This window comes from Odocoileus virginianus, chromosome 4 (assembly GCF_023699985.2).
Source record: "Odocoileus virginianus isolate 20LAN1187 ecotype Illinois chromosome 4, Ovbor_1.2, whole genome shotgun sequence".
Classification (NCBI taxonomy): Eukaryota; Metazoa; Chordata; class Mammalia; order Artiodactyla; family Cervidae; genus Odocoileus; species Odocoileus virginianus.
The window spans coordinates 92,699,973-93,276,688 of NC_069677.1; the positions used below are offsets into that span (position 1 = coordinate 92,699,973).

At 41.8% G+C, this 576,716-nt stretch overlaps 1 protein-coding gene, 1 long non-coding RNA gene and 1 pseudogene across 3 annotated transcripts; 2 read left to right on the plus strand and 1 right to left on the minus strand.

The window, feature by feature from the left end:
- The first annotated feature begins 12,709 nt into the window (after nt 1-12,709).
- KCNH8 (potassium voltage-gated channel subfamily H member 8) lies at nt 12,710-457,557 on the plus strand. 2 transcript variants are annotated; one of them, XM_070467057.1, is made up of 16 exons: nt 12,710-12,986; nt 170,685-170,918; nt 207,403-207,534; nt 257,367-257,494; nt 263,396-263,636; nt 305,928-306,085; nt 314,528-314,735; nt 352,262-352,459; nt 366,589-366,788; nt 368,260-368,509; nt 375,251-375,465; nt 411,774-411,812; nt 416,435-416,787; nt 419,207-419,313; nt 421,544-421,620; nt 455,285-457,557. In XM_070467057.1, the coding sequence occupies exons 1-16, from the start codon at nt 12,911-12,913 to the stop codon at nt 455,981-455,983; spliced, it is 3,315 nt and encodes a 1,104-aa protein (XP_070323158.1). In that variant the 5' UTR covers nt 12,710-12,910; the 3' UTR covers nt 455,984-457,557. The 2 variants fall into 2 exon arrangements, with proteins under 2 accessions (XP_070323158.1, XP_070323160.1); XM_070467059.1 differs by lacking the exon at nt 411,774-411,812.
- Nucleotides 86,953-94,173, plus strand: LOC110127878 (heterogeneous nuclear ribonucleoprotein C-like; annotated as a pseudogene).
- On the minus strand, nt 307,463-310,522 carry LOC139034852 (uncharacterized). The gene is made up of 2 exons (XR_011487449.1): nt 310,204-310,522; nt 307,463-308,662 (listed from the first exon to the last, which is right to left on the minus strand). It is a non-coding gene; the product is annotated as an uncharacterized lncRNA (long non-coding RNA).
- Nucleotides 457,558-576,716: the final 119,159 nt, after the last annotated feature.

Consider the following 576,716-nt stretch of genomic DNA (forward strand, 5'->3'; position numbering starts at 1 on the left):
GGACTGACTGTGGGGGAAACTGGGTCTTGTTCTGAAGGGCAGGGCTGTAAATCTTTAATCCAATTTTTCTCTTGATGAGTGGGGCTCTGTTCCCTCCCTGCTGTTAGACCTGAGACAAACTATGGTGGAGGTGTTGAAGATACGGGGACCTCCTTCAAAAGGAGGAGCACCTCCAACCCTGCAGCAGGCCATGGCTTATTTTATTAAATAAATAGGTTTATCAAATGAATAATCTTATTTTATTAAATAAGAATAACACCACCTTACACTTCATGAATATCCACCCGTGTGTTAATACAGATAATTCCTTTAGTATAATAGGCATCCAACAAGCGGAACCCTCCTTTTTAAAAATCCACATGTCATAGAGAGATGGAGATCCTAATGCAGGACAGCACTATCTTGAATTCCTAGTGAGTGGTTATGGATTTAAGGAATATTCTATAAGTTTAAATTTCTGTGACTTAAGGAATATACATTATTATTAAGTACTTGTTCAATAATTTGAACAGAGAAGTTTGGATCACCTAACAAGCCCTCCCTTCATTTCTTGTATGTAAACGAGCAATCCAAAAAAATTATGGAAAGCGCTCAGAATATTCTTTGAAGTTCAAATTCCTGTGATTTGTAGATCAGTAAATCAAAAGTGAACGCCCACATCCAGATCCTGCTTTCAGGATATCAATCAGCAAGGGAAAGTACGAGAGATATTGTAATGAAAGTCCTGAAGTTAATGTTGATTCTTGCTTCAAGGGAGGGCCTGCTTTAGAAAAACTTCACTCATCCATTCATTTATTCTTCATTCATTAAACATTTAAAAATACATCATCTGCGCCGAATAGCCTTAAATAAAAGATTGTATAAGCTAATCCCCTTAAGATAAACTTTAAAGAGCTTAGTGTCAGGTATAAGAGACAGAGGGATTAAACTGACAGATATCAAACCATGTAATAGTGAAAAGATTAAAATAATAATTAGGATCACTAACTTGTCTGCTTTCAACAGATATTTCTGTGTCTATGATGTGCAGGAGCCCATGTTAGTCACTGGGAATACAGTGGTGAACAGACAGTGAATACTGTCCTAATCACCTTTTTAGGGTGTCTCATTTACCTGTCACAATTGCCCTGTGAAATGTACATTATTATCATTCCCATGATACTCAGAAAAGATAAATAAGTGACCCAGAAATACACAGGTAATACTAGGTCAGGTCGTATTCAACAACTGATGTATAGCTGTTATGACATCTAGCAGCTCCCTTTTAAGTGGCATCCAAATTCAGCTGGAGTAGAAAGGAGGTTTGTATATGGTGGACATGCCCAGGAAGTTTGGGAAGCACCTTCCAGGAAGTGAGGATAATATGATCAAAGTCACAGCTTCTAGAAGGCCACTCTACATTTTGGAAACTTCTAGGAATTTGAGACTCTTTGAACATACGATATGAAGATGATAATAAATGTGTTTTGAGAGCTGAGCCGAGCTCAGAGACCTTTGACTTTATCCCATAGGTAGCAAGAGTAGTAACATGATGACACATTTTGGTCGGTCCTGCCAGCCTGGAGCGCAGAGAAAGGATTCAGGAAGAGAAAACTTCAGGTCAGGACAGCGTTGCAGGGGCTCCCACAACGGGGCCCGTGCTGCGTTCAGCCACTCGGTCGTGTCTGACGCTTGTGACCCCGTGGACTGCGGCCCGCCAGGCTCCTCTGTCCGTGGGAGTCTCCAGGCTAGAATACTGGAGAGGGTTGCCATGCCCTCCTCCAGGGGATCTTCCCGGCCCAGGGATCGAACCCAGTTCTCCAGCATTGCAGCCCCCAGGGAAGAGAATCCACCTGCAAGGGACGGCAGAGCCCTCAAGTAGGGCATTGACTGGATGGAAAAGTCGCAGATTCTTCAGAATATAGCTGGGAGATGAAGTAAGGGGCTAAGGATCTGATGGACATTGGGAATAAGATGTAAGAAGGATGCCTTCCTAGAGGCTTATGTAGATTAGCTGACAGGAGGATAAGAGTTCATGTGAGAGGACTATTCAAGGGGTGAAATGAAGCCCACAGTTTGACACTGTGAGTCAGAAGCTCAGAGGAGAGTCCTGGGCTTCAGATAAAGACATGGGAGGCATTCTCCTGGAACACATGTGTAAAGTATGACAAGAATTGAGATGTAGAAGTTTAGTGGTCCAGTTCATGGAATCGTGACGAACACTACGAATGGGTGAAGGAACAGAGTCTTTTGAAGAATGCTGAACATTTAGCAGGGAAGTGTCTTTTTGTCCAAGAATGCTTGCTGTCTTAGAAACGTATGAAGTAGGGAGTTTTAAGAAGGACTTTGTTAACAGAATCAAATGCATTAAAAAAAAAAAATCAGGGATATAAGGATGGACAATGTGCATTAGTTTAAACAAGCAGGTCATTGATGACTTCAAAAAAGAGCAGAATGGTTGAAGATGAATCCAGATTATAGAGGGTTGATGAGGGAATAAGGAAGTAAGAGAGAAGTCCTGCTGGTTATAGACTAATTTTCAGGAAACCTGCCTAAGCAGGAAATGCAAAGATTGACAAGGTCAAGGAAGGTTATTTCTTAGAATCAGAGAGTGTGGATTAGGTTATCAGAAGGTGCCAGAAGGAAGGGAAAACAAAGATATAAGAAACTCTTTAGAAAGAGCAAGATTCTAGACTACGAAAAAAGTACAGGTGGCCGTATGATGCTACGGACAAGAACACATAACACCCTGGGGGAAGAGCAAAGACGGTAGAATGGATGCAGGTGCAAGCTCACCGGCAGAGGAGAGAGCGGGAAGCGGAGGGTGCTCCCCGCGAAGGTCCGATGAGACTGGGAGGCAGCCAAGCCTTTGCTGGAGGAGGCCTGAGCAGAGTGTTGGAGCGTCGGAACAGACACTCTGGGACGTAGAGTTTCCTGCGACAGAACGCCCTCAAGGCAAGGGAGAGGCGGGGCTGTCTAATGCGTAAATAAAGCCAGCACTAATGCAGGCTCACTTCCTGCCCTCCCACAGAGGCTCCCATTCAGGGAATGGCAAAAAGATACGGGTCGTATTCTTGGCCACGCTACTCCGCAACTGTGAAGATTTGCTCTAGCTGAGGATGCTACTGCTGTGCCAAGTCACTTCAGTCGTGTCCACATCTTTGCGACTCTTTGGGCCGCAGCCCACCAGGCTCCTCTGTCCATGGGAGTCTCCAGGCAAGAATACTGGAGTGGACTGCCATGCCCTCCTCCAGGGGACTGTCCCAACCCAGGGGTCGATCCTGTCTCTTGCATCGCGGGCAGAATGTTTTTACCGTTTGAGCCACTACGGAAGCCTCTACATAAGCCGCACACAGCATTTCCTCAGCCTCGTCTGGCTTCAGCTTTGTTCCGGTTACTCCACGTTTATGGCAGGCTCATGCCTGTACCTACAAGGCACATGTTAGGGTTTCAGTGGAAGTGACATTGAAGGTGACCTTTGGATTGAGTTCAGCTGGTGAGCAGAGTTATAAGGTGGTCATCTGAGATAACATACTGTTAAAAGGGCTGGAAGCTTGAAAGAGAACAGCTCCTTCTGGGAACTGAACACAATTCGGCACGGATCGAGGGCAGGATGATGCAGGCTCTGGACCAGCACGTGTGCTGGCAGTTGAGGCTGCAGGTCGATGCAGAGGTCAGCGGCAGAGAATTGCCCCCCACGGGACAGGGGATGAAATTTTGCTTGTCTTCTAAAATAGAGGGGTTTTAAGGAGGGGACCATGTGATTAATTCGTATCACAGAAAAACATTATGCTAGCTGCAGAACAAAGGATCAAATAAAGAAGAACAGTTTTGACGCAGGATGACCAGCTGGGGAAAGCAAGCTAGTGAGAAACACTGAGTATCAACCAGGAGTGCGACAGGAGAAAATGCGGAAACGATTCCGCAGACGCGATGGAGCCCGAAGGCACGGCAAGTGATAGATTACTGGGGTGTAAGGAGGGGGTGATTTAGACTGGTGTTCAGATCACAGTTGGGCTAATGGTGAATCAGAGCTGAGAAGGGGAGCCAAAGGAGAAGTAGAAGCTGGAGTGAGGCGGGAAATAAATGAAGCTGTTTTCTTCTTCCGTTTAAGACTCACTGTCAGCAGTAGAATCTAGCAAATGCGCTCATGGGTCCCAGGAAACCTCCCTGATGTGTCCAGGTCAGTTCAGATCCTTTGAGAAGCAGACACGAAGACAGGGTTAGATGTGCAAAGAAAAAGCCCGTTGAGGATGAAACAAGGTGGGCTCAGTTGTAGGCAGGGAGTGTCTTCAGACTGTGACGCAAGGTCGATAGCCCTGAAGGAACAGGAAGGCAGGAGGCTGGGAGGACGTAGGATACATGATTGCGTGTCCACCAAGAGAGGAGTGATCCCGCAGCAAAGATCACCTGTTAGGAGAGCCCCACACTGGGCACCTCTGGCCAGGCTGTAATCCCTGCCGAGTGTTGGTCACTGGCAGGCAGCAGCCCCGAGTGAGCCTGGCTCAGCGTGGAGAGAGTGGCAGAGCCTAGCCTGAGCACTGGACGCTGTCACCAATGACGCTCCTCCCAGCACATGCTCTAAAGAGGGCACCCGACTGGCACACTTCCTGGCATCAACTATCCGCCCAGAGCTCCTTTTCTTCCAACACCATGCTTGGATTGCTTTCTGTGTTTTAAAAAATTCTGTGTTTGTCTATTTGGCATCCATTCATCACGGGTCCAGTGATATTAACCATATTTTCTTACTTTCTATACTCTTGATGCTCTGATATTTGGGGACCTTACAAACTCTGGGGGGACTGCCCTTCCCAGGGCTTACTTCAGTTCAGTTCAGTCACTCAGTCGTGTCCAACTCTTTGCGACCTCATGGGCTGCAGCACGCCAGGCCTCCCTGTCCATCATCAACTCACAGGGCTTACTCAAACTCATGTCCATCAAGTCGGTGATGCCATCCAACCATCTCATCCTCTGTCGTCCCCTTCTCCTCCTGCCTCAGTCTTTCCCAGCACCAGGGTCTTTTCCAATGAGTCAGTTCTTCACATCAAATGTCCAAAGTATTGGAGTTTCAGCCTCAGCATCAGTCCTTCCAATGAACACCCAGGACTGATCTCCTTTAGGATGCACTGGTTGGACCTCCTTGCAGTCCAAGGGACTCTCAAGAGTCTTCTCCAACACCACAGTTCAAAAGCATCAATTCTTCGGTGCTTTCTTCACAGTCCAACTCTCACATCCATACATGACCACTGGAAAAACCATAGCCTTGACTAGATGGAGTTTTGTTGGCAAAGTAGTGTCTCTGCTTTTTAGTATGCTGTCTAGGTAGGTCATGACTTTTCTTCCAAGGAATAAGCGTCTTTTAATTTCATGGCTGCAGTCACCATCTGCAGTGATTTTTGGAGCCCCCAAAAAATAAAGTCTCTCACTGTTTCTATTGTTTCCCCATCTATTTGCCACAAGGTGATGGGACCAGATGTCATAATCTTAGTTTTCTGAAGGTTGAGCTTTAAGCCAACTTTTTCACTCTCCTCTTTCACTTTCATCAAGAGGCTCTTTAGTTCTTCTTCACTTTCTGCCATAATGGTGGTGTCATCTGCATATCTGAGGTTATTGATATTTCTCCCGGCAATCTTGATTCCAGCTTGTGCCTCATCCAGCCCAGCGTTTCTCATGATGTACTCTACATTGAAGTTAAATAAGCAGGGTGACAATACACAGCCTTGACATACTCCTTTTCCTAGTTGGAACCAGTCTGTTGTTCCATGTCCAGTTCTAACTGTTGCTTCCTGACCTGCATACAGATTTCTCAGGAGGCAGGTCAGGTGTTCTAGTATTCCCATCTCTTTCAGAATTTTCCAGTTTGTGGTGATGCACACAAAGGCTTTGGCATAGTCAATAAAACAAGTAAATGTTTTTCTGGAACTCTCTTGCTTTTTCTATGGTCCATCGGATGTTGGCAATTTGATCTCTGGTTCCTCTGCCTTTTATAAATCCAGCTTGAACATCTGGAAGTTCTCGGTTCACGTATTGCTGAAGCCTGGCTTGGAGAATTTTGAGCATTACTTTACTAGCATGTGAGATGAGTGCAATTGTGCAGTAGTTTGAACATTCTGTGGCCTTGCCTTTCTTTGAGATTGGAATGAAAACTGACCTTTTCCAGTCCTGTGACCACTGCTGAGTTTTCCAATTTGCTGGCATATTGCGTGCAGCTCTTTCACAGCAGCCTCTTTTAGGATTTGAAGTAGCTCAACTGGAACTCCATCACCTCCACTAGCTTTGTTCGTAGTGATGCTTCCTAAGGCCCACTTGACTTCACATTCCAGGATGTCTGGCTCTAGGTGAGTGATCACACCATAGTGATTATCTGGGTGGTGAAGATCTTTTTTGCATAGTTCTTCTGCATATTTTTGCCACCTCTTAATATCTTCTGTTTCTGCTTCACAGGGCTAGCTAATTCCTAAAGATACTGATAACTTAACTATGAGTGTGCTTTTTATAGGAAAACCAATCAGTCTCAGGTTTATGTCACCAACCTCCTCCTTATCTAAGTCTCACACTCTGAGCTAATGTTTCCCCTGCTCTAAATCATCTGGGGGCCAGGTATCATGTAATTTAAAGGCAAAGCAAAAGCCCCTCAGAATTTTCTAAACTAGCCAGTCCTAAATTGTTCACCCTGTCCTGCCTTGTCCTCCTCAGAGACACTCCAGAAGAGACTGTGCCCTAAGCCCGCTCCCCAGGTCTGACTCTGAGCTGGTGCTTCTGTGAACCGGCAGTCGCCTCACTGGTCCTTAGCAATGGCACTGACCTCTGCCTGCTCTCTGTCTAGGGCACCGTAACTAGAGAGCAGCCTCTGCTCACTGCAGCGAAAGACACCCTGGCAGCAAGGAAGACCCAGCACAGCCAAAAACAAAATAAGTAAAAGTTTTAAAAAAAAAAAAAAACATTGATTTTCCTTCTGAGCTCTAGAACCATTCATATTTAGAAGGAAAAGCTCAGAAGCAGTGGATTGTAACAGGTTACTATACATGAATGTGTTCTTAGTTATTCCTTTCTCCAGGGGATCTTCCCCACCCAGGGACCGAACCCAGGTCTCCCACATTGCAGGCGGATCCTTACCAGCTGAGCCACAAAGGAAGCCCGTCCTTAATTAATAAGACCACACATTACAACAGTCAGTCAACAATATTTATTGTCTATGAAGGATTGAATTAGGTGTGTTAGAATACCAAAAAAGGGGGCTTCACAAGTGGTTCAGTGGTAAAGCATCTGCCTGCAATGCAGGAGGCACAGGAGATTTGGGTTCAGTCCCTGGGTAGGGAAGATCTCCTGTAGGAGGAAATGGCAACCCATTCCAGTATTCTTGCCTGGGAAATCCCATGGACAGCGGAGTCTGGCGGCCTACCGTTCACGGGTCACAAAGAGTCAGACACGCCTGAGCAACAGTACACACACAGACACAGAATGCCAACAGAGGAGAAGTATTTAGAAGATGATAATAACAGTCCTTTATGATATACGCCATTGTTATAGGTTTCAAAGATTTTGCACAGATATTTTCTTCTACCCAGTGAAGGAGGTAGGGGAAGTACTATCCCCACATTACAGGTGAGGACATGGAAACTCATAAAGATTAAATAAGTTGCCCAAGGTCACAACAAAATTACAAACGGGATAGTGGTAGAGTCAAATCTAGAACAGACACTTCTGAGTAGATGCTCTTTTATACCAGTCTCTTAATTAAAATACTTACTTCTCTTGAGGGCTAAAATTCTTGCTGCCAGAAAAGGTTTTAAGAATATTTTCAAAGCCTACAGTCAAGCACATGAACATATAGGAAGCGTTTGTTATCATGGCACTGGATGAGTGCTATAGGCTAGAAAACTGACCTGAAGACCTAAAATCATCAAACAGGTACAATGGTTTGTAAAGTCCCTTGCAGTCTCACCCAGACTGAAAAGACAGCATGAACCACAGCGGAGATGCCGGTTCAAAACCTCAGGAGCTCCCAGAATGAAACCTGAAACTGGGCCCCAAACAGGCATAGGCAGAGACCAAAGAAAGAGGCAGATCCCTCTAGCTGGGCGGATGTAACAAGCAAGAGAACTTACATACAGGGCTCGTTTAGAGTGGCTGCAAGACAGTAGAACCTCACACTCACCCACCAGAACCTTGAGCATTTATACAGAGGCCCTAATGGGGTTCGGACTTCCTAGTGTCTCAGAAGGTAAAGCATCTGCCTACAATGCGGGAGACCCAGGTTCAATCCCTGGGTCGGGAAGATCCCCTGGAGAAGGAAATGGCAACCCACTCCAGTATTCTTGCCTGGAAAATTCCATGGATGGAGGAGCCTGGTAGGCTACAGTCCACGGGGTTGCAAAGAGTCGGACATGACTGAGCAACTTCACTCACTCACTCACACTCAATGGGGTTCAGTCCCAGTGGTTTCAAGGCCAGGTTCCTCTATCAAGCCTCTGTCTTTGAAAACAGCTTCAGCCGTTTGCTGGTGGGGAGGGCGGTCTGCGATTGCCCAGGTCTGGACTGCAGGTGAAGCAGGGTCCAAGCCCTCTCCTTGACTTCTCCCCAACAGGAGAGGATTAAAGGTAAAGGAAACAATGGCACTTACAATTTGGCTTTCCTTCTCAAGTGATTTTTGTGTACGTTTTTCACTTGTGTCTTACATTTTCCCTCCAAAATTTGTCAACTTGAGCCCAGATCTTGCATCCGTAAATCCTAAACTCTTATGAAAACACATAGAATAAGTGAAAACAGATTCTTAAATCAAATTTTGGAATACTACTATAAGCAACCTCCTTTGAAAGTGGAAATATTAATGAGTTGCTGTGGAGATTCTAACACGTAGACCTGTGTTCCCTCCCCCTGAATCTGGGCTCTGGGCCCGCTTTGTTCTCAGTTTCTAGACCAGGCCTTAAGAAACCAGTCGCTCCCAATTCCTGTCTCTTGGGATTATGCACTCCTGAAGTCCAATCACGGTGCTCCAGGTATGCCTGGAGAAATTCATATGAAGGAGAACCCAGGCCCCCAAGCCCCAGCCCAGGTTCAGACCCCAGCTGACAGCCAGCGCCGGACTCCATCCAAGTCAGGGAGCCATATGTGAAGAGACTCGGAAACGGGCTGTCCCAATGAGCCCTGCCCAAATGGCAGATCTAGGAGCAAAACAAAATATTATTATTGTGGGTTTTAGCATGATTTGTTACATGGAAAATCAGTGAAACTTGTCTGGGTTGGTTTGACCTAGAGAGGCCTTGCATAGAACATAACGCAGAGTACCCTGGTCTGAGCTGAGCGATTTTGTGTCTTCTTTTACATTTGAGTCAAAGAAATGATCTCCTCTTCTGCGAACATGAGTCTCTTCAAGAGGGCCTTGGGTTTACTGTGTGGTCAGCCTGTGTTCTCGTGGTGTGGTCTTACTCAGGTCACAGAGAAAGGTCATGGTTTCTACAGGATGGAAAGGTATTCAGTGAGATGAGCTGGGTTCCATTTGGTCAACCAGTCCTGAAGTCCCTGAAGAACCCACTCGAGGATGGCCGCCATCCTCGAGTGGGTTCTTCAGGGACTTCAGGACTGGTTGACCAAACGGAACCCAGCTCATCTCACTGAATACAAGGGTCTGGGATGTCCTGGGATGCTCACGGGATGGTGGGGACATTCCCTTTAAGGAAAGGAGATGAGGTTTGTGACAGAGGATGCTGGAATCCCAAGTTTCCATCATGCCTCCCTGCTTCTTGAGCCTCTTTGATCTCAAGGTGCAAAGGATGTTTGCAGGGACTGGGGTATGCTTCACCTCTCAGCAAGGTCAGGTTTTAATGTCACAGTTGGACTTCATCCCCCTCACAAACACTTAGGATTAGGTCCTCGACTGGGCCAAAGCTCAGAGATGGCCTGGACCCATGACCTGAGTGCTGATGACTTCTTTAAGAAAGATTGCATCTTGATAGGGAAAAACATGGGGTTTTCCAGGTGGCAAAGAACCCACCCGTCAATACAAGTGACATAAGAGACGCAGGTTCCATCCCCGGGTCGGGAAGATCCCCTGGAGGAGGGCATGGCAGCCCACTCCAGTGTCCTGCCTGGAGAATCCATGGACAGAGGAGCCTGGCGGGCTATAGTCCATGGGCTCGCAGAGTCAGACAGGACTGAAGCAACTCAGCAGGCACGCGGGGGAAACATCTAAGAGGTGGTGAGATTCACTTACTACAGGCCCATAGGACCCCGACTTCGCATAAGCGTTTTGGGCGTTTTGGACAGGAGTCTTGCCAGGTCTCAGAGTAGCAGGAAGGAGTAAAGCAGCCAGGGACACGCCGGGTTCGCTCTGCCATAAACACGATGCTTTCCCGGGGGGCGGGGGGGGGTTGCCCTTCTGAAGTCCCTCCTGCCGCTCGCAAGTGACTTCATGCATTCGGCAATACAGATCAAGCCCGCAACACAAGAGCTTTTACATACACACACACACACTACACACACTGACACACACAGAGACACACAGACAGATACACAGACACAGACACACACACACACACATACACAGACACACACACACACAGACAGATGCACACACACAGAGACACACAGACACACAGACACACACACACACACACACACACACACTGACACACACAGAGACACACAGACAGATACACAGACACAGACACACAGACAGATGCACACACACAGAGACACACAGACACACACAGACACACAGACACACACACACACATACACACACACTGACACACATACACACATACACACAGACAGATGCACACACACAGAGACACACATACACACACACATACACACACACACACACTCTGACACACAGACAGATACAGACACAGACACACACACACACACACATACACAGACACACAGACAGATGCACACACACAGAGACACACAGACACACACAGACACACACACAGACATACACACAGACACACACACACAAACACACACAGACACACACACAGACACAGACACACACACAGACACACACAGAGAGACATGGCCCCAAAGTACACATTTTCTGAAGCCGAGTCGTGGTTTACACTTCATGTATTTCACATTTCATTTCAGCCTCAGGCCGCCTCAGAGGAGGAGTTTCTCCGGCTGGCGCCCTGACGGCAGCAGTCTGGCTTTTCTGGAACCCCCTGCACCGCCCAGGCAGCAGGGAGCCCCTCGTCCGTCCGTCTCCCGGCTCTGCCCTAGAGGGGACCCGCGAGCCACTGGCAGGTGGCCGGCGCGCCGCTGGGGACTCCGCCGCGCAGCGGGGTGTCCGCCGAGCTCAGCTGGCTCGGGCCGGGAGGGCCGGCACCGGGGTGCGGACGCTGCGCCCCCCGCCCGCCGCTGTCGCCCTGGCTGCCCACTCACCAATCCCCCCAGCCCACCCCGTGCCGGGCGCGCCGCCGCCCCTCCGGCCGCCCGCGGAGGGAGGCCGGATCTCCTCGAATTTCAACACAAAGGGAATCCTCGGCCGCAGGAAGTGCATCACCAGGAAGGGGGGTCGGGGCGGGGAAAGGGGGTGCCTGCCTCCGCCTCGACAGCCCGCCCCCCCGCGGGCCTGGACGTGCCGTGACGACAGCCTCGGGGTCCCCCCGCCGCCCCCGCAGCCGGAGACCTCGGAGGCCGGGTGCCCGCTCTCGCCCGCGGCGCCCGGCGGCGCGGACCCGCCTCCCCGGGCCGCCCCCGCCTCTGCTCGCGGGCGCCCGCACCTGGGCTGCCCTCGGTGCCCCGGCCCTGGGCCCCCGACTTGCCTCCCGCACCCCTGCCCCTTGCGGAGCTTCCGTGAATGCCCGGCTGCGGGGTCCCGGCGGCGCTGCGCCCCCGAGCGGGGCCAGGCTTCCCGGGCAGGGCTCAGGGCGGGAGGGCGTCGGCAGGGCGGCGGGGCTCGGAGGGCCCGCTTTCGCTTCCCGGACGCAGGCCGGGGGCGCGGCCGGGCTTGCTACCGGGGCCGCGAGCCTGAGACGTGGGGGCGGCGGGCGAGGCCCCTGCGCCGCGGCCCTTGGTGTTCTCACTGGGCAGCCTCACGGGTGTTTACTTACGTGGCGATTTTCAAATCAATAGCAACAGCAAACTTTTCTAGAAAGGTTTTGTTCCCCTTTCCCCGCAGAGTGGGACCCCGTTCACCGTCCACATAAAATCTATTATATCATTTCGTTCCTCTAGCTTAGCAGGGCCTGGGGGGACCGGTGGTCATCCGGGGGCGAGGGCTGAAGGCTCCGTTTCGGGGCCGGGGATGGGAAGGTGCGGAGACCCCGGCGGCGCCTGTGTCCCGGTTGAGAGACCCGCGGGCCTGGGGAGGGGGCCGCGCGACCCCCTCGGGCCGCTCCCGGGGGCGCCGGCGCGGGGCGCGGCGGGGGCGCCGGGAGGGGCCGGCCCCGGGGCGCGGGCGGCCGGGTACCTGCCCGACCTGTCTCCTCCCCTTCGCCGACACCACACCCACGGGACTCCGGGCTCCCCGGGAGAGGGCCGGCGCGGAACAAAGGGGTCTTTGTTCCCCGGCTCCCGGGGCCGGGAGCGGCGCTCGCTCGCGTCTCCCCGCGCCCCGAGCCTCGCGCAGCCCAGAGCGCCGCCCTCGCGACCCCCGCGCCGGCGGTCAGGGCGCGGCGCCCGGCGGGGAGGGGGCGCGCGGCGGGGGTACGGGGGCGCCCGCGGCCGTGGGGGCGGAGGGCGGGCCAGGCGGCCTCGCCGGGCGGGCCGGGCGCTGCGGGCCGGGCCGGGCGGGCGCCCCGGGGCTGCCCCCGCCAGAGCCGCGCCCCCGCCCTCGCGTCCTCCCGCCGCTCCGAGCGGCCCCTCGCCGGCGCCGGCCCCCTCCCGGCCGGCCCTGCGCTCCCCACTCTGCTTCTTGGCACTTTCCTCCCGAGCCATCCTTCTGCACAAACTTTGATGGAGAATTTCACACCGCGCTGGAAAGATGCCGGTTATGAAGGGATTGCTGGCGCCCCAGAACACCTTCCTGGACACCATCGCCACCCGTTTTGACGGAACACGTAAGTCTTGCACTTGGATGAGTTGCATATATATATATATATATTATTTTTAAGCGATCTTTTCTCATATAAATTACTTTCGTTCCCACTGTCCATTTTGCACCAGGGCAGAGTGTTTCCTTCGCTTCCTGCCGAGGTGTCTTTTGTGGGGAGAATTTATTTATTTTTTTTTTCAGTGTAGTGTTAACATTTCGGTGTATTTGGCCCCCTTGATTCTTGGGTTTGTAAAGGCTGGAAAAGAATCTGAAGAAAGACCTACATCTGTGTTCACTGTGGGACCCGTAATGCCTCTTTAAAGAATCGGTTTTTATTAATTTTATGGGGTGAAGATGAAAACTGTCCATATTGGTGAATTGCCAATCTATCTAGAGTTTCAAGGCTCCATAGACCGAAGAGCCTGGCGGGCTACAGCCCATGGGGTCGCAAAGAATCGGACACGGCTGAGCGCGACTAACACAACAAATTATAGGGAGAGTTTGGAGTGTTCTTTCTCCGTGGAGCTTCATTCCGAGAAGTCTTTTGGATAGGCATGATCCCATCTGAGTTTAAGAAATGCAACTAGAATCAAGATCGCCAAGTGTAAGCTTCCTGTAGAATTTTAAGCGTTGTGAATTGGTCAGAATATCGATTCCTGCTTCTCAGGTAGAATAAAATACCTTTCGATCTGAAAGTACCCTAGCACTCCAGGAGAGACTGTTGTGGAAGGAGATGCTGGGCATTCTAAAGGCTGATCTATCATAAGAGAAAGTTTCAACATCTACATATATATTTTGAGGGCGAAAATCACTGGACGTTTAGCTTGTTTAAGCTTCAGTTTAAAAGCAAAGATATGCCATGTGGCTTCTTGGAGACTTGATCACGTCTGCGAATGGTTCTCTTTCAGTACCACGGTCAGGTCCCCGTTACTTCCGGACTTCTCAAGCCCTCCTTCTCCGGGGGCGGTTGGTTTTCCTTGCAGTGAGCAGTCTGTGCTTTCGCTCGCAGCAAAAGCTATCACTATGAATACCCACACCGTCCTCCTAGCTTGTGTTGCTTCTGCGTGTTGTGTTTCCCTTTCTGCCTATACACAAGACTCGTAGAAACTCATTTGTTCCAAGGCTTGTCCCGATTCCGGTATCACTTTTTAGGATGATGGCATATTTCTCAGAGTTGGTGTGGAAGCACATACTATTTTCTCTCCAGTAGTCTGGATACACCGTCTTACGACGGTGGGAAGTAAATCCTGGACTTATGCGCTTCAGGAAGAGTTAGGAAAGTTTATGTGAGGGAGAAATGAAATATTTCCTGGATTTTGTTCAGTTTTTATTTTTGACATCCAGCCTACTCCGGGTGGTTGTTGTGAACATTCTTTCCGGTGGTTTTAATCTTTATCTTTAGCCTTTCCCTCCCGTTATGTTCCAGATGTGTCAGGCGGTCTGAGTGAAGAGCAATGCTATTGTCTTAGTCAGATGATAATAAGAGAAAATACCACCGTTAGGCATTCAAACCCTTGCCAATGCTATCTTACCCACCACCCAACCTCTACACAGCATCACCACTGCTGTCTTCATGCATGATTGCGGTTACTACGATTTATTACATTAGGAACTGATTAGTTTCTAGTGGATGTTATTCTTGAAGTTGAAAATTTAAACCCCTAAGACTTTTGATATTGATTACAGATGCATCTGTTGAAAAATGAACTAATTGGGAAACGGTGGTTGCTTATTTCATTGTCATTAAAGTCGAATGGAATGCAGTGTGTTCCCAGCATAGCCCTGGGAATTTCAGAAGGGCTATATTTAGGTATCAGTGGCTAATGAGAGGAGGCTTTGCATCATCTGTAAGAACACCTCTGCCTCTTTCACTATAACATTTGATAAAACAGAGGACATGTAAGAGAAAGAATGGTGTGCTAGTGAATAGCTCTTTTTCTATTTTGACTATGCATTCATGTGAATAAAATAGAAGGTTAGAAGTTTTAAACCTTGTTGGGGAAGACCATCATCACATAACCAGCATTTAGAATAATAGCAGAACTAAAAGTATAGAGGGAGAGCATGCCTGGTCTGTGCTCCAAGGGTCTGTGGAATTCCTGGAGGGGACCACTTGGTGTGAAATCAATCTGAAAATCAGTGGAGCACAGCCTATAATGATACCCCTCATCCCAACAAACCCCACTCGAGGAATGAGGATTCTGTCTTCTCATTTGCACTTCCTTTGAATTACAAGAAGACCTGAATAATCTGAAACTTAAAAGATTACTTTAAGCAAAATTTAGCCACACATTTTGCTGTATCTAGCATCATGGCAAATCATTTTGCCAGCTAAATATTTAGTCTATCTTTTTCTATTTTTTGATGTATTGACATAATTTTATTAAGTATAATTACTATCCCTGAAACTATTTTCCTATGATCATCCTTCGCTCTCTTGACTTTTTTAGAGCAGTCATTTATTTCCTTGGGAAAGATAAAACTACTTGCAAGTTTTAAATTTGCAAAATTACCACTTGCCCAAATAAAAATTATACTGGAGAAAGAGTAATGCTACTGTACTCAAAATGTAGTGTGTTTACTTGGTACATTTTCTGCCTTATTTGTTAGGTATATTTTATAGTCATGTTAACTTCTTACTCTGTTTTATTTTGGGCAATATCATTGAAAAAATAAAAGACCAAACAATAACCCTAGCAAGCCCCCTTAGTTAACCACCGTGCAGTATTATTATTATCTTTATTGACTTAATACTGTAGTGGAAAATAATAAATCTTGAAACATCTAAAATTTCTCCCAGGAAAAATTAAATATATGACAATAAAAGCCTAAAGCATAATCTATAATTTATCAGTTGATGTATTATCACAGAACAACATAAAAGAAGTTAATAATGCTTTTTATCACCTAGTGATACTTTCCCTGGGTTTCCCTGGTGGCTCAGTCAATAAAGAATCCACCTGTAATACAAGAGACCAACTGCGATGCAGGAGACCTGAGTCTGATCCCTCGATCGGGAAGATCCCCTGGAGATAGAAACGACAACCCACTCCAGTATTCTTGCCTGGAAAATTCCATGGACAGAGGAGCCTGGTGGGCTACAGTCCATGGGGTTGCAAAGAGTCGGACAAGACTGAGCGACTAAACCACCACCAGAGACACTTTATTGTTTGGCATAATAGGCTATTTTCTCTTTTTAATATTTAAGAAGTGACCTCTTTGTCAGGATTGAAAGACAGTAGTGGACTGTTAACTGAAAGTTTTTCCTCATATCCAATGTAATTTTTAACAACTATTGGAAAATATAAATCTTTTCATATAAAACTATCCTAGCATATATTTACTCTTGAAATATGTTCTCCTGGAAAATTAAATGTAAATGAGACTTAAAAAAACTAAGAACTTTGCAAATATTGAATATGTGTACCCCATTTAGGGGGAAAAAGTAACTCCAATGAATTTCTTCAACTCAGCATATAGCCATACTTCTCATTTGAAACAGTTAAACACACACACACACACACACACACACACACACAATCTTAACGTTATGACCTGCATATAGTTTATTTTTATTTTTACACTTTTAATGTACTTAAAAAATTATTTTCAGAGTAGACAATTGCTTTAAGGACATGAATATTACTCTGGACAAAGGGAAGGTATAATAACAGAACACATAAATGCATATGTTAAAACATAGTTTTTCAGTGTGACAAATATTTGCCACAGGGTACCATTTGAGAAAAATACATTTTTTTTTTTTTGAGTATATGAAACTTTCAAAGAAAAGTGTCCATTTTCAAACAAAGTGGTGCATTAGCCTATATTTTCCAGTCACATCAAAATTTGGCCAGAACACTTTTTTCCCCTTTGGGGTTAGTGAAACAAGGTCGAAGCTCTAAAGGAAGTTGGTAGCCCAGTGGACTCTGTCAAGGAGATTCCAGTCAAAGTATTCAGAAATAATGGTGGTTTAGACACTCATTCGTATTTGCATATGTTTTATGTGTTCCTGCTCCAAGTGGTCCAGCGACATTTGTTACATTGGAATGCTTCCTGTACATAAGCGGCTTTTCTTTTCGTCTTTATAGTTTCTTCAGAGTATGTAGACCTCATGATATGAGAAGCACAGAGAGAAGGTGCCCAGTGCTGCGGGAAGGGAGCGAAACACAGTGAGAAAGGGGGCACTGGGGGCTTCCTGAGTCTCTTCTGGGCTGCAGTGTGGAAAATATCGTCAAAGGCATTTAGCCAATAAGAAGAGTGAGCTCCATCGTGTGTGGGTCTGAACGTAAAAGGCCGTTCCATGGAAACCTTGGGATGCACTCCTGGCTGTCTCCCCACAAACGGCAGTTTATAAAGACTCGTCTGTGTTTTTTACATGCCACCGGTAGTCGCTGTTATTCCCACGTTTTATGTTCGGAGTGCTAGTTCCCGTGTTAGTGTTCTGTCTCTGTGCCATGAATCACCACACACTCAGTGACTTACCTGCTCACATTTCCTTCGGGTCAGGCATCCAGGCAGGGGCTAGCTGGGCCCTGTGCTCGGGGTTTCTAAGGACCACAAGGTGGCAACCAAGTCATCAGCTGGGGCTTGAGGGCCTCCTTCAAGCTCACATGGTTGTTGGAGGAATTTAGTTCCTTGGGGTTTTAGGACTAAGGCCTCTGTTTTCCTGCCAGTCTTCAGCTGGGGACTTTTTTCAGCAGCTGGCTTCCTCTGGGCTCCTGGTACAAAATCCCTCCCAGGCCCTCTCACATCAGACTGGCTTACTGCTTCACAATGGAACATAACTCAGCCATAAAAAAGAACTAAATAATGCTGCTAGCAGCAATGTGGGTGGACCTAGAAATCATCATACTGAGTGAAGCAAGTCAGAAAAGGACAACCCTCATATATTTGTCTTATATGCGGGACCTAAAAAAGGATATAAATGAACTTATTTACAAAGCAGAAATAGGCTCACTGATACAGAAAATAAAATTATGATTGCCAAGGGGGAAGGGTGAAGAGTGAAAGTGCCTCAGCCACGTCTGACTCTTTGTGACCCTGTGGTTAGCCCGCCAGGCTCCTCCGTCCATGGAATTCTCCAGGCAGAAGACCCGAGTGGGTTGCCACTTCCTCCTCCAGGGGACAAGGGTCTCCTGCATTGCAGGTGGATTCTTTACCGGCTGAGCTACCAGGGAGGCCCGGCGGGGAAGGGGGAGAGGGATAAATTGGAGATTAGGGACTGACATGTACACACTGCTAAATATAAAATAGATAATGAATTAGGATTTACTCTGCAGCTCAGAGGACTCTGCTCAGTACTCTAATGGCCAATATGGGAGAAGAATCGAAAAAAGAGTAGATATGTGTATCTATGTAACGGAGTCACTTTGCTGCAGAAGCTAACACATTGTAAATCAACTATACTAAAACAAAAATTAAAAAAAAAAAAAAGCAAGGATGCCTTTCTTTTAGGAGCTCACCTCCATCAGATCCACCCAGAATAGTCTCCCTTTTGATGTACTCAAAGTCGACTGATTAGGGATCTTAATTACATCTGTAAAGTCCCTTCTGAAATCACAGGACCTGTCCAAATGCAAGAGAAAGGGTTAGATGAGGTCTTACACAAGGGATTGGAAATCTCATGAGCTGGCTCAGAATTCAGTCTGCTAACAGCGCTGTCCCATTGCTGTACCATCACACAAAGCCTCACATTTTCACATCTGTCTTTCTGCAAAGCAGGTTTACTGAGCATGGTCTCTGTGATTCTGTATGCACATAAACTCTCATCTGAATCCTTGGTGAATGTATGGCCCAACTCTCTGGGTGGAAGGTGTTTCTTTATATTTGGTGATGATGTATGAGTCAGCCCAGCTGAGGATGCGTTTAGTCAGCTGTGTTATCAGATTCTTCATTCTCGGATCTAGGAAAAATGTGGGAGACGTAAGGATATTTTCAGAATGTTAATCCCAGTCTTTTGACAGTGTGCACACTCTTTCCAGATAAGGAAGCTTCCATGGGGTCTGTTGGTCTGGGAACTGGAGGGTGAACCAGTCCACAGATGTGGCATCCATCTAGGAGTCAAGACGAGTCCTTGTACCCTAAGCTGACCGAGCTGTTTCCACGTTATTTACCTTCAGAACCACTTCTGTAACTGGGCTAGCATGTGGACTGTTTTGACAGTATGTTTTCCATCTCTTTCTTATGCCTCTAACCGTGTTTCAAATTTTAAGAAACTCCACATTGTGCACTCTTGTATTGAGGTTGACTGTGTTAAATTAAACAATTTTCTCTACGTAAGCTTTATCCCAAGTTTACTAACAAATAGAAAAGAAGAAAGAAAGAGGGAGAGGGAAGAACAAATTGAGAAGAGGGATGAGGAAGGAGGGAATTATTTCTTTTCACTCTTTTAACTTGAGAGATGAATTCTTTATCCTGCAAAAGACTTATCATGTAGGTTCTCAAAATTTTTCTGCAGTGAACAAAGTGTTTGACTTATAAGAATTTGGATTTACGACTTCCCTGGTGGCTCAGTGGTAAAGAATCAGCCTGCAAATACAGGAGATGTAGGTTTGATCCCTGGCTTAGCAAGATCCCCTAGAAGAGGGCATGGCAACCCATTCTAGAGTTCTTGCTTGGGAAATCCCATGGACAGTGAAGCCTGCTGGGCTACATCCATAGGGTTGCACATGAGTCAGACATGACTTAGCTAACCAGAACTGCATTTCTTTGAATGAGTGAGATATACTAATAGTAAGAAAAATTTTGCTACGTGACCTTTAAAAGTACCAGATAATTTTGTTTTGACATCATCATATAGAAGAACATGGATGGGTAAACATGTTAAGGATGGAAGTTATACCCCCAGTGTATTTTCCCTAGGCTCTGGTATTTGGTGTTGCCTGTAGACCAGACACGATGCTCTTCTGGGAGGGCGCGTTCTCTCTTAGGACGTCTTTACTCAGGATGTTAAGCATTTCTTCAAGGATATTTAATCCATGCTGACTCTATACAGAGCCATTATGCTAGGATCTTTGGGGTAAATCGGGTTTGTCCTTCTCTCAAAGAGGACAATAAACGTATGCACAGATTACCACCATCACGTTGGAAAGGGGTACACATGTCCAGGACGTGTAGGCGAAGGACTGCACATTTGGATGAGGGAGAAATAGCTTCTCCAGGGGCCATCACACAGTAAACGACTTCCGGGTGGGAATGGTTGGCTCCCATATGACAAGGGCAAAAAACAATCTTCCTTTTACTTTGCCAACTTGTGTAGAACTTGTCACTGAGCCTAGGAAACTGAAGATACTCCTTTTGTTTTTCTTTTTTAAATTGAAGTGTAGCTGGTACACAATATTATATGCCTCAGGTGTACAATATAGTGATTCACAAACTGTGAAGGTCATATTCCACTTATAGTTATTATAAAACATCGGCTGTATTTTCCATGTTGTGCAGCGTATCCGTGTAGCTTATTTTCTACCTGAAGATTTGTACCGTCTTAATCCCTACTGCTATACTCTCCTTCCTCGCTTCCCTCCGAAAGTGTTCATTCTTTCCAGCTAGAGATTACTCTCAGCTTCCACGAGAGTTTTGCAGTTTTTTTTCAGCTTCTGCCCATTAAGGTTTACAATACTTAGTGTCTGAATTTTAGCCTGGGCTCTCTGAACAAAGCCGAGAGTCTCAAGCTTGTGGGCTTCAGTGGGGAAGAGCTACATTGGTCTGGTCTTGCCTTTGAAAAAGCAAGATAACTATTTTATTGAGTGTGTGTGTGTCTGTGTGGGTTTATCTGGCTCTTATGTCTCGATGCTTTTAGTTAATTCTTGTAGGCTGTCCAAGTGTGTAAACCAGATCCCTAAGATCCTTCTTCTTACTGTGTCCTAATAAAGTCTTTACACTTGAGCACGGGTCCCCTACTATGCAGTGAAATTGTGCGTTCCTCATTTGTTTATGAATATCTGCTTTGCCCATGAAGCCAGCTTTCCTTGGGAAAGGGAAAGATTGATTTCTGACTACATAGCTGAGCGCCTTTCTCCCCCAGGCCTGCTGACCCCTGGCTTGTACTGTAGGACCACACCCGTGAAGAAGAAAAACAACTGAGGGTGTTCTAGTCCCCGTGAAGCGACTGGAGAAGTGCCAACCCTCAAAGGTACAGAATTGCCACTTCTTCAGAGACAGTAGGTTCACCCAGGCAATGCCTATTTGCTGATCCAGTCTAAACCCTAAGTTTTTAAAATCCATTTTACAAACAAAAATGATGAGGTTTCAACTTCATCTGTGGCATAGTTCATACTTAACCACGGCAGCAACTAAAGAGTTTTCTCAGTCATTTAAACAGTCAAATGTGGTTCTTGGCTTATAAATTCCCTGGAAAATTAATTTTGCTTTCCTTTTTAGCTGATAACACAACTCTCTCTCTTAAGCCCTTCAAAGTCCACATGACCCCCAGTGAACAGATAATCTTTCCTAGCCCACGAGCCCTGTTTGTTCTCTGGCGCCGTAGCTGGCACCCCCACCCACCGCTTTCTTCAGGCTGGGGGTCTGAGCCCGCCTGGGCGGCCGTCCGGCTCAGGGTCGTCTTCGAGGCTTCGCGCGGAAACGCCCTGACGTGGCGCCTCGTCTCCCCGTCGCTGCTTCCGCTTTCCTTTGGATGCGGTTCCTCCTGGGCACGGCGGCAGCCTTGCTCTCTGGACCCTCGGGGGCATGAGCTTCTATCTGACCCCCCTGTTCCCCCTTCAGTCCGCACTGTCCCCAGAGTGGTTTCCGTAAAAGCAGGGGCCTCATTTAAGCCTGTGACCGCCGGTTCCCGGCCACCTCTTGGAGGGGTCCAGAGCCCGCAGGGGCGCCTGACCCCAAGGTCACCCTGCAGGCTCCTGTCCAGCCCGCGCCGCCTCAGGCTGCAGACGCCCTGGCCCGGAACCCTCTGGGCCTCTGCCTGGCTCCCGCCCCGAGGCTGCGGAGAGTCGGGCGGCCTCTGCCCTGGCCGCCGGGGCCTGGCCCGGGCCGTGCCTTGCCCAGCCCCGCTGTGCATCCGGTCTCAGCGCCCAGCCACCAGCTTCTCCCGGCTCTGGCTGGGTCACCGCTCACGTGTCGCTTCCTTGCTGGGGCTTACGCTGGGAAGGAAGTCTGTGCTCAGAAAATGCTTCTTTGGGTAAAAGAAGTCACATTTCTGAAAGACCAGGTGTGTATACTGACTGTCTTGAATTCCTTTCAGTGATAGCTGCTGCTCTATTTGTGAATGTAGTTTTGAAACATAATTCTAGACTGGCTCCTAGCCCTTCATGTTCACATGGGTGAAGGACTGATTTCTCTTATGAAGCTCAGGATAACAGTGACTACCGTTTGGGGCCTGTCTGCATCCATGCTGTGTGTCTTGCTGGTGCTTTATCTGTTCCCACACAGCCCGGCTCAGCCAGGAGGCAGGCACTTCAGCGCGTTTCCGTACCAGATGACAGGCCTCAAGCTCGGGATTTTCCCAACGTTATCACAGTAGCTTGTGATTTTTCTACTATAGCCTGTGCTTTTTCTACTATATCACACTGCCTCTAAAATGTGGTTTTTTAATAGTAAGTATAAACAGGCTGGGACAATCTGTGATAGCATTGCTAGTTTCTGACTCTTGCAAAAAGGGATTTCTGCTTTAAAGATTTTAGCCTTTTCTGGTTCATATACTGTTTTCCCTTTTGATATATTATGGTTTAAGTACTTGTCATTTAAGGAATGTTTTTCGATTGGTACTTAAAGACTCGTCTCTGGAACTACTAAGCGCACTCACTTGCAAAGCAGTTTTGCTCATCAAAGAAAATCTACTGTCCGTTTTTTTAAAAGAAAAAGGAATCCCATCTTCTTTGAGATTTTGGTCCTTAAAATTTACTGACTTTAGAATTTTCTGTGATGTTTTTGTTGTCAGGCTAATCTTTCTATAGAAGATATTCTAATTCTTATGGCTGTTATAGGGACCTTTTTTTTGTATTTTTACACTGTTAATGCCTTACACAGGAAATTCTTCTACTTATTTTGAGTCTACTTTTATTGGGAGAAATATATTCTCAAGTGTTAGGCACTTTTAGCAGCAATCATTTACCCTTTCTTTATAATGAACCTACAGGCAGAGGGCTTCCCTAGTAGCTCAGTTGGTGAAGAATCTGCCTGCAGTGCAGGAGACCCGGCTTTGATCCCTGGGTGGGGAAGAGCCGCTGGAGAGGGGAATGGCAGCCCACTCCAGTCCTCTTGCCTGGAGAATCCCATGGTCGGAGGAGCCTGGAGGGCTGCAGTCCATGGAATCGCAGAGTTGGACACGACTGTGCGACTCACTTTCCTTTACAGGAAGAAGTCAGGGCACCTAGGTTTCTAACTCGCAGATCTCATCTAAAGCACTCTGTTTTTTTGGCTTGTTTTTTGTTCTGATAAGTCTTTGGGACAGATTTCCCTTTTGTACTTCTCAGTCCAACAGAGTTCCTTACTCTTCTTACTTTCTTAGTCATTAAACTAGAGGGAACCAAGACCAGAACACTCATCCAACTTTCAATGTTTTATCTGATTGTCTAGAAGAAATGATCTTTGTAAGAAGTTCAGATGTTATCAAAATGTCAGATACTCACTTTGATAGAAAGGAACTTGTCCTTAAGTGTGGCATTCTGGCCATTGCTTCAGTGGAAAGAATGATGTGGAAGAGTAAATGGAGCCTATTTTAACCTCAGCCCAGAAGGCTGTTTCTACTATGATTCCATGAATTGTGGAGAAGAGTGAATGTCTTGGGACTGCAGCTTTTGTGTTGTATTGTAACTTTTGGTTTGAATAAAAGTTATATGGTTAATAAAGAGATAATAGCTATTTGCCTAGCATTTCAGCATACTCATTCTTTCACTCCATCGCTTGAATTGCTTTTGAACGAATCGATGAAAAGTGGCTTCCTATTGTCATTTTTAATGTACATGTATTTACTGTAAGGGAAGCAGAGCATTATTTAATATATTTGAGTTCTATTTAAATTTCCTTTCCTGATCATATTTGTTTGTTCATATTCATTACCCTTTATTAATTACATGTTTCATTCCCTTTTTGACATTTGTGAGCTCTTTACATAGTCAAACACTGAACACTTTATTAGTGACGTGAATTGTGTATGTTCCCTCCAGTTTTGGTGGATTTTAGCATTTTTATGTAAATGAATCAATTGATTTTCCTTTTAGGATTTCTGTGTTCTGTGCCATACTTAAAGAAATGTTTTCTCTTCTGAAATTATTAAAAAGATATATCCTATATATATGTGTTCTACCATAGTTTCATTTTGTATATTCATTTTTTTCTACTTAATACATTGTATAATTTGATCTATTGAGTACAATGTAGGGATCAGATTCTTCCTTTCTAGATCCGTATCCATTTTTCTAACAATATTCTTCCATAATTCATCTTTTCCATGCTGATTTGAAATGTCTAGATTATCATATTCTACATTTGTCTGTGTAATTCCATTTTTGACTTATTACATTCATCTATCTTCTTCTTAATGTGTAGTTTCACAGTTTTAATTATAGAAGATTTATGATGTGTGTTAAAAGTCTCATTCTATTCTGTTTCCCCTCCAGAATGTTACTTGGTTAATCATACTTATTTGGAAGTCCACAGGAACTTAAGAATCAGATTATCTAGTTGAAAAACCCCTCCTGGTATTTTTAATGGAATCTCCTGTAGGAAAATGGCATTTCTATAATGTTGAAAATTCATATCCAAAAATTTGCTGTGTATTTTTATCTTTCACATCTTTTTTTGGGATTCTCAATAAAGGTCTTGTGTATTTCTAGTTTATTTGATCCCTAGTAATTTTATCTTTGTAACTGCTATATAGAATTGATTCTTCCACTGTTTAGTGTTTCTAATTCAGTCATGTTTATTTATTTGAAGGCTATTGATTCTTATATTTTTTTAATTTTTCTAACCAGTCAGCTTGCTGAGCTTCTATTAATCTTTGTAATAATTTTGCACTTGGGTTTTTGAGGTTTTCAGGTAAGAAATAATATTGCTGTCAAATAATAAAAAGTTTGCTTTCTTATTCCCAGTGTTCAAAGCTCTTACTTTTGTCCCTTTAATTTTTCTGTTGTCTAGTTGCTTTGGCTAGTATTATAAGTACTAAAAAAATGGTGATGATAAACAACATCTTTCTTGTTCTTGACTTTAATGGGAATTATTTTAGTGTTTTTCTAATAAGAATTTTTCTGGTTTTTAGTTTGAGAAATATTTTATTATTAAGAGGTTTCATTATGTGTTCTTATTTTATCAAGCAGTTTAATCAATTCTTTTCATCATCTATTCAAGTAATTCTGTGGTTCTTGTTGAATCAATTAATAGATTCTTTTGACAGGTTTTATAATTTCAACTATCCTGGCATTCTTTCAATAAAAATTTCTTGGATGTGTTGCTAGTTTTTACTTGTTAATGTTTTATTTAGCACTTCACTTAGAATTTTACTTGTTACCGTTTTATTTAGAATTTCAGAATGTGTGTAATATTCATTTTTTGTTTGTGTACGTTATTGGCTTTTTGGTAGGGATCCACACATCCATATTTGTGGCAGTTATGATGTAGTCTCATTGGGTTTAATATTGGTGCCAGATTTTTCTTAATTTAATGTATTATCATTAACTGTCACTTTAAAACAAGTGAAGACGGGCTGGTAGGTCTCTAGTTAGTTCTGCAGTTCTGGCTTAGGTCAGTTTTCTAGTGGCGTCTCAGATGTCTGTGTGCTGAGTGCAGTTCTTACTTTAATGTTTAATGTGCCCTCAAATCTGAAAGATGCCCAGCAACAGATCTTTTATCCCGGCATTTTCCAGATGAAAAACATGCATGCATGTCCTTTCCTAGAACAACACGCACTTTGCACAACCCCCGCCTGTAGCACCGTGTCTTGCAACATGCATGTCACTACAGGGCCACAAGCTCATGCGCTCAGTAGGAGACATGGGTTCAGTGGACGTGAACGTGCTCACATTTGTATCTATCGTGGGTGCCCATACTGGGGCAGTTACTGACCGCATTAACATCAGGAGCCACAAATCTGCTGAATAAGCATCAGCATGTTTTTATTTTTTAAATTAGTATCTGATGTCAGGAAATTATGCCTGCAAATGACAGTTCATCCCACAGAAAGTACCTTGGTCATAGTTGTTGTGTAGCATTGCTGCTGAGTTCAGGTTCATACTGCTTGCTGCAACAGGTCAGTAAGTCGAGAGAGGAGTTGTTGGGCAAGGAGTATTGATTTTATTTGAAAAGCCAGCCGACCAAGAAGATGGTGGACCAGTGTCCCAAAGAACCTCTTAGCAGAGTTAGAATCATTCAGGCTTCTTTTAGCCTTAAAGGGTAGGAGGTTGTTGCAAACTGCTTGGTTCAAAATCCCTTTGATATTGCAGCTGTCCTTGTAAGTCTGTACGATGTTCCTAAAAAACTCCAAGACATTTTTTGTTTTCAGTTCTGCAATTTGTTAATCTCTATGTGGAAAAGTGTTATACCTTTAAATTTCAGAGCCTCAACAATGGGTTATTCTGTGTATTTCAGGCTCTAGGCAATGTTCTTTTCCAAATGCCCAGAGTCAGCTTGACTAAGCTGGGGCAAGAGCACAGAGGTTTAAAGGAAGAGGAACAGACCCAACATGGAGTCTGGTCTGCTCTTCTCTGTTGGAGCCTGATTTCTCATTTAGATCAAAGAATTGATCTTCTAAATGAATTTCATTCATTCATTTTTTTGGGTGAAGTTTGTAACGGTATAATTTATATGCCATATATATGGAATTTAGGAAGATGGTAACAATGACCCTATATGCGAGACAGCAAAAGAGACACAGATGTAAAGAACAGTCTTTTGGACTCTGTGGGAGGTGAGGGTGGGATGATTTGAGAGGGTAGCGCTGAAACGTGTGTATTACCCTATGTGAAGTGGATCGCTGGTCCAGGTTGGATGCATGAGACAGGGCGCTCAGGGCTGGTGCACTGGGATGACCCCGAGGGATGGGATGGGGGGAGGTGGGGGGGGGTTCAGGGTGGGGGACACATGTAGCTGTGTCTGATTCATGCCGATGTTTGGCAAAAACCACCAGAATATTGTAAAGTAGTTAGCCTCCAATTAAAATAAATAAATCAATTAAAAAAATTACGTGCCATAAAATCATCCCTTGTAAATATAATTCAATGAAGTTTACAAAAAACCTGTAGTCATAAAACTACCACCACATTCAAGATTTGCAGCAGTATCTTCCCTTTCCCACCAAGGTTATTACTCTCCTCCCACTTCCAGTCTCTAGGGACAACCAATTTTTTTTTCCCCCTCCTTATGGTTTTACCTTTTCTAGGATATATGGTTAATGTGAAACCATATAGTGTGTAGCATTTTGGTGTGGGCGGGGTGCTGCTGGCTTCTTTCACTTAGCATAATGCTTTTGCAGTTAGATTTTTTGCATGTGTCAGTAGTTCAATTTTGTTGTTGAAAACTTTATTCAGTTTTAAAGTTGAGTTTTCTGGTGCACAGAAAGAAATGAAGCAACAGTGGGTTAATGTATTGATTCAATAGTAGAAGAACTTAGTATTTATACCATCAAAGTTTTCTATGAAAAAATCAGTTAATTTTAATAATACTTGAGTTTTTACATCAAATTCATGGATGTAAGTAAAGCTTTCCCAAGTTTATTTTATAGACGATAAATCATATATCATTTTAAGTGTTACTGTAAATTCAGTTAAATGAATCATTAAAAATAAAATTAATGTAAATTATGATGGAGTGTAGGGTCATAGTGGGAGAAGGCAATGGCATCCCACTCCAGTACTCTTGCCTGGAAAATCCCGTGGACGGAGGAGCCTGGTGGACTGTGGTCCATGGGGTCACACAGAGTCGGACTCGACTGAAGTGACTTAGCAGCAGCAGGGTCATAGTGAAGATAATACATATCAAATTAAAAAACATATGCAGGAGGAAGAAATGTGCTTGAACTTTGTTGTACATTTTTGTGTCCAAAAAGTGGTATATTCTAGCAATTATTATAGAGGCTATAATGCTCAGAATTACCAAATATGTTTATATGTGAAGAATTCGTTACAGCGGTCACACTATGTGACATTTATTAAATACAGGAGAGCATGTGGCGTGGCAGAACCTGGCTTGTCTTTTTACTGCCATCATCAGCCAGGATTTTAAACAGTCTGAGCCTTTGAATGAATGCTTTGTAAACAGCCTAAGTGCCTGACAATTATTATTCTTTTCTGAATGAGCCTTTTATATTTTTCTTTTCATTTTGTTTGAAATCACTTGAAAATATTTAGTCAAAGTATTTAATCAGCAGAGTATAAAACAGCAGAGTATTAAAAAACTTCATTTTAGTGGATAGCAAGTATTGTAAACCAAGCTTAAAGACAGGAATACATTGAAATGTATCACTAGATAAGAAAGAGGGAAAGTGAAGCAGTAAGAGCTCACACTGTGTGCTAGATTTAAGAATTTTCCTTTGGAATATTTGGAATATTTTAGCTTGGAAGACTTGGCTTCTGCCTTTACTTGGGCACAGTGGTCAGTACTGAAAGTGAACACAGTTGAAAACGTCTGTCATTTCGCAGCACCTACGTTTGACAACACATTGAAAAGAATCATGGAGATCCTTTTTATGACAGTTTCTTATACTGTAAAATTTGTATTGTATTGTACCTTTTTTGAAGGTAATTTCTCTGAGTAATGAAAGGACCAATGAGGGATTTGTACTGAAATACTTAGATGCTCAACATAAAAAGTAGAATTGAGATTTTCCTCAATGTAGCAAAATGTTGGGAACAAATAGAATTGAAAATATTCTCTGTGTAGCAGAATTTATCATGTGTCTTTAAGGTAGTTCAGCAAGCACAGAGTATTTTTTCACTTAAAACTTTTCATGGTCTATAGCAAAGAGTTAATTGAAGATGCCCACAATTTCAAATTTATTAAGCATAAAATGCACCGTTGAGGAAAATTACAGGAAATTTTACAAAAAATATTAAAATAATAATATAGATGTAAGAGAGATATTTAGATTAATACCAGCAACTTAGTATAAAAGACAAATACAGCTAAGTATACAATAAATGTGTGAAAACTTAATGAAAAATCATTGTGTTTACGTTATTTTATTTTCTGGTAATATACAGATGACATCTTATAGAAATAATTTTTTGTTTCAAAATAATTTGGGGAAAATGGAAGGCTATAGGTTCACTGATATTGTAAAACCAGTCAATAATAAAAAATAGGTACTTTAATAATTATATAATTTTATTCTTTGATACCTATTTTCACTTTCAAAGGCATCCTTAAGTCATCATATGTTACGCCTACCTCATAACAAGATCTTCAGAGCTCTTTAAAATAGCAACTTTTTGCCCTGCCTTAGGCCTCCAAGTAAAAATTTCTTTACATTGGACTTTTAATTTATCTTTGAGATTATCTTCTGTGATAGATTGATGAAGTTGAGGAAAAATTTATCTCCCAATTTTAATTGTTAATATAAATATTAAAATTAAAATTCAAGGGTTTATATAAGCCTGTTAGCTGTTTCTTTAATTTCGATATACCAGATACCTTGAATGGAAGTGGCTTGGGCTTCTCTTGGCCTGTGATTGTTCCTAAAGATTTTTATTGCCTCAGTTTTAGAGAAAAGGAAGCAGAGGACCCGAGAGCCTCAGGATTTTGTCTCAAGCTCTCACATAGGAGGGTGGGTTCTCCCAGCCTTTACTTGAAAAACCCGTATTCTTGTTTCAGCTTTACTCCAATTTTACATTGGAAGAAGAAAAGGAGGAGAATTGACAGTTAATGAAGCACAAGCTGGAATCAAGATTGCTGGGAGAAATATCAATAACCTCAGATATGCAGATGACACCACCCTTATGGCAGAAAGTGAAGAAGAACTAAAGAGCCTCTCGATGGAAGTGAAAGAGGAGACTGAAAAAGTTGGCTTAAAGCTCAACATTCAGAAAACTAAGATCATGGCATCTGGTCCCATCACTTCATGGCAAATAGATGGGGAAACAGAAGAAACACTGAGAGACTTTATTTTTCTGGGCTCCAAAATCACTGCACATGGTGACTGCAGCCATGAAATTAAAAGATGCTTATTCCTTGGAAGGAAAGTTATGACCAACCTAGACAGCATATTAAAAAGCATAGATATCACTTTGCCAACAAAGGTCCGTCTAGTCAAAGCTATGGTTTATCCAGTAGTCAGGTATGGATGTGAGAGAATATAAAGAAAGCTGAGTGCTGAAGAATAGATGCTTTTGAACTGTGTTGTTGGAGAAGACTCTTGAAAGTCCCTTGAACTGCAAGGAGGTCCAACCAGTCCATCCTAAAGGAAATCAGTCCTGAATATTCATTGGTGTTGTAGTTTAAACTCCAGTACTTTGGCCACCTGATGCGAAGAGCTGACTCATTTGAAAAGACCCTGATGCTGGGAAAGATTGAAGGCGGGAGAAGAAGGGGATGACAGAGGATGAGATGGCTGGATGGCATCACCAACTCAATGGACGTGAGTTTGAGTCATCTCCAGGAGTTGGTGATGGACAGGGAGGCCTGGCATGCTGCAGTCCATGGGGTCGTAATGAGTTGGATACGACTGAGCGACTGAACTGAACTGAACTGAGTAATCATGAATCCAATGCTGTTTTTGACATTTCATTTATATTAGTTTATTTAATCACTGCAATTCTGCAAGGTAGATGTTTTTATTCCTACTTTGTGGATAGGAAATTAAAACCCAGAAAGGCTGAATAAATTGTCAAAATCATACACTTTATAAGTAGTGAAGTTGAAATGGATACATATTGTTTTGACTATAACAGTTTGTGTTTAATAAGACTACAAAAACTTGGAGCTAAATTGTAAGGTGTTCTGTTTATTAGGATTAAGATCTTAGTGGTCATGGTTGACTTCACTTTGAGACATGAACCTTTTTTGTGCTTTTTAAGATTATATCCTTTGGGAAACTCAATTAAGAAAGTTACAAAGTAGCATGTTCTCCAAATGGCATTTAGTGGATTACTTCAAAAATGGTACTTTTTATGTTAGGGGTCATGACCACCGATGTTGGAGATCACTTGGGTGATACACATCCAGAGCTAACTGTAGAACCATGTCACATTTTAAAGATACATCTGGCCAGTCAGTAGTTGCTTAGGGGTGGGAGGAGGGGTGGAGAAGGATGGAATTATAAGGAAGCTTTTGGGGGCTTACCTGGTGGCTCGGAAAGTAAAGAATCTGCCTATAATTAAGAGACATGGGTTTAACTCCTGGGTCAGGAAGATCCCCTGGGGAGGGAAATGGCACCCACTCCAGTATTCTTGCCTGGAGAATCCCAGGGACGGGGGAGCCTGGTGGGCTACAGCCCATGGGGTCGCAGAGGCAGACATGACTGAGCCAGTAACACTTTCACTTCCACGAGGAGCTTTTAAGGATAATGGATATTATCCTTGTCTTGATTGTAGTGATAGTGTTTTGGGACAAACATCTCTGAAACTTACCAGATTGTACGTTCTAAATATGTGCAGTTTATTGTATGTGAATTGTACTCTAATAAAGCTGTTAAAATGCTTTCCTGGGTGGTAGGGGGTAGGGTAGAATTATAGCTACAGTACTAGGAATGACACACACTTATTCAATATTCTGTGTCTCACAACTTCTTGATGAGCACCCTTTCTGGCGTATTATTAGTTGTACTGATCCAAATTATTGAATAGAGGAGACTTGAGAAACAAGTGAAATTGACAGTGAAGCTATTGAAATGAACAGTGCAGAGTAATTGTTTGGCAGTAAAATCGTATCAGTGTTCTTTTCATCAGTGGTACAGACTTGCCTGCTCTATTAGTTGTCTATTGGTTAACATAGCTGACAAGTTATGGGCTGGCTGGGAGGTCAGCTAATCCACGATCCAGCCTGGGCTTAGCTGGGCTGCACGGGGCCCTTGACCGGGCTCTCTGGCATCTGCATCTTCAGGCTCTGCCCCATCTGGTCAGTTCAGGGAAGCTGACCTGGAGGCGTTTCTGCCTGAGTCAGATTCTGTGATCCTGGCAAAGGTACCACAAAGCCAGCCCCATAACAGACTTCTTAAAGACTTTTCTTATCACGTCTGCTAACATCTCAATGGGCTTCCCTCATAGCTCAGCTGGAAGAAAATCCGCCTGCAATGCAGGAGACCCCGGTTCCATCCCTGGGTCAGGAAGATCTGCTGGAGACGGGACAGGCTACCCACTCTAGTATTCTTGGGTTTCCCTGGTGGCTCAGCTGGTAAAGAATCCACCTGCAATACTGGAGACCTGGGTTAGATCCCTGGGTTGGGAAGATTCCCCTGGAGAAGTGAAAAGCAAACTAAATCATTTGGCAAACATAGCTGTGGAATAATGCTCCTTCCACAGTGAGCAGGCACAGAAAACTATATGCCGAAAGAGGACTGGAGGCAGTAATGGTACTTGCTTTGCTAATATTATCTCAGGGGTGGGGAGGTGGTGCGTCTTTCAAAAATGAAAAGTTAGTTCTTAAAAAAAGATTGGCCCTGTTTATTTTCTTTGTAAAATGACAGTCTGGTATCTTTAAATGGCTTTATTTCCTCACACACTGTCAAAATTTAAACAGAATGCCATAGAATAGAAAATGTGTGATGCTACTTGTTCAGTTTATGAAAGCGTTTCAAAAAGAGAGGGTCTAAATACTGGGTTGGGCAAAAAGTTCATTCGGATTTCTCTGCGCGATGGTGCGCATAATTTTTGACCAGCCCAAAATTTCTCTGTGATGAGAACCTACAGGTGCGAAAAACACACTTCTGTGTGATGTTTTGCACAGGTCACCTACTCTGGCCAGAAGGGCAGTCACGGGACGATGCGGTCTTCCCTGTCTTGTTGACACTGTACTTCTTGCTCCTAAGCACAGGTCCTTGGACACAATTAGAACATCACATGCGTGTGGAATGAATGAACCTGCAAAACACAAAGAATTCCCTCCTCATTATTTAAAAGTTTTTTTAAGGTATTAATTTATTGACTTGACTGCTCTGAGTCTTGGTTGCAGCATCCAGGATCTGTATCCCTGACCCAGATTGAACCTGGGCCCCTGCATTGGGAGCTCCGAGTCTCAGCCTCTGGACCACCAGGGAAGCCCCTTGCCCTCTCATTTAAAGGTTTCACGAGTTCAAGGACCTTCCTAGTTACACGGAACCAAATTGGGTTAAATTACCCATGCTGGAATGCTTTCTGGAGAGGGAAATGGCATCCCCCTCCAGTATTCCTGCCTGGAAAGTTCCATGAACAGAGGAATGGCATCCCACTCCAGTATTCCTGCCTGGAAAGTTCCATGAACAGAGGAGCCTGGTGGGCTAATCAAACAGCAGACACAATGGTAGCAGCCTACAAGAGTAGGGTGGGGATAACAAGGAAACCAATAGATTACTTTGGAAGTCAAGTTGAAGGTGGTGGTGGTATATACTTTTAAATTCTACACTGAACTGGACGGCAACAAGAGATACCTAGAATCCTTACGGAAAGTTTAGGCCCTTAACAGTTCTTTGTTACAGAAACAGTATGACTTTCTGTAGCAAAGTCATTGGTGTGTGCTGTGTGACACAGGTGACCAGGCCACTCACGGTTAGTACGACAGGGATGAAACTCCTCTAGCAGTTCAGCTGTGGTGCTGGACGTCAGCTGTAAATGACCAGAAAGATGATGGCCAAATGCTTCAGTTTACTAGGTACCTTGATATATCTGTATAATACTTCCTAATTTTCCTTGTTATAAGTGCCTCTTATTTATTCTTCGCAAACAATGAAGTAGGCATGGCAGAAATTTTATCCCCATGCTACAAATGAAGAAATTGAGTATTAATTATGATATCACTGCAACTCATTTACCTTATTCAGATTTTACCAGTGTTACATGTACTCATTTGCATGTGAGTGTTCAGTTCTATGCAATTTTATTGCATGTGTACATTTGTGGAACAGCCACACAGTCAAGCAGTCAAGATACCGAACCATTTTATCACAAGAATCGCTTGTACAATCTTTTTATCACCACAGCTACCTCCCTCCCTACCCCCAGAAACCTTTAATCTACTCTGTATTTCTATAATTTTGTCATTTCAGGAACATGGTACCAGCATCAGAATTCAATAAATATTTTTTTTGAGATTGACTTTTTTTCGCTTAGCATATTTCCTTGAGAGGAGGGTCCATCCATGCTGATAAAGTTGATACACACATTTATCAGTAGTTGATTACTTTTCATTACTGAGCAGTGTTCCAGCTATTTGTTTTCTAGCTCCAGCTTTTCCATCTGTAACTGGTATGGAATGGGTTCTTGAGTTGCAACTCTAAACATGATTTGTCTGAACATATGCTTTGAAAAAAGGCTGAAACATGCCCAAGGAGTCAACAGACCTGTAAGGTATAAGCCTCAGAAAACTGGTGTGTACTGCCTCGGTGTTTAAGTGCAAACCCAGTCATCTAACAGTTATTTTCAAATATGAAGGATGAAGTGTAACAGCTTTCATTGATGTGTTTAGAGAAGGTGCCTCATTAACAAGTTTCCTCAGGAAAACTTGCGGAGAGGCTGAATTCTCATCTCTCAAATAAAAATAGAAAAGAATTAAAAATGTAATTATGAGATCAAACCCTTATCTGCCTTTGAACCTGACCTTCAGCATCTTCAGGGGCCTGGTACTCACCTGTCCTCCCTGTCCCCCTCCCCACACCTCTCCCAGCTAAAGCAACTCAGTGATCGTCTGTTTTGCACGTTGAGCTTTGCATCAACTTTTGGGGAGTGAGTTTTGTGGCGGAAATTTTGAAGACCTCAGAACTGTTACCTGAACATCCTATAACTGCAATTGTTTCACTGACTTACCTCCCCCAGCCAACTTCACGCCCTGTTCCAACCCACTGTTACGGGGTCAATCCTTTGCTTCTGCTTGGGGAAAATCTAGGTCAAGCTCTGTGACACTTTGGGTCAACGTCAGGTAATGGAAAGACCTTTCCATTACCGTAGCTTAGGTTAACAGAGATGCAGTGCAACGTAATAGCCGCAATTTCCATCTTCTTCTGAAATGACACCTGCTTCCCGCCCACAGCAGTGGTCCAGTTTGGCCTCTGTTGTGGGACAGTCCTTCTCTCCGCCATCCGTTCGACTGTCCCAGGCTCTTCCAGGGCTGAACCTGGAGGAGAGAGGAGCATGTGGGGTGGAGAAGTTCTCGGCTGACAAGTATTATCGTAAGCTGTCGGCATTTGGGAGCAAAGCTGAAGTCACTTTGCTACATACTGCTCCAGCAGAAGCCATTCTGATTGGTCGCTGCCCTTTTCTGATTGGCTGATGGCTGGGCCGGCTGAGCATTAAATCTTCAGAATGTGACATGTGCTTTGGGGTCATGGTGAAGCTTCTTCTCTTTGGGGGCACTTTTTGGGTTCTTAAAGACCTCTTCCTGTATACACACACAGCACATGTCCCAGGAGATTTATCGCCTGTTGCTTTCTTGATCTGGGGGACCGTGTTCATCTTTAGCTTGTGACTCTTCACCCCTGAGACATCCGGTGTACACCTTCCGCTTCTTCTAAGGGGGTCACTTCAGCCTTGCGGGGATCTCCCTTGTACAGGATGTTGGACAGCCCCGCACCGGTTTTCTTGTGGGCCTGGATATTGTGGAATCCACAGGGGACACCCCCAGACTCCTTGCTGGCCGTGGCCAATACAACAGTCTCTTTTAACTGCACCAATAGAGCTCCTGGTCACTCACTGGTGCTCACTGCTTGCACTGGTTTCCCCAGGTTTCCAAAGGACACTCTGTGTTAGTAAAGGCTGGTTTCCTGGGCTGGATGAAAAAGCCAAGCCTTTTTTTTTTCTCATGAAACCACCACCCTTAATCTCCCAACCCCACCGTTTTATAACCTCAGTGTGGATGAAGGGTTCAGGGTGTGCAAAACTAGTTTTGTTGACCTCATTTAGAAGTCTTGTGTATAGCCCTCTCACTTCTTTTGGTAATGTGGGGACACCACCACCTAATATTTTAGGATGTCAACATAAGTGGAAAAGAAAATAGATATATCCGATTATCTCGTTATATAACAAAGATACTGAGCACGTGCTTGTCCTCCAGTAAGTGGGTAGCTGCAGCTAAAATTGATCTTATGGAGCCTAGCAGGGATCAATAGATTTCCTCCTTATGACTGGAAGATTGTATAAACATTATCTTTTGTTCTTTTGTCATAGAACCTCAACATCCATTTTTTGTTTTATATTATGCTGTTGAAAAGCATACAGAAATGCTTTACTACAAAAACATGCACATTATTTCATTTGTCTTTCGCAAGTACCTGGGTAGTTTGGGAAGTAGTTAGCTATCTTTCCATTTAAGATCCATGGAGGAGATTCATATCCATGCGATACAACATCATAGTCGACATCCTTTCCTTACATCACTTTATGTTAATATTTTATTCAGCTTTTTTGTGAGATCCTTAAAATGGCATCACTTCCATCTCACAGATACATCTTTTGAAGGAAAGGCATCCTGGTTCTAGGTAAAGTGCATCTGCTGTGTTCCTAACCTATTTCTTTGTTTTCTTTCTTTAACAGGTTCCCAAACTCTGTCCGAACAATGTACACTCACTCACACACACAACTATTTATAATTTAGTATTGCTTCAGTTAATTGTTAATTGCTGCCAAGATATAATATCTTATACAGTGTAATAGTTTCTCAAAGCTTAAAGAATTTACAACAGCTTTCAATACCAGAGAATTAGATGGGGAAGAGATTTTGGAAATATTGTGAAATGGATTGTGTTTTTTCCATAAACTGGCTTCAGAATTCTCAAAGTTGAATGTCCAGCCTCTTTTGGAGAATATATGAGTCCCTGTGGCATTTATTTTAAGGACAGATACTATTCCTAGCCACAGAGCCTCTTACTTGTTCTAATCTCATTTATTTGTTTTTGTAAATTGTATATATTTTCATGAATCATATGAATAATCTCTTTTTCAGTTCATCTTACAAATAAGCATAAGTTTTAAGAAAACTTGGGTTGTTTTGCTTGCTGAGAGACTTTTTCACTGGCTTAGAGTTTTCTAGGTTAAATTAGGTCCTTTAGGGGATGCATCTCATATATTTTGCTCTTACTCATTCATTTCTGTATGGCTGCTCATGACTAGAAGGGTGAAAACTAAGATTCAGAGAAAAATTAATGATCCCTCCTTGCTATGTATTTTTCAAGTTGTCATTTGTTAAGGGTTGATGCAAATAGTAAAGATACATAGCTTTCCTTCATTTCTGCTTCAGTTTTCATATAGATATTGGGTAACTTGGATCTATAAATAAATAAGCCAACCAGGATTAAGTTGCTGTCAATGACAGATCTCCTCTGATCACTAAATTCACTTGAATGATTGCATGTATATTTTTAAATTAGTGTCTGTGATGCTTTTTGAAGCGAGCAGGGAAGCGTGATGATTGCTTCCATTGCCAAGTTTACAGAGAAAAGTGAGAAATATCTCATTAACCCAGAGTGAGACTTGCTTTGGGTATCCTCTGTAAAGTGAGGAGCTGAGGTGGGTTTTGAAATCCAGAATGGCTCACAGGTAATTTTGCCTGGATGGTGTGTGATTAGCCTTGAAGTTTTCCCTGCTCACTCAGTTGTGAAGGATCGTGGTTTTCAACGCACTCGGGAACTTGACAGCATTTCCCCGGAAGTGTGGCACTGGGGTCATCTCATCTGAGCGGGCGCTCCCCTGTCTCGGTCACGAGGGGCCAGCAGGAGAGGCTTCGGACTTCTGGATAATTGCTGCCTGTCAGTGGGGTCTCTCCCTAAAGCAGTCTTTCCTTTCGTCCTGATGTTTGTCACTTTGCAGTAGCGGGAATACTTTGACTTCCTTCCTGGGTTGGGAAGGAAAAAGCAGTACTACTGTAAATCCTTCCTTCTCTTAGTACCTAGATTATCTTAACAAACATTTTATTTGGAACTATAGCTTAGAGAAAGAGGTAGCCCTTAAGATGGTATTATTTTATTATTATTCCTTTTTACTTATATGTTTATCTCCCATGCAAGAATGCATACTCCTTGGAGATGATCTTGTCTTTTTTGATTTTTTTAACCTTTGCAGAATGCCAAAAACATGATAGACATACAAAAAATATTTACTAAACTTTTAAGCTGATCAGTATGAAATTAGAATTTTAGTGTTTTTCTATTCAACTACCAAAATATATTTTTTTTAAGTGAAAGTGCTAGTCGTTCAGTCGAGTCCAACTCTTTGCAAACCCATGGACTTATCCATGGAATTCACAGGCTCCCCTGTTCATGGATTCTCCAGGCAAGAATACTGGAGTGGGTTGCTATTTCCTTCTCCAGGGGATCTTCCTGACCCAGGGAATGAACCAGAGTTTCATGCATTGCAGCAGATTCTTTACCGTCTGAGTCACTAGGGAAACCCACTTTTTTTTTTTTTAAAGTCCTGATTTTAGTTTATTTATTTATTGATAAAACTTCTTGGCTGCATGGCTTGTGGGATCTTAGTTCCACAACCAGGTATTGAACCTGTGCCCCCCGAGTTGGAAGTGCAGAGTCTTAACCCCTGGACTGCCAGGGAAGTCCCTCCGAGGGTTTTTTTAAAATTCCTGAGTCACTTGTATTCAGGAATCATTACCATCAGCATTGGCATTGTCATCATTACACTTCCCACTTCTTGGTCTATTATTAAGTCCCAGTCAGTCTACTAAGCAAGCTTTATACATAAGCTCATTTATTTCACAGCAACCTGATGTGATGTCAGCCACATTTCCATTTTACAAATGAAGACACCGAAGTTCAGAGGCATCAAGCAATCTGCCCAGTGTCACAGCTCAGAGAGTAGCAGAGTCCAGACTGAAACTCGGGCCTGTCTTATTTTAAGCGCAAGCCGGCAGATGGTGATGGAAGGAAGTATCCCCAGCCCTCCTACACAGATCTTCCTGATTTAAATAAGTATTGATTATCTACTATGTGCCAGACAATGTGTGAAAGCTTGTACTTGCCCAAGTGCAGAAAGCAAGATATCATTCCATCAATCGAACTGCTTTATTTTTTATTAAAACTGTGAGGTAGATCTGTTGTGTGCGTGACACACTTCACTTCTCATTTCTCAGTTCTTTGCTCAATTTGTAAATGTCGCAGGGAGACAGAGGGTTTGGAGAAGAGGGGGCGGGGGAGAAAGGCGCGAACTCGGTGTGGACAGATGCATCACACAGCCGTCGAGGTGAGCTGTTCACTAAGTGTGATTCATGAGAAGATGACCGAACAGAGACCAGTATCTAAGTAAGTTCACCTCCGAACGGGGAGTCACGGTGTGACTGTGCTTCTCTCGATCACGGCGTAGTCCGTACATTGCAGTTCATTCCCAGAGAAGCCGCTCTCCCTGCTCCGCCAGCCTGCCTGGCGCTCCAGTCTTGCTCTGTTGGAGGCTTTGGCGCCCCGGCGTTCCCGCAGGCCCCGCCGCTGCCCTCTGATCTCCGCCGGCTCCCGGCCTCTGTGTGGTCGCATTCCTTTCTTCCCCGTCACCACCCTCACGTCGTCACACTTCCTTCCGTCCCTCTTCTGCGCCCCAGAACAGAGAAAGGGAATGATGGGGCACAGCCAGCCTGAGGCCGGCTCGCCCTCCCCTGTTCCGGGCGCCCCTGCATCCCGCCTCTCCGCGCGGCCTCTTCCTGAGGCTTCGCCTCTGACCTCGGGACGAGGCCTGAGACAGCAACTCTGTTTGAAGGATTCTTTACTGTAGATTTTCAAATATATTTGAATAGAATAGATTTTTACACAATGAATATGATTTCCTCTAAAATTGTATTAAACATGCCTCCAAAATACTTCATAAACATAATTAAGTTTCTATATTTCTCCTGGCAAGTTCATCAATCTCAGTGGCCCCTCCACTTTTAGGGAAATGAAAAAAGTATCTTGGGTGAAGTCAAGCAAGCCAACCAATAGTTAAGGCTTTACTTTAAAGGCTCTAATTTGTAGTTTCTGGTTTGCATTTCTCTAATAATTAGTGTTACTGAGCATCTTTTCATGTGCCTCTTAGCCATCTGTATGTCTTTTTGGAAAAATGCCTATTTAGGTCTTCCATCCATTTTTTTGATTTGGGTTTTTTTTTTTTTTAATATTGAGGTGCGTGAGATGTTTGCATATTTTGAAGGTTAAATCTTGTTTGTTGCTTCGTTTACAAATATCTTCTCCTATTCTGAAGGTTGTCTTCTTGTCTTGTTTACAGATACTTCAATTAAAAAAAACTAATTAGGACCTTCTTTACGTTTTTAAGAAATATTGATTTTTTTTTATGTTCTTAATCTTCAGAACTAAATCAACACTGAATTTTCATAAGTTTATTTTCCCATTGTGTCTTAAAGCATGTTCCTTATTCTGATTGCCTGATATCTGCTTTCATTCTAATTTCATTAGAATGAAATTTATAAAAATATTCACTCTCCTCAAGGAGGTGCTATCCAGCCTGTGCAATGGATATGTGTGTTATTTCCAGTAATAAAGTCTGGAAACTGTTTTAGTGGAGAAATATTTAACATTTGAATCATTTTGACTTCTATCTAGTAAAAAATTTTATGCTTGTTTTCTTTAACAAAAGGAATTTTTGACTGTATCTAGAATTGTTTTTGTTTCTGTTAGTGAAAAGTATTGCAAAAGAAAGAAATATGCCAACTGATCGTGTTGAGTTAGACACCAGTCATTTTCTGTTTTATTTTGTAGAACAGTCTTTGACCAGCCCATGAGAATATGGGCTCCTCTTCTGTTTTGTTATAGTCTTCGTCTTTCTCTTCTTCTCCTCCTTGTCCTCCACCCACCCCCACCTCCTTCTCCTTCTTTTTTTTAAAATGGTGACTCTGGCCTCCTTACCCCAGAGGAAGCACCATGAGTTTTAAAGGACATCATTGTATTGGGATAAGTACTTTGAGTCCACACTCTTGATAATGAATTAGCTTGTTCTGAATATAGTAATTTAGAAATACTCTCTTCACTTTTAGCTAAAAATATAAAAACTCTAGTAATTTCATATTGGAAACACATGCAGAATAACTGGTTTGTTATTTTATCAGTCAAACTTTATTCTGTAATCTTTCTTTACTTTTTATCGGTCCATAAAGTGGTGATAAATATTTCATGTGACTCTAAATAGTTGAGATACCACTTTATGTAGTATTTTCTATAAAATCCATGAGAACATAAGGAACTAATTTTGCTATACTTTCTAGCATGTTTCTTGTGGAAATACTGAATTATCACCTTTAATCACTTCTAATATTAAATTTGGGGCTTCCTTGTTGGCTTGATAAAGAATTCACCTGCAATGCGGGAGACTTGGGTTTGATCCCTGGGTTAGGAAGATCCCCTGAAGAAGGAAATGGAAACTCATTCCAGTATTCTTGCCTGGGGAATCCTATGGACAGAGGAGACTTGTGAGCCATAGTCCATGGGGTCACAAAGAGTCAGACATGACTTAGCGACTAAATCACCAAACTTTGGTTTATTGTCTTGATTTTTCTGTGCATATATATTTATCCAATTAAATGTAAAGGCTGGTTATAAATTGGTCTCCTAATACTCTCTCTGACATTTTATCAGAGGGAGAAAAAAATTCCTGTGAGCTATTTATATTTACATTTGAATTCAAGCACAAGTTCCCATACAGTACAGACTTCACCTTAGACAATTTCCTCACCTAATACATTTTTAGCAGCTGTGTGGGAGTTTAGGATCAATTTAGCTACATTAGCTTGTTTAGAAATAATGCTACCTAAAATGATGGAAATTCAAATCATAATGTCAGTACTTCCTCTGGGCTTGTTTCCTGTTATTAGGATTTTCTCAGAAAATGTGTGCTGCTGAGTTAGAGGTAAAATATTTGTTCACCTCCTGTCCTTTAATATTTCACTCTGATTTTCCTCTCTAATAATTAGATTCAGAGGTCCTCCTCTGGTAAAGCACTGAAAGAAGCCAGAAGAATTGTCTTCTTTCAGCTTCTTACTTGCTGATAAGGAAAATGAGGTTTATAAATGCAACTTGGATGGTCCAGGGTCATATAGCTGATTAGGACCCATGATCTTTATCCAGTGTCATGTTCATCCTAAAGGTGAATGAGTGAGATTGAGAGAATATTTAACTTTGAGACTCTAAAGTTTCTTTTCTACATCGACTTTTGTTCCATGAGAACTCCATGGGAAATATCTTTTCTACATAGACTTTTATTCCATGGAAATTGATGTTTACATTTAAAATAATAAATATCTTAGAAATTATGAGATTTTTCTTGGACAACAGTGATTAAAATGATAAATTTTAGGTATTTTCTTTTTAATGACCTTTTTGTAGACATTGTAAAATTGAGGTTAAGCAAAGGTAGGAAAATGAAAACATAATAAAGACAATAAAAAACAGAATACCTATTAAGTTTTAAAATATGATTCTGAGTCCTTCAGGTTTCTCATAATAGGCAATGTCTACCTTGGTAGAAATTATTCTCTAAGAATATTCTATGAATTCTTTTTCAGTTAGATGCTAGCATCTTTGATTATTGGTTGAGTCTAAACCTTATATTGAATGTTATGCATGTTCCATTGAACACCACTCTTCTCTTGGGTTAGAATCTACTTTTTTGCTCTCTGAAGCAGAAGTGACCTTTAGTAGCCATCCTTGAAGGTGGCCACAAGTCAGGAAAGGAGGAATCCTTTTTAAATTTTCATTTTGGCATGTTAAAAGTACCGAACTGAATTAAGTGTTTTGGGATTAGGGTTAGGGTTCTAATATCCAAAACTAGTGACTAATTGACACTAAGTTAAATACTTGCATTCCATATGGCGTGAATCTGTTGTTGTCTTTGTGGGTAATCGTATCCTGGCCATTGGGTGACTTTTCTTTCTGGACTACAGAACTTCATCCAGCAACATTCCAGTGCCTTCCTCTCGGGGTGGGCATATGAACGTGGACAGAGTACTATTATTGAATGCTACCTTCCCTGACTACTTTATCCTACAGGAATTGCTCCCCTTTTCTCCAGTACAAATAGCACCTCATTCTACATCATTCTGTGTTACTTTAATATGTATAACTTGTCTTTTCATGTTGAGATACTAGTAACTTTTTTTAGAGCAGTGTTTTCATTTTTGTTATGTTCAGGTGTTTATTAACTTGTTGTCAAGTCAGAGCAATGATTCATTCAATAAATACTTACTGAATGCTTATTATATGTCAGGCGCAGTTCTAGGTACTAGGGATGAAAATGTGAATTGTTGAGAAATGCCCGTTCCTTCATGATGCTTCTATTCGGAGAGTGAGTGTGGAAGGAAATTCTAAACACTCAAAATGAGTTCAGAGAGAGATACATGATGTTAAGAAAGTAGAAGAGAAACGGAGGAAGAAGAGTAGATAAGGGGAAAAGAAGTTATTTCTTTAGATGAGATAATCATAAAAAGCCTCTTTAAAAGTGGCCTAATATTTAAATCTTTTTAGTGTTAGTTCTAAAAGGTCTTGTAGGTCTTCATAGAACCGTTCAACTTCAGCTTCTTCAGCATTACTGGTTGGGGCATAGGCCTGGATTACCATGATATTGAATGGTTTGCCTTGGAAATGAACAGAGATCATTCGGTCATTTTTGAGATTGCATCCAAGTACTGCATTTCAGATTCTTTTGTTGACCATAATGGTTACTCCATTTCTTCTAAGGGATTCCTGCCCACAGTAGTAGATATAATGGTCATCTGAGTTAAATTCACCCATTCCAGTCCATCTTAGTTTGCTGATTCCTAGAATGTCAGTGTTCACTCTTGTCATCTCCTCTTTGACCACTTCCAATTTGCCTTGATTCATGGACCTAACATTCCAGGTTCCTATGCAATATTGCTCTTTACAGCATCGGACCTTGCTTCTATCACCAGTCCCATCCACAACTGGGTGTTGTTTTTGCTTTGGCTCCATCCTTCATTCTTTCTAGAGTTATTTCTCCACTGATCTCCAGTAGCATATTGGGAACCTACTGACCTGGGGAATTCATCTTTCAGTGTCCTATGTTTTTGCCTTTTCAAACTGTTCATGGGGTTCTGAAGGCAAGAATACTGAAGTGGTTTGCCATCCCCTTCTCCAGTGGACCACATTCTGTCAGACCTCTCCACCATGACCTGTCCGTCTTGGGTGGCCCCACACGGCGTGGCTTAGTTTCACTGAGTGAGACAAGGCTGTGGTCCAAGCCAGGCTTCAGCAATACGTGAATCGTGAACTTCCAGATGTTCAAGCTGGTTTTAGAAAAGGCAGAGGAACCAGAGATCAAATTGCCAACATCCACTGGATCATCAAAAAATCAAGAGAATTCCAGAAAAACATCTATTTCTGCTTTATTGACTATGCCAAAGCCTTTGACTGTGTGGATCACAATAAACTGTGAAAAATTCTAAAAGAGATGGGAATACCGGACCACCTGACCGGCCTCTTGAGAAACCTGTATGCAGGTCAGGAAGCAACAGTTAAAACTGAACATGGAACAACAGACTGGTTCCAAATAGGAAAAGGAGTACGTCAAGGCTGTATATTGTCACCCTGCTTATTTAACTTACATGCAGAGTACCTCATGAGAAACGCTGGGCTGGAGGAAGCACAAACTGGAATTAAGATTGCCGGGAGAAGTATCAAAAGTCTCAGATATGCAGATGACACTAACCTTATGGCAGAAAGTAAAGAGGAACTAAAAGACTCTTGATGAAAGTGAAGGAGGAGAGTGAAAAAGTTGGCTTGAAGTTCAACATTCAGAAAACTCAGATCATGGCATTTGGTCCCAACACTTCATGGCAAATAGATGGGGAAACAGTGGAAACAGTGTCAGACTTTATTTTCCTGGGCTCCAAAATCACTGCAGATGGTGATTGCAACCATGAAATTAAAAGATACTTGCTCCTTGGAAGGAAAGTTCTGACCAACCTAGACAGCATATTAAAAAGCAGGGACATTACTTTGCCAACAAAGGTCCATCTAGTCAAGGCTATGGTTTTTCCAGTGGTCATGTATGGACGTAAGAGTTGGACAGTAAAGAAAGCTGAGCACCGAAGAATTGATGCTTTTGAACTGTGTTGATGGAGAAGACTCTTGAGAGTCTCTTGGACTGCAAGGAGATCCATCCAGTCAATCCTAAAGGAGATCAGTCCTGGGTGTTCATTGGAAGGACCGATGTTGAAGCAGAAACTCCAATATTTTGGCCACCTGATGCAAAGAGCTGACTCATTGGAAAAGACCCTAATGCTGGGATGTATTGAGGGCAGGAGGAGAAGGGGACAACAGAGGATGAGATGGCTGGATGGCATCACTAACTTTATGGACATGGGTTTGAGTAAACTCCAGGAGTTGGTGATGGACAGGGAGGCCTGGCGTGCTGCGGTTCATGGGATCGCAAAGAGTTGTACATGACTGAGTGACTGAACTGGAACTGGAATATTTAAATAATGAAAACAATGGAATGAAACCAGCAATGGAAACATTAGAGGTAATGAGGGAAAATTCAAGACAGATAATTCCTAGAGGGAAAACTGATATGAAGCAAGTTCTGAGTAATATGGCCTGTAGGGCCATATCAGGGCCATGGTGGAAAGGAGCTGGATTGGGTTCAGGTGCAGCTAGGAAGCCAGTGTAAGGTTTTAGGGAACAGAGTGATGTTATCACTTTGGCTGTATTGGGAGAAGACATTGCAGATAGACATGAACGGAAGCCAGCTCTTCATATGTTGAATTATCCTCTACAGATGGATAGAGAGGAGTCTTCTTGGTGGGGCTTTTTGGAACATGTGGTTTTTGTATACGTGTATGAGTGTGTCTTGGGGCAGAGTAGGATTTGGTTTATTCTTCTAGATGTTAGACAGGTAGTTATATTAGGTGTTAGGTAGTAGTAGATGTTAGGTAATTAGAGATATGGGAGGCACTGATTGCATCACAAAGGATCTTGATGCCTGAGGGAACACTGGGACATGAAGGGAAAGACAGATTGTGTTTGAAAAAGGAAGTCAAACAGTGATGGGGCAGGCAGGAAGTCAGGAAGAGGAAGAGACAGACCTGGACCTGGGCGGGCAGGGGACTCACTACAACATGGATTGGTTGAAGGCCAACTTGAGATACTTTAATAATCACAATGAATTTCCATGTTTTCTTTTATCCTCTTTTTGTTGGATGAAACGCAGTATAGACTAGAGTGATATGATCTGATACGTAGTCATGTGTTCTTAAAGTACACATGTGTACTTCTAATATATTGGCATGTATTCTTCCCAGCAATTTCAAGCTGAGTACTCCTTCTCCACACCCCCTTATCCAAAACACTGGAAGAGAGGTGCATTTTGGAATGAAGACTTTTTCAGATGTTAAGATAATGTGATGCATGAACTAGATGTTGTGTAACATCCTACTGGAGTCTGGGGTGGCAGTCTATAATGAAGTATATTAATATTTTTCTAACCTGAGAAAAAAATTGACAATGTTGTATTAGTTTCAAGTATGCAGCAAAGTGATTCAGTTATATAATTCTTTTCAGATTCTTTTCCATTCTTGATGGTTACAAGAACTGAGTAAAGCTCCCTGTGTTATACACTAGGCCCTTGTTTATTTTATACAGTGTATATATTAGTGTGTATATATACAGTGTGTATATATTAATTCTAATTCCTAATTTGTCTCTACTGAATATATTAATATTTCTGCAATAATAGCAAACATATTGTTATTCTCATAAATGGGAAACATTGGGAAAATAAGTAGCCTCACTTCAGTTTAGATAAAGTCTGTATACAATAGAATTTATGCTGAGCTTTCAAAAAGCTTCCCATTTTCAGAGCTTTTAAAATATTTTGAAATCAAGAGATTTTTACTCAGGAAATAAAAACGTAGAGAATTTAAATGACTTGTTAAATAGTTGGGCTGTAATTTAAACACTGCATTGGCTGACCACAAACTCTGTGATCTTAGCCACATTAGAGCACTTGTACAGAAGTGATAAACATTCCCTATAAATACCTGTCCTGTATGTAAAAGCACCTACATGTATATTGAGAAACAGATAGCTATAAAGGAACTATTTAAAATTTAACCATTTTCTGCAGATCAGTACATGCCTATAAATTGTTTCAAGTATACTGTTTCTAGCATGGTACCAGCCATAATATTAATAATGACAATTATCTTGTAGTACTTTGAAGATTTAATTATGATAAATCTAATTAATGATAATTAAATGACTTTATCTTTGGTAAATTATCTAAATTATCATGAATTTTAAGGGCCACGTTTTTTCCATTATCTGCTGTTTAGCAGAGAAAATTTTGCATAAATTATAGATGAAAACAATCTTGTTTATTTTAACAGAACTTTGGAACATAAATTCAAGGAGTTGTTTATTCTCGAGGCCGTTGTTTTTACTAAGGATCTACTGGAAGTCTCCAACTAAACAGTATGAGGGGATGAAGATATTCTAGATTAAGTAAGAACATTTGTTGTTCAGGAGCTCAGTCATGTTCAGCTCTTTGCAACCTCATGGACAGAAGCATGCCAGGCTTCTCAGTCTTGCCCCATGTCACAGACTGTGCTCAAGCTCATGTCCATTGAATCAGTGATGCCATCCAACCATCTGTCATCCCCTTCTGCCTTCAATCTTTCTCAGCATCAGCATCTTTTCCAATGAGTCAGCTCTTCCCATCAGGTGCCCAAAGTAGTGGAGCTTTAGTTTCAGCATAAGTCCTTTCAATGAATATTCAGGACTGATTTCTTTTAGGATTGACTGGTTTGATCTTTTTGCAGTCCAAGGTACTCTCAAGGGTCTTCTCTAACACCGCAGTTTGAAAGTGGCAGTTCTTCGGCGCTCAGCTTTCTCTACAGTCCAACTCTCCCATCTGAACATGACTACTGGAAAACCCATAGCTTAGACTATAGGGACCTTTGTCAGCAAAGTGATTTCTCTGCTTTTTGATATGCTCTCTAGATTTGTCAGAGCTTTTCTTCCAGGGCAAATGCCTTATTTCATGGCTGCAGTCACTGTCTACAGTGATTTTTGGAGCCCAAGAGTGGAAAAAAAAAAATCTGTCACTGTTTTCTTTTTTCCCCATCTATTTGCCATGAAGTGATGGGACTGGGTGCCATGATGCCATGATCCTAGACATCAATTCTGGAAAGATCTGAAAATGCCAAGATTATGGTTAGTAGAGCATTTAACCTAAATTTAATGTGGCAACCAAGTCAATGTTTTCTTTCCTGAGAGTCTTTTAAGACTGTTCTCTACCTTAGAAGTTACCAGAGAAATTAATAGAAAAATGTTCTTCCTTTTATTGAAATTTAATATATACTTTTTATACTGTTTATGAGATTCTCAAGGCAAGAATACTGAAGTGGTTTGCCATTCCCTTCTCCAGTAGACCACATTTTGTCAGAACTCTCCACCATGATCCGTCATCTTGTGTGGCCCTACATGGCATGGCTCATAGTTTCGTTGAGTTAGACAAGGCTGTTTTAACTTGTTTAACTTATATGCAGAGTACCTCATGTGAGATGTCGGGCTGGATGAAGCACAAGCTGGAATCAAGATTGCCAGAAGAAATATCGATAACCTCAGATATGCAGATGACACTACCCTTTTGGCAGAAAGTGAAGAACTAAAGAGCCTCTTGATGAAAGTGAAAGAGGAGAGTGAAAAAGTTGCCTTAAAACTCAACATTCAAAAAACCAAAATCATGGCATCCAGTCCCATCACTTCATGGCAAATAGGTGGGGAAACAGTGGAAACAGTGAGAGACTTTATTTTGGGGGGCTCCAAAATCACTGCAGACGGTGATTGCAGCCATGAAATTAAAAGACGCTTACTCCTTGGAAGAAAAGCTATGACCAACCTAGACAACATATTAAAAAGCAGAGACTTTACTTTGCTGACAAAGGTCCATCTAGTCAAAGTTCTAGTTTTTCCAGTAGTCATGTATGAATGTGAGAATTAGACTATAAAGAAAGCTGAGTGCTAAAGAACTGATGCTTTTAAACTTTGGTGTTGGAGAAAACTCTTGAGAGTCCCTTGGACTACAAGGAAATCAAACCAGTCCATCCTAAAGAAAATCAGTCCTGATTATTCATTGGAAGGACTGATGCTGAAGCCTAAACTCCAATACTTTGGCCACCTGATGTGAGGAACTGACTCATTGGAAAATACCCTGATGCTGGGAAAGATTGAAGGCAGGAGGAGAAGGGGAGGACAGAGGATGAGATGGTTGGATGGCATCACTGACTTGATGGACATGTGTTTGAGCAAGCTCTAGGTGTTGGTGATGGACAGGGAGGCCTGTCATGCTGCAGTCCATGGGGTCGCAGAGTCAGACGTGACTGAGTGACTGAACTGAATATATACTTAGTTTGACTGAAATATACTGATTTTGAGCAGGCAGAGTTATCAAGCTAAAAAAAGTGATTTAAAAACATTACCTATCTTTTGGCTATTTAATTTCATCACTTTGAGACTGTTCCTTTTCATGGATATATGTGTGAGTCTGTGATTGTTTGCGTGTGCGTGATATATCCTCATTATAAATGCGGTAGTTATGCTCTCTCAAGTTGCCATGAATACTGAATTTGCAGAAGTACTCCTAAGGGAAATTCAGGATTAGGTTTTACTGAGCCTCTGGTCACCACATTTCTGTCAGCTGATCAATACATAATTTTGTTTTTCAAAACCTTATTTAATGTTTATTGCTGATTCATTTGCATTGAACTCAAGACCAACAGCCCTTTAACTCGGAGTTGAACAAATGTGTGTACTGCATGCATTTTCTCCATAAGGCACCTCCCAGCCCTCTTGGGCCTTGGGGCCCTGGGCAGCCTTTCAGCACTGCACTGTGTGTGGGGGGTCACATTGAGCAGCAAAGTCCCAACAGAAAGTGCACACAGGAGAAAAACGCGGCGTTAGACCCTGAGAAGGGCGCTTGTTTCATCAGACATTAAACAAGAAGGCAGAGAGTTGCCCCATTTCCCTTCAAGTGGGAACATGTGCAGGTCTGTGAATGACCGTGAAAGCGCTGGTATTGATTTTGTGGATACAGATGCATTTTGGCGAATAAGAAATTAACAAGTCAGAAATCCACAAGTGGGGCTTTGTTGGTGGGCCAGAGCTTAGGAATCCACCCGCCAATGCGGGGTACACAGGTTCAGTCCTTGCTCTGGGAAGACCCCACATGCCACAGAGCAGTAAGCTCGCACGCCGGAACTGCTGAACCTGCAGCCCGGAGCCTCGGTGAGTTGTGGCGCGCTTCTTGGTGTTGGAATCCTTTCTTCTTGAAGCTGTCCACCCAGGTCAGGCCGTGCTGTTCCTGTAAACCTCTGACCAGGCAAATGTTAATATTCTCTGTTCTGCAACTTTTTGCCTTTCTATGAGTGGACTCTTTAAGGTCAGAGCCTTGAGATTAGGACATCCTATGTATTTCAAGCTATAGGCAGCATTCTTTTACCAAAGGTAAGGAGCCAGCATGACCAAGCACAGAAGAAGGATCAGAGCGAGTGTGGAGTCAGATTTCTCCTTCCTGTCACAACACTTGGCGGGCAGCCGAGCTCGTTCTCTGCCGCCCTTTGTTAACCACAGGCAGATATCTCCGAGGGCGATATTTATCATCTGTAACCTGTGTATTATACACGCGAGTATGTAAGAACACATATATTATTGTATATACATTCAGAGGCAGAGTCAGCGAGAGAGGGGGACTGAAAGATGAGAGCCCTGACAAGTGGATTATGGAAGAAAGCAATTTTTTATAAAGTAATGAATGTCCTAATTATTCATGTGTTAGTGTAGCAGCCTACTTAAAAATTCTTCGAAGTACATAAAATTGACTTACCCTCTCCTGTTTATGGACAATTAAAATGAAAAGCTTTCATAATTAATATAATCTTAACATTATTTTAAAAGGCAGTTAATGGGAAGCCATCCGTCTTCTGACATAGTTAATTCAGTTTTTGCCACACTTGTAGTTACTGAATTTGAACAGGTCATTATACATTAGAAAGTGGTGCTTTGTTTTGCTTTTTTTCCTCCTTCTTAATATGAAAGTCAGTGGAACATTTGCTTAGTATATTGCTAACTCATTCTTTGTTCATTTATCAGAATTACTTTATACCTTCTGTAACACTGAATAACATGGAAAAGTAAACACAGTGATCGGGTGGCCTTTTCCAGGAAATTCTGCTTTCGATTGTTAATAAGACGTAGAATTGAAGCCTCTTGGAAATAAATAAATTTCCTGCTTTGAATTATATTTTGTATTTAGATATTTTTCACTGCCATATTTTGGGGTCACAAAAATACTCATTTCATTTTATTTTTAACTTCTAATTTTTTAAAAATTCTATTTCAGATTCTTTCCCCAATTAGGTCATTACATAATATTGAGCAGAGTTCCCTGTACTATACAGTAGGTCTTCGTCGGTTATCCATTTTCAATGGATAACCATGTCAGTCCCAAACTCCCTAACTGTCCCTTCCCACCTCTCTCCCCCACTGGTGACCATAAGATCATTCTCTAATGTGCTTGTTCATTTTAATGTTTGTGCATTTAAAAAGCTAATTGGGTATAGGGAATAAAAAATGAGTGCTCTGTCCATCCCTTAATCTGTAGGCTCCAACTCAATGCCTCAGACAAGAGTTCAGTAAATAGTGCTGCAGATCACTGTGTTGCATGTGGCTGGGAGAACGGCTGAGTCCAGGGATGACTCTTCTCTGTCTCCAGACACACTGCAGGGAGGGAGGTTAGAGTGGCGAGTCTACCACACAGTTTAGAATGGAAGGTTATCTGAGAACTGGCAACCAGAACTATGAATTGATCAAAGAGGCTGATGCTGAAGAACAGAGAAGGGAGCTTGTAGACTGGGGTTTGTGTCCTGAGTTGCATCTGTTAGGTAGCAAGAGAGAGCGTGGTTCATCAGCAGATTTTGCTGGAGCAGGACATTCTTGAAAGTAAATTGTAGGGTGGCAAATTCTTGCAAGGCTTCAGTGGTGTTTGGGATATAATAGTTCAGGTCTTGGAAGCTAGGTAATACGACTGGGCTTAGATAAATAGACCAAAAAGAGATATTGCAAAATATTGAGCTGGTAAAGTTTGTATGCAGGTTAAGAAGCAACAGTTAGAACTGGACATGGAACAACGGACTGGTTCCAAATTGGGAAAGGAGTCCGTCAAAGCTGTATATTGTCACCCTGCTTATTTAGCTTATATGCAGAGTACATCATGTGAAATGCCAGACTGGATGAAGCATAAGCTGGAATCAAGATTGCAGGGAGAAGTAGCAATAACCTCAGATATGCAGATGACACCCACCTATGGCAGAAAGTGAAGAGAAACTAAAGAGATTCTTGATGAAAGTGAAAGAGGAGAGTGAAAAAGCTGTGTGACTGCAGTGATGAAATTAAAAGATGCTTGCTCCTTGGAAGAAAAGCTGTGACCAACCTAGACAGCGTATTAAAAAGCAGAGCCATTACTTTGCCAACAAAGGTCTGTATAGTCAAAGCTGTGGTTTTTCCAGTAGTCATGTATGGATGTGAGAGTTGGACTATAAAGAAAGCTGAGCACTGAAGAATCAATGCTTTTGAACTGTGGTGTTGGAGAAGAATCTTGAGAGTCCCTTGGACTGCAAGGAGATCCAACCAGTCCATCCTAAAGGAGATCAGTCCTGAATATTCATTGGAAGGACTAATTCTGAAACTGAAACTGCAATACTTGGGCCACCTGATGTGAAGAACTAACTCATTGGAAAATACCCTGATGCTGGGAAAGACTAAAGGCGGGAGGAGAAGGGGACGACAGAGGATGAGTTTGAGTAAACTCCGGGGCTGGTGATGGACAGGGAGGCCTGGCGTGCTGCAGTCCATGGGGTCAAAGACTCAGGCATGGCTGAATGACTGAACTGAACTGAAAGCCACAGACTTACATCTGTCTAGCAATGACATTTAGAAGGATTAGAAAAAATGAGATATGCAGTTCAGTGATTAGATATTAGACACAAAAATGTTAGGATTTGTGTGAGTGGTATCAAGAGATCAGAACCAGAGAAGGAGATTTGAACTAGGAAAATGGAGATGATTGTGAGTGATACTGTTGTGAAAGAATATGATTTTAATGTAATAAGTACTCTTCATTTGGCTGAGGAATTCTTTGCCCCAAACACTGAGCTTCTGTAGAGAATTTACTGCTAGATATGGTTGTTTAGATTTTATATTAGAGTGGGGAAAAAAAGCTATGGAAGAAAAGCTTGAACTGCAGAGAAACAATTTATATTTATATAAGCAATTTATATTTATATTGTTTCTCTGCAGTTTTCCAAGATGTATTTATCCATGATATTAGTCAGATATTGTATATTAATAACCTCTTTTTGAGTAACAGGGACAAAATAAACTTGTGTTTAATATATTTAGTAGAAATAGCCCTGTTAAGGGCTTCCCGGTTAGCTCGAATGGTAAACAATCTGCCTGCAAGGTGGGAGACCTGGGTTCATTCCCTGGGTTGGGAAGATCCCCTGTAGAAAGGAATGGCAACCCACTTCACTATTCTTGCCTAGAAAATTCCATGGCCAGAGGAGCCTGGCTGGCTACAGTCTATGGGGGTCTCGAAGAATTGGACACAACTGAGTGACTAATACTTTCACTTCACAGCCCTGTTAAAATTTGGATCTAGTCAAGAATCTTCTTGTTGCCAGTGTTCCAGCCAATGTAATACAATAATAAAAAGAAAAAAGGAGGTACAGAAATTAGAAGATATTGGAGATGATTGTCTCTGTAGGAAGCCCTGGAGAAAGTAAATACTGTTTGAAAAAAAACCCACCCAATATTAGATTGAGGAATAACAGCAGTTTGGAGATCTGTTCTATCAGCTGGCAAGATTTAAGTTATAAAAAGTAGATAAGGCAGTGTGCAGGCATAGAAAAATGACAAGTGGAACAGAGTACTGGACAAGGAAATGGCAACCCACTTCACTATTCTTGCCTGGACAGTTCCATGGACAGAGGAGCCTGGGGGCTACAGTCCATGGGATTGCAAAGAGTCAGACACAACTGAGCATGCATACATATACATACAGAGTACAGAACCATGAAACAGATCTAGACATGTTTAAACCTAACATAGGGAAATATACTCAATATTTTGCAATAACCTAAAAGGGAAAAGAATCTAAAAAAGAATATATATATATATATATATTCTTTCTGATTATAGGAAGAGAAGCATTTAAGAATGCACAAAAAACAGGAACTATTGTAAAGTTTGACAGATGTAATTAAAGCAAATTTTAAAATTATTTATCAACAACAGTCACACACACACACGTATATACATATATATATATATATTCTGTATGCCTGAAACTAGCATTGTGAATCAACTATACATCAATAAAAATTAACAAATCCTAAAAAAAGAAAGCAAAGAAGAACTAAAGAGCCTCTTGTTGAAAGTGAAAGAGGAGAGTGAAAAAGCTGGCTTAAAACTCAAAATTAAAAAAACTAAGATCTGGTTCCATCACTTCATGGCAAATAGATGGGGAAACAATGGAAACAGTGAGAGACTATGTTCTTGGGCTCCAAAATCATTGTAGATGATGACTGCAGCCATGAAATTAAAAAAAGATGCTTGCTCCTTGGAAGAAAAGCTATGACCAAACTAGACAGCATATTAAAAAGCAGAGACCTCCCTTTGCTGACAATGATCCCTATAGTCAAAACTGTGGTTTTTCCAGCAGTCATATACAGATGTGAGTGTTGGATCATAAAGAAGGCTGAGTGCCAAAGAACTGATGCTTTCCAACTCTGGTGCTGGAGAAGAGTCTTGGGAGTCCGTTGGACAGCAAGGAGATCAAACCAGTTAATCCTAAAGGAAATGAATCCTGAATTATCACTGGAAGGACTAATGCTGAAGCTGAAGCTCCAATACTTTTGCCACCTGATGTGAAGAGTCCATTGGAAAAGACCCTGATTCGGGGAAAGATGAGGACAGAAGGAGAAGGGGGCAATGGAGGATGAAATGGTTGAATGTCATCACTGACTCAATGGACATGAATTTGAGCAAACTTTGGGAGACAGTGAAGGACAGGCAAGCCTGGCGTGCTACAGTCCATGGTGGTAGCAAAGAGTCAGACATGATTTAAGGACCGAACTGTTACAACAAAAAGCAAAGAAAACCTAACATAGGGCAGAGTTAACATTACAAATGGTCTGGCAAAGGGTGAGGTGACTATTAAATTCTCAGTGGACTAAAGACTTAGATAAATCAATGTCACATTCTACTGTTTACAAAATAGATAACTACTAAGAACCTGTTTATAGTAGTCAGAACTCAACTCAGTACTCTGTGATGACTTATATGGGAAAAGAGTCTAAGGAAAAAAGAGTCGATATATGTATATGTATAACTGATTCACTTTATTGTACACCTGAAACTAACACAACGTTGTAAATCAACTATTCTCCAATAAAAATTTAAAAATAAATAAATAAATCGCACAGCATGAAATATAGAACAAGGGTCTCCGACCCCCAGGAAACTGGGTCACACAACAGGAGGTGAGCGGCAGGTGGCCAGCCAAGTTCCATCTGCTTCTACCATCGCTTGCATTACTGCCTGAACTGCCCTCCCCCCTGGCCACCCCAAGTTCCCGTCCCATGGGAAACTTGTCTTCCAAGAGACCAGTCCCTGGTGCCAAAAGGTTGAAGACTTCTGGTATAGAATGTCTTTGTTATTATAGGAAGGGTAACATTTAAAAATACACAAAGAACATGAACTATTATAAAGTTTGACAGATGCAATTAAAGCAAATTTTAAAACTATTTAACAACAGTGATCACAACACTTCCCATAAACATGGGTGAAATGCAGGCTGCAGACTAGAATTAGATATCTGCCAAATATATGACTGACAAAAGATCACATACAGAATTTAGAAGAACTTGTTATATTCATCTGAAAAAGGAATGTGTCAAGGCAAAGTAGAGAGGAGGAAACTCTAATGGTAAGTCAAAAGAAGAAAGAAAAAGGGAAAGATGTCCAACCTCACTAGTAACCAAGAAAATGCAAATTAAGATGCACTTTGCATCTATTTGGTTAGTATAAATTTTGAAAATCTGAGTTTAACATGTATTGGCAAGAATTTGGGAAAATAGGCTTTAAATATGTTTATGTTACTATGACTTGAAATAGCCTGTCTGAAAGAACAATTTGACAAGCTGTAATAAACTTGAACATAAGCATACTTTTTAGCAGAGCTATGCCAATTTTCAAAGTAAATTCTAGAAAATAATCTGCTACCAGTACATAAAGAGGTATGTCTAGAATGCTTGTTGGCATCATTTTCTATAATGGTAAAATGTACTATAAATTTGATAAGGAAATTGTGAATGTAATCATGTAAAGAACTACTAAACACCCGTGAAGATGAACATCTTCATTTTAGGAAACATCTAAAAAACACAGTCTTGAGAGAAAAAAAAACTAGTGTGTCATTGCTCATATAAAGTTTAAACATATGTAAAAATACCTTATATATTAACAGGCATTACTATATCTATATAGTAATAGTATGTAATAGGCATGGGAATGATAAACACCAGCTTAGTGTAGGGACTACAACTGGATAAGGCGAGATGGAATTTGGATACAGAAGTGCTTCAACTGTGTATCTAATATTGGTATTTTTATCCAATATCATCAAAAGCAAAAATGGAAAACTTTGAAATTTAATAAAACTGGTTCAGAGATACAACGACATGTCATTCTGTATAACATTATAGACAATAATGATATTTCATTGAAAATGATGTTAAAATTCACCTGTATTGTTGATAATGCAGAACTTCTCAGAACCTTTATTAAACTGGCTGCGCTAGGACTCTCTAAGGGGCAAATGTAGTGTCCAGTTCTCCTCAGACATATTTGACCAGGGGATGAATAATATTGTGACACTAGATTATTGCAGGAGGAATGGGCAAAATGGAGATCTATAGATGGACAATGCTATGGACTTCTTTTTCAGTGCAAGTCTCTAGGGTCTGGATGAGCATTTGCCTTGTGGTCAGAATAGTTAATCAAAATGGGTGAAGCTTTGTTAAATATGGTTTAGTTTGGGGGGGTTAATAGAAAAGCTATTCCAACTTGTGCCATAAAATATCTGTAGAATTTAAAAGATTTCAATATAGTTTATAGTTTTAGAGTCTCATTTATATTCCATGAATTTTTTTATGAGTGTATGATTACATGATTTTCAATTTAATGTGCCAAGTTGTGCCGCCATAACCATGATCTAGTTTTATATCATTTCTACCACCTGCAAAATTCCCAACATCGTATTCGTAGTTCATCTTGGTTGCCACCTCTAGGCAACAACTGGTTTGCTTTCTGTCTTCCTAAATTTGCCTTTTCTGGATATTTCATACAAATTAAATCATACAGTATAGCCTTTTGAATCTACCTTCTTTAACAGTGTTTTTGAGGTTCATCCATGTTGCAGTATGTGACAATTATTTGTTCCTTTGTAGAGCTGAATGGACTACTGTCAACTGCCTGGATACACTATGTTTGATTTATCTATTCTGTAGTTGATGGTCATTTGAATTGTTTCTAGTTCTTGCCTATGAGTAATTCTATGCTATTCATAATGCTATGAAATTTTTGTACAAGTCTTTCGTAGACATGTGTTTTTATTCCTCTTGTGTAGATTCCTAAAAGTGAAATAGTGTCATTGAACATTTATGTTTAACTTATTAAAATACTGCTAACCTATTTTTAGTGTGTTTGCATCACTGTACGTTTCTACCAGTAATATATGAGCATTCTTACTTCTCCACATCCTTGCCAAAACTTGTTACTGTCTGTGTTTTGATTACAGCCGTTCAGGCAGGTGGCTGTGTTATGCTGCCCCAGTATAGTTCTTAATGTTCATTTTCCCAGTGAAAAATGATACTGAATATCTTATCATGTCCTTATTGGCTGTCTGATGTCTTCTTCGGTGAAATGTCTATTCAAGTTTTTTACTGTATTTTAAATTGGATTATTATTATTATTTATTGAGTTACAAAAGGTTTAGTCTAGGTATAAATCCTTTACAAGATATAAGATCTGCAAACTTTTTTCTGTATGAAAGAATTCAATTTTAAGCAGGGCTTCATTTTCCTGTGTATCATATCTCTCCTATGATCTTAATTTATATAGAAAGTACTGCTTAGGAGACAATTTAAAAGAGGATCATTATCACTGTAGCTAATACTTTAGGTAGTTAGCATTTTTATGCTCCTATGATTTATTTACCCTTTTTCTTTTTAAAGGCAATTTAAATCTAATGAAAAACATCGATTCTAACTTATTAGAACTCATGCGTTCCAATTACCAGTGATTCTGTCAAAGTAATTCTATTTACTCTCCACATGTATCCAAAAATATAACCATTATTCAAAACATTTTTTGAGGTTTGCTCATGGTTTGCATTCCAAGCAAGTGGCAAACACCTGCGCACAGCGTACGAATACAAACTCACACGCACTGGTTTTCTCTGCTTCAGACTCTTAAGTTCACATTTGGCCAACTGCAGGCGGTAGCTGTGTTACAGGACAGGCCTTCCAGGGCCCGAGAGCGGGCTCTCGTCTGAGCTCAGAAATGAATGATCCGAGGAGACACGTGTGCTGACAAAGCAGGAGACGTCATCGGGCGGGGTCCCCGGGCGAGAGCAGCGGGGTGAGGGACCCGGGAGGACGGCTCTGCTCGTGGCTCGCGGTCCCGGGTTTATGGTGAGGGGATTCGTTTCCGGGTCATCTGTGGCCGATCATTCTGACCCAGGGTCCTTCCTGATGGCGCCCTCACCAGTCAGCCAACATGGATTCCAGCGAGGAGGATTCTGGGAGGACATACGGACTGGTGTGCCGTCTCTTTTGACCTTGCCCGAGTCTTCCGGTTGGTAGTGACTTGTGAGTTCTGTGTTCCTGACCAGGACGTCCTGTTGTGAAATGACTCAAGCAAATGGTTACTGTGGTTCCTGGCCAGGGTGGGTGGTTTCAGTCACTGTTTTCTCTAACAGTTGGGCAAACTCCTGTTGGCAAGATGAGTGTTTCATGGAAAATGGGATCTAGCTAGAGGTTAATAAAAAATATTCCTAAATAGGCTTTAAAAAAACAGCAGTAAGTAACAGTTCTAGACTTAACCTGCGTCTAAAGGGTCATCAGCATTAACATTTGCTGGGACAGGTAGCTGTCCTCCTGAGTCACCTTTGCAGGTTGTCTGGGAGACTGCTGCATTGACACAACCCAGTTGGGTGTATTCTCTCATGGTTTTATTTTTTGCAGACTGCTCCTCTTTAAAAAAAAAATGCAATTCACCCTTCCTGGCTTGAAATGAATGTCCTTTACACTTGAATATGCCTTTTGTTTCATTTTCAAAAGTCTTTCTAGAAGAAAACCTTGTATAAACACCTGGCATTTCACAAATTATTGTGTTGCTTAAGGGCACTTTTCCTGAGCCTTGTCTTTTATTCATACATTGAAAGGGCAGAGCATAAACAGATCACTTTTGTGTGCTGCCCCTCACATGATGTAAGAGGTGGGGCAGGGAGAATAATACATATTCTTTGATGTGTTCTTTTTGTTCAGTTGAAGGATCCATTTGAAAAAGGAGAATTCATAACTTTCGTGTAGATATAAAACAAAACATGTTAAAGATTTCATTTAACCTGTTCTCAAAAAGGGCAGTATGCTAATGTTGCAGTGTTCAAAGAAGTCAAAGAATCTCAAATTGATATGGAACAAAGACATGTTGAAATGAATCTACAAGAAGAGGTGAAACTAGCTTTTTGGAGAGGAAGCAGGGACAATGCATGGTATTTCATTGGAGACATCCAATAAATCTTTCATATTCTAATTTTTGTATAGTTTTAAGCAAGGGTTGTCAAATGTTTTCTGTAATGAGCCAGATAGTAAATATCTTAAGTTTATGAATCTATGGTCTCCCTCTCCAATCTGCTATTGTTACGTGAAAGCATCCACAGACAATAGGAGAACAAGTGGATGTGATATTTCAGTGAAACTTCACCTATGATCACTGAAACTTGAATTTCATATTATTTTCATGTCATGGATTCTTTCTTTAGAATTTTTTCCCCAGTCAGAGTAGGATTATGAACTGAGTTTGGCTAACCTCTAATCTACAAGGAGTAACCTGAAAAGCTCATAACATTAGCATAGCTTTTACAAAGTATGTATTTTATGGTAATAAATAGCCATACACAGTAGCATAAATCAGTCTTCCTATCAATCTGTCTTAGCTAGGAAAAAGAGAGCAACAATAAAACTCTATGCTATAACAGTCAGAAAGAAAAAATAGACTGAGTAAAAATTACTAGACTTTGTTGACTCAAGTTTTACCACTCCAGGTTATCATTCACTTTGGTTATGAGACTCAAAATTGCCTGAATTCTGAAATGATTCTCTTCCAGATAATCCATACGAAATTGACTTGGAGTTCCAAACATACAGGGGAACTATTAGTATGAGTATTTTCATTTTATTAAATAATATTTTTTTTTAATTGCACATGTTAAACAATCGAAAATCCTTGCTAATAAACTTTACCAACTCTCATCCACTTGGCTGAATAAACTGATGATTTCATAAATCGGGAAAAGTTATAAAATTATATTTTATGTATTTATGCTTCTGTTATCTATTAGTGTGATTTACAACTACTAGGGCCATCCTATATATTCTTGGGGGTCCATGAGTGCTTGGAGAAGGAAATGGCAACCCACTCCAGTACTCTTGCCTGGAGAATCCCATGGACGGAGGAGCCTGGTAGGCTACAGTCTACGGGGTCGCAAAGAGTCAGACATGACTGAGCGACTTCACTTTCACTTTTCACTTTTCATGCATTAGAGAAGAAAATGGCAACTCACTCCAGTATTCTTGCCTGGAGAATCCCAGGGACGGGGAGCCTGGTGGGCTGCCGTCTATGGGGTCGCACAGAGTCGGACACGACTGACTGAAATTAGCAGCAGCAGCAGCATGAGTGCGTAATAGGTATTTTTATTTTTATGAATGATCTAATAAGATTATAAGCATATTTTCTATTATCTGGATTCCCATTTTATGTCCAAGTACTGCTATCCAGTTTTTATTTCTATACTTGTATTTATTTTTTTAGTGTGCTTTAGTCATTGTTTTAAAATGTAACCTTTACCATAACATTGGTCCAGCTATGAGCTTTGACTCCTTGTAATGGGGTATACAAATATATTCTAGAGCAAGGGTCAACGAAGTTTCTATAAAGGGCTAGAAAGTAAGTAGTTTAGGTTCTAACATCTCCATCACAACTGTGCAACTTGACAATTACAGTGTGAAAGCTGCCAGAGCCAGTATGGAAATTAATGTGTTCCAATAAAACTTTATTTACAAAAATAGGTGAAATTTAGCACAAGGGCCTCAGTTTGCTAACTCCTATCCTAGAACATCTGATGATTCTCAAAAGTCTGAGAAAGATCTATGTATAATTATCTATTAATAGTTTAACAAAATTATTCTATAAATTAGGAATAATAAATTTAGGAAGCTATTATTTGCTTGATAATATGATCCTTCCTTTATAGAAGTACAGTTGAAAATTAGATCATTACTGATGTTTTATGTTAAAGAATTCTAGGTTTTTAAAATTTGTTTTCAATTAAAAGCTCATTCTTGAAGAAAACTGATGTGCATTCTACAAGTTTTTTTTTTTAAATAGATGATGGGTAGCTTTTCTTTTTGACTCAGCCATAAGCTGTGCACATAATTGAGTAACCAAATGAATTGCTAACCATATCCTAGATATAAGACATTCCTTTTCATGCTCATCTTGCGAGTGAAGGATTTTTAGATGTCAGCCAAATCAAAGCTGTTTGTATGAAGAAATTTCAATAGTTAAAGTGCATGAGTGGGTCACACTTTGACAGACCAGATCAGTTCCCCCAAAATCTCTTTGCTGGATGGCTGATTTTTGGTTTATCAAAATTACCATTTCTTTTTGGATATATCCAGTCAATACTCAGTTGCAAGGGTTGTTTTCTATTGAAATGAATTAGATGATTTAGGTTTCCAATCATCTCCTCCACTGTCCACTTCATCGTTGACCCGATCCCTTGGATTATTCCAGAAAATAAAAAGAAATTGCACAAGGGCCCAGTTTGCTACTCATCAGTTGCTGAGTTGATGAATTTTTATGAATGCATTTATAAGTACATTGTTTTATTTACTATTTTTGATGAATCTACTAAATGTTTTATATCTCTTTTAAATTCCTTCTAAAGTCATTTTTGCTTTTATGTATTTTAAGAGATCCTTTAAATTCTCAAGTAACATTAATTTAGCTTATTTAATAATTTATAAATTTATGAATTTTATAACAATTCATACTGTAGGACTGTGTTAATAGTTTTTAAGTATTTCTGTGAATTCTGGCTTATTGGATTTTTGTCTTAATAGTAGTATTTTTAGGAATTATTTGGTTGAAAGATAATTTTTAAAAGGTCATAGAATGACTTAGTTTTCTTTTGATTATACTTAGAATATACTATTTAAAAATATGTAATCCATATTCAGAGGCAACCAAAATTTAGATTATGATTATTTAGATTATGATTTAGATTATTTGGTGGAAAGATAATTTTTAAAAGATCATAGAATGACTTAGTTTTCTTTTGATTATACTTAGAATATACTTATTTAAAAATATGTAACCCATATTCAGAGGCAACCAAAATTTAGATTATAAACTGTGTTAATAGTTTTTAAGTATTTCTGTGAATTCTAGCTCATTGGATTTTTGTCTTAATAGTGGTATTTTTAGGAATTATTTGGTTGAAAGATAATTTTTAAAAGGTCATAGAATGACTTAGTTTTCTTTTGATTATACTTAGAATATACTTATTTAAAAATATGTAATCCATATTCAGAGGCAACCAAAATTTAGATTATGATTTAGATTTAGATTATTATTATGATTTATAAGGGCCATAAACATGACTTTGCCAATAAATGTTCCAAAGCAAATAAATTGATTCAAAATATTAACTACTTTGCTAGTAATTAAAATTGGATCATTATTGATACTTTATGTTAAAATGAAGAATTCTAGGTTTTTGAAATTTATTTCCAATTAAGAGCTTATTCTTGAAGAAAACTGATGTGCCTTCTATGAGTTGTATCAAAACAATCATATCAGAATTATGGTTGATATGGCATTTGATGAAATAATTGTGAAATAAACTTACTTTAAGTCTGAAAGCATAAAAAAATGAATTGCAAATATGGGAAAGAACTAAAAGAATTAAGTTAAAACCAATTTTATACATGTGAAGTGCTGTAGTTTTAAATTTTAGGTAATAGAAATAAAAAATTAAGGTGATATATTTATAACAGCTTCAAAAAAGAATATATAGTCATTGACTATAATTTTTAAATTTATTAATATTCCTTGAAACAGTTGATACATTTGATAAATATTGGTGATAATTAGTTGACTTTTGTCAAAATTGATGTTGAGTCAGCAGAGATGGCAAGTTAAGGGTAAGAAAATATCTTTCCTTGCCTTGAGAGGAAAATTTGATTGAGGACATTGGAATCAATATTTCTGTGAAGTGAAATGAACATTTTAAAGCTGGTGTTCACAGGTTTTCCTCTGATACAAGAAACTAGTAAATGCTTTCTTTTATTTTTCATCTATATAAGTTCTAAGAAAAATTGAGTCACTTTCCTTGTTATTGTGTCGGTAGCTGTTTGGTGTCAGTAGCTTGGTGACAAATACGCTTCCAGTTGTTGGAGGAAACCCTCGGACCCTTGTCCTGTGTGTTCCTGGCAGAAGAGTGGTCTGCAGGTGCTTTTTGTATCACAGAGTCCAAGGTCATTCTGCTCAGTGCACAACAGACTGATAAATCAAGAGACAAGGTGTTTGTGTTTTCCAACTTTATTTGGAAGGTCAGAAGGCCTAGAAGATGGTGAACTAGGGTCCCAAAGGACCATCATGCCCAGATTAGAATTCAGTCTTCCTTTATACCAAAAGAGGAGGGGGTATGGTTGGTTGGTGCAAACTTCTTGGTGTCAGAATTCTTTATTCTTGAATCTATCCATTTAGGTCAGGTAATGATGTTCTTTGACTGTGTGGATCACAATAAACTGTGGAAAATTCTGAAAGAGAGAATACCAGACCACCTGACCTGCCTCCTGAGAAATCTGTATACAGGTCAGGAAGCAACAGTTAGAACTGAACATGGAACAACAGACTGACTCCAAATAGGAAAAGGAGTACATCAAGGCTGTATATTGTCACCCTGCTTATTTAACCTCTATGCAGAGTACATCATGAGAAACGCTGGGCTGAGGAAGCACAAACTGGAATCAAGATTGCCGGGAGAAATATCAATAACCTCAGATATGCAGGTGACACCACACAGAAAGTGAAGAACTAAATAGCCTCTTGATGAAAGTGAAAGAGGAGAGTGAAAAAGCTGGCTTAAAGCTCAACATTGAGAAAACTAAGATCATGGCATCTGGTCCCAGCACTTCATGGCAAATAGATGGGGAAGCAGTGGAAACAGTGGCTGACTTTATTTTTTTGGGCTCCAAAATCACTGCAGATGGTGACTACAGCCATGAAATAAAAAGACACTTACTCCTTGGAAGAAAAGTTTATGACCAACCTAGATAGCATATTAAAAAGCAGAGACATTACTTTGCCAACAAAGGTCTGCCTAGTCAAGGCTATGGTTTTTCCAGTGGTCATGTATGGATGTGAAAGTTGCACTATAAAGAAAGCTGAACTCTGAAGAATTGATGCTTTTGAACTGTGGTGTTGAAGAAGACTCTTGAGAATCCTTGGACTGCAAGGAGATCCAGCCAGTCCATCCTAAAGGGGATCAGTCCTGGGTGTTCATTGGAAGGACTGATGTTGAAGCTGAAACTCCAACACTTCGGCCTCCTGATGTGAAGAACTGACTCATTTGAAAAGACCCTGATGCTGGGAAAGATTGAGGGCAGGAGGAGAAGGGGATGACAGAGGATGAGATGGTTGGATGGCATCACCGACTCGATGGACATGGGTTTGGGTGGACTCCGGGAGTTGGTGATGGACAGGGAGGCCTGGGGTGCTGCAGTCCCTGGGATCGCAGTGTCGGACACGACTGAGCGACTGAACTGACTGACAGAGCCTGTGTATTTCAGGCTATAGGCAACATTGTTCACAAGCAGCAAAAGTAATAGAGTAAAAAGACCAAAGTAAATGAAGCAAATCCAGTATGGAGTCAGATTTGCTCTTCCGTGTTATGATTGTATGTCCTCATCATTGGATTCTAAATTCTTTTAGGTTCTGGCACTCCTGCCTAGTTAGAAGTTCCGTGGTTCCTTCATAGAAGTTGTGAATTGACTCTCGTCCATGTTCATTCTCTGTCTCTGTGACTCTTCCTGTGTCTCTCTCTCTGTCTCCCTCTCTCATCTTACCAAGAGCCAAAGCTGAATGGAAGCTTCATGAAGTCTCCCCTGGCTACTCCTGGCTGTTTGTTTTCAGTAGATCAAAGGTATTTTTTTTTAATCCTAGCATAAGTGTTTTTAAAAGTGTAAACAACCCAGGTGATGTTAATTTGACCTCTGATGAGGTTAAAGGAATAAAGTGTATAAAACTGGCTTCTCTGAAGGCATTCCTTTTTCCCAGAATAACTCTGTGGGGGATAAGATGTGTCCAATTTATTTATAGGCAAAAAAATATTAACAGCATGGACAAGCTGCCGGATGCTGTAGTGGGGAAGGAAATAGGATGCTGTTGGAGATTAACTATTCTCTTAAAGTAACACGTGGAAATAACACTGTGGCCACACTACGGCTCTCCCAATATTAATTGACTGTAGAGTTTAGGACGGGGCACTCAAATGCTACCATACTTTCATGCCCTCCCCCCGTCAAACTCACTTTCATGAAGGTAGAGTGGCTTCTACAAACTTGCATGGCTTTATTTCAAATACGTTCTTTGAGTTTTGTTTTTATGAAAAAATAAAAATATACCATGTATATAAATATATATAATGTTTTTTAATTTAATTAATAAGTGGTTTTCAGTAGTTTGTCCATAATTTTATAGAAATACTTTCATTAACCCTGTGGACTCCTTTGAGGGATTGCTATGATCATATCTTAAAACTTTCAAGGAAACTGTTATCTTTGCAAAATGCATAGTAACAAACTGTCTCATATGTTAAAGTTACAAAATTGAAACATGAATACACAATTCAAACAGCACAAACACAGGATGAGAAATAGAGTCCTCCTTGACTCCTGACTGCTGACGCACACACACGCTTGTTTGGTAAACCTGTTCCCCATATGCAGAGTCTTCAGTGTACAGCCTTACGTGTCTTTGCTTTGCATTTGCATTTATGTATATAATGTAAATGGGTTCGTTTTGTAATACCCTCTACAATTTTCTTGCTCAGCCTACTAAGTTCCCACTGAAATTGTGTGAGCATGTCCATTTTCCCATAAGCTTGCATTTGTATTTTACCACCCTGCTGAATATTATGAACAAAAAGTGATATGTCATTATGATTTTGATGTGTCTGACTAGTAACTGAATTGAAACTCTTTCACATGTATGGTTCAATAGCATAGTATTTTCTTATCATATTATAGCTTTAACTAATGGGCAAATTTAGTCTATTTATTACTCCAGTTCTATTCAGGTATCACTGACATACAGCACTCTATAAGCTTAAGGTGTATAGCATAATTATTTGATTTACATACATCATGAAGTGATGACCACAATAAGTTACGGAGTATTCATCATCTCATACAGATATAGATACAGAACTCCCCTGGTGGCTCAGATGGTAAAGAATCTACTTGCATTGTGGGAGACCCAGGTTTGATCTCTGGGTCAGGAAGATACACCAGAGAAGGGAATGGCAACCTACTTAAGTATTCTTTCCTGGAGAATTCCATGTACTAAAGAGCCTGGCGGGCTACAGTCCACGGGGTCACAAAGAGTCCAACATGACTGAGCAACTAACACATATATACATCAGTTCAGTTTGGTTCAGTTCAGTCGCTCAGTTGTGTCCTACTCTTTGCGACCCCATGGACTGCAGCATGCCAGGCCTCCCTGTCCATCACCAACTCCTGGAGTTTACTCAGACTCATGTCCATTGAGTCAGTGATGCCATCCAACCATCTTATCCTCTGTCGTCCCCTTCTCCTCCCACCTTTAATCTTTCCCAGCATCAGGGTCTTTTCCAATCAGTCAGCTCTTTGCATCAGGTTGCCGAAGTATTGGAGTTTCAGCTTCAGCATCAGTCCTTCCAATGAACATTCAGGACTGATCTCTTCTAGGTTGGACTGGTTGGATCTCCTTGCAGTCCAAGGGACTCTCAAGAGAGTCCAACACCACAGTTCAAAAGCATCAATTTTTCGGCACTCAGCTTTCTTCACAGTCCAACTGTCACATCCATACATGACTACTGGAAAAACCATAGCTTTGACTAGATGGACCTTTGTTGGCAAAGTAATGTCTCTGCTTTTAAATATGCTGTCTAGGTTGGTCATAAATTTTCTTCCAAGCAGCAAGCATCTTTTTAATTTAATGGCTGCAGTCACCATCTGCAGTGATTTTGGAAATATATGTATATATCATACATACATACAGATACAAAATTAAAGAAATAAAAAACATTTTTCTTTTTTGTGAGGAGAACTCAGGATTTTCTAACAATGTTCATATATAGTATACAGCAATGTTAATTATATTTATCATGGAGTCTGGTACATCCCTGGTGCTTCCTGATTTGTAACTTCTTACCACCTTCATCCATTTCCTTCTTCCACCACCCCTGGTCTTTGGTAACCACAAATCTGGTCTCTTTTTTCTATGAGTTTGTTTCTGAAGTATAATTGACCTACAACACTGTGTTAGTTCCTGTTGCTCAACATAGTGATTTGATATTTCTGTTCATGTAAAGATGATCCCCACAATAAGACTAGTTACCATATGGCACCATACAAAGATTTACCTAATTATTTACTGTGTTCCCCACACTGCACATAGCAACCTCTCTCTATATATGTGATTATTATAAGTGACTGATCTCTTAAGTTCAAACAGCTTTTCACAATCTTGCATTTTCATTCCCCATCCCCTCATTTACCATTTTTGACATCATATTTTACATCTTTTTGTTTTGTGTATCCCTTATCTCTTCATTTTGAATTTAGATGATTGTACCACCTTTATCTTTTAACCTTCCTACTAGCTTTATACCTGGTTGATTTACTTATTTAACTGTATATTTGCCTTTACTGATGAGATTTTTCCTTTTATGTTTCTAGTTGTGGCCTTTTCTTTTTCACTTGGAAAAGTCCAAAACATTTCTTTTAAAGCTGGTTGGTGGTTCTGGGCCCCTTCAGGTTTCCTTTTTCTGTAAAATTTTGACCTCCCCATCAAACCTATATGGAAGCTTTGTTGAGTAGAGTGTTCTTGGTTGCAGGTTTCCCCCTTTCATCACTTTAATATATTGTATCACCACCTTCTGGCCTCCAGTTTCTATTGAAAAGCCAGGTGATAGCTTTATGGGAATTTCCTTACCTGATGCTTTTTCCTTTCACCTTTTTTAAAAAAATTTCCCATTTTAATTACAGTCTGTCTTGGTGTAGAGCTATTTGAGTTGATCATGTTTGGGATCTTCTGTATTTCCTCTCTGTTTCCTATCTCTGGTGAAAGAAGTTTTTGACTATTAGGTCTTCAAATATGTTCTCTGCCCCTTTCTCTCTTTCTTTTCTGTCTGGGACACCTTTAATGCGAATGTCTGTGCACTTGATGTTGTTGTAAAGTGACTTAACTGTCCACTTATTTTTATTTCTTTTTCTTTTTTTTTTCAGCTTCAGTGATTTCCACTATTCTGTCTTCAGGTTTGTAAATCTGTTCCTCTGTATCATTTAGTATACTGTTGATTCCTTCTAGTGTATTTTTCACTTTAGTTATTATGTTCTTCTTCTCTGTTTTTTCTTTATATTTTCTCACTGTGTTAAAAATATCTAACTTCTTACTCTGTTCATCTAATCATTTCCTAAATTCTTTGAACATACTTATGATCATTAACTTGAATTCTTTATTGGGTAGATTCCTTATCTCTACTTCACTTAGTTCTTCCTCTGGGAGTTTATCTTATGTTTTCATTTGGAACACATTCCTCTGTCACCTCAGTTTGCCCAATCTGCTGTTTCTATTTCTATGTATCTCAACCCTGGAGAAGTGGCCATGTGCAGGAGACATCCTATATATTCCAGCAGTGCACACTCCTCTGGTCTTCACACTCCTAGAGATCTTCTAGGTTTGCTGTATGTGTGGGCTGCATGGGGCCTTCTGCTGTAGCTGCCTGACAAGTGTCAGTGGTCTGGTGGGCATGACTGGTCCCCAGTCCAGCTGGTTGCCTAGCCCTACTTATGCAGAGGCTGCTGGCCACTGTTTGTGGGACTGGGTCTCAAGGCTGCTGGCTGCATGACCCTGGGGGGCTTGGGGGTAGTGCTGGCCCATTGGGGTGGAGGTGGCTTGTGGAGTGGGTAGTTGTGGGTTAGAGGTCCCAGATGTATTGCTGGCCTACTGGTGGGTGAGGCCAGCTACTGACATGGCTGGAGGCTTGGCCTGGGATTCCTCAGAGTGGTGCTGGCCTGCTGGTGAGTTGGGCTTGATCCCAGGGCAGATCCTTGATCTGGATGAGGAATCCAGAATGTCTTGGAGCTGGTGCTGGATTACCGGTGGGTGGGCATGGCGACCAGGAGTTGGTAGGCACGCTGGATCCTGGAATGAGAGGCTGCAGTTATGTGGTAGTCTTTGGCCTGGTGTCTGCCTACCAGTGAGCAGGGTCAGGGGCCAAAGTCTCAGGCTGCAGGGCTCTGGAGGTCGTAGCGTTGGTGTGCTGGCCTGCAGGGCGAGGTCCTGGGCCCTCTGATAGACAGGACAGACAGGGTCCTGGACAACTGTGGGCACAGGGGCTCTTAAGACTGCTGGCTGACTAGTGGCTCAGGCTGTGTCCACATCCAGATAGCTGCTTGGCCTGAGCTTGCAGTGTTTGTGCCAGATGGCCAGTGGGCTGCTCTGGGTTCAGGTGTCGATAAGCTGAAGGGAGAACTCCAGAATGGCCCTTGTCAGCACCAGGGTCCGTGTGCATTGCAACCCCCTGAAATGACTGCCTCGAGAGTCTCTGTCCTCAGAGTGAGCTCCACTTACCTCCTGCCTCTTCGGGATCGGCAGGTGGCTATGGCCCAGGCTCCTTTCAATTTGCTGCTTCTTCCCTGGATCCCAGAGGGTGTGAGATTTTGTGTGCTTTTAATGAATGGAGTCGCTTTTCCTTAGCCCACTGGGTCTTGTGAGTGTACTGGCCTTCAACACCAAATCCTCTGGGGGCTTATATTCCCAGAGCGAGACCCCCCGGCTCGGAGCCCGCTCAGGGGCTCGGGCCCCTCACCCCTCAGGAAGAGCCTCTGCAGCGGGGACCGCCTTCCCACTTGTGGGTCCCCCACCCGCGGCGGAGCGTGAGTCCGGCTGCACCTCGGGCCTGCCCTCGTCTCTGTCTCATTGTGGTTTCCGCTTCATGTCTTTAGTCACAGAAGAGCTCTTCTGCTAGAATCTGGCTTTTATCATCAGTAGTTGCTCTGTAGATAGTTGCGATTTAGGTGTGCCTGTGGGAGAAGGTGAGCTTCGGGTCTTCCTACTCTGCCATCTTGGACATAATGTAGTATCTTTATTTTTTTATTTAGATACTTGCTTATTTGGCTGCTCTGGGTTTTTGTTATGGCACACGGGATCTTCATTGCCCCATGCAGGGTCTTAGTTTTGGCAGCTGAACTCTTAGTCGCAATATGTGGGATCTAGTTCCCTGACTGGGGGCTGAAGCCAGGCCCCTGTATTGGGAGCATGGACTCTTAGCCACAGGACCACAAGGAGTTCCAAAGTCGTCTCTTTGCTTTTGTTTTTATTCTTTAATCGGAGGGATTGCTTTACGATGTTGTGTTGGTTTCCCCGCACAACAATGCAACTCAGCCTAAGTATACACATGTCACCTCCCTCCGGAGCCTCCCCCCGCTGCCGCCACCTTACCCTTCTAGGTTCATCAGAGATGCCAGGCTGGGATCCCTGTGTTACATAGCAACTGCTCACCAGATATCTGTTTTACACATGGTAGTGTGTATATGTTGATGCTACTTTCTCCATTCATCCCACTTTCTCCTTTCCCCATTGTATCTACAAGTCATTTTCTATATCTGCATCTCCATAGCTTCCCTGCAATAGGTTTGTCAATACCGTTTTTATAGATTCCCTATATATGCGTTAATATACCATATTTATTTTTCTCTTTCTGACTAACTTCACTGTGTATAACAGGTTCTAGAATCATCCACCTCACTAAAACTGGCTCAAATTCATTCTGTTTATGGCTGAATAATGTTTCATTGTATGTAAGTACCACAACTTCTTTATCCATTCATCTGATGATAGACATCTAGATTGCTTCCATGTCCTAGCTATTGTAAATGGAGCTTCAGTGAACATTGGGGTACGTGTGTCTTTTTGAATTGTGGTTTTCTTAGGATATATGTGCAGTAGTGGAATTTCTGGGTCATATGATAGTTTTAATCTTAGTTTTTTAAGGAATCTCCATGCTGTTCCACATAGTGGCTGTATACCACCAGCAGTGCCAGAGGATTCCCTTTTCTCCACATTCTATCATTTATTTTTGGAGATTTTTTGATGATGGCCATTCTGACTGGTGCGAGGTGATACCTCACTGTAGTTTTGATTTGCATTTCTCTAATAATGAGTGATGCTAAGCATCTTTTCATGTGTTTATTGGCTATCTGTATGTCTTCTTTGGAGAAATGTCTGTTCAGGTTGGGCTGTTTGTTTTTCTGATACTGAGCCATATGAGCTGCTTATATATTTTGGAAATTAATTGTTTGTCAGTTGTTCCATTTGAAATTATTTTCTCCCATTTTGAGAGTGGTCTTTTAATCTTGTTTATTGTTTCCTTTGCTGTACAAAAGTGTCTAAGTTTAATTAGGTCCCATTTGTTTATTTTAGTTTTTATTTCCGTTACTGTAGGAGGTGGGTCAAAGAGGATCTTGTCGTAATTTATGTCAGAGAGTGTACTGTCTATGTTTTACTCTATGAGCTTTATAGTTTATGGTCTTACATTAAATCTGTAATTCATTTTGATTTTATTTTTGTGTATGGTGTTAAGAACTGTTCTAGTTTCATTCTTTTACTTCTAGCTGTCCTGTTTTCCCAACACTGCTTACTGAAGAGGCTAGCTTTTCTCCATTTTCTCCTATATTCCTGCCTCCTTTGTCTAAGATAAGGTGCCCATAATTGTATGGGTTTATCTCTGGGCTTTCAATCTTGTTCCATTGGTCTATATTTCTGTTTTTGTGCCAGTACCATACTGTCTTGATGACTGTAGCTTTGTAGCATAGTCTGAAGTCAGGAAGGTTGATTCCTCCAGTTCTGCTTTTCTTTCTCAAGATCGCGTTGGCTTTTCAGAATCTTTTCTGTCTCCTTACAAATTGTGAAATTTTTTTTTTTGTTCTAGTTCTGTGAAAAATACCCCTGGCAGTTTGATAGGGATTGTATTGAATCTGTAGATTGCTTTGGGTAGTAGAGTCACTTTCACAATATTGATTCTTCCAATCCAAGAACATGTTATATCTCTCCATCTGTTTCTATCATTTTTTTATTTCTTTCATCAGTGACTTATAATTTTCTGCGTACAGATCTTTTGTCTCTTTAGGTAGGTTTACTATTACTATTGTATTCTTTTTGTTGCGGTGGTGAATGTGATTGCTTCCTTAATTTCTCATCCTGATTTTCATTGTTAGTGTATAGAATTGCAAGGAATTTCTGTGTTGTTAATTTTATATTCAGCAACTGTACTATATTCATTGCTTATCTCTAATAATTTTCTGGTGGCCTCTTTAAGGTTTTCTATATATAGTATTATGTCATCTGCAAACAGTGAGAGTTTTACTTCTTTTTTTCTACTCTAGATTCCTTTCATTTCTTTTTCTCCTCTGATTGCTGTGGCTATTTGGTTATTCAACAGAATCGAAATTATGCTGAATAACAGTGGTGAGAGTGAGCACCCTTGTCTTGCTCCTGATCCTCGAGGACATGCTTTCAGTTTTCCATCATTGCTAATAATTTTTACTGTGGGTTTGTCATTTATGGCCTTTAGCATGTTGCATATGTGTGGCTCACACCGTAAGGAATCTGCCTCCAATGCAGGAGACCCAGGTTTGATCCCTTGTTTGGGAAGAAGCCCTGGAGAAGGGAGTGGCTACCCACCCCACTCTTCTTGCTGGAGACTTCCATGGACAGAGTAGCCTGGAGGATAACAGTCCATCTGATCATAGAGAGTCAGACACACTGAACAACGCACACATTCTCCTTCTGTGCCTGCTTTCTAGAGAGTGTTTAATCACAAGTCGTGTTGAATTTTGTCAGAAGCTTTCTCTGCATCCACTGAGGTGATCATATTGTTTTTATCTTTCCATTTGTTTATATGGCATATCACATTGATTGATTTGTGTGTGTTGAAGAATTCTTGCATCCCTGGGATAAAGCCTGCTTGATCATTATGTATGATCATTTCAGGTGGTGTTGGATTCTGTTTGCTAGAATTTTGTTGAAGATTTTTGCATCTATGTTCATCAGTGATATTGGCCTGCAGTTCTCATTTTTTTTTTTGGTATCTTTGTCTGGTTTTGGTAGCAGGGTGATGGCATTGTGGAATGAGTTTGGGAGTTTTCCTTTCTCTGCATTTTTCTGGAGGAGTTTGAGCAGGATAGGTGTTAGATTTTTTCTAAATTTTTGGCAGAATTTGCTAGTGAAGCCATCTGGCCCTGGTCTTTGTTTTATGGAAGATTTTTGATTATAGTTTTGATTTCCGATTGATCTGTTCATATTTTCTATTTCTTCCTGGTTCAGTTTTGGACAGTTATACATTTCTAAGAATTTGTCCATTTCTTTCAGGTTGTCCATTTTATTGGCATATAGTTGCTTGGAGTAGTCCCTTATGATCCTATTTCTGTGTTTCTTTATTAATTTTCTATCTGGATGATCTGTTCATTGGTATGAGTGGAGTGTTAAAGTCCCCCACTATTATTGTGTCACTGTCAATTTCCCCTTTAGTAGGTGTTAGCATTTGCCTAATGTATTGAGGTGCTCGTATGTTGGGTGCATATATAACTGTTACGTCTTCTTGGATCGATCCCTTGATCATCACATAGTATCCTTCCTTGTCTCTTGTAATGGCCTTCATTTTAAAACCTATTTTATCTTGAGATGAGTATTGCTACTCCTGCTTTTTCTATTTCAATTTGCTTGGAATTTCTTTTTTCTAACCCCTTACTTTCAATCTGTATATGTCCCTAGGTTCGAAGTGGGACTCTTGTAGACAGCAGTATATAGGGGGTCTTGATTTTGTATCCATTCAACCAATCTATGTCTTTTGATTGGATCATTTATTCTATTTATATTTAAGGTAATTAGTGATATGTATAATCCTATTACCATTTACTTTATTGTTTTGGGTTTTTTTTTTTTTTTTGTAGGCATTTTCTTCCTCTTGTGTTTCCTGTCTAAAAAAATTTCTTTAACATTTGGTGAAGAGCTGGTTTGGTAGTGCTTAATTCTCTTAACTTTTGTTTATCTGTAAAGCTTCTGATTTCTCCTTCAAATATGAATGGGATCCTTGCTGGGAAGAGTAATCTTGGTTGTAGTTTTTTTTTTTTTTTTTCCTCATCACTTTAAATACATCCTGTCACTGCCTTTTGGTCTGCAGCTTTTCTGTTGAAAGATCAGCTGTTCAAAGATCAGCTTGAAAGATCATCCTTATGGGGACCCCCTTGTATGTAGTTACTTTTTTCTTGCTGCTTTTAATATTTCTTCTTTGTGTTTAATTTTTGTTAGTTTGATGTATATGTGTCTTGACATGTTTCTCTTTGGGTTTATCCTGTTTGGGACTCTCTGATCTTCCTGGACTTAGATGGCTATTTCCTTTCCCATGTTAGGGAAGTTTTTGAGTACAATCTCCTCAAATATTTTCTTACACCCTTTCTTTTTCTCTTTTTCTTCTGGGATCCCTATAATTCAGATGTTGGTGTGTTTAATGTTGTCCAAGAAGTCTCTGAGACTGTTCTCATTCTTTTACATTTTTTTCTTTATTTCTTCTCTGCTTCAGTTATTTCCACCATTCTATCTTCCAGCTCATTTATCCATTCTTCTGCCTCAAGTATTCTGCTATTGGTTGCCTATAGTGTATTTTTAATCTCAATTATTATGTTGTGTCATTGTGTATTTTCTATTCTGTATTTTTTCTAAGCCCCTTGTTAGACATTTTTTCATATCTTCTTTATCTGTGCATCTGTTCTATATATCTGTGCCTCCATTTTATTTCCAAGATTTTGGATCATCTTCACTATTGTTACTCTGAATTCTTTTTCAGGTATAGTGCCTATTTCCTCTTCATTTGTTTGGTCTTGTGAGGTTTTACCATGTTCCTTCATCTGCATGTTTCTCTGTCTTTTCATTTTGTTTAATTTACTGTGTTTGAAGTCTCCTTTATGTAGGCTAGAAAGTCATAGTTCCTCTCAATTGTGGAGTCTCTCCCCAGTGGATGGGACTGGACCAGTGCCTTGTGAAGGTTTCTTGGTTTTGGGGGGACTTGTGCCTGTATTCTGGTGGATGGATCTGGGTCTTGTCTCTCTGAAGGGCAGTGTCATGTCCAATAGTGTGTTTTGGGGTACCTATAGGTTTGGTATGGCCTTGGGCAGTTTGTCTATTTTGGGGGCAGTTTTGTGTTCCTATTTTGCTGAATGTTTGGCATGCATCCAGCACTGGAGCTTGCTGGTCTTTGTCTCTGTGTTGAGATGGAAGCATTGGGAGAGGTCTTGTCGATTAATATTTCCTGGGGTCAGAAGTTCTCTGGTGGCCCGAAGTCCTGGACTCGGGTCTCCCACTTTGGAGGTTCAGGCCCTACGTCTTACCATAGCATCAAGTTTTCACAGGCCACACAGCACAGAAGGAAAAACCCGGCAACTAATGGTGAAAGGAACACTGAACAGCCAAGAACACTCAAGTAACTCACACACAAAGAGAAAAGAAGAGGGGGAAAGAAGGATAAAAATATGAGTCAAACAAGAACTATCAAGCCAATAAAATCCATTAGTGAAAATGAATACTAAAAACTAGACTAGCAAAAACACAAAGTAAAAAACATGGAAAAAAATTGCATTATAACTAAAAAGTAAAGTAAAAATAGGGAAAAAATAAAGAAAATGAATTTGTTTAAAAATCAGATGTTTTTAAATGGGGAAAAGTATGGTATAAAAGTAAAAATTAAAGGAATAATAAAGAAAGCATATTAGAATAATATGAAAAGAAAAAAGAAAAGGAAAAAAAAAAAAAAACGTGACAAACCTAGACAGCATATTAAAAAGCAGAGACATTACTTTGCTGACAAAGGTCCATATAGTCAAAACTATGGTTTTTCCAGTAGTCTCCTATGGATGTGAGAGTTGGACCATAAAGATGGCTGAGCACCAAAGAATTGATGCTTTTGAACCGTGGTGTTGGAGAAAACTCTCGAGAGTCCCTTGGACTGCAAGGAGATCCAAACGATCAATCTCTGACACTGCCCTTCAGAGAGACAAGACCCAGATCCATCCAACAGAACATAGGTACTGGTTCTGTGCCTGGAAACCAGGAAACCTTCACAAGGTACTGGTCCAATCCCACCCACTGGGGATAGACCCCACAATTAATCGGAACTATGACCTTCTAGCCTACATAAAGGAGACTTCAATCACAGTCCAACAAAGGATATCAGTCCTGAATATTCATTGGAAGGACTGATGCTGAAGCTGAAACTCCAATACTTTGGCCGCTTGATGTGAAGAACTGACTCATTTGAAAAGACCCCGATGCTGGGAAAGACTGAGGGCAGGAGAAGTGGATGACAGAGGATGAGATGGTTGGATGGCATCACCGACTTGATGGACATGAGTTTGGGTGGACTCTGGGAGTTGGTGATGGACAGGGAGGCCTGGCGTCCATGGGATTGCAGAGAGTCAGACACGACTGAGCGACTGGACTGAACTGGACCTGCTGTGGGTGGTGTGGGGGCAGCTCAGACTTAGATCGGGCCTCCCTCCAGCTTGTGCGCTTGCTCCGAAGTCCACAGCCTCAGGCAGATTGTGAGGGTTTAGTTCAGTGCACCGCACCTGCGGCCGCAGGCGTGCGGTCCCTTGCTCTCTGCGGCTCACGCAGCCGCCGGCGCTCTGAGGACAGCACAGCAGACACAGCTGGGCGGCCTGGGGAGGGCCCGCCGCGGCGCGGGAAGCCGCTCAGTCTGAGGTGCGTCGGGCGCGTCCCCGGGGGTGTTGGCCTCGGGTCGTGGGTCTCTAGGCAGAGCCAGGCTCACAGGCTTGCGGGAAGGGGCGGGCAGCCACCGGGGCCCACTCAGAGCTGGGGGCAGCCGCCGTCGGGACCTCGGCGTCCCCGGTCCTCTGACGCCGGCCCCGCAGAGATCCTGCCCTGACGGTGGTCAAGCGGCCCGCGTTCCCCGCTCTGCCACGGCGCACGACGGTCGGGCTGTGTCGGCCTCTGTGACTCGAGTCAGCTGGGCTCGTCCACCGCCGGAGTGACAGCCCCCGGGGCCCTCGCGAAGGCGGTCCTGTGGTGGGGGCCGCCCGCCCCTCTGGCCGGCCGGGGCTGTTCCCGGGCTCCTTCAGTCGTCCTGCGAGCCCCCTCGGAGTGTCCTCACTGCGGCCAACCCGCGTCTCTCCCCGGGGCCCAACCCCGGAAGCCTGAGCCGCCACGCGAGGCCCCTCACCGCGCGGGTGCGCCGGCCGCCTCTCCGCTGGGAGGCGCCGTTCAGCAGCGTCTCTGTGGTGACTTCGCTCCGTTTCGCTCCCTGAGCTCCTGTCGCTCGCTCTCCCCCGAGGCTCGTGGCCCTTCCGGCCCCCCCCCTGGTCCCCTGCTGTGAGGGGCTTTCAAGTGTGTGGAGACTTCTCCCTCATGAGTCCCTCCCCAGGGGGCGGGTCCCCATCCTAAAATCGTTTGTCCCTCTTTTTAAATCTTTATCTTTTGCCCTACCTCATGCTGAAGACGGAGAAGGAAATGGCAGCCCACTCCAGTCCTCTTGCCTGGAGAACCCCGGGGACGGGGGAGCCTGGTGGGCCTGCCGTCTCTGGGGTCGTAGAGAGTCGGACACGGCTGAAGCGACTCGCAGCAGCAGCAGCATGCTGAAGAAATTGGCTGACCTTTTGGGAAGTCTGGGGTCTTCTGCCAGCGTTCAGGTGTTCCCTAGGAGTCGTCCTGCGTGCAGATGCTGTGTTTTTGATGTATTTGTTGAGAAGAAAGGCTCCTCCACCATGTTGACAGTCCCCCAGTCTCACTAGTTCCATATGTCAATTTTATTTTATGGAGTTGACATAAGTAACTTGTTTTTTCTTGGTTATTTTTCTCCTCTGGTACACCTTTCTGAGTTCTGTTGGCTTAATGTTAAAAGACTATAGCTAATCATTATGTCTTGTAACTTTTTTCTCATGTTATCCAACTCTTGTCCACGGCATTCAGCAGACAGCTCCCCAGGCTTACTCTTCAGTTCACTTCAGTCGCTCAGGCGTGTCCGACTCTTTTCACCCCATGGACTGCAGCAGGCCAGGCCTCCCTGTCCATCACCAACTCCTGGAGTTTACTCAAACTCATGTCCACTGAGTCGGTGATGCCATCCAACCATCTCATCCTCTGTCGTCCCCTTCTCCTCCCACCTTCAATCTTTCCCAACATCAGGGTCACTTCCAATGAGTCACTTCTTCCAATCACGTGGCTGAAGTATTGGAGTTTCAGCTTCAGCATCAGTCCTTCCAATGAATATTCAGGACTGATTTCCTTTAGGACAGACTGATTGGATCACCTTACAGTCCAGGGACTCTCAAGAGTATTCAACACCACAGTTCAAAAGGATCAATTCTTCGGCTCTCAGCTTTCTTTATAGTCCAGCTCTCACATCCGTACATAACTACTGGAAAAACCGTTACCTTGACTAGATGGACCTTTGTTGATAGAGTAATGCCCCTGCTTTTTAATATGCTGTCTCAGTTGGTCATAACTTTTCTTCCAAGGAGTAAACTTCTTTTAATTTCATGGCTGCAGTCACCATCTGCAGTGATTTGGGAGCCCAAGAAAATAAAACCTGTCACTGTTTCTGCTTTTCCCCCATCTATTTGCCATGAAGTGATAGGACCGGATTCCATCATCTTAGTTTTTTGAATGCCGAGTTTTAAGCCAGCTTTTTCATTCTCCTCTTTCACCCTCATTAAGAGGCTCTATAGTTCTTCTTCGCTTTCTGCCATAAGGCTGGTGTCATCTGGATATCTGAGGTTATTGATATTTCTTCCAGCAATCTTGATTCCAGCTTGTGCTTCCTCCAGCCCAGCATTTCTCATCATGTACTCTGCAAATAAGTTAAATAAGCAGGGTGACAATATACAGCCTTGACGTACTCATTTTCCTATTTGGAACCAGTCTGTTGTTCCATGTCCAGTTCTAACTGTTGCTTCCTGACCTGCATACAGATTTCTCAAGAGGCAGGTCAGCTGATCTGGTGTTCCCAACTCTTTAAGAATTTTCCACAGTTTGCAGTGATCCACACAGTCAAAGGCTTTAGTGTAGTCAATAAAGCAGAAGTAGATCTTTTTCTGGAACTCTCTTGCTTTTTTGGTGATCCAGCGGATGTTGGCAATTTGATCTCTGGTTCCTCTGCCTTTTCTAAATCCAGCTTGAACATCTGGAAGTTCATGGTTCATATACTGTTGAAGCTTGGCTTGGAGAATTTTGAGTATTACTTTACTAGCCTGTGAGATGAGTGCAATTGTGTGATAGTTTGAGCATTTTCTTACTCCTTCTTATGGGTCTTCAATTTTTGTCAGGGTCCACTCTGCTATTTGGCCTTCTATTATTTTTTTTTTAATTTTCATCTTAGTATTTACCCTTTTTTAAATAACAAGTTATTTACACACATTTTATAATTTAAATTTCTTGTTCTCACTATCCTCTTGGATATTATTTAATTCTGAGAACATTAAATCTCATTTTTCATCTTTCTCCTGTCTTTTGCTTGAGCAGTTTCTTTACAGATTTGTAATAAGTTTGAAAATGTGAAAATTTTTTCAATTTGAAATTTTTTTTCAAATTTTTTCAGAAAATTCAAAAAAATTTTTATTTTTTTCAACATTTTTTTTTCTTCTTTGGGAGAGTAGGTTATTGCCTCTTTTTCAGGTTACTGGATTTCCTCTACAGATCTCAGATTGTACAGTCTAAGTAGCTTCAGTGTATTTCCACAGACTGAATGAATTTTATTTGTTTGTTTAGCAGTAAATACACACCTTAAAGATGAAAGTTTTCCTCTAGTTATTGTTCAGAGGGGAAAATGGGCAGAATGTTGAACTTCAGCCAGCTTTGTTTTCCCAAGTGTCTCATGATGCGCTTCACTTAGGATTTTGTCTCCTATTTCCAGTACCTGTGCCCACTATTGGAATCGTCCATGTCAGAGTTCCTCCTGTGATAGAATGTGCTCCTGTTCGATTTTAGTTTCATCTAGGCCAAAAAAAAAAAGTTATTCACCTAAATAGTCAGCTACTCTCATTGGTCTTACAGTACACTAATTTTTCTGTTAATTGCCTGTGATCCCATTCTCCAAAGAACACCATTATCCCAGGATTTTTAAAGTTCTTTGCTGGTTAAGATAATCATAATCTGGCTGGATTTTGACATTAGTGTATTTCCATCTGCTCTATATCTTCCAGGAAGTCCATAATTGTCCTGGATTTCAGGTGTTCTTTTACTTTGTCATTTGTCCTTTTTACTTTTTTTCCATTTGTACTTTTCAAAGGAGTTTGAGGTGATGTGTTTATTCCACTCTCTTCCGTCTTGATTTGTGGAAGCCACATTTCCTTTATTATTGACCTAGAATGCCTCTAATCGCATGATGCATTCATTTTGAGTAACTAGTTATGTTTTTCCAAGTTACTATTTTTCAGCTTTCTATGAAGTTGACTTCATAGTGTGTGGTTAGATTTGTTACCATTATATTTATTTTCACTCAGCCTGATTCCCATAAAAGAGAGAACTTCTTATTTTGTTTTCAATTCAAAATACTTATAGTAGGCATATTTAGAAATGGTCTTCAAACTTGCTGGCATTTTCATCCAGTCAAATATTATTACAAAAACCTTATTCCTTGCTTTTTTTTTTTTTTTAAACTGTTTTAAGTAGAAGATTGCCACCAGTTGTCATAAAGGATTTAAGGTTTCCATGTTATCTTTTAGAAAGATGCATTTATAGAGGCACTCAAACTCTGTCATTTTAAAGCATCAGTAACCAACTCAATGGACATGAGTTTGAGCCAGATCCGGGAGATGGTGAAGGACGGGGAAGCCTGGTGTGCTGCAGTCCATGGGGTCGCAAAGAGTCGGACACAACTGAGTGACTGAACAACAACAAATGAGAAAAGGAGTTTTAATCTGAAAGCTGAGGCTGATCCCATGCAAGGATGATTTTCATACCCTATCTGACTGAAAGTTTTAGATTCTCAAACATGTGCCATTTTTAAAAATAGTAAAGAGAATATCTCCTAATTCCAATATTTAATAATTCCCCTCACAAAACCTGTCATTTAGTGCTCAACACAAAGTATACTTGTGAGAATTAAATATTAACATAATTTGTGGAGTTTCTGCAACAGAGAAAAATAAGAACCTATCTTCTGTATTTCCATGGACATTAATGTTCCCTTGTTTTTTGTTTGTTTTTTATTTCAATTGTTTTTTGCTTCTTGATTTTTTTAGTTGAAGGATTCCTTGCTTTTGAGTCGTATCATTCTCTTCCTTTCCTCCTTGTTTTTCTTTATCCCCTGCCTTCATATTTAATCTAATAAATATTTATTCAGTATCTCATAGGGACCAGGTGCTTTGTATCGCAAGTAATACAAAGCTGGATAAATAAGCCATGATTTTGACCTTGTCTTTGTGTCTGTGCAAATTCAAGTGAGATTATAGGTATCAAAAGTGCTATAAACTCTAAAGTGCTATATAAGGCACCATAGAAGTATAGGTAGATACAGAAGTGATTCCATTTAAATCTGCGGTACAGATTTAACGTTTTAAAATTAGCTCTAAAAGCTTTCTGATTGTTGTCTTAAGTACTGAGTGTTAAAGTGGAGATAATTTTGCTATTGCAAAAGAAGTCTCCTCAAAGAAAGAACTGTTTTACTAATGAAATTTTGGTTTAACTTTAAAGCTTCAAACATTTCGAGGAGTTTATTAAGTATTAACACTCTTTTTTTGTAGTTTGTGTGTATGCATATGTGTATGCAAAGATCCAATCAGAAAGTATGTGTGAAAGTGTTTTAAAAACTGTGAAGTGCTATATAAATGTAAGGTGCTGTTACTGTGAAGGGAGACTATGTCAAGAGTGGAATTTGCATAGGGAGGGTGCAGAGCCAGGCTTCTGTGGCCATATTGGGACAGGAAAAGACAGTAGAGTAAGTTTAAGCAAAATTATGACTTCCTATATGGTATATTTGGAAGCACACTAGAATGGACCCCATTTCCAAAAATATCTCTTTGTCTGTAAGCTGCTATGGCATTTGAAATTCAGCTAGGGACATTGTTTTTATTTGTTGCTAATAGTAGTTAATAGCATGCATTCGAAAGTAGTCTTTTTATAATGCAGGAGTTTAATGTTTGAAAGCAGTTTGCTATATTTTTACCAGTTCACGATAACACATTGAGCTAGGTCTTGGTGGTGGTATTTTTATCTTCATCATCTTTGTCCCTTTTTTATTCATGAGGGAGTAAGGATCATCAGTTGAATAAAGTATTTATCCCATAATCAATGTGTGACAGACTTAACCCAGACCAGTTTGTTCCAACCTATCTTGAAGGTTAAACCCCTGTTTGTTGAGCAACTCTTAGATATAGAGAATTTCAAAGTCTGACAGTCCAGTTTCTTTACAGGGCTGCCATGCATTGGTTGAAGAGGCAAATCTTATGGGTTGGAAACAATTAGGGAAGGTCATAGATAGTGTTTGATTTTAAGTATTAAATTGCCTGGTAAGAGCTTTACTAATTTGGATAAGGAAGAAAGCAGTATGGGTTGGTTTAGGTCAGGAAATGCTTTGTTAAGAGGTGGGATTGTCCAGTTACTTTAAAAAGTTAGGTAAAAAAATGTGTAGAAGGCCATTTCAGTGTAGTAAAACATTATGAGGAAAGCCATCATACCTGGAAGTGATGGTAGAATTAATGAGATGATATGTTTTAAGGGAAAATACCAGTAATTTCTATTACCATGTTCTCCCTGAGCCTCACCAGCGGTGGGAACTTGAACCCTCTTTTGCCAGCTGGAGCCTCCCGGGGAGGCTCCCCATGCCTTTTCTCGGCTGGCATCACCTGCCCTGGTGCCCACTTACGAGCTGCTGCCTGGCCTCCTGCAGTTCCCAGGCTGTGTGTTCCATCCTGTGGTTGTGAAGGGAAGCCTCTCCCACCGTACTCTGCCTTTTCAGAAGGAGTCCCGCAGGAGAGCTTGGCCCTGGCCGCGTAGGCTTTACCCGCCTCGATTCCCATAGGGCCCTTCTTCCAGGCACGTGGGAGCTGACAGAGTAGAAGCATCGGAAATGGGCTCACCTCTCATCTGCTCTCCATCCCCAGCAGAGACCCCCTCTGGGCGTTTGCTCTGTTGTCTGACAGTGGACTTCCCTGGGGGCTCAGACTGTAAAGCGTCTGCCTACAACGCGGGAGACCCGAGGTCAATCCCTGGGTCGGGAGGATCTCCTGGAGAAGGAAATGGCAACCCACTCCAGTATTCTTGCCTGGAGAATCCCATGGATGGAGGAGCCTGCAGTCCATGGGGTCGCAGAGTTAGACACGACTGAACGACTTCACGTCACTTCACTTGACAGAGGGGCATCTGTTACCCTCTTTGTATTGGTGCAGTTCATCATATGGGTACGATGCAGTGTTTTGCCTTGCACTACAAAAGTGAAAGGGAGAGATATTCCATCTGCCTGAAAATTCCCCAGGGGCCAAAGCATAGCGTGTAACCCAAGCGCAGCCAATCAGATATCGCAGTCTGAGACCCTGACTCTAGAGCAGGAGATCAGGAGAGAAGAGTGCGTTAGGAACATGATGACTATGAAAGTGTTCATTTCTCAGTTGTGTCCAACCCTCTGTGACCCCATGGACTGTAGCCCATTAGGTGCCTCTGTCCAGGGCATTCTCCAGGCAAGAATACTAGAGTGGATTGTCATTGCCTTCTCCAGGGGATCTTCCCGACCCAGGGATCGAACCCGGGTCTCCTGCATTACAGGCAGATTCTTTGCCACCTGAGCCTCCAGGGAAGCCCATGATGACTATAACGAGGTGCAGAATTTGTGCCAGTGGCTTGTAGCAGTGGTGATACCTTTGCAGAAGCACCGATCTTACAATCGCCTCCTTGGTCCTCCAGCTCTGAGAGTCCCTGAGTCCTGCTCTTTCAGTTTGCATCTTTCTCTTGCCTTCTTGCAGATTCTGCCACACCTGATATCTTTCTAGCAAATGTTGGAAAGATAGAAAGTTAGGGAATGTTCATTTGCTTAAAAAAATATTTAGCTCAAGTTAGTTTATTATTATTATTATTATTATTATTTTTGCAACATTGCACTCTGACTCAAAGCAAAAGACCCCGTTGCAGATTTGGCTTATTGGACCATTGCTGACTTTTCTTTTCTTGTGCCGGATTCTCCCTAGGAGACCCCAAGTCAGCCCTTCGTTTCGCTGTCATCTTCCTCTAACGGCAGAAGTGGTATGCTTGCAGTTACCTAAACCTCGTGAATACCAGCTCTACTTCTTTTATGAATTTCCCAGCTCACATGTATATTGAGAAAATGATTAGGTACTATTTAAGTCGTGAGGAGAGGGAAAGGACTACCTAATTCCATGTGTTAGGAATTTTGGATTCCTGTTCTGGTCCAGTTATCACCAGTATTCTCAGTTAATGCTCATACAAGTGTCATCAAATGGACACAGTGGAAGAGTTTGAAAAAAAAAAAATTACTGAATTTCTTCAGTAGAAAACTAATAAAACTTAAGTAATACATCCCTCCTGGTTATCTGATTATTATCAGATAATGGTCTTTGAGCCATCTTTAATTACAACTAATTACTAATTTAATTATAACTAATTACAACTTTGAGCCATCTTTAATCTACAACTCTGTAAATTGTAGATAACTAATAGCAATGCAAATGATTCTTGTCTATAGATGTACAAATACATTATTCCCTGGTGAGGTAAAATTGGCTTCCTTTGCCCACTATCGAAGAATCCAGGTTTTTGTTCTATTTCTAAGTTTATTTTAGCATTTTTTTGCTGCTTTTGTTTATGGTTCTTTGAGCTAGTTTTAACATTTGACTGTTTGTCTCATCAATTAATAAATTAAATTTGTCTTGGACACCTGCATACTGTAAATTCACATGACAGATTTTATCTTGTAAAATAGTAATCCTTTAACAATCTCAGTTTATAAACTAGGAAATATTACAGTTTTGGCCCCTAGTGGTAATGAATGGCAGGTGTAAAATTTAAGACCAGATTTTCCAACTTCAAATTCAACAGTCTTTTTACAGGAAGGAAGGGAGAAGTAAAACAAGCATCCTATCACTTCTGCCCCTGTAAATTTAGTGCTTTCATGAGCTTCCTGCTTCCAGTGTCTTTATCCTTTGTTTTGCTTTACAAACTACTGACAGTTACTATTCTGAAGCGCTGCTTTATTCCTTTCTCTTTGGCCATTTCTCTCAATGGCTTCGGGGGTCAGTTAGAATATTTTGAACTATGGACTTTGGAATTTAATCCTCCCCATTCTAAGAACTGACCCATTGGAAAAAACCCTGGTAATTGGAAACACTGAAGGCAACAGGAGAAGGGGACCACAGAGGATGATGAGGTGGTTAGATAGTATCACCACCTCAGTGGACTTGAATCTGAGCAAATTCTGGGAGACAGTGAAGCACAGGAGAGCCTGGCCGTGCTGCCGTCCATGGGGTTGCAGAGTCAGACACAGCTTAGCGACTAACAGCATCATCTTGCCAGCGTATCCTCCAATATTATCTTACAGGCAACACGCCTTGTATTTACTCATCTTTGTTTCCTCCGTTGTGAGACCTTCCCTGAAATCCAATAAATTCTAAAAAGTCACTTCCAATCAAAGTTCACATCTCCCGTGAAGTTTTCCTGAATCTGTCTGTCATGGAGTCATGGTCCTCTCCTCTAAATTTTTATTAAAAGCTTGTGTCTGTCCAGCCATTTGACAGTCAGTCTTGCAGTTGTTTGGGGACATGCAGGCATTTATGCATCATGATTTTAGAGGCAATATGGGGCAGTGAGTAAGAATATAGGCTTTAGAGCGAGGCTGCCTGACTCCATATTTCAGCTCTGCCGCTTCCCCCTTCTGCAACCTTAGGAAAGCCATATAACTTCTCAGCGGTTTGGCTTCTTCACTTCTAAGATGATAATGAGTTTTCCTAACTAGATCATTGTGACGATTACCTGCACTAGTATATGTTGAGTACTTAAATGAATACTTCTGGTCCAAAATAAGTGGTGTATAAAACTCTAAGGTTATTATTGACATTATTGCTGTTTTACTCATTCTTGACCTATTTTCCAGGTGGGATTTACAGTTATTTGAGGAAAGAAAAAGTGTTTTTCAGAAACTGTTTTATAGTGCTTGTCACAAATTTGATGCTTGGTGTAGGGGACGCTGTCAGAGGTTTTTGAATGGGGTTTTATGTGTCAAAGGCAGTCTTTAGTCACCATGCAGCAAGGTATTGGAAAAGTTAATCAGCGGTAAATTCAGTAATTCCAAACAGGCGATAGCTCTTTATTCATTTGTAATTAATAAATGTTTTTTCACTATTCACCATGTTCTAGACATAGAGATCAATCATAGAGATTCAGAGCGAACAAGTAACCGTTCCAGTCTGTAAGGCACTTAGCATCCAGTGTAGGAAAATTAGTAAGTACATGAACATGAAGTCTTATTTCCGCACTGTATAAAGTGTTGCTGACCAGGGTTCTTGGCCTCCCCCAATCATCAGAAAGTTGTAAGAGGCCAGACAAGAAATTCAGGCAAGGCTTTCCTGGGGCCCTTGCGGCAGTAAGGGTTCCCTTTCTTGCTTCCCAAGGGGGAGGCGAGCTAGTTCCTCGCAAGGGCTGAGCGCAGGGGTGTTTCCGGGGGTCAGGCTGAGGGGGGCTCAGCCTGAGGGGACCTGCCTACCCCTTAGATGGTGCTGAGTGCGGGAGGCAGGCACAGTGCCCTGCTGTTGCTCTGACGCCCCGTTTTTCCTCCCGCGCCGCAGAAGTGTCCGGTGAGTTCTTCAGCGCTCTTGTACCTTGTCCGTGATGTGTCCCAGCTGCACATGCACGCAGTCACTCTTGGTCCCTTCGGTTTCTTTGTGTTCTGCTGCTCCGGGAGATGTGCGTCCATGTGCAGGCGCCGCAGCAAAGGACCGAGGCCCCAGCCCGCTCAGCAGGGTGTGTGTAAGCGCAGGGGACGGTGGGAAACGAGAGCAGGGGCAGAACTGGTGTCTTCAAGGAGGTGATTCTTGAGTCCACCCGGAATAGAAGGCCTTGGAAGGTAAAGGTGTGGGACTGTTCTAGCAAGTAGGGCACATCTGTAGAGGCCAGAGCAGCGTGGTGGTCTGCAGAACTGCAAGAGGGTAAGTCTTGACTCTGGCACAAATAAAGCCGGAGAAATAGGGCTCCATGCCCGTAGAAATAGCAGAGACCTTTTCCGGCAGCCAACAGAGAACGTGTGGAGAGCCGAATCTCTGTAATAAATGCTCAGGAAGATTTTTAAACCATTGTGATTCTGCATTATGCTTGATTTTAATATCACAGAAGTAAAGAAGCATTGCATGCACACAGTCAGCGTGCTAGTGACCCCACAACACAGAGCACCCGAACAATAATAGCGACTAGTGCTAATCCCCACTCACCAGTGGTGTCTTCATTGTATTCTTAACAGGGAAATACACCATGCTTTTCTAGGGGAGCTCCTAGAATGTAGAATCCCAAGTAGTTTTTAAGATAAATTAGCTGTATCATTAAGAATGAGGGCTCTGCAGAAATGAGACATGTTTCAGAAAATATAGAAGAGAGAGATAGGATGAGAAGGGTCCCCAGCAAGGCCGCTACTTGGAAGAGCCCAAAGTTGTTACCAAGCCTGTAACTGCTCGCCCCCACGACAGGCCGGTAGACCTAGGGATGTGTTGGGGCAAGGAACAGTGACTTTATTTGGAAAGCCAGCAGACCAAGAATGTAGCATTCTGAAGAACCACCTTGCCTGAGTTAGAATTTAGGCTTCCCTTATGCTCAAAGGAAATGGCAACCCACTCCAGTGTTCTTGCCTGGAGAATCCCAGGGATGGGGTCGCACAGAGTCGGACACAACTGAAGTGACTCAGCAGTAGCAGTGTACTCAACGGGCAGGAGTTTTTGCAAATAGAAGTTCTTACAGCTGTCCATGTAGGTCTGTTCATAATGTGCCTGTAAAACTCCAACAAGACAATTGTTATTTTCTGTTATGCAACTTTTTATCTCTGTATGAATGGAAATGTGCTATTTATATCTTTGAGAATAGCCCTTGAGAATAGCCTATTCTGTATATTTCAGGCTTTAGGCAACATTCTTAACTTGCAGCAAATGCAGTACAGGACAGAGGTTAAAGTTAAATAGATAGATCCAATATGGAATCAGATTTGCTCTTCCCTATTGCAGAGTCTCCAGAACCTCAAAGCAATGGCTGATGGCAGATGATCATGTAATGAAGACTCACTGGCTGATCGACAGTTGCCTATTATTGGCCTCATGTTTATGGCAGAAAGTTATAAAATGGGAAGTGCTGTGGGAAGGGAAAGGTTGACATTTTGAAAGCTGTTTTCATTCCTCTCTCAAATATTTAGCTTCTGCCGTGCTGCGTGTTCTTGCATGCATTGTCTTCTGTCGTCCTACTAATGTATCAGACTTAATGTATTAAGTCTGATAGTTGTTCGTCACTAATCAGGTTGAAATAAATCATGTTATGTGTTGAACTGAGCTAAATTCGACCCTCTCTTTATTCATCTGACAGGGTGGTTTTAGAACAATAAGTTCTACAAATGTCAGCGCACAAACAAACCTTCATTATAGAAGCAATTCACTAATATAGCATAAATCATGATGAGAAACAAAGGTTGCCTCATCCTAAGAGGCAAACTTCTCAATCATCTGACAAAAGAATATGCCCTCAAATTTGTAAATATGTATTCGCAGCTTGCAATGTTAAAAGTCCTTGTAGCTGCTGGATAAAAATTGTTATTTGTATGATTCATGCAGAAATGTGCCTAAGTCATTAGTTTCTGGAAACAGTTCACGTGTATATATTGTGTATTTATAAATGTACATAAAATTTAAAAATTATGTTCATAAATACATATATGTATTTGAATCCCTCAATAATGAATGCCGATAGTTTCTAACTCTCAGGAACTGTCTCTTATCCTCATAAAAAAGGCTGTATTCAGCAAAATATGCAAGTCAGTGAGAGTCTTACTGACAAACAGCAGAGGTGGTGATAAGGCAAAGCACTGTTTCTCTTTAGAAAGTGCGTAGTCCGGCTTCCCTGGTGACTGCCAACGCAGGATGCACAGGTTCGAGCCCTGATCCGGGAGGCTCCCACATGCCGCAGAGCAGCTGAGCCCGCCCCCACGAGTACCGGGCCTGTGCTCTAGCGCCCAGGGGCCACTACTGCCGAGTCCACGGGCCACAGCTCGGGAGCCTGCCAGCCACGCTGCACGGAGAGAGGGGTCCCTGGCGAGACGCCGGAGCACAGCTAGAGAGGAGCCGCTGCCCACGGCAACCGGAGAGGAGCCGGCGCAGCAACGAAGGCCAGCACAGCCAAAAGCAACCAATCAGTCAATATGTCAATCAAGTTCTAAAAAATGAGTAGTCCTGTCTATTCCGATGAGCTTGGTTTTATTCAGCTAATTTCAGGAGTGTTGTTGTTCAGATGCCAAGTCACGTCCAGCTCTTTGCGACCTCCTGGACTGCGGCACGCCAGGCCTCCCTGTCCCTCACTGTCTCCCGGAATTTGCCCAACTTAATGGCCATTGAATCCGTGATGCCACCCAACCATCTCATCCTCTGTCACTGTCTTCTTCTGCCTTCAGTCTTTCTCAGCATCAAGGTTTTTTCCAATGAATTGGCCATTTGCATCAGATGGCCACAGTATTGGAGCTTCAGCTTCAATATCAGTCTTTCCAGTGAATATTCAGGGCTGATTTCATGATCTAGTGCCACAGTTAATAATGAAGGAGTTCAAAGTAGGATCTCTTAAAAAAACCATTTTACTATAAACTCTCATGTGATATGAATACTTTATATATATTTTTATTGTGGAACTGAATATAATATCAATGCATTACTAAGACTTCTTATTTTTTTAACAGCTGGTTAATCAAATTATTCCTTACATTTTCCCAAAAATTAATTTGAAACCTCTTTCTGAGATACAAGTAAATGATTAAAAATAAAATCAGTTCCCCAGACTCATTCGTGGTTGCCTGGGGGGGTCGGAGGAGGAGAGGGATGGACTGGGAATTTGGGGTTACTGGACACAGACTCTTACATATAGGGTGGGTAAGTGACAGAGTCATAGCATAGCACAGGGAACTATCTAATCTCCTGTGATAAATGATAATAAAAATAATATATATTAAAAATGTATATGTGTATAAAACTGAGTCACTTTGCTCCTCAGCAGAAATTAGCACATTATAAATCACCTATACTTCAATAAAGTAATATAAAATCAGTTTCCACATTAAAATAAAAACTAAACCAAAAAATGGGTGAAATAAATAAAAGAAAATAACATTAAGCCCCAAGGATCAGCTTGACAGAAAAGACCATCTTGAGAATTTGATAAATGTGGTTCTGAATTATATCCAGATCATATATTAAGCACAAATAACTTGTAGATTTTAATTTTTTTAGATATTTATTTCTAAAGATGATTTATGAATAATTAATAATAACCCTTTTAATGAATAAACTTTACTAAAATCTTGTATTCTGAAAAAAATTGCGTGTCTTAAAATTTACTGAAAATCTAAACAATATGGCACCCAAGGAAAGTTACAAGTTTTTATTACACAGACAGTTGAGTTTCCCACTTCGTTTCCTTTCTGGAAGAATGATTAAATGGGGAGGTATAATCAGTGTTTGAAACTCCAATACTTTGGCCATCTGATGCGGTGAGCTGACTCATTGGAAAAGACCCTGATGCTGGGAAAGATTGAGGGCAGGAGGAGAAAGGGATGACAGAGGATGAGATGGTTGGATGGCATCACCGACACAATGGAAATGGGTTTGTGTGGACTCCAGGAGTTGGTGATGGACAGGGAGGCCTGGTGTGCTGCGGTTCATGGGGTCGCAGAGTTGAACATGACTGAGTGACCGAACTGAACTAAACTGAATCAGTGTTATACTTAGCTAGTGATCCTTTTCAGTTTTACTTACGGTTTTTAGGCTTTTAAAGTAATATCAGTTCAGCTTCATCTTTATCAACTGGTTATTTTTATAGGTTTGATTTAACCCTGCAGTATGTACTAATGTTGGGCTTCCCTGGTGGCTGAGCTGGTACAGAAGCCGCCTGCAATGCAGGAGACCTGGGTTCGATCCCTGGGTTGGGAAGATCCCCTGGAGAAGGGAAGGGCTCCCCACTCCAGTATTGTTGGGCTCCCCTGGTGGCTGAGCTGGTAAAGAATCCGCCTGCAATGCGGGAGACCTGGGTTCAATCCCAGGGCATGCAACCCACTCCAGCATTCTTGCCTGGAGGATCCCATGGACAGAGGCGCCTGGCGGGCTCCGGTTCAGGGGGTTGCAGAGACTCAGACAGGACTGAGCGACTGCGCACAGCACAGCATATACCTGATGCCACTCTCTAGAAACAGTAGTTCGGCGTTTTGTGAAGAGGCGGTGACTGAGCCATTCCGCCTGTGTTGCAGACCTCTAGCAGCCGTCGACTTCTCCACGTAGAACCCGGGAACAGGAGATTCAGAAGGAGTCTCTCCTCCTTCCCCATTCCTGGTTACAAGTCACTTGAAATAGGTAAGTTAGTAGAACTTGGTTGAGGGCAGCGAGGCAAGTCCCATCCCGCCTCACCGGAACTCAGCTTTATTTATCCTCCCTTCCCCACCCTTCCAGAACCCACGCATTCCCATTCCAAAACTGGTTTTAAAGACGTTTTTAACATAATGATGCAACTTGGTGGGCACCGTGGCAGCTTTACAGTGAGATTTGTCTTGGCCTTCAGCTACGTTTTTCAGCTTTGTGAGGCACCTTGTCATCAAAGACAACGGCCAGCAGTGTGACCCACAGGACAGCAGACGCAGTTCCATGAGCTCTGTGTATTCATGGGATTCTCAGTACTCTGTGGTCAAGGAATCTGGTGTGGAGGCAGTCTTCTCAGAATATGGCAGAACCGGGCTTCTCTCTTCTGAGGGCTTTGCCTTCGTTCAGCGTGTTAATGAGAGACGTGTCGGCGCTGCTGAGGCCGGAGAGGATGGCAGGATGACGGCTGATTTTAGATACTAACCTACCACAGAGCCAGAAGCGAACCCAGGAAAAGCCGGTGTGAAATAACATGCAACGGACATGCAGCTCCTCTTCTGCCTTGGACTGGGACTCTCATGGGCTTACAGTGATGGGCGGTACCGTTATCTAGCAGAGTTTCCTTCTCCTCCTGTTCCTCCTGCTGTAGTGCCCTCAGAACGCCAGCGTGCATCAAGAAACACCTCACCAAGGGGCACAAGCCACTTCGATTCTAAGAGCATCCAGTGGGGATCTTCTTCTAAGTCTGGAAAGTGGAAAGGAGATGACTGTCAGACGCTGAAGATGGAGTTGACCCAGAGGAAACAAAAAGTGGATTCTATGCTGGAAAGCCTAGAAAAAACTGGAAAGGAATGGAGCAAACAGGGAGCAGAGATGAAGGATGCAGCGTCAGAAGCGGGGCAGAGCAGCAGAAGAGAGATGAGACTCGTGTGCAGGTGCGGTCTGAAGATGACTCTGCGAAGGCGGGGACCACTGGGTGATGATGGTGATGATGACTGAGTGGTGACCACTGGAGGTGACCACGGAGGATGGGAAGAGGCTGGAAAGTGGAGAATGACCGCGGAGAGAGCGTTAGCGGCAAGAACGACTCTTAGGCACATAGTGGGGTTTGGAAACCTTGTCCCGTTTTTCTTTACTAGGCGTTTGTCTAAGACCAACATTTTCGCCAGATCCTCTCCCATAGCACTTTCAGAACACGCTCACTGTTCGCCCCATCCTAGTCCTCCCATGTCCATCAATTCATACTCCCCTGCGCCTGGCCCCATTTCCATTTCCTTTGGTGCTCCTAGTAGTTACATTGAGTCTTAACTGGTAACTTTTGCTTTGAATTTTGATACCTCTACATGACTTAACAGTAACAAGGATATATGGGTTTTATCAACCATCTCCCAAATAACCTCCTGTTAGCAGGGAGTGCAGTTCTTCCCATTTGTACGGTGGCACAGTACTTGCCTCCCTAACTACAGAGATAATGTCCGTAGCTGATTAGCACCTCAGAGTGGCTTTGAGTTAGAGATGTGTGTGTAAACCCCATGTAAGGTGCTCTGTGGCCTTGCTCAGCACAGATGGAACGGTGTGTTTTTTCAGATGCGCCCTCTAGAAAAGTAAACAGTGTAATGGACTCAAGATTTGTTTTCTAAAGTTGATACTGTGCATTATTTTTGTGAACAGACTCATGTTTGGAACATGTTTTTTTTCCTCTCACAATACGCAAGTCCTTATTAAACCAGGAATGGGAGAAAACAAAACAAAAAACAAACAGTAGTTTGCCCTTTAAATTAAAAACAAAAACAAACAATAAACAAACAACTTTGAGAAGTTACTTTCCCAAACCATTAACTTGCACATTGAAATTTCATTGTTGAAATTCTTTCCCTAAAATTGTGCTGTTTAATCAACTTTTTTACCCTCAGGTTACACTCAGTAGGACTTCCCTGTAGCTCAAACCATAAAGAATCTGCCTGCGATGCAGGAGACCAGGGTTTGATCCCTGCTTCCAGAGGATCCCCTGGAGAAGGGAATGGCAACCCACTCCAGTATTCTTGCCTGGAGAACTCCGTGGACAGAGAAGCCTGGCAGGCTACAGTCCATGGGGTCGCAAACAGTAGGACACAGCTGAATGACTAACACATGCAGACAGTAGGTGTCTAGAATAGCTTCAAGAATGTAAGCAAAAGTATAATATAATTAGCAATTATTCTCTTAAAAATGTATATTACACACTCAGGTGCTGCCTACAGTATTTTTATTACAGTGCATTTAATTCCTCTCCAGTTCTTTGTTTCCATCTAATTAGTTTTCAACATGTAAAATTCCACAAATATTGTTTAAGGGCCAATTACATTCCATTGTGTTATTTAATCTTAAATTCTCTCCTCTGAGGATATTAGCATGTTTGTTTTGCAGATAAGAAAATTAGCAATGTTAAATGATTGTAGTAATAGACAGGGATGTAAAGGTAATTGAATGTAAAGTTTTCAACACTTGTTTTCACCTTTACATCCCTGTAAAGGTAAAGCTTGGTTGGTAAAGAATCTGCCTGCAGTGGTGGAGACTGGGTTCGATCTCTGGATCGGGAAGATCCCCTGGAGAAGGAATGGCAACCCACTCCAGTATCCTTGCCTGGAAAATCTCATGGACAGAGGAGCCTGGTGGGCTGCAGTCCATGGTGGTCGCAAAGAGTTGAGCACGACAGCGTCTAACACTTCACTTCACACTTCAATATAGCATCCCACCAACTGCTACAATTAGCACCATTGCTCATAGTTTGTCCTTAGTGGACATCCTGTTCAAATCTCAATTTTTATGTCAATACTCCTAGGCCACACACCTTAATTTAATCTGCTGGGGCCTTGAAGAGCTGTGCCCCCTAATACTATCTATTTAGTTCTCAGTACAAGATAGAATAAGTCCAGGATATCTGAACTCGCCCACATCAAAACACAAGTTTCTTCTCACTAGGCTCCATTCTATTTTCCCTTTAAATGCTTCACTTAGATTGTTACATGGGATAACAAATTGATTGCTTTTACACAAGGCCATTGGATGTTAATTTATGTTTCTGGGAAAACAATTCATTAAAATTCCTTTCTTTTCTAAAACAAAATGAACTAGGAGGTCAATCCATAGGGTTTGATGGATAGATGCATCAGTAATTTTAAAGATAAAAACTGACAATATCAATTTCATTAACATATCTCCTGTGCCAAATTAGAAAGTTAAGATAATTGGGTAAGAAGAAAAAAATGTCTTTCTTGAGTTAGAGGTGGAAGTGCAGGCAGGCTTCCTGAGAAGGGTGACCGTTTGTCCAGTTTCTGCCCAGGGCAGTCCCAGCTTATGCCTGTTGTCCCGTCACTCATTCTAGTTTAACATCTATCCAGAGTTTTTAAGGACATGATTTTATTGTTTATTTTATGAAGATGAGCTGGGTTGTGTTTGATGGATTTTTGTTTTGCTTGTAGCTTCTGCCTTAATCTGGTCTGTGGTTTGTGAGGCCCAGATGCAATGAAGCACCAGGTGCAATGAAACTTCTGGTTAAAGGTGAAAGACAGTGACCAGCCTCTCTCTCTATTTCTAATACTTTCCAGCTTCAGCTTCTCTTCAAAGCCTGCGTGTATTGTGCTTGCTAAAACAGAAAGCTCTCTGACCTCGACACTAGGTACAGCTAACTCCTTCTCTGACAGATTCACAAAGCTGCCAGGTCACAGGAAATGGGGGAAATTTTGTCTGTGGTTTGGTAAATGTGTACTGAAAACAGAGGGTGAGTAATCAAATTCCTCGAGCGTAGTCTATAGTATTTTTGTCATTTATTGGATGGTTTATGTATGTATGCATACAACTGTTTGCATGGTTCAGAAAAGCTTTTTTATTTTGGAATTAAGCCCCTTTTACCAGCAGTAACAGAAGGAAATATGAAATGATTGTTTAATGAGATGTTAGGTGCCAGATTTGCAGTTCTTTTAAATATGTAACTTGTACAAAGAGTTTGTTGATATTTCCAGTCCATTATGGAGACTGTGTATGTGTCACTAACCACAGGACCACCAGAAGATTCGAATTTGCTAAAGTACTGGAGTCCTCTTCAGATTCTGTTTGCTTCAAAATTAGCTAGAAATTTAGAATCAAAGTAATCAAAAGAATGGAGCGGTGAAAATATTCATGTTTTGAAAAGGTGACAAACTAATTTTTGCAGACAATACTTGCAAACAGGAATATATTGAATTAGATCTTCACAAAAGGAAAGACTAAACAAATGGCAGAGCTCAAGTGGTATAAAAGAATTAATTTTGGAACTTTGTAATTGCATTTTATTTTATTTTTTGGTTTTCACGCATTTATTGGGGCCATTGGGGCGGGGGCCGCTCCCTGTCAACGGAGGCGCTCACAGTCTCTGCATTTTGAAATATCTTTAATTATGGGAAATTATTTCCTTGGCACTCCTCCTTGATTGAATATACTTATGTATTTTGAAGTACTTAAATTTTTCTATACATTCAAAAGAGTTATAATGTATTATATAAAAATGCCTGGCACAGACATATTTTATATAAATGAAGGCATAAACCCTCAATAGCTATAAGAATGTTCACATGTTTCAATTTAAAAATATTAAAATCGGGAATATACTTCATGTAGCATGATTTGCTTTTAGCTTACCAGGTATGTTAGCACTTACAGTGATAATTTTTTCACTTAAAAATTTAGTGGTGTACCTAATTATTAGATGAATGCAGATCAAAACTACACCTGGACATTACCACACACTAGTCAGAATGGCCACCATAGAAAGTCTAAATAACAAATGCTGGAGAGGGTGTGGAGAAAAGGAAAAGCTTCTACACTGTTGGTGGGAATGTAAGTTAGCGCAGCCAGTATGGAAAGCAATATGGATGTTTCTCAGAAAACTGAGACTAGAATTTCCATGTGATCCAGCAGTCCCACTCCTGGGCATATACCTGGACAAAACTATAATTCAAAAAGACATATGCACCTCTAGGCTCATAGCAACCCTATTCATAATGGCCAAAACATGGAATCAACTGAAATGTCCATGAAAGTGAAAGTCGCTCTATTGTGTCTGACTCTTTGCGACCCCATGGACTATACAGTCCACGGAATTCTCCAGACCAGAATACTGGAGTGGATAGCCTTTCCCTTCTCCAGGGGATCTTCCCAACCCAGGGATTGAACCCAGGTCTCCTGCATTGCAGGCAGATTCTTTACCAGCTGAGCCACAAGGGAAGCCCTAGTGTCAGTAGACAGATGAGTGGATAAAAAAGATGTGGTGCATGCATACAATGGAATATTACTCAGCCATAAAAAAGAATGATTTAATGCCATCTGCCGCAGCATGGATAGAGCTAGAGAGTATCATACTGCGTGAAGTAAGTCTGAAAGAGAAAGACAGGTACTACATGACGTCACTTAGATGTGATACCTAAAATACGACACAAGTGAGCCTGTATGCAAAGTGGAAACAGAATCACAGACATACAGATCAGACTTGTAGCTGCTAAGCAGGGACAGGGGAAGGGAGAGGGATGCACTGGGAATTTGGGATTTGTAGATACAAACTATTAACACTACACTTACAGTGGGCAGACAGCAAGGCCCTGCTTCAAAGTGCATGGAGCTACATCCAGTGTCTTGGGATAAACCATAATGGAAAAGAATATTTAAAAAAAGAATGTATATAAATAAATATATATATATATATGTAAAACAGAGTCACTTTGCTATACAGCAGAGATTCCAGCACTATAAATCAAATATACTTCAATAAAAAAAATTACAGTGTAACAAAAAAGAGCCAACTGAAATGTCCATGATTTTTATGTATTATTTATAAACTTCACCTTGGAAGATGTCTGCAGGTAATTTTACAGAAAAAAAATAGGAAAAGTGCATTTTCCAAATAATACTATGGATTAGAATCTGTTTAAAGTTCCTAAATATGTGCATAAATAATTTTCTGCATATGTTGTTTCTAAACATATTTCTCTTGGTAAAATTTTATAGAGCTTTACAAGGCTTAAAAAAAGAATTCCCAACTACTTCAGTGCATATTTTCTAGAATCAAAAATAGTCTCTGATAAAATCAGTACAACCGTCAAAATCTGGAAATGGAGTATTTTGGTATCATGTACTGCACGAGAAATGCGCTGTTTTCATTTTTCAGAAAATTTTATTTTGAAAATAGTTGCTGAATGTCGAATGCTGTTTAGTACTTCACCAGTGTACTGCTTGTCTTTGTAGTGGGTGTGTTTGTTCCTGGCCGCACTGGGTCTTCGTGGCTGTGCGTGGGCCTTCTCTAGGTGCGGTGCGTGGGGGCTGCTCCTTGCTGCGGCGCGCGGACTTCTCACGGCCGTGGCCCCTCCTGCAACGCACAGGCCCTCGGGCTCACGGCTTCAGTCGTTGCGGCTCTTGGGCCCTCAAGTGGGATCGCGGTAGTTGTGGTGCATGGGCTGAGTTGCTCCGCAGCATATGGAAACCCCCTAGACCAAGGCTCGAACCCTGACCCCCTGCACTGGCAGGCAGACTCTTATCCACTGGACCGTCAGGGAAGTCCGCCTCACCAGTATATTAAAACATAGCTGTCCACAGTTAATTAGATATTAAAAAAATTAAATAGTTTAGTTATTGCTATTGCTCCCATTGACTGTTAAATATACTGTGATTCGCGTGATAAGCTATATGGCTTCTTGCTCACGTCTGAAGGGCATATGGACATTGACCAGATAAGAGCAGGGAGGAGAGGGCGTTCCGGGGACTTGATTCCACTTGAGGCTGCTACCCTGTATTTCTGTGTCTCCTCTTTGTCTTTAGCGTTTGCCTTGGAAACGGGGTTCCAGCAGCGACCACAGCCTGTCTCTGAAATGGGACAGTTCGAGAGGTGGCTGCTCAGATGCCGTCAAAGATGTCACGCGCTTGTTGTCTTGAGGGTGTAAACTGGTAGTTTTAAACTATGGCCCCCTATTCCGCAAATAAAGGGTTTTAAAGAGGATTTAAAAAATAACCCCGTATTGTCACACAAGGGATTGTCAGGTTTTCTTTCCTTTTAAAATTCATAATTTGAGTAAAATAAATTTTAAAAATGTTTAATAAAAACATTTTTAACTGCTTGAGAAGACAAATTGGTATTGGGCAGGAGAGTCATACACAACTGTCAATGGGAATTGGAGGAGGTCTTCACTTCAGGCATTATAAGTGAAAGCAAGCTGCTTTAATGACCGTCAAAAATGATGAAATATTCATTGAAATGCTCCAGATTCTTTGCACTTGGTCTTCTTAAGGCTTGTCAAAATGGAGGAAAAATATATAATATGTATACAAGCAAAACAAGTAATGAGGTACTGTGAGTGTTTCCTAGCTCTATTAATAAGTAGATGGCCCAAAGAGATCAAAAGAGAAATCAAGAGAAGATACTATTCAGTCTATCCATCCACTCTTCTATCTGCCCATCCCCCTACCCACCATTCAGTTATTCATATGTTCAACTAATAGTTCATGGGTGCATATTTTTGACATATTTCCTTGTCAAAGAATTACAAAAACCTGACCCTGATCTTAAGGTGCTTTCAGTCTAATGCAGGGATTCAAATTGAGTAGAAATATTTTAGTGTGGCTAGGAAATTTCTGCTTATATGCTAATACTTTGGAGCAAGATGAGTTATTTTCTGAGAACTTAGATATTTAATATTAGTTAAACTTTATGCTAGTAAAATGCTCATCCTTGGATAAATATAATTTGCACTTAACTCTTCTACTTCATTTAAACAAATTTTTAAAGTATCTCACAATTGTTTTATTTATTTATTGGCCATGCATATGAGATCTTAGTTTCCCAGTCAGGGATTGAACCCAAGTCCCTTGTGTTGGAAGCACAGAGTCTTAACCACTGGACCTCCAGGGAAATTCCCACTTAAACAAATTTTTATTGATTACTTATGACGTGGGCACAGGAGTACAGAGAAATCTGGTAAAACAGCATCCTTGAACATGAACAAAGAAGGTGTAATAATAATAATAATAATAGTCATAATTTGAAAATAACCATGCTCATGCTCTGGGAAGACAGAGAAGGGGCATCTAATATGACCTTGGTCTGAGAGCTGGGAAGAGGGTGACAGTGTCAGGAAAGACTTCTGGGGAGAATCTTTAAGAATGCATGAAAATTAGCCATGTAAGAGACGGAATCAAATTGCCAACATCCGTTGGATCATTGAAAAACCAAGGGAGTTCCAGAAAAACATTTACTTTTCCTTTATTGACTATGCCAAAGCCTTTGATTGTGTGGATCACAACAAACTGTGGAACATTCTGAAAGAGATGGGAATATCAGACCACCTTACCTACCTTCTGAGAAATCTGTATGCAGGTCAAGAAGCAACAGTTAGAACTGGACATGGAACAACAGACTGGTTCCAAGTCAGAAAAGGAGTAGATCAAGGCTGCATATTGTCACCCTGCTTATTTAACTTATGTGCAGAGTACATCATGAGAAACGCTGGGCTGGAGGAAGCATTGGATAAAGTTCCCTGTGCTGTATAGTCAGTTCTTATCAGTTATCTGTTTTATGCATAGTAGTGTATATACATCAGTCCCAGTTCATCCACTTCCCCTTTCCTCTTTTGGTGACCATACATTTGTTCTCTATGTCTGTTTCTCTATTTCTGCTTTGCACATAAGTTCATCCAATTTTTTAGATTCCACATATTTGCATTAATATACCTTGTTTGCTTTTCTCTTTCTGACTTACACTTCACTCTGTATGACTCTAGGTCCATTCATGTTGCTGCAAATGGTACAATTTTGTTCCTTTTTGTGGCTGAGTAATATTCCATTGTTATCATACCACATCTTTATCCATTCCTCTGTGGACATTTAGATTGCTTCCATGTCTTGGCTATTGTAAATAGTGATGCTATGAACATTGGGGTGCATATATCTTTGGGAATTTTTTTTTTCTGGATATATGCCCAGGAGGTTGGTTTTTTGAGGTGGGGATTCACGATGCCTGAATTACCTCCAGGCTGATAGGTCTGGCAGACAAATGAATGTACAAACCTGAAGTTCCGTGAAGAAGTTGGTCTTCAAGGGAGCATTTGAGTGCTAACTTAACGTGAGGCTGGAGGTGTATAGACACATAGCAAGGCAGCTGACAGTTGAACCTTTGAGAACATACAGAAATAGAGGAGTCGAAGTCAGGAGAGAAGCAATCAAAGACAAGGAATGGTCAGAGGCGAGAGATGAGCTCGTGAGGTATGATAGTGCATCTGCCAAAGGAACTTTCCAGGAAGGAAGCTGTCTTAGTAACAGTGCTGCACAAAGGCATGCTCAGATACGAAGTGAGAAGTGTGCCTGGACACGGCGGTCAGCGTGAGGGAAAAATGCAGGATGTCAGTGGAGGCAGTGCTATTCTTCTCTGTAAACTTGATGGCTGGCTGCTCAAAACAATGTTTTTGAGATGAGTGAAAGAATAAACAAGTAAATTACACTGCTTTATACTGAATAAAGAACCTTTATTGAGAATATATTAATAGAAGCAGGTCTCTGTGCCTAGACTCTTACAATGATCGTTGGCTGGAGTAGGATATCAAATATCATGTCTAAGGAAATAGAGATTGTTAATGCTTCTCCCTTAATTACCTCATAGTGCTATAAATTAATCTGTTGATGTCTATGAAGTATTTTGAGACTCTCAGAAATAGGCATTGCAGGGATGTATTTTTTGTTCCTTTTCATGCTAATATGCACAAATAGCTGAATTATGCCAGTGGCAAAACAAGTCCAATGTGTAAATCAACTCATTTAATTTATAAATGATCATCTGTATGTTCTGAAATATGCCAAATTGTGCCTACAATGCTATGAATAGCTGTCTCCAAAAATGTAAAAAATAGATATAATACTCATCACCACCTTAATTCATTCTGGATACCAAAGAGGGGGGAGAGTTGTCTTGCATGATATTTAAATGTAATTGATATGGATTCCAAAATTATTTTCTTTTACACGTAGTTCAGGATATTCAACATATTTAATATCACCTGGCAATTCTACCTAAGATTTTTTTAAGATAAGAAAATAGTTACAGATGAATTTAATAAAACTCTAGCATGTATAGCCTTTGCCTGTTTATCTTTTTATTTCACAAGTTGAGAGTTATATGCTAACTGCTACAGAACTTAATTTCTCTAAATTCAATCACAGTTTAAGAAAATTAGTCATTTACTCCTCTTGTTAATGCAGTGAGAAAGGAATAGGGCAAAAGTTGCCCAGCTTGGAAAGCTCTATGTTACATTTTTACTCATAAGGGAATACTTTATTCTTTGTATTTACTCTCAAGAGCATTCACAGTTAGTGATTCACATGTCGTTATTTTTATTCCTATTGTGCATTTGCAGTATAAAGCAAAATATTGTGAATTATTGGGTCAAAAATTGTTGGATGCTCAGTTCAGTTCAGTTCATTTCAGGCACTCAGTCGTGTCTGACTCTTTGTTACCCCATGAATCGCAGCATGCCAGGCCTCCCTGTCCATCACCAACTCCCGAAGTCCACCCAAACTCATGTCCATCGAGTCAGTGATGCCATCCAGCCATCTCACCCTCTATTGTCCCCTTCTCCTCCTGCCCCCAATCCCTCCCAGCATCAGGGTCTGATTTGCCAACAAAGGTCCATCTGGTCAAGGCTATGGTTTTTCCAGTGGTCAAGTATGGATGTGAGAGTTGGACTATAAAGAAAGCTGAGCACCGAAGAATGGATGCTTTTGAACTGTGGTGTTGCAGAAGACTCTTGAGAGTCCCTTGGACTGCAAGGAGATCCAACCAGTCCATCCTAAAGGAGATCAGTCCTGGGTGTTCATTGGAAAGATTGATGCTGAAGCGGAAACTCCAATACTTTGGCCACCTGATGCAAAGAGCTGGCTCATTTGAAAAGACCCTGATGCTGGGAAAGATTGAAGGCAGGAGGAGAAGTGGACAACAGAGGATGAGATGATCGAATGGCATCACCGACTCAATGGACATGGGTTTGGGTAAACTCTAGGAGTTGGTGATGGATAGGGAGGCCTGGTGTGCTGTGGTTCACGGGATCACAAAGAGTTGGACACGACTGAGTGACTGAACTGATACTGATACACGTTTATTTTAAAAGAAAACACATATTCCTTGTATATACATCTATCTTCCTTCCTTTAGTTATCTTGGCAATAGCAAATTTTTCTTTAGTATAATGTTTAAAGGAACATGCCCAAAAAACATGTGGTTTTTTCCATTTAGGAGAATAATTTGTATTTCTTGGGGACAATATCATTGTATTTCCTGAGGTCAGGGAAGTATATTCATTTAGAAATCAATGCTGATATATTCAAGAAAATACATCAACCGTTCGAAAATAGAGCAGGTTCCTGTACGAAAAGCTAGTTTAACCTTTGGGAGTTTGAAAGGTCATTAACGCTTACCCAGAGATTGACTATTCCACTGAAAACATTCAAACCAGTCATGTGGACTGTCTCAAATACCCCAAGACGTTGAAATTCCCTTGTAGAAGTAAGCAAACGATTGTGTCTTCACGTCTGCTCGCAATACAAAGCAGGGATCTGTCTGCTGGATTGCAAGGAAAATGCAGCCTTGCTTCACTTCACTTCAGTTCAGTCGCTCAGTCGTGTCTGACTCTTTGCGACCCCATGAATCACAGCACACCAGGCCTCCCTGTCCATCACAAACTCCCGGAGTTTACTCAAACTCATGTCCATCGAGTCGGTGATGCCATCCAGCCATCTCATCCTCTGTCGTCCCCTTCTCCTCCTGCCCCCAATCCCTCCCAGCATCAGGGCCTTTTCCAGTGAGTCAGCTCTTCGCATGAGGTGGCCAAAGTATTGGAGTTTCAGCTTCAGCATTAGTCCTTCCAATGAATACCCAGGACTGATCTCCTTCAGGATGGACTGGTTGGATCTCCCTGCAGTCCAAGGGACTCTCAAGAGTCTTCTCCAACACCACAGTTCAAAAGCATCAATTCTTTGGCACTCAGCTTTCTTCACAGTCCAACTCTCACATCCGTACCTGACCACTGGAAAAACCATAGCCTTGACCAGATGGACCTTTGTTGGCAAAGTAATGTCTCTGCTTTTTAATATGCTATCTAGGTTGGTTATAACTTTCCTTCCAAGGAGTGTGTGTCTTTTAATTTCATGGCTGCAGTCACCATCTGCAGTGATTTTGGAGCCCAAAAAACTAAAGTCTGACACTGTTTCCACTGTCTCCCCATCTATTTCCCATGAGGTGATGGGACCAGATGACATGATCTGAGTTTTCTGAATGTTAAGCTTTAAGCCAACTTTTTTACTTTCCTCTTTCACTTTCATCAAGAGGCTCTTTAGTTCTTCTTCACTTTCTGCCATAAGGGTGGTGTCATCTGCATATCTGAGGTTATTGATATTTCTCCCGGCAATCTTGATTCCAGCTTGTGCTTCCTCCAGCCCAGTGTTTCTCATGATGTACTCTGCATATAAGTTAAATAAGCAGGGTGACAATATACAGTCTCGACGTACTCCTTTTCCTGTTTGGAACCAGTCTGTTGTTCCATGTCCAGTTCTAACTGTTGCTTCCTGACCTGCAGCATTGCTGAGGGAGATGCATTGTCAACAGTTGCAGGATACATGGGAGAAGTGAAGGCTGCCTGTTCATTCCAGGTGTTAAGGACAGAGGTCACAGACGGCAGCTGCGTGCTTGCTCAGGACCCGTGCAGAGCCATCAGTGGGAGACCTTTCCTGTCACGTGTCTCCACTCCTGTTCCTCACTATCACTGCAGCCTGGGCTGGAAGGGCACCAGAGCCTCGGGCTCTGAGACCCAGGGAGAGAGCCCCGGGTCAGCCCCGGGGAGAGGCAGGCTGAGCGATTTGGCTCGGGAGCTCTGCCTTCTAGGGTCGCGTTGCTCAAAGTAACAGCTCGGAGACACTTTACGTTCCTTTCTGGTCTTCTCTTGTGTGTACAGTACAGTTTGAACTAGGCGGTCTCTGAGATCACTCTCTGTTCTAACAAAAGTCTGTTTTAGAATTTCCCAGTTCTTCTTCAGAAAGCATTCTGTGGGTAAAGAGACGTGCCATCACCTTTTAAAAACACTTAATTGGAGGATAATTGATTTGCAGTATTGTGCTGGTCTCTGCCATCCAGCCGCGTGAATCAGCCGTAAGTATGCATATATCCTCTCCCTCTTAGCCTCCCCTCGCTGCGCCCCCCACCCCGTCCCACCCCCCAGCTCGTCGCAGAGCACAGGCTGAGCTCCCCGTGTTTGTTACACGGCAGCCTCTCACTAGCTGTCTCTTTCACTCACGGTTGTGTATATGCATCAGTGCTACATGCTCAATGCATCTCACCCTCCCCTTCCCCTGGTTGGTCCACAGATCCTTTCTCTACGTCTGCATCCCTCTTGTTGTCCTGCAAACAGGTCCAACAGTACCATTTTCCGGATTCCATCTCTATATGTTTGTATATGACATCTGTTTTTCTTTTTCTGGCCGACTTCACTCTGGATGATGGCTCCAGGTTCATCCACCTCACCACCTTTTAAAATGGAGAGAAGGCAGCAAGGAGTCGCCTGGGCACTGGGCTCTCATTTATGATTCCTTTCTCCTTCTACTTGCTTTCTTTTCCCATGATCTTATTTTCTCTAAAGTGACATTACCCAAATGCACGAAATGAAATTATGTCTTTGCAGACCATACGCCCAGCTCTGTGATGAATCATGTCTTGGTTATTACACAGGCTTCATTGACAGTAACGCAGGAAGCCTACCACTGGCTGAAAAAGCCTTTCTATTTGTCCTTCCAATCTTATGTGAAGTCTGAGAGAGGATTCATTTGAATACTTTACCTTTTGTGTAATCCAGTGCTTTTCACATTGCTTTCTTCAAGCTTGCTTTTCCACTCCTGAAGTTCCACTGGGGTGGGTTCTGATGTGTTGAGAAATAGCTCTTCTAGTGTTGCAGTAGGTTGAGTTTCATGTACCTATTGGTTAAAAAGTGATTAAACACACACACATGCGTGCACACACACACACACACACACACACATATCCAGAGAGGAGTGACTCGGGTTTCCCAGGGAGTCAGACAAGAGATACAAAGGCAAGACTCTGGTGATAGATTCCTTAGACAGCAGTGCCTGGATGGAGCCCCGTTACTTCCCGGACCCTGGAAACACTGAGACTTTACTTTTTAGTACTGACAGCTTCCTCTTTCACAGCTGTATGCAACCAGAATCATCTCAGGAAAGTTTCCCCTGCCACCCAATATTCAAATACTGAATTGGCCAAGAAGTTCATTCATGTTATGGAAAAACTCCAGTGAATGCTTTGGCCAACCCAACATTTTTATTTCAAAAATGCCTAGTTGATGTCAGTATTCTCAGCCTTCATCTGGACTCCCTCCGTCCTGCAATATGGCCAGAGTTAACGTCAGCATTCTCAGACTTCATCTGGGTCCCCTCCGTCCTGCAATATGGCCAGAGTGCTCAATGCTCTCTCTGACCACACTTTTAAATCACGTGTTCTGCATACTTTGCCCCGTGCCTACCAGTCTCAAGGCACACGAGTGAGATTCCATGGGGGGGGGGGGGGGGAGACGCTCACAATGATGTACTGGGGAGGGGCGTGAAAAAGCAAGAGCAGACCTCTGGGACAGCAGTCACAGAACGATGTCATGGGGAAGTACATGATGTATTTCCAAATGGGTTTTCTAAATACCAAGTACTTTGATGCAAAGACCGAGTGCTCATCTCTGCTACTCAGGGGAGACTCTGTAGAGGAGCTGGGGCTCGAGGAGGCATGAAGATCACGAAGGAGTGTGGCAAGCAGAGCGCGCAGGCTGGTGTGAATGAAGGCAGTGTTTCTCAGGGGCTCTGCACCCATGCTGAGAGGCACAATATACAGATGGAACATCGAGTATAGCAAGTTCCACGCACACGAACCTTCAGATTGTGAGCGTTCCAAGATGCAAACGTGTGTTCGCGTGTCCCCTGACGTTGGTTCACACGTCTGGCACGCCTTCCCACGTGCGTGCATCCTTGCCAGATAGCTGTGCTTTTCTGCACTTTACTGTGCAGTACTGTATAGAGTAGCCCACTCCAGTGTTCTTGCCTGGAGAATCCCCATGACCGGAGGAGCCTGGCGGGTCACAGTCCTTGGGGTCGCAAAGAGTCAGATTCGACTGAGCAGCCGAGTGTGCGGCACGCACTGTGTGGAGTTCTACCACAATATCTATTTCAAGCCCAGGATGTCCAGACGCAAGCGTAAAACAGTGGTGATGAAGCTGATACTACTGTACTTTTCATGGTACTGCGCTATAAGATTAAAAATATTTCCCGTAATTTTTGTGTTTGCTTTTTGTGTATTGCTAGTGTGAACAGTATTATAAGCCTAGCAGAGTATAGTACTATAAAGGCAATTGTGTTAGTCTGGTACCTAGGCTAACTCTGTCAGACTTAGGAACAAATTGGACTTATGAATGTGATCTTGGAACAGAGCGTGTTTGTATGTAGGGGGCTTAGTGTAATACTGAACCACACAGTGAGAAAGATTTCAATCATCTTTCAATAGTTTACTTAGGAAACAAAGGCCTGAGTCTGCTGTGAACACATCTTTAACCACTGCCTAAACCTGCTGGTTAGCCAGTCCCCCTTCCCTGCCCCATTCTATAACCTCTACCTAGGAGGGCCCCTCATAGAGGATGCCAGAGAATAGTTAACTGCATTTCAGTTCAGTGGCTTTCAGCTTGCATCTGTTTTTCAGTTCCCTTCTTCTTATGGAAAGTCATGTTGGATTTCCATTTAAAATTGTGGTATAAAATATTTTAATCAAAGAAATGTATCTAAGGGAGAACTTAGGTAAATTAAGAAAAAGTAGAGAAAACATAAGGTAAATAGAGCAGAATTTGTTTGGGCAATATACGAATGAATTTGGGAGAATGTGACTTTCAATAAGTTTTTCTAGTAAGTACTTCCATGTGATTAACAAACACAGTCCTGATGGAAAGTAGCCAGAATAAAGATGAGAAGGGGAGGTTGTGAGCAGGTCAGGATCAGAGGATATGAGATTCATGAACAGTATTCATGCTATGTCTTCCATAGGATTCCAAACCACTTCCTTTATCCAGATTTAATAATTAGGGTTTATTGATTCCTGAAAATGCCAGATATGATATTATCTTCTATATAATTATCAGTTTTCTTATCATAATTACCCCAAGAGGATGATGTTAGTCTTACTAAAGGCACACAGCTAACAGATTTGGAACCCAGATGTACAGACTTCTTTCTTCCCTCATTCCTAGAAACCGTATTCACCTCCTATCCCCAAAGAACACTGACTTTTTCTGTCTAAGTCCACCTTTTGAGCACAGGGTCAGTTTCCTCTTTAGATTTCCTGCATCTATCACTATACATTTCTAGGTAGTGATTTTAAGTGTTTTCCTAGCCATCTATGAATGAGATTGTAAGAGACACGATCTATTCCCATGTCCCAAGGCATCCAGCACTGTACTTTGTTCATGTTCAAGGTTGATCAGTTCAGTTCAGTCGCTCAGTCGTGTCCGACGCTTTATGACCCCATGGACTGCAGCACACCAGGCTTCCCTGTCCATCACCAACTCCGGGAGATTGCTCAAACTCATGCCCATCACGTCCGTGATGCCATCCAACCATCTCATCCTCTGCTGTCCCCTTCTCCTCCTGCCTTCAATGTTGCCCAGCATCAGGGTCTTTTCCAATGAGTCAGTTCTTCCTATCAGGTGGCCAAAGTATTACAGTCTCAGCTTCAACATCAGTCCTTCCAATGAATATTCAGGACCGATTTTCTTTAGGAGTGACTGGTTTGATCTCTTTGCAGTCCAAGGGACTCTCGAGAGTCTTTTCCAACACCACAGTTCAAAAGCATCGATTCTTTGGCGCTCAGCTTTGTTTATGGTCCAATTTTCACATCCACACATGACTACTGGAAAAACCATAGGTTTGACTATATGGACCTTTGTTGGTAAAGTAGCATCTCTACTTTTTAATATGCTTTCTAGGTTGGTTATAGCTTTACTTCTAAGGAGCAAGCATCTTTTAATTTCATGGCTTCACTCACCATTTGCAGTGATTTTGGAGCCCCCCAAAATAAAGTCTGTCACCGTTTCCATTGTTTCCACATCTATTTGCCATGAACTGATGGGAGCAGATGCCATGATCTTACTTTTTTGAATGTTGAGTTTTAAGCCAGCTTTTTCACTCTCCTCTTTCACTTTCCTCAGGAGGCTCTCTAGTTCCTTTTTGCTTTCTGCCATAAGGGTGGTGTCATCTGCATATTTGAGATTATTGATATTTCTCCCGGCAGTCTTGACTGCAGCTTGCGCTTCATCCAGCCCAGCGTTTCTCATGATGTTCTCTGCATATAAGTTAAATAAGCAGGGTGAAAACATACAGCCTTGGTATTCTGCTTTCCCAATTTGGAACCAGTCTGTTGGTCCATGTCTGATTCTAACTGTTGTTTCTTGACCTGCATACAGATTTCTCAGGAGGCAGGTAAGGTGGTCTGGTGTTCCCATCTCTTTAAGAATTTTCAGTTTGTTGTGATCCACAGAGTCAAAGGCTTTAGCATAGTCAATGAAGCAGAAGTAGATGTTTTTCTGGAATTCTCTTGCTTTTTCTATGATCCAGTGAATGTTGGCCATTTGATCTCTGGTTCCTCTGCCTTTTCTAAATTCAGCTTGAGCATCTGGAAGTTTTTGGTTCACGTGCTGTTGAAGCCTTGATTGGAGAATTTTGAGCATTACTTTGCTAGTGTGTGAGATGAGTGCAATTGTGAGGTAGTTTGAACATTCCCTGATTGCTCAGTTGGTAAAGAATCCACCTGCAATGCAGGAGACTCCAGTTCAATCCCTGGTTGGGAAGATGCCCTGGAGAAGGGAATGGCTCCAGTATTCTGGCCTGGAGAATCCCATGGACTGTATGTTGCAGAGTCGGACATGCCTGAGAGACTTTCACTTTCACTTGAACATTCTTTGGCATTGCCTTTCTTTGGGACTGGGATGAAAACTGACCTTTTCCAGTCCTGTGGGCACTGCTGAGCTTTCCAAATTTGCTGGACGTTTTCTTGCTCTCCCGGGGCTTATCACAGAAGTACAGCTGCGTCACCTCCAAGTGGAGGTGTGAACGGGAGCTCTGGCAAAGATAACTCAAGACCTACCTGGAAAGGCTTTGCTTTGTCCGATCCCAAGAATCTAGTTAATTAATTTTCAGCAAATCAGCAACTCTTTTTATTTGTTAAATAATTTTGGAATTTTTTTATAGCTGGATTTTGTAACAAGTGAGTTCAATAGAATAAAAAAGGATACCTGATAATTATAGACATTTAGACCTCAGGAGAGAGTTTTAAAGAGTATCTTATCCAGCTTATTCATTTTGTCAGTGGGGAAGCTCAAGACTAAGGGAGTTTCAGGAGTTGCTTGAGGCCACAGAGAGTGTTAAGGGTAGACCTTTAACTGAAGACCTCTCTCAATTCCTAGTCAATTATCTTCTGTGTTGATGGTTTTGAGCATGAAGGTCATGCACTCCTTCCCATTCAATAGACAAATCTCTACAGTATCTCTCCCTGCTGTCAACTGGGGCTCCTTGTGAGCATGGAACAGGACCTCGTTATCTTTGGAAACAGTCCATTCCGTTTAAAATTAAGGAGCATCTTTTCCTCAGTCACACCCACTAGAACCTTGCAATCCTCCCTGTTGCCTCCCTAGTTTTCTAAGGCTCCCTTTTAAAACAGTCCTCATTGCTATCCAACACACTCCTTCTGTGATCCTATCAGTTTTAGGATTTTAAATCTATAAACTGAGAATTTCACTTTAAATCTAACTGTATCTCTAGACCTGCCCTCTCCTTTGAACTCTAGACTCATGTACAACTACTTACTGAGTGCCTTATTTTAGGTGTATGGTAGGCATCCCAGATTCAATACCCCAAAGCAAAATCTTGATTGTCTCTTCCCACCAAAAACTCTCCACCTCCCCTAATCTTAATGTCATGAAATGATACTTTTTCCAGTTGCCTTGGCCAATAAGTTGAAGTCATCCTTATGTTTCCTATTTTCTTTCATCGTCTGTCTAGACCATCAAGTATCCTATTGGCTGTGTTTTAAAATAACACAACATTGTTATCCACCATGCTCCAGTACAAAATAAAATAAAAAATATAAAAGAACCAGAAAAAGAATATATATAGATATATATGTACAAACACCCACACAGACATATCTCTGAATCACTTTGCTATACACCAGAAACAAACCCAATATTATAAATCAACTATACTTCAATTTTAAAAAATTGTCTTTTGATGAATAGAAGTCTTTTTTTTCCCTTACCATTGTTAAATACATCAAACTTTTCTTGAAAAAAATAAAATTCCTTCCAGAATTCCACAGACGCTGACCAACCCCAGTGCCCGCATCGTAGTTCAGGCTGCATGCTTCTTGCGCAGACAGCTGGCCCTGCCCCTCACGGCTCCTCAGCAGTCTCTGCTCCCAGTGACTGGAGCATAACCCAGATTCCTCCTGCTGGGCGGCAAGCTCCTCACCGGGATCCAAAAGCCCCTGCTCTCCTAGCGACCTTCTCTCCTCCGCGTCTCCCTCCTCCTCAGTCTTTTCTGGGTACCTGCCAGCATGCCCCAGAACCGTCACCCTGGGACTTGCTGTGGTCTCTAATTAAAACAGTCTTCCCTCAAGAACGTTTACCAGTTACTGAAAAGTTTCACCGTCAATATTAAATTGGTTACCTTGTTAGCCTTTGTTCTTGGCTGAGGTAGCATTTAGTTGAGGATCAAGGTTCTGATAATTTAAAAATGGTGGTAATTTTAAGGTGATAATGATGATCTGTGACCTATTTCTGAAGTTTTCTATTTTTAAGACCATATTGGAAGTGTTTCTCCATTCAGAATTATCTACACTTTGTTGTTTTTCAGTTGCTCAGTCATATATGACTCTTTGCAACCCCACAGACCACAGCACACCAGGCTTCCCTGTTCTGCACCATCTCCCAGAGTTTGCTCTAACTCACGTCCACACAGTCAATGATGCCATCCAACCATCCCATCCTCCGTCATCCCCTTCTCCTCCTGCCTTTAATCTTTCCCAGCATCAGGGTCTTTTCTAATGAGTCAGCTCTTTGGATCAGGTGGCCAAAGTATCAAGATGATACTTAATACTTCAGCTTCAGCATCAGTCCTTCCAAAGAATGTTCAGGGTCGATTTCCCTTAGGATGGACTGGTTTGATCTCCTTGCAGTCCCAGGGACTCTTGAGAGTCTTCTCCAAGACCACAGTTCAAAAACATCAATTCTTTGGTACTCAGCTTTCTTTATGGCACAGCTCTCATGTCAATACATGCCTACTGGGAAAACCATAACTTTGACTACATGGACCTTTATCGGCAAAGTGATGTCTCTGCCTTTTAATATGCTGTTTAGGTTTTTCTTCCAAGGAGCAAGTGCCTTTCAATTTCATGGCTACAGTCACCATGTGCAGTGATTTTGGAGCCCAAGAAAATAAAATCTGTCACTGTTTCCACTTTTCCCCCATCTATTTGCCATGAAGTGATGGGACTAGATGCCATGATCTTAGTTTTTTGAATGCTGAGTTTTAAGCCAGCTTTTTCACTCTCCTCCTTCACTTTCATCAGGAGGCTCTTTAGTTCTTCTTCACTTTCTGCCACAAGGGTTGTGTCATCCGCATATCTGAGGTTATTGACATTTCTGCCAGCACTCTTGATTCTAGCTTCTGCTTCATCCAGCCCAGCATTTCTCATGATGTACTCTGCATATAAGTTAAATAAGCAGGGTGACAACATACAGCCTTGATGTACTCTTTTCCCAATTTTGAACCAGTCCCTGCTTCATGTCCGATTCTAACTGTTGCTTCTTGACCTGCATACAGGTTTCTCCGGAGGCAGGTAAGGTGAGCTGGTGTTCCCATCTCTTTAAGAATTTTCCACAGTTGTGATCCACACAATCAAAGGCTTTACTGCAGTCAATGAAGCAGAATAGATGTTTTTTTCTTGAATTCTCTTGCTTTTTCTATGATCCAACGGATGTTGGCAATCTGATCTCTGGTTCCTCTGCCTTTTCTAAATCCAACTTGTACATCTGGAGGTTCTCAGTTCACATACTGTTGAAGCCTAGCTTGAAGAATTTTGATCTTTGCTTATGGGAGTCTAATAATGAATTGATATCTGAATTCCACAGTACATCAGAAAATTACCTCAAGGCAAAAATCATATCTTTACCAATGCTGTGAAAATATAGCATCCAATAACTGTCCTGTCACTTTTTATTCTGGGGATACAAATGAGAATTAAATTAAATTATAAGAAGGTAGATGGCAGTAGGTGTGAGGGATAATTTAGATAAGGAAAAATCAACTCAGTTATTTGAGAAACAAGATAAGCATTTTCTAGATGATTGTATAAACTTTTCTGACTATTCAGTATTAAAATATAATTATTCAATTGATTATAAAATAAGCCAGACTTCTACGCTGGAGAAGAAAGCACTCTTCCAGCTGACATGCCCACGCTCACTCACGTCTCCTCCTCCTTTCGCTGGTCACTCCTCTCACATATATTATCCCAATATTTGATTAATTTCTCTTCATACCATTTACCACTATATGACAAACTATGCCTTCATCTTTTTTTAATTTCATCCTTTGCATATCCCACAAAGATGTGAGCTCAATGAGAGCTGGAATTTTATTTTATTTTTGTAGTTTCCTGCAGTTTCCTCAGCCTCTCTCATGGTATCTGCAAAATGCAGGTGCAATCAATAAATATTTGTTAAATGAGTTTCTTTACTTTGCCATCGAGCCAGGTCTTATACTTGTACCATGCTGTTTCTGGAACCCTTGTGCAAGCATTTGCCTTTATTCCTAGAAATATCATAATTTTAGTTTGGGACCATGAAGTAAAGTTGGCAAAGTCTTTGGGCCGTTTCTGTCCCGTGACCTTCCCCATCCCATAAATGAAGACTGCATAGGGCTGTTATGATGATTAGATGACTCGGGTCCCATGCTTCCTACACTTCTGGCCCAGAGCTAAAATTCAGTAAGAGTTGTCACGATGACAGTATAATAGGACTAAAAAAGATTGATGAATTTTGCTCCTAGTAAGGCAATGCATGTCCTCTTAATGTTCTTTCATCCCACATCTGTCTCTACAGTAAGGATGTATCTATACATGCAAATGAGTTCCATTCCAAGAGCACACTCAGAAGTCTCATTTGTTGGTTAAGTCCAACAAACTTCGCTTCGGTACCCAGCTAACACAATCGACTATCAAGTACTGTACTATAATATGCTTATAGCACTTTTCACACAAATAATATATTAAAAAAATAAAGCATTTTTAATTTTACACTGCAGGACCTTGAAAAGTACAGTGAGAGCAGGTGGCATACAGTGGCGAATTTGCATCTTTGAAAGTTTCACCTTGAAGGTTCATATGTATGGGACTTACTCTGTTACTTCCTGCTTCAGTCTGTGTGTCTACCAAATCTGATAATGTCATCTTACAATAAACCACTGATTAAAAGTGTTGAGGGACGTATAGGTAAGGAGAAAGCTTCAGACAGTCAGAGATGTCCTTTTGAAACTACCTGAGCTCTGTGTAACTGCAAGAGGGTCCTGGTTCATACGCTCCTTCCAGGGACATGGTTTCCTCCCACCAGTCTGCTCTGCCCATCTTCTGAAAGGCCAGCACCACTTTACTTTCTCTCCCAAGGGATCCTACTTGGGCTAAATGACTTGTTAGGAAATCCAAGTAGAAACTCTGACATCTACAGCCTTGGGCAGGCTGGTCTCTAGTCAGCCCTCTTCCGATCAGTGCTGGAGGTAGCCCGGGTGCTCCGCACCTTTAGGAGAAGCGAGCAGCACCAAGCTGGGCTTCCTGTGCTTTATGGCAGCTTCCAGGAGCTGTCGATTTTACACGCCTACTGTATGTTCGGCAATCCTCATCTCCCAATTCGCCCGTCCCTCTCCTTTCCCCTATGTCTGCATGTCCATGCTCTACATCTGCCATGCACTGAAAAAAAAAATCTTTTATCTGCACAATAAATATATACGGGATGCCACTCCTGTTTTCCAGAGGAGAGAATAGTGCGGAATGGGTTTCGGTCGGTACCCTTTCCAGATCCCCTTAGGTCAGCCATCAGTTTGCTGCGACCTCGCAGCTCCCGGGGCAATTTCACGGGTGCTCAGGGATAACGCACTTCCGGTAGAGGGTACCAGGGGCGGGTATGCAGCGGGCGCTGCGGGAGGAAGATGCGCTGCGGCCGCGAAGCGTGTCTAGAGGAGGCACGGCGAGGCTAGGACGGCTGCCCGCCCCGCTCGGGCCCCAGACAGACCCCTGCGCGGCCCGGCAGCCGTGGCCTGGCCGTGACCCACTCCCAGCGGCCCCCAATGTGGCCCCCGCCCGCAGCCCTCAGAGCCGCGGCGCACACACAGCATCAGCTGCAGATCCGAGCCGCTTGCACCTTCATCCGTGAGAGTGGAGGCCGGCTGCTCACAGGGCAGGGCGGAGCCTGTCCCCCGCGGCCGGGTCGGCGTCCGCCTCTGCCTGCCGGGCCCCGAGCCCCGCAGAAGCGATCTTCCTTGGGTCCTCTGTCTCAGCCCCAGGGTGCTCCAGGCGCTCCTTCCTCACGGTTCGTGCTTACTTACGCTGAGCCTTCCTGTGTCATCTGCAGGGTTTCCACAGGCAGGTTGGGTCCCGGCCCATCCCGTGGTTGCTCCAGCGCTGGCCGCTGAACCCCACCCCTCCATGGGAGGTACCTTTCCCAGGAGTTGAGCGCCCTCCCAACCCTCCCCTCCGCCTCTGGGCCGGGATCAGTGATTCACCCACAGAAGCCAGGCCCTGTGACCCCAGACAGGACCCCTCTGGTCAGGCTCAACCCTCCAGAGCCCCCGGAGACGACCCAGGAGAGCCACGGGGCTGAGGCGAAGCTCCGCAGAAACGAAATCCTTCCTGCGCTTTCTCCCTCTCCTCAACCCTCTTCCTCCTCCTATCATTCTTGTATGGGTTTTCCCTGATGATCCGCCCTCAGTAAATCGGGTATGTCCTAATCCTTGTCTCAGGATCTGCATTGAGCAGTGTGTTCAGAAATGTCCCCAGGGCACGGAGCTGGAAGATCGTGAAGCTGGTGATTGTACTGGATCTGGAGTGTGAAAGTGAAGTGAAAGTCACTAGGTGTGTCTGATTCTTTGCGACCCGTGGACTTAGTCCATGGAATTCTCCAGGTCAGAATACTGAAGTGGGTAGCCTTTCCTTTCTCCAGGGGATCTTCTTAATCCAGGGTTCAAACTCAGGTCTCCAGCATTGCAGGCAGATTCTTTACCAGCTGAGCCACCAGGGGAGCCCAGGAATACTGGAGTGAGTAGCCTCTCCCTTCTCCAGGGATCTTCCTGACCCAGGAATCGAACCGGGGTCTCCTGCATTGCAGGCAGATTCTTTACCAGCTGAGCTACCAGGGAATCTGACCCCAAATCCTTTTTTTTTTTCTCTTCTTTTTTATTGAAGCATAGTTGATTTATAATGTTGTGTTAGTTTAAGGTGTACAATAAAAAGATTCAGTTATTTCAGATTCCTTTCCGCTATAGGTTGTTACCCAATATTGAATATAGTCTCCTGTGCTATATAATAGGTCCTTGTTTTTGTCTATTTTGTATGTAGGAGTGTGTGTGTGTTGATCCCAGACTCCTAATTCATCCCTCACCACCTTCCTTCTTGCCCATCTTGTAGCCCTAAGTTTCGTTTCTATGTCTCTGAGTCCTTTTCTGTTTTATAAACACGTTCCTTTGCATCGTTTTAAAGGGTCCCACATATAAGTGATTTCACGTGGTATCTGTCTTTCCCCATCGGGCCTCACTTGGTGTGATCGCCCAGGTCCACGAGTCCTGTCCTCTTCACCACCACTGTCTTCCGGTGGGGGCGAGCTCCCACCTTCCACGCGTTCCTTCTGACGTAGTGTGCCGTCTGTGCTGGGAGTCCTGGTGTTGACGAGGGCCTGGCGTTGGTCCGGGAGGCCTGTGCCCAGTGTTAGCAGAGGCGCACATGCCCCTGGTCTGTCCTGTGGGGGCTCACGCACCCTGTGCTTTACTGCCTGGAGCTGTATCTCTTCCCCCTCGCCTCCCCAAGGAGCATGGACCAGCTCTTCCATCCCAGTGAGTCTGCTGTTTAGCTGAATCACTCTGCTCCTCTCCAGGCGTGTTTATTTAGGGTAGGTTCGTTCTCCACACCCTAGGAAGTGTGCACTGGTGTTCACCGAGATTCAGAAACTAAGCTGACAACTTGACACTTGCATGCCTTTTAGGTAAATCATAGTAATTACTGGGGACCGCAGCAGCAGGTTTATTTGTAACTCTCAGCACTTCCTGCTGGCATGAGATGCGATTCTGTGTGTGGGGGGCGACGGGGGTAATTGGAAGGCTGAGACGACCCAGGAGAGCTAGGAGGACCTGCAGTTACCGGTTGTGTGTGTCAGTCCTGAAAGATAATTGGGCCAACACTGTGTGAAAGCAGCTTGTTTCAGCCCATTCTGTTTTCAGGGGCTCTAACACAGAGTGAGCGATTCGGCAGATGAGTCAACATGTCTTGCAGTTAATTGTCTCTTTTCCGTGATCCCAACATGTCCTTTGGTTTTGTGGTTGGTCCTTTGACCATCACATACCGGTCCTGCTGCGGGCTTTCTCAGCCTAGTCGATGCTCCCCGGTTACTCTGAGTGGCTCCTGTTTTCCCGTTTGATAGCAATTATCTGACAGTTACACAACTTTTCTCTCTGTCCCAAAAAACAAAGGGATTAGTGTTCTAGTTAGTTCCTCTTAGTTCCTTTCTTCAGAGAGGTGGTGTCGGCCCTTCAGAGGTGATTCCATGCCGGTTTTCTCACCTCTCCTTTGTGGCTGGATAGAATACAGCTGTCGCTCATTCGGGCACATTGTTAGCTGCCCCACCGTTAGATGAAATCATGAGCCATCCCTACCGAGTGCTAACTGCAAATAGCAATATGCCTTTGAAGGCAGCAGAACCCAACTGGGAACTGAGAAATTAATAGGAATTTAGAATAATGGGCATGCTTGCAATGAACCATTTATGGGTTTGGAAACCTAGCTCCTCTGGTAATTTGAAAGAGCAGTTTTGCTGATAAAACTTGTCCATGTTGAGTGAACCTGTTGTATCTACCTATCATTCATAGAACAACTTGAGTAATCACTTTCTCACCAGATTCTGCTCTTTCCTTTAGCTTGCTGGCTCTTAGAGCCCATTTTCTCCATTGAAGGCAGGGGATGGGGGAGAAAAACTAAAAAAAAAAAAAATATTATAGCGCCAGCAGAAGCAGGCTGGTCTCTGTCTACGTTGGGGATGAAGCTTGCTTACTTATTACGCAGGTAACTTTGGGTGAACTTCAAGTGGTGCCACCTTGAGTTGAAAGGGCAAATAGTCCTAAAAGAAATTCCCAATGTTGGTCGAAATTTACCAACTGCTCTTGATGAACTTGCCTGAACTGTGATCCCCACGCTTCTGACCAAAGTGGGTTTTAATTTAAGGAAAATGATCAGTTGTCAAAGCCTCCAAATTTTGAATGATCGTCATAATTTCCAAGACAGTAAAGTCTGTTTGATTGCCCGTCACACTCACGGCCGTGCTCTGAGCCCCTTTTGGAGAGCCTCTTTTGCCGCATGGAATAGAAATGCTTGTCCTCGGGAATACAAAGCCTCAGATGCATCAGGAGCCCCTTGTGTGTGCTCCCTGCAGTTTCCGCAGCGGTCAGAGCACTGCTCTCAAGGAAACTGTTATCAGTGGGATTGATTTTTCCCCTCGGCTGGGGCATGGCTGCAGTGAGCGGCAGGTCAGGTGGGGCCCAGGATCCCGGGAGTGAAACAGGAGGCAGAGCCGCAGGGTGGGCTGGCAGAGCTGATGGCAGGGCTCGGGCCAGCGAGGCAGCGTGACGAGGACCTGAGATGCTGCTTCACCCCCACGCACGGTTGTATGAGCGGAGAAGGAAGACCCTCATCCCTGGGGTGGTTTCTTCAGGGTGGTGGTTGCTGTTGCTAAGGCGGGTGGAACTCTTTTGGACCCCGTGGGCTGCAGCCACCAGGCCCCTCGAGTGGCCGTCAGCCACGCCTCCTGAGTTTGCCCTGAGGACTGAGAGGGTCCTGTGGTCCCAGCAGCGTGGCCCAAGAAGCCTAACAGGGCTGCTTGCGTACACTTAACCGCCACTGCCAGTTCCCATTGTGAAGTGAAGTCCAGTCAGTCGTGTCCGACTCCTTGTGACCCCATGCAATATACAGCCCATGGAATTCTCCAGCCAGAATACTGCAGTGGGTAGCCTATCTCTTCTCCAGCGGATCTTCCCGACCCAGGAATCAAACCAGGGTCTCCTGCATGGCAGGCAAATTCTTTACCAACTGAGCTACCAGGGAAGCCCCAGATCCCACTGAGGGGACATCATTTGCTTTTGTTGAGAAGTGTTCTGTTTTAGCTTATTTAGCTATTATGTCTTGAGAAAGTTCACCTTACATTTCTGCAGCCTTTAAAAATCTGTCAAACCCAAACTTTTAAGGTAGGTGAGGATTTTGTGAGCGAGTGAGCTCACAGGAGGAGTCATGACTGGTACACACATTATTTCCTAGAGGCAACTATTTTTAAGAGCCTGAAGAGTTTCTCTTTACTATATGAAGCCTTTTTTAGCCCTTTTTATTTTTAATTTGTTTATCAAAATCTTTTTCCAATAAAGATACATACTTGTGTTTTGTGGATTTAACAAATTCCTATATAACTTTCACTGAGTTCTAGGCACGTGCTAGGTTCTTGACAAAGATTAGCTCAGTTAATCCTTATTACAATGCTCTGAAGTCAGTTCTGCTATCATCCCTGTTGTACAGGTGTGTGCACTGCAGCCCATTTTCCATTTCCTTCTCCATTTTCTGGCAGCCCACTCCAGTACTCTTGCCTGGAAAATCCTAGGGATGGAGGAACTTGGCAGGCTACAGTCTTCAGCATCAGTGCTTGCAGGGGTCGGGCTGGACCGGTCTGGCTGGTCAGTGTTGTGGGGGTCTTTGAATGACAGGAGCTGGGAGTGTTGTTCTGTGTGTCTGTCGGGATGGGATTTCAGGGTTGACAATCAGTCACTTTATTTAATCATTGTAGGACTGTGGCATTAACCTGGAATCTTCCCTTGGCTTGAGGCGGCACAGATGGGGAGTTAGAGAAACAGGGTCCCCTAAAGTGGCATGAAGGACTCCCTCTTCAGAATCTGTGCATGTGTTTCAAGAGCCACTGGCGTTGAGTGAATTAAGCTGTTTTTCTGAGTGAATCTAAACTAGAATCTGAGACTTTTGGCTTTTCAGAATCACCTTTCAGACCCTACTTAGTGATTCAGAATAGTTTTACTCAGTACAAATAGAAGACCTGTACGCTAACGCCAGGATTTTAGCATTATCCTCTTTTTGTTTCTTCTGATAAATAAATGCTGACTTTAAAAGCAAATCAAATTCCAGTAACCATAAGGCAGCCCGTGACGTAGATGATTTTTTTTTGCTTCACCGGCTCGCGTGTGCTTTGGAGGGAGCGAATGGACTCGTTTGTCCGCCCTCTTGAGTGGGTGACCCCAGTACCCCCGCCAGAGCTGCTTGTGCGATGCCACCTGGTTGTGTCTTTAGATGAAAAGACGCTGGGCTTTCCTGCTGCACATCCCCCTGGCGTTCCTTCTGCGTCGCTGGCGGCTCCTCTTTTCTGAGACTTCAGACAGTCGCAGTGCTCCAGAGCCGGGCTCTGGGCAGACTGTTTCACTCCACTGCTCAGAGCGCTGTGGTGCCTTCCCTTCCAAGCCCTCGCATGGAGACCTTTCACATCTGCCCCGTTACTCCTCTCTCTCTCTCTCTGTGACCTAATTGCCTACTGCTTTGCTAGAGCTTCCAGAACCCAGTGCCGCCAGCGGAGTGGCTGGAAGCACAGGCATGTCTTGTCTCGCAGTTTTGCAGCCTGGAAGTCTGAGACCAGGTGTGGGCAGGACTGAGCTGTCTCTGGAGGGTACGGAGGGCTGTCCCAGGCCTGTCTCCTGGTCTCTGGTGAGGCCTTGGCATGTGCCCTGCATCCCGCCAGTCTTCACCTGGCAGTCTCGCTGTGTGTGTGTCCGTCTCTGTCCAGATGTCTCCTTTTTTCTGAGGACTCGGGGTGAGGGCCCCGGCCTATTCCAGTGTGACCTCATCCTAATTAATTACATGTGCAGGGGCGCTATTTCCCACAGTGGCCACACTTGAGAGGCACTGGCGGTTAGGGCTTCCATGTATGGGTTTTGCCGAGACGCAGCTCAAGCCAGAGCCCTGCTGTGCTCTCCTCACGCTCCGGGAGGCATCGCGCCCCCTTGTTGTCGTGAATGCTTGGGGTGCCCCTGCCTTAAGGCCTTTGCCCTGTCTGTTCCCAGTGCCTGGAACGTCCCCGCACCCCAGCTTGTCCACGGGGCTCACGCCTGCCCCCTTCTCAAGTCTGTCTTCAAACATACCTATTTCAGTAATTCCTCCTTCCCCCGATCATCCTAGTTAAAATCATGCCTCCCTTTCCCCGCAGTCTCTCTGGCTCATTGTTTTTCCTTTTTCCATAGTTCTTTCCGTCTTCTAACATATTGGGCAAGTTGCTTATTTACGGGCTTTCCCCTGCGCTGACACTGCACTGTAAGCCCAGTGAAGGACTGTTTCTTTCCTTCTCTGATTTATTCAGCTCGGAAAATGTGTACAGCTGTCTCATTTGCTTTATCAGTTGGTTTCGCGGTGGAGACGTATGCCTCATGCGTTGGTGTAAGGTGTGTGGGAGGATGGCAAAACATATCTTCATCTGTTTTCTTGAGCATGTGACACAGCTCTCCTGCGCTGCCCTACGCCTGGGACCTTTAGGCAAATGTCACGTTCGTGACAGTTGCAGATCCTGGGAGGGCACGAGATGGAACCGGAGCCCTTCTGCTGAAACACCGAGGGGCCTCGTTTGACTTGTTCCCCTGTCATCTAGCTGTTGGAGGAGTGACCACCGAGGCCCCCGGAAGAAACCGACAGCCAGGCTGAGAGCTCAGGCGTCCTGACCTGCTGTGATTTTCACCCTAGCATCGAAAGGCAAGAAGCTCTCAAAGTGACCACAGAGTGCTCTGGGAGACATTTCTCTGGCTTCTCTAGAGTGGATGAGGTTTTAGTGACCCACAGATACCACATCCAGTTTCCTGAATAACCACGTCAAGGCCTTGCTCTCATGGGCCCCTGGTAGCGAATATCAGCAGTAATTCCCAGCGGAACCACTGAACTGGGCAACTCTCCATGCATTTGTTCGTCTTAAAAATCTATCAATTTATATTAAAAAATTTTAATTTGTTGTCATCCTTTGCCTTCATAAATATTGAATATTTTTATGAGCCTCTGTCCTCAGCTCAGCTGGTAAAGAATCTGCCTGTAGTGAGAGAGACCTGGGTTCGATCCCTGGGTTGGGAAGATCCCCTGGAGGAGGGCAAGGCAACCCACTCCAGTGTTCTTACCTGGAGAATCCCATGGACAGAAGGGCCTGACGGGCCACATTCCCCGGGTTCGCTGAGTCGGACGTGAGTGAGCAGCTAACCACAGCACAGCATCGTCATAGGAGGTGGAGACTCGTGAGGGCAAGGGTGTTGCACTTTTCCGGTTCTCTCTGTGGCGCCAGTCTGCTGGCACTTACAGGGTGCCTGGGAGCGTTTCTTAGCTCCCAGCTGATGTCCAGCCTCTGAGCTCTGCTACCCAGCTTCCTGGCTTAGATAGCATGGTCGGCAGGGGCCAGGCCTGGGCCGATTTGCATTTGTTTCCTCCTAGAACGCATGAATGGCTTTCAGAAGTGAAGGCTGAAACCCCACATTAAGAAGTGCTTCAGTGAGGACGAAGACTAGTGGTTTGTAGGAAAACTGTCTCAACATGACACCTGAAATGGATGGGACTTCAAAGAGACGCCATGGCTACAGAGAGGCCATTGGTTTTTTTTTTAGCCACGCTCATTCTGGCTGGCAATGTGTCCATGACCGACCATAAAAGAGCAGGGGTGTCAGGAATTCGATGTTGATTGAGGCCGCACAGCAGACCTCGGTCCACAGCTAATAAAGCGCCCTCCTTCGTGTTTCCGGCACGGCGTCTGCGCTTCCCTCGTCCTGCTGGGCTGCCACCGGGAATCTACCTGAAAGAAAGCACTGGGTGTGTTTGACTCCATCCTTTAGCTGGGATGCGTTCTTTCTGCAGATGAGGGCTTATCAGGAACTGAGCAAGCTGAAGCTTCAGGGCCTTTCACTTGCCTTGGTGGGGGCCCCACCCTGTTCCATTAATCTTTTCTGTTGCCAAATTTTCAAAAGTCATATTCTTTAACCACAATGGGTTCATTGTACTGTCTCTTTCTATTTTAATTTCTCCTCTGCCACACTTTCCTTCTTGTGGCTGCAGGCAGTGTTGGGATCCAGCTGAAATGGGAGTTGAATCGAGAATACATCAATTTGGGTGAATGGGATGTGGTTATGTCCTTTGCAGTAATTTCCAAGTGTGATTATTGCTAGCCAGCCTGGTGCAGGAATGAATAGCTTTCAGGAATATTTGGGCTACCCACTCCGTGACTCACCAGGTGTCCAGACACAGAAGCGCAGGATCTGAGATCCTGACGCGGAATGACCTGCTCCTAGGATGCCCTGGACAGGAATTATGTGAACCCCAGAAGGAAAAAGGAGGATTGCAACAGACAGAGCCAAAAACATTTCTGTGACGAGTATCATAAAGAGGATGTCAGACAGTGGATGAATAATGCCATTGTTATTATTCTGGATTTTATGATATTTGTGTTTGTCAGCCTTTTACAATTTGTCATTTTTGTGATGATTGTCATCCTAAATGAGTCTTCAACTTTGCTTCTAATGTATTTATATTTTCTTCTTACAAAACTCCCTTTATTTTTTAATAAGCTTTAGGACTTCCTAAACCTGAATCATCCTTGCCTCCATCTTCTCGATCCCCTTTGTTACATCTTGACAAGTCTTCTGGGGTCTGATGCATAAAAGTCTTGAAGTTTAATGTCATTTTTCAGTTAATATTGATAATGACTACAGCTTCTAAAAATATGTAGATATTGAATAATTAGCTCTTATCACATCTATAAGAAAAATAAGATTAGCATTCCATTTTTATAGGACAGGTGTACTCAGGCAACTTGAGTAGATTTTCATAGCCTCAATGCTTCTACTAATTCCTCAGAGTTCTTATCTATCAGCCTTCCAAATAAGAATATGTTCATATATGAACATATTTCTATGTTCATTTACATAGAAAATTACATCTCTGCATTACAAAATATTTTTTTCTAATTATTTTCAGATATGAGAGAATTGCTAAATGCCTTTTGCCAAATGCCTTTATTCTATAATAATAGATACTTAAATAAAAATAAATGTTTCATATAGCCAAAGTACCCTTTAGTTTCCTGGGAAAAAAGATAGTGGTGAAATGTTTCATCACTTCCACTTGAACTGGAATTGACTGACCAGAATAAGTGCATGTGCATTTGTGTACAGAGGATAATTTTGTTTGGCATTTCCAATCATCAACATAACTGCAGTAAAGTCTTCGGAGAACATCAGTAATGTCTTGTAAAAGTGCCTTGGTGTGACAAATAACCCCAGATAACACTTTAAATACACTGCATTCCGAGAAAAAAGAAATACATTAAACTTTTTTGTTTGTTTTAGTTTTTATTTTATCCTGGAACATGGTTCATTAACAGTGCTGTCTTAGTTTCAAGGTGTGCGGCAAAGTGATTCAATTACACATACAGGCATTTCTTCTTTTTCAATTTCTTTTCTCAGATTATTACAAAATATTGAGCAGTGTTTCCTATGCTATACAGTAGGTCCTTGTTGGTTACCTGTTTTAAATATAGCACCGTGTACATGTCCATCCCAAACTTTCGATCTATCCCTCACCCATACGCTTCCCCAAAGGTAACTCTAAGTTCTTCTCTAAGTCTGTGCGTCTGTTTCTGTTTTGTAAGTAAGTTCATTTGTAGCATCATTTTTCGATTCCTCATATAAGTGATATCATATGATGTTTGTCTTTCTCTATCTGACTTGCTTCCCTCAGTATGATGCTCTCTAGGTCTATCCACATTGCTGCAATTGGCGTTGTTTTCTTCCTTTTATTTGGCTGGGAGATATTCCAGTGAATATACATACCACGTCTTCTTTATCCATTCATCTGTCGACGGACACTTGGTTTGCTTACACTTCTCGGCTCTTGTTAATAGAGCTGCAGTAAGCTTCAAGGTACACGTATCCTTTTGGACCATGTTTTTCTCCAGACATATGCCCAGGAGTGGAGTTGCTTCATCATACAGTAGCTCTGTTTTTAGCTTCTTGCGTGTGTGTTCAGTTGTGTCTGGCTCTTTGTGATGCCATGAACTGTAGCCTGCCAGCCTCCTCTGTCCAAGGAATTTTCCAGGCAAGAATACTGGAGTGGGTTGCCATTTCCAGGATTCTTCCTGACCCAGGGAGCATACCCACATCTCTTCTACCTCTTGCATCAGCAAGCAGGTTCTTTACGACTGTGCCACTTGGGAAGCCTTTAGTTTCTTAAGTCTTACATTTAGATTTGTAGTCCATTTGAGTTTATTTTTGTGTATGGTACAAAAGAATGCTCTCGTTTCACTTTTCACAAGTAACTAACTGTCTAGTTTCCCAGCCCATTTATTGAAGAGAGTGTCTCTCCTTCATTGTGTAGTTTTCCCGCCTTTGTCACAGATTAACTGAGCATGGGTGCGTGAGTGTTTTCTGGGCTTTCTCTTCCATTCTGCTGATCTGTAGTGCTGTTGTGTGCAGTACCATACTGTTTTGATGACTGTAGCTTTGTAGTATAGTCGGAAGTCAGGGATCCTGATTCCTTTAGCTCTGCTTTTCTTTCTCAAGATGCTTTCACTCTTTGGGGTCTTTTGCATGTCCATACAAATTATAAAGTTTTTAATTCTAGTTCTGTGAAAAATGCCATTGCTAATTTGATATGGATTGCATTGAATCTGTAGATTGCCTTGGGAAGTATAGTCATTTTGGCAGTGTTGATCTTTCCAATCCAAAAACATGGTGTATCTCTCCAACTGTTTGTGTCATCTTTGATTTCTTTCTTTCAAATATATATTAAGCTTTAATAACAGCAAGTGAGTCAGAAGAACTTCCCAACTCAATAATAAGATAGTTGTAGAGACTTTGAAACCTTTAAAACTTCTGCTTTGACCATAGGTAAATCTCAGCAAGGCCACTAGCATCCAGTTTTATTCTAGCTCACTTTTTAGCATGAAGCCCATTTGGAAAATGAAAGGCTCCATCCACATTATGCTTTTCTAATGGAGAAGCACCTGCGTTTTCTGTCCTAAGGTTTCCCAAGTCACTGCTCACATGTGTCACCTGGGACCAATTCCCTGAACTTCTTTGCATCTTAGTTTTCTCATTTTATAATACAGTGGCTTGGAGTCACATCTCCAGCTCTGTTTCTGGCTCTGGCACAAATATCCCATGGTGTTTATGTCTACCCACATCTTAAATGGGTCAGATACTTAGGAAGAGGAAGAGTTACTAGCACTCTGTGCTTCATAGAGGCTGGAGGAGATGAAAGCACCACCAAGCCTTTAAGATTCCACTGAATAATTGCTTGACACTTGGCTCGGAGTTACCGAAGGGGATATTCCAAACATAGGACACTAAGTACAGTCACACATTATTCAGCAGTTCTGTGCTAAGATTAAGTCTGCATGTGGTCAAAATTACCCCCCACTGTCCCCTGTGAAGTAAATCTGCACTGTCTTTTACAAGCACAGATTTTCCCTTGCATTGAACAGGTCGCTGACTCTTAAACTGTGCCTCTGATGAAATAGTTGCCTTATGTTTGAAGCCACAATACTTTTTTAAAAAAGTAACTTATCTTGAAACCATCCCAGTTGAATGGTTAAGTTACCTTTTTCCTCTATTTTAAATTGTTGATTTATTTGTTTACTTTCTCTATGTTCATGCTGACTTTCTTTATTAAGTTTGTATAAGTTAAATGAGCTTCTTTGGGTCTGGATGCCACTGTATTACTTTTCATTTAAAGTCTCAAAGTTGACTGCTAACAGCAGGTGTTTGTGTCACTCATTCAGTACTGACATTGCTCTGCTGAACGACTTTATAGCTGGTCATCTGTGCCTCATACCTTTACTTGACCGTTTAGGACTGTGAAACCTCAAACTTCTTGCCCAGTTTTTTAAGAGTTCACAGTTTACCTGTCATTTTCTTCTATTTGTTTGGGAAATTAAAAAAAAATAATGTCTGCCTTTTTAAAGGTTGTACTGCTATGTCACTTTCTAGTTTCATCTCAAATATTTTAATCTTTAATGTCTTTCTGAGCTAAAAAGGTGTGCAAAGTCAGGATGGAGAAGATTTAAGGGAAGTTCTTTGAAATCATATAAATCATGTTTGATGATGCACAGAGGACTTCATAAAGGCAGATTAAGACCTATAGTGACACATCTTTTATTGATTTGTGCGCCTCTGTTGGAGAATGTGTATATGTCTTAAAAAACAGAGCCAAGCTTTCTGTGAAGACTAACTGGCATGTAGTGGTTATTCTCTTGGTGATTTCAAAGTAAAGACCTTTTTAAAAAATGGGGAATAGAGCAGACTCACTAAATAGGAGACCAGTTTTTCTCGATCATTGAATAAAAGCAAACTCTGACATATTTCAATGGTGCATACATTACATGTTCCATGTAATGTTACATGTTCCTTGGAAACTAATTTTATTCCAGTCATTAGATTTTTAAGTCACTTGACAATGTAACTCATTGAAAGTTGCTGCACAGTCTGTGAATAATTAGTCTGGTAACATTTATTTTATTTACCTGAGCCATGTTGGCTTTGAAAATTATGAATCCTGGCTAGTCTATGTTTAAAGATAAACCATTTATAATGATCTGAAATGTCATTTAATTATCACTCCTTTTCAAAGGCATTCATTTCAACAAGGGTGAGAAGAATTGGGTTTCCCCAGGCTCATTCACATTTTGATTTTTAACAAAATATATCAGTCATTAAAGTTAAACCAGACCTTTTGTTGTTTTACCAAGATTAGGATCACGAGTCATTCTCAAGAATGTATTTTTGGGCAAAGTGTTGGCTGGCTACTGCACAGACCCTGTGTAAGGCCCAGCATCTGACCTCAAGGAGCTTATAGCTTATAATGAGGACAGATATACAGAACGCTAACCCAGAGGTGGCTTTGGAAAACGATAGAATGGAGCAAAACTCAGCTGAAGTCGAGGGAAGAAAAGCAGAAGAGGAAGAGAAAAAGAGGATCTGAAGGGGGTATTGGTGTGATTTCAGGAACAAAGACAGAGTCTGTAGTCAGAATTTGGGGAATTTAATGCTAACCTGAGGTTGAACTTTTTTCTCAGTTCCTGAAATCAAATACGAATATGAAGGAAGACTTGAGGAGAGAGATGAGAATTGTAGAATGTAAGAGCCGAAAGGGTACGTAAAAATCTAATCTCTACAGACAAGGAAACTGAGACGCAGAAGTTTAAGTGACTTACCAGAGGTTGCATAGAGTATCAGTGTTAATAGCATATTGGGGTCAAAACCTTGTCTGCTGACTCCTGGCCTAGAAATCCTTTTATCCCATCACATCAGACTATTCAAGGTCAAAGTCTTCAGTAGGTACTGGTTCTTGAATATGTAGTGAATTGGCCTAGTTGTCATTTTTTTGAAGTCTGTTTTTCTTCTAAGAATGATAGCTTTCCTCCCAATTCCTGAATGTGTTATGTGTATTCACCATACCTAATAACTTACTCCTCATGTGTAAAACTCTTCTCATAGAATCATTAGTTTACTCTGTAGCTTTTGGAAGGGAGTGTGTTTTACTGATGTAGACTTGGAAGCTCCTTGTCATCCTTACCCTCCAGAACAGGCATTGCCATCTATTCCAGACATCTGTTTGTCTCTGTGCTCCCACACGCGTGGGTAATCAGTTTAACAGTATTTATGTCCATGACATGAAACCAAAGTTAGTACAAAATTAGGTGTTTAAGGTACTTATGATATTTTCTCCCATAAAATATCTGTGCTGTTGTGACGGTTTGGGCAGAGGTACACACCAGTGATTTCAAGTGAGGCTTAAGTGAAGTAAAGTCGCTCAGTCGTGTCCGACTCTGCGACCCCATGGACTGTATAGCCTACCAGGTTCCTCCATCCATGGGATTTTCCAGGCAAGAGGACTGGAGTGGGTTGCCATTTCCTTCTCCAGGGGATCTTCCCGACCTAGGGATTGAACATGGGTCTCCCGCATTTTAGGCAGATGCTTTACCCTCTGAGCTGCCAAAGCTTATTTATTCACAGATGTTTATTATGAATCCAGTGCCTATGAAAAGTGATACTTTGAGTAAACCACATTGTCAGGAATGGCATATATGTATACCGTGGAATAATGCTTTGATTTGAAATTCTTCTTGACCACATGACTCCCTCCAGTCTCAGATGTTCCAGTGGTGTAAATATAAAAGACTTACCTTGTAAGGCATAACGTGAAAATGCTCACAGCTTTCACATTGGGGATACAGATTAGCCTGAGCAGTGCGTCAACGTCAGCATGTTGGCTGGGTGACCTGGAGAAAGGCAGTGCCCACTGTGTTAATGTTATCAGATGCCTGTGTGTGTTTGATATAATTGTGCAGCTCTGTGTGTGTAAACGTGAGTGTGTGTTGATCAGCCGCAGCTGTCATACCCAGAGACCTTTCCCCTCGACTGTTAGAATGGCATGCTTGGCATTTTGTGGAGACAGAATGTGGGAAGTATCACCAGCCACCTCCAGAGCCAAGATGACTCTTCGGGTGCTCAGCCTGGTTTTCCCACTCACCTGAAAACCAGACGAAACCCCTCCTTCCCTCCGTGTTTCTGCCTTAGACTCTCTTGTATCTGATTCTTCCTTTACTTCTTTCTTCCCAACCCAGGCAGACCTTCTATTCCCTGCAGTGTCAGTGATCCTACCACACTAATACCATGAGAAGAAGCGGTTCATTGTCTCGATTAGGAATCACACGTCCATGCGAACTCAGGAATTCCCAGCAGTCACCGTGGGTTATGTGTGAACATGACTGCTTCATTCCAAGCACAGAGCTTGGCAGGAGATACACACAGGTTATAAGTGATACAGACATGGAAAGTATATCAACCCCTATACCCGATGGAGATCAGGAAAAAGACTTTAGCCTAAAATAACAACAACCAAAACTTTTTAAACCTCTTGTTTATGTCAGAGACTCAGTGAAACATCCACACCGAGTCTGAGAACCAGCTTCTCGCAACAGTCCTGAAATGCAGGTAACCTGCAGGCCCCCTGTGAGCTGAAGCACAGTTAAAAATTTGCTGTTGAGACCTGGGTGTATCTGATTGGATTCAAGGAGCTTTTGTTTTCACAATACTTGATGCCTATGAAAATAAAAATGCTGACTGGGAGGGGAGCTGCTGTGTGGGGCGGCCTCCACGCCCGACGCTGTCCATCCTCATGTGTTCCACATGCAGACCCCCTGAAAGCCACATGAAGGTGGTAGAGGTTACCCTTCCAAGTCAGACTCCTGAGTGGAGCAGCAGACTCATTTGCTCAGGATAACAAAGGAAAAGCCAGAATTCGAGTTCAAACAGTATGACTCTGGATCAGGGGTCTGGAAACTTGCGCTGCGGGCTCTGTCTGGCTCATCTTCTGTTTTTAAACAGCTGGTGAGCTAAGAATAGTGGTTACACTGTTAGATGGTTCAGAAGAATGAAGAGAATATTTCATGACAATACTTGTTTATATATTTTCTATGACTTCTTTTGTACTGTCTTAGAGTTGAGGGTTAGTGAGACTAGTTGATCCTCAAAGCCTAAAATACTTAAACTCAAGTTTTTACAGATCTCTACTCTGAAAACTGCATTCTAACCTTTAGGCTATACTTTACTTAATCATGTTAGGCTTATATGGACTACGATTAGAATTTCTAGATTATTTTCCACTATGCAAAAGTTGAAAATAACAATGATCATCATCTGGTACACTTTTATGAGAATGGCACAGATGTGAAATTTTTAGAGTGGCTCGATGAAATCACAAAATAGATTCTATATTGTATTGTAAGAAAATAGAACAAATACTTTCCTCAAATCATTGCTAGCTCTGTGACTCATTAGAAAAAACTCATCCCCATTGACAAATAAAACTGAAATTTAACAATGTTCTACAACACCAATATGTTTAGCTAATTTGTATTCATTTATATTCATTACATTATTTTCAAAAATAGATGAAAAGTAGAACATTAGCTGGAAAGTTGTGTATAAAGCCCCACACTTACTGACTTGGCTAATGAGGCCTATGAGAAAGGATAAAAGAATGAGCTTATCAATGAAAAAGACTGATATTCAAAAATACCCACCTGTGTATTATGCACTTTTATGGGCAATGACTGATTTTATTCCTACATCATTTCATGGTTAAAGGCACCAAGGCCTAGAGGTAAAGAAACAGCTCTAAGTCATGCAGTTAGTAAGTGACAAAGCCAAAACAGATCGTTCAACTCCAAACGTGGTCTCTTCTTATAAAACAAATTCCAAGGCATTTATCACTTCAAGTTGTAAACTACTCTAGAATTACCTTATCCAGTAGGACAACGGATTCTCTTTCTGAATGTTGCTCCCCTTGTTTGATGCTAGTTCTTGTGTCTGTTATTAATTATTGAAAAGTAGTTTGAGAAGTAAATAATATTGCCATCAATTTGCCTCTCACACATATAAAAAATAGTTGAAAATATTGATGCAAAAGAATGTGTTTTAATAGTTTGAGAGTTTCAGTGAATTTTATTCCCAGTTTTGTATAGAATTTGGTGAACTTGATTTCTATATATTTGACTAATTTTTTCTTGTGATTGGTGGTTATAGTTGCAAAGGGTAAAAATAGAAGATTAATTAAGTCTTTATAAGCAGTGGACTCGTTCATGTTTCTAGACCAAGTAGCAGAGATACCAGACTTGATGATGAGAGCAAACAGGTCAGCTACATGGTTTTAGATGATGGTGATAAAAGGAGACAGCACAATGCATAAAATGTCGTCGGTTACATGACACCAAAAACTGTACCTCCTTTTGCTTTAAAAAAAAGTTTTAATATTGAAATAGATACAAACAGATAAAACCAATAATCATCTCAGTGTCTTTATGTAATATAAACATCTATTCACTTATGCCCAAGAGTAAGGAAATCATTTGGTGTGAAAAAATTTCAAGCTTTGATGAAATCAAGGTCAGTATGAAAATCTACAAGTGTGTACTTGTGTAGGTATCTTTTAAGAGGCTCACCTCTCTTGGGCATGTAATTAGTCACAATGCTTTTGTTCTTTGGAAAGCAATTTTGCAAAATGTGCCAGGAGTTTTAGAAATGTCCTTAACCTTTGAACCAAAACTTTTGACTTATAGAATTTGCCTTAGGACAAATGTGAAAGATGTCCATTACTATATTAGATATGGAGTAAAAACTTTTAAATAACCTGAACGTACAAGGGTAAGAACATGTTTAGGAAAACTAAAGTATACCCAAACGATTAACTAGTTTGCAATCAGTACATGATGTTTAAAATATATATCTACTGTCATGGCGAAAACTTACATTGGCTAAAAATGAGGGATCCAAATTTTTTAAAACATTGACTGAAGATATGCATATTTACTTTTATGATGATACTGATGAAAATGTATTTTCTTTTCTACTTATACATGTTCCCCATTAGATGATGCATAATTTGAGGACAGGGTTTGTGTTTTATTGAGTATATTTCTGTCATACATAATGCTTGGGATATCGTACATGTGTGCTAAGTCACTTTAATCGTGTCCGACTCTTTGTGACCCTACGGACTGTAGCCCACCAGGCTCCTCTGTCATTGGATTCTCCAGCAAGAATACGGGAGTGGGTTGCCATTTCCTCCTCCAGGGGATCTCCCCAACCCAGGGGTCAAAACTCCCTGCCCTGTGCCTCCAGCATTGGCAGGCAGATGCTTTATCACTGAGCCATCTGGGAATATAACTTCTGTTGAGTGAATAAGTGAAAGATCATCATCTTGTTGTCTTTATGTAAATTATAGTTTTTACATATTACATTTTATTTAGTTACTTTGTTACATGTATGATCAGAACAGACAATTTTTAAAGTAATAGTAAATTCTAAAAAATAAAAGTAATAGTAACTTTATATATTAGAAAAGAGAGATGCCATTTTTTCTCCAGAACTTCTGGAAGCTTAGTATTGTGAAATGGTTCTTTGTAATTTGGCTCTAGTTTAAATAACCCTCTCTTAATGGGCCAGCAGATCTATTGCTTGGCTTCCTTTCTACCCCAGGGTATTCTTTTACAGAATGGAAGTTCCCAACAATACAATGCTGAATCATTATTAGCTCTGATTTGGGAGACTGAGCCTTGAGATAATAGGTGTTTGGGGTCTGAGTCTGTGAATGCCACTTATTCTAGGCTTTTGTTTCACCAGAGAATCTCTTCTTCATTCGTAAACATTCCTTTTCTCCTAGTATCATCTTCTACAGTGCCCTTGCCAAGTAAATACATCTCTGCCCAAGATATTAGCTCAGTACATCAAATTAATTGCAGTGAGTTGAGACTTGACAGCCAAAGTGAATACACAATATCTAGCTCAAGTCAGAGGTCACTATGCTGAACTGCTTTTAAAATCCTGGAATTACACGTTTGAGATATTTGCTGCTATATCTCAGTTGGAATTTGTTTTTCACAAGAGAATCGTTGAGAAGAATTAGCACCATGAAATTTTTTGTTTTTTAAAGAAAAATAAAAGGACAAACAGGAGCCTCTTGCGTGATCAGCAAACAGAACACACCCTGCAGGTTTATTATTCAATCAATCTCGTCAGTCAATAGATTGCAAACGTCCTAATGTAACTGGAGTACGTCATTTCTGTTTGGTTGCCACGAAGATAGTCTGACTCCTGGTTTTCTTTCCTCAACCGTATTCTCTATTTAGACTCTAGAGCTGAAAATCTCTCAACAGTTTCAGCAGAGGGATTTTTGATATAGAAAGGTCTGAGCTACAAGAAAACCAGATGCCCCACCTAACAGAGGAGAGCTGCCGTCTGTTCAGGCTTTGAAGGCCCAGCTCACCATTGACCTCCGGTGAACTTTATGCTTCACTTTGCAGGCTTGCATAGAGTTTAGAGATGATCTAGAGTAGCTTCTATAGAGTACTTTCGTGAACATTTGAAAAAGGCACACCTGTTGGGCGTGTGCAGTCAGTTTGAATAAGGAACTTCCTCAGTTGGACTGCGTAGCATCTGGGGGCCCAAGGTTGGCCACCAGCCCCTTTCACCTCTTGGGTTGGTATCCCTTGTGAAGGATGTGAACTCTGGATGGAGTCTTCATCCATGAGTGTGAGGACTGTATAAAACATTTGAGAGATGCAGTATGATAAAGGAACACATCCAAATCTCAACCCTCATGGGCCACACGTGTTTAAGAATCTGTAGGTCTCGTAAAAATGGTTTTTGGAATATTTCAGAAAACATGTCCTACTCATTTCAAATCCAGAAAGCATGAGGAACAGCCTATTTTGATGCAGTGCCAGTATTTCAACTACAAAATGGCAATTTTCCGTGGTTCAACCTAAATAGTTCATCCTGTCTGTAGCATCTGGCTATTTTCTAATTTCTGATTGCAAATGCTATTTGTCTCTTATCCATACCTTATGCCTTGATCTTCTTTCTCCGTATATAAACCAAGTTGCTGTCTTTAGTGGCTGCCATGTCCATTCTGGCTCTGTCAACTCTTGATAGTACTGAAAAGAGTTTTGATTTAATATTATTACTGTCAGCCTGTGTGGGTGCCAATTTCAGGACACTATAGTAAGTGAACAGTTTTCTGTAAGCAGACAGAAGAGTTGCCAGCTATATTTGCTAATTATACCTAGAAAATAAAAATTATGAAATTAATTACTGGGTAAATATTTTACAAAATACATATACTGTTTTTGTAGGTCCTAATGTCCATTTATAATTTAGCTGTCATATGAAATAAATGAATTCTTGCCTCCTAATAGGAAAAATTTTCCCATGACATATGGATGGCCTACAAACATATGAAAAGATGCTCAATATCGCTAATTATTAGAGAAATGCAAAACAGAACTACAATGAGGTATCATCTCACATCAGTCAGAATGGCCGTCATTAAAAATTCTACAGATAATAAATGCTGGAATCGTGTGTGGAGAAAGGGAACCATTCTCCAGTGTCGGTGGGAATGTAAATTGGTGAAGCCACTATAGAGGACAGCATGATGTTCCTTAAAAAACTAAAAATAGAACTACCATGTAACCCAGAAATCCCACTCCTGGGCATGCATCTGAAGGAAATTCTTTTTTCAAAAGGATATATACACCCCAATGTTCCTTACAGCACTAACAAGCAGGGCATGGAAACAACTCAAATGTCTATCGACAGAGAATGGGTAAAGATGTGTTAAATGTACACAATGGAATAATAGTCATGAAAAGAATAAATAATGCCATCTGCAGCAACATGGATGGGCCTAATGGTGAGCGTATCAATATTAAGTGAAGTCAGACTGAGAAAGACAAAGACCACAGGATACACTTATATAAGGAGTCTAAGAAAAAGAGATATAAATAAACTTTTTTTTGCAAAATAGAAATAGACTTCAGACATAGCAAACAGACTTATGGTTACTGAAGGGGTAGTGGTGGGGCTGTGATAAATTAGGGGTTTGGGATTAATAGATATGCAGTGCTATATATAAAATGGGTAAACAGCAGAACCTGCTGTGTAGCATGGGGAACTAGACTCAATATCTTGTGATAAGCTATAATGGAAAAAAATCCAAAAAAGAATATATATATGTATATATCTGAATCGATTTGTTGTACACCTGAAACTAACACAACATTGTAAACAAGCTATTTTTTTTTATTTTAAAAAGATTTTTTTAAAGGTTATTTGTTATTAAAAATGTAAAATAATGGAGGAAGACTGAAGCCGGCAGCAGAGGAAGATCCTGACACATCTCCTCCCAAGGATAAGACAGATCTATAACCACATAGGGAATAACTCCTTTGATAGGGGACCTGAAACCAGAGCCTCCACAATAAAAGGTAAGAGGACAGCACTGAGGCAGGTAGAAGACGCAGAGAGAAGATCTCACGCCGGGTGGGGGCAGTCACACCCCAGCTGCCAAGATCCACAGTGAGAAGGATCTCAAAGGTATGGACCTTTGCCCTGAAGCATGAGGAATTCAAGTTCCAAACCAGGCACCCCAACTCTTAGATCCTTGCAGAGGAGAAATGTGCCCCCCCAAACAACTGGCCTTGGAAACCAATGAGACTGCATCCAGGAAAAGTGTAAAACTGCAAGGAATGGACGCCGAGTCTTACCAAGCTTGTGCACAGACGTGTCGTTGTTGCTGAATCACCGACTCAATCTTCTTTGTGACCCCAGGGACTGCAGCATGCCAGGTGCCCAGACATGCTCGGTCCAAAAACCAGGGCAAAGACACCAGACTGAAAAGCACACGGATGGAAGTGAAGGGAATCCACTCACTAATTTTGAAGCCTTTGATGGAGAGGCAGGAACCGGGGGGACCTTCTCTGGGAGCTGAGATACTGGCAGAGACCAGTTTTACAATCTTGGCTGCCCTGCTAACACCAGCAGTGGTGGGCATTATTTAGAATTCTCCCTCTAATCTGTTAGCCAATGGGTGTGCCCTGCTAAGAGCCCTGCATAGCCTGGTGCCTTTGCCGGGCCCATGGTAGGTCTGGGGGGCCAATCCTGCCCAGCCTGATGCTGTAGCGCTGGCTCCCCTCTCTGGGAGGACACAGCACACCTCTGGGGACGGCCCTGGAGGGCCTGGTTCTGGCGGTGGGGGGATTGCATACTGAAGCCCTTCTTACCTCCTAAATAGGCCAATCCTTCAAGAATGGGTGATTCTGAGTAGCTGATTTACCTAATAAGTAGAAACAAACACAGAGGATTAGGCAAAATAAGGAGATAGAGGAATATACTTTAATCAAAAGAATAAGACACAACTTCAGAAAAAGGACTAAATGAAACAGAGATAGACCATCAACCTGACACTCAAAATAATGGTAATAAAATGCTTAGTGAACCTGGGAGAAGAGTGTATGAACTCAGTAGAAAGTGGAACAAAGAGAAAATATAAGAAAGTGCCAAGTAGAAGTTATAATTGTCCTGAAAAATACACTCAAGGGGTTCAAAACAGACTGGTGAGGAACACTGGAACTCACCCAGACAGCAGAAAAATGAGACAAGAAATAAAAGTAAAGACACTTTACGGGAACTTGTGGACAACATCAAGCAGAATAACATTCACATTATAGGTGCCCCACTACACGGAGAGAAAGAAAGGACCAGATATAATTTGAATTTAAAAATGGCTGTAAAATTTTCTAGTGTGGGGAAGGAAATAGACAACCAGGTCCAGGAACCCCATATGTTCCAAATAAGCTGAATCCAAAGTCACACACACCAAGACACGTTATAATTAAAACAATAAAAAGAGAATTCTAAAGGCAACAAGAGAAAAATAACTTGTTACATACAAGGAAAACCTTATAAAGGTATCAACAGATGTTTCAACAGAAACTTTACAAGGTAGAAGAGAGTGGCAAGACATATTCAAAGTGCTGAAGCAAAACCTGAGTAGAATCTCTACTCAACAAGGTTATCATTCAGAATTGAAGGGGCGATAAAGGGTTTCCCAGGCAAGCAAAGCTAGAGAAATTTATTACCACTAAAATGACCTTCTGAGAAATGCTAAAGGGACTTCTAGGGGTATAATTAGAAAAAAAAAAAAAAAAGAAAGAAAGGAAAAAAAACCATGAAAGTAAAAATCTCAGTGGTAAAAGTATATGTATAGCAAAGGTAATGATTCATCACTTACAGAGCTGGTGTGTGAAGTTTAAAAGATGAAACTATTAAAAGTAACTACAGCTACAATAGTTAGTTACTTCATTTCAATCTCTAAGTTGTCTCTGACTCTGACCCCATGAACCACAGCATGCCAGGCCTCCCTGTCCATCACCAATTCCCAGAGTTTACTCAAACCCATGTCCATTGAGTCGGTGATGCCATCCATCCATCTCATCCTCTGTCGTCCCCATCTCATCCTCTGTCATCCCCTTCTCCTCCCATCTTCAATCTTTCCCAGCATCAGGGTCTTTTCCAATGAGTCAACTCTTCACATCAGGTGGCCAAAGTAGTGGAGTTTCAGCTTCAGCATCAGTTCTTCCAGTGAACGCGCAGGACTGATCTCCTTTAGGATGGACTGGTTGGATCTTGCAGTCCAAGGGACTCTCAAGAGTCTTCTCCAACACCACAGTTCAAAAGCACCATTCTTCAGTGCTCAGCTTTCTTTATAGTCCAACTCTCACATCCATACATGACTACTGGAAAAACCATACGTTTGACTATATGGACCTTTGTTGGCAAAGAGATGTCTCTGCTTTTAAATTGCTAAGTTGGTCGTAACTTTTCTTCCAAGGAGCCAGCGTCTTTTATTTTTTTTTTTTTTATTTTTTTTCATTTATTTTTATTAGTTCGAGGCTAATTACCCCACAATATTGTAGTGGCTTTTGTCATACATTGACATGAATCAGCCATGGATTTACATGTCTTTTAATTTCATGACTGCAGTCACCATCTGCAGTGATTTTGGAGCCCAGAAAAATAAAGTCAGCCACTGTTTCCACTGTTTCCCCATCTATTTCCCATGAAGTGATGGGACCGGATGCCATGATCTTAGTTTTCTGAATGTTGTGATTTAAGCCAACTTTTTCACTCTCCTCTTTCACTTTCATCAAGAGGCTCTTTAGTTCTTCACTTTCTGCCATAAGGGTGGCATCATCTGCATAGCTGAGGTTATTGACATTTCTCCTTGCAATCTTGATTCATGTATGGATGTGAGAGTTGGACTATAAAGAAAGCTGGGCACTGAAGAATTGATGCTTTTGAACTGTGGTGTTGGAGAAGACCCTTGATAGTCCCCTGGACTGCAAGGAGATCCAACCAGTCCATCCTAAAGGAGATCAGCCCTGGGTGTTCATTGGAAGGTCTGACTCTGAAGCTGAAACTCCACTACTTTGGCCACCTGATGCGAAGAGCTGACTCATTGGAAAAGACCCTGATACCAGGAAAGATTGAAGGCAGGAGGAGAAGGGGATGACAGAGGATGAGATGGTTGGATGGCATCACTGACTCAATGGACATGAGTTTGAGTAAACTCCAGGAATTGGTGATGGACAGGGAAACCTGGCATGCTGCATTCCATGGGGTCACAAAGAGCTAGACACAACTGAGTGACTGAACTGAACTGAACTGAAATCTGCATGTAAGTTAGATAAGCAGGGTAACAATAGACAGCCTTGACATACTGCTTTAAAGATTTGGAACCAGTCTGTTGTTCCTTGTCGAGTTCTAACTGTTATTTCTTGACCTACATACAGATTTCTCAGGAGGAGTCAGGTGGTCTGGTATTCCCATCTCTTGAAGAATGCCACAGTTTGTTGTGATCCACACAGTCAAAGGCTTTGGCATAGTCAGTAAAGCAGAAATAGATGTTTTTCTGGAACTGTCTTATTTTTTTTTATGATCCAGCAGATGTTGGCAATTTGATCTCTGGTTCCTCTGCCTTTTCTAAATCCATTTTGAACATCTGGAAGTTCACGGTTCATGTACTGTTGAAGCCTGGCTTGGAGAATTTTGAGCATTACTTTGCTAATGTGTGAGATGAGTGCAACTGTAATGTGTAGTAGTTTGAGCATTCTTTGGCATTGCCTTTCTTTGATATTGGAATGAAAACAGACCTTTTCCAGTCCTGTGGCCACTGCTGAATTTTCCAAATTTGCTGGGATATTGAGTGCAGCACTTCAACAGCATTATCTTTTAGGATTTGAAATAGGTCAATAATTAGTTAATGGATACTCAAAATACAAAGATGTACAAAGTGACTGTTGTGGGGGGGAGGTAATAAAATTTTTGAGTTTTGAATGCTCTCAACTTGAAATAGACTGTTTGATATGCAGTCTGTTATATATGAAATGATGGTAACCACAAAGCAAAAAAAAAAAAAAAGCCTGCAGTAGAAACACAGAAGATAACATGAACGGCACCTAGCCATGACCCTAAAGGCCACCAACAAAACACAAGGGAGAGAGCAAGAGAAGGAAGGAACAGAGCGGAGCTGTATAAAACGGAACCATATACAACCAGCTAAGAAGCAATTAACATAATGGCATAGAGTGCATACCTATCAATAATCATTCAAAATGTAAGTGGGCTAAATTCACTAATGGAAAGACATAGAGAGGCTGAGTGGATTTTGTTTTGAAAGGCACATAGAGATGGTGTGTAAAAGAGATTTACTTAAAAAAAAGAAAGGCTGAAAGTGAAGGGATGGAAAAACATACTCCATTAAAATAGAAATGAAAAGGAAGATAGAGTAGCTATTCTCATAGCAGACAAAATAGGCTATAAAACACACATGGCCAACATGAAAAAATGTTTATTATCTCAGTAATTATTGTTGTTGTTCAGTCACTAAGTCATGTCTGACTCTTTGCGACCCCATGAACTGCAGCATGTGAGGCCTCCCTGTCCATCACCAACTCCTGGAGTTTGCTAAAATTCATGTCCATTGAGTCGGTGATGCCATCCAACCATCTCATCCTCTGTCGTCCCCTTCTCCTCCTGCCTGCAATCGTTCCCAGCATAAGGATCTTTTCCAATGAGTAAGTTCTTCACATTAGGTGGCCATAGTATTGGAGTTTCAGTTTCAGCATCAATCCTTCCAATGAACACCCAGGACTGATCTCCTTTAGGATGGACTGGTTGGATCTCCTTGCAATCCAAGGAACTCTCAAGAGTCTTCTCCAACACCACAGTTCAAAAGCATCAATTCTTCAGTGCTCAGCTTTCTTTATAGTCCAACTCTCACATCCATACATGACCACTGGAAAAATCATAGCTTTGATGAGATGGAACTTTGTTGGCAAAGAAATGTGTTTGCTCTTTAATATGCTGTCTAGGTTGGTCATAGCTTTTCTTCCAAGGAGCAAGCGTCTTTTAATTTCATGGCTGCAGTCACCATCTGCAGTGATTTTGGAGCCCAAGAAAATAAAGTCATTCACTGTTTCCACTGTTTCCCCATCTATTTCCCATGAAGTGATGGGACCAGATGCCATGATCTTCATTTTCTGTATGTTGAGCTTTAAGCCAACTTTTTCACTCTCCTCTTTTACTTTCATCAAGAGGCTCTTTAGTTCTTCTTCACTTTCTGCCATAAGGGTGGTGTCATCTGCATAACTGAGGTTATTGATATTTCTCCCAGCAATCTTGATTCCAGCTTGTGCTTCCTCCAGCCCAGCATTCTGCATGATGTACTCTGCATGTAAGTTAAATGAGCAGGGTGATAATATACAGCTTTGTCGTTCATGATATTGAAGATAATATGCTATGTAAAATAAATGATGTGCAGAAAGACATATACTATATAGTTTCATTCCTACTTGGACTTCAAAAAATCAAAAGAAATGATCACAAAAATAAAACTAAGTAAGCTACAGATTCAGAGATTAGATTAGTGACTACCAGAAGATAAAGGGATTAAGAAAAATAGGTGAAGGGGGTCAGCTCTATGGTGATGAATTGTAACTAGACTTGTGGTAGTGATCACTTTTTAGAGTGTTTAGATGTTGAATTACAGTGCTGTCTACATGAAACATATGTAAGATAACAACGAACGTGGAGGGACTGGCGCATATACTTATGTGTTTTCCTTCCTTTTTTATGATAAGAAAAGACAGGAAGGAAGGGAAGAAGGAGAGAAGGAAACTAGTTAAATATCCTTCCTTAGAGGAATGGATAAATAAGCTGTGATATATGCTTAAAGTTGTTAAAATGAAGCAATTAGATACACTTTTTTCAATGTGGATCAATCTCAAAAACAAAATTTACTGGGTGTTGTGGAACAGACTTCCGAATAATCCATTAAGAAGGATACAATTTTTTTGTAAATTTTAGAACCATGTGAAATTTTTCTACATGCTATGCTGTTTAAGCCCACACAAAAATATGATGGAAAGCTGACTTGGATACATGTCCACTCCAGAATAAGGTGCGCGTCTGGGGAAGGATGAGAGTGACTAGCATTGAGGAAGACAAGTCAACTGTATCTCTAACATTGTTAAAAGAAAAATTAGTATGGAAAGATTTTAATATTCATCAGTTGTGGAGAATATGTACCTTGGTGTTATTCAGATTACTGTCTTTAATTTTTATGTTTGAATATTTAACAATAAAAGCCGCATTACAAAGACCATCTGTGTAAGTCTGTTTCAACACAGGCTCACACTACGCGGTATAACAAACATGAGAATCTCCTATAGTTTTACCATGGCTCCATAGATTCTTTAGAGAGATTGGACTTCTTCACTCTCCAGTGTGGAACACCAAGACTGCAGCGGCTTCGCAGAAGTTGCTGGTCTCTCTCCGAATCACTGGAGAAGTCTTCCTTTGTGTGAGGTTGGGTCTGTCCAACTCTGTGGCTAGCAGCAACGAGAAAGGCGTGGCTGGACACAGCTTGGTAAACCACGCGCGGTCTGCTCTTCCTCTCGGCCTCTAGTCACTCGCCCTTCAGCACATTACTGTGTGTGATGAGCCGCTCTGATGCCTTTTTTGCCGAGGACTCAGGACAGGGAAGCGGCTGTGTGCTGTGTGTTAGCGTCTGCTGGAGGTGGAGTGGGAGGGAACTGGGTGGAATCTGGTGTGTGGGGACAGAAAGCCTGAAACCGGAGGACGCGGTCTAACTTGCGACCCTCCTAGTGTTCTGGGGAAACAGTCCTGCGGTTTATCCTTTACTCGGACACTTCAGCGTGACACCAGGGGTGTGGGTTTTTCTACACATCAAGCGCTTCTGCCTCACCAGCTGGGCACCCTGAGGTCTAACGTCAGATCCCGGAGTCTGAGGGCACAGTCCCCACGGCTGCGCCTGCTTCCCGGCTTCCGATGCCCACCCCGAGGTTGTCGTCTGTTTTTCTGACTCCCTCGCCTTTCACAGAAGCGCCTGTTTGAACCCTCCTTGGTGGTGGTGGTTTATTCTCTAAGTCGTGGCCGACTCTTCCCACTCCACGGCCTGCAGCCCGCCAGGCCCCCCTGCCCACGGGATGCCCAGACAGGAATGCTGGAGTGGGTCTCCAGTTCCTTCTCCGGGGCCCTCCCGACCCTAGTCTCCTCACTGCAGGCGCACTCTTTACCGCCTGAGGCTCCAGGGAAGTTCAAGGCTTCAGCTAATTCACTAGAGCTAGTGGCAGAGCTCTGGAGAACTTTTGACATCCTCGATCATCCGTCTAGTAGAAAAGGGGCGACTCAGGAGCCGCTGCTGGAGACGCAGAGGGCGCACAGCCTCCATGCCTTCTGGGGAGCTCTCCCAGCTCCTCCAAGGTTCACCAAGCCCAAACTGCCTCCAGTCCAGTCCTTTTGGGGCTTATGGAGGCATCAAAACATAGGCAGGGTTGATCACATCGTTAGCGAGGCGACTGGCTCACCCTGCAGCTCCTCTGCCCTCGCTGGCGGCGGGGGTGAGGCTGAAAGTGCCAGCCTCCCGACAACACAGTTGGCTCTGCCAGCAGCCAGCCCGCATCCTACGGGCTTTCTGAAAGTCACCTCATGAACAAACGCGGCTGCGCTGGCAAGGGGCTTCTTCAGAATAACAAGGGACTCCTCCCACTTTATCACTCCTTTCATCCTCATCACTCTGGAGCTATTTCACTTTGGAGCTATTTAAGACCAAATGGCTTCCCTGGTGGCACTTTTAAAGAACTCACCTGTTAATGCAGCAGACATAAGGGACCTGGGTTCAATCCCTGGGTCAAGAAGATCCCCTGGAGGAGGGCATCGCAACCCACTCCAGTATCTTGCCTAGAGCATCCCATGGACAGAGCCCTTGGCAGGCCACAATTCGCAGGTTTGCAGAGTTGGACACGGCTGAAGCAACTAGCATGCATGCATGGAAGACCAAATAATAGAGCAAAAGATTATCGCATAGCTTTGGAAATTACAAGAATTTTAGGAGCTTTGTTCCAGGAAGACCAAATATGTATTTATTATAAGTCATAATATCACATGTGTAATTAGGTTAAACTATTACACTTTAGCCATTGTATAGGTCATTTCTTAGAATCCACAAATGAAAATTATGGAACAACTTTGAGATGAAACAATTCATAATATTATTCACCAAAACTGCATAGTCTCCATTAACAAATTTTCACATGGAACATGACTAAGTGGAGATATCCAAGACAAGATGAGAAAAAAAGGTAAAGTGTTAAACAGAGAAATTATTCATATTGTTTTATAATGTAAGAAACCTTAATATCCTGTATGCTATACATATATCATGCAAAAAATATTTTAGTATGATTGATTAAAAGAGTCTGTTGGATTTAAAACTCAGTTGAACTTTATTATTCTCCTTGTACTAATTGTAATTCCTTCGGAAGTCACTTATTTATATTTCAGTATTTTTATCTGTATTATAGAATGGTATGAGGCAGTAGAATATAGATGTATCACGGTCAAGTTCAAACAGTACATGTTAATGGAGCAAAGAGCTGTTTAGGCTCTTTTCATTTGTTTTGGTAATTATTATCTGTGAATCTTCTGGAAACCCCGTTTGTTGGGAGGTCATAGGTCCAGTGCACGTGGCCCAGCACCAGGGCCCGCGGCTTGCTGAGCCGAGGCCAAGCTGGACTTTGGTCCCCATGGAGCCCACCGTCAGACAAGCTTATTCAGGACCCGACCTGCTCAGTTGCTATGACAACCTTGGCTCTTCTCCCCAAAAGTCATGATGGCACATAAACCCTGCCCTTGGCATAGCACGGAGCCCACACTTGGACACTGGAGCGCGGCTACAGAAGGCAATGGCACACCACTCCAGTGATCTTGCCTGGAAAATCCCATGGGCAGAGGAGCCTGGTGGGCTGCCGTCCATGGGGTCGCACAGAGTCGGACACGACTGAGCGACTTCCCTTTCTTCCTCTAACAGCAGACGCGTGCATTATATAGCAGCACATTCCTTGATTTCAGTGATTTACATGAATCAAATTTGCAGAAGCAAATATCAGCAAATGATTAGGGTCATATAAATGCAGGCAATGAAGATCCTGGACTTCACAGACCGAGCTTAGTGGAAATGCAAGCAGCAGCCCTGAGAAATCTGCACAGTGAGCACATCGGCTCTGCTAGATGGAAATGCATGGACCAGTGTGGAACCCAGAACAGGAGCAAGATACAGCATACATCCAGGGTGTGTGTGTGTTTCAACATAATTTAAACCCAAGTAATATCTCTATTACTTAGGGAAAATGTGATTAGAGTCTGTTTTGAAATTATCGGTTAAGGGACAATCACATAGATATATTTACAATAATTTATATATATATAATATATATCTGAAAATTTTATGATGAGAAGCTTAGCATATATTTAAATATTTCATTTTCATGTTTTGAAATAAAGATCTCCAGGATTTAGGACTTGGTTGGAGAAAAGCCTTCAACAAAACATGTCAGGATTATTTCTTAGATTTTTGTTAATGGGCCTTATAAGTCATCTGGGCCAAGTTTTTGCTGCTCACTGTGGGCCCCTTTCTACAGCATTTGTGTCCGTCATATCCATCTCAGTGTGAGTATTCTTGGTAATAGGAAACACAGTGTATTTGAGGTAGCTTGTTGTCTTTGAGGCAGCCTTAGCTATTAGATACAATTATATTCATGCTGGGATGAAATCTTTTTTTCTTACAATGTCGATCCATGAACCCTGCTTCTGCTGCTTGGACAGACCTAGAGCAAGACTGCTCTCTCATCTGTGTGCAGTGCTGCACATGTATGAAATGGTATAATTTTCTCATCGTTAGACTGAGAAAGCAATGACTGGAAAATCACAAAGCAAACTGAAAATGGAAAGAAAAAAACAGGAAGCAGAGATTATCCGTCTTTGTTTTTGCAGACACATACACCCCTCTCTGAGAATTTCTTATTTGTAAAGAATAAAACTTTTTGTGATTATATAATCACATGCTGAGCAAATGTCTTTTGTTTTCCAATTGTAAATGAATAACACAGATGAAGAAGAGCTTTACAAGGGCAGAGGAACCAATTACCTGGCCTCCCTGCCTCTAAACTTGTAGTTAATACAAAATCAGCAAAAAATAGTGTTTAGGGTGATGCTGCTTTATAGCATACATTTATATCATGAGATAAACATCTTAGTTTTTTCCTTCAATGGACTTTTGTTGGAGATTATAGAATTTGGTAAAGTATTTTAGGTCATTTGGTATCAATAAATGTCTAAGCAGTTGATGGGAAAATGGTATCATAGTCTTTTTTCATTCCAGTAGATGTATTCCAAAATACTAACTTTAATTTTTACTGATGCCAAAAAGCTGACCTAGAAAGTTTCCCCCAGAACAAATATGATTCTCAGAATGGAGAATTAGCTCAGTAAGTTTTGATGCAATGATTATTGCATCTCCATTAAATTATGGTAATAAAAACAGGAACAAATGGGGAAATATTAATGAAAGTGCATGTTGGGCAAACTCCGGGAGATAATGAAGGACAGGCAAGCCCGGCATGCTGCAGTTTATGGGGTCTAAACTAGTCAGATACCACTTAGCAACTAGACAGCAACATCTCAGTTGGGAATACCTTTAGCTTCAAATACCAGAAAATCCACTTATCAGTGGTTTGAACACACTGGATTTTTCTTCTTTGGTAAAATGTCTTGATTTGTCCCAATCAAAAGATTGAGAGTATTTGAATGAATTTAAGAAAAAGAGAGAGACCTGTCTACAGGCTGCTGACAAGAGACTCCCTTTAGACATAAAGACACACACAGGCTCACAGTGAAGAGGTGGGAAAGATGTTTCACACATAGGGAGTCCAGAAGGAAGCTGCAGTAACTATGTTCATATCACAGAAAATAGACTTTAAAACAAAGACTCTAGTAAAAGACAAAGACAGGCATTGCATAATGATAAAGGGATCCCTCCAACAACAGCATATAACACTGTAAATATTTATGCAGCCAACATAAAGAGCATATTTATTTATACATATAGCAAATACACATATATATGTGCATGTGTGATAAGTTGCTTCAGTTGTGTCCGACTCTTTACGATCCAATGGACTGTAGCCCACCAGAGTCCTCTGTCCATGGGATGCTCTATGCAAGAACACTGGAATGGGCTCCATGCCCTCCTCCAGGGGATCTTCCCGACCTAGTGATCAAACCTGGGTCTCTTAATCTCCTGCCTTGGCAGGTAGGATGTTTACCACTCCCGCCACCTGGGAAACCTATGTGTGTATATGTCTATATTGGTTGTTGTTTAGTTTCTAAGTCCTGTCTGGACTGGACTGCAGCGGGCTTCTCCCTGTCCTTCACTATGTCCCAGAGTTTGCTCAGCTTCACATCCATTGAGTCAGTGATGCCATCCAACCACCTCATCCCCTGCTGCCCTCTCCTCCTTTTGCCTTCAGTCTTTCCCAGCATCGAGGTCTTTGCCAATGAATAGGCTCTTCTCATAAAGTGACCTGAGTATTGGAGATTCAGCTTCAGCATCAGTCCTTCCAATGAATTTTCAGGACTGATTCCCTTTAAGATTGACTGGATTGATCTCCTCACAGGCCAGTGGACTCCCAAGAGTCTTCCCAACACCACAGTTCAAAAGCATCAATTCTTCAATGTGTAGCCTTCTTTATTGTCCAGTTCTCACGGCCACACATGACTACTGGAAAAACCATAGCCTTGACCGTATGGACCTTTGTCAGGAAAATGCTGTCTTTGCTTTAATGCGCTGCCTAGGTTTATCATAGGTTTTCTTCTAAAGAACATGCGTCTTTTAATGTGTGTGTGTGTGTGTGTGTGTGTGTGTATGTATGCTATGCCACTTCAGCTGTGGCTGATTCTTTGCAACCCTATGGATTGTAGCCTGTTTCTGTGCATGAAACTCCCCAGGCAAGAGCACTGGAGCCGGTTGCCATGCTCTCCTCCAGGGGGTCTTCCTGACCCAGGATCGAACCTGCACCTCTTACATCTCCTGCACTGGCAGGAAGGGTCTTTCACCACTACAGCTACCTAAGAAGCCTATATATATATATCTCCAAGTGTTTGTGAATTTTCCAGTTTCCTTCCTGTAGTTAATTACTAGTTTCACACTACTGTGATTAGAAACAGTGCTTGATATGATTTCAATCCTCTTAAGTTTGTTTTAAGGTCTGTTTTGTGGCCTAGCATATAATCTACCATAGAATATGTTCTACATGCACTTAGAAGAATATATATTCTGTTGTTTTTGGATAGACTGTTTTTCTATCTATGTATGTGGATATACGTGTGTATGTGTCTGTGTGTCCGCTTGATCTAACATGCTATTTAAGGCTGTTTCCTTATTGATTTTTTATGCTGGATGATCAATCCATAAAATATAAGAGTGATATTAAAATCCTCTATTGTATTGCTGTCTATTTATCCATTTAGGTCTGTTAATATCATATATATATACACATATACCTGTACATGTGTGTGTGTGTGTGTATGCATATATAGAATATATATAGAATAAATGAATTCTAACAGTAAAGTTGCAGGATACAAATTGAATTCACAAATATTTTGAGTTTCTATACATGAATAATAAACTATTAGAGAGATAAATGAAAAAAATTTTCATTTTCAGTTGCTTAAAAAAGAATAAAATACTTATGCATAAATCCAACCAAAGAGGGAAAATGTAAATTTAATGAGATCCCTATAAAGATTAATTCTAAAATTTGTATGGGACTACATAAGACCCTAAATAACCAAAGAAAACTACCAAAATATCAGTGAAATTTTTCACGTAACTAGAACAAATAATGTTAAAAATTTATATAGAAACACAAAAACCCTGAGTAGCCAAAACCGTCTTTAGAAAAAAAAGTGAAGCTGGAGGAATCACACTGTAACTTCAGAGTATACTGCAAAGCCACAGTCAGCCAAACTGCGATGTACGGGCGTGAAAAAGACGCATGTGTCAGTGGCACAGATCACAGAACCGACAAATAAGCTCATGGACCTGAGGTCAGTTAATTACGCCCAAGGAGGCAAGAATATACGATGCACAGAACACAGCCTTTTCAACAAGTGCTGCTGGGAAAACTGGACAGCCACATGTAAAAGAATGAAATTAGAACATTTTCTAACACCTCCAAATGGATGAAAGGCCTAAATGTAAGATCTTTAGAGGACAACTGGCAGGACACTCTTAGACATAAATTGTAGCAATGTTTTTTTTTTTGACCTGTCTCCTGACCTAAGGGAAATAAAAACAATATTAAATAAATGGGACCTAATTAAACTAAATTTTTTGCACAACGAAGTAAATCAAGGACAAAGCAAAAAGGCAGCCTATTGAATGGAAGAATAAATTTGCAAATGATATGACTGATAAGGAATTAACATCCAGAACACATTAACAACTCATACAATTCAATATCAAAAAACAAACAACCTGATTAAAAAATGGGCAGAATATGAAGTAGACATTTTTTCCAAGGAGGAAAAGTGGATGACCATCGGGCACGTGAAAAGGTGCTCAGCATCGCTCATTCACCAGGAAAATGCAACCCCAAGCCATAGTGAGACATCACGTGACCTAGGAATCCCATTCCTGAGTGTGTGTCCAAAAACCCCTACAACGTTAATTCAAAACATTTGTGCATCTCAATGTCATAGCAGTGTTACTTAAAATTACCACCATATGGAAGCAACTGATGAATGAGTAAAGAAGATTTGGTATATACCTCTATCTGTATCTGTATCTATATCTGTATCTGTATCTGTATGTATATATGTCTACAATGGACTACTACTCAGCCATAAAAAGAAGGAAGTTTTGCCATTTGCAGTAACATGGACATGCTTGAAGGATATCGTGCTGAGTGAAATAAGTCAGACAAAGACAGACAAACACAGAATAGTATCACTTGTGTATGAAATCTGAAAAATACAATAAACTAGTGAATATAATATAAAAGAAGCAGATTCACAGATAGAGACAGCAAAGCAGTGGTTCCCTGTGGGGAGCGGGAAGGGGCAATGCAGGCGTAGTCCTGGCATCATTTCTGTTATTCAAAGATGTCGTTACAATTTTGCAGGCGTTTTTCTTTCTTAGTTCTTCCATAGTCAGGCATGCTGCCTCAAGGGTGGTTGCAGGATGACTGCCGCAGCTCTGGACACCACAATTAAATTCCAAGGCAAGAATGAGTGGGAAGAGTAGCTAAGAGGGCAGAATGACTTGGATGATAAGTGCATTCCTTTTATCTCTCTTTTAATAAAAATTAAAATATCTTACTGAACGCTGAGCTAACTTATCCAGATATCTAACTGAACAGATCTTATTAACCTGGCCATATAATAACAAGTGAGAAAAAAAATCAGTTTCACAATTATATGATTACTTGTGTGTGTGTGCGGAGTTGTGTCTGACTCCCCATGACCCCATGGACTGCAGCCCACTCTGCTCCTCTGTCCATGGGATTCTCCAGACAAGAGGACTGAAGTGGGTTGCCATTTCTATCTTCAATATGATTACTTATAACTGGTTAAGCAGTTTAAGAAACTAGTTTATAATTATGACCAGTAGCTGAGAAGAGTAGCATGTTGGGCACCTACTGACCTGGGAAGTACATCATTCAGTGTCCTATTTTTTGCCTTTTCATACTGGTCATGGGGTTCTCAAGGCAAGAATACTGAAGTGGTTTGCCATTCCCTTCCCTTATATTCTTTGCAGCCAAAGATGGAGAAGCTCTATACAGTCAGCAAAAACAAGACCGGAAGCTGACTCTGGCTCCAGTCATGAGCTCCTTACTGCAAAATTCAGACTTAAATTGAAGAAAGTAGGGAAAACCACTAGACCACTCAGGTATGACCTAAATCAAATCTGTTACAATTATACAGTGGAAGTGACAAATAGATCAAGGGATTAGATCTGATAGACAGAGTGCCTGAAGAACTACGGACAGAGGTTTGTGACAGAGGTTTGTGGAGGAGGCAGCAATCAAGACTCAAGACCATCCCCAAGAAAAAATGCCAGAAGGCAAAATGGTTGTCTGAGGAGGCCTTACAAAGGCTGAGAAAGAAGAGAGGCAAAAGGCAAAGGAAAAAAGGAAAGATAGACCATTTGAATGCAGAGTTCCAAAGAATAGCAAGGAGAGATAAGAGAGCCTTCCTCAGTGATCAGTGCAAAGAAATAGAGGAAAACAATAGAATGGGAAAGACTAGAGATCTCTTCAAGAAAATTAGAGATACCAAGGGAACATTTCATGCAAAAATGAGCTCAATGAAGGACAGAAATGCTATGGACCTAACAGAAGCAGAAGATCTTAAGAAGAGCTTCAAAAATACACAGAAGAACTGTACAAAAAAAGATCTTCATGACCCAGATAATCACATTGGTGTGATCACTCACACTCACCTAGAGCCAGACATCCTAGAATGTGAAGTCAAGCGGACCTTAGGAAGCATCACTACAAACAAAGCTAGTGGAGGTGATGGAATTCCAGCTGAGCTATTTCACATCCTAGAAGATGATGCTGTGAAAGTGCTGCACTCAATATGCCAGCAACTTTGGAAAACTCAGCAGTGGCCACAGGACTGGAGAGGTCAGTTTTCATTCCAATCCCAAAGATGCTCAAACTACTGCACCATAGCACTCATCTCATGCTAGCCCAAGTAATGCTCAAAATTCTCCAAGCCAGGCTTCAACAGTATGTGAACCATGAACTTCCAAATGTTTAAGCTGGATTTACAAAAGGCAGAGGAACCAGAGATCAAATTGCCCACACCCACTGGATCATTTAAAAAGCGAGAGATTCAGAAAAAAGATCTACTTGTGCTTTATTGACTACACCAAAGCCCTGGACTCTGTGAATCACAGCAAACTCTGGAAAATTCTGAAGGAGATGGGAACACCAGACCACCTGAACTACTTCCTGAGAAACCTGTAGGCAGGTCAGGAAGCAACAGTTAGAACTGGACATGGGACAACAGACTGGTTCCAAATAGGAAAAGGAGTACGTCAAGGCTGTATATTGTCACCCTGTTTATTTAACTTATATGCAGAGTACATCATGAGAAACGCTGGGCTGGAGGAAGCACAAGCTGGAATCAAGATTGCTGGGAGAAATATCAATAACCTCAGATATGCAGATGACACCACCCTTATGGCAGAAAGTGAAGAAGAACTGAAGAGCTTCTTGATGAAAATGAAAGAGGAGAATGAAAAAGTTGGCTTAAAGCTTAACATTCAGAAAACTAAGATCATGGAATCTGGCCCCATCACTTCATGGCAAATAGATGGGGAAACAGTGGTGGACTTTATTTTTGGGGGCTCCAAAATCACTGCAGATGGTGACTGCAGTCATAAAATTGAAAGACACTTGCTCCTTGGAAGGAGAGTTATGACCAAGCGAGACAGCATATTAAAAAGCAGAGACATTACTTTGCCAACAAAGGTCCATCTAGTAAAAGCTGTGGTTTTTCCAGTGGTCATATATGGATGTGAGAGTTGGACTATAAAGAAAGCTGAGCGCTGAAGAAGGGATGCTTTTGAACTGTGGTGTTGGAGAAGACTCTTGATCATCACTTGGACTGCAAGGAGATCCAACAAGTCAATCCTAAGGGAAATCAGCCCTGAATATTCATTGGAAGGACTGATGCTGAAGCTGAAACTGCAATACTTTGGCCACCTAATGCGAAGAACTGAGTCATTTGAAAAGACCCTGGTGCTTGGAAAGATTGAAGGCGGGAGGAGAAGAGGACCAGAGGATGAGATGGTTGGATGACATCACCAACTCAGTGGACATGAGTTTGAGTAAACTCCAGGAGTTGGTGATGGACAGGGAGGCCTGGCGTGCTGCAGTCCATGGGGTCTCAAAGAGTCGGACACAACTGAGCAACTGAACTGAATTGAAGCTGAGAAGAGTAGTTTAATGGGGAACATGTTTATTTCTTCTCTGGTTTCCTAATGCTTTGTAAATAATATATCTACATTAGTTTGATAATGAAAGCACAGGCTTGTAACAAAAATTCATTTGAACACAGAGTAATTAGACTTGCCTGAAAGACGCATTGATTTCTCTGTAGTTTCCCAAAGCAGGGGAAAGGGCGGGTAAGCCCTGCTGGGAATTTTATGGTCTTGCCTTTGACTTCAGAGTGTGCAGTGTCACAGCCCACATCTTGTTCAGTGTCTTCTGACTCAGAACATGATTTTATCGATTTATTTAAAAATCCATCCTCCAAATCATATTTAAAACATAAAGCATATTTGTTAGTGACCTGGAAACATTGTGTTTCATGTTGTCTGGTTTCATGATCTCCTTCTCAGGGTCCCTCCTACCTTACTGGTCTGTCCCAATCTCATTTGATGGTTTCTATTGATTTTCCAGCCTCTAAATGTGAAAGTCTCCTGACTCAGAATTCATACTTCATCTTTGCTTTAGTTATACTCATTCCCTACATGATCTAAGTCCTATTAAGTCTGCATTTATATCTTCATCACCAGTGTTGTATTTCAGTTTCAGACTCACTTACCCACCTACCTTCTTGACACCTCTTCTTGAATGCTTAATAGGCTTCCTAAACATTGTGTAAATGCCAAATGCTTGAAATCCCTCGTAAATGCAGGGCTCTTTGCTTTTTCATCTTATAAAATGTCCCTCTACCTGTCTGATTTCTAGCACAAAAGGCGTTGGCATCATTCTCTGATCCCTTTTCCCTCTCTGCTGCAGCTGAGTCCATTGGCAAACCTTTCAGCCTCTCCTTCTAAAGACGCCTCCAATCTGACCATTCCCCATCACCTCCGTTGCTGCTATCAGAGAAGGCAAATGATGTGGACTCAGTCACCCAGCTCTTTACTGAGAGAGTCCAAGCCCAGTTCCAGATGTCTCACATGCCACTGGTGCTCATCAAGTACACACTGTCTACCGGATATGTTTCATTTCATACCGATACCTCTTAATGATTTCAGTCTGAAAGAAAAGCTAAAGTGAAGGTCGCTGTGTCAGGCCTGAAAGATGTTCAACCTGAAATATAATCTTATCATCAAACAGAAATGAGCTTTCTCATGAAAGACAGGTTTTTTTATGTTGCAGATTAGGTGGCCACAATGGTGTCTGGTCAACATAACTCAGACGTACCAAGAGCTTTCACTCTGTGTGTTCGTGTGTGTGAGTGTGTGTGCGAGATACCATTTAATTAGAAAAAAGTGCCCCCATAATGTGCTTGATGGTGGAATATACAGGGACAGACCGTTTCCTTATAGAGTTTAGCATTTATTTATAGTTTTGTGTCTTCATAAAACTATAGGCTTGGGCTTGAGTGGCTAAGCAATAATAAATGAATAAACATGTTGAAATAGCATTAAAAGTTGTAATGCTCATACTTAAGGGAAAAACAGGCTATTATGATAGAATATAACAGGATATGATCTATTTAGAAAACACAGTCAGGAAATGACTCTCTGAAAAGTGGACATTTTGTCTGAGACCTGAAACAGAGGGAGATGATGAAATCCAGGGGCAAAAGCCTTGGGGGTGGAGAGAGCCAGGAAGAGCATTCTTAAATGTCAGATACCAGTCAAGGAGTGAGTGAAATCTTAGACAAGGTTTTATAGGTCATGGCAGAGACAGTTGAGTTTCATTCCAGTTTGCATGGAAAGTCTTTAAAGAATTTAAAACAGGAGAGTGATCTTTTTCTTCGCAAAGATTATTTTAGGTGATAAGGTGGAGGCAGGGGTTAAACCCATACGTGGGGAGTGTTGACACCCTTCACCTTCACAGCACTGGGGTCTCTGTGAAAGAAGGAGGTCCCCCCGACTACATACTTGTGTAACCAAAAGATGAATATTGCAGAGGGGGCCTGTGGGGTTATAGACTGGGCATGAGGTTGTGTATTGACCCTTATTTTCACCCCTAAACTTTGAGCTTCTCTGTACAGTGAGCTCCCTGCATGTGAATGAGTTCTCTTCTTAGAGTGCATTCATTCATTCCAACTTATTCTTAAGCCCAGCAAAGTTACCCTAGGTAACCAGCTAACACAATCGGCTCATAGCACTGTACTGTAATAGGTTTATAATACTTTTCACACACATAATACATTAAAAACAAACACAAAAATAAAGCATTTTTAATCTGACAGTATGGCGCCTTGAAAAACACAGTGGTATGGTCCGGCAGCTGGCACACGGGCTGGCCTCGAGTGGACAGGCAAGGAGAGCTGCTGGCTGGAGGGGGAGGAGGCGGGAGACGGCAGAGCTAAAGGACCCTCAGCAGCAGGAGACGGAGGGCGGGCTGCAGGCTCGCTCACCCCTGACGCTGACGGCGCAGGCTCTGGGTCCTTGCTGGAACAGACGCACGTTTGCATCTTTGAAAATTAGCAACTTGAAGGTGCGATGTAGGGGGCTTACTGTACTATTAACCGAGCTGACTGGTAAAAGTCTCTAGGAATGATAGAAAATCATAAAATAAAGTGGTTACTTTTAGCACAGAATTCTCCCTTCTCCAGGGGATGGCAATCAACTCCAGTATTCTTGCCTGGAGAACTCAATGAACAGAGGGGCCTGGCAAGGTATAGTCCGTAGGGTCACAAAGGGTTGCCCAGTTGTATCTGACTACACTGAATATATACTCGGCTACAAAGTGGGCACCCCCTTCCCAAGCTGGGGCTGAGGTGTATAATCTGAACCTCCTTCCATTAGGCTGGTGGTTTAGTCGCTAAGTCGTGTCCGAATTTTGCAACCCCAAGGACTATAGCCCACCAGGCTCCTGTGTCCATGGGATTCTCCAGGCAAGAACACTGGAGTGGGTTGCCATTTCCTTCTCCAGGGGATCTTTCTGACCCAGGAAACAAACCCGGTCTCCTGCATTGCAGGTAGATTCTTCACCGACTGAGCTATGAGGGAAGCCGTCTATTAGGCTGCTGCTGCTGCTAAGTCACTTCAGTCGTGCCTGACTCCGTGTGACCCCATAGACGGCAGCCCACCAGGCTCCCCCGTCCCTGGGATTCTCCAAGCAAGAACACTGGAGTGGGCTGCCATTTCCTTCCCCAATGCATGAAAGTGAAAAGTGAAAGTGAAGTCGCTCAGTCGTGTCTGACTCTTAGCGACCCCATGGACTGTATAGCTTACCAGGTTCCTCCATCCTTGGGATTTTCCAGGCAAGAGGACGGGAGTGGGGTGCCATTGCCTTCTCCGTCTATTAGTCTGGACGGTCTCAATTGTTTTGGAAATACATATCTAATAATTTTGCTTAAAATGAAGATCCAGGGTTCCCATCCCTTGGAGATTCTAATTTCATAGACTTGAGTTGAGGCCTGAGAAACTGCAACTTTATGAGCAACCCAGGAGATCCCAGTGGGTCCCTCGGGAAACAGTGGAGACGGCGAAGCCCGCGTGCTGACCCTCGCTGTCCTTCACCTTCTGTCATCCACCAAGATCAGGAAACTGTAGCTCTGAGGATATTTGACCTTGCATTGTCGGGTTATTCAGACTTCCTGAGCCAAAGTCTCTTCATCTATAATCACAGCATAAGATGCTATTGTGAGGAGTGAAAGTGAGTGAAGTCGCTCAGCCGTGCCTGACTCTTTGTGACCCCATGAACTGTAGCCCACCCGGCTCCTCTGTCCATGGGATTCTCCAGGCAAGAGTACTGGAGTGGGTTGCCATTGAAGGCAAATGCAAAAGGCTGACCTGAGCCCTGGCATATCATAGCTGCTTAATAAACAGCATCTACCCTTTGCCTTGTTTCTGTCTGATTTATTTGGCTGCCTCCTTGCTAGTCACCTTGGTCTCCTACGGCCGAGTCAGCACTGACCCGTGTTGGTTTGTGTCTCTGTTACAGTCTTCCTCTTGCGTCCACCTCTCCCACAAATTCCCAGAAACCTGCAGATATCACCTTCATTAAAGTTTTGCACTCTCTCTGCATCATTATAAAGACACTAGAATAGAAATGCTAATACTACCTCGTGCAACCGTGGAATACCTATAGCATCCAGTATGTTTGCTCATGTTTCCTGTTCCCTAGCTTACAACTTTCCCTTGTAAAATCCCTCATCTTTCCTGTGTAATCTGAGTACTGTGAAGCAGAGAAGACTGTGTAGTGGATAGGTGAGATTCTGCAAAATGCTATGAAATTATAAGAAACATTTGAATTGCATTAGCTTCCAAAGAACATAAACAATGCTTGAACAGAGAGAGAAAAGTCAGTCCCCTCTAGGGCCCAGAGAGAGAAAAGTCAGTCCCCTCCAGGGCCCCGGGCACACTAATTTATATACATTGTCTTCAGAAATTCAAATCTGAAAGGCTCTTAAGTGTACAGAGAATAATAAGGTGGCTAAAATATGGTTGAATTAATCCCTTTTTGGGATTCCCTGGTGGCTTAGATGGTAAAGAGTCTGCCCTCAATGTGGGAGACCCGGGTTAGATCCCTGGATCAGGAAGATGCCCTGGAGAAGGAAATGGCAACCCACTCCAGTCCTCTTGCCTGGAAAACCCCATGGACAGAGGAGCCTGGCGGGCTACAGTCCATGGGGTCCATGGGGTCCAAAAGAGTCAGACAGGACTGAGCCACTTCACTTTCACCTTCAATCCCTTTTTCTTGACTCTTCATGTTTGAAGTAACGAGTCTGTTTTAGTTAATTTGAAATTAAAAGGAAATATTCTTAAAATTAAATGCAATTGCAAGCAAACTCTAGGTTGCACTGGAGGAAAATCAGGGGGAACCTGAATGATATATTTGGGAAATCTGGAGAGACAAATTTGCTAGGTTACATTTAATCTACCTTTCAATAGGTCCAATAACATGTCAAAGAAATAACTATGTCTTTCAGACCAAAATTACTATCTTGTGGTTTTGTTGTTCAATCACTAATTTGTGTCCAGCTCTTTGCAACTCCATGGACTTCAGCAAGCCAGATTTCTCTGTCCTTCACTGTCTCTGCAAGTTTGCTCAAACTCATGTCCATTGAGTTGGTGATGCTATCTAACCACCTTATCCTTTGTCAGCCTCTTTTCCTTTTGCCTTCAACCTTTCCCAGCATCAGTCTTTTCTAATGAGTCAGCTTTTCACATCAGGTGGCCAAAGTATTGGAGCTTCAGCTTCAGCATCAGTCCTTCCAATGAATATTCAGGATTGATTTCCTTTAGGATTGACTGGTCTGATCTCTTTTCAGTCCAAGGGACTCTCAAGAGTCTTCTGTGGTACCACAGTTCAAAAGCATCAATTCTTGGACATTCAGCCTGCTTTATGGTCCAACTCTCACATCCACAAATGACTATTGGAAAATCCATAGCTTTGACTAGACAGATCTTTGTAGGCAAAGTGATATCTCTGCTTTGTAATATGCAGTCTAGGTTTATTATAGCTTTTCTTCCAAGGAGCAACTGTCTTTTAATTTCATACATGCAGTCACTGCTGGTAGAGATTTTGGAGCCCAAGAAAATAAAACCCGTCACTGCTTCCAGGGTTTCCCCATCATTTGTGATGAAGTGAGGGGGCCAGATGCCAAGATCTGAGTTTTCTGAATGTTGAGTTTGAAGCCAACTTTTTTACTCTCCTCTTTCACCTTCATCAAGAGGCTCTTTAGATCCTCTTAACTTTCTCCCATTAGCTTGGTAATCATCTGCATATCTGAGGTTATTGATATTTCTCTGGGCAATCTTGATTCCAGCTTGTGCTTCATCCAGCCCAGCATTTCACATGATATACTCTGCATATAAGTTAAATAAGCAGGTGACAATATACAGCCTTGATGTACTCCTTTCCCAATTTTGAACCAGTCAGTTGTTCCATGTAAGGTTCTAACTGTGTTGCTTCTTGACCCAAATACTGGTTTCTTAGGAGATAGGTAAGGTGGTCTGATATTCCCATTTCTTAAGCATTTTCCACAGTTTGTTGTGATTTATGCAGTCAAAAGCTTTAACACAGTCAATGAAGCAGAAGTAGATGTTTTTCTGGTATTCTGTTGTCTTCTCCATGATCCAGTGGATGTTCACAATTTGATTTCTGGTTCCTCTGCCTTTTTGAAACCCAGCTTGAATATCTGGAAATTCTCGGTTCATGTACTGCTGAAGCCTAGCTTGAAGGATTTTGAGCATTACTTTTCTAGCATGTGAAATGAACACAGTTGTTCAATAGTTTAAACATTCTTTGGCATTGCCTTTCTTTGGGACTGGAATGAAAACTGACTTTTCCAGTCCCGTGGCCACTGCTGAGTCTTCCAAATTTGCTGACATTGAGTACAGCACTTGAACAGCATCATATTTTAGGATTTGAAAGAGCTCAGCTGGAATTTCATCACCTCCACTAGCTTTGTTGGTAGTAATGTTTCCTAAGACTTACTTCACTTCACACTCCAGGATGTCTGGCTGTAGATGAGTGACCACACCATCATGGTTATCCTGGTCACTAAGACCTTTTCTGCATAGTTGTCGCTGTTATCGTTCAGTCATTCAGTCGTGTCGGGCTCTTTGTGACCACATGGACTGCAGCCTGCCAGGCTTCCCTGTCCTTCACCATCTCCCAGAGCTTGCTCAAACTCATATCTGTCAAGTCGGTGATGCCATCCAACCATCTCGTTCTCTGTCTTCCCCTTCTCCTCCTCTCTCAATCTTTCCCAGCATCAGGATCTTTTCTAATGAATTGGCTCTTCACATCAGGTGGCCAAAGCGTTGGAGCTTCAGCATCAGTCCTTCCAGTGAATATTCAGGGTTGATTTCCTTTAGGATGGATGGGTTGGATCTTCTTGCAGTCCAAGGGACTCTCAAGAGTCTTCTCCAACACCACGGTTCACAGAACTTTTTGCATAGCTCTTCTGTGTGTTACCTCCTCTGCTTAATCCCTTTTGCCTCTGTTAGGTCCTTACTGTTTCTGTCCTTTATCACGCCCTTCTTTGCATGAAATGCCCTTGATGTCACTCATTTTCTTGAAGAGATCTCTAGTCTTTCATATTCTATTGTTTTCCTCTTTTCCTTTCATTGTTCTCTTAAGAACAGATATGCACATACAGATATGCATATACAGATGTGTATACACACACCGTATCTTCTTCTCTCCTTGCTGTTCTGTGTCACTCCACATTCAGCTGGGTGTACCTCTCCCCTTGTCTTTTCCGAACTCTTCTCTTCGTTCTTCAGCTATGTGTAAGGAGTCTTCATACAGCCACTTTGCCTTCTTGCATTTCTTTCTCTTTGGGATGATTTTGGTCCCTGCCTCCTGTATGCTCTTACAAACTTCCTTCCATAGTTCTTCAGGCAGTCTCTACCAGATCTAATCTCTTGAATCTATTCATCACCTCCACTGTATAAGCATAAGGGATTTGATTTAGGTCATACCTGGATGGCCTAGTGGTTTTCCCTACTTTCTGCAATTAAAGCTTGAATTTTGCAATAAGGAGCGGATGATCTGAGTCACAGTCAGCTCCAAGTCTTGTTTTTGTATAGAGTTTCTTCATCTTTGGCTGCAAATAATATAATCAATTTGATTTTGGTATTGACCATCTGGTGATGTCCATGTATAGAGTAATTAATGTGTTCTTACTTTGCCTTTAAGTAAATTAAGTAAAGTTTTACAAAGGTATGAAATTTAAACCACAATTAGCTACCTATTTGTTTATTTAAGAGAATAAAATGACTTCCTCCTCCCCTTTTATTTGCAAAAGCAGGAAAAAAAGCTTCACCTTCCCAAGCAGCTCACCTATAGCTCATACTTGATTGGAAGGAAAATAGGTTGGGTGGGCCAGGAATCATGAATGTGAAAATGTAGGAATAATAGATATGCAAATGCAGGGATATTTGCATCATTCCTACTTTTTTTCTCTAGGCCCTGTTGGGAGCAAGTCAGCCTCTCCTCACTAGGGTGGTGGCTAAACGTCAGCATCCTGGGCTAGAGAATCACAAAGTGGCCAGAGTCCTTACGGGTCACCAAATGCTGGGTTCATGCTCACAGTTTCCTTTACTAGGTGAAGGCGCCTAATACCGCCATCTTATATTTTGGAGAAAGGGCTTTGTTTAATGTTATTTGACGTTCTTTCTCTTTTTTTTGGCTTAATTGGTTTCCTAATGGGAAATAAAACCTTGTGTTTCTGCTTTACTAAACAGACCACATCAGGATGAAAACTATGGGCATGAGATTGATTTTTAGGGCAATTCAGATTTTATTTTTTATTTTTATTTTTCATTTATTTGGCTATGTTGGGTTCACTTGCGGCATGCAGGATCTTCATTCCTGCATGAAGGCTCTTAGTTGTAGCATATGAGGTTTACTTCCCTGACCTCAGGGCCCCCTGCATTGGGAACATGGTATCCTAGCCACTGGATCACCAGGGAAGTCCTTGATCTTAGTTTTAAAGTAAAGGTGCTGGTTGTGATTCCCACCAAGCAGTAGAACAGTAGATTTCACTAAAGCCAGTTACTCTCATTTGGTGTGCTTTAATAAAGACCAGTAGGTATCAAGTTTATTTCACTTATTTAACAAATATTTGTTGAACACCTATTTTGTACCAAGTACTATTCCAGAGGCTGTGGCTACATTAATGAAAAAAATAAACCAATCTCCCTCATATCCCTTGGAGTGTACATTCCAATGTCAGAGCAACATAATAATCCTAATTTTCAAGAAAGTAGGCAGATTATATGAAAGACCATTTTGTCTAAAAGATTACTTCTATACCACAAGAACCACAGAGAACTGGGGAGACTTTTAATGTTGTTTCAAATGTATTTGTAGAGAATCAATTGTAGATGAAATACCACACGCATTTTTTACTATTGCCTTTGAGATTTTCTAGTTTCTCATTCCCTCATTCATTTTACTTTTGATGAGTTCTGTCCTCCTGTCTTGATTAAAAGTCACTCTTTCTCAAAATTGAACTTATTTACTAAATTTTGAGAGACAATACACTTGAAAAGAAACATTACCACTCATCACTGAAGTTCACACAGCTGGAAAATGGAATTTGCACTATTTAACGATAGCTAGGACATGGAGGCAACCTAGATGTCCATTGACAGTTGAATGGATAAAGAAGATGTGGGACATGCACACAGTGGAATATTACTCACCCATAAAAAGGAATACATCTGACTCAGTTCTTATAAGGTGGATGAACCCAGAGCCTATTATGCAGTGATGTAAGTCAGAAAGATCCAGACAGATATAGTATATGAGCTCATATATATGGATTCTGGAAAGGCAACACTGATGAAGTTACCTGCAGGGCCGCAGTGGAGACGCAGATGCAGAGAGCAGACTGTGGACGCAGGACACGGGGGGAGAGTGGGAAGGACTGAGAGAGTCGCAGTGAAACATACGCATCACCATATGCAAAATTAGACAACCGGTGGAAACCCGCTGTATGACGCAGGGAGCTCAGACCGGGGCTCTGTGACAACCTCGAGGGGTGTGATGGGGCGGGAGGCGGGAGGGGGGTCCAGGAGGGGGGACATGTGTATTCCTGCACCTACGGCTGATTCATGTTCGTATATGGCAGAGACCAGCACAGTATTATAAAGCAATTATCTTCCAATTAAAAATAAATAAAATTTTAAAAGAATTATAAAGTGGAATTTGCAAAGCTTACTGAAGATTTTGCTAATACCAGATTATGACAATTTACCACATTTGCTTAGAATTTATTTATCTTTATTAACTTTTATCTTTGCTTATTGGAAAATTTAAAATTTCTTGATCTCGCTTCTGTTACATCATCAGGATAACTGTTTTTTATCAAGTTATTTTTATTTAGCCATTCATATGAATGGGTAAATATATTTTCAGATGTTTTTACATAGGCATTCCTGCACAAAGTACAAAATTCAAACATTAGGAAGGGAATATGGGACTTCTCTGACAGTCCAGCTGTTAAGACTCTGCACACCCAATGCAGGGTTTCTCAAGTTCAGGCCCTGGTTGGGGAATTAACATCCCGCATGTCATGGCCAAAAAGAAAAAGTAAAAGGTGGGGAGAGTATGATGAAAATCACCCTCCTTTCCAATTTTTTGTCCTCAGCCACTTGGCTATCCTCCTGCAGTCATTTATTGTCACTAGGTTCTTCTAGATCATTCCAGTGATATTCTAAAGGAACTTCTCAAACTCTGTAATGTGCATATCAATCTTGTTAAAGCACAGATTCTTATTCAGGGGATTTGGGCTGAGGCGTGAGATTCTCCATTTCTCAGAAGCCCCCATTGGAGGCTGCTATCTATCTCTGTTTATTTGTTTATTGGCCTTAAGAGAGCAAGATGTCCTCACACATACAGAGCTTTCTGCTTCCTACCAGGACTTCAGCCCTAGGGTTCAGGCTTTGAGTTCTGCACTGTTACACAGTTCTTCCCTAATCTTCGTCTGAAGTGATCATTTATACAGTATTTTAAAAATCCAATCGCAAATGAAGGATGGAAGGTAGCAATATAACCATTTGAAGCATGCTGCTAGGTGATGTGTAAATGGTAATAACCATGAGAATCCCTCTTTGCAAATTTTTCATCTGTTTTTTAAAATAAAGTTAGAAAAAGTTCTCAGTTCCAAGCAACCTTCTACATTTTGGCAGAGGACTCACTGAGAACTTTAGCTTGCAACCAGTACCGTTCATCTAATGAGGATGTCATCATACTTGGAAATGATACAATTAAGCTTCCTGAAAGCAATATAAAATGCGAAGATCATTTAAATATTTTAAAGTCATAGACATTCATATTCTCTGTGCCTGGATAGTCTCTAGCGACAATCTTGATCAATATCACAAGGGATAAAGATGTTGTTTTGGTTGGGCCTGTATGTAAATGCAATTCGGAAAGCTTGGGGGGAACTCATAAAAGAAAATTAAAATTTCATGTGTGTTTCTTCCCCTCTGCAAGAAAATGAAGGCTTATAGGATTCAAATTTGCCTGTCTGTGTTGTCTGCAGAGTATGTTCATATGATACTTGCTAACATAACACAAGATCTGGTTTTAAAAGGGAACCGATATCAGAGGTACCTTTCAGAAATAAAGATTTGGACCATCAAAGTCTCAACTTCTGTGTTTTTGGCAGGAGCAGCCACAGGGGACAAATTTCTCTTTGATCAGACGGTATCTGTCAGTTGCCTTTGGTGTGACTGGCTCCAGGGTCTGCATGTGGAGCGTTCCTAGATTTGGTGCTGAGCTGCTTGTCTTGAAGGACCTGAGGCTGTGAGGGGAGACTGATTTGGATTCCCTTGAGCACGAACCATTCTACCTCCAGTTGTGATTCTCAGACCCAGGCCATGTAGAGGTGTACTCAACGGTACACACAGAGTCAGAGAAAAAAAGCAGCATCTCCTTCTGAAGTTGCAATTGAATAAAAGATTTGGCAGGTCAAATTATTAAATGGTTTGTTATGTTAAAACATAAAAACACTCAAATAAGCATACATACACAACACAGTACAATGCAAAATTCTGATGGATTTTAAGTTAAACATGAGAGCCCAAGAGACAAAGATCCATCTAGCCAAGGCTGTGGTTTTTCCAGTAGTCATGTATGGATGTGAGAGTTGGACTATAAAGAAACCTGAGCAACGAAGAATTGATGCTTCTGAACTGTGGTGTTGGAGAAGACTCTTGAGAGTCCCTTGGACTGCAAGGAGATCCAACCAGTCCATCGTAAAAGAGATCAGTCCTGGGTGTTCATTGGAAGGATTGATGCTGAAGCTGAAGCTCCAATACTTTGGCCACCTGATGCCAAGAGCTGACTCATTTGAAAAGACCCTGATGCTGGGAAAGATTGAGGGCAAGAGAAGAAGGGGACGACAGAGGGTGAGATGGTGGATGGCATCAGCGACTCAATGGACATGAGTTTGAGTAAACTCCGGGAGTTGGTGATGGACAGGGAGGCCCAGCGTGCTGTGGTCCATGAGGTTGTAAAGAGTCGGACACGCCTGAGCGACTGAACTGAGCTGAGATTTCAAAACAATATCGAGATTAGATCGGTGACTCCAGGTCCCTGGGAATATATCCTTAGTGGCTTTGGCCAGTAGAAGGCTATTTCAATGGGGAAATTTTAGACGTACTCTGATGTACACGAAGAGATCAGAAACCAGATCATTTGAATAGCAAGTACATTTCTTTGTCTCCTAAAGGGCTCTGGAGTGAGCCTGCGCAGAATACTTTGGAGCCAAGAAAGTTGTTGCCATGTTTTTGAAATGTTGGCTTTCTGAAGGAGACGAGGAAGTGACATAAAGGTTGCTGAGAGATCCAGGCTGGTTTAGGAGATGTCACCAATGAACTTTTAATAAATGATCTCTGTAGAGAAAAATCTGGGACTCTGAGCTCTTTGTAGACTGAAGAGGCAAAAATGTTTTTCCAGAATTAACCCATTTCTGCTGGAAGTAGAGAATATGTCACTTCTTTATAGAAAGTATCCTTGGTAGTGAATATCACAGACACTGGGTTTTAATCCCTCCCTCAAACCTGGAGTGGATGCCAGCGTTATCCAGGGTTCAGTGCTCTCATCTGGAAAATGGGCCAAGTATGAGGATGAAAGGCATTAGTAGTGGATTAGTGTTTGCCTTCTTCTATTTCCTCCTGTATTTTTCCTTCCCAATCCCCATTCCCTGTGGACCTGGGAGTCTACAATGAATAGTCCGTCTCCATTTGAATGGACACTGGTACCCTACACTACGGATTCAGGGAAATGACTTGGGTCTCCACCAGCCCTGAGATTCCCTCTGATGATACATGAAAGCTTTTGGCTAAGGAGGCATTTAGGGAAATAATCAACTACCTAAAATGTAAACACATTTAGATCTTACTGTTTACTGGCACTTTACTGAATTTACACAGAAGATGACCTAGAAGTAAGCAGAGGAAAGCTGTGTGACATTTAGATGCATATGACATATGCATAATTGATTCTTCAAAAGGTTAAATACCCTTGGCATATGTATGGTTAGTGATATACCTGTGATAGGTTGATGATCATTATGGCAGTGGCTTTGTTTTACGTAATTCTAAAGTAAATGTCACACTTCTTTGGAGATTCCAGGACTGGTATTCAGAAGAGCATCTCTTTCGAGGCAGATACCTGGGTATAGGAGCTACTCTTTCCCAAACAGAAGGACCATTCATGTCGCTAGTACACTAGGCTGTATGAGGCACCGACTGCCACTGACTTCTCTTTGGAATTGAAATGCAATTACATATTGAGGACAAGCGCTAAATATAAACAGAAAAGGTCAAATACCTGACTTTTTTTTTTCTTTGTATTTGAGGGGTATTTGCAAGGAGAATTAACTACCCTGAACACACCATAATCCTTAAGTGAAATGCACAGATCAGGCAATTGGTTGAATCCTTTAGTGGCTTTTTTCAGAAGCTTATTGTAGCTCTGAAACGTGGATCTTTTCTTGTGTTCATAAGCAATTGTAAAGATGCTAAGGAGATTAATAAAAGAAGCAAGTCACTAAAATTATATAGAATGAAATACCATAATACATGCCCTAAGAATATAGAATGAAATACCATAATACATGCCATAAGAACTGGAAAAAACAGGCAATATGTTGCATGAGGCAAAAATTATGTAACTGGGAATGATTATTACAAAAGTTTAAGTTGTAGTTTTCTTCTTCCAGAAGGATGGAAATACAGTTTGATTGGTGCTCACAGGGGTTTTCACTAGATGAATGATTCCTGGGTGTTTAGTGTTGTTTTTAAATACTGTTATAAATCTTTTTTTAGATGCGTTATATTTCCTAACTTTTAAAAATGGAAAAGACAAAACAACAAAATGCAGTGAAGGGAAAGCACAAATTAAGTAAAAAAACCACCACCATAATACAGTAATCATAATAAAAGTTGGTGGATCTCAGGTTGGCAGATGTATCTTCTTACTTACTGTACTTTTACAAAATTTAAATACATGCTTTGTGCAAGACACAACTATAAAATACAAGTGCCTACAAGGATCAAAAGTAGAAAGACCAGAAAAGGTATATCTGCTAAATACCAACAAAAGAAAGCTGTTGTGGCTATTTAAATCATGAGAGGGGCTTCCCAGATGGCTCAGAGTAAAGAATCCGCCTGCCACGCCAGAGACGCTGGTTTGATCCGAGGAGCCTGGTGGGTTACAGTCCATGGGGTCGCAAAGAGTTGGACACGGTTTAGTGAGTCAACAGCAACAGAAATCACGGGAGGCCGGTTGTTAGGACAGAACGGAAAGTTGGTTCTCTCCGTCTCCAGTTCCTTCCACCGTTCCTCCTTTGAGCTGCTCATCCAGGCATCCGCTCCAACCTCCCAGGACTTCTGATAAGTATCCCGGCCTACTTTGGTCTTACTCCTAGCTGATTGTTTTTAAAGCCCAGGATGTTCACTTTCTCAGCCCTCTGTGTACCACTGATTTGGTGCTTATCATACTCGGTGTTTTAATGTTATTGATATTCATGCATTTCTTTAGTTAAGTTGTAACATCCTGAAGCTAGAGACTATAACTTATTCACCTTTTAACCTCCTCTGTCCGCTCACCCGAAGACCTGCCGTATGGTGGAGCCTCGGCACCTGGTGTATAGCAGAAGGTCCATGCTTTCTTATAGTAGAAAGTCAGCATGTCACTGGTCCACTGAAAAATGACTTCTGAAAAACACATTAAAAGCTCTTTCAGGACGTGTGAGTACTTTGCCAATGCAATGGATTTACATTTTCTAAGCAAGTTCTCAGCCAGAGTTTTAGAATGCAGGGAGGAAGAGATGCTAATGCCTAGAGTTACCAAGAACTGTGCCGAGTTGGTGAGACCAAGAGCATCGCCTCAGCAGGAGCGTGCCCCCTGGGACCCAGCTGGGAACTCCCGTGGGCTCAGGGCTGATCTTCGAGGGCAGGGACGGCATCTGTCAATAAAATACTTTTTTGCCTGTGCACGTCGAACAAAGTCCAGCACACAGTACGCCATCAACAGATGCTTCTGCAAAGCGTGAGAGAATTAAATAGCAGTCTTGGATAATTTAATTCACTGCTCTGGGCTCAAAGCATGCACAACTGAAGGGTTCCCAGTGCGATGTAAGCTCCGGCTTCTCTGCACAGGGGGAGGCGGCTGGGCAGGTGGAGGGGGCAGCCTGCCCCAGGAAGGATGCGGGTGTTAGCACTTGGATTTGCACTCTGCGCTAAGGGCTGATTGAGCACAGCTGAGGAACCTGGGTTCGGTTCTGCCGGCTATTGGGGGTCTGTGGGAACATGCAACAGTGTTTTAACAAGACGGGAAGGCACATGGGACAGATCTTCAGTGCTTGTCCTGCTGGCCACCTGGAAGTTGCTGGAATTCCTCTTTTCTCATGGCGTACAACATATGATGTCTGCTGCAAACCTCTTTTAAACATCCTAGTTTTTGAATAAGGAATACGTAAAACATATGGTATAAAATTCAAAGGAATGGCAAAAATAAGTACTATCACCTCTGCCCAAGACATCCACAATTACCGTTTATCCCACTTAGTTTTAGATAAACACAAACGCTTCCTATCTGGGGATACAGGTAAATGTTTATGGGCTTCCCAGGTGGCTCAGTGGTAAAGAACCCACCTGCCAGTGCAGGAAACGCTGGAGACATGGGTTTGATCTCTGGGTGGGGAAGATCTGGAGTAGGAAATGGCAACCTACTTCAGTATTCTTGCCTGGGAAAATCCCATGGACAGAGCAGCCTGGTGGGCTAGTCTATGGGATTGCAAAGAGTCAGACACAACTAATCACACAGGCATGATTATATGGGCTTATGTATTTTCTGTCAAATAACATATTATACCAAATCATGATTTTTTCATTTAACAACGTACGCTGTATGTATATATGTATGTATGCTGTAGTTCTTTCCATTTTTCGTTTTCTTATCTTTAAAATCCCAGCCTCTGATATTGTCTGAGACACTGACAATGTTTAACTATATTTTCATGAACCAATGAATGAGTGATTTCATAATGGTCTCTAATTCATTCTGAACCTGAAATTCACCCACCAACACATTTTCTACATGCCTTGTCTTAAACATCATCTCCAATATGCATCTTTTTGTCTGTAAACATCCCTCTGATTTAATCTCAAAAACTTTGAACCTTCCCTGAATATTGCCTTCTGGGCTCTCCTTCAGGAGTTATCTCTAAGTACTTAGCAATCGCGTCCTGTTTGTTTTATTGCTTCACTATTCGTATTTGTTAATATAACAGCTATAAGATGTGAACAATGCGCCTTTTAAATTAATTCTTGTTGGAGTATAATTGTTTTACAGTGTTGTGTTGATTTCTGCTGTTCAGTGAAATCAGTCGGTTCTATGCATCCATCCATCCCCTGTGTTTTGGATTTCCTTCCCACTGAGGTCACCGCAGCGCCCTGAGTAGGGCTCCCTGTACGGGGCAGTAGGCTCTCATTAGCTTCTATTTTATCCACAGTAGTGTATGTATGCAGAGAGTGAATGATCCTCTTAGCAATGGTTTTTATTGAGTACTTATTTCTGCCAGCCATTATACTAGTATTTCTGACGAATCCCTAGGACATACCTGTAAAGTAAGCAACAGTATCACTCTCATAGCCCACCACCAGTCCACGCCCCGATCCACGGATCAGCGGCCCCCACCCACCCAATTCACAGATCAGTGCCCAGTTGCTCATAGCTGTAAATCTCTATCTCACTCTTTATTGCCTCCCTTATTTCTTACTGCCCTGCCCACTTCCTTACTTACTGGAATCAACAACCATGTAAAATACTGGCACTCATCTTTGTCTCATCGTCTGTAAGGAAATCAAACCTAAGGAAACTGAGGTTTAGGATGTGACTAATCAGTATATTAATTGGCAGATTCAAGCTGTCAACCGGAATCCATGCTCAGAAACACCAGCCCTTACTGCTACCTAGATGATGGTAAATGCCATCAAAACAGGCTCATGCTCTCTCCATGGTGGGTTTCAACATGCAAGCCGAAGTTGACCCTTAACACGTACTTCCGCAGGTCAGTGCTGTTTCAGGTTCCGGGGCGTCCCCTTTCTGCCCCAGCTCAGCAGGATGTGCACTCTGGGTAGCGGCAGCTAAACACGCATGCTCAGCGTCTGCCGCTGTGACGTCCTCACGCTCGTTTACCTGCTGACCGTCTCCCCTTGGCTCCGCAGACAGCAACTTCATCCTCGCCAACGCCCAGCTGGCTCAGGGCTTCCCCATCGTCTACTGCTCGGACGGCTTCTGCGAGCTCGCGGGCTTCGCCCGGACGGAGGTCATGCAGAAAAGCTGCAGCTGCAGATTCCTGTTCGGCGTCGAGACCGACGAGCACCTGATGCTGCAGATCGAAGCGTCCCTGGAGGGAAAAACGGAGTTCAAAGGGGAAATCGTGTTCTACAAGAAGGACGGTGAGTGGCTTCCCTTGCTGGGGCTCCTTGGACTGTGGTGACAAGTCACCTTCTTCCCACTGCCGTTGGTGGGATCGCTCCGTAGCTCCCATTAAGGCTTCATGATCTTAGCAGCGTAAACTACTTGGAAATTTAGAATTATACAAAATCAGCATATTACCTGAGTTAATATATGTTAAAATAGAGTGTATTACTATTATGTTGTGGTCACGCTTAAGATATATATCAGAAATGGTGATTGTCAGTCTATTAACAGATGATCTTCTATCCAGAGACAGTTTTGCATCTTAAAGAACACTTAAAGAATACAGTCACTAGGGACGGAGATTCAAATGTCTCCTATCATAAAAATTAGTTTAAAGGACGTGAGTGTAGGTATTTTCTTTTCCAGTTTCCTGACCACAAAGCCTTTCTCACCATTCTTAAACTCTGGAGACAAAGTAAAAAATGCACAGTGTCTCAGGGTGGGAGTAAATTTGCCTGCATTCAAAACTGCCCCTGGGAGATACTAAGTATTTTTTATGGGTGTGGCTTTGTGACTCGCTCTTAAATGAAAAAGTATCTAGGGATGGGTCCGGCTTCTCTTCCCTTCTGCGTGGAACTAGCTATCATTATCCTGCGGTGGGGGGAGTGGGTCCAGGAGCGTTATATTGGAGAAAAGCTGTATCAAAACTGAGAGCAAACCATGTCTTTCCAGTTTCTGGAATTCTCTTTCTTTAATAGTTTTCCTTTGAGTACCATAGCCCCCTGAGTTTTATTTAGCTGGGCACACGACCGTCAAGCTAAAGAACATGTTCCCCAGCCTTCTTTGCAGTTAGCTTGGCATGTGACAGGGTTCTAGCCAGTGACGTGTATGAAGAATGACTTATGCAAATATATCTGAGCAAACTCCCTAAAAAATGAAATTGTTTGCCCTCTAATTTCTCTTCTCCTTTCCTGTGGTGTTGTGGACTGAATTGCATCTCTTTAAATTTCAAATGTCAAAGCCCTAATCCCGTAAAGCAATCATCAATCAATTAAAAAGAAATATACTTTAAAAACAAGCCCTATCCCCTAATGTGGCTGGAGAGATAGGGCCCCACTTAAATTGTACTCTAATTCAAGGTTTCTCAGCCTTGGCACTGTCAACAGTTGGGGCCAGTAATTCTTTGCTGTGGGGTTTGTCCTGGGCATTGTGGACAATTAGCATCATCTCAGGCCTCTTTAATACTTAGCGTTGGGGTCATTTTTGGGAGGAGATGCTGGAACCTGAACGTGGAACGTCATCCCCTTTTCACAGTGATCTTTCCTTGGAGGACGTTCCTCGAGCGTGTGAATTGTGGGCGCACGGTGGGCGTGGGGAACTGGCGAGCGCCTCTAGGAGGAGGAGGACGCCCGATTCTCTGGCACCAGGAAGAAGGTTCAGACCACTGTGTGCTTCTCAGGGTCCGTAGATACGGCCTGCATTGCAGACATGATAAAGCAGAAGCCTTCTAGCTCCCTCCAACTGTACCACCATCCTGGAGAGAGGGCCTGAGATTAAAGAAAGTGGAGGCCGTCCCTGAGAATGCAGACTGTTAGGGAGTGATAAAACCCATCCGGTGAACAAACGGAAAAGGAAAAGCCTCTTCTGAAGTATCTGCTGACTGCAGACTTGTTCCTAAGACAGGTGCCTTGTACTGGTCTCTGCAAATCCGTTTGTGTTTCTTCCTTTTTACACCCTCTCACAATCTCCTAATGGGGCACCTCTGAGAAAGGTTTAGGCTGAGGAGGAGAAGGTGGCAAGGCCAAAAGATGGAGACTTAGAGGCCAGATGGATGGAAACAGGGCGCTCAGTTGGGAGTGAACCCCCAGCAGGGTTTCCAGAACCTGCTCTTTATAAAAACACCCACTGCTCTTGGGCCCCCTTTGGATGCAACACTTTAAAGGACCAATAAAGAATAAAGGTTTTACAAATTAAGGAATAATTAAGAAGGATAGCTAGTTTCACAGATAAACATAATACACAAAATTTTCTTTGGCTAACGTAGAGCTGTATTTTACATGTTTATGTGCAGGAGTTAACATTGCTCGTTACTTATCCTCCCTCTAAATTTCCTAGGCTCTACCTATATATCAGAAATAGTAACACTAAGATGTCTTTTCATAAAGCTGTCCCCTTTGGTTCTGCTGATACACAAAAGGCATCCAGTGTGGCTGATCAAATGTATGGGTGTGCTAATGAAAGGTTGTTGCTGAGCCATGAAAGACTCCGGGATTCTTGGCCTCCAAAGAGGAAGAATTCAGTCTGGGGCCAGAGACAAGACTTGATCACTCAGAGCTTTTGTGCAATAGAGTTTTATTAAAGTATAAAAGAGATAGAGGAAGCTTCTGACACAGACATCAGAAGGGGGATGGAGAGTGCCTACCTTGCTAGTGTTAGCAATGGAGTTATATACTCTCCAATTAGTTATTACAGTGAATCAAAAGAATGTCTGGAGGTTGCAAAGCTCTTCCTAGACCCACTCCCACAGTCCACATTTCAAGATAACCAAGATAGCAGGATTAGGCAGAAGGCGCTGAGGAAGGAGGGACTGCCCTCAAGCAGGATTCAGCACTGCTGTGTAATCCGTAGTGCAGAGTCCAAACCGAGTTGCTCGCTGTGTAATCATCAGTTCCAGGCTTAGAGGCAAAAACGCCTTATGTGACTAAGACTAAGGAATGCAGAGGAAAAGACGTTTGTCCTTTCCTCCTCCTTGAGGATCCCAGACCCCTGTCTCCTCTGAGAGCCCCTCTTTCCTCCTCGGGCACCCTGGACTTCTTACCAACCTGCCTGGGAACTGACTCTCACTAACAGCGAAACCATTTTATCAAGTTGGTACCTATCCTCTCCTTTTTTTTTTTAATATAAGAGACACTTTTTTTTAATATAAGAGATACTTACACCTGTGTGGTTGCCTTCTTTTCTTATGCACAGCATACTTTGTTCCTTGCTCTATAACTTGCAGAACAGTATCCTTTATAGCTGTGTGTACCTTGCAGAACACACATGCTGAATGGCAGTCACGCATTCTTTTCTATGGCATTGCATCCTATGGATCCACCATAAGACTATGTGGTATTACATAGTATGATATCATATGCATCCATCCTAGTCAGTTACAGTATCACATCATATGGATTCATCATAGGATTGTGTAGTATTACATAGTATAACATCATATGGATCTTTCCTAGTCAGTTACAGTATTACATCATTTGGATCCATCATAGGATTATGGAGTATTACATAGTATGACATCATATGGATCCATCATACGATTGTGTAGTATTACATAGTATGACATCATATGAATCTTTCCTAGTCAGTTACAGTATCACATCATATGGATTCATCATACGGTTGTGTGGTATCACATAGTATGACATCATATGGATCCTTCCTAGTCAGTTGCAGTATCACATCATTTGCATCCATCATAGGATTATGGAGTATTACATAGTATGACATCATATGGATCCTTCCTACTCTCTCACTGTTGTCCATCACGTGATGGATCCTGTCCTACTCTCTTATCACGTGGATCCGTTACAGTATCACTTGGTCAGTAAATCCCCTACAGGATATTTGTGTTCACTCTAGATCTTTTTTCTTTGCTCTTTCTATCTCTCTCTTTGAAGTACTGCTCTTGTCATTTGGAAAGTCTTGTGTTTTTTTTGTAAGTTATTTTTATGTGAGATGTTTATATTGTACAGTCCCGCTTTTTAAAGTTTTTTCCTCACTTCCTATCATAAGAACTGTTATATCAGTAGTTAACCAGGAGCCACGTCTCCCTCCTCTTCTCCCCACTCGCTAACTGGAAGGGATGTACCATCAGTACCACTTCACGTTGAATCCGTAGGACACTCAGCACTTACGGTCTGCTTATCTTACTGTCTGCGCGCCGACCCGTCTCATCTCTTCCACAGTTATATTTACATTGTCAGAGCGTTCGGTACAACTGCGTGTACTTTGTCACTCCTATCTTTCTTCATTCAATCTTAATGCTACAGTGAAATATGCTTAATGCTCATCATATATTCTGTCCTAAAGTTTCTCTGATCATGTCTTAGTCCTCAGAAACTTACTCTCTGAGCCATCCCAGGAAGAGCTCGTGGAAACTGTGTCCCTGATCTCTTGCATGTTTTAATAACAGTATGACAATCAGTTTGCTGAAAATTAAACCTTTGGTCTGTGTTTCATTCACTTTACCATCTCAATTGTGTTTATGCTCATGGGCTGGCATAGAGTATTGTTTTACTCTAAGACTGCTGCTAGTTAACTGAGTTGGTATTTTTGTCCTGGATGTTCGATTAATTTATTTCATTAGTTCACTTCATTTCCCGTCACTTCATTTTATTTCTTCATTTTATTTTATTTTAAATCTAATAGTTGTACTGGAATATATCTTGGCATAGGCTAGGGTCAGCGTATTTTTCTGTGAAGAATCACAGAGTATCATGCATATTATGAATTTTACAGTCCACACAGCCTATGTTGCAAGCACCCATCTATGTCGTCATAGTCTGAAAACAACCCTAGAAAATATGTAAATGAGTACATGTTACTGTCTTCCAATAAAGATTTTATTTACAAAAACAGGAAGTGGGCTAGATTTAGCCTACATCCAGTTTACTGATACCTGGGATAGAATTTTGGGGATCAGATTCTTTTCTCTTGATGTGTGATATGCCCTGTCGTGTTTAAGCCCCTTTTACTTGGGAAATTTTTCTGGGATTTTATTTATCACTGATCTGTCTTCTTGCTTTGATTTTCCTCTTTATGATTACTTATTACATGTATGTGGAATCCCAGCCTGTCCTCTGTACCTATTATTTTCTTTTTCTTTTTAATTTATTTTTTCTTTTTCACTGTTTTTACTCGTGCAGTGTATTTTCTTTCCTTTCCTTTTGTGGTATATCTATTCACACTGTATTTCTTCTCTTTACATCTTCAGTTATTTGTCTTTCATTTATAGCCTCTCCTGAGTTCAGTGAGCTCATATTATTTCTATCATTCTTTTGCTGAGTATCTCAGTTAGGGCTTCCTTCACAAACCACAGACTGGGCTTCTTAAACAACAGAAATTTATTTTCTTACAATTCTGGGGGCTAGAAGCTGCAAATCGAGGTGCTGGATGGGCTGGTTTCTTCTGAAGCCTCTTGCCTTGGTGTGGAGATGGCTGTTTCTACCTCTTTTTGGTCTTCCGCCTCTCTCCTGTGGTCTTCCTTTATATGTCTTTGTCCCGACCTCCTCTTCTTATAAGGACACCAGTCAGATTGGCCCCCACCTTATGACTTCAGTTTAAGTTAGTTATGTCTTTACAGACCCCATCTCCAAATACAGTCATGTTTTGAGATAATGGGGATTTGGGCCTCAACATACGGATTTTGAAGGCATAGATTTCATCCTCTAGTAATTTTATTCCTGAGCTTTTCTAAATCAGTGTATGCTATCCATGCTGTTGTTTCATGCATAGCATACACTGATTCAGTTATTTTCCTTAATTATCTTTTACTTTTGAAAGTTGCTTCTTTAAATTCTCTTATACTTTTGAAATAGTTAGCTTTTGTGTGCTTATGTGATATTTTGGGGTGTCTTGACTTTCTGTGACAATGAATAAAACGGCATCCCACCGCAGTCTTCTTGCCTGGAGCATTCCATGGACAGAGGAGTCTGGCGGGCTACGGTCCATGGGGTCACAAAGAGTCGGACACGACTGAGCGACTCTCACTCACTGATTTTCTGTATCTGTATTCAGATAATTTTCCCTGTATCTCTTCTTTCATCCTGTCCTACTGCCCTGTTTGAATAAGATGTGTTCTTCTCAACTTTGAGAATATTGGGAATAGAGGCGTCCTGGGAAGACGCCCCTGAATCCGTGGCTCCTTGACCGTGCCCCCAGCGTTGTTTCGAGGCCTTCCCCATCTGGCTGCATTTTCTGCTCCTTTCTGAGTTAGGTCCGCTTTCCTACTCACTTTCACTATATTATTTGAACTGTTTCCTTTCTTTATCCCGATTTTCCTGCTCTGACCAAGTAAAGCTCAGGTTCCAACGGTTTATCCTCAGTTTATTAATAGTTCTGTACCTTGGTGAATTCTATAGATCCAACAAAAATTTTCTGCTGAGTTTTCTGAAAGCGCTGAATGCTCAGACAATCCCAACAGCATGCTATCTTTCTGTAACCCATTTTTACTCATCCTCAAATTGGGGACTGGGAAGCTAGTTTTAATTGTCTTCTGCTAGTTTTAATTGTCTTCAGAACTGTGTGTGGAACCCTCTACTTCCAGAGGATTTCTTCTCTGGGGAGTAGATACATGCTGACAGATTATGAGGTCCCACGCTCTAGAGCGGTTAAGAGCCTTCTTCTTTACCTTCTTTCTTTCTTTCTCATAAAGCTGCTCTTCCTGCAAGGGTCAAGCTTCTTGGTTGGTATTGCCCATCATCCTGTATTCTCAGGTTTATGGGGACACACTGTTGTGTATGTATTTTGAGGCTTCTGATATTACTATCTTAGTTACTTTAATTTCGTGAAAGGATTGGGGATATTTCAAAACCCGTGTCTCCATTACCACTGCTGTATTTTTAAAAAATCTCTTTAGATAAAGTATAATTGCTTTGGGTATATGTAAGCTCATTTTTTAAAAAATCATTTCCTTCTCCTTTCTTTCTCTCTAAACTTCTGTTTCCATGGTTGGAATGAGGAGCTTATCTGAACTCGAGGCATAGTGTAAAAAGGCTCCCTGTAAGTCCTCGCACGCTCCCTCTTTCACGCCCGGCCCATCTGTCTGATGCTCTCGTTTCAGTCTTTGCAGCTGCATTTTATGCCTGGTGCTGAGCCCTACATGACCGCAGCCTCCCTTTGCTCTTGATACCACGGTAGATCTCTCCATTTTTGCCTCCCCTTTCATCATGCCGTGAATCAGGGCCTTCATTACTGTTCTCTGCCCTCAATATTGCTAGGCTTGGGAGGCGTATGGATACTTCAGGTGAGCCCTCCCATCCTTCACATGTGGAAGCAAATGGAGCCTCCGAGTACACATCCTTGAAACTCTCGTTTCCTCAAAGGTAGGCATCAGCCACTTTCATACTGGCAGAGAGAGAGCCTGGCAATCGGCTTCTCTCAAGAGTCCCAAAGAGAAGGCAAATGGTCTCTCCTCCTTCAGGGTTTTCAAAAAACTATCAAAACACTACTGGACATAAGATTGTCTACAAGGATGTATTGTACAACAAGAGGAATATAGCCAATATTTTGTAATAACTGTAACTGGAAAGTAACCTTCAAAATGTATTAAACAATTTTAATAAAAGAAAAAATAAAATATTAAGAAAACTACACAGACACTACTTCGCCAAGGTTCACACTGTGGAAACTCACAGAGAGGAGATCAACTCTTCCTGTTCTACATTCTCACAATCCCTCAAGCTGAAGATGGACCGGCTGGGATGTTATATTGTCTTCAGCTTCTTCCAGACTTAGCTTCTTGGCTAAATGCTAACGGTGGAAAATTACATCATCTCTGTGTCATGGAGGATCATCATGTTTGAATCTACAAACCCCAACCTTAAGATGTGTATCTTAGCATATCTTCTCTGCAGAAAACTTATCTTTCAGGCCTATTTTTATATTAAGTAGACCCAACAGGAAGAGAAATGCTGCAAGAGAACAAAGATTTGAGAAGAAAATTAAAATGATACAGTTAATTTTGCAAAAACTATTGTCCTGACATATTAGTTTGCCAGGGCTGTCATAACAAAGCGCCGCAAAATGAGTGGCTTAAGCAACAGAAGCTTACCGTGCTTTCTGAAGTCTCGACTTCTGAGATCAAGGGGTCAGTTGGGGTGCTCTCTCCTGACGATGCAGAGGAAGAATCTGCCCCGTGCCTCTCCCGTGGCTCCTAGCGGTTTTCTGGCACGCTTTGGCGTTCATCAGCCTGGAGAAGCGTTGCCCTGCTCTCTGCCCTCATCTCCCCATGCTGTCCTCCCTGCGGGGGTGGCTGTGGCCAGATTTCCCCGTGTCGACATGACATCAGTCTCCCTGGATTAGTGCCCGTCCTAATGACTTCATCTTGTCTACATAATAACTCGGTGTCCAAATAAGGTTACATTTTGAGATATTGTGGGTTAGGATTCTAACCTATTCTTTTGGGAGGGCAAAACTCAGCCTATAGCACGTGGTTGTATTTACATTAAGCAGACTAGAATTTAAGCCACTTGCCTAAGATTGTGAGTAAAGAAACTAGAATGTATAAAAATCCTCTAACTCAACATTGAGAGTACTTTTGACATTTAATGGGCAGGAGTTACGGATGCTAGACATATTGTAATGTGTGGGATGGCCTTGCAATTGAAGAATTGCCCAGGTTTGACTTGTCTTTCACTTTCTTTTCCTTCTTTCTTCCTTCCTGTTTCCTTCCTTCCCTCTCACCTTCTTTTCTTTCCCCCTCATTTCTCCCCTCCCTCCCTCCCTTCATTTTCTCTCCTGTTCTTTCTGAGTTTTATTGAAGTATAACTGGTAGACAAAACATTTCAAATGTTTTGTGTGTATATCTTGGTGAGTTTGGACATTTGCATATACTTATCATCACCACAATCAAGGTACTAAACATATCCATCACCTCTAAAAATTTCCTGTGTTCGTTTCTGTGTCTTTGTTATTTGTTTTCTTTTTTGTGGCAAGAACACTTAACATGAGATCTATCCTCTTAACATTATGCTAAATGAAGTAAGTCTATTATGATCCCCTTATATGATGTATCTCAAGTAGTCAGACTTTAAGAAGCAGAGACTAAAATGGCCATTTGCAGGGGCTGAGAGGAGGGGTAACTGGAGAATTGTTGCTCGATGGACGTAAAGTTTCAGTTATGCAAGAAGAGTAAATCGTAAGGGTCTGTTGTGCAGCATGGTGCCTGCAGTTTATAATACAGTATTGTGCCCTGCGTGACCTTCTAGTGCCCCGCCAGGCTTCCAGGAAGTCAAACCCTGGTTGCTAATGACCTGAACTAGGAACTTCACACACAGTGTGTTTTTGGAAGTCTTTAATTTTCTATTGAATTTCTAAGATTAAAACCGTAGTGTCATGAGAAAAGACTGAGTTTTATCTTGTTCTGAATTCACCATTTCAGAAGACTTTGTCACTGACTCACAATGCTTGGCACAGACGCAGCACATCTGCATGGGTTTTGTACTTGGAGTCGCTGCCTTCACAGTGATTCCACGTATTGGGCCAGCCTCTTGATGGCATCTTCTGCTGTAGTCAGTCATACCTGCCCCTTTTATGTTGAGCTGCCTATTATTTTATCAGAGACAACTTCACTTTTATTTCTGTTAATAATATAGACTTAATAATACAGACTGTCACTTTTCTGAAAATAATGTGTATTGTTGGTAAGCAGGTGTGTTTTTTTTTTAAATTTTAATTTTTCAGTTCTAAATAGAAAAGAGGGGAATATAAGAGTTTGATACAGAAGGGAATCTTGAGCCTGACAGAGTTTGGGAAAACTCTCTTAATTCACAGACTCATGTCATCTTCAAGATTTGTCGTTCATTTCCACACACCCACTGAAATATTGCTTGCTCAACACCTTCCTTTAAGTTGACTCTGTTATTTTTACCCAAATTGCAAGCAAAAGAAAATTAAATCACTACTCTCAATGGAAACTAGGGATCTCTAGCTCACAGAGAAGGTAATCATAAACAAATATACTTTATTGAATATTTAGGTTCAATATACCATTATTAAACATTTAACATTAATAAAAATTGTACACAAAATCTAAGTAATAATTAATTGATTATATTTTGCCACTTAGCACACATGTTATTTTATTTAATTTTTCAAACAACACTTTGAAGTAAACTTGAATTACATCACATTTACAGATGGAGAGACTGAGGCAGAGAGATGATGTGAACACAGAACTGTATGCTCTATACATCTGAGTCTCTTTCTGTTTTGCATATAGGGTTATCATTACCATCTTTCTAAATTCCATATATATGTGTTAGTATACTGTAATGGTCTTTATCTTCCTGGCTTACTTCGCTCTGTATAATGGGCTCCAGTTTCATCCATCTCATTAGAACTGATTCACATGAATTCTTTTTAATGGCTGAGTAATATTCCATGGTGTATATGTACCACAGCTTCCTCATCCATTCGTCTGCTGATGGGCATCTAGGTTGCTTCCATGTCCTGGCTATTATAAACAGTGCTGCGAACAGACTTGTGGACTCTGGGAGAAGGCGAGGGTGGAATGTTTCAAGAGAACAGCATCGAAACATGTATATTATCTAGGGTGAAACAGATCACCAGCCCAGGTTGGGTGCATGAGACAAGTGCTCAGGCCTGGTGCACTGGGAAGACCCAGAGGGATGGGGTGGAGAGGGAGGTGGGAGAGGGACCGGGATGGGGAATACATGTAAATCCATGGCTAGTTCATTTCAATGTATGACAAAAACCACTGCAATGTTGTAAAGTAATTAGCCTCCAACTAATAAAAATAAATGGAAAAAAAAAAGAAAAAAACTGTATGCTCACCTTGCCGCTGCCCCAGCCGTTCTCCATTGTTCAGTCTCTTTACTCATGATGCACTTCACCTTTCTTTAGTTGATTTTCACATGCCATAGTAAAATGTCTGGAAAGATTAATGCTAAGAAGAGGAGAGTCCAGGACAACGGCTCAGGAAGACCCTGCCCTCCCCTTCTTCTCTGGACACACCAGATCGTAGCCACATGTGGATCGTTTCCTTCTGAAAAAGATCTGAAAACCACGTGGAAGGTTAAAAGGGCCACACTGAGCTGAGTAGGAAATCTAGAGCCACGATCTCGGCAAGTCCCTGCCCTGAAACAGTAACTCACAGTAGGGATGGACCTCGGGAATTCAGCGCTTCTCCTGGAGGAATGAAGGGTTAGGGCCCCACATCTGACACCCTGGCCCCTGGGAACGCCACCAGAGAGACGAGCCCCAAAATGCCTGGCTAAGAAAACTGACAGAGGTAATGTCCAAGGGACCCAAAGTACTGTTGGAAACTGAGGTTTCCTTTTTAAAGGGCTCACATACAACCTCACACACCCCAAGACCCAGTGATAAAACAGCAGTTTGCAAAGCATCTAGGCTGTGAAGGGGACTCATCTGCTAACGTAAAAGCCTCTGCTGAAGGGCTGGGGGCAGGTGAGACTCTCCCCGGAGATGGAGGTGCTGACCGATGCCATCGTTACACTCTCCACCTGCCCCAGGAGCACACCTCTTGGCACTTTACGGAGCGCAGTCCTGCAGCCTTGCTAAGGGCAGAGAACTTGGGCTGTTGCAACGCCACACTGCTTCCTGGATGGGGTTAGCGAGCACGAACCATCAGTGCCTTCTCTGCCCCCCATCCTGAGGCCAGCAAGCCATTGTCCTGCCGCGTCGCTAAAACCCACGGGTGTGTGCAGTCCCGACACCCCGACTGCCTTTCTGAGGCTGGCGCGTGCACCCCACCCACGTCCTCTCCAGCTGTCCTGCCAGAGCCACCGTGTCTACACGGGGACTCCCCCTGGCACCCTGGCCCTGGTGGCCGGGGGCGCTGGAGGTACCAACTTCCTCGGGACTGTAACAACCGGGAAGGCTGTTTGCAGCAGGACACCACCCCCAGGGAACTGCACCAACATAGCCCATCTTTCTGTGAAGAAAACACTTATTTCCTTGCCCCGGAGCTTTAGCTTGAGGGACGAGCTCCAGGCTGCCCCACACCCAGGATCTCAGGAAGAGCTCCCAGGGAATTAAGTGGTGAGAGGTCACCGCGTCCCACTCCCGCAGCGTCAGTGAGACGACAGCTCAATGAGACCTCACGGAAAAGAGCTTCCACACTCGTCTGGGGCCCCGTGATGCCTCCAGATGCGCTTTGGAGGCCAGCAGTGATCACAGCTGTGGCCCCACAAGTCCTGTGCACATCATGCACTTTAAAAGCTGCTGCTTCAGGCTTTGTTTTCTCATCAGCCTGAAACTAGGTGCTAACTGAGAGCCCTCCCCTTGGGACACTGACATGTCTTGGCATAATCTCCACAAAGGAGACATATCAAGGCTAAATCAGACAATTTAGACAATCTCAGAAATTTGAGAGACAAAAGAGCTAAGGCAAGTTTAAAGTAATCTTCACAAGTCCACCCCTTTAAGCCTGGGATAGTTAACAGTTTGCCTAATGCATAAAAATAAGAACAGAGGGTCAGGTAGAGTGAAGAAACAGAGAAGGATGTGTCAAACAAAATTATAAGGCAGAATCTCAGGAAAAGGATTTTGATTCTATGAAGATGAGTAATCTACTTGATAAGGAATTCAAGGTGCTGATCATAAAGATGCTCACAAGCTCAGAAGAAGAATGGGCGAAAACAGTGAGAACTTCAACAGAGAGGTAGAAAATAGAATTCACAAACAGAAGTCACAAAGCTGAAGAATACAATAACTGCACTGGAAAATACACTAGAAGGGTTCAACAGCAGACTGTGATGCAGAAGAGAATGGCCCAGCAAGCTAGAAGACTAAATAATGAAACTCACCTGCACAGAGCAGCAAAAAGGAAAAAAGGAGGGGGGTGGGGGATGAAGATAAGAGACTTACAAGACAGCACCAAATAGAGTAATAGTCATATTATGGGAGTCCCAGAGAACAGACAGAAAAAAAATCTGTTTGGAAAAATAATGGCTGAAAATTCCCCAAACCTAGAAAAGGAAACAAACTTCCAGGTCTGGCAAGCCACATACATCCTCAAAAAGATGAACCCAGAGAGATCCACACTAAAACACACTATAATTAAAACGTCAAAAGTTACAGATAAAGAGAAAATCTTACAAGCAGCAAGAAACAGATTAATCATTACATATAATGGAACCCCGTATGACTATAAACAGAGTCCAGCAGAAATTTTTCAGGCCAAGAGGGAGGGTATGACGTACTCAAAGTGTGAAAGGAAAAAACTTCCAACTTAGGATATTGTATCCATCAAGATCATCATTCAGGACTGAAGGAGAGAGAAAGACTCCTCGTCAAGCAAAAGCTAAAGGAGTTCATCACAACTGAGCCAGCCTTGCAAGAAATGTTAAAGAACATTTTTTAAGCTGGAAAGAAATTGGCATTTGTTAATAACAAGAAGACGTGTGAAAGTAAAAATCTCACAGGGAAAGGTAAATACATAGTAAAGGTAGGAAACTAATCCCTTACAAAACTGCTATGAAGGTTACAAGACAAAAGGAGTAAAATTACTTAAAACTATAATAATTTGTTAAGAGGTGAATAAAACAAAACATGTAAAATGTGATAGAGAAAGAATAAATGGGGGATGAGTAAAACTGAAGAATTTTGGAATGTCTTGTAAGTTGCTATCAACTTAAAATAGACTTATCTACATAGGATGTTACATGTAAACCTTGTGGCAATCACAAAGCAAAAACCTGTAGTAAATACACCAAAGGAAATGAGAAAGGAATCTAAATATAGCGCTAAGGAAAGTCACCAAATCACATGGAAAGTGAAAACGGGAAAAAGAAATGAACAGAGAGGAAGTACAAAACTGCCAGAAAGCAACTGACTAAATGGGTTAAGTGCATACCCGATCACTGTAAATGTAAACAAACAGAATTCTCCAGTCAAAATGCATAGAGGGGCTGAATGGGTAAGAGTAAGACCGAGCTACAGGCTGTCCACTGGAGACTCACTTTATTTATTTATCTTTTGGGGGGGGATTTGCAAGCTTATTTATTTATTTATTTATTTTCCATTTATTTTTATTAGTTGGAGGCTAATTACTTTACAATATTGTAGTGGGTTTTGTCATCCATTGACATGAATCAGCCATGGATTTACATGTATTCCCCATCCCAGTCCCCCCTCCCACCTCCCTCTCCACCCCATCCCTCTGGGTCTTCCCAGTGCACCAGGCCCGAGCACTTGTCTCATGCACCCAACCTGGGCTGGTGATCTGTTTCACCTTAGATAATATACATGTTTCGATGCTCTTCTCTTGAAACATCCCACCCTCGCCTTCTCCTAGAGTCCACAAGTCTGTTCTATACATCTGAGTCTCTTTTTCTGTTTTGCATATAGGGTTATCATTACCATCTTTCTAAATTCCATATATATGTGTTAGTATACTGTAATGTCTTTTTAGAAGTAATGAAACTCACACATTGAAAGTGAAGGTATGGGAAAAGATATTCTATAGCTGCTGCTGCTGCTGCTGAGTCACTTCAGTCATGTCCGACTCTGTGCGACCCCATAGACGGCAGCCCATCGGGCTCCCCATCCCTGGGATTCTCCGGGCAAGAACACTGGAGTGGGTTGCCATTTCCTTCTCCAATGTGTGAAAGTGAAAAGTGAAAGTGAAGTCACTCATTCGTGTCCGACTCTTAGCGACCCCATGGACTGCAGCCCACCAGGCTCCTCCATCCATGGGATTCTCCAGGCAAGAGTGCTGGAGTGGGGTGCCAGTGCCTTCTCTGGATACTCCATAGGAATGGAAGCAAAAAGAAAGCTTGCATAGCTCTATTCATAACAGACAAAAAGGTTAAAACAAAGACTGTCATAAAGACAAAGAGGAGCTGTACATAATAATGAAGAGGTAAATCCATCATGAAGATATAACATTTATAGATATAAATACACCCCACATAGGAGCACCAAAATGTATAAAGCAAATACTAACAGACCTAAAGAGAGCGATAGACAGAAATAAAATATTAGCAGGAAACTTTAACACCCTAGTTACATCAATTTATAGATCACTCAGAAGAAAATCAGGAAAGCATGGCCTTAAACAACACATTAGACCAGATGCAGTGAATATATATACACAGAACATTCCATCCAGAAGCAGCAGAACACATATGTTTTCCTTCTCAAGTGCACATAGAACACTCTCAGGATAGATCACATGTCAGTGTCATGAAGTCTCAATAAATTCAAGAAGATTGAAATTATATTAATCATCTCTTTTGACTACAGTGGCATGTAATTAGAAATCAATTACAAGGAAAAAAACTGGAAAAATATAAATATGTGAAGATTGAACATCATGTTACTGAACAGCTACTGAGACATAGAAGAAACTGCAGGAGAAAGCAAAATACCTAGGGAAAATGAAAATTGAAATATGACATACCAAAATCTATGGGATACAGCAAAAGTAGTTCTAAAAAGGAAGTTCATAGTAATACAGGCCTACCTCAGGAAACAAGAAAAATCTCAAATAAGCTAAGTTTACACCTATAGGAACTAGAAAGAGAAGAAGAAGTTAAGCCCCAAATTAGTAGAAGAAAGGAAATAATAGAGTGGAAATAAGTGAAATAGGGACTAAAAAGACAAATGGAAAGATCAATGAAAATAAGTAAGAGCTGATTCCTTGAAAGAATAAACTTAAGTTGACAAAGTTTTAGATAGAATCACCAAAGGGGGGGAAAGGAAGAGAGAGTGGATCCAACCATCTTCTTACCCACAGGCTGGCGGAGTCCTGAAGTTCATGCAGTGTTCCAGTCTGTAGGTATGCAACAGCTGCCTTAGGCCTTAGTGGCTGAACATAGCAGCGACCACATCTTACGGTACTGTAGGTCAGGAATCCAAGCCGGGCTGGCTGAGTGCCCCCTCTCCCGCGTGGGGCTAGCTGAGATTGGCCGGTAGGTGTCCAGACGGGAGGGGCACTGCTCTGCGGGACCTTGGATGGCGTCCCTCGGGTCTGGCATCTTGAACGTGGGGGATCAGCCGGGACAGGGGATGGAAGTGCCTGCCTGTAGCATCCTTAACCCGGCAGCCTCTGGGTAGTCTAGGGTCCCATGAAGCAAGCAGAAGCTGAAGATGCTGAAGACCTTTCATGATCTATTTTAGGAAATCACCTAGCGCAACGGCTTCCTTCCCAAACCAGACTCTGGATGGAGCAGACACAAGGACACCCAGATTCATGAGGGGTCACCTAGACCCCAGCTCTTCATAGGAAGTGTTCCCCAAATATTTTTACTTTTTTATTTTAAAAATTGTATTGGAATATAGTTGATTTCTGATATTATATTAGAACAGTATGGAGGTTTCTTAAAAAAACTAAAATTGCACCTACCATATGATACAGCAATCCCACTCCTGGGCACTTATCCAGGGAAAAACATAATTTGAAGAGATACATGAAGCCCAATCTTCATGGCAGCCACATTTTTAAAACGCCACTTCTAGATTTCTAGAAATGCATTTGGGTGTGTGTGTGTGTGTGTGGCAAGAAGACATTTAATTTCATTTTTATTTATTTTTTATTTTTTTAAATTAATTAATTATTTTAATTGGAGGATAATTACTTTACAATATTGTGGTGGTTTTGGCCAAACATCGACATGAATCAGCCATGGGTATACATGTGCGCCCCCTCCCATCCTGAACCCCCCTCCCAGCTCCCTCCCCACCCCATCCCTCTGGGTTGTCCCAGAGCACCAGCTTTGAGTGTCCTGCTTCATGCATCGAGCTTGCACTGCTCATCTATTTTACATATGGCAATATATATGTTTCAATGCTATTCTCTCAAGTCAGTCTACCCTCCCCTTCTCCCAGAGTCCAAAAGTCTGTTCTTTACATCTCTGTCTCTTTCGCTGTCTTGCATATAGGATCGTTGTTACCATCTTTCTAGAGTCCATATATATGCGTTAATATACTGTATTGGTATTTCTCTTTCTGACTTACTTCACTCTGTATAATAGGCTCCAGGTTCATCCACCTCATTAGAACTGACTCAAATGCGTTCTTTTTTATAGCTGAGTAATATTCCATTGTGTATATGTACCACAACTTCCTTATCCATTTGTCTGCTGATGGACGTCTAGGTTGCTTCCATGTCCTGGCTATTGTAAACAGTGCTGCGATGAATGCTGGGGTACACGTGTCTCTTTCAATTCTGGTTTCCTTGGTGTATGCCCAGCACTGGATTGCTGGGTCATATGGCAGTTCTATTTCCAGTTTTTTAAGGAATCACCACACTGTTCTCCATAGTGGTTTTACCAGTTTGCATTCCCACCAACAGTGTAAGAGGGTTCCCTTTTCTCCACACCCTCTCCAGCATTTATTGCTTGTAGACTTTTTGGTGGTGACCATTCTGACTTGTGTGAGGTGATACCTCATTGCAGTTTTGATTTTCATTTCTCTAATAATGAGTGATGTTGAGCATCTTTTCATGTGTTTATTAGCCATCTGCATATCTTTGGAGAAATGCAAGACATCTAATTTTGATGCTTGGAAAATTTGCAGTTTTCATAATATCTGAAGGGCTGCCAAGTAGGGACTGTGCTCCCTACAACTAAGTTATCAGAGGACCGTGGGCCCAGTTATTTTTGCTACTGGATCAGTCACTTTGTCCAGCTTGATTCGAGACCTCACTTCAGACTTTGCTTGCTCTGAAATAGGAAGCATTTTTATGATGCTTTTATGATGCTCTGATGATTCTCCAATAAGTCCCTTCAGTCTTATAGAAAATTAACATCTTGCATTTTCCTCCCATGTCTTTCACACTCAAGAGGTGATGCTCAGAAATGCAAATGCAGTTACTGACTTCAAAGAGACAGTAGCCTAAGGAAAGGGCCCAGAAAGACCCTGGCTGAGGGCAGCACGCTCCGCCTGATGGAAGGGTCTGCCCTGCAGTTTATCTTTCCATTTCCCTGGGTTCAGGCTTTGTCCTTGTAAATGGAGGCAGCCTTCCTGGTCTGCTATTCATATATCTGAACGAGCTGAGAAAGCCTGTTCTTTTCTACACCCACGGCTAAGCCTGCATTGTTTAATGAACAAGCAGTTTTATGTCAGACGGTTTATTGAGGGGGCCTGTGCTCAGCCCAGCTCTTCAGCAAGGATGATCAGAGCAAAGTGAGGCGGACATGTGGCTCAGGTCTCATTGTGTTCATTAGGAAGCGCTTAGCTGGACCTGTCCTGCCACGACTGAGCTGTCACGATGCTGCCTTTCGAGCTAGATTCCTGGGGACCTTCGCTTTCTGGAGGTCAGCCTTCCCAACTTAACACAGACACCGGCAGGAGATATAACAGCTCCTGCTGACTGCGTGCTCACCGCGGGCCAAGCTCTGCACTCTGCTCTTTGCCTGTGCTGCCTCGCCTGTCTTTCTCTCATCCACTCTTGGAGGCAGATCCTAGTAATACCCCCATCTCACAGTTCAAGAAAGGGACTCACAGAGAAGTCAAGGGGATCGGTCAGAATGTAGGTCGAAGCATGGCCACCCCAGCTGCCCATCCAGGACACCCAGACACTCCATCCCCTGCCCTGGCCTCTGAGCCGGGATGGCTGGCCTTGCCAGCTCTGGGAGGTGCCTCTTGGGGGAGAATGGCAGACAGGGAAGGCAGGGATCCGTTAAGTTGGGATGGGGATAAATAAGGAGTTTGCAATTAAATTATATACACTACTATATATAAATATATGTATAAATTTATATATATATTCATTTACTTCAGTTCAGTTCACTTCAGTTGCTCAGTCATGTCCAACTCTTTGCGACCCCATGGACTGCAGCACACCAGGCCTCCCTGTCCATCACCAACTCCCGGAGTTTACTCAAACTCATGTCCACTGAGTCGGTGATGCCATCCAACCATCTCATCCTCTGTCATCCCCTTCTCCTCCCGCCTTCAATTTTTCCCAGCCTCAGGGTCTTATCCAATAAGTCAGTTCTTTGCATCAGGTGGCCAAAGTATTGGAGTTTCAGCTTCAACATCAGTCCTTCCAATGAACACCCAGGACTGATCTCCTTTAGGATGGACTGGTTGGATCTCCTTGCAGTCCAAGGGACTCTCAAGAGTTTTCTCCAACACCACAGTTCAAAAGCATCAATTCTTCAGTGCTCAGCTTTCTTTATAGTCCAACTCTCACATCCATACATGACCACTGAAAAAACCATAGCCTTGACTAGATGGACCTTTCTTGTCAAAGTAGTGTTTCTGCTTTCTAATATGCTGTCTAGGTTGGTCATAACTTTTCTTCTAAGGAGTAAGCGTCTTTTTATTTCATAGCTGCAGTCACCATCTGCAGTGATTTTGGAGCCCAAAATATAGTTTGTCACTGTTCCCACTGTTTCCCCATCCATTTGCCTTGAAGTGATGGAACCAGATGCCATGATCTTAGTTTTCTGAATGTTGAGTTTTAAGCCAACCTTTTCACTCTCTTCTTTCACTTTCATCAAAAGATTCTTTAGTTCTTCTTTGTTTTCTGCTATAAAGGTGGTGTCATCTGCATATCTGAGGTTATTGATATTTCTCCCAGCAATCTTGATTCCAGCTTGTGCTTCATCCAGCCCAGCATTTCTCATGACGTACTCTGCATAGAAGTTAAATAAGCAGGGTGACAATATACAGCCTTGACGTACTCCTTTTCCTCTTTGGAACCAGTCTGTTGTTCCACGTCCAGTTCTAACTGTTGCTTCCTGACCTGCATACAGATTTCTCAAGAGGCAGGTCAGGTGGTCTGGTATTCACAACTCTTTCAGAATTTTCCACAGTTTATTGTGATCCACACAGTCAAAGGCTTTGGCATAGTCAATAAAGCAGAAGTAGATTTTCTTCTGGAGCTCTCTTGCTTTTTCGGTGATCCAACGGATGTTGGCAATTTGATCTGTGGTTCCTCTGCCTTTTCTAAATCCAGCTTGGACATATGTGTGTATTTATATGTAACACACACTTCATGGCAGATAGATGGGGAAACAACAGAAACAGTGACAGACTATTTTCCTGGGCTCCAAAATCACTGCAGATGGTGACTGCAACCATGAATTAAAAAGTGCTCACTCCTTGGAAGAAAAGCTATGACAAACCTAGATAGCGTATTAAAAAGCAGAGACATTACTTTGCCAAGAAAAGTCCATCTATAAAAGCTGAATCTAAAGCTGTGGTTTTTCCAGTAGTCACGTATGAATGTGAGAGTTGGACTATAAAGAAAGCTGAGCACTGAAGAATTGATTCTTTTGAACTGCGGTGTTGGAGAAGACTCTTGAGAGTCCCTTGGACTGCAAGGAGATCAAGCCAGTCCATCCTTAAGGAAATCAGTCTTGAATATTCACTAGAAGGACTGATGCTGAAGCTGAAACTCCAGTACTTCGGCCACCTGATGTGAAGAACTGACTCATTGGAAAAGACCCTGATGCTGGGAAAGATTGAAGGTGGGAGGAGAAGGGGACGACAGAGGATGAGATGGTTGGATGGCATCACTGACTCAATGGACATGAGTTTGAGCAGACTCTGGGAGTTGGTGATGGACAGGGAGGCCTGGTGTGCTGCAGTCTGTGGGGTCGCAAAGAGTCAGACAGAAATGAGCAACTGAACTGACTGACTCTTTAAACAGGGAGTAAAAACTGACTGACTCTTAAAACAGGGATTCCCCTCTTGGCTCAGAGGAAAGAGTCTGCCTGCAAAGCAGGAGACTCAGGTTTCATCCCTGGGCCAGGAAGACTCTCTGGAGAATGAAATGGCAACCCATGCCATTCTCTTGCCTGGAGAATCCCGTGGAGGGAGGAGCCTGGCAGAATACAGTCCATGGGGTCACAAAAGAGTCAGAGGACTGGGTGCCTAATACTCACTCAGTCATATATAAAGCAGATGAACAATAAGGTCCTACTTTATAGCACAGGAACTACCCTCATATGTTGTTATAACCTAACATGGAGAAGAATCTGAAAAAGTATATATACATATATATGTAAGTATATATATATATATATATATAAGATGTTGTTTTATATATATATATATATATATATATATATATACACACACACATATATATATACACTTTGTTTTATACCTGAAACTAACACAACATTGCAAATCAACTGTAGTTCAATTTTTTTTAGAAAAGAGAAAAATGCTAAAAAAAGAACCCATTTTGTTACTCATTTTTTTACCTGTGGCTCTTCATCATTCCCGTCTTTAGGAGCCAGCAATGAAATATAACTACATGGAATGTTTGAAATTCTTTGGAGGTAAACACGCTGCCTTTGAAAGAAGAGAAGCTCATTGTTTGAAAGGTTCTTTCTCTTTTTGTGGTGGGAAGAAATGATATTGAACTTGCAGGAAGCCATGGTAAAGGTCTTCCCTCTGTCTTTCCACTCACTGTCTATGCGGGTTCAGTGACCCTGCTTGCCTGAGCATCATCTTGGTTTTCTCTGAAATAGATCTAGCAGTGCCAGCCCCAGAGATTACAATAAAGGACCAGATGAGGTAACTATTCTTCAGCAGGCATTGTCAGGACAGCTACATAGAATTTGCTGTTGCAAAGTGAAAATGCAGAGCCCATTTGTTAAAAAAAAAAAAAAAAAAATCTCAAAATGGCAGCAGCAGGTCTTGAAACCGGAGCCCTGGGGCTCTTGTGGGTGTACGGCCTTTGGGCTACACAAGTTGCAGACATGTGAGGCAAGTTTTGAAGATTATGGCCATTCAGCAAATACCCCTTTCTCCTCTGCCATGTTCCCCCAAGAAGAACCCACCTCCCAGAATGCCAGGCCCTCAGAATCTCCCAGTTCGGTGCCTGGATCCAAAACCCTGGCCCTGGGGAAACCCTGAGCCCGCCCTGTGGACTGGTCTCCTGTTCCCCACACCCTCCCAAAAAGCCGTGGGCATCTCCCCACCTGAAATGAGATCCTTGAAGGACTCTATGATGTCTCAGCCGAGAGGCTTCGTCGCTTCCGGGTTGTGTATGAATTACAAATCTAACATCAAAATGTGCAGCATGCTAGACATGATAAAAGTATATTTCCAACATGAATAATTATAAAACGCTGACTGGCTTCAAGTTCATCAGAATAGATCTGTGCTCTGTCGGTGCCACCCATCGAATTTACACGATGATTGTCACCAGAAGCTCAGACGCCCGAGCCCCCACCGAGACCCTTCTGCCCTGCTTAGGAAGCACTTCTCTCGCTGCTGATTCTGTTCAGACGGTCCTGATTCCAAGCCCAGGCTGCAGTAACTCCCCTTCATCAGTACCGATCACCCAGTCTCCAGCGGAGCCCCCTCAAATCCTTTCTTCTCATCACTTCCAAAGATACCTTTCTACGGGCAAACACGATCACGCAGCCTTCTCGTGGCTCTCAGGCAAAGTGCAGATCCTCAGGCTGCAGATGAAGCTCCTGGGGAGCTCTCCCTGGTCTGGTGTCTCTGTCTCCAAACCCAGCCTTCTTCTGTTCCCCCGCCCTCGCCCCCACAAAATCATCATTTCCACCAGGCAGCCCTGACCCCACCTCGGCCTGATTTATTACTTTATGCTTTCCCCCCCCACAACTTCCATACTCTGGCTCGCGTCTGCCTTTGAGCTTATGCTCTTCCTGCCAGGCGTGGTCCTCTGCCACCTCCCCATTCACGGGGTTCAGCTACCCAGTCGTGTCCGGCTCTCCGTGACCCCGCGGACTGCAGGCTGCCCGGCTCCTCTGGCCAGGCTGTTACCCAGGCAAGAATGCAGGAGTGGGCGGCCGTGTCCTCCTCCAGGGGACCTTCCCGACTCGGGGATAGCATCTGCGTCTCTTGCATCTCCTGCCTTGGCAGGCAGACTCTTTTCCACCGTGCCACCTGGGAAGCCCATGCACATGGAGCCAATAAAATGACTGAGACTCAGTTCAAGCCTGTTTCACCAGGAAGGCCTTCACCAGCTTGACCGTCTGATCCTTCTGTTTCACATCACGCTTCCATTCTTTGTGAAAGTGTGAAGTGGAAGTGAAAGTCGCTCAGTTGTGTCCAACTCTTTGCGACCCCAAGGACTATACAGTCCATGGAATTCTCCACACCAGAATACTGGAGCGGGTAGCCTTTCCCTGCTCCAGGGGATCTTCCTGACCCAGGGATCGAACCGGGGTCTCCTGCTTTGCAGGTGGATTCTTTACCAACTGAGCTGCCAGGGAAGCCCATTCTTTGTAGTTGGTACCAACTGAATGAACTGCAGTGAACTTCCTTCATCATGCAATGAACTGCATGTTTTTATTTCCCCTAGAATTCATATAGTGAAGACCTAATTCCCCTTTGGTGGTATTTGGAGAGGTCTCTGTGAGTCACTGGGTCATGAAGGTGGAGCCCTCATGAGGAGGACGAGTGTCCTTGTAAAAGGGGCCAGGAGCTCCCCTGTTATCTTTCAACTGTCTGAGGACACGGTGGGAACTTGGCCATCTACAGCCTGGAGGAGGGTTCTCACCAGAACCCAAAGGCTCTGGTCCTCTGAGCTCGGACCCCAGCCCATCCACCCTCCAGAGCTGTGAGGAAAAAACTGTGTTGTTTATAAACCCACTCTTTGCAACCCTGTGGACTGTAGCCCAGCAGGTTCCTCTGTTCACAGAATTTCCCAGGCAAGAGTACTGCAGTGGGCTGCCCTGCCCTCCTCCAGGAGATCTTCCTGACCCAGGGACTGAACCCACGTCTCTATGTCTCCTGCAGTGGCAGAAGGGTTCTTTACCATCAGCGCCCCCTGAGAAGCCGACTGTGTTACAGCGTCCCTTTATGCTTCTGCCTCCCCCCATGAGACTGGGCACAGCCCTCCTTTCTGGCGCCATGTCAAGCGTGGTATCTATATGTCGAGAACAGTCCTTGATACTTCAGAAATGCTTAATAGACAAACATGGAAGAAAGCAAATTATGGTTACTAAGGGGGCGGGGGGGATAAACTGGGAGATTGGGATTGACACGTTCACATGACTACATATAAAATAAGTAACTAATAAGGACCTACTCTCGAGCATAGAGAACTCTAGTCAATATTCTGTAATAACCTATATGGAAAAGAATCTAAAAGAGAGTGGATATATAGATTCGTAAAACTGGTTCACTTTGCCGTACAGCAGAATTTGGTCATTATAAATTACAGCCACTGTAAACTGACCGTTTACACCACTGTAAATCACGTGTACACCTATATATATATATATATATATTTAATAAAGTAGTGACAAAGGGGTGGCAGGTGGAGAGGAGGTCACTGAGAATGGAGAGGAAGTTGGCAGCCTGCAAACAGCGCCAGCATCCCTGCGTGGTGTGGGAGACGACGGGGCCCCTCTGGATCTGAAAGGAAGAAGTGTTTTTGCTCTCCCCAGAAGCCCTGGCATGGAAATACCTCTCAAAGCTGAAAGCGCTTTCTAAGAAACAATCCAATTGTCAGTCTTTAGCAACTTGGCAGGATGTTCAAATGAATTCACATTTTCAGATGCATATTTGAATCAGAAATGTAGTAAAAATCATCTTATTATAGAGAGCACTTTTTGTCATTTCCATCATGCTTGACTGGAAAAATTATGAGCTTCTTGTGTGAAGACTTGAGTCCTGGTTGAGTCATTGACATTCTGTATATGACCTTGGCCAAGCTGTTTCACCCTTCAACATCTTATCTTCTCTATAAGAGGTGAACCGAGATGATACTTATATCTTAAAACTCTGAAGAGGGTCAGATAAAGGAAATAAGTGGTAGAAAATATAGCAATGATTCTTCAACTTCCCAAGCCTCAGTTTTCTCATCTGGAATATGGCCATAATAGTGAGAGTGTATACTTAGTGGGCTTGAATGAAATATTGCTTGTCAAATGCTGAGGACAGTGCCAGGCACACGGATGCTTACTGAATATTAGTGATCATGCTTGCAACCAGCTTTATTATTGAAAATTGGAATTCATCTTCTAATGAGGAACTCCGTTCTTTTAATACAGAGTTTAGAGTGCCTCCCATGTTTTGGTTGGGTGCTCTGCTTTGCATGTGAGAGAGTGCAAGAGAAAAAAGACGTAGTTTTTGATTTTCTGTACCTTATACCCTTTTGAGAAAGAAAGACACATCAAATAATCACACGACCTGTTAAGTAGAAAAATGACAGGCTGTCGTGGGAGGGAATAACAGGGGGATTGGACCAAATACAGGGTACAAGGAAGATTTCATCAAGGAAGGGGTATTTGAATTGAATTTTGAAGGACGTGGGAATTTACTCCATGGAGGAAAGAATGAAAGCACCGCAGGCAAAGAGAGTTGCGTGTGCAAAGGTCCTGGGAGACAGAGTCTCATGTGAGAAAAGGAGAGAACACCAGAACACCAGTGTCTTTGGAGGTTCACGTCGGGGTGGGGAAGGAAACAGGAGTCAGGTCACTGTCACGCCTAGGCCATGACAGTTAGCTAATGGTCATCAAGGCCCGAGTGTTCTGAGCAGGAGGTCACGGGATGAAGACCGCATTTTTCAGAGATCACTTCTGCTGCCATGTGAGGGGACCCCTCACCCACGAGGGGTGACGACCCCTTGGACCGGCGGGTGCACAGAGTGATGTGAAGTCCAGTAGTACCGGCGTCACTGGGGGCTGTGAGAAATGCAAGTTATCGGGCCTTGCTGGGCCTACCGAGTCAGATCTGGAGGTGTGTCTGAGAGTCTGTGTTTTTAGGAGTCCCCCCAGGGGATTAAAGTTTGAGAAACCCTGAGTGAGTCTAGGATGTGGCCAATTGAGATGGGAGAGTGAATGGATTTAGAACCAATTTCACAAGTTTAGCTCCTGGAAATGAGAGTGTTGAGTGATGCCTTGATTTGGGGGATGAGAGAGAAGTCAGTGTCAGGAATGTCTCTAAAACAGGTATTTGCGGGCAGAAGTCACCTTACTTGTTTTTTGTGCTTTTTTGGGTGCATATTTGAGATGAGACTACATGAATTGGGGTTTTTCTGTCTTTGTTTTTTAATATTTACTAATCTACAGAGTACTGATGAGAGGATCCAAGAAACACCGTATTATAACTGACATCAAGTGGAAAAAAAAAAAGGATCTTATGGCTTGGAACGTCCTGTACTGATAGACAGTAAAACAAGCTATAACTAGAAGGCTGATTTCCTCTGTGATAAGGAGAACTATTTTTCTTGAAGTCTTGACTTCCCCAGAATTCTTCAATTTCAAGTCCACTAAATAATCTTTGAAATGTTATGTTCCACTATTTTTTTTAAAAAAAGCACTCTGTTTTAGAAATATAGTAGATATCAAACAGCAACAGAAATCTTGTTAACAATTCTCCTAAGAAAAGATATTATTGAACAGGAAAATGTTAACCTCAGAATGTGTTCTGAGGTTAAAAAAAAATCCCCTTCTGCCTAAGTTTGTTTTACTGTGTAGAATATATTTTAATGGTTTTAATAAATTTTAATGGTTTGAAAAGCTACCTGTTCTTCGTGAATAAAAGAGATTGCCGGAGTAGAAATTTCTTGTGTATTTTAGCTTCTTTCTCACATGTCTTAGCTTGCTTTGTCCTGATTCTATAGGCTCTTTGACCACAATCTCATTTCACTCCTTCAGCCTTCCGATTTACATGGATTTTGCTCTGTGATGCAGCCTAGAAAGCCCCAAAGTAGCTTCTATTGATGGAACTGAAGAAAAGCCTTGTCAGGGATCCCTCTGGGTTGTTGACAGTTAAGCCTATTTTTCAGGTGAAGTATAATTAAGTTGATTCTCATTATTCAAAGAGAAAGGATATAGTTACCTTCTATTCTGGAGGAGGGTTGTCTGGATAATCTTCTTTTAGCATATACCACTGTGACATTCATGATCTCAGTTCTACCTGAACAAAGACTCTACCTGATTCTTGCACTAACAAATAATGCTTCTTAAATACTGTGGCAGGTGAGACTTCCAAAGATTCAAGAGCTAACCACTGTTGCACGGTAATCTGTAGGCTTCTACGTAGGGAGCTGGCCAAGTAGGGACGGCAGGCCATGTCTGGTGGGATGCTTCTTTTACAAAGGAAAGCAGTCCTGTGCGTTTTTTATGTGCTCTTTATTACTGCTTGAGCACTACAGCTGCGGGCTTGAATAGCTGAGGCAGAGAATGGCAAAGTCAAGTATTTCCCACCTGGCCTGCCAACCTCTGAAGATGAACGTGCCGTATCCGTTAGGTTGCCTACCAAACCGAAGCTCTTATGGTTTAGGAGAATTCCAAATTGTCCTGTTTTAATTACAGCTATAGGCTCAAAATGTACTTTTTAAAAAATTTCATAAGTGCATTTTTTAAGAGATGATACATCTGCATTTATGTGTATATATATATATGCAAAAGCCACAGGTAATACATTAATAGAAACGTATCTTCATTACCCCAACCCTTAATATGTAGCAGCTCTGGGAAAGCGCTGGTACTGCACAATGCGGTCAGCTTGGGTCTGTTTTATTCCTTTGATGTTTGTTTGAGTTGGAGGATAACTGCCTTAGGCGTCGCGTTAGTTTCCGCTGTATAGCAGCGTGAATCAGCCATATACCCGCGGTCCCTTGAGCCTTTCCGCCACCCCTTCCCGCGCCCAGCTGTTCGCAGAGCCCCCGCGTTACGCGGCAGCTTCCCACCAGCCGTCTGTTCCAGCCGGGGTCGTGTGTACACGGCACTGCTACCCCATCAGTCCGTCCCCGCTCCGTCCCCCGCTGGGGCAAGTCCAGTCTCCACATGTGCGTCTCTTCGGGACTTTTCTTGTCGGAGGGAAATGCCCGTGATCGTCTGGAAGCGAGGAGGAAAGTGTTACGCCCAGACTTGTTTTTCTCAAGATGCTGTCTGTCCGGGCGCAGGCCTGCGGCGCCAGCAGCCGCCCCGGGCGCGGTGGGTCCGGCGAGCCTCCCGGGGCACCGGGTTTGGCCTCCAGCCCTGGTGAGACGTCGGCCGCGTTTAGGAGAGAAATGGGGAGCCTGACTGTTCTGCCTCCGTGCCCGCCGGGCCGTGACTCGGGGAAGTCTGGCTCCGTGTTACCGAGTCTTCGCTGGGAGTCGAGTTCACCCGATGCAAGAGATGCCCAGGGTCTGCTGTCGCCATGTTCTCAGAGAGTGTTTAATTGACACCTGAAGCTGCCGTCATGTACTTATGCTCCGAAAATTGTCAAGAGATCCTTACTCGGCTCTTTTCAGCTCCTATTTCCTTGTTTCCAAATTCTCTCAAACTTCTAGCTTTCTCCCGTAGGACATATTTTCCATCCATTTTGCGTTACTTGCCTGGGATTTTAAAAATAGATTCTAATTCTGCACCTAATTGCTTTAAAATGACTTAATTAGTGTGGAATTTGTTATGTGTCCTGGCCTTTTAAAAATCAATAACATACATAAGTGCAATGCTTCCTTTTTTTAAATCATAAAAGCTACATTATTTTCTCATGTGAGAACTATTCCTTTTTCTTTTCTTTTTTTTATGTTTGGAGAAATGCCCTGTGTCTTAGCACAAAGCCCACAAAACAGAGAATCATATGACCTGAGGTCTTATTTCCACCTCTTTCAATGATTAACATTAGCCATTTTGCAGTTTACTCACCCACCCTGAACTCAGGATCTTCATCTTTACAATAAAGAGTTCCTTGTCATCATCTCTAAAGATCTTTTCTAAATCCAGCAATCTGAAAAGATTTTGTTCCAGCTTAATACTAGATTTGATGTTCAAGGAAGTGAGGAATAATTCTCCTGTTTCCTTAATGAAAAAAAAAATCATGAAATGTTTCATATGTACACAAAATACAGAGATTTTTGTAACAAATACCCACCCTGAACCCCCCCTAACAAATATTAACCCTGAACTGTTAATTAACAAACACTATTGGTTTCCTTGGTGGCTCAAACAGTAAAGAATTTGCCTGCAAAGCAAGAGACCCGGGTTCGATCCCTGGGTCGGAAAGATCCCCTGGAGAAGGGAACGATTACCCACTCCAACATTCTTGCCTGAAGAATTTCATGGACGGAGGAGCCTGGCGGGCTACAGTCCATGGGGTCGCGAAGAGTCAGACACAGCTGAGCGACTAACTCACACACAGAGCCATTAGTCGTGCCTGACTTTTTTTTTTAATGAGTAAAGAATTAAAGCATTATATATTCAGGTAAACTCTTTATTTAATAGACAAAAAGCACAAAATACTTTTATATGTATTGACCTCTTCAGAGCTCTTAAGCATGAGAAGCAGATACATATCCGACATGTAAATATAAATTGATTCTGGTTATCTGAGGCAAAAATATTAACTTATTGAAAGCATATGTTGCAACATATGGAACCAAAGAAAGGAATGAGCAACCAACCTTTGGCAAACAACCAGTGTCTGGAAAACACAAGAAGCAGTCGTGTCCCATGAAGTCTCAGAAGCAGGAATAATGGGCAAGAATTTTCTGGTCTTCGCTGTTAAATAAATCTGCTTCCTTCACTTTTGATCTTGGGTCCCACTGTTCACAATTGGAGTTACCAGAGGAGAAGGAGTGACTGGGCCAGTGAAGGCTGCCCCACGCGCCGGGTGGGATAGTTTACCAAGGCGGCCCACAGAGAGGAGTCTTCATCTCCCATGGAAGACGGAGGTGCAGTGACTGGGCAAGGGTGCTATTCTGCTAAACATGTGAGATGTCTACTCTGCTAACAGTAGCACCCACGAGAAGGTGCGTCTCATATCTCTGATTACACGGGAGTGTGGCTGATAACCCCGCTGCTGTCCTCTGAAGCGCATCACTGTGTTGGCACAGACCAGACTCTGCCAAGGCTGCTACCAGTCCGTGACTGAGCGAGGCAGCGCTGCTGAGACAGGCCCGTTCCAAAGAGAGGCGGTGATGCTCTGATGGTTGACTTGGCTAGATGACTCCACGATGGCCTTGGAGAACTTTCCTTGGAACTGCACTGAGGTCTAAGACACTCTCATCCAGTTTTTCTTCCTTCTCTCTCGCTTTGCTTGACCTGAGATCTGCACTGTGGTCTTCCCATCATTTGCTTCAGAGAGGACCAGCAGTAACCCACAGTTTATTTATCAATATTCAGAAGATGCAGTAAGTAGCACTTAAAACCTCACGCCAGAGCCTTACCCACCTTTTCCTACATTCTATATCCCCTTACCCTGCTCTGCTTTTTCTTTTTGTTGTGGCATTTAAAACCTTCTAATAAAACATACGGTTGTTTGTTGTTTTTCTCTCAGAAGTAGAGTGTGAGTCCTCTCAGGACGCAGGACAGGTGTCTGCTCTGTTTGGTTTACTGATGTGTTTCCCAACACTCGAGGTACTTCCTGGCTGTTGCAGACGCTCAGTAAAAATATGTTGAATGAATGAATAACTTTATGTCCAATTGCTTGCGATGCAGTCTCCAAGTATTTTCTTTGGGGTCCTAAACTAAGTAGTTCCAGAGTCCCAGACCCCCTTAACCACGCTGAGTGTAGGTTGGCATTATGCTTATTGGTACCAACAATTATTCCCCTTGCCCTACAAAGACCATAGATTTATCCCTCTTAAGCCTTGTGCAATTAAAGAGGGTTAGTTTGATCCTCCAATTCTCATTTAATCCAAGTTCTTTTATACTGAACCACTGAAACTCTAAAGAAATGTTAAATTGCTTTCCTTAAAGTCAAGTATCAAGGGAGTGAGTTTGTCTGAGCACCTTGTTCTCAGAAAGAAGTGGCTTCTAAGCAGCAATCGTGGGGCCCAGCCTGTCGGATGAGACATTTGTCTGCTTGCTGACAGTGGGCAAGTGTTTGTGGCCTTCTTTCCCCTAGGGCACCCCTGGAGAAAAACCCATGGCTCAGTGGTGATTTGGGATCAGTCCTCTTTGTTGTTTGCAGAGAAGAGAAGAACCGAGGGCGTATTGGTGTGCGTCCTACCAACAATACAGTGGCACAAAATCACCATTTTAGGGAAGAGGCAGAAACACCCTGGGGAGAGGGGTCAAGCAAAGGTTTGTGAATGAGGTCAGGATATGATGCCACATACGTCAACAACTTAGGTAACTACACGTAAAGACTGGAATAACGAAGTTTTTAAAACTGCATCCTCACTGTCTCAATGAGGAGACAAAAAGCAGTACCAGTGGTGGTTTTCCGATCTCATTGTCTATTTAGTTATAGAAATATGTGCCTAAATGAAGGATGTCTTCCAATCTAGAACTGAAGTAGCTGAATTTTATTTCAAATAGAGTTTCTCCTGTTATTTTGGGGTTGAGAGGGAAATTTGTTGATTATCCAAAGATTTTTATTTTCACTTCTATCTTTTCTAATATGACATTTTAAAAAAGAATATGTATCATTATGTTCTAGAGCACAGGTAGAAAGAAAGATTAAGCTCAACTTTTAAAGCATTGTTCAGAGATTGCGATCATTCCCAGGAGACTGGAGTAAGGCCACATTAGAAATCACACTCAGACTTGTGTTTAAAGCCTGCTCTTTGACACTGCGTAGCCGTGGGACCCTGAAGAAAATGCCACACATTGCAGTTTCCACAGTTGTAAAATATGAAAGTGTCGGTCGGGGTGATAGATGAGACGTTTACTCAGATTCATGTAGAGCTTGTCGCTCGGTGTCCGGCACGTGCTGGTTCAGTCACTAAGTCGTGTCCGACTCTTGCAACCCCGTGGACTGTGGTCTGCCAGGCCTCTCTGTCCATGCAGTGCTCCAGGCAAGAATCCTGGAGTGGGTTGCCATTTCCTTTTCCAGGGGATCTTCCCGACCCAGAAATCGAACCCAGGTCTCCTGCCCTGCAGGCAGACTCTTTACCGACTGAGCTATGAGGGACGCCCATAACAGAAGTCAGTGAATGACCGCTGTCCCTAGACAGCGCGTTGTCAGGAACCCATTATCTGCATTTCTCACTGGACTGTAATCAGCTACGATAGCTCCTCCCCTAAACCTCTCCCAGATGCACTTGTGGCTACCTGTATGTGAAAACTTCTTTCACTTGTAGGTAAGAATTACCTCTATCAGAAGCAGTTAGGTTTTCTTAAGGCAATAATAAATAGCTCTGCTGGTCAAAACTCCATTAAATGATTTATTGAGCAAGGCTGTTGGAATTATTGACTAAAGCACATCGTGGAGATATTTTTCGGATCTCAAGTTCCCAGGCTCCTCTTGTGTTTAATTGTTAGAAATTTTTGAGGATGGCAATACATACTCCTGGGAGAGGAAAGAAGTACTTTTATTTAAGGAGAGATGGAACTTGAAACAAAATGGAAAGATAAAGAAAAAAGAAAGAAACACTTGGCACATTCTATGCAGCCAAGCATCAGTTGATTTGTATCTACCCCTCTTTCCTTCTTCTTTTTTTTTAATTTTTATTTCCCTCTTTCTTAAGTTACCCTAACTCCAAACAGAATTTTTTTCAAAGTCTGAAATGGGACATCTGTCAGAACTGAATCATGGATAACATACACGAAGTGATTATTGCTTTACTTACCCAGTCCTGAACTCTTTATTTCTTACTGCACTTCTCTAGAGTTGCCAGAATTCCACTATATATTCCTTTATGCTTATTCTAGCAAAGCTGAAAACAAGGATCTGAGAAGAAAAAAGAAGAAACTCTCCCCCCACAATCCACCGCTGTGCCTCGTCTGTGTGTGTCCACCTAGTTTTTTTTGTTTTTTGTTTTTCTCCAAAGAAACAAGTGCTGTGCTATGCATAGTCGCTCAGTCATGTCCAACTCTTTGCGACCCCGTGGGCTGCAGCCCACCAGGCTCCTCTGTCCATGGGCTTCTCCACGAATACTGAGTGGGTTGCCATGCCCTCGTCCAGAAGATCTTCCCAACCTAGGGATCAAACCCAGGTCTCCCACATTGCAGTTGGATTCTTTACCATCTGAGCCACAAGGAAGCCCAAAGAAACAGGCTTTAAAAATATAAAACACAAATTTAGAAGACATTGTTTTCTGAGATCCTCATTTTTCATTAAATTTTTCACTAAGTGTTGAAATAAAAAGTGTCCTTAGACCCTGCCCAGCTCAGCGAGATTTCCAGCTGCCTCGGTTCTTGTCCCGCCAGCCCCGCTCTGCCTTCTGCTGCTGCACAAGGTATCCTGGCCCAGTGTTCTTAAGTTCAGTGCTTTAGGATCCTGGGGCATTTAGCAGAGAGGTGTCCACTCACGGCACATTCAGTGGGAGCAGAGCACAGATCTGAAACACACATGGGCTGCACTATAGATGGATGGTCCTTGGAAGAGATGTTTCTCGCAGATAAGGTGAAGGACGGCTTCCTGCAGGTAAGGTGGAGGCTTTACCTGCTAACTAACCGAAGAAGCCTTGCTTCTGTCACTTAGAGGGGCACACGCGCCCGGAAGCCCTGGAGGCGCTGCTGTGGGGCTTGTCTTCCTGGGCTTTCTTCCTCCTTTGGAATCTGACCCCTCTCTTAGATCACCTCCTCAGCCCACCATCCCATTCCTGTTTTCCTTTCCTGTTCAATGAAAATAGATCCTCCGTGTTGATAAAGTGTCTGGCATGCTATGCTGATGTTTTTTAAGCAAGCAGTGAAAAGCCATTGGGCGTTTTTAATCATGACTCTGTATTTGCACAGATTCTTTAAGCAGCCTGGAGAGAAACCGAGGGTCGGGAGAAGGCATTTGAAGAGTGGGCGAGAGGTGGTTAGGGCAAGAACAAGGCAGAAACTACCGTGCTAAGAGCAGAGTCACTCACGACACTCACCGCTTGCCCCACTTTCTGCTGCAGATCCTAGGGGCCCGTCACTTAGCCACAGGTAGCAGGCCCTTGTTGATACACCTGCCGCGCTTTGGCAGCACCCTCCCGGTATTATATTCCCTGGATGCCTTTCTAAATATTGTCAACCCTTTATCACACCCCTGAGTATGCAGCACCGAGACCGTGGTGATAGAGAACGAGACCCATCGGGTTTGCTGTGAAACATGAGGAGCGCCTCAAAATGTTGCGTCACCCAATACTGACGCTGTTCACACAAGATGTTATATTATTGTAGCCCTAATGTCAAAGACTAAAGGCCACATGTATCTATCATTAAAAACCCAATCAAAATCCTGCTTGATATAAGGGACATGCAAAAGGGTCCCTGGGCTTCCCAGGTGGCTCAGTGGTGAAGACTTCGTCTGCCAACGCAGGAGACCTGGCTTCGGTCTCTGGGTCGGGAAGATCCTCTGGAGAAGGAAATGGCAACCCACTCCAGTACTCTTGCCTGGAGAATCCCATGGACGGAGGAGCCTGGCGGGCTAGGGTCCATGGGGTTGCGAAAGAGTCAGGTGTGACAGCAACTGAACAACAAAGCGCCCCCGTTCCGCTTTCTGCTGCTCCATCACATTGGAAACGAACGTGTGTTCTGTCGTGGCAACGCAGCTACTAGAGAGAAGGAACAACTCCCAGCTCAACTTTCTTTATACTTCTGCCTCCTTGTATTACTTTATTGAACCATGAACTCATATTAGAAACCTTAGGTCTACACTTATTGCCAAATATAATCTTTTGGGGGGTATGTGGAAAGTATATACCGTCTTTCAATTATAAATGTGACCAAGTCAAATTCTCTCGCACCCTCGTTTCCCAGTGAAGTAAAAGAAAGTACCAAAAATGGAGATGTGGGATCTTCCACCAGGTTTCAGCCCCATGTAACTATTTATGCAATTCCGAAAATACAGTTTACCATGTAGGGTATAAACCCTGTTTTCTCCCCATGAATTGTATGTATCTGCGGAAATTAAAGGTGTTATTAACTTAAATCTTGGCAGAGCCTCGTCTGTTTTAGCGCTCACCAACCCACACGGTAATTACTATTGCTATATACAGAGGAGTTAACACTGACAGGATGTCTGCCCTCTAACCCTGCTTCTAAGAACCCTTCCCATCTTTGGAGTGGAGGCCTAGGGATTTTCTTCCTCACTTCTTAACCCTAAGAGAGATTTATTGTACCAAGTCTGGGTGGCTGATGATGGAAAAACATTACGTGATCATCACTGTACCTGTGGGTAAGAAGGGAAGGAGCAGACCCCGGGGAATCGCTCTGAGTTATTACAGTCAAGCAAGGTTGAAGATTTTGTCAGAGGGTCAGGGTGGAGAGATCGAAGACAGCAGGGAAGGGAAAGATAAGTGAGCAAATTAAGTGAGAAGGGTGTTGCTCTGAACCTGATTGCTAGGTTTTGGCATTGGTTCTCTTTTTCTGGAAGAAGGAGCAAATGACTTATGCTTTGCTTTCTAACATGAAGATACCCAAAGCCATATTTGTAAGGAAGTTGTGTGGTTAAATAGGAGGGACGCTGAAGGCAGAAAGGAGGAAGGAAGCGTGGAGGGAAGGAAGGAAGGAAACAATAGGCGTGTAAGTCATTCACACTGTTCCTGATGCACTGGCCGTGTGCACAGTGGGAGTGTTGGCAGCAGCCTAGTTGATGCCACCTCATTACAAAGCTTGTGTTTAGAGCGACCCATGTTAATGAAGGGGCTTCCCAGGCGGCTCTAGTGCTAAAGAACCCGCCTGTCCATGCAGGAGTTGTTAGGGACTCGGATTTGATCCCTGGGTCTGGAAGGCCCACCTGGAGGAGGCCACGGAAACCCACTCCAGTGTTCTTGCCTGGAGAATCCCAGGGATGGGGAGCCTGGTGGGCTGCCGTCTATGGGGTCGCATGGGGTCGGACGCGACTGAAGCGACTTAGCCGCAGCGGCGTGTACATGTCAGGCCCGGTCTCCCAGTTTATCCCTCCTCCTCCCTACCCTCTGGTAACCATAAATAAGATGTTCATTGGGATCTTTTTTTTTTAGTTCCCACATATAAGCGATATGAAAGATATTTGTCTCTGTCTGGCTTACTTCACTCAGTATGATATGATCAACTCTAGGTTGATCCATGTTGCTGCAGATAGCATTATTTTGTTCTTTATTGGGGTATTAAGTATCACTTTAATTAAGAATATTTTCTTGAAATATACATACTGAAAAATACATGACTGTAGAGTCTGATGAGTTTCAAAACCTGAATACGCCTATGTAATCAGCATGAAGGTCACGAAAGATGGACCAGCATCCCAGAATTTCCTGACCTGTGCTCCCTCCCAGTCTCCCAAAAGTAACCACTAACTTGACCTGTAACATCATAGATTTGTTTTGCTTGTTTTCGTACTTAGTTTAAATGGATTCTACTCCTCCATGTCTGGCTGTTTTTATTCAACAATATGTTAGTCTACTGCCGATTATTATATTATCATTTGTTCACATTGCTGAATAATGTTGTGTTATGAAAATATATCTTGATACTGCCAAACAGTTTTTAAAATATTTGTACTAATTTGCAGCCCATCAGCAATGTAGGAGAGTTCAAGTGACAAAATATCCTCCCCAAAACTTGGGATTTTCCATCGTTTTTTCTTTTAGCTATGCTGGTGCACAAGCATTGATTTTTAAACTGACTAAATAAACCTCTAGGAAGCTCATACCAAACAAAGATCTTTATTTAGGAACCAGTGTGTGCTGGAGGTGGGAAGGGGCAAAGTTTTATCAGTTGGAATGCTTCAACATCAATACATTCAAAGAAGAAATACAGCTTGAGTATCGTAAGCAGAAAGGTCTCAGCACAGAGCAGTGGTTTTCTTAAAATGCCACTTTATTTTCAGAGAAAGCCCTTCATATGGAAATGAAGAGATGTCTATATGGGCTAGACATGTATGGAATCTGAAAACTGACATTTTTAAGATTTGTGGGGAGAATCATGGGCTAGAAGAAAACACGAAGGACTTTATAATCTACACCACGAATGACATGATTTTTATACAAAAGCAGGAGGCAGTGGTTGATGTGTTTTTCTTTTACTGTTGCAGGGTCTCCATTTTGGTGCCTGTTGGATATTGTCCCCATAAAGAATGAGAAAGGGGATGTGGTCCTTTTTCTGGCCTCGTTCAAAGATATAACAGACACGAAAGTGAAGATTACTCCAGAAGATAAAAAAGAAGGTTCGTGTTGTTTTCAGAAAACATTGACAGATGGAATAACATTTTGAAATTGTTTACTCAGAAACTCCAGTAGGAAAAAAGAGTGTTTTTAATAACAGCAACTGATAAATATTCATAACTCTTAGCAGTCGGTATCTGGTGCTTTTCCCAAAATCACAGTCACGTGAATTTGCATTCTCCTGTTTGTAGCTAAGATTCACTTGACAGGAACCAGAAATTTGTATTCTGATTCCAGGAGGATGAGGATGGGAAAATGTGTATCAGAGTACACAGATTCATGCCACCTGGTTCTTTCAGGGGAAAATATAAAATGATAGTGATAAGTGAAGTTAAAATGAGACAATTAAAAATACAGCTCTCAGTTTAATCTAATGTACAGCAGCTCAGAACTTAAAAGTGCAAGATTTCATTTTAGGTACAAAATCCAGAACTCAATTTAATGCTTGTTAGAGTGGAACGTTGCAGATGTGTATCTGTATCTGGCAATAATAATCTGTGTTGACATAGACAAGCTTTTCAATGATCTTTAAAGGATTCTAAGACTTTATATTGCTTACCTTGCAGCTTGTGCTTATAGTTTATGAGAAAATTCCCCGCATTTATGCAAGCAGACAAAAATTAACACTGGAAAAATTGCCCATATTATTTGGTTTACACAGAAGCAGAGTTAGATATGTTGGTGACCAGAGAAAAAGGAATTATCATTGTAGGCATTTCCTACAAAGTTCTTTATAAGAATCAGCTATTTGACATTTTAACAACTATGTCTTTTTAAACATGTATGTGGGTGTTTTATATATATTATGTCCATTGAATGACAACACAGATTGAGAGCTATTTGGTGCCCCCACCTCCCAACATTTATCATTTGGAATGTTTGCAAATGCATGACTGTTTTCCTGTGTATTTGCATAACTAAATATTGTGGGATATTTTACAGATAGGAGAGGCAAGCATTCATATCAGTAAAGTTACTTGAATATCAGAGCAAGTGTAATACCTGTCTAAGGAGGGAAAAGTGTGTAAATAGGGGCACACGACTTTTCTATTTTCACAGTTTTCTTTGCTATTATTGGAAGACAGAAGGTAAGTGTGAAGTGCATTTACTTAGAACACCTCTAATACCAACCATAGGTTTTTTTCCCATGCTGATGTTGAAGCTGAAACTCCAGTACTTTGGCCACCTGATGCGAAGAGCTGACTCATTGGAAAAGACCCTGATGCTGGGAAAGATTGAAGGTGGGAGGAGAAGGGGATGACAGAGGATGAGATGGTTGGATGACATCACCAACTTGATGGACATGGGTTTGGGTGGACTCCGGGAGTTGGTGATGGACAGGGAGGCCTGGCATGCTGCGGTTCATGTGGTGGCAAAGAGTTGGACACGACTGAGCGACTGAGCTGAACTGAAATGAACCACCAGTTCTGCAGCTCTCTGGACTCTGCGGGGTGTCCTAAAATTTAATTCAGTTCTGAAACTATTTTTGCTGTTCACTCACTCAGTAGTATCTGACTCTTTGGGACCCCAAGGACGCACACCAGGCCTTTCTGCCCATCACGAACTCCCGGAGTTTACTCAAACTCATTACCATCGATTCGGTGATGCCATCTATCTCATCCTCTGTCATCCCCTTCTCCTCCTGCCCTCAGTCCCTCCCAGCATCAGGGTCTTCTCCAGTGAGTCAGTTCTTCACATCAGGTGGCAAAAATATTGGAGTTTCACCTTCAGCATCAGTCCTTCCAATGAACATCCAGGACTGACCTCCTTTAGGATGGACTGGTTGGATCTCCTTGCAGTCCAAGGGACTCTCAAGAGTCTTCTCCAACACCACAGTTCAAAAGCACCAATTCTTCAACTCTCAGCTTTCTTTATAGTCCAACTCTCACATCCATACATGACCACTGGAAAAACCATAGCCTTGAGTAGACGGACATTTGTTGACAAAGTAATGTCTCTGCTTTTTAATATGCTGTCTAGGTTGGTCATAGTTTTTCTTCCAAGGAGAAAGTGCCTTTTAATGTCATAACTGCAGTCACCATCTGCAGTGATTTTGGAGCCCCCAAAATAAAGTTTGTCACTGTTTCCATTGTTTCCCATCTGTTTGTCATGAAATGATGGGACTGGATGCCATGATGTTAGTTTTTTGAATGTTGAATTTCAAGCCAGCTTATTCACTCTTCTTTTGCCTTCATCAAGAGGCTCTTTAGTTCTTCTTCACTTTTCTTCACTAAGAAGGTGTCATCTGCATATCTGAGGTTATTGATATTTCTCCCGGCAGTCTTGACTCCAGCTTGTGCTTCCTCCAGCCCAGCGTTTCTCATGATGCACTCTGCATATAAGTTAAATAAGCAGGGTGACAATATACAGCCTTGACGCACTCCTTTCCCACTTTTGATCCAGTCTGCTGTTCCATGTCTGGTTCTAACTGTTGCTTCTTGACCTGCATACCGGTTTCTTAGGAGGCAGGTCAGAGGGGCTGGTACTTAGAAGGAACATCAGCGTCCACAAGTGTAAGGGCCCCCACCCTGACACAGAGGCTGCTCACAGGTACGGTGCCCAGGCCCCACATGTTTCTGTCCAACTTGACTGCAATGTTGGGAATTTCACAGCCCTCCCCTTTCTTGTCGTATTTGATAATTTGCTAAAACTGCTCCTAGAACTCAGAGAAACATGTCTGTTACGGGGAAGGCTATAACTTGGGAACAGCCAAATGAAAGAGATGCTGGGGCAGGTATAGTGAAGAGCCTGGGGCCGCCACGTGCTCCCTGGGGCCACCCTCCCTCCCAGCACCCGGATGTGTCCCCTGGGTCTCCTGCTCTGTTATGTAAGAGTTTTCCTGGAAACGTCATTATGTAAGCAAGGTTGCTTACATCATCGGCCATTGGCTCCTCTCCCCTCAGAAGGTCGGGGGTGGGGGCAAGGCCCAGCTTTCTAATCTCCCTGGTCTTCCTGGTCATGAGCTCCTCTGTGGAACTGAACACCATTAGTATAGAAGAGACTGAGCCCTCCAGGGATTCCTAGGGTTGTAGGGTTGAATGTCTAGAACAGGGATACGACCAAGTGCATTTCTTACTATGCCACCGTAAGGACTGTTTGAATAACATTCAGTATATGTGTATACATTATGTACACTCACATACATCTGTAGACACACAAAACTGTCTTTAGAAATAAATATATGGCTTTTGGGGCTCCCCTGGTGGCTCAGCTGGCGAAGAATCCGCCTGCAATGCGGGAGACCTGGGTTCGATCCCTGGGTTGGGAAGATCCCCTGGAGAAGGGAAAGGCTCCAGTATTCTGGCCTGGAGAACTCCATGGACCATATAGTCCATGGGGTCGCAAAGAGTCAGACACGACTGAGCAGCTTTCACTTTCACTTTCATTTTTTGCTTCAAAGAGGGCAGTTTAATCAACCTGACTTGTTTTGATCATGAAGATCATCACTACTGGTTTTATATGATTTAGGTAATCATCTTTGCCCTGTGTTCCTGGTGTCTGTATGATGGGGGAGAAATCCCCCTTTTGGAAGATGACAATGGATCAACGAGGTAAAATATACTTGTTAATTTGGTGTTTGAAAGAGCTCAGTACAAACATTCCTTTTCCTCAGAGACAGAGAGAGACTTCAATAGAAATCTGGTGACTTTGACCATCTTTTAAAATGCCTTCCATTTTTGACACATACTTCATTTTGATTTTAAAAGTAGTGTGCCAACCAATAACTTCTATATGTGCTCCTAGCATTTCTGAATTGCTTTAATATGAGATCCTATTTACCTCTTACCCTATCAGTAAGAAATATTTTAATGTAATTTAGAAGTGGATTACTAATGAGCTAAGCAATTCCACAGATATTTGTGAGCCCCCATTCTGCCCTCGGTGTTGAATGAGTGAAGATGTCAAGGTGGATATGGTGTGCTCATCCAAACCTCAGCACAAATCCTGCTTCCAGGCGTGTTGGCTGTTAGGCCTTAGTCCCTCTCAGAGACTAAGTTTCTACACCTATAAAAGGGGCAGTCATATAGATGTCTACAGTGACTTTAGGTTTGTAAGAGATAATGTCTGCACCATGTGGCAAATCACAGCAGACATTCAACAGAAAGGGGCTGCAGTCACTGCTGTCTGAAAATCTCGCTGCCGTTGAGCCTCTGCTTCATAATGCCACACCGCCTCCTTTGCTTCTCATTATAACTCTAGGAAATAGGAATTGTTCTTATTTCTATTTACCAGTGACTTAAGTAACCTGACAAGGTATGCATAGTAAAAGGTGGAAGAACTAGGATTTATACTCATGCAAACTCCAGGGTGTACATTTTTCACCTTGGCATGTTTTTGTCTTTTTTTTTCCTCCAAAGAGCACAAGATCTCATGAAGCACACAGATCCAGCATTGCAATATAGTATGTCCAGTGATGATAGAGTGGCAAAAATGGTCAAGTCCTCCAGATGAGGCCAAAAGATGGGGTGGGGCCAGCAGGAAGCAGAGCAGAGACAAGGAGACCCGCATGGGGAAATGAACACGGAAGCACCTCTGAAGGATGAGTAGTGTTTGATAGACTGCAAGGAAGGGATGTTGATTTCAGGAGGTGCAGTTACAGATAGCTGACTGTTGTTCAGAAGTGGATTGTAAAAGTCAGGGGATGGAAGTTCAACTCTAGGCAGGCATGGCTTAAAGCCTAAAGATTTTATTGTGTTTTTCTAAGGAGCTTAGATGGTGTGGAGATAAAGTTCAGAGTTACAATGGTAGACCTTCACAGCTGGAGGTGAGCGAAAAGGAGGGCTTGATGAATTCCAGGATTCTGCTTTGGGGACTGTTATGGACTTAATTACTCATTACTTTGCCAACAAAGGTCCCTCTAGTCAAGGCTATGGTTTTTCCAGTGGTCATGTATGAATGTGAGAGTTGGACTATAAAGAAAGCTGAGTACGGAAGAACTGATGCTTTTGAGCTGTGTTGTTGGAGAAGACTCTTGAGAGTTCCTTGGACTGCAAGGAGATCCAACCAGTCCATCCTAAAGGAGATCAGTCCTGGGTGTTCATTGGAAGGACTGATGCTGAAGCCGAAACTCCAATACTTTGGCCTCCTGATGTGAAGAGCTGACTCATTTGAAAAGACCCTGATGCTGGGAGGGATTGGGGGCAGGAGGAGAAGGGGACGACAGAGGATGAGATGGTTGGATGGCATCACCGACTCGATGGACATGGGTTTGGGTGGACTCCGGGAGTTGGTGATGGACAGGGAGGCCCGGCGTGCTGCGGTTCATGGGGTCGCAGAGAGTCGGACACGACTGAGCGACTGGACTGAACTGAGTGACTGAACTGAGCTGAACTGATGGACTTCATTGTGTCCCCTCCAAATTCTTGAACCCTTAGCTCCCGGGAGCTCCGACGACGGGATCGGATAGCGGGCTGCCGTCCCAGCTGCCGTCCCAGCTGCCGGCGCCTCTGGCGGAGGGACGCCCGCCGCAGCCCGCCTGCGGCTCACGGGCCGTCTGCTCTGGGCCAGCCCGCTTGCCAGGGCCCCGCGGAGCGGAGCAGTGAGCCTCGGCGCGGTGAGCCGCCCAGGCCTCGCTGCCCTGAGGAGCTGGAGACAGGACGGGGCTCTCGGAGCCCTGCTCCGCCTGCCGTGCCCTGGGGGGTCCCGTGAGACAGAAGGGAGACAGTCAGAAACGAGGTGGGCACAGGCTGGGCTTGCTCCTTCCCCCAAACGTACACATGACTGTGATGGAAACCGGGAGCTCCTGCCCCAACTCCACGCTCTTTTTTTTTTTTATTTATTAAAAAACTTTAAAAAATTGAAGTATAGTTGATTTGCAATGTCAGTTTCAGGTGTACGGCAGTGATTCAGTTTTATAAATATATATTCAGTTATATATATATATATTCTTTTTCAGATTCTTTCTCATTTAGGTCACTGCAAGACATTGAGTATAGCTCTCTGTGCTATATAGTAAATAGCTGTGGTTTATCCTGCATTCAGTAGTGTATATGTATTAATTTCAAGCCCAAAGTTATCCCTTTCCTCCTTCCCTTGGTAACCATAGTTTGTTTTCTGTGTCTGTGAGTCTGTTTTGTAAATAAGTTCATTTGTGTCATTTTTTAAGATTCCACATATAAGTGACACCCGTATCTGTCTCTGTCTGACTTCCTTTAGCATGACCGTCTCTAGATCCACCCACGTTGCAGCAAATGGCATTATCTAATTCTTTTTTGTGGCTGAGTAATATTCCACTGTGTATATGCACCGCATGTTCTTCATCTGTTGCTATCGATTCACACTCAGGCTGCTTCCATGCTTTGGACACTGTGAATAGTGCTGCTATGAACATTAGGGTGCATGCGTCTTTTCTAATCAGATCTTTCATCTTTTCTAGATATATGCTCAGGAGTTTTAACATCCTCATTTCTTATTCAAAGTCCTTACTATCCTAAATGTTTTCTGAGGACCTGATGTATTCCTATCACCTTATAGCCCATAAAAATGCAGAGTCTCAGGCCTCTGAATCTGCATCTTCAGACCTCTGAGTCAGAATCTGCATTCTGACAAGTTCCCACACTATTCACAGGCACACGGAGTTTGAGGAGCCGCACGCTGAGCACAGTCCTTAGAAAAGTCCTCCTGCCCGTCCAGGCTGAAGTGTCCGTCTCCAGGCATCCTGTCCCTTCACCTTGTTCACTATCGGCATAGCCTGGACTGTATATGAAACATCTTTTTAAAAGTGAGTTTGCACATACTATTATATATCAGATAAACAGCCAACAAAGACCTACTATTGATACATCACAGAAGGAAGTCTACTCGGTATTCTATCATACTCTGTATGAGAAAAGAATGTATGTGTTTAACTGAATCACTCTGCTGTGCTCCTGGAACTAATATGATATTATAAATAAACTATACTTCAATACAATTAAAGTCTTTTTTAGAAAGTTTCTATTTCAATTGTCCTCCGCTCCATTAAAATGGAAGCCTAATCAGGAAACAGATTTTACTTCTCTTGTTGAAGATAGTATCCCCAACAGAGTGTCTGACACTTAGTAAATACTCAATAAATGATTGATGGGTGGAATGAATAAATGAATGTGTAAGCGATGTTCAACTTAGGAAATGTGACTAGCAATAGAAGACAACATAGAATTCTTCCTTTTATAAAATAATCATATCATAATTATCAAACGTCTCAGGTGAACATCTGATGAATATATTTAGTTTAAGTCAAAGGCAGCGTGATGTGTTTGGGTCAAAGTCAGCTCCAAGACTCTCAAAGTGGGTTCTTACTCCTGGTATGCAGTGGCCTTTTCACTTCAAACAGAATCTCTGCTGCTGTTAATTTTGTGTTCTTGTTAACTCTTCCGTTTGTCCTCCAGTTTCTGAGAATCTCAGTTTGGTCACTTTTTTTTTTTTTAAGATAATGGCAGTTACTTGTTTAAAATACATATAAAATATTCTCCATAAAAGCAGATTTTAAGCCACTGATCAGGTAGTAAGTCAAAGATGATTTTATTTCATTTTTGATTTATTTTGAATATTTTAATTTTAAATGGGGAACATAGTAATAATGTTCCTTTCCCCTGCTGAAATATCCTGCCTGATTTTTTTGTTTGTTTGCACAAGGAAGAAACACAGACCAAAATCCCAATAAAGCACAGTGGTCTGATGAAAGAACTGTTGTAAAAATTGATACTGTTCCTGAGGAGATAGATTTCTGCCTTTAGGAGAGCTACACCAGCTTTTTGCCAAATGTGTGATGAACTTGGGAATGAAGAGCACAGGTGGATTCTCAAAGTGATTGAAGAGTTTCAATCACATCGTAAATTATCATCTTATCTATATTTTTTAAGGCTGTGGATTTTGTTTACATATTCACCAATACCCTTCTCTCCTAGAATCTTCTAAATAGTGTAAGCCAGAGTTCATGGACCAAGTTGCCTTTGGAGATGCAGGATAATGCGGTGAATGCAGTGCTGTGGTCGGTCATGGTGGAAACCAGGCCTAACACAAGAAGTGTGCCTCACCACCTCCTTCTGTCTTAAAGGAAACTTTCAAACATTCTGCAGCCAATCAGAATATGCCTGTGGACTGAATTTGTCCTATTGGTCAATAGTCTATGATCCTTGGGCAAAACTATCAAACTCATTGCTTTTTATAAATGATTTATATATTTCTAGCTTTACAACTTTTGGGAGGGAGACATATTTTTTTCTCTTTTTAGGCAAATGTGACATTTAAAAGTGTTTGACAATTGAAAAATTAATTGAAACACCAGATAAATATGAACCGGATTGGCCAATATGTTTGTTTGATTGTTTCCACTACATTGATGGAAAAACTGAAACAAAATTTTTGGCCAACCCAATATTAAGAGCGTAAGTAACTTCAGGTTGGAAGTTTTAAAAAACTGTATAACTTGACTTCCTGGTTAGATATGCATTTTTAGTGAGGTCTCTGTGTCTGGCAGAATTCGCTAGACCTTGGTTCCCAATTCCAGAATTACAGCTGTCATGCTGCTGCTATGGATGATGATAGCATCACTTGGGAGAGGCTGGAAACCGTGACCTCAGACATATGCAGGTACCTGAGTCTCGGGCTTCAGCATCTTGTAAAGAGACATGCTTCGGATTGGCTGGACACTGAGGGTGTTTTAGTGGACGCTGGTGGGGGAATATTTTCCCTTTTTGCTTTTGTTAATGTGGGTTAGTGTGCCAATGGCTTTGCCAGTGTGAGGAAAACAGACTCTTTGGTTCCAAGAACTTAAGTGTCAGCTACCCAGAGAAGTGCCGAGAAATGCTGGGTGCCCTGAGCGGAGAGACTGGGTCCCGGTTTCAAGGGGTTTCTGCCCCTCATGTTAGTGACAGTGAACTCTCTGTCCCACCCAGCCTGTCTTCATACAGGAAGACTAATCAGGAACCACCATCAAGCAATCCTGCTTATCTTTTAAAAACATTTTTTTAAATTTATTTACTTATTTGGCTATGCCAGGTCTTAGCTGTGGCATGCAAACCCACTTGTGGCATATGGAATCTAGCTCCCTGACCAGGGATGAAACCCAGGCCCCCTATATTGGGGGCACAGCATCTTAGCCACTGGGCCACCAGGAAGTCCCGACGCTGCTTATCTTTATAATGTGCATATGTGGTCACTCACTCAGTCCTGTCCGACTCTGTGTGACCCCATGAACTGTAGCCGCCAGGCTCCTCTGTCCATGGGATTCTCCAGGAAAGAACACTGGAGTGGGTTGCCATTTCCTTCTCCAGGGGATCTTCTTGACCAATGATTAAACCCACATATCCTGCATTGGCAGGTGGATGTTTTGCCACTGTGCCACCTAGGAAACTCATTATCTTTACAATTGTTCGTGCCAAAATTCCATAAGGCTTTTAATGTATTTATATGACACATTATGTGGGGAATGATTTGATTCCTAGACAACACAAAAGTTTCACTGGGTAAATGTCTCCAAAACTGTTAATATAGTTATTTCAATCTCTTAAAATTATGTGTGCTAAGTCACTCAGTCATGTCCGACTCTTTGAGACCCCATGGACTGTAGCCCGCAAGGCTTCTTTGTCCAAGGGATTCTCCAGGCAAGAACACTGGAGTGGGTTGCCATTTCCTTCTCCAGAGGATCTTCTTGACCAATGATTAAACCCACATATCCTGCATTGGCAGGTGGATTTTTTGCCACTGTGCCACCTAGGAAGCTCATTAGGCAAGAACACTGGAATGGGTTGTCATGCCGTCCTCCAGGGGATCTTCCTGACCCAGAAATGGAACCCACGTCTCTCAAGTCTTCTGCATTCACAAGCAGGTTCTTTACCACTAGCGTCACCTGGGAAGACTTAAAAGTGTATGGTAATTCAATTTCATTTGATCTATTTAAAAAATGCACCTTTTCCATTCCTGATAAAAATGTATACACATGTAATTTGGCAACTGCTCCTTGATATGGAGAATGTAATTTCTGCCTCTGTGTATTAGCATTTTTCATAGCAGACATTCATGTTAAGGCTTTCATGCACGATAAGATGAACATATATTAACTAGAAAACTGCTAAAATGACTGATTATACTGATGAGAAACTCTGGAAGTTATAAATGGTGCTTAGGAGCACGTTGGCTTGTGCCTTTTTCCCATGTGTTTCTTTCCCCTTCTCGCCTCTGAACTCTGTGAAGGCAGAGGCCATGACTGGTTCACTTTTGAGCCCTAGAATGTAAGCCAGGGCAGGACACATGAAAGGCTGAGCTGACTCTGGCCAAAGAGACGCAGAGTCTTGTGGCTACTTGGAATCGGTCTAGAATTTATTTTTTGAAAACTTGAAGAAAAGAACACAGAAAGAGAGTTCTTGAACTGAGCAACTCCAGTGATAATCTGAGATCTAGGCGTGCGTGGTAATTGCGAGGGTCTGAGCGATCAGAAGCAACAGGGTGAAATAAAGTGGCAAAAAGAGTGGAGATGGTAAGAGCACTAAGGAGGAAAATAGCAACTGCTACTAACCGCAAACAATCTTGGCGACCCCACGGACTGTGCAGTCCATGGAGTTCTCCAGGCCAGAACACTGGAGTGGGCAGCCTTTCCCTTCTCCAGGGGATCTTCCCAACCCAGGGATCGAACCCAGGTCTCCTGCATTGCAGGCAGGTTCTTTACCAGCTGAGCCACCAGGGACGCCCTTAGGAAAATTAGAAATAGGATATTCCAAGTATATAGATACAGAATATATTCGTTAATACAACCTTAGTGCAATGATGGGTAAATATGCCTATTAGAGGAAATATGAAAGCAAACACATTATAGTAAAGAAGGACATAGACACTGAGTGAGTTGATCTCTCAAGAAAGTGGTTTGGAACATTGTGATCACTGGAATTTCCAGTGGTTAAGACTTCTCCTTCCTATGCTGGGGATGTGGATTCGATCCCTTGTCAGAGAGCTAAGATCTCTCATGCCTCATGGCCAAAATCCAAAACATAAAAAAATAAGTAATAGTGTACCAAATTCAATAAAGACTTTACAAATGGTCTACATTAAAAAAAAAAAAAAAAACCTTAAAAAAAAGCAAAAGAATAATGTGATCATGAGAAATATAGTCAGGTCCATTAAAGAGCAGCTGAGATACCCAGAAAAGAAAGGAAAACAGGGCAGAATTCGAAGTCATATTGCAGCATAGTTTTAAGAAGTTGCCATTAGAATGGCTAAAAGTCACTATTTTGCTTGATTTTTTAAAGGCATAGTCTCTGATCTGTTTAGGGTGCCTTAGGTATGAGCTGAAAGAAATAAGTGATGGACCCAAAATGAAACTCCAGCCATATTTCATCTTTCAATAGAGTTGCATGGCTAATTCATTTCAATGTATGACAAAAACCACTGCAATGTTGTAAAGTAATTAGCCTCCAACTAATAAAAATAAATGGAAAAAAAAAAACAGAGTTGCAGTGAAACCTAAAGGATATATTGATGAGATTGTGAGTGGACAAATGACATATTTATGTACTTTGCAACAGAAGTGCAGAAAATCAAGTCATACCATCAGGTGATGACTTCCTGAGTAGATAGTCTGGCTTTGTGGCAAAAAGTCTAGCTAAATTAAAGTTACAGTGAAAGTTAACCCTCTGGAAAGTTCTGCCATTACCTCCTGTGAAGGGATAGAACTTCAGATTAACGCAAAATCTGGACCTACTGAGAGTAGGTTTCCCTGGAAAGCTGGCTTTTAATTCTCTAGTCTAACTGCAAAGACCTTGGGAATATGGTGGTCACCAGCAAATAGGAAGGGACTACAGGGTATCTAAAAATTTACTCAAAACAGGAAAACAGTGAAGACAGGTTCTCAAAGGTCTGATGATATCCTCTCCTTAGTCAGGTCAGAGGACCTCACTGGCAGCAGTGGGATAGTATGAGAACCTGAAAGCCGAGAGTACTTAGCTAACTGCGTGAGTGCTGCTGGCTGGCCACTGCAGTCTGTGCGGCTATGTCTAGATGTGTAGGTGGGCACTTTATCCTACATGAAGGAATGCACATCTTTTGCTGGTATCTGGTACTCTGTTTCCATGGAGACTATCACCTTTGTGCAATCACACATCATCTTTAGAGTCAAAAGACGTGCTATTAATCTGTAAGGATAATAGATGATGGGAAAAAGTCTAGTGAATCTGATGACCTAGAGGAGGATGGCAAATAAGAGTTACTATGTGGCCTAATGTCATGGGAATGGTAATAGCTAGAATTTTATGCTGAAGAGCTGTTTGAGCAGGCATCTTGTCTCAGAGGGTAAAGACAAAAATCATCAATTATTGAACTTTTCCAAGGTCACAGTGATTTGAATAGAAGGGAACAGTCATAAGCAAGCCACGTATTTGCCATACATGCTGTTGAGGAAGACATTATCATTTTCATAACAAGTAGAAAATTGGAGACCTCAAACCTCTCCTATAGGGTTAAATCATTGATACAAAATGATCTTTCATATATTTTTGAAATGAAATTGATTCATCCATTGTGGTTTGTTGTTGATCTCAAGTATCTATTGTTAGAAATAAATCAATTATATGATTGACAAGTATATAATGAGCTAGCGGTGCAGAGGAGAGATCCTCATATAGAATATCTAAAACTGATGCACAATATAAAAAAAAAACATTTAAAATATGGCTATGCTGTGGCAAACGGAAAGAAATAGGTTTGCAGAACAATAAGAAAGTATGAATAAGAAGAGTATGTTGGAGTTAATGAGGATAGAAAGACAAGGCCTAGGTCCTCAACAGAACAGAGATCAGACTGGAGTCGTAAGCGTGAGTCTGGGACAGCGAAGGGCGTTGACAGTGACCCTTGCAACAGGGGCTGAGAAGTCCCAAAGGAGAAGTTGTTGTTCATTCGCTCAGTCATGTCTGACTCTTTGAGACCGGATGGACGCCAGACTTCCCTGTCCTTAACCATCTCCCAGAGTTTGCTCAAACTCATATCCATTGAGTCAGCGATGCCATCCAAACATCTTGTCCTCTGTCAACCTTCTCCAACTCCCTTCCATCTTTCCCAGCCTCAGGGTCTTTTCCAATGAGTCATAAATGTCTCAATGTCCAGTGAGTCGGCTCTTTGCATCAGGTGGCCAAAGTAGTGGAGCTTCAACTTCAGCATCAGTCCTTCCAATGAATATCCAGGACTGATCTCCTTTAGGATGGACTGGTTTGATCTCCTTGCCGTCCCAGGGACTCTCAAGAGTCTTCTCCAGCACCGCAGTTTGGAAGCGTCAGTAAAGACTTGCTTACCTGACCTGGGCTTCCGTGATGGCTCAGTTGGTAAAGAATCCGCCTGTAATTCAGGAGACCCTGGTTCGATTCCTTGGGTCAGGAGGATCCACTGGAGAAGGGATAGGCTACCCACTCCAGTCTTCTGGCCTGGAGAATTCCATGGACTGTATAGTCCTTGGGGTTGCAAACAGTTGGACACCACTGAGTGACTTTCACTTCACTTTCACTTACTTAATCTTGGTTCCCAGAAGAGCATGACAAAAGGCTGTTTTTCATAAATTCCTAATTAGAAAGTGAAGTGAAAGTCACTCTGTGGTGTCCAACTCAACTCTTTGCAACCCCAAGGACTAAACAGTCCACGGAGTGGGTAGCCTATCCCTTCTCCAGCGGATCTTCCTGACCCAGGAATTGAACCGAGGCCTCCTGCATTACAGGCAGATTCTTTACCAACTGAGCTACCAAGGAAGCCCTCCTAATTGGTACCTTACATTTATTTAGCTTTGGAGTCTGAATTCACACCATCTGTTGAATATCAAGTAATCATAGCTGAAAATTTTATTTAAAGTGATTCTGATCACTGGGGTCCCCAGACACATAAGAAAATTAAAAGTTCTTATTGGGCATTTTTAATTGAAGTTCTAAAAGAATCCTCCAAGATAAAGTTCCAAGAAACACGAGCATATGATAAAAATCATGAATGCTGTGAGATAAACTACCACAAGCAAGAATCATCACACACACACACACAAAAATAACAAATTTGGATCTTTAAGGACTAAAACTATCAGAATTATTAGATAAGAATATGTCTATTTAATTTGCTTAAAGAAAATGTTTGTGATTTTTAAAAGTGGTGGAGGGACAAAGACAATCAAAAGTAACCAGATATGATTGGAAGAAAACAAAAACTGTCTACTGAAGAAAACAACGCAATGTGAGAGTTGTGAGTCAAGTTTTACTTGGGGCAAAGTGGGGACCACAGCCCGGGGAGGGCCTCACCTAGCTCTGAGAAACTGTGCCCGCAGCGGGAGAGGTCAGTGTCCCACGCGATCTTAGCTGGGGGAGGGGTATGTGTCGTCAAGCTCACATTATGTCAGGTTTCCTGCTAGTCCTGAGGGGCAGATGTCACCATGACTGATTTTAGTGCTTTTCTGTATATGAGGCGATACAAGAATTGGGCTCATAAACTTTTCTCCTGAATATACCTGACTGTCTGAAGGCTTAGGATGCCAGCTTTTCCCAGAGCACAGAGTTCCTCATTTTTCATCTCTGCCCTAAACTCCTTTCAGGGTGTATTGACGGTCAGTGGCTGTGGTGGCTTGTGACTTCATCCTTGTAGGGGCAGATGGCAAGGGCCAGTTTTTTTTGTTGGCAGAGCCAAAGAGAACTCCTATATATGAGAAAGAGAGTAATTAAAAATAAAGACTCAATGAGCAAGATAAACAGCAAACTGGTCAAAGAATAAGAAAGATTTAGTGAACTAGAAAATAAAAATTAATCCATGCAACTATTACAGACACATAAGGAAATGAAGTTCGAGAGAAACAGTGGTTAGAGCCAAACAATCCAGAATAACTGGGATTTTAGAAAGAGATAATAGAATGGTAGAGAATAAAGTGTTGATGATTTTTCAGAATTCATATACATCTGAGTATTCTAAATCAATACTCGGAAAGCCCAGCACATGACTCAGAACTGTTAAGTTGTGAAACTAAAGAACAGTGGATGTAAAGAGAATATCTTAAAAGCGGGCTTAGGGAAATGACTATCTGCAAATAAAATCTGGTTTGACTGACAGCTGTGCTGTCAAAGGCAACAATAAAAGCCAGAAGGGAGTTGAATTCTATTTTCAAAATGTTTATGAGTTACTGACAACTAGGATGTTTCATCCGCTTGAACTCTTGAAAAAATAAATAGAGATAAGATACAGAAACTTCATTCTAAACTGTAGATCATTCACTAACCAAAACTTTACTATTAGAAACTTCAGTATTAAAAATGACTGAAATGGGAAAGAAATCTTAAAAAGAGGGGGTGTATGTATATAACTGATTCACTTTACTATACAGAAGAAACGAACACAGGCAACTATACTCCAAAAGAGAGAGAGAGAGAAATGAAAAGGGGGATCTGATAAGGCCTCCCTGTCCATCACCAACTCCCGGAGTCCACCCAAACCCATGTCCATCGATGTGATGCCATCCAACCATCTCATTTTCTGTCGTCCCCTTCTCCTACCCTCAATCTTTCCCAGCATCGGGGTCTTTTCAAATGAGTCAGCTCTTTGCATCAGGGAGCCAAAGTATTGGAGTTTCGGCTTCAGCATCAGCCCTTCCAATGAATATTCAGGACTGATTTCCTTTAATGAGTTCTCCCACATATTTAATAAACCCAATCTTAAACAAATTCTTTCAGAGGGATAGAAAAGTAATACACTCTTGATGTTAAAACCACACAGCTTGAAAAGGGTGGGGGGAAAAGTGACAAACTAGTCATAAATATAGAACAAAAATTCTAAACCAAATATATTAACAAACTGAATCCAGCAATGAAAAAAAACAACAGTGTATCCTGGGCAAACTGAATTTATCACAACAAAGAAAGGTTCAACAGTAGCGAGACTATTAATAGGACTTCTCTATGGTCCAGTGGTTAAGAAGCCCCCTGCTAGTGCAGGGCACACCAGTTCCAATGCAGTTCCTGACTTGGGAAGATTCCACAAGCCCCAGAACTACCAAGTCCAGGAGTCACAATTACTAACTTCAGATGCTGCAAGCCCTGCTGAAGCCCACCCTAACGCCCGCGCTCCGGACAGAGAGAAGCCCCTACATGCGAAGCCCCCGCTCGCTCCAGCAAAGGCCGAGCACCGCGTAAGCAAATAAATATTTTCTTTAAAAAAGAAAGGCTATTAATAAAGTCTACCATATTCACTGATTAAAGGGGAAAATATAACCATCTTAATAGATTTAGGAATTCCATAGTGTTATACAGTAAACATGTTATGATAGCGCTTATGGTAAAAATACAAATAAGGCAATCTTCTACTTTTTGATTAAGGGTATGTTCTATTTTTCCCCCTCCTAAAAAATAAAAAAAAAATCACCAATATAATGGCCAATTGAAACACTTGGAGTATTTCCTCAAAAAATTAAGATCAAGGAAAATAAGCCCATTATTGTTGCCAATTCTGTTTAACACCACAGTAGCAGTCCTGGCTAGTGCCCCAAGAAGATAAGAAGAAGGAAAAATAAAGATTGTACTGAAAGTGACAAAATTACCATTGTTTTCAAATACATAGAGAAATAACTGCTATTTGACTTCAGCAAATTGAGACTTACAAGACAAATATCTAAGCCAACTGCATTTCTATACAAACTATAATGGCAGCGCTTAAAAAAAAAGAAGAGCGCTACAATGGAATAGTACTCAGCCAAAAAAGGGAATACATTTGAGTCAGTTCTAAGGAGGTGGATGAACCTAGAGCCCATTATACAGAGTGAAGTAAGTCAGAAAGAGAAAGATAAATATCATATACTGATGCATATATACGGAATCCAGAAAGATGGTACTGATGAATTTATTTGCAGGGCAGCAGTGGAGAAACAGAAATGGAGAATAGATTTATGGACATGGGGAGAGGGGAGGAGAGGGTGAGATGAATGGAGAGAGTAACATGAAAGCTTACATCACCACATGTAAAATAGATAGCCAATGGGAATTTGCTGTCTGTCTCAGGAAACTCAAACAGGGGTTCTGTATCAACCTAGAACAGTGGGGTAGGGAGGGAGGTGGGAGGGGGATTCAAAAGGAAGGGATATGTGTATACCTGTGGCTGATTCATGTTGAGGTTTGACAGAAAACAACAAAATTCTTTAAAGTAATTAGCCTTCAATTAAGATATAAATTAATTCATTAAAAAATTCTATATATAATAGCAAACAAAAGGCAGCGCCTAACAAAACATTGCATGGACTTTAGAGAGAAAACTGTGTCCTATTGAAAGGCACTAAAGAATATCTAAATAAATGGAGTGTCATAAAATAATCACAGGTTAATGGTAGAAAGTTCTAGTATCACAAGAAACGTGATAAGTGATAATTAATATGTAAATCCAGTGTAATGCCAATGAAAATCCTTAATCTCAACAAGATTTTGGGGGGATTTTCTTCTTTCATTTTGATTTTATTTGTTCTTTTGTGGAATCCACCAGGGAGATTTTTTAATTTGTATGAAATTTTTAAAATTGCAAAAATAGCTGACAGTCCTGACAAAGACAAACCGAACAGGAAAACTTGTGCTACCAAATGTCAGACTTTAAACTAAACTTACAGTAATAAATAAAGTACGTAGACAAATCCGTTTTTAAAAATGTACCTGTGGAACAGAATGGAGAAATCATGCATATATACCTGTGAAAACCTGATATATGACAGAGCTTTAATTGTCCACTAATACAGTAATTGTGGACTACTTAATCAAATGATCCTGGAAATATTGAGCATCTATATTTAAATAAAAGTGTATTTGGGCCCCCACCTCACATCTGCAGTCACAAATCGATTCAAAGAGAATTCAATGCTTAAACAAAAAAAAAAGAAAGAAAGAAATATAAGTAAATATCTTACTGATTTTGGTAAAGGTTTTCTTTAATGTGATACCAAAAATGTGATTTATATTTGACTTCATTAAACTCAGAACTCATTCATTAAAAGACAGTACAAGAAGACCAAAAGAGAATGGCCACAGAGTTGACAGATGTCAATGGAAGCATCACATGACGGGGACTACGGCCACAGAAACCGCCTGGGTGAGCCAGACAAGGGTCATTCGTCTGAAAGATAGAGAGCGGCACTAGATCACTCAGGACACTCAGAAGTCACATTCTTATCCAGTGGCAGAAGGTGATAGATCGAAGCCTCCAGGAATGCTGCCAAAGGGTCTCTACCAGTGGGCACAGTTACAGATTAAAAGACAGAGTCAGCGATCAACAGATCAGATATTCTGGACACTCAACTGTGCTTCTCCAAGCCAGTCCTACCTACGTGAGACAAGGTCGCTTCCACGTGTAACCTGGTCCGGATGCGTGCAGAGGACCGTCTCATCTCAGGAAATACAGGTCTCGTCCTTCATGGAGTCCAGTATGCAGTGTGACTCAGCTGTGGAGTAGGTCACACTCAGGCTGAATACGGTCCTCTGTCCCGACTCTTTGCCGCCCTAGGCTGGCCCAGCACTAGTCAAAGTGTGAGTCCTATCCTGAATTTACAATGGCCAGACAAGACAAGGGCCATCACTCAGACATCTCTGAGAGGCAGACAGAAAACTGGTATACAAGGCAAACTCATCGTCATAGCTTGATTGACCAGCTGTGAGCCTACCCTGCAAATGTCTGGAAAAGATACTGGCAACAAAAAATTGGCCACTAATTAGTGTCAAGAATATATACGGGATTCCTCCAAATAAATGACACAATATAAACAACTCAATATAAAAAAATTGCAGTAGACATAAGTCAAAGGATATGAAACATGAATTGTCCATGAGCATATCAAGAGACTCCACCTAATTAACAATCAGGAAAGTTCAAATTAAAAACAAAGAGGTAGAATTTCATACATGCCATACTGGAAAAAAATGGGCGTAGGACATACCTGGTTGTTGCATTTATTAAGACCCTCAAAAGACATCTATAATTATGCTAAGTAAACAAAATTTTTAAAGTAGGGAGAATTCCTTCAGTTCATTACCTGAGTGAATCTCTGATTCTAGGAAAGATTGAAGGCGGAAGAAGGGGATGACAGAGGACGAGATGGTTGGATGGGATCACCAACTCGATGGACATGAGTTTGAGTAAACTACAGGAGTTGTTGATGGACAGAGAGGCCTGGCGCGCTGCAGTTCATGGGGTTGCAAAGAGTCGGACACAACTGAGTGACTGAACAATAAAAAAGCCTTGATATGTTACCAGTGGCTGAAATTTGTAGGTAGAATTTATCCTAGTAAAACCAGAAAGGCATTTAAACATTCCAGCTGGATGGTCATGTCTTGATTTTAGCTGCTGATACGCTCCTCAAAACTTCCCTTTTTGTTCTTTCATGTTGCAAAGAAGTGTAATTTTCATTTTAAAATCTGAGGTTATTGTTTTTGTTGTTCAGTCGCCCAGTCGTGTCTGACTCTTTGCGAACCCATGAATTGTGGCACACAAGGCCTCCCTGTCCATCACCAACTCCCAGAGCTTACTCAAACTCACATCCATTGAGTCGGTGATGCCATCCAACCATCTCATCCTCTGTCGTCCCCTTCTCCTCCTGCCTTCAGTCTTTCCCAGGATCAGGGTCTTTTCCAATGAGTCAGGTCTTCACATCAGGTAGCCAAAGTTTTGGAGTTTCAGCTTCAACATCAGTCCTTCCAATGAATATTCAGGACTGATCTCCTTTAGGCTGAACTGGTTTGACCTCCTTGGAGTCCAAGGGACTCTCAAGAGTCTTCTCCAACACCACAGTTCAAAAGCATCAATTCTTCAGTGCTCAGCTTTCTTTATAGTCCAACTCTCATATCTATACATGAAAATGTATGGAAAAATCATCTCCTGGAAAAATCAGTTTGACTAGATGGACCTTTGTTAGCCAAGTAACGTCTCTGCTTTTTAATATGGTTTCTAGGTTTGTCATAATTTTTCTTCCAAGGAGCAAGTGTCTTTTAATTTCATGGCTGCAGTCACCATCTGCAGTGTGTTTGGAGCCCAAAAAATAAAATCAGCCACTGTTTCCATTGTTTCCCCATCTATTTGCCATGAAGTGATGGGACCGGATGCCATGATCTTCATTTTCTGAATGTTGAGTTTTAAGCCAACTTTTTCACTCCCCTCTTTCACTTTCATCAAGAGGCTCTTAATTCTTTTTCACTTTCTGCCATAAGGATGGTGTCATCTGCATATCTTCAGTCATTGATATTTCTGCCGGTGTTCTTGATTCCAGCTTGTGCTTCATCCAGCCTGGCATTTTGCATGATGCACCCTGAAAATAAGTTAAATAAGCAGGGTGACAGTATATGGCCTTGATGCACTCCTTTCTCAGTTTGGAACCAGAGATTATTAACTTCACATTTAAAAATAAGCTTTAACATGAATGTGTGTCCAATCATAGTTTTCTAATGTTTCTCCAATAGTAATAAAAAAGTCCTGAATGTTGCAGGAAGTACAGAAAGTGATTTTCGATGATACACAAAAATCTTTTTAAAGAAAACTATTACTATTTAATGTATACAGTAGAAAACATGTAATCAATGAATGGGTATTATAATGATCTGAGTTAAAATAAGTGAGGTCTTTGGAAATATATACATTTATATAAAATACTCAGTCAGGGGAAACATAAGCTCCTGGGTTGGGACATTTTTGTCATGCCACTATGTTTGCTTTTCATAGTTTAGGAAAAACAAACAAACAAGCAAACAAAATGCTTACTTACCATGAGGAAGCCTGGCTCCTTGGTTAGACATTTATATTTTAAGTTTAACAAAATTTGAGTGGAGATTGCATAACTTTTTATGTTTTCTGGTTTTAAAAAGTTATCTATCTTAGTGACTATGAACATCCTGGGGAAACACATTTTTAAGTCAGGATATGAGTTTTGAAAATTTATTTATAGATAACATAGTTTTTACATCCAATCACATTTTCCTTTTTTAAATTGAGCTAGAAATTTGATAATAATATTAAATACTATTGATAAACTATTAAGATTTTAGCTTTTGAGTTTCATTTCATTATCATGAATACATTGCCTAAATTGTTTTTCTTATTTTTAAAAACCTCCCTTACATCTATTTTTGTAAGCACCTTAAATGTTTTTTGGAATAAAAATGATATCTAACTCTTATTGGGTGTTTGTCATAAGTCAGATATTTTTCTAAATGCTTTCCATATTTTCATTAATTTAATCCTTTCAGCAACCTTATGGTAAAAACAATATTATCATCAGTGTTTTCCAAAGTTAAGTAACATGTGCAAGTTCACAAAACTACTTCGTGGCAAGGCCAGGCTCGAAACCCAAGCTTTCTTTCACTTGAGTTTGACTCATAATCTTTACACTTTCTCTACGTCACAGTCAAGGAACATATCCACAATGTCAAGTTTAATTGAAAATGCAAAGAGTGTCAGTTTGTAGCCACTGGAGAAAATATTGCCTGGTCATTGACGAAAAATTATGTAAAAAACTAGGAAAATGGAAAAGAAAACTGGAGAAATAGGGATGTGTATCTTTCCTAGGATCGTTATTGAAGGAAAACTGCCTTCGCACATTTGTTGATCTAGTTCCATCATCTCTTGTTCTATGTAAATATCAGTTTTTAAATAAGCAAATTTGTCCTATAGTAATCCTCACTTTTAGAGAATTCTTATGTTAGTTTAACCCCTTCTTGTTGAAGTGAAAGACCATTTTATTGTGCTTGGATCCTTTAAGATGGAAGGATAGAACTCTGATAGGCCTGCTATGAATAAAGCACTGTACTCACCAATTATCCCATTAAATTTTCTCAGAAAAAGCACTTAAATGTGAAAATGAATTAGTACTGCTTTATGTGCTTTAGGGCCATTAGAAACCATCTAATTCTTCGCTTCTGAATAAACTGTGTGTTCTTCGGCTTCCCACTTAGATTCTCCCTTATGCCCAGCCCTTTAATCATATTTGCCATTTTCCTCTAAGCCCTCTTGAAGTTCATCCTACTCCTTTCCTGTCTAGGACAGTACATACTACTGTGTATTATATCTCATCATACTGAGTTTAATGAAAAGATAGCTTTTAAGTGCCTGCCTTTTATGTATCCTACCCCATCAGTATGGCTGTTAAAAATAATTATGACTGTCATTCAAGTCATAAAACCACCATGATCCTTGATATAATGTCTATGTTTCAATCTATATTCAGTCATTTATATCATCTTGTAATTGCAAAACCTGTAATAACTCCTTCCAGACTGAACCTCCGTCTGATAGCTTCCCATCACTTACTTCCCCAAGAATATATCAAATTTCAAGACACACAATCCCTTTTTTACTCACTCTCCTTTCCTGGCCTAGTGCAACCGGAAAGCTTTAATGATGAGTTTTCCTATTTACTATACAACATGGCTTGCAAATAAAAACGTCAGAAGTTCTAGAAGCAGAGTGACGTCTACATCAAGAAGCCAGCAGATTAAATGCATACATTTCCAAAACTTGACTAAAACAACCGGGAAGAGATTTTTTTTAAAAGACATAAGCCCATAGGTCAAAGATAATAAGAAAGATAACAGCAAGAAAATTGATATGTGAACTGATTTAATGGATCTGAGAAGCCTAAATCCTAACCAGCAGTGGAAAAGCTAAGAAGCAGTGTGAATGCCACTGTAGGACTTTCCAGTGGTCCTTAAGAAAAGAAAAGCTTAAGAACAGATACCTCAGAAAGTGACAATGATGAACACTGAGCTAAACACAGAAAGATCATTAGATAATTTGAAAGTATTTTTAAGAAGCGTCTGGATCCAGATTTCCTCCCTTCTTATGTGCAACCAAGTGACTGCTCTCCTAGAAGCAAGTGTCAGTGGGATCAACATATGTGTGGGAAAGAAAGCAAGCAAGATTGAGCAGAAGACTTTAGGTCCTTGATCGTCACAAAAAGACCTTTCAGCTGGGATGACCTTCCTGAATCGTCCTGAGTTGGGTGAAGGGCATGGATACTCACACTGACCAATCACTGTAGGCAAGCTAATCTCCACAGATAGCGCACGGTCATGTGCAAGGTGACCCTTCTCAACCAAGGGCACTCCCAACCACTGGGGAAATGTATCTTTTTTTGTGAAGGGGAATTTGGAGGGCACAGCACACTCTGCACGCCGACCATGAGCCCCACGCTCTGACCTTGCACACCACTGCTAGAGAGATGTCCATGTGCCCGAAAGAAAGATCCACATGCCACAACCAGGACTCAACACGGCCAAAGAAACAGATAAGATATTTCTAGCAAAGATCTAGTAAAATAGAAAAAAAAATATGATCAGTACATCAAAGGACCACCTAGGACTGAACTGTCCTAGGACCTTCTGTGATGGAGAAAATGTTGTATAGTTTCACTAACTGTAGGTGGCTATTGAATACTTGAAATGTGGCTAGTGGGACTGAGGAATTGAATTTTTTTTAATCTATTTAATTTCAATTAATTTAAATGCAGATATGAAAAATCACATGCATCTAATTGCTGTCTTATTGAACAGCACAGATTCAGGAGGGTAAATATCTAGATTCAAAAGAGTACCCCTGCAGAAAAAAAGAGAAAAAAAAAATGAAACTCATTGGAAGGGGAAGAATCCATCAATCAACTAATGCAAATTCCTAGAACATGAATTTCCAGCCTGTGAAATCTTTTGTTTGTTTGTTTGTTTCCAGAAAGAAAAAAAAAGTAATATACAAGGGATCAGCAATCAGAATGACTTTAGACTTCTCAAGAGGAACACTGGAAGCTAGAAAATAGTAGAGCAGGGCCTTAGAAACTGGAACCCTTGATTACTTTCGGTGGGATGCAAAGTGGTGAAAACCCTATGGAGGCAGTGCAGAGTTTCCTCCAAAACCAATGATAGAACTGCCATGTGATCCAGCATTTCCCACTTCTGGATATATATCCGAAAGAAATAAGCATTCCCAAGAGATATTAGCACAACTATGTTCACTACCATTAATAAAAATGGTCAAGATGTAGAAATAGATTAAATGTCAACTAATGGATGAATGGATTTTAAAAGGCGGTATTTAACTCGGGTCTCCTGCATTGCAGGCAGACCCTTTACCTTCTGAGTCACCGGGGAAGCCCCATGGAATATTATTAAGCTTTAAAAAAGATGGAAATCTTGCAATATGTGACTACATGGTGAAACTTGAATTATTATGCTAAGTGAAGTAAGACAGTCACAGAAGGACAAATACTGCATGATTGCACTGATATGAGGCGTCTAACATAGTCAAGCTCCTGGAAGCAACAGATAGAACTGCGGTCGTCCGGGATAACGGGAGGGGGAAATGAGGAGTTGCTAATCAACATGTATAAAATTTCATTTATGCAAGATGAGTAAGAGATCTGCTATACAACATTGTACCTCTGGGTAACAATACTGAATGGTATATTTTAAATTCTGTGAAGAAAGCAAGCCTCATGTTTAGTGCTCTTACCACAATAAAAATTTTTTTAAAAATCTGGGTGAGTATAACTTCAAACTGCACCCAACCAATTGCCAATAGAGTGAAGGGTAAATATATATACATATACATTTATTTTTTCAGACATGAAAGATCTCTAAAGGTTTGCTTTCCTCCCATGTACCTTTTCTCAAGAATCTACTTGAGTCTGTGGTGTGCAAAATTGAGGCAGGAAGCCAAGAAAAAGGAAGACATGAGTTTGGGGAAATTAAGATGTAATTCAAGAGAGTATATGGTATTTTCAGGGTTACAGTCAAGTTCAGGGAGCCATCCTGCCCAGATGAAAGGAGGCGGAGGGCTCTGGGAAAGGTTCTCAAGATTCCCTGGTATTCCTGTTGAGGCAAGGAAAGCTTTTGAGGAAAAATTTGCATAATTGGTGTGTGAATGTAGGAAAAAACCTCAGGTAATTATTAACTCCAAAAGAAAACAAAAACTTGTGTTATATTTAAAGATATTTGTGGCACACCAAATGGCTCAGCTCTCACCATATTGTGAACACTGATTTAACCAGAGGAACAATGTAACTATGGGATGTGGGTGTTTTGGAGATGTGATATAACAGTGAATGAAATTCTCATCTGTTAACAGTGAGAAAGGCAATGCCAAGGAATGCTCAAACTACTGCACAATTGCACTCATCTCACACACTAGTAAAGTAATGCTCAAAATTGTCCAAGCCAGGCTTCAACAATATGTGAACCATGAACTTCCAGATGTTCAAGCTGGTTTTAGAAAAGGAAGAGGAACCAGAGATCAAATTGCCAACATCCCTTGTATCATCAAAAAAGCAAGAGAGTTCCAGAAAAACATCTATTTCTGCTTTATTGACCATGCCAAAGCCTTTGACTGTGTGGATCATAACAAACTGTGGAAAATTCTTCATGAGGTGGGAATACTAGACCACCTGACCTGCCTCTTGAGAAACCTGTATGCAGGTCCGGAAGCAGCAGTTAGAACTGGACATGGAACAACAGACTGGTGCCGGAGCCTGCCGGCAAACGAACTGGTCGAGAACGCAATTACCAGAGTACCTAAGAAAAATAAGAAAGACTTAGAAAGATGGGGTTGAGAGGGACGGAGTCAGCTTGCGTCTGACTCTGCCAACTTTATTGAAGATTACCACACCTATATATATGCCAACAGGAGTTACTAATAGATCAAAGGTTTGCATATGTGCAGAGCTACAGGCACAGATGTTTTAAATTCCTCCACTTAAGATCAGTAAAGCATCACCCTAGCGCCCAACATGATTAAGATCAATAGAACATTAACTAGATAGAAAACAGGCTTCAAGCACAACGAGTTTATCAGCACCAGGAAAACAGGCGAAAGGTCACCGGGGTGTTTTTTCCCTGAAGGGGATAAATGCCAGTCTATACTTTAACAAGAAGGGGTGGCAGGACAAAGAGAGACCCTTTGTTCTCTCTTAGGGCCGTAAGGGGCCTGTACGTTCAGGCCGGCTCCCTGCAGACTGGTTCCAAATAAGAAAAGGAGTACGTCAAGGCTGTATATTGTCACGGTGCCTAAATAACTTATATGCAGAGTACATCATGAGAAACACTGGGCTGGATGAAGCACAAGCTGGAATCAAGATTTATGGGAGGAATATCAATAACCTCATATATGCAGATGACACCCGCCTTATGGCAGAAACCGAAGAAGAACTAAAGAGCCTCTTGATGAAAGTGAAAGAGGAGAGTGAAAAAGTTGGCTTAAAGCTCAACATTCAGAAAATTAAGTTCATGGCATCTGGTCCCATCACTTCATGGCAAATAGATGGGGAAACAGTGGTGGCTGACTTTATTTTGGGGGGCCCCCAAATCACTGCAGATGGTGACTGCAGCCATGAAATTAAAAGACACTTACTCCTTGGAAGGAAAGTTATGACCAACCTAGACAGCATATTAAAAAGCAGAGACATTACTTTGCCAACAAAGGACCATCTCGTCAAGGCTATGGTTTTTCCAGTGGTCATGTATGGATGTGAGAGTTGGACTATAAAGAAAGCTAAGCACTGAAGAATTGATGCTTTTGAACTGTGGTACTGGAGAAGACCCTTGAGAGTCCCTTGGACTGCAAGGAGATCCAACCAGTCCATCCTATAGGAAATCAGTCCTGAATATTCATTGGAAGCACTGATGCTGAGGCTGAAACCCAATAACTTGGCCACCTGATGAGAAGAGCTGACTCATTTGAAAAGATCCTGATGCTAGGAAAGATTGATGGGGGAGGAGAAGGGGACAACAGAGGATGAGATGGTTGGATGACATCACCGACTCAATGGACATGAGTTTGAGTAAACTCTGGGAGTTGGTGATGGACAGGGAGGCCTGGCGTGCTGCAGTCCATGGGACTGCAGAGTCAGACACGACTGAGCGACTGAACTGAACTGAACTGAACAGTGAGAAACAAGTCAACAGTGCTTAGAACTGATAATGTAGATATATTATCTGTAAGGAAGTGATTACTAAAAACAACAGGCCAGAAGACTTGAAAAGTTTTGTTTCTGGAGCCAAAAAAAATGGGATGAAAGCAGCTGAGAAATTCTACTTTTCCACTGAGTCAGTGTTTCTACCTTCAGTCAGCATTCATCCAAATCTGCCCTAATTTTTTTATGAGTGATGAGAAATTTTCTAAACTCTAAGGAAAAAACATAAAGAAGTCTAAGCACCAAGGGACTGATGCTTTCAAACTGTGGTGCTGAAGACTCTTGAGAGTACCTTGGAGTGCAAGGAGATCAAACCGGTCAATCCAACAGGAAATCAGTCCTGAGAGTTCATTGGAAGGACTGATGCTGAAGCTGAAGCTCCAGTTCTTTGACCACCTGATCCGATGAGCTGACTAGTTGGAAAAGACCCTGATGCTGGGAAAGATTGAGGGCATGAAGAGAAGGGGGCAATAGAGGATAAGATGATTGGATGGCATCACCGCCTCAATGGACATGAGCTTGACCAAGCTCATGGCCAATCAGAGCTGTATACTCCTCTGATGCAGAAATTGGTCCCAAGTTAGACACATGACCCCACCAGAGTTGCGGTAACATCAGGAGATGCAAGCATGCATACTTTCTGGCTAGATTTGAAACTGAGATGATACAAATTCTTAGAATCTTTCTGAGAATTGAGTTAACTCAAAGGCTGGGCCAAAATTCATTTTCTCCTCTCTTTGACCAGTTTGGGTGTGATTTTTCTGTCAACTCCTGCAAACACGTCCTAGTTGTACAGGGTGACATAGTATCCTAAGTTAAATGGTGAGTTTTTAGAACTAAAGACTGTTTTCCAAGCTCTTCTGCAGCGTTTTGCACTTAGATACTCTATAATGTTAATGAACTCAGTTTGGAAATCACCTGAATCTATGCTAAACCAAAATTCATGCTAAGTGTACTGCAAAGTACATGCAGGCTCAGGTTAATTTTACAGTGAATTAAACTTCTTATTTCTTTATTTGAAATCATACTTTCCAAAAATCCAAGTGCCTGTAGGTCAGTCTAGGACATAAAAAGAGAGAAAGTACTTCTTTCTCTATTCCCTGTACTTTTCCTTAATATTTCTCCCCTCTTTTCAGAACATGAGGGTTATGTGACTGCTTTGCTATAGCAGGTTCCATACCACGAAATAACATATTTTAGTGGAAGGAACACTGACTTGAAAATGGAAAACTTGGCAAGTTCCAGAAGCTCAGGTGGAATTTTAATGCTCTCTCAAGCTTGGGCGTGCATTTCCTCACACGTACTCTGAATATAGCAGATTTTATCACCTCAAATTCACCAAAAACAATGGGAACTGTGATGATCAGACATGTTTCTGCCCCATCAGTCACTTGATAGAGATCCTTCTGATTTCATCAACAGCTAATCAGATCTTCTAGTTATGTGAGATTAGTAAATATTATTCTTGGTAAGGTCTAGGTTAGGAGAATATGCTAGAAATGTGGCTTTTGTGAATATTATTAATATGATGGATAACCGTGATTTCTCCTTGGTTTCAGGCACTATTAGAATTAGCCCAGGGGTTTGTTCCTTCACTGTGTATAGATTTGAAACTGTGGAGAAACTGGATCAGATGTTCCACAAGGCCGTTTCCAGCCCTAGCTTCCTGGGAAAAGACACCAGGCCCTCGCCCGGAACAAGTTCTGGGCACTTGGTCAAGATGGGCATCTCCTCTTATCCTAGATGCTTGCCCTTTGGGGACTGGATGGGTTCTTGGCCCCAAATTTTCCTGGAAGACCCTTTTTCTTTAGACCTGCCGTTGGATACTTGGGCCTCCTGAGGACGTGCTGGCCTGTGAGCTGTTCTGAAGCATTTCTGTTCTGGGAATGTGAGTGTCTGCCTTCCGCAGGGAATGCAGAAGTGCTTCACACCTTCGGTTGTAGGTCATGCTGAGGAGTTTGGCTTTTAAGTTTCATTCAGCGGTGGGTGCACCCTCTCAAGGCGTGCAGTCAGAAGGGAGTTTGGGAGTACGTGTGGCTGTGTGAGGCTAGCGTTTCTCTATTTCACACTTTTATCTGTGCCAGGCCAACCTGCTAACTCTGTGAGACAGTCACAAGGTCCCGGGAGTTATAGGTTCGAGTCCCATCTGTGCCTCTAGTTAGCTGTGTCACCATAGGCCAGGCATTTTTCCTCACCTAATTGCTGTTTCTTTAGCTACAGTACAACATAATTAGTCTGGGCAATTCTTTACAGGTTCTTTTACTACAGGGATATGTAATTCCACACTTATACTCCTTGACAGGAAGGCTTGTAGTGTGGGGGATCACAGAGCATCTTTACAGACTTTAACCTGATGATCCTATTTTCTACATCTTCAATCTGAACTCATCAGAGAAGGGAACACTCAGTGTGTTTGCCACCTGCAGTTTCACCAGCAAAGGGGGAAAAAAAGCTAATGTTCTGGGCTAAGTCCTTGAAATTGAACTGTACACTTTCTGATGCTTCCACAGATTCAGTTGGAAAAATCCAGTAAATAGTTCTGCACCTAAGTAGTGAAGCACTTAGTGATGAGTGTCATACATGAGATTGTAGGTGGTCCTCTGAAGCTTGCTAGGGTCCCTGGTTAACTTATGATCCTATTTATGGAGAAGAAAGACAAAAATAGAAAAAAAAAAATATCCACACTGAGTTTAGTGGAATTTGCATTTCAATGCCAATTTTAAAATGGTTGGATTCTCATAAACACTACATGTGTAGAGTGTTTGATATTATGTGATGGTGAAATGAATAGAAATGGGAAATATTTGAACTTTCGTTGTACTTGCTGGTATGCGTTTTTCCCCTTAAAACCCCCTAAACCTAGGATCAATTACGTGAAGTTTAATTTTTAAAAGTTTTGATAAAACTGGGTCATTGCACTTTCTCCTTCTCTACCACGTTAGTTCTCAGATAGGAATATATTTGGGAAAATGTTTTGCTCAGATTTTCATTAGCGTTTATTCATTCTCATTTGATCTAGATTAGGGATCAGCAAACTTTTTCTGTAAAAGTCCGATATTAAAGGCTTTGATTACAGTCATGAAATTAAAAGACGCTTACTCCTCGGAAAGAAAGTTATGGCCAACCTAGACAGCATATTAAAAAGCAGAGACATTACTTTGTCAACAAAGGTCAGTCTAGTCAGGCTATGTATGGTTTTCCCAGTGGTCATGTATGAATGTGAGAGTTGGACTATAAAGAAAGCTGAGTGCCAAAGAATTGATGCTTTTGAAGTGTGGTATTGTAGAAGACTCTTGAGAGTCCCTTGGACTGCAAGGAGATCCAAGCAGTCCAGCCTAAAGGAGATCAGTCCTGGGTGTTCATTGGAAGGACTGATGTTGAAGCTGAAAATCCAATAAGTATTGACTTTGGCCACCTAATGCAAAGAGCTGACACATTTGAAAAGACCCTGATGCCGGGAGGGATTGGGGGCAGGAGGAGAAGGGGACGACAGAGGATGAGATGGCTGGATGGCATCACCGACTCAGTGGACATGAGTTTGAGTAAACTCCGGGAGTTGGTGATGGACAGGGAGGGCTGGCGTGCTGCAGTTCATGGAGTCGCAAAGAGTTGGACACGACTGAGCGACTGAAGTGAGTGGACCATGTAGTCTCTATCAAAACTGCTTTATTCTTTCACTATTAAAAAATAAACAGCTATGGACAATATGTAAATAAATGGGTGTAGCTGTGTCCCAATAAAACTTTATTTGCAAGAACTGATGACTAGTTGGTGGGCCAAAATTTATTCCTGATCTAGATAATAAATGATTCCTCCCTCACTGGCTTCTTTTATACTGAAAATAGCATTGGAATAGAGGATCTCTATACCTGGCTCCCAGTTATAACTCTTCTGATTACTAGATGTGATATTCTGGAAAGTCTTATTGATATGAGTTTATTTCAGTCGATATATTCTGTACTTAATGTGTTAGCCGAGGGAATAAGATGGCTGTTGTTGTGCTGTATATCTTGTGAAATACTTTAACAATCACAGGCACTTTTGTAGAGTACAGATGGTCAAAAGCACATGAAAGGACCCTCATAAGTACTATTAGGGGAGTGCACATTGAAGCTATGGGAGGAGCCACCCCACACCGCTCAGAGTGGCCGTCATCACAAAATCTGTAAGCGATAAATGCGGGAGAGGGTGTGGAGGGAAGGGAGCCCGCCTGCACTGTGGGTGGGATGTGAATTGGGGCAGCTGCTGCGGAGAGGAGCAGGGAGGTTCCTCAAAAACCTGAAGTAGTGATGTGTATGACCTGCAATCCCGTCCCTGGGCATCCAGCCGGAGAAAGTGTGGTTTGGAAAGATACACGCACCCCCCAGTGTTCACAGCTGCACTGTTTATAGTAGCCAAGACATGGACACAACCTAAATGTCCACTGAGAGATGAATGATAAAGAGGGTGTATACATATATACATGTGTGTGTATATATACACACGTAACGGAATACTACTCATCATAAAAGCAGGATGAAATAACGGCATTTTCAGCAACATGGGCTAGAGACTATCATACTTGGTGAAGTAAGTCAGAAAGAGAAAGACAGATTCCATAGGTATCCACTTAGGTGGAATCTAAAATATGACAAATAAGCTGATCAGTGAAACAGACACTGGCTCCCTGTGGTTGCCCAGGGGGATACGGGCAGGGGATGGATGGGTTGGGAGTCTGGGATTAGCAGCTTTGAGAACCCAAACTGTCTCCAGACGTTGTCGAAAACCCCCTCGGTTGCGATGCATTGGTAGACAGCCACCAAATCATCACCCTATAATAGCATTAAGAAATAGTAGAGGGAGAAGGTTAATGATGAAACTGTCTTTTAATAATTGAATTTTGGTGTTGAAGTAAATTATTAGATTTCTGGTTGGAGCATTATTATGCCAGGCTTTCTAAAGAAGCTTGCGTTAAGATATAAAGCAAATTTCCAAGAAGGACTCTTTCTCCGTTTCTCAAGTTCTTAGGCGCCATGCTATGGCTGTAATGAAGGGATTGTATTATTGACTCTGCTCTTCAACCAGAGACTGCGTGCAGGGCAGCAGTGACGGAGTTCCAAGTCAAAACGGAAAGTGAGTTCGTCTTTATCTTGAGACATCCATGAATTAGCCGGATAACCTTCAAATCTCCAGCACAATTTTTGTCTAGATAAGTCAGATTGCTTGCTTCTCCTTAAGGTCAAGAAATCTGAATTACGTATTTTGTCCACCTAACTCAGTAAACAGAGGCTTTAAAATGGGATGAATAGGTTGACTCTACCTGTTGATCTTGTAGACAAGGAGTTGGCACATGTTTCCATTGTCTCCTTGCTTTTTCCACCTCTACCCTGCACTTGGATTCCTGGACATTTCTTGCTGGCTGAATTCCTCACAGGCACCCTATTCTTCTCCTTCACTGATGCAAAGAATGGCCAAGGCTTTGCTACTTTACCTTCTATGAACCTGAGAAGAGCCCCAAACAAAAGGTCCTAAGGAATTTTAATGTAGGACATTGAGGACAGTGAGAAAAATACTGGATTATTTCACCATCCACCATCATTGTGATAAACTTGCTACTGCCACAAATTATTAAAGGCAAACCTTTCAAAATTATTTTTTCACTTTTAATGAATTTCTACATTAGAATTTCTGTAAACTTGTTTCTCATGTGAAGTAATTTTTTATTTAATCTATAACTCTAAAATAGGAACTAACTTCCTATAGAACTTAGTTGTTTTTTTTTTAATCAGTTACCAACTCTTTAAAAAAATTTTTGAGACTGATAGTCCTCAAGAACAAAGTACCCATAAATTATGAGAAACTCAAAGATAAAGGCAAAGTGCAAAGGCTTTGGAATTGGGCAGAAGAAATTGGTACTCACATGGAGAAAGTAACAGCAACCCACTCCAGTATTCTAGCTTGGAGAATCCCATGGAGAGAGGAGCCTGGCATGCTACAGTCCATGGGGTCGCCGGTAGTTGGACGTGACTAAGCGACTGTAAACAGTACTCATTGCATTGCTGCCTCTTGTAAGCTACAAGGAGTTGGATAAGTTGTTTAAACTTACTGAGCTTTAGTTTTATTATCTTTATAAAATGTGCCAATGCCTACCTTAGAATGTCACTAAGAGAACTAGAGAAAAAACAAATTAGATGTTGTCTAGGGTAGTATTTGCCTGAAATAGGTGGTTGTGAATCAGTCTCAATCAGGATAAATGATTGTGCTTGGAGGTGATTGTGGAGGTGATGGTAGTGATATTGACTAGAAGGGGCAGGGCCAAGGCTCTGCAGAACTGAATTCTCTGTCACTTTTCTTACTCCTCCTTCTGTGTCAGGCTGAAATACAACATTTTCCTCCATCGTGGGTCGGATATTGAGCTCTGTCGGTTGTTGTCAACTAATCCTTGCTAAGAAGTCAAGTCAGCCTTTCAGGGAGTATTTGTATCTAAAGAGAGGTATCCTTTAATGTCAGATATGGGAGCAGGAATCTGAATACAGTGAGTCTCCCCCATATGATCCTCCAAATTGAGAGCTTTCTTTTTTTTTTTTTTTTTAATTTCTTATTGCTTTAATAATTTCCCCATCCTGAACCTCCCTCCCACCTCCCTCCCAAAGATGTGAACCTGCTTCCCGTCCGCGTCAGGGGTGGGTGACCCTGCCGCACCTGCAGTCCTTCGCTCTGCCGTCCCCCACCTCCTCACCCTCCGGCGAGTTCCCCTTCCCACCTGTCCACTCGATGCCAGCCCCTCTGTGCCGGCTGTCATCCTGTATCACCGTGCTATTCAAGGCGCTGTTTTTTGCTGTTTAGTCACTAAGTTGGGTCCGCTTCTTCTGCAGCTCCATGGACCAAAGCACGCCAGGCTTCTCTGTCCATGGGATTTCTCAGGCAACAATACCGGAGTGGGTTACCGTTTCCTTTTCTAGGGAAGCCTTCAGGGTACTGCACCGTAAGATTTAAAAGTGCTTTCTTTTTGTGTTTGTTTGTTGTGTATTCTTTGTATGAAAAGCATTATAAATCTATGGTAGTAAAGTACCACACAGTCGACTGTGCAGGATCCCAAATCTAGGTGTATCAGTTAGCCTTTGCTACATAACAAATGTCCCCTAAACTTGAAATCAACAACAGTGTATTACTTCATCTGATTCTTTGAGTAGGGTTACTTCCCTGGTTGCTTAGACGTAAAGCCTCTGCCTACACTGTGGGAGACCTGGGTTTGATCCCTGGGTCAGGAAGATCTCCTGGAAAAGGAAACGGCAACCACTCCAGTACTCTTGCCTGGAAAAACCCATGAATGGAGGAGCCTGGTGGGCTACAGCCCATGGGGTCTCAAGGAGTCAGACACGACTGAGCGAGTTCACTTTCTTTCTTTCTTGTGGTTCTTCTGTTCCAAATCGTATTGGCTGGAGTCACTCATTTAGCTATTAACTTGGACCTCTCATGGGGGCTGGAAAATTCTAAAGGACTTCACAACTTTGGTGCCCTAATGAAGGAGGTTGGAATGCCTGGAAGTTGTCTAGCTTTCCTTTTCTCTCTCTCTCATCTCCCTCTAGCTCCATCTTTATCTATCACTCTCTGTTATTCAGAAGTTGAGCCCTTGCTTATTTGCATAGAGGCTGCATCCAAAGAGGGAAAGTAGAAAAGCTTCATAAGTCACGGGACAAATTAAAAGGAGAGAGAACTGACCTTGTGTCTTGATAGGAAGAGGGGCATGTGTGGGTAAGAAGGCAAGGCCTGTTTGGTGGCCGTTCCGTGTAACCCAGCACTCTCTGGGAAACTGTTCCAGCTCACCCCATCCTCCATCTCTCCTTCTCCTGACTCCCTTGTCATGGTTTCTGTCAGGATCAGTAAGATCAGGGGATTTTCAGTGTATAAACTCTAAGTGGTGGTCATTGTTCTCTTTGACGCCGCGTGTTCAGTGGAAAACACAGGGGGTTTGGAGCCATGCCGACCTGCACGTGATGCTGCCGCAGGCACTCCTGGTCGGTCTCTCAGCCACCCTGCCTCATCCAGGAGTGAAGGGGATAAAGTTCACCCCATCGGGTTAATGCTAGGTTTATACTAATAGAGTTTATTCACAGTGGATAGCTGAAATGCAATAGATGCTAAGTCCTCTGTTTTTCCCCAGTTTATACCACTCTCTCCCAGTTTTTCTATTCATTACCTTTATCTGGAAGAGAAAATTTTTTTGAAACTTTCTAGACACTGCTTATAATAATCTAAGGCATCCGTCCTAAGCCCTCCGACAGTTTCCCCCCAAAATGCTGCAAGCTTTATAGAGCATTTTGAAGATCACTGTTTTCTTATGCTGACTACCTTTTCTTTCCTGAATTTATCACGCTACTGCTGCCTCTAAGCTCCAACTCACGTTTTCCTCTTGCTTTGTAATTCATCTTCATTGCCTGTTTCTGGATCCACATGAAATCCTTTGTCTTCCAAAAGATTGTGTTTCTGGCGCCTAATATATTACAGCCTTGTGTTTTAATGTAGGTTTATCAACTCTTTTCCCATCGATTTTACTCCACATAATGATTTCGGGGGTCTTCTCAGCCACCTTGCTCCCAGCTACTCACTCCAAACTACACGCAGTATAAATACAGCTAAAGCGCTGGCACTTCTCAAAACAAACATGTTGACTTCAGTTCCTCTACAGAACACGCAAAACTTTGAAAACTTGTTTTAAGGGCCACATCATCCGTGAGAGAGTCCAGATATTGCGTTACTCAACGGCTTGATAAATCCTCTGCAGGGCGGTGGGGGTGCAGCGCAGGGCAAGAACAAATAGAAACGAATAGCACTGATTATGGACAATTGATTGCAATTTTTGAGAGGACAGAGTTGAAGACAGCACATTATCTTGCTTGATTCATGCATTATTTTGTACAATTTGAATTTTCAGAAAAGAAAATCCTAACAAATGTGTGACTAAGCATTAAAAATAAATAAAGGTAAATAAGAGAACTCTGTTTCTATCATAATACTTGATATATTTAGAATAGTTAGGGACTTTTTCTTTAGTGTGGTTGCTAGATTTATTTATGTCCTGGATAAATATTATCACAACTATGTCCTAACTATGTCCTAAAAGAGTAAATAATCAGAGATCAATTTTTACCAATCCAAAAACTCTTACCACTAGAGTTTTTAATGGCTAAACACCATTTGTTTGATCTTTTTGCCTTTAAAATCCTCTAACTCCAAAAGCAAAAGTCAGTACATATATTCTGCTTCTAGATCACTCTAATATTTTTTAAGAGTTAAAATTAAGCTTTTTAGCATGATCCCAATAAACTGAGACTGAAGTTTTCTTCCAGTCTGTTTTCTCTTAACTGATAACACTCAGCTTAACTGAAAGAAATGAAGAAATGCATGGTCCTCTGGCAAATTGGTGTGTTATTTCTGATTTGTATACATACAGCTCTGTCATTAAAAGATAATTACCCCAGCCTTGGTCCAGTTATTTGAATTAATTTCTGAAAGACACTTTCATGAATTCAAAGAATTACTCATCAAAGCATTTTGTTTCTATGATATTTTCTGAAAATGTATTTCTACCAGTATTGTTAAGAAACATAGATTTTTTTAAAAAAAACTACAAAGATTTTCTCTTCTTTTTGCCTCTCCTCCTCCTCTATTATCTTCTTGGTGAATATTTTTTCTAATTTTAAAATTTACATATTTTAATTTTCAAATATAGGCAGTGGTCACTTTTTAGATTCAAAATGGCTAGTGGTTTGATACTTACTTAGATTATAACCACAAACTTTGATGTCTTTTTAGTATGCTATAAAAATGTTTTGCTATGAAAAATTTTAATACAGAAAAAAGTAGAAAGCATATTACAATAAAATCCCATGCATTTGTTATCCAGCTGCAACAATTTTCAACATTTAAAAGTAAATAAAGCTAAATTTGCTGTAACAAATGTCAAAGTGAATAACTCGTCACTTTGTAATTTGATTTATTTTTTAAGTTTTGCAAGAAATTTTATTTCTTTTTATGGCAATTTAAGATAAACTTGGTCTTCATACCTAGACTCTATTATAATTATTAATACTTATTAAAAATTCTCAGTGTGAGTTTATCTCAATCTCTTTATTTCCTGCTGTTTTACCACTTGGACTTCAAAGACTTTTATTTTATATATTTCTGCTTCTCAGTCCCAGGAGAAAACTACCTGATCTTGTAATAATCTTCCAGCATTATTCTACCTTCCTCTGACTCAATAAGGAGTCTATTCAAAGAAAATTGAAGTCCTGCCATTGAATTCTGAAACAATTCTCCTTTTGTCTCTTTATCCAATTCTTGGGTAAAGACTCCTCCCAGACGTTCCTCAGTTACTTAAATTCTGTACACAGAATAACTGAAGTGAATATATCAGCTGCATCAATAAAGAAATGCAGCTACAGTTAGAAATTGACCTACCCCTCTCTCTGTACTAAATTTGAGTAACAAGGTATTTAAACACTTAATAGTGTGTCTTCTAGAACAAAAGATTATCCAGTATGCTTCTCTACTAAGTACATTTTTTCCTAGTTTAAAAAAAAGAATTCTACTCTTTAAAAAGTTAACCTTTTCTTTCAAGTTGAAGTATAACTGATTTGCACTGTTGTGTTAGTTTCAGGTATATGGCAAAGTAGCTCAGTTTTCTGTCTGTGTATATATATGTACATATACACATACATATATGTATTCTTTCCCAGATCCTTCTCCACGATAGACTGCTGAAAGATACTGAATGTGGTTCCCCAGGCTATGCAGCAGGCCCTCGCTGTTTATCTCATACACAGCGGTGTGTATTGAATGTGGTTCCCCAGGCTATGCAGCAGGCCCTCGCTGTTTACTGTGTATACAGTGGTGTCTGTGTTGACCCCAAACTCCTAATTTAGCTCTCCGCTTTTGCCCCCTGCTGTCCCCTTTCATATACTGCTTTTTTATTTTGACTCAAGTTTACTCATCTAGCAATTTACATTTTCTTTAAATGGCAGAGTTCTCTCATTCAGTAAAGTATCCTTCAGAAGTCCATTTCATAAAATAGACACGTAGAAATGGGACTTGGCCTTGTATGTTACCTGATGATATTTTTCTGTTCCATACTCAGCGCATCTGCCCCCCTTAAACACCTTCCCTAACCCCTGGGAATCTAAGGATCCCAATTAAAAAGCAGAGGGAACTGTAGGCAATATCTTGTAATAACCTATAATGGAAAATAATCTGAAAACTAATTTATGTGTATGTATAACCCTGAAACATTGTGAGTCAACTATACTTCAATAAAATGTGTTTATTAAAAATCTAAAAAAGTTACTCAATGACTGGATATTTATTAATATTGAAATATTATAGTTATATATTTATATGATAGATATTGTGATTTTGTTTGAACAACTTTTAATCATGTGTATGACTACATGTATGTAGATAGACAGAAAGATATGATGCCTTGAATTTGTCCCCCTAAAATCTGAATGAGTCAAGTGGATGGAACTAAATAAGACGATACATGTATTCATCCTTGAAGCTGGGTGATGGGGGTATGTCAGAGACAGAATTCTACAGAGAAACAGAACCACTGGGGTAATCTTTCTATATATAGATTATCTTTATAAATATATAATCTTTTATATATTTAATCTTTCTGTATATATTTCCATATATATAGTCTTTCTATATATATAAAATATTTTTTCTGATATAGATATTTAAGATCAGTACCAACCAGAAAACAAGCTGCACATGTCTGATTTGTTTTGTTTTTTGGTATGTATGATGCATTAATTAAATGTTAGCTTCATAATATAAATAAAAATAATTACATCACAAGTAGTATAAAATATACATGACTGTAAAATGTAGTCTCTAATCTCTAAAGATTTCTCTGAAAAATAGACTGGAAAAGACAAGAGGTAAAATTGATGATGGTGACAGTGATTGTTTGATAAGAATAGCATCAAGCCAGATTCCCTTTAATCAATAGATATTCAAATAAATAATCCATACAAAACATGTAATAGGGAAGTGTTTTCTCTTGTTCATTAAAAAAATTAAATGCTTAGTATATGCTAAACTCTATTTTAAATATTACCAATATAATAATAAACCATATGTGTCTCATGAAATATATGTGACAGATATAAAAATATACACATTTGCTTTGTAGGTGTGTAAATTTTTATATTTTGTGATAAATTTTCTGAAACATGGTAGTCAAGTGTGTTATTCTGGCAAGATCAGTTCAGTGATAAAAATGTTGCCAGCTGGGGTCCTTGGCCTTCCGAGGAACAGAAACAGATGAAAGCCCCGACAGGTAATCTGGACGAGGCTTCCTTGGGGTCCCTGTGGCAGGATGGGGAGCAGGGTCGGGGGAGCAGGGATGAGCCGGCCCCTGCCTTGCAGGGGAGGGAGGGGTTTGTCCAGGCAGCAGGGCTGGCCTTGGTGGTCTGCCCACCCCGTCGGTGGGGTACAGTGCCTGGCGCACGCGCAGTGGACTCCTTTTGCTCTGGACACCTTGTTTTTCTCCCTGCCCTTCAGAAGTAGCCATCGGGTTTTTTGGTCTTTTTGTATCTTATTGTCTATAGTTCGCCCTAACTGCACAAGCACTCAGTTGTTTTTAGTCCTTTATAGTTTCTTTTTATTTTGTTGCTAGTGGAGGAGTAGAGGTTTGTCTAGGGGCAACTATTGCCAGAAAAGGTCCCAGGTTCCAGCCTTCTCAGGTGCAAGCAATGTGTTTTTGAAGAAGGATTCTTTTCTCAAACTGATACAGACTCTTGGGCCACCATCTAGTCAAGGCTATGGTTTTTCCAGTGGTCATGTATGGATGTGAGAGTGGGACTATAAAGAAAGCTGAGCACCGAAGAATTGATGCTTTTGAACTGTGGTGTTGGAGAAGACTCTTGAGAGTCCCTTGGACTGCAAGGAGATAAACCAGTCCATCTTAAAGGAGATCAGTCCTGGGTGTTTATTGGAAGGACTGATGCTGAAGCTGAAACTCCAATACTTTGGCCATCTGATGTGAAGAACTGACTCATTTGAAAAGATCCTGATGCTGGGAAAGATTGAAAGTGGGAGGAGAAGGGGATGACAGAGGATGAGATGGTTGGATGGCATCAGCGACTCAATGGACGTGAGTTTGAGTAAGCTCCGGGAGTTGGTGATGGACAGGGAGGCCTGGAGTGCTGTGGTTCATGGGGTCGCAAAGAGGCGGACACGACTGAGCGACTGAGCTGAACTGGACGGAACTTGGGCCACCAGTATTGTCGGGCATGAAAAACCAGCCCCAGGTTTCCATGCAGCTTAGATTCTCATATGTTGAAAGCAATTAAAAGATCTTCAGACTTACTAGAAATCAGTAAAATACCTAGATGTAACCTGAAAATCTCTTTTTGACTTCCCATTCTGAAATAGCTGTAGTTGTGGGAATTTTCAGTGATAGCAGAGAGAGAAAAGTCCTAATTGTTTCCAATGGTTACATCTTACAGAATCACAGTATAATACCCAAACTAGGAAATTGGCATTGAGACATTATGAGGGTATAGTACTGTGCCATTTCATCACATAGGTATATTTGTGTGACCGCTGCAATAATCAAGATATGTAACTATTTCATCTCTGCATATGTCTTCCTCTTGCTACCCTTATAGAGTCATGTAAGTCCCTACCCTCTGATTACTGCCAGTCTGTTCCCCAGCATTTAGAAGATGTTATGTAAATGGAATAATGTAGTATGTAATTTTTTGAGATTAACATTTTTTGCTGAATATGGTGTCCTGTAGATCTATCCAAGTTATGCATATAATAAGAGTTGCTCTGTTTTATTCCTGAATAGTATTCCATGGTATGGATGTACCACAATTTATTTAACCATTCACTGATTGAAGGACATTTGTGTTTTTTGCTGTTCTTAGTTATTACAGATAAAGCTGCTGGGAGCAACTGTGCACAGGTTTTTTTGTGTACATAAATTTCATTTCTCTGGGATAATAGCCCAGGAATATAACTGCTGGTTTGTATGGATAAGTATATAGTTAGTTGTCCTTTTTCAAGAAACTGCCAAACTATTTTCCAGGGTGAGTTTATCCCTTTACCTTTCCATCAGCAGCATGTGAAACAGTTTCTCCACCTCTCACCAAAATTTGGTATTGTCACCTTTTCATTTTAGCTCTCCTGACTGGTATGCGATGATATCTAGTTATAGTCACAGTTTACATTTCCTTAATGATTAATGATGATGTGAGTGTTTGCCTTTCTGTATCATCTGAAGTGAAATACCTTTTCATGTGCTTTGTTCATTTGCTAATTGGGTTGTTAAGTTTTCTTATTGTTGAGTTTTGGGAGTTCTTTTTGTATTCTGGAGATGAGTTTCTTGTTAGATAAGTGATTCGGAAATATTTTCTCCCAGCCTGTAATTGTGCTATAAATGTGCTAATTTTGAAACTTACATGTATTATTAAAATTGAGCAATAGCCACAGCAATTGTTTTGAATCAATAGGAGGACTGTTTTGTCAGTGAAATTATTTTAAATTACCAGCACATAGCGGTAATAAAAAGCTGACCAAATGTAGTTGCATTGCATCCTTTTTAAACATTTTCTATAGACAACACTTGCCTGCATCTGGTCTGGATCCTCCCACTGCCCAGCCTTGGCACACCAACCATCTGATAGATCCAGAGATTGGCAGTTTTTGTGACATTCTTAGAGGAGCAAAGTCACAATAGACTATTGCAGAGTTCAGTATATGGAAAGCCATCACATACATACCCCGTAAGTCTCCTAACAAACTACCAAAACATGTATTCCAGCCAATAGACTCAAGATTATAAGTCTAAGAATGTAGAAGTTATAAATGTGTGTCTTTTGGCAGATATTTTGCCCTTTGACCCTCTTCATATCTATAAATTAGTGATTATTCTGTGTTAAGTATATTTAAGATTAGTTACATGAAATGAGGTCAGTGATGTGAAGAAAAAAAAGAAAGCCTAGAACAAAATCAAAAAAATAATTTACCAAAAACGTTAAATTATTGCTGGGAGATGGAAACGAAAGAGACTCATGTCCTGCTTTATATTGTTTACATTTCTAAATTTTGTAAAATATGCATGTATCATTTTTAATACTCAAGGAATAATTGTGTATATGTTATGTGATTACAATTGAGTTAGAAAAAAATGCAGAAAAAATTTGGAAGGAAATGCATGAAATCATTGATATTGAAAACAACCAGGCATCCTTTTTTTTTTTTTTTTAATTTTTCTGTATTTGCAACATTTCCCATAATGGGTTTACATTGACTTCATTTTCCATTTTGGAGGGGAAATTCTGTCTTCCCTCCAAAATAAAAATAAATTGCAAAAACTGTGAAGCTTCTAATGTCATCTCATTAAATGAGTTTTCCCTTGATTAATGATAGATATTTTATATCAAGCCAAAGATTCCTTTCTTCTATTGCTTGCTTACTACAATTTCTTTTAAAAAAGGACGCATATTCACGTCTCTGCAAACCACCCAGCGTGTTCCTTTTGGTGATCTAGTAATGCTCCACTATACATGCGCACCGTATCTTCTTTCCACTCATCTGTCGATGGACAGCTGTGTCGTCCATGTCCTGGCCATTGTCAACAGTGCTGCAGTGAACTCTGGGGTCAATGTATCTTCTTGAATATGGTTTTCTCAGGGTATATGCCCGGGAGCAGGATGGCTGGGCCATTTGGTAGTTCTAGTTTTAATTTTTTCTTTTTTTTTTTTTACATAAATTGAGTTATTTTATTTTTTGATTGGAGGAAAATAACTTTACAGTGTCATGTTGGTTTCTGTTGTGTGTGTGTGTGTGCTAAGTTGCTTCAGTCGTGTCTGACTCTTGGCAGCCCCTTGGAGCCCACCAGGCTCCTCTGTCCATGGGGTTCTCCAGGCGAGAATATTCCAGTAGGTTGCCATGCCCTTCTCCAAGGGATCTTCCCCACCCAGGGATCAAACCCACGTCTCTTAGGTCTCCTTCATTGGCAAGAGGGTTCTTTACCACTAGCACCACCTGGGAAGCCCCATTTCTACTGTATGACAGTGCAAATCAGCCGTAATTACACATATATCACCTCCTAGTTTTAGTTTTTTTAAGGAACCTCTATATTTCTCTCCATAGTAGCTGTATCAATTTACATTCGCACCAACAGGGCAAGAGGGTTCCTTTTCTCCACACCCTCTCCAGCATTTATTGTTTGCAGATTTTTTTTATATATATATATTGAGTTACACTTAAAAAAAATTATCTGAGATATTAACATGGATTTTCTCCTTTATAAATCTACTAAATTATATAATGATTTCCTAAAATGAAACCAACTTTGGCATAAATCCCAAATAAGTGTGGTATGTTTCCTGTTAATACATTTCTATATTCAGTTTACTAATGTGCAGGTTAGGATTTTGCATGTGTATTCAATGTGGTATATGGTTATCTTTTTGTATTATACTCAGCTAGTTTTGGTATCACAGATTTTTGGGCTTGTAGATTGAATTCAGGAATTTTCAGACTTCTTTGGCCTCTGAAGCTTTAAAAGAATTTTTTATCCCTTTTGGTCCTGATGACGTTGACCTTTAGAGCCACCTGGTTAGCAGGGGTGATGAGCAGCGTGGAGGAGAAGGCCACTTTATCTACTTGTTCCACAGTTGTCGGTCTAGTCAGGTTTTTACCACTTTGGGGACATATTTTGATAATTAAATACCCACCCCGAAGTTTTCATTTAATCTAGAAAACTATTTGATGGATTCTTGCACAAAGGAATCTCATCATTTTATTTTATTTTTTGCATTTTATTTTTTATTGTAAACTGTACAGTTCAGTGGCAATAAGTACATTCATGATGTTGTGCAACCATCTCCACCTTCTGGTTCCAGAACATTTTCATCATCCCAAAAGAAACCCCACACCCATCCACGGGCACACCTCATTCTTTCCTCTCCACAGCCTCTGGTAACCGCGAATCCACTTTCCGTTTGCATGGATTCGGCTGTTTTGGAAGTTTCCTGTAAATGGAATCATACAATATTTTCCCTATTGTATCTGGCTTCTTTCACTTAGCATAATGTCTTCACAGTTTGCCATTTACTTCTGCATGTTACATGTCTTTTGTTGGGGTATATACCCAGGAGGAATCTCCCTGAAAGTTCCCTTTGTTACAATTGTGCTCTGTCCATGGAGTCTTCCTGAAATTTTAAATAAGCGAATCTCATCATTTTAAAAGTCTTCTAAATTTATGGTCCTTTTAAAACTCTTAACACTGTTGGTGTTGTCTCTATTTTTCCCTGGAACACAACTGCCAAAAGGGTGTAATCCTTTTATCTTCCTTTGCTTTTATTGATCATACATTTTCTGAACTTGTGTGTGTGTGTGTTATCTTAATTCCCCAACTGGGGATTGAATCTGGGCCCACAGCAGTTCATGCACCAAGTCCTAACCACTGGACTGTCAGGGAAATCCCTACCTTTGCTTTCTGTTTCTGTCATTCTTTCCTTCGTGTATCCTTCTATTTTATCCTTACTTGGTTTTCTCTTGCAGAGTCATAGTTATTGAAGTGACCATACGGGTTCATTTTGTGTCTGAGACACCCTTGCGTGTACAGCCGTGAACCACGGGACACTCGGCTGCCTGACCAGAGATTTATTCCCCAGTTTTGTCTGCAGCCCAGGGTGGCTAACAGGATGTGAGGAAAACCACAGTGTGCGTCTGCCTACCTTCCAGCTTCTTCTGCCTTTTCTCCTTTCTTCCCATTCTCTGTATCTCAACCCTCCAGGACTTCTTTGAGTTTTTCCCAGTCAGTAAACTCTTTTCTGGCCAAGACTCTCATCTGCTTTCCTTGCTCTCAGGGATGTTCTGCCCTTTGCTTCCCCATCTTATTAACATCTTATTAACAACTCTTCCACCTTCAGATTTTAACCCTGAGTCATTCGTCTTCAGCAACTGATGCGTCACCCCCAATCCCACCCCTGATCGAAGAATCTGTTCAGATCTCACTGTTAAAGGGTCCAACACTACTTTAGTCTTTTGTTGTGAGATATTTTTACATTCAAAATATATACATTATATAATTTGAAAGTATTATTTTAAAAACTCCCATACACTCTAAATCCAGTTTACAAAATAGAATTTTACTAATTCCATTTAGTAAGCCACATGGTGACCCAGCTAAAGATTTTGTTTTCCAACCTCTTTGCAGTTTGCTCTTTTCATGTGATTATGGGTAGATTTGTAGTATACATATTTTTTTCCCTAGATGATATGCTACTTACTCTTATATATGTCTGCTCAATCACTCAGTTGTGTTTGGCTTTTGGGGACCCCATGGACTATAGCCCTCCAGGCTCCTCTGCATGTGGAATTTCCCAGGATTTCCAGAATTTTCCAAAGAAAGTTTGACTATTGCAAACCATAAAGTCTAGACACCAAAACTAATATATCAATAAGCCTGACAACATAAAATTGTGAAATTTTCATGCTGCATAAATAAAATCCGAGGTCAAGTAACAAAATGGGAGCAATGTCAGCGGCACATGTGACAAGAAAACGGTGACTAAGATACAAAAGCTTTTAAAAATAGACAGAAAAAGACCAAGTTAATTTCAAAATTGGCACAGATAATGTGAAGAGACTTCATAAAAATAAATGCAAATGGACAATAAATATGTACCTGAAGCTTATTCACGTTCATCATTTTAAAAATGCAGCTCCAAACAACTTTGCACATTTTTTGACTGTTTCCAAGAACACTCCAGTGGTGTGCCATCTCCTACTCCAGGGGATCTTCCCGACCCTGAGATTGAACCTGGATCTCATGTGTCTCCTATACTGGCAGGCAGATTCTTTACCACTAGCTCCACCTGGGAAGAAATTTGGCATGTTTGTAAATATTATAAAAATGTTGCCATAATGTCAGTGCTCATGTGTTTACTGCTTTTGTACCTGACATGATTTTGAGATACTTCTGTACTAACAGGTAGGCACTATTTCCTCCATTTTCTATTTATCCTAAGTCTAGTTTAATGGAATTTTAACATCCTATGTCATGACTGTATCAACATTTATGCATTTTTCTGTTTTGGGTCATTTGGCTTATTTCTAGTTATACACACAAACACATATGCAGATTTTATGTGTTTTTATGTATATGAAATTTACGAACATTGCTGTCATGACTATTTTGTGTGTATGAAGTGAAACTGAAAGTGTTCGTCATTCAGTCATGTCCCACTCTTTGAGATCCTGTGGACTGTAGCCCACCAGGCTCCTCTATCCATGGAATTCTCCAGGTAAGAATACTGGAGTGGGTAGCTATTCCCTTCTCCAGGGGACCTTCCCGACCCAGGGATCAAACCCGTGTCTCCCACATTGCAGGCAGACTCTTTACCCTCTGAGCTTCCCAGATGGTGCTAGTGGTAAAGAACCTGCCTGCCGATGCAGGAGACATAGGAATGCAGTTTCAATCCCTGGGTTGGGAAGATCCCCTGGAGAAGGGCATGGCAGCCCACTCCAGCATTCTTGCCTGGTGAATCCCATGGACAGGCTACAGTCCATAGGGTCGCAAAGAGTTGGACACAACTGAAGCGATTTCTCACACACACACACACACACACACACACACACACACACATATTTTTTATGAGTTATTTCCTACTCTATTTATGATTTTTTTTTTTCATTTAGGAGCTACCAACCTAGAACCATTTTAAGTTCAATCACTTGCTTGGGAGATTTTAGCTCACCTAAGTGGAATGATTTTTCAATCCCAGTCTTGAATGAAACTTAAACTGTGAACAAAATTTTTCAAGGAAACCTTTTTCCTTTCTTCTGCTTAGAGCCAACACCAAGAGATATTTCTTTGACATTTCCCTCCGAGGGGTTCTTTTTTAGGACTATAACATTGCTTTTGTTTGATTTGGGAAATCTCACCAATAATTAAATGTCTCCACGGAGATGGGATTTGGCTTGTTGACCGTCACAGATCTCTAATCTGGTCCACTTTGTAGTTAGCATTGTAACTGCACTGGCATCATGATGCCAACTGGGAGTGCATAAGCAGACCACTGCATTTCCAACTATATTCCTATAGATATTATCTATATCTCGGGCAGGTGTCCAATTTAAGTATATTTAAAGTTACACCCTGATGAATTAATAATACATTTTCAGATGCAACTTATAAGAGTTCTATGTAGATAAAAAAAAAAAAATGAACACACGAAGACGCAATCTTAACTATAGTGCAATGAAATGGGCTTTGTTCATGGGCATTTTGAAAAGAACGGGACCCCTCTTGATCTTCTACATCCTGTTTTGTTAATCTGTTTTTATTGCATCATGTCTATAGTAACACATCATTGCATTTTAATATTCCCTCAAAGTTTGAAGCACAAGATGAGGAATGAAAAGACATGTAACATCAGATTAGACTTTTGCAATGAATAAAACTTCTTATTTTCTGGTCATTGAAAGCATCCCAGTGTGGCCTGAGAATGGGAGGTCATTAAAGGCCATGAAACACCTGGAGATCAGAGTCAGATGGACTGTGACTATGACGCACATTCATCTGTGTGCCTCTTCACACCAGGCAGCATCTGAATATTGATTTCATTCATTGACAGACCTGGGCTGCATGTAGAGGTAGAGAGTTTAGACCAATCTGGCGTCACAGACTGGCTCTTTCCCTGAATAGCCATGTGGTCACTATCAGCCTTTCACTATTCTCCTCTGTGAATGGAGGATAATAATGCTTATCTCGCTGAGTATGAGAATTAATTAAAATTTATTTATACCAAAGATCTAGAACAAGCTCTGGCACACGGGCCATCAATAATAGTTAGATGACTTCCTCAGTGTAGCAATGAAACCAAGTCATTTTTTTCCCAAATAAGTTTTATGAAGAGGAATCAGACAGCCTTCCAAGCACTACAGAGATCTGATGATGAAGCTTAGAAAAACAGGTTTTCGATTTTTGCATTTTGCAAGTATTGTCAGTTCAGTTCAGTCACTCAATCGTGTCTGACTCTTTGCAACCCCATAGAGTACGGCACACCAGGCCTCCCTGTCCGTCTCCAGGCCTCCAACTCCCGGAGCTTACTCAAACTCATGTCCATCGAGTCGGTGATGCCATCCAACCACCTCATCCTCTGTCATCCCCTTCTCCTCCTGCCCTCAATCTTTCCAAGCATCAGGGTCTTCTGCAGTGAGTCAGTTCTTCACATCAGGTGGCCAAAGTGTTGGAGTTTCAGCTTCAAGATCAGTCCTTCCAATGAATATTCAGGACTGATTTCCTTTAGGACAGATTGCTTGGATCTCCTTGAAGTCCAAGGGACTCTCAAGAGTCTTCTCCAACACCACAGTTCAAAAGCATCAATTCTTCAGCATTCAGCTTTCTTTATGGTTCAACTCTCACATCTATACATGACTACTGGAAAAACCATAGTTATGACAATTATTGACATATATATTCAATATATATAGCATGAAATTGAATGTTCACCAACTGACCAAATAAAGACTAAATGTTTCTTAAAGTCATACAATCAACTTTTTATTTCTCTTGAGCAACATACCTTTGGAAAGAAAATAAAGTAGCTGGATACTTACCTAATTTTACTAAAATAGAGTTCAATTGAATTAAAGATTTACATGTTAAAAATTTAGAAAAAGACACAAACATGTTGGAAGAATGCAGGCCATAGATATTTTAAAATAGTTTTTGTTTCCTTTTTTAATTTTTGAGTGAAGACAGTTTGACTATGCAAGACATAAAGCCTAGACACCACAAGTTCATATATTGATAAGCCTGACAACATAAAATTGTGAAATTTTTATACCACATAATTAAAATCCAAGGTCAGGTAACAAAATGGGAGCATTGTCAGCAGCATATGTGACAAGAAAATGGTGACTAAGATACAAAAGCTCTTAAAAATAGACAGAAAAGGACCAAGTTAATTTCAAAATTGGCACAGATAATGTGAAGAGACTTCATAAAAATAAATGCAAATGGACAATAAATATTTACCTGAAACTTATTCACAGTCACCATTTTAAAAATGCAAGTCCAAATAATTTTATGGCATTTTTCAGCTATCAAAATATCAGGCAACACTTATTTTATATAGTTCATAATTTTGATGTGTGTGGTGAAGCAGACACATCCACTCACCACTCCTAGGAATATAAGTTGCTGGAATTAAATTTGGAATATGTATACCAAAATTTAAAATCTGCAGAGTAATTTATTTACTGAATACCTTGACACATCAATGCACAGTGTTATGCATATAAGAATTTTCTTTGCAAGATTGTCTACACAGATTTCTTTTTTAATGCTGGGTAAATGTATATGTTCGTGATAGGGAAATAGTAAAGAAAATAAGACTAATTATATCTTTAGCATGGCACAGTTAGCTCTAGAAAAGAATGACAAAGAACTCTAATGTGCACATTAGAGATGATTTACACTATTTTGACATGGAAAAGTAATATGTAAATAGTTTTATTGTAACTTCCATTTATGCAAAGAAAAAGTATGAATGTGGATATAGCACATGTATTGGATATTTTTCTGGAAAAAAATGAGAAAAAAAGGTTGAAAGTCAAATTAGCGATATCAATGTGAAACAGCAGGAAGGAAGGAGTAAGGCTTTTTATTTAATGCTTTCCTTAACTATTTGAAAGTTTCTCTGTGCTCTTGTATGTTTTACTTTCATTGAAAAGATGATGACATTAGTATGAAGATAAAAATATGTAAATTGTAAAGAACTAAAATTAAATGTCATAAGGAGTCGGCAGATAACTTGGGGTGTTGAAAAGCCTGTACTGTGTGCTCTTGAGAAGGAACTGCCAAAATGACATTCTTGGGGTCAAATGATACATTCATTGGTGCTCAATGAGTTTTATTTCCCCCAGACAAAGCCAAAGGACGATCAAGAGCAGGAACCCACTTTGATTCAGCCCGGAGACGAAGCAGAGCGGTCCTTTATCACATCTCCGGCCACCTGCAAAGAAGAGAAAAGAACAAGTTGAAAATAAACAATGTAGGTAGCATGTGTGTACACTGCGAATGCTAAATTTTCCCTTGGCGGCAATGTTTGATTCGCTAAAGAAAGGCTCCAATTACTCATTTATTGACTCTCCTAGATTTTTTTCCACTTCGACTTGCACTTTCCCATAAAGAACAAACTGGGAAAGGTCAGCAGTCACAAGGCATTTCCATAATAAATGTGATTAATCATAGTGTTATCGAAGCCTAGAATATTATTCCAGTCAGTACAATATGGTACTAGGGAGACTGCAAATGAGACCAGTTACATTTTATGAGCAAGTTATATTACACGTTCATCGTTTGTTGGTTAAAATTTCTCAAATTTAATTTTCATTCCATCTGTTTTGCACTTTATCTAATTTCACTGAATGCTTTCATCCAGGGGAACCATGAACAAATCAGTCATTACTCCATTTAGAAATTTACATTTTATGCAACACAGAATTGGGAATTTCACACCTAAGAACATTGGATTTGAAATGATATGCCATATACCTTATAGTTGGGTTTCCTTTTTTAAGTTACCTTTTAGTAAATCATAGTAGGGCTACTTTTTGAAACCTGGTGGTCACCTGGCCAAAGCCACAGCAGATAACTGTGCTTATAAAAGGTGACTCTGCAGAGTTTTAAGTGGCCAATGTCCCCCAGGATTTGCCAGTTGATTTCATCATAGGTTCCTAGGATGAAGAGACTTCACTAGAAATCCAGAACTATACCTGCTTGATTGCAGATACTCAAAGGTGATTTTTCAAATCTTGGTAATGTCATTAATCTACATGGTGAAATCTCCAGAGCATACAACTTTGGGGATATGTCTGACTATGGGGGTCAGACATCAAGACTCAATGTCTGACTTGCCAGTGACTTTAGAAAAATCATGTGAAACAACCAGAGCTATTTTGGAATTGACCTCAGGTGCTTAGGCTCTGGGAGTTAGGGATACAGGAGCTTCTTTGGCATCTCATTTTACATGGAGAACTCAGATCTATCTAGTCTGGCCTGTAAACAGTTTGCTAAAACATTCTTGCTTGGGACGCACAAAGTATCCTCTTGTCTGAGTTTCGTGAACAGAGCCCGGGGTGGACTGCCATCTCCCATGCAAGGGTACAGAGCCGGCTCTGCCTCAGAGGGATTTCCTCTGGAAGCCGCACTGTTTGCCCCCATCTGTGCTGGTGCTGACCTGTGGGTACCGCTCTCAAGAGTCACATTTGGTTTAGTTTGTCTTGGCTGAATATAAAGGCTCTCCAGGGACACCTGTGTGTCACATTGACTTCCTGAGAATCCAGGGATAGACCTGAAACATGGCTCACCACTGGATCCATGAATCCTTCTGGTTCCTTGTTACACCTGCTTTCCTTTACCAAGTTAGCCTTAGTGACGATATAAGTTCTAGGAAGAAACAAATGTAACCACACCTGGCCTTTATTCTATGCAAACCAGCCAGCAAAGCACCTAAACAAATATTAGCCTGAGATTCTGTAATGCTGAAAGAAGACACTCTTCTAGCCTGTAGTCCAGTCATTTAAATGTACCAAGCTTTAGTGAGCTTAAAATGCATTTACAGAACATGCTGTTTTTCCCCTTCTGATTCAACAAAGTACAGAACAGCACTTAAAAATCTTATTTAAAAAATCATAACTCCCACTACTTGGCTAATTTGCTAAATTGTGTTTATTTAAGAATTACACACATCAGGATGGAACATTAAAGTACTACATGGTAACGAAGGATGTCTAATCAACATGGAGACTCTGACAATACAAGTAGAACAGTATTTCTGAAAAGGAAATGTGGAGTCAGGACGAGCCCTGTTCACCATCTTATTTCAAGGAGAACAGAGCTGAATGCTAAAAGATAGCAGAAAGACTAGAGAAGGGGGAACAACAATCCAGTTTATTGGCTAAACAATCAGGCTTCGGGAAATTCTGAATATATTAACATTCAAGTGACCAAAAAAAAAAAAAAAAAGATTTCTTAATATTCTTGTAGGTCTTTGCTATTTACAAACCCCCTTTGCTGTTATCATATTATCGGATTCTTACAGCAAGCCAGGACTGATATGATTTTTATTCGTTCCATTTTAATGATGGGAAAGAACAATTTATTTGAAATATCAGAAGCAGAACCAGCAGGTGTGGGGCCCAACCGTGAATCCCCTGACTCAGCCACAGTGCTCCTGCCCCTACCCTGCTTCTCCTCTGGTGCCCTTCTGGGCAATAGGAATATGTGATTCAACTTGGAACAGATTAGCTCATCCGGCCCTTAGCAAGCTCTGAGAATCACAATATAACTAATGCCCTTCAGTCCTGGCTCTAACTTTGGAAACAGTTTTTAATTTCTGGTTTCCTTGACTGGTTATTCTATTCAATGACATTGGGGTGATGCAAGTGCCTTCAACTCAAAAGACCCCATGGCAGCGTTGAGAGCTGGAAAGGATGCCCAAATATGACTGACGGGCTCTGGGCTGGTGCTCATGGAAGGCATACGCTACCCTGCAGTCGCTCACCGTGATCACTGTAGGAAAATTTCCCCATCCCTTTGTTCATTCAGAAGTTGATTTCAAAGACATGTTGCAGAAATAGTTTAGGGAATAGTTAGTCTTGATTAGGCTTTGGCCTTAACCACTGAGTTAATAATACATACTCAAACAGTTGGAAATGACTGAGCATGCACGCACTCCTTGTGGCATGTGGGATCTTAGTTCCCAGAGCAGGGATCAAACCCTGGGCCCGCTATGGTGGAAGCTCGGAGTCTTAACCGCTGGATTGGCAGGGAAGTCCTGCTGGCCCAGCTTTTGCCTGTGGGTGGCACAGACAATTGAGACGGACCTGCTCCCATCCTTTCTGCAGCGACCCCGGTTCTGGCGCTGCCACTTTTCGCGGAACACGGCAGCCAGCGTCTTCTCTTAGTCAACGTGTCTTAGTCATAAGAAAGACGGCGGCGCCCTACAACCGGTTTTTATTAGTGGCAGGGAGAGGATCCTGGAAGCTGGTAACGAATCCGCCTGCGATGCGGGAGACCCCGGCCCAATTCCTGGGTCAGGAAGATCCCCTGGAGAAGGGATGGGCTACACACTCCAGGGTTCTTGGGCTTCCCTGCTGTGCCAGCTGGTAAAGAATCCGCCTGCGATGCGGGAGACCCCGGCCCAATTCCTGGGTCAGGAAGATCCCCTGGAGAAGGGATGGGCTATGCACTCGAGGCTTCTTGGGCTTCCCTGGTGTGCCAGCTGGTGAAGAATCCGCCTGCGATGCGGGAGACCCCGGCCCAATTCCTGGGTCAGGAAGATCCCCTGGAGAAGGGATGGGCTACGCACTCCAGGGTTCTTGGGCTTCCCTGCTGTCCCAGCTGGTAGAGAATCCGCCTGCGATGCGGGAGACCCCGGCCCAATTCCTGGGTCAGGAAGATCCCCTGGAGAAGGGATGGGCTACACACTCCAGGGTTCTTGGGCTTCCCTGGTGTGCCAGCTGGTAAAGAATCCGCCTGCAGTGCGGGAGACCCGGGTCGGAAAGATCCCCTGGAGGAGGGCATGGCAACCCACTCCAGAATTCTTGCCTGGAGAACCTCATGGACAGAGGAGACCGGTGGGCTGTAGTCCATGGGGTCGCAGAGAGTCAGACACGACTGAGCGGCTATGCATGGTAGATGTTAAACAACCCAAACACCATTTCTACTAAAGAATATGATTCTAAATTAATACATGATAGATAACTAAAATTGAGAATGGCTGTATTATTCTGTAGGCAAACTTCATATATTTCAGGGTTATAAATATGCCTTTTTCTCCATATTTGCTAAAAGTACACTTTCCAATTGTAAGAAATTTCTTCCATTCAAAAGGTTTTTGATAAAACTTCATAAACAGAGTAGTGGGAGTAGAAAGGTGTCTCTTTTTGCACTCTTTTTTCAATCCTGCTTGTGTCAAGATGAATGTAGAATTTGAATGAGAAACCTTTTAAAGTTTAAGTCTAAGCTGAGATGCATTGGATTCTCAGTATCTTTTAAAATACTTTAATGTATTTTGAGTAGCCTATAAAAATGAAGTGGTATGATTTATTTTCTGATTTTTGAAGATAACCATTACATTGTTGACCTTTGCAACGGCACCACTAATGCTTCATATAATGCAACATACTTCAAATGAAAAAATATTTTGCTTCTTGAGTTTTCACAGCCTTCACTCCTGGAGCTGGCTTCCTTCTGAAACAAAGTCAGAATTTCATTTCTATAACATGATAGAAAAAGACTTATTTGGATAAAAACTGAGATATTCTTCCATGGCTTTTGGTAATATGTTATTATAGTAAATATTTGGGAAAAAATCATATTGGACTCTGTCCCGTTCTATCGTAAATACGAGTGCTTGTCAACCTTGAGACTCTAAGTCTCTTAAGGCCCCTAAATCTCTTTTCTGCACCTGCATCAGCTCTGATGAGAAGCCCGACAGGTGTTACTTCCTTCTTCCTCTCTGAATTTTATGGCATAATCTACCTTTGGAACTTGTTCCAAAAGCAAAAGAATGAAGCGAAGGAGGCAGGTCAAGTCGTGGGGTTGAGTGGAGCATAGACACAGTGGCAGATGGGCAGGAAAGTACAGTCAGGAAGGGGGGCAGCAATCTCCCCTCAGATCCTGGGTTCATGAAGTGCCCGAGTGGGCTGACTGAGAATATTCACCAGAAGTAGAAGCATTTGTTGTAAACGCCTGCCAAGGAGAGACACAAGACAGAAGCAGCGTTCATGCTAAGGGAGCAGAAGTGTTTGGCCTCCAGAGAGTCAACACGAAGAGCTCATGCTCCTGACTGCTCTGAACCTTTCTTGATTCCCCAGGTACTTTAGGGATCCCTGAACATACCATATTAATTTACTCTTCCCTCAATCCCTGAAAGAAAAAAACACACAGCAACCTGCAAGTAACATACACTCCAGAACTTCTAACTGTTCTGTTCATTCAGTGTAACTTTCAATTCTAAGTTTCCATTACCTAGCTTGTGATTCTCATTAATTGAGGTCAAAGCAAGGTGCGCAAGTATCTGGTCATAGGCTGTCAAATTTCCCCACACCCTATTGTTGGGCCTCCCTTTGTCTCATCGCAATAAAGGGAATTGTTCATCAATTTGGACTGCTTTCAAAATGGAGTGCTTTTGCAGTTATAAAAACTCCAGCTATTCTTCTGCATTTAATCAGCTGCACAGTGAACATTGCTTTTCTCCTCCCATGACTTGAATAATAACTGTGAAGTAACTGTTTTTCACTTTGCCATCTTAACAAGGGCAAGCCAGTGTCAGAATAAACCCGTGTCCATCAAGGTTGTGAGGTTTGGGTTCCCAGTTGGAAGCTTCACCAACAACCATAATGCAAGTAGTCAGTACAATCTGGTTGTATTTTGAAAGATGTGTTAACAGCTATTTACAATCAAATTTGATCATATAGCTCTATCCTTGCTAGAAAAAAAAATGGCACCCTTGCTGTTATTAGAATTTCAGGTCCAATATATTCTTTACATAATGACTGTCTTCTCAAAACTATAAGTATATGGAATGTCCCCATGACAGTAGGAGCCTAGCTGTATCTGGTGTTTATGATGTATGTAGGATTATACTTGCAACTTTGGATGTTTCTAGGTGACGTTTTAGATAATGATCTTTTTACTCTTCATGAACAGAAGTCTAGATAACTCACATATTAACATGGGTGACTACACTCTGCATTTTCCTATTACTTATAACAAAGATCCCTGCCCAGTTTTAATTTACACACCTCTATTTTTTTTGCATTACCAGCTTCTAAATGTCTCTTGTAAGATCTAATACCATGATATGTGTTTCTAAATAATTCTCCCTGTTCCTTATTTCTGATGTTGTGTTTCTCTCTTCTCTTCTCTTTGTCTTTATCCACAGAATGTTTTTGTAGACAAACCAGCATTTCCGGAGTATAAAGTTTCTGACGCAAAAAAGTCCAAATTCATACTTTTGCATTTTAGCACTTTCAAAGCCGGCTGGGACTGGCTTATTCTGCTGGCGACGTTTTATGTTGCCGTGACGGTACCTTACAACGTTTGCTTCATTGGCAATGATGACCTGTCGACGACGCGGAGCACAACAGTCAGTGACATTGCAGTGGAGATTCTTTTTATTATAGGTAAGAACCAATGGCTGTTTTTCTAGGAGATTTGCATAGGGGAAGACAGATGTGTTCCAGATTTTTGTAACATGAATTTGAGCTAAGATCCATTTGCATGGGCATAACTCAGCCTCTTGATGCAAATTTTGGAGAAGCACAATTTGGATTTCTGAAAATTACCTCTTCCAGCTTTCTCATGGTTCCTTTGTGCAGACATCTACACTGATGTTCTTTGTTTCTATCCTTATTTCATCAAAAGCAGGCTGAAAAAGACTTAATGGCTGTTCTGTTTTGTCCTCTCAGCCCCTGTGATGGTCTTACCTGCACAGGGTCAGAGATGAGGCTTGGCAAGCACACATCAGTGGCATCCTGGTAATGGTCCATCCTGGGCGTGTTCCTTCAAGCCCATCTGTGCCTTTCGGGAACCTGATGGTGGTTGCCACAGGTGGTCTAGTTGCAGAAACAACAGATTACATAAACTTCCTAGTCAATCATCAGAAGCACTGAGCTCTGACTTTACCTGAAGCAGAGGCTCTGAGGGATGTCTGCTAAGAATATTTATCTCTAAAACATCGGGAATCTCAGTTGAAGCTGCATCTGCTCCACGCTTCTCAGCCTCCTAGCTTTCTGTCCTTCTAAGTTCCATCTTGTGTAGACCACAGCCAAGCTCTTGCTCGATTATTCTAGATCATTCTTATCACAGGCTCAGACTGATCCCCTGTGGAGTTTCTGAGCACCGTTAGCAACCCGACTCCTGCATCTTTACCTGGTCATGGTGATGTATGTAGGGTAACATCCTTTCTGTAAAGATGAGACAACTGAAAATGTTTTCAAGCAGTAGGTGAACAAGGGACTGAAAAAAGTGAATCCTAAAAGTGCAAAGAAAACGAAGTAAACAAGCAAGTCAAAAGCTTGTTTCAATGGATACAGTACATTTTTCTCTGTGGAACTGGTGCAGTTTTGGGTTCTCCAATGGAATGTCAGCACGTGTTTGCTCTGCAAGAGTTTCATGCCCTTGGTGTGATTTTGGCATCACAGTTAGCGTGCATTTCCTAGGCCCCTCAGACCCCAGCGCCCACCCCAAAGGTGAGGGCCGCAGTTTGTTTCGACCACCAGGTGGCAATGTTGTCTAGTTAGGTATCTTGGTGAGGCTAACAACTCAGAGAAATTTATCTTTCTTTAACTTAAACTATTCTTTATTGGAAGAAAAAAACCGCAGAGGAATATTAAATCACTGTTAGATGGCAAATAACATTCTAGTTTGAAGTAGAATTGTGCAAGATGTGTTTCAAGATGACCGTGTAGGAAAAGTCTGAATTCACCTGCTCCCATGGAAACACCAAATCCACAGCTGCATAAGGAACAATTTCCTCGAAAACAGAGCAGAATACTAGCTGAACAGCTCCTTCTTAAAAAAAGGATAAAAGGCCCACATCAAGAAGGTAGATGAGGCAGAGATATGGTCTCTCCAAAACCACACTGCCGGTGTGGAAGCCGGCACCTGGAAGGCCAGCGAGCATAAGGAGCGTCTTCCTGAAGAGTGAAGGGGCTTGTGGTCAGCACCAGGACCCCAGTTCCTGAGACCTCACCTGAGAGACAAGCCCCTCTAACATCTGACTTTGAAAGTCAAAGGGGCTTGCATCCGGAAGACTCAAACGGCTGTAGGGACAGAAATGCCACTCTTAAAAGGCTCAGCTGCAGACCTAGACACCCTGGGACCAACTGTTCAAGCAGTAGTTTGAAAAGTGCCTAGAACATACGTGCAGGAGATTTACTAGCTAATCTTAAAGTATCTGCTGAAGGGACAGAAGCCGGGGAGGGGGGCCTCTCCAGGGGCTGAGTGGCCTGTGGGCACCATTTTTGTGCTCCTGTTAGCTACTGCTGACGGGCACACCCCACTCCTTCAGTTGTCCACTGCCCTAAAAGTCACTCGTGCGTACTCCACGACTGCCTGCTCTGGTGGCCAGGGGAACCGGTGTTTCTGGGCCCCATGGGACTAAAACAATCCGAGAGCCACGGCCCCTAAGGCACGGCACAGCACAGAGTGGAACACACGCCAGATCTTCCTGTGAAAAATATCCACCTACGCGTCGAGAGCTTCAACCTGAAGGGCAGGCTTCAGGGTTGCTGCACATCTATGGACTGAAGAGGGATCCCTTCTCTGTGTCTGTTCTTCCTTGGCTGTGCTAGAGCTCATTAGTACTGCCCAGTGAAGAGCTTGTAGATCATCGGAAGCCCTGGTTTTTGCAACTGTCACCAGAGGGATACCTCCAAATTGACTGGTCTAGAGGTCAGCAGAGTTTACAACTGAAGTCTCAGAGGATGATGTATATTTTCATACTTTTAAAGCTTCTGCCTGAGGATCTAACTTCCAATCAGCCTGAAACTAGGTGCTGAGTTCCTCCCTTGGGAACACAGGCATTCAGCACACTTAACAAATTCAATCTGTCAAGAGAAAATCAAGACTCGGGGCAAGGTTGAGCAAGAAGTTTCATCCCCTGCACCAAGTCTCTCCGTCAGGACTGGAAAAGGTAGCTGTTTTGACTAATGCATAGAAACAAATAGAAACAGGCAGAACTAAGAAACAGAGGAATATGTTTCAAATAAAAGAATAAGAAAAACCCGGGGGGGGGGGGGGGGTCGGGAAACCCTTGATGAAGTAAAAATAATAATTGATTATGTGAAAAGTTCAAAGGAATGTCATAAAGATGCTCACCAAACTCAGAAAAGAATGGATGAACACAGTGAGAATTTCAACAAAGAGATGAAAATATAAGATGTCACATAGCTGAAGAATACAATAACTGAACTGGAAAATACACTAGAGGAATTCAATGGTGGACTAACTGAAGCAGGAGAAAGAATCAGTGATCTGGAGACAGGGCAGTAGAATTCACTCAAAGAGAGCAGGAAAAAGAAAAAAATAATGCCAAAAAGTGAAGATGGCTCCCTATGGGACAACTTCAAGCAAAATAACATTTGCATTAGAGAGTCCAGAAGGAAAAGGAAAAGAGAAAGGGGCAGAAAACTTATTTGAAGAAATAATGGCTAAAAGCTTTATAAAGCTGGAGAAGGAAATAGACATCCAGATTCAGACCCAGAGAATTCCAAAAAGATGAACCCCGAAAGATCCACACCTAGACATGTTTTCATTAAAATGTCATAACTTAAAGAGAGAATCTCAAAAGCAGCAAGCGTAAAACAACTTGTGCACTGGGACAACCCCATAAGACTTTCAGAAGATTTTTCAGTAGAAGCTTTGCAGGTCAGAAGAGAGTGACATGATATATTCAAAGTGCTGAAAGGGAAAAATTTCCAAACGAGAATAATCTACCCAGCAAGAGTGTCATTCAGAATCAAAGGAAAGATGGTTTCCAGACACACAAAAGCTAAAGTTCATACCACTAAAATGGTCTTACAGGAAGTGTAAATGGACTTCTAAGAGTAGTAATTAGTAATACAATTATATGAAAGTAAAAATTCTATCAGTAAAGGTAAATATATAGTAAAGGTATTTCATAGTCATTTTTAAAGCTTATATGGTTAAAAGATAAAGGTAGTTTAAAAAAGCTATAATAATTAAGGGATACACAAAATAAAAAGATATAAACTGTGACATCAAAAAGAGAATACATGGGTGGATAGTAAAAACAGAGTTTTAGAATATGCTCAAACTTGACTTGTTGTCAACTTAAGTAGACCATTCTATGTTTAGGCTGTCATGTGAACCTCATGCTAACCATGAAGCAAAAGCCTATAGTAGATACACAAAAAGGTAATGAATGAGAAAGGAATTTAATCATAAAGAAACCACTAGAACACAAGGAAAGAGAAGAGGAGAAGATGAAAACACAAAGAACTACAAAACAGTCAGAAAGCAATTAACAAAACAGCAATAAGTACATAACCATTGATAATTAGTTTGTACATGGACTAAATCTTCCAATCAAAATACATAGAATGGCTGAATGGATAAATAAATAAGACCTATCTTCATACTACCTACAAGAGAAACTCATGGTAAATGTAATGGCACAGAGACTGAAAGTGATGGAATGGAAATGATGCTTCACACAAATGGAAACAAAAAGAAAGCTGGGGTAACTATGCTTATATCCGACAAAATAGACTTTAAAACAAAGATGATAGTAAGAGACAAAGACAGGCATTACATAAGAGAAAGGGATAAGTCCAGCAAGAGAATACAACATTTGCATTAATAAATATTTATGCACTCAACATCAGTTCAGTTCAGTTAAGTCATTCAGTCGTGTCCAACTCTTTGTGACCCCATGAACCACAGCACGCCAGGCCTCCCTGACCATCACCAACTCCTGGAGTTTACTCAAACCCATGTCCATCGACTCAGTGATGTCATCCAGCCATCTCATCCTCTGTCGTCCCCTTCTCCTCCTGCCCCCAATCCCCCCCCAAGGGTCTTTTCCAGTGAGTAATAGAAGCACCTAAATATATAAAACAAATATTAACAGACCTAAAGGGAGAAGTAGAAAGCAATACAATAATACTAAGGGACGTTATTATTTCACTTACATCAATGGATAGATCATTCACAAAGGAAATCAAGAAGGAAGCATTGGCCTTAGCACATTAGACCAGATGCAATGAATACATATATACAGAGCATTCTATCCAAAAGTAGCAGAATACACATTCTTCTCAAGGATAGATCATATGTTAGGCCACATAGCAAATCTCAATAAGGTAAAGGAGATTGAAGTCAAAGGAAGCATTTTTTTCCTGAACCCATGGTATGAAACTAGAAATCAGATACAATAAGAATAAGAAGAAAATGAAAAATCTTAAATGTGTGGAGATTAAACAACATGCTACTGAACAGTAAATGAATCAATGAAACAATCAAAGGAGAAATAAAAAAATTCCTTGAAACAAATGAAAATACAATGTACCAAAATCTATTGAATGCAACAAAAATAGTTCTAAAAGAGAAGAAATTCATAGTGATATAAGATGACCTCTAGAAACAGAAAAATCTCAAATAAAGAACCTAACTTTTCACCCCCAAAATACTAGAAAAAGAATAAGCAAAACCTTATTTTAGAAAAAGACAGAAAAAAACATTAGAGAAGAAATAAATGAAATAGAGACTAAAAAGAAAATGGAAAAGATCAGTGAAACTAAGAACTGGTTCTTTGAAAAGATAAAATTGACAAACCATTAGCTAGATTCACTAAGGAAATAAAAAAGGAGAAGCTCAAATGGAATTAGAAATGAAACAGGAGAAGACACAACCGATACCAAAGAAATGCAAAGATCAGAAGAGACTGTTGTGAACAGTTATATGCCAACAAACCAGCCAACCTAGGAGAAACGGGTAAATTTCTCGAAACATATAATCTTCCAAGACTGAGTTATGAAGAAAGAGAAAGCCTGAATAGACAAATTAATCGTAAGGAGACTGAATCAGAAATCAAAACCTATCCAACAAACAGAAGTCCAAGACCAAGTGGCTTCATTGGTGAATTCTACCAGGCACGCAAAGAAGATTAAATATGTATTCTTCTCAAACTTCTCAAAAATCAAACTCATTTTATCAAACTCAGAAACATCAAACTCATTACCCTGATACTTAAACACAAAGGGCACCACACACACACACACAAGAAAATTATAGGCTACTATTCCTTATAAACATATATGTAAAAATCCTCAACAAAATATCAGCAAGACAGATTCAACAAAACATTATAAGAATACACATGACCAAGTGGAATTTATTTCAGGGATGTAAGAAGGATTCAACATCTAAACAACAATCACTATGATACACCACATCAACAAAAAGAATATAAATCACATGATCATCATAACAGATGCAGAAAAAGCATTCCAAAATAGCTAACATTCATTATGATAAAGAAATACCTCCTAACAAAGTGGGCATAGAGGAAATGTACCTCAACCTAATAAAGGCCATATATGATAATCCCACAGCTAACATCATAGTATAGTCTCTGAAAGCTTTTCCTCTAAGATCAGGAGCAAGACAAAAAAAACCATTTTAATGACTATTTTTTGACATAATGGTAGAAGTCCTAGCCAGAGCATTTAGGCAAGACATGGTAGTGAAAGCCATCCAAACTGGAAATGAAGAACTAAAGTTATTTGCACATGATATGCTTTTATGTCTAGAAAAATCTTAAAGATCCCACCAAAGAAGTATCAGAACTAGTAGCAAATTTGGGGGATTTGTGGGAGTACAAAATCAATTTACAAAAATCTGTTGTATTTTTATGCACTAACAACGAACTATCAAAAAGAGAAATTAAGAAGACAATTCCCCTTACAATTGCAGAAAAACAGAATAAAGTATCAAGGAATAAACTTAACCAAGAGATAAAAGACCTATAGAATGAAATCTTTGGGACATTGATGAAAGAATTGAAGAAGATACAAATAGATCAAAAGACATTCTACACTCAAGGATCAGAAGATTCAATATTGTTTAAATGTTTATATTATCTATTCAGTCTACAGATTCAGTGCAACCTCTACCAAAATCTTTTTCACAGAAATGGACGTATATTAATCATATGGGCATAAAAACAGACACATAGATTAATGGAACAAAACTGAGAGCCCAGAAATAAACTCACACATATATGATCAATTAATTTTCAATAAAGAGGGCAAGAATATTCAATGGATAAATGACAATATCTTCAATAAGTGGTATTAGGAAGATGGGACAGCTATATGCAAAAGAATAAAAATAGGCTACTATCTTATACCATGCACAAAAATTAACTCAAGTTGATTAAAGACTTGAATGTAAGACCTGAAACCATACAACTCCTAGGAAAAAAACATGGACAATAAACTCCTTGACTTCAGTCTTGGTGAGGATTTTTTGGATCTGGCACCAAAGGCAAGGGCAACAAAATCAAGAGTCGATGAATAGACTACATCAAACCAAAAAACTTCTGCACAGTGAAGGAAACCATTAAAAAAAATAAAAAGGCAATCCAATGAGTGTGAGAAGATATTTGCAAACTGTGTTTTCAATAGGAGGTTAATATTCCAAAATATATAGAGAATCCATTACAACTCAGTAATAGAAAACAATCTAATTAAAAATAGAGTACTGGATATGAACAGACTTTTTTTTCAAAGAGATATAGATGACCAGCATCACTGATCACTGGGGAAATGCAAATCAAAACCACACTTGTTAAAATGGCTATTATCAAAAAGACAAGAATAGCAAGTATTGGTGAGGATGTGGAGAAAAGGTAACCTCATACACTGTTGGTGGGAATGTAAATTAATGCAGCCACTGTGGAAAACGGTATGGAGATGCCTCAAAAAAAAATTAAAATATAACAACTGTAAGATACAGTAATTCCACTTCCTGACACTTGTGTGCATACGTGCTCAAGTCGCTCAGTCTTGTGTAATTCTTTATAACCAATCGACTGTGGCCTGCCAGACTCCTCTGTCCATGGAATTGTCCAGGCAAGACTGCTGGAGTGGGTTGCCATGTCCTCCCCCAGGGGATCTTCCCAAACTGGGGATTGAAACCACATCTCCTGAGTCTCCTATATTGGCAGGCAGTTCTTTACCACTGAGCCACTGAGAAAGCATCCTGTTATGTATCTGAAGGATAGACTATCTGAAGAGACTAATTCAGAAAGCTATATGTGCCTCTGTGTTCATTGCAGCATTATATACAATATCCAAGACACAGAAGTAACCTAAGTTTCCATGGATGGATGGATGGATGTAAAAAGGTGTTGCCTCTGTATCTATGGATTCCACATCTGCAATTTCAACCAACTGTGGATGAAAAACATTCAAGAAAAAAAATTTTTTAGAAATTTCCGTAAAGCAGAATTTGAATTTGTCATATACCAGCAACCATTTACATCACATTTACATTGTATTTACAATGAATAGTCTTTACATGGCATTTACATTGTATTAGCTATAGTAGTTAATCTAGAGATGATTTAAAGTTTATGGGAGTGTATGTGTAGGTTATACACAAATACTATGCCAATTTTTATGAAACATGAGAATCCACAGATTTTAGTATCCTGGAGATCCTGAAACCAATCAATCCCTTATAGATACTGAGTGAAGTGAAGGTTGCTCAGTCGTGTCTGACTCTTTGTGACTTTTTGTGACCCCATGAACTATACAGTCCATGGAATTCTCTAGGCCGGAATATTGGAGTGGGTAGCCTTTCCCTTCTCCAGGGGATCTTCCCAACCCAGGGATGGAACCCAGGTCTCCAGCATTGCAGGTGGATTCTTTACCAGCTGAGCCAAATGGGAAGCCCAAGAATATATGAGTGGGTAGCCTATCCCTTCTCCAGGGATACCAAGGAGAAACCATATATACAATAGAATACTCAGTTCAGTCGCTCAATCATGTCCGACTCTTTGCGACCCAATGAATCTCAGCACGCCAGGCCTCCCTGTCCATCACCAACTCCTGGAGTTTACTCAGACTCATGCCCTTCAAGTCGGTGATGCCATCTAATGGATCTAATGGATGAGATGTCATCCTCTGTCTTCCGCTTCTCCTCCTGCCCCCAGTCCCTCCCAGCATCAGGGTCTTTTCCAGTGAGTCAACTCTTCACATCAGGTGGCCAAAGTACTGGAGTTCCAGCTTCAGCATCAGTCCTTCCAATGAACACCCAGGACTGATCTCCTTTAGGATGGACTTGTTGGATCTCCTTGCAGTCCAAGGGACTCTCAAGAGTCTTCTCCAACACCATAGTTCAAAAGCATCAATTTTTCGGCACTCAGCTTTCTTCACAGTCCAACTCTCACATCCAGACTTGACCACTGGAAAAACCATAACCTTGACCAGACGGGCCTTTGTTGGCAAAGTAATGTCTCTGCTTTTTAATATGCTGTCGAGGTTGGTCATAACTTTCCTTCCAAGGAGTAAGCGTCTTTTAATTTCATGGCTGCAGTCACCATCTGCAGTGATTTTGGAGCCCCAAAAAATAAAGTCTGGCACTGTTTCCACTGTCTCCCCATCTATTCACCCTTTAAAAAGGGATGAAATGTTGCCATTTGCAAAAACACGGATGGGCCTTGAGGGCACGGCACTATGGAAAACCAAACGTTAGGGAGCGGATTGGTGGTTACCATAGACCAGTGGCCCCAAACTTCTTGGTACCTGGTACTAGTCCCATGGAAGAAAGCCTTCTATGGATGGGCAGGGGGATGGTGCGGGTGGTAATGTGAGCAGTGTGGAGCGGCAGGTGGAGCTTGGCCTACTTACCCGGTGCTCACCTCCTGCTGTGAGGTCTGGTTCCTAACACGCTGCAGGCAGGGGACTGTCCACGGGCTTGGGGCTGTGGACCCCTGCTTGAGAACGGGATGTTGGGAGGTGGGCAGAATATGTGAATGGGGCAAAAAGGTGCACACTTTCAGTTATAAAATTAAAAAATCACGGGGATATAACGCATAGCATGGTGACTACAATCAATAATACTATATTGTATATTGAAAGGTACTGGGAGAATAAATGTTAAAATGTCTCATCACAAGGGTGAAGAATTATGGGACTTTGTACCAAAGACTAATGGTAACTAGACCTATTGTGATCATTTCACAGTATATACAAATATCAAATCATTATATTGTAGTCCTGAAACTAATACAATGTTATATGTCAATTTTACCTCAATTGAAAAACAGAAGAAGAAAATGAAAATTGTAGACAAAGGGTGTGTGTCCGTATGCCAGTCCATTAGTTTTATATCCTTTTACTTTGCTAATCTTTGATGCTTACCCACCCAAGAAAAGTGTAAATCAGGACTCTAAAAAGTCTCCTCACGATCACGTCAAAGTGCTCATGAACTTGGGCAATCATTCAACATACCTAAGCCTGAGTATCTGCTTAATGAATATTTATTACAGTTATTTTTCAACTCTGTTATAGAGACAAGGCTGTACCTTGAACTTTATTTCTCTGTCTTCCCGGTTCTTAGATACTGGGCGTCTCTAGGCTTGGAAGCTTTCCTGCTCCTCCACACTCATTGATAGATGGTGTCTTGTTTATGCTCAGGAAAACCAACACTTGTGAGAAAGACATGTTATTTTCTCTCTTTTTGCAAGGCTACTTTCCTCTACTAAACTAGGAGAGTCCGGCTTACCCCTCTGATAGCTGTCCTTAAACCTTCTGCTGTTTTTTCTTACCGCCAATTCTACTGTGTTCCAGACAGCAAGAGTTTTCCCTAGGTAAACAATACCTGTCTCCTACTAGTTGCATGACAGAAGAGTGGAAACCCACTCCTGTTTTTATGCAGGTTAGCTTCCAATGTGTGCTGCTGAAGCAAGCACAGACTTTATAATTTGGGACTTGCCAACAGCTTTAGTGTGACTTCTGCCTGGAATCCCTAGTTGACTGACTTATTTTTATAAGCACTAAAAGCATCTCTGCTCTTTCTCTACAGTTATACCCCTGCTCTTTCTCCTTTCAAAGGATCTTAAACCCATCTATATTTTATAATAAAATATCTGGGAAAATAGTTCAACATTTCTAAAAGTACATTCCCCAGAACCTTTATTCTAAATATTTCACAAAGGCAGCCTAAAAATGATCATTGAGAACTAAGTCAAAATACAAGGAATAAAAAGTGTGTTGCCTCTAATAATATATTTTTATAATATGAAGGCACTGTTTGTATTGCTTAATACTAAATAAAGTGGTATGTGAGCTTCCCCAGTAACTCAGCAGTAAAGAATCTGCCTGCAATGCAGGAGACCTGGATTCCATCCCTGGGTTAGGAAGACCCCCTGCGGGAGGGCCCAGCAACCCACTCCAGTGTTCCGGTCTGGAGAATTCCGTGGACAGAGGAGCCTGGCAGGCTACAGTCCGTGGGTCACAGTCAGACACGACTGAGTGACTGGGCACGCACACACAAAAAGTGGTGTGTGCGATAAATCCCACAGGTTTATTTCACAGGTTGTTTATATTCTCTTTATAGATCACTGTATTGAATTGGCATCTTATTATAACCAATGGATCAGAATTGTTAAAAAGTAGTTCAACAAGATATTTGGGAAGGAAAGATTCTCATACAGCAAAAAAAAATGATGTTTTTCAAAATATTTTGTTATTTGTACCACTATATACACATGAGATTATTTGCTAAATGGCGGAAAATTAAATGTTCCATGAAAAATAAATATCAATGTATAATCAAAATGAAAGTTGGGAGGTAATATATGTCTTTTGGAGATTCATAGTATACTTTAGCATTATAAATTCTCTGAGAAATTCAGTGTAAAGAAATCTGTTTAACTGTGATTAATCCAGCATCTCCTAAAATTATTTTTACCTCTCAGCTAGTTCTTCTCTGACCACTCTGTAACCCTCTTTTGGGAAATCTGACTCAAAAATACTCTTCCCTGATAGAGTCACATAAACAAAGCATCTGAGTGTGATTATGCTTGTCAGAATCTAAATGTGATGATGAACTTGGGTCTCTCCTATCTAGTCTCTTCCTCTGCAAATGCATTGTTTGTCAGCCACCCTCACGGCAGGAAGCGAAGAAGAACTAGAGAGCCTCTGGATGAGAGTGAAAGAGGAGAGGGAAAAAGCTGGCTTAAAGCTCAACATTCAGAAAACTAAGATCACGGCATCCGGTCCCATCACTTCATGGGAAATAGATGGAGAAACAGTGGAAAGAGCAGCTGACTTCATTTTTGTGGGCTCCAAAATCCCTATAGATGGTGATTACAGCCATGAAATTAAGATGCTTACTTCTTGGAAGGAAAGTTATGACCAACCTAGACAGCATATTAAAAAGCAGAGACATTACTTTGCCAACAAAGGTCCATCTAGTCAAGGCTATGATTTTACTGGTGGACATGTATGGATGAGAGAGTTGGACTATAAAGAAAGCTGAGCGCCAAAGAATTGATGCTTTTGAACTGTGATGTTGGAGAAGACTCTTGAGAGTCCCTTGGACTGCAAGGAGATCCAACCAGTCCATCCTAAAGGAGTTTAGTCCTGGGTGTTCATTGGAAGGACTGATGCTGAAGCTGAAACTCCAATACCTTGGCCATCTCATGCGAAGAGTTGACTCATTGGAAAAGACCCTGATGCTGGGAAGGATTGAGGGCAGGAGGAGAAGGGGATGACAGAGGATGACATGGTTGGATGGCATCACTGGCTCCGGTGGACATGAGTTTGGGTGGAGTCCGGGAGTTGGTGATGGACAGGGAGGCCTGGCGTGCTGCAGTCCATGGGGTCGCAAAGAGTTGGACGCGACTGAGCGACTGAACTGAACTGAACTGAAGACACGCTGATTCTTTAGAATCAATAGGGCACAAGGTTTGGGGGTCAGTCACGCTGGTTACAAAATTACCTTTAGTTTGAAAACTCTCATGTATAACTTAGTTGCTGATATAGAGCCTTACAGAAACTTACAATGAGAAGCGACCAGCTGTTAATGAATCTAGTTCCATCCTTCTTACTTTACTGATGAGATACTGAGGCCTAGTGCCCGAGGTCCCGTCACCAAGTGATGGCAGGCTCAGGTCTCCTGGTTGTTTAGGTCAAGTTTCCTAAGAGTTTATAATCTTGGCTCCATTTTCCGAAAAATTCCACCCAACTTGTTTTCCTTTATTAATAGCAGTGAGGCAGAAAATGAGAGAAAGAATGCCAGCTTCTTTCTCTTTTTTCCATGAATGTCGAAATTAATAGTTTGAATCTGTGAGCTCTTGGTTGTAGAAACTGCAGTATACCCAGAGGCCCAACAATCACTTCCCAGTTTCCTGACAACGCAGAGAACCCAGTTTTGTGTAGGCAGCAATATGCCCAGGCCCAGGGGATTAATGACAAGCATTCTAAGTGGAGGCAGTTCCCTTTCCCGTAGCCGTTTCAGGAGCCGGGGTGAGTATGTGGTCAGTTCTGTCCTGTGGGATGGAAAGAGGTCATTTCTGTGGGTTTCTAAGAAATCACGTTTCCCTTGAAGAAAAGAAGAGAGATGTGTGAGGGGGAAACAGTCAGATGCCTATTTCTTCCTTTCCCCTGGGGATGTGTGGATGGAAGGATTTATATGGGACTACTGCAGTTGACCTTAATTATCAGGAGAGACATAGGAAAAAAGGTGTTGCTAGCAGAACGGGAAGTTGAAGTTTTGCACCTCTAGACTGTTTGCTAGGCCGTCTAATACAGTTAAGTCTCCTACATATAAATGATTTTCCTTCTGAGAGCACATTCGTTAAGTCCAATTTTCTCATAAATTCAACAAAGTTAGCCTAGATACCCAACTAACACAATTGGGTACTTAGTACTGCATTGTAATAGGTTTATAATACTTTTCACACAAATAATACATAAGAAACAAATGCCAAAAATAGAAAACATTTTTAACCTGACAGTCTAGTAGGAAGTAGAGCAGGTGGCAGAGAGGGGCTGGCATCGAGTGGAGGGGCAGGAACAGTTACTGCCCGGAGGAGGAAGAGGGGTGGGAGACGGCAGACTGAAGGGCCGTCAGCACCAGCGGACCCCAGCTCAGCCCTGATGCTTCTACACCGCTTCCAGACATCTGGGCTGGAAATAAAGGCACTGAACTACTGCGCACTATACGGTACCATACAGTAAAATGCACACAAGCACGACCTCTGGTACAGGATGCCTGCCCGTGACAGTGTATGCCAGACACGTGGACTAACTTACGTGATTTGACGTGTGAATGCACGTTTGCATCTTTGAAAGTGAGCAACTTGTAAGTTCGAATGTAGGGAATTTACTGTAACGCTCCTATTATTGGAACCACTATTAATTGGACATTCCATTACTGATAGATCTATCACTCTGAAAATAAAAAATAAATCACTATGCTATTCACCACGCCTCCATGTACTGGGCAATATCTGTTTCAAAAAAAATAGGATGCTCTTTCTTCTGCCCTGTCATTTTACCATGAGCCTGTCTAGGAAGTGATTTGCACATACTTCATACCTGCAGTTATAACAAAGGCTTAGAAGCACAGGCTACACCATAAATCTATAACTCTGATCAAGCTGATCTCTCTAAGAAGTCCTCAGAAAGCCACAGGTCAGAGGAAACAGGGTAGGCAATTGTACATTCTGTTTACTCTGCGTTTATCTTTGTCATAAAAGGAAGCTGAGAGTCCTGGGAGGTCGTGAGCAGTCCTATACTGCGTAGTCTCCTCTGGGTCTGAACACCCAGCAGTTTTACCCACTACCCACCAGCGAGCCTCCCCAGTCATTATGGCAATGCAAGACACCCCATGCATATTAGAATGACACTTTTTTCTCAGTGTTATATTTTTAAGGTTATACGCTGTGTTGATTTAGGTAGTTCTACTCCACTGGTTCTCAGAGGGGACAGTATCACACATAGATACTATTTTAGAAATACATGGGTTTGACTTTAATGTATTAATCATCACAACCATCATTTGGTATTTGTTTAGTGCTTTCAGATCACGATTTATATATCTTCAAATGATTTTACCCCAGCCAAAAGAACAGAATTCCTGTAAATGCAATATTTCCTATGAGTATACATCTGTATTTTCATAGTTTCTGATTATTTTATTTCTCTCTCCTTTAGTCTGCAGTACTTGTTAGCCAATGCTTCTGTTCACCTACATGTCATCAAATTTTGCTGTCTCAGACTCTTATTTCTTCATACCATTTAATTTTAATTATCACCTTGTGACATAATCTAGGCAGGTTTGTTTATGTATAAGAAGGAAAGGGGAGAAAGAGTAAGCATGTTATCCATGATCTAGCTAATTACTGACCGAGCTAGGACTAAAACTCACTGGTAAATTGGAAAAACAGTAGCATCATTATGAGGATTTAGTTAGTTAATTATATCAAGAAATAAAATCATTCACACTTTAGTCAGTAGTGATGAGTACTACCAAGCCCGTACTTCCTTGGTTTATTTTAATATCCATTATTTTCAGAAAAACAGCACTCTTTAATACATAATGAAAATCCAGTTGCTCATAAGAATAAAATAGATCAGAATACTCCACATCCTTAGCTTTCGGAGCACAGGTACCTGGGGAATCATTTACCACTTAAGGGTATCAGCTCCTCCTGGAGACTTGGCTCAGCATCCTTTAGAAGAACTAAGAGCAGATCTCAAATACTCTCACCCTACATCTACCTAAATCAAGTATCTTTAATCTGCAGTGCTGTGGCCTGGCATAAATTGAATGGTTCCCAAACAACATTAGAGGTGATGACTCCCCTGTCTTTTCCCAATCTTTCATCAGCCCTTCTAGGAACAAGGAATTGAGACAATCTGCATTTCAGCTCTTCTTCCTTTCTTCCGCCCAGCTTTTATGAGGCCTGAGAGCGGGAGCTGGGCTTCCAGTAGTGCAGTCAGGAAGGAAGACCTTAGCTAAAGCCTTAATCACTAGCTTTAGAGGAACAAACTTGTCTATTCAACTGCTTCAGAATTTTATTGGATCTGTGTTCAACTTCTAATAGTATTTCTAAATACATGTTTGCTTTGTAAAACTTCTCCCCAATCTCCTCTTCATGTGCACAATCTTTGTAAATATGCCTTTTTCCATTTAATTTGGAAGCAAGGGATAATGTTCTTATCCCATTCAACTTCAGTTCACTCTTCTCCAATAGAAAATGAAGTCTCAACAGATTTGTTTCAGGATTCTTGAGTGTCTTTTTCTGTTCAGTTCAGTTCAGTCGCTCAGTCATGTCCAACTCTTTGCGACCCCATGGACTGCAGCACACCAGGCCTCCCTGTCCATCACCAACTCCCGGAGCTTACTGAAACTCCTGTCCTTTGAGTCGGTGATGCCATCCAACCATCTCATACTCTGTTGTCCCCTTCTCCTCCTGCCCTCAATCTTTCCCAGCATCAGGGGCTTTTCCAATGAGTCAGTTCTTTGCATCAGGTGGCCAAAGTATTGGAGTATTTTCTGTTAGGGTGAAATAAATCTCAGTGGAGTCATGTATAGACATTTTATTGCCATTTCTTTGTACAACTAAGCCCAACTTATTTTAGTTTTCCTTAAAAGTGCAGAGATGTTATTTCCCCCCTTAGTTAAATGACTTACAATTGAAGATATAGACTTCGATAGTGGAGGGAAAGACTTTGAATAGTAAATAAAGTTGATATTTCATGGTGATGATGGAATTGCAATAAATTCTGCAACTGAATGATTTGGGCATCCTGATATTTCCAGACTTCACATTTAGAAGTGTTGGTTAGTTGGCATCTTTTTATCTCTTAGTGTCTGAGTCCTTCCCTCCTATCCTCTCTCCCTCTGTTGGCCCCGTTGTCAGTTTCTTTCTGCCTTTTAAATACAGGGTGGCCACGAAAGCCCACACCGCTCTCCATCCTCACGTCTGCACAGCTACAGCCCACATCCCAAAGCCATATGTATGCTGCCTTACTCCGTTTGGCCATTCACACTGACCTTGAGTGGAGTCACAGGGTCTCTAAGAGTAACTCAAGATGACATTCATAGCTGGGCTCAGATTTCACCCTCATCTCGTGAAGCCAGTTTAACCCAACTACCAGAGTGTTCCCAGTGCCTACATTCACAGTTAACATATTTGGAGTATTAGATAAATGAAATGTATTGCATGGAAAATTAACCATTGACTGGAGATGAATCAGTGCCCATTTGGCGACTTAACCAGCCATTTCCTGCTGAATAAGTCTAAGCCTGAGAACATAGCAATAATTAAACCAAAAAAAGAAAATCACCCTGCCCCTTCATATTCCCAGAGAAACACACCATATCCTGTGTCTTATCTTAAAAGTAGAGAGATTTTATATGTCAGAATGCCTTGGGCAGGGGGGGAGACAGTGTATTGAAAAGTAAGGTACTGCTTTTTCAATTTCATCATTGTTATTAGGAGTTCCAAAATAAGTTGGCTTAAAAGTATGTAATTAAGCACTGAAAAACTAACCTTGCATTTGTTTTGCAAATAAACTACATTTTAATTTTTGCTTCTTTAGATTTCCATGTCCCATGGGAAGTTGAAGTGCTATGATAAATCAGCTACTGATAGGTGACCACTGTGTTTTTCTTAACCATGTGAAAGTACAAAGCAAAATGTTTCCTCATTTGATTCATTCAAAAATAGCAATTCTTATTTTCCTTAGGCTAGGATAATAGGTTTATGTCTGATTATTAGAAGTGCTTTATTCACCATCATTTCCTATAAGCTAGGTTTTTTGGAAATATTTTCACTGTTCTTTGCTATGAACAAAATCACCCTCAATGGTAGTGTTCTAACAAATCAAAACATTGCACTTTCAAGAACTCTTGATTAGTTTACTTTCTCCTCTACAGATATATTATGCTAATTATATAAACTTTAAAATAGGAATAGTGGAGAAAGACAAATGGTCTTCAGACACACCCATTGCAATACAGCCATTCCAACATTAAATATTTCTGGTTGCTGCTTTCTCTACTTATTTTCACGTGGTTATAATCATAGTCTACACAAATTTTGGTGCATCCTTTTTAAGTAACATTTTAATATATGTGTTTCTCTGTGTTTTTATGAGTATTTATAAACATTGAAGAGTTGCATGATATTCCATCTTGTAAACGAGCTAGTCTGTATTCATAATCATGTCTTATTTGTTACACATTTAGGAAAATTTTTATTTTTTTGCCCCTCAAATAAAATACTGCATTGAACATCTCTGTGAAAAATATACTTAGTCACTAACCACATAAATCTATACTGAGTGCTTATTGTTTGCCATGTACTGTTTTAGAAGTCGATAGAGCTGTGAAACAAATAGGGATCGTGTATATTCTAATAGGAGACCAGAGAGAAAGCAAGTACAATAATAACGTATCAGAAGTGGTGAACTGCATGAAGAAAAATACATCACAGAGTGGGGGAGGGATAGGTTGCAATTTTAAGTGAAGTGGTCAGGAAAGTGGCTTGAGAAATGACATTTAGGGAAAGACAGAAGAGAAGCAAGGAACAAATGTATGTGTTGGTGAACCTTCCAAGCAAAAGAGCATCTAATGCAGAAGACCCTACTCCTGTTGTTAGAAATATTTTGAGGAATAGAATTGTTGGACCAAAAAATATTAATACATGCAGTTTACAACACATTTTTAAAGTTGCATTTTTAAATTACATTATCCTTATAGCAAATATTGGTAGTAAAACTCCACTTGGAATGTGATTTTTTCATGCTCATATTTTTTAGAATAATGGCCATTGTGAGAAGGCTCTAAGTGTGTATGGCTTTCTGAATTTTTTAAATACTATACAGTCATTTAATAGAGTAATTCAGACATAATAATGTTATCAATATTGTATTATTGTTACTTGTTCCTTTCTTTAAATACGTTAGATATATATGAAAAACAGAGTTGTATTTGGCAGACACAACCAAAGCTTATTTCACCACGTACCTGAATTATTTTAAAGTCTGAAACACTTGTGAGATTGTCCATTTTTAGGAAGATTATGTTAGCACACATCCGAGAAGGATGCTGCTTGAGCCTCCCGGATTACTGTAAATAGACATGAGGAGGAACACGTGCTCATAAAATATGAAACAATAGTGCTTGTTTTGAACAAGGCAAGAAAATTAAGAATGGAATATTACCAAAGTTAGAAACCCAGAAGAAAATGGTGAGTTCTTGATTTAGAAACTTATTGCAAAATAATGAGTTTTTTTTTTCCATTTGTCTCTTACCCAAATGAGAACTCGACTGTGTCATTCTCAGCCCACTTTTCAAGTATATTTTCTTGCAGTATAAAAAAAAAAAAATGATGTTCTTTAAGTAAAAATGGCATTACTTCTGTGGCTTATAGTTTGCATTTCAATTCATGCATTAACATATGCCGTTGGAATGATCTTTACTCCCATTACCCCCAGTGTTTTTTTAATTTATTTTTAATTGGAGGATCATTGCTTTACAATGCTGTGTTGCTTTCGGCCATACAACAGCGTGAATCATCCATAAAGATGCACACACCCCCTCTTTTGAACCTCTCTCCCACCCCCCACATCCCACCCCTCTGTCCTCACACAGTCCCCTGTGTTATCCAGCAGCTTCCCACTAGCTCTCTACTTCACGTATGGGTAATAGATATGTTTTGATGCTACTGTCTCAATTCCCTCCGTCCTCTCCTTCCCTAGCTGTGTTCACAAGTCTGTTTTCTAGATCTGCATCTCTATTCCTGCCCTGCAAATAGTTTCATCAGCACCATTTTTCTAGCTTCCACATATGTGTTAATATATGATATTTGTTTTTCTCTTTATGACTTAGTTTACTCTGTATAACAGGCTCTAGGATCATCCATCTCAGTTCAACTGACTCAAATTTGTTCCTTTTTATGGCTGAATAATATTCCATTGTATTTATGTACCACAGCTTCTTTACCCATTCATCTGTCCATGAACATTTAAGTTGCTTCCATGTCTCGGCTATTGTAAATAACACTGCAATGAAATTGGGATATGTGCATCTCTTTGAATTGTGGTTTTCTCAAGGATTATGCCCAGTAATGAGATTGCTGGGTCAGATAGTAGTTTTATTTCTCTTTTTTTAATGAGTCTCCATACTGTTCTCCATAATGACTGCATCAATTCACAGGTGCACCAATAGTAGAGGAGGGTTCCGTTTTCTCAATATCCTTTCCAGCATTTATTGTCTGTAGATTTTTTGATGATGGCCATTCCAAGTGGTGTGAGGTAGTACCCCATTGTAGTTTTGATCTGCATTTCTCTAATAATAAGCAGTGTTGAGCATCTTTTCATTGGACCTCTGTATGTCTTCTTTGGAGAAATGTCTGTTGAGGTCTTCTGCCTGGCTGTTGATTGGGTTGCTTGTTTTTCTGATATTGAACTGCGTGTGCTGCTTGCATATTTTGGAGATTAATCCTTTGTCAGTTGCTTTGTTGGCGATTATTTTTTCCCACTCTGAGGGTTGTCTTTTCATCCTGTTGTACAAAAGCTTTTAACTGGATCCCATTTGCTTATTTTTGCTTTTATTTTCATTACTCTAGGAGGACCCCTATCATTTTAATATAAAGATATAAATAATTTAGAAAATCAAACACATATTGAATATTTTGTGAAATTGTTTAAAGATTTTAAATCACTGAAAACATTATGGTCACTCATTTAATTCACTAAAGATCAATATAATGCCACCCACGTGGTCACACATGGCCATTCCTCAACAGAGCAGAGACAGCCCTTCCTGGTCTGGCCTTCGCATCTCTAACCTTTGACTATCACCGCGTGCTCCTCCTTCTGTGAGCCCAGCCACACCGGGCCACTTGCAGCTGTTGCATCCTTCACATCCTCTGTATTTTCACGTACTCTGTACTTTCTACTCTGGGAGGAAAAAAGGCAAAATATCCACTTAGCTCCTCTTTACCCAAGCACATCCTCCTTATTCTTGAAGTATCACCTTTGGCCTCTTCCACGAAGCCTTCGACTCGCCTTACACCTGTCAGCGTGCGTCTGGGTTACATTTTCCTCCAGCTCTATTTCAGTGGCTTCCTTTGCCCTTGCTTCAGCCCTATGTCGTACTTGTCTATTTCTCTCCCCCAGATCAATGCTGTAAATAAACTACGAACTCCTGGAGGATATGAACTAGCTGGTATATTTATTTCCCTAATTCCTCCAACTATTACCTGACCCATAGTGGGCAATAAAACTAGTTTACATACTTCCATAGTTCAGAAAACAAAATATGAAATGTAGCTGTTGAGTCGAACAGCCTTATTTCCAAATGCAGGCCTGTATGGCTATCTTTGGTTTTGTTTTTGTTTTTGTTTTTGTTTTTGTTTTTCATTTATTTTTATTAGTTGGAGGCTAATTACTTTACATCATTGCAGTGGTTTTTGTCATACATTGAAATGAATTAGCCATGGATTTACATGTATTCCCCATCCCGATCCCCCCTCCCACCTCCCTCTCCACCTGATCCCTCTGGGTCTTCCCACTGCACCAGGCCCGAGCACTTGTGTCATGCACCCAACCTGGGCTGGTGATCTGTTTCACCCTAGATAATATACATGCTTCGATGCTGTTCTCTTGAAACATCCCACCCTCGCCTTCTCCCACAGAGTCCCAAAGTCTGTTCTATACATCTGAGTCTCTTTTTCTGTTTTGCATATAGGGTTATCGTTACCATCTTTCTAAATTCCATATATATATGTTAGTATACTGTAATGTCTTTATCTTTCTGGCTTACTTCGTTCTGTATAATGAGCTCCAGTTTCATCCATCTCATTAGAACTAATTCAAATGAATTCTTTTTAATGGCTGAGTAGTATTCCATGGTGTATATGTCCCACAGCTTCCTCATCCATTCGTCTGCTGATGGGCATCTAGGTTGCTTCCATGTCCTGGCTATTATAAACAGTGCTGCGATGAACATTGGGGTGAAAGTGTCTCTTTCAGATCTGGTTTCCTTGGTGTGTATGCTCAGAAGTGGGATTGCTGGGTCATATGGCAGTTCTATTTCCAGTTTTTTTTAAGAAATCTCCACACTGTTTTCCATAGCGGCTGTACTAATTTGCATTCCCACCAACAGTGTAAGAGGGTTCCCTTTTCTCCACACCCTCTCCAGCATTTATTGCTTGTGGACTTTTGGATAGCAGCCATCCTGACTGGCGTGTAATGGTACCTCATTGTGGTTTTGATTTGCATTTCTCTGATAATGAGTGATGTTGAGCATCTTTTCATGTGTTTGTTAGCCATCTGTATGTCTTCCTTGGAGAAATGTCTGTTTAGTTCTTTGGCCCATTTTTTGATTGGGTCATTTATTTTTCTGGAGTTGAGCTGGAGGAGTTGCTTGTATATTTTTCAGATTAATCCTTTGTCTGTTGCTTCGTTTGCTATTATTTTCTCCCAATCTGAGGGCTGTCTTTTCACCTTGCTTATAGTTTCCTTTGTTGTGCAAAAGCTTTTAAGTTTCATTAGGTCCCATTTGTTTATTTTTGCTTTTGTTTCTAAAATTCTGGGATGTGGGTCATAGAGGATCCTGCTGTGATTTATGTCGGAGAGTGTTTTGCCTATGTTCTCCTCTAGGAGTTTTATAGTTTCTGGTCTTACATTTAGATCTTTAATCCATTTTGAGTTTATTTTTGTGTATGGTGTTAGAAAGTGTTCTAGTTTCATTCTTTTACAGTTTTCCCAGCACCACTTGTTAAAGAGGTTGTCTTTTTTCCATTGTATATCCTTGTGTATGGCTATCTTTAAATGGCCCCACAGGTGACTGTTTTTATTTGTAAACAGTATGGACCACTTTGGAGTTACTGATTCTTAGCAAGTTGGCACCATTAACAAAGAACAGGTAAGTTTCGGTGCTGTGCCCAACCCCTTGAAAATACACCAAGAGCTTGTCAAGACCTTTCAAATGGTGCACTTGACTAAGCATGGGATGAGGCCAATAATTCTAAAAGTTAGGTGTTGGGATTTTAGCTTCAGTATTAAAGTTTCTGATGCTGAAGCTCCAATACTTTGGCCACCTGATAGGAAGAGCCAAATCATTGGAAAAGACCCCGATGCTGGGAAAGATTGAAGGCAGAAGGAGAAGAGGGTGACAGAGGATGAAATGGTTGGATAGCATCACCTAGTCGATGGTCATGAGGTTGAGCAAACTCCGGGAAAGAGTGGAGGACAGGGGAGCCTGGCGTGCTCCACGGGGTTGCAAAGAGTCGGTCGTGACTGAGCAACTAACATCAAGGACAGCAAGGTGTTAGGATGGCTTCTCTCTCTGAATAACATCCTAGGAGGGACATCTACGGACAAGCAGAGATGCAAGGAGATGCAGTAAGCTTGACTCGGCTGGACACACCGACCACCGGAAAATGTAAGACCGTTCCATCAGTCGACTCATAAGAACTCCTTAGAAGCGGGTCTGCTAAACCTGATGCCGGGATTTGGCTGATGAGAAGGGCGCTGGAGAAGCCGAAGCCCTGCTGCCTGTGTTTGGGAAGCTGATGTGGAAACAGGGGAGCCTGTTGAAGTGTGAGCACCTGAGCGGACAGTAGAAGCGCCGTGGGAGCCGTGCCCCGAGCTGTGTCGCGGGGCCCCAGGACTGCGGGAGAGACGCCTGTGGCTGCTCTGGAATCAGTGGGGGAGCGGTTCCTGTTAGCTATGGGTCATACAGGTGTGATCAGAGAAGACAGCTTGGTAGGAAAGCGGGAGAGAGAAGGCTGAATGTCTGGAATGGCGAGGAACTTAGCAAGAGGGCAGCACCGCGTAAGCTCTGCTGTGGTCAGTCACTGCAGGGAAGCAAACCTGGCCATGCCTAAGCGTCTCCCTGGCGCGTGGAAGGAGCGGGAGACTCACGTCTCCCTTCGCTGCCCAAAAGGATTTAGATCGCGGGCCTATTCCAGGAGAAGGGAACATCACCAGAGAGACGTACAGCGCGGTATGAACTAGGCATGTGAGACTGGGAGGAACCTGGCAAAACCCACTTGTTACACTTTCTCCGTGGCCCACCCACTGTTTCTACCTGGCCCAGGAAACGTGTTTACCAACATTTGCTCTTTGTTCATCTTCCTGTGAATTGCATTCCTTCTCTTTGATGTCCCAGACCCCTGACCTCTTTTCTTCAGTCCATAATGAAGCATATATCTTATTCTGCCTGTCTTTGGACTTTCCCAAGTTTATACAGACTCCCTGTATATACATATGTAATTAAATTTTATTTTCTCCTACCAATCTCTTGTGTCATTTTAACTGCTCAACCAGTTAAAGGAACCAAGGAGGTAAAAGGAAAATTTTAGCCTTCCTGCTGTCACCAACTCGTAATTCTAAGTCTACATTTCCAAGCAAAATGAAATTTATTGATAGAGTGCAATGTTTGAAGAAAGCCTAACATGAATAGGGTGAAGATCATACTTGTAGAAGCAGAATTCAGCATAAAGACACTTGATTCCTGGTATCTGGTTTGTTCTATAAATTCATGTTGAATCATTAGAAAGTGAGTATGACTGGAAATTGACTACAGTAGGAGAGAGATAAAGTAAGGAAAAACTATGATCTACTTGTGTTGAATTAGATATTGGCCCGGATAAAACAGATGGTCTCACAAAGACAAATGAAAGATGTTAAATCTGGTTTTTAAAATGATTGGTACTTCATTACTATAGAAAATTTAGACTAAAGCCTATTTATTGGCATTAGCTCATTTAAAACTTAGATACACCCTTTAAGAAGAAGAAAGTTGCAAAAAGCTATCTCCTATTTGTCTTGTCTCACAATATTTTAAGGTTGAGTCTATGTGTGTGCATGCTTGCATGTTAAGTCGCTTCATTTGTTTCCAACTCTTTATGCCTCTATGGACCATGGCCCACCAACTTCTCTGTCCCTGGGATTCTCCAGGCAAGAATACTGGAGTGGACGGCCACGTCCTCCTCCAGGGGATCTTCCTGACCCAGGGATCGAATCCGTCTCCTAAGTCTCCTGCCTTGGCGGGCGGGTTCTTTACTTCTAGCGCCGCCTGGGAAGACTGTATATACTATAGTATAATAAAGAATGAAATTTGACAATAATATTTATTCCAGTTTATAGTTAAGGAAATGGAAGCTCGACAAGGGTAAGTCACTTTAAAAGGAAAGGAAATACGAAGGGGGATGAGAAGTAAACATTTTGAACAGTAGGTTTAAGAAAAGCGTTTTTATGTTTGTTGCTTTATGTTTGTAACAAGCCCTCAGAAGAGTTTTCCAATCACCTGTAGCCTCTTTGTGAAATGGTGCTGGTTGGTCTTTTTCTGACTAGATCTCTTTCTAGACTCTCTGGATGTCTCCAGAGAGCTTAATCGTCTGAGATGGTTGTAGTAAAAGAACTTTACATGTTTATGGGGCACATTTATGCTGGAGAAGTAGTTATTTTTTATCTGAAATTCAAAGTTAACTGGCTGTCCCACATTTAATTTGCTGAACCTGGTTAGTGGACACAAGGGTGACCTCAGTGGATCATATTAATGCCCTGGACTTAGCAAGTCCCCCAGGAGACTGAATGCTCAGGCACAGCTGCAGGAAGGTTTTGTGTGGAAATGCTGCTGACCAGTTTTTGATTAGACATTGAGAAAGAAATGCTGCTGCTTAGGAGTACTGCCATCCTTAGGAGAGACTGGAGAACTGGGTGAGTCTTTGCCTGTAATTATAAAAGTCACATTTTGATGTGATTGTTAAGAACAGCCACCAGGGCACTGCTTCTTGAGGCTGGGAAATGTTAAATTGCTAAGTTAATGGAAGGAGAGAATTGTGGGCTTTGCTTTGTGCATTAGTGAAATCTAACAGGGTGTTATAGCGAGAGCTGCAACACTACTGCAGCGGCTTGTGAGCTGTAGGAATTTTTTCTCTCTCACCTAACGAAAACGTTCTGCTGAGAATATTGAAGACAGGAGTTGGGACTAGTGGTTCACTCATGTAGTCATTTAAGGGCTGAGACTAACAGTGTCTCTACCTTCCTTAGGGTCACTTCATTCCTACTCCAGCCAGAACAGAAATGCAAAGAGCATGAATAAGTTAACATGCACAATTTTATGGACAAAGCGTTAATATCGACACACAACACTCCTGTTTGCAAGAGGTTAGCTCTGTGACCACACTAGTTGCAAAGGAGGCTGGGAATGTAACCCATCTATGGTTCTATTAATATTAGTATGGAAAGGGGAATATGAATTTAGGTGAACCAATGTAATTTACATTATATCCTCGAGTTGCTTTACAGGGCTTTTAGGCTGAGAGAAAGAGACAGAAAAAAAGCAAGGTACTATTTTAAATACTAGAGGGAATAACATACTTTAAGGGTGTCTCATTCCTCTGGGTATAATTCTGACTCTCTGTGAGTGATCTTTACTCACTGAATTCAGATCCTAATATCAACATGATATACAAATTTTCTACCTGAAAAATTAATAAATATGCTATTTCTCCAGTCATTTATAAAAAACTTCGCTGTCACGTGTTTTAAATGCATTTCAAATCTTGTGTATTACAAGACACCTGGCCAGTTCTTCCCAAGTGGTGAGGTCTATTGATAAGCAAAGGTAATACTCATTAGATAGTAATTGCTCATTTAAAGTGCCACATAAAAGAAAAGTAGGAGGAAGAATTTTGAACATTTATGGAGGGTGACATTTGATCAGATCAATCCCTATCTTGGACATCTTTTATTAGGATAATACAAATGAATTCTTATCATCAAGAGATGTATTTTCATGACAGATTGAAAATCTGAACTTGTCAAAAGCATGAAAAGTCTGATAACAACTGAAATATACAGAATATACAACCAATACCAATCCGGAACCAAGTTGAAGGTCAGTTCTGTTTGAATATCCCTAATAGCAAAAGATGCAGTCCTGCTTCCATTTAAATTTATGTTCAGAATAGCATGAGTACTGATGGACATTCAAATGCTAAATAAGCACAAAGCATTAGCTTGAGTGATGGAAATCATCAAAACCACTCAAAACCTAGTAACATACTGTTGACAGCCAGACACTGCATTTGCATTACTCAGTTGTTTGATGCCTCAAAAAAACAATATTTTTTTTATAGTTTGTGGCAGTGTTCAGTTCTGAGTAACCTGAATTTTGTAGCACCTTCTTACTCTAGCCCCAAAAAAGACATGGTTTTGTTGATATTTCTAGAAAAATAGCAATAAACCTATCTCAGTGTAATAAAGGAATAATTTGAGAACAAGACCTTTCCTGAGTATATGAATAGATTATTTTTAAAAAATAGATGTGTTTTGTAAAATTGTATTTATTTTTGCACCAACAAACAGTGCCCTATAAGTAGAAAACAAGTAGAAATAAGTAATTTAAGTAGAAAATATAGTAAGCAGAAAAACCTAGAGTTCATGAGTTTTGAGAGTTGTTTTATTCTCTGTGGAATATCACTGAGAAACTTTACAGACTATGTTTTCATTATATAAACAGATATAGGAGCAATTTCTTCCCTTCCCTCCAGAAATACCATATAATAAGTTTAAAGGGTAGACTTTGTAAGAACATAAAAAAAGCTTTCAGTGTGAAATACAAACAAATAAAATAACTGGGGAATTCATTTCTTTTAAGGCCCCAGCTCTAATGGGTGGCCCCTTTGACACTGTGTATTTCCAAATCATAGTGAAGCCCCTGGGGAGCATCTTCTGTCCTGACTCAGACTGTAAGCCATGTGCATCCCGGAATGAACTGCCACTGGAAGTCCTCCTGCCTCACTCCAGTAAAGCTCCCTCTAGTTGGGCACCAGTGTGATTAATATTTAGAATTTTAGTTCTGCTTGCTTTGTGATTTCCTGTCTTGCCTTTGGTGATCCAGCTGCCATGATGAATTCTTGGTTCCTAAAGGCCTGGTGACCTGATGCGAAAAACTGACTCATTAGAAAAGACCCTGATGCTGGGAAAGATTTGAGGGCAGGAGGAGAAGGGGACGACAGAGGATGAGATGGTTGGATGGCATCATCGATTCAATGGACATGAGTTTGAGCAAGCTCCAGGAGTTGGTGATGGACAGGGAAGCCTGTTGGGCTGCAGTCCATGGGGGTCACAAAGAGTCAGACATGACTGAGCGACTGAACTGAATTGAACGGAAAGGCCCGGTGATAGTGACTTGATTTATTAGGTTAAAAGCCAATAATTAGAGAGGCAAGTGTCAGTAGAAAGGAAACGTGCTTTAATCAGAATAGCCACGGATGACCGTAGTGGTCCAGTGGTTGAGTCCATCTTGCAATGCAGGGAACACCAGTTCGGTCCCTGGTCCAGGAAGACCCCACTCGCCTTGGAGCATCTAAGCCCGTGTGCCACAACTCCTGAGCCTGAGCCTGCACCTGCTGAGGCCCATGTGCCCTAGTGCCTCTGCGCTGCAATAGGAAGCCTCTGCGCTGCAGCTAGATAACAGGCCCCGGTCGCTGCATCTAGAGAGAGCCTTGTGCAGCAACGAAGACCCGGTGCAGCCAAAAATAGCCAAATAAATACAATTAGTTTTTAAAAAAAGAATAGTCAGCCATCTGAGGAGAAGGTGGGCTTATATCTTGAGACCAACTCTGAAGATTCTGCTCCGCCAAGACAGGTCTTAAATGGAAAAGGGGGAAGGATCTCAGTGAATTGTGGAGGCAGAAAGTTGGGCTCCGCATCCTTCTCCGTTGCATGTCGAGTGGACATCTCTCCCTTCAGATGTTGTCTTGCCTTCATGATCTGCCTGCAGGATGCTAAGGGGGCTCTTGGGGGTAGAGAGCTAACTATTCCGTAACTACTTCATTCTTCACTCTTCTTTTTATCTAGGAAAAGAATCAGCAGGCTAGGCAAGGCATGGGGAGAAAGGCTTAAGTCAGGAGCTAGGTTAAGTTGCCTGGTGATCTCATTCCTATAACTAGGTCCTTTTAAAGTTAGAGGGAAAGAGAAAAGGGCAAATGGGAAAGGGGAAAGGAGCGGCTTTCAATTGGGCTAGATTCTCAAACAGCCCTGAGGGAGATTTAGTAAAACAGACACCGTTTTGCTTTCCAAATTTCCCTGTAATTCCAGCGACCTGGAATATAACACAACCAGAGTACAGAATTACTCTGTTCCCCAGCTTTGACATTTTTTTCCTGGGCCTACTCATACATTACTGAAATCAGATGGGTGTGGCTTGAGAATATTGATTTTTTTGTGTGTGATTTTACTCTTCACAGTGACTAACAATAAGCTGAATTATGGAAACCACAAGTGGAAAAGCAATTCTAGCATAGCGCAAATGTAACTTCTATTGATGGCATTCATAAAAATAACTATGAAATCATAATGTGCTTAAGTGAGTGTCTATATTTCTCATCATCATTCATGGTTCCATTATTTCAAGTACTTCAAATTCAGGATCTGAAATTCAAATATTTCAAATAAAGTCCATCTAGTTTTTCCAAATGTAACTTCAGATTAGTTAGTGACTAATCAACTTATGCTTTAAAAGTCAAAAATATTACTCATATTTTGAATGCTATTGAGAGTCCTAAAATATAGCTTGAACATATCTATTTCTGACTCTGCTGATTCTAACAGATAGGTGGTTCATTGGAACAAAATATAGAAGCCAGAAACAGATTTACACATGTATGATCTCCTGATTTATGACCAAAATGTCACTGAAATGCTTTGGAGAAATAATAACGTTTTCTAAAATGGTGCTGGGTCAGTTGGTTATCCACTGGGAAAATGTAAATCTTGATTCCTGCATCACACCATACACAAAGTCAGTTGCAAGTGGATCATTGATGAAATGTGCAAGTTAAAAAATAAAACTTCTAGAAGACATCATTGTAGAATATCTTAATTACCTTGGCATAGGCATAAATTGCTTAGACACAATGCATAATCAAAATATATGATAACAATTCCTACAAATCAGTAAAAAGAATGAAGCAAACTTCAATATACAAAAGTCCTATACTGACATTTCATGAAGGAGAATACCCAGATGTGTAATAAATTGTGCTCAATATCATTAGGAAAATGAAAATAATTTCATCACCACTAGCATGCTTTAAATGAAAGGCAAATTACCAAGGTTGCAGGAAGATGTGGAGCAACTTAAGATTTCATACACTGTTTGTAGAAATGTAAGTTAGTACAGTATCTTTGTTAAACTCTTTGCCAGCATAAACTATTTGATTACTTTATGACTCAGCATTTGATTCATAGAATCAACAGACACACCTATTACTGTGCAAGGAAAGGTATAAATACTGTGTGTGTACATATATACATATATAAATACATACATACATATTTAGTTATGTATTTATAAGAGCATTAACTATAAGAGTCCAAATTAGAAACAATTCAAATCGAATTTTCAGCACCAGCAAAACTAAGAAACAAATTTCTGGACAGTTACGCAATGAAAGTCTATTTAGCAAAGAAGACGTGAACAGGGTACCATGGTACCAAATTGATGAAAATCACATAAGCAATGTCTCGTGAAAGAATTTATACACGAGTACATTCCACCTGATTCCTATTATGCAGAGTTCCCAACTAATTAAGCAAAACTAATCTATGATAATTGGGACAATAGTGACTTTGGGTACTTAATGACTGGATGGGATCATGAATGCTTCTGAGTTTCTGGTCCTAGTCATATCTCTATCCACAATGATGACAAGGATGGGTGACTTTAGGGAAATTCATAAAGTCATCCATTTAAGACCAGTGTACTTTCCAGCATATATGTAATTCTCAAAATAAGACACTTTTAAAATATGTTGAACGATTTTACATATGGCAACCTAGTGAAAATGCTATATCTTTTTATATCTCTAAAAATTACGTAAATTTCAAAAATTAGTTTTTGAATATCACCAGAAGACTCCCCTCCCTAGACTGGAAAGAGAGGAAGGATTCTCATAAAAAGTGTTTTGAGGGTAGCATACAGATGGACTCTAAGCATAAATTCCAATTCTATTACTTTCTGGTTGAGTAACCTTCAGTTCAGTTCAGTTCAGTCACTCAGTCGTGTCAGACTCTTTGTGACCCCATGAACTGCAGCACACCAGGCCTCCCTGTCTATCACCAACTCCCAGAGTCCACCCAAACCCATGTCCATCAAGTCAGTGATGCCACCCAACCATCTCATCCTCTGTCTTCCCCTTCTCTTCCTGTCTTCAATCTTTCCCAGCATCAGGGTCTTTTCAAATGAGTCAGCTCTTCGCATCAGGTGGCCAAAGTATTGGAGCTTCAGCTTCAACATCAGTCCCTCCAGTGAACACCCAGGACTGATCTCCCTTAGGATGGAAGGGTTGGATCTCCTTGCAGTCCAAGGGACTCTGAAGAGTCTTCTCCATTGCCACAGTTCAAAGCATCAATTCTTCGGTGCTCAGCCTTCTTTATAGTCCAACTGTCTCATCCATACCTGGCCACTAGAAAAACCACAGCCTTGACCAGACAGAGCTTTATTGGCAAAGTAATGTCTGTGTCTAATAGAATGGCAGTGATGAGATAACCTTGGGCAAGTTAATTCCGAGTCTGTAACCGGTCACTGGGCTTCCCAGGTGGCGCTGGTGGTAAAGACCCCGCTTGCCAATGCAGAAGACAAAAGAGATGCAGGTTCCATCCCTGGGTCAGGAAGACCCCCCCTGGAGAAGGGCATGGCAACCCAACTCTAGTATTCTTGCCTGGAGAACCCCATAGACAGAGAAGCCAGGAGACAGTGAAGGATGGGGAAGCCTGGTCGGCTGCAGGTCATGGGGGTCTCAAAGAGTCAGACACAACTTAACAACTGAATAACAACAATGAACAGCCTATCACTAAACATAGAATCCACTTCATAGTGACCATCTGAGGATCAAAATAGTTAATGCATGTATAGCGCTTCAGCCTTATTACATAGCAAGAATTTAATAAATTACCTGTGACCTATTGTTATTTTGTTATTATTTTATTGTCATTTTAATGCCATTGTATTATGTGTATTAGATCTATAAAGTAACAATCAAAATAACAGTATGAATATGTTAGGTAACCTTAGATAAGTCACTCATGGTCCTTATTACTTGATTTTGAAGCTTATAGAATGGCAGTATCACTACAAGCAGTAATAGCTGCAAACACCACTAATACCTGCAGAGTGATCTACAACTTGGGACCCTGATTCCGAATTCTTACTGTGAGCCACTCTTCTCTATATGTAGCCTTTTAAGAATGTCTGTCGGGATGGGCCAGGGTTTGCTGTGGTGACAAGCAACATCAAACTCTCACTGGGATGTGGCACAAAGATCTGTGAGCCCTGTGGTCACTCTGAACCCCAGGCACACAGAGGCTCCATCTTATCACACGATCATCAGGGCAGGGAGAAGAAAATGTGAGGAATTGCCTACTGGCTCTCAAAATATTGCCTGGATGTGTTTCAGGCTATTCCTGCCCTCACAGTTTTAGCCATAGTGCGTCATAGAGACATGCTTAATCCCTTCAGGTGGTGGGAAATCATTCCAGGAGGCGGGGAGCCAGAAAGATTCGGTGAATACCACTAAAGACTATCACGAATACTAAGGGTATTCTTTTCCTCAGATATGAAAACGAACCTGAAAGTCCTCAGTAAAATGTAAAATGTTGCATAACTGGAAACTTACTATTTAATCCAAAATTTCTCTCTCCAATGAGGCGATACATGTTGAATTTCACACTGGGGCAAACATTAATTGTATTAACACTGTTTTTTGTTATCTGTATTAGTCTTCATTAACTCTAAGTTTTGTTACTTGGATAACCAATATTTACATCTTATGAAATTAGTATGTTTTAACTATTTTTTTAATTTCATGACTGGATATTATAGATGTTATAGTCCTTATGTTTTCTATTGGAGTTAAATTTGGAAATTTTGCCAGTTGAAAGCTGTAACTATAAATAGGATAAGTATACTGAAAGACTTTCTATAATTAAGCAGTGTATGTGTGAATCATGGTTTTTCAGCAGGTTTATGTTGAAATCATTAAGCTATTTTTACTAAAAATGATCCAGTAATTACAAAGTTCAATATCTAATTTAGAGTTACATGGCATATGAAAAAGTGAATATCTTACAGGGAGCCAAAATTGGTAGTTTTTACACATACTAATGTGCAAATTATGTGAAAGTGTTTTGAGATAGTAACCTTATACAATAAGATGAAAGCAATGTACAAATTCAGTATAATAAAATAATTAGTTATAGATAATAAGTGGCAGTTTTCACTGAGGTCTGCAGAGAACATGTACTGTGTCCTTTGACCTGCCAGCATATTCACAGATGGGGCTTCCTTGTGGATTGACATCACATAATAAAAACAAGAGTCCAAGGTCTTCATCAAAGGCACGCTTCTTTTGGATGCCTTTTCCATGTTCAAGTGCCACGAACACTGCACAGGACAAACGCAAGTCTTCAATCTCAACATTTTCATAGTGCTTAAAGATATTGCAAAACTGGACGGCATAGCTATGCTTTAGATCTTCTAATGAAGAGTACTGTCATTGTTGTTTACTCTCTAAGTCACGTCCAGCGCTTTGTGACCCCATGGACTGCAGCCAGCCAGAGTCTTCTGTCCACGGGATTTCCCAGGGAGGAATGCTGGAGTGGTTGCCATTTCTTTCTCAAGGGGATCTTTCTGACTCGGGGATCAGACCTGCCTCTCTTGCGTTGGCAGGCAGATTCTTTACCACTGAGCCACCCAGAAGCCCCCAGTAAAGAATAGAAACAGTCAATTGGGAGCAATCTGTACAAAAACCCCAACATTTGGGGGTTTAAGTGGGCAACAGTTTGCCCCAGCCAATAGTAATGTAAGAGGTTTTTGTTGTTGCTTTTTAAAGATCCCCCAGCAATTTACTAAGGCTGTATTACTAAAAGAAAAAATTGTAAATGCATTATCGCACAATAGACAAGATCTTTTAAATGTGAAGGCATGAAGTGTCGATGAGCCTGTGAAGTAATAAGAACTCTGCAAACACTGCTGGCGGGAGTGTTTGCTGCTTGAAGTGTCCACGAGACTGTGGAGTGATGAGAACTCTGCAAACACTACTGGCAGGAGTGTTTGCTGCTGCCTTCTCCCCAGGACAGGCTACATCTGGGGATCAACTTCTGTCTTTCCTGGTTGAGAAGAGAGCAGGAATACTACTGAAAATGTATGTCCTACTTTTAAGCAAATAGGAGGAGGGCAGGGAGCTTTTTGCCTTCTGCTTCTTCTCAGTTGCCTTCAGCTCAAAATAATTCTTATGCCAAGTGGCATATTTGAGGATGGCATATTCTGCTACACTTTCAAGACCTTACTTCAAAAACCACAGTAGTCAGCTACATGAGTGCTTGTTTTTCTTTTCTTCATTGTGTTAAAGACTTTGAAATTTCTTTTTAAAATTAAAACCAAAGGGGCAGCTCACTATGTAAAGTGAATAAAAATTCAGTCTGGAAAGAGGGAAGAGAAAGAAATAAAGGAGAGAAGCAACAGCCCAAACTGGGTCTTTATGAGACTTTGCTGTGAAAACCAAACAACTAGAGAAGAATATAGGACTGGGAAGAGGAAATTGTATCAATAAGAGACAATTGATAAGTGAACCAAAACTGAAAAAGACACATGTACCCCATTGGTCATTGCAGCGCTATTTACAGGAGCTAGGACACCGAAGCAAACTAGATGTCCATCGACAGGTGAATGGATAAAGAAGCTGTGGTATGTATATACATAATGGAATATTACTCAGCCATAAAAAGGGACGAATTTGAGTCAGTCCTAATGAAGTGGGTGAACCTGGAACCTATTATACAGAGTGAAGTAAGTCAGAAAGAGAAAGATAAATATCATATTCTAACACATATATATGGAATCTAGAAAAATGGTACTGAAGCATTTATTTACGGGGCAGCAATGGAGAAACAGACATGGAGAATAGACTTATGGACATGGGGAGAGGGGAGGAGAGGGTGAGATGTATGGAGTAACATGGAAACTTACATGACCACATGTAAAATAGACAGCCAACGGGAATTTGCTGTAGGTCTCAGGAAACTCAAACAGGGGCTCTGTATCCACCTAGAGGTGTGGGGTGGGGAGGGAGACGGGAGGGAGTTTCATAAGGGAGGGCATGTATGTATACCTATGGCTGATTCATGTTGAGATTTGACAGGAAACAGCAAAATTCTGTAAAGCAGTTATCCTTGAATTAAAAAGTTTAATAAATTTTAAAAAGAGAGAGACAATTGAAAGAAAAGGAGCAGCCTAGGGCACAGAAAGAACCTGATGACTGATGTTGAATATTTATAAGAAGAGAGGACAACATATTCTGTGCCTCATGAAGGATGCATCAAGCTAAGACAGCTCTCTCAAAAGGCAGAAGGCTCAACATTGCTGGAAGCATAAGTGCCTGGTTGATTGCATCTTTACGAAGCATGTTGTGGATAGGGTTATTCCATTCAAACAGAGATTAGGTTAGAAGGTCTTCCCTTCTGGGTGAGTCCATCTGCTATGGATATTGAGGGTCAAAAATGATGTAAACGTCCACCACAACTCTGGTACAAAACAGAAGCCAAGGACAGCATCAGCCACTCCTGACCTACCTGGTCGCCTTCTTTCATCCCTACCTTCTGCAGGTAACTGTTCTTAAATGCTGCTTCTTACTGCATCTACTACCCTTTCCTTCCGTTTATGATAAGCAAGAGGGACAAAGGCTAACAAGATGAGCAAGGGTCCAGTTGTATGAGAATCTCATTCACTAATCCTGGTGATCAGTTACAGCTGTTTCTAGAATTACAAGTCCCCCAAGCCTCTTCATTAATCGGCTTGCAGTTATTCATTTTTCCCACACCTTCTAGCCCAAATTTGCTGTGGCATCCTGCCGTGTTCAAAGGAATGTCTCACAAGCAATGAAAAAAAGACAGGGTATCTTTAGAATATTGGCCAGCAGCTGATTTAGTTTAATCTCTCCCCACCCACGCTGTACTACATTGACTAATTTGTAAAGAAATGGCTAAATGAAGATATTAATTATTTGTATTTGGTGCATATGCCCTCAAGAACACCATTATATTTTAATTCACTTTTTAACGAGTAAGCTGATATTATTTTTTAATTATTTCCCATCTGGCATGCATGCTAATAAAGAAAAGAAATCTACTAATTTGTGCCATATGAAATTTAACCTTTTTTTTGGGTATTTTCTAATTACATAGTTCTGGAGGAAATCAAACTGGAAAAGCTAGGTTTAATCTTCTTGCCTTTTAGTTCTCAAACACAACCATTTAGTGAGAGAGAGATGAAACACTTGTTTTTGGAGTGTTAACAATATGAGGACAGTTATCTCTCTAGTATTTGTCTTTATTTTCAATCAGGCTTATGTAAAACCTGAATACAGCAAGGTAAACTGGTTATCCTGCAGAATAATTCAGGGCCATCCAAATCCTCAGAGAATTTAATTATATTCTGTCTCATTTTAATGGGGTGGATTATGATCAATTTTTTTTGAAATTCTGCAAACCACATGTATGTCTGGTAAGTCCCTATTTACTTATTTACTTTACATGATACCAGCATGTGGGTCCCAAGAGATTATACATGTACACATACATGGGGCATTAACACTTCTAGGTGCTAAATCTGCATGAGTCAATTTGTTTCAATTCTGGGAATAATTTTCTTGATTCATATTGTGCATATTATGTGTACCTATGGACAATTGTGTATGTTATTAATAAATGAAATTAGCAAGAAAAATTAAATATAAAGACTTGGATATTAATGAATCTTCACATATTTTTCAACATACAGTTGAAAGTTTTCAACAAAAATTATATTTCAATATAATGAAAAACCTTATCCGTAGGCTTTCTTAGATGGCTCAGAATGAAACCCTTACTGCCATTTAGGTAGGTTGCGGGTTGTCTGGAGGAGACCGCGTTCTCACAGCAGCATTTGAATGAGTCCCTGTTAATTCACTGCAGATGTGAAACTTTCCGGGAGGTGAGACACCTCAGGCGGCAGCGCAGCTGGTCCGTCTCCACTCTGTAAGAGGAACACCAGATCTGGAAGGCTTGCTTCTGCCTCACTGCCCATCTCGCGCTTCCATGTAAGGGGATGTCCACATTGCCGCCACAGCCTCATCAGTGGGGAGAATACAGTGTTTCCTCCGTTCTCCCTGGACAAGTGCTTCCTCCCTGTGTTTCTAGAATCAGAGACAGTCCATTCCCCTGCATTCAATTCTGGGGCCTGGTCTAGTGCCCTTCACCGGGGCGCTGCCAGCGCTGACTTGAATCTACGGCTACAGCTGGAAACACGCTCCCCGGCACCCGACGGTCGTTGTTGTCCCTAAAGTTTGTGTGAAACTGCTGCTGCTGCTCCGTCGCTCAGTCGCGTCCGACTCTCTGTGAGCCCGCTGACTGCAGCACCAGGCCTCCCTGTCCTGCACCATCTTCTGGAGCTTGCTCAAACTCATGTCCATCGAGTCGGTGATGCCATCCCACCATCTCATCCTCTGTCATCCCCTTCTCCTCCTGCCTTCAGTCTTTCCAGCATCAGGGTCTTTTCTGATGAGTTGGCTCTTCACATCAACTGGCCAAGTATCAGAGCTTCAGCCCCAGCATTTGAAAGTGCAGTGAATCTTTAAGATAATGGAAAGAAAATAGAATTGCCTGTCAAGTGATGCCCTGTTTCTCTCTTGCTTACTATCCTCATGACTTGGAACAATTTCCTTAAGTCTCCCAAGTCATTGGTAAAATGTCAGTGATAGTCCACCTGAGAAGGCTGGCATGGGAACCACACAAACTAATGAACATGAAAATATGTCTTGCAGATCACAGTACAACAGAACTATGTCTATTCTTATGTGTATGATAAAAGTAGGTTTAAAAAATAATCAGCTATCTAGAAATAATTCTGCAATAACCTAAATGGGAAAATAACTTTTAAAGAGAATAGATACATGTATATGTATAATCAACTCACTTTTCTATACACCTGAAACTAACACAACAGGGTAAATCAACTATACTCCAATATAAAATAAATTTTTAAAAAATAAAAATAATACATTGTGAATCAACTATGCATCAATAAAATTTTTAAAAAGCATTAAAAAATAAAGAATAAATAAATATAATACTCATCATTCACTCAGGAAACCTGCAATTGTTGTATAATATCATAGTCCTAGAAAAAATGTAATATATATCTAGGTTTTTCCCTGAAAATAAGCCTAGTAGTATTCAAGTACTTCAAATACATATTTGCATCCTTTTGCTATTAACACTCTTTGTGTATAAAAGTCATATCTTTATTTCTTTTTAAACTTAAAATAAGAGTCTTTTTATCCAATTACATTGAGCCGAGTAGTGGATGATCTTTTAAAAAGATTCCTAAATGGATATTCTGTAATGACTCATCCAAGAAAATACCTTTTCTATTTAGAAGTCTGCACTTCTATTTTATTCTTTAGTCAACCACGTAATTAACCATATAGCTTTAAAAAGTTTGCTGTATCAATCAACCAGAGGCCACTTGGTCATTTCTTCATTCCTCCATTTAGGAGAGTGCCTCAGGTCTGTGGATGGTGGCAGGGGGCTTTCTGTAAAATTTGTGATAGGACCTGGTGCTCCGTTAGTAAATACACAAGACAACTTTTCCCTTCAGTTTGATAATGAGGTTATTGATTCAGCTTAGCCTGTGTTCTGGAAACGGAACCTCACTGAAGGGCTTGGTAAACAACTCTCTGGATTTCTCCCTCATAAGACGGCAATCTAAATGCCTAGCCTGAGCTTCCTTATAAAAACTGTGAAGCTGAAATCTCTGCTTTATTTCAACAGCTGGTGGTCTACGCTGGTAAATTGCTCTGCTAACGCACAAATCCAGGAGTTTAGAAAGTTAGAAAGAAAGAATGGAGAGTCCACCTGCTGCTCCAGCAGCTCACACCTTCCCCTGAGCTCCCAGCACCCCCGGTGGCGTGTCTCGGGGCGTCGGTGTTTCGTGCGAAGGCATTTTCACTCCGGTGAAAACCACCTTGGGACTGTCCTTCGTGAGCGGCTCATCAAGTAGCTTCATCCGTTCATTCTCTAACGTAATTCTCAGTGTTCACAGGGGAAGTATTTTTAAATAGTTTTCTTCCTTGACAAAAATACGACTTCTTCATAAGTTAAATTATTCACAATAGTCTAGAACAATTGATATTTTCTTTTTGAGTCACCTAGAACCTCGTTCCAGAGCTGAGATATGACTGGTCTCTGTTAGGACATCAAAACCCAAAGCGCACAATTATAACCCAAGAGACTTAGACTGGGACTTGCTCTTTCCCTAACTAGCTGTGAGGTTTAATTTGTGCTTCAGTTTCATTGTCTGTGTGATCCTGGAGAGATCATTTGACTTCTTTTCAGCCTCAGTTTTCTCATCTGTGAAAGTTGTTAACAAAAGCGCTTACCAGTTAGCACTGTTATAAGAAGTCGATGATGCGATGGTTCTGAAGGCCCTGGAGCAGCACTGGGCCCGTGTTAAGAACATATGTGTTTCCTGTAATAATGTAATACTAATCTGCTTTGTCATAATTCCTATATTATCTCATCTCACAGACTACAATGAAAACCAGATGACTTAGTAAATTCTGTACTAGTTTGTATTGCTACGTAGTCAGTTAGTCACCACAAACATACCATCTTAACACAATGCCCATCCATTATCTCACAGCTTCTATAGGTCAGAAGTCCAGTTCTAGCTTAGCTGAAGTCTCTGCTCAGGGCCTCACTAGGTTGAAACCGAGGTGTCACCTTTTCTTCTTTCCTGGATCTCAAGATTCTCTTACAGTCCCAGGTGGCTGTTGAACACATGTCATTTCTTCATGGCTGTGGAACGAAGCTCTCCATTCCTTGGTGGATATCTAGGAGGGATCTCTCCCAGCCAATAGACACTGCCTGCCATTCCCACCATGTAATCTGTCCCTGTGACAGTCGCTTTCTTCCAGGCCAGGAAGAGCGTGCCTCACTGCTTTCCAATTCCTTTACACCAGAGGAAGAAAACTCTGCTTTAAAGGGCTCGCCGCATTAGGTTAGGCCACACAGATCACCTCCCTTAGCCCTATAAGGTAGTGTGATCATGTCTTGATATCTGGTCATGCTCACAGGATCCACCCTGACTCAGGGAAGAGATGGGAGGTGGTGATGGGTGGATGGGAGAGGATACAGGGGAGGGAAACAGAATTCTGCCCTCAAATATGACAAGAAGTGAAAAGTAAAAGTGATATACAAATATGAAATGCACATTATTGTAATTTCATTATTGTTATCATTAGGATCATGATAGCAACAAGTTTTTAACCTCATACCACACTATTCCACTTATTTTCAATGGCTTAAATTAGCTATAAAGAGTACTGTAATTTCAAAAATTTGGAAATTATGTCATTCCTAACTCCTTAAATTTGTATTCTTTTTAGGGCGTTTACTTCCCACATTCTACCCTTTGATCTTTGTTCCTAAATCATGACACTCCCCATGAACAAAGTCCCTCAGAGAAATGCACTTCAGTTGGAGTCACCAGTTCATAAAGAGCTCAGCCTTCATCGCATTTACAGGGACACACCAACCCTGAAACTCCCCATAGGTCAGTTGTACTTAACCAGCAACCTCAGTGTCCATCGACAGATGAATGGATAAAGAAGATGAGGTCCGTAGATACAGTGGGATACTACTCAGTCATAGGAAGGAACGGAATAATGCCACATGGCTGGGCCTAGAGAGCGTCATACTGAGCGAGCTAAGTCAGACAGAGAGTGCAAGTATCATGTGTTATCACCTAAATGTGGATCTAAGATCTGATACAAATGAACTTACTTACAAAACAAACAGGCTCACAGACTTGAAGAAGAACAAAAACTTAGGGTTACCAGAGGGGAAAGTGGTGGGGGATAAAGCAGGAGTTTGGGACTGACGTATACATACGTCATACATATATAAGGTGGGCTTCTCGGGTGCTGCTAGTGGTAAATAACCCACCTGCCATGCAGGTGATGTAAGGGATCTGGGTTTGATCCCTGGGTCAGGAAGATCCCCTGGAGGAGAGCATGGCAACCCACTCCAGTAGTCTTGCCTGGAGAATCCCAAGGACAGAGGAGCCTGGTGGGCCACTGTCCATAGGGTCACAAGGAGTTGGACTTGACTGAAGCAACTTAGACGCATGACATAGATGAAATAGGCAACCAGCGAGTGTTCTCCATGTCTGCATCTCCCCTGCTGCTCTGCAAATAGGTTCTAGATCCCGTACATGTGTGTGAATATCAACATTTGTTTTTCTCTGACTTACTTCACGCTGTATAACAGGCTCTAGGTTCATCCACCTCATTAACACTGACATACTCGTGGACGCATTGCAGGAAGGGGAGGAAAGGATGAACTGAAAGAGGAACATGGAAACACATACATCACCATGTGTAAAATAGCTAGCCAGTGGAAATTGGCTGACTCGGGGGCTCAACCCAGTGCTCTGTGCCAACCCAGGAGGGTGGGATGGGGGTTCTGTGAGGTGGAAGGGAGCTTCAGAAGGGAGGGGACGTATGTCTGCCCACGGCTGATTCATGATGATGCATGGCGCAAACTAACACAGTATTGTAAAGCAACTACCCTCCATTTAAAAATAAGTAAATTTAAATTTTGAAAAATGGATAATCAGCAAGGACTTACTGTATAGCACAGGAAACTCTACTCACTTTTTGTAGTAACCTGTATGGGGAAATAATCTGAAAAAAAAAGGATGTGTATTATGTGTAACTGATTCAGCTTGCTGAACACCTGAAGTTAACACAACGTTTTTAATTAACTACACTCCAGTGTAAAGTAAAAACTAAATTGAGAAATAAAGCAAATTAAGGAAAAACTGAACTTTCCCAATGCTTTAGTGATATTTAATCCAGGAAATATGTGACAGACTCAGAGAAGTTTATTCATAGGCAGCCTGATTGAGTTCTAGACGATCCACACGGCTATGGGTTTGTCCTTTGACGAACACTCACAAGGGTATCATATATTATAAAAAGTTTGATAAATAGTGAAATACAAGTATAAAATAAATACAAATATAGAATAAACATAAAATTTCAGTATATTAGAAGGATGATATAAGGAAAGATTGAAAAATGATTGCCTCTTCCCTTTAAATGGAATAGGGAATTTAACCTAGAAATGCAAACAAGAAATTTCTGATATTTTGTGAATACAAACACCTTCAGGGAAGGGATGAATTTCATATCCATACAGAGGTTACTAAAGCTTTTGTATGCACAATAGTGTACTATTGGAAAAAAAAATTTTAAAGAATACGGACTACAAGTATACCTGTGTTCAAAATTGTCTCTGCCGCTGTTGCCAAGATGATCACGGATGAGTTACTTTTCCCACTGAGACGTGGTTTCTGCCTCTTTAATACGGTCGTCTACTGGAAGGTGTTCTAGCGAGGAAGGGAACCTATACCAAGTTCTTAGGACAATGTCTATTCATAGTGAGAATTTATCTAATATTCGTTGCCTATTGTTTTTTTATTATTTATTTATTTTGAATTTTAACATGTGGCCCAAGTCTGGAATGCATGAAGTGCTCAAAAAGTACTTTCTTCACCCTTCGCCAATGCTTGTTTTGTGAGTTGAACTGGATCTGTCAAAAAGAGTGTTTTGGATGTTGTCGATCTGAAATAAGCTAAGAGGTGGCTGTTTGTCTGACTTAACACAACTGTCTTCCTCCCTTCCTTCTTCCCGCCCACTGGCTGTCTTCCTTCCGTCTTCTCTTCTTTCCTGTCTTTCCTTCGCCTCCCTCTCTTTCTCCTAACTTCACTTTCTCTATTCTTTTTTTCTCAATCAGATATTATTTTAAATTTTCGAACAACCTATGTCAGCAAGTCTGGCCAAGTCATCTTTGAAGCAAGATCAATCTGCATCCACTACGTCACCACCTGGTTCATCATCGATTTAATCGCTGCCCTGCCGTTTGACCTCCTGTATGCTTTCAACGTCACAGTGGTGAGTCCTTGTGAAAATGCTGGATTGAGCAAAACTCTAAATAATAAAATGACCAGCAGAAATCAAGCATTCTCTTGAATTTTTATTGATACCTGTTAACTTCTCTTTATTCATCTAGAGCATTTATTTTTATGATTTCTTACAGGAAAAAAGTATGCTCACTTGTAATCATAGCTATTTTTACTATCTAATAATTGACACTCTTAAAAGCATTAAATGCTCCCTTATAAACAGACTTTCAAAAAGGTATAATAGCATTTTTGGACCAGTCATGCAATTTGCTGCTAGAGTAACCAATTTTAGCAGGCAAAAATTTACCAAGCATTTGTTCAAATTAAACGTGGACAAACCTTCCCAAAAGAAATTATAGTCTCTATCAAGAATTTAAAAATATAGCTTTCAATATTAAACAAAGTGATCAATATTTCAAGTACGGTCATTACTTACTTCAGAATGAAGACTGAACTGTACTCCTGACTATTTAGTACAAATCTGTGCGTTTGTTAATTGCCTGCATAATAGTACTTTTCTTTTCTTTTTCTTTCCACATATTTTTTTTAAGTTGGGAAGTTGAGAGTGTCAACATCACTAAGAGGTTTATAACTCAACTGAAAGGAAAGCTCTGAGGAAAATCTAGTATATAATATCAATCAGTGTTAAACTGAATTGCTATCTGAACTTTTTAAAGTGCTTTTCAAGACCGAATTTGACTAGATAAGTACACTGTAATGAAAGTATAATGACTTGAAACAAGGCTTCTGCAAGACTGCCAAAAAATATCCCGAAAAAATATATAATGCATAAAATGATAAGAAAATTTTTCCAAATTATCCTGGAGAATTGTTAAATAAATGGTGTCTCATAGACTCTGCTGGAAATCAACTTGCTGCTCTGCTTCTAAATACTAATAATAATTTTTATATTCCATTTTTCTTTGGGCACTGAACAAATAGCATAATCTTAAAAATATATAATATAAAGTATTGAATATATATAATATAAAATACATAAGATGCTTAGATATGATTAAAAGTTTAATTGCCTTAAATTAACATGGGTAAAGAATTTTTTAAGCAGTCTAATTCTCATAATTTGATGAACTTTAAATGCTTGTACATTTTCGCTGTGCTTTTCCTATCTTTCTTCATTTTCATTTGTGAAATAGAGAGCATGAATTCTTTATAAAGGCAAAGTTATAGATCATATGTATGTCAGAAAGTAAGAAAAAGAAGGAAGGAAGGAGTCTGTTATCAGTGATATTTCTTTCTGCTTTTCATAGTGCCGGAGCCTGCCGGCAAACGAACTGGTCGAGAACGCAATTACCAGAGTACCTGAGAAAAATAAGACTTAGACAGACTTAGAAAGACTTAGACAGACTTAGAAAGATGGGGTTGAGAGGGACAGAGTCAGCTTGCGTCCGACTCTGCCAACTTTATTGAAGAATACCACACCTATATATATGCTAACAGGAGTTACTAATAGATTAAAGGTTTGCATATGTGCAGAGCTACAGGCACAGATGTTTTCAATTTCTCCACTTAAGATCAGTAAAGCATCACCTTAGCACCCAACTGAAATCAATAGAACATTAACTGGATAGAAAACAGGCTTCAATCATGACGAGTTTATCAGCAACAGGTGAACAGGTGAAAGATCGCTACAGCAATTTCCTTGATGGAGGTGAGAAAAGCCAACCTGTGCTTTAATAAATCAGGGGTGGCGGGACAGAGAGGGACCTCTTGATCTCTCTCAGAGCCAAGAAGGAGCCTGAGCAGTCAGGCTGGCTCCCCGCATCTCCCCCTTTTCTTTTGACTAATGGCCTTTATATCTCCCTCAAAGGAAATGGCTGTGTTTGCAAATGGGAAAACATCAACAATTCCACAAACCCATCAGGTATTGTTAGGAGTTACTCATCTTATACCAGGATTATTTTTCCAGTCTGACCCAGGCCACACAAAGGACTTATTAGTATCAAATGTCACATCTATCACAATTTTACATTTGTAGGAAAGTAACAGTCCCATATGTTTCATCAGGTTTCCTGGGAGTGTTCAGCCTTCAAATGTTGGTATATGAGTCTTTTGCTCCCAGCAAATGTTGGCAGGGGTCAGTAGCTGTCCTTTTTCAGGGGTCATCCAGAAATATTCTTCCCAAACTTGATAATAATCACCTTCAAATCGATCAGGAGCACTGGGGGAAAGCTTGATTAATTACTGCACATGCTAATGTAAGAACAATATAGGCCAGAGCAGATCGGGGTTGAGCAGTGTCAGCGGCCATCCTTCTTGCTTGTAAGATGAACTCATGCATCTGCAGATCTGTCGGGAATGCATTTCTCTGCTGTAGAGACAGTCGACTCATTTCCTGGTTCAGTGATCTTCTCCGTCTGGCGTACCAGCCTTTCCGGGAGCCAGCGCGGTGTTTTGGCATCCTGTGGAAAAACACATACATAACCCCTCCCCCAAATTAATACTGGATCCGGACCATGCCATGAATTGTCTAATGGGTCTTTCCATACATCCATCTGCCAAAGGTGATTAGGTAAGAGTCCATGAGGGTTGACACCTAGATGAGGGACTGGAAGAAATTCAGGACAAACAGAACAAGATTAAACAAATTAAAAGGCTGTAAGAGATATTGAAAACAGACTTTGTGAACCACTGAAAGTTCGACTTCTTGAGCGAAGGTATATCCAGTCTGCCAGGAAAAAGAAGTATTATTAACCACAAAAGCAGAAAAACAATCTTTTAAATCTATAATTATTTTATAGGTTGCACGTGGTATCCCAGCAGGTGAGGGCAAGCTGGCCTGGAGTGGTCCCATAACCACCATAGTTTCATTAACTTTGCAAAGGTCTTGTAACAACCTCCACCTGCCAAACTTCTTTTTAATAAGAAATATGGGGGAATTCCAAGGGGAGCTGGATGGCTCAATATGTCCTAATTGCAACTGCTCCTGTATCAATTGCTCAGCTGCAGAAATTTTCTCTTTAGTCAGGGGCCACTGATCTACCCAGACAGGTTCATCAGTTTTCCAACTGATTGGGTCTGCATCGATTACAGGAGAATCAATAGCCCCCGTTAAAAACAACCTAATCCAGATCTAGAAGGTTTAGAAATAGGCATAACTGGTTGGGTAATACCTTGATTATTTCTTCCTAACCCCTGCTGGGGAAGTAGCCCTTGATTCATCATTTCTGGGGTCCGAGGCTGGCCCCTCACCCAGTTTCCCGACTGTGGAGGAAGAGGTTTGCCTTCTATATCCATTTTTGATCTACAGTCCCTGGCCCCATGTTTTCCTTTTTTTTTTTTTTTTTTTTTTTGCATCTGGGGCATACCTCAGGATTCTTTGTACTATCTAAATTATTTTTCTTAGGACATTGGGCCATACGATGTCCCAGTTGTCCATATGAAAAGCAACTGCTGGGAGGCCCTCCCTTTTTCACACTACCCTTGTTCTTATAGTCTGTTGATATAGAACTTCCTTGACAGTTTTTCCCTGGATAGCAGCAGCCATAGACAATCCCTGAAGATAGGAAGGGCCAATGTCAGCACAAATTCTTATATAATCTGTTAAACCCTCATACTCAAAAGCCTGCTCTTCTAAATCATCTCGGTCTTCAGGGGAGAGTTCTGAATCAGAATCTTGCTCGAGAACAATAGTCTCAGCATTTTTTCTAGGACCTGGAATTACTGGGGAGTCATATATGTGCTCTGCTACCCTCTGGGGAATATTCGAACATTTGGGTGTTATAAGTTTCAAAGCTGTTTCAAGTTTCTTGCTTTCGTGTTCTGGGTTCAAACAAAGTCCATAGGGAATAAGCATCAAGAGGAACCCTATCTGGCCCATGGAGAGTATAAGCAGTTTGAATTTGTTCTCTCACCTTTGCCCAAGTTTCCAAGTTAACAGTTCCTTCCTCCAGGAACCAAGGACAAGTCCTCTATGAAAGCAAGAAATCTTTCCAGTTTCCGTTTAGACACCAAAAACTCCTCTAGCTTTTAACATAATTTTTAACATAGAAACAAAGAACTATCTACTACTATTTTGCCCCATGAGTTTTACTCTCAACTATACCCTCTCCACCCGCAATCATCCACAATGCCTGAACTCGCAAATACCTCCCGCGGGAGAACCTTCGGTCTTCGGGTGGCTGTACGCTGGAATCCGCCCACGTCCCTGTTCGGGCGCCACTCTTGCCGGAGCCTGCCGGCAAACGAACTGGTCGAGAACGCAATTACCAGAGTACCTGAGAAAAATAAGACTTAGACAGACTTAGAAAGACTTAGACAGACTTAGAAAGATGGGGTTGAGAGGGACAGAGTCAGCTTGCGTCCGACTCTGCCAACTTTATTGAAGAATACCACACCTATATATATGCTAACAGGAGTTACTAATAGATTAAAGGTTTGCATATGTGCAGAGCTACAGGCACAGATGTTTTCAATTTCTCCACTTAAGATCAGTAAAGCATCACCTTAGCACCCAACTGAAATCAATAGAACATTAGCTGGATAGAAAACAGGCTTCAATCATGACGAGTTTATCAGCAACAGGTGAACAGGTGAAAGATCGCTACAGCAATTTCCTTGATGGAGGTGAGAAAGGCCAACCTGTGCTTTAATAAATCAGGGGTGGCGGGACAGAGAGGGACCTCTTGATCTCTCTCAGAGCCAAGAAGGAGCCTGAGCAGTCAGGCTGGCTCCCCGCATCATAGGGGTGAGCATATAATCATTTAACAAATTGGCTTATAAGTTTGTTATTCCTCCCAATAAATTAGTCAGTATCAAATATTCTATTTGAATAGAAAAGCTTGCTTAAAATATTACATTTATTTCCCAGGAAAGCATAAGTTGTGAGGAAAAGTCTATGAGTTATACTGTTGTTATACTACACAGACTTGAAAAGCAGGAACAAACAAATGAAGAAAGAAAAGTGCTGATTTTCTAGACCTAAAATGGATCCAGTTAGTGCATCTCCATAGGTGATATTCAAAAATGTATGACAACCATCAAAAATGTATTACATATTTTAGTTTTGGCTGTGTCCACAATTGCTGATGGCAAATGTTTTGCGCACAGCTTACCTATTTATTTATTGAAACTCACTATGTATAAGGCACTATGAAAGGTATGACATGAAATTATGAATGAGTCATAGAAAGTATGATAGAGTGAAGAAGGCAAATGTATGAATTCAAGTTTTGTCGCTTACCATCTAAGTGACTTCCTGGGGGAGTTAATGTCAAAATAGGCCCCAAACCATAAAAATTCCTGCAGGATTTCTGAGCAGCCTAAAAAAGGCAATCTTTCCTTAAAATACTTTGCCAAGTGTCTCATACCTAGAAAGACCTCAGCACATGTTAACTAGCTTTTTGCTCTTTTTTTTATTCCCTAGTTGATAACCAAGCGATGGTTATGTCCACCTGGTAAGTGGGGGAAACTGCTAATTCGTAGGAGTTTTTAATGAAGGCATTCCCTCGTTGTCCTGTAGCTATCTACAAGGTGCTTATAATTCTCATCAGTGACAAATTTATAGCAGTGTCCCAAGAATAAGAAGAATCCTTTCTCTTTTTCAGATTATATATTTCCCTCTAAATCAAATATGCCTCTTTCTTGCACCATTCATCAAGAGCCCAAATGTATGTTTTACAGCAGGGAGTTGTTGACTCCAGCAGGAATACATGTAATTTTATAAAACTGCCAGTAAAATCCCCCGGGCTGCCTCTTCCTGGGCTCCCAGGCTCATCTCTCTTTTCATGTCTTTTTGCAAACAGCTGTTGTTCTTGTGGAAGGGCAGCTCCACATCCATCCCCCAAACATCCCTTTTCAGAGAAAACAGGCAGCTTGCCTGCATCCATACTCTGTGTTCAAGATGCTGTGTTAGTCTGCTCAGGCAGCTGTAGCAAAGTATCAAGACTGCTGGCTTCAACAACAGGAATTTGTTTCTCGCAGCCCTCAGGCCTGGGAAGTCTCAGATCAAGGTGTGCGCCAGTTTGGCTCTTGGTGAGCGCTCTTTCAGGCTTGCAGATAGCTGCCCTCACGTGGCCCCCAGACAGGGAAGGCAGGGAAGGAGACAGAGGGGGTGGAGAGCAAGAGGGAGGGGGCCCTGGGCCTTTCCTACAGAGACGTAAATCCCGCCTCGAGGACCCCACCTTCGCGACCTCGTGTAAACCAAATGAGCCTCATGTAAACCTCCCAAAGACCCCGTCTCTAAGTACTGTCACGCTGATGCTTAGGGTTTAGAGATGTGACATTTGCAGGGACACAGGTCAGTCCACAGTAGATGGTGTCCCCGTCTGAGACTTCTGCTCCAGGTTTCACTGTATGTACAAGGTTGTCATCTATCTATCAAACTCGCCTACCTATAAAATAACGTCATGCCTCGTTAGTCCTCTAAGCCGCAAGGCAGAGACTGCATCTGGCTTATAATGGGCTGCAGAAGAGATAGATGAGAACTTGGTGGTGAAGGAGAAGAAAGTAAAACTCAACCTAGAAACTGACAAAATGGAATAAAAGACCACAGCTACCTGGCAAGTTCCTCAATAAAATGACCTTATGATTTTATTCTTTTTTTAGCTGTGCCTCAGTGCTTATGGGATCTTAAGTTCCTTGCCCAGTGATGGAACCTGGGCCCCCTACAGTGGAAGAATGGAATCTTAACCCCTGGATCTCCAGGGAATTCCCATCCTTCCAATGTTTTTATATTTCAATACAGAATAACTCACAAGATGACAACTGAAAACACTTTTAATGAATACCTATTGTTATAGTAAGCCTGGGCGTTTTGTATCTTCACCTAACCATTTATCCATTCACTCATTTAATAGAAATTTATTGAGCACTCACTATATCAGGCATTTTTCTAGGTACACTTCTTCTTGTAGATAAGGGAAGATGACAGGAAGAGGGAGAAATTGTAAGTCAATCGACTCCAAATAATTATAAAAGCAAACTCTCCAAAGATGCTGACCTTGTTTATGATTCTGCCTATAAAGGAAAATTATTCTTAGGTGTAATCATACAAACCACTTCCTTGCCCTTTATCTGTGGATCACCCCTCAAATTAGAATAGATTAAGGAATTTGTCAAACTCTGTTTGCATATGAGTTAATATATTATCTGACTTCTTCTTTGTCTCAGAAGGTGTGAGAAGAGTGTAGATTAGTAACAGCATTGGGTCAATAGACATTGGCCTTTCTGGGGGGCTCCATGGTGGGCATTTCTCAGCTGAGCCCTAAAGTCAGGAAAAGAACCCCTTAACTATAAGTCTACTTTTTTTGTTTAAGTTCATACAAAGGCAGAATCTAGGAGGTTTTTCCAAAACGTTGTTCCATTTGCTTTTGGTTCCCTAAGCATGTTTGTTGAGCAGAGAGCTCAGAATCTGTGCTTCAGGCAAATGTTTTCTATTAGCAAGGCGGTATAGAGAGCAAAGCGCGGGAGGCAGGGGCGCTGCTGGTATTTGTGAGAGGACCTTACTCAGGTCTTTAGGTCTCGTTATTTAAAAACGAGAAACCTAAGTTATCGCGTTACCACTCCAATACTGACCAGTCTGTACCGTTTTCTGATGAAGCGGCTCCGTTCCATGGAAGAGGGGAAGTGAATGAAAAACAAGCTGAAGAGGGTGGGCACGTCTCCTCTTCCGTCCTAATCCCAGCCTGTGTTTCAGCGCTGTATCAGAGTTCTAGAAAGTTCTGTTCAGTCCCATACGCAGGGGAAAAGCTAAGTCTTAAGGCAGATAAGCACTCAGAGGAATCAAATGGTCCTCCCCGTCTTTCTCTTACCAACTTCCGGGAACTATGTCAAGAAATGACACAGAAACGGCCCCAGAGGCGCCCTGGGCGCTGGCCTGCCGGCGGCGCCAAGACCTGGTCCCGGGCGCCCCCGCGCGGCCGTGGCCTTGGGCCCGCCGGGGCCGCGGGACAGGACCTGGTCGCGAGCGCCCCCGCGCGGCCGTGGCCTTGGGCCCGCCGGGGCCGCGGGACAGGACCTGGTCGCGGGCGCCCCCGCGCGGCCGCAGCCGCAGGCCCACCGGGGCCGCGGGACAGGACCTGGTCGCGGGCGCCCCCGCGCGGCCGTGGCCGCAGGCCCGCCGGGGCCGCGGGACAGGACCTGGTCCCGGGCGCCCCCACGCGGCCGTGGCCTTGGGCCTGGCGGGGCTGCGGGACAGGACCTGGTCGCGAGCGCCCCCGCGCGGCCGTGGCTGCAGGCCCGCCGGGGCAGCGGGACAGGACCTGATCGCAGGCGCCCCCGCGCGGCCGTGGCCTTGGGCCCGACGGGGCCGCGGGACAGGACCTGGTCGCGAGCGCCCCCGCGCGGCCGTGGCCTTGGGCCCGCCGGGGCAGCGGGAAAGGACCTGGTCGCGGGCGCCCCCGTGCAGCTGTGGCCGCAGGCCCGCCGGGACTCCCGGCCCTCCCGGCCCGACTGAGCGCTGTCGCCCCCGCAGGTGTCCCTGGTGCATCTCCTGAAGACCGTGCGGCTGCTGCGCCTGCTGCGTCTCCTGCAGAAGCTGGACCGCTACTCGCAGCACAGCACCATCGTCCTGACGCTGCTCATGTCCATGTTCGCCCTGCTGGCCCACTGGATGGCGTGCATCTGGTACGTCATCGGGAAAATGGAGAGGGAAGACAACAGCCTCCTCAAGTGGGAAGTAGGTAAGGCCGTGCTCTCGGCACATTTTCCATTTTCACGTGAAAGGGAAGCCTGTCTAGGATTTGGAGAAAGGGAACAATGAGGCGTTAGATATCGATATATGTGTTCTGACTGTCGATTTGTCTCATTTTGGTAAGATGTGTGGAGAGGGACCGTGATACAAGTGATCGCTTTTGAGCGAGTTTTCTGAACAACCTTGCAGTTTTTTTTTTCAAAGAACAGTGGGTTAAGGTCTCAATGGTGAGCTTTTAAAAATGACTAGCATGTGCATAGAAATGTTTAGATAAGTCATGTGTGATCTTATCTTGAAAAATCCGATGCAGGGCTAAGTAACAGTAAATGCTGGGGACCTGGCCAGTCACTACAATATTTTTAAATCATAAGAAAATGATCATTTCTATCTGAGGTGGCAAGTTAATAATAGAAAAATTCTACTACTTTCTCCTTTAAAAAAAAAAAAGAGAAAAAATACTATCATGCTATCTTTCCATATTTAGTATACTTTGAGAATTTGTAATAATATAGAAGATGGGATATTTACAAATATAATTTGTAAAATGTTATGTCCCCGTAATCCATGGGAATTTAAGGGAGTTGTTCCAAGTGTTACATAATTCTGCATAAATGAATCTGAAATGTTCTGCACATGTGCATATTTTTAAACTTATATCAACCACAAGGACTTTATAGAAGATGAAAATTCTGAAGGCTATAACTCTATTTTAAAATATCTATGTCCTTCTCACAGTCTTTCTTTTTAGAGAATTGTCACAGTACCTTATGCAGGGTATTTTTTTTTTTCCTAATCTGACATTTAATCAGAGAATCTGTTCCTTGGCTAGCTAGAAAATCCTTCATTTATCTTCTCCAAAAATCAATCTTGGACTTTTGAAAGAATCTCAGATCTTTGCACAGGGATAAAGCTGCAAGAGATTCCCAAGAAGAAAAAAAAATGCTCTAAGTTCTTATATGAGCACTTAGTGGCAGAGTGCATTTAGAACATCCCTGGGTGGATGCTTATAAGTGCCAGTCTCTCACCATAGGGCGAATGCAAAGCCTTCAAAGGGCATCTTTGGAGAATGAGCTGGAGAACTTAAGAAAGCAAGTTCAAGGGAGTGAATATCCTGTCTGCTGCTGCTGCTAAGTCACTTCAATCATGTCCGACTCTGTGCGACCCCATAGATGGCAGCCCACCAGGCTCCTCCGTCCACGGGATTCTCTAGGCAAGAACACTGGAGTGGGTTGCCATTTCCTTCTCCACTGAATCACCTGTCTAGGTTCTTAAAAATGTTCCTACACACCTCAGTTTTGTCCTGGAGCTACACAAAGAAACTGATGCATCTGATAATTTTCATCTCAGAATAATTTTTTTATCTTCATTATCACATTTTTCTATACTTTGCTGTAGACATCCATTCTCAGAAATGAAGTAAAAAAGAGCAATAAAGCAATGGAAGCAAAAAATCCTACATAAAGAGAATATGAGCTGGAAGAGAGAGAGGGAGAAAAAAAGAGGGACACAGAGATGGGGAAAGAAGATTTGACTAAAAGGGGAATCAAAGTCTGGATTGTACTTGGATTAAAACATATTCTGTCCTTCTGTACTGTTTTCCTCTATATAAGTTTGTCTGGGACACTTCTTCATCACAGACTCTAACATGGTCCTAATGCTGTCCAGTGAGTTACAACACTAAATCTCTGCCTTTGTTGTGAATCCATATTCATTCTGATTTGTGATCAGTTACCTGATTGCCTTTTGGACCTGACCTAATTTCCCTCACCTATACACTCATATTAATTCATAAGGTTAGTCTAGTCTGAGAGTTTCCAGACAAGGAAATTCAGTTTATGCACACTCAAATTCAGCTATAGGAGGAAAGCCTTGTGTTTCATTTCCAACATACCAGTCCTGCTGAAGACTGACTGATCAGCTTAATGTTCTTCTTCCAACAAATATGCAGAAATATTTATTTTCCAAGAAGAAAGAAGCCACCCTCTTGAACTGCTTCTGCATTTCCCCCTACCACACCTACTCTTGGTCTGGGTATTACGGCTCACTGTCGTGAATGGGGCCTTGTAAGCTGGAAGTCAGTTCATAAAGAGAGTGTTGGTAAAACGCAATGACGGGAAAACCCTGGGCTGAGGGCGATGACTCTCTCCTTTCATCAAGGCGCCAACATCCATCAGCCGCGAGGTTTGTCGAGATTTTGTTCACCTGCCTGGGCCTGTTTCCTCATCTACAACATGAGAAAACACGCTAATAGCTCGAAAGGCTATTTCAGGTTCCACAATTTATGACTTTAATGGAAGAACAAATCCAGTTTTGTGTACATAATATATCTATTTTCTATTATAGTTCAGTGCCCATATTAACCAACAGAAGCAACCATCCAATGTCAACAACTTTGAGGGATGTGTCAGGAAGGGCTTCTTATGATGACAGCATGTCAAGGAAATGATACGTTTCACTAAGCTATGATTTAAAAAAATAACAGAGCATTTATCTTTAGAGAATTAGATTTCCTGTCCAAACACCTCTTGAGATATGGTCAGGAAGGTAGTATGTTAATTATGTCTGTCAATATTGGATTTTATAATCTTGGCTACAAGGACTTTCCCTTCTCCTAAAATTACTTGGATCGTTTGTTCATTTGGAACATTTTCCAGCTGAGATTTGGACACAAATTAAATAATTATGACCTCTCCTACCTAATTTTATAATGAAGCAGCTGAGAGTCTAGGCTAATTTAGTTTTTACTATGTAATTTGTCCACTAATAATATGCTTTACCTTTTCTGGTTCAATTACCATGAATCAGAAAATTCAACACACACATAAAACTTGATTAGAGAACACATTGTTCTTTATATTTTGACTAAAATCAGATGTACAGAACAGATTCATCTTCCCAAGGAATAAAATGGAACTTCGTTTCTCATCACTGTTAATTTCCTTGAAATAATTTTTTTCCCTTTGGTTCTTGACAGGCATACTTCCTGAAAGAGTTCCAATATTTTGCATCAGACCAAACTGAAGTTAACCTTTGAAAAACATTTTATAATGTCCCTTTTTTACAGTATATCTCTTTTTGTAAGGAAGAATTAATACTCCTAAGATCAATTCTATCAGGAAGTTATAAGCTGATTTGCCTGGTATTCTGTCTTCATATTTTTATGTGTTCCTATACCATATTTTGAGGAATTTGAGATTTGGCTTATTGTTGAGTGAAATTTTAGCCTGGAAAGGACCTTAGTCCAGCTCTCCGACTTCATGGTGAGAAATCCAGCTCCAGGTTCACAGACTCTTTTGTGGAAGGGCCTTTGTCAATTGTGTCCACCCCTGCTTCCTTACTGTGGGGTGCGATTCCTGGTGTACGGCAAATGTGTAAAAAAAGTTTTTGAGCGAATCGATATTCAAGGTCATTTCATTACTAAATGACAGTCAAGAGACAAGAGCCTGGATCCCTCCCTCCTTGTGTCGCTGTTTAGTCACAAGTCATGTCCGATTCTTTGAGACCCTAGGGACTGTAGCCAGCCCGGCCCCTCTGTCCTTGGGATTCTGGAATACTGAATATTCCAAGAATACTGGAGTGGGTGGCCATTCCCTCCTCTAGGGTGTCTGCCTGACCAGGGAATAGAACCCGTGTCTCTTATGTCTCCTGCATTAACAAGGGGGTTCTTTACAACTAGTGCCACCGGGGAAGCCCATATAACTGAATCACTTTGCTGTGCCGCAGAAACTAATACAACATTATAAATCAGCAATACTCCAATAAAAAAATTAACTAAAAAAATGCATCCAGTGAAGAGGTGACGTTTCTGTATTAGTGATGATTCTTCATCACAAGCAGAGATAGAAAAGGAATTCATTAGTAGGACATGCAGACTCAGAAATGGAAGGATGGAAAATAAGACTTGGGAAAAGAATATCTGAGCCAAGGCAGCCCAGATACCCCAGTGCAAGAAGCTCAGTTGCTGACATTTTGCAAAGATGGCTCAGATGTGCATCTGCCTTTATAGACGCTGCGAGCTAGAGTCCCAACCTTCTGTTCATCTGGGATTCACAATCCCTGAAAGGAGAAACTGATTGGCTGAGCTTCCATCAGCTGCTCAGACACGCACTGCCGGGCACGGAGGGACCCCCACCACCGGCCTTACGCTTTCATGGTTAGAAGTGGGGCCCTCTGTCTCTCTATTACTATACACAATGGAGAGGACCGCCTTCTCGTAGGATTTTAGACAGCCCCCACTCAAAAAAACAAAAAAAAAAGATGTCTTCTACAATAACATCTTTACCTAACGCTTAAAAACACACAGTAACATTTATAAAAGCATTTATTAAAATGCATCTGTAAATGATCGTACCCCTCTCAGACGTCATGTAGGTGGAATTAGCCGAAAGGCGGGGATGTGGGAGTTCTCGAGGCATCCTCCCCCCATCAGCCTGCGCTGCTGTGTCCTAACAGTGGTGTTTACCAGGCTTTGCTTCCTCAGCAAGACTGCACCCTGGTCTGCAGCTCCCTTTCGTAGCCACGATGCTACCTGGCATTGTTTGGAAGTTATCTCTGTTTCTAAGTCTGTGACATACTGAACTTTAAATGATCTGCTGCAACGTTAGAGGTGAGAGTACATTGTAACACAGGGAAGCTTTTTTTTTTTAATCTTGTTAATCTTTTAATCCTTTGGCAGAGTACACTCTTCCGTTGGAGATGTCTAAATATGTATCTGTATCACTGAAAAAAAAAAAAAGCCCAAAATCTAGAATGGGAAGAAAAGGATTAAGTAAGATACCATTTTCAAATTTTTCATTGACAATTTTAATCCTAAATCTCCTGATCTTCATTGGATAAAACATCATAAAAAGCTGATTGATTTGAAAGACTCTGTAGTTATTAACAGCTTAGCCTTTACAAGCCTCATATGATGGGGGAAGATGACCAGGCCTGTGATATTGTGAGCTGATTATTTCCATCACTGTATCAAATTTCCCTCAAGAAGGTAGAGTTGACTAGCGCTCTACATTTCCAGGTTCTGTGCAAAGGATTACAAACACATTTTTAGATAACCTTGATCTGTAGATTCTCATTCTTGGGAATATACGAAATAAAGAAAGGGGAGAAAAAGCCTAAAATGAAGTTTTCTAACCATTAAAATGGGCCCTAGTGACAGATCCCTGGACTTAATTTTTTTTTAAGTACTGTCTCGAACGTTAATGTATACTGAAATCATGTGAGGATTGTGTTAAAAAACAGATTCTAATTCTAGAAAATTTGAGGTGGAGCCCGAGATCCAGCATTTTTAACCACCTCCCCAGTGAGTGGGACTCCATGTCACACTTTGGGCAGCAAAGTTTTAAAAAGTCTTCTGACATTTTGTGAATTTCATACTCCCAGTTATAATGTCCTAAACCAACACCAATGGAGCTCTTCTGGCTTTTCACTTCTCTGCGCTTTTCCAATCCCCGTCACATCTGTGCACTAGTTCACACGTAAACAAGAAATAAGCTTAATGAGTAGAAAAATGACTTGGAAATTTATTCTTTCTTTACATTTTTTTGAAACGATTTATATCAGATTAATATTTCACTTACATTTACTAAGCACCACCTATGACATACATGGTGCAGTGCCTAATTGTGTGCATTATCTCATCTGATCTTTATTAAAATCCCATGTGGCAGGTATTTTCAACCCCACTGTGCAAAAAATAGAAACAAACCCCTAAAGCTTGAAATTTTTGAAATTTCCTGGAAATTTACTTTTTAAACTATGAAATATCTTTCACACAAAAAGTTTAGAATAAATATAATGGTCCCCTTCTTAAAACTTACATCTTTTTTAACATTTTGTTTTAATGTATTTATTTTATTTCTATTTTTAAAATCAGTACAGCATTACAGATAAAACCAGGAGCCTGGGACTTCCCTGGTGGTCCGGTGGCTAAGACTCTGCACTCCCACTTCAGGAGACCCAGGTTGGATCCTTGGTCAGGGAATTAGATCCCACTTAATGCAACTAAAGATCCTGTGTGCTGCCGCTGAGACTGAGCATAGCCAAATAAATAAAATAAATACTAAAAAAGAAAACCAGAGCCCCACAGTCCTCCAGTTCTGCCTTGCTCCTTCTGTCCTTCCTCCTCACTATTCAAGTCAGTGATAAGATTTTCTGAGATGCTGTTGTTACAATGCACATATATTAGTAAAGCAATATATGATATTATTTTCCCGCATTGTTGTTTAGTCGCTAAGTCGTGTCCAGCTCTTGCAACCCCATGTAGCCCACCAGGCACTTCTTTCCATGGGATTTCCCAGGCAGGAGTACTGGAGTGGGTTGCCGTTTCCTTCTCGTTTCCCTCATTATCTTCCATTTAAATCATCACATGTATAAGAAGTAGTAGTAACAACAATTATAATGACAATAGCAACAGCAGCCTTTCACAAGGCTTTCTCGGTGCGAGGCATTTTGTAGGAATTAATCCATTTAATCTTATCATAATTTTATGATACCAAAACTGTTATCATCTTTATTTACAGATGAGAAAACCAAGGCACATAGATTGTGTGATTTGCCCAGATACACAGATAATATACACAGGAACTGGGATTTCTCTCTTCTTTGTGTCTTTTTACATTCTCATTGAACTCATTTTTTCTCAAGATCAGTCCATCATGGTTATACATCTTACATGTTTATTTTTAACTGTTTAATAGAATTCTATTGTACAATAAGCCAGTTTTCTCATCCTTTTGATTCTCACCCTTTCTTATCCATTTCCCTACTGAGTTCATTTGTACCTCTCACTGTGACAAATAGCGGGCAATGAGCAATGAAATACAAGTTTCTCTGTGTCCATATGCAAAAATTTCTCTGGGACAAAGGCATGTGCATCTATAGAATTAGCACAAATTGTCAAATTCTTCTTTGAAGCAGTTGTATTAATTAATTATTCAGTTGGTCATATTGTGTGTTTTTTTCCACAGAGCTTCATCAGCAGTTGTTACCAATGTTTTGAAACTTGTGAAAATCTTGGAGGGTGTTGGGGAGTAGAGGGTATAAAAAAATGTCTAATTCTTATTTAAATTTTCATTCCCTGAGTAAGTAAAGTAGAACAAGGCAGAATATATATATACATATATATATATATATTTTTTTTTGCCAGAGAGGGTCATTCTAATTTCCTCTTTGGCAAATGAGACCCTCAATTTCATTAATTTGAAACTTCTCTTCTTTCCTAAATAATGTATTTAACGTTATACACTTCTAAGTGTTGAAGTCACAAAAGTTGTTACTCAAATTATATGAAATTTCTGAAGTTAAAACTTTGTTACAGATTTCTAATTACATTTATGGGTTATCACAGAGTTTGGTCTCTGTGATACTGATTCTTCAGTGTCTGTTGAAGCTTAATTGAATATGTTCTTTATGTGTCAGGATATTATTATGTACATACAATTTTTTTAATATAATTTTAGTTCAAAATTTTATATGTGTCCATTATAGCAAGCTTCTGAATTTAATTATACATATGGTACAGATCCTTATTAACTATTTTCTGACCAACTATATATAGAAATTTTATTTGGTGCTTTTTCAGATCTCTGTTGATTTTCCATAATTTTTTGGTTCCTTTTTTATAATTCCAGTTTCTTAATTTTGTCCATTAGGTCAAGCTTCTGAATTGAATTTAAATATTATAAAAGGCATACTATCTTATTGTATTGCCTCAGTTTTACCTTATTAATTGAAGTTCATCATGTGCTAATTTTCTGTTCATCTAACTCTTGCAAAAGGTGAAATACTTCCTCATGGATTTTATATTTTTTAAAAAATTTAATTGTGAATTCATCTTTAATAGAGCTTCTTCCTTGTAGGATCCTATGCAGTAAGCCACTCAGCCGTGTCCAATTCTTTGTGACCCCATGCAGGTTGCATGGTAGTCACTTGGTTGTCCGACTCTGTGTGACCCCGTAGATTGTAGCCCACCAGCTTCCTCTGCCCATGAAATTCTCCAGGCAAGAATACTAAAGTGGTTTGCCATTTCCTTCTCCAGGGGATCTTCCTGACCAGGGGTTTGAACCTGGGTCTCCCATGTTACAGGCAGATCTTTTACTGTCTGAGGCACCAGGGAAGGCCTGTGCAGATCGAGCTATGAGAATATTCAGAATTTTGGTTGCTGTTTGTATGCTAGCTTCTGCCAAAGGCAGTAGGATTTACCATTGCCCTAGGATCAAATGTTTAAAAATTTCTTATCTTCAAGGTTTCAATGATTCACGGAGAGTATACATTTAGATACTAATGCATGCAAGGCACAAGTCTAAATTTTTTAACCTCAAGATGCTGCTTTTTTTTCAAACTCTGGTTTTCCTCATCATCTCTGTAAGCTGTTGGATGAATTATTTCTACCCTTCACCTTGTGTATCACACTTCGAATATCCCAGTTGTATACAAGGTGTCGGTGCAGTGTTTGTGAGATTTCAGTGTCCTTTCCTGTGCATTGTGAAAGAACCATTTTGCAGTCATGACACTACTAATTCTGACAAGCCGTGATCCCTGTCTCCCCAACACCATCCCCAGCACAGCGTCAGCCAGCAGACTTGCTATTCCTCGTCTTTGCATATGGATATTTTACTTTCTCTTTTGAAAGAATATGTATATTTCCAGGTGTTTCTATCAGAAAGGCTTGCACAGAAGGTATGTTCATAATCTTGCCAGAACCACAGGCTTCATTTCTGCCCAAAATAACATAACCTAAATTCCAGTGTGATATTTTTGTATATTACCTTTGAAATATAAAAATGGTTGTAATCTAACACATAAAAGGCCAATTGAATAAGGGTTAATTTCTTAAGACCTTAGTCCCACTCTTTATAGGGGAAAATTGTTTAAACTTAAGACCTCAAATCTGAAACTCTTCATGCAGAATTGTTCAGTTACTAGGAAAATAAATTATGTCACTGTCTTAAGAAGACATCATCAAATGTGTTTAAGATACAATTATTTCTTTCCAGCTAGTATATTAATCATAGTAATTCTTTTGGAATAAGTGACAGTTTAATGTTCTGCATATTATTTTCCTAAAAGACTAAAGACATAGAAAAAATAAAGCAGAAAAAGACCCCTTTGAGATCGTTGCATTTAAAGCCTGCAAAGTTCTCAGCATTTACTATAAAAGAAATACTCAGAGAGTAAAGAATCTGCCTGTGATGCAGGAGACCTGGGTTCGATCCCCGGGTCAGAATGGTCCTCTGGAGGAGGGCATGGCAACCCACTCCAGTATTCTTGCCTGGAGAATTCCATGGACAGAGTCTGGAGGGCTACAGTCCATGGGCTTGAAAAGAGCCAGACATGACTGAGCAACTAACACAAATATTTGTTGAGGCCCTAAGAAGGATAGTACTATGAGCTGTGAGCAAAACAAGGAATCTCAGAGCCTGCCTTCAAGAAGTGGACTTTGTTTTTAGAAATTTAAGAGGTGGACATAAAAATACTCAAGAGTTTTTCTTTTTTAAAAATATTGGTTTGGCGTAAGTCTGTACAGGCAAAAACTTTCTTGGTAGTTGAGAAAGAAGTTGAAGTGCTTCTAACTGAATCTCCCTGAAGATGGCATTTGAGCTGGGCTTCAGGGAATGAGCACTGCTTTGGAGAGGCTGCGTTAGAGGACGTTTAGGTGGTGGGGCAGAGCTGGGGCGCAGTGTGAAGAAAGACACAGAAGCAGCAACTCTCACGGTGTATTTGAGACATGGCGAGTGGATGAGATGAATCTGTTTAGTCTAGAAAACTCTTCCACAGACAGGTTACAAAATGAAAAGCCTGGAGGAGAAGGAGGCCTACATTCATTGAGCAAATGGAGAAGCCAAGCACCATCTGAGGGGCCAGCCACGACCTACCCGTAGACCAGGATAGATGAGGGGTGACCCACGTCTCATCTTTCCAGGGAATTTCAGAACTGGGACTTTGAGGGGTAAACCTCTCATATTTAAGCATTTCAGAACTTTTTAATTTTAAAAAAAAATTTTTGTCATGTCAGACACAGAGTAAGTAAAAAGGAAGCTGTGACCAAAATAATGGATTGGAGTCTTTATTGACAGATGTGCAGAGATAATCTTTAAGACAATAGATGCCAGAGAAGATGTGACCTGATAAATATAGTTTTTTAAGGAATTTTATTACACACTCAGAAGGGAGAAATGCAGAAAATACTTTTCCTTGTGATATTTGCCAGATTTAGTCCAGCTGCACATTCTCATGAAAAGGAATATACATTCTATTTTCAAATATTTTTTTAATTAAAAAAAATTTTATTGAAATGCAGTTGATTTACAGTGTAGTGTTAGTTTCAGGTATAGAGCAAAGTGATTCAGTAATACACACACACATTTTAATATATATATATTATTTTTAGATTCTTTTTCATTATAGTGTATTATAAGATATTGAATATGTACAATAGGTCATTGTTGTTCTTCTTGTTTTATATATAGTAGTGTATATATGTTAAAATTGATCTCACAATCTATAGAGTTGAACTAACAAAACGATTTCCTCTGTTTATTATCTTAATTATATGGATTTTCTTCTTTAGTGATTCTCTGTTTTATTGCACACACAGTTGAGGAATAAAGTTTTTTTAATTTTAATTTTATATTATTGTGTAATTGATTAAGGGCTTCCCAAGTGGGGCAGTGGCAAAGAATCCACCTGCCAATGCAGGAGACGAGGGTTTGATCCCTGGGTCAGGAAGATCCTCTGAAGAAGGAAATGGGAACCCACTCCAGTATTCTTGCCTGGGAAATCCCACACACACACAGCACATAGCTGATTAACAATGTTGTTTCAGTTCCAGATGTACAGGAAAATGATTCAGCTATACATATACATGTGTGTGTTCTTTTTCAAATTCTTCTCCCTTTAGGTTATTACAGAATATCGATCAGAGCTCTCTGCACCATACAGTAGGTCCTTGTTGGTTATCTATTCTAAATATAGCAGCTTGAAACGTCCATCCGAAACTCCAAATCTCTCCCTCCCGACTTGGTATGTATTAATATGAATATTTGTATAAAGGCACTTAATTTATAAAGAATTTTCACTGGGACAATCTCCCCACTTTAGATTTTTTTGACATTTTAATTTTTTTTATTTTTTATTTTTTTAAGGTTTTGTGTTTATTTTTATTTTTTAATTAATTTATTCATGAACATAACTCATGGATACATGATAAGAAATAGAAAATAATTAAACATTTTATCTAAACTAATTAAACATCTGGCATAAAAATTTAAATTCCTGTTTTCTCCCGTTTCTTGTGTGTGTATATGCAATCATTTGCTTTGAATTTAGAGTTTCCCCGACTAGCTACAAACAGAAGAAATAATTAAGATGTCTCATAGTCTACAATCCTATGGAGACTACTGCCAAAACTTCCTTGCTAACATGTCCTTTAGGTTTCCCTGGTGGCTCAGTGGTGAAGAATCCTCCTTGCAATGCAGGAGACTGGGTTTGATCCCTGGGCCCAGAAGATCCCCAGGAGAAGGAGATGACAGCCCACTCCAGCGTTCTTGCCTGGGACATCCCGTGGACAGAGGCGGCTACAGTCCATGGGGTTGCAAAGGCGTCAGACACGACTTACCAACTAAACAACATGTACTTTACCTAGGCATCAAGTCTTGGTTTTTATTTCTTTGTTTTTGTTTTTTCCATTCTGATTCATCAGGAAAGACAGAAACAAAACTCAACTTTAGTTTCTCAGAAACTAAAATCCAAAAACACCATTGTAGATAGAAATGATTCAGGAAGACCTTTTTAAAAATGATGGATTTGCATCCTGGTGTATTTTTCCACACCACCAGTCTCTATAACAAAGTGAAACAGACTGACAGACATTGGATATTGGCAGATTCAGTTGATTGAAATATTAAAAGACAGAATAAAAGCTAATGTCCATGTAAGATTACGTAGCTTTTGAAATCGATATCTGTGTTTTCTTCTGAAGATGTTGAAAGTTGACCTTTGGCTTCACAGTCCCCTGCGAACTGTTGACATCACAGGGTCAGATGCTAGGTGACGGTTTTTAAGAAGGTGAGTTCTAGACTCATGTCAAAGCCTGCCTCTCCCACTTATTCCCTGTGTCAGTCTTGCTCGTGTTCCTTACCTGTCTTTCCTGTCTAGGGCGCGATCTCCTCTTCTATAACTTAGACATAGGATTGGCTACTTCATCAGGTGCTTGAGGATTAAGTAAGTGCTTAGTGCTTAGTCGCTCAGTCATGTCCAACTCTTTGTGACCTTTTGGACTATAACCCACCAGGCTTCCCTGTCCATGGGATTTTTCAAGCAAGAACACTGGAGTGGGTTTTCATTTCTTCCTCCAGGAGAGCCTCCCGACCCAGGGATTGAATTCACCTCTCCTGTATCTCTTGCATTGCAAGTGGATTCTTTACCCGCTTAGACATCAGGGAAGCGTTACTAAATCTTCAGTACATGTTAATTTTACTGCTGACACTGACCAGTTGCTGTTGATGTGGCTGTCATCATTGCTATTTCCAATGTGTGGCACTTTATTGAAGTCATAACTACAGTAGCTGATTCTGTTCCCAAGAAATTATATTTATAGTAAATTTGCTGTAATTTTATTTACAGTATAGAAGTCAGTGTCCAGATTGCCTGCAGTCTTTACCGAAAAACCCGCTCCTGATGGTCAGCAGTGATGGGCTTATTTTTAGCAGTCTTTCTAGCCTGAAATGGAATTTTGTCAAGGTTGAGTTTTTTGAATGTGACCCGCAGAAGAAGGGCATTATTTCTAATTTTATCACCTGCCCATAAAATCAGGTGTTAGTGCCAGCTAATTCCATTAATTTTTTAAATATCCTGGTTTAGGTTTACAGGTTGCAAAGCTATTCTGTGGCTAAATGGTATATTTTGGGATACATAGGGACTCTCTCTGACCGCCTTGGGAATTACCAACAAAACAACTCCAAAGATCAGTTAGCACCTCAGTTGTATGAAGAGCCTGTCGTAGTGAATATACGTGATTCTGGTTTTCAAATACACTGTTTTATAAGTTTCATGCAAAAACATTTATTCCTAGCAATGCAAATGTATCTACAGAAATCCAAAAAATAATACTGTGGTGTAATAGGACTCTGAAGAGTTGCATATTTTTTAACAAATAATCCAGTGGTTTTTGTTGACGGCTAAGGGTATGTGACTCTCTGTGACTTCTCTGTTGAGTACATGCTTGGTAAACACTGTAAGCCAGTCATATCTGGTGGGCATTCTTTACTGATATCATGGGCATATTGATTGTGTATGAGAGATTGATAGGGAAAAGGGGAGAGAGAGTGAGAGAATAGCAATTTGTTACCACTGCCAAGTTTAAAAATAGATTTGACATCATTGAAACTAGTGAATCAAATACTTTTCATCCTTTAGAAGGGAAGGATTCCATCTTTGTGTGGCGAGCTTAATGGAATTAATTTAATAAAATTCTCTTTTTCTGTGAGTCCAGAGTTACATTCAAAGATATCAATCAGACAATTTAAAATTCTTTATTCAACCAAACATGGAATTGATTTTGATTAATGCAAGATGTTTTGATCCTACCATTTTGAGCATCCTGTATTAATCCTGTGAATGTTTCGTGCTAGCTGTCTTGCCCCTCAGGATGTTTCCGCCATCTAATGGATACAGACATCCTCATTAGAATGATAGCAACATTTCTGACTTCTCATCCAGTAGGCTACACAAACTTGCTAAAACTTCTTCATACAAATTTAATTTTTTAATCAAACACCTTTGCAGCAGCGTTAAATAATTTTCTTCCATTTTCTTTTTCTATTGTATTGGAGTTATTTTTATTACATTCTTTATTAACATCCAAGATTTGATTCATCAATGAAGTTTTTAAAATAACATGTCAGATAGGATGAACTTTCTTTTCTGACAACATTTCTCTCACGTTTAATCAAGAATATTTTATTCTTCAATCATTTTTTGACAAATAATAAATTTTACTCTATATAATTTTAGCTCTTGCAAATTTTATTTTTTATATATTATTTCTACTGTGTCTAGTTTTCCCCCAGTCTATGTTTGCTGTATTCAGCATTCCTAAGGAATTATTTTTTTTCAATTAGGTTATTTTGTTTTGTTTTGGAAACTAACAAATTTTAACTTGCTCTGTTGTAAACATTGTCAACTGTATCTCATTTCTACTAATCATGCTTATTAATTGGATAAAATGATTAAAATTTGTTTTTATTTCTTTGAACATGCAGCAGAGCTTGAGATAAACCAAATGATGGTATCTAGATGGAGATGAGGGTCAGAGGTCATTGCAATCAAAACACTGGGTCAAAATGTCCTTCAAACTTGTAGGCACCTCAGTGGATCAATCAGAAAACAAATGATTATGCTAAGTGATAATGAAGCCTTTGAGATATTCAATATATTTCATTCTCTGTCTACATTTATGGATCATTTTATTGGGGCATCCCAATTCCCCCATGGGCATATGTCCATGATGTATGATGAAAATTGTCAACTCATATTCCAGTTTAGAAAGTTAATTTATTTTTGAGTACTATATTTATGAAAAGAGTGATAGACTGCAGAAGAAGTAAAAAGGAACCTACATTTTAAGCAGGTAACCATACTCCAGGCACCATACCCAGATGCTTTGCAAAGTTATCTTCTCTGATTCTCACAACAAGCAGGAAGGCAGTTTTATTTCCATTTTTAACTGAAGAAGCTGGAACTTAGAGGGCTAGATTGTTGTTCTTGTTGTTCAGTTGCTAAGTCATGTCCAACTCTTTGCAGCCTCATGCACTGCAGCACGCCAGGCTCCTCTGTCCTCCACAAACTCCTGGAGTTTGCTCAAATTCATGTCCATTGAGTCAGTGATGCCATCCAACCATCTCATCCTCCATCGTCCCCTTCTCGTCCTGCCCTCAATCTTTCCCAGCATCAGAGTCTTTTCCAATGAGTCGGCTCTTTTCATCAGGTGGCTAAAGTATTGGAGCTTCAGCTTCAACAGTCCTCCCAATGAATATACAGGGTTGATTTCCTTTAGAATTGACTGGTTTGATCTCCTTGCGGCCCAAGGGACTCTCATGAGTCTTCTCCATCACCACACTTTGAAAGCATCAATTCTTCTGAAAGGGCTAGGTTACCTGAAGTCAAATAATCAAGTGGTGATGGGCTGCAGCCCAAGCTGTTCTGAAAACCCAAAGCCTGTTTTAAATACATGGCAGGAGTATCTACTCTATGGTCTCTAGGGTTTAGAACGATGTGCTTTATCACTTAAAAAATATGTACTGAGCACATATTAGGTGCCACACCTTGAATCACAAGTCAGGCTTAGGAATCAGGTGTGTAAGAGAGCCCCTAATCCCTACTCTCACAAAGACGCCGATCTAGTAGGAGCTATGGCAGATAACCAGTGTGATGAGAGTGCAGCAAGCCCCCAGTGGATGATAAAGGAGCAGACGTCCAAGGGATTGATCCCTTTCAGCAATGGAAATGAAAGCCTGGTTACTTAGATTACCGAAAAGTGAGAGGGGATACAAATACCCCTGAATGGAATCACTGCAGGTGAGACAATTTGTAGTATCCTGAAAGATCCTTTAAGATATTTATAAACAGCACCATTGTGATGGTGATTCATAATGATTACAAATATTCATCTAGATACCAGCATAAGAGATGAATGTGATCCACCGGAAATCTTCAGGTGAGCCTCTTAGAAGACTGAAAAATGTCTTTCATGTTTCTGCATATTTGGACTTTGTAGCCAGACTAAATGACCTCAGATGAATCTCAAGAGGTTTCTCCAGCAATTTCTTAAAGCCTCAGTACTTTGTGCTTTATTGTTTCTAGGATTAAAAATGGGCATTATCTTTGTGCAGGCTTCCCAGGTGGCATCAGTTGATATTTGAGATCAGTTGATAATTGAGATAAAAAACCATCTGCCAATGCATGAAACATAAGAGACATGGGTTCAGTCCTTGGGTTGGGAAATTCCCCCGAGGAGGGCATGGCTATGCACTCCAGTATTCTCGCCTGAAGAATCCCACAGACAGAGGAGCCTGGTGGGATACAGTCCATGTGGTCACAAAGAGTCAGATACAACTGAAGCGATTTAACACGCTCACATGCACGCATTATCTTTTGGCATTATGATATTCTCAAAACAAAGCTGAGCAAGCTCCCGCTTAATCTGTGAAGAATTAAGCTAAATCCGCCCCAATATTATTTGTGATGTCTCTGTTACACACACACACACATACACACACACATATAGAGGGAGAATGATTTGACAGGTATTCCTGTTAATTTATTCAAAGTCTTAACATTCTTGCTAGGAATCACACACTTAATCAAATGAGTCTGTAATATAGCAGTTTAAGCTATATTTAAACCCAACTTTTCTTGTTGAATTTTGATTCTTTGAAAGGAAATCCAACTTTTTTGTTGGTTTTTGATTCTTTGAAAGAAAAGGAAAATGTTTAAGTTTGAAAACGTGTAGGTAAGACATACTTTACATGACTCTCCATCCCCCGTGTGTGTGCGCACATGCTAAGTCGCATCACTTTGTCCGACTCTTTGCAACCCTGTGGACCGTAGCCCTCCAAGCTCCTGGACTGCCCATCAGCTTCTCCAGGCAAGAACACTGGAGTGGGTTGCCGTGCCCTCCTCCAGGGGATCTTCCCAACCCACTCACATCTCATGTGTCTTCCACACTGACAGGCAGATTCTTCACCACAGCACCTCCTGGGAAGCCCTGATTTTACATCCCATACCCTTTATTTAATTCAGATTGTGTGATTTCCTTTTCCCCACACTACAGGCATTATATGAACCTGCCCGAGTGCCTTTACTTAGGGGCATTCAGGTTTCTTCCATCGATGTTATTCAAACCCTGCTCATTCCTACGGTGCAGCTTGAATACTCCTCCCTTCCTTTAAACCCTGATTGCCGTAGCAGGGAGCACTTGGTTTGTCAACCTTACCCTTGTATTAATTTCCCCAGCAGACCGACAGGTAGTGAAGACCTGGCTCCCCTATCTTTACATACCACACAGCATCTCAAGAATTACACCTGGTCACTAACTGTCTGCTAATTGAGTGCACTGTTAATTAACTCATCAGAAGCTATTTAGAGACTGTTGGGTAGGTAGAAGCAATGAAAGTAATATTTTAGTCTCCTGGTTCAAGCAAAATCTCTCTTCAGGAGTAGTGGAGGTTAAAGCAAAGGAAATTGATCTGAAGATTCACCTGGTGGTTGGTAACTAGTATGAGAACAGCCTTCAGAGACCAGGAAGTGCTGTCATGCTGATCTCCCCCCCCATCCCCCGCAAACTGACTGTTTAAATATGAGATGAAACATCAAAGATAGACTTTGACGATCTGCAGAATATTCAGAAAATGGAAACCATGCACAGCGAATGGTGTCATATGACCTTGAAAACAGTGACCTCAGAGAGTGGGTGGAGCTGGATCTGAGCTGTTGACAACTATATTTCTGACCATTTCTTGCGTATTATGGAAGAAAGTAGAAAGAGGGCTGACGGGGAGAGAACCAGGGGAGGCAGGTTGGTCTCAACACCAGACGTAGAGCCAGGCTGTGGCCTCAGGGTGAACCATGAGCTCCCTGGATCCCCAGCTCTTGCTGGAACGTGGGGCCAATCCTGGTGTCCACCAAGGCCTGGGCTCACTGGGGTGCTGAGTACCCAGTTCCTCCTGAAATGCCCCGTGGCCTGTCGCTCTGCCCTGCCAGGTTAAGCTGATGCTGCTTCCCGCCAGCTTCCCCCAAGATGTTCTTGGACTTCCCTGTGCCCGAGAGGCTGCGCTTCTTGTCCCCTCTGCTGTAGACCCAAAGTCGGAAAGCTTTCTCCCTGCATGACACCTGCGAAAACTGCACCATGGAATTTGAAACGTGTTTCCCAGAAATTGACTGAAGGGTTCTCAGAGGGTACCGTCCAGTGAGTTTTTCCTTCCAAATTGTGAGGGCAAGACAGGCAAGCGGACAAATAAACTGTCTGCTGTATTTTGGTTGCAATGTGAGTTATGTGCTGGGCTGGAGACTGAACCATCTTTTGCCCTTGTTTCCATTGTTTCCAAGCTCTTAAAAAGTCACCACAGTTGTCAGATGATGGATTTGTAAGCAGAGAGTTGGTGTAAGTAAAAGTGGTGTAGATGAAAGTAAACGTCAAGCTCTAGTGAGTTGAATGGTTAAAATATGATTCAAGATGCTTAGTTTATCCAATATGTTCAATCAAGTCCAAGAAATTACATAAGAAAGTGGGTTCTCATAAGAAAAACAAAAGCTATGTGTTCTTTCATTTCTCCACAGTGTAGGTCTGACCTATATAAAGTCTCTTGCAAAGTCCACAAGAAGGTAACCAAAGAGTTCTATTCCTGGAAAAGGAAGCATTGGAAAGTGGTTCAGAGTTCAGTCTGTGGTTCCAAAAAGCTCTTTTATTACCCAAGCCTTTGTATACACAGACCATTAACTCATCAATTCCTGCCAATGACATCTGGAATAATAGCTAGGGCGTCTGGGGGTGGGAGGTTGTGAAGAACATTACAAAAGTTTCTGCTCCAAATAAAAATAATGCCAGTTCTCCAAGACTGTGTGTCCTAGATGCAGGTGACCTTAAGCAGAAGACAATATGGAAGATTTCCATTTGCAGGTGGAGGGGAAGAGCAATACAGAGAACAATCTACTGGGGCAGCCATTTCTATGAAAGATACAAAGTCAGGAGTGCACGAATGCCGAAACCTTGACTGATGAGACCGCTCAGGAGGGAGGGAGTGTGGCATGCTAGAACGGGTGAAGACCGTCAGCTCAGGCAGACTTCAACTCCAAACCTAGTCCTTCTCCTTAACAGGTGTCTGCTTTTGCTGTAACCTTTTTTACTACCAATATTTTAATATTAACTTTCATATAATAATACTTAGCTCTTAGAGTTGTAAGAAGTTAAATTGCACAATATGGGATTAAATTGAAGAATACGTAAAGCACTTCCCTGGTGGTCCAGTGGCTAAGACTTTGCCTTCCAGTGCAGGAGGGCAGGTGTCATCCTGGCTGAGGAGCTGAGATCCCGCATGCCTTGAGGCCAATAAAAGCAAAGCATAAAAGAGAAGCAATACGGTAATGAATTCAATAAAGACGAATCCAGGTCTCCAGCGTTGCAGGCAGATTCTTTACCATCTGAGCCACCAGGGAATCCCTTAAAAAAATGGTCCACATGAAAGGAAATCTTAAAAAAAAGAATATATAAATACTTATATATTCTTAATATTAATATATTCTTAATACTGATGTATTCTTTATATTGATGTATTCTTTATATTGATATATTCTTTAATATGTATTCAGCGCACTGAATATATTCAGAACATTGGGGGATCAATATGTAGTCTCCAACCACAAGGGCACAAATAAAAATATTATACCTTACTACTATTTTTACCATAATCAGTCAGGTAACAACAAACCAAATGGAAAACCAGGAAATATTCTGAAATCGAGTCCTACCCATTTCATGCCTTCAATATGATAGCTCGTCATGGAAAGTAGCATTTGTAATTATGAATGATGCAAGATCCTTGATTTCCAAGAATGATGTGATCATGTCCTTTACTTCTCCTATTGGGTTGATTATTTTCTACTTATGGAAACAGGATTCTGGACGTATATTTTGTACATGTTTTCAATAATGAAGGATTTTTAATGTCTCCATTATTTTCCATAAGCGAAAAACCTTCATTCCTTTAAACAATAGCAGCAACGATCGTAACAGCTTTTTGCTTTAATTTTTGAAACTTTATTTATTGTGCATTTATTTTTTGCTGTGCTGAGTCTCTGTTGCTGAGCGGGGCTTTCTCCAGCCGCGGTGGGCGGGTCTCCCCTGCGGCCGCAGCGCGATCCCGCGGTGACGCCTCGCGGAGCGCGGCTCCAGGGCACGCAGGCTGGTACTTGAGCGCGGCTCCAGGGCGCGCAGGCTCGGTCCTTGAGCGCGGCTACAGGGCGCGCAGGCTCGGTCCTTGAGCGCGGCTCCAGGGCGCGCAGGCTCGGTACTTGAGCGCGGCTCCAGGGCGCGCAGGCTCGGTCCTTGCGGCGCAGGGGCTCGGCTGCTGGGCGGCACGTGGGATCTTTCCACACCCGGATCAAACCCACGTCCCCTGTGTTGGTAGGCAGGTTCCTAACCGCTGGCCCGCTAGGGCAATCTGGAATAGCTTTTTATCCAAGCTCGCTCTGCGTTACACTGCTGTCCGCGAGGCACTTGGTGGCAATGGCGTTGGTTAACCTCACGGCAGCCTGTGAGGTGAGTCCCTGCCACGTTCTCACTTAGAGAGAAAGGAACTAAGCCCCAAAGAGGAGAAGACTTACCCAACATTACCCAGTTACCCAGTGATCAGGTGTCAGGACTAAGGTGCAAGGCCAGGCAACACAGTCCCAAGACAAGCTCTCCCGGGTGCTTGCAGATGCTTGGCCTCTGGGGTCCGAGCGTTCTGGCTCTGCCGGCCGACACTCTGCACTGTCGTCGCGTTTCTCTGCTGCGGCCTTCCTGTGCTTCTGGTTCCGGCACGTGCTGCCTCTCTGCACTCTACCTGCTTCTCCGTTTTAAAATGTGCATGGCACACTCGGATCTCTGACACGACCCCAGGGCCCTGTGTTCATTTCAATCACTCAGGCCGCTGGCTAAAACGGTTTTTGTAATGGTCGCGCAAACGCCCACTGCTTACTGTGTTTCACGCCACATCAAGCCATCAAGCAAAGTTAGCTACATGTTTTTAAATGCATTATTAGACATGTGACTCAGAGTCAGCCTTTCGAAAGAGAACAAAGGCTGACGCCTCACAGCTGACGTTTCATTCTGAGACTGGGCACTTCCGAGAAACTGGAAGAACATGCCTCTAGTAAACGGTTTCAATACCAAGTAAAGATAAGTAAAATCCAGAAGACTCTTTAATGGGGCATTTGAATAAAACATTCCAGCATATTATGTGGTCTAATTTATTTTAGCATTACTTTTACAATTGAGATGTTAGAAAATGTATCTCCCTCTAATATATTTGGAAGAAATGTAATCAGCATTTTAATCTGAAGTTCCACAAGCCAGAGAAATTTGAGATTACTCTCCAGTAGATGCCAAAGCCCTGTCTTCTAACTTAAATGACTGTCAGGCAACTACCAGAAACAACTGAGAAATGGTCTGTGGACATGGGATGTGGCGATTCATTTATCTCTCCTAGGTTTGCTCCAACTCTGAACTTTGAGACGAAAGTCAGGACAAAAAAGAAATTGGGGGCAGATAATAAAAGTAATTCCTGGTGGCTCAGATGATAAAGAATCTGCCTGCAATGCAGGAGACCCAGGTTTAGATCCCCTGGAAACGTGAGTGGCTACCCACTCCAGTATTCTCGCCCGAAGAATCCTGCAGACAGGTACTGGAGGCCTACAGTCCGTGGGGCCACAAAGAGTCAGACACGCCTGAGCAACTACTGATAGAAGTAAACTAGCACACTAAAAGATAATTTGGCTGGGTTCAGTTACTTTTAACCTGCATTGTCTTCCCGAAACAGGTTTTCGTCCTGATGTAGATTCAGGTGGCGAGTGCATTGGGTTGCAGTTTTCTCACTGAGTGACGTGTTGTTCTTGGTAACAATGAGCTCGGGCGTGAGCGTACGTCCCACAAACTCAGTGATCCATGGGCAACACCAGGGGGCCACTCAGAGAAATGCGCCGTGGTCCTGAAGGCCCCGTGAGTTGTATGAGAATTTTATGTAGGAAGGTTAAGTGCAAATAGTTCATCGTTTATGTTCTGCTAATTTAGCCACGAGCCCAATCTACATTAGAATTTCCTCTGTTTTTAGCTCGAATTTGAGAGGCATTCAGAAGTGCCCCAGTTGGCTGGAAACAGATAGCCTATTTTGACGCTTCTTAGGATTGATCGCAAAACTCTACAGTAGCTGCTCAACTGTGGTTTTGGATTCTCTCACGTGTTTCATTCTTGCTAAGGTGTTTTTGTTTGATTGGTTTTGGTTGTTTTTGATGCACCTGATGACAGCCTATTTTGGAAGTTTGCAATACTGTTTAATATTTTCATTAATCATTGCTTAAATGAAATGCTATATCTTAGTCATCAATATTCAGAAAGTTTCTATTATACAAATTTCAACTGTACATAGACTTCAGAGAATTGGCCAACTCGGGGCTGGTTTTAGCACAAACGGTAGATTTTTTTCTTGACATTACTAATAGCATATATCATTGCCTGCTCTGAAAAATTGTTCAGCAGTGAAAATAGAGCAGAAATGATATATGCATCAAAACATGAAAAGCTTCCATCCTTATCCCATCAATATTTGCTGATGGGTCATCATTCAAATAATTAAAAACAAATAAAAGAGAAATTCACAAAATCATGGGTTATTACACAAGCATTTTGCTTTAAAAAAGATCACCCATTTTTGATGAAACATTATGGATCTTATTTCATAAAATCTTAGAGCTGAAAAAGAGCACAGAGATTGCTGAATCCAGTCACTTGGTATGTGTGCTAGTCGTGTCCAACTCTTTGTGACCCCATGGACTGCAGCCCACCAAGCTCCTCTATCCATGGGGTTTTCTCCGCAAGAATCCTGGAGTGGGTTGCCACTTCCTCCTCCAGGGGATCTTCCTGACCCAGGGATCAAACCTGCATCTCCTACGCTGCAGGTGGATTCTTTACTGCTGAGCCACATGGGAAGCCCAATCACTTAGTACACAAGTTGAAAAATAGAAGACCAGACAGGCTAACTGATGCATAAAGGATCATCCATGTGCTTAATCAGAGGCAAGAACAAGATTAGTATTCCTATTTCCTGACTCAAAGTTCAGTCTCTACTACTTTATGATTAATTCTTCATTTCAGACTTTTGTCTCAAGGTAGGGTGTACAATTTCAGAAATGTAAGTCTCCTTTTAGTTTGTGAGAAAGTGTGAGATTCAAGCTCTTAGTTATTACAATAAATCAAAAGAGTGTCTCCAGGTTGTAAAGATCTTACTGGACCCACTCCCATAATTTACATTTTAGGATAACAGGATTAGCCAGAAGGTTTCCAGAAGGAGAAGCTGTCTTCAAGCAGGATACACTGTTGTCACATAACCCTGAGCACAGAGTATAAACTGAGTGGTTTGCTGTGTGATCATCAGTTGACCCCACAGACTGTAGCCCACTAGGCTCCTCTGTCCATGGGAGTCTCTAGGCAAGAATACCGGAGTGGGTTGCCATTTCCTCCTCCAGGAACCCTCCAGACCCAGGGATCTAACTCGTGTCTCTTATGCCTCCTGCATTAGTAAATCGGTTCTTCACCACTAGTGCCACCTGGAAAGCCGAAAGTAATACTCAGGTTCTATTAACTACAATGTTATCCCATGTCTACACTGTGAATTACATTTGGATAAACCTGTTTTCTCTGAGTTGATTTTTTATTTACTTTATCTTGAGACATACTTCCCCGCTCTAAGCAGAAATGGCACTGGAAATGCAAGCCTATTTCATAATGGCTTCAATAAGACAGCTAAATGATACTTCTAAATAATTACTTCTTGATAAGCAAAGTATATAGCAGGAAGATCATGGATGTTAGAGAGTGATAGATCTGTTTCTCAGTTCTAACAATTCCTAAAAAAGAGAGAGGAAATTGTTCAAATTATGTTGGGACTACATAAATTTAAAAAAAAAAAAAGAAAAGAGGCAGGTGTGTTGTGAGAGTTGGCTGAAAATGATGTTTGAAAAAGCCTAGTGAGACACTCGGCCTTGAGCACATGTTGGTGTACTGCACCACGTCCCCTAAATCTGTCTGAGTCTCATCTTTAGGGTCGGATCCATTTGCCTGGGGCACTGTCCCAAGCTGTGGAAGACTGCTCTGCCAGTGGGCACGGCCCCGTGAGGAAGGCGCGCTCCCTAGGAGCCGTCTCCATCAACGCCGGCTGCGAGATGGTGCAAATCTCCCTGCTCTGAGCAAGCGGTCTGCTCTGCGCTGGCCCCGCAGGTTTTCGACGGGGTGGAGTTGGGTGTAGAGGTAGCTTTCCGGGGTGGAGCTGCCTGTAGCGGTAGCTTTCGGGATGAAGCACCCTCCATCGGCTGCAGCCTTGCTCTGGGTCCCTTCCTCATCACCTCCCACAGTGTGGCATTACAGTGCTGGACCCAACATTCAAATAAGAAACTGACTTTTATTTCTGGTTGATTTTACTGGGGCGTGGTTGCTTTACAATGCTGTGTTGGTTTCCACTGCACCTACAGCGAAGTGAAATCAGCCGTGCGCACACACCTCCCCGCTGCTTTGGAGTTCCTTCCCATTGAGGTCGCCGGAGAACTGATGGAGCCCCGCTGCACAGTGGGTTCTCACTAGCTGGGGCTTCCCGGGTGGCGCTAGTGGTAAAGACCCCGCCTGCCAATGCAGGAGACACGAGAGGCGCGTTTGATCCCTGAGTCGGGAGGATCCCCTGGAGGAGGCCGTGGCAACCCGCTCCAGGGTTCTTGCCTGGAGAAGCCCATGGACAGCGGAGCCTGGTGGGCTGCGGTCCACGGGGTCACAGAGTCGGACACGACTGAAGCGACCTGGCAAGCATGTACACTCCTTAATATCTATTTTATACATAGTATCAATGGTGTATATATGCCATTTCAATCTCCCAATTCATAATGAAAGGTTTCTGTGCTTCTCGAGAGCTTAGTTCCTTCTGCACCGTGTGTATGTAACACGGCAGTGTGTAAAATGGCAACTTGCTTGTAAACGCATTCAGCCATGTCACAACACCAGTGCCCTTGGCTCTGTACATACGGCGTGGGAAGCGCTGTGGATAACAGACGTAGAGTCAGGCTCCGAAAGCACATCTAGACTTAAAGTCCTGACTCTGCCATCTTGAACAAGTTGTTTAATCTCTCTGAGCCTTAGTTTTCTCATCTTTGAAATTGAGGATAATAATTTCTACATTGTTGTAATGAATAATGAAATAATGGATCAGCCATGGATAATTGTGCCTATTTTATAGGGTTGCTGCATAAAAATGAGATGGAAACAATCAATGAAGTATTAACCATTTGTCAACTTAATAACAGGAACCCCCTAACACGAGCTCTATTCCTGTTTCTAGCTGAACCCCCTTGCAATATGGTTCATTAGTAACAAATTAAGTAAAATACCATTAATATTTTGAATTATAGATGTCATGATGCATGTGTTAATCTTTTCTCTCTTTTCTCTATCCATATAAATGGCATTTCCCATGGTGTGCTAGCCGTAAAGAATCTGCCTGCAAATGCAGTTGCCCTAAGAAACGCAGGTTTGAACCCTGGGTCAAGAAGATCCCCTGGAGAAGGAAATGGCAACCTACTCCGTATTCTTGCCTGGGAAATCCCATGGACAGAGGAGCCTGGTGGGCTACAGTCCATGGGGTCTCACGGAGTTGGACACGACTGAAGTGATTAGCACGCACACACATGCACACGTGAGCTGATTTCACAAGCTCGTGTTTTACTGGATGGTTTTTCATGTTACTGAATTGTTTTCTAACGCCAGAGATTCACCATAGGCTTTTCTTTTTTCCTTTGGTTTAGTTGAGATGTGATTGACATACACCACTGTGTAAGTTTACGGTATATAGCATAATGATTTGACTTACATCATGAAATGATTGTCACAGTAGCTGTAGTAATGAGCATTCATCATCTCGAATGGATATGAGATTAAAGTAGAAAAAATTTTGCTTGTGATGAGAACACTAGGATTTATTATCTTAACAAGTTTCATATATAACACACAGCAGTGTCAATTATACTCATCATGCTGTACATTACATCTTTAGTATTATGCATTTATCTTATATATCTTATAACTGAAAGTTTGCACCTTTTGACTGCCTTTACCAATTTCACCCCCACCCCCAGTAGCCACTAAACTGTTTGTTTTTGAGGTTAAATTTATTTATACACTATGTAAGCTTCTGTTATACAACACTGTTATTCAATATTTCTATGCAAGAATTACCTCTACAGTAAGTCTAATTATGGTATGTCATCATACAAAGGCATTGCACACTTATTGACTATATTCCCCACACTGTGTAGTTCATACCTGTGGCTCATTTATTATGCAATGAGAAATTTGCACCTCTTAATCTCCCTCACACATTTCTTCCTTCCATCCATCCCTCTTCCCTCTGGCAACCATCTGTTATCTCCATATATTACTCTGTTTCTGTTTTGTTATGTTTGTTAATTTGTTTTGATTTTTAGATTCCATATACAAGTGAAATCACATGGTATTTGTCTTTCTCTGACTTATTTCATCTAGCATCAGTTCAGTTCAGTTCAGTCACTCAGTCGTGTCCGACTCTTGGCGACCCCATGAATTGCAACACGCCAGGCCTCCCTGTCCATCACCAACTCCTGGAGTTTACGCAAACTCATGTCCATCAAGTCAGTGATGCCATCCAACCATCTCCTCCTCTGTTGTCCCCTTCTCCTCCTGCCCCCAATCCCTCCCAGCATCAGGGTCTTCTCCAATGAGTCAACTCTGCATCAGGTGGCCAAAGTATTGGAGTTTCAGCTTCAGCTTCAGTCCTTCTAATGAACATCTAGGACTGATCTCCTTTAGGATGGACTGGCTGGATCTCCTTGCAGTCCAAGGGACTCTCAAGAGTCTTCTCCAACACCACAGTTCAAAAGCATCAATTCTTCTGCACTCAGCTTTCTTCATAGTCCAACTCTCACATCCATACATGACCACTGGAAAAACCATAGCTTTGACTAGATGGACCTTTGTTGGCAAAGTAATGTCTCTGCTTTTCAATACGCTGTCTAGGTTGGTCATCACTTTCCTTCCAAGGAGTAAGCATCTTTTAATTTCATGGCTGCAGTCACCATCTGCAGTGGTTTTGGCATAATACACTCTAGATCCATCCATCACGTCATCACGTATGGCAAGATTCCATGTTCATCGCTGAGTAACATATTCATCACATGTCCCTTACCCCTCACCTACCAGTGGGCACTTCATGTGCTTCCGGGTCTTGGCTATGCAAATAATGCTGCAATAAACGTAGAGGTATATGCAGTTTTAGTGTTTTTGTTTTCTTTGGATGAATACCCAGGAGTGGAATTTACAGGACGTCCAGTAGTTCTGCTTTTAATTTTTTGAGAAAACCTCACATTGTTTTCCACAAGGGCTACACCAGTTTATGTTCCCAGCAACAGTGCACAAGGGTTCTCTTTTATCCACATCCTTGCCAACATTTCTCATTTCTCTTCTTTTTGATGATAGCCATTATGACAGATGTGAAATGATGTCTCATTGTAGTTTTGGTTTGCACTTTCCTGGTGATTAGTGATGGTGAGCATCTTTTGTGAGCTTGTTTGGCCATCTGTCTGTCTTCTTTGGAGAAATGGCTATTCACATCTTCTACCCGTTTTTAAATCTGATTGTCTTTTTCAATGTTGACTTGTAGGAGTTCTTTGTTTATTTTGAGTACTCACACCTTACTGAATATATCATTTGCAGGTTTCTTCTCCCATTCAGTAGATGGCCTTTTTATTTTGTTGATAATTTTCTACATTGTGCAAAGATTTTTTCATTTGAGGTACCTATTTTCTTTCTTTCTTATTTTTGCTTTTGTTTCCCTTACCTGAGGAGATATAGTCAAAAAAAAAAAAAGATATTGTAAAGACCAACGTCAAAGAACTTACTGCCTTTATTTTCCTCTAGGAGATTTATGGGTTCAGGTCTTACATTTAATCCATTTTGAATTTATTTTTCTGCATGTTGTAAGAAAGTAATGCAGTTTGATTATTTCTAATGTAGCCATTTAGTTTTTCCAACACTAACTGAAGAGGCTCTCTCATCCCCATTCTATTTTTCCCCCTTTGGAATAGATTAAATGTCCACATATGCATGGGTTCCTTTCTGGGCTCTTTATTCCACTGTATTAATCTATATGCTTATTTGTGTACTAGTACCATACTGTTTGGATTGCTGTAGCTTTGAGATATAATTTGAAATCAGGAAATATAATACCTCCAGCTTTGTTCTTTCTTCAAAGTTGTTTTGACTATTTTTGGTCTTCTGTGTACCCATATAAATTTTAGAAGTATTTATTCTAATTCAGTTAAAAAAAAAATACCATTGGTATTTTGATAGGACTTGCATTCAATCTGTAGATTGTCTGAGGTAATATTGTCATTTGAACTATGTTAGTTCTTCCAGTCCATGAACATGGTATATCTGTGCATCATTTCCATCATCTTTAATTTCTTTAATCAGGGTTTTATAGTTTTATAAACACAGTTATTTTACCTCCTTAGTTAGATTTATGCATAGGTATTTTATTCTTTCAGATTAAGTTGTAAATAGGACTGTTTTATTCATTTCTCTTTCTGATAGCTTGTTAGTATTTAGAAATACAACCAATTTCTGCATATTAATTTTATATCTTTCAACTTTACTGAATCCATTTATTCTAATAGCTTTTTGATGATGTGTTTAGGAATCTCTTTATACTGTATTATGTCATCTGAAAACAATGAGTTTTACTTCCTTTTTAATTTGAATTTCTTTTATTTCTTTTTCTTGTTTGATTGCTATAACTAAGACTTCCAATAATGTGCTAAATAAAAGTGGCAGGAGTTGGCATCTTGTCCTGTTATTGATCATAGAATAAATGATTTCAACTTTTCACCATTGAATATGATGTTAGCTGTGGGTTTGTCATATATGGCCTTAATTATGTAGAGGTACTTTCCCCCATACCTATTTTGTTGAGAGTTTTTGACATAGATGGATGTTGAATTCTGTCAAAAGCTTTTTCTACATCTGCTGAGATGATCATATGATTTTTGTTCCTCAGTTTTTTAATGTGATATATCACGTTGGTTGATTTGCAGTTGTTGAACCATCCTTGCCCCCCTGGGATAAATCACAATTGATCATGGTGTTTGATTCTCCAATGCATTGGTGAATTCTGTTTGCTTATATCATGTTGAGGAATTTTGCATTAATGTTCATCAGTGATATTGGTTTTTCATTTTCTTTTTTGTGATATCCTTGTCTGAATTTTTTTGTTTCATCAAGGTCATGCTGGCCTTATAGAATGAGTTCAGAAGTGTTTCTTTTTCTGAAGTTTTTGAATAGTTTGAGAAGGACAGTTGTGAGCTTTCCTCTAAATGTTTGGTAGAATTCACCTCTAAAGATATATGGTCCTAGAATTTTATTTGTTGAGAGTTTTTAAATTACTGATTCAATTTTATTACTGGTAGGTTTGTTCATATTTTTTAAAATTTCTTCCTGGTTCAGTCTTAGGAGATTGTACATTTCTAGGAATGTGTCCATTTCTCCTTGGTTGTCCATTTTATTGATATTAATTGTTAGTAGTAATCTATTATGATCTTTTGTGTTGCTGTGATGTCAGTTGTAACTTCTTTCTAACCTCTAATTTTATTGATTTAGCTCTCTTTCTTTTCTTCTTGATAAGTCTGGCTAAATGTTTATCAATTTTATCTGTCTTTTCAAAGACCAGCTCTTATTTCCACTGATCTTTTCTGTTATTTCTCTCATTTATTTTTGCTCTAAACTTTATGATTTCTTCCCTTCTACTAGCTTTAGGGGGTTTTTGTTTGTTTTTTTCTAATTCCTTTAGTTGTAAGGCTAGTGTTTATCTGAATTTTCCTTGCTCTCTTAGGTAAGCTTGCATCACTATAAGCTTCCTTTCAGAACTACTTTTGCTGCATCCCACAAATTTTGGATCTTTCTGTCTTTATTTTCACTTGTCTCCAGGTGTTTTTTAAATTTCTTTTTTGGTCTGTAGTGATCCATTGATTGCATAATAACATGTTTAGCATCCATGTGTTTATGTCTTTTGCATTTTTCTCCTTATAGTTTATTTTTAATCTAATAACATTTTGGTCAGAGAAGATGCTTGATATGATTTCAGCTTTCTTAAATTTACCGAGACATGTTTTGGGACCTAGCATGTTCCTTTCTTCTTCTTTTGCTCTCTTTTCTTGTGATTTGATGACTGTATTTTGCATTATGCTTGAATTTCTTTATTTTTGGCCGCATTAGGTTTTTGCTGTGGCATGCAGGCTTCTCTCTAGTTGTGGCACTTGGGCTCTGGAGCACGTGAGCTTTGTAATTTGCAGCATGCAGGCTGTCTAGTCGAGGTGCCAGGGCTCAGTAGTTGCGGCATGAAAGCTTAGTGCCCTGTGGCATGTGGGATCTTAGTTCCCAGGAATCAAACCCATGTCCCCTATATTGGAAGGCAGATTCTTGACTCCTGGACCACCAAGGAAGTCCCTACATAAGATTTATACATAGCAATCTATATACAAACACAATTATTTTAATAATAATCTCAAGTCTAAAAGCATTTTAACAATCCTGCATTTTTACTCCCTACCTCCACATTTATAGTTTTTGACATCTAATTTTGTATCTTTTTGCTTTGTTGATCCTTTGCTGTTTATTTTGGTTATAGATGATTTTAGTACCTTTGTTTTTTAAACTTCCTAGTAACTTCATGCATGGTTGATTTTTTGTCTTTATATTTGCCTTTACTAATAAGATTTTTTCCCATAATATTCATACTTCTAGTTGTGACCTTTTCTTTTCAGCTTAGAGAAGTCCCTTTAACATTACCTGTAAAATGGATTTAATAATGCTGAACTCATTTAGATTTTGTTTGTAAAACTCTTTATTTCTCCATTACATCTGAATGAAAGCGTTCCTTGGTAGAGTATTTTTAGTTGTAGATTTTTCCCTTTCATTACTTTAAATATTTCATGCCACACCTTTCTAATTTGCAGTTTTGGCCAAAAAATTTGCTAATTGCCTTATAGGAGTTCCCTTGTGTGTAAATTTTGCTTTTTTATTTGCTGCTTTTAACCTCTTAATTTTGCCATTGCAGTTTTTAATTGCAGTGTATCTTGGTGTGGTCTTCTTTGGATTGGTCTCATTTAGGACTCTCTATTCTTCCTGGAACTGAATTTCTGTTTTCATTCCCTGTTTAGAGGAGTTTTCAGCTACTACAACTTCAAGTATGTTTTCTGCCTTTTTATCTTTCTCATCTCCTTCTATGACCCTTATAATGCAACTGTTAGTGTGCTTGATATTGTCCCAGATGCTTTAAAGTGTCCTCGTTTCTTTTCATTCTCTTTTTCTTTTTTTCTGTTCTGCTTCAATAATTTCCATTACTCTGTCTTCCAGCTTGCTGATCCATTCCTCTGTATCACTTAATCTACTTAATTTTCTCTATTTTTTTAATATTTTTATTCCAATTATGATATTCTTCACCTGTTTTGTTCCTCTATATATTTTTAATTCTTTATTATAGACTTCTAACTTCTTACTCTGTTCATCTATCATTCTTCTGAGTTCTTTACAATTACTTCCTTGAACTCCTCTTGAGCTAAGTTGCTTATCTCCACTAAATTCTTCTGGTGTTTTATTTTGTTCTTTCATTTGGGCATATTCCTCTTTTGCCTCATTTTGCCTACTTTGCTATTTTTACTTCTATATATTCTGTAGGGTGATTACTTTTCCTGACCTTGGAGAGGCGGCCTTTTGTGGGAAATGTCCTCTGCATCCCAGGAGCATTTTCCCCTCTGGCCACCAGAAATATATGCTCTTGGGATGCCCCTGTGTGAGCTGTGTGAGTCCTTCTCTCCTGGCAGGTGGTACTGTGGGTAGTCTGCTAGGCATGGCTGGCCCTCAGTCTGGCTAGTTGCCTTGTGTGGAGGCAGCTAGCTACTGGTAGGTACCACCAGGTCCCAGAGCAGCCGTGAACTCAGGATGTTGTGAGACAGTCAGCCTGCTGGTGGGTGGAGCGGTGTCCCCACCAAGCTAGTTGCTCTGCCCGAGGTGTCCAGTACTGGTGCTGATAGGCTGGTGATTGGGCTGGGCCCCAACATTAATGAGCTGAAGGGAGGACTCCAAACTAGCACTTCCCAGCACCAGTGTCCATGCGGTAGGACAAGTTCCGCAGAATGGCTGCTGCCTGGGTCTGTGTCTCCAGGATGAGCTCTGGTTAGCCCTTGCCTCTCTGGGAGACCCTCCAAAATCAGCCGATGGGTGGGTCTGATCTAGGCTCCTCTCAGTTTTCTGCTTCTGCCCCGGGTCCTGCAGTGTGTGAGATTGTGTGTGTCCTTAAGGGTGGAGTGTCTATTTCCCATAGCCCGCTGGCTCTTCTGGAAGTAAGCCCTGTTGGCTTTTCAAAGCCAAATGCTTTGGGTGCTTATCATCCCAGTGCAGGACTCTGGACTGGGGAGTGTGGCTCTGACCTGTCACTTCTTGAGTAGAACTGCTGAAATTATCCCCCACCTGTGGGTGTAGGTCTTGCCTACACGCTGTTTTCAGCCTTCCTACCCATCTCACTATGGTTCCTTCTTTATGTTTTTAGTTGTAGAATATCTTTCTCTGCTATCTTCTGGTCGTCCTCACCAAAGTTTCTCTTTAAGTATTTATAATTTTTTGTGCCTGTGTAAGGAAGTAACCTTAGGTACTTCCTACTCTTCCATCTTGGCCCCACCCTCTCATAGGCTTTGCTTAAATAACATGCTTCCATTCCTTTCATTAAAGCTACACTATTTGTTAATTTACCAAATACAAATATAAACTAACCTTTTTAGGAACACATCTATTCTATAAAGCAGGTCATACCTGTATAAAGTGTGAATGCACATATATGTACTATAAAAGTAAGTATATGATTGTAGAAAACCTATAGTGAAATAATAAGAAACTGCCTTTTAGAATTAAAAGTATATAATCAAGCAAAATACTGGGCCCATGGTAAGTAAGCAATGAAAAATACATGGATTGAATTATCATACTTAATTGTAGGCTCTTCTGAGCATGCTCATTAAGAGGCATTCTGTCTTTGATATTTATTTCATAAATCTACTTTATTCATCTGAACTGTTTTGGTAATGACAGAATTATTTTATGATATCTTTTGTTTTTATCAGATGGCAGTGTATTTAGTATATTTAGATTCTACTTTATTTTGTGTATGGTTTTTCCTTCAAAATGTTCTTTAGGGGAAAAAAATTGAGCAGAAGCAGACACACTGTTCTAGGACATCCCTTCCTTTAGAGATGAATTTCTCCAGATTAAAAAAAGATCGGCTTCCAAATCGGTGAAGCTGCTTCTTCTGTACAGTACAGTGACATGGTGTCTGGTTACCGTGGAACATGTGCTCTCATTTCGGACAAGCTGTTCTGCGAAAAAGTTTTATTTAGCCCACAGAGCCCATCCCCGGATTTGTGGGTGTTACCTCCTTTCCCCGTGTTACCAGGTTTTTTCACCACTATTATTGCTTCTGTGTCATCAGCTGTAACACAATTTAGTAGCAATCCTTCTTAAAGAAAACACAAGATGCCTCTGAAAATAGAACAGTTGGCTAGACAGAAAAGAGTTATCAGCAAAAGTAGGTCTGTTGTTTGTGTTTTGCTCCCTGAATTGCTTCTGAGACGGTTTCACACACGTGTAAATGAACAGGAGTAGAGTGAGCATATAATCTAGTATAATCTGTATGGTCTATCACGAAGTTTTATCCTATTTTATTAAGGAAACGAAATTCTATGAAAACTGATTTGGCTTGGGAATTCTTACATGTTTTAATTTTGTTCAAACTGAGGAATTAAATCACCTGTTGGCTGATTTGTTCAGCTTTATTTTTAATGGGAAAACTTGGGGTTCTGTGAGCAAATGAGCACATTAATTCAAGATGGAGTCGATGGTGGTGTGGAGAAGGAAATGGAAACCCACACCAGTGTTCTTGCCGGGAGAATCCCAGGGACAGAGGAGGCTGGTGGGCTGCCGTGCATGGGGTCTCACAGAGTCGGACACGACTGAAGCGACGCAGCAGCAGCGGCAGCAGATGGTGGTGGCGGTGATGGTGGTGTTTCATTCTTCTGCTCATCAATTAAAACAAAAATTAATCATGCAATATTTACCGTCTAAGAAAAATGACATTTTTTTAGCTGCTCAGATTTCCCAACATTAATGGTAACGACCAACATGAAACAAAGGGACCGTCACTTTGTTGACCGTCCCCTCTAATCACTTTTTTGAGCAGAAACATGACATCCCGTTCAGAGCACTGTTTGAAAGGCACATGAGAAGTAGCTGAGCCACCAGCCACTCAGAGTCTTGTGGTTGGCTGTACGTGACAGAACCCGTGGACTCCAGGCCAGAATACTGGAATGCGTAGCTGTTCCCTTCTCCCGGGGATCTTCCCAACCCGGGGATGGAACCCAGGTTTCCCACACTGCGGGCAGATTCTTTACCAGCTGAGCCGCCAGGGCAGCCCAAGAATAGTGGAGCGGGGAGCCCGTCCCTTCAGTGGATCTTCCCAACCCAGGAGTCAGACCGGGGTCTCGTGCATTGCAGGTGGGTTCTGTACCAGCTGAGTTCACCGGGGAAGCCTGTACTTGACAACACTTGGGTCAGATGCCCGTAAGAGCCCTGATCTGTGGAAATCAGCATGCTGAGTACATGTATCCAAATGTCATCTCTGCTTCCGGGTCTTACTTGTCTTGACTCCCCCCCTACAGTGCATATAAATGTACTTGTGTTTTGATTTATAATATCTCTTTAACTCTTGGATAAGTTGTCTTTATATCTAAGTCTTTTTCTATACAAGATTAAACCAGATTTTACCAAATCATGCTTTACCACTTCCTACTTTCCTTCATTTGAAATTCTTTTTTTTCCACTTATTTATTTTTTAATTGAAGGATAAGAATACTGGAGTGGGTTGCCATTCCCTTCAGGGGATCTTCCCAACCCAGGGATCAAACTCAGGTCTCCCAAATTGCAGACGGATTCTTTATCCTCTGAGCCACAAGGGAAGCCCCACTTGAAATTCTGGAGCGGAATTTTTTAATCTAGGCCCTTGGACCAGGTCTGTATATTCACAAATGGATGTATAAGTCCCATTTGTGTATACGTTTTAAGAACTGCTATCACCTAGATTTTCTCCTCTCATTTCTATTAGTTAACAGATGCTCAGTTCTGTCAGATGCCACACGTGGATTCTCCAAATACACTAAGTCGCCACCTTCCTTTTCCTTTAGAATTCACTCCTGATCTCATATTTCCTCTTACTTTCTGTTCCAGTTTAAGTAATATGAAAAAGAGAGAGAAACAAGATATAATACACTAAACCTCTGCCACTGAAGGGGCTGGAGTCCTGCATGGGCATCTCATTTAATCCCCCTGCAGCTGAAACATGAAGCAGAAAGGAGTGAGTCAGTCCCACAGCCTATAGTGGAAGGGTCCAAATTTACATCTGCGCTTAGACGGCACATTTATTCCTCTTTTCCAGATGGAATAAATGATCATAGCTTATGAATGGCATCAACTTTCATAATACATAACTTTCCTAAAAAAAAACCCTTCATTATGCTTTGTTATAAATCTAGTACAAGTTTATCAATGCTATATTGCATCAATGTTGTATAATCTCATATCATCAGAGGACAAGAATCATTTACACGTGTGTGTTATGTATGTGTTAGTCACTCATTGGTGTCCGACCCTCTGTGACCCCATGGACTGCAGCCCACTAGGCTCCTCTGTCCATGGAATTCTCCAGGCACAACTACTGGAGTGGGTTGCCATTTCCTTCTCCAGGAGATATTAGCTACCCAGCAATCAAACCCGGGTTTCCCGCGTTGCAGGCAGACTCTACTGGTTGAGCCACAAGCGAAGCCCACAGAATCATTTACATGTTCATTAATTCACTCACTTTAAAAAATAACACTTATTAAACTATACTGTTGCTAGAGGCTTTGCTCAGTTCTGGAATAGTAGTTCTAAATTCTATCTTCACATCAGATTCTACTGGGGAACTTTTAAAATACCAGTACCTGATCTCAGAACCAAAAGTTTTGATTCCCTATATGGAGGTGACCCTTGGGCTGTGTTTTTGTTTCGTTTCGTCTTTAGGTTTTTGTAACTGCAGCCAGCATGGAGGATGACTTTGCAAAGCATGGTTCCCTAGATCTGCAGCATCAGCATCATGTGGGAATCCAGTGCAAAGGCAAATTCTCAGCCCTTCTGCACAGCCTTCCCATGCACCATGCCAGAAACTCCAGGGACTGGGCCTGCTTGTCTCTATTTAACAAGCCCTCTGGATATTCCCGAGCCAAGCCGATGGTTGATAAACACTTCTCTAGAGACAGGATAAATAAAACAGAGTACTTGCACTAAGCATTTCTCCTTGATCTCAAGGAACCCTGTCGTTTCAAATTTGCATTTTAATTACCTAGCACAGTTCCACACTCTATAACCTTAGTTGGTAATGACAGCATTATTACTCCTGAAATAGTGTGATGACTTTCTCTTCTTGGGCAGCCATTAAATGAAGTGTTAATAAGAAAACAGTGGTCAGCGAATAACATCCCTTAACAAAAGTCTTAGGGATGTTATGGGTTGAAGGAATCGTCATAGTGCTTTGTACACACATATACACACACACGCACATAGAATTTTTAAACATAAAATTTTAAAGGGTAAATATTCCTAATAAAGGATTTTATTTTAAAGTGGTCTCTGTGTTGTGTTTCTAATGTACTATTATCAATATTATACTTGCTATTTCCCTTCTTTATTACATAGCTTTATTATAGCTTGATGATAGTATAATTTATACACAATAAAATGCACTTATTTGAAGCACTTAGTTAGATAAGTTTTGATGCGTATATACTCCAGGATTGCGGAACAGTTGCATGGTAGCTTCCAGTTCTATTATAGGGACCTCTTGGGTGTCCAGTTTTCTCCAAGCACCCCCAAACTGCAGAATGAGGTTGTAAAGAAGGCTTCTTGAGAAAAACATGAACTAAGACCTGTAAGGTAGGAAATGGCAACCCACTCTAGTATTTTGCCTGGAGAATCCCCATGGACAGAGGAGTCTGGCAGGCTACAGTCCATGGGATCACAAATAGTCAGATAGGACAAAGCGATTTAGCATGCAGCATGTCAAGGGAATAAAGTAGGGAAAGTTAGTACAGGATAGAAATAAATCACATCTTGCCTGTCTGAAATCTAGATTTTTGTGTTGGTTGCCATTTACTATCATGTAGGATTGAAAAATACCTACTCAGCTCCTTTATTTCTTAAAGTTCCAATTGAGAAACAAGCTTAATGGCTAGTGAAATATACGACCTTAATACTGTGCTTAGAAATATCTGCTTCTGTCACTGAGGTGTTTATTGCATTAGGGTAGCTGTTCCCCTTTGACCACCAATCCACTCTTGAAGGCGTATTTCTCTACTGTGTGTATTATAAAAAACAGTTGTATGAAAGTGATGCTTTTGCTTCTAGAGCCACAGAATCTAATTCCTTGCCTTTGACTTGCTTTTAACATTCTTTCTCCCAAGCAACTGGGTGCATCCTTAAATGTTCATTCATCATTACCGCCAGGTGCTAATACTGGGACTTTATTTGGGAGGCTTAAACGCTCATTTTTTCTTCCTTTGCAGGCTGGCTCCATGAGTTGGGGAAGAGACTGGAATCGCCCTACTATGGGAACAATACCCTGGGTGGGCCGTCGATCCGAAGTGCCTATATCGCTGCTCTGTACTTCACGCTCAGCAGCCTCACCAGTGTGGGGTTTGGGAATGTCTCTGCTAACACGGATGCAGAAAAGATCTTCTCCATCTGCACCATGCTGATTGGCGGTAAGGAATATTCTTTCTTTAGGCCAGGAGCAGGAATAAGAGCTGCCAAACCGCTGCTGTTCCGTGTCCTCTGTCCTAAGACCCAGCACATGTAGATTGGTTTACACTGCCTTTCATTAAAGGCACTAATGAAATCACTGACCAACGTTTTAATGTACATGTAGATTAGCAGTGAAAGTCTGTGATCTCAAGAATTGCATGCTCGACAGATGAAGAAATAACCATTTACCTGATGGTTGATTTTTTTAATGTGTGTGTGTGTGTATATATATATTTAATTGAAGTATAGTTGATTTACAATTTTGTATTAGTTTCAGGTGTTTAGCACAGCACGTCAGTTATATATGCATATAGAAACATATATATATATATATATATATATATATATTCTCTTTAGATTTTTTCCCTCACACTTTGTCATAGAATATTGAGTATAGTTCCCTCAAAAGCATGTTATATCATGTTCTCTTTTTTAATTTAACTTAGTTTTATATTGGAGTATAGTTGACTTGACTTCCCAGTTGATACTAATGGTAAAGAACCCACCTGCCAATGCAGGAGACATAAGAGGTGTGGGTTTGATCCCTGGGTTGGGAAGACCCCCTGGAGCAGGGCACGGCTACCCCCTCCAGTATTCTTGCCTGGAGAATCCCATGGACAGAAGAGTACTGTTGGATGACAGTCCATGAGGTCGCAAAGAGTCCTACATGACTGAAGCAACTTAGAACTCACACACATAAATTGACGTCAGGGTTGTGTTAGTTTCAGGGGTGTAGCCAAGTGATTCAGCTCTACATCTACATGCACCCATTCCTTTCCAGAGTCTTTTCCCATATAGGTTATTGCAGAATATGGAGTCGAGTTCCCTGTGTGATAAAGCAGGTCTTTGTTGATTATCTATTTTAAATACAGTAGCATGTGTATATTAATTGGGATTATCATGTCCTCTGATATGAGGTTGAACCTTATTATACAGCACAGTTTCTACCAACTTCCTTGCATAGATGTGAGATGAATATTGAGACTTCACACAATGAGTCATCCAATGGACGTGAAACCAGGGCAGCATCAGGCAAACTTTCCCTCGAGGAGTTTGGGATCAGCTTGAAAGGGATCGGCTGAAATGTGCAGAAAGAGCTTAAACAATGCCAGGCAGGATACACTGAGTGCCAAGTCAGCTAGGAAGTTCAGAAGCAGTGAGAAACGGGGCCAAGGATCAGAGAATTTCTTGGAAAGGCAGAGTAGCTGAAGTAGCAGGTTGGGACTGCAGCATTTGAAACAGGCTCTTGGCCAGTGTGGAGCAGTAACAGCCTAGGGAGCAGAGAACAGGAATTCTCATTTTCTGAAGAGCTGTCATGTGCCAGATCCCGTGGTGGTAATTTTATACCCGGTATTATGGCTTACATAATTGCCGCTCTCTTTGATGGCCCATCTTTCAGCCCAGCAGAATGACAAGCATTTTGCAAACAAACACAGTCTATACTTATTTAATATTTGCCTGTGTTTTTTCTACTCCTAATGGAAATTATTTTGGAAATGCTCAAATGCTCAAGGCTTAACCTACTAATTTGACATTGGAAGAATATGTTAGACAATGAAGCTTATTTCCTATTGATTCACGGACTCTAGTGTAAGCGGTCCTGAATTAGAAATTGCTAAGGATATTATTGTTCCCTGCTATTCCCTGTAAGTAGAAGCTAAGCCAGTCACAAAGCCAAAAGATATGGGAAATACTCAGATAGTGCCTCTGTCACTTGGTAAATGTTTATTGAGAAAATTACCCAGGTGCAAAACCAGTACTCATTTGTAAATGGCATTAAAGCATTTAGGTAACTTAGCAGAACTTAGGAAGCCATTGGTTTTGAATGGCAAATGACATCTAGGCAACTTGAATTTATTAAATAAAGCTTTGCAAATTTGTGTCTGTGGGAAATAGCTCTATTATTGTGACAATTACCCTAGGCTAAGAGAAATGATACCTTCATTTTAATATTTCCTGGTTAACTAATTGCTGGCATAATTTTGAGAACTAATCCTAAGAGCTCACAATATTGAATACTTTGTTCATTTAATTCTTATAACACTATGAAATAGAGGTTATTAGCACCCTAATTTCGAAATAAGGCAACAGAGGTTTATTGAATTTAAATGCCAGGGTTCACTAAAACCTAGCAAACTTTTTGTAAGATATCCACTTCATTATATACTGCAAATTTATTTTATTCATTGAATTTTTATAAATATGTACAAATAATTTATTTTTTAATTTAAAGTATGCATTACCATGGAATCAACACTGAGATATCTTATTAGGGATCCCACACAGCTTATGAAACTGCTAATAACAGAGATACAATATTTACTACAAAAACAAGCAGGAATGGTATTAAATGCTGCAAGTGGGTGTCAAAACCCCCGATAATCATCTGGGGCAGAGGCTCTCCGAAGCTGAGTGAGGAGAAGAGAGAAAAAAAAGATTCTACATGACATCTATAATTAGAGTGTGCATATCACTGATTTATGGGAAGAATATTTTAAGCTATTGAAGAGAAGCAAAAATAGTGAAAAGAAAATCCATACCTAGACAAGTCTTTGTAAATTTTGAGAAGACCCAAAACAAAGGAGGAACCCTAAAAGCTTCAACAACTCTTAGAATTAATAAGTAAATTTAGGAAGGCTGATGGATATAAAGTCAATGTGCAAAAGAATCAATTGTATTCTATATTAGTAATAAACAATTGGACAGCGAAATATAGAAAAGAATTATAAAACATCAAATACATAGGAACAGATGTTTAAAATATGCAGTATTATTACACAAAAAACTACAAAATATTGAAAAATTTACCAGTAGTTTAAAATAGTGGAAGGATATGCCTGCATTGGGGCTTTACTGTAGTTCAGCTGGTGAAGAATCCGCCTGCAGTGTGGGAGGCCCCGATTCGATTCCTGGGTTGGCAGGATCCCCTAGAGAAGGGATAGGCTATGCACTCCAGTATTCTTGGGCTTCCCTGCTGGCTCAACTGGTAAAGAATCTGTCTGCAACGCTGGAGACATGGGTTCGATCCCTGGGTTGGGAAGATCCCCTGCAGAAGGGAAAGGCTGCCCACTCCAGTATTCTGGTCTGGAGAATTCCATGAACTGTGTAGTCCATGGGTCACTAAGAGTCGGACATGACTGAGCACTAACACTTTCACTTTCGTGGTAAACATACTAGCTTTATTCAAGTTAACCTTAAGAGTCAATGCAATCTCAGTCAAAAATCCCAGTAAATGTGTGTTTGTCTGTGTGTATGAGCCTGTTTGAAAACTGACAAGCTGTTTCTAAAAACCAAGGGAAATGCAAAATTAAAAAGAATGTAAGCAGTAAAGAAGAATATTGCATTGTAAACCTTCATAAAGAAGAACAAAATTGGAAGATTTATGCTGCAAATATCATGCTGTGCGACAAAGTCACAGTAGTTAAAGTATGGTGTTGCCTCAGGGATAGATAACTAAGCTAATGGAAAAGAAGAGTGCGCGGAAACCTGCCTGTAAGCATATGGCCACTTTATTTATGACACTGGTGACACTGTAATACAAGGGAGGAATGATGATACTTTTTATTTTTTTATTTTTATTTTTTTTAACCTACAACAATCTAGTTTATTTATTTATTTTTTTTCCATTTATTTTTATTAGTTGGAGGCTAATTACTTTACATCATTGCAGTGGTTTTAAAAATTAAGTTGTATTAATTTGTATTAATGCTTATAGCGGCATTGCAATGTTGTGTTAGTTTATAATGAGCAGCAAAGTGACTCAGCTCTGTGTATACATATATCCCCTCATTTCTTAATTTCCCTCCCATGTAGATCTCCAAAGAGCATTGGGGAGAGTCCCCTGAGTAGATTCTCCTTGGTTATCTATTTTATACATAGTACCAATAGTGTGTGTGTGTGTGTGTGTGTATATATATATATATATATATATACACACACACATATATCTCAATCCCCATCTCCCAATTCCTCCCACCTTCTTCCCCCTTTCTTAGTGTTCATATGTTTGTTGTCCACATGTGTCTCTATTTCTGCTTTGCAAATAAGTTCATCTGTACCATTTTTCTATATTCCACATGTATGTGTTGATATGCAGTATTTGTTTTTCTCTTTCTGACTCTCTTCACTCTGTGTGAGTCTCTAGGTTTATCCACATCTCCGTAAATGACACAATCTCATTCCTCTTTATGGCTGAGTAATAGTCCACTGTATATATGCACCACATCTTCTTTATCCATTCCTCTGTTGATGGACGTTTAGGTTGTTGCCTTGGCATGGCTGTTGTAAACAGCTGCACAATGGACATCAGACTACCTGTATCTTCTGAAATTACAGTTTCCTCCAGGCGTATGCCCAGGAGTGCAGGGATTGCTAGGTCAATGGTAGCTCTATTTTTAGTTTTTTAAAAAACTTCCATGCTGTTCTTCAGAGTGGCTGCATCAACTTACATTCCCACCAACAATTCCAAAGGGTTCCATTTTCTCCATACCCTCCCTGACATTCGTTGTCTGTAGATTTTTTGATGACGGCCATTCTGACCAGTGCAAGGCAATACCTCATTGTGGTTTTAATATGAATTTCTCTAATAATTAGTGATGTTGAGCATCTTTTCATATCTTTGTTGGCGTTCTGTATGTCTTCTTATTTCTACATGTTGAAAAATAAACTTGACCACTCTTAAAACTAAGTTGAAATTAATTCCAGATGGATTTTGATCCAATGGTAAAAGGGAAAACAATAAAGCTTCTAAAAGATAACATAGGAGAGTATTTTCATGACCTTGGGTTTGGCAAAAATTTCTTAAGCATGACACAAAAAGCCATATCCACAAAAGGAAGTGTTATAAATTGAATTTCAGAGCTTCTATTTATCAAGTCAAAGTCTCTCAATCAAGTCCTACTCTTTGTGATGCTTTGGACTACACAGTCCATGGAATTCTCCAGGCCAGAATACTGGAGTGGGTAGCCTTTCCCTTCTGCAGGGGATCTTCCCAACCCAGGGATCAAACTCATGTCTCCAGCATTGCAGACAGATTCTTTACTAGTTGAGCCAGCAGGGAAGCCCAAGAATACTGGAGTGGGTAGCCTATCCCTTCTCTAGGGGATCTTCCCGACCCAGGAATCAAATCAGGGTCTCCCAAATTATAGGCGGATTTGTTACCAGCTGAGCCACAAGGGAAGCCTTTTCTAATTATCAAAAGATATTAAGAATTTTGAGCATTCTTTGGCATTGCCTTTCTTCTCAATGCCAAAAAATGCTCAAACTACCACACAATTGCACTCATCTCACACGCTAGTAAAGTAATGCTCAAAATTCTCAAAGCTAGGCTTCAACAGTACATGAACCATGAACTTCCAGATGTTCAAGTTGGTTTTAGAAAAGGCAGAGGAACAAGAGATTAAATTGCCCACATCCTCTGGATCATCGAGCAAGAGAATTCCAGAAAAACATCTATTTCTGCTTTCTTGACTATGCCAAAGCCTTTGACTGTGTGGATCACAATAAACTGTGGAAAATCCTGAAAGAGATGGGAATACCAGACTACCCGACCTGCCTCTTGAAAAAAACTGGTATGCAGGTCAGGAAGCAACAGTTAGAACTGGACATGGAACAACAGACTGGTTCCAAATAGGAAAAGGAGTACGTCAAGGTTGTATATTGTCACCCCACTTATTTAACTTATATGCAGAGTACATCATGAGAAATGTTGGGCTGGTAGAAGCACAAGCTGGAATCAAGATTTCTGAGAGAAATATCAATAACCTCAGATATGCAGATGACACCACCCTTATGACAGAAAGTGAAGAAGAACTAAAGAGCCTCTTGATGAAAGTGAAAGAGGAGAGTGAAAAAGTTGGCTTAAAGCTCAACATTCAGAAAATGAAGATCATGGCATCTGGTCCCATCACTTCATGGCAAATAGATGGGGAAACAATGGAAACAGTGGCTGACTTTATTTTTTTGGGCTCCAAAATCACTGCAGATGGTGATTGCAGCCATGAAATTAAAAGACACTTCTTGGAAGGAAAGTTATGACCAACCTAGATAGCATATTAGAAAGCAGAGACATTACTTTGCCAACAAAGGTCCGTCTTGTCAAAGCTATGGTTTTTCCAGTGGTCATGTATGGATGCGAGAGTTGGACGGTGAAGAAAGCTGAGTGCCAAAGAATTGATGCTTTTGAACTGTGGTGTTGGAGAAGATGCTTGAGAGTCCCTTGGACTGCAAGGAGATCCAACCAGTCCATCCTAAAGGAGATCAGTCCTGGGTGTTCATTGGAAGGACTGATGTTGAAGCTGAAACTCCAATCCTTTGGCCACCTGATGTGAAGAGCTGACTCATTGGAAAAGACCCTGATGCTGGGAAAGATTGAGGGCAGGAGGAGAAGAGGACGACAGAGGATGAGATGGCTGGATGGCATCACTGACTCGATGGGCATGAGTTTGAGTAATCTCAGTGAGTTGGTGATGGACAGGGAGGCTTGGAGTGCTGTGGTTCATGGGGTCGCAAAGAGTCTGACACGACTGAGTGAATGAACTGAACTGAATTATTAAGAATGAGAAGAGGCAAGCCACAGGATGGAAGCTATTTGCAAAAACAAACTTGTGTCTGACAAAAAGACTTATCTATTATATATAAAGAACTCTTACAAATCAATAAGATCAGACAACTAAAAAAATGTGTTCAAGATTTTTAAGCACTTGAAACATAGATTTCCATACCAGAATAAACAATAAACATATAAAAAAGTTGCCCAGCTTCATTCACCTAGGATATACAAATTAAGATCAAAATTAGATAGCATTCACACACACCACTAGAATGGTATACTTAAACACACTGACCACCCTGAGAGTTTGAGAGGATGTGGAACATCTTGACTTCTCCTCTAACGTGTGTCAAGTTGGTACAAGAGTCATCCGCATCTACCAAGCTGAACATACCTATTTTCTGTGACTCAGCAATTCCATTTGTGAAGGTATATTCAACAAAAAATCATATATAGACACATCAAAAGACATGCATGTAGAAGCATTACTGAAAAAATTGCAAAGTGGAAATGCTCATTAATAGGAGAATAAGTATGTAAATTATGAAATGATTGTTCAGTAGACTACCATACCATAATGAGAATGAATGGACTGTTATGTCATGTGACCACAGGGATAAATCTTATGAACGCAATGCTGAGCAGAGAAAGCAGACAGAAATAAGCAGTTATTGTGGGATTTTGCTTTAGGAAAGTTCAAGAGTAGGCAAAAGATATTGATTGCAATGTAATTTATAGCTGTGGTCACCTTGGTGAGGGTGCTGGCTAGTGATTATGAGATGAAGTCAGGGAGTCTGGAATGCTGATAATACACCATCTGTTCATCTGAGGGGATCCCATCGATCTGTTCACTCTGAGACATCTCAGTGAGCTCTGCACCTAGTATTTGTCTAATTTCCTCGTTGTGGGTCTTTGGTATTAATTTTATCTTGTAAAAGTATAATAGATGACCTAAAAATGATAGCATAACTATCTAGTATGGGATGAGAAAGGGGATAGCAGTGAGCTGAGTTCTCACCTTTCATGTCTAGTTGCTTTTTAGGTTTTGTCTTAATATGATAAGTCAATCAATGGAGGTGAAATGGCATGACCTACAATGTTCATGATAATTACATGACCTAAAAGAAAAGATTTGGAAAGACTGCCTTTGGGGATTGAGATCAGGATGCTGGGACAGGCTTGGGACCAAACTCTTCATAAATTTTCTAAGCTACTTCCGTGTCATTATAAAACTTTTTAAAGAAAGTATCAAAGTGCCAGAGGTTCATTTCAGTTCCATAAATATTTATGATACACTAAAATTATTCTAGGCACTGTGCTAGATGCTAGGGAAACAAAGATGACTAAGATGGGATGCTTTCCTTCGAGGAGTTCACAGTGGAGTAATGGAAATAGGTACTCAGGCAGATGATGTTCTTTATTTTTCCATTTTAGCTTCATAATGCACATTTTGAAAGAACCGGAAAATCCACATAAAAAGTAAAAGTACATGTAATCCCGTCTCCAAAAGATATTCTTTTCAGTCTTTTTATACATTTGCATCCCTATTTTCTGAAAGATTTATATCAATTTCACGTATCATTTTTGTCACCAAACAGAATATCTTGAGAACATTTTGCCATGTCTTTTAAAGTTCTTCTGTTACTAGTGGCCACTTAGTAGTACCCTAGTGACAGAGCCACGAGTATCGGCACCATTAGCTCAGCCTTGGAGGTTAGACAAAGCTTCCAGTGAAGAGGACTCCTCGCTGAGAGCATGTCTAGTTCAAATATGGCGTCGTTGTCATGGAAAATGTGGAGTTAAACTCCACAGCCAAGGTGTTCCTGGGTCCTCTTATCCTACATTTACTACCCTGATGTGATTTTATTAGACCCAGAAATTTGCTGTTTTTAAGGTACCTTTACACTGCCATTTCAGTTCATCATTTAGGAAGTTGATCTCACTTTCTGATTTCTCCGCCAACGGCCGCCCACAAGCCATGTACTTATAGCAAGGACTGGAAAATTCCAATGCAATAAGTAGGCAAGAGGGAGGAGCAGGGCAGCTGAAACACCCCAGAGCCTGAATTCTGGTCTGCTTCTATGCCAGGAGAGCCTAGTCCCACTGTGGACTCACTGCAAAGTAGCTGACTAAAGGAGCCAGAAGTTATGATATATCTCAGGATAGCAAGGTTGCCCCAAATCCAGAAAGAGAGGCGGTGGAGAGAAAAGGAGAGGGAGGAGGGGAGAGGAGGGGGGAAGAAAGCGGGGAGGGAAAGGAAAGATAAAAAAGGAAGGAGAAAGCTGGGCAGCCTGTAAGGACGCACTTTCACTCGAGGTCTGTTTATTTTCTTCTCGGATCCCGATTGTTGAATTTCCTCCAAAGACCTGATATTATGATGATATTTTACAAAATATGTTCTATACAAAACTCCTACACAATGCAAAAGAGCCTCCCACACACTCAGCAGCAGGCCTAGCATGCTACTTTAAGAATTATACACATCAAATTTGCTGGGAATAAAAGGAAAAGCAAAGGATAATTTCCAGGCTGACCTGGATATAGAAGTTCTTCTGTCAAAGTTTGATAACAGATGAAATGATTTGGCCTGACAGTTACACACACACTTCACCAGGGTGAAAATAATCACCCATGGCAGAGAAGCAGTAACTTTGGGAACTGAGAGAATTTGAAAGCTACGTTTTATTTTTTAACTACTTAAACTAGACGTATTTTCCTATGCTAAAATGAGGCTTTGAAATTATGATGACTCAGACATACACTGGGCTTCCCTTGTGGCTCAGCTGGTAAAGAATCTGCCTGCAATGTGGGAGACCTGGGTCCTATCCCTGGGTTGGGAAGACCCCCTGGAGAAGGGAAAGGCTACTCACTCCAGTGTTCTGGCCTGGAGAACTCTATGAACTGTATAGTCCATGGGATCTCAAAGAGTTGTACACAACTGAGCGACTTTTACTCATTCACTGCCTATGCTAAAATGAGACTTTGAAATTATGATGACTCAGACATACACTACTTTCCAACAACACTTGTGAATGCTACAATTAATCCAGTAATTCATTTTATTGATAATGTACAATTAGGATGCTAAGTGATCTGAACATATTACTTCTCTTAATTTAAGTCTTTTACACCCATTATAATTAAGCAAAGCAAAGTTAAAATCATACACATAATAAGGAAAGTAGTATTAAAATAAATGAAATAAGATTGTCCTCCATACTCAGTTTAACTGCCACAAAAGACTATTACTACATCCTTTTACAGATGGTGGGGCTTCTAAACATTGAGCCCATAAATGTATTAACACAGCCTGAAATTGAAGTTTAACTCCTTTGACTTGGAGCAGAATCAGTTCTTTTCTTTGCTGCTGCTGCTGCTGAGTCACTTCAGTCGTGTCTGACTCTGTGTGACCCCATAGACGGCAGCCCACCACGCTTTCCATCCCTGGGATTCTCCAGGCAAGAACACTGCAGTGGGTTGCCAGTTCCTTCTCCAATGCATGAAAGTGAAGTCGCTCAGTCATGTCTGACTCGTAGAGGCCCCATGGACCACAGCCCACCAGGCTCCTCCGTCCATGGGATTCTCCAGGCAAGGGTACTGGAGTGGGCTGCCATCGCCTTCTCCGTTTCTTTGCTAAGTGTTTATCATAAATAGAGATCTCCTCTTGCAAATAAAATATTTAAGCATCAGAATGGACCTCTCTTTATGACCTACAAATAACCGTTCAATATTTAGTTGTTAAGCAATATGTGTTTTTCTTGGGATAGTTTTAATCCTTTGAAAGACATTTCATTTTTGAACATTTAGAAAGAATATACACCTATGTGTGCTGGCATGTAGCAGGAATTTCTTAAATATTTCTTGAATTTCTTCCGTCAAGAAGTTATTTACACAAAAAACCACTCTTAATTATTTGACAGGCTGCTGGAAAACCTTAAAGCTGGTTTTCTCCCCACAATTGTATACCACTGAGCAACCTGAAAATGCATAGCACTTTTCACTTGGATGGAAAAATTAACATAACTTGAGCACCCACTGTTTTTCACACACCATCAGGCACTTTTTAAAAACATATATTAACTCTTTAAAGCCTTATTGATTGGAATAATCCTGTCAATAAGGTACAATTATGCCCATTTCACATATAAAGAAACCATGCAAGGGAATTATATATCTTGCCTGATGTATGAAATTAGGACGTGGTATAACCAGGATTTAAATCCAGTGGGGTCTGATTCCAAAGTCCATATTTCGTCTGCAATATTATATTGCCTCTTGTATATAGACCTTAAATTTAACTCTATTCTAGTAACTTCTCCAAAATATTGAGACCTTTCTTGTTAATATGGGCTGACTTTATTAGCATGGTGGCCATATTTTCCGTAGAGAAATGGTAATGTTTAACCTGATGAAGAGTTTTAACGCCAGTGTTAGGTTAGCTGGAAGTTAGTATGACAGAGGTTAATTTCTGATAAACGTAGGGGCAAGAAAGGATTCGAGTTGGGCTATCTTGAAATATTCAGGAGGATGGATATAGTCACAGGTTGACATGTTTGCACTAATTTATCAATTCTGATGCTAAGAAGTTTTTGACATAATTCCTTAGACATTGGGATTTGGCACAGAAATGTTTTGATAGGTCTTAATAGATAAAATAGACATTTTTAGTCTTTTTTCTTTTTTAACTAAAACCTGCTGGAGCCAGTGATTTCACCCAACCCCTGAGCTTCTTGTGTGCTTAAGTGCTCAGTCGTGTCTGACTCTGTGACCCCACGGACCGTAGCCCGCCAGGCTCCTCTGGCCATGGGATTCTCCAGGCAAGAACACTGGAGTGGGTAGCCGTTCCCTTCCCCGAGTGTCCTGCCTCCTAGCCGGTCCCACAGGGACTGGAGCTGAAATCTAAAGAGTTGACCTGCCCACAAATGTGGGCGCCCCTCATTCTTTCTCCCGGTTCCACAAGCCCAGGTGGGCCCAAGGCCTTCTCGGGCTCGCTCCTGGTGGTGTCCGCTAGGCCATTCCCACTGTTAGACCTGCAGCTACTGCTTAGGGCCAAATCCTCGCATCTTTTCTGACTTTGAGATTCCTGATCCCACCCCAGAGTGTGCAGCTCCTGGGAGGCTGAGTCCGTCTGCTCACTCTTCTTCTGTGAGACAAACCTCATCCCCAGGCCCCATCCACTCTGGAATTCTGATGAACAGAGTCTGGTCTCTCATTACACCCTGGTGGTGCTTTAGGGAGGCAGTCTCAGCGAGGAGGCAGGGATAAAGTGAGTCAGAAAGAGAAAAACAGATACCGTATATTAACGCATGTGTGTGCACTCCAGAAACATTAGGTCCTGATGAACCTATGTTTGCAAAGCAGAAATAGAGACACATGGAGGACGGATGTATGAACCCCAAGGCTGGAGGGGAGTGGGGTGAAGTGAGAGGTTGAGATTGACGTGTAGACACTGCTACGTCTAAGACAGACAGCCCATGAGAACCTGCACAGTCCAGGGGAGTCTGCTCAGCGCTCATGGAGACCTAAACGGGACGGAAATCCAAAAAAGAGGGGACACGTGTCCCACAGAGCTGATTTGCTTTGCTGTGCAATGGAAACTAACGCAACCTTGTTAAGCAAGTTCACGCCAATTAAAAAAAAAAAATACTGTCTGACCAAGAGACCTCATCGAAACAGGAGTCACATCTTCACGGACCATCCGGCTCTCCTCAGAAGGGCAGCAAGGGCTCGACGCACCGCTCCTGCTTTTCTCTGTCGATTCTTTGCTCCTGAAATGGTCTGAGTTTCTAATATCTGTCACCCTTACAATTAAAGCAGCTAGAGAGCTGGGGTTCAGATTGCCCAGGAAATACTCAATTACACTTCTAACATCTTTTTTGGAGTCTTTATTAATATAAATGTGTCATATTTAATATCCTAAAACTAATTTCAAATGATGGCTTTGGGGAAGAGATTAATATTCTCATAAAGGTTAACCCAGTTTTTTATTATAGACTTACTTTTGAAATGTAATTGTTATTGTAATAAAACTATAAGGCCTTAACTTGATAGCTTATTCTATGAAATTATTAAAACCATTTCATTGTACCTACACAACTATGGGCTTCCCAGGCGCCACTAGTGGTAAAGTACCAGCCTGCCAATGCAGGAGACATGAGAGGCGTGGGTTCAGTTCCTGGGTCTGGAAGATCCTCTGAAGGAGGGCATGGCAACCCACTCCAGTATTCTTGCCTGGAGAATCCCATGGACAGAGGCGCCTGGCGGGCTACAGTCTATAAGGTCACACAGAGTCAGACACGACTGAGGCAACTTAGCACACAGGCACTTCTACGCAACTACACCCAACTGTTAGAATAATCCAGATGTTGAATAGAGTACAGAACAAAAGTTTTTGTTATAGCCGGAATGGTAGCCAGCAGATTAAGTGTGGGTCAAAGGGGGTCTATTTTTCATATTATTGACTGCTTTTCAAAAGATATTTTTAGTCTGATCAAGCTACATGGAATCGAAATGACTAAACTGGGATGCATCCTTTGGCAAAGTGGCTGCCCCAAAATGCCTGTATCAGAATAGCTGTGTCATAGTCTGACTGAACATGTATTATACTCTCAGCATGCGTTACACTCTCATCTCTCAGAGTTGTGTATTCAGGGTTAGGCATGTTTATGGCTGAATGAATGCTTGACAATAGTCTTCTAATATAGGTAGAAATATGGTCGTTAGAGTGGGTTAATTAATTTAGCCAGCTAATATTTGCTGGGTAACTACTATTGTCCAGGTTTCTTTCAATAATAACTTTTCCTGGGACTTCCCTGGAGTCCAGTGGTTAAGTCTGTGCTTTCCCTGCAGGGGGCACAGGTTCAGCCCTTGGCAGGGAGAACTAAGACCCCGCATGCTGCATGGTGAGGCCAAAAAAGAAAAGTATATATATTTTTTCCAATATTTTTCTCTTATTATCAGAATCTAGGATCACTGAAATCTTTTTAAAATAATTTATTCAATGTGAATCATAATTCATGAAGTTAAGTAAATTACAAGATATTTAAGGAGGAGAAATCCCATATGTGCCAAGATTCAGTGTACTAAGTGTAACCAGTGAGCGGGTTAACTGTCTCAGTTAACTTACTGTCTCAGGGAAGTCATGACAGCTGCAAGGTGCACTAAAATCCATTTTATAAACAAGTCTCTCCTCTTCGCCACGTATGAGTAGGCAAAGCTTGAAGTACTCTTTGCTCACAGATTAAAATGTTTTAAATCATGGTTTCTTGTCTCTTGAAAATTGGCTAGTCAAGGAATATGATATCAAGCATACAAAGGGTCCATGCGCTGAAAAGCAAACTCATTATAAAATTCAGATACCTATCTAGCTAAGTCAGCTTCAACTTACAGCCTGTGTCTTAATAAAGTTCTGTGATTCTCACTTAAAAAGTAGCTGTGACACGGTGCCCACGCAGGCGCTGCACGGGTCCGGGTCTGCAGCCTGCAGGCTTGCGGGCGAGGAGGCAGCCCGCACCCGTGACGTGTGGCGTGTCTCCTCAGCCTTGATGCACGCCCTGGTGTTCGGGAATGTGACGGCGATCATCCAGAGGATGTACTCCCGGTGGTCCCTCTATCACACCAGGACCAAGGACCTGAAAGACTTCATCCGCGTCCACCGCCTGCCCCAGCAGCTCAAGCAGCGGATGCTGGAGTACTTCCAGACAACCTGGTCAGTCAACAACGGCATAGACTCCAACGAGGTAAGGTGGGTTTCCCCCGTGGCCGTTCTCAGGCGGGAAGCGCACAGCCTGAGGGGACGTTCTCAGGCCGGAAGCGCACAGCCTGAGGGGACGTTCTCAGGCCGGAAGCGCACAGCCTGAGGGGACGTTCTCAGGCGGGAAGCGCACAGCCTGAGGGGACGTTCTCGGGCAGGAAGCGCACGGCCTGAGGGGACGTTCTCAGGCAGGAAGCGCACAGCCTGAGGGGAAGTTCTCAGGCAGGAAGCGCACAGCTTGAGGGGAAGGCAAGTGCTTCAGTGCAGGTCTGAGGGGCGAGGCGCACACCTACCGGCTTCTTCGCCTCTTTGCCGTTAACCTCTCATGACCCCCACAGGTGTTCTTTCGTCTGGTCTCGCTTACATTTTCATGATGTCACTGGATCGGCCAGTGCTTCACAGTAGCTTCGGTCAGTCAGGTAGACATATTTTCATTCTCACTGACCCTCTTTGGAGGAACCAATTCTTAGGACAGTTGAATGGTATAATCATGGACCATTAGATTAATCAGGGTAATGTTTACCTTTAAAGCCAACAAAGTAAAAAAAAAAGCATTTTTGTGCAAACATGTTAGGACTTCCAGAACACCCTGGACCACCGCTGTAGGTATCCTATAAGTGAGGCAGCTAGCTATTCCATCATCCCGTCAACAGAGCCAGGGTCAATATTTTTAAGTGCTTGTTTGGTTTTTCTCTCTTCAGATGAGCAGGACAGCGGGGGAAACACTCGAGGGCCCATATCTTCTGTCCTGAGTTAACTGTCTGTCAGAAGCAAGCCACGAACTACAATATGTTTCATTCTAGAGTCTTTTATTAACTGATTGTCTTTCTCCAGCCTTACTAGTAGCTGATGAGTCAGGAGCACACAGCCGGGCTCGCGGTCCCAGAGGTCCGGGCCTATTCGTGCGCGCGGCTTCCTCCTCTGCCCGCGGACGGGTCGGACAGCGGGGCAGCGGCCCTGCGCTCTCCCAGTCAGGCCGGGCTCACGGTCCCAGAGGTCCGGGCCTGTTCGTGCGCGCGGCTTCCTCCTCTGCCCGCGGATGGGTCGGACAGCGGGGCAGCGGCCCTGCGCTCTCACAGTCAGGCCGGGCTCGCGGTCCCAGAGGTCCGGGCCTATTCGTGCGCGCGGCTTCCCCCTCTGCCCGCGGACGGGTCGGACAGCGGGGCAGCGGCCCTGCGCTCTCCCAGTCAGGCCGGGCTCGCGGTCCCAGAGGTCCGGGCCTTTCGTGCGCGCGGCTTCCCCCTCTGCCCGCGGACGGGTCACACAGCGGGGCAGCGGCCCTGCGCTCTCCCAGTCAGGCCGGGCTCGCGGTCCCAGAGGTCTGGGCCTATTCGTGCGCGCGGCTTCCCCCTCTGCCCGCGGACGGGTCGGACAGCGGGGCAGCGGCCCTGCGCTCTCCCAGTCAGGCGGCCTCGCGAGGCTGCCCCCAGCTCGGCCCCTCTCTCTCCTCCCCGCAGCTTCTGAAAGACTTCCCCGACGAGCTCCGCTCGGACATCACCATGCACCTGAACAAGGAGATCCTGCAGCTGTCCCTCTTCGAGTGCGCCAGCCGCGGCTGCCTGCGCTCGCTGTCCCTGCACATCAAGACCTCCTTCTGCGCGCCCGGCGAGTACCTGCTCCGCCAGGGGGACGCCCTGCAGGCCATCTACTTCGTCTGCTCGGGCTCCATGGAGGTGTTGAAGGACAGCATGGTGCTGGCCATTCTCGGTGGGTCTCCCTGGAAAGCCCCGTGGACTCTACTCTGAGGCGTTAACTAAGGAGATGAAAGGGGGGAACTTGTGACTGAGAGAAGGAGCACTAGGGATGAGGATCTCGATTCAGGACATGAGTTCAATCTGCCAGGTTATTATAACTGTCGTTATGCCATATATTGAGTTTGCACTGTGCTGTTACACTCAGCACCTGTTTTGACTCTTGCTAAAAAGTCATATTGTCCCTATTTTACTCGTGAGTAAATAATAGTTAACTTAATTTCTCCCAAATAACATGGCAAGAGATTGAACCCAGTTCTGTTAATTCCTAAAGCCAAGTTATGAATGATGACGTGCCCTGCCTCTTGGTGAAATAGCTGCTGTTTTAAGAATGTTACTGCATTTTTGTGGAGAATCCATTCAGAAAAGAACATTGAAAACTGTTTTATCTGTGCTAGAAATAGCACAAAAATGAATGCATATTGAGAACAAGTTCTTGTAGCAATCATTAATGCAACACTTCAAGGTGATGATAGGCTAATTTTTCTCCCTCAAAGAAAACTCACAGAACAATTTGTGAAGATTTTGTATCACAAGTTGTCTCCAACTATTAAGATGCAGTCAGTGTTTGTTGAAACGTAAAGGTCAGCTAACAACAGACGAAATGCAGGGTTAATGTAGAAAAGTTCCTATCTATTGATACAATTTTATGTGTACCTCTTTTAAAAATCATTTTCATTTGTTCATCTTTTCAACTCATATTTCTCGAGGGTCTATGAATGAATCAGGTAAACAGGTAAACAATATATTTTGAACGCCAGTGCAGAACACCAATGTTTAGAATTTATGTTAATTAAAAGTGACTAATGCAGCATTTTTCATTTTTTAAAATTTTCATATTCAAGAACCTAATTTTGTGGAGAACTTAACCTTTTACAAAATATTTTCACATGTGGGACCTTCGTTAAGTTTTCCTAACACGAAGAGACAGATGACAGGTGTGTTTTTTCCCCAAGGTCAAAGCTAACCTCGGTCTTCAGACTGTCCAGTGCACTTTCCCCCTCTACACAATGCTTTTTTAAAAATTAATTCATTTTTTAATTGAAGGCTAATTGCTTTACAGAATTTTGTTGTTTTCTGTCAAACCTGAACATGAATCAGCCACAGGTATACACATGCCCCCTCCCTCCGTAACCTCCCTCCCAACTCCCTCCCCACCCTACCCCTCTAGCTGATACAGAGCCCCTGTTTGAGTTTCCTGCGACATACAGCAAATTCCTGTTGGCTGTCTATTTTACATGTGGTCATGTAAGTTTCCATGTTACTCCATACATCTCACCGTCTCCCCTCTCGCTATGTCCAGAAGTCTGTTCTCTATGTCTTAAACAATGACTTTTATTCTCTACGACCATTGTAAGTATGCAGTCAGTCAATTTTCACTGTAAGCTTCAGGATAGGTTCTATTTCGGATGAGAACTAACACTGATTGCTTCCCTGATATGAGCCGAGTGTTATGTGTCCACTATCCAATTCCAATCTTGCAGCACTATTAGTCTGCTGTGATGATCCCAGTTAGAGGTGCAGAGATGGAGGCAGCTGGAGGTGAAACCCGGACGTGCTTTTCTCTGCTTCCTGATGACTTCCATTGACCACTTTTCAGAGGAGAGGTGGGGCTTGCCTTCCAAAGTTTGAATTCAACTCTTAATTCACCCCCTTATATTTTTCTCCTTTTTTTTGTTTTGATGTGGACCACTTAAAAGAGAATCTTTATTGAATTTGTTACAGTATTGCTTCTGTTTCATGTTTTGGCTTTTTGGCCACAAGGCCTGTGGGATCTTCACTCCGTGACAGGGGATAGAGCTTGCACCTGCTGCCCTGGAAGGTGGAGCCTCAGCCACTGGACGGCTGGGGAGTCCCGTGGTTTTCTCCTTGATAGAAAGGCCTGGAATAGCGACTAAATAAAACAGCAACAAGCTGGGCTCAGTGTGGCCAGCTTGTTATCAGTGTGAGGGTGAGCCTCTATGTACGTGTGTTTTCCAGGAGGAGAATTGAACACTCTTTCCTGCCCATTTATCCACTCGGTGAAGTTAAAAACCAGTCATTCCATCATGTTTTATCCAAAATTAAAAGTGAGAATCCTTTGAAAATTTGCTTCGAAAACCTTGCTCCAATCATAAAATATTTTTCTGTGGGTTTCCTTAGTACCACTGTAAGTTTTGTAGCCTGCCTGTTGACACAGCCTGCTTTTAAAAGGGCATTTAGTGCCATTTGCATCAACATGGATGGACTCGGAGATTGTCATACTGAGTGAAATAAGTCAGACAAAGAAATAAATATCACAGGATATCATTTATATGTGGAATCTTAAAAAACTGGTACAAATGACCTTATTTACAAAACAGAGACACCCACCTAGAAAACAAACTTCTGGTTACAGGGGAAAAAGGGAAGGAGGGATAAATCGGGAGACTGAGAGTGACCTGTGCCCACTGCCGTATGTGAAAACGATGACCAGTGAGGGTCTGCTCTATGGCTCAGGAAACTCCATCCAGTGCTCTGTAGTGATGTCGATGGGAAAGAAACCCAAAAAAGAGTGGATATGCGAATATGTATAACTGATTCATTCTACTTCCACCTGAAACTAGCACATCAGTGTAAAACAACTATAATCCCATAAAAATTAATCAAAATAAAAAATAAAAGGGCATTTAGTTATTTTTCTAGCAACTTATGGTTTGATATACATGTAAGTAAATTAATACAACATTTTCAGATGTATATATTATGGGTTTTTCCATAATTGTGCTGAATGTTTAAATTTGGTAACTAGCAACAATTCCAGGAATGGAATATGAGGGCATTATCCCTGACATTACATCACAGTAGGTACAAATTTGACAGCTTCAATGTAAATGCCATTGTTTGTACTACACGATTCTGTTGGATTTTCTTCTTTCAAAAAAACTTCTGAAAGAAAGTGAAGTCGCTCAGCTGTGTCCGACTCTTTGTGACCCCATGGACTGTAACCCGCCAGGCTCCTCCGTCCATGGGATTTTCCAAGCAAGAATACTAGAGTAGGTTGCCGTTTCCTTCTCCAGGGTATCTTCCCCACCCAGGGATCAAACTAGGGTCTCCTGCATTGCAAGCAGACGCTTTCCTGTCTGAGCCGCCGGGGACGCCTGGTGGCCTGTACTAACAACTAAGACGCTTTAGCCATGGCCTCGCGCCTCTGGCCCTGATTTCCTCCATCACTTGAGCTGCCTATGTTTAACATTTTCACATCTCTGCTGGTACCCTGTGCCTCTCAAAAGTGATTAAATGCATGTGGCTCTTCTAAACATGCCTATGTGGTATCGGGACCAAGCCCAAACAAATATAATAAATTATTAATATTTTCTCTCTGTGATTAACATTATCTCAATGGAGATCAACTATTTTACTTTCCCTATGGTAATATTGTCTTATCTGCCAATATAAATCAATATTGACTCTGATAAACTTTAGCACATTGCTTAAATATAGATATTTAATACATGTTCACTCTGCCAACAAAATGAATTAATACATAATATCGTAAAGGAAACCTATCACCAAGCACCTGTCAAGCCAAAATTTATTCAAGCAATTCCATTGTCTAATCAATTGTTGACGGCATCTCTTAATCTGATGCAGTTGATAGAGAGGCAGGGATTTGTTACAGGGATAGAATTTGTTTGCCTGCACACCTTCATTTCATGTCCCAGTAATTGTGTTTTCCCACCAAGGTCTTCACTGTGATTTAAAGGAAGATGACAAAGCTCCAGTGAAGGCGCTGCTCTCAGATGGCGTTAGTCTGCCTGATTACAATTAAACATAAGTTATGGCTCTAACCAGGAAGGTTTGCAGATGCCTCCCATCAACTTTTTTTTTTTCCACCCAATGGAAGAACTACTGATTAGTAAATGTCAGAAACTGAATTCTGGGTAATAGAGATTGTGCTGCTGTGCTGGGCTTAGTCGCTCAGTCGTGTCCGACTCTGCGACCCCGTGGACTGCAGCCCACCAGGCTCCTCTGTCCATGGGACTCTCCAGGCAAGAGTACTGGAGTGGGTTGCCATGCCCTCCTCCAGGGGATCTTTCAAACCCAGGTCTCCTGCACTGCAGGCAGATCCTTCACCATCTGAGCCACCGGGGAAGGCCAAGAATACTGGAGTGGGTAGCCTGTCCCTTCTCCAGGGGATCTTCCCGACCCAGGAATTGAACCAGGGTCTCCTGCATTGCATGTGGATTCTTTACCAGCTGAGCTACTAGGGAAGCCCCAGTAGAGACTGCAAGGGACCACAAAAACCTTCTCTTCCTTTAGAAATAAGGCTACTAAAGCCCAGAGTAATTAAGAAACTTAGATCTAGGCTCTAAGTCTAGATAGTGAATAATCCACAAAGTTGTAAAATTAGTGAGGGTGAAAATTAGGCTCCACACAAGGCCCAGCACACAGGTCAGTGATCTATAAATATCCACTGAATAGATGAAAAACCAGAATTCTTTCTAGGATGCCAAGCTAGCAAGATGCTGGGGCCTTTGTGGCTGAAATCACCGTTCCGTGGCCACTCGAGGTACAAGCGTAGAATGACCCTAACGTTTTTCCAAACACCAGTAGAAAATGTGAATTCTCATCATGGCAGCCTGGTGCATCAAGGTAAATTCTCCTCAGGGATGCAAAGCTTGGGGCTTCCCTGGTGGCTCGGCAGTAAAGAATCTGCCTGCCATGCAGGAGACCCGGGTTTGATCCCTGGGTCGGGAAGATCCCCTGGAGGAGGGCGTGGCAACCCACTCCAGTCTTCTTGCCTGGAGAATCCCATGGACAGAGGAGGCTGGCGGGCTGCAGTCCACGGGTCACATAGAGCCAGTCACGACTGAGTGACTGAGCAGCCTCAGCATGTAAAACTTGAAAATGTGCTGTGTTCAGTCCAGCCTGGCCATATTTACATTTTACATCAGGACCCGACTTTGAATTTTTGAGCAGTAATTTAGATTTCTAACAAAACACGCAAGAAGAAAAAATTGGCAAGTTAGTATTGCTGACAATAAATTCTTCAGCACCACGTGCTGTTTATTCTCTCAGTGTCTATAAATATAGAGCTTAGTCTTTTTTCTTCTGCCAAATAGGCTCGATTTCAAGGTTTTAAAAAGATAATACCTAGAAGTAATTCAATAATTTGAGTTTTTGGTCTGCCACAATACTTATGAATGTCTCAGATATTCATGGATAAGTTGGCACATCTCCTTTTACTGTCAAGTTCAATAAAACAGACTTTTATTGAAGCCTCCTGCATGCCAGGAACTGTTTCCAGAAATTCTGAGCAAAATAAAAAAATAAACATTTAGAAGTTTAAAAATCAATTGAATGAAGAATGGTTAGGACAGTTTGTTCTACAACATTCCAAAGATATTATTTGCTTGGTGGGTTTTGGCTGGCAAATTGTTGGTTGTTGGTTCCCTACAAAATGGAACAAAGTGACCATTTGGAAAAATAAAGCGCAGGCATGATAATGTTTGAGAACAAAGATAAAGCAGACACTCCTGAGTTGTAGCCTTGAGTCTGAGGCCAGTGTTTTTTGTGAACTTGGCCATATTACCTCAGCTTTTAACCTAAGCTTGTCTGAGGACTGAATGGATTTCCTTTCAGATTTCTCACAAGGACACCGAGTGCATTAATGGCTCTGTCTAAAATAAAACTGACGCTGTAATCAGCTCTTTGCCAGCACTTACAATTATGCTCACCTTCCTGCTAGGTTAGACTGATTCAAATCAAGTTCAGAATTTTAAAGATTCAGAGAAATTGTCCAATATGATCTAATCAGCAAACTCAAGGAGATAAGCTGGGTCCCAGTTTAAGACAGATGGGCAGACGTGTTACAGAAAATATCAGAGGTGCTGGCGCTGGGGTGAGAGAGAATGTGAACAAAGTCGTGTCAGACCCTTTCTCCTTCAGTGGAAGGGCTCACAGTTTTTATTTATTCACTTTCTTTTCTTGCTGGAGAAAATGGGGTTTTCACACTGTCACGGAGCATTAGAATTGTGCCCTTGTTCTGCATTTTTATGTAGTAGATTTCACTGTCCACGATGCCCAGGAGTTGCCTTCGCCTCTCTCTCTCTCTCCCCCTTCGCACCCGCCCCCCGTCTTGCAGACGTGTTCAGAGATAAATAAAACAACTGGAATGTATTAGAAAACAGATGGTGATGCTTATATTATTGTCCAAAGTACTAGAATCAACATGATTAATATACCTCTTGATGATCTTACTTCAAAATCCCGAAACATTTTTACTCAGAAAAACTGAGGCATTATTATTTCCTTTGAATAGTTAAAGCAGCTGTGACCAAAAACGTCAACTGCTTTGTCTAAAGTCATCTACCGAATCCTGCGGGGCACCTGACGTGAGCCCATGTGTGACCTACAATTTCTAACTCCCCGTCTCCTAGGCTTTATTCTCGAGAAGAGTTTTCTCGACTGGGTATGGTTCAGAGTGCCAAGGGATGTTTGGCAATGTCTGCAGATACTTGGGGTTGTTATCTCTGGGGGTGGCTAATGTGAGATGCCGCTGAAGATTCCACCCTGTACAGAATGATGGGGCCCCAAATCTCAACCCTGCCGAGGCTGAGAAACCCTGCCCCAGATAAAAGGTTCCTCTCCCCTTTGAGTGCAATTTCAGAGAAACGAAGCCTGTAAATCAAATGACGTCTTTCAAGCGACGTGTCTCTTTTCTCACTGTTTCAAGGGAAAGGAGATTTAATTGGAGCCAATCTATCAATTAAGGACCAAGTGATCAAGACCAATGCGGATGTGAAGGCGCTGACCTACTGCGATCTCCAGTGTATCATCCTCAAAGGGCTCTTTGAAGTGCTGGACCTTTACCCAGAATACGCTCACAAATTTGTGGAAGACATTCAGCATGACCTCACATACAACCTTCGAGAAGGTCACGAGAGTGATGTAAGTCTCCCTTCTAATTCCTGCTGAGACCCAAACACACGGGGCCTGGAGATCATTTATAACAGCAGACAACATGTTCTGACCTCACTTCAAAAAGTCTTTGAGCAGATAAGGTGGAACTGTCCAGTCACTAATTGAGCAATTAGGTAATTAGCCAGGAGTCAAACTGGGAGCATGTTATCAATATTTTAGAAAATATGATTTATGGAGGAGTTCTCTTAAATTTTTTCTTGTTTACTTTCATTGCTGATAACCAGGGTGAATGTCAGGGGCATATAGTATTTAGCTAGAGAGGTGTGATTTCTCCCGAACTTAAAGATTTCCAGATAGGGTATATGGTTCGGAGCTTGCTGCGTGGTGTGTATTCCCTACTCCACTGGCTTGATGTGCATTTTGCTTAAGAATATCTTTTTATTTGTTAACTGTGACTCAAAACAGTCTATCTTAAAATGAGTAAATGTGTATGAGAGGATTCAAACCCAAGGTTGTCACCCTGGAAGCATAATGAACATTTTATGAAATTATATATTTGCTACATGTTTCAGTTTATACAAACAGCTTTCCTGTCAAATATGTACCAAACTGTGTCCTGTGATTAAGCCGCTCGTGAACATGACTTCATTAAATGTGTCAGAGACAAATGACTTAATAGGGATGATTGTTGGAAGGCAGGCCAGAGCATGTATGTATATCACTCTCTATCAACAGATGCCTTCATCTGCTGCCTTCAGCTCTGACCCACATACTTACTATACTCGATTTTCCCCCTAAGGTTTTAAGAAGCGAGGCTCTTGTTTTGGCTAACCCATATTGTGGGGACATCGTCATCAGCATCCTCCAAATTGTCGGGAAAGAAGGAGCCCAAGTTGTATGACTTCCTCTTGGTTGAGGATATCAAATGGCAGGCAGAACGTAGGTGGTACCCCTTTCTGAATTTCAAGATTACCGGATTTGAATGTGTGCATCTCTCCATGGATGGTGGCAAACAGCAAATAGGTGTAAATATTTATTTTGAAACTTTTTGTGTTAAGGACTCTGTCGGTGTAAAACATTTTCTCTAGTCCTGAAAGCCACTGTGGAAGCTAAGTGTCAGTCAGGTTTTACAGGACGGAAAACAGGTGCAGAATGGCTAAGTAACGTGTGTCATCACACACACAGGCTCCTCTGTCCATGGAAATTTCCAGGCAAGCATACTGGAGTGGGTTGCCATGGGTTATATAGCAACCCACATATATATATATCCCCTTCCAGGGTATCTTTCTGACCCAGGGATTGACCCCCACGTCTCCTGCATTGGCAGTCAGGTTCTTTACCACTAGCAAAGAAATAGCCAACATGTCCTCAACATGGACAAATGGAAAATATTGGCTCTCAACCCCAAGTTTTGTTTCATTCAATTATGTTTAAAGAGTCTTACATTTAATCCATTTTTTAATCCTCTTTTTGTCTTTGCTGAAACATTCATCACAGTGATTTTACGCCTCCAGTGTGTGAATGGCCAGTGAGACTGTTTTATTTATCTGTTATTTCTTTTGGGGTTTTGTTTTTTTGCTTTTGAGGTCACTTGCCCTCCCCTACATTTTTCAAACAGATATCATGACTTTGCTTCAGTGTAGATGTTGTTTATGAAAAAAGTGAAGTCGCTCAGTCATGTCCGACTCTTTCCAACCCCATGGACTGTATGTAGCCTGCCAGACTCCTCCTTCCATGGGATTTTCCAGGCAAGAATGCTGGAGTGGGTTGCCATTTCCTTCTCGCGGGGATCTTCCTGACCCAAGAATTGAACCCAGGTCTCCCACACTGCAGGCAGACTCTTTACCATCTGAGCCACCCATGAAAAAAGGGTGCCTATTATTTTCCTTCTAGCGGGGCTATGTTTTCCTGGGACAGGCAGAGAGAGCACCCAGCGAATCGCTTCCGTCCTGCCTACAGCTCCTCCGCGGCTTTGTCAGGCTGATCTGCTTCCGTTTTGCGTCGACCCAGGTGGTACAGCTCTCGGTCCTAAGACATGTTTCAGAGCCTCAGCTAAACTCCCTGGGTGTTCCCCAGAGCTCCCCCTGCGTGACACGCCTTGACCTCCCGCCTGCGGCTCCCGAGCATCACGGGGGAACCGAATCCCCGGGCTCCTTGGAGACTGCCCGTGCGCCTAAGTGAGGAGCCGCTGGCCCCTGGGGGCCACGGGAGGGGCCTCCTCTCTGGGTTCACTCCTCCGATCCCGGAAGTCTGGGGACACGTGGATTGCCCTCCTCCAGGAAGACTGTTCCTTTCTCTTCTGCTCTATGCGGCCCTGCAGTGAAGCCAAGGTTCCCTCAGAAAAGCACCGGGATAAACGTGACCCTCGGGGCTTGCCTGATGGTTCAGCGGGTGGAGAGTCCACCTGCAGTGCGGGAGACCTGGGTTCGATCCCTGGGGTGGGAAGATCCCCTGGAGAAGGGAAAGGTCACCCATTCCAGGATTCTGGCCTACATCCTCATGGCCTTCCATTTTCTCAGGGGTCAGAGCCCTTCAAGTCTGACCTGACTTGGCTGTTCTCCTTTGCTTTTTAAACTGTTATTTTATGTTTTGTCCAGCTTTACAATTATTTTTAGCTCAATATTAGCTATTTCACTATAGCTGAAACAAAAATTTATGCTTCTATACAGAGAACCCCTTCTGAGCTACATTGTTAAGGGCAAATGGGAACTGGAGCTCTGAAATCTTCATTTTTTATAGTTCCTCATCTTGTATCACTCAAAATTTATATTTACACTATATTCAAGATCCTGGTGGCTCAGTTGGTAAAGAATCCACCTGCAATGCAGGAGACAGTCTGCAATGCAGGAGATGTGGGTTCTATCCTTGGTTTGGGAAGATCCCCTGGAGGAGGGCATGGCAACCCACTCCAGTATTCTTGCCTGGAGAATCCCCATGGACAGAGGAGCCTGGCAGGCCACAGTCCTTGGAGTTGCAAAGAGTCCAACATGACTTAGCGACAAAACCACCAAGATCCTGGGTTGCTATGCCTTCTAAAGGCTAGGTAAACTTGGACCATACTTACCAATAATTTTATACTCTGGGGGAGAAGTCGTGTGCTTTTTTTTTTTTTATTGGGGTATAATTGCTTTAAATATTGTATTAGTCTCTGCTGTATGTATGCGTATATCCCCTCCCTTGGTCTTTTTCCCATTGATGCGTATATGTAGACTCTTGTGCTGTTTCTAAGGACGCTGTGACTTTGGTCGGGTGTGGGGCTTCTATTCTGAACCTATGACCATGGCCGCAACTGCTCTGGTGTCAGACCAAGGTGGGCCCAGCCCCTCTCCTTAGTTTCCACACCCACACAAGCAAAAATATCCAATCACAGAGTTTCTGGTGGGTTGAATCCTTTGTGAAAGTTTGGTCTATGGATTCTAGAAGGAGGAACATTTGCATCATGGAAATGCAAACGGTGTGAATGTAACTTCACTCTGTATCCTTGCTCTTAAATCTCCCATGGCCACTCTGCCATGCTGTTCAGCCCTTTATTTCTGCTCTCCCCGCCTCTCCTGTCTTCATCCTCTGCCTCATCCCCAGGTTCCCCACTGTGTCTGATATGTTTTAACTCTCTCTTTGATTGGTTTGTGTCTTTCTGATTTTGCCTTCTGGATATATACCTTCTCTCACAAGTGCTTATAAACTATCAAGTGACAGACAGCATTACCGGAATATCCGGATAAAGAGTAGACTGATTGTCAACCCATTCTGAAATAAAAACAAAGAATGTGTTTTAAGAGATAGTCAAAACGTATGCACGTCACAGTGAGCTATGAATCTAGAACTCTGATGAACTGTGTAACTTCAGAGTGGCAGCTCATCCAGTTAATTAAAATGTATAAAATATGTTCTGAGTTTGTGAAAAGGCAAGCTAGCACTGCTGACCTCATGCTAATTACTCTTTTTATGCACTCAGTATATTTTATATGTTTGCCCTTATTCATATCTCCTGATGACCCCAATAATGACATAGATTAATTTAGCTATTTCTGTCTATGGGGATTATGACAAATTTGCTTCACAGCTTCTCATGGTAAACTGATTTTAGCACAGACTCATCTGTTGTTGGTTGTGAAATTTAATTTGCCTTAACATTAGAATTTTGAGATAAATAATGACCGAAGAGTGTCTAAAACAAGTTTTCCAAAATTAATAGTGCTGACACACGGAAGGTCAGATACTGATATGGCTGCCTGAGATGCCTCTGGGTGTGCACATGTGGACTCTGACCTGTGGTGTGGCTGTGGAGCGACAAACGGCAATGCCAGTTTTACCTTACCAGGGGTTACTCGATGAAATTCTTTTTTTTTTTTTTAATTTTTTTGGCTGAGCTGCATGGTATACGGGGATCTTAGTTCTCCAACCAGGGATCAAACCCATGCCCCCTGCAGTGGAAGCATGGATTCCTAACCACTGGACTGCCAGGGAGGTCGTGAAATTTTTTGCCATTTTTTAAATTGAAGTATCGGAGAAGGCACTGGCGACCCACCCCAGTGTTCTTGCCTGGAGAATCCCAGGGACGGGGGAGCCTGGTGGGCTGCCGTCTGTGGGGTCGCACAGAGTCAGACACGACTGACGTGACTTAGCAGCAGCAGTCATTGAAGTATAGTTGACTTACAATGTTCCAGATATACAACAATCACAGTATAACTGTGATTCAGCCACACATATGTGTGTATTCCTCTTCAGGTTCTTTTCCTGCGTAGGTTATCATATGATAGTGAGTATGGTTCCCTTGTTCTGTAGCAGGTTCTTGTTGTTGATCTTATATACAGTGCAGTGTGTTTGTTAATCCCAGACTCCTCACTTATCCCTCCCACTCTCCCTTTGGTCGCCACAGTTTGTTTTCTGTCCCTGTGTCTGTTTCTGTTTTGTAAACACATTCATTTTTTTAGACTGCACACGTAAGCGATGTCATATGATAGCCTCCAGGTCCATCCACGGTGCTGCACATGGCGTTACTCTATTCATTTTTATGGCTGAGCAGTATTCCATTGCTTATACGGACCACATCTTTTTTATTCATCTTTTGACGGACATTTAGGTTGCTTCCAAATCTTGGCGATTGTAAGTGGTGCTGCTGTGAACATAGAGGTGGGTGTATCTCTTTGAATTAGAGTTTTCATCTTTCCCAGATACATGCCGAGGAGCGGGGTTGCTGGATCCCGTGGTGACTCTAGTTCAGTTTTTAAGGAGGATTCTTACTCTTCTCTGGAGTGGCTGCACCAGTTCACACCCACACCAGCAGTGTAGGCGGGCTCCCTTTTCTCCACACCCTCTTTACCATCTATGGATTGCAGTTTTTTCCGATGACCGTTCTGATTGTTGTGAGATGATACCTCATTGTAGTTTTGATTTGCATTTCTCTAATAACTAGTGCTGTTGAGCCTCTTTCTGTGTGCCTGTTGACTGTTGGTGTGTATTCTTTGGAGACATGTTTATTTAGGTCTTCTGACCATTTTTTTGATGGGAAGCTTATTACATTTTAAGTGTGTTGGTTAGTCCATTTTTTCCCTCGGTTTTCCATTATTTCATATAATCTGATCAGCATAAAAAATAAAGTCTCCTCCTTCAGTCTCCCCTTCTCTTTAGTAACAGGACAGAGAGTTCCCTACGATCCTGAGGGTCAGTTGCCTCTGGGTCCTGGAAATGCCATCTCCATAACAGGTTACACCGACATTTAGAGAAGATTCCTGAACAGAGACAAGAGCGCCTTGAGGAGCACCCACGTTTAGCAGTTCTTCTCCACTTGTGATGTCTTTGATGCTGCGTGGGTAGTTTGTGATGGGTTGATGCATCACAATACTCCAAATCCCTGAGCAATACATTCTCTACACAGCAAGCACCAGGCCTCCATAGTGTAGCTACGAAACTGCACACTCCATAGGCTTGACTCTTGAGTGAAATAAGCACGTTTATAGACACAATTAATGGAAAGCTTCCCAGAGTGGTCACATGCATTAGATAACACCTGTATGTTAAACATAATTAAATAAAAAAGTTTCATACTCACAAAGAGTCAACTTGCTTTCACCCGCCTGTAGGTTGTGTATGAGAGGGGAGTTACATGCTGAGATGTTGCTCCCTGACCATGATCAGAGAAAAGTGATGTAATGGTTCTCCCTGCATCTATTCTTTGTCTTTAAATTGAGTTATAATTAACACACAATATTAAATTAAGATGTTCAACATAGTGATTCAGTACTTTTAGATCTTGTAAAATGACCACTACAATAAACCATCCAGCACCACACAAAGTTATTGCAATATTATTGACTGTATCCCCCATGTGTAATCTTGTACCCCTGTGACTTACTTAGTTTGTGGCCAGAAGTTTATTTTTTTTTTCATGTAGCCAGAAGTTTCTACCTCTTAACCCCTTTCACCTTTTTATTCCACACCCAAACCCTCTCCCCTCTGGCAACCACCAGTGTGTTTCTGTCTTACTCTGTTTTGTTCTTTTGTTGCCTCCTTTAGCTTCTACCTATAAGTGAAATCAAACAGAATGTGTTTCCTCCCTGACTTACTTCACATGGTGAAATACCCTCCAGGTTCAGCCCTGCTGCTACAAGGGCTGGGATCTTATCATTTTTATGGCTGAGTAGTATCCCACTGGCAGCACACTGCGCCTTCTGTATCCATGCATGTATCGATGGACACCTAGGTGTTTCTGGGTCTTGGTTGCAGTCAGCAGTGCTGCAGTGATTACAGGGGTGCATATATCTTTTCATATTGGTGTTTTCATTTTCTTCAGATAAATACTCAGAATTGTTGGATCATACACAACTGAGCACACACCTGGTATTTCTATTTTAAGTTTTCTGAGGCGCTTCCACACTGCTTTCTTTAGGGGCCATATTTACATTTAATTTCCACCAACAGCACCTGAGGGTTCCCGCTTCTCCACAGCCTTGCCAACACCTGTCATTTATGTCTTCTTATATGACAGGCATTCTTACAGGAGTGAGCTGACAGCTCATTTCACCAGTGATAGTTATTTGAGCATCTTCTTATGTGCCTGTTGGCCTTCTGCATGTCTTCTTTGGAAAACTGTCTGTTTTAGGTCTTCTGCCCATTGTTTAATTGGGATGTTTGAGGTTTTGATATAGAGTTATATGAATTCCTTCTATGTTTTTGTATCAACCCTTTCTTGGAATTATAATTCACAAATCAGTTTAGTTCAGTCACTCAGTCATGTCTGACTCTTTGCGATCCCATGAACTGCAACACGCCAGGCCTCCCTGTCCATCACCAACTCCTAGAGTTTACTTAGACTCATGTCCATCGAGTCGGTGATGCCATCCAACCATCTCATCCTCTGTCATCCTCTTCTCCTCCTGCCCCCAGTCCCTCCCAGCGTCAGAGTATTTTCCAGTGAGTCAGCTCTTCGCATCAGGTGGCCAAAGTACTGGAGTTTCAGCTTCAGCATCAGTCCTTCCAATGAACACCCAGGACTGATCTCCTTTAGGATGGACTGATTGGATCTCCTTGCAGTCCAAGGGACTCTCAAGCATCTTCTCCAACACCACAGTTCAAAACCAATTCTTCGGCACTCAGCTTTCTTCACAGTCCAACTCTCACATCCATACATGACCACTGGGAAAACCATAGCCTTGACCAGACAGACCTTTGTTGGCAAAGTAATGTCTCTGCTTTTTAATAGGCTGTCTAGGGTGATCATAACTTTCCTTCCAAGGAGTAAGTGTCTTTTAATTTCATGGCTGAAATCCCTATCTGCAGTGATTTTGGAGCCCAGAAAAATAAAGTCAGCCACTGTTTCCCCATCTATTTGCCATGAAGTGATGGGACTGGATGCCATGATCTTAGTTTTCTTAATGTTGAGCTTTAAGCCAACTTTTTCACTCTCCTCTTTCACTTTCATCCTTTCATCAAGAGGCTCTTTAGTTCCTCTTCACTTTTTGCCATAGGGGTGATGTCATCTGCATATCTGGCTATTGATATTTCTCCCAGAAATCTTGACTCCAGCCTGTGGTTCCTCCAGCCCAGCGTTTCTCATGATGTACTCTGCATATAAGTTAAATAAGCAGGGTGACAATATACAACCTTGATGTACTCCTTTTCCTGTTTGGAACCAGTCTGTTGTTCCATGTCCAGTTCTAACTGTTGCTTCCTGACCTGCATACAGGTTTCTCAAGAGGCAGGTCAGGTGGTCTGGTATTCCCATCTCTTTCAGAATTTTCCACAGTTTATTGTGATCTACAGAGTCAAAGGCTTTGACATAGTCAAGAAAGCAGAAATAGATGTTTTTCTGGAACTCTCTCACTTTTTCGATGATCCAGTGGATGTTGGCAATTTGATCTCTGGTTCCTCTGCCTTTTCTAAAACCAGCTTGAACATCTGGAAGTTCACGGTTCACGTATTGCTAAAGCCTAGTTTGGAGAATTTTAAGCATTACTTTATTAGCGTGTGAGATGAGTGCAATTGTGCGGTAATTTGAGCATTCTTTGGCATTGCCTTTCTTTGGGATTGGAATGAAAACTGACCTTTTCCAGTCCTGTGACCATTGCTGAGTTTTCCAAATTTGCTGGCATACTGAGTGCAGCACTTTCACAGCATCATCTTTAAGGATTTGAAATAGCTCAACTGGAATTCCATCACCTCCACTAGCTTTGTTCATAGTGATGCTTCCTAAGACCCACTTGACTTCACATTCCAGGATGTCTGGCTCTAGGTGAGTGATCATACCATCGTGATTATCTGGGTTGCAAAGATCTTTTTTGTACAGTTCTTCTGTGTATTCTTGCCACCTCTTCTTAATGTCTTCTGCTTCTCTTAGGTCCCTACCATTTCTGTCCTTTATTGTGCCCATCTTTGCATGAAAAGTTCCCTTGGTATCTCTAATTTTCTTGAAGAGATCTCTAGTCTTTCCCATTCTATTGTTTTCCTCTATTTCTTTGCATTGATCGCTGAGGAAGGCTTTCTTATCTCTCCTTGCTATTCTTTGGAACTCTGCATTCAAATGGGTATATCTTTCCTTTTCTCCTTTGCTTTTCACTTCCTTTCTTTTCACAGCTATTTGTAAGTCCTCCTCAGACAGTCATTTTGCTTTTTTGCATTTCTTTTTCTTGGGGATGGTCTTGATTCTTGTCTCCTCCTGTACAATGTCATGAAACTCCATCCATAGTTCCTCAGGCACTGTGTCTATCAGATCTAGTCCCTTAAATCTATTTCTCACTTCCACTGTATAGTCATAAGGGGTTTGATTCAGGTCATACCTGAATAGTCTAGTGATTTTCTCCACTTTCTTCAATTTCAGTCTGAATTTGGCAATAAGGAATTCATGATCTGAGCCACAGTCAGCTCCTGGTCTTGTTTTTGCTGACTGTATAGAGCTTCTCCATCTTTGGCTGCAAAGAATATAATCATAACATATAATTTGTAATAAAATTTACAAATACCTTCTCCCATTCAGTGGTTGTCTTTTGGTTTTGTTGATAGTCTCCTCCCCATGTAAAAGCTTCTTAGTACAATACAGTCCCATTTGTTTACTTTTGCTTTTGTTTCCTTTACTTGAGGAGACATATCCAAAAAAAAAAAAAAAAATACTGCTAAGACTGATGTCAAAGAAGTTCCTGACCGCTTTCTTCCAGGAGTTTTAGGTCTTACATTTAAACCTTTAGTCCATTTTGAGTTTATTTCTGTATAAGGTATAAAAAAGTGATCTGATTTTATTTTTTTGCTTGTAGCTGTCCACTTTACACAATACCATTTTTTGAAGAGACATTTACCCTGTTGAATAATCCTTCCTCCTTTGTCATAGATTAATTGACCATATATGTGTGGGCTGACCTCTGGCTCTCTATTCTATTCCTTTGAGCTTTATGTCTGTTTCTATGCCAGCACTGTGCTCTTTGATTACTAGGTCTGTAGCATAATTTCAGGTCTGGGAGCATAATTATCTTCAGCTTTGTTCCTCTTTCTCAAAATTGCATTGGTGGAGACTTTTTGTGGTTACCAAAAAATTTTAGGATTTTTTAATTCTAGTTTTGTGAAAAATGTCATTGATATTCTGATAGGGATTGCATTGAATCTGCAGATTGCTCTATGTAGTGTGACCATTTTAATGATATTGATTCTTCCAGTCCATGTTGTTGTCGTTGTTTAGTTGCTCAGGTGTGTCTGACTGTTTTGCAGCCCCATGGACTGTAGCCCACCAGGCTGCTCTGTCAGAGATCTTCCAGGCCAGAATACTGGAATGGGTTGCCATTTCCTTCTCCAGGGGATCTTCCCACCCCAGGGATCAAGCTTATGTCTCCTGCATTAGCAGGTGGATTCTTTACCACTGAGCTGCCAGGGATGCCCCCATCAATCCATGAGCACAGTATAATTTTCCACTTGTCCATATTATCTTTCTTTTCTCAATGTCTTACAGTTTTTAAAACACAAGTCTTTTCACCTCCTTGGTTTGTCCCTAAGTATTTTATGCTCTTTGTTGCAGGTATAAATGGGATTGTTTTCTTTATTTCTCTTCCTGATAGTTTGTTATTAGTGTATACAGTAGATTTCTGTATATTAATTTTTTATCTTGCTACTTTACTTATTTATTAGTTCTAACAGCTTTTTTTTTGGGGGGGGGACAGTTTTATATATAGTATATGCTATCTAGAAATAGTGACAGTTTTACTTCTTCTTTAATTTGGATAACTTTTTTCTTTTTCTTTTCTGATTGCCATATCTAGGACTTCCAATACTATGCTGAATAATAAAAGAGATGAGGGTGGGCCTTCTCATCTTGTTCTTTAGTTTAGAAGGAAACCTTTCAGCTTTTCAGCAGAGTGTGGTGTAAGCTGTGGATTTGCCATCTATGGGCTTTATGATGTTGAGGGTGCATGCTGCTGCTAAGTAGCATGCATGCTGTCGCTTCAGCTGTGTGACTCTCTGTGCCCCGTGGACTGTAGCCCACCAGGCTCCTCTGTCCGTGCAGTTCTCCAGGCAAGGATCCTGGAGTGGGGTGCCCTGCCCTCCTCCAGGGCTTCTTCTCAATTCAGGGAAGGAACTCTCATTTCTTACATCTCCTACACTGGCAGGTGGATTCTTTACCACTAGCGCCACCTGGGAAGCCCACATTCCCTATGTGTCTATTTTTTCTAGAGTTTTTATCCTAAACGCATGTAGAATTTCTTTTCTGTATGTTGAAGAAGTGGCGTTGTGGGGTGTGGGAGCATCCCCTGTGCAGACTCCCTGCCCTCATCCTTATCTCTACTCTTAAACCCTTACCAGCCTCTTTCCTCAAGTCTGTGGGGGAAACCCTTTCAACATATAAATTGGGTCGTGTCATTCAGTTGCTTGAAGTATTTCAGTGGGCCCTCACAAACTTAGTAAAAGCCAGACTTCTTACCATGACTTTCAAGATTCTCTGCCTTCCAACTCCTGCCTGTCTTTTATGCATCTGAGGTCCTCTTGTGTCCAGCATTACATCTGGTGCCTTTTACAGTTTTTCTTTGTTCTATTTCTCCGGGGCTGGGTCTCGGCTGCTGCGCAGGCTGTTCCGTAGCTGCGGAGAGCGGGGCTACCCGCCGGTGCAGCGCGTTCCCGTGGCGGCGTCCCCGCTGCAAAGCGCAGCCTCCGGGGGCGCGGGCGCTGGGCCCGGGGCGCAGGCTCAGCAGTTGCCGTGATACGGGCTCGGTGGCCCCGCGGCGCGTGGGCTCCTCCCGGATCAGGGATCAAACCCGTGTCTCCTGCCTCGGCAGGCGGACTGCTCACCACTGAGCCGCAGGGAAGCCCTCCGTCCGATGCCATCTGGTGTCCAGCGTCGCCCTCCAACAAACTGGCTTGCTTGCTTTTCGTTACGTGCGCCGGCTTCCACCTGCCTCTCGCGCCGCAGGGCCTTTGCATGACTGTCTTTTCTTGACGCACTGGCGCTCCTCTGCCCTTACCTGACCGGCTGCTGGAGCTGGCCTCTCCGGTTATCCCGTCACTTCACCGTATTTATCTTCTTCATAGCCTTTAACAAGATCTCAGTTAGTTGATGTGTATGTGTTCATGTTCATCGTCAGTTTCTCCTGCCCGAATGTCTATGAAGGCTTTGTCTTGTTCTATGTGTATCTTCAGTGCCTAAATCAGAGCGTAATGCAGAATCAGTGTTTAGTATTGATTTAATACCTGAATGAGTAAATGTCAGAAATTTAGTTTAGAACCTGGAGCCTATGTGAAATGAATTGATAAAATGAATAAATTCCTGAAGCCAGCAGCCTATATAGCCAGTAAATGAAGATATGGAAATTTAGAATTACGTATCTTAGAAGTAACAAAACCAAAGACGGTGCCAGTTGTAGAATTTGAAAGAACTGCTAAATTGCAAAACAGATTTTTTTCACTTCCCCTAAGTTCAAGACAAGAGGTTTTCAAAAGGTGTAGAAGAATAATAGGAAAAAAAAAAAAAAAGATATGGGCGGGGGGGGGGGGGGGAGCCTCTTACTGCATAGGTAATGTAATTCCTCCAGGTGGTTTGGAATGCTAGGTTGTATTAAGATGAAAAAACAATATCTGTCTTCAAATCTAAGCTACACACATATTTTCTGTAGAAAGATTAACTATGACAACACTAATACCTTCAGAAAATAGAGAATCAATATTGTTAAATGTAAAATCATTCTCAACTGTTATTCACCTAACTTTCATTGCCCAGAGCATGTGGCCACTAATTTTTTGGTTGAGACAAACATGTGGAAAATTCCAGAGTCTAGTAGAGAATCTTATCTCTGGTTATAAAATATTTAATCAGAATATAATACACATCTGTTGCCCTTAGTGGTAAACAGAGGCATAAGGTCTGTAATATATATGATGGTCAAGCGTTCCTCATATCTCTTAATCAGAATTAGCCTCAATGGCACCGGAATATGAATTTATATTTCTATTTGGGTATGGACCCCATGTCTTTAATATGCAAAGGTGAATCTTTATTTTGAGTTTTATGTTTTCAGAAGGCAGCTCTATCTCAAATGCAAATCTCCTTGGGAAAAGCCTCTAATTCCTGGGCACTGAGTTGTGCCCACTTGGATCTCTTGCCACTAGACAGTCTCTTCTATAATTAAGTTGTACTCTATCCATGAGGTTCAACTCCTTACTTCTTCCCTTAGATAAAAGACAGGCCTGAATGGCTCGTTCAAGTGAAGTCTGTAATTTACCAATATCTCTGGCTTCCTATATTATAATTTATTTCAAGATTAAACTGAAAAGAGAGTTATTTCCAAAGGAGGGACTTGGTTTAAATTTAGTCCCCGTCTCGGTCTGAAATAAGATGGGGCTGCTTGGAAGCAATTTTCTTGAAAGTGATTTACTGAATAGTAATAATTTTAAAAATCATATCTGACAGCCCAGATACTTAGCTCTTCCAGAGTAGCCTGTGTGTAGGTGTGCACTGCTAGCGCAGCCTCACGTAATAAGAGAACATAATTAATTCCACACCTTTCTAAGATAATTGTTTGTAGAAAATTGCATATTGAAGGACTCACATGGCAGTTTACCATGTCAGCTTTTCTTGTCATCCCAGGCTGAACAGGAATCTTGCTGGTTGTATATTTTAAAAAACCCTCCCTTAGGGAGCAAAACCCTTCCTGGAAGTATCTTGCAGTGAAGTGTGTACCTGCCCTACATTTTTATGATGCTTGCGACAGTGTCAGACATGCTGTCAATTCTTCGGCACATAATGATCTGGAAATTTTATGTGCATCCTGTGTATATTTTACTTTCTAAAACACACAAGTGTTTTCCAATAGATTCAGAAGGTGTGGCAAACTCGTATTTAGTTGCATTAAACAACATTAGCTGTATGCCACAAATTCTGATAAATTCTCTTTTCATTTTTATTCTGTTAGAAGTATTTTCTAATTTACTTGTTATGGCTTCTTAGGTATACAATCATCATTTAAAAGTGGAAATTTAATTTCTAAATACATGGGGTTTGGGGCTTTTTAAGTGTCTTTGATATTAACTTCTCATTTAAATGCTTTCTTCCTTGCGTGTTTTCTCAGCCTTTTAACTTGATGGAGACTGCCAATGGCTAGGTCAAAGATCTCTTTTGGTAAAGAGACTGCACTTCAAAGCATGTGGGTTATTTTAAATTATCTTTTGATATTGATTTCTAACATAACTACACAGTGATAAGAGAACAGACTCTGTATCATTTCAATACCTTTGGACCATGAAACTTTTGCACCTTGTTTTATGTCACTGGATATGTTCCAGTATCTCCTGGTTTATAGTCTATGGGAACGTGAATAGAATTTGTACCTTGCTATTGTGTGAAAAATGTATAAATCTTAATTATATTGAATTGGTTCATAGGACTTTTCAGGTCTACCATATCCTTCTACTTTTCTGTTTATTCATTCTATTAATTTTTGACACTTTGATGTTGAAACACCAACTAAAAATCTTAATTTATCCACTTAAAAAATAGCTGTAACATATAGTGGAAGTATACGTAACTTTGTTCTTATTCTCCAAGTCCCCTATAAATGTGTTATCATACTTTCATAACGTCCAAAAGAAAAAAAGAAGGTGTGGCAAGCACAGTGCCTTGAAGGAAGGGCGACGTTTCAGCCAGAGTCCTCGGGGCCCACTCTGCCTTCAGGCTCGGGGCACTGAGTACGAAGCCCGCTGCTGACTGTCGCGCGGCGACCCGCCCGGCTTCCCCGGCCGCAGCGGTCACCCTAGTGTCCCTTCTCGTGGTGGCTGCTCTGCTAACGGCTTCATGCCGCCACTGTGGTCAATCTTGTAAATGTAGCACCCAACGGGTTTTGACCCAATCATTCACACCATTTTGTTTTATACCGAAAATGCATAATAGGAATAAAAAGTTGATCTTAAGGAGGACTGGACTCCCCAGGACTCGAGTTTACACTCCCCTCTGGCCCTGAAGCTTTGTTTCTTCTGCTTGGGCTCTAACTTCAGAGAGATGATGGCTTTATAACCTCCAAAATCTGTAAAGCAAAGATGTTAGCATCAGTTCAGTCAGTTCAGTCGCTCAGTCATGTCCGACTCTTTGCATCCCCATGGACTGCAGCACACCAGGCTTCCCTGTCCATCACCAACTCCTGGAGCTTACTCAAATTCTTGTCCATCAGATCGGTGATGCCATCCAACCATCTCATCCTCTGTCGTCCCCTTTTCCTCCTGCCTTCAATCTTTCCCAGCATCAGGGTCTTTTCCAGTGAATCAGTTCTTTGCATCAGGTGGCCAAATATTGGAGTTTCAGCTTCAGCATCAGTCCTTCCAATGAATATTCAGGACTGATTTCCTTTAGGATGGACTGGCTGGATCTTCTTACAGTCCAATGGACTCTCAAGCGTCTTCTCCAACACCACAGTTCAAAAGCATCAATTATTTGGCACTCAGCTTTCTTTATAGTCCAACTCTCACATCCATACGTGACTACTGGAAAAGCCATAACTTTGACTAGATGGACTTTTGTCAGCAAAGTAATGTCTCTGCTTTTTAATAGGCTGTCTATGTTGGTCATAACTTTCCTTCCAAGGGGTAAGCGTCTTAAGTTCATGGCTGCACTTACCATCTGCAGTGATTTTGGAGTCCAGAAAAATAAAGTCAGCCACTGTTTACACTGTTTCCCCATCTATTTGCCATGAAGTGATGGGACCAGATGCCATGATCTTGTTTTCTGGATGTTGAGCTTTAAGCCAACTTTTTCACTCTCCTCTTTCACTTTCATCAAGAGGTTCTTTAGTTCTTCTTCATGTTCTGCCATAAGGGTGGTGTCATCTGCATATCTGAGGTTATTGATATTTCTCCCAGCAATCTTGATTCCAGCTTGTGCTTCATCCAGCCCAGCATTTCTTGTGATGTACTCTGCATATAAGTTAAATAAGCAGGGTGACAATATATAGCCTTGATGTACTCCTTTCCCTATTTGGAACCAGTCTGTTGTTCCATGTCCAGTTCTAACTGTTGCTTCCTGACCTGCATACAGATTTCTCAGGAGGCAGGTCAGGTGGTCTGGTATTCCCATCTCTTTCAGAATTTTCCACAGTTTATTGAGATACACAGTCAAAGGCTTTGGTGTAGTCAAGAAAACAGAAATAGATGTTTTTCTGGAACTCTCTTGCTTTTTTGATGATCCAGCAGATGTTTGCAATTTGATCTCTGGTTCCTCTGCCTTTTCTAAAACCAGCTTGAACATCTGAAAGTTCACAGTTCAAGTACTGTTGAAACCTGGCTTGGAGAATTTTGAGCATTACTTTGCTAGCGTGTGAGATGAGTGCAACTGTGAGGCAGTTTGAACATTTTTTGCCATTGCCTTTCTTTGGGATTGGAATGAAAACTGACCTTTTCCAGTCCTGTGGCCACTGCTGAGTTCTCCAAATTTGCATTGAGTGCAGCACTTTCACAGCATCATCTTTCAGGATTTGAAAGAGCTCAACTGGAATTCCATCACCTCCATAACTGTTTGTAGTGAGGCTTCCTAAGGCCTACTTGACTTCTCATTCCAGGATGCCTGGCTCTAGGTGAGTGATCACACTATCATGGTTGTCTCAGTCATGAAGATCTTTTTTGTACAGTTCTTCTGTGTATTCTTGCCACCTCGTCTTAATATCTTCTGCTTCTCTTAGGTCCATACCATTTCTGTCCTTTATTGTGCCCATCTTTGCATGAAAAGTTCCCTTGGTATCTCTAATTTTCTTGCAGAGATTTCTAGTCTTTCCTATTCTATTGTTTTCCTCTATTTCTTTGCATTGATCACTGAGGAAGGCTTTCTTCTCTCTCCTTGCTATTCTTTAGAACTCTGCATTCAAATGGGTATATCTTTCCTTTTCTCCTTTGCCTTTAGCTTCTCTTTTTTTCTCAGCTGATTGTAAGGCCTCCTCAGAGAACCATTTTGCCTTTTTGCATTTCTTTTTCTTGGGGATGGTCATGATCACTGCCTCTTGTACAATGTCACGAACCTCCATCCATAGTTTTTCAGGTACTCTGTCTATTTAAGAATGTTAGCATCACACCTTCTTAAACTACAGACTGGTTATTTTTAATTTTTTTTTTTAATTGTAGGACAGAGTTAGTGTGGAGCATTGGCTAAAGGGCAAGCCTGAGAAACTTGGTAAATTAGGGGGCAATTTAGAATGAGGACATCTACTGTAGGCTTCAGTAGAAATCCAACTCAATCATAAATACCCATGTAACTTAGCCCTAGAACCAAGAAACAAAATGTTCATTCCCCTCGAAATTTCCATCAGCCTCCCCACCCGTACTGTCTGATTTCCATCAACATAGATTAGTTTTGCCAGTATTTTGGTGTCATGAAAATGAAACCATTTAGTATGTACCCTTTAGAATGTGGCTTCTATTGCTTAACCTAGTGTTTTTGAGATACCTCCATGTGTTGAGTATACCAGTTCTTTTTCATTGCTAAATAGTGCATTATATCAGTATATGATTTGAAAATCTATTCTCCTGTTGATGGATTTGGGATTGGCCCCAGTTTGGGATTGTTATGAATAAGACTGCTTTAAACATTCTTACCTATGACCTTTTGTGGACATATCCTTTCCTTTTTCTTGGGTTACTATCTAGGAGTGAAACTGCTGGATCCTAGGGAAGTAATTCATCAAGCTGTTCACTTAAGATATGTGCATTTTGGTGTATATTAATTATTTCTTTAAAACCTACAGCAAATGCAATACTCAGAAATGCAGTTTTAAAAGCAAATTAAATTCCTATTGGTTTAGTTACCTTGTTTAACAAGGCACTAAATGAGCAGCAATTTGATTTTTCGTTTCAATAAAATTTGTAAATCAGTGACAAAAAAAAATAGTAAAGTGATCTGAGTTTCTGAAAAGTGAAACCAGTGTGAAAATAACCTAAACTATACAAAGCCAACAAACCAGCAAGACAACAGAAGCCAAGTGCTATGGATTGAATGTGGTGTCCCCCCAAAATGCACATGTTGCAGCCTAACCCTCAGTGTGATGGTGTTAGGAGGTCTTGGGGTGATTAAGTCGTGAGGATGGAGCCCTCGTGAGTGGGATTCGTGCCCTTATGACGCAGACCCTGAGAACTGTCTCAGTGGTCTGGCACGTGAGGGCCTGGTGCGGGACAGCCATGTGTGAAACAGGCAGTGGGCGCTGCCAGATACGGAGTCCTCCAGCCCAGCCTCCAGAACTGTGAGAAATAAATTTCCATTGTTTTTGACTAAAAAAAAAAAAACAAAAAAATCCCAAGTCAAGTAAAGCACTAAAGTCAGATTTATTGTAAGGATGATAGTTTTCTGACAGAACCAAATAAAATACACAAGACTTTCCTGCGGCTCTGTCTCCTCTGTAAAAGGGGAAAGGTAAAAGGGGGAATTTCTGGAGCAGGAAATGGCAACCTTCTCCAGTATTCTTGCCTGGAAAATCTTGCCTGGCAGGCCCCTCTGTCCATGTGGTCACAAAGAGTCGGCCACGGCTGAGCGACTTCACTTTCACTATAAGGTATGCACACCTGGATGTCAGGATTCTTATAACCAGGCTCTCAAACTCCATTTCTCATCCTATTTCCTCTCCATTTCCTCCTTTTCGTTTTCTCTCCATTCTTCTTTCCTTCAGGGGATTTGCCATCTTTCTTTCCTCCTCCACATGGCAGTAAGTGGTGACAATGGCAGCTTGTCCATGCGAGGGGGCAATAGATTAAGCTAGACTCTTAGTTGATTCTAGATTCCTGTGGAAAGATGGAGCGACTCAGCTTACCTCAAGTGCCCACGCAGGTTTTATCAGCGTGTGTGTGTGCGTGATGTGTGTGTGTGTGTGTGTGTGTGTGTGTGGTAAGGGGAGGGGGTGGTCAAGGATACAGAGAGATCTCTGTGGCAACCACAGCGGTTTCCATGACAACCCTGTGGGCTGAAGAGTTGAAATAGGAGATAAGATCCAGAAAAGGGGAGGGGGGTGGTCAGAGGCAGTTAGACAAATGAAGCCAACTGTGGGTCATTATGTCACTCTGGGTTGTACAATCATATCTCAGCAACATTTTCTTAGAAACCGAATTCCATTTAAATATATATTAAAGAGAAAAGCACATAAAATAAACAACACACAAAAAGCTTTAAACCTGTCTGAATGGGCTCCTGCTTCATCTCTGGATTCTCTCCTGTATAGCCTTTTGTCAATCAAATAGCATGAGGCATACCCTGGAAAGAACTCAGCCACATTTCAATGACATCTGGGGATTTCAGCCTGTTTGCAAGTTGAACAGTGAGCACTTAGATTTTTAAGCTCCTTGTGGGGAGATGGGGGTTAGCTGAGTTGGGGAAGTCAGAGGATGAAAAGGCCACCTGCCATCCCATAAACAAGACCAAGAAAAACCAGGTCTTTCACTCCCTGCCTCCCTGGTTACTTCCACCCCGCAGTGAACAGCAGATGTTCAGCCTGAAATAAAAGGACTCAGATCTGCACGTGTACACTCACGCACACCAACACCAGCGGAACCCAACCTGCAAGCTCTCCTTGAGAAAGGAAAGCTACCGAGGCTGCATCCACCAGGAGTTCTCAGTCCTGCCCTACGAGGAGGGACTCGGGTCTCCATTCCACACTGCATTCTCAGTGCCTGTTTAAGCCTTAGGAGTCCAGAGCTGGCATCCTTCAGTCTGCATATCCCCAATCTGTAGACTGGGGATAACAGAGCCCTGCTCTCCTGACTCTGTGAACTGAAGATTATGCTGATCCTGCTGATGGTGTCATGGCTCCGATGAACCAAATCATATGCGAAGCACTTTACAAACATTAACATTTTTATCCCCACAGCAATCATGGATGTAGGTTGTTAAGTTTGTATACTAGACACGAAGACTAGTTAAGGATAAGATCATAGTCCAGATGGTAAAAAATCCACCTGCAATGCAGGAGACCCCAGTTCCATTCCTGGGTCAAGAAGATCCCCTGGAGAAGGGATAGGCTACCCACTCCAGTATTCTTGGGCTTCTCTTGTAGCTAAGCTGGTAAAGAATCTGCCCGCAATGCGGGAGACCTGGGTTCGATACCTGGGTTGGGAAGATCCTCTAGAGAAGGGAAAGGCTACCCACTCTAGTATTCTGGCCTGGAGAATTCCATAGACTGTATAGTCCATGGGCTCACAAAGAGTCAGACATGACTGAGCAACTTTCACTTCACTTAGGTGAAAATCTGGTCCAGCATCCCTCAGCAAGTCTGCAAGGGAAATCAAGAACTACATTTTCAGACCCAAACCACCTGACTCCAAAATCCAATTGAAACTTAGTGTCAGTTTATCCAGCAAAGCAAAGTTCGAAATTCCTACCCTGTCCCTCAGTTCTGTGAGCCCTGAACACCAACTGTACTGTAGACTAATGGAGCATTCACAGGGAAGAGGTTTCCATGGGAAATGAGCTTCGCATGCCAAAAATATAAGCAAAAACTGAATCACAGAACTTTCTGATAATTCACCAAGCAGTAATTCTTTTGATTTGTGCATGCTTTCCTGTAGGTTATACTTTAATGAGGGTTTTTGAAAAATGGATCGTAAGAATTCAACCGAGTTGCAAGTGGGGAGTGCAGTTGTATACATACAACTTCCTTGAGAGCAATAACTTCATTTTATTCATCTTTGTGATCCTTTTCCTCATGAAATTGCTGGCACAAAGTGCGTGCTTGATGAATACTTATTGGAATTTGATTCATTCCTTTGTATATAGACACGTTTCCATATCCACAAAATAATAGAATGCTAGAACTGGAAGGGACTTAGTGTACTGGCTGATGAAACTCAGTTTTTCTTTAGATTACAAGTGGCTTAAAGAGGAAGGGGACAGAAAATTTACTCATAGAACTAGAATTCCTATCTTATAGACCAAAGTGTGTTAGAATATGCTCTTTGCACAAGTAAGTTCACTTTGGGGTAAATCTCCCATCAACCACATGAAAGCATGTGTTTCAAATAGGCTTCAAAAGATTCCATCCAACAATCAAAATGTATCTGATCCGGTTTTAATTTCTCTAATCAAGTGAATATTTAGCAGCACTGGAGGGCTTCCCAGGTGGTGCTAGTGGTAAAGAACCTGCCTGCCAATGCAGCGGGTAAGACACAGGAGTCTGATCCCTGGGTCGGGAAGATCCCCTGGAGGAGGCCATGGCAACCCGCTCCAGTGTTCTTGCTGGAGAGTCCCCTGGACAGAGGAGCCTGGTGGGCTACAGCCCATGGGGTCGCAACGAGTTGGACTTGACTGAGGAGACATAGCACACACACACGCTACTGACGAGAAAAGGATACTAGTGTTTATTAAATATGTATTTATGAGCAGGGCAACTTGTTTACAATATCTCATTTAATTTAATTTGCCATCTTTGCATCATCCCTGAGAGTCTGGGTTTTGTTTCTGCCTTGCCGGGGAAGGAGCTGGGTGTCCAGGTAGCACGCCGCCTGAGATTACAAAATCAATGAAAGAATCAAGCAGTGTCAAATTGAGTCCGACTCTGGTATTCGGAAGCTCAGACTAGGACATTTGTCCACTAAAGCACTCGGCCACCAATCAGAACATAATTCTCCTAAAAGGAGCCGTTCTACTTCAGGCATTCTGAAGCTCTCCTGAAGTTCCGGTATGTTACAGCAGAAGCTATACTCAAGTTCCAGAACAACTTTCACTTTAATCTTCTTAACCCTAATGCTATTACTTGTCATGTCTCATCAGAAACTCGGTGTACCTTAACGTTTCAGGAAAGACGGCTCATTAACAAGAACACAGGAAGGACAGCTGAGCCGCTGCAGTCTGGCCGTTTCACTTGGGCTTGCCCCTGCTGTCTGCGCTTTGAGTTGCTCATAAATCCACCCGTTTATTAAACAACCCTGTGGTCACAGCCCAGCTCTGGGAGAATTTCTTCCCATTCGAGTGTATGCATTTCAGTCTGCTACACACATTATTGGTCTTTATTCTTCCCTTGCTCCATGTTTGAGGGTAAACTTGTAAGATCTCTATTCCATCATCAGTTCAAATGTACAAATACTCCAGTTTCTTTCTAAACTCAGTTTCATCCTTGTAAGTGGGCAGCCTTTTTATTAATTGAAATAAAAAATCTCTTTGGTATGTAAATATATCACGTTTGTCAGCAGATCACACATTCTCAGTGTTTCCTTCGTGTACACATACTTGCACATGTCCGTATAGTTTGGCGGAGGGACTGAGAGTGGGGGTTAAAGAAGCAATATCTTAAACTTTTCAATTTGTTTATGATTATTTTTTGTTAATTTTTCTTGGGGTATAATTGCTTTACAACATTGTGTTAGTTTCTGCTATACAACAAAGTGAATCAGTTATATGTTTACATCTATCCCCTGAAAGCAGCAATATTTCAAATTTAGAGTTTTGTTCACATTTCTCCAGCAGTCTGCAAATACTTTTCCTATGAATATGTTAGGACTTCTTAAAAATGTAATTTTACCCTGGTTTTGTTGTTGTTCAAGAATTTGGTCTCGTAGGACTTGTTAGAATAGCCCTGAATGTTTTACTATGGTAAATGCTTCACTGTTTGGGCTATGCTGGCCTGTTCATGTTTCAAGGCTCATCCTTGAGCGGGTGTGACACTTCTCCACACTAATCCCATGAATGCATTCCTCTCATCCCAAACCTAGAGTCAACTGATAGGGCTTGGAGTCAGTGGGTGATCTGGTTAAAGCTGTTGTAAACGAGCTAAGTGAGTGAAAATTAAATTAGGATTAAAAACAAATTACAGAATCCCAAGGTAAACATCTTTACAGTGCTTTCCCCCTGAAGGTCCCTGAAAGGATGAAGACAGCAGACAGGAAGGCATATGGCAGACACAGCCTGCTTCCACCGCGGCGCAGAATGCGCTCGGCAGGAAGGGCTGGCAGACTCCAGTTTCGTTAGATTCGAGGTTTCCACAGGCTCCCTGTTTAAACCCAGGAATCAGCAACACCAGAAGAGCAGCAGCTTTGACTAGTTAACCGTAGCCAAAGAGTCAGAAATATGAAGCAAACAAGATGCCAAGTAAGGGGGGAAAATGAAAAGATCTTGAAATGATGAATCGAACAGCCAGCGGGCACTAATAATGACAACTCGAGGAGGGAGGAAGGACCCACGGGGAGGCATTTCCACCAAATGAATTGGGACTTAAAGGATTTGGGTTCATGTCATTGAGGAAAATGATTAAGGAAAATTCCGAGATGAACATCTGCAAGATGCTAAGCTTTTAGTGATGTGGTAATCCCACTTACACTTTCCACCCTGAAGATTAAGCAGAGCATATGGTGACCGATCTGTGTCCCTGCATTCTGCCAGCTTTCAGAAATAGTCCCAAATCTGACTAGTGCTAACGAAGCATATTTATATTCTAGGTTATGCAGTTTACATTTTTCCTTTGAGGTTATTAGTCACCCATTTTTTTCTTTATGGTACAAAACATTAGCCTCATCTATGGGAAAATACCCAAAGTACCAAACAGGCTTCTGTCAAAAAGAGCAGCGGGTGGTGGGTTAGAGTCGGCGCTCCTACGAGTCACGCGCTGAGGGGTAAGTTGCTCTCCTCCAACGCACCTCTGGCCCTTCACCTGGATAATCTCAAGAAACTGCATCAGTTCAGTCAGGCTAAAGGCTGTAACAAAAAGCCCCACGTCTCCATGGTCTGACACAGTCCATAAAAGAAAACGTATGAGGCGTGTTTCGTTCATATCACAAGGTACAGGCGGTGGGCAGAAATGGTGGCTTCGCACAGGCTGACTCAGGGATCCGGGCTTCCTCTCTTTGGTGGCCCCGCCATCCGTGAGGCCTCACCGTCCTCTGAAGCTCATGGTCCTCCCCTGGAGGCTTGGCACCTCACCCACCCATCCGCTGAGACCAAGAGAATGCAGAGGCTTTCTCTGCACCACTCAGGGTCCAGATCCAGAAACAGCCGAGATCTCTGCTCCCCTGTCCCCGGCACAGCTGGTCAGATGAGTGGGGCTAAGTGCCTGCAGTCTAGGAACCCTCATCAAGCTGTGTGCCTGAGAGGACACAGCTGGTGAGCAACCCACCCATCTGAGCCTCAGGACCTTCTACCCCTATTTTTCTGTTATTTTTAAATTCCAGTTTAAAAAGCTTTCAAACACTGAGAAAGGTTTGCAGCCAAACTAAATTGTTTGCTTTGGTTCTCTGCTTGCTTTATTTTACTACAGTGCTTTTATTGTGCCTTTAAATTAGAATTTATTCTTAGAAAAGACCGAATTGGCACACATGCCATTGCTTAGTATTTTGAGGAAAATATGAGGAGTGGAAAGGGAAGGCAGCATTCTGGTATGTGAGTACGCCATCATTGTAAGGAAGCCTGGCCTATAAGAATATGAATCTCCCAAACCCACTGATAAATTGGAGGGTTTTCCTAACTGTTGACTGAAAAACAATGCACAGTGTGAGACCTGTGAGTTAACTTTTATTTGGGGCAAAATAAGGACTATAGCCTGGGAGACAGCGTCTTGGATAGCCATGAGAAACTGCTCCAAAGAGGCGGGGTAGAAAGTCAGTGTGCATGTGATCTTGGTGAAGGGGGAGTACATGTAATCAAGCACATATTTTTCCAGAAGGTTTCTGCTAGTGTTGTGAAGCTTTTACTAGTCATGAGGAATAGTCGTCACCATGAAGGATTTCAGTGCTCTTCTAGATGCAAAAGGAGATGCAAGAATTGAGCTCATAGAATCTCCTGAAATCTTCCAACCGTCTGAAGTCTGTTCTGCCAGTTTTTCCAGAGCACAGAGTACCTCATTCCCGGTCTCCACCCTGAACCCCTTTCCGGGGCGGCTGACGGTCAGCAGCTGTAGCAGCACATGGCTTAATCCTCGTAGCCACAGATGTGAGTGTGTGCGCTGAGCCCCTCAGGCGTGTCTGACTCTTTGTGACTGTGAACCGTAGCCCGCAGGCTCTTCTGTCCTTGGGCTTCTCCAGGCAAGAACACTGGAGTGGGCTGTCATTTCCCTCTCCAGGGCGTCTTCCTGACCCAGGGATTGAACTCTCGTCTCCTGTGTCTCCGGCACTGCAGGGAGATTCTCTGCCCACTGAGCCATCCAGCGAAGCCCTGTGGCGGCAGATGGCAAGCGCCAGTTTGTAGGTGACATACCTTGAAGTATTTTCTCAGTTTTTCCAAATAATTTACCACAGAGTCACTTTAACGGGACCTCCCCAAGTAAAAGCAAATATTCGTTCAGGAATGGTGAGTGAATTAACAGAAAGGGAGGCCTAAGAGAAATCTCAGCAGCAATTATTTAGAGCCAGTGCTGAGGAGAAGTGATACCTCCTGACGGCTGAGTGGGAATTACAGGGAAAATATGGCTTCCTCTGTGAGACTCCAAATGAATTATCTGAGAAGCATCTTTCTTCCCTAAATGTGGTGTGCCCTCACAGTCCAGCTAAGGCCGGAATTGATCCCTCAAAGTACCCAGCATTTCTAATTTCTTTCAACTCCCAGAGAAACAACCTGACAAGCACAGTTTGACACAGCAGATGGGAAAGAGGAAGGGCCAGGACTGGTTTGCACAGATTTGTGTAAATAGTCATGAAAGCATCATCCTTCCCATTGGCTCACTTGTGCATAAACCTATCGAAATAATTGTCTTAAAACCTGGAAAAAATGTGTTCTGAACAGCAGTCTATGCATTTCCTCTCCATAACTAAAAGAATGCTATCTTTGTGTGGATCTAAAAGTAACGTAGTTAGCTAGTTCTGTAAATTCAGAAAGACTCACTGTAAGAAGTTCTGCCCATTCTGAATGGATCCGCCTCACTCACTGGTCACGTTTTTATGAAGAGGTTTCCTCAGCGGATATCTCTGTGGTTTCCCCCAAAAGGGAACTGGCCACTTTGTGACTAGCTTGCCATGGGATAATGCTAAGAACATATAGGACTTCCCTGGTAGCTCAGCTGGTAAAGAATCTGCCTGCAGTGCAGGAGACCCTGGTTCCATTCCTGGGGCAGGAAGATCGCCTGCAGCAGGGACAGGCCACCCCCTCCAGTGTTCTTGGGCTCCCCTTGTGGCTCAGCTGGTAAAGAATCTGCCTGCAATGCGGGAGACCTGGGTTTGATCCTTGGGTTGGGAAGATGCCTGGAGCAGGAAATGGTTACCCACTCCAGTGTTCTGGCCTGGAGAATTCCACGCACTGTATAGTCCATGGGGTCACAAAGAGTCAGACATGACTGAGTGACTTTCACTAAAGGAAGCATGCTTTGGGTGAGAACGTTATTAGCAGAGACCAAGAGAAGGAAACGGCGTGTTTTTAAAATATGATCAGGTATATTTTATCAATGACAGTTTTTGACCTGGGAGCTTCTGGAGCACCCCGGGGGGATCAAAACTGTGAAACAAGATACATTTCTTTCTAAATTTCAGTGACTTGGAATTCCATTGTGAACTCTCACAAAGACTTGCTTTTAGTCTATATCTAATTAGTCAATATACCTTCCTTATTTTGCTCCTTTGTAAAGGAGCATCACCTTTGTGAAACAAAACCCTAGCTTTATTTTTAAGTTAATTTTATTAGAGTAACTTGATTTACAATTTGTGTTAGTTTCTGCCGCACAGCGAAGTGAATCAGTCATACACAGACATATGCCCACTCTTTTCAGACTCTCTCCCCACGTAGGTCGTTACAGAGTATTGAGTAGGTGTCCCTGTGTTATTCAGCAGGTTCTGTTAGTTATCCATCTTGTCTGTAGTAGTATGTGTATGTCAATCCCAACCTTCCGGTTTATCTCTCCTACCTCAATGCTCTGGTTTCCATAAGTTTGTAAATGAGTGCATTTGTACCATTTGTTAGATTCCACATATAAACTATGTCATATGATACTCGTCTTGGTCTGACTTACTTCACTCAGTATTACAGTCTCTAGGCGCATCTGTGTTGTGCAAATGGCATTATTCCGTTCATTTTAATGACTGAGTGATATTCCATTGTACACGTGCACCACGTCTTTATCCATTCGTCTGTTGATGGACATTTGTGTTGCCTCTGTGTCTTGGCCACTGTGAATAGAGCTGCAGTGAGCACGGGAGTGCATGCATCTGTTAGAATCATGGTTTTCTCTGGATGTATGCCTACGAGTGGGATTACTGGATTAGATGGTGACTCTACTGTTATACTATTCTCCATAATGGCTGCACCAGCTTACATTCCCACCAACAGTGTAGGAGGAAAACCCTAACTTTAGAAGCTTGGCCTCATATCTCCTATCTGTGAGACTTTTTTCCTCGCCTAGAAGTTATTGAAAGTGAAAGCGAAAGTCGCTCAGTCGTGTCCGACTCTTTGTGACCCCATGGACTATAGAGTCCATGGAATTCTCCAGGCCGGAATACTGGAGTGGGTAGCCTTTCCCTTCTCCAGGGGATCTTCCGAACCCAGGGATTGAACCCAGGTCTCCCACATTGCAAGCGGTTTCTTTACCAGTGGAGCCACACGGGAAGCCCAAGAACGCTGGAGTGGGTAGCCTGTCCCTTCTCCAGAAGATCTTCCTGACCCAGGAGTCTAACCGGAGTCTCCTGCATTGCAAGTGGATTCTTTACCAACTGAGCTATGAGGGAAGCCCTGTTATTGAGTGTTTGCTAAAAGTATGAATGCTATGATGAATGGTATTCATCTTGCTTGAGTTTCAAAGATTTATTTCATTAAAAATATGAATGCCAAACAAATGTGTGCATTTGGTCATGTAGAGGCTGCTTATGACCCCAGTATCGTGGTCCTTCCTACATGGTGGTCGTCAAATCCCTCAGTTGTATCCGACCCACGCGACCCCATGGACTGTAGCCTGCCTGGCTCCTCCATCCATGGGATTCTCCAGGCAAGAATCCTGGAGTGGGTTGCCATTTCCTTCTCCAGGGGATCTTCCTGACCCAGGGGCTGAACCCTGTTCTCCTGCGTTGCAGGCGGATGTTTTACTGACTGAGCTTCCGTGACTCGCTAGATAGACCTCTTCTTATTGTCTGTAGCTGAAGGAGACCATCTGAGGTTCCATTGTTCAGATTTACAAAGAGCCTCATTTCAGTCTGCTGCTTCAAACACTGTCTTCAGCTTTTCTGCGTGTAACTGGCAGTGGGCTTCCTAGGTAGCAAATCAGGCATTTCCTGTTAACTTTAAAAGTGCCACCAACAGTCGTGATGCAAAAATTCCTCACTCCAAATTGAGCATCTTTGTGCACCGACCTGGTTTGGAACTGAGCACTCAGCATGTATCCTGAAAATCTTACGAAACCAGCTATTGTGTTTCCTTACAATCACATAGTAGCTGGTTTTACAGGCTAGCCAGGAGCCATTGTACCCTAATCAGGAGCTGGCCACTGGGGGGCCAGGAATCTCAGCTCCACATAATGAGTTTAAACTGTGTAAATTCTTCTAGCGTTGATTAGCCTGCCGAACGCCCAAATCATTGATTTGGTGCACACCTCCTTAAACCGGAAATCTTTAAAGACGTGTGTCATTGCTGAGAGATTTCTAGTTTAGTTTTCTTCACACAATTGTGTGTGTTTCCTTTCTTTTCCATTCTAGGATAATATGAAATACATATCAAAAGAATCCTTTTTACATAAGTGTTAAGGGATATCTTTCGGTTTCTTTAATTCCAAAGGTAATTCATGTATTTGAATTCAAAGAGGTTAAAATTGTGCTCAACTTAATTTGTACATATTTCAGTGTCTTCCTGGCTATGTTCATACTTGTGGGCAATTTGAAAGGGCCTCATTTTACTTAAATGAAGCAGATAAAGAGGTTGAGAGAGAAAAGAATAGAATGTCAAGCTATTACTTCTTTAAAGTGTTCCATCCAGTACTGTACAAAGAAAAGTGTGTTTTTGCGGCATGGGATGACAGCTCTTCTGTTAATACAGAAGAGCAATTTGGAGATATTTGTGTTTAAGTCTAGCAGCCTCCTTATTAGGAAGTCTTTATATGTATACATTAGTTTTTAAGTTGGACAGGCCCATCTGTTGAATGTTTAACTCTGCATCATCTAGATAATAATTTCTTATTACCTCAATTAAAAGAAAATTTTCTTCATAACCAATTATCAATAATATAATTACCACTTATTAACAGGGATTAGCTTTATGCCAGACACCACACCAAATACTTACCAAATGCACCAGTGTGAGGACTTTTTCACCATAAATTCTAGGTGAGGATTCTTTGTGGATTATTAAATTGCAATGATAAGAAATGTACACATCCCGTGCTTAGTCACGAGAAACAGTCATGTTTGACTGTTTGAGATCTATGGACTGTAGCCCACCAGGCTCCACTGTCCATGGGATAACCCAGGCAAGATGCTGGAGTGGGCTGCCATTCCCTTCTCTTAGGGGATCTTCCCGACCCAGGGATCGAACCCTCCTATCTGGCATCTCCTGCATTGGCAGGCAGATCTGTTACCACTGCGACACCTGCCCAGCAGGTTTCCCGGAGACAGAAGAAAGGGGCCCCCTCTGGCAGGAACGCTGGACGTGATGGCGGGACGGAAGCAAAAATGAACAGGAGAGATGCAGGGAGGCAGTCTCAGTGAGGGGGCTCGGAGAGCACCACTGTGCTCGCCAAGGGGACAGGCAAGGAGACCACTCCAGAGGCCGCGCTGGCTCATCACTGCACCGCCGCCGAGGGTCTGAACGACATGGACAAAAAGACCAGGATCATTTTTTGGTTACTTTTGGTTGCTGTGCTACATCTCTCTTCGAGGTGACGCTGTCGGATGTGGCCAGCTGGGCTTCCAGGTTTGTTAACTTTACGCATCCTCAAAACTGCTTTAGTTTTCATCATCAGTTTTGAGAGGAAGAATGAGACACAGAATTCACTTGTGTTAAGCCATTGAAATCTAGTGCTTTATTTGTTACCTCAGCATTACCTGTTCTATTACCTGCTTCCCAGGGATGAATAGCTGATAAGTGACAAGACTGTGGTAATTCCAGCTCTTGACTGTTTCGCTGTGGTGCCCCCTAAATGGGTCCCGTTCCCCATACACAGACCTTTCACCATAATATATATCAGTGAAGAGTTTTTGTGGTGCCTCCTACACTGCAGGTTCAGGAACAATTCCCTAGCTCTAGCCACCCGTAAGTGGCTGGATTCAAGGCTAAGTTCAAGACTGGATTTGTGCATCCCACACCAGAAGTGATACCGGTTACCCAGGGGAAAAGACTACTCCTCCAAGTTTTAGTAGTCTGTCTTGACCTCAAGACTACGGATGAAATTGGGAAATGTCAAAATTACTCGTCTTTTCATTAAAATCTCTTTTCTATTCCTAAGTTAGATAAAAAGCCAAGAAAACATAATAGAAATTGTACTGCCCACTTAAGAGTTTCAGACCAGCCTCAAATATCTCTTCTTTAGATTAGATGGCTGTGAGCACTCAGACGCGTTGTGCTGAAAATGGACGCCCCCCTTCACAGCCTCGCCTTTCCCGGAGACTTCTAATTCCTCCTCTCTGCCGCCCGCCGTCCGCGTCCTTCGCTGCTCCTGGGCACCTCCTCGGAGTCGAGGAGAGGAGCCGCAGACCGGAAATGAGGCCTGTTGATCTGACAATTACGTACGGCTTTGTTAGAGTGGGCTTTTTAACGATGTGAGCTATGGGGCTGTTTGTGAGCGTCCTTCATTCATCTTTTATTTACCCCGAACAATCACCAGCGCGGGCTAACGCTGCTCTGCAGTGAGGGAGACAAACGCTGCGGTAACCCCCTCTTCTGAACGGGGGCGCACGCTCATTCCATCTACCCTGTGACTTGATCACTGTGGCGTTAGAAAATCACGGGTCAGTTGAAGAGAGAGCCTTGTGATTCGCATCTCCTTTTCCCATGAAGCACTTAGCTGCTTTGGGGCTTAGGAGATTCCGTAGTTGAGACGGTATTTGCAGACCTCTCGGGGGCCGATCCGTCCTACCCGCAGAGCAGGCAGACAGTGGGATGGATTTCCCGCCTCCCGGGCCGCCGTTAGGAGCGCCGGGTCTGGGTGGTGGGTCCACCAGCACGTGCTGCCTTCTTGCCCCGTCCTGGTCACTTTCTCCGTGGCATGACCCCTTGGGACGCCCTGGAGGGGAAGGAGAAGTTGTTGATAATGCCTCATCAGGCACGGCCCTTCTGGTGGCGCCGGTTAGCTCCTGGGAAAGCAGGGCCCCACACCTTACCGTCTCAGCTCCATCATCAGAACAAAACAGCATTTTAATGGACGGGGGAAAGAGATGAAAGAAATCAAAGAGCTCCCTTCCCAACCACGAGAATTCATAAAAATCCTAACATCAAGAAGATTTGCTATTAGAAAATTTAAGAACATAAGAAAAAACATGAGTTGAATGGCCAAGGTAGGCATGAACCTGTGAAAGCCCTTATAAAAGTGTCTTCATTGAATAAAAGAGAGCATTAAGGAATGCAGTGGCACGTGCCACATCTAAAATTACCATTAATTTTAGTATATTTGATTTCCATTTGCAATACAATCTCAATAGTAGAACTTGGGGCCTTTTTAACACAGTTAAAAAAAATTGTGAATTTGTTTTGCCTTTTTTGATAGCAAATCTTCTGAGGACTAAGAGGCCCTTTTTCCTCTTCCGGTCCTCCATGACAGTGAGCAGTATTTTTCCAGTGAAACAGTGCAGGCTCCCAGCTCCCACCGGACTCACAGATTACTCTGGGGCTTAGTCTGTGCACTTCCAGATTACTCACGGAGTAATGTAGGTAGTTAGGACTGGGGGAAAGAGAAGAATCTTTGAAAACCTGTATACCAAAGCTGAGAAAGTTTCTTACACAGTCTGCAAGGTTATGAAGCCTTCCTTCTTTTTTAAATTTATTTTTATTGGAGTATAGTTGTTTTCTGGTGCTGTTAGCTTCAGTGTACAGAAAAGTGAGTCAGTTATACGTAAACCTGTATCGACTCTTGTTTTAGCTCCTTTTCGCATACAGGTCATTACAAAGCATTGAGTCAAGTTCCCTGTGCTGGACAAGAGGTGTTTATTAGCTACCCGTTATATATATTGTCATGTGTGTATGGCAGTCCCAATCTCACTTATATGTGGAATCAAAAAAGGGGGCACAGACGAGCCTTCCTTCTGCTTAAAGCCTCACGTGAGGCCCTGGGCTCAGGCCTCCCGCCGTCGCTGCGCTCCTTCCGTCCTCCTAGGCCGAAGGGCATGACCCAAACACGGGGCCTTCCTGAGCTCGCCCACAGCTCTGCTGCCCCAGCTGTTCCCTTCTCCTGTGTCTGACTTACTTCCCTTTTGTCTCCCCGACCTCTATCACCTTGGTCTTTTTTTCCCCCCTAACTACCCTCATTAGAGATCACCAACAATTCTTCTCCCTGTCTAAACGGTGTAGAAACTCCATGTGGGACTGACTCAAAATTGGATAGCTGCCTTCCTCAAAACTTTCAAAACTGTTGAGTCTTTTAGTTCAGAACAAGAAAACGGGATCAATAAACATTTTTCATCCAAAGGTCATAGCTGTGTTTCTCCCCTCCACCGCCACTGGGGAGAGAATGCCTAGAATTCAACCAGTTTCCTAAAAGATCTGTGATCCAAAGGGTGAACGAGACCCTTCGATAATTCAGCATCCTGAGTGTTTGGGGGCGTCTACTTTGTGACGACCCTCAAACCAGATTAGATTCCGTGGTACATCAGCCACTTTGTCTTTCCGCCCGAGAAGCAGCGTTAACTGCTAGAGCAGGTGCCTGAAGAAACTCCTGGTTCTGTGGAAGGTCACTAGGAACCAGGAGGCATAGCTTCTGGTGGAAGAGTTATGCCACTAACTTGTTGCGTGTATTGGGCAAGTGTTTTCATGTTTCTGGGCCACTGTTTCCACATCTCTAATTAGGGAATTGGACTAACTCAGCGGTTTCAAACCTGACCTGGAGATTTGGGCCCCATGCCCACCCACCTCCAACCAAAAGAGACTGGTAGGAGTCGCTGTAACCTGATTTTTTTAAGGAACCCTTCTCAAAGCATCCTATTGTCTGCCACGTGTACAATCCATTGTAGCTGAGACTCTGTAGGGTTACTTCTAGCTTTAAAATGCTGCACGATAGTCGCTCAGTCGTGTCTAACTCCTTGCAACCCCATGGAGTATAGCCTGCTAGGCTCCTTTGTCCATGGAATTCACCAGGCAAGAATACTGGAGTGGGTTGTCATTTCCTTCTCCAAGTTAAAATACTGATTTTTCCATTAAACTAGTATTCTCTACACTAATGCTAATCTGAATTAACATGAAGTATTGGTGTTAGTCAGGGCTTCTCTGATAGCTCAGTTGGTAAAGAATCTGCCTGCCATGCAGGAGACCCTGGTTTGGTTCCTGAGTCGGGAAGATCTGCTGCAGAAGAGATAGGCTACCCGCACCAGTATTCTTGGGCTGCCCTTGTGTCTCAGCTGGTAAAGAAACCGCCTGCAATGCAGGAGACCAGGGTTCGATCCCTGGGTTGGGAAGATTCCCTGGAGAAGGGATAGGCTATCCACTCCAGTATTCTGGCCTGGAGAATCCCATGGACTGTATAATCCATGGGGTCCCAAGGAATCGAACACGACTGAGTGACTTTCACTTTCACTTTCATTGATATTAGTCAACAGAATGACTATATCAGAGCATTCTGTTTAAAATACACGTGATTAATAATATGTGTGAATGAAATGATTTATTCAGAGAGCCCAGCACAGTAGTGCTGGCTATATAATGAACACTGACCTCATAGGATTTGCAGTGAAAATAAGTGGGATATTGTGGCTGAGGAGCATGTGCCAGCGTGCTGACGACAGTGAATACTCAATGAATTGATAGCCGACAGGATGGTAATAGGGCTTCCCAGGTGGCATTAGTGGTCAAGAACCTGCCTGCCAATGCAGGAGACATAAGAGACGTGTGTTTGATCCCTGGTTTAGGAAGAGCCCTTGGAGAAGGAAGTGGAAACCCACTCAGTATTCTTCCCTGGAGAATCCTATGGACACAGGAGCCTGGCAGGCTACAGGGTCTATAGGTCTATAGGGTCGCAAAGAGTTGGACACGACTGAAGCAACTCAGCACGCACACACACACAGGGTGATAATAATTGTGACATTGGTTATAAGATCTCATTACTCAAAGTGTGTCCCAGGGGTGAGCAACATCAATATTATCTGGGAACTCATCAGAATGCAGAGTCTCAGGCTCCACCCCAGACCTCCTGAGGCAGAACCTGCATTTTAACGAGATCTCTAGGTGATTTGTGTGCACACAGAAGTTCAAGAAGCACTGATATAGAAAAAGTCTTGGGGTTCAGCAACTCCAGGGAACTCATACTAGTAGTAAACTATTGGGGTTGGGAGTCACACGCAAATTAGAAGATGCTAAGGCCGGTGCCTTTCTCTTATTCCTTAGAAAGTGTCTCTGACCCAGAGATGTCAGACTTCTGAATCCCTCTAGCATGCTCTTTCTCGCATCCAAACTGTAACTGAAAAGCTTTTTTAAAAACACAGTATTATGTCTACCACAGTAGCAATAGCACTGTAATTTTGCTTTATTTTTCACATTTTTAATTATTCAGCTGTTTTATTTGTCACCATTTAGGGAATTATTGCAAAACTTATGTCTACAATGCTACTGATTAATGCATATTTAGGCAACTAAACAGATGTAGAATGGGTTGACTGCTTTGATAAAATTAAACATTGATGAAACATATATTTGCACAGCAATAATGATGCTGGCATTTGTGTAAATAATAACAGATCTAGCTCCCTAATCATCCACAAAACACAGTGAAGGAGGTGACAGAATTACCAAATACGTCTCACTTACTAGGCAGATCATTTTCGAGTGCGTGTTTTTTTCCATGTGAATAAAGTTATGTTAATTTATAGCATCTATTACCACTTTAAAATGAAAGAAGTATATTTGAGCAAAAAACAATGTGGATGAGACCCAAAGCATATTTCCAAAATATGTTATAATCTCCAGAGCTGCTTTGTACTTCATGGAAGGTACATGTCTTCTAATGTACTCCTCCACAGTAATGTGGTTTGATTTTATGCAAGATATGTTTTGAGCTTAACTGAATCTATGTTACACATTTTAACATCTCTGAAATTGGGATCTGTCATAATTGATGGCATGTCACAATTCAATTGACAGCATTTTTTTTCTATTTTTTACAATCAATTGGATCTTAAAACCAATTAAATTGAAAATTAGGATCTGTAGTGAACTTAATCCTAGTACACATGCTAAGTCACTTCAGTCGTGTCTGACCCTTTGCGGCCCTAGGGACTGTAGCCCACCAGGCTCCTCTGTCCATGGGACTCTCCAGGCAAGAATACTGGAGTGTGCTGTCATTTCCTTCTCCAATCCTAGACCACAGAGTACAATAAATGGAACATAAAGGAATCATTACAGCCACCTGTATTAAAGTAAGAAGGGCAAGCGAATAAAGAGATAGAAATGACATTAAATAAGAAATGGTTCCACGGATTTCTGTTTTCACAAGAGCCAGAGGGGAAAATCCTAGAAGATAAGATAATTTAGTAAAAGGGCAAGAAAGAGCAGTAAGAGAGATGGAAAACAAAAGGAGAGCAAATAAAGAACCAGCTGGAAAATGTAGCCAAAAAGTATATTGTTTTGACCACCGTCTCCTTAAGTTCAGTGTCCTACACCAGCCAGTCAATTTGCCGCTCCCTTTTCTGGATGCAGGAGATGCTCCCAGCATCTTTCAGGTGGTGTTTTCTCTCTGCTGGCCCACACAGGTGGGCCAGTCACCCCATCACCTCTGAACTTCCATCTCTTTCCCTGCCTCCTGTGTTTTATCCAGGCCCAAACCACCCACGTTACCATCCAGGGTTCTTGGCCTCCTTAGTCAATAGAAATCGGTCAAAGGCCAGACAAGAAACTCCCGCAGGTCTTCACTGGGGCCGCTGCTGCACAGAGGGAGCCAAGAAGGAAGCACAGGCTCCCTGGCGCGCTCACTCCGCAAGGCGGGGCCAGCTGGTCCACGCGGTGTGGGTGGGCGGGGCCAGCTGGTCCACGCGGTGTGGGTGGGTGGGGCCAGCTGGTCCACGCGGTGCGGGTGGACGTGCCCAGGGCCGGGGCCAGCGGGCGGCTCAGACGCCCGCCCACCCGCAGGCCCTGGACCCTGCTTTCCGTCTGGCTCTTCAGAAGCGGCAGTTGGGTTTTTTTGTCTTTTGTTTGGTTTTTTGGTCTTTTATCTTGTTGTCCACAGTTAGCCCCAGCTGCACGTTCATTTTTAGTCCCTTGTAGTTTCTTCGTATTTCGTTGCTTGAGGAAGGTCTGTCCAGATGCAAACACAGCCAAGCGTCCCGGGGCCCAGGCCCGTCTCCCTGGGCGGGAATGATGGTTACAACTTCTGTTTTTGTTCTTTCAGGTGATCTCAAGATTATCAAACAAATCGACAGTCTCACAGGTATGGCTTTTTGCCAAAGAGCAAAATATTTATCTAAACTTCGTCGGATTTCCAACAAATCTGTTTCCCTCTTGAAGATTTTATGTATTCACCTTTGACTTCCCCTAAAACACTTCCCAATGAGAGATGTGGTAATTGACTTCCCTGCGTTTGGGAACAGAAAGAAGGAGACTCATAAATCTTTTTAAGGGCCTTACTGGTATGGTTAAAAAGTAGTTTGTCACCAAAACCTGCCCAAACTAGCAAAGTCCTGAAGTGTTCATCTTAGCAGAATTGAGTTTGTAGGTCAGTCCCAACTTTTAAGAATCCTCCAATTTCATGGAAAACTTTCCTGCAAAACAGTGGCTTGTCAGACTTATAACCTAGACTTTTATTGCCAATCATCCTGTGACAGGAACCCTATAAATGGCTCCTTTTCTTGCCTTGTTCTCTTTGTGAAGCAGAGCCCCCGATTTTCACACACACAGACACACACACACACACACACACACAGACACTTGCATGCAGAGGCACACGAATAAATCCAGTTGCATAACACGTTACAGAGATGTTGATACTTGACTGAAGATGGTTGGAAGTGGGGAGCAAACTGAGCTAGTCTTGAAAAGTGTTTTTAAAACTCTTAAAGCATCTCAGTGCTGTCAGCCACGTTTCTCTCTGGCACTGGTTGCCTTTCCTCTCCCTTCTCTACAAAACCCGTCCTCAGGAACTAGTAAAACTGTCCTTCCGTGAGAGTAGGCATCTTCTCGACAGGCATCCTTTCCTCGTGACTGTACCTCTTTTCTGCCAGGCCTTTCCTGTATTCTCTTTCTCATGAAGAGAAATGTAACCTTCTTCTGGATTTTCCAATTTGAATTCTTCACCCCTCCACAGCACTCCGAAAATGAACATCCCTTCCAAGAATACACCACCCTTAACTTTCAAAATAAATTTCTCTATAATTAAGGCTGAAGCTCATTTGCAGTATCAAAGCCACTAGAAAAACAGGGGTTTTAATAAAATACTTATTTATTTGTCTCTCATGGATTAGGTTGGAGGTGGGCAATATGACAGTGTCGATCGGGTCTAGAGATTTCCTTCTTGCTGCATGATCTTTAAAGCATGCCTTCCTGCTTCAAGATCTCCTCATTCTCTCAGATGGCTGCTGGAGATCCATTCATTTCACCAGTGTTCAAGACTAGATGCTAAATAAATATAAAAGAGCAAGATAGAAGCTCCCCTTCTTCTAGGAGCCTTCCTTAAATGTCCTTATAACTGGTCGACTTATACACTATCATCCCAGAATTTGGACTCATGTCTAAACTATATGGCAAGGGAATGTGGAAAAAGTGATCTTTGGGCAAGGTGCATTGCTAAGAGTTCTTTAAGAAATAAGGGGATATTATGTAAAATATCCCAATACTATCTGTAGGACCTGCCCTAATGTAAATATTTTTTCCATTTTCTTCATGATCATCCTCATCATCACAAGGGCAAGCATTTAATTAAGCTCATTCACTGGAGAAGGAAGTAGCAACCCACTCCAGTACTCTCGCCTGGAGAATCCCATGGACAGAGGAGCCTGGTGGGCTACAGTCCATGAGGCCACAGAGTCAGACACAATTCAGCGACTGAGCACAGCACAGCAAAATGCACATCACTAAGGGTTTAACTTCCATTACCTAGTATCTAATTTTTCCTCACACTATCGCTGATTTACAGATGAGGAAACCAAGGCTTTAAATAGTCACATTACTTTATCAAGGTTCGCTGGAAAGTAGGACTTTTAGGACCGTGTGACCAAAAATGCATGCATTTAACCACTACACTTTATTCTGCTTTCATTTTAGTCAAGACAGGCTTGACTGACTCATTTGTGAGTTTGAAATGACTACCCCAGCAAAATGTCATGAGCTCACTTCGAGATTCCTTTGACTGTGGGAATTGCCCCATGGGAGCTTTCATGAGAAAGATGAGAGGGAAATGAAGAGACAGGTCAAAGAGAAGGGAAAGAAAGATCTGTGGTTAAACTTTGTGGCCATGTACACACAGGTGAACCCAGCGGCACGAGGGAGGAGGGTGTTTCTATACGGATGGCCCAAGAAAGTAACTGGTGCTCATCCTGCACAGAGGCTGTATGTGGGGCTGATGCTTAATAATTTAATACATTTGGGTGCTGTCTGCAATAATGGTCCAGTAATTAATTCTTGGTATAAATCGCGTTGGCTGCCCGGATCACAAGATGTAGTATCTAAGCAACTGGTCCAGTGCGCCAAATCTCCATGACGAAATGGAAGTATGAAAATTAAATGAACTTGTAGAAGTACACGCATCTTATAGGTTACTAGTCAGAAGATTCTCTTAGAGCCAAGGGAGCCTCTTTGAAACAAAGGCATGATTAAATTGCCAGTGCTAATGTAAATAGAAGTCCAATCAGAGAATGTACTCACTGATCTTAATTTCTTTGATAAGTTTGCTCTGTCCTGTCTTTAGCTGGATGAGCTCACTTTTCTTTTCCACAATACTAGTGTGCAAATGTTCCTCTGCAATCCCACATGGGTCCACCTTTTGTTAAAAGCACAGAATTTTGAAATGCTGTGGGGAAAAAAAAAAACAAAATAAAGGCAAAACCATGACTACTGAATAAAGGGGCTTCCCTCATAGCTCAAATGCTAAAGAATCTGCCTGCAGTGCAGTAGACTTGGGTTTGATCCCTGGGTCAGGAAGATCCCTTGGAGAAGAAAATGGCAACCCACACCAGCATTCTCGCCTGGAGAATTCCAAGGACAGAGGAGCCTGGCGGGCTACAGTCCATGGGGTCGCAAAGAGTTGGACAAGACTGAGCAACTAAGCACATTAAATAAAGAACTAATGGCATTACATTTAAATATTAATTTAAATATTTGCATCTAGTTGGAAAGATGAGTCTTTCCCTTTCCTCAAGAAATTTTAACCCGTGAAATTAAAATACACAAAAAATCTTCCTAAGTGAACTGATCGTTTCAGTTATAAAAGCTATGGCCTCCACTGAATGGGCCCGTCAATCACTATAGATCCAAATTCATTTGGGATTCTCCAAGGAAAAAAGACTGGAGTGGTTTGCCATTTCCTTCTCCAGGGGGTCTTCCCAATCCAGGGATCGAAAGTGGGTCATCTCCTGCGTTGTAGGCAGACTGTTTACCAGCTAAGCCACCAGGGAAACCCATATATACATACATACATATACATATATATTTGATTATAGCTATTATAGTAAAATTCACATACCAATGACCCAAGTGTTTATTAAGATGAAGTAATAACCATGACAGCTCATGACATTTGAATAGTGCTCTTAGATGTTTACTGTTTATTTTATTTTTATTAAAAATTGTTGATAAGAAAGTATACAAGATACTGAGGCACAGGACAATGAACGGACCTTTTGGAGTAGGGAAGCCATGCCTGGGGCAGAAGAAACGCAGACTCTTCCAGCAAATCTGCTGAGGGCCACCAGCTTGGCCTTTGCAGCCTGGCCTGCCTGCCCCTTCATCAGTTCCTCTGTCCTTGCCCACGCTCTCCTTAGCTTCTTCTAAGCCTGCGAGGCTGAATGGTCCCAGGCAAGGCTCTACGTAGGGTTTGGCAAGACCAGCTCCTTCCTTTCCCAAGGCCCTTTACAGGAAGCAGATCACAGCATTTGCTGTACTTCCCACCACCTGACTTGTGGGAACCAGGAAAACCGAGGAAACTTCTCATCTTCTTCCATCTATGATACAAAATAGGAAAAAGCTTTCTTCTCCATGATAATATAATTTTGCTGGTTGATCGCCACATGAAGTTCCACTGAGGACCTTGTAGCTTTAAAATATCAAGGCCCAATTATGCTAAGTGAAATCAGTCAGACAGAAGAAAAGACAAAAACTGTATGAGATCATTTACACGTTGAAGTATCTAAAAAATACAACAGGCTAATGGCTGTAAGCCAGAAGAAGCAGACTGGCAGCCACAGAAAACAAACTGCTGGTTACCAGCGCTGGGGGGGGAGGGCAAATTTCAGGGTGGGGGGGCTGGGGTGCAGACTATTGCGTATCAAATAAGCTACAGGGTATATTGCACAACATGAGGAATGTAGGCAATACTTTATAGTAACTGTAAGTGGAGTATAGCCTGTAAAAAGTGTGAATCATATTGTATATCTGTGAATTACATGATACAATTTTATATAATATCAACCATAATTCAATAAAATAAAATGATAAGGATACATGAAATTAGTTAGTTAATTAAACTATCAAGGCCCAAGACTTCTCAGTAAAATTGAAAATGTCTTATTCCTAAAAGCGTGCCATCATATACTGTTATAAATGACAGGCTGATGAAAAGCCTGATGCAAACCTAGTAAAACGCACCTTTCGCATAGCTCCCACTAAGAAGGTTTAAAAGACCAAACAAGCAAAGCCCAGGAAAGCAGAGAGAACAAACCTAGCAGAGATCAGAAACTGGGAGGCTTTGCACACCTGAGTAAGCGAAAGCCGAGTCTGTGAAGTCTTCCGTTTTAAAGTCTCTTGGGGAGCTGACTGCTCAGATGGGAGTTGCTGGTGAATGGTGCGTGCCTCTGAAAAGCTCTTCACGTCTGTCCTCATCTGTGTCGCCCTCTGGTTCAGTCGGAGCCCAAGGGAAATGGCAGCATCAAGAAGAGACTGCCGTCCATCGTGGAAGACGAGGAGGAGGAGGACTTGGGGGAGGAGACAGCCTCCCTGTCCCCCGTCTGCACCAGGGGACCCGCCTCTTCTCGCAGCAAGCGGCCTGGAGGCGGCAAGAGCTACCTCGGCTTGAGCTTGAAGCAGCTGGCCTCGGGGACCGTGCCGTTTCATTCACCTATCAGAGTCTCCAGTTCAAACTCCCCCAAAACCAAACAGGAGACGGATGCCCCAAACCACGGCAAAAGCAAAGAGAAGAACTTGAAACTGCAGCTTTCAACCTTGAACAGTGCTGGACCCCCAGACCTCAGTCCAAGGTAAGAGCTTACCTCATAGAATCCTCTCCGGTGGAGATGGCTGCCTTTGCCCCTCGCTGGCATCTGGCTAGAAAATGACTCAGCCTTCTGGGCCTTTCTACCATGAAAGTCCCGAGCCTGGAGGCTTCAGCGTTCCTAAATTTTTCTGTGCAATTTTTGACTCTATAGTGAAGTGTGGGCAGAATGAGAATAAATCATGTTAGTCATATTCTCAACAGGGTCCATTAAATGTTCCCAATTCCTTCTCTTCTCCATTTGTTCATTTAGCTCTACCTACTTTATATAGGAGCGGGTTGCCATTAACGCCTCCAGGGGATCTTCCCAGTGCAGGGACTGAACCCACGTCTCCTGTGACGTCTGCACTGGCAGGTGGATTGAGCCAGTCTGCCAACGAACCACCTGGGAAGCCCCAACTGTGTACACGCTTTTATAGATGCATATTTCTACATTGTAATTTTATAATTTATAAATTTCTAATAAAAATGAAAGAGAGGAAATGAAGGTTATATCATTATCCCTTGATATCTGAAACTTTACCAACAGTTTCACAGAGCACTCAGTGGAAATGATAGAGAAAATTAAGTGCTGCTCCTCATTCCCCATAGTATTTGCTTCATTATTGTGAATAACTGAAGCTTGATTTTACTCCCAGCCTCTTCAGTAGGTAATATGGGATGCTTCTATTTTTAATTTAAAACATTCACTTTAGGATCCACTAAAGATGATTGAGACAGTAAAAATTCCTGACTCAGAAAACGTGAAAGGGGTAGACTATGGGGCAAAGCAGCTAATTAAAAAGTAGACGTAAGAAAAAAGCATATTGAATGATTTCTATTCCCATTTACTCGGCTGGGTAATTTTGCATTTACTGTTATGGTTAGTCTTTTCAGGAATCTTATAAAGTAGTTCATAGTACCTCAGCTATAAACTTATAAGAAGTGTATTTTGAAGGTTAAATAGTTTGTCTAAAATTTCAGAAATTTGAGTTCTGAAATATAGATTCAAAGTCTGTTTTTCTGTTCATAAGGCAAGAGATCTTTCTGGTATACTATATATTGGTTACTCACTTGAAGAATACACTTTATCCATTTAGAGAAAATAGTAAGGAAAAAATAAGCAAAGCAGGCTTAGTGAAAAGTAGATGGATATTAAATGTTCAGGAATTCAGTTGGAGATGGCAATTTGAAAACTCAGCTTAACTGTTCTTTCTCTAAAATGAAAAAATAATAAATTTTAAATAGGGGGAAAATGTGTCAGAGCTGGAAAATAAAGGTTCATGTACAACTGATTCTACACTTATGAAAAAAATGTTTTATTTTATATACAGAAATATTTTGAGAACATGGCAAAATGATAATGATAATTGTGCATGACAGATGATTTTTCTTTTGAGATTTTGATTGCATGTTTACATTTTCTACAATAAATTAATCTTTTTAAAAAAATTATGAGCAGGTTAGATATTCACCAAGGAAAGAAGATTAGCTAGAGTCCTAGTAGTCATTTAAGTACAATTCTTCAGCTGTCACTTCAGAGTTTCAAGTCTAGAGTGAAGTGATCATTAGGTTAAAACACTTTAATTCTGGATAGAACAGTAAATTAATATAAATTTAGATAAGAGGACCGGAGAAGGCAATGGCACCCCACTCCAGCACTCTTGCCTGGAAAATCCCATGGACCGAGGAGCCTGGTGGGCTTCAGTCCATGGGGTCGCTAAGAGTCAGACACGACTGAGCGACTTCACTTTCACTTTTCACTCTCATGCATTGGAGAAGAAATGGCAACCCACTCCAGTGTTCTTGCCTGAAGAATCCCAGGGACGGGGGAGCCTGGTGGGCTGCCGTCTATGGGGTCACACAGACCCAGACACAACTGAAGTGACTTAGCAGCAGCAGCAGCAGATAAGAGGACTTCTGTAGCTAAGGTTTTGAATCTGAGAATAAATAAGAATCTAAAATCTATAGAATTGCTATTCAATAGAAATATAACACGAGATAAAATTGTGAGACACACAAGCATTTCTAATCATTCCAGTAGCCACATCTTTGGAAAGTAAACACACATGTGCACACTTGTGAAATTATTTAATAATAATTCAATGATATGTTTTATTTGATTTGAGATGCCTCAGATATTAGCATTTCAGATGTAAACAGTATAAAAAATTACTAGTTAAATAGCATAATGTTTTTACGAAAATCTTCAAAGTCCGGTGTGTGTTTTATACTTGCAGCACATCTCATTTTCACACTGCCGGCGCTCAGCGGCTGTGGAAGGCTAATGGCTACCACGTTGGGTGGCACACCTCTAGAGTGTCTAGAATTTAGAAATTTAACACAAGATTTTTTAACTTTTCTAGAAGTAACTGTGACCCATGAACATAAATGCACAACTCGCCAATCCTCATTATCTTAAACAGGATTGTTGATGGAATTGAAGATGGAAACAGCAGTGAAGAGGGCCAGACTTTTGACTTTGGCTCTGAGCGAATCAGACCAGAACCCAGAATTTCTCCTCCTCTTGGAGGTAAGCTCTATATTTAGTCTTTTCTCAAAGGGTGATATTCTTTGTAATTTGTAATATTTGGCTCTTCGAATCAGGTGGCCAAAGTATTGGAGCTTCAGCATCAGTCCTTCCAGTGAATGTTCAGGGCTGATTTCCTTTAGGATGGACTGGTTGGATCTCCTTGCAGTCCAAGGCTCTCCAGAGTCTTTTCCAGCACCACGACTTGAAAGCATCAGTTCTTTGGCTCTCCTCCGTGGTCTGACTCTCCTGAACATAGGCAACCCCAACAGTCACGAGATGTAAGGCTGAGAGTCCCCTGCCCACTCCCTCCTCCCCTTCCCACCTGGCTCTGATGTCCTTGTGTCAGGATCTCCTGCTAATGAGCAAGTCCTTCCATGGCCAAAGCCAAGCCCAAGAAAGACTTCTGAGTGTACAGTCCTGGGGGGAATGTGTCTCCATTTGGTAGAATGCCAGTCTTCTATCTCAGTCAGCACCTCTTCCAGGCACTGATCATCTCCTGGGGAGACAGGTGGGTGAGACCCCCTAGTAGGATGACAGTGGGGTAGGGAAGGTGAGGAGAGGAATGCAGATGGCAGTCAGCAGTTCTTATGCATTCATGTAGTGGATTTTCATGTGCTGATACCACTCTGCTTGGAGCAAGAGGCACAGAAATATAGCTCTGGTCAAACAGGTGTGAGTCTTTGCTGTGGAAGCTGGTGGTGGTCCCACCTGGGAGTTCTCCTTGTTGGGTCATAGGACGTCACCATGACTGCCCACCTGATATTCCTGGTCCCGCCACCTTCCACCCTCCTCCTCTCCCTTTCCCAGCGTTCACACTGACACTCACTCATCCGTTCAAGCAACAAGCATGCTTGACTCTGCCTTCTACGTGTCTCTCATTTCTGTCTGAGACTTTCTGTCCTTTCTGCCACTACCCTTTCCCCGCCTCATTCATCTCTTGCCTGCTTTGCTGCCAAAGTCTCTTTTCTGCTTTCACTCTGTTCTCCAAAAGAGTGGACAATTTTTTAAAAATATAAATGTATTCTTATTATTGTATTCCTATGCTTAAAATCCTGAGATGGACTCCCATTGCCTTTAGTATGAAATTCAAGCCTGTTGCCTAATTGCTTTTTGAATGTTTCTTTTCTCTGCTAGACTCACAGTTCCAGGAGGGTCAATATATTTCCTTTATTTCTGTCTCCTCGAAAGGGGAACTTCCCTGATAGCTCAGCTGGTAAAGAATCCGCCTGCAATGCAGGAGATCTGAGTTCGATCTTTGGGTTGGGAAGATCCCCTGGAGAAAGGAAAGTCTACGCACTCCAGCATTCTGGCCTAGAGAATTCCATACACTGTATAGTCCATGAGGTTGCAAAGAGTCAGACATGACTGAGCGACTTTCACTTCACTTCACCTCCAAAGGAGGTCTAGCCTACTGTAAGTGACCTTGTATTATTCATTGAATGAATAGATTAACTTTGCAAAATGCCTCTGTAAAAGGAGCTTTTACTACTCTGCCACTTCAGATTGTTTTGAACAACTTTTTTTTCCTCCCACAAATAAATTCTCTGTGCTTAGTTGACCAGAATTAGGATATTAAGATAGTCATATCATGATATTTATACTGACAGATAGTACAGGTATAGATGTCTCTATATATCAAATCCTTTCCACTCTAGCTAGCAATGACTCATCTGTGCTTCTGCTCCTAACAGATATGAATAGCTTTGTAAAAGTACTGTAGAGAAAAGGTGGCGATAAGAGAACCAGGAAATGGGAGAATTACCTTTTAGTGCAACAGAAGAGACAGAAATCTGCAGTGGAGAGGAGCACCTTTAATAGAGGTGGGAAGAAAATGCTCTCATGGACCCAGGAGTCAAAATTTGGGAAGGAAAGAGAGGAGGAAAAGAGCGCTCCCTTTCCATGGCTTGGAGGACGCTGGCTGCGATATATTTTTTGGCAAACAGTCAAAGAAGAGAACGAGAGCCCTTTGGCCGCATGGTAGTGATAGTGTTGAGGAGACAGGGCATTTGGCCGTGGACACACCCAGTAAGTGTGGTCACAGTCCCCGCCATGCTGCGGGCCCGGTTCCAAAGAGTCCATCCGGTGCCATCCAGAGGCACACCGGGGAGCCAGAACTGACGGTTACGCGTCTCAGGCAAGGTAGCCTGGGCTTCCTTCCCGGTCCGGTCGCCCCAGTCCTCAGACATGAGGCGTATTCCTAAGGGCTCATTCTCTGTGTGTCACTTTCCAGACCCAGAGGTTGGAGCTGCTGTCCTCTTCATCAAGGCGGAGGAGACGAAGCAGCAAATAAACAGGCTCAACAGCGAGGTACGGGGCTTTTCTTTCTCTGCTCAGGCTGGGGTGGTAAGGGGCTAGAGCGCCCAGGCACCCGCAGAGGCGGTGTGATAGAGTCGAGGCAGACATGCGCTCTCGTGGCTAGCGACAAGTGTGGATGGATTCCCACTCGACCTGATGTGAGTATCATCATAACTTAACTTAACTTAACTTAACATAACTTAACATAGCATAACTTCTCTCAAGCTCTGCCTTGCCATAACAAGGAGATAGCAGTTATACCTACCTTACGGCCCATCTCTGAAGTTAAATGGGATCATCTAGCTAAATCATTTAACATACAGGAAGCATTAAGTGCTAATTTCTCTAATTAATGTCATAAATGTATTGATATTTGGTTTCATTCGTGCTTTTTTAAATATACTTTGACTTTTAATGAGTTAAAGCAAGATCATTCGTCCAGAGATGAATCAGAAGTAATGAATCAGAGTGATCCAGTGGCCTGAAGCTGTTCTTTTCTCTAGCCTGCATTTGCTGTATAACTGAGCAATTTAGCTCTCTGGATCTTACCATCTCTTTGTATAAAATAAGGTAATTATAAAAACAATTTTATTGTGCTATACTGTACATCTCATAAAAGACACTCATTTGAAATGAGCACAATTTAATAATTTTTAGTAGCTTTATTGAGTGGTTCAACCATGCTCATGTGAGTTTTAGAATATTTTTATCACCCTAACAAGATCTCCCACACCCAATCCTGATTAATTCCTGTTCCCATATCCAGTCCTGGGCAACCACTTGTCTACTTGCTGTTTCTATAAGTTTGTCTTTTCTGGATATTTCATACAAAAAGAGAAGGTAATTTCTGAATCACTCTGTTCATTTGGGCGCCCCCCCCCCCAATATAATTAATTGTTTTAAAAAAGATTTTGAGACAATGACTTGCATGCAGATACTTTCTCTGGGAGGTCCTCTGGGAAGCAAGAGGGAGGAGTAGAGGAATAAGACAGGAAAGAAAGGAAGGCGAGTGAATGGGGGCGTGAATGAGACGATTAACTCTGAAGGCAGTTGGGGCTCCATTCTGCTGGGGTGCGGGGCGCTGGGAGCTTGTGTAGGGCACCTCGGAATCGTTCTTCCGTGAGACAAGAGAAGAGATGGCTTCTGAGGGGTTACCTGCAGGCTTAGCTGCCCGAGAGACTAGAAAGATCCTTCAAATAGGGAAATGCAGGAAGACCCAACTGTTTGTGACGACCTTCAGGATACACCTAGGTCAAGTGCCGCGAGCAGGCACAGGTAGGTAATAGGGCCGAGGTGGTAGATGCTCTGATGAGATCTCGGCAGGAAATGTAGCCAGCTGATGATGTGGATGAGATCTGAGAAAAATGAAATTCATATAAACGTCACTGGTTTCCAGTTTTCCGTAACAGCGGAGAACTGGGCATCTTGTCACGACGTGCAGAGGCTTCTGTTCCCCTTTGCTCCGCCAGCTCAGGGAGGATGCGTGTCTCACTGCGCTCTGTCCTGCGTCTGCGCTCTCTGGAGCTGAGAGTGTTGCCACCAGGAACGAAGAGGCCAAAGTGCAGACTAACAAGTGAGGGACAGAAACACTCGCTGGCTTGGAACTCCTGTAGCTGTAAGGACTTGTCCGTATGTGGGGTCACCCCCAAAGCCTCTTTTTGAAAATACACCAAAAGAGCAAAAGCTGGACATCAACGTTGTGTGTGTGTGTGTGTGTGTGTGTTTGGTTTAAGAGCACTTTATTGTTGTGGAGCTTTTTTTGATTGGCGGGGTTTTTTTGTTTGTTTGTTTGAACATCAACTTTTTGTGAAACAATTTCCTTTAAAATATTGTCATCAGATAAAATCACCTATCAAATTATTTTCTCTCACATTTGAGGAGATTATCTAGTGGCTGTAAGAATGGACTGACCAATATCTTAGCTCAGCTACCGAAGTTAGTGACTAGTTTGGGGAAAAAATGTGTATCTTCACCTTTTGGAATATTGATAATTTTTCCAAGTTACAGCTGAAAATCCATACAGTATATGCCTTTCCTTTCAGAATGTGAGTCAATGATAAATGCATTAAAACATATGACCATTTGGAAAACAAAATATTTCCCCTGTGTGATTCTACATTCATGACTGCTTTTCTAGTGAAATGACATAAATCTTGTTGTCTTGTCATATACTGAAGTTAAAAGGTAAAAGGGCAAGATAAGTGTCAGTGATCCGATTATTCCTTCCCTAAAGAATTAGTTTTTCCTTAGTTGAAAATATCTGATTTCTTCATAGTTGAAGTGTAAGTAAAAAAAAAAAAAAAAATCTTACTTTTCACACATAATTTGTACATAGTCTTGACCTTTAGGTAGTACATTAAAACTCACTAAGACAGATAGGATTAAAATACGAACTGACTTCAAACTGTAAAATTAAGTAATGTTTATATAGCCAAAAAAAAATTCTGTCTTTCAAAGGCCAAGACTGATTTTTCCGTTTCACCTACTTCTTGCTACTAACATATGTGATCATTTGATTGCTCTGTTCTTTCTTTATTCTATTCTTTTGGTTAGGAGTAAGCAGGAAAAGAATTAATAATAAATGGTAGGAGGCACTGCATGACAATAACTCTGCAACCCAAAGGGGACCCCCTTAATCTAGGTGAGGCATATTTGACACTGCGTAACCCAGAAGGCATTGTGCAATCCCTATTCTGATATTTGCTCAAACAGTTCAGATATAAAGAAATTGTTCATTGATGTGTAGAGTTCATAATCAGCTGACTAAATACAGTACTAAAATAAGGAAAGGAAAAGTGTTGGTAACAACCTACATTCACAGAACCGTTTAGAGAGCTTAGGAGATGTAGGACAGCTGCTGCTGTTTGAATGCTTTTGAAAACATTGCCATTGCTTTGCAGCGGTGAAATGGTGACATGCTAAGAAAATTGTTTAAAAATAACAACAAAACATCGTGGCGGGTGGCAAGGGCTGTGCCAGTCGAATGCTCCACTTGTGAAAAGGTTTGTAGGTAAGGATCAGAGGGTTTCCTCATCTCTGAAATCTGGGTGACCCAGAAAGACTCCACAGCCAGGCCTACCAAGAGAAGCTGCATGCCCCACCCCAGCAGAGATAATGCATCGAACACAACGGAGAGAAAGGGGGAAAGTTTGGAGTGAGGACGGTACCTAGATCCCTATTCATGGACTAGCTCTGTGACTTCAGCAAAGTGTTCACCTTCCCTACATTCAGATATGTCGTCTATTAAATATTAATAATACAATCTGTCAGAGAGGAGTGTTGCAGGGGCTTCAGACTCTGTGCAAACAAACACGGTGTCTTCCTTTACTAAGTGGGCAAGTGATCATTCCTTCCTCGTGCAAGGTCATGCTTCTCGTCAACAAATGTGACTCAAGTTAGACCCCCACGCTACCCAGCAGTGCCGCATGCAGAGTGATAGCAGAATCCGTCAGTGCTGATGGAACCAAATGAAATGAATTAAGGGAAACATACTTGATTATGAAAATTACTGCTTTCACCTGGGATTTCCTTTTGCTATGAAGATGTTCACTGTCAAATTAGTATAGAAAGTGATAGGGCAAAAAAATGTTATGTTTCACTGCATCTTACTTTAGCTGAACAGTTTGAGGTAATGGTGTCACTGATTTACTGTAAGGAACACTTACTCTGTAACACTTACAGATTGAAGGGCAAAGAGAGCCAGTATGCCAGTTAATAATGCTTGACCGTTACTTGACATTACACTAAACATATAAACAGCAAAATGATGGTAAAACTAGGCAGAAAACAACCTGCCAAACTTACCAGGAAGATGACCGACCACAGTCAAATCTTCGTTTGCAAAGTGAGAAAATATGGTGACCTGTTAAATCATCCTTAGCAGAGTGCAGCTTAGCTAGAATGTTCTACTCGCCACTTTTAGCATTTTTCTTATAAGTACATAAAGGAATCAGTTAATACTGGGCCATTTTAAGGCAACTTGAGCTTTAACTAAATTAAGAAGAATGAAATATATACATGCCTAAACAAAAGAAACTTTATTTTGGGGGGGGCTCCAAAATCACTGCAGATGGTGACTGCAGCCATGAAATTAAAAGACACTTGCTCCTTGGAAGAAAAGCTATGATCAACCTAGACAGCATAGTAAAAAGCAGAGACATTACTTTGTGAACAAAGGTCCGTCTAGTCAAGGCTATGGTTTTTCCAGTAGTCATGTATGGATGAGAGAGTTGGAGTATAAAGAAAGCTGAGTGCCAAAGAATTGATGCTTTTGAACTGTGGTGTTGGAAAAGACTCTTGAGAGTCCCTTGGACTGCAAGGAGATCCAACCATTCCATCCTAAAGGAGATCAGTCCTGGGTGTTCATTGAAAGGACTGATGTTGAAGCTGAAACTCTAATACTTTGGCCACCTGATGTGAAGAGCTGACTCATTTGAAAAGACCCTAAAGCTGGGAAAGATTGAAGGCAGGAGGAGAAGGGGACAACAGAGGATGAGATGGTTGGATGTTGTCACCGACTCAATGGACATGAGTTTGGGTAAACTCTGGGAGTTGGTGATGGACAGGGAGGCCTGGCGTGCTGTGGTTCATGGGATCGCAAAGAGTCGGACACGACTGAGCAACTGAACTGAGCTGAAACAAAAAAAAGTGAGCTTTGTAGAAACAACAATTTATATTGACATTTTTGAGACAGAAGTCTGGCTTCTCATACTTTTTCTTAACTCCAGATTTGAAACAAGTTGATTGAGAGATGATTAACATGTCATAGAATTCATCCACTTAAAGTTACAACCTAAGACGTCCCTGGCAGTCCATGCTTCCACTTCAGGGGGCAAAGGTTCAGTCCCTGGTGGAGAACTGGGATCCTGCATGCTGTGCAGTGTGGCCTAAATTAATTAACTAATTAAAGTGTAAAACACAAGGCCTTTTAGTATATTCCTGGACTCGTGCATGCATCACCATAATAAATTTTCGCACATTTCGTTACCCCACAAAGAAAGTTTGCCACACAGCCAACACTAGTGGCTCCCCACCCCTCAGCCCCATGCAACCGCTGATCCACACTCCGCACCTACACATTCACCTACTCTGGACATTTCAGATAAGTGGAATTGTACAATATGGCCCCTTGTGACTGGCTCTTTTCATTGAGCGTGTTTTTGCTGTTTTCATCTCACGTTGTGGCATGCCAGTACTTTATTCCTTTTTATTGCCAAATAATAGGTTTAATTATATAGATATTCCACATTTTATTTATTCATTCATCACTAGATGGGCATTTGTGGTATGCCCACTCTTTGGCAATAAGAATAATGCTGCTATGAACATTCATAAAACACTCAGAAAAAGTTTCGTGTGGACTTTAAAAGAAAAGCATGTGCGAAAGGATTTTATTGCTCTCTGTCCGCCCTGAGTGATTTCAGCCAGGTACAGATGGCCATCACAGTGTGATGGGTAGTCCTTTGAATATGTATTCTATTTTTATTTTTAATTGGAGGATAGTTGCTTCACAACGCTGCCCTAGCTTCTGCTGTACAAGAACACGAGTCAGCCTTAAGGCATCATGCATCCCCTGCTCCCGGGGCCATCTCCCACGCCCCATCTCCCCCATCCCGTCATCACAGAGCACCCGGCAGAGCTCCCTGGGCTCAGAGCAGCTTCTCACTAGCATCTGTTCCCCACGTGGTCGTGTGTGGATGTCAGGGCTCCTCTCTGAGTGCACGCCCCCCCCCCAGCTGTGCCCGCGAGCCCATCCTCCACATCTGCGCCTCTGTGCCTGTCCTGCAAATAGGTTCCTCAGTGCCGCTTTCCTAGATTCCGTGTGTATGTGTTAACAGACGACAGTTTTCTCTCTCTGACTTTGTGTGCACAGTTTTAGTTTCTCTTGGGTAAGGAAGAATTGCTGGTAACTCTGTGTAACATTTGAGCAACTGCCAGACTTCCCCAGAGCGGCAGACATACTGTGCGTTTAGCAGCGTATGTAGATTCCAAGCTCTCCAGGCGCTCACAACAATTTTTATTTATCTGATTTTCTTTTATTATGACCATTCTTGTGTGTGTGAGGTGGGATCTCCTGTGGTTTTCAACTGCGTTTCCCTGAGAGCTAATAATGTGGAGCATATTTTCATGTGCTTCCTGGCCATTTGCATGGATTTGGAGACTGTCAGCTTATATCCTCTCCCCATTTTAATACTAGTTTGTCTATTTATTATTGAGTTGGGAGTGTTCTTTATATATTCTAGATAACAAGTTATGATGTACTGTTTTCTTCTCGCATTCTTCAAGTTGTCCTTTCGTTTTCTTAACGTTTTACTACAAAGCACAAAGTATTAATTTTGGTGATATCCATTTTATCTGGATTTTTTTTTTTTTTATTTTGCTCTTTGTGATTTTGAGGTAATGTCTAAGAAACCATTGCCTATTCCAGGGTCATGAAGATTTATTCCTCTGTTTTCTTCTAAGCGTTTTATAGTGTGAGCTCTTCCATTTAGGTCTTTGATCTGTTTTGAGTTAATTTTTGTATATGGTGTGTGTGTGTGTGTGTGTGTTAAGTCGCTTCAGTCGTGTCTGACTCTTTCTGACCCCATGGACTATAGCTCGCCAGGCTCCTCTGTCCATGGGATTCTCCAGGCAAGAATACTGGACTGGGTTGCATTTCTTTCTCCATGTGGTTGATGAGTGGACTGAATTTTATTTAATTTTTTGTATGTGGATGTCCAGTTGTCACATCACCATTTGTAAAAAACACTGTTTTGCCCCCCCATTGAATCATCTTAGCACACCTATGAGACACTTACCATTGATATTAGCATTTATTTCTGGACTCTCAATTCTATTCTACTGATCTATATGTCTATACATATCTTTTAAAATTTCTTCCAACAGTATTTTAATTTTTCAACAGTAGTTCTTAGTGTACAAATATCCTTGGTTAAATGTATTCCTAAGAGTTCTGTTATTTTTGATGCTATTGTTAATAAAATTGTTTTCTGAACTTATTTTGGGGTTGCTCACTCACAGTGTACAGAAATACACCTGATTTTTCCATGCTTATCTTGTGTCCTCCAACTTTACCAAGCTTTTTAAGTAGTTCTAATAATTTATGGGTGAATTTTTTAGAAAACTTTTATATAATATCATGCCTTCTAGAAATAGAGATGCTTTTATTTCTTCCTTCCTACTTTAAATACCTTATATTAACTTTTCTTCCCTAATTGCCTTGCCTAGAACTCCCAGTGCAACACTGAATAGGAATGGAAAGAAATATCCCTGTCTTGTGCCTTCTCTTGAGAAGGAACTCTTTCAGTCTGTCACCATTGAATATGACATTAATTGTCAGTTTTTCGTAAGTTCCCTTTTTCATGTTGAGGAAGTACCTTTGTGTTCCTGATTTGTTGCGTGTCTTTATTGCACTGTTAAATCTTGTCAAATGCTTTTTCTTGCACCTATTGCATGATAATGTGTTAGCTTGGTTTTGTTCTTTCTTCTACTGAGATGGTGTATTACATTAATTAATGGTTTGAGGATGCTACAGTAACCTTGCATTCCTAAAATAAATCCCTCTAGCCATGGTGTAGAATCCCTTTTATATATTTCTGGATTCAATTTACCAGTATTTTGCTGAGAATTTTTGCTATCTACACTCATAACATATTTGTCTGCAGTTTTCTTTTTTCTGTGATATCTTTGTCTAGTTTTTCTGTCAGAGTAATATTGGTCTCATAGAACAGGTTGGGAAATATTCGCACCTGTTCTATGTGTTTGGAGTTCGTGAAGAATTTCTATTAATCTTAAAGATTTGGTATAAGTCGCCAGTGAAGCCATCTGATCCTGCACTCTTCTTTGTGGAGTGTTTCGATTGCTAATTTAATCACTTCACTTCTATCTCCATTTAGATATTCTATTTCTTCTTGAGTTAGTTTTCATAGTTTGTGTCCTAAAATTTGTTTAATTCACCTAAGTTATCTAATTTGTTGGCCTATGATGGTCAAAGTAGTTCCTTATGATTCTTTTCATTTCTGTAATGTTGGTGGTAGTGTCTCTTCTTTCATTCCTGATTTTAGTAATTTCAGTCATCTCGTTTTTTATCTAGATGAGGCTCTGTCAATTTTGTTGATTTTTTTTTAAACTTTTGCTTTTGATCATTTTTCTTCATTTCTGTTCTCTATTTTTATTGTTTTCTGCTCTCATCCTTGTTATTTCCTTCTTTCTGCTTTCTTTGAATTTAGTTTGTTCTTTTTCCAGGGCCTTAATATGGAAGTTGATGTTAGATCTTTCTTATTTTTTGATAGGCATTACTATAAATTTATCCCTAAGCACTGCTTAACTACACCCCATAAACTTTAGTATGTTCTCATTTTCATTTATGTCAAATTATTTTTAAATTTCTCCTGTGATTTATTTTTTGATCCATTTGTTATTTAGTAATGTGTGATTTAATGTCCATGTGCTTGAGAATTCTCTACTTTTCTTTATTTCATTCTTATTTCATTCTAACTGGAAAAGACACTTTCTATTATTTTAATCCTGTTAAGTTTATTTAGGTTTCTTTAATGACATAGCACATGGTCTTACATGGAGAATATTCTGTTTGTGCTTGAGAAGACTGTGTATTATACTGTTGTTGGGTGAATATTCTAGATATCTATTAGGTCTGTGACTATAGGTCTGTTATGTTCAAGTTTTCCATTTCTTTATTGATCTGCCTAATTGTTCTATTTATTATTAAAAGTTAGATACTGTAATCTGTAACTATTATTACTGATTGTCTATTTCTTCCTTCAATTCTGATTTTTTTGCTTCATGTGTTTAATGCTCTGTTATTAGAAATATATATACATAATTTTTATAATTTCCTATAAAGTTGACCACGTGTCTTACAAAACACTTCTTCTTTATCTCTAATAAAAAAGATTTTTAATCTGTTTTATCTGACATTAATATAGCTTTTCCAGCTTTCTTGTGGTTGTTGTTTGTATGATATTTTTCTTATCCATCTACTTTCAACCTACTTATATCTTTGAATCTAATGTGTGTCTTCTATTGACAGCTAACAAATGAATCTTGATTTTTATTCAGTCTATCAATATTTACATTTTGATTAGATGGCTTAATTCATTCATATTTACTATTATGTATATAGTTTGATTTGGTCTTCCGAGGTGGTTCAGTGCTAAAGAATCCACTTGCCAATGCAGGCAGACCCAAGAGATGCAAGTTAGATCCCCGGGTCAGGAAAGACCCCCTGGCATAGGAAACGGCAACCCACTTCAGTATTGCTGCCTGTAAAGCTCCAGAACCACCTGGCGAGCTACAGTGCATGGGGTCACAAAGAGCTGGACATGACTGAGAGAGTGAGCACAAATATAGTTTGATTTACCTCTTTTTTTTTAGTTTTTATTTTCTATTTATCTCCTGTCTACTTGTTTTCACTTACTAACTGTGGCCTTCTTATGTTATGAAATATTCGTTTTAAAAATATGTTCAAAACACTTATCATGGTTGCTAATAAAATAGAATTATGTGGAGCAAGGAGTGGAGGTTCCTCCCTTGCTTTATATATTCCAAAAGCATATATAATACTTGAACATTTTGTTCTTTTTCAGATGATTTAAAATAAAACTTAGAGAACAATTCCTCCTTGGTTAAGTACATCTGGTATATTTTACTTAAAATTAACTCATATTCTTGGAGATGCACGCTAGTCATTAGCATACTAAGACCCTGAATTCTTGCAGTAAAGAAACTACCTTATCAATAGTTTATCTTTAGCCTGTATTGACGAAGTGCATTTGCGTATGGATGACTTTAACAACATAATAACTATTAACATTTTGTTGCCCATTAGTATAGCTTGGAATAAAATGGAAAGCGCTGGACTAAAGAAGAAGCCTCATTAAAATGTTATCCAAAATTCTTATCTACCATTTTTAGCTTATGCTATTCTGAGTTTGGTTTTGCCCCATTTTATGTACCAAGACTTATTCCTGTTCTTATTTCAGGTCTCTTTGTGATGCTCCCAAAACATTCTTGATTTTTGCTTTTGCTTTTGTACCTGCTTAAAGTTCAAGTAAAGTCTTTACCACTCGATTCCTGTGATGGTTTGTACCTTTCATTTGTTGTTGCTATTGTTCAATTATTAAGTCATGTCTGGCTCTGCATCACCATGGACTGTAGCCTACCAAGGACCTCTGTCCTCCACTATCTCTCAGACTTTGCTCAAATTCATGTCCTTTGAGTCAGTGATGCTGTTTAACCATCTCATCTTCTGTTGCCCTTCCCATTTTGCCTTCCTTCTTTCCCAGCATCAGAGTCTTTTCCAATGAGTTTGTTCTTAGCATCAGTTGGCTGAAGTATTGGAGCTTCAGCATCTGTACTTCCAGTGAATATTCAGGGTTGATTTTCTTTAGGATTGACTGGTTCGATCTTCTTGCAGTCCAAGGAACTCTCAGGAGTCTTTTCCAGCACGACAGTTTGAAAGCATCAATTACTTGGTGCTTATTCTTTTTTGTGGTCCAACTCTCACATCCACACATGACTATTGGAAAAGCTATAGCTTTGACTATATACACCTTTTTCAACAAAGTGATGTCTCTGCTTTTCAATAAGCTGTCTAGGTTTGTCGTAACTTTTCTTCCAAGAAGCGTCTTTTAATTTCATGGCTACAGTGATTTTGGAACCCAAAAAAGTAAAACCTGCCACTGTTTCCATTTTTCCCCATCTATTTGCCGTGAAGAGATTGATGGGACCAGATGCCATGATCTTAGTTTTTTTGAATGTTGAATTTTAAGCCAACTTTTTCACTCTCCTCTTTCACTCTCATCAAGAGGCTCTTTAGTTCCACTTTGCTTTCTGCCATTATAGTGGTGTCATCTGCATATCTGAGGTTATTGATATTTCTCTTGGCAATCTTGATTCCAGTTCGTGATTCATCCAGTCTGACATTTCACATGATGTACTCTGCATAGAAGTTAAATAAGCAGGGTGACAATAAACAGCTTTTTTGTACTCCCTTCCCAACTTTGAACCAATCAGTTATTCCATGTCCAATTCTAACTGTTGCTTCTTGACCTGTATATAGGTTTCTCAGGAGATAGACAAGGTGGTCTGGTATTTCCATTACTTTAACAGTTTTCCACAATTTGTTATCATCCACACAGTGAAAGACTTTTTAGCATATTCAGTGAAGCAGAAGTAGATGTTTTTATGGAACTCCCTTTCTTTTTCCCTGATCCAATGTATGTTGGCAATTTTGATCTCTGGTTCCTCTGCCTCTTCAAAACCCAGGCTTGTACATCAGGATGTTCTTGTGTTCACATACTGCTGAAGCATAGCTTGAAGGATTTTGAGCATAACCTTGCTAGCACTTGAAATGAGCACAAATACACAGTAATTGAAACACTCTTTGCCATTGTCCTTCTTTGGGATTGAAGTGAAAACTGACCTTGTATAGTCCTTGTTTGGGATTGGAATGAAAACTGACATTTCCCAGTCCTATGGCCACTGCTGAGTTTTCAGAATTTGTTGACATATTGATTGCAGTATTTTACAGCATCATCTTTTGGGATATGAAATAGCTCAGCTAGAATTCTGTCACCTCTACTAGCTTTGTCTGTAGTGATGCCTCCTAAGCCCCACTTGACTTCCCACTCCAGGGTGTCCGGCTGTAAGCGACACCACCGTGTTTATCCCGGTCATTAAGGCCTTTTTCTACAGTTCTGTGTATTCTTGCCACCTCTTCCTAAATCTCTTCTGCTTCTGTTAGGTCCATACTGTTTTTGTCCTTTATTGTGCTCATCTTTGCATGAAATATTCCCTTGAAACCCCCAGTTTTCTTGAAGAGATCTCTAGCCTCTCCTGTTCTATTGTTTTCCTCTATTTCTTGGCATTGTTTATTGAAGAAGGTCTTCTTACTCTCCTTGCCTTTCTCTGGGACTGTGCATTCAGTTGGGCATATCTTTCCCTTTCTCCCATATCTTTCACTTCTCTTCTTTCCTCAACTATTTGTAAAGCCTCCTCAGACAACCACTTTGCCTTCTTGTATTTCTTTTTCTTGGGGGATGGTTTTGCTCACTGCCTCCTGTACAATGTTATGAACCCCTGTCCATAGTTCTTCAGGCACTCTATCAGATCTAATCTTTTGAATCTATTCATCACCTCCACTGCATAACCATAAATGATTTGATTTAGGTCATACCTGAATGGCTTAGTGCTTTTCCCTACTTTTTCAATTCAAGGTAAATTTTGCAATAAGGAACTCATGATCTAACACACCGTTAGCTCTGTGTGTGTGCTAAGTCACTTCAGCCATGTCTGATTCTGTGCGACCCTGTGGACTGTGGCCCACCAGGCTCCTCTGGGCATAGGATTCTCCAAGAAAGATGGAGTGAGTTGCCATGCCATCCTCCAGGGGGTCTTCCTGACCCAGCAACTGAACCTGAGTGTCTCGCATCTCCTACATTGGCAGGCAGCTTCTTTACCACTAGTGCCAGCTGGGAAGCTCAGTTAGCTTGTTTTTGCTGACTGTATAGAGCTTCTCCATCTTCCGATGCAAAGAACATAATCAATCTGATTTCGATATTGCCCATCTGGTGATGTCCATGTGTAGAGTTGTCTCTTGGCTTGTTGAAAAACAAAAAGTATGTACTCTGACCAGCTGTTCTCTTGCCTAAACTCTGTTAGCTTTAGCCTGCTTCATTTTGTACTCCAAGACCAAATTTGCCTGTTATTCTGGGTATCTCTTGACTATCTACTCTTGCATTCCAATCCTCTATGATGAAAAGAACGTCTATTTTTGGTGGTAGTTCTAGAAGGTGGCATAGGTCTTCAGAGAACCAGTCACCTTCAGCTTCTTCAGCATTAATGGTTGGGGCACAGAATTGGATTACTGTGATGCTGAGTGGTTTGCATTGTAAATAAACCTAGATTATTCTGGATTTTTGAGATTGCACCCAAGTATTTGGGTGCAATTTCAGGCCCTTTTGTTAACTATGAGGGCTACTCCATTCCTTCTAAGGAATTCTTGCCCACAGTAGTACATATAGTGGTCATCTGAATTAAATTTGTCCATTCCCATCCATTTTATTAATAGTTCACTGATTCCTAAGATGTTGATGTTCACTCTTGCCATCTCCTGTTTGGCCTGTTCCCATTTACCTTGATTCATAGACCTAACATTCCAGGTTCCTATGCAATATGGTTCTTTATAACATCAGACTTTGCTTTCACTACCAGATAACATCCACAGCTGAGTGTCATCTCCACCTTGGCCCAACCATTTTCTTTTTTTCTGGAGCTGTTAGTAATTGCCACCAGCTCTTCCCCAATAGCATCTTCCAACCTGGGAGACTCATCTTCCAACCTGGGAGACTCATCTTCCAGTGTCATGTCTTTTTGTCTTTTCATACTGTCCATGGGGTTTTCCAGATAAGGGTCCTGGAGTGATTTGCCATTTCCTTCTCCGGTGGATCACGTTTTGTCAGAACTCTCTGCTCTGATCCATTCACCTTTGGTGGCCCTGGCTTATAACTTCACTGAGTTACACAAGCCCCTCAGGCATGACGAAGCTGTGATCCATGAAGGGAAGTACGTTTCATATGTTGCCCAAAGCAAGTATGTGGATAGAAGCATGTGTTAACAAAGAGTGAGAGAGAGAGGTTTTATTATAATGAATTGGCTTGTGACATTAGGAGAGATTTGAGAAGTCTATTCATAGTAACTTGGCCTCTGGCCTGTTAGAGTCCAAGCTCTTGTTGCTATGGAGACCAACAGAAAAGCATCTTCTTTTGAGACAAGGCTGTGTTTGCATCATATTTCATAATTGGATCATAGATTATGTTCTTTAAAAATAGCTATTCCAGTCATCTCCCTAGGTCCAGTATTTTCCCAAGGCTTTAAAGGATGATTTTGTAATAGTCACAAAAGCTATACATCCAATTTCAAATTGTGTTTTGTAACATCAACATCTTTTAACTTTTCTTTCCTCATTTTCAACTTACTCAAAAAAGTCTAGTAACTTTTTCTGAAATATCGAAGAGTTGCACCATTCTCAGATAGGCAGTGTCACAGAGTAAGGTATCCTAACAGACAAACTCCAAATCTCATTGGTTCACATTTATTCCTTGTTCAAGCAAGATGCCTTACACTAGTTATCGGGAGTGGACACCACTACCTGGATTATCATTGACTAGCTACCTTCCATTTGAAGAGGGGAGCAGAGATGATTATCTTGGCTCAGAAGATATACACATCATTTTTGTTTACATTTCAGTAACCAGAATCAATTCCATGGATGCAATTAATTTCAAGAGATAAAAAGTATAATCTTCTGTGATCTCTAGAAGTAACAGAAAACTGGATACTGGTAAGCACTAGTAGTATCTACCACAGCATCCAGATAGGGGACTTTCATTTCCTCTTTCCTTTTGCTTAAGTTTAGATGCCAGCATGTCCCCAATTAAACGTGTCATACAATATCCAAGTAAACAGATACAGATGTGAAATATATTCTGCTGAAAACAGAGAATCTCGGTTGTTTTCTAGGTTGTATTTGAGAACGTCACTAGCTAAGTTTTAAATTTGTGTCTCTAAATCAGTGAAGTCTCTCTCGGTGAAATAAATAGAATTGTAACAACAGGTCACTCTTTAATTAAGAGTTGCTTTATTTAGATAAACAACAGGGACCTACTGTATTCAATATCTTGTAATAACCTGTAATGGAAAAGAATCTGAAGAAATTTCATATGTATAATTTGAGTATACATATTCATATGTATATATATTCAATTATATATATTTATAATGTGTTTTACACATTATTTAATGGACTTTCCTGGTGGCTCAGATGGTAAAGCGTCTGCCTACAATGCGGGAGACCTGGAAGATCCTCCGGAGAAGGAAATAGCAACCCACTCCAATACCCTTGCCTGGAAAATGCCATGGACAGAGGAGTGTGGTGGGCTACAGTCCATGGGTCGCAAAGAGTCGGACACAACTGAGCGACTTCACTCTCACTTTCTTATAATGTGTTTACGTTAGGTATGCAGCAGTAATTTCAGGTCTACACCTTTATGCATCTATATATAACTGAATCACTTTGCTGTACATCTGGAATAAACACATTATAAACCAATAATACTTCAATTTAAAAAAGAGTTGTTTTACTACGTTTCTAGATGGCTATGAAAACCCAGGGTTCTGCCACTAATTCACATAAGAAAGCCTGCATGAGTCTATCCTGTGGCAAAATCATTCTTTAGTCTTCTGAATTAGTGTCATCATTATATCTGTTCATTGACAGCTGGTTCAACTGAAACACACTGATAGGATTGCCAGACCATCCTAAGATATAGCCGTATAGTCTCTTGTCTTCTTCATCATGATCATAAATAAATAGTAATTGACCATAAAATAAAACAGATGACCAGTGCAAGCTTGATGCATGAAGCAGGGCATCCAAAGTCAGTGCTCTGGACAACCCAGAGGGATGGGGTGGGTAGGAGGCGGGAGGGCTCAGGGTGGGCAACACATGTACAACTGTGGCTGATTCACGTTGATGTATGGGAAAAACCACCACGATATTGTGAAATAATCGTCCTCCAATTGAACTAAATAAATAATTTTTTTTTAAAAAAGCGAGACATAAGGAAAGGCTGTACATTCACTTTTTGACACAGAAAAACAAAGTCCATTTAAACTGCTGACAAAACCATTTCTTTTTCATTTTCATACATATGTCTTGCTGATATTAAAGCTGCATTTTGCGGACACAGGTTTCTAAATTGAAATATATCCAACTAATTAATGACTTAACATTTTTTGATTATTTTCCAGTCCTCAAGCATAAGCATAATGTGCATAAGTGGATTGATAGCTCTCATGAGAGTTTTACTGATAGTAAATAAGTTAATTAATTAAACAGTAAAGGATAGTGAGGCTCTCTCAAAAGGAAAAAAAAAATATGCCACTCAAAAGTTTGTCCTGTGAAGTCTGGATTTGAAATGCATGTATTTTTTGGAGATTATTTTTGTCCTCTTTGCCTGGGATTTGCCTTGTATGTGGATCTCTTCTCATCTCTGAATAGAGGGACTAGATGAATATGACATTTGTGTCCAAGTGAGACCAGTGCCACATTCCAAAGAAGCAATCTGAGATGAGTTGGACCAAGGAGCCTCTACAGAGGCATCAGTAAGGCTGTAGGGACCCACCAAGGATGGGACCGCCGCCTCCGCCCCGGCGCGATGTCAGCAGACGTTCACTGCCTCTCCTGGGTCCACGGAGCCAGGGTGGAGACCGGGTACAGACTGCTGAGGCGGGGAAGGCCCCCTCGCAGGAGCCAGGGTCTGGTTGGTGCCTCTGCGCCCAGCTCGGCCCTCAAGGAGGCCAGAGAGTCCCACGCCCGCCGCCGTCGCATCCCTCTGGGATGACGGCGTTCTCAGTGGCCAAGCCCAGCCAGAAGCCCAGGAGCCCGTGGCTGCTGACGGACATCACACAGGGTCGCTTGGAAAGTGGACCTATTCTAAGATGCAAATGGAAGTAGTTAGTAAAATGAGTTACTATGTATACAAGCAAGTACAGAAACGTTCTGTGGAAGCTAACGTTCATCCACCAGGAAGCAGCCAGTTGGTGGTGGCTAGTTATTAGCTGACCACTAACAGGGTTTCAGAGTTACTGGTTGTTTTTAAAAAATGGATATAAGTGTTTGACCCCATATCTCCTAAAGTCTGTAAGTTGACGTAATCTTTCAAAAATGTTTAGCTCTGCCATTTTTCATTCATCAGTAGGAGAATTAAGTTCAGTAATTAATCTGGTCCAACAGCTATGACTAATGTTGGAGTATTTCTTCTAGGATCTTAGAGTTGGGAGGGACTGGAGAGGCCCTTTTCTTTATTATTCTCTCCCTGAATTCATGAATTTTCCCTTTTTAAAAGTGAGAAGACCTCAGATCTTTCGACAGGCTCCAATCCCTTTAGTATTCATTCTCCCTCCAGTCTCCTGTGGATTTCCTTGAGTCCCACTTCCTAAGTCCTTCTTCTCAATTTCAACACCTGCTTCTACCCTTGCCATTCAGTATTTCGTTTAATGTGGTTCTATGTTATTTTGATGCACACATTTTTTTCTTCCCCAAATAGAGCATCACACTCTTCAGAACTTGGACTGTGCACCCAAAACACTCTGTGAATTGCCTCAAGGTTATTATTATAAAAGTATTCTGGGATTTCCCTGGTGGTCCCAAGGTTAGGACTCCATTTTCCCAATGCAGAGGAGCCGGGGTCAACCCCTGGTCAAGGAACTAGATCCCACATGCCGCAAACAGGATCCAGTGCAGCCAAGTGAATAAATAATTTTTTTAAACTATTCTGATTTTATGTGCTACGTCACTTCAGTCGTGTCCGACTCTCTGCAACCCCATGGGCTGTAGCCCACCAGGCTCCTCTGTCCCTGGGATTCTCCAGGCAGGAATCCTGGACTGGGTTGCCATGCCCTCCTCCAGGGGATGTTCCTCACCCAGGGGTCGAACCCATGTCTCCTGTGTCTCCTGCATTGGCAGGCAAATTCTTTACCACTAGCTCCACCTGGGAAGCCCACACAAAAGTATGCTGACTTTATTGAAGTAAAATAGAGAATGCCCATTGTCTCAAGTAACTCAATGTTCAGGATTAGAAAATAAATATACATGAATTTGAGGAGGCTTGGATTTTTTTCAGTCGTTCTATTAAAGAACAATAAGGCATCGAGGGGAAAGAGAGGCAGCACTTCCCACTCACTTGTGCACAATTAGAAATAAGCACAATAGACATAAATCAGTACGAGGTTAGTCAGATTTCCTTTTTGTGTTTATGTGACTACAGGATGGGATTCCCCAGTAGTTCAGCTGTAAAGATCCCACCCACAATCCAGGAGCCAGAGGAGATGCTGGTTCAGTCCTTGGGGCGGGAAGATCCCCTGGAGAAGGGCATGGCACCCCAGTCCAGGATTCCTGCCTGGAGAAGCCGATGGACAGAGGACCCTGGCGGGCTGCAGTCCATGGGGTCGCAGAGAGTCAGGCCTGACTGAAGCAACTCAGCATGCAGGATCACAGGATAGGATAGAACTTGAAATAATCGACTATTAAAAATAACAGGTAAAAGAATTATCTTGAAACAAATAATTAAGCAGCTTCACCTCAATACAATTGTAGTTTCATAATGTGGTGGTTTCATGAAATCTGAAAATTGAGAGCTACGTTAGAGCACACCTACTCTGACTTCTCACCCAATGTGGGAATTTTTTTCCCAGGGTTACTGGCAAGAAGTTATCTTGTCTGAATATTTTCTGTAGTAAGAATCTCACCATGCCCCAGGGGAATCTACAGCAATGATTCCCAAACCTGGCTGTGCTTTCAAATTCTCTGAAAGTGTGTTTTTATATAATTATAAATATGTTTAATAAATTAATATAAAAAATAATGAATACATATTTTTAAAATAACCTTTCGTGTAGCTGATCATAGGCAGAGTCTTGAACCTATAGAGCATGTCTTTTTTTTTTTTCCATTTATTTTTATTCGTTGGAGGCTAATTACTTTACAATATTGTAGTGGTTTTTGTCTATTTTTATAAATTCTTCAAATATTCCTAATGACAGCAAACCATGCAAACAATGGCCTACTTAATTTCTCAGTTGCCTTAGCAGTGAGAAACCTCCGCTCTATATTTAACTGATATAACTCCCCGTAAAGCCTGTTATCATTCTCCTGCTCCTTTTGCTCTGGACTAACAAGTGTCAGTTGCCAGTCGTGTCCGACTCTCTGTGGCCCCATGCACTGCAGCCCTCCAGGCTCCTGTCCACGGGATTCTCCAGGCAAGAATCCTGGAGGGGGTTGCCATTCCCTTCTCCAGGGGCTCTTCCCGACCCAGGATTGCTCTTGATTAGAACAGGGAAAGCTATTCAACTGTTCTTTTGAAATGAACATAGTTTGAGCTAACACTTCTCTGTGATGGACAGGGAGGCCTGGCGGGCTACAGTCCATCGGGTCGCAAAGAGTCGGACATGACTGAGCTACTGAACTGAACTGAATACTTCTCTTCCTCCCCACTCTGTAACATATTTTTCTCTGCTATAAATGTTCTGCCTTCCTTGAAACATTCCTCATGTGATGTGAGATCCAGACACTTCATCATCGTGATCAACTTCCTTTGCCTCTGCCCCTCCTAACCCAGCTTCGCAAAGACAATGACAAATGACCTCAGTGTCCTACAGATGATGCTTCCAGAACAGGTTATTGTCTATTAAGCATCATAAAGCTTCAGTTCATGAAAGCACCTCAAGGCCTCGTATTCCTTCTCTCTGTTCAGAGAGCTCTTTCCCGAGATGTCTGTGTGGACGGGGTCTCTTCCCTCTTTCAAGTCTACCCTCAAATATTCTTTTCTTCATGAGCTTCTCCTTGACCAACCTTTTAAAGATAGCAGCCACTCTCTCCCCAAATTTACCTCCAAACTGGTTTTCCCTCCAAACCCTATCACACCTCTATTATGGCTTACTTATCCACATTTTCATTGTCTGTGTGTGTGTGCTCAGTCACGTCCCACTTCTTGCGACCCCATGGACTGTAGCCAACCAGGTTCCTCTATCCCAGGCAAGAATACTGGAGTAGGTTGCCATGCCCTTCTCTAGGACATCTTTCCCACCCGGTGATCGAACCCACGTCTCCAGCATCTCCTGTGTCTCCTGCATTGTAGGCAGATTCTTTACCACTGAGCCACCTGGGAAGCCCGTTTCATTGTATTTATCCATTTTCCCATTAGAAAGTCAGTCTCAGGAGGACAAGAATCTTTATCTGCTTTCTCCTTTATCGGTTGGCACATGGTAGGCACGTATGTATGGTGGATGAACGAATAAAAGCGGTTTGGATTATGTATTATGTCCATTTTGACTCTTCTAGGCATTAGGACATTGAATAGAGGAGGAAAGTGGGATTTCAGTTCTGAGTTTGAAGAGACCTTAGAAATCCTGACACTGGGGGTGCGCCATTGCAGATGAGTGACCTGAGGTCCAGAGAAAGTCCCACATGCAGCAAATGGCAAGGAAGGCCTGGAGACAGGACCTCAGCCCCAGCAATGAGTAACCTGAGGTCCAGAGAAAGTCCCATATGCAGCAAACGGCAAGGAAGGCCTGGAGACAGGACCTCAGCCCCAGCAATGAGCAACCTGAGGTCCAGAGAAAGTCCCACATGCAGCAAACGGCAAGGAAGGCCTGGAGACAGGACCTCAGCCCCAGCAATGAGTAACCTGAGGTCCAGAGAAAGTCCCACATGCAGCAAATGGCAAGGAAGGCCTGGAGACAGGACCTCAGCCCCAGCAATGAGCAACCTGAGGTCCAGAGAAAGTCCCACATGCAGCAAACGGCAAGGAAGGCCTGGAGACAGGACCTCAGCCCCAGCAATGAGTAACCTGAGGTCCAGAGAAAGTCCCACATGCAGCAAACGGCAAGGAAGGCCTGGAGACAGGACCTCAGCCCCAGCAATGAGCAACCTGAGGTCCAGAGAACGTCCCACATGCAGCAAACGGCAAGGAAGGCCTGGAGACAGGACCTCAGCCCCAGCAATGAGTAACCTGAGGTCCAGAGAAAGTCCCACATGCAGCAAACGGCAAGGAAGGCCTGGAGACAGGACCTCAGCCCCAGCAATGAGTAACCTGAGGTCCAGAGAACGTCCCACATGCAGCAAACGGCAAGGAAGGCCTGGAGACAGGACCTCAGCCCCAGCAATGAGTAACCTGAGGTCCAGAGAAAGTCACACATGCAGCAAACGGCAAGGAAGGCCTGGAGACAGGACCTCAGCCCCAGCAATGAGTAACCTGAGGTCCAGAGAACGTCCCACATGCAGCAAATGGCAAGGAAGGCCTGGAGACAGGACCTCAGCCCCAGCAATGAGTAACCTGAGGTCCAGAGAAAGTCCCACATGCAGCAAACGGCAAGGAAGGCCTGGAGACAGGACCTCAGCCCCAGCAATGAGTAACCTGAGGTCCAGAGAAAGTCACACATGCAGCAAACGGCAAGAAAGGCCTGGAGACAGGACCTCAGCCCCAGCAATGAGCAACCTGAGGTCCAGAGAAAGTCCCACATGCAGCAAACGGCAAGGAAGGCCTGGAGACAGGACCTCAGCCCCAGCCCAGCAGGCTCAGCGTTCCAAGCAGGTGATCCCGGGTCTGCACTGAAAAGATTTCTTCTCTGAGATGTCAGAAGCCCACATCAAGACCTGAGTCTTTGATTTCTTAAACTGACCAGGTATATGCTTAAATCTGACTCGATTAAATTGTGGACAGATAATTTTCGGGTAGGATAACTTCAGAAAGAGCTTTTCAAAAAAGCCTGGTAAAATATACCATATGTTTATTCAAGGAAAAATCACGTATTTCCTATGTATGTTTTCCTATATGTGTTTCCCATGCATGACTATTCCACATGTTAGCATTTTCAAATCTTAGGACAACAACAATAACAACAAAAAAAATAGGAATGCACTGTAAGACAAAGTGATAAAGAGGAGAGACAGAGATGTGGGGAATTCACTGGTAATTTACTGGCCTTTTCAACGCATTTTTAAAGTCAAATCAGATCATTAGTATTTATTGCTGTTCAGTCACTAAGTTGTGTCAACTCCTTGCGACCCCATGGACTGCAGAACACCAGGCTTTCCCGTCCTTCACTATCTCCTGGAGTTTGCTCAAATTCATGTGCATTGAGTTAGTGATGCTATCTAACCATCTCATCCTCTGTTTTCCCCTTCCCCTTTTGCCTTCAATCCTTCCCAGTATCAGGGTCTTTTCCCATGAGTAAACTCTTCACATCAGGTAACCACAGTATTGCTACAGACCTGTGCTGATCTCAGCTGGCGAGCTGCAAGTTCGCTTTCTAAACTGAATCTCCTCAGCCTTGGAGAGGAGGAATTCTGTTCAAATTAGCATTTATTAAGGAGTTTGTTAGTGGAAAGTGTTTTTTATTTAAAGCCCCATTATCAAATGTTGCAGTTGGGGAGGACGTCTGCCGATGACTTAAAGAAGGCTCCTTTTGGAGCCCTGACGCCCAGCTCAGGACCATGGCTCTGTGACAGTGTTATTCTAGACCTCTCTGGGCCAGGCCTGCTCACTGCGATGCTCCCTCCTTGGCTGTTCTTTGAGTGAAGGAAGACTCTCTGCATTAACTCTGTAAGAACCTGACCTCTTGGTGGGTCTTTGTGGACATTAATTGGCAGTAGTTAAGAATGGGTCATTGAAATGTACAGTAATCAAAGATAAAGAAGAAACAATTGATGAAAACTAGTTCTTTTCTTCATTAAAGGTATATAGACATTGTTATAAAAATAAGACTACTGTGCATACTGAATATTTTGTTTTCTCCTTTTTAACCATAGGCTAATTTAAATATATAGAAATTTATGCGGTAACAGATATCTAAATAACTATCAGACAAATAATATGTGCACATGTTTCAGATATTATGCTTTAAAGAAACTAAAATTTTGGACCCTTTAAGATTCTTCTTTCTTATTTCATAAAATGATAGAACTCAAGGGTTAGAAAAAAATTCAAAAAGAAATTAGAAGTAAGAAAAATATCATTGTAGAAACTGTAGCAATGCAGGAACAAATAAACAAGTTCGTCAAAGCAGATGATGAAACAGAAGGAAAATGTAATGGATCTAATCTGGTTGAAGAAGATTTTTTTAAAAATATTACAGGGAAGGTGACAGACATTTAAAATGCACATAAGAAAGATCTAACATATGAAAAATACAGGTCTCTGATGAAGAAAGCAAGTTTAGACTTTCTTGTATAGACTTTCTATACAAACAAACACGAAAACTGATTCTCCAATAAAACTGTCCCAATTTTTTAAAATGAAACTACATATTGAAATTATGTACTATAGTGTAACTGCTAGACTTTAAAGTAAGAAAAAAGATCCTTTGGACATCTAGCCAAAAAAGATCTTATGAAAGACTTGCAAGGGAGAAATCTAGACTATCATTAGACTTTCAGACAGCAACATGTTATGCAAGAAGATGGAATAAAGTGCAAAGTACATAAGATTCTTAAGAAAGTAAAGTGTAAACAGGATTTTTCTATTCAGCAAAAATGACCACAAGTATCAAGTTTTTATTAATACAAAAGAATTCAGGGAATATTCTTTCCATATACATTTCCGGGAAAATGTACTAGAGAACAAGATTCAGAAAACCAAGATAACTTGAAAAAAAACAAAACTGTCATAGGACAAGTTTCTCAACGTTAAAATATGTACTTATTTATAGCACCAAATCTAAATGAAAGTCAAATGGAGGAGAATGCAAGTTGTCAAGAGCCAGATACCCTGACAATGTAAATATAGCAGACCTAAAAAAAGAGGGGAGTGAGGAGAGAATGCTCACAGAATATGCCAGAAATTTTGACCTGTTTTCAATAATCATAGTTTGCAGTGTAGTACTGTATTGATGTGCTCAGCCTGTGGCATGAGTAACGGAGGTGGAGCAACTGAGTGCAGACACACCTCAGAAGTAGCAGGTCCAGCCCCACACGCTGCAGGGAAGCAGATATCACGAGACAGTGAGTCACAAGTGTTTTACTTCCCAACCCATGTAACAGTTACAGTTACACTATTCTGCCGTCTATTGAGTGTGTAATAGCATTATGCCTTAAAAAACCCAATGTATGTGCTTTAATTTTTTAAAAAATGTTTTATGGCTAAAAAACGCTAGCCATCACCTGACAATGCAGGGTCGCCACAAATCTTCAATTTGTAAAAAGTCCTACATCTGTGAAGATGATATAGCAGAGCACGATAGAATGATGTAAGCCTGTAATTATGGCATATCCTAGTTCTATCATCCTCTGTATCTCAATAGCCAGAATCCCCAGTGCAGAATAAAGGAGATACAAGCATGATATGGAAAAGCGTTAAGTATGACCCCTACAGTGCTGAAATGGAATTAGAAATCCTAATATGAACTGACATGCTATCATCAACATGTGTACATCTCCAAGTTCTTTTCACAGACACAGAAGAAAAACAGTGGCCAGCCCAAACACTGTGAGAATTTCTGTGCCTCAGTTACGGCCTTGAAATACAATTTCCCACCAGAGGAAGCAGAGCTTCTTGTATGAACGGCTGTTTCCAACTGTGGGGCATGAAGTACCTGTGACACGTCTGGGAGACCTTCGTGTGCAGAGCCCAAGAGCACTTTCACACCCTGTTAGCGAGAGGCTGAAAGAACTTGGCTCCGTGGCCAAAGACGGGACAATCTGAGCTTCAGTAAAGATAAAGAGGGCTCCCCTGTAGCTCAGGTGCTCGAGAAGCTGCCTGCAGTGCAGGAGACCCGGGTTTGATCCCCGGGTCAGGAAGATCCTCTGGAGGAGGGAGTGCAATCCACTCCAGTACTCTTGCCTGGGTAAGATAAGAAATATAATGAATTAAAACACATAAAATGATAACAAATGTTCCAAAATGGTGCCACAGGAAGCACCTAAATCTTTCTCCTCCAAAAGTGCAGCCACACACAGGATAATTCAGAGAAATGCAGAGGTTAGCGGGGTGACTGCTGCACATGGGTAATGAAGCAACGCCCGTAGGAGAACAGGCAGGGAACACGAGACGCGTCTTCGTCATCCCTGGCAGAGCACCACACCATCGGGAGTGGGGGGACTCCCAACTCGCAGCTTCTTTCTGAGACCGAAGGGCTTAAATGGCACAGCCAGCACCCCTGACTTCTAAGGCCCCCGCCTGGCGGACAGGTCTCCAAGGCACCTGGCTCTGTGAGCCGGCGGGGCTTGTGCTTAGAAGCCCCCACAGACTATGGCAAAGAAGCAGTTGGAAAGGGCGCCTGCAAGGCTCTGTACCTGGGCTCAGCAGAAATGCCCATCTCTCAGTTTCTCCCCAAGAAGGGTGGGACTGCACACTTCCCAGCTGCTTCCCGAGGGCCCAGCTCTCCGCCAGCCTGCGTCTCGGCGCTCACTGACATCCTCTGCTTTGACATGCCGACGGGTCTTGACACATCCTCAACTTCAGGGATCCATTAAGAACAAAGATCCTAAACCCCCAAAATGCCACCAAAAAGCTGTTTAGAACTCATAAACGAATTCAGTGAAGTTGCAGGGTACAAAAGCAATTGACAAAAACCCTTTGCATTTTGATACACTAACAATGAACAACCAGAAAGCAAAATTAAGAAGACAGTCCCACTTACAATAGTATAAATAAAATAAAGTGCCTAAGAACAAAATTAACCAAGGAGATACAAGACTTGTATACAGAAAACTACAGAACAGTGTTGAAAGAAAGGTCTAAACAGATGAAAATCTCCAACTATAAACTCACTGTGTGTGTGAAGGTCATTCAGTCATGTCTGATTCTTTGCAACTGCATGGCCTACAGAGTTCGTGGAATTCTCCAGGCCAGAATACTGGAGTGGGTAGCCTTTTCCCTCTCCAGGATCTTCCTAACCCAGGGATCGAACCCAGGTCTCCCGCATTGCAGGCGGACTCTTTACCAGCTGAGCCACAAGCAAAGCCCCGTAAACTCACTAGAGGAACTGAAAAGGTTGACTAAGTGTTAAGCTGTTACTGAAAGATTGGTCTATGAAGAGTTAACCAAAATGACCACATCATGAGAATAGGAACTACATCCATAAAAACAGGATTACTGACTCAGAGCTGGACGCAGTGGGCTCTGGCTCCGTACCTGGGGGCTTGTTGGAAATTCAGAATCCCAGGCCCCACCACACACCTACTGATCTCAGTATACACGCTGACAGATCCCCGGGTGGTTCCTCTCTACATTAACTCTTGACAGGCAATTGGTATTCTGAAAGGAGACAGACTCTGGTTTCATATTCCTGATAATGGTGAAGATCCCCGAGCCAGACAGCAATTTAGATGCTAACCAAACTGTCACCGGAAGCGGGATGGTAGGAAAGCAACCAAAGGGTAGATAAATAATGGATTCGCATAGTACAGCTAAAGTTATACGGTTGGGTCCAAAGGTCTGAGCTTGCAGAAATTCATTGAAACCATTACAGTAACCGCTTTCAAGACGGTAACTGGTCATTTTTCGCATTGGTCTTGTATTCTTTTATGATTTGAGAAGCATCAGTTGCACCCGCAAAAGGAAAGGCCTTGGTACTGCTCCTGTGTGACCTTGGATGAGCCGCTTCACCCCCCCGGCATCCTAGTCCCTCCAGCTGTAGACGAGATTTACAACTTTCATCAGTAATGGCACAGAGATCTTAATTTGGCTGGAGTTTATGCAAGTACAAGTATGATTATTATTTTAGCTGACAGATAAAAAGACTGTCACTTGTTTTTGAATGCTTTGTGAAGCAAAAAAAGACAAGGATGAAATTATGCCGATCGTCTTTTTTGTTTTGCCTGCTTATGGAGTTTGATTGAACTTGTCTGAATCCCATGATAAATATGCAACGTAACAAAGGATTAAATGAAAGACCATTTAATTACCTGAATCAGAGCTTGTAAAAATGTATATGTGTTCATGGCAGGGGGAGACGATTGGTGTAATTAGCACCCCTGAATTTAGGAAAATTGTGTCTGGCAGGAAAATGTGTACATATTTGGCAAAAATTGAGTGACAGGTCAAGAACTCTCCAAGCTAAGAAGATTTTATCAACAGATGCATTCCCCATCTGCTCACTGAATGCACAGAAATGGAAATCATGTTTTTTCTCTATCAACTGAAGTTTCAGTTACACTCAGAGTCCATGAATCATACCATACCGGTAGCTGAGATGAAGAAATGTAAAACAGGAATAACATAAGATGAAGCTATTTTCTATGTGAAATGAAAGATACTGTCAAAGACACATTCTGGGCTTCATTACTAAACTCACACTCCTTTTTTTTTTTTTTGCTCTTTCTTCAACAGTGAATTTATTTATTTATTTTTTCCATTTTCTACAATTCTTTTTTTTTTATTATTAGTTGGAGGATAATTACTTTACAACATTGCAGTGGTTTTTGTCATACATTGAAATGAATTAGCCATGGATTTACATGTATTCCCCATCCCGGTCCCCCCTCCCACCTCCCTCTCCACCCGATCCCTCTGGGTCTTTCCAGTGCACCAGGCCTGAGCACTTGTCTCATGCACCCAACCTGGGCTGGTGATCTTAAACTCACACTCCTATTTGCAAAAGGCACAATTCAAAGAGACACTATAAAAGCAAATCTGTGCTTATACCCAAACTCCTATAGTCTCCGTGTAAAAGCTGGCCATTCAGGTGTTATTGGACCATAGGACACCAAGAGCACAGATGGATTATTTAAGCCATGTTTCATAACACAATGTTTTCAAAATCTGCCATTTTGGCTTCGGTGAGATGAGATCATATGTGACATTCTTACCTGCTAGAGTTATAGTGACACCTCTGTGTCTTGCAGTGCTATTTAGAGGAAACTGGAGAAAGTTATTTAAGTTCAAGCGAAAATAACAAACTCATAGTAAGAAACTAACCATGCAGTCTATCATTTATTAAATTACTCATGTATCAACAAAGATTTGCACTGTGTCGGCCAAACAGTTCACTTGGGTTTTTCCATATACGGTAACAGGAAAAGCCAAACAAGCTTTTTGAGCAACTCAGTCAGTGGCAGGGCTTGTGCAAGGCCTTGGGCTACTGTGAAAAGATAAAGACCATTGTACCTTCCCCCACCCCTGTCCCACACTGGTCCTTACTCAATTCTTTTCAACACCAAGCTGCATATCCTTGTATTTTAGCTCACACATCATTTTTAGAGAATTCTTAATCCATCTGGCTGCAGTTACTCAAGACTCAGACTTAAGGATCCGTGTGTGCCAAGCCGCTTCAGTCGTGTCCAACTTTTTGTGACCCTATGGACTGTAGCCCGCCAGGCTCTTCTGTCCATGGAATTCTCCAGACAAGAGTACTCGACTGGGTTGCCATGCCCTCCTCCAGGGGATTTTCTCAACCCAGGGATCGAACCCCTGTCTCCTGCGGCTCCTGCATGGCAGGTAGTTTCTTTTCCACTAAGCCACCGGAGAAGCCCCAGACTTAAAGGCACAGGACCTTAATTAAAATTTTTAAAAGCTCTGATTACTGCTATTGCCATTTGCTCCTGGAAAGATACACACAAGGCAAGGCTAAAACATGGAGACTCTGTTTCTTCCAATATTAATTATGTCAAAGTGTTAACAGGGGTGGTTTACTTCTCCATGATAAGGCTGAAGAGGCGTTACGGAGATAGCTGACTTTTATTTCCTTTGGGCTTGGTGTTTCCTGGGTTAGTATTCCCCACCATAGAGTTTCAACTAAGTTTAGTGACTGTGTTGCATTATTAAATTCAAACACCTGAAATGCTGGCATACCACCAGTCCCCTGGGGGGTAAACTTTAACATCCATCATACGATTTAATTGTCACAACAAAGCCCTTGTTGAGATATGACTCAGGAGGATGAGACGTACTATCACATCAATGAAGCAAATTAAACATGAAAGGGGAAACCCAGGCACTCTGGAAATGTAAGTGATGATAATTTCTTGGCCAACAGAAGCTTGGAGGAAACATGGATATGGCAGAAATAGAACAATTGTGGTACTTCCTGATTCCCTTCTTAGCAGTAGGGCAAGATCAGTGTGTGGATTATCATGGACAATTGAAGGGTCTGTTGGCACACAGGCGTTTCTACTCATGATGGAGATGCTGCTCAAAAGAGGGAACACACTGCCAGGAAACCTTCCAAACCTCTTGATTTGTCGGTTAACTGCGTGGTGTTGGGAGAAGAGAGAAGGGAAGAATCTTTAGATACTCCAAAGTTTTGGCTAGAAGACTGAACGACTTGGAAGCACATATGGTGTTTCCATCAATTCTTCTCCCTAACAGTTGGGGTTTTAGAGGCTAGAGAAATCTTGGATCTGGACAATGGCCTACACAGATGGTAATGGTGAACGGGTTTGGCCAACAGTTTTAAAGACTGGTGGATTCTTATCCACTGACACATGAGAAGGCGGAGGAGAAAGAAGAGGGGAAAGTGAGTTAAGGAAGTCTAACTTAATACACGAGTAAAAGAATAATGTGTATTATTAATAAGCTATGGTTTCCTTACTATATTCGGAAGTATCAATGATCAGAAAGCCACATCTAAAATAGCCATGAAGAATGGCAACCAGGGATGCGAAAAGCTTTGCCAAATTTCAGCTGATAAAACAACTCTGAATAACTTAATTGAATTTGTCACTTGGCACTCTGCATGTAATCATGAGATACAGGAGTCAGTAAACAGAGAAAATTTCCCCAGGGAATCAAAACTACCCATGGAAAACAAGCTTATACTGGGATAAGTGACAAAGCAGTAGGATAAATGAAGTCTAGTAGAAGTCTTGGCCAAAAGAGACCTATTTCTATAATTATGAAGGAAACACAATAAAATCAAAAGGATTCTTAGTGGTGGGAATGCCACCTGCTCATAAAAACTGGGAAATATCCAAGGATTTGATTCAGGAAATTTATATACAAAAATTTTAACAAAAAAAAAATTTTTAACAGTCATAATACTTACTTTTAGCATATTAACGTGAGGTAAAGGGCACCGGTTACAGATTTTCCAACATAATTTTTTAATAGGAATATTTCCCACATGTTATTTACGGCAAAATCATGAGATAACATAAAATAAATATTGAAGGTGATGGGAGAACCAAAGTCCTTCGAAATGGCAAGAACTAAATTCCTTTGTACATTCAATTTATTATTATTATTTTTATTTTTTTTTATTTTTTCCCAATTATTTTTATTAGTTGGAGGCTACTTTACAATATTGTAGTGGTTTTTGCCATACATTGAGCCCATTATACAGAGTGAAGTAAGTCAGAAAGAAAAACACCAATACAGTATACTAACACATATATATGGAATTTAGAAAGATGGTAACGATGACCCTATATGCAAGACAGAAAAAGAGACACAGATGTATAGAAGAGACTTTTGGACTCTATGGGAGAAGCCGAGGGTGGGATGACCTGAGAGAACAGCATCGAAACATGTATATTATCAAGTGTGAAACAGATCGCCAGTCCAGGTTGGATGCATGAGACAAGTGCTCGGGGCTGGTGCACTGGGATGACCCAGAGGGATGGGATAGGGAGGGAGGTGGGAGAGGGGTTCAGGATGGGGAACACACACAAATCCATGGGAGATTCTTTTCCTATATAGCTTATCACAAACGGTGATACCATCAGTTATCTGGCGGTTATCTGACGGTCAGTTATAACTGACTGTTATACCGTCAGTCATCCTCACTGATTATCTGTTTAATAGTGTGTGTACATTAGTCCCCAAATCCTAATTCATCCCCTCTGCTCCCCCTTTTGTTCGTTTCCTACATCAGTGTTTCTGTATCTCTTTTGTATATACGTTGGACCTAGAGATTATCATACTGAGTGAAGTAAGCCAAGGAAAAACATATGATACTGTTTATATGTGGAATCTGAAAACAGCGAACTAATTTCAGACAACTTTTAAACATGAGTCTCCTGTTTGTATCATCCAGGCTCTTCACAAATTCTGACTACGTTAGCAAAAATCTCTCAACTCAACCAGTATTTTCTCTTCTGTGAATTAAGATACTGTAATAGAAAAGGCACCAAACCTAGAAAGCTAGAACTCCCTACCAAAAACCGTCAGTCATGAAATAAGAGAACTTAAAATGTCATTTAGGGACTTCCTTGGGGGTCCAGTGGCTAAGTCTGCCTTGCAATGCAGGAGATGTATGTTCCATCCCAGGTCAGGGGACTAAGATCCCGCATGTCACAGAGCAGGTAAGCCCTTGCACTCGGAGCCAACCAAGACCCCGTGCAGCCGAATTTTTTTTAAATGTCAATTAATCTCTGAGCTTTAGTGTCCCCACTTCACAGATGGGAAAATAGTAGTGTGTTTCTGATGCTCTTAGGATTGTTTGTCAGTCCAATAAGGAAAGTGTACCTAAAAGCATGTTGTATTATTTACTTATTTGTTGAGTATAACTGTTGATGTGTCTAAAATGCAAAGCCATGCTTCAAATATTATGTCTTTATTCAATGCTAAGGCCACCTGGAAACATTTTTACTGGGAGCTAAGCCCCGGTGAATTTGATACAGGCATTAACTTAGACAACCTACAAGAATGAATGGTTATCATATCCTTCAACTATCTCATTTAGTATCAACTTTCTCTTCTGAAATTTTGATAGACGAGCTAATCAACTGAAGATAGAGGCCTGGGTGAATGCCTGCTGTGCTGAGATGCGGAGATGACTCCTGTCGGCCTGGGTACTTTAGAATTGAGGACTGGCAGGGTATGAAATTGACAACCTGCAGTGAAAATTTTAAAACACATAGACTCTTTCTCAGATTCACTGTTTCTCTTATTAAATGTGAGTCTCAGAGGTATCTTTTTTGTCGCCAATAGTTTTGGATCTGTTGAAAAGCCTGGGCAGGTATTAGATTGAGTCCCTTGAGTTCCACACTAACTGCAAGGCAGAAATATTTTTGGTCTGGCAATTTCAAGGCAGGTTTTACCAGTTGGTTGTCTGAAACATGGAAAAACCTCCTTCTGGCCTTTTAAAAATGCCTGATTTGACTGGTACTACCTCCTAATGCGCCCGCCAGGGAGAATTAGTTTCAGACTGCAGTTACAGTAAGTGGGCTGAATGAAGTTCCTGGGTGAAATTAGGAATGTATACTTATATATTGAAAAAGAAAATGTCTACCCAAAACCTAACCGAAACAGCAATATTGGTTCTGGCTTCATTAAAACTGAACTGCCCTTTGGTCTTCTTTTGTTTTCTTATGGTATTTGGCCAATGGGTTCAGCTGCTTGTGTTGGAATTTGTGGTTCACAACAGTTAAGATCAAGGCATAGGAAGTCCTTTATAAAATAGTCTTATAGCAATGAAGCCAAGATGTTATCATGTGCAGGAGTGGTATGAATGTAACCAAAGACTAGAAAATAGGTGTGTGTCCTGCTTTCTGAAATATAGGTTTTCCTCACTTTGAAAAATCCAGAAAAGCTGGATTTAAGTCAAATTGAATTTTCTGGTGGTCTTCCATGATTAAAAAAGCAGTGTGGTTATTAGGAAAATAAACCCTCCAGTGAATTACAGTATTAGTTCAAGTGTAAAACAGATAATGCGGATTCTTCAGTGTTCCTGAGAACTTGAGGGTCACGTCTCCTTTGAAAATCTTACACAGACTGTGTCTCACCTAGAAAAGTGAATAAAGTTCATAGTGCACAACTGGGGTTGTATCAGTAATTCTGCAGGTGTCTGATACAGTGATTCTGGGACCACTGATGGATCCCAGCCCTCCTGGGTCCTCATGATGTTTATCTTTAGAGTCACCTGGAAGATCTTTTCATTTCTCTCTATCACTTTGCAACTTTCCCTTTTCCTATAGACAAATCCTAGCAAATCTGGTGTGAGTTCTTGCTGACCATCCTCCCTACCCTTGGCCAATGTGTCTCTGAATAAAGTGCAGAAAAGTGCAGATGGTGACCAGAAATGGCAGGAGGGGGGGCCATCATTCACTGGGTGCCTGCCCTGGGCAGGAAGCGTGCTGAGCGCTTTACACACAACACTCACTTCCGCACATCGCTTTGAGACGTCTGGGGTGGGTGCTGAGCACCCTGGAGCAGCCCACTAGCTCAGAGGAAGCAAAGGATGCTGCATTTAAGAGGTACCAGAGTTGATGGACCTACATGTCTAATTTTGTCCAAGAACTCTCAAATCACTGGTTAAGAACGTCAAAGATAAATATCATATGATATCATTTATGTGGTAATCTTTTAAAAAATGATACAAATGAACTTATTTACAAAACAGAAAGAGATTCACAGACATAGAAAACAAGTTTATGGTTACCAAGACAGAAAGGGGCGGACAGGGCTAAATTAGGAGTTTACTAATTTACACTACTATATATAAACTAGAAAAACAACAAGGACCTGCTGGATAGCACAGGGTGGTCTGCTTAATGGGTTGTGATAATCTTTAAGGGAAAATAACCTAAAAAGAAATATATGCGTATGTATGGGTGTGTGCCTGCTCAGACGCTTCAGTCTTGTCCAACTCTTTGCGACCCCGTGGACTGTAGCCCACTAGGCTCCTCTGTCCATGGGGATTCTCCAGGCAAGAATACTGGAGGGTTGCCATGCCCTCCTCCAGGGGATCTTCTCCACCCAGGGATCAAACCCACGTCTCCTGTGGCTTTTGCATTGCAGGCAGATTCTTTACCATGAGCCACTGGAGAAGCCCCAAGTGTGTGTGTGTGTGTGTGTGTGTGTGTGTGTGTGTGTTGCGTTTGCCTAAAAGTTCCAGGATGAACTTTCAGGCCAATCCTAACGTGTAGAGCTCAATCACTTTGTTATCCACCTGAAACATTATACATCAACAATATTTCAATAAAAAAAAAAATAAAGGTATACAATTAAAAACAACAACAACAGACTGTGTCTCTCCAGGTCTCCTCAGAATGAGGATGGCTTTAGATCAGGTGCTCCGTTCCTCGGTCACCCTTCGGGCTTGGCTGGAATTGGAGGCCAAGCCGTCTTCCGGACCTTCTGACTGAGAAACGTCCCTTCCCTTCCGCGCTCTGAGATCGCGGCCCTGCTGGTCTGACCGCTGTGCTTTGTCCCCGCAGGTAACCACGCTGACTCAGGAGGTCTCCCAGCTCGGCAGGGACATGAAGACGGTGATGCAGCTTCTCGAGCACGTCCTGTCGCCGCAGCAGCAGTCCCGGCTTTGCTCTCTGCACACCGCCTCTCTGTGTCCCTCCGGTTTCCACGGCAGGACGGCCTGGAGCACGCACCAGCCCTGTCTGCACTCGCAAGCCGCCGGCGACGCGTACAGCCCAGCCCCGCTGTGCCAGGGGAGCGTCACCCCCGACAGATGGAGCGCGGGGCCCTCCTCGGCGGGCGGCAGCCCCCAGCAGACGGGCGCCCAGGAGCAGAGTCCGGCGGGCGGGGAGCTCCGCGCCTCCCCGAGCCTGGACCACGCGCCTGCCCACTGCCCGGTGGTCCAGGAAGGTCGCCTGCAGTTCCTCAGGTGCGTGTCCCCGCAGTCGGACACGACGCTGACGCCGCTGCAGTCCATCTCGGCCACCCTCTCCTCCTCCGTCTGCTCCTCCTCAGAGACGTCTTTGCACCTGGTTCTCCCCAGCAGATCGGAGGAGGGCAGCTTGGGCCAGGGCGCTGTGAGCTCCTTCAGTCTGGAAAACCTGCCGGGATCTTGGGAGCGGGAGGGACGGGCATCCGTCTCCACCGAAGCCCTGGAGAACTTTCCCCTGGAAATGGTCGCAAGCACAGCAGAAGTGAAAGATGACGGAGCCGTGCGCGTATGATGGCAGTGCACCTGGGCGGTGCCCGCCTCCGCCCGTCGCCGCGGGATGCCAGCCCGGGGTGGCTTCGCTTGCCCCTGGCAGCGTGAAGACGGGGCCGAGCCCTGGAAAACGGGCCCCAGGGCAGGAGAACCACCTCCATCCCGCAGCAGACCCTTCCTACATCCTAGCGACAAAAGTAGGGCCCATTACCTGCGCAGGTATTAACTTACTGGTCTGTTCGACAGACTTTGGTGAAAGTCCAAAGACCCTGCGGGTCTGAGCAGCTACAAGTCCCAGACGAAGAGAGTGTGGACTCGAGTCCTAGGTGGCTTTTCAGAGGAGCAGCCAAGGTTTTTCCTGAGTGCCTGCGTGGCCCTCCTGAACAATATCCACATTGTGGGCTCTGGGAGTACACAGCTCCTGCTGATCTGTTTTTCAAAAATAGAAGGCGAGTGAACAATTATCACTGCATGTCATCTCCTAGACAATCAGCCACACAGAGCCGGTGGCCAGCGGTCAGCTATTGCACGTTGTTTGCCATGTAAATGAATGTCTTTATTTATCAAAAAAAAAAAAGAGAGAGAGGCTATTTTTATATCCTTGGTATGAAATATGTATTTAAACTATTTAAACTATTTATAAAGAAATGAATGTTTTCTTTTCATTTTGGTAAAAAAAAAAAAAAAAGCTTGCTGTTTTAACAAGAAATGCACTACTGTTATGTCTAGTAGATCAAAAATTATTATTAAGAGGATGTAGTTTTGAAAGGAAGCCCCCCCCCCCCTTTATCTGCATGCAGTTTGCAACAAATGTATCCTCATGCTTCTGGATTACAAAAGAAAAGTGAGGTCATATTTTATTAATGAAATAAAAACCCGGCCAGAGTGTCTGGCATGGTGGGGGGTGGGGGTGGAATCCACTCGAGCTCTGGGGACTCCTATAGAATCCGGACTTGAGGCTACCCCCACCATGCCCACATAAAGGTTTCTCCTCCAGCCATCGTAAGTGTGGTTCTGAAACCCAAAATTGGTCTGGGGAATATGAAACCGCAACTACATTGAACTATTTTGGCCTCAAAATGAGGAAGAAAACCTTGAGTGTGTTCTTCCTCTGTGCTTATCTTTCAGGGGAGCTTGTGTAGACCAGTGAACATTCCAAAATGAAGCCAGAACTTCTGAGCTCTAACTTGTAAACAGGCTGCCAGCTTGCTTTGGATCAGCACTTTCATTTTTTTTCTTGAAAGCTCTCAACAGTGCTGTAAGTTATGAAGAGCAGGTGTTTTCATTCTCCTTTTGCAGAGAGAAAAAAAAAAATAAAGCCCCAGCAATTATACAGCTAGGATGCTGGAGACAGTCTAGAACCCATAATGCTTTCTACACCTCAACCAATATCCAAATTCAGATGCTGGCATGGTAATAATTTAAATGCCTTCACTTCAGGTTTATTATGGTTAAGAATGTGTAGGGCCTCATCATTTAAGATGTTCTTAGAGAATATACTGAATTCACTTTCTGGAGTCCCCTGTTCCCATTTCCCACTGCAAAGAATAACTAATTTGAAAATTGTGTTATTAAAGACATCTACACAAAGCAAGACTTCTGGTGTGTGACTCTTATGCCCTAAAACTGGATAGAGCAGCAGAAAGAAAGCTTTTCTGAGAAAAGTGAAAGCCATACATGTGTCTGAGGCAGGTCATTTAAGAGTCTATCTTCTATTCCCCCAGTTCCCAAGTTCAATCTCTCCTTACCCAAGTGAATGGGGAAACTGAGGCAGAGGCAACATGCAGGACTTAACACATGTATTTGTAGCCACACTTTTTGCTCATCCTGACCTACATCATCATTTTAAGTACCATTCCAATAGAACTAACTGGTATTGGTTCTGCTGTCTTTCTGGAAAACTATCACGGCTATCACAGGCTAATAATAAAGTCCGACATTCTGATCTGTGAGTACTGACTATATATCAACACATTTAAGGAGTAACACCTTATGTTTCCTTACACAACAGTCAACAATGCTAAAGTTATTATTTTATTCCCATTTTGTAAATGAATAATTGGGACACAGATTTTTTTAAACTGCCCAGTCACACTGTTTTAAATAACAGCCCCAGTACTCCCGTGGACACCCTGGGTACCCCTCCTTTCATGTCCAAATCTATTCCTGCTGCCTTTTGAAGTTGCACTCGTCATTAATTTCCCTTGAAATCCATGAATAAAATAAAATATTTGGTTTGGGTGGTTTTTTTTAAGCACACCTATGGGATAAATTGGGCTTCCCAGGTGGCACTAGTGGTAAAGAACCTGCCTGCCAATGCAGGAGACGTGAGATGCAGGTTGGATCCCTGGGTTGGGAAGATCCCCTGGAGGAGGGCATGGCAACCCACTCCAGTACTCTTGTCTGGAGAATCCCATGGACAGAGGAGTCTGGCGGGCTACAGTCCATGGGGTCACAGAGAGTCAGGCTGAAGGGACTGAGCATGCATTCATAGGATAAGTCAGTCAAGCTCTGGGGATTTGGGAAAGTCCTAGTGACATGCCTAGAAATATGCCCATGATTTTCCATCCAGTCACCTTCTGTGTGCCTACTCCTGACAGCTGACTTAGTGGGTGTCAGACCCAGCCGCCCACGGTGGGCAGGTCTGCAGCTGGACGGGAATGAGCAAGCACCTGAAAAAGGGTGAAAGCTGAAAAAGGGGCCCTGCCTCCTGGGAATCAGCCCCACTCTATCCCTTATTAACCTTTCCCCTCATCACCATCAGGCTTCCATCGTAGCTCAGTTGGTAAAGAATCTGCTGGCAACGCAGGAGACCTGGGTTTGATCCCTGGGTCGGGAAGACCCCCTGGAGAAGGAAATGGCAACCCACTCCAGTGTTCGTGCCTGGAAAATCCCATGGACAGAGGATCCTGGCAGGCTACAGTCCATGGGGTCACAGAGTCGGACACGACTTCGTGACTAAACCACCAACGTCACCATTATGCTGACAAACAGGACTCTCCCACATCCAGAGCAGCTCAGAATGACACAGTTTGGGTTTCCTCTGTATGGTTGTGCGTGTGGTGATATTCTAGGAGCTGAGACTTCCGAGTTCCTCTAGATGTTTGGTTCTCTGAACACCAGGACTGTGCAAGCGACAGAGGCCCGCAGGGCCCCACGAGACATGTGTTTGTATCCCCACCTTTTCCTCTCCTCCCCACTCTGCCCAAGAAGCAACACTGGGACCTAGAAAGAAGAGAAGCACAGATGTTCTCGGTCAAGTGTATTTTCTTTAAAATAGTACTGGGGACTAAAGTCTTCTTGTAGTTCTATTTAAGAGAACCAGGCAGATTATATTAGACTTTATTTTGATACAATGTAAGAAGACATTTCTGGCAATTTAAGTTACTTACAAATGGAGTTTATTGTGGAAGAGGCAATAAAAATCGGAAATAAATTGTCCTTTCAGAGGTTGCATAACTATCTAACAGGAATATTGTTTTCCAGAGGGTTCTGTATGAGGTGGGAATCTAGCAGAATACCTACATCAGGATCACATGAGGTAGTTGTTTGAAATGCCAGAAGAATCTGGCTTCAACCCAGTCCCTCTGAATGGGGTCTGGGAATCAGCCATTTAGTAAACATGCATTAAAGACTGGAAATTATTTGTCTAGAGTCCATTATAGTACAAGATTGCGTCCTAGCTAATTTATAAACAAGTGGGCCAGCATCTAGATTTCATTAACGACAGCCTCGGGTCTATAATTGTGTAATAGAGAGGCTTGGTTAACACCTGTATCAGGAGTTCTCAGATTTCAGTTTGAATAATGTATTTCTGGGTGTTGCACAGTGAGGCCAAACAATACTGAAACACTGGCGTCTGGAAACCAGGAAAGTTTATTACAAGGTCATGCTCACGGCTAAAGAACCCCAAAGTTACTGAAAGCTTTCAGCAAAGCCCGTTTAAAGCAAAAGTGAGGCGGGGGGGCACGGATAGTTGTTGCAAACGTCTTGGCGTCAGAGCCTTTCTTCTTGAAGTCAGGTCGTGGTCCGGTAAGGACGTCCCTGTAAGTCTCTACCAAATGAACGTGCCGCTCTGCCCTGACAAGGAAGGGCTAGGACCCGGTCCTGGCTGAGAGGAGGCAGATCTCAGACGCCAGCTCCGCCGGGGCCGGGTTCCCGCAGGCTGCCCGTACGGGGGGAGGACCAGGTCCCACAGACTGTCACCCAGGAAGACGGCCACCGCTATTAGGTTGCAGAAACAGGGGTGGGGAAGAGGTTCGTCGCTGCCTCAAGGCCTGCCCGCTGGGGGTCCTTGGTGAGGCTCTGGAGCCCCGCAGAGCACTGCCCCAGGCTGTCATCTGGGCCCCCAGCGCCGCTGGCCCAAGTTGAGGTGAGCTGGAGCGCCTCCGGGAGGAAGCCTGAAGCTGCCTCTAAGTCTCCACCTGATGACCAGCTGTGTGAGGCATCCCCTCACTCACAGCCCTCCTTGTTACCTGGAGGCAGGCCCGCTGCGGCCCCACCCACAGCTGAGAAGGATGGAACCCGCTGCTGGACCTCTGCTTGCTTGTGGGTGGGGCCCGGTGAAGCGCTGGCCAATGGCTGCGCAGGGCGTGTTGCCTGGCAACAGTGGGGCGTGATGCGGCCCCAAGACTGAGTGCAGAAGGCTGTGCTCACCACAGTCTGCTACGTGGGGGCCTCTCATCAAAACAGAGATTTCAGTCCTGACGTCTCAGATGAGCGCTGGGTTCCGAGTGTTTCCGATATAGATGGTCCAGGGAGCACATCCTAGAAACACGGCACCGGCAGTGTCAACATCTTGATAGTGAGGAGTTAGACCAATTAGAATCAAACCGGTTACAGCTGACAGCTGCATGTAATACTGTTTCCATTTGTTCTGCCACATCCATGATTTTTTTCATGAGCGTGATGGATCATCTGCTCCGAGAGACCTTCGAAGTTTCACTCGCTACTTAAATCCTAGTGTTTGCCTGCCTGCTGTGCGTTGTGCACCAGCACCACATTTGTTGTACATCCTTTTGTTTTGAAACGAAGAGCTGTTTTATTTAACGGAGATGTAATTTACATATAACATTCAGTTCAGTTCAGTTCAGTCACTCAGTCGTGTCTGACTCTTTGTGACCCCATGAACCACAGCACGCCAGGCCTCCCTGTCCATCACCAATTCCCACCAACTCCCAAACCCATGTCCATCGAGTTGGTGATGTCATCCAGCCATCTCATCCTCTGTCGTCCTCTTCTCCTCCTGCCCTCAATCTTTCCCAGCATCAGGGTCTTTTCCAATGAGTCCGTTCTTCGCATCAGGTGGCCAAAGGATTGGAGTTTCAGCTTCAACATCAGTCCTTCCAATGAACACCCAGGACTGATCTCCTTTAGGATGAACTGACTGGATCTCCTTGCAGTCCAAGGGACTCTCAAGAGTCTTCTCCAACACCACAGTTCAAAAGCATCAATTCTTCGGCGCTCAGCTTTCTTTATAGTCCAACTCTCACATGCATACATGACCACTGGAAAAACCATAGCCTTGACTAGATGGACCTTTGGTGGCAAAGTAATGTCTCTGCTTTTCAATATGGTGCCTAGGTTGGTCATAAGTTTCTTTCCAAGGAGTAAGTATCTTTTAATTTCATGGCTGCAGTCACCATCTGCAGTGATTTTGAAGCCCAGAAAAATAAAGTCAGCCACCATTTCCACTGTTTCCCCATCTGTTTGCCATGAAGTGATGGGACCAGATGCCATGATCTTCATTTTCTGAATGTTGAGCTTTAAGCCAACTTTTTCACTCTCCTCTTTCACTTTCATCATGAGGCTCTTTAGTTCTTCTTCACTTTCTGCCATAAGGGTGGGGTCATCTGCATAACTGAGGTTATTGATATTTCTCCCAGCAATCTTGATTCTAGCTTATGCTTCCTCCAGCCCAGTGTTTCTCATGATGTACTCTGCATATAAGTTAAATAAGTAAGGTGACAATATACAGCCTTGATGTACTCCTTTTCCTACTTGGAACCAGTCTGTTGTTCCATATCCAGTTCTAACTGTTGCTTCCTGACCTGCATACAGGTTTCTCAAGTGGCAGGTCAGGTGGTCTGGTATTCCCATCTCTTTCAAAATTTTCCACAGTTTATTGTGATCCACACAGTCAAAGGCTTTGGCATAGTCAATAAAGCAGAAATAGATGTTTTTTTTTGGAACTCTCTTGCTTTTTTGATATCCATCGGATGTTGGCAATTTGATCTCTGATTCCTCTGCCTTTTCTAAAACCAGCTTGAACATCTGGAAGTTCATGGTTCATGTATTGCTGAAGCCTGGCTTGGAGAATTTTAAGCATTACTTTACTAGCGTGTGAGATGTGTGCAATTGTGCGGTACTTTGAGCATTCTTTGGCATTGCCTTTCTTTGGGATTGGAATGAAAATTGATGTTTTCCAGTCTTATAGCCACTGCTGAGTTTTCCAAATTTGCTGGCACATTGAGTGCAGCACTTTCACAGCGTCATCTTTGCATGAGTTTCAAGATAATGATTTGTAATTTGGATACACTGCAAAATAACCACAATAATATCCAACACACAGTTTCAATTTTTTCTTATGGTAAGAAGTTTTATCAGCTACTCTCTTAGTAAAGTTGCTCAGTCATGTCCGACTCTTTGCGACCCCATGGACTGTAGCCTACCAGGCTCCTCTGTCCATGGGATTTTCCAGACAAGAATACTGGAGTGGGTTGCCATTTCCTTCTCCAGGGGATCTTCCCGACCCAGGGATCCAACCTGGGTCTCCAGCATTGCAGACAGACGCTTTACCGTCTCAGCCACCAGGGAAGAGTGGCTATTCTTAGCAACTCCCAAGTGTACAATTCAGCATGATTAAATATAGTCACCCTGTTGTACTTACATGCCCTGACTTAACGATTTTTGTAACTAGAAGTTTGTACCTTTTGACCATCATCACATATTTTACCCATCCCCGCCCCCTTCTCTGTTTCAAGTTTCATTTGGATTTTCTAGCAAGGAAAAAGAAAAAAGTGAAGATGCCCTTTGAACTCTCACAGATGGGTCAGTTCCACTGGATAGGGAGAAGCATGCTTGTCTGGTTGGAGAAGGACAGCTGCTACGGGTGTCCCTGGGTGGACCGTAACTGCTCCCGTCAGGGTTATGATTTTACCCAGAACAATAAAGGAGCTTGTCCCTAGTGGAGCTTGGAAGGTTGCTGCTTCCCGTGAGGGTGTGGCTCCTTCCCCAAGGTCGTCCTCACCAGACACTGGCTTTGCTCTAGCATGTTTAACTCTCCCCGCGTCATCTTCCACAATCACCGCCACAGTGGAGCCTCCGCACAGGCAGAGACTCAATTAAAGGCTGTTCCAAAGGCTGCCTTTGCCCACTTCTTTCATCTCATCCTGTGATAAATGCTCCAAATAAACAAGATGCTGAGAAAGGAGTAGGATCTTTGGCTGAACACAAGCGAGTGTTTGAGTCCAACCAGTTTCCCCTTGATCTGGGACCGCAGACGAGTTATTTAACACGACTGACTCCTCATTTCTCCATTTGAAAATTGAGGATTAGACTACGTCTAGCTCGCAGTCTTTGTGAGGGTTTAATGAAGTGATTTGTGTGAACGCACACTGCCTGACCTCGGTGACTGCTGCGCAAATGTCAGCTCTCCCCGTGGGTCCCTCCCACCCGCCTCCTGGCGCCTCTGTCTGCCTCTCCTTCCCCTGATTCCTCCAGCCTTCCCCCTAGAACTTGCCCCCCGCCTCCTCCCCGGGGCTCCTGTCTTTCCACCTTCCCCTCCGTCTCTCCCTCACCCTCCCCTCGCATCCCAGGCTCACTCCTGGAACCTGAGCCCCTTTTGACAATTCTCTCCACAAAGGTCACGATGCGGCTTTTACACTGCGTCTCCCGACAGTCCACTTCTCACGGTATTCACCATCGTGTCAACATCTACCTCCATAAAAAACCATCACTGAGGAGACGCCAGGGGCAAAACATGCTCTCTGCTCCTGCTGTCTTAGCCCCAGCCCGTGTGGCTTCTGATTTACCTACATTTTAGCAAGTAAAGCCTTAAAAAAAAAAAAAAAAAACCCTTAATACAATTACAGGAAGATGCAAGACTTGTATTCACTGATGTGAGCATGCTACATAAGCATATACTTTTCTTGCCCTCGAGTTTCTCGCGGAAGTTTGTGGTTGCTTCAGAAGCCGCGCGCGCGAGTCGCGCCCACCACCCTGGGTCACAGAAGCCCCGGGCTGTGTCAGCCACCAGCCGGAGAGCTTGCTGGCAAGCGGCCGTGTCCAGGGCCCCTTGGCTGGCGCAGAGAGGCCGAGGCGTCGGCCACTAGACGCGGATGCCTCCAGAGCCCCTCCTGGGCTCCCTGGGAGAGCGTGGCTCCGGCCGGGGAGCCGCCGACCCTCAGGCCGGCAGAGACCCGAGAGGAGCCGCCCGCGGGCGGCCTCGCGCCGCAGAGCCGCGAGCAGAGAGCTCCCGGGAGGCCCGCGCACGGCTGAGCGGGGCCGAGGCCGCACCTCCGCGCCTGGGTTTCGGGGATCAAAGAGCCGAACCGCCTAGAAAAAGCGGCGAGGCCAGCAGGACGGGGCCTGCTGCCTCCGGCTTCTCTCCCTTCCGTGCAGAGTCTGTGTCGGAGGTGAAGTCGGTGCTGACTCTGGGGCTCGGACTTTTAGGGGCTTCCCCCTTTTTTCTTTACAGTTGATAAAAATTGTACATCCATATGTGATACATTTGAGCATGACAGAAAGTAAAATGGAAGGAAATAAAGACTTGGAAGTGTGTCTGTCCACGTTTTTCATTTTTGTGAGAAGCCAGCATCCTACCTTGATCCAGTCGCTAGGTTGTATCCGACTCTCGCGACCCCATGGACTGCGGCCCACGGGCTCCTCTGTCTGCGGATTCTCCAGGCAGGAATCCTGGAGCGGGGTGCCACGCCTCCCCCAGAGTACTCCCGTGGGGGCCCTTTTCGGGTAAGAGCTCCCTCCGGGCTGGAGAGCGCCCTGCGCCTTTGCTCGCAGTGGTGAACTTTCCACCGGCCGAGGCCCCTGCGCTCAGCGGCGTCTCTTCTCCAGGAGGGTTCACTTGTCCTGAGGAGGAATCACTCCTGAACTGGGCGTGGGGGTCCCGTTGAAGAAGAGCCTCCGCTCTCTGCTGAGGCCTTCGGGGGGCTGCAGCCGCGTGGCCACCCCGGGTCTTGGGGGTCCCTTGGTGTGGCCGGCGAGACGTCCAGGAGCCCTCAGTGGAGATGCGGATTTCTGAAAGTCGCCATTGCCCACAGTGTGTCCTGACTGTGCCTCCTGCTCGAATCAGGCAGAAAAAAATCAGACTGTCATCTCTGGTCTCTCACTGAAAAGACATTTGAGTCCTGCACCAGGGCCACTTAGTATATCTCTTGTTAGCTTGTTCAGAACCTGCATCCACAGAGCAAGGATAAAAGACATTTCTGACTCTCGGTTCTCAAAGTGTGGTCAACTTCATCTGGAAGCTGGCTAAAAATGCAGATTTTGGACTCCAGCCCAGAGCTATTGAATCAGTGTCTGCATTTTAACAATATCCTCAGGTGTACAAGCTACACTGATTTTTTAGAAACACTGGATACACATTGGTTCTTGACTCTGACTACCCGGAAGAATTACCCATACAGCTTTTAAAAGCCAGATTCCTGGCCCTAACCTCAAAGACTTTGATTTAGTTTGCCTGAGAGGAGCCCAAGCATCGGTAATATTTAACACTTCTCAGGCGACTGCAGTAAACAGTATGGAAACACACTGCTCTGGAACAGAGGTTCTTAACGTGTGGTCCCGGGTCAGCAGCATCAGCGTCACCGAGAACTAGTGAGGAGTGCAAATTCTCCGGCCCCAGCCAGAAGCTAGAGTCAGAAACCTGGGGGTGGGGGTGGGGTGGACCCCAGGGATTCAAGATGATTCTGTTGTCGGTAAAATCTGAGACTACTGCGCTAGTCTGGGCCACAAAGGAACCAGCCCAGGCTAAAGGAGGTCTCGAGCAGGTGAAACTTGGACCGCAGTAATGCAGTATTATATGTCACATGCTTAATGACATAACACAATGTCAACCTTCTTCTAGGAGACTCATCATTTTCTATTTCAAATGTTCCTCTGTGTTTTAAAATCATACTGATAGACACAGAGAACAAACTTACGCTTACCAAAAGGGACAGGGTGGGTAGGGGAACATTAGGAGTTTGAGATTAAAATATACATACTATTAATACTAAGTATAAAGTAAATAACCAACAGGGACCTACTATACAGTAAAGGGAACTGTATTTAGCATCTTATAATAACCTATAATGGAAAAGAATGTAAAAATAATATATATGTGTATGAATCACTTTGCTGTACATCTGAAACTAACCCAGCATTGTAAGTCAACTAATTTCAATAAAAAAAATTTAAAGATAGAGAATTGAAAAGAAAAATAAGTAAAACCAAACTGATAGATGAACATATCACTTTCTGATTAGAATAGGCTCTCTTCATTCCCATATTTCCCATTTCTACCATTTAGCCTAATGATATCCTTGTGAAAATTGTATTCCTAGGAGAGCATCAGTGCATCTGTTTTATAAGGTCTGCTTTGGGAAAAGATGCTGGTTCACTACAAGCATGGCCTGGAAGAGAAGCTTCCCCACAAGACTATAGACAGCATGTACCAGGGAAAGCATCCCCACGTCTTTCTTAGTGTTAGTTACAAAGGTCGTGGTACATGAAACATAAGTCAAGGCTTCATATGTCAACACAGAACCAGCCGCGTGTGTAAGCCACAAGAGCGACTTCTTGCTGTTCCAATCACAGTCACAGAAAGTAACTACCTACCTATAATCTGACGTGAAGAGGCGGTACCTACTGACCAGAAACTATCACACGCAGGAGAATGAGAAGGCAAAGTTTTCTGTTATCAGAAATAAAGTGAAAGTGAAAGTTGCTCAGTTGTGTCCAACTCTTTGCGACCCCTTGGACCATACAGTCCATGGGATTCTCCAGGCTGGAACACTGGAGTGGGTAGCCCTTCCCTTCTCCAGGGGATCTTCCCAACCTAGGGAGCGAACCCAGGTCTCCCGCATTGCAGGCAGATTCTTTACCGGCTGAGCCAGCAGAGAAGCCCATATTTACTCTCACGATGCCTGTGCGGCAGCTGCAGGAACCCGTTACAGAGAGTCACTGTTCACATTAAACATTAATATTGAGTAATATATCATTACAGTAAATTCCCACCGGCGTAAGACCTACTTCAGCCTGGGCCGGTTGCTTTGTCGTCCAGACTAGAGCAGTCATCTTAAATTTTGGCAGCATCAGAAACACCAGCCTTCACTGGGGCCTGCCCCTGGGATTTCTGACTCTGGATGTCTGGGGTGGGGCCTGGGGTTTGCATTTCTAACGAGTTCTCAGTGATGACAGCGTTTCCAGAACTGCTGTTTCTGAGCAGTGTGTTTTCACTTTTAAACGAGTCAATTTTACTGTTATATATGGGGCACCTGTATTCTAGACTAATAAGTCTGAATTTATCTAAAACCTTTACAGAGACCTACGCTGAAGGACATGTAAATAATGAGATCTGGGCTGAGATGAGCCGAGTTTTTCGCTCCTCTTTGTTTATTTTTGACTTTAGACTTGATCACTAAATCCTCAGACTCCTCCTTCCCTCATCTCTGAGATGCAGTGTGTTCATTTGAGAACTAGGAGCCTGTCTTATAGTTTACCCGGGGGTGACCTCAGGAGACACTGATAAGTGAGATAAGGAAAGAAAGGCTGTCCTTGAAAGGTGCATTTTTAATTACTTTATGTTGGATCGTAGTGGCTTAGCCATGTTGTGTTCATGTCTTCTGTACAGCAAAGTGAATCAGTTATACTCATATGTCTTCTCTTCTTTCAATTAGTTTTGCATGTAGGCCATTCCAGAGTGTTCAGAAGCGTTCCCTGTGCTATATAGTAGGTCCTTGTTAGTTATCTATTTTAATATAGTAGTGCGTATGTGTCAGTCCAATCACCCTAACTGGCACCCCAGTCTTCATCTCTGGTAACCATAAGTTTGCTCTCTATGTCTGGGAGTCTGTCTCTATTTTGTAAATAATTTCATCTGCATCATTTTTTTAAGATTCTGCATGTGAGTGATATGACATTTGTCTTTCTCCGTCTGACTTACTTCTCTCAGTATGAGAATCTCCAGGTCCACCATGTCGCTGCAAAAGGCATTATTTCATTCTTTTTAAGGCTGAGTAGTATATTCCATTGTGTGTGTCTACCACATCTTGTTTACCCACTCCTCTGTTGATGAACATCTAGGTTGCTCCCATGTGGTGGCTATGATGAATAATACTGCAATGAACACTGGGTGTATCCTTGTGAACCATGTTTTTCTGAAGATGTGAAAGATGTATTGTGGAGCAGATCATCTCTGTGAGCAGCTGAGGACCGATGGCCTAGTGGAGCTCTGGGAGACACTGCAAACATGCCCGTGAGCTGTACCATCTGAGGAGGAAGAAGCTGCTGTCTTCACCCTCCAACTCTCACCGGCCAATGGCTGCTGGAGGCTCGCAGACATGCTACCCCCACAGCAAGCCCCGCATGCAAAGACAAAGCCTTAGTATCAGGGTGCCTGCTGTAGGAATTCTGGGGCAGGGAGTGGAATGGTGTGTGATGGCAGACATGGGCAGGACAGGGTGTGTACCAAGTCAGTCACGGGACAGATGCTTGGAACAGGAAACACTTAAAAGAAAGAATTAGCAATTACTTATGGAGTATTAGCTCCATTGAAGAGATGAAAGAGAATGCCAAGGAATACCTTATGGTGGAAGAAGATGCACCAAGGAAGGAAAAAATTTGGAAGAAGCATTCCTCGAGATAGGATCCAGACGTGGTTGAAGAAGGCAGAGATGCAGCTCACTGAAGAGCAGAGAGCTTTGCTTGGTTGCCTGGACCAGAAACGGCGAGTCTCTGGACTGAGGCTGGAGGACAATGAAATGCATGCAAGGGTCCACAGAAAACCCCCGCTTGGGGTGGGCCAGGTGGGCCACGGCTGGTGCCGTAAGCGGCAAGCCTGAGTGTGAGTGTCCCTGGGCGCCCCACACACCGCAGGTCACTTTGTACCACAGGAACCACCCAAGAAGCGACCCACGGAGCCAGGAGAAGCCCCCGTTTCATCTGCAGCAGGTGCAGTGAGGGTGGTTTTCAGGTGAGAGCGGGTCGCGCAAGATAACACTATTCACCTAAGATCATTCTGTATGAAGTAAATGAAATGACTAGTAACAAGATTCCTTTTTGAGCTGTTAAGTTCTCCTTTATAGTATTTTCAAAGTGTGTTTTCATTCAAAAGCATCATCCAAATCACTGCTTGGAATAAAGGATTTTTTTCATCAATACCACTGATTTATTATTTTATGTAAAGAAACCTTTATCGTATGGAGCTTAACAGGATTTGCAGTCTATGTAAGAATGTTGTGAATTGACTCCTGAGTCCATACACATTTTCTTGGGTGACCTAAAATTCCTGTAATGGGAGCAAGTCTTTTCTGCACAATTAACGTTTGCAATAGATTGATTTTGATCCAGAAGAGAGGGGTTCAACCATGTCTTTGTTCATTTTACTGCAGATGTTCTCAGGAAGCAGTGGCAGTGTCATACAGCTAGGGTACAGGGTAAGTAAGCCATCACTGAATAGCTAGAAGGTCATTGCTTCCTCCCCTCGTAGACCCCCTGGAAACTTCACGTCTGCTTACTCCGGGTAGCGCAGAATCAGACAGGGTTCAGCAGGGCACCGAGTTGAAATCCTCTGATAGAGCGCACTTTCTTATCCTCACTAGAGTGAAGATGTGACTGTCAGCGGAAATGTCACCTTGAGATGTCTTTATCACACACACATCCAATTAATTAATCTTTCTAATAAATGAATTAGTCCCTTGACCTATGAATATGCTTCTGGCTATTAATTCATTGTTTTCTTTCAATTACCATCCACCTTCACAGCCATGCATAATTCTTAAAAATAGAAATTAACCTGTCTTAGGGAATGCTGGCAGGTCAGAGCATCCTTCTTTCTTCCTCCTCCTTCTGGCTTCAAGAAACTTCAAAGACAAGCAAAGGGATACATTCCCGTGACAGTGTAACTCACAGACCCAGAGACGACAAGCAGAGAGAGGGGTCCACGGTACAGCAGCTGGGATTCTGAAGGAAATTATAACCCAGGTGGTCAGAGTTGCTCAATGCACATCGGCCAAGGCCAGTGTCGAACCAAATTGGACCAGGTTGCAGCTGAAACATTTTTGTGTTTCAGATCCTCCAGTCATGCTGCTGCTGCTGCCGCTAAGTCGCTTCAGTCGTGTCTGACTCTGTGTGACCCCATAGACAGCAGCCCACCAGGCTCCCCCATCCCTGGGCTTCTCCAGGCAAGAACACCGGAGTGGAAGAGAGAGAGAAAAGTCAGGCTAAGGGAAAACTTCCAAGGGTCTCTTGGACTCTAGTCCTATGTGACCCATAGTAACAGTGATCGTCCACAAAGGCATGGAAGTGGGTAGTCTGGTCAAGAGTGAGAAATGATTTGGTAAGTATTCACGTAGCTCATCCCGTAAACCACAAATCTTAGCAAAATATGACTTTTAGAACCACCAGGGAGAACTTTATCCCTCCTCCTTCTGATGCCAGGACTGATTCCGGGCCGGTTAATTCACGCCACTCTGGTGTTCAGCAGAGCGGCTGGAGCAGGAGACAGCAGTGAGATGAAGTGAAGAGAAATGAAAAGGAGCGGAAGCGGGGCCTCTGCCCCAGCGCGCAGGCCCGCGTATCTGCAGATCTGGGGTTTCCGTCAGTGGATCTCCACGTAGGGTTTCACTGCCCTTCTTCCAAAGCCTGCCTTTCATTTCTCGTATCAAGCCGCACACACGTGTGCTCAGCAGCTTTAGTTGTGCCCGACTCTGCGACCGCACGGACTGCGTCCCACCAGGCTCCTCTGTCCATGGGACTCTCCAGGCAAGAGGACTAGAGTGGGTTGCCACGCCCTCCTCCAGGGGACCTCCCCGACACAGGGGTTGAACTCACGTCTCTTACTTCTCCTGCATTGGCAGGGGGTTCTTTATCACTGGAGCCACCTGGGAAGTCCCTTCATATCCACCTAAGGTGACTCAATCGGCCATCTGTTCTTTACTAGGTATTTTAAACGTGTGCTCCTTTAATACTTCCCAAACTGCCCAGAACACTCTCTCTTCTCCCTTTATCACAAACAAGGGAGCACAGGCTGAGAAAGCAGCAAGCGGGAGATGCCGTCCTTACTGTTACGGTCCTCTCATACTCCACCTGGACGTCTATGAGCACGGACTTGCCCCTCTCATGAACCTGAAGCTGGAGGACAAATCTCATCATAATCACATACAATTGTATCATCCCTTAAACGTGAGAGTGCTTTTATTCGAGTCTCTGGATTAACCTGTTATATTGTCAGGGCACATGATGTTTGCTGTTATTCGGTCGCCAAGTCGTGTCTGACTCTTTGCGACCCCATGGACTGCCGCACGCCAGGCTCCCCGTCCTTCACTGTCTCGCGGAGTTTGCTCATACTCACGCCCACTGAGTGAGTGATGCTGTGATAGGAAGCTTATTTTACAGAGGAGGATATTGAGGCAAGAGTCTGAACCTGAAAGAGATGAAAATAGCTGATATTTAACGAGCGCTGACAAGGTCACAGGCACTCTACTCAGCTTTAAATATCAGTTCATTTTGTACTAATAATACAGTAAGTCCCCTACATACGAACCTTCACGTCACAAACTCAAAGACGCAGACGTGCGCGCTAGCCTCTGTCTAGCAGCTGCTGCGCTTTTCAAGCGCCGTGCTCTAAGATTAAAGAGTCTTCTTTGTGTTTTGTGCTTGCTTGTTTCTCACGTGTCATTTGTGTGAAGTTTTATAAACCTATCGCAGTACAGTGCTATCTAGCAGACTGTGTTAGCCAGGTCCCTAGGGTGACTTTGCTGGGTTTTCAAATGAATTGGACATAGGCATGCACTCTCAGAACAGAACTCATTCGTGTGTGGGGACTTCTGTAATCCTAACAGGGGGTTACTGCTCTTCTCTATATCTCATAGCTAGGAAGATGAGGATAAAAGAAGATAAATAAGCTACCCAAAGCCACACTTTTGGTGAAAGACTGAACCAGGATTTAAATCCAGTTACACTGGTTCCGGAATCCCTGCTGTTGCTTTGAGCTATATTATAGTCCACATTTGTGCTTTTTTATTGGGCTTCCCTGGCGACTCAGATGGTAAAGAATCTGCCTGCAATGCAAGAGACCTGGGTTCAGTCCCTGGGTTGGAAAGATCCCCTGGAGTAGGAAACAGCTATCCATTCCAGTATCCTTGTCTGGGAAATCCTGTGGACCGAGGAGCATGGTGGACTAAAGTCCATGAGGTCACAAAGAGCCGGACACGACTGAGTGGCGTGTTCACTTCTCCTTACTTCTGTGCCTCTTGTATTGTAAAGCACTCCAGGACAGCCAGTCTTTCAGCAGATGTATATTCCCAACACAGCAACCAGGTCAGGGCCTGGCATGAAATGATTGCTGTGAAAATGTAACTGAAAGACCATGTAACCTAAAAAACAATTATTCGCATGGGAAAGATCGGTCATTTCAAGGCTTCCCCCGACACAGCATTCAAAGCAAATAACTGAAACGGCATTGAATCTGCCCCTGGTTCCAGGTCCCCCATCAACTGTGCCGCAAAGGCAGATGTAAAAGGGTTTTTTTTTTTTTATTTTTGCCATGGTTTGTGGGATCTTAGTTCCCTGATCAAGAATTGAAGCTGAGACTTTGGCAGTGAAAGCTCTGAGTCCTAACCACTGGACCACCAGGGAATTCCCATAACTAGGATATGATATGGTGCATTGACTGTGCTCCAAACTGGAACCCAGAGATGGGCAGGATCTCCACACATTCCACACAATCTTCTTAACCATAAACAACTTCTCTCCTTAGGAAAAAATCTGAAGTCCCCTTACTCTGTCAAATTTCCTCTCTAGAAAAAAAAAAAAATTTAGCTGTTTTTTTTTTCAGTAAATGAATCTCAGAAAGTGAATTATCCCTTCTGATTTTATTTAAGGTGATAATAGAGTCGCTGCACTTTGGCCTCTCTCTTCAAGGGAGCTTTTTAGGACTTGGCTACCTGAGGGTATTAATTGCCCTGCAAATCAATAACCAGCATACTTAGCATTACCATGCTTCCCAGGTGGTGCCAGTGCTAAAGAACCCTCCTGCCAACGCAGAGACTCGGGTTTGATCCCTGGGCTGGGAAGATCCCGGGGGGAGGGCAGGGCGACCCACTCCAGTGTTCTTGCCTGGAGAACCCCGTGGACAGAGGAGCCCGGCGGCCGGCGGTCTACGCAGCGGCACAGAGTCAGACACAGCTGAAGCCCCTGAACAGGCCGGGAGGTGCTCGGCATCACCTGCCTTACTTAAAAAAAAAAAAAATGAGTCAAAGCAAATGGCACCTTTTCTTAAGGTTTCAGATCTTTGAATAGGCCAAGTCACTAGCCCAGACACTGCTAGTGATTTAAAAAAAAAAAAAAGAAAGAAAAAGAAATACACAGTTTTATTCCTCTATCAAAAGCAAAATGGCAAGACATTCACACATGACATTCAAGGCAGGTACATTCTTTCTCTTCAGTCTCTCACTAAAATGGACAAGTTCACTGTGACGCTGCCCCCACTTGAACTATTCTAGGTAAGCATGCTTTTTTTTTTTCCTTTGAGGCCTCCAGATTCTTTTTTTTTTCTTTTCTTTTTTTTTTTTTTTTTGGCTGTGCCAGATCTTGGTTGTGGCACGCGGGATCTTTCAGATGCGGCATGCAGGATCTAGTTCCTTGACAGGGGATTGAACCCCGGCCCCCTGCCCTGGGAGCGCAGAGTCTGAACCCCTGGGAGACTTCACCACCAGGGAAGTCTCGAGGACACCGAATTCTTATGATTAATGCTGGAGCTTTCTGTTAGAACCAAGCCCTTTCCATCTGCCAAGCTCGAGACTTCAGCAAGTGTCTCTGCCCTTCCTTCCCTGCCCTCCTCCACGTCCCTCCCCACCTTGACTCGGCCCCACCCTCTACGCTGAAATATCAACACAAGGGAGTTGGCTTAAATGCGAGATAAAATATTTCCATCATCTGTTCAGAGACCTCTGCCAAATATCAAGGTTATTGACCCATGCGAAGTGTAAATATACTTTGAAAACCACGTGTCAAGGGACCTCAGCTTACCTTATCCACCTGGGCCGCTCAGAAGTACACTGCTCAGAGAGGAGGCTAGCCAGAGGCCCTGGAGTGGCTGCTCTTTGATGGCCCCAGAATAGGGATGATTCACTTGCTGGGATTCATTTATTGAAAAACAAACTGCTAAACCTTTTATTCACAGGGAGGAAATTTGATAGAGCAAATTCAGGCTTTCCCTAAGATAACACCCTGGTTAGTTTTCAGGGATCATGTGGACCCCCATCTTTGCTGCCAGTGTGTGGGCAGAGGAGTGTAAAAGAGCTTCGACATGGTCCAGGGGTCCCTGTCTCCTGGTGCTCACGCTCGTGTGACCTCCCCATGAGTGTGTGCTGGACCTAACAGCATACAGCCAAAGGGATGCAATATTCCTACCTCTGCTGTTGTGGTTTAGTCGCTAAGCCGTGTTTGGCTCTTTTCCAGCCCCATAGACCGCAGCCCCCAGACTCTTCCAGGGCAGCCAAAGACGTGACTCCTGCTGACACTTCCTGTTTCAGGTCTTCTTTACTTACTGTGATGAAAGCCCCACCAGGCAAGGACTGAGGGCAGTCTCTGGCCAATATCCACTAGGAACTGAGGCCTCCAGCCCAACAGCCCACAGAGAGTGGAATCTTGCCAACAACCGCTGAGTGAGCTTGGAAGCCAATCCTACCCCAGTTGAACCTGGAGTTGAACCTTGCAGCCTCCGCCTACATCTCGACTGAAGCCTTGCAAAAGACCTGCTGAGCAAGAGACCCGGCTGCCACACAGCCTGTGAGATAACATACATCTATTGTCTCATGCGATAATTTTGGGGAAATCTGTTATACAGCAACAGGGAAGTAATATCATAAGAATTAGGGCACATGTCCTTAAACTGAGCAGAAGCCCTCGTGTGCTTTCTCAGTATAAAAGTAGCTACCCCTAAACCCCAGGTGCTTCACAGTCATGGGATTGCTCGGTGAGCATGAGGAAAGGTGAAAAGGAGTTCATTAGCCTTAAAAGTTCTTTCATCCAGAGTTGAATAGTGGTTAATCTAAGGATTTAAAAAGACTATTCTCTCCTTTGAGAGGATGGGGAGGCACTCCTGAGTTTTGGCCTTTTGGTCTACACAGCTCTTCTCTTGACCGTCCGGTTATGATGCAGCTGATTAGATCCCTGCCTCCTACAGTCATCTCCCAACTCACGACCCTTTGACCGCACTGATTGGCTTGCATCATTTCCAAGTCTCAAGCAGATGGTTCTACTGTCCACCCAATGCTGACAACTCAATCTTGTCCCAGTAACTGCAGTGCTACTAGCTCAAGCCTGCGCATGAGTGAATCTGGAAAAGGTCTCATGACACGTCAGTGGAAGAACCAAGAGTGGGATCTGGTCTCGGGCTCATCTCTGGGGTCACCCAGTTGCTCAATACCATTGCTTCTTGATTCTTTGTGGAAATATCCATTTCAAGACTTGCACGTTGACTAATGCTCACAGCTCCCACTCTACCTACTTCTGCACTAACATCCCATTCCGCTTGATGCCAGCTTTTTGTCTTTGGGGGTTATACAGTCCCTCTCCCCAGCTCCGTGCTCTCCAGAGTTCATTATGATCTCTTCCTCAGACTCTTAGAATGTTAGGCTTTTCCCCAAATATTCTCTCTTGACTCCTTGAAAGGCTTAGAAGAGGCATGCGTTTTGAAATCTTGCCTTCTTGGGTTCCAGTTCTACCATTTACTAGATATGTGACTTTTGAGAAAATTACACTAATATCTCTGGTTTTCAGTTTCCTAATAGTTTCTAAAAAAATGAAACAGTCACGTGTGTTTTAATAATTAAATGAGGTGCTAGATACAGGACAGGAGGACAGGAGCTGCCACCCTGGAGGTGCCCCGCATCTCTGAGCTCTCGCCTCCCGTCTCTTCTGTTACCTCCCCGGTAGTCTTTCCTGTATAAATGCAAAGGAGTGAACTGTTTTTCCTGGCTAGCAGACCCAGCCTCAACTGAGTATTATTAAGACGCTTGAAACGCATGCATTCTCTTTTTTTTTTTCTTCATTAATTTTTATTAGTTGGAGGCTAATTACTTTACAACATTGCAGTGGTTTTTGTCATACATTGAAATGAATTAGCCATGGATTTACATGTATTCCCCATCCCAGTCCCCCCCTCCCACCTCCCTCTCCACCCGATCCCTCTGGGTCTTCCCAGTGCACCAGGCCCGAGCACTTGTCTCATGCATCCAACCTGGGCTGGTGATCTGTCTCACCCTAGATAATATACATGTTTCGATGCTGTTCTCTTAAAACATCCCACCCTTGCCTTCTCCCACAGAGTCCACAAGTCTGTTCTACACATCTGAGTCTTTTTCTGTTTTGCATATAGGGTTATCGTTACCATCTTTCTAAATTCCATATATATGTGTTAGTATACTGTAATGGTCTTTATCTTTCTGGCTTACTTCACTCTGTATAATGGGCTCCAGTTTCATCCATCTCATTAGAACTGATTCAAATGAATTCTTTTTAATGGCTGAGTAATATTCCATGGTGTATATGTCCCACAGCTTCCTCATCCATTCATCTGCAGATGGGCATCTGGGTTGCTTCCATGTCCTGGCTATTATAAACAGTGCTGCGATTAACATTGGGGTGCACGTGTCTCTTTCAGATCTGGTTTCCTCGGTGTGTATGCCCAGAAGTGGGATTGCTGGGTCATATGGCAGTTCTATTTCCAGCTTTTTAAGAAATCTCCACACTGTTTTCCATAGTGGCTGTACTAGTTTGCATTCCCACCAACAGTGTAAGAGGGTTCCCTTTTCTCCACACCCTTTCCAGCATTTATTGCTTGTAGACTTTTGGATAGCAGCCATCCTGACTGGCGTATAATGGTACCTCATTGTGGTTTTGATTTGCATTTCTCTGATAATGAGTGATGTTGAGCATCTTTTCATGTGTTTTTTTGCCATCTGTATGTCTTCCTTGGAGAAATGTCTGTTGAGTTCTTTGGCCCATTTTTTGATTGGGTCATTTATTTTTCTGGAGTTGAGCTTGAGGAGTTGCTTGTATATTTTTGAGATTAATCCTTTGTCTGTTGCTTCGTTTGCTATTATTTTCTCCCAATCTGAGGGCTGTCTTTTCACCTTGCTTATAGTTTCCTTTGTTGTGCAAAAGCTTTTAAGTTTCATTAGGTCCCATTTGTTTATTTTTGCTTTTATTTCTAAAATTCTGGGAGGTGGGTCATAGAGGATCCTGCTGTGATTTATGTTGGAGAGTGTTTTGCCTATGTTCTCCTCTAGGAGTTTTATAGTTTCTGGTCTTACATTTAGATCTTTAATCCATTTTGAGTTTATTTTGTGTATGGTGTTAGAAAGTGTTCTAGTTTCATTCTTTTACAGGTGGTTGACCAGTTTTCCCAACACCACTTGTTAAAGAGGTTGTCTTTTTTCCATCATATATCCTTGCCTCCTTTGTCAAAGATAAGTTGTCCATAGGTGTGTGGATTTATCTCTGGGCTTTCTATTCTGTTCCATTGATCTATATTTCTGTCTTTGTGCCAGTACCATACTGTCTTGATGACTGTGGCTTTGTAGTAGAGTCTGAAGTCAGGCAGGTTGATTCCTCCAGTTCCATTCTTCTTTCTCAAGGTTACTTTGGCTATTCAAGGTTTTTTGTATTTCCATACAAATTGTGAAATTATTTGTTCTAGTTCTATGAAAAAATATCGTTGGTAGTTTGATAGGGATTGCATTGAAATCTATAGATTGCTTTGGGTAGTATAGCCATTTTGACAATATTGATTCTTCCAATCCATGAACACGGTATATTTCTCCATCTGTTTGTGTCCTCTTTGATTTCTTTCATCAGTGTTTTACAGTTTCCTATGTATAGGTCTTTTGTTTCTTTAAGTAGATATACTCCTTAGTATTTTATTCTTTTTGTTGCAATGGTGAATGGTATCATTTCCTTAATTTCTCTTTCTGTTTTCTCATTGTTAGTGTATAGGGCTGCAAGAGATTTCTGTGTGTTAATTTTATATCCTGCAACTTTACTGTATTCATTGATTAGCTCTAGTAATTTTCTGGTAGAGTCTTTAGGGTTTTCTATGTAGAGGATCATGTCATCTGCAAACAGAGAGAGTTTCACTTATTCTTTTCCTATCTGGATTCCTTTTACTTCTTTTTCTGCCCTGATTGCTGTGGCCAACACTTCCAAAACTATGTTGAATAGTAGTGGTGAGAGTGGGCACCCTTGTCTTGTTCCTGATTTCAGGGGAAATGCTTTCAATTTTTCACCATTGAGGGTGACGCTTGCTGTGGGTTTGTCATATATAGCTTTTATTATGTTGAGGTATGTTCCTTCTATTCCTACTTTCTGGAGAGTTTTAATCATAAATGGATGTTGAATTTTGTCAAAGGCTTTTTCTGCATCTATTGAGATAATCATATGGTTTTTATCTTTCAATTTGTTAATGTGGTGCATTACATTGATTGATTTGCAGATATTAAAGAATCCTTGCATTCCTGGGATAAAGCCCACTTGGTCATGGTGTATGATTTTTTTAATATGTTGTTGGATTCTGTTTGCTAGAATTTTCTTAAGGATTTTTGCATCTATGTTCATCAGTGATATTGGCCTGTAGTTTTCTTTTCTTGTGGCATCTTTGTCTGGTTTTGGAATTAGGGTGATGGTGGCCTCATAGAATGAGTTTGGAAGTTTACCTTCTTCTGCAATTTTCTGGAAGAGTTTGAGTAAGATAGGTGTTAGCTCTTCTCTAAATTTTTGGTAGAATTCAGCTGTGAAGCCATCTGGCCCTGGGCTTTTGTTTGCTGGAAGATTTCTGATTACAGTTTCGATTTCCTTGCTTGTGATGGGTTTGTTAAGATCTTCTATTTCTTCCTGGTTCAGTTTTGGAAAGTTATACTTCTCTAAGAACTGGTCCATTTCTTCCAAGTTGTCCATTTTATTGGCATAGAGCTGCTGGTAGTAGTCTCTTATGATCCTTTGTATTTCAGAGTTGTCTGTTGTGATCTCTCCATTTTCGTTTCTAATTTTGTTAATTTGGTTCTTCTCCCTTTGTTTCTTAATGAGTCTTGCTAATGGTTTGTCAATTTTGTTTATTTTTTCAAAAAACCAGCTTTTAGCTTTGTTGATTTTTGCTATGGTCTCTTTAGTTTCTTTTGCATTTATTTCTGCCCTAATTTTTAAGATTTCTTTCCTTCTAACCCTGGGGCTCTTCATTTCTTCCTTCTCTAGTTGCTTTAGATGTAGAGTTAGGTTATTTATTTGACTTTTTTCTTGTTTCTTGAGGTAGGCCTGTAATGCTATGAATCTTCCCCTTAGCACTGTTTTACAGTGTCCCATAGGTTTTGGGTTGTTGTATTTTCATTTTCATTCATTTCTATGCATATTTTGATTTCTTTTTTGATTTCTTCTATGATTTGTTGGTTATTCAGAAGCGTGTTGTTTAGCCTCCATATGTTTGAATTTTTAATAATTTTTTTCCTGTCATTGAGATCTAATCTTACTGCACTGTGGTCAGAAAAGATGACTGGAATGATTTCAATTTTTTTGAATTTACCAAGACTAGATTTATGGCCCAGGATGTGATCTATTCTGGAGAAGGTTCCGTGTGCACTTGAGAAAAAGGTGAAGTTGATTGTTTTGGGGTGAAACGTCCTATAGATGTCAATTAGGTCTAGCTGGTCCATTGTGTCCTTTAAAGTTTGTGTTTCCTTGTTCATTTTCTGTTTAGTTGATCTATCCATAGTTGTGAGTGGGGTATTAAAGTCTCCCACTATTATTGTATTACTATTAATTTCCTCTTTCATACTCGTTAGCATTTGCCTTACATATTGCGGTGCTCCTGTGTTGGGTGCATATATATTTATACTTGTTATATCTTCTTCTTGGATTGATCCTTTGATCATTATGTAGTGTCCATCTTTGTCTCTTTTCACAGACTTAATTTGAAAGTCTATTTTATCTGATATGAGTATTGCGACTCCTGCTTTCTTTTGGTCTCCGTTTGCGTGGAATATTTTTTTCCAGCCCTTCACTTTTAGTCTGTATGTGTCCCTTGCTTTGAGGTGGGTCTCTTGTAGACAGCATATATAGGGGTCTTGCTTTTGTATCCATTCAGCCAGCCTTTGTCTTTTGGTTGGGGCATTCAACCCATTTACATTTAAGGTAATTATTGATAGGTATGGTCCCGTTGCCATTTATTTTGTTGTTTGGGGTTCATGTTTATACCACCTTTCTGTGTTTCCTGTCTAGAGAAGATCCTTTAGTATTTGTTGAAGAGCTGGTTTGGTGGTGCTGAATTCTCTCAGCTTTTGCTTGTCTGTAAAGCTTTTGAATTCTCCCTCATATCTGAATGAGATCCTTGCCGGGTACAGTAATCTAGGTTGTAGGTTATTCTCTTTCATTACTCTAAGTATGTCCTGCCATTCCCTTCTGGCATGAAGGGTTTCTATTGATAGATCAGCTGTTATCCTTATGGGAATCCCTTTGTATGTTATTTGTTGTTTCTCCCTTGCTGCTTTTAATATTTGTTCTTTGTGTTTGATCTTTGTTAATTTGATTAATATGTGTCTTGGGGTGTTTCACCTTGGGTTTATCCTGTTTGGGACTCTCTGGGTTTCTTGGACTTGGGTGGCTATTTCCTTCCCCATTTTAGGGAAGTTTTCAGCTATTATCTCCTCAAGTATCTTCTCATGGCCTTTCTTTTTGTCTTCTTCTTCTTCTGGGACTCCTATGATTTGAATGTTGGAGCGTTTCACATTGTCCCAGAGGTCCCTGAGGTTGTCCTCATTTCTTTTGATTCTTTTTTCTTTTTTCCTCTCTGCTTCATTTATTTCCACCATTTTATCTTCTAACTCACTTATCCTATCTTCTGTCTCCGTTATTCTACTCATGGTTCCCTCCAGAGTGTTTTTGATCTCATTTATTTCATTATTAATTTTTAATTGACTTTTTAAAATTTCTTCTAGGTCCTTGTTAAACATTTCTTGCATCTTCTCAATCTTTGTCTCCAGGCTATTTATTTGTAACTCCATTTTGTTTTAAAGATTTTGGATGATTTTTATTATCATTCTTGTAAATTCTTTTTCAGGTAGATTCCCTATTTCCTCCTCTTTTGTTTGACTTGGTGGGCTTTTTTCATGTTCCTTTACCTGTTGGGTATTTCTCTGCCTTTTCATCATGTTTAGATTGCTGTGTCTGGAGTGGGCTTTCTGTATTCTTGTGGTCTGTGGTTCCTTTTTATTGTGGAGGTTTCACCCAGTGGGTGGGGTTGGACGACTGGTTTGTCAAGGTTTCCTGGTTAGGGAAGCTTGTGTCAGCGTTCTGGTGCGTGCAATTGGATTTCTTCTCTCTGGAGTGCAATGGAGTGTCCAGTAATGAGTTTTGCGATGGGTCTATGTGTTAGGTGTGACTTTGGAGAGCCTGTATGTTGACACTCAGGTCTATGTTCCTGCGTTGCTAAAGAATTTGTGTGGTATGTCTTGTACTGGAGCTTATTGGTTCTTGGGTGGTGGTTGGTTTTGGTGTAGGTATGGAGGCTTTTGGATGGTCTCTTATTCCTTAATGTTCCGTGTAGTCAGGAGTTTTCTGGTTTTCTCAGGTTTTGGGCTTAAGTCTCCTGCGTCTGGATTTCAGTTTTATTCTTCCAATAGTCTCAAGACTTCTCCAACTATACAGCACTGATAATAAAACTTCTAGGTTAATGGTGAAAAGATTCTCCACCGTGAGAGACAACCAGAGAGGTTCACAGAGTTACATGAAGAATAGGAGAGGGTGGAAGGAGATAGAGGTGAGCAGGAGGAGAAAAAGGGGACTCAAGAGGAGAGAGACAGATCTACGCAGTTATCTGTTCCCAAAGTGTTCTCTGTAGCCCAGACACCCACAAAGATTCACAGAGTTGGATTGGGAAGAGAAGGAGAAAGGAGGAAATAGAGGTGTTATGAGGTAGAAAACAGAGAGTCCAAAGTGGGAGAGTAATCACCACACTCCTGAATAGAAATGGGAACTGAATATTGGATTCTTAAATGTCCAAAATTTATATCACATACTGAAAAACAAAGATTAAAAATCTAGTGTAGACGTTAGACTCTTTAAAATACAATATTTAAAAACAAAAACACACAAAAAATTTAGAAATGTATATGAAGTTCGGTTTAAAAATAGGGTTTCTCTCTTTTTTTTTGGCAAGGTTGTAGTGAAATGAAAATGAAAATTAAGGAATAATAGAGGAGTATTAGAGGACTTTAAAAGGAAATAGGAGAGAAAAACAAGAAAAAAAAAAAGAAAAAAAAATTTTTTCCCCTAATTAAAAAAATCGTAAAAATATATGAAAATGAAAGTTGAGGAGTAATGGGGGTGTAATAGGGAATTTTAAAAGAAAATAAAAGAGAAAAAAGAAAAAAGAAAAAAAAGGAAAGAAAAAAAATTTTTTTTAAATTTAAAAAAAAAAATGTACATATATATCTAGGAATTTCTCTGAGGTTGTTGCGGTCAGCGTAGGTTCAGTTCAATTTCAGATAGCTCCTCTTTCCAGCTTACACTTCTCGGTATCTGTAGGCCCCTTCCCGTGTAGTCGGTGTTACCTTCAGGGATTTTAATCTGTTGCACCGGTCCTTTCTGAAGCGGTTCCCTTTGTTTATTTGGCTTCTGTTTGCCGTCTCTTCGGTGTCTAATTTCCGCCCTGACACAGGCGGGCGGAGGTGATCTCTTATTTAGGTTCGCTAGTTCAGTTCAGTCCTGCTACGGGGAGGGCGGGGCGCTGCAGACAGATACCGCTCTGTGTGGATAGCGCTCACCGTGTTCCGGCCACACTGGGTTTGCCCCGCTCACGGGTGTCTGTGCTTTCCCCGTCTACACTGCTCAGGCTCCCGGCTGCTCTATATGGAGCGGGCCCTGCGTTGAGTGCGGTTCCAGTTTTCGGGTACTCCACAAAAGCGCAGATTCGGTTGCTCCTGCGTTTTGTGCCTTCCCCGGCCTGAGCGGCCCAGGCAGCCAGAGGCTTGGGCGTATTCTCCCTGGATACGGCGCGCCTTTTCCCTCCGCAGCGAGCGGCCCAGGCTGCCAGAGGCTTGGGCGTACTCTCCCGGGTGCGGCGCGCCTTTTCCCTCCGCGGCGAGCGGTTCAGGCAGCCAGAGGTTTGGGCGCCCTCTCTCCCCGGGTATGGCGCGCTTTTTCCCTCCGCGGCCCCAGCACGCACCGCCAGTCGGTCTCAGGAAGTCTTTAGCTAGAACCCGGAGGCCTGTTTGCAGTGTGGGATGGGGTGGCTTCTCAGGGGCTGCGTTTGCCCTTCTCCCCTCCCCCCTGCCTCCTACCTCCAGCGGGGATGGGCCGGCTCTTCTCTGGAGATTCTCAGTCCCTTTGTTTTGCGAACCGCCGGCAGTGTGTTCAGGCCGGTTAATTTTGTCCCTTGCTATCCCACAGTTTAAAAAAGCTCCCTCTGATTGCTCTCAGGGTCTTCGGGCCGGTCCTCACCCTAAGCAATGCCGCCCGCTCCTCTCCGTTCCGCCCCCGCTTGTTGCTGGCGGGTGCGGGCGTCTGGGGTACTTTTCTGCTGGGAGTTGCTTTTAGGCATGTAATCTGTGGGCCTTGATTAATATTTCCTCCCAGTTAGATTGCAGAAAACTTCCCCCAGTCCCGCCAGTGCGAGGGTTTCCTGGTGATTGGAAACTTCCTCTGTTAAGACTCCCTTCCCGGGACGGGTCTCCGTCCGTAGCTCTTTTGACTCCCTTTTTATCTTTTATATTTTGTCCTACCTCCCTTCGAAGACAATGGGCTGCTTTTCTGGGCGCCTGATGTCCTCTGCTAGCAATCAGAAGTTTGTGAAATTTGCCCAGCATTCAAATGTTCTTTCGATGAATTTGTAGGGGAGAAAGTGGTCTCCCCGTCCTAGTCCTCCGCCGTCTTGGCACCTCCCTCAAACGCATGCCTTCTCTCCTATGTTGATTCTTCCCGTGGTGTTTTGCTTCCTTACTGTTAAAGTTCCTTTCAGCATCCCCATACAGTAATATCGCCCATTACGTTAGGTACCAGGCATCATTCAAGGTTGCTGGGGTAGGGGGATGTTGGTGATGATGATATTAAGTCCCAAGTTACTGTGAATGTTGGTCCCCAGGTAAATCTGCAGATAATCCCATGAGTTCACCTGCTTCTAAGAAGTGTTGTAACCCCTGACAAAAATCCCCAAAGTAAGTCCAAAGATGATCAGTATCAGACCATGAATCTGACATGTGACAGACTTTATTTCTTGGTGTGCGCCCTCTTCTGAGGCCATTCCTCTGAACTGAAATTTTACATTATACAGAATCAGAAAGGCCCTTCATAGACCTTCCCTCAGCTCAGTCTTTTCTCTTCAAGCCATATGATAATCGGCCTGTTTGTTTCCAAAAAGCAGTTTATCCGTGATTGTATTTTCAGATTTTTCTGATTAGTTTCTGCTTTTTCTCTGTACTAGGGGAACATAGCCTCCAGTTTTTGCATGAAACTGTATTCTGAGCTTTAAAGTATGGATGCCTTTCCATTTGATGAGGATGCATAACAGGTGCCGGGCTAACACGAGAATCAGGAAGGAGCTAACAGGTAGTCTGGCGATGACTGATCACAGACAGGTTTATAGCCCAGCCCAGGGCAAATTTTCCTTCTATATCTTCAAGATCTGCTCCCTTTTCAATGATTTCTTACCCAAATGAGATAAGTGTATTTCTTATATTCAGGACAAGGCTTCAAGCTTTAAGTTAAGGAATGTAAGAGCTGCTGGGATTCCCTCTTAAAACTTTTGTATGAAAAGGAAGCCACCATCATCTTTCTTTATTCTCTTCCCACTTAAGTCATGGCTATTTTTTTACAACCTGCGAGCAGAAGCCAGACTAGATTCTACCACAATTTTAATATGAAACTGGTATTTCATATGCGAATTCAACCTTCAGGTCCCAACTCAAATGCCACTTTTTTTAGGTTTATACTCTGAGAGTACTTTGAGATCATATTTTCTTTTGTAAAAAGTTATTCTATTTTAATAATTAAATTCATAAAATGTTTAACTATCTTAATGCCAAAGTCTTAACCTATAAATGATTGTAAACCATTCTTAAAATGTGCTTAATACTCATGGATACCTTGTTTCCATGAATAAAGATAGTAAGAAACTTAAAGTCAACACCATTTCCTAATTTTTAAGTCCACCATAATGTGTTTTAGGCATGAAAAACTAGCTTGATGTAGTGAAGAAAGAAAAAAAAAAGGATTAAAGATAATTGAGGCTTTTTTTCCTTCTTCTAAATTGCTATGAGATTTCCTTTTACAGATTTTAAAGTTAAAATGTATGCTATTTATTTGATTAATGTCTTCTACTTAGACTATAAACTTTTTGAGAGTAAGCACTTTATTTTTCTCATCAGTATATCTGCAAAGAACACAGAAATTAATACATGTTTGTTTAATGAGTGAACAAATGAAAGAATGAATGCATAAATGGAAAGGAACTGGGATCAGATTTTTTGCATGATGAACTGTGTCCTTAAGAAATCTTGACACCCAGCCAGTCTCTAATTTGCGTCCCCTATATGTGTCATGTTTATTGCTTCATGAAGTAGCGGATCCTCCTATAGACGAACTTTGAATTTTTTGAGCACCCTTGAAATCCCTAACAGTGTAACTACTCTGCTAGGTTCAAGCACATCCAATCTCTAGCTTCCTCAGATGCTCCGGGTATTGACTAAGAGGCCATTATCAACATCCAGAACTTCTAGGCTTCTTATCTAAAGACCATGAAGTTACATGCATTGGGTCAGAGTGTCCCTAAAACCTGAAAGAAATCTTGGACCTAGCACTCAGCCTTACTTGAATACAGAGGAGAGCAGTGAAGGGGGTGGGGGGGTGGGAAGTGAAAAGAGAAAGAAAGCAGAAAAGAGCATTTTTTTAATACAACCTTTGGAAGTAGCAAAAATAATAATTCGTATGTAACTATATCATTCTACAATTAACAAAAACTTATAGCACATTTCTCAAAGCTCATGTCTTTAAAGCTGATAAATAGATTGCTGAGACAGTGATATTTCCTCTTATGGTTCAATATGTTACTATTGGGAGCAGAGTATAACTTGTGTTTATGTTTAGTTTAAGTTTCTACCTTTTATCTGTCAGGGGAAATTTGAATAAGGATACAGCGGTTTAGAATACCTCAAAGTTTCTCAGTTGTAGCTTGGCATGCAGGTATAATTAGTGGTGGGAATGGAAATTCCCTACTCTGGGGATTCTGGCTTTATTACTATTAAATCTTCTGCACTGAGGTTGGGCCAGAAGGTCTTGGAACCACATGTTCCACGTCCCCCTCTGATTCTGTCCCTATTTCTTCTTCTGAGTAGATTTCCTCCAAGAACAAAACCATACTATGTAAGTGGTCCTGTTGCCATAGCAGCTAAAACGTTCAGCTCTTCTCTCCTCCTCTCAGAGACCTTGATGCGTTCAGTGCTTTTCTTGGGGTTAAAACATAGCAGCTAGGCTAGGATTAGCCTTAGACACTCTCTCAACCACTGAGATAAAGCTGCTGTGAGAATTCACTGGCTGTTGATATTGCAAATCATCCTCAAGCCACTTGCAGCATGGAAAAGAATCAGCCGTGTGACTGACTGACGGTTCTGGAGAATACCATCTGTCTAGGGGCTCTCCTGAGAGGGAACAAGGAAGGCTAATTGAGCCTGAACTTTCTGTGGCTTAAAAACTTGGTTACATCTCAAATTAGATTTACATGTTTGATTCCCTGCAGTTTAGTTCAGCAAGCAGTACCCCATTAAGGTTGGTTCTTCCTCTGATTGAGTCAGATAATTACTTGCTTATACTTCCAAGCTCTCACACTCATTCCAATTTCTTTCATTTCCTCAATGGAGCTACTGCCTTGTTGGTTAGGTAAAAAGATTAAACCCTAACTGAAAATGAAGTAGAATTCTTTTTTGGAAGTGACTATTCTCTGCTGCTAAGTCGCTTCAGTCGTGTCCGACTCTGTACAACCCCATAGATGGTTGCCCACCAGGCTCCCCCATCCCTGGGATTCTCCAGGCAAGAAAACTGGAGTGGGTTGCCATCTCCTTCTCCAATGCATGAAAGCAAAAAGTGAAAGTGAAGTCGCTCAGTCATGTCCTACTTTTAGCGACCCCATGGACTGCAGCCTACCAGGCTCCTCCATCCATGGAATTTTCCAGGCAAGAACACTGGAGTGGGTGCCATTGCCTTCTCCAACTACTCTCTGAGTCTCCATAATAGAAACAGGAAAGGCAGTGAATTTTACAAACACTATCACATTCATTGCTAAGTTTATATATGTCTGTCCATTTCAAGGCATGGCTCTCTGAAGCTGTAGAAAATCAAATCAAATAGGGAGACAGAGTATACAAAAGGAAAACAAAACCAGATAAACATATGGCTACATAAAGATATTCACAAAAATCCATAGCAGCTTAATTCATAGTAGTTTTGAACTGAAAACAACACAAATGTCCATCAACAGGGGATGAACAAACTGCTACTCAGCAATGAAAAGGAATGATCTACTAGATGTGGTCTATATATAAAATGGGATATTACTCGGCCATGAAAAATAATGAACTACTAATGCCATTTGGCAACATGAATGGACCTAGAGATTATCATATTAAGTGAAGTAAGTCAGACAGAGAATGACAAATATAATATGATATCATGTATATGTAGAATCTATAAAAATGGTAGAAATGAACTTAAAAAACAGAAATATACTAAAAGGGAAGGAGAGAGGTATAAGTAGGGTGTTGGGATTAACAGATACACACGCCTGCATATAAAATAAACAATAAGCACCTATTGTATAGCACAGGAAACTCTACTCAATATCTTGCAATAATCTATAATGAAAAATAATATGAAAAAGAATATATATGTTTGTGTATAACTGAATCACTTTGCTGTATACCAGAAACTAACACATTGTAATTCAACTACACTTCAATAAAAAATAAATTTTAAAAAAGGAATGACCTCCTACTCTACACAACAACATAGATAAATCTCAAAAGCATTATGCTGAATGGAAGAAGCATACTGAGGAACTGAATTTAAAATGAATAAAAGCATATCACAATTAAAAAACACACACACACAAGGAACATTTGCGGGGTGATAAAAGTGTTCTGTATATTGATTATAGGTGTGCTTATGTGAGTGTATAGATTTATCAAAATTCATTAGAAAATTTTAAATGGTAGTATTTTATTTAATGTAAATTATATTCAATAAATGTGACATATATATTCTTCATTCCTTACTACTAAACCTTTGTAAACACACTCTTGATCTTCACTTTCAAAAAGAGAAACAGATTTAACATTAAAAAACTGTTGCATTTCCTTGGATTAGATGCTCTATATCTGTAGTACACTGGACAATATCCCCAAACATATCAAGTCCCAATCCTAGGAAACTGTAAATGAAAAGAGCGTCTTTGCAGATATGATTAAGTTAAGGGTCTTGTCCTGGACTATTCAGGCAGGATCTAAACACTACCAGGCGACGTGGAAGTGGCTCGTGTCTGACTCGTGGCCTGTATAGGCCACGGGATTCTCCAGGCCGGAACACCAGAGTGGGTAGCCTGTTCCCTTCTCCAGGGGATCTCTCCAACCCAGGGAGCAAACCCAGGTCTCCCGCACTGCAGGCTGATTCTTTACCAGCTCAGCCACCGTAAGAGTTCTTGAGAGAGACGGACACAGAGAGCTTCTGCATGCAGAGAAGGAAACGTGAAGACGGGCAGAGATGGAGCAATAGAGCCACGTTCCAAGGAAGACCAGCAACCACCAGAACCTAGAAGACATAAGAAAAGCATTCTGCCCTGGGGCTTCCAAAAACAGCACGGCCCAACTTGATTTCATCCCAGTGACATTGATTTGGACTTCTGGTTCTGGAACTGTGAGAGAATGAATTTCTGTTGTTTTAGGCCATCAAACTTGTGGTGATTCACTCCAGCAGCAACAGGAAAACTAAAGAATCATTTTCACAGAATCCTGAACATTCAGAAGTTTTAAAACTCCATTCAGGTTAAAAAAGGTATGATACATACATACAATGGGATACTATCCAGCCATAAAAAGGAATGATTTGGGGTCATTTGTAGTGGTGTGGATGGACCTGGAGTGTCACACAGAGTGAAGTAAGAGAGAGAGAGAAATAAAAATAGTGTATTAATGCATATATGTGGACTCTAGAAAAATGGTACAGAGGAACCTCTTTGCAGGGCAGGGATAGAGACGCAGACATGGAGAGTGGGCCTGTGGCCCTGAAGGGATTGGGAGGATGGGGCGAATTAGGAGACTGTGACCACACATACACATTACCATGTGTGGAGCAGGTAGCTGCTGGGACTCCGCTGTGCAGTGTGGGGAGCTCAGCTCGGGGTCTGTGATGACCCAGATGGGAGGGATGTGGGCAGGGAGGAAGGCTCAAGAAAGCGGGCTTATAAGTATACACGTCACTGGTTCATTTTATGGTACAGCAGAAACCAACACAGCATCGTAAAGGGACTATACGCCAATAACATAACAAAAATAAGCAAAATCCCACTCAGTGAGAGAAGGATTTAATGCGTGAATACTATAAATAAACCGCAGGGAGAACCGAACTCAAGTCAGTTATAGTCAAAAGGAGGAAACAGGTGCGAGAATACAGGGCAGATGGGAGAAGAACAGTAACAGAAGCTACGTGGGCCATGGGAAGCAGAGGTGGGAAGATGACTTCTGACCCAAGGACCAGAGTATGCTTTGGGGGGGGAAAGCCATCTTAAAATTTCACCTTGAAAATTGATAAGACTTCAGCAAACGTTAACAGGAAACCTGAATGTATTTGAGAGTCACTCACATGAGTTCATTCATAACTAAGATTTCTTGGAACTCTTGGTATCAGCCAGTCTGTAGTTCACATAATGTCCTGTGAAATCACAGTGCCACTTTCACTTAAAATGGAAAATGTATTAAACTGATGTTATTCTTACATTTTGACACCAGCCATAACCAGTGTGTCCTCCTCTGTAGGAAACATTCTAATGCTCAGATGAATGTTAAAAATATAGCTTCTCTTGGCACTAACCTTTTAAATCTGTGTCTAGGAGCAGGAGTTTCAGGTTTTGTCCTTGTTTGATAGCAGTCCTGACATCTCATTTGTCCAAATGTGCAATCCAAGAACAAATGAGAAACGCAACCATGTCTGAAGTGTGCTCTCAAAAAGCTATCAAGGGACTAGGGACCAACAGCCTCATTTTTCAAAGATAAAAACCAGGTTGCAGAATTCATAGCTTCAGTTCAGTTCAGTCACTCAGTCGTGTCCGACTCTTTGCGACCCCATGAACTGCAGCATGCCAGGCCTCCCTGTCCATCACCAACTCTCAGAGTCCACCCAAACCCATGTCCATTGAGTTGGTGATGCCATCCAACCATCTCATCCTCTGTCATCCCCTTCTCCTCCTGCCCTCAATCTTTCCCAGCATCAGGGTCTTTTCCAATGAGTCAACTCTTCCCATCAGGTGGCCAAAGTATTGGAGTTTCAGCTTTAGCATCAGTCCTTCCAATGAACACCCAGGACTGATCTCCTTTAGGATGGACTGGTTGGGTCTCCTTGCAGTCCATGGGACTCTCAAGAGTCTTCTCCAACACCACAGTTCAAAAGCATCAATTTTTCAGCACTCAGCTTTCTTCACAGTCCAACTCTCACATCCATATATGACCACTGGAAAAACCACAACCTTGACTTAAGCTTAGTAAACTATAAAATACTTCTCACCCAGTCTCCTCATTCTCCCTCCATATGCATGCATGTTATCAATAAATAGGAATGAGCCCTACCAGATCTGAAAGCACATTATGTAATGAAATCAGCTCACTGCTGGAGATAGATTATTGAACTCAATAATGGAGAGAGCAGAATTACACACAAATGTGGTAGATGTCTGGTATATGACAAAGTTAATATTGATATGGATACAATATGATATGATGTGAGCAGTGAAGTGAATTCACTCAGTCGTGTCTGACTCTTTGCGACTCCGTGGACTGTAGCCTACCAGGCTTCTCAGCCCATGGAATTTTTTCAGGCAAGAGAAACAACTAGCATTAAAAAATTAGCTGGATTCTAATTCACCTCTTGCACTAAAACATAAATTCCAGAAGATCAAAGATTTAGGTATTTTAAAAAATGAAATAGTAAAATTGCCAGAAGAACAAATACACACACATACATGAAAATCTTTGAGTACAGAATTCCTTTCCAATCAGGACACAAAACCTAGTGCCATAAAGATAAAAACACTGAAAATAAAAATGGAAAAGACTGATAAATCTGATTACATAAAAATGAAAACTTTTATACCAAAAAAAATAGTATGAACAATGTCAACATTATGGACAAAATATATGCAACCAGTGACAAAATGATAATTTTCTTAGTATATGGAAAAATTGTAAATGTTAAATAAAATATATAAAAGATTAGTTATTCCATGGGAAAATTGATAAAGGGCAAAGACTGATGGTTTTCATGATTAATAAAACATCTATGGATGGTAGGTTAAACTGGTACCACCTTCTAATGGGCAATTGGAGCAACATCTGTAAACTTTTTCAGCTAATTAGCTTATTTATTTATTTGGCTGTGCCAAGTCTGAGTTGCAGCGCATCTTCATTGCGGCAACAGTTAATTTTCAAAGTGCACATACAGTTTGATGGAGGTTCTAGAAAATCATTCTACAAATAATCTCAACCAAGTGTCCACAAATATTTATGTATAAAATATGTTTTATATGTGCTAGTATTGTGATATCCTCATGGCATATAAATTGTTTAGTCAAATTTGTCCATTAAGAGGAGAATCTTAATTATTTTATAATGGATGACTATCATCAGTACTCTATGGAAAGAGGTATCAGTTTATGAAAAGTTTTTGCTATTATTATTATATGTTGAAAAGATTTTTATTGGAGAAAAGTCACCAAGGGTGTGTGTTATGGAGGGGGAGAAGCAACCTATATTTATAAATTCATCTTGTATTATTTTATTTCAAAGAGCAATAGAATTTCAAAAAATATATATAAAATAAACTTGGAATATAGATATCTTCGATGCTAAAACTCATTAAGATTGATCATCCTCAGTTCCTAAGGTTTTAAGCTAATCATTTAAAAAATATCTCTCACTCCACCACCAAATAAGTCAGAAAAAGTCATGTAGCAGAAATTTTGGGTGCCGGTTCCTTCTCAAATGATGTTTTAGCCTGCTGAACAGATCACTCATCAATGACAAAGGAGATCACGAGAGCAGTCGAACTTGAAATGAAGGCAAATAACACATGGAACATTTCATAACTCGCTGAAAATAAATGTCACTCTCAAATGTCAAAAAAGTAGCCTTTATAGATTTTCAGAATTAGAACTATAGAATGCACGCCAGACAAGACCTGGGGTAGATTGCTGAAGTTTCTCTGAGCATACAAAGTCGCCTCTGGAAAGCTACTTGAGAAAAGAAAAATCTTTGGTTAGCTTTCAGTTGTGGTCTAAACCCTTAGTAACAGGGATGAAAGCTTTGTTCTACCAACTCTTTAGCTGGAAATTTTGTTAAGATGACCCCCAGGGACTTTAAGATTTAGCAGCAAGCACATGAACCCCGTGCCAGTAAATGGAAAGATTTATACCCTAGGAATTCTAAGCTAGGACAATTGAAGAGTGGACACGGGGTTATGTCAACATAACCGTCTGCTCTCACGGTGAGGGCACATCTAAGAGTAAGTCTCAGGTGAGTCAGGGGACAACTCCAGTCGTAAACAAGAGACGTCAGGCTCTGGGACCTGCAGCCCCCACTTATCTCATCACCCCCCGGCTCCTGTAATAACTGAGCCAGTGCTCATTCCAGTTTTCAGAAAAGTCAATTTGCCCAAACACACAGAGTTTTAAAGATGCAAACGTGCTCAATGCAAGTCGCCGTCCTCACGGGCTACAACAGCTGCTTCTATTAGTCATTCTAGTTGCTGTGCAGCAGGTCGTTTAGGTCCCACATGGAGCCACAACCTACTCGCTCAATGGGACCGAGCAGTTTCCCACACTTATTGGCCACTTACAAATATATTTTTAAGCAAACTCTCAGAGAAGCTGTATTTTTGAGATGTAGTAAATACCTATTGTCAACCCAATTATTTTTATTTTAAATCAAGCTGTAGCAACTTAAAAATACGTGTATTTTACCCCAACTTAATCAACACAAAGTGTTACAAACTTTTAAAAAATGTTCTACTCAGTGTTGCTATATTCTACATTTTTAATAATTTCTCCTATTTTGCTTCCCAATTGTACTTCTATTTTAATTTAAATATAGTTGAAGTAAAATATTATAATGTTTGCTTCAGATGTACTACTTCGAGATTTGACATTTGCATACATTATGAAATGTTTACCATGATAAGTTTAGTAAACAAGTATCCCCATTCAGTTATCACATATTATTGACCTTCTTCCTTAAGCTGTATAATAAATCCTTATGATGTTATATTACTGAAGTTTTATGCCTTTTAATCTCCTATACTTATTTACTTCCTCCTCTCACCCCCCAACCTCTGGCAACCATCCATTTCTTCTCTGTATCTGTATGCCTGTTTCGATTTTGTATTTTTACATTCAGCATAGAAGTGAATATATATATATATATATACACACACACACACCACATTTTCCTTATCCATTCGTCTATGGATCAACACTTAAGTTGCTTCTGTATCCTGGCTATTTTAAATAATGCTGTTATGAACATTAAGAGTTCATATATCCTTTCAAACTAGTGTTGTTTTTTTTTTCCTTGAAGTAAAAATCCAGAAGTGAAATTGCTGGATCACATGGCAGTCCTATTTTTTTATTTTTTGAGGCACCTCCACATTGCTTTCCCTAGAGGCTACACTAATATACCTTCTCACTAACTGCACAAGCGTCTTATGTACTCTACATCCTCACCAGCACTTGTTACTTGGTGTCTTTTTGATAACAGCCTTTCTGACGGCTGTGACGTGGTATCCCATTGTAGTTTTGACTTGCATTTCCCTGATGGTTAGTGATTTAGATTATCTTTTCATATTCTGTTAACCATAATCTTCTTTGGAAAAACATCTATTCAGGTCCTCTGTGCATTTTCAGCTGGGCTATTTGCATTTTTTTATGATGATTTCTTTTAGCCCTTTGTTTATTCTGGATATTAACCCTTTACTGAATATATCGCTAGCAAATATCTTTTCCTGTCCGGTGGGCTGCCTTTTCACATTGGTGATAGTTTTCTTCAGCAAATAAAAGCTTCACAGGCTTTGATGCAGTCTCAGTTTTCCTGCTGTTTCTCTCGCCTGGGGAGACATACCCTCCCAAATATTGCTAAGACCAGTGTCAAAGACTGTAGTGCCTGAGCTTTTTGGTTTCGGGTCTTACAGGGAAGTATTTAATCCATTTTGAGCTAATCTTTGTATATGACATGAAAACATAGTCCATTTTGCTTCTTTCATGTGTGGCGGTCTAATTTTTCTAAAGCTATTTATTAAAGAGACAGTATTGTCCCCATTGCATACTCTTGCCTCCTTTGTCACACTAATTGAGTACATATGTGGTCTGTCTGTTTTTTTGTTTCTTTTTTTAACCAGTACCACACTATTTTGATTACGGTAGCTTTGTGGTATAGTTTGAATCAGGGAGTGTAATACCTCCAATCCAGTTTTGTTACTCTTTCTCAAGATTGTTTTCACTATTTAGGGTCTTTCCTGTTTCCATGCAAATTTTAGAATCATTTGTTCTAGTAGTGTGAAAAATGGTATCAGTATATTTATAAGAATTGCACTAACTCTATAAATTGCCTTGGAGAATAGAACTATTTTAGCAGTATTTAACTCATTCTATACATGATCATGGTATATCTTTCCATTTGTCTCATCTTCAATTTCTTTCATCAGCATCTTATAGTTTTCAGAGTATGGTGTTTTGCCTTCTTACATAACTTTATTCCTAGGTATTTTTATTCTTTGATGCAATTATAAATGGGATTGTTTCCTTAATTCCTCTTTCATTGTTAACATATAAAATGAAGCAAATTTCTGTACATTAATTTTGTATCCTTCAAATTTATTGAGTTCACTTATTCTAATAGTTTTGGGGTGGCATCTTTAGAATTTTCTACAAATAATATCATGTCATCTACAAACAGTGAGAGCTTTACTTCTTCCTTTTCAACTGGGATCCTTTTTATTTCTTAAATTTTATTTCTGTGGCTAGGACTTCCAATACTACGTTGAAAAAAGTGATGAGAGTAGGCATACGTGTCTTGTTCCTGACCTTAGAGAAAGGGTTTCAGCTTTTGACCACTGAGTGTGTTAGCTGTAAGCTTGCATGCAAGGCCCTTTTAATATTAAAGTGTGTTCTCTCTATACCTAGTTTATTGAGTGTTTTTTATCATAAATTGATATTGACATCTGTCAAAAGCTTTTTCTGGCTCTATTGAGGTGGTCGTTGCTGTTGTTTAGTCACTGAGTTGTGTCCAAATCTTATGTGACCCTACAGACTCTAGGCCAGCAGGCTTCTCTGTTCGCAGGATTTCCCAGGCAAGAATACTGGAGTGAGCTACTATTTCCTTCTCCAGGAGATCATCCTGACCCAAGGATCAAACCTACATTTCCTGCGCTGCAGGCAGGTTCTTTATCATTGAGCCACCGGGGAAGTCCATCACTGAAATGATTATATGATTATTATTCTTCAGTTTGTTAATGTGGTAATGTGGTATTGGTTAATTTGTGGATGTTGAACCACCTCATGTCCCTGGCTAAATCCAACTTGATTACAGTGTATGACTCTTCTAATGTACAGCTGAATTTGGTTTAGTAGTAGTTTGTTGAGGATTTTTGCATCCAGTGATGTTAGCCTGTAACTTTCTTTTGTGTGTGTGGTGTTCTCTGATTTCGGTATCAGGATAATTCTGGCCTGATAGAATGATTTTGGAAGTGTTTTTTCCTGTTTAACTTTCTGGAAGAGTTTGAGAAGTATAGGTGTTAACTTCTCTAAATGTTTGATAGAGTTTAACTGTAAAGCTATAATATCTGATCATGGACTTTTTTTCATTAGGAGTTTATATAATTACTGACTCAATTTCATTACCTATAATTGGTCTGTTCATATTTTCTATTTCTTTCTGGTTCAGCCTTGAGAGATAGTACATTTCTAGGAATGTCCATTTCTTCTAGGTTTTCTACCTTATTGGCATATAATTATCTATAATAATCTCTTATCATCTTTTGTATTTTTGTGGTGTTGCTTGCAACTTCTCCTCCTAAATAATTTTTAAAATTTATTTAGGTCTTTTTCTTCTTGATCAGTCTGGCTAAATGTTTATCAATTTTCTTTATCTTTTCAAAGAACCAGGAGTTAGTTTCATTGCTCTTTTCTATTTTTGTAAGAATCTCTTTCATATATTTCCACTTAGATCTTCATTCTTTCTTTCTTTCTTTCTGATGACACTGGATTTTGCTTGTTCTTCTTTTTTCCTTTGGTGTAAAGTTAGGTGGATTATTTGAGATTTTTTTTGTTCCTGATGTAAGAACTTCCCTCTTAAAACTGCTTTTGTTGTTCTGCATAGATTTTGGATCACTATGTTTCCATTTTCATTTACCTCTAGATATCTTTTATTTCCTGTTTGATTTATTCAGTGGCCCACTGGTTTTTTAGTAGCATACTGCTTGGCCTCCATGTTTGTGGGTTTTGCAAGTTTTTTATAGCTGATTTCTATTCTTATTCCATTGTGGTCAGAAAGATGATTGATATGGTTTCCATTTTCTTAAATTTATTGAGACTTGTTTTGTGTCCTAACATGTGACCTATCCTGAAGAATGTTTGAAATGCACTTGAAAAGAGTATGTTATCTGCTCCTTTGGAGTGGAATGTTCCATATATAACTATTAAGTCCACCTGGCATAATATGTCATTCAAAGCCAATATTTTCTTATTGGTTTTCTGTCTGAATGACCTGTCCATTGATGTAAGTGGGGTGTTATAGTTCTCAACTATTTACCATCAGTTTCTCCTTTTATATTAATATATGTTAATATTTGTGTATTTAGACACTCCTATATTGGGTGCATTTTGCCAACAAAGGTGTGTGTAGTCAAAGCTATGATTTTCAAGTAGTCATGTTTGGATGTGAGAGTTGGACTGAGCACCAAATAATTGATGCTTTCAAATTCTGGTGCTGGAAAAGACTGAGAGTTCCTGGACTACAAGGAGATCAAACCAATCAATCCTAAAGGAAATCAACCTTGTATATTCATTGGAAGTACAGTTGCTGAAGCAGAAGCTCCATACTTTGGCCACGTGATGCAAAAAGCCTACTCACTGGAAAAAGACCTAGATGCTAGGAGAGATTGAAGGCAAAAGGAGGAAGAGGTGGCAGAGGGTGAGTTGGTTCGACAGCATCACTGACTCAATGCACATGAATCTGAGCAAACTCTGGGAGAGAGTGAATATCAGAGGGTCTGGCATGCTGCAGTCCCTGGGGTCACAGAGTCAGACATGACTTAGTGGCTGAACAACAACAACAAATACCCTAAAATCATTCTGTCCACCCATTCATGGCAAGAAAACACTAAGTTAGATGTTTGTTTCTTGTAAAGTCAAAATTTAAATATCGTTTCAGTTAAAATAGTAAAATACATAAAATAATAGAAAGATATGGTTACATTTTACAACACATATGAATATCGAATCACTGTGTTGCATACCTGAAACTAACACAATGTTATATTCCAGTTGTACATCAATAAAAAGCTTAACAATTGGGAAAACTATAGCACCATATAGAAAAATATAAAATAAATTGAGAAACACTTCTTTCAAATAATTACTTTTTAATTATTCTCTTCTATATTTATTATTTCTTTTGTGTTTTGTTATAATTAATGGATTTTATTTTAGAGCAGTTTTAAGTTCACAGAAAAGTTGAGCAAAAAGTACAGGGAGTTTTTATATATTCCTGCTTCCCCTTCCCCTACTATTAACAACTTGAATTAGTGTGGCACATCTGGTACAGTTAATAAACCAATGAGGATACAATATTATTAACTAAAGTCCATAATACACTGTATGGCTTACTCTTTGTGTTATTCAGTTCTATTGGTTTTGACAAACACATAATATTGTGCACCCACCTTTACAGTATCACACAAATGGTTTCACTATCCTAAAAATCCCCTGTGTGTCTGTTCATACACCCCTCATTCCCTCTCCCAGAACCCCTAACAACCATGGATAATTTTGTTATCTCTACTTCTTTTGTCTTTTCCAGAATGTGATATGGTTGGAGTTATACATTTTATGTAGTTCATATCAGTTTCTTTTAATTTGCTTTATGCTTTAAGATGCCTTTCAATGGCTTGATAGCTCATTTCTTTTTATTGCTAAATAATACTTCACTGTACAGATATGCCATAGTGTTTATCCATTTACCTAATAAAGACAATTAGTTGCTTCCAATATGTGGAAGATTTCTCATTCCTTTTCTCTGTCTTTCACTGTGCGCTGCATTAGGAAATAGGAAAGATACAATTGGGCATCATTATTATATTGTCCTTGAGTTTAAAGGGATGTCTATACTTCATTCAAATACAATGGTGGCTTTGTGTTTACAAGTTAAGCACAAAGATTCTTAAAACTGAATGTGTTTTTTTAAATATACAAAAGACCAAGGAAGGGAGATTCTTCTAAGAATCAGTGATATCTTTATTCAAGTCTTATTTTAAATATGTCAATAAAGATTTACACTTTTAAAAATTGTACATAGTTAACTTTTTTGAACAATATATATTTTTAATGATTTGAAATTTATGTCTTTTTGCATCATTTTACATATTTGTTTTAAAACACTTTGAATGTTCTGAAGAATTATAATGATCATAATACCCAAAGCAATCTACATATTTAATGCAATACCTCTCAAAATATCCATGATATTTTTCACAGAACTACAACAAATAATTCTAAAATCTTCATGGAAACATAAAAGATCCAGAATTGCCAAAATAATCATGAGGATAAAGAGCAAAGCAGGAGGCATTACCTGCTCAGACTTTAGACAATACTACTGAAATATAGTAATCAATACAGCATGGCATTGGTACAAAAACAGACATATGGATCGATAAAACTGAATGGAGACTCCAGAAGTAAACCCACACCCCTACAGACAATTAATCTTCAACAAAGGAGGCAAGAATATACTATGAGGAAAAGACAGTCTCTTCAGCAAGTGGTGTTGGGAAAGCTAAACGGCTGCATGTAAATCGGTGAAGCTGAAACACACCCTCACACAATGCACAAAAACTAATCTTGAAGTGGCTAAAAGACTTAAATATAAGACAAGGTACTATAAAACTCCTAGAGGAGAACATAGGAAAACATGCTCTGACATAATTGCTACCAATGTTTTCTTAGGTTAGCCTCCCAAGGCAATAGAAATAAAAACAAAAATAAACAAATGGGGCCTATTCACACTTATAAACCTTTTCACAGCAAAGGAAACTATGACAAAACAAACAGAAAACCTATGGACTGGGTGGCAAATGATGTGACAGACAAGGGCTTAATTTCCAAAATATACAAACAACTCCTACAATTCCATAACAAAAAAACCAAACAACCCGATCTAAAAATGGGCAGAAGACCTCAATAGACATTTATCCAGAGAAGAGACACATGACCAATAGGCACATGGAAAGATGCTCACTATCACTAATTGTTAGATGAAAATCAAAACAACAATAAGGTACTAACTCGCACCAGTCAGAATGGCCATCATTAAAATGTCTACAAACAGTAACTGTTAGAGAGGGTGTGGAGAAAAGAGAACCATATTACAGTGTGGAATAACATGTAAATTGGTACAGTCACTATGAAAAACAGTATGGAGGTGCCTCAAAAAACTAAAAATTGAGTTGCCATATGATACAGCAATCCCACTCCTGGGCATATGCTCAGTAAAAACTATAATTCAAAAAGATATAAGCATCCATATGTTCAAAACAGCACAATTTACAATAGCCACGACATGGAAGCAACCTAAATGTCTATTGACAGATGAATGGATAAAGAACTGAACACTACTCAGCCATAAAAGGGCTTCCCTTGTGGCTCAGCTGGTAAAGAATCTGCCCGCGATGCAGGAGACCTGGGTTCGATCCCTGGGTTAGGAAGATGCCCTGGAGAAGGGGAAGGCTACCCACTCCAGTATTCTGGCCTGGAAAATTCTATGGACTGTATAGTCCATGGGGTCCCAAAGAGTCGGACAGGACTGAGCAATGTTCACTTCACAACCATAAAAAAGTAAGAAGCAGTTCCTGATGCTGGGAGGGACTGGGGGCAGGAGGAGAAGGGGACAACAGAGGATGAGAAGGCTGGATGGCATCACTAACTCGATGGACATGAGTTTGGGTGAACTCTGGGAGTTGGTGATGGACAGGGAGGCCTGGCGTGCTGCAGTCCATGGGGTCACAAAGAGTTGGACCCAACTGAGTGACTAACACTTTCACTTTCAATATTTTTGTTTAGACCAATGAAAACATTTTCCTTCCAGATTAAATGATCTCCTATGCTTTTTTGAGAAATTAGAAGAGGAGGCCTATTGGTGTTTTCTAGAACTCGGCCATCTTCCTAGACATTATCAGTTGGAGATTCTTGTCAGGAAGAATGATTCTCTGTCAATCTCAATCAAATTAAAATAGCAAACACATGGTATAATTTCTACTTTCCAATATCCAATAGAAATGCTTAAAACAACATCAATGGTAATTTCATAATGATTTTCAATGACTCATCCAACATTTTATTATGCTGGGCATTCATTCATACACACACCACACACACACACTCTCATTAACTTGGTGATAGCCAACTCAAATTTAGTGCAAGAAGTCTGTATTCAGCCATAGCCTTCATTCCAATTAAAGGTAATAATACTGGAAGCCCTCATGGATATTACTTTTCTGTTTTTCTTTCATACATTTTTTTAGCATGGATAGCAGTAGCAGTGTTAGTCACTTAGTCGTGCCTGACTCTTTGCAACCCCATGAACTGTAGCCCACCAGGCTCCTAAGTCCATGGGATTCTTCAGGCAAGAATACTGGAGTGGATTGCCATTCCCTTCTCTAGAGGATCTTCCTGACCTAGGAATCAAACCTAGGTCTTCTGCATTGCAGGCAGATTATTTGCCATCTGAGTTACAGGGAAGATCCAGATTTGGCATGGATACTTCTAAGTGGATATTTTCTTCTATGCCTATATTTTCAAAGTTTCAATACTTTGGGCTTCAGCATTTACGAGTTGGATTTTAGGGGTTTTGCAAGCAATGTTAGTAAGTGAATAAGTGAATTAATGAATGAACTCAAGATCACTTTTACTGAAGAAGGTGGTTTTCAGCCAACATCATCAAGTCCCATTATTCCCTGTGATAGCACTAATTTCTAGGACCTTTTATCATTAAAATACTCCTGATTAAATATATCAAACTGATAGTTATAAAAATATGACTTTTGCTTTTGGTTTAATTTATAAATCTTTGTACTAAGTTAACACATACTATATTATATGGAATATTTTGCCATCAAATTTGTATCTGCCATCACATTTACCCTATACTAAAATATTTATTACTGGCCTGAAATCATAGGAATCCTTGCCTCCGCCATTATGTGAAGTATATCACGCCATTTACAGGCTTTCCAAAGCTCTGGGACCTGGAAGATAATTGGATGCTGGAAAAAGCAGTCTTAGTCCCAAGGCTTCCCCGCTACTGTACAGAAAGATGGGCAGTCCCAGCTCCATCCCCCAGAGATTGGCAGTCCCAGCTCCATCCCCCAGAGATTGGCAGTCCCAGCTCCATCCCCCAGAGATTGGCAGTCCCAGCTCCATCCCCCAGAGGCCACACTGAGTCTGGAATTTCAAACGCAGCTGGATGTCTCTGTCTCTGGTGGTTGGAAATGGTCATTGACATTCAGACAGGTAGTCTCCTTTTGCAGCATTTCTTTTCTCTAGAATTTACCTTCAGTATGACTGTCATTGCTGAAAGGACCTAGGAAAACAAAAAGGATGAGAATAAAGAATGACAGTGCAGGAGCAAGGAGGAGGGCTGAACAATCAGAACATGGCTTTCTACAATGTCTGAAAGGTTATAAGGCAGCTATCTTCCAGAATTATGTTCTGTATATACCTAATTGATTGCCATGTCTTTAAGTAGAAGATTTGATATATTTCACTTTTTCTCAAGCTGCTACATGAATTCATATTTCATATTCATCATATAGCTGAGAGAAGCTTTCATTTTTCATGGATAGTACAAGGAATGAAAGAGGGGTAAAGACTCAGAGGCAAAGAAAAGAAAGGAACAAACTCAAGATGCAGAGAATTCAAACAGTGCACTCCACTACAGAGAAGGGTGTGGAAGTGGCTGGGAAGGTAAACTCTAGGACTCAATCTGAGACAAAACTTCCTGCTGCACTTTCTGGGGATCAAAGCAGGAGTCACAATACTCATATCAGATAAAACAGACTTTCAAATTAAGTCTGTGAAAAGAGACAAAGATGGACACTACATAATGATCAAAGGATCAATCCAAGAAGAAGATATAACAAGTATAAATATATATGCACCCAACATAGGAGCACCGCAATATGTAAGGCAAACGCTAACGAGTATGAAAGAGGAAATTAATAGTAACACAATAATAGTAGGAGACTTTAATACCCCACTCACAACTATGGATAGATCAACTAAACAGAAAATGAACAAGGAAACACAAACTTTAAAGGATACAATGGACCAGCTAGACCTAATTGACATCTATAGGATGTTTCATCCCAAAACAATCAACTTCACCTTTTTCTCAAGTGCACACGGAACCTTCTCCAGAATAGATCACATCCTGGGCCATAAATCTAGTCTTGGTAAATTCAAAAAGATTGAAATCATTCCAGTCATCTTTTCTGACCACAGTGCAGTAAGATTAGATCTCAATTACAGGAAAAAAATTATTAAAAGTTCAAACATATGGAGGCTAAACAACACGCTTCTGAATAACCAACAAATCATAGAAGAAATCAAAAAAGAAATCAAAATATGCATAGAAATGAATGAAAATGAAAACACAACAACCCAAAACCTATGGGACACTGTAAAGGCAGTGCTAAGGGGAGGATTCATAGCATTACAGGCCTACCTCAAGAAACAAGAAAAAAGTCAAATGAATAACCTAACTCTACACCTAAAGCAACTAGAGGAGGAAGAAATGAAGAACCCCAGGGTTAGTAGAAGGAAAGAAATCTTAAAAATTAGGGCAGAAATAAATGCAAAAGAAACTAAAGAGATCATGGCAAAAATTAACAAAGCTAAAAGCTGGTTTTTTGAAAAAATAAACAAAATTGACAAACCATTAGCAAGACTCATTAAGAAACAAAGGGAGAAGAACCAAATTAACAAAATTAGAAACGAAAATGGAGAGATCACAACAGACAACACTGAAATACAAAGGATCATAAGAGACTACTACCAGCAGCTCTATGCCAATAAAATGGACAACTTGGAAGAAACGGACAAGTTCTTAGAGAAGTATAACTTTCCAAAACTGAACCAGGAAGAAATAGAAGATCTTAACAGACCCATCACAAGCAAGGAAATCGAAACTGTAATCAGAAATCTTCAAGCAAAGAAGTAACAGAACTGGACATGGGACAAAGCACTGGTTTCAAATTGGGAAAGGAGTACGTCAAGGCTGTATTTTGTCACCCTGTTTATTTAACTTATATGTGGCATATATCTTGTGAAATTCTGGGCTGGATGAAGCACAAGCTGGAATCAAGATTGATGGGAGAAATATCAATAACCTCAGATATGCAGAGGCACTACCCTTATGGCAGAAAGTGAAGAGGAACTAAAGAGCCTCTTAATGAAGGCTTTCACCTTCATCAAGGAGGAGAATGAAAAAGCTGGCTTAAAACTCAACAGTCAAAAAACTAAGATCATGGCATCTGGTCCCATCACTTCATGGAAAATAGAAGGGGAAAAAGTGGAAACAGTGTCAGATTTCATTTTCTTGGGCTCCCCAATCAATGCCAACAGTGACCACAGCCATGAAATTAAAAGATCCTTGGAAGAAAAGCTATGACCAACCTAGACAGCATACTAAAAAGCAGAGACATCACTTTGCCGACAAAAGTCCGTCTAGTCAAAGCTATGGTTTTTCCAGTAGTCGTGTATGGATGTGAGAGTTGGACCATAAAGAATACTGAGTGCCGAAGAACTGGTGCTTTTGAGCAGCGGTGCTGGAGGAGACTCTTGAGAGTCCCTTGGGTAGCAAAGAGATCAAACCAGTCAATCCTAAAGGAAATCAACCCTGAATATTCATTGGAAGGATTGATGCTGAAGCTGAAGCTACAATATTTTAGCCTCCTGATGGGAAAAGCTGACTCAATGGAAAAGACCCTGAGGCTGAGAAAGAGTGAGGGCAAGAGGAGAAGGGGGTGACAGAGGATGAGATGATTGGATGGCATCACTGGCTCAATGGACATGAGTTTGAGCAAATTCAGGGAGATAGTGAAAGACAGAGAGGACTGGCATGCTGCAGTTCATGAGATTGCAAAGAATTGGACAAAACTTAGCAACTGAACAACTCCAGGGGACCTTCCAGACCCAGGGATATAACCCACATCTCTTGCATTGCAGATGGTGTCCTGAATTGGAAGGTGAATTCTTTACCGCTAAACCACCAAGGGGAAGGAAGTGAGCCACTATGGACCCTGTGTTGGGTTAGGATTTTTGGTCATGTGTTTCCTCCCTCCCTCCATTTTCTCCCTGATTATAAATCATAATTGCATATGCAAAAAAAAATCCTATTAGAATTACATTGTTGAGATGGGATAAATGCCTTCTATAAACAGGACAGAAGTGGCTCTTCTGGGTGATGAACATGAGGCCAAGGAATGTGTGCGGCACTTGGTCAGGGTCCAGTGCCTCCAGGATGATGTCATAGCTGTGAAATACAATTTATCATAATATTGTTGAATTGAGGATTGCATTAAGGAGTCTACAGTGAGCTCAGACCTCCTTATTGAGGTGCTAGAGATGTCATATTGGGTGTGAGCATCAAAGATTTCTGTGCATTATGTGAGTGTTGCACAGACATACCCCTTTAGGGTGGTGGCGACAAAGCTATAGCAATGAAGAAAGAAGCTTTTCCATGCACATATCTTCTATTCAAAGGACGTCTGTATCATCTCTGGCCCAGAGGCATGGTGCCCATGGACACTTGGGATATCCTAGTGAATATCCCTGAAGAGACCTTTCGGTGAGACTATCTCACCTGACCCTAAATAATACAGTCTAAACAACAGGATACCTACCTGGTGATTTCGGGTGTCCATCAAGTACACAATAGAGAACTCTCAAGCAGAGACAATGCCTTCTTGGCCTTGTGTAGACTTATTGGCTGGACTGAAGATAGATATTCCGTTTCTGGGTATTCAAATGTCGTTTCTTAAGATGGTTTCCCAGTTGCTACAGAAATATTCAAACCAGAAGTCCACATGCAGATACATTTATCAAGTAAGCCCAGCAAGAGACCGGCGATGGAAGCCCTATAGAGGCAGGCTTTGAATGACAGCCCCTCCTTTTATCACAGGCTCTACTCAGTTGGCATAACTATCCTGCAAAGCTGCAGAAATGGTTCCAGGTTGAGGAACATGGGATAGCAGAACTAGACCTGACTAGTTCCTTTCCACTAGTAGACTGGGTGGATTTCCCTTGTGGTGAGGGTAGAATCTCTTGTACCATACAACCTGCCTCACTGCAAATTGCACCTGGGTTCCCTCCCATATTTGCCATTACTTGCAATGGGCCTACTTTAGATACACCAAGAGGGAGAAGGAATAAACAGATACATTCGTAGGTTTTTCTCTCCCTTCCTTGAACAGGGAGCTGCCATACCTTCATGCTCCTGCAGCTGAACCACCATTTGCGGCTACCTTTCTGAGGAGGTGAAGGCAGGTCCCTACCCTGGCTCCTGCCTAGTTTCACAAATGCCTATCAATTCAGAAAATTCAGGGCTTGATAATAATAGCAGTAAGATAGTACTGTAAAATAATCAAAACAATAACATTTTTGAAAGTTTATTACATTCCCAGCACAGTGGATGGCGTCACCGACTCAGTGGACATGGATTTGAGCCAGCTCTGGAAGTTGGTGATGGACAGGGAAGCCTGGCGTACTGCAGCCCATGGGGTCACAAAAGTCAGACATGACTGAGCTACTGAACTGACTGAAGCACCATGCCACATGCTTTACATAGACTATCTTTATTATTCTCACAAAAACTTTGTGAAGTAGATACTATTGTAATCTCAGGAATATGACATGGATAGGCCAAAATAACTTCCTTGATGTCATATATTGAGTAAGTAGCAGAAGAAAGCTGAAATTCAGTTCTGTCAGATATGAAAGCCCACACTCTTAAACATGGTCTGGAAACACACAGACATTTTACATATACATATATCCATCATATACAAATGAGGAAGATTATTCTCTGAAAAGAGATTTTGCAAGGCTCTCTACTTACCTACTAAACATCCATTCTCCCATATTTTCTCAATAACCAAAAGCCTGATTTGGGGAGTGTCAAATTTGCCAAACTAGAAATTTTGGTTTCCTAGCCATTTTTGCAATTACGGGTGATCCTTCAGTCTTACTCAATGAGACAGCACTGGAAGGGAATGTACAGCGAATTTAATTCAGGCTAGAACATGCATTTGACACTTGGAGGTATGGAGCTACTCACCAGCTGTGGGGAAGAGGGTTTCCACACAATAAGGATGGCTAGTTAGTTAGTTCAATTGCTGTCATGTCCGACTCTTTGAGACCAGATGGACTGCAGCACACCAGGCCTCCCTGTCCATCACCAACTCCCAGAGCTTGATCAAACTCATGTCCACCAAGTTAGTGATGCCATCCAACCATCTCATCCTCTGTCATCCCCTTCTCCTCCCACCTTCAATCTTTCCCATCATCAGGGTCTTTTTCAATGAGTCAGTTCTTTACATCAGGTGGCCAAAGTACTGGAGTTTCAGCTTCAGTATCACACTTCCAATGAATATTCAGGACTCATTTCCTTTAGAATTGACTGGTTGGATCTCCCTGAAGTCCCTTGGAGACTTGCAAGTCTCCAAGACTTGGAAGACTCTTAAGAGTCGCCTCCAACACCACAGTTCAAAAGCATCAATTCTTTGGCACTCAGGTTTCTTTATTGTCCAACTCTCACATCCACACATGACTACTGGAAAAACCATAGCTTTGACTAGATGGACACTTTTCTGGCAAAGTAATGTCTCTGCTTTTTAATATGCTGTCTAGGTTGGTCATAGCTTTTCTTCCAAAGAGCAAGTGCTTTTTAATTTCATGGCAGCAGTCACCATCTGCAGTGATTTTGAAGCCCAAGAAAATAAAATCTGTCACTGTTTCCACTGCTTCCCCATCTATTTGCCATGAAGTGATGGGACTAGATGCCATGATCTTCATTTTTTGAATGTTGAGTTTTAAGCCAGCTTTTTCACTTTCCTCCTTTACTTTCACCAAAAGGCTCTTTAGTTCCTCTTCACTTTCTGCCATAAGGGTGATATCATCTGCGTATCTGAGGTTATTGATATTTCTCCCAGCAATCTTGATTCCAGCTTGAGCTTTATCCAGCCCCGCATTCCCCATGACGTACTCTGCATATAAGTTGAGGAAGCAGAGTGACAATATACATACAGCCTTGAACTGCTTTCCCAATTTGGAACCAGTCTGTTGTTCCATGTCTGGTTATAACTGTTGCTTCTTGACCTGCATACAGATTTCTCAGGAAGCAGGTAGGGTGGTCTGGTATTCCCATCTCTTTAAGAATTTTCCACAGTTTATTGTGATCCACACAATCAAAGGCTTTGGCGTAATCAATAAAGCAGAAGTAGATGCTTTTCTGGAACTCTCTTGCTTTTTCTATGATCCAGTGTATGTTGGCAATTTGATCTCTGGTTCCTCTGCCTTTTCTAAATCCAGTTTGAACATCTGGAAGTTCATGTACTGTTGAAGCCTAGCTTGGAGAATTTTGAGCATTACTTGAGTGTGAGATGAGAGCAATTGTGCAGTAGTTTGAACATTCTTTGGCATTGCCCTTCTTTGAGATTGGAATGAAAACTGACCTTTTCCAGTCCTGTGGCCACTGCTGAGTCTTCCAAATTTGCTGACATACTGAGTGCATCACTTTCACAGCATCATCTTTTAGGATTTGAAACAGCTTAATTGGAATTCCATCATCCTTCACTTGACTTTGCATTCCAAGATATCTGGCTCTAAGTGAGTGATCACACCATCATGATTATCTGGGTCATGCAGATCTTTTTTATATAGTTTTTCCGTGTATTCTTGCCACCTCTTCTTAATATCTTCTGCTTCTGTTAGGTCCATACCATTTCTGTCCTTTATCGAGCCCATATTTGCATGAAATGTTCCTTGGTATCTCTAATTTTCTTGAAGAGATCTCTAGTCTTTCCCATTCTATTGTTTTCCTCTATTTCTTTGCATTGATCACTGAGGAAGGCTTTCTTATTTCTCCTTGCTATTCTTTGGAACTCTGCATTCAAATGGGTATATCTTACCTTTTCTCCTTTGTCTTTAGCTTCTCTTTTCCCAGCTATTTGTAAGACCTCCTCAGACAACCATTTTGCCTTTTTACATTTCTTTTTCTTGGGGATGGTTTTGATCACTGCCTCCTGCACAATGTCGTGAGCCTCTGTCCATAGTTCTTCAGGCACTCTATCAGATCTAATCCCTGAAATCTTTTTCTCACTTCCACTGCATAATCTTAAGGAGTTTGATTTAGGTCATACCTGAATTGTCTCGTGGTTTTCCCTACTTTCTTCAATTTAAGCTGGTGGAAGCTGGCAAGATGGCAGAGTAGATGGACATGTGGTCATCTTCTCCTGCAAGAACTCCAAAATTACAACTTGCTGCTGAACAACCATCCACAGGAGAATGCTGGATCCCACTAAAAAAAGATACTGCACATCCAAGGGCAAAGGAGAAGCACCAGTAAGGTGGTAGGAGGGGCAAAATCACATTTAGAATCAAACCCCATACCCTCCAGAGAGACTCATGTAGGGCTCAAACAAAACCTTGTGCACACCAGGACCCAGAGACCCCACAGAGACTGACCAGACCTGTGTCTGAGTCTCCTGCGGAGGCAGGAGTCAGCAGTGGCCGGCCGCAGGGGCAGGGGCTCTGCATGCAGCTCCCTGGGCACACAGCCTGTGGCGTGAGCCCTCTTGGAGGAGTCGCCCTCCAGCTGCCCAGCAGAAGACCCCAAACTGCAGAACAATTATACCAGGGCAATGCTCGCACTGTTCAGAAAGTTCTAGGACCCACACCAGATTTCCCAACCTGGGGGTCCGGCAAAGGCACTGAGCATTCCCAGAGAATTTGACTTTGGAGGCCAGTGGGATTTGATTACAGAACTTACAAAGGCTTGGGGAAACTGACTCTTGGAAGGCACAAACAAGACTAAAGATAATAGAGTGGGGCGTTGAAAGAAACATGAGGCCCCAATGGCACCAAAGTCCTAGTGAACAAGTTCTCAGCTTTGTCTGATAAACAACTCCTATTTGTTTAAGTCATCGTTTCACGGATTTTCTCCTGCTTTAAGCAGAATATATTCCTAATCAATGTACATATTAATGAACACTATTTCCATATTTGACAGCTCAAGTTTGAGAATTAAAAACTCTTCTTTTCCTAAGTCTCACTTGGTAGTGAGAGGGTAACAGGCAGGAGGGCCAGGGGTCTCCCAATGGAGCAAACAGGCTGCAAGTGTCAGACTTTTTTATCTCTCTCTTAAGCGGCAGGAGGAAGCAAACTACTTGTGTTATATGTTTTCCCCTTCTCTATGCAAATTTTAAAAGAGGTTTCTTTTAAAACTCTGTGTTGTCTTGACGACACCTGGCTCCACCTGAACTTAACTTTTCTCAAACCTTGAGCTAACCAATGCGTTTTTCTTACAGAAATGTTTGTCTTAAGCTATGTTAATATACTATGTATTTACCCTAGACTCTGGCTTCAAGTTGGTTCCACCTAAGACTCAGAACCGACTTGACAAACCTGCGTGTTTTACTCATACATTGCCCTCCTAATCTATGTTAATGAAACTCTATGTTTACTTGGAAACCTGCCTTTCTTCAAGATTCATGTCAACCATTTTATGCGCTGGGATAACTCACCTGGTGCCAGTGTTATCCCAAACTGCATGCTGTGGATGAGGGGCCTGGTGCCAATTTCTGAGTTTTTGAGACATCCCCTTTCTATAATTAACAATCTGCTAGTAACTATATAACATCCAATTAAAGACAAGCGGAGGAGCACTCTTCCTGCCCTCCTCTGACGTCTATGTCAGAAAGTTTCTCTTTCTTTTATATTTTTTCTTTCTTTTTTTTCCATTTATTTTTATTAGTTGGAGGCTAATTACTTTACAATATTGTAGCAGTTTTTGCCATACATTGACATGAATCAGCCATGGATTTACATGTGCTCCCCATCCCAATCCCCCCTCCCACCTCCCTCCCCATCCCTTCCCTCTGGGTCTTCCCAGTGCACCAGCCCTGAGCACTTGTCTCATGCATCCAACCTGGGCTGGTGATCTGTTTCACCCTTGATAGTATACTTGTTTCAATGCTATTCTTTCAAACCATCCCATCCTCGCCTTCTCCCACAGAGTCTAAAAGTCTGTTCTGTACATCTGTGTCTCTTTTTCTGCTTTGCATATAGCGTTACCGTTACCATCTTTTTAAATTCCATATATATGTGTTAGTATACTGTAATGGTCTTTATCTTTCTGGCTTACTTCACTCTGTATAATGGGCTCAAGTTTCATGCATCTCATTAGAACTTATTCAAATAAATTCTTTTTAATGGCTGAGTAATATTCCATGGTGTATATGTACCACAGCTTCCTTATCCATTCGTCTGCTGATGGACATCTAGGTTGCTTCCATGTCCTGGCTATTATAAACAGTGCTGCGATGAATATTGGGGTGCACGTGTCTCTTTCAGATCTGGTTTCCTTGGTGTGTGTGCCCAGGAGTGGGATTGCTGGGTCACATGGCAGTTCTATTTCCAGTTTTTTAAGGAATCTCCACACTGTTCACCATAGCAGCTGTACTAGTTTGCATTCCCACCAACAGTGTAAGAGGGTTCCCTTTTCTCCACACCCTCTCCAGCATTTATTGCTTGTAGACTTTTGGATAGCAGCCATCCTGACTGGCGTATAATGGTACCTCATTGTGGTTTTGATTTGCATTTCTCTGATAATGAGTGATGTTGAGCATCTTTTCATGTGTTTGTTAGCCATCTATATGTCTTCTTTGGAGAAATGTCTGTTTAGATCTTTGGCCCATTTTTTGATTGGGTCATTTATTTTTCTGGAATTAAGCTGCAGGAGTTGCTTGTATATTTTTGAGATTAATCCTTTGTCTGTTGCTTCATTTGCTATTATTTTCTCCCTTTCTGAAGTTTCTCCCATTCTGAAAAGACTGTCTTTTCACCTTTCTTATAGTTTCCTTTGTTGTGCATAAGCTTTTAAGTTTAATTAGGTCCCATTTGTTTATTTTTGCTTTTATTTCCAATATACTGGGAGGTGGGTCATAGAGGATCTTGCTGTGATTTATGTCAGAGAATGTTTTGCCTATGCTCTCCTCTAGGAGTTTTACAGTTCCTGGTGTTACATTTAGATCTTTAATCCATTTTGAGTTTATTTTTGTGTATGGTGTTAGAAAGTGTTCTAGTTTCATTCTTTTACAAGTGGTTGACCAGTTTTCCCAGCACCACTTGTTAAAGAGGTTGTCTTTTCTCCATTGTATATCCTTGCCTCCTTTGTCGAAGATAAGGTGACCATAGGTTCGTGGATTTATCTCTGGGCTTTCTATTCTGCTCCATTGATCTATATTTCTGTCTTTGTGCCAGTACCATACTGTCTTGATGACTGTGGCTTTGTAGTATAGCCTGAAGTCAGGCAGGTTGATGCCTCCAGTTCCATCTTCTTTCTCAAGATTGCTTTGGCTATTCGAGGTTTTTTGTATTTCCATACAAATTGTGAAATTATTTGTTCTAGTTCTGTGAAGAATACCATTTGTAGCTTGATAGGGAGTGCATTGAATCTATAGATTGCTTTGGGTAGTATACTCATTTTCACAATATTGATTCTTCCAAGTCATGAACATGGTATATTTCTCCATCTATTTGTGTCCTTTTTGATTTCTTTCATCAGTGTTTGATAGTTTCCTATGTATAGGTCTTTTGTTTCTTTAGGTAGATATACTCCTAAGTATTTTATTCTTTTTGTTGCAATGGTGAATGGTATTGTTTCCTTAATTTCTCTTTCTGTTTTCTCATTGTTAGTGTATAGGAATGCAAGGGATTTCTGTGTGTTAATTTTATATCCTGCAACTTTATTCATTGATTAGCTCTAGTAATTTTCTGGTAGAGTCTTTAGGGTTTTCTATGTAGAGGATCATGTCATCTGCAAACAGTGAGAGTTTCACTTCTTCTTTTCCTATCTGGATTCCCTTTATTTCTTTTTCTGCTCTGATTGCTGTGGCCAAAACTTTCAAAACTTCTCTTTTATACTTTAATAAAACTTCATCGCACAAAAGCTTTGAGCCATCAAGCCTCATCACTGGCCCCGGATTGAATTCTTCTCCCCCGAGGCCAAGAATCCTGGTGTCTTTCACTGCTCAGCAACAACCTTTCAATAGTGGGCCCTTTTAGATTATGGCAGTACTCCTCCCAAACTACAAGGCTTTTCTTCCTTTCTTTATTGCTTTATTTTTTATTTTATTGTTATAAGTTTAAGATATTATATGTAAGCCTAATAGTAATCACATGGGAAAGTCTTGTATTAATAGTAATTTTATGAAAATTTTATTAGCGCTATAGTTGATTTATAATGTTAATTTCTGATGTACAGTGAAGTGAATCAGTTATACATACATACATATATATATATATATATATATATATATATATCCACTCTTTTTCAGATTCTTTTCCCATATAGGTTGTTACAGAGCACCTAGTTGAGCTCCCTGCTATAGAGCAAGTCCTTATCAGTTTATCTATTTTATATGTAGTCAGCTTCCCTGGTGGCTCAGAGGGTAAAGAATCTGGCTGCAATGCAGGAGACCTGGGTTTGATCCCTGGGTCAGGAAGATCCCTCACAGAAGGGAATGGCTACCCACTCCAGTATTCTTACCTGGAGAATCCCACGGACAGAGGAGCCTGGTGGGCTATAGTTCATGGGGTCACAAAGAGTCAGGCACGACCGAGCGACTAAGCACACACACATATATATAGTAGAGTGTATGTGTCAACCCCAATGTCCCAATTTATAAAACTTTTCCATATGCCACTCCTTGTGGTTAAAGCAGCAATGCAATTATGCACCAAAAAAATGCCATGTCCCAGGCACATCACAGCTTTGGCGCTGCGACCTGATTAGTTAAACTGAATTACCAGGGGACCAGGGGGAGGAAACACTGTGATAGCTCCTGCTGCTCTCCACCCAATTTGCACGTTTTCCTAGAATTATTTTAGATGTTATTATCGCCCAAACACCTGCTGCTACACAGGCAGGAAAACAAGCCAAAAGCAAATGAGAAAGCAAAACACACTAAATTAAAGACAAATGAGCACAATCCCTAAGTACAGGATACAAATCGTAGCCTTCAAATTTGAGGGCCAGTTCTCCTGGTTATTAACCAGTCTCTAAGGCACTGTAAGTGCCCACACTGAAAAAAGGAGGCAAAATCATCCAGGTAATTTCCATCTTGGTTTCTCTTCTTTTTCCTCTATGTTTTCTGCAGAATGAAAAAGAAAAAAATTCCAAAAGATACATTCTTAACGCCTCTCGTTTCAGCGAACTCAGCTGCGACTTTACTTTGTTGTTGCTGTTCAGGCACCCAGTCATGTCCAACTCCTTGAGACCCCATGGACCACAGCACCTCAGGCCTCCCTGTCCTCCACTATCTCCCTGAGTTTGCTCAGACTCATGGCCCTTGAATCAGTGATTCCATCCAGACATCTCACCCTCGGTCACCCCCTTCTCCTCCTGCCTTCCTCTTTCCCAGCATCAGGGTCTTTTCCAGTGAGTCGGCTCTTTGCATCAGGTGGCCAAAGTATTGGAGCTTCAGCTTCAGCATCAGTCCTTCCAATGAGTATTCAGGGTTGATTTCCTTTAGGATTGACTGATTTGATCTCCTTACTGTCCAAGGGACTCTCCAGAGTCTTCTCCAACACCACAGTTCAAAAGCATCAATTGTTCAGCATTCAGCGTTCTTTACAGACCAACTCTCACATCCATACATGACCACTGGAAAAATCATAGCTTTGACTATATGGACCTTTGTCTGAAAAATAATGTCTCTGCTTCTTAATATGCTGACTGGATTTGTCATAACCTTTCTTCCAAGGAGCAAGCATCTTTTAATTTCATGGCTGCAGTTACAATCTGCAGTGATTTTGGAGCCCAAGAAAATAAAATCTGTCACTGTTTCCATTGTTTCCCCATCTATTTGTCATGAAGTGATGGGACTGGATGGCATGATCTCGGTTTTTTTGAATGTTGAGTTTCAAGCCAGCTTTTTCATTCTCCTCTTTCACCTTCATCCAGAGGCTCTTTAGTTCCTCTTTGTGACTTTATTTATAGCAGTATTTTTACCCAAAACACCTTTTAACCATCTCAAAAACAACACATACAAAATACTCAGCAGTAGGGAAGAAATGTTGATATTAAACATAACTTTATATGATTTGAATATTGAAAGCTATTGGTTTTTTTGGGGGGGGTGGGTTTTTTGTTTGTTTTTTGGTTTTGTTTTTGTTTTTGGCTCTGTTGACTCAGTGGACAGGGGTGGGGAACGGGAGAACAACTCAGAGATTCTAAACTGAATAATTTAAGACTGGTTATTAGGATAGATACTACATTTCCAGAGCCTTTCTTTATTCCTAAGATTGCCCATGAAAAAGTTTCCTCTACATTTCCTTCCTAGTTGAGTTTGGGAGAAAGGAACCAAAGGAGAAAGACATCAAGATCCAAACTTTGGTTTCTGGTTGCCAGCTCTTTCTAGAGAGATAACTTTATTCATCACTGTTTCAAGGCAGGGTTGATGCCTGGTTATCCTGAGCCAGGCCTTCAGAACAGGGGGCCAAACTATCCTCTCAAGGGTCACACACAGCTCCTCTGGGTAAGTGTACTGCACACCACGTACAATTGGGGAGGAGAAAGTCAGTGAAACACAAGAAGGTGCTGGTGGAATTACAGCAATGAGAGAGACAGCGGGGTTGGTGGGAGAAGGTTTTAAGCCGTGGCCATAGTAGGGAAAAGTTTCAAGGAGAGAGAGAGCAAAAGGGGATATTTATAGAAAGCTTTGTGTCTTGGGTGAAAGTGCTTGGGCTGTCATTTGAAAACCTGCAGTGCTGATGGACACGATTCTTTAAAGCTTCAGTAATGGACAGTAATTCCTTGAAAGCAACATGAATCCTTAGGTGACCAGGATTACACTGGTTGTATACTGGGGGGCACCACACAGGCAGTGTGAACATAGGCCCAGGCCTGGCCTATGCTGAGACAAAACACAGCAAAGATCCAAGCCCCAAAGTGCCCCATCAGCCACACCAACCCAGCTCACAGAAAAATGGTGTCAAAGACCATCAGATCATGTCAGACACCAACCATACACTGTGACGGTTCTGGGAATATCATTGCAAGCCCAGCCTGACAATTTGGGAAAGAACACTATTTTAAATTGCATGTTCTTGGTAGAAAACCAGATGTAGGCAGCATTATATGAATTCTCTAAATTTATAGAAGTCTAAAAATTTGTTCATGAAATTACCTCCTAAAAATTGTATTTTAACCTAGACCTACCTAATCAATGATCTATAACTCTCTTAGGAAATTAGTCTTTTTTGTTCTGGAAGAAGTGAGGGGGCAAAGGCAGATAACTTGAGACTGGATTGTCTTTTGCCCATCTCAGCATACTGAGATATTTTGAACTTTCGTTTTACTTTGGGCCTTGAAATTAAGGAGACTTTTGAATTGCTGGTCCTGTCTGCTGTCCACTAGAAATTGAAGAAAAGATTTTTAAGCATAGCTAACGGATGTTGTAGGGCCAGTGGCAGTCCTGTGATCCCTGCTTCCGTCATGCCCTTTCTCGTCTTGAGTGTGGGCTGAACCTAGTGATGCATTAGTGAGTAAAATATGCGACGTGATGTCATTTTCAAATTCAGGTTACAAAAAGACTACGGAGTCTGTCTTGGGAGCAGCCCACGGGGTCACAAAGAGTCGGACATGACTGAGCAACTGAACAGCGGCAACAAAATAAAGCCGCAGCCGAGTTCGCTGAAAAAAGAGGCGGGGAGATAAGAATGTGGCCTTTGAGATGCTCTTTTCCATTCTGCAGAAAACGTAGAGGAAAAAGAAGAGAAACCAGCATGGAAATTAGCTGGATGGTTTTGCCTCCTTTTTCAGTGTGGGCGCTTACAGTGCCTTAGAGACTGGTTAATAGCCAGGAGAACTGGCCCTCAATTTGAAGGCTATGATTTGTATCCTGTACTTAGGGATTCTGCTCATTTGTCTTTAATTTAGTGTGTTTTCCTTTCTCATTTGTTTCTGGCTTGTTTTCCTGCCTGTATAGCAAGCCCATCCCAGGAGCTACATGATCTGTACAACTTTAATGCCTTTTCACAAGAGCACTCTTGAACACCTCATTAGGTTTTCACGCCTTGCCAGATTCTGCCCTGAAACACACCCTTTGATGCTTGTGAAGCAGAGTGTCAAAAGGGTACATCTTGGGGGTCTTTTGAGCATGCTGACAGAGGGATTTTTTACCATTAGGAAGCATATATTAAAAGATATGATGCCTTTGTTATACATTGTTAAAAGCAATAGCATCTTACAGTGCTACTTCTAGAAGGAACAGTGATTGCAAAAGGCACAGAATGGCTTCAGCTGATATTGCTACGTTGTTTGGATCTAGGCTGCTAACATGGGTGCTTTCGGTTTGAGAGACTACATCAAGTGTACATTTATTATTTGTGGACTTTCCCGTATGCACATTGTACTTCAGTAAACATGTCACTAAAAGCAAACAAATGATGATAGTTGACATCACTGTCCCACCCGTTTGAAGAAGATTAACTTATTCAAATACTTATGAGGAACAAATAAGAGCACGGGACTGTTCCAGGTGCCATGTGACAAGGCTTCTCTTCCTCCAGGAGTTTTCCAGTCAATGAAAGAAAGAGAAGTAACCCACCACTAATCCATGGTGGCTCAGTGATAAAGAATCTGCCTACCAGTACAGGAGACAGGGTTCCATCCCTGGGTCGGGAAGATCCCCTGGAGAAGGAAATGGCAACCCACTCCACTATTCCTGCCTGGCAAATCCTATGGACAGAGGAGTCTGGTGGGCTACAGTCCATGGGATCACAAAACAGTCAGAAAAGTCTCAGCAACTAAATAACAGCAAAATCCATGCACAATACAGTGTAAACAGGTGTGTGCTCAGTCACTAAGTCATGTCCGACTGTTCTATGACCTGACCCAGGACTGGAACCTGTGTCTCCTGCATTGGCAGGCTGATTCTTTACTGCTGAGTTGCTAGGGAAGTCAGTACATAAATAGCATGAAGTAATAAGCATCAGGTATTATAGCAGTGATGTGGATACAGCACCAGGGTTATAGAAGTTGGAAGAAGGAAAGATCACTTTTGGTGTGAAAACCATGTTATGAATATTCTGTTGCACCCTCCCCATCCAGAGTCCTGAAAAAACTGTCCTATTGATGGGCCTTACTAGATGATTGGAAGCAGACAGGGAAGTAGCAAAAGGCTTTAGGACAAAAGCAGAGCAGAGCTGGTTCGAGTCCCAGTCCCACCACTCACAGACTGTGTAAAGCCATGGGCAGGTTACTCAGAGAAATCTACAATTGATCTTATTTTTCTAGCCCTTCTCTTCTCCCTGGTGGGTCAGAGGGTAAAGAGTCTGCTTGCAATGTGGGAGACCCAGGTTTGATCCCTGGGTCGGGAAGATCCCCTGGAGAAGAAAATGGCAACCCACTCTAGTATTCTTGCCTGGAGAATCCCATGAACAGAGGAGCCTGGTGGGCTACAGTCCATGGGGTTGCAAAGAGTTGGACACGACTGAGGGACTTCACTTTCACTTTTCTCTCCTTTTTAAATCAAAATCATTAAGAAGTGGGTGGACCCTTTCTTTCCTGATTCCAAACTTGAGTGGAAGCAATTGGTCTTAGTGCCCAATCCCCACCCACTTTCATTGGTCCAGGAATGGGCACATGGATCATATCAGCAACTCAGAGTTATCACCTATCTCTCTTGGGAGGAAAAATTATGGGGTAAAAAGCTGCCAAGAGCCATGTTTCCAGCCACACACAAAAGCCAATGTGAAAGATTGAAACTGAAATGCAGAAAGACGCAGAGAGGGTGAGGAGCCAGCAGAATTGTCCCAGCAGCACTGCTCCCTCTGTTCCAGAAAATTCTGGGGCTCAGCCTTGTCCTTGCCTTTTACATAGTCTGGGATTTACACCAATCAATCCCCCATTTTGCCTAAACTAGTTCAAACTGGGTTTGTGTGATCTGCGATCAAAAGAGCCATGACTAATACATTCCCCTCACTGAACCCTGGTTTTCTGACTGCAAAATTGATAATGCAACTATCTAATGCAGAAGTTTGAATCAAAGGCAAAATACCACTACATGTAAAGATACTTGTTCAATATTAACCCCTTATCATCAATGCCCCGCCAATGTGAGAATTTAATGTCACCCATTCAAGGATTCTTCAAACTAGGATGAATGTGTATTGCCTCTGACTTCATACAGCAGCTGGGCAATCCATGAACCACACCCCCATCATCTGATAAAGGTAAAAGGTAGACTGATCTCAAATATTTCCTATGACTCTCCTTTCTCCTCTGATCAGCTCTCATTCCAAACTCATTCTCCTCTCGTCCACCAGTGTTCCCCATGCCAAACTTGACGCCACCTCTGATCTGTTATAGGATTCCACGCTTATTCTCCACAGCGCTTTGCTATCCAACATCCCTAAAGAATTTTTTTTACTTGATATGCCTCAAATACCATCCCTCCTCCCAAGGCAAATTAAGCATGCAGTTAATTTGGCCCCTTGAATTTCAACCCCTGACAACATCTGTGTGGTCAACACCTCCTGCTTTAGTTACTAACTCAGTTTTCACCCTTTTCCAAGGCAAGAGTTCCAACAGCCTCAGATGACATCCAAAATACCACAAGATTTATCAATTACAGCCAAAATTCATTGAGCACTAACGTGACAGGTTCTATACTAAGCTCCATGTTTATGTTATTTCATTGAATCCTCACTAATGAAGGTCCTTTTATTTTCCTTTGTTACTAGACAAAGAAATGGAGACAAATTTATATAAAATTTTCAAGATTTTTACGGCTAGAAAGCTATGAAGTCCATATTTAAATTCAGGTAGTTTGATGCTAGAAATTATATCCTAAACACTGTTCACAGTTGTGAAATAAACCATATGCCTCAGATTTCAGCCCTGACCACCCCCCTTCCCTTCTCATACCAGGAATATTGGTATACAAGTTTGCTTATAATGTTTCATAGACTCAAACTAAGAGAAAAACACTACTTCTTTTTCCTACTCCTCCCACCATTAGGGATATTTCCATCCCAGGAAACACAAAGGCATGTTCACGTGAGATGAAAACTTGGGCATCAAAGTATTTAGTAGAGAGACTTATGAAAATGTTGGCAAATTCAGACTGACTTGTCAAATAAAAAAATATGACAAATGTAAAGAGAAAAAAAACTGTGAAGTTACCTAAGTTATACAGTTTGCATTAATCTCTTCTTAGTAGAAAAACAACTTTCTCACATAATTATCATGTTCACAAAGCATGTTACCTATCTTTAGAAATGAACTTTGTGAAAGTCAGGTTATAGTTCTCTTGCTTGGGAGTGAGTTATTGGAAGAAATGTTCAAAGTTTCATTGATTTTAAGAAGCAGAACTAGACAGGGTGACCCTGTTAGTTCCAGTCCATCCCATCTGGGGACATCATGTATATGTTTATCATTCACAATGGCGGCGGAACAGAAGGCTCATCTTCCTTCCACACTGGCCATGATTGACATGGCTGGGATCGCCCGAGACAATGGTTAGATCATCTTGATAACGTGGAAGATAATGAAAACACCTTCTGGCTGACTCAGAAACCATGTCATTGATAAAGTGGTTATTACGATTAACCATGGAAGGAAAAGTTATAGGGAAGGCATTTTAATGAGCTCAGAGACCTCTGTTTATCCTCAACTTTAAAAAGACAACACAGTCTTGTTGAAAGAACATGGACTTGGGGAGACTGAACCTGAGCCCTGACTCCATAAATTACCAGAGTCTGACACTGACAAAGTCACAGTGTTGTGACTTTGGAATGTAATGATTTTTTGCTGTTGATGGGGCAGAATAAGAAAGAGAAAAACAACCATGAAAAATGAAACCAAAACATACAATAGAATTAAGAAGTCCAAACATGGGCATTGTCAAAAGACTCAGGTGGGGGAGAAGTATAGTGCACAGTAAATAAAGTGTCAGAGTGGCACCTTACACGTATACCAAGCACTCAACCAACGCTACCTGTCATTGTAAGTTTTTTAGGTTTATAAAACTTTTCCATTTTCAATTGAAAGTTGGGGCTTCTAACTTATACGGAGGTCTTTATATGCAGTACCTGAATTAATTGAATGTAAATTTGACAGAATGTTAACCGTAAGTGGGGATCTGTGCTACACCTGGTTTGTCACTTTGACGTTTATCTAGTTATTAGCCTGAATGATGTTGGTGAGTATTCAAACAATTCCTCAATAAAAAGATACTACATTTCCTCCATAATTTGTAGCTTACTGAAATTTCTAATATATGAGAAGTCATTTCAACTGCCAGAAAAGTCATTCTGAGTAGCCTTATTTTAACATCATTGTCAAAGGCTAGACATTGTGAAGAGTTTGTACTTCTTACATACACATTATTTTGCTTAAAAAGAAAAGAGATTTCCAAAGAAAGTTGACTATCAAATTATTTTAAATCAAATTATCTTGACTTACATTATAATTTTAGAACCATGCAACCATTTCTAATGGCTTATTGATGGTGACCTCTATTCATTACACTTAAGATCTCTACTTAGTGATCGACCAGTAAGCAAGTAAGCAACCATTTACCCGCCCAGAAAAAAACAAACAAACAAAAAAACTACATATTAAAGGAAATCTGTAAACATTCATTTAAATTTGGGTCTTACTAAAGACAACCAGTCCTTGATAATTCAAGTTTGCATTTTCTTGTAACTGTTTTTTTGGCAGCACACATTTACGCCGTTTTTGGCCTTCTTTTCCTTTGTCAGGTTGATGGTGCCTTGTGCAGCAGGGTCCAATGTAGGGATCTTTTCCCATCACATAGAAGCGCAGCCTCTGAACTGAACTATTTCACAGCCGAGAGAGGCTGAGAGGACTTTCGATCACACAAGCTGCTAATTTCCCAAAGGGGATTTAGTCAGGGCAGTGAAGTTCATGGATTTGGAGAAAACTTAGTGAAGCTTTAACCGTGATCAAGACCTCAACTTTAGCATCTTGTTTTAAAGCTAGAAACAAAGCCAAGAAAAGGCTGTGTCAGGGCAAATACAGTCAATTCTAAAAAGGAGGTTCTGATAGAATTGCCATTTTGCAGCACCAGCATATTCTTGACTTCTTTACACTTGAAATTATGAAGAAAACCTCCAAATTTTTGCTTATGTGAGTTATATTCATCAATATTTATAGTATTAGAAATTAGAACAGGGAAATATTTTAAGTATTTTTAATTGATTTTAGAATACATTCATTATATTATGCTATGGCAAAAATAACACGTTGTATTAAAAATAACTATATTTTCCCAAACAAAAAGATGAAGAGTAGCATCATTTTACATTTTTGCAAATCCCTTTAAAGCCAAGCTTAATAAAAACAATTGGATTCTTATATCAGCTTCTGCTATTTAGCCAAATATTATGTTTTTGAAGTATGTGAAGAAAATCAGGCCTCACCAAAGTATGTAATTAGAAAAAGAGGAGTATTTTAATAGCACTTTCAGATATTTTTGGATTTTCTTGTTTGATGTAATGTCAAAACCAAGCAAGCTACAATAAGGAATCTGAAAAAAATCTCAGTTAACTAACTTTGCTTGCTCTGTGACATTAAAATCCATTGGTCTATCTTGCACTCTGAATGGATCTTTTAATCATGAATCATTTGTAACATGAGATGGTCATTTGGAAAATACTTGTTCTCTGACTTTTGCAGATCTCCAGAGTGTTAACACATTTTATTATAGAATATCAAAATAATATTCGTTAATAACACCACTGATCTCATCAGAAAAGTCCTTGGGAAACTGTCAAGATCACATATCAAATGCAAGTGTTCTAAAATTCTGATTTTCATGTGAAAACTTGAGTGACAGCTCACTTCATGGATTTTTGAAAAAATATTTGCCAAATACCCAAGTCAGAATAATCATAGTTTGTCTGTCAATAGATCTTTCTAGTAACAGTGGAATTCCCAGTTTCATGAAAACAGTTTTAAACTCAAAACACACGTGTGCTTTATGTATACTTACCATTATGTCACTCTGAATATTTTTAAAGTGTTCTCTAGGGTGATTTAATAAGATTAATAATTTCACCAGTTCATAAAGGACATTCTTGGGCTTCCCTGGAGGCTCAGATTGTAAAGAACCCACCTGTAACGCAGGAGACCTGGGTTTGATCCCTGGGTGGGGAAGATCCTCTGGAGAGGGGAACGGCTGCCCACTCCAGTATTCAGGCCTGGAGAACTCCATGGACAGAGGAGCCTGGGGGGCTACAGCCCATGGGTTCGCAGAGTTTGACACAACCAAGAAACTAAACAAAGGACATTCTTCAGTAAAACTGACGCTTGTGAGTGTGGCCATGAAGCATACGATGATGCTAACTAATACAGTTTGGTAGGACTGCCTTGATTTGCACTTTAATACCAGTCACTTTACACACCACAGCTTTACACCATCGGCACAAATGTCAACACGATGCAAAAGCAAACATTGTCTTGTATCGATATTATTGTTAAAATAACTTTAACCTCACAAACTTCCTGAAAGACTTTTGAGTACCCCCGGCCCCTGTGGGCCATATTTTGAGAACTGCTGTTCTAGAGAATTCCAGTCCTATTCAGTGGGACCAGTTTTTAAAAGCCTCTTAAGAAGGGCCTGATGTCTTCAGTTTCAGCTGTCCTATCATGAGCTAGCTGAGAACCAGAAAACTGGGCTCCTAGTTGCCTGATGATATAAGATACTCAGATATTCTCAAATTAGAAGAAAAAAAAAATACAAAAACTTAGATCATTTTTAAAGACAAAACAACTGAGTCATTCCATTATTTAAAACTTTTAAGCCCCGTTAGTGTTCTACCAAATTCTGTCATTATGTATAGAAATCTATAAACAGTGCAATAGTTAGATAAGAACAAAAATTAAGATGATAGCATAATTTAGAAAATCTTTAGTGTAACAAACCACGTATCTTGCTCTATCATTTTGAACTTGCCTAAATATCTATGCAGAAAATTTTACGTAGATATACATTATCTGTTCTGAAACCCCTCTTTTTTTTACAGAGAACATAAATTGAAGCTCAAAGAAATTTCACTTAAATCCTAGAAACTTTGAACTGAAACAGTCTTTTAGATCACGTAGTTCAACCTGCCTTCTAAATGAATTTCATCCTTCTTAGATAAACTTCCAGGCTTGCTCTGAACCATTCCAGTAACAAATAGCTCACTGCCTCAGGAGGCATTACTGCATTTCAGACAGGCCATCATCAGCAATTTAGGTATTTTTCTTTAGATTGAGGCAAACAGTTCTTAGATATGCTTCATAATGTAATATAATTTTTCTCTTTTCTAAGACCATATTAGGTTTTTCAGCATTCAAAGCATATTGTTAGTTTATGGTGGCCAGATAGTCTCTGCAACCCAGAAATCTTTCATATGAGTTATCATCAAGTCTATTTAAATCCACCTTTGGATTGTACTATTGTTATTTTTCTTTAATGGTTAGGTTTTAAAATTCAATTTCATATGGATCATTTTGATCCACAGTCATCTTCTTATGATCAATTTCAACTTCAATTTATTCAATACTAATTGACATTATCTACAATGGTAATATAGGGGTGTAGGGGTTAATCATAGCTTCATCTAATTTTGTTTCTTTCTAACGGTGTAATAGTCGCATATAACCTACACCCCCTCCCGTTGTTTATTTTTACTTGCTTTGCTTGTGGCTGTGCTGGGCCTTGCTGCTGTGAGCAGGTTCCTCTCCGTGGGGCACGTGGGGTCTCCCCTCTGGTTGCGGGGAGCAGGCTTCTCCTTGCAGCGGCATCTCTCACGTGGAGCGCGGGCTCCAGAGTGCAGGCACTTCGGCAGTTGCAGCCCGTAGGCTCAGGAGTTGGGGCACATGGGCTTAGCTGCCCCACAGCAGTGGGATCTTACTTCCTAGACCAGGGATTGAACCCAAGTCCCCTGCATTGGCAGGTGGACTCTTAACCACTGGACTACCAGGGAAGTCCTCTAATTCTGCTTCTAATAGAAAAACGACAGGAGAATAGGACAATGGCATGACACTAGAGCTACACATTTATTCAATCACATTTGTCAAGATGTAAAAGTACTGTTCCAGGACCTTAGCTAACTACCTAGCATGAAGGAGAAGAAAAAGAAAGGGACAAAAAGTATACTAAAGCAATAACAGCTAAAAACTCCTCAAACACGGGGAAAGAAATGAAAGAAAGAATGTGAATCCAGATTCACAACATTCAAAATAAGCAAGGTAAAAAGGACCTATGAAGCAAGAAACAAGAAAATGACAACAGTTAAGTATTTATCTATCAATAATTATCTTAAATGTAAATTGATTAAGTTACCCAATAAAAAGACATAGAATTGCAAAATGGATAAAAAGAACAAGACCCAACAATAAGCTGCTTATAAAAAACTCACTTTGTATCAACCTAGAGGGGTGGTATGGGGCGGGAGACAGGAGGGAGTTTCAAAAGCGAGGGGACATGTGTACACCTGTGGCTGATTCATGTTGAGGTCTGACAGAAAATGACAAAATTCTGTTAAGCAATTATCCCTCAATTAAAAATAAATAAATTTTTTTAAAAAATTCTAATAAAACAATGACACACCAGAGTGTCTACATGCTTGTCATATATTTACCTATCTGATCACCTCTCTATAAATCAAACCACTGAAATACTGACTAGGGTGCAATAAACAATGCAATGTGACTGGTTTTGAATTAAAATTTAAAAAAGACTTACTTAGCTTTAAGGAAACTCATAAACTGAGAGTGACGGTACAAAAAAAGAGAGCTCAAACAAATAGTAATGTGCTTACATCTTTAGACTTTAAGCTAAAAACAGATGAATGGGACAAAAAACCATATTTGGTAATTATAGAAAATCAATCCATCATGAAGAAACGACAATTATAAATATTTATATGCCCAATGTTGGATCGTGTAAATATATAAAGCAAATATCAACAAAACTAAAAGGAAAAATAATAGCAATATGATAAGCACTGGAGACTTTGACATCATACTCTCAACAACGGATAGACCATCCAGACAGAGAATCAATAAAGAAATAGTGGAATTAAATATAGACCAAATGAACCTAAAAGACATACTTTGAACATTCTATCCAAAATCAGCAGAATACACATTTTTTCTCAAGTACACACAGAACATTTGCTAGGATAGATTATATGTAAAGCAACAAAATAAGTCTAAACATATTCAAGGAGATAGACATTATACAAGGCATCTTTTCTGACCACAAAGTCTAAAAAAAAAACAACTAGAAACCAATAACAGAAGAGCCAGGAAATTCACAAGTACATGGATTTAAGGAAATTAAGCAATACATTCTTAAATAACCAATGGATCAAAGAGTAAAAAACAAGGGCAAATTTTTAGAAACATCTTGACAAATAAAAATGAAAACACAACATACCAGAACTCATGGGATGCATCGGAAGCAGTAGTACCGGAAGTCTACAGTAATAAATGAATAAACCAAAAACAAAAATTTCAAACGAACAACTTAACTTTTCACCTCATGGCACTAGGAAAAGAAAAAGAGCAAACCAAATCCAAGGTTAGCAGTAGAAAGGAAATAATAAAAATTAGAGCAGAAATAAATAGGAAAGTAATAGAAAAGCTTTTAAAAACTAAAAGCTGGTTCTTGGAGAAGATTTTTTCTTAATGACAAATCTTTACCTAATCTAACCAAGGTAAAAAAGAGAAGAGAAAGTGTTTGCAAAGCACATATCTGATAGGACATTAATATCCATAGTGTAAGGAATTTATGCAACTCAATATTTAAAATGCCCTTTTTAAAAATGGGTGAGAACCTAAATCAACATTATTCCAAGATTTTCAAAAGGCCCAAAGGTACATGAAAAGGAGCTCGACAACATTAATCATCAGAGACGTGCAAATAAAAACCACAATGAGATATAACCTCACACCTGTTAGGATGGCTATCATCAAAAAGATAAGAGATAAGTGCTGGCTAAATGTTGAAAAGGGATCACTCATGCCCTGTGGGTAAGAATGTAAATCAGTGCAGTCACTACAGAAAGCAATATGGAGGTTTCTCAAAATATTGAAAATAGAATTGTCATATGATCTAGCAAACCCACTTCTTAGTATACACCCAATGGGAATGAAATCACTACCTTGAAGAATGATCTGCACCCCCAAGTTCATTGCAGCATTATTTATAACAGCCAAGACATGGAAACAGCTGAAGTGTCCACAATGGATGAGTGGATAAAGATGTATTTTATATATGTCTATCTATAGGTGTGTCTATATTTAAAATGGAATAGTATTCAGGCATAAAAAGAAGAAATCTTGCCACTTGCAACAACACGGATGAAGTTTGAGAGCGTTTTGCTACGTGAAATAAGACAAAGACACATGTTGTATGAGCTCACCTAGAGGTGAAATCTAAAAAACTAAACTCATGAAAACAGAGCAGAGACTGACGGTTGCCGCGGCTGGGGGCAGGGGTGGAGGAGGAAGGCACAAAGGTCCAGGCACAGCCGAGTGAGCGCCGGGGACGTTACGCACAGCTCGGTGACCGTCGTGAGGAGCACTGCGCTGGGGGCGTGAATCTGAGCAAGCTCCAGGGGACGGGGCAGGACAGAGGAGCCTGGCGTGCTGTCATCCACGGGCTTGCAAAGAGTCAGGCGGGGCTCAGGGACTAAACAACAACAATACTTGAAAATGCTAAAGAGTAGATCTTAAAAGTTCTTACTACACACACACAGATGTAAATATGCAAGGTGATGGATGTATTAACTAAATTTACTGTGGTTATCATTCCACAATATACATATATTTCAAACAATTATGTTCCATATCTTAAATTTACACAATGTTTTAGCCAGTTATAGCTCAGTGAAGCCTGGGGAAAAAAATCTGAGAAGCCCAGCTTAACTCAAGTGTCTGTTGAGTTAAGGTCCAATTAACAGTAGTAGCACAGAATGTGGAAACCCCCAATTATATCTACATTTGTTGGCATATGTCATTTTTAATTCCACAGGCTGAGGCGCATTAAGATGACATAGATGCCATTAGTACTCGTTTGAAAATCACTCCACGTTTTATCCAATGTATGAATTCTGTATTTGGGATTGATGGCTGTCACTTTTTACAATAAAGTAAACATTGCTATTTCTTAGGATTTATATTACCACCCACAACTCACCTTCATAATGTGCTCTCTTTTTAGCCTTTGCACACTAGCATCTCTATATTTGAGCCCTGAATTTTAATAAATTCTCCCTGATGAATTTCATTCATTCATTCATGACTCTCCTCATTTATGCATCTATCCATTCACTTTATTGAGTGCTTGCTATATGCTTGTCACTAGGGACTCCAAGAATAATATAGAAACCCACAGAAGATTAAATTTGTTTCTAAGAAAAGGGAGAGCCAACATTTTTTCAAGTACTTAAAAAATATACCAAGATGTTAGTAGTGATTATCTCAAGTAGTACTTTAGTTTAACTCTTTGATCTATATTTATGCCAAGACATGCTTAATTCTATAATCAGTAAAATGCAAATAAATTAAAAATGCTATAGTTTAAAAAAAGATATCAAATTTTCAATTAAGTGAAAGTGAAGTCACTCAGTCGTGTCCGACTCTTTGCGACCCCGTGGCTCCTCCATCCATGGGATTCTCCAGGCAAGAATACTGGAGTGGGGTGCCATTTCCTTCTCCGGGGGATCTTCCCAACCCAGGGATCGAACCCAGGTCTCCCACATTGGAGGCAGATGCTTTAACCTCTGAGCCACCAGGGAAGACAATATGATATTAAATAGCATGATGAGATGAAAATCATATATATGGGTAAATATATCTCTATGGTATCAAGTGCAGTAGGCCAGAAAATTGGTCACACAACAGTTCAGTAAGTTTACTGATCATCTAAAAACTTAGGTACAATTTATCTCTCTTTCACACTAACAACATAATATAATTTCATTTTCTTCCTGTAGTTAATGATAAACATTATGGCCAGTATTGTTCTCTTTTCATCTCTACTAAGAATAAGTTTAATGCTCAGTCACTAAGTCATGTCTGACTCTTGTGATCCCATGGACTATAGCCCACCAGGCTCCTATGTCCATGGGATTTCCCAGGCAAGAATCCTGGAGAGGTTTGCCATTTCCTTCCCCAGGGGATTTTATGAACCAGGGCTCAAACTCATGTCTCCTGCATTGACAGGCAGATTCTTAACCACTGAGCCACCAGGGAAGCCCCCTACAAGAATACGTGATTCCATAGTTCCATACAAGAGCCACTTTTCAGATCACATGATCTGATTTGGGATTCCAAGAATATGCCCCTCCAGTGTGTTGATTTGCAGAGCTTTCCTGGGAACCTGATTGCAGATGCCAAGGAGAGACGTGGGAGATGGAAAAGAAAGGCGGATGAAGGAGAATAAGAAGCTTCCACCAAGTTCTCAAGTCTTAATTTCAGACTCCACTGATAGCGCATCTCTGAGTAGGATTATGGAAAGATGCTAGAGCATTCTCCCCGAGACCAGAGTCAAAGGGCTAGCAGGATGATTAAGAACATGGTGGTATGTGAGATCTGATTTCTACACTGTCAACACTGAAAAAGACTGCAGCGGCCGTCAGAGCAATCAGCAGGTGTCATGCTGGAAACGCAACTCTGCTTTCTCTACCATCTTCCTTTTCACCCGCTTTCTCTTTTACTTCACTTTGTTGGATTAATAAATTTTTAGATTCTCCCTTTTTTTCCACCCTCTTCTGGAGGAAAATAGAGGATACTTTTATTAATAGAGTTTAACATACTTATTGGAGTCTTCATTTTTCTAAATTTGAAGCTGTTGAAGATTTCTTCCTTCTGAAAAATGACATTGATCTTAACACCTTTTAATTTTCAACAGAACGATGTGCCCATGTTGTCACTGCTACCTTGAATATTACTCTTTTCCTTTTAACTCACACACAATATTTGTTTGGCATTATTTTTATATCCAATAGTTTTTTTATATATAAAAAATAGTCTTTTTATATCCAATAGTTGATGAAAGCTATTCAAAATTTACATTAAACTTCTGTGGACAAATATTTAACATTTTGCATCTCATTCCCCTCAGGGTTTAATTTTCTTCAAGAACCCACCTGCAATGCATGAGACCTGGGTTGGGAAGATAACCTGGAGAATGGAACGGCCACCCATTCCAGTACTCTGGCCTGGAGAATCCCATGGACAGAGGAGCCTGGCAGGCTGCAGTCCATGGGGTTGCAAAGAGTCGGACGCAATTTAGAGACTGAACAACAGCAAGACAGTAATGTACATACTTTTCTGCAATTCCTTTCTTTAACTCTTTGACTTCTTCAGCAGATTATGAGCTCTTCACAAAGGAAGATGTACTTATCTTTATGTGCCCAATGATTAGCACATAGCATGTGTTCAAAAATGTCTATTGGATGGAGCAATTGAAGAATAAATGAAAAATTACTTCTTTTAGCTTTTGCTATTTTCAATATGAGCAAGGTAGTTTATGTCCAAAATCTAACTCAGTTCTTCCTCTTTTTTCTAGATCAAAGCTGTCCAATGAAAACATAAGCCACATATATAACTTTAAATTATCTAGTAACCACAAAGAAAGAAAAAGAAACAAATGGAATAATCTATTTTACTTAATTCCATGCTTCAAAGTTATGATTTCAACATGTAAATAATACTTTTAAATTACTATGAAGTATTTTACATTATGGGCTTCTCAGATGGCCCAGGGGTTAAGAAGCCACCTGCCAAAGCAGGAGACAGACGAGGTGCGGGTGCAATCTCTGAGTCGGGAGATCTGGAAGAGGAAATGGCAACCCACTCCAGTGCTCTTGCCTAGAGAATCCCATGGACAGAAGAGCCTGGCGGGCTGCAGTCCATGGGGTTGCAAAGAGTCGACACGACTGAAGCAACTTAGCACGTGCGCATCTTACATTATTCTTTTCACACTGAGAAACCCAGCGGGTGCTTTACACATTCAGATTAGTCGTATCTCAAATGCTCAAGAGCCATATGTAGTTAATCAGTACCCCACCAGACAATTTAGTTCTATATGTTACCTCAAACAAAATGTGAAGCTAACAATTTTCCCGTACAAGACTGCTAGGAAGCAGTAGAGCCTCAGACATATTATTTCGATCAGGATTTCTCAGCTGACACCTCTACATTTTGGCTAGATCCGTCTTTGTTTTGGAGGGCTTTCTTGTGCTTTGTAGGATGTCCAGTTGCATTGTTGGCCTCAACTCATTAACAACTTTCTCCTCCAGTGTGACATCAAAAATGTCTCTTGGCATTGTCAATTGTCCCCTGGGGGTAAAACTGCCCTGTTTGAAAACCTCTGAACTAGATTATCCTTTTTAGCTCTGGGAACCACTTCAGCTCTGGAGTCTCTGCTTGCTGAGGCTTTGTTGATCTGCCAAGAGAACCCACACCTTCCTACCTCTGGCCACTGTGGGACACAGCCTTGGTCTTGACTGGTGTTTGTCCAGAGAGTGCACCAGAAAGAGACATTTCCTGGCGCTTTCCTTCACGTTTCATACAGCAGTCCAATATTTCCTGCTTTGAGCAATAGTGATTGATTCCGGGTAAACAGAAACATAATTTATTGGGAGGTTAACAGGAAAGTTGCCTTCTAAAATACCTTGAGAAAGGATCTGCAATGATACTATAAGTTCATTAAGAAGCTGAATAGTATTAACCTTTTAAGTTAAAGGCTGAGAGTTAAAACCTCCCCTATATGGCATGCCAACTAAATACATCCACATGAGTTATCCCTATTATATCAATAACTACAGTCCTGTTTACTGTATTTCACAGAAAATACACTTATCCTTCAGGCCTATAACTAAAATCAACCAAAACACCAAAACACTCTGCCCCTTGAGAAACAAAATGCATAAAAATTTATTTGCCTCTTTGATCACCTCAACCATAACAGGATTACCTATTGACATGTTTAATCATTATATTTCCAAGCTTTCTATTTACCACACTCAACTGACTGATTAATAACTGCATAATCTCTATTCAGCTCACATCAAAACAGATCATGACTACCTGCAACCAGAAGGGACAAACTCGAACACGAATACTCATGTCACTCATTTATTGGCTCAACCAACCTGCCAGGTCTCTTACCACACGCGTTTATGCCCATGAAGCAACTTTCAATAAGTTTAGGTACAGCAATTCCTCGCTGCAATCACCGGCTTCTATCATAAAACAGAAGCATCTCTAACCCACTTTCTACCAACAAAGAAGACCAATTCCTTTTATCCCCATGCCTGTAAGTGTTGAAACTATTAGCTTATTTGTTCAATCAATAGCTCCAGCCATATGGCTAACAGCTAATATTACAGCCACTCAACTATTAATCCATCTAATCCAAGGAAAAGCCCTGGCCCTAATAAGATTTCATTCAGTTCAATTCAGTCGCTCAGTTGTGTCCAACTCTTTGCAACCCCATGGACTGCAGCACACAGGCCTTTCTGTCTATCACCAACTCCCGGAGTTTACTCAAACTCATGTCCATTGAGTCAGTGATGCCATCCAGCCATCTCATCCTCTGTCATCCCCTTCTCCTCCCGTCTTCAATCTTTTCCAGCATCAGGGTCTTTTCCAATGAGTCAACTCTTCGGATGAGGTGACCAAAGTATTGGAGTTTCAGCTTCAACATCAGTCCTTCCAATGAACACCCAGGACTGATCTCCTTTAGGGTGGACTGGTTGGATCTCCTTGCAGTCCAAGGGACTCTCAAGAGTCTTCTCCAACACCACAGTTCAAAAGAATCAATTCTTCAGCGCTCAGCTTTCTTTATAGTCCAACTCTCACATCCATATATGACCACTGGAAAAACCAGAGCCTTGACTAGACGGACCTTTGCTGGCCAAGTAATGTCTCTGCTTTTTAATACACTGTCTAGGTTGGTCATAGCTTTTTCCAAGGAGTAAGTGTCTTTTCATTACATCACTCATGTTCTGCTCACCATTCTTGAACTTGCAGCCGCCCTAATTCACACTTTCATGTTCAGCTTAATGGTAAGTTTCTACTCATACGGTGCACAGTGTGACCCAACAAACCCACGTGTGTCATATAGGAACTCCCAGCCCCAACAGGAAGACCGGAAAAGCAGATTTGGAAAATGGTTACCAACCAAGGGATTGTCCTCTCGGCCCAGCACTTTATCACAGGCAAGTCTGATTAGGCTGCTGTTACTGGGGTCACAACCACAGGACACTTGTTGCCCCTGGAAACTGGACCCCAGCGCTGTCGCTGTGGGTTTTTTCAATGTCATTGTGAGCTTGCATCACTGTCCCACTGCAGTCTCTGTAGGCTTTATCCACACTTGGCAGCCCTTGGCTGCACGAGACAGGAAATGTTGGATGTGGTCAGATAACCCTGATCCATCCTCACACCTCCTTGATCCATTTTCACAGCCTCTGTGAGCCTCTCTCCTGGAGGTTTGTGCTCCATGCTACTATAACTGCTTCCTTTTCAAAATCCACACCAGAAATGCAGTAGCTCTGGGTGCTTAGAAGTTTCTAACCAGCGGCAGCCAACTCTAACTAATCCTATCAGTGGGGAGGAATTCAACTGGCTTCACCAGAGCCACTGACCTTTCTTTCTGTGACCTTCTCCCATTTCCTTCTCCTTTTCCTCAAGAGTCGCATTTAATGGCCCTCGGAGCATCCCTGTCCTGCCGCAAGGATTTTTCTCTCTTTCCTCTCTGCTGGGTCCTACCGGTCTGAACCTACTTGCTAATTTGTTTCCCAAAGTTACTAAATGATAACAAGACAGGATCCTGTCTAAGGTGATTCATTAGAATGGCATTGCAGGGCAATAGTCCTCTTATTTATTCATCCATTAATTTACTCAACAAATATTTACTTACTGCTCACCATGTGTTAAGCTCACTGACAAATACTGCAGATGCAAAGTAACCAAAACCACCCCCCATATCTGGGGAGCATACAGTCCAAGAAGAGAGACAGACATTCATCAAACGATCAGGGAGAGAAATATGAAATCACAACATGGACAAATCTTTGAAGGAGAGCTCACACCAGGAACATCCTATGCTCGGCAGGTCACTGTTCCGCTGCAGGGGTCAGAACGGCAGTGAGGTTTCTCTGGGGGTGAGATCTGGGAGAGCTGAGCGCAGAGCAGAAGGCAAGCACCTGAGGATGGGGAGCGTTCCAGGAGAACGCAGAGCAGCGGCAGGAAGAAGTGTGGGGGCTTTCAGTTCAGTCCAGTCGCTCAGGCGTGTCCGACTCTGCGACCCCATGAACCGCAGCACGCCAGGCCTCCCTGTCCATCACCAACTCCCGGAGTCCACCCAAACCCATGTTCATTGGGTCGGTGATGCCATCCAACCATCTCATCCTCTGTCGTCCCCTTCTCCTCCTGCCCTCAATCTTTCCCAGCATCAGGGTCTTTTCCAATGAGTCAGTTCTTCACATCAGGTGGCCAAAGGATTGGAGCTTTGGCTTCAGCATCAGTCCTTCCAATGAACACTCAGGACTGATCTCCTTTAGGATGGACTGGTTGGATCTCCTTGCAGTCCAAGGGACTCTCAAGAGTCTTCTCCAACACCACAGTTCAAAAGCATCAATTCTTCAGCACTCAGCTTTCTTTAGAGTACAACTCTCACATCCATACATGACCACCGGAAAAACCATAGTCTTGACTAGACAGACCTTTATTGGCAAAATAATGTCTCTGCTTTTTAATATGCTGTCTAGGTTGGTCGCATCTTTTAATTTCATGGCTGCAGTCACCATCTGCAGTGATTTTGGAGCCCAGAAAAATAAAGTCAGCCACTGTTTCCACTGTTTCCCCATCTATTTGCCATGAAGTGATGGGACCAGATGCCATGGTCTTAGTCTTCTGAATGTTGAGCTTTAAGCCAACTTTTTCACTCTCCTCTTTCACTTTTTAAAGAGCAAGAGGCTCTTTAGTTCTTCTTCACTTTCTGCCATAAGGGTGGTGTCATCTGCATATCTGAGGTTATTGATATTTCTTCCAGCAATCTTGATTCCAGCTTGTGCTTCTTCCAGCCCAGTGTTTCTCATGATGTACTCTGCATATAAGTTAAATAAGCAGGGTGACAATATACAGCCTTGACATACTCCTTTTCCTATTTGGAACCAGTCTGTTGTTCTATATCCAGTTCTAACTGTTGCTTCCTGACCTGCATACAGATTTCTCAAGAGGCAGGTGAGGTGGTCTGGGATTCCCATCTCTTTCAGAATTTTCCAAAGTTTATTGTGATCCACACAGTCAAAGGCTTTGGTGTAGTCAATAAAGCAGAAATAAGACGTTTTTCTGGAACTCTCTTGCTTTTTTGATGATCCATCGGATGTTGGCAATTTGATCTCTGGTTCCTCAGCCTTTTCTAAAACCAGCTTGAACATCTGAAGTTCACAGTTCACGTATTGCTGAAGCCTGGCTTGGAGAATTTTGAGCATTACTCTGCTAGCATGACATGAGTGCAGTTGTGCGGTAGTGTGAGCATTCTTTGGGACTGAATTTAAGGGAATGAAAAAGGCTGGGGGGCTGAGACAGAAAGAGTGAGTGACAGCATGTGTGTTTGACTCCTGAATCTCTAGCTCTGCTCAGTCAAATGTAAGCCAAGGCAAGAGTTTTATGTGTGTGGAGGGGTGGGAGGAGGGAGGAGGTTGTTTTTTTCTTTCTTGAAGTATAATTGATTTGTAATGTTGTGTTACTTTCAGGGGTTCAGTTAAGTGATTCAGTTATATATATGATCCACCTGCAATGTGGGAGACCTGGGTTCCATCCCTAGGTTGGGAAGATCCCCTGGAGGAGGGCATGGCAACCCACTCCAGTGTTCTTGCCTGGAGAATGCCATGGATGGAGGAGCCCATTGCACTTCAGTCCACGGGGTCGCAAAGAGTCAGACACGACTAAGTGACTAAGCACAGCACAGCACAGCACACACGTGTTTATCTATGTCTATATTCTTCTACAGATTCTTCTATATCTTATTACAAGGTATAGAATACAGTTCCCTGTGCTATACAGCAGGTCCTTGCTTATATACATACATCTGTGTGTGTGTGTGTGTGTGTGTGTGTGTGTGTATCTTCAACCCAGGTCTCCTGCATTGCAGGCAGATTCTTTACCCTCTAAGCCACCAGGGAAGCATATATAATAGCATCTATGAAGCCCAAGTTCCTAATTTATGCCTACCTCACCTCTCGCCTTTGGTAACTATAAGTTTTTTTTCTATGTCTATGAGTCTATTTGTTTGCAAAAACCTTTATCTGCGCCATTTTTTTAGATTTCACACGTAAGTGATATCATGTGGTATCTCTCTTCCTGACTTACTCTGTTTAGCACAATAATCTTAGGTCCATCTGTGTTGCTGCAAATGGCACGACTTCATTCCTTTTACGGTTGAGCAATATTCTACTGCGTATTATGAATGCATATATGTATGTATGTGCATATATATGCATACACATGCACATCTTTTTTCATTCATTAATGGACATTTCGCTTGCTTCTATCTCTTGGGTATTGTAAATAGTGCTGCTATGAACATAGGGATGTATGTATCTTTTCAAGGCAAAAGTTTTGATTAACCAAGGGAAGAAATCCTTTGGCTATTTACAAGGAAGGTGTTGAGGCCAACTTGAGGCAGTGGTCAGAGTCTCTTGCAAACTCAATCACAATTTAAACATGAGGTCCCCTAGATGCCCCAGAACTAGCTCCGTTTATAATTTACATATGTAAATTATATGTATGTATAATTGGCATACCCACCTCCTGCAAACACACTTTTTTCCCAAGTTCAGTTGCTGTGACTACCTAATTTGCACCTACCTCACCAGAGAAAGGGTACTCTGGGATGTTTCAATTATTGCCATCACCACCAACCATACATCTGAGTCCAAGCATAAATCTGATGCCAGAATGATAGATGCCTAATTAAAAATGAAGAACATTTAAGTTTCCAAGACATTCTAAGTTTCCAAGACAGCCTGAAGAGAAATTAAGTAAGCCTTTCCCTCAAATGCCTGTGGTTGATCCATGCAACTCAATCTAGAATAATTCAAAGTAAAGTTGGTTGTGTCAGGCAGGATGCCTTCTTCACAGCTGACAATCTGAAAGCAAGGATGGAAGCAAGCAAGGCATGACCAGCTTCCTTTCCTCATTCACCTGCTCTCGGCCCTACTGTCTCCCCCGCTGGTCTGATGGGAAGTTACAACTGAGAGGGTAACAGGCAGGAAGGCCAGGGTCTCCAAATGGAGGAAATAGGCTGCAAGCATCAGACCTTTTTTATCTCTCCCTTAAGCAGCAGGAGGAAACCAACTACAAGTTTCAGATTTTTTTCTCTTAAAATTCTGTGTTGCCATGACGACACCTGGTTCCACCTGTACTTAACTTGTCTCAAACTGTGAGCTAACCAATGCATTTTTCTTATGGAAATGTTTTTCTTAAGCTGTGTTAATGAAACTGTGTATTTGCTTTGGAATTTGCCTTTCTTCAAAATGGTTCCACCTAAGACTAACTTTTGGCTGATAACAGCTCAACAGACCAGTATTCTTACCCATTGTTTTATGGCTGGGGGATGACACACCTCATGCCATCCAATCTCAAAAACGCACGTCGTGGGAGAGGGCCTGGTGGAACTCCGTCAGCCTTGAGATGCCTCTCTTCTGCACCGCTTCTAACGGCAGAACAGCCGGTAAAGACTAGCCCGGGGCACGCTCCGCCCCCCTTCTGATGTCTCTCTCAAGCTTCCTCTGTCGCTTTCTATACTTCAATAAAACTCAGCTACACAAAGCTCTTGAGTGATCAAGCCAGGTCCCCGGTCCTGAAGGTAAATCTTACTCAGAGATCACGAGTCTGACACCACTCACCGTAAGCTACCACAACCAGACTCACCCACCCGGATGGTTCTGCTGACCCGAGAAGAGTCAACTCCATAGTAACTGAAATACGTAGCTGTTTGACTCTCATTTGCAGCAGGGAATTCTGCTTTGATGAAACTAGCTTATTTCCTAAGATTAAAAGGTGAGGGAGAATAAGAGGAAGCAACCTGACCTTCAGTCACCACCGCTGAAGGTCACTGCCTTTTTAATGGCCTCCCCTGGGTGCTTTGAGCAAGACTCTGCCTTTGTGAGCGCCTGTCACTCACACTCCAGCCTGGATCCACGCCTGGGAAAGAGGCAACGCCAGAAAGCCTCTGATAAAGAAACAATCGGAAAATTAAGGGAGTGTGTCCCACCGCCTGCTGCCTCAATTCTGTAGGTTCAAAGGCCCGTTTGGTGGGGACAGACAGCCGGGGTAGAGCTAGAAACAGCGAGCAGAGGAAAACGTGAGGGAACGTGAGACAGGGAGGGGAAGCAGCTCCGAGGCGAGGAGGAGGCGCTGTGAGCGGAGCGGGACCGGAAGAAAGGCGGAAGCAGCAAGGCTGAGGCAGACGCAGAGGCGAGCAGGGGCGGAGAGGGGCGGAGGGGGCACGGGGGAAGTGGAAAGGAAAAGATAGTGCAGTGGGACCGTGAGGGAAAGAGTATGCCCTCACCAGGAATCCGCCGAGCAGCTTCTCCGGGAGGCCGCGGGGTCGGCAGGCCGCGGGACGCAGCAGGAGCCCGGCACATAACCTCTGCAGGGCCGGCCGAGCTGAGAGCTCTCTGAGAAGGGGACCGAGTGGGGATTCTCCGCTGGGATCAGCAGTCCGGCACCCTCCGGGGAAAGGTACAGACCGCGCCGCCTAACAAATGTGCAAAGAGAGCAGTTTAGCATTTACAAACAGTAGGCTCAAAGGCTGAATTTAATCGATTTTCAGCCTTGCTACATATTCTCCTTTGGACTCATACCTCTCCTTATCAGAGCGGCCACTAGTCCAGTCAATATGTAAAAAGCAAACAATAAATGATTTCTTCAAGGCAATATACTTCCGTTATTGGAAAACTGTCATAAAGTGCCGGCTTTCTAAGAATGAAATACTTTACCGCTATCTGCCAAAAAAACTACCTTAATAAACATATACATCTTTCATGTGGACTATGTCAACAGGGACTCGTGTGTTTTTGGGCAGTGCCCAGTCTATACAACCACACACAACAGCCCTGCCCTGAATGCCAATATGTTCCTCTTCCTCAGGCTGGGCCCTTAGAAGTAAAGTAATGGAAATATTTCTGCAACTTCTGGATCAACTGTGTTTAGGACTTCTAAGCTAGAAGCCTACAGGTTGATGTGCCCCAGAGCTCTGCTTGCTTTTATCTGAAACTCTGAGAAATCAGAGTAGTTAAGAATCCAAATTATTGGTTTCTGCTGCAGAATTTGTTCTAATCAGAAGTCTTGTTCCCTCATTGCAATAGACTGCAGGAGCAGAGGGCTTCCCCTGGTGGCTCAATGCTGAAGTGCTAATGCAGGAGATGCAAAAGACGTGGGTTCGATCCTTGGGTCAGGGAAGACCCTCTGGAGAAGTAAATTCGGCTCACTCCAGTATTCTTGCCTGGACAATCCCGTGGATGGAGGAGCAGAGTAGGCCTGCCCCTGGAGTCAAGGGCACGCTCAGAGGCCTCCCTCCTCCCGTCCTCCACTGTTGTTGTTCAGTCGTTAAGTCGTGTCCAACTCTGAGACCCCATGGACTGCAGCACATCAGGCTCCTCTGGCCTCCACTATCTCCCCATTAGCTCAAATTCATGTCCATTGAGTCGGTGATGCTGTCTAACCGACTCATCCTCTGTCGCCCCCTTCTCCTTTTGCCTTCAGTCTTTCCCAGTATCAGGGTCTTTTCCATTCTCCACTATTTCTCACCAATCTCTGGAACACTGAAGCCAAAGATCAGAGTCATTCATCATCATACGTCTACTGCTGTCTTGTTTTTATTCGGCCAACTTCTCATATTTATATATCCTGCCTGGCAATTGAATTGGAAAACGTTGTGTTGTCCAGTATGATAGCCACTAGCCACATGTACCTATTGAAATTAAAGTTAATTAAAGTTAAATTTCTGTTCCTCAGTTTTGCCAGTCACAATTCAAGTCCTCAGCGGCTGCCGGAGGAGGTCGTCTAGAGGACATGGCCACCGTTTGACTGGAGACCTGGACCCAAACAATCGAAAGCCCTTGAGTCCTCCCCTGTCCTTGGAAGGCAGAGTCTGCCCCCGTGACCTCTCCTGAAGACAAAGCCTCGAGAGAGTGAGGTGCTGCTGAGACCATCTGCACAGGGTATGCGGCTGAGCCCAGTGAAGTCCTCTGTGCAAACTTCAAAGGTCTGGCAGGCACCTGGCGAGATCTACTTGTCTTGCAATGTCCAGTGCAAGCCTCAGGTGTAAACTTTCTTGCTTATTAGTAGGAATGTTCTCTTCTCTCTTCACTGTCTTCTAGCCCTCCATGCACAGAGTCTGCTTCATACCCAGGAAGCCCCCATGGTTGAGAAATTTTGGATACCTCAGATATGACACTTTCATCATTACAGAAAGTTCTATCGGATGTGGTTAAGCTAAACAAAAAAAGGGCTGGAACCAGCACTCCCCTGAAATTCTGCCCCAAATTTGGACACAAGAGTCAAGACACACAATAATCATATAACTTTGGAAATGTTATGTGTATTGAAGTCTTAAGGCTGCTGTAACAAATTATTACAAACTTGATGGGTTAAGACAACACATATTTATTATTTTACAGTTCTGGTGGCCAGAGTCCAAGGTGGGTTTCTCTGAGTTAAAATCAAGGTGTTGGCAGGACTGCGTTCCTTTCAGAGGATCCAGGGTAGAGTTATTTTTTTGCCTTTTCCAGCTTCTGGAAGTCACCCCCTTCCAGCTTCAAGGCCAGCAATGGCCAGTCAAGTCTTCCTCTGACTCTGAAACCATCTCTTCTGATTTTGTCTTCCACTTTAAAAGATGCTTGTGATTACACTAGCCCCACTTGATATTCCATGACAATCTTACCATCTTAAGCTCAGCTGACTAGCAACAATAATCCATCTGTAACCTTAATTTTCCCTTGTCATGTAACAAACATTAACAGGTTCTGAGATGAGAACACAAGCAAACTTGGAGATATTACTCTGCCCATCATGCTGTGTTATATCTAACAATTAAGCAGGGATCTTTGCAGAAGGACGTTGATGAAATTTTGGTACCCAAAGAACAAAGTGAACTGGTAAAGGGCTGCATGATCTATTGTTCATTAAATCTATTTCATTATATAACTTTTTTTATGAAGAACATTTATTAAGTGTTTCAAGGGACAGAACTAAAAAATACCACTGTTAGAAGTCAAAAAGAATGACTTGGGAAGAAGTAATCCTTCCAATTAAAGACATGATAATAACATAACTCTAAATAGCATATGGAAATTGTTTTGCAGATACTTACAGGGTCCTCTTGAGATCGTGTTCCCTTAAACAAGACTGGGTGGAGGAGGTGGGAATGAGCTAGACATCTGTTCTGTGTTGTACAAGGGGCATGCTCTTGCCTGGGCCCTGCCGTACTCCCCCTGATTGTGGAAGTCATGGGACATTAAAGCTGTCAGCAAACTTCGGAGTAATCTAACCTAAAGGCCTGGAGTATTAATTCATCCTATGTCATACAGCTAACACGTATCTAAGGACAAACTAGGTTTTTATATCCCTAAGTAAATATTCTTCCCCTCCTGTAAAGTTGCATCTTCCCAAAATGTAGAAAGTCAAGTCTCGTAAATTAAGTTGTTGGTAACTAAACCCTAAAGATATGATCTGTGTCTCTTCTAGGTATTAAGAAATAAAGGCTTTCATTAGAAAGAAGTGCAATATCATTCTGTTATTGGTTTCTTCCCTCAGAAGTCTCCCAGGAAGTCACAAGGAGATTTTAGATTTGGCTTCCCTGTCCATACTGACACTATAATAAAAAAGGAGATTAAGTCTCCGACCTGACCTCCTTGCCAAAGTCCCTTCAATGGACCTGCCTTTCATGAAGCAAGGAACCAAAATACACTACAGAAAGGATGAAATTAGACAGAGCTGATGCGGTGGGAAGTCCTTACATAAAAATGTGAACAAAAGGACCATTTTCTCCAAGGACGAGAAGGAAGGATAAATGACTTTGTTCTCAGCTTCAAGTGGGAAATTAATCTCCGGTGGACATGACTCCACCAGGTCAGAAGGCATCTGTACAAGGTGTGCTATGAGAGGGAGGCCCGGCCCATCCAGTTCCCAACAAAGATTTCACAGTGGATTTGAAAACTTTAGAAGTTCTTAACAAATAACCTTTGCTATTTTAACAGTACATTTTTTAGATTTGTCATCTGTCTCACTGGTTGTTGATAAGCAGGTGCTTTGCAGAAGAAGAATATTAATCACATTATAAAAGTTTACATTTGGAAACAAAATCAGAAATATTCTGAAAGCAATAGCCATCCGGAAGTTGAGGGAGATGGTTAGCTTTTGAATAGTTCTTACTCTTGGAATAGGGAAAAGACACAGGACATTCTATTTTTGAATATTTGGGGGTAAACTTATATGGGAAAGTAATACAGACCTTGTGAAAGACCACACACTCATTCAGATTAGCTTTACAGAATTTAGAGCTCATGTAATTAATTTACACAAATGACCACAGAGGGATTGCTCAGTTTTCTAATCATGGTCTGAACTCTCCTCACTCACTAGAAGAAGACTTGTTTAGGGCTAAGTGCCTGGATTCCAGCAATGACAGCCAAAACCCACCCCCCAACAACACTTCAACAGTTAAAACTGGGTCTTGGGAAATTATGTGGATTACTAGATAAAGAGAGACTAAAGGTTATTAATATGTTTGCTTGTTTTTTAATAAAACACAGAAGGAGACTACAGGCTCAGATTTCAATTTAAAACACTCTAACCTGCAGCAAAACCACATCATTCATCACTGGAACTTATCCAAATGACAAGTCAGAAAGACAAAGCATTAAAAAAGGAAAGGAAGGAAGGAGAAGAACCTGCCAGCTCAGCAAGAGTTGACAGGTGTTCAAGGATTTAGGCTAATTAATTGACCACATGGTTGATGAATTAAGACAGAATTCTTGTTTGGGATGAAGTAAGCTCTCTATGCAGTTTGAGGTGGGTAGTGAGGAGCAGAAACAGGGGAAACATAATTGAGATTGAAATGAAAAGTAACAAAAAGCATTAGTAAATGAAAAAAATTTAAAGAGTAATGGGCAAGTGGGAAGTCCAGCCATTTAGTCGGTCATCCTGAAATAGAATACTATTTGGGTCTAAGAACTGAGTGACTTATAAGGCTGACAAAAATTGTATGATCTCCAAGTCTTTTACAGAAAACTATATATTTGAAAATGAGGATGAAAGCTGGACGCTAACAGACTGAAGATATATTTACCACCCTCCACACCCTAAGCCCGTGCTCTTTGAGACAAACTCTTCCTTCAGAAGGTAAAAACATTCAGACTGTCCAAGGGAAGGTTAATGACACAAACGCCCTCTCACAGGCTCACTGAAGCGCTGTGGTGATGGGCAACAGAGCTCAGGGAGGGATGAGCCAGCCCGGAAGCTTGGGACGCAGCAAATCTGACCTGCTCTGGACGTCCTTGTGCTTCCTCTGGCCTCGGCAGCCCAGCCAAAACAGAAACAATTGTACCATTTCAGTCTTAGGGGACACGCACCATCTGAAACCCGGGTCCTGACTCCATTTCTGCCACTAGCCAACTTCGTCACCTGATAAAAGGCATAACTCTTTTGGACCTCTGTTCTCTTACCTGGAAAATAAGGCAGGCTGCACAAGAGCTAACTTCAGCACTTAATAATCCTCTTCCAAAGCCTGTAGCGGTCATTCTTAGACACCATATTGGCAAAGTAGGATGACACATCACATTGGGTAGCGATCAGCTCTATTGATGGCTGTGTCAACTGTTTTGACTCAAAAGTGTTTCCCATTAACAGAGTATCTGTTGCTACCGAGGGCAGCTTCTTCCCCTTCTGGCTCTCACTTGGCATTAGCCCCACCGATGACAGATCATCAGATTCCTTCACAGTTATTAAATAAGCAGTTAACCCCTGAGGTTATGTGGTCTAGTGGAAAGAGCGTGGCACGGTGGAGCAGAGGCCCTGAAATCCAATTCCTGCCTTATTGCCATTGGATTTCACAGACATTAGAAAAGTCATTTGACTCTAGAAAGCAACCATAATTGATTTGTCTTCTTCATAACATTTTCAGGGTCAAGATATACATAACAGCAATTTGAAAGCACTGTATTTGGTAAACTTGAGTCTCAGGCCACAGACTGCTGTTTTCCAGGCTGTAACTTCACTTCTGCAAATTAATTTGGCTTCTGTTGTGAGCTCTCACTTGACTAGGTGTGAAAAGTTAACCTTCGTCAGTTCAGGTCGTTTCATATCTCAGCTGCATCTGTACCCACAATCCAAGAAGGGCTGCGTGGTGCCAACACACAGGGTGGTCTTCATTTCTCACTTGTCCTTACTGACATCTGCCATGCCCGTCCCGTTTTGCCCCCAGCTGGTTTCTGGCCAACAATCCCTCGAGGTCATCCCTCTTCATAACTTCAAAGTTGCTCCAAGGCAAAACGAGTAAAGGAGGACGAGAACAACAAAACAGCCAGAGAGTTAGGAGGAAAAAAAAGACTAACATTTTGAGATGTGTTATAGAGGACAGGGAAGAGAAAATACCATGAAAAACTGCATCAAAGACTTTAAGTGATTCAGAGAAGTCTAGAAGTAAAGAAGGACCAAAACAAAGCTAGAGGTAACTTTTGGAAGAAGTTCCCTTTGAGTGGTAGAAATACAATGCTAACTGCAGAGGTAGAGAAGGAATACTAACAGCAAATGTGACACGTTCCTTTAGGCATATTTCTAAAAAAATGATTGATGGAAATGATCTTCACTTTGGGGGCTTCCCTGGTGGCTCAGTGGTAAAGAACCTTCCTGTCAACGCAGGAGACACAAAAGACGCAGGTTCAGACCCTGGTTCGGGAAGATCCCCGGAGAAGGAAATGGCAATACACTCCAGTATTCTTACCTGGGAAATCCCATACACGGAGGAGTCTGGTGGGCTACAGTTCACGGGACTGAACTGTAGTTCACGGGGTCGCAAAGAGTCAGACACAACTTAGTGACTGAGAACACACACGTTTTCACTTTGGAAAAGGATGGAAGGTTGTATTCAAAGTCTTAATTTAGAGTGCAATAATTTGAGTACATGAAAGCAGACGACTTCACATACTGGTCAGCGAGACCTGGTCACTGAGTTATTAAAATCTTGCATTATCGATTTTATCTCCGTAGGCAAGACAAAATATTTAAGCCCACAATGATTAGGGCACGAATTCTCTGAAATAATAGTCTTAGGAGTAAACAGCCCTTGAAAATTGAATCCCTTCTGCTGCTATGACTACTTGAGGCAATGGGATGCCAGTGAGGAATGAAATGGGCGCTATTTCCCGCGGATGGGGGAGCGGAGGTCAGTGGGGCTGCTCTGGTGGGGGTGCCAGTGAGGAACGAAATGGGCGCTATTTCCCGCGGATGGGGGAGCGGAGGTCAGTGGGGCTGCTGTGGTGGCTGTAACTTTTCACTTTGCAAGTTTTCATCAGACCAGCCTGATTCCTCCTAATGTAAAGAGTACCAAATAAAATCAAGTCGGTGACATAGGAGTGATCATTATCAGGGCATTTAATGCCAGACACATCCATCTTGGAGATGCACAGATTAGGAGAACATTCCAACCTAAATTAGACTCCAAGGGCTGTGATATAGAGGAGGAAATAAGTAGGAACCACCATGACTTTCTTCTCTTTCCATATCGACCCACTAATCCCAATAAATACTTGTTTTTAAAGTTCTGAATGTTTAATGTCAAGAGCATTCGATTCAGTTCGACAGTAGATTAGGTTAAAAAAAGCCTTTGCTAAGTTTCATTTTCCCTCTCATTCTGCTTAGCTCAGGTAAGCAGCATAGGAGGGGGAAAACAGGCTTTGCCAATTCAAGTCAAGTTGACTCAGTCTGCGACTCACAGGATAAATAGGACTCAAGTATGCTTGCATATCATCTACACCCAGTGCATTATTTTCAGATGCATAAAATGAAGCTTGGGGAGGCCGTGTCTTACCCAAGATATCACAGTGAGTGGAGCCAGGGACAGAACTCAAATTTTCTAACATTAAGACCAAGAGTCAACAAATATTTATTAAGTTCTTAGTCTACACTAGACAATGTCCTAGCCACTGAGGATGAATAAAAATATCACCTGGGATATGGAAAATAAATTGATACTGGCACAACCACTTATAATAGCATCACAAATATGAAACACTTAGGTATAAGTCTAGCAAAATACGCTCCAGATCTATGTGTTGAAAACTCCAAACACTGATAAAAGAAATCATAAAGGACCTTAGGAAATGGAATCACACACCAAGCTTGTGGATTAGAAGACTCAATAGAGTTAAGATGTCTGGGGAGAGTCATTATCATCCCAGTCGAAATCTTAATAAGACTTTTGCAGATGTTGATAAACTGATTCTAAAATGTATATGGAGAGGCAAAGGAACCAGAATGGGCACAGTTTTTAAAAAGAATCAGAAAGTTGGAAGATTCACACAACCTGACTTCAAGACTCACTACAGAGCCGTGGAGTTGGCAGAACCACACACAGACCCACAGGACTGAACAGACAGTCTAGAAACAGACTCTCAAAAACATGGCCAACTGATTTTGACAGATGCAAAGCAATTTCATGAGAAAAGAATAGCCTTTATAATACATGATACTGAAGCAATTCAGTACCTACCTATAAAAAAAAGAATTTTGATACATACATTATATTATACTGTACATAAAAATTAACTCAAAATGGGTCTAAGACAGAGACATAAAACCTAAAGCTCTAGAAGAAAACTGGTAAAATCTTTGTGACCTTGGGTTAAGCTAATCATTCGGAAAGAAGACCCTGAAAGTACAGTCTGGAAAATAAGCAACCTAATTAACAGTGAAAAACCGCCAACTGCTGGACAACATACAAACTAGATCACCCACATGTTACTGGCAGAAGTACAAAATGTCAGTGCCCTCACGAAGATAATTTTTTAGTTTGTTTTTTTTTTTTTTTAACTAAACACGCATTTACCATATTATCCAGTCATTGCACTGATCAGCATTCCTAGGAAAGTAAAATTCACGTTCACACAAAACCTATGTGTTAAAGCCCACAGCAGCTTTATTCATAAGAGCCAAAAGCTGGAAACAATCCACATGTTCTTCTCTGGGTGGATGGTTAAAACTGCAGTACCTCCACATCAGGAATACTACTCGGCAATAAAAGTGAATGAACTATTGATACACGCAACCACTTTGGTAGAGTGCAAAGGATTTATACTGAGTGAAAAAAGATACTCTCAGAAGGTTACATACGGTATGAGTCCATTTATACTGCTGTTGATACACATAACAACTCAGGTGGAACTCAAGAGAATTATGCTAAGACAACAAAAGCCAATTTCCTTCTTCACCGGGCTCTCAAGCAGGAAACCAGAGTCTTCTTGCTGAAATCCGAGCAGCCGAAGCACGCATGTTCATTTGCTCAGTTGCGTCCAATTCTGCAACCGCTGGGACGATAGCACACCAGGCTCCTCTGTGCATGGTATATCCCAGGCAAGAATACTGGAGTGGGTTGCCGTTTCCTCCTCCAGGGGATCTTCCCGACCCAGGGATGGAACCTACACCTTCTGCATCTCCTGCCCTGGCAGGCAGGTTCTCTACCCCTGAGCCACTTGGGAAGCCGAGAAGCCCAAGAGGCAAAACTGAGGCGTGGGTTCCCAACAAACTTCCAGTCCGATCTCTCTACACTGCAGTTCTCAGTCAGCATGCTCTATGTATGTCCTCAGAGCTTTTAAAGCAGCTCTCATCCCTGGCTCTTAATAAAAGTTGGCAAATAAGGATTGCCAATCGTCTGAGGAAAGTCTCTAACCCAAAAGACAGAAGGCTACAACAAAGTAAACAGAAAACAAGAACAAACTAGAAAAAAAAAAACACAAGATTGCTTGGAGAAGACTTCTCACATATACATACACCAACAGAGTCAGAGATCACAAAATCCACGGCACACGGGGAATAAGAACAAGACGCTATCAAAACGGAGCATTCGGGGAACAAAACATAAACCTCAGAGCGGAAAACATGAAATCAGAAATGAATAAGTTAAGAGAAGAGTGGAAGATAAAGCCAAAGATGTGTATGTGTGTGTGTGTGCGTGCACATACATGTGTGTGTGTGTGTGTGTCTGAGAGAGAGGGAAGCAAGGAACAAAGAAACAGAAAAGAGGGGAGAAAAGAGAAAAAAATGAAAGAGTCAGTCCTTCCAACACATCCAGGAAAAGAAGATTAGAGAAAATGAGGGGCAGGAAGCCTGCAGTAAAATCATGCAAACAGAAGACATATAGTAATAGTTTTTTATGTACTAAGTAGTGTTCTCTGTGCTGTACAGTGGGACTTTCCTTTTTACCTATTTTCCATATAGTAGTGTGTATCTGTTAATCCCAAACTCCTCACTCATCCCCACCCATCCCCTTCCTCTTTGGGTAAGCATAAGCTTGTTTTCTGTATCTGTGTGTGTATTTCCGGAAAAGCATATTTTCATTGCAACAGTTTATAATATACTCTCAAGGCGGGGGGGAAATGCTATAGCAAGAATCTGTGAGAAACAACCACATCACAGAAAGCAGGATGTGAAGGGACGTCTTCCGAGCACACAGGGGTGACGACCCGCACGGGTGGCTTCTGGAGAGCGCTGTCACTGTCCCGAGCATCAGGCGAGGGGCAGGCCGAGTCACAGCCTCGCCCTCCTCGTCAGTCTTGTACTCTCATCTTCCGCTTTAAAAAAGCATGTCTGTCTAAGGCTTCTAAAGGTTCTGGGCAAGTTATGACAGTGAAATCCAGTGACTGATGGTGGCATTTTATCTTGTAGCAAAGGCCACTTTTAAGAAAGGAAAGGCACTACCCAGCTTTCAGCTTGAAAATATGCCGGGCTGCCTACAGCTCTGCTCCCGACGGACAGCTTGTGGGGCTCTCTGCTCTGAAGATGTCGTTTTCGATATCCAGGATTCTTGCGACAACTCTGACGGCCCCTGCTGACAGCTCTCTGCTGCTCTGAAGTGACGACCTGGAAACGGCACCGCTGGGCCGGGCCCAGCGCCCCAGTTCCAGCGGCCTCATCAAAGGATGCAAGGCCGCTGCTGTGATGAAGGGATACGAGTTAGGCTAAGCAGCCAGGCCTCAGGAAGGCAGATGCGCAAAACGTTTTCATTTTATCGCCATAGTAGCATTTAAATCTGATTTTTTGGAACAAATTGTTCATGTGCAGCCAAGAGTGTGTTCTGTCTTATGCTCTGAATTACTTTTCTTCAATAAACATTCCTGGGAAATGCAGGCACCGTTTCTTACTATTTGAAGCGGCATCATTGAGCAAAGACAGAGTAAAACCCAAGAGAAGCCCCTAGATTGGTGGATGGGCACTTCAGAGGTTAAAGTGACAGATCCATGTCACTCTCCCTCTTCGAAATCCTTTACCAACGGGAATTTGCTGTGTGGCTCAGGAAACTCAAACACGGGCTCTGTGTCAACCCAGAGGGGTGGGACGGGCGGGAGAGAGGAGGGAGGTTCGTAAGGGGGGGGTACGTGTACAGAAACCGGCACAGTACTGCAAAGCAGTTATTCTTGTCAAATAAACTTTTAAAAATCCTTTGTCTTCCAAATTAAATGTATGTACATATAATATGATATCACTGATACATGGAATCTAAAGATACGACACAAATGAACTTATTTATGACATAGAAACAGACCCACAGACATAGAAAGCAAATTTATGGTTACAAAGCTGACAGGAGGGATTAATTAAGAGCTTGAGATGAAAACATACACACTACTATATATAAAATAGATAAACAACAGGACCTACTGTCTAGCACAGGGAACTAGACTCGCTTTCTTGTAATAACGTATGACGGAAAAGAATATGAAAAATATACATGTGTGTATACATACACATATGCTCTGAGTCTTTTTGCTTGAACCTAACCTGAAACCAACACGTTGTGAATCATATATTTCAATAAAAAATAAAAGTCCTTTGTCTTCAATTCCATTTTTCTCCGCCTTGTCCTCATTTCACTCTTTCCCGCTCAGGCTCTCACCCAAGCACAGCTTCGTAATGACTTTCACAGATTGCAAAAGTCTACAATTGACCTACTACAGATTTACATAGTGCATTGACAATAATAAACACATCTAGTAAATACTCATAAAAAATACTGAGTTTCCAATATATCATATACTGTGCTAGAAACTGGAATTACTATGTTAACCAATGGAGAAGGAAATGGCAACCCCCTCCAGTGTTCTTGCCTGGAAAATTCCATGGACGGAGGAACTTGGTGGGCACTAGTCCATGGGATCGCCAAGAGTCAGACACGACTGAGTGACTAACACACACACACACACACACACACACACACGTTAACCAAAAAATATATATTTGTGGGGTTTGTTAGTAATGGGAATTAAAACTTGAAATTCCTGTGTCACTACTAATCCTTCCCTCCTTTCATCCATCTGTCCATCCATCACTTTGCTCCATGTCTGTATTCATTGCCCCTTATCTGTTCCCGTCATAAACACAGAGAACATAGGAAACAGTATTATTTTAACTGATATGTTCAGGAACCTGTAATGCCAAAGCCATCAAAATGCTAAAAATAGATGCCAGAGCTCCCTGTTCGCAGTCAACAACAGCAGAAAGAAAAAAAAAGATTTTAAATTGTCAAACCAATCAAAGAGTGCATTTCAAGCACCCAAGCTGGCTATCAGATTAGCTATAACTAGAATTTTAAAGTGAGCCAAACACCTGTGCACACTCCTCAGCACCTGTGCGTCCCCAGGCCCCACTCGTCTGGGAGTGAGCGAGTCACATTTCTAGAAACACAGTGGTTGTCTGACTCTTCCCTGGCCGACTGTCGAGTGTTTTCCAGGTCCCCTTAGGCGCTCCCCGAGCCCTTCTGCTTGGCCCCCGACACGGCCGCTGGGACTGAAGAGCCGGGGGCTTGCAGCCAGCGCTGCGTCTCGTCCGGCTCTGGCTTCCGTCCTGGCTCCGCGGGGCGCGGTCGGCGCGGCTCCCAGCCCCGCGCAGCCTGGGGATGTGCGATTTCAGCGCCGCCGCCTCTGGGGACAGCTTCGCGCGGCGTTGTCCGAGGCCACGCGGGGCTCGGGCTGCGCTTTGCTAAAGCCGCCCGATCTCCAGTATGGCAAGCGGCCTCCCCGGCGGAGTGCCCAGTGCCCTCAGCAGGGGAACGGAGAGAACAGACAGCCTCCCCGCTCCTCTCCACTCAGTGTCCCCGTTAGCAGTTCGGAGTGCTGCCGCACACAGAGGCCGCGCAGGAAACACGCCTGGTTTCTTTCTGTGCGGATCTCCGAAACGCAGCGCCAGACTGCGTCGGATGCAGGGTCAGCGCCGAGGCCGAGCCTCCCACCGCCCCCAGCAAACCTAGACCTTCAGGCCGGCGTGATTGGCACGCGGAGGCCTGGCAGGGCTGCGGACCAGACTCCTGTCCCTCACCCAGACCGTCCTACCTTACACACCCAGGCGTGCCCAGAACACAGGGCTTGGAGAACGAGGGGAAGCCCGCGGCGGCCAGGGCCGCTGCCCGAAGTCTTGCCCCGAAGACGCAGCGGGATGCGTGACAGTAAACACGCGGAGCCTGTCAAGACATTCCCTCTGACCTGGCCGATTCTTCGCTCTGCCTGAGCTGAGTCAGAACTTGGGGTGCTTCCGCGAGGACACAGGAGGAAGCTCGGAGCTCCCTCTGCGAGGCCCACCAGGCAGCCCCGAGTTCAGGCGTATCCTTCCCACGGCTTGCTGAGGCCACGGGAAAGCAAAGGAGCAGTAACTCGGGACGAATGCAAACAATCAGTCCTGCTCATCTTAACTTTAGACTCACCTGTTTCTTATTGAAGTACAGTTGATTTATAATATTATATTTGTTTCTGGTATACAGCCTAGTAATTCAGGCTTTTCTTTAGATAACGGCTAGAATGCCCTCCGCTGTACAGTATACAGTTTATTATGTATTTTATGCATAGTCGTTTGCATCTGCTCACCCCACACCCCTAATTTATCTTCCCCTACCCACTTCTCTCTCCTCTTTGGTCACCAAAATTTTTGTTTTCTACAGCTGTGTAGATACACCTGTTGGCTGTGGTCTAGCTCTCAAGACCTTCTTGTGAGTATGGGTTGCAGGCCCTTCCCAGGATAAATGCATACAGACCAGGACGGATGCAGATGGGGTGTCACGTGTGAGCACCCCGCTCCCTAACGGATAAATGCCAGTGAACAAAGCTCTCCCTAATGAGATAGGCTCATCCACCTCCCTCAGCAAGAGAAAGAGAAACCAGAGGGTTTCTCAGTCCTGCCTGAGGGGGTTTGGAACAAAAGCTCATTCAATCCTCAAGCCCAGAATATACCATGATAGGAGCTTGAGAAAAGAGGCATTGTTTTTCTCTACAGATTTCAGAAGAGTGAATGTGCCTTCTGAATCATTTCAAATTTTGGAGAAACTTCACTTTCAGTGTCATTGGCAGTCTCCTGCCTCGCTCTGAAACTCAAGGTCAATCCACACAGGCACTGGTTGAGGATGTTCTGCACAGTGTTTAAAATCACCTTCTCCCTGCCAGTGTTTAGGGGCTGTGGTTGTACCCACATACACATTCTCCCTGCTCAGGAGGAGTCATTCCCAAGAGGTCTCCTCTCATACGTACAGATGGATTCGTGGTGATCCCACCATTCCAGCCCTCCAGACGGACCTCAACACACCTAGGCTGAGCACAACCCTGACTCTGCTGAAAGCAAGACCTGTCACTGACCTTTGTAGTCACGTATATTTACCTTTCTGCCCAGTTTACTAAACTGTTCACACTGCCTGAAGTATGTGCGCTTAGTCGCTCAGTTGTGTCTGACTCTGTGACCCCATAAACTTCCAGGCTCCTCTGTCCATGGGATTCTCCAGGCAAGAATACTGGAGGGGGTAACCAAGCCCCCTCCAGGGGATCTCCCTGACCCAGGGATCGACCCAGGTCTCCCTCATTGCAGATGAATTCTTTATGGGGAAGCCCTCCTGATGTGTACAAATGCCCTGTGAGCATATATACCTATATTCGATCCAAATATAGGCCAAAGACTGAGGCCAAAGATTTCATGAAATTATAAACCTGCACTAGCATATGCAATCCTTTGTCCCCTCTGCTAGAAAATCAGCCCCAGTTATTTTCAAATTTCACATAGCTATGAGCTGGGGAAATGTCTTTCATGGGTCTAAGCCTAAATTCTAGACTGCTGCTTTATTTGGTTTTACTTTCATAATATAATTAGTAAAGCTTAGTGTGCTGCCTTTGGACTGAAATATTTGCATATTGTCTTCAAGGTGTCTATAATTACCATACTTTTATATTTCTGAAATTATAAGGCCTTAGTTAAACTTATCAGTTAAAAAACAGCAAGCATTTTGACTAAAATTCTTTGCAGAGGAGTGAAAAAACACCCTAGAATTGAAGACTTTTCCCTAACCTCCTCAAGACAAAGTAAATTGAGTTTGGAACACAGAGGGAAAATGAAGTTCTAAAGGAATACCACAGAAAGGGAACCAGATCTGGTACTTGGCAAAAGAGTACTGCCATTGTGTTTAAATAAAAAAACGAGAAAATTGATCACATTAAATGTCCCTGGTCTTTGTGGTAAACTGCATTATTAGCTCCAAAGTCTTTAAACCCACCCCCCTGTTTCCATACCTTTTTCTAAACTGTGCCAGTTCCAGCCTAGGTTTTAAAAGGTCTGAGTGTGCCTGCCTTCTTGTGTTTCTGCCATTTATGAGAAGTTCATGCCTGGCTTGCCTGCTAACCTCAAGCAAGGACGAGTTACTCGTGGAGCAGAGCCATCCAGCCAAGCTGCTCCAATCCGTCAGCCTGGATCAACTAGCCCCCAGGCAACCCACAGACATGAGTGAATCTAGCCAAGATCAGCAAAGCTGACCAGCCAATCCCAGTCTAGATCTCCTGACTCCAGGCTGCCCAGCAGACACACACGAGGAAAATAATGCTTTTTGTTACAGACCACCGAGGATACTTTTTTTTCTTATTTTGTTATTTGTTAATTTAACAATACTTTTTATTATTTTTAACCAATACCATCTAATTAATATGATGTATAAACTTGAAAAATACTGTTTAATTCCATTTAGAGATTTGTTCCTTTGGAAAAGTTAAATTCTAACTCTTCTTGAAATTAAAGTTGCTAGATAGAGCAAAACATTGGACTTTCAAACCAAAGCAGGATAGAGTGATTGGATGCATATTTTACTCTGTATTTTAAAGTGAGTGTGATATGTACACACACACACACACACACACACACACAATATAATTGACCAGACAGAGATGAGAGAAAATAGAAATCAAGATACAAGGACAGCCCATTGACTTTTTAGTAGAATTTTGAGCAATAACGCTTTAGCCAACCTGACAGATTTATAAGTGACTAGTAGCCTGGTTCCATCTTACAAAGTTCCAAAGGAAGCCTTTGTTCCACCTTACCAACCATTCCACACACTCCAGTTCAGGAAAGGACCATTCATCTCTACATCATGTAATCCCAGCGAGCTTCCTAGGAGGCAGAGGAACCGTGATAGCAACTCGGTAGCTGCCTTTAGCAATTTACTTTTAGCAGTGTAGTCACTCGCTAAACAAGGATTCCCTACAAAGACAAATCAACACCTATATCCCACCTTTTCAAACTGTTTCTATAAACCAGTATTTGGCATTAATCAGCAAGCGCCTTTCAAGCTTCTGAAATCCTATAAGAAGGCAGAGCTTCATTATCCAAATTTCTGTTCTTTCTTTTCTTGTCCAGGGTGAAATGAAACCACTCCATGGGTCTTCATGCTAGGAAATAATGGAAAATGATTTCTTTAAATTAAAGCAATTTATTAGTCTTATTTGCTAACAAGTTACCTTCAATTATTGAGAATATAAAACTATTGAAAAGTGGTATTCCCTTGGTTTGTTTTAAATTAATTATTATCAACTCAGCTCTGTGGAGTTTATTAAGAAATTAAATCTTTATGAATATAAAATATACTTATAAGAGTAAAAAATGAGAAAGCTACTTTATCTGCCAAGTAGCTGAGAATTTTATATTTAAATTCATTCAAAGTAGTTTTGAAGCAGTTTAAATTCTGCAGAATGTGAGCATTCACTGACTCCTTCTTTAAGAGTTAGAATGACTCACTTCCAATAATAAAATAGATGACTGATGAGAACCTCCGGACAGCACAGGCAACTCTACTTCATGCTGTCTGGTGACCTAAATGGGAAGGGAATTTAAAACGCAGTGGATACGTGTATATGTATAACTGATGTACTTTGCTGTACAAAGAAACTGATACAACCTTGTAAAGCAACTATATTCCAATAAAAAAATAGAATTCCTACAGTCTTATTCATTGGGCATGATATGAGGATGTGTATAAAATTTCATATAAACCTGGGAAAGTACCCCTTTGTCCTGAAAAGTCTGTTTTTTCATCATTCATTTAAAAACAGCTCCTGAGTGCTGTCCTAGTCAGGGCCCCGCAGGAAACAGACGGCATCCTCACATTAGGAGGTTTGCGGGAGGGCCTCCTTTAACGGTCGGGGCGGGCTGAAGAGTGGGGCAGATGCGCCGGATCAAGCGTCAGACCTGCAGGGCCCCCAAGCCACGGAGGGGCCAGGGGCAGAGGACTGCCTCAGAGAAGCGGGGCTGCAAGCCGGAGGCCTCCGCACTGGCTCTCGGTAAAATGCGGCTGACCGCGACCTGCCTTCTGAACCCGTGTCTCGGTGCTAATGCAGATGCGGTCTGAGTTAGTAAGCAAGCATGCACACGCTTCGCCTTCCCTCGCGTTTCCGTTAATCACAAGCGCTGGGTTCAACGCTCTCCAATTCTCCTTCCAGGGCTAACATTCTACACTCGATTTTCCCATTGGACCATCTGTTGCAATTCTTCTGTGTTCAAGCCAGATCAAATACCCTACCTGAAAGCCAAACTCCTTTTTTTTTTTTTTTTTTATGCTGTTTTCTTCTTCATTGCAGCGTGGAGGCTTCCTCTAGTTCCGGTGCTGGGCGTTCTCTAGCTGTGGTGCGCAGGCCTACTTAGCCTCGGGGCAGGGGCCTTAAGTTCCCTGACCAGGGAAGTCCCATCAGTTTCATTCGCTTGACTTACCTTCCCCACTTAAATAGCTTAATTTGACCTAGCCTAACGTCTTACTAACGGAGAAGGCAATGGCACCCCACTCCAGTGCTCTTGCCTGGAAAATCCCATGGATGGAGGAGCCTGGTGGGCTGCAGTCCATGGGGTCGCTAAGAGTCGGACACGACAGAGCGACTTCACTTTCACTTTCATGCACTGGAGAAGGAGATGGCAGCCCACCCCAGTGTTCTTGCCCGGAGAATCCCAGGGACGGGGAGCCTGGTGGGCTGCCGTCTATGGGGTCTCACAGAGCCGGACACGACTGAAGTGACTCAACAGCAGCAGCAGCGTCTTACTAAAAGAGATCAGTCCTGGGTGTTCATTGGAAGGGCTGGTGCTGAAGCTGAAACACCAATACTTTGGCCCCCTGATGCGAAGAGCTGACTCATTGGAAAAGACCCTGATGCCGGGAGGGATTGGGGGCAGGAGGAGAAGGGGATGACAGAGGATGAGATGGCTGGATGGTATCACCGACCGGATGGACATGAGTTTGAGTAAACTCTGGGAGTTGGTGATGGACAGGGAGGCCTGGCGTGCTGTGGTTCATGGGGTCGCAAATAGTCGGACACTACTGAGAGACTGAACTGAACTGAACATCTTACTCATTAAAAATGATTAATAGATGATTTCTGAATCTAATATAGTTAACACTGACTGCAGTGGGATACCATCACTTATCTATTTTCATATACCCACTGGATTACCTTTCTCTGCTCTTCAGCAACTTGATAAACAAAATAGCAGTTTTGAATAATTACATTATATATTAGTATTTTAGGTTTTTCATATCTGCTACCTCATTATATCATCATAGATTCTTTTTATAGCATTTTTTCCAATCATAAATAAATGTATTTAATTACATAAAGTTGAAGTATTAGAGAAACAAAAATTTTTATTTGCATTCAGTACATTTTACCTTGTATGTTAAAATTTGAAATTATTCTGGAAGGCTATTGCATTCTTTTCATTTAACATGTTGTAATAATATCCCATCTCTTCAAACAGTTTGGAACATACTATCAAATCATTGCTAATTCTTTCCTGGAATAGTTGTTTTTTCAGAGAAGTTATTTATAGGTGCAGAAACTTGAGCACAGAAAATTACAGTTTTCTGATATATGATAAGTGAAGATTTTAAATTACTGTGACTCCTCCTGATATAACTTTTTCCACTGAAACATGAAGATGTTCCCCCAAAATGTTGATGCTGGTGATCAATGATTATGATAAATGCCACATAAAATCAATTTTTCATCAAAATCCTCAAAGAAATTACACAGAAGATAAATATTTTTATAAGAAGTAGATATATAATAAACATGGATGGATGGATGGATGAGTAGATATAATGAGTAAATAGATGAATGGATAGATTTGAGGAATCTAACCTAGACTGCTTTTTCCATTGAGACAAATGACCAAAGTCTGCCTTCAGTTCAGTTCAGTTCAGTCACTCAGCCATGTCTGACTCTTTGCAACCCCATGGACTGCAGCACGCCAGGCCTCCGTATCCATCACCAACTCCCAGAGTTTGCTCAGACTCATATCCATTGAGTTGGTGATGCCATCCAACCATCTCATCCTCTGTCGTCCCCTTCCTCTCCTGCCTTCAATCTTTCCCAGCATCAGGGTCTTTTCAAATGAGTCAGTTTTTCACATCAGGTGGCCAAAGTATTGGAGTGTCAGCTTCAACATCAGTCCTTCCAATGAATATTCAGGACTGATTTCCTTAGGGATGGACTGGTTGGATCTTCTTACAATCCAAGGGACTCTCAAGAGTCTTCTCCAACACCACAGTTCAAAAGCATCAATTCTTCAGCACTCAGCCTTCTTTATGGTCCAACTCTTTTCGACCCCATGGACTGCAGCATGCCAGTCTTCCCTGTCCTTCACCATCTCCCGGAGTTTGCTCAAGCTCATGTCCATTGAGTCCATCTCATGGACAGCTCATGTCCATCCAACCATCTCATCCTCTGTCCTCTTCTCCTCCTGCCTTCAATCTTTCTGAGCATCAGGGTCTTTTCCGAGAGTCAGCTCTTCACATCAGGTGGCCAAAGTATTGGAGTTTCAGCTTCAGCATCAGTCCTTCCAATGAACACCCAGGACTGATCTCCTTTAGGATGGACTGGTTGGATCTCCTTGCTGTCTAAGGGACTCTCAAGAGTCTTTTCCAACACTACAGTTCAAAAGCATCAATTCTTCAGCGCTCAGCTTTCTTTATAGTCCAACTCTCACATGTATACGTGACTACTGGAAAAACCATAGCCTTGACTAGATGGACCTTTGTTGGGAAAGTCCACATTAAAGTTTAACATTTCCTCTGTGCTTCAGAGCTAAAATACTGAGCTTGATACAATCTTTACCAAGCTAGTCTCACCAGAAAATGAGAACCTGTGAAGCACTCTTGAAAGGGGTGGACCTTCGACCATATCCAAAGTTATCTCAGCTGCATCCCACCAGCCCGTCTCACAAGGCTGCTGAAACACTGGACACAGTGGAAAGAGTCCCTGTGGCGCTTCTTGCAGTGTGGATGGATATCCTCATGCAAGCATGCAAGAGCACCTAATATCTTGCCTCTTGCAGAATGGTAAACAGTATTTGTTTTTTCTACCCCGAAATAACTCTTAGTTCTTCAGTTCTGGAGAAATTATTTAGTATAAGTGAACTCAGTTACAATATCTGAAACACAGAAGACCATGCATTGGGAATAAACTTTGCTATCGCTAAAGAGAGAGAGATTGAGGAGAGGAAGCAGGGAACATCTGCCCATCCTGGCTGGAGGAGGAACTGCATTCTCTCTCTCCTGGGATCTGACTCTAGCTTGTGGTGCCAGCAAGGCACACTCTCACGTGAACTCTCATCGCCTTGCCCTTAAACGTTTAAGTATGTGAGTTGCAAGTATTTATGGATGAAATGATAAAGACTCCTTCAAAGAAGTATAAGACTAAGCCCACTTAAGAAAAATTACGAATTTCTTAATATCTTTCTGTCTCTCTCTCTCTCCTCCTCATTTTCGGTGTGTGTTCAAACCAGGATCCAAAATTTCATGCAGTTCAACAGGTCAGCAAAAAGCTGCTATGCCCCGTCAAGCTGTTTCAATCTCTTTTTTTTAACTCCTTCACTCTCCGTTTGATTCACTTGTTGTGAAAACCAGGTGCTTCATCTTGTTGAGTTTCTCTCTATGTGCATTTTACAGGCCACCATCCCATGCTGTCATATAATTTGTTTCTATGCGTCTATATTTCCCATGAATTTATATCAATTTCTTTGCTTCCTATGGATCTAGAGGCCTAATCAGATTCATGCTTCATTTGTGGGGAAAGAGGGAGTAGTTCTCTCGTTCTAATATCCAAGGGAAGCGGTTGGGGTTCATATACCATATAATCAGAGAATCATTTTGCTTACTTTTAATTTCTGCTCTACCTCTAAGATCTCCAAGAGACTGTGGGAAGGACAGACACACCCTGGCTGCCGCACTCCTGTCTCCTGTGATGAGGGAGGGAGGCCCATCTGTCATAAACACGGCACCATCTCTAACCCCAGGTTAACAGTTAGCTGTGTCTGCACCAAGCTCACGCTCTCCCAGTCTCAGCCCTGAAGTCGGGTCTTCATTACAGATGCTGCCTTCCACTTGTATCCTTTGTTCCATCAAAGGTCTTCAGTAAAGGCCCTCTCAATCCCTGATATCCCTCCTCATTAAAGGATGCATCTTGGCCTCGAACCTCTAGCTCATAAAGCCTCAACACTATCTCAACACTGTGAGCTCCTCCCGCCTTTAACCTGTTACCATGGAGATTCACTGTCCTTACTGTTACACAGCTAAGAGAAACACTTGTTGTTCAGTCACGTCTGACTCTTTGTAACCCCAGGGACTGTAGCATGCCAAGCTTCCCTGCCCTGCAGGAGTTTGCTCAGACTCATGTCCACTGAGTCAATGATGTCAGTCAACAATCTCATCTTCTGTCGTCCCCTTCTCCTCCTGCCCTCAATCTTTCCCAGCATCAGGGTCTTTTCCAATGAGTCGGCTCTTCACATCAGGTGGCCAAAGTATTGTAGCTTCAGCATCAGTCCTTCCAATGAATATTCAGGGTTGAGTTCCTTTAGGACTGATGAGTTTGATCTCCCTGCCATCCAAGGGACTCTCAAGAGTCTTCTCTTGAAAAGAGAAACACTACCTCCTCCTCAAAGCAAAGACAATTCTAAAATGATATACTGTTTCCATCTATATAGTGAAATAGCAGGCAACTCTATCTGATAAGCCCAGCCTCCAGGATATAGGATTTAACACAAAGAATAATATAATAGGATTATAGGATTTCATGGAACAGGTCACAATAAGACAAGAACATTTTTACAAAGGGGACCTGATATAATCCTTAAAGGAATGTTACCAGTTAGCCTCATCGTCCTCATTCTACCAGTCAAACTGAGAAACTTGCCAAGGGACATAAAGCTGTCTTTCTATTACAACATATGGTATTTAATCAATATTCAAATTAGCAATGCTGTCCAAAGTCAGACAATGACAAGAAAAAAGAAAAACATATTTAAAAACTCTTCATGGGTCTGACTACAGACAATATTCATTCTGCATTCAAACTGGTGCAGCCATCTTTCAGAATCAAGGGAAGAAAAAAATAAAGAGTAAAACCCCACATATTCTTCTGGGTCCAGGAGATTGGCAGGTCACCCTCGGGGGTAATCTCCTGTTACTGATGGAGATGCAAACTGCTGGTGCTGCAGAGGCAAGACACAGCTTGGCATTGTTTTGCTTTTGGCTCCAAAACCATAAGCAGCCAACAGCTTGCTAAGCTGTTTATCTGTCCTCACCCCATTTTCTCATTGGGTGTCATCAGTGCTTTTGTGTAAACACCTTTCTTTTTACCATTCAGCACTCTTTTTTAAATATCAGAGTATATGTGCTATTTAGGATTTAGCTAAACATTCAGATTTTCTATATCAAACTGAAAACTAATTTTATTTGCTTGTCTCTGCAACCTTTCCTGCTAGGTGCCAACACTGAAGAGCCCTTGTTCATTCCTCTGCCTAGCCCCCCAGGTGTCTCCTGATTCGTTCAAGCCTAAACAACAGGGAGGAACATAGGTTAGGATCTGTCATTGTGTGCCTTTGTATTTTATTGGAATGACGGTTTCCCTGGTGGCTCAGATGGCAAAGAATCCGCCTGCAATGCGGGAGACCTGGGTTTGATCCCCGGGTGGGGAAGAGCCCCTGGAGAAGGGCATGGCAACCCACTCCAGTGTTCTTGCCTGGAGAATCCCATGGAGTCTGGAGGTCTGCAGTCCGTGGCGTCGCTAAGCGTCGGTCACAACTGAGCGACTAAGCGCAGCACACAGTTGATTCACAATATTGTGTTAGTTTCAGGTGTGCGGCATGGTGATTCAGTATTTTTGCAGATTATACTCCATCGTAGGTTATTACAAACTAATGACTATAATTCGCTGTGCTATATAGTATATCCTTGTTGCTAATCTATCTCATACAGAGCAGTTTATATCTGTTTATAGCCTGCCCATAATTCGTCCCCGCCCTCCTCCCCTCTCTCCTCTGGCGAGCACCGGTTTGTTTTCCGCATCTGTGAGTCTGTTTCTGTTTTACATGTGCATTCATTTGTGTATATTTTAGATTGCACATATAAGTGATATCACATAGTATTTTTATTTCTCTGTCTGACTTATTTCACTAAGCATAATAATCTCCGGGTCCATCCACATTTCCGCAAATGGCAAACTTTCATTCATTTTTATGACTAATAGTTCATTATATGTATACACTGTGTCTTCTTAAGCCAGTAGTCTGTTGATGGGCACTTGGCTTGTTTCCATGACCTGGCTATTGCAAACAGCACCGCTGTGAACACTGGGGTGCATGTATCTTTTTAAATTACTATTTTAATTTTTTTCCAGATATATACACAGGAGTAGAATTGATGGATCATATAGCAGTTCTATTTTTCTTTTTTTGCAGGAAACTCCATACTGTTCTTCATCATGGCTGCACTAATTTACATTTCTACCAACAGGGTAGGAGGATTCCCTTTTTTCCACATCCTTGCCCATATTTGTTATTTGTAGACTTTATGATGATAGACACTCTGACTGGTGTGAGCTGATACCTCATTATGGTTTTGATTTGCATTTCTCTAATAATTAGCCATGTTGAGTATCTTTTCATGTGCCTCTTAGCCATCTGTATGTCTTCTTTGGGAAAACATCTACTCAGATCTTCTGCCCATTTTTGATTGAGTTGTTTGGCTTTTGTATGTATTGAGTTGTATGTATCAAATATATATTGGATATTAATCCCTTCTCAGTCAAATCATTTACAAATATTTCATCCCAATCCATTGAGCTGTATGTATTGAGTTGTATGTATCAAATATATATTGGATACTAATCCCTTCTCAGTCAAATCATTTACAAATATTTCATTCCAATCCATAGGTTGTCTTTTCATTTTTGCTGATGATTTTCTTTGCTGAGCAAAAGCTTATATGTTTGATTAGGTCCCATATGTTTACTCTTTGCTCCTATTTCTTCTGCCTTAGGAAACTGATAAAAAAATTGCTACAATGTTTGTCAAAGAGTGTTCTGCCTGTGCTCTCTGCTAGAAGTCACATGGTTTTTGTTCTTACACGTAGGTCCTTAAAGCATTTTGAGTTAATTTTCATATATGGTGTAAGGAAATGTTCTAATCCCACTGTTTTTCATGTAGCTGTCCAGTTTTCCCAGCACAACTTATTGAAGAGACTAAATTTTCTCCATTGTACATTTTTGCCTCCTTTGTCATAGATTAACTGACCATAAGTACATGGACTTACTTCCTGTCTCTATTCTTTCTCATTGATTTCTGTGTCTGTTCCGTGGCAGTATGGCACTGCTTTGATTAACGTAGTCTTGCATTATAGTCTGAAGTCTGGGATGGTTACACTTCCAGCTTTGTCCTTTTTTCCTCAAAACTGTCTTGGCAGTTCGGGGTCTTTAATGATTTCAGTGAAAAGAAATAGAGGAAAACAATAGAGTGGGAAAGACTAGAGATCTCTTCAAGAAAATTAAAGATAAACATTTCATGCAAAGATGGGCACAATAAAGGACAGAAACTGTATGGACCTAACAGAAGCAGAAGGTATTAAGAAGAGGTGACAAGAATACACAGAATAACTATATAAAAAGATCTTCATGACCCAGATAACCACGATTGTGTGATCACACACTTAGAGCCAGACACCTTGGAGTACGAAGTCAAGTGGGCCTTAGGAAGCATCACTATGAACAAAGCTAGCAGAGATGATGGAATTCCAGCTGAACTACTTCAAATCCTTAAAGATGATGCTATGAAAGTGGTGTACTCAATGTGCCAGCAAATTTGGAAAACTAAGAAGTGGCCACAGGACTGGAAAAGGTCAGCTTTCATTCCAATCCCCAAAAGGGCAATGCGAAAGAATGATCAAACTACCGCACAATTGCAGTCATCTCACATACTAGTAAAGTAATGCTAAAAATTCTCCAAGTTAGGTATCAACAGTTCATGAACCAAGAACTCCCATATGTTCTAGCTGGATTTAGAAAAGGCAGAGGAACCAGAGATCAAATTGCCAACATCCATTGGATCATCAAAAAAGCAAGAGAGTTCCAGAAAAACATCTGCTTTATTGACTATGCCAAAGCCTTTTACTGTGTGGATCACAACAAACTGTGGAAAATTCTGAAAGAGATGGGAATACCAGACCACCTTACCTGCCTCCTGAAAATCCTGTATGCAGGTCAAGGGGCAACAGTTAGAACTGGACATGGAACAGCAAACTGGTACAAAATTAAGAAAGAAGTATGTTAAGGCTGTATGTTATAATCCTGCTTATTTAATCTATATGCAGAGTACATCATGCAAAATGCCAGACTGGATGAAGCACAAGCTGGAACCAGGATTGCTGGGAGAAGTATCAGTAACCGCATATATGCAAATAACACCACTCTTATGGAAGTGAGTGAAGAGAAACTAAACAGCCTCTTGAAGGTGAAAGAGGGGACTGAAAAAGCTGGCTTAAAACTCAACATTCAAAAAGTAAGATCATGGCATCTGGTCCCATCATTTCATGGCAAATAAATGAGAAAACAATGGAAACAGTGACAGGCTTTATTTTCTTGGGCTGCAAAATCACTGCCGATGGTGACTTCAGCCATGAAATTAAAAGATGCTTACTCCTTGGAAGAAAAACTACGACAAACCTGGACAGTGTAAAATCAGAGACATTACTTTGCCAACAAAGTTCCCTCTAGTCAAGGCTATGGTTTTTCCAGTGGTTGTGCGTGGATGTGAGAGTTGGACCATAAAGAAGGCTGAGTGCCGAAGAATTGATGCTTCTGAACTGTGGTGTTGGAGAAGACTCTTGAGAGTCCCTTGGACTGCAAGGAGATCAAACCAGTCAATCCTAAAGAAAATCAATCCTGAGTATTCATTGGAAGGACTGATGTTGAAGCTGAAGCTCCAATACTTTGGCCACCTGATGTGAAGAACTGACTCACTGGAAAAGACCCTGACGCTGGGAAAGATTGAAGGTGGGAGGAGAAGGGGACAACAGAGGATGAGATGGTTGGATGGCATCATCAACTCAATGGACATGAGTTTGAGCAAGCTCTGGGAGATGGTGAAGGACAGAGAAGCCTGGCATTCTGCAGTCCACAGGGTCACAAAGAGTTGGACATGACTGAGCAACTGAACAACAACAAATGATTCCATATGAAATTTAGGATTATTTTGCTATTTTTCTGAAAAATACCATTGGTATGTTGATAGGGATTGTGCTAAGTCTATAGATGCTTTGTACCCTTTTAAGATGATTGGAAACATTGCCTTTTTTTTTAAACAGACTCTCTATTAAAGGATCCACTCCTTATAGGCAAGATATGTTTTGCTGTGCTCATCTTTTCCAAATAACTGTATCCCAACCATTCATATATTCATTCATCCACCCATTAATTTATTTGGACATCCATCAGTCTGTCCATTCCCTTGACTGCTTATCCATTTATCCATTTATTCATTCAACAAACAGCTGTTAAATCCCTGCTCTATGTTAGGAACCACTGTTAAATCATTCTCCCCATTTCATCATCCTATCTCATTCCTTCGTTTTTTCTCTTGTTCTACTCAAACTTCTGGATCCACATCAGTAATGTTGTAATTCTTCATTATCACCTTCAGAGCATGTAACAGCCTCTCAACATCTATGTGTTGATTAATAAGAAAAGTTTAGGGAACAAGGAGCCAGAAACCGAGGTGAGTAAGCAACACGAAGGAAGGTTAGTAAGCAACACGGAGGCTCAGGAAGTGAAGTGGCCAGAGGGCTATCCGACCCAATTACATTTCTAGGAATATACATTGGGAATACTGGTATATAATTTAAGTTTCATAAAACATTTGGTATGGAAGGAGGAAACCAATTTTCTTATAAAATAAGCCAGTTTCCCAAGGCTAAGTTGTTGTGGGTGGTTTACATTTAGATTTATTTTTCATTTAGATTTATATTTCAAACAGTGGAAGTTGGCAGCATGCAATAATCTTACTTTGATATATATGAAGTGATATTGTTTTGTTAAAGAAGACCATGGTCTTGTCAGGACTCACTAGACATTTATACACATTTGGGGATGAAACAGACCTGAGTTCAAATCTAAACTCTAACATTTTCTACCCATGTGACTTTAGGCAAGTTGTTACCATTTCTGAGCCTTTGTTTCCTCATTTATACAATAAGAATAATAATGCTTATCTGTGTAAAGTTTTGAAAAGGAAATGAGATATATGATAAAGTTTTTAGCCCTGCCCCTAACACATAGTAAAATGTTTAATTAAAGTAGCTATTATTAGGACCGTAACATGGATTTGCTATTTCTTATAAGCAAATTTAGGTAATTGTTGGTTTATTTTCATACATGCCTACTTCTTTGTAAACAGGAGAGGACATCACCTATATGAAAATATGTACCAACTTCAGTTTTCATGTTAGGACATATAATCTAACTGAGACTTTGTATCTTTAAAGAAATTCCAAATCTGCCCACTTTATTAGCAATGAGTGTTTAACATGGACTACTTCTGAGAAAGCCTCTGAACTTCGTTTACTGAATCAATTACTTCCTTCTATTGGCTTTACTTCATAATGGGAAGTAACCCTGAACAAATTAATCCATTATGTCCTAACTTAATAAAATTTTAATTCACAGGTTTGGGCCAGAAGGTAATAAAATGTGAATCAAATAAGATTATGGGGGAAATAAGCCAACCATTAGGAGATTTTTTTCCAGTAATCCAGAAACCAGCTCAGATGCCCCTGCATCTTAAAATGAGCATAAAATTGGCATAGACCCTGTGCCTCAGCAGTGGGAAAGCCGGTGCTCTCTCCAAGGTTCCTGCAAATGGACTGGGAGCTGTGGCTCTTACGGTCCCCTGGTCTCCAATTATCAGCTTCTTCTAAAGACAAATTATTCAGTATATGAATAATTTCACCATGATCCTCTTTTCCCCAACTTTTCCCAACATTGTACTGATCCAAACTTGAAATTTGATGTTTTTCTTTTGATTTCTATAAAGACAAACTCCTTGCAAAAAGCATTGATGTGCAGAGCTGAATTTGCTGAAGGTTTGGAGAGGAAGGAAGGAGAGGAGGTGCTCAACCATCACAACAACGAGAAAACAAAGAGCTGCAGCTGGTTCTGAGACAAGTCTCCCCAAAGTTCCCTGTTGACTTTGCCACAGCAGCTGCTGTGCACCGGCTTACATCCCAGATGCTAGCCAATTTCTTTCTTTCTCTCTTTCTTTTTAATTGATTGATGATTGCGTTAGAATACTGGCTTGATTTCTGCCATACATCAACCTGAATTGGCTATAGGTGTACCTATGTCCCTTCCCCTCGTTCTCTTCCCCTACTCTGTCTTGAAATGTCCTGGAAAAGCTAACAACTCTTCTTGCTCTTTAATGATGTATCCAGTTCTCTCTGACTATTCTTTCCAAATTCAGTGCCAGAGCTGCTTTGTGTTGGACGAATCCCAACTGCTCATCTGTTGAACAATGGGCCAGTCTTCTGTCCTGGCCCCACAGAAGAGCAGTGGAAAACCAACGTGTTCCATACCAGGATCTTGTCTGCTAAAAAAATCTTAAACGATGATTCCTCCTTGTTATGGAAGTACTTAAGGAGGTAACTGGGAAATGAGCCAAATAAATAAAGTCAGAAACAGAGTATATTGTAGTGGAGGAATGATTCTTCCAAGGTTAGAAAAGTGATCACGAAGAATATTCAATAGGACCCTTCACTCAAATGAGGAGAAATTTCCATGCTTTTCCCCAATCTGACATGTCATTTGAGATATGGACATTTTATTGGATTTAGACACAGAAATTTACTTTCAATTTAGAAATTAATGCCAGTACATTACTTGGTGGTGTGGTGATCAGATAAAATAATAAGTGCATAAAAGTTTTATAAGCTAGGAGACATTGTTTAAAATATGGAGACCCATATCAAGATACACAGACTTCTTAAAAGGCGCAGATGAACAACTCTAGAAATCTGGACTAGATATATGGCAATCATGCAATAGTTTCTGCAGCATTAATTTATTTCCTTTTCGTGAACAATCTTGTTAGGTAAGGTTTTTTGGTACATGATACAGAAACTAGAATGTTTCTGTATCTTCTGAAAGAAGGTAAATATCAAAAGTAGCGAGACTACTTGGAGAAACTATCTTGTATTAACTAAGAAAAATATGGACCCAAAGGATATCAATTATTATATTTACAATAAGACATGCTACTTTCATTCAGCATAGAGTATCCATTCTATTCTAATAAGCACATTTTCTTCCAATTTGCAGACCCCAATGCAAAGAGAAGTTATAGATAGAAGACTTCATGGTGAGCCTGAGAATAAAGTAGGAAAATTGTATGATTCTTCCTTTGGTTATTACCAAATGGTAGCCCCAAATATCCATTTTCACAACAGAAACACATATGCATTTGATATCAAGTGCTCATGCTAGTTGCTAAGATATGGGGCTTTTTCACCCTAGAGATTGTTTACATGGATAGAGTCCCTATTTCTCTGACCTTTCTTTCCTTGCTACATTAATCACACTGACCAGCCTCTTCTCTCTACTATCTTCTTTTCTTGTATATGTAAATAGCTTCAGTTAAGGCTTGTAGCCTAGAAGCCATTCAATCTTGTTAAACTGACCTCGCCTATTCTGAAGGGATTGATTGTGCTACAGTCCAATTTTTATTTTGCTCTCCAGGGTCTCTACATTATCCCCCCTATTTCTCAGCCATCTGAGAGGCATCTCACTGTCCTGACTTCCTCACACAGCCCAATAAGTGTGCTCAAAAAAGGGAATATCAGCTTGCCTACTACCCCGCCATCTATTTCCTCTCCATGGTGGAAACTCACCAACACTTGTCTTTTCAAACAACCTGAGGGACCTCCCTCAGGCACAGAACAGCTGCCTAAAAATAGACTTCCCAAAAAAGTCAGAAAGTCCCTGAGTAATAACAAGACATAAATCATGAAGACCTGTAGAAGTTGGTCTCCAGAGGTTAAAATAAAGTTTTAAGAAGTAGTGATAAATGTGCTCAGATTCAGTTTTTGAATTTTCCGAGTGCTCTCCTTATTTTGCTCAGGATATTTCAAAATAGCAAAACTGTTAATGAACCCCCATGTACGTAAGCGCATATGAGCATATTGTCCAATGTACATTTTGGAGCACAAGCTATATGGCAGCTCTTGTGGCCCATGAGCAAGATCAGGTTAAGGCCAAGGCCATAGCTCTCATGGAATTCGCATCCAGGGTGGGAGACAGAAGAAACAAACCAACAACTGTAAGAGAGGATGAAAAGCACATACCTAATTAACCCCTTGGGAGGGACTCAGGCCTCCTCAGAACAGCAGGAGGTGAAGGATGTAATCAAGACAGTGATCCCCATTCCTTTCTTGTCCCTGGGCTTTTGCCCAGCTGGTGATGGCAGCGTTTGGAACAACAGAGACAACGAACAAATTTATGCAAATTCACAAGCAGTTTATTTACCCTGGTTATAACAACATCAGCAGAAACGACAACAGAACTGCAATATTATTCTAAGTTCCCAGCTCACATGCTCCATTCAACCATTTAGTTAACACCCAAAAAATCTCTTTGATTCATTATTTGTGAAGGTCACAGAACCCTCCAGAGCTACTCCTTTGGTTAAAGTCAGTTCAATCATTGCCTTTATTGAAGTCTCTTATTAGAACGGTTTGATTTGCTTTTCTCCATATAACATCATTAAGAAGAGGAGGGGCCAGAGCAACCAGGAGAGAAACCAAGAGATTTCATTCCTCATTAGACTCTCTGCTCCTCTAGGTTGAGCCCAGGGCTTACCTGAGCTCTTTCATGTCCTTGCCACAAAACTGTAAGCACACAGTCATCTTACCCTCATCATCGTTGTTCTCCAAACATCTACCAAGAATTTACTGAATTAAAATATTCCATTTTGACACCAAATATATTTTCCTCTCCCCTATCACAGATTTCCTTTTTGACCATTCCTACCCAATTTAAGGGACAGTGAAACATGAAAAGGAGACGCCTACTCCAGTCCAAAAGAGATGACAGCTAAGATGGGTATGGAAGGGTGGATGGAAGCTATCTCATCAGTGAAGAAGAGGAAGGGACATCCAGAAACAGGGACAAGTCCCAGAAAGTGGGAAAATGTGACTCCTTCAAGAACGCGTTTCTAAAAATGGAGCATCTGGGACATCTCAGAGAAAGGCAAAAGAAGAGGGCATAAACAAACCCTGTCGCCAGCCGACAGAGATCACGAAACACGGGGTTCAGCTGTTTCTATAAATCACCACAAAGGCAGTGACTGCGCATTTCTTGTCCACTGCTGCAAGTCCTATAGAGTAGGACCTGTACTCAATGAATGTGTGAACGAATTAATGAATGAATGAGTGGACAAATGAATACAGGTTATGCTTTATGTCTAACAGTGTTGCATGTAGCACTGCCAGAATAGCAGTCCTATCAAGGGAGCTATTGGTTAAAGCTCAGAAAGAATTAGTGCTAGCAGGCATGCACAAATAGCAAGAAGGCAGAGTAGAAGAGTGTGCCTGCATCTGCTCCTGTGAGAACTCCAAAACTGCAGCTGACTGCTGAACAGCCATCGACAGGAGAATGTTGGATCCCACCAAAGGAAGGTACTCCACGTCCAAGGGCAAAGGAGAATCCCCAACGAGATGGTAGGAGGGGCAAAATCAAGTTTAGAATCAAACCCCATGCCCACCAGAGGTGCCCAGAGGACTCAAAAAAAACCTGTGTGCACCAGGGCCCAGGGAGCCCACAGGAGACTGAGCCAGACCTGCCCTGAGAGTTTGAATGTCTCCTGTGGAGGCCCGGGTCAGCAGCGGCTGCCACAGGGACTGGGGATCCGGCTGCAGCAGGACTGGGACGTGCAGCGTGTAAGCCCCACCATACAGCCACCAAGCAGACGACCCACAAACTGGAGGACAGTTTGCCAAAGAAGTTCTCGCACTGCTGCAAAGGCTCCAGGGCCCACACCAGATTTCCCAACCCGGGGATCCGGCGAAGGAACTGAGACCCCCCAGGGAGTCTGAATTTGGAGGCCAGTGGGGTTTGTTACAGAACTTCCATGGGACTGGGAAACAGACTCTTGGAGGGCACAAACAAAACCTTGTGTGCACCAGGACCCAGGAGGAAAGCGGTGACCCCACAAGAGACTGAGCCAGGCTTGCCTGTGAGTGTCCAGCAGTCTCCTGTGGAGGCTTGAGTCAACAGCAGCCTGCTGTGGGGTCTGGCATAAGTCCTTTTGAAGGAGGCTGGCATTACCACCATTACACCTACCATAGTCTCATAGTCTCAGAGCCCTGAGTCAAACAGGGAGGGAACACAGCCCCACTCATTGGCAGAAAAGTGGATTAAAGATTTGCTGAGTGTGGCCCCATCCTTCAGAGCAAGACCCAGATTTCCCCACAGCTAGTCCCTCCCACCAGGAAACTTCCACAAGCCTCTTATCCTTATCCTTCAGAGGGCAGACAGAATGGAAGCCACAATTACAGAAAACTAATCAAACTGAGCATAGCCTTGTCTAACTCAGGGAAACTCGGAGCCATGCTGTGTGGGGCCACCCAAGACGGTCGGATCATGGTGGAGAGGTCTGACAAAACGTGGTCCACTGGAGAAGGGAATGGCAAACCACTCCAGTATTCTTGCCTTGAGAACCCTGTGAACAGTATGAAAAGGCAAAAAGATAGGACACTGAAAGAGGAACTCCCCAGGTCAGTAGGTGCCCAATATACTACTGGAGAAGAGAGAAGAAACAACTCCAGAAAGAATGAAGAGGCTGAGCCAAAACGAAAACAACACCCAGTTGTGGATGTGACTGGTGATGGAAGTAAAGTTCAAGGCTGTAAGGAACAATATTGCATAGGAACCTGAATGTTAAGTCCATGAATCAAAGCAAATTGGAAGTGGTCAAACAAGAGATGGCAAGAGTGAACATCAACATTTTTTTTCCCAGATACAAAAGCATACTTTTTTTTTTCCATTTTATATTAGTTGGAGGCTAATTACTTTACAATATTGTAGTGGGTTTTGCCATACATTGACATGAATCAGCCATGGATTTACATGTATTCCCCATCCCGATCCCCCCTCCCGCCTCCCTCCCCATCCCATCCCTCTGGGTCTTCCTAGTGCACCAGCCCTGAGCACTTGTCTCATGCATCCAACCTGGGCCAGTGATCTGTTTCACCCTTGATAGTATACTTGTTTCAATGCTATTCTCTCAGATCATCCCATCCTTGCCTTCTCCCACAGAGTCCAAAAGTCTGTTCTATACATCTGTGTCTCTTTTTCTGTCTTGCATATACCATCTTCCTAACTTCCGTATATATGCATTAGTATACTGTATTGATGTTTATCTTTCTGGCTTACTTCACTCTGTATAATGGGCTCCAGTTTCATCCACCTCATTAGAACTGATTGAAATGAATTCTTTTTAAAGGCTGAGTAATATTCCCTAGTGTATATGTACCACAGCTTCCTTATCCATTCATCTGCTGATGGGCATCTAGGTTGCTTCCATGTCCTGGCTATTATAAACAGTGCTGCGATGAACATTGGGGTGCACGTGTCTCTTTCAGATCTGGTTTCCTCGGTGTGTATGCTCAGAAGTGGGACTGTTGGGTCGTATGGCAGTTCTATTTCCAGTTATTTAAGGAATCTCCACACTATTCTCCATAGTGGCTGTACTAGTTTGCATTCCCACCAACAGTGTAAGAGGGTTCCCTTTTCTCCACACCCTCTCCAGCATTTATTGCTTGTAGACTTTTGGATAGCAGCCCTTCTGACTGGCATGAAATGGTACCTCATTGTGGTTTTGATTTGCATTTCTCTGATAATAAGTGATGTTGAGCATCTTTTCATGTGTTTGTTAGCCATCTATATGTTCTCTTTGGAGAAATGTCTGTTTAGTTCTTTGACCCATTTTTTAGAAATCAGTGTACTAAAGTGGAGTGGAATGGGCGAATTTAACTCAGATGACCATTATATCTACTACTGTGGGCAAGAATCTCTTAGAAGAAATAGAGTAGCCCTCACAGTCAGCAAAAGAGTCTGAAATGCAGTCCTTGGGTGCAATCTCAAAAACGAAAGGATGATCTCTGTTCGTTTCCAAGGCAAACCATTCAATATCACAGTAATCCAAGTCTATGCCCCAACCACTCAATTCAGTTTAGTCATTCAGTCATGTCCTACTCCTTGAGACCCCATGGACTGCAGACGCCAGGCTTCCCAGTCCAACACCAACTCCCAGAGTTCACTCAAACTCATGTTCATCAAGTCGGTGATGCCATCTAAATGTCCCATCCTCTGTTGTCCCCTTCTCCTCCTGCCTTCAATCTTTCCCAATATCAGGGTCATTTCCAGTGAGTCAGTTCTTTGCATCAGGTGGCCAAAGTATTGGAGTTTCAGTTTCAGCATCAGTCCTTCCAAGGAATATTCAAGAATGATTTCCTTTAGGATGGATGGGTCGGATCTCCTTGCAGTCCAAGGGGCTCTCAAGAGTCTTCTCCAACACCGCAGTTCAAAAGCATCAACTCTTTGGTGCTCAGCTTTCTTATGGTCCAACTCTTATGACCGTACATGACTATTGGAAAAAACATAGCTTTGACTAGATGGACCTTTACTGGCAAAGTAATGTCTCTGCTTTTTAATATGCTGTCTAGGCTGGTCATAGCTTTTCTTCCAAAGAGCAAGCATCTTTTAATTTCATGACTGCAGTCACCATCTACAGTGATTTTGAAGCCCACCAAAAAATAAAGTCTGTCACTGTTTTCATTGTTTCCCCATCTATTTGTCATGAAGTGATTGGACCGAATGCCATGATCTTAGCTTTCTGAATGTTGAGGTTTAAGCCAACTTTTTCACTCTCCTCTTTCACTTTCATCAAGAGGCTATTTAGTTCCTCACTTTTTGCCATAAGGGTGGTGTCATCTGCATATCTGAGGTTATTGATATTTCTCCCAGTAATCTTGACTCCAGCTTGTGCTTCCTCCAGCCCAGCATTTCTCATGATGTACTCTGCATATAAGTTAAGTAAGCAGGGTGACAATATACAGCCTTGACGTACTCCTTTCCTGATTTGGAACCAGTCTGTTGTCCCACGTCCAGCTCTAACTGCTGCTTCCTGACCTGCATGCAGGTTTCTCAGGAGGCAGGTCAGGTGGTCTGCCTCCTGTACATTTTCATGAACCTCCATCCATAGTTCTTCAAGCATGCCATTTATCAGATCTAATCCCTTGAATCTATTTGTCACTTCCACTGTATAATTGTAAGGGATTTGATTTAGGTCATACCTGAATGGTCTAGTGGTTTTCCCTACTTTTTTCAATTTAAGTCTGAATTTGGCAATAAGGAGTTCATGATCTGAGCCCCAGTCAGCTCCTTGTCTTGTTTTTGCTAACTGTATAGAGCTTCTCCATCTTTGGCTGCAAAGAATATATTCAATCTGATTTCATTGTTGACCGTCTGGTGATGTTCACATGTAGAGTCTTCTCTCGTGTTGTCGGAAGAGCATGTTTGCTATGACCAGTGTGTTCTCTTGGCACAACTCTGTTTGCCTTTGCCTCGCTTTATTTTGTACTCCAGGCCAAATTTGTCTGTTACTCCAGGTATCTTTTGACTTCTTACTTAGCATTCCAGTCTCCTGTGATGAAAAGGACATCTTTTTTGGGTGTTCGTACTAGAAGGTCTTGTAGGTCTTCATAGAATCATTCAACTTCAGCTTCTTTGAAGCTGAAGACAAAAAGATAGGAACAGTATGAAAAGGCAAAAAGCTACGATGCTGAAAGATGAACTCCCCAGGTCAGTGGGTACCCGATACACCACTGGAGAAGAGTGGAGAAATAACTGCAGGAAGGATGAAGAGGCTGAGCCAAAGCACAGTGAAAACAACACCCAGCTGTGGATGCGACTGGTGATGGAAGTAAAGTCTAAGGCTTTAGAGAACAACACTGCATAGAAACCTGTGATGTTAGGTCCATGAATCAAGGCAAATTGGAAGTGGCAAACAGATGGCAAGAGTGAACATCGATGAAGTCAAGTGGAAGTTATGGGCCTAACAGAAGCAGAAGACACTAAGAAGAGGTGACAAGAACACACAGAAGAACTATACAAAAGGTCTTCATGACCGAGATAACAATGACGGTGTGGTCACTCACCTAGAGCCAGACATCCTGGGGTGCAAAGTCAAGTATGTCTTAGGAAGCATCACCATGAACAAAGTTAGTGGAGGTGATAGATTTCCAGCTGAGCTATTTCAAATCCTAAAATATGATGCTGTTAAAATTCTGCACTCAGCAGTGGCCAAAGGACTGGAAAAGGTCAGTTTTCATTCCAGTCCCAAAGAAAGGCAATGCCAGGAACGATCAAACTACTGCACAATTGTCCTCATCTCACACACTAGCAAAGTAATGCTCAAAATTCTCCAAACTTAAACAGTATGTAAACTGAGAACTTGCAGATATTCAAGTTGGGTTTTGAAAAGGCAGAGGACTCAGAGATCAAATTACCAACATCCCTTGGATCATAGAAAAAGCAAGAAGATTCCAGAAAATAACATCTACTTCTACTTCATTAACTATGCTAAAGCCTTGACTGTGTGGATCACAACAAACTGGAAAATTCTTAAAGAGATGGGAATACCAGACCACTCTACCTACCTCCTGAGAAATCTGTATGCAGGTCAAGAAGCCACAGTTAGAACCAGACAGGGAACTGGTCCCAAATTGGGATAGGTATATGTCAAGACCGTATATCATCACCTTGCTTATTTAACTTATATGTAGAGTATACCATACAAAATGCCATACTGGGTGAAGCACAAGCTGGAATCAAGATTGCCAGGAGAAATAAATATTAATAACCTCAGATATGCAGATGACACCACCCTTATTGCAGAAAATGAAAGAGGAAAGTGAAAAAGCCGGCTTAAAACTCAACATTCAAAAAACTAAAATCATGGCATCCAGTCCCATCACTTCATGGTGAATAGATGGGGAAACAATAAAAACAGTGACAGTCTTTATTTTGGGGGGCTCCAAAATCACTGAAGATGGTGGCTGCAGCCATGAAATTAAAAGACACTTGTTTCTTGGAAGAAAAGCTATGACCAACCTAGATAGCATATTAAAAAGCAGAGACATTACTCACCCACAATGATCTGTCTATTCAAAGCTATGGTTTATCCAGTCGTCATGTATGGATGTGAGAGTTGGGCCATAAAGAAAGCTGAGTGGTGGAGAATTAATGCTTTTGAGCTGTAGTGTTGGAGAAGACTCTTGAGAGTCCAACCAGTCCATTCTAAAGGAAATCATTCCTGAATATTCATTGGAAGGACTGAGGCTGAAGTTTAAGCTCCAATACTTTGGCCACCTGATGCGAAGAACTGACTCATTGGAAAAGACCCTGATGCTGGGAAAGATTGAAGGCATGAGGAAAAGGGGACGACAGAGGATGATGGTTGGATGGCATCACTGACTCGATGGACATGAGTTTGAGCAAGTTTTGGGAGTTGGTGATGGACAGGGAAGTCTGGCATGCTGCAGTCCATGGGGTCAAAAAGAGTCAGGCACAGCTGAGGGACTGAACTGAACCGACTGAGAAGGCATGCTGTTAAGTATGGCAGTTTAATGCTCAAAGTGCTTCTCTCCTAGCTGGGTAAGTAGCTAGAGCAGAGGTCTGCAACTTTGGCTGAATACTGCAGTCACGT

Excerpts from the sequence above, each read along its gene's own strand:
- KCNH8 (XM_070467057.1), top strand. The coding sequence starts at position 12,911 with ATGCCGGTTATGAAGGGATTGCTGGCGCCCCAGAACACCTTCCTGGAC. Across the intron at positions 170,919-207,402 it reads CGTGTTCTACAAGAAGGACG|GGTCTCCATTTTGGTGCCTG; the intron begins GTGAGTGGCTTC and ends TTACTGTTGCAG. Across the intron at positions 368,510-375,250 it reads CATGGTGCTGGCCATTCTCG|GGAAAGGAGATTTAATTGGA; the intron begins GTGGGTCTCCCT and ends CACTGTTTCAAG.